This window comes from Phalangium opilio, unplaced genomic scaffold (assembly GCF_054372755.1).
Source record: "Phalangium opilio isolate 3A_F unplaced genomic scaffold, DU_Popi_V2 ptg000009l_1, whole genome shotgun sequence".
Lineage (NCBI taxonomy): Eukaryota > Metazoa > Arthropoda > Arachnida > Opiliones > Phalangiidae > Phalangium > Phalangium opilio.
In genome coordinates, this window is record NW_028324146.1 from 2,155,294 (window position 1) to 2,732,009 (window position 576,716).

Genomic DNA, 576,716 nt, shown 5'->3' on the forward strand with positions numbered 1-576,716 from the left:
CCTTGGCTGTGAAAAATGATGGCAAAAATGCACCAAATAATAATTTTACATCCGAATTTGAACTTAATAGTGCGAAATCTAAAAACGATACTGATGCGTTTCCACCATCGAACGAAGCAATTCACGCTTCACATTCCACAGCAGTTAAGCAGGGATTAGGTGAAGACTTGGAAATACCTGTAAGCTACGTGAAAAATGAATTAGTTTTAGGTGACAACCACCTTTTTAACCTTGACAATTTTTCTGAAAACCCCAACTTCTTTGATGTTAAAAAATGTTCTATTGTTTTGAAGAAATTGGAGGATTTGGGGACTTACCATGGGCGCTATTATTTCTGGATGAAAGAATTTCCATATTCGTATGAAGTTGTCAAGGTTAATTTTAATTCTCTTATATAATGCTAAATATGAGACAGTAGTCTTTTGACGGTTTTAGAATTGAGTAATCTTCAGCCATTACTTAGAATATGTGCCTCAAGTTCATTGAAATTTTTTTCTCATCATAAATTGTTATCTGTAATTGTATATCCAACTTCATTTACTAATAAACACTTGAACCAATGCTACTATAATGTTTGCATTTTTCGTTTGTTAGGGCAATAATTTACTTTCTGTTTTAATTGTAATAGTGCGACACAAACAGGAAACTTAAGAGAGTAGCCCCACAGTGCGCGGCCTTTAACAGTGCTAGAACGATAACCCGTAACGCATACCTAACACTTAAATGAAGTACAGTAAATCGGAGCAGAAGCATATAATACTTCTCTTCGAGAGGCGTGTATGACAAAGCGGGGTAATTGTAACATGATTCTTCCCAAAATCAGATCATTTAGAATAAGGTTACTGTTAAAGCCCTAGCTAGATGTCGTCCTAATGTGATGGATTGTAGAGACACTGAAAACGCAGTTTCGTAATCGTAACCAAAGAGAGTATAGGGGAGGAGTGGAAGCTCCCCCGCTCCACAAGGCTAAATTACAATGTTCCCCCTAAATTATACTAGTGGTACGAGGGAGTTTCCGGCTCAGTCGCGCCACCTACGATACCGTTTAATGCCTCAAACGGAAATGCCTCGGTACTGCCACGGAGCTTCTATTACAGGGAGAGGAAACTCCGTCTCTTCCCCCTCGCTCTTAGCGTACCTCGGTTCTGCGCACCGTTTTCATTCCTCGCGCGCACACTGAGCCGAAGTAAACAAAGTCTGACGTCATTTTCTTGTCGTAAGGAAGTTGGAGGAACGCGACCCCTGCTTGTAGACAAGGCTTACCGACCGCCGTTGAAAGTTTGAAGACGTTGAACGTGGTCGTGTAGCTCCGTTGTGCTCTGAACAAATCCAGATTATATTAAGCTCCGTGATTATGTTGAAAATAAAGGTTTTGTGACTATACAAATGGAGACAAAAGCCTCTCTCCCTGCTAAGACTAAAAAGGTACGGACTATAAACTTTAATTCCTGGCCATAAAAGGACGATTTATATCGTGAATCGCTTCTACAGCTTCCGTAAACACATTTATTCTTCTTCCCCTTTTTACAAACTAACTGATTGTAATCGCAATCCATTTTAATTTTTAAAATTGTACCAATTATTATAGCAATTAAACATTAAAAAGTCCGAGGCTTATGTCTTTCTACGAACGAGTGAAGGCGGCCATCTTTGTTGTTTACCTAGGCTCCAATTTTTTACCAGTGAAAACCGAGGGGGGGATTAAAAATGTGCCCCTTTTTATGGACAAATAGTGTCTACGTTTCCTAAGGGCCTTTACAGTACTTGAGGGGAAGGAAGTTTCCTCTCCCTGTTAATAGAAGCTCCGTGGTACTGCGCATTGAAGATGCGCGGTAGAAAAGAGGAACAAGATTTTCCCCTCTTTCCACTCCTCCCTATACTCTCTTCGTCGTAACCGGTGCTAGCGACTTCAATCTGCAAGTTTTGTTCACAGGTCTGAAACAATTTTTACGTCGCGAGTCCGGCATAATTTTCGACCGAGCTTTTTTCATTCTGTTGACATAGCATTCTGCCAGTTTGAGGGCTATTGCTCTGACAACCTACCTAGAGCTTGAATTTAATTATTAAAAGTAAGTTACGTTATTTCAATTGCCTGAGTTTTTGTAATTGTGTCTTATTCATGAAGGCTTAGTCAACTTTTCAATATCTATTTATTAACCTCCCTCTTTTTGCAAACTACTTGCATCCTACCACGCTGCTTCCCTAAACGCGTACGTGTAGCTACCTTCCACAGTGCATTAGACCAATGCATTGTCAAAGGTGGCTACACGTACGCGTATAGGGGATGCTTAAACTCTCTAATAGCGTTAAGAGGTGGTAATTATCTCTTAACATGCTGAAAAGGGTCATTTCCCGCCCCTATTATCTAAGGAACCACAAATGCTACTAGTTAACGGTTTTGATAAAGGGAAATCAAATTTAGTTCATGATATATTATTGACAATGATGGCATGAGAAATTAGTGAATATTAATTAAAAATTAATTGCCTTACATTAAGTGTTCCCTGACCTATTATCTCAAGTTGTAATAATGTTAATTATATAAACTTTATTTCTGACGAAGTTTAAAAGTCAGACGTAGTTTATGGTATGATTTGAGATTTTTAAGTTTAATTGTTTTTAAATTACGATAAGAAATGTATATTCGAACAGTTTTAAGCATAAACTTGAAGATGTTGCTACAAGCAACCTCGTATATAAGGGGCTCTGGCTGGGGTGACTGGGGTCAAACTCGAAAGCTCGTCTGAACGTTGAGCCTCCGAGATGATCTAGGCCCGTGCGTGTCGACTTTTATGTGGGGAAATATTTTCACCCAATATGTGTACTAGATGGTGCTTTTATTACAGTTGCTATAGGGGGTCTTCCATAAATTGTCGTTGATATTTTAGGGGCCAATTATAAAAATTTTATGAAAGAAAAAGGTTTCACCCTTAAATTCACTTAATTGTTTTAAGGGCTATTTATTTATTATTGAATCTTTTGGTTAGATTGTGTGGACAACAAAATTAATTATGATATTTTAACATTGAGTTTTTTTTTTTAGTAAAACAAAACTTCTTGAAGTTCCTATTTCACAGTTTTATTATACTATAAGAGGAATTTTTTTACTCCTTCCTAACCTTTCATATTTTAACCTTAACTATTTTATCCTTTACTTCTTTGGCATGATTGTTTAATAAAGGTCTTCGGATATTTTCTAAAACGATTTTTTTACTATCCGCGACCTCGGCTTCACCACTCTACGTCTATGCCCTGCCCTAATATTGTAGCAATCGGCGGGGTCACGAGGCTGAACTTATTTTTATTTTACGGTACTAAAAGCGCCCTCAAGCGAGAAAACACGGCGAACTAATTTAGTTAAAAAAATATTCTCGCTTCGCGATAGGCACGGGCCTAGATCATCTCGTAGGGTCCGGTTCTCGCTTTGTAAATTGGCCTCATCCAATATGGAAGTCCATCTTCTTTGCCTTCAGATATTAGAATTAAAATTTATGAAGAAAAAATAAAAAGCCAGAACTCCTAAACTGCCTTGCTAAAGCTGATAACTTCTACTACACCTCTTCTTTATAAATAAGTAAAAACTGTCTTTGTAGACAAAGACGCAAAAAAGTAAAATTAATTGCCTGAAGTACAGATATTGAAATTTTCACTTTTGAAGTCATAAAACATAGATTTTTTGAAAATAATTTCGTATCTTTGTTTTTTTGACCAAAGTTGAAATATTTTATCGTGTGCATCATTTTAAAAATAGTGCGCGTACGAATTTTATTTTCTCTGAAAAGTTTATAGTTAGGTTTGAGTATTCGGCCCCATAAGGAGAATAAAACTGACAGGAAATCGTTGATAGCAGACAAAATAAAATGAGTGTGAAAACTTAACAAAACGTGTTTGTTAATTTTAAAGTTTAAAAAATTAACGTTTTAAATTTAAATTTAAAGCCACACATGGAGACTCACAGTGACAATCGTCCGTTCAAATGCAATTTTTGCGAACATCGTAGCGCTACTAAGGGACTCTTAAAGTGTCACCTCGCAACTCATAGTGATGAGCGTCCGTTCAAATGCAATTTTTGCGAACATCGTAGCCGTACTAAGGCATGTTTAAGGTCTCACCTCGCAACTCATAGCGATGAGCGTCGGTTCAAATGCGATGTTTGCGAATATCGTAGCTATAGTAAGGGAAATTTAAACCTTCACCTCGCAACTCATAGCGATGAGCGTCGGTTCAAATGCGATGCTTGCGAATATCGGTGCCATAGAAAGGCAATTTTGAAGCATCACCTCGCAACTCATAGTGATGAGCGTCCATTCAAATGCATCTTTTGCGAACATCGTAGCCGTACTAAGGCATGTTTAAGGTCTCACCTCGCAACTCATAGTGATGAGCGTCCGTTCAAATGCGATATTTGCGAATATCGTTGCCGTTTCAAGGGAAATTTAAAGTATCACCTTGCGACTCATAGCGATGAGCATCAGTTCAAATGCGATGTTTGCGAATATCGTAGCCATAGTAGGGGAAATTTAAAGTGTCACCTCGCAACTCATAGTGATGAGCGTCGGTTCAAATGCAATGTTTGCGAATATCGTAGCCATAGTAAGGGAAGTTTAAATCGTCACCTCGCAACTCATAGTGATGAGCGTCCGTTCAAATGCAATGTTTGCGACTACTCCGCCCTAAGAAGGGGTGATTTAAAGAGACACATCGCGGCACACACTGACGAGCGTCCATTCAGTTGCAATATTTGTGAAAAACGTTTCCGATGCCTGGATTATTTAAAGCAACACTTGTTGACTCACAGCGCGGAACGCCCACTGAAATGCAGTATCTGCAAATTCTGTACTCGATTTCGGTCGAATTTAAAGGTGCACATGGCGACTCACGGAGACGTAGGCTCATTTAAATGCGATATTTGTGAATACGAAGCCAAGTTAAAGAGTCTATTAAAACAACACGTTGCCCGATGTCACGCTGACGAGGCTAATCCATCGAAATTGGGAACTGGAACTGAAATCAGGAACACTGTTTTTTCTCAACCAAAGGTGAAGCGCAACAAACGAGGAAGTTCGCTGCCCAAGATAAACGATTCAAATATCAACGATGATTCTCCTAATCAAATTGACAACTCGAAAGAAGTTCATTCTGAATCAGATCCAGATGATCCCGAAATTTCGAGGGTTTCTAATTGTAACCCATCAAAAGCTAAAAAGTTCAAATCCACCCATATGACTTCATCAAATACTTCGCCATCCAAGTACAATAATAACACTCAGTGCCAATCTAAAATCACTGAAAAAATGAAGACAGACGAATCCTTGGCTGTGAAAAATGATGGCAAAAATGCACCAAATAATAATTTTACATCCGAATTTGAACTTAATAGTGCGAAATCTAAAAACGATACTGATGCGTTTCCACCATCGAACGAAGCAATTCACGCTTCACATTCCACAGCAGTTAAGCAGGGATTAGGTGAAGACTTGGAAATACCTGTAAGCTACGTGAAAAATGAATTAGTTTTAGGTGACAACCACCTTTTTAACCTTGACAATTTTTCTGAAAACCCCAACTTCTTTGATGTTAAAAAATGTTCTATTGTTTTGAAGAAATTGGAGGATTTGGGGACTTACCATGGGCGCTATTATTTCTGGATGAAAGAATTTCCATATTCGTATGAAGTTGTCAAGGTTAATTTTAATTCTCTTATATAATGCTAAATATGAGACAGTAGTCTTTTGACGGTTTTAGAATTGAGTAATCTTCAGCCATTACTTAGAATATGTGCCTCAAGTTCATTGAAATTTTTTTCTCATCATAAATTGTTATCTGTAATTGTATATCCAACTTCATTTACTAATAAACACTTGAACCAATGCTACTATAATGTTTGCATTTTTCGTTTGTTAGGGCAATAATTTACTTTCTGTTTTAATTGTAATAGTGCGACACAAACAGGAAACTTAAGAGAGTAGCCCCACAGTGCGCGGCCTTTAACAGTGCTAGAACGATAACCCGTAACGCATACCTAACACTTAAATGAAGTACAGTAAATCGGAGCAGAAGCATATAATACTTCTCTTCGAGAGGCGTGTATGACAAAGCGGGGTAATTGTAACATGATTCTTCCCAAAATCAGATCATTTAGAATAAGGTTACTGTTAAAGCCCTAGCTAGATGTCGCCCTAATGTGATGGATTGTAGAGACACTGAAAACGCAGTTTCGTAATCGTAACCAAAGAGAGTATAGGGGAGGAGTGGAAGCTCCCCCGCTCCACAAGGCTAAATTACAATGTTCCCCCTAAATTATACTAGTGGTACGAGGGAGTTTCCGGCTCAGTCGCGCCACCTACGATACCGTTTAATGCCTCAAACGGAAATGCCTCGGTACTGCCACGGAGCTTCTATTACAGGGAGAGGAAACTCCGTCTCTTCCCCCTCGCTCTTAGCGTACCTCGGTTCTGCGCACCGTTTTCATTCCTCGCGCGCACACTGAGCCGAAGTAAACAAAGTCTGACGTCATTTTCTTGTCGTAAGGAAGTTGGAGGAACGCGACCCCTGCTTGTAGACAAGGCTTACCGACCGCCGTTGAAAGTTTGAAGACGTTGAACGTGGTCGTGTAGCTCCGTTGTGCTCTGAACAAATCCAGATTATATTAAGCTCCGTGATTATGTTGAAAATAAAGGTTTTGTGACTATACAAATGGAGACAAAAGCCTCTCTCCCTGCTAAGACTAAAAAGGTACGGACTATAAACTTTAATTCCTGGCCATAAAAGGACGATTTATATCGTGAATCGCTTCTACAGCTTCCGTAAACACATTTATTCTTCTTCCCCTTTTTACAAACTAACTGATTGTAATCGCAATCCATTTTAATTTTTAAAATTGTACCAATTATTATAGCAATTAAACATTAAAAAGTCCGAGGCTTATGTCTTTCTACGAACGAGTGAAGGCGGCCATCTTTGTTGTTTACCTAGGCTCCAATTTTTTACCAGTGAAAACCGAGGGGGGGATTAAAAATGTGCCCCTTTTTATGGACAAATAGTGTCTACGTTTCCTAAGGGCCTTTACAGTACTTGAGGGGAAGGAAGTTTCCTCTCCCTGTTAATAGAAGCTCCGTGGTACTGCGCATTGAAGATGCGCGGTAGAAAAGAGGAACAAGATTTTCCCCTCTTTCCACTCCTCCCTATACTCTCTTCGTCGTAACCGGTGCTAGCGACTTCAATCTGCAAGTTTTGTTCACAGGTCTGAAACAATTTTTACGTCGCGAGTCCGGCATAATTTTCGACCGAGCTTTTTTCATTCTGTTGACATAGCATTCTGCCAGTTTGAGGGCTATTGCTCTGACAACCTACCTAGAGCTTGAATTTAATTATTAAAAGTAAGTTACGTTATTTCAATTGCCTGAGTTTTTGTAATTGTGTCTTATTCATGAAGGCTTAGTCAACTTTTCAATATCTATTTATTAACCTCCCTCTTTTTGCAAACTACTTGCATCCTACCACACTGCTTCCCTAAACGCGTACGTGTAGCTACCTTCCACAGTGCATTAGACCAATGCATTGTCAAAGGTGGCTACACGTACGCGTATAGGGGATGCTTAAACTCTCTAATAGCGTTAAGAGGTGGTAATTATCTCTTAACATGCTGAAAAGGGTCATTTCCCGCCCCTATTATCTAAGGAACCACAAATGCTACTAGTTAACGGTTTTGATAAAGGGAAATCAAATTTAGTTCATGATATATTATTGACAATGATGGCATGAGAAATTAGTGAATATTAATTAAAAATTAATTGCCTTACATTAAGTGTTCCCTGACCTATTATCTCAAGTTGTAATAATGTTAATTATATAAACTTTATTTCTGACGAAGTTTAAAAGTCAGACGTAGTTTATGGTATGATTTGAGATTTTTAAGTTTAATTGTTTTTAAATTACGATAAGAAATGTATATTCGAACAGTTTTAAGCATAAACTTGAAGATGTTGCTACAAGCAACCTCGTATATAAGGGGCTCTGGCTGGGGTGACTGGGGTCAAACTCGAAAGCTCGTCTGAACGTTGAGCCTCCGAGATGATCTAGGCCCGTGCGTGTCGACTTTTATGTGGGGAAATATTTTCACCCAATATGTGTACTAGATGGTGCTTTTATTACAGTTGCTATAGGGGGTCTTCCATAAATTGTCGTTGATATTTTAGGGGCCAATTATAAAAATTTTATGAAAGAAAAAGGTTTCACCCTTAAATTCACTTAATTGTTTTAAGGGCTATTTATTTATTATTGAATCTTTTGGTTAGATTGTGTGGACAACAAAATTAATTATGATATTTTAACATTGAGTTTTTTTTTTTAGTAAAACAAAACTTCTTGAAGTTCCTATTTCACAGTTTTATTATACTATAAGAGGAATTTTTTTACTCCTTCCTAACCTTTCATATTTTAACCTTAACTATTTTATCCTTTACTTCTTTGGCATGATTGTTTAATAAAGGTCTTCGGATATTTTCTAAAACGATTTTTTTACTATCCGCGACCTCGGCTTCACCACTCTACGTCTATGCCCTGCCCTAATATTGTAGCAATCGGCGGGGTCACGAGGCTGAACTTATTTTTATTTTACGGTACTAAAAGCGCCCTCAAGCGAGAAAACACGGCGAACTAATTTAGTTAAAAAAATATTCTCGCTTCGCGATAGGCACGGGCCTAGATCATCTCGTAGGGTCCGGTTCTCGCTTTGTAAATTGGCCTCATCCAATATGGAAGTCCATCTTCTTTGCCTTCAGATATTAGAATTAAAATTTATGAAGAAAAAATAAAAAGCCAGAACTCCTAAACTGCCTTGCTAAAGCTGATAACTTCTACTACACCTCTTCTTTATAAATAAGTAAAAACTGTCTTTGTAGACAAAGACGCAAAAAAGTAAAATTAATTGCCTGAAGTACAGATATTGAAATTTTCACTTTTGAAGTCATAAAACATAGATTTTTTGAAAATAATTTCGTATCTTTGTTTTTTTGACCAAAGTTGAAATATTTTATCGTGTGCATCATTTTAAAAATAGTGCGCGTACGAATTTTATTTTCTCTGAAAAGTTTATAGTTAGGTTTGAGTATTCGGCCCCATAAGGAGAATAAAACTGACAGGAAATCGTTGATAGCAGACAAAATAAAATGAGTGTGAAAACTTAACAAAACGTGTTTGTTAATTTTAAAGTTTAAAAAATTAACGTTTTAAATTTAAATTTAAAGCCACACATGGAGACTCACAGTGACAATCGTCCGTTCAAATGCAATTTTTGCGAACATCGTAGCGCTACTAAGGGACTCTTAAAGTGTCACCTCGCAACTCATAGTGATGAGCGTCCGTTCAAATGCAATTTTTGCGAACATCGTAGCCGTACTAAGGCATGTTTAAGGTCTCACCTCGCAACTCATAGCGATGAGCGTCGGTTCAAATGCGATGTTTGCGAATATCGTAGCTATAGTAAGGGAAATTTAAACCTTCACCTCGCAACTCATAGCGATGAGCGTCGGTTCAAATGCGATGCTTGCGAATATCGGTGCCATAGAAAGGCAATTTTGAAGCATCACCTCGCAACTCATAGTGATGAGCGTCCATTCAAATGCATCTTTTGCGAACATCGTAGCCGTACTAAGGCATGTTTAAGGTCTCACCTCGCAACTCATAGTGATGAGCGTCCGTTCAAATGCGATATTTGCGAATATCGTTGCCGTTTCAAGGGAAATTTAAAGTATCACCTTGCGACTCATAGCGATGAGCATCAGTTCAAATGCGATGTTTGCGAATATCGTAGCCATAGTAGGGGAAATTTAAAGTGTCACCTCGCAACTCATAGTGATGAGCGTCGGTTCAAATGCAATGTTTGCGAATATCGTAGCCATAGTAAGGGAAGTTTAAATCGTCACCTCGCAACTCATAGTGATGAGCGTCCGTTCAAATGCAATGTTTGCGACTACTCCGCCCTAAGAAGGGGTGATTTAAAGAGACACATCGCGGCACACACTGACGAGCGTCCATTCAGTTGCAATATTTGTGAAAAACGTTTCCGATGCCTGGATTATTTAAAGCAACACTTGTTGACTCACAGCGCGGAACGCCCACTGAAATGCAGTATCTGCAAATTCTGTACTCGATTTCGGTCGAATTTAAAGGTGCACATGGCGACTCACGGAGACGTAGGCTCATTTAAATGCGATATTTGTGAATACGAAGCCAAGTTAAAGAGTCTATTAAAACAACACGTTGCCCGATGTCACGCTGACGAGGCTAATCCATCGAAATTGGGAACTGGAACTGAAATCAGGAACACTGTTTTTTCTCAACCAAAGGTGAAGCGCAACAAACGAGGAAGTTCGCTGCCCAAGATAAACGATTCAAATATCAACGATGATTCTCCTAATCAAATTGACAACTCGAAAGAAGTTCATTCTGAATCAGATCCAGATGATCCCGAAATTTCGAGGGTTTCTAATTGTAACCCATCAAAAGCTAAAAAGTTCAAATCCACCCATATGACTTCATCAAATACTTCGCCATCCAAGTACAATAATAACACTCAGTGCCAATCTAAAATCACTGAAAAAATGAAGACAGACGAATCCTTGGCTGTGAAAAATGATGGCAAAAATGCACCAAATAATAATTTTACATCCGAATTTGAACTTAATAGTGCGAAATCTAAAAACGATACTGATGCGTTTCCACCATCGAACGAAGCAATTCACGCTTCACATTCCACAGCAGTTAAGCAGGGATTAGGTGAAGACTTGGAAATACCTGTAAGCTACGTGAAAAATGAATTAGTTTTAGGTGACAACCACCTTTTTAACCTTGACAATTTTTCTGAAAACCCCAACTTCTTTGATGTTAAAAAATGTTCTATTGTTTTGAAGAAATTGGAGGATTTGGGGACTTACCATGGGCGCTATTATTTCTGGATGAAAGAATTTCCATATTCGTATGAAGTTGTCAAGGTTAATTTTAATTCTCTTATATAATGCTAAATATGAGACAGTAGTCTTTTGACGGTTTTAGAATTGAGTAATCTTCAGCCATTACTTAGAATATGTGCCTCAAGTTCATTGAAATTTTTTTCTCATCATAAATTGTTATCTGTAATTGTATATCCAACTTCATTTACTAATAAACACTTGAACCAATGCTACTATAATGTTTGCATTTTTCGTTTGTTAGGGCAATAATTTACTTTCTGTTTTAATTGTAATAGTGCGACACAAACAGGAAACTTAAGAGAGTAGCCCCACAGTGCGCGGCCTTTAACAGTGCTAGAACGATAACCCGTAACGCATACCTAACACTTAAATGAAGTACAGTAAATCGGAGCAGAAGCATATAATACTTCTCTTCGAGAGGCGTGTATGACAAAGCGGGGTAATTGTAACATGATTCTTCCCAAAATCAGATCATTTAGAATAAGGTTACTGTTAAAGCCCTAGCTAGATGTCGCCCTAATGTGATGGATTGTAGAGACACTGAAAACGCAGTTTCGTAATCGTAACCAAAGAGAGTATAGGGGAGGAGTGGAAGCTCCCCCGCTCCACAAGGCTAAATTACAATGTTCCCCCTAAATTATACTAGTGGTACGAGGGAGTTTCCGGCTCAGTCGCGCCACCTACGATACCGTTTAATGCCTCAAACGGAAATGCCTCGGTACTGCCACGGAGCTTCTATTACAGGGAGAGGAAACTCCGTCTCTTCCCCCTCGCTCTTAGCGTACCTCGGTTCTGCGCACCGTTTTCATTCCTCGCGCGCACACTGAGCCGAAGTAAACAAAGTCTGACGTCATTTTCTTGTCGTAAGGAAGTTGGAGGAACGCGACCCCTGCTTGTAGACAAGGCTTACCGACCGCCGTTGAAAGTTTGAAGACGTTGAACGTGGTCGTGTAGCTCCGTTGTGCTCTGAACAAATCCAGATTATATTAAGCTCCGTGATTATGTTGAAAATAAAGGTTTTGTGACTATACAAATGGAGACAAAAGCCTCTCTCCCTGCTAAGACTAAAAAGGTACGGACTATAAACTTTAATTCCTGGCCATAAAAGGACGATTTATATCGTGAATCGCTTCTACAGCTTCCGTAAACACATTTATTCTTCTTCCCCTTTTTACAAACTAACTGATTGTAATCGCAATCCATTTTAATTTTTAAAATTGTACCAATTATTATAGCAATTAAACATTAAAAAGTCCGAGGCTTATGTCTTTCTACGAACGAGTGAAGGCGGCCATCTTTGTTGTTTACCTAGGCTCCAATTTTTTACCAGTGAAAACCGAGGGGGGGATTAAAAATGTGCCCCTTTTTATGGACAAATAGTGTCTACGTTTCCTAAGGGCCTTTACAGTACTTGAGGGGAAGGAAGTTTCCTCTCCCTGTTAATAGAAGCTCCGTGGTACTGCGCATTGAAGATGCGCGGTAGAAAAGAGGAACAAGATTTTCCCCTCTTTCCACTCCTCCCTATACTCTCTTCGTCGTAACCGGTGCTAGCGACTTCAATCTGCAAGTTTTGTTCACAGGTCTGAAACAATTTTTACGTCGCGAGTCCGGCATAATTTTCGACCGAGCTTTTTTCATTCTGTTGACATAGCATTCTGCCAGTTTGAGGGCTATTGCTCTGACAACCTACCTAGAGCTTGAATTTAATTATTAAAAGTAAGTTACGTTATTTCAATTGCCTGAGTTTTTGTAATTGTGTCTTATTCATGAAGGCTTAGTCAACTTTTCAATATCTATTTATTAACCTCCCTCTTTTTGCAAACTACTTGCATCCTACCACACTGCTTCCCTAAACGCGTACGTGTAGCTACCTTCCACAGTGCATTAGACCAATGCATTGTCAAAGGTGGCTACACGTACGCGTATAGGGGATGCTTAAACTCTCTAATAGCGTTAAGAGGTGGTAATTATCTCTTAACATGCTGAAAAGGGTCATTTCCCGCCCCTATTATCTAAGGAACCACAAATGCTACTAGTTAACGGTTTTGATAAAGGGAAATCAAATTTAGTTCATGATATATTATTGACAATGATGGCATGAGAAATTAGTGAATATTAATTAAAAATTAATTGCCTTACATTAAGTGTTCCCTGACCTATTATCTCAAGTTGTAATAATGTTAATTATATAAACTTTATTTCTGACGAAGTTTAAAAGTCAGACGTAGTTTATGGTATGATTTGAGATTTTTAAGTTTAATTGTTTTTAAATTACGATAAGAAATGTATATTCGAACAGTTTTAAGCATAAACTTGAAGATGTTGCTACAAGCAACCTCGTATATAAGGGGCTCTGGCTGGGGTGACTGGGGTCAAACTCGAAAGCTCGTCTGAACGTTGAGCCTCCGAGATGATCTAGGCCCGTGCGTGTCGACTTTTATGTGGGGAAATATTTTCACCCAATATGTGTACTAGATGGTGCTTTTATTACAGTTGCTATAGGGGGTCTTCCATAAATTGTCGTTGATATTTTAGGGGCCAATTATAAAAATTTTATGAAAGAAAAAGGTTTCACCCTTAAATTCACTTAATTGTTTTAAGGGCTATTTATTTATTATTGAATCTTTTGGTTAGATTGTGTGGACAACAAAATTAATTATGATATTTTAACATTGAGTTTTTTTTTTTAGTAAAACAAAACTTCTTGAAGTTCCTATTTCACAGTTTTATTATACTATAAGAGGAATTTTTTTACTCCTTCCTAACCTTTCATATTTTAACCTTAACTATTTTATCCTTTACTTCTTTGGCATGATTGTTTAATAAAGGTCTTCGGATATTTTCTAAAACGATTTTTTTACTATCCGCGACCTCGGCTTCACCACTCTACGTCTATGCCCTGCCCTAATATTGTAGCAATCGGCGGGGTCACGAGGCTGAACTTATTTTTATTTTACGGTACTAAAAGCGCCCTCAAGCGAGAAAACACGGCGAACTAATTTAGTTAAAAAAATATTCTCGCTTCGCGATAGGCACGGGCCTAGATCATCTCGTAGGGTCCGGTTCTCGCTTTGTAAATTGGCCTCATCCAATATGGAAGTCCATCTTCTTTGCCTTCAGATATTAGAATTAAAATTTATGAAGAAAAAATAAAAAGCCAGAACTCCTAAACTGCCTTGCTAAAGCTGATAACTTCTACTACACCTCTTCTTTATAAATAAGTAAAAACTGTCTTTGTAGACAAAGACGCAAAAAAGTAAAATTAATTGCCTGAAGTACAGATATTGAAATTTTCACTTTTGAAGTCATAAAACATAGATTTTTTGAAAATAATTTCGTATCTTTGTTTTTTTGACCAAAGTTGAAATATTTTATCGTGTGCATCATTTTAAAAATAGTGCGCGTACGAATTTTATTTTCTCTGAAAAGTTTATAGTTAGGTTTGAGTATTCGGCCCCATAAGGAGAATAAAACTGACAGGAAATCGTTGATAGCAGACAAAATAAAATGAGTGTGAAAACTTAACAAAACGTGTTTGTTAATTTTAAAGTTTAAAAAATTAACGTTTTAAATTTAAATTTAAAGCCACACATGGAGACTCACAGTGACAATCGTCCGTTCAAATGCAATTTTTGCGAACATCGTAGCGCTACTAAGGGACTCTTAAAGTGTCACCTCGCAACTCATAGTGATGAGCGTCCGTTCAAATGCAATTTTTGCGAACATCGTAGCCGTACTAAGGCATGTTTAAGGTCTCACCTCGCAACTCATAGCGATGAGCGTCGGTTCAAATGCGATGTTTGCGAATATCGTAGCTATAGTAAGGGAAATTTAAACCTTCACCTCGCAACTCATAGCGATGAGCGTCGGTTCAAATGCGATGCTTGCGAATATCGGTGCCATAGAAAGGCAATTTTGAAGCATCACCTCGCAACTCATAGTGATGAGCGTCCATTCAAATGCATCTTTTGCGAACATCGTAGCCGTACTAAGGCATGTTTAAGGTCTCACCTCGCAACTCATAGTGATGAGCGTCCGTTCAAATGCGATATTTGCGAATATCGTTGCCGTTTCAAGGGAAATTTAAAGTATCACCTTGCGACTCATAGCGATGAGCATCAGTTCAAATGCGATGTTTGCGAATATCGTAGCCATAGTAGGGGAAATTTAAAGTGTCACCTCGCAACTCATAGTGATGAGCGTCGGTTCAAATGCAATGTTTGCGAATATCGTAGCCATAGTAAGGGAAGTTTAAATCGTCACCTCGCAACTCATAGTGATGAGCGTCCGTTCAAATGCAATGTTTGCGACTACTCCGCCCTAAGAAGGGGTGATTTAAAGAGACACATCGCGGCACACACTGACGAGCGTCCATTCAGTTGCAATATTTGTGAAAAACGTTTCCGATGCCTGGATTATTTAAAGCAACACTTGTTGACTCACAGCGCGGAACGCCCACTGAAATGCAGTATCTGCAAATTCTGTACTCGATTTCGGTCGAATTTAAAGGTGCACATGGCGACTCACGGAGACGTAGGCTCATTTAAATGCGATATTTGTGAATACGAAGCCAAGTTAAAGAGTCTATTAAAACAACACGTTGCCCGATGTCACGCTGACGAGGCTAATCCATCGAAATTGGGAACTGGAACTGAAATCAGGAACACTGTTTTTTCTCAACCAAAGGTGAAGCGCAACAAACGAGGAAGTTCGCTGCCCAAGATAAACGATTCAAATATCAACGATGATTCTCCTAATCAAATTGACAACTCGAAAGAAGTTCATTCTGAATCAGATCCAGATGATCCCGAAATTTCGAGGGTTTCTAATTGTAACCCATCAAAAGCTAAAAAGTTCAAATCCACCCATATGACTTCATCAAATACTTCGCCATCCAAGTACAATAATAACACTCAGTGCCAATCTAAAATCACTGAAAAAATGAAGACAGACGAATCCTTGGCTGTGAAAAATGATGGCAAAAATGCACCAAATAATAATTTTACATCCGAATTTGAACTTAATAGTGCGAAATCTAAAAACGATACTGATGCGTTTCCACCATCGAACGAAGCAATTCACGCTTCACATTCCACAGCAGTTAAGCAGGGATTAGGTGAAGACTTGGAAATACCTGTAAGCTACGTGAAAAATGAATTAGTTTTAGGTGACAACCACCTTTTTAACCTTGACAATTTTTCTGAAAACCCCAACTTCTTTGATGTTAAAAAATGTTCTATTGTTTTGAAGAAATTGGAGGATTTGGGGACTTACCATGGGCGCTATTATTTCTGGATGAAAGAATTTCCATATTCGTATGAAGTTGTCAAGGTTAATTTTAATTCTCTTATATAATGCTAAATATGAGACAGTAGTCTTTTGACGGTTTTAGAATTGAGTAATCTTCAGCCATTACTTAGAATATGTGCCTCAAGTTCATTGAAATTTTTTTCTCATCATAAATTGTTATCTGTAATTGTATATCCAACTTCATTTACTAATAAACACTTGAACCAATGCTACTATAATGTTTGCATTTTTCGTTTGTTAGGGCAATAATTTACTTTCTGTTTTAATTGTAATAGTGCGACACAAACAGGAAACTTAAGAGAGTAGCCCCACAGTGCGCGGCCTTTAACAGTGCTAGAACGATAACCCGTAACGCATACCTAACACTTAAATGAAGTACAGTAAATCGGAGCAGAAGCATATAATACTTCTCTTCGAGAGGCGTGTATGACAAAGCGGGGTAATTGTAACATGATTCTTCCCAAAATCAGATCATTTAGAATAAGGTTACTGTTAAAGCCCTAGCTAGATGTCGCCCTAATGTGATGGATTGTAGAGACACTGAAAACGCAGTTTCGTAATCGTAACCAAAGAGAGTATAGGGGAGGAGTGGAAGCTCCCCCGCTCCACAAGGCTAAATTACAATGTTCCCCCTAAATTATACTAGTGGTACGAGGGAGTTTCCGGCTCAGTCGCGCCACCTACGATACCGTTTAATGCCTCAAACGGAAATGCCTCGGTACTGCGCATTGAAGATGCGCGGTAGAAAAGAGGAACAAGATTTTCCCCTCTTTCCACTCCTCCCTATACTCTCTTCGTCGTAACCGGTGCTAGCGACTTCAATCTGCAAGTTTTGTTCACAGGTCTGAAACAATTTTTACGTCGCGAGTCCGGCATAATTTTCGACCGAGCTTTTTTCATTCTGTTGACATAGCATTCTGCCAGTTTGAGGGCTATTGCTCTGACAACCTACCTAGAGCTTGAATTTAATTATTAAAAGTAAGTTACGTTATTTCAATTGCCTGAGTTTTTGTAATTGTGTCTTATTCATGAAGGCTTAGTCAACTTTTCAATATCTATTTATTAACCTCCCTCTTTTTGCAAACTACTTGCATCCTACCACACTGCTTCCCTAAACGCGTACGTGTAGCTACCTTCCACAGTGCATTAGACCAATGCATTGTCAAAGGTGGCTACACGTACGCGTATAGGGGATGCTTAAACTCTCTAATAGCGTTAAGAGGTGGTAATTATCTCTTAACATGCTGAAAAGGGTCATTTCCCGCCCCTATTATCTAAGGAACCACAAATGCTACTAGTTAACGGTTTTGATAAAGGGAAATCAAATTTAGTTCATGATATATTATTGACAATGATGGCATGAGAAATTAGTGAATATTAATTAAAAATTAATTGCCTTACATTAAGTGTTCCCTGACCTATTATCTCAAGTTGTAATAATGTTAATTATATAAACTTTATTTCTGACGAAGTTTAAAAGTCAGACGTAGTTTATGGTATGATTTGAGATTTTTAAGTTTAATTGTTTTTAAATTACGATAAGAAATGTATATTCGAACAGTTTTAAGCATAAACTTGAAGATGTTGCTACAAGCAACCTCGTATATAAGGGGCTCTGGCTGGGGTGACTGGGGTCAAACTCGAAAGCTCGTCTGAACGTTGAGCCTCCGAGATGATCTAGGCCCGTGCGTGTCGACTTTTATGTGGGGAAATATTTTCACCCAATATGTGTACTAGATGGTGCTTTTATTACAGTTGCTATAGGGGGTCTTCCATAAATTGTCGTTGATATTTTAGGGGCCAATTATAAAAATTTTATGAAAGAAAAAGGTTTCACCCTTAAATTCACTTAATTGTTTTAAGGGCTATTTATTTATTATTGAATCTTTTGGTTAGATTGTGTGGACAACAAAATTAATTATGATATTTTAACATTGAGTTTTTTTTTTAGTAAAACAAAACTTCTTGAAGTTCCTATTTCACAGTTTTATTATACTATAAGAGGAATTTTTTTACTCCTTCCTAACCTTTCATATTTTAACCTTAACTATTTTATCCTTTACTTCTTTGGCATGATTGTTTAATAAAGGTCTTCGGATATTTTCTAAAACGATTTTTTTACTATCCGCGACCTCGGCTTCACCACTCTACGTCTATGCCCTGCCCTAATATTGTAGCAATCGGCGGGGTCACGAGGCTGAACTTATTTTTATTTTACGGTACTAAAAGCGCCCTCAAGCGAGAAAACACGGCGAACTAATTTAGTTAAAAAAATATTCTCGCTTCGCGATAGGCACGGGCCTAGATCATCTCGTAGGGTCCGGTTCTCGCTTTGTAAATTGGCCTCATCCAATATGGAAGTCCATCTTCTTTGCCTTCAGATATTAGAATTAAAATTTATGAAGAAAAAATAAAAAGCCAGAACTCCTAAACTGCCTTGCTAAAGCTGATAACTTCTACTACACCTCTTCTTTATAAATAAGTAAAAACTGTCTTTGTAGACAAAGACGCAAAAAAGTAAAATTAATTGCCTGAAGTACAGATATTGAAATTTTCACTTTTGAAGTCATAAAACATAGATTTTTTGAAAATAATTTCGTATCTTTGTTTTTTTGACCAAAGTTGAAATATTTTATCGTGTGCATCATTTTAAAAATAGTGCGCGTACGAATTTTATTTTCTCTGAAAAGTTTATAGTTAGGTTTGAGTATTCGGCCCCATAAGGAGAATAAAACTGACAGGAAATCGTTGATAGCAGACAAAATAAAATGAGTGTGAAAACTTAACAAAACGTGTTTGTTAATTTTAAAGTTTAAAAAATTAACGTTTTAAATTTAAATTTAAAGCCACACATGGAGACTCACAGTGACAATCGTCCGTTCAAATGCAATTTTTGCGAACATCGTAGCGCTACTAAGGGACTCTTAAAGTGTCACCTCGCAACTCATAGTGATGAGCGTCCGTTCAAATGCAATTTTTGCGAACATCGTAGCCGTACTAAGGCATGTTTAAGGTCTCACCTCGCAACTCATAGCGATGAGCGTCGGTTCAAATGCGATGTTTGCGAATATCGTAGCTATAGTAAGGGAAATTTAAACCTTCACCTCGCAACTCATAGCGATGAGCGTCGGTTCAAATGCGATGCTTGCGAATATCGGTGCCATAGAAAGGCAATTTTGAAGCATCACCTCGCAACTCATAGTGATGAGCGTCCATTCAAATGCATCTTTTGCGAACATCGTAGCCGTACTAAGGCATGTTTAAGGTCTCACCTCGCAACTCATAGTGATGAGCGTCCGTTCAAATGCGATATTTGCGAATATCGTTGCCGTTTCAAGGGAAATTTAAAGTATCACCTTGCGACTCATAGCGATGAGCATCAGTTCAAATGCGATGTTTGCGAATATCGTAGCCATAGTAGGGGAAATTTAAAGTGTCACCTCGCAACTCATAGTGATGAGCGTCGGTTCAAATGCAATGTTTGCGAATATCGTAGCCATAGTAAGGGAAGTTTAAATCGTCACCTCGCAACTCATAGTGATGAGCGTCCGTTCAAATGCAATGTTTGCGACTACTCCGCCCTAAGAAGGGGTGATTTAAAGAGACACATCGCGACACACACTGACGAGCGTCCATTCAGTTGCAATATTTGTGAAAAACGTTTCCGATGCCTGGATTATTTAAAGCAACACTTGTTGACTCACAGCGCGGAACGCCCACTGAAATGCAGTATCTGCAAATTCCGTACTCGATTTCGGTCGAATTTAAAGGTGCACATGGCGACTCACGGAGACGTAGGCTCATTTAAATGCGATATTTGTGAATACGAAGCCAAGTTAAAGAGTCTATTAAAACAACACGTTGCCCGATGTCACGCTGACGAGGCTAATCCATCGAAATTGGGAACTGGAACTGAAATCAGGAACACTGTTTTTTCTCAACCAAAGGTGAAGCGCAACAAACGAGGAAGTTCGCTGCCCAAGATAAACGATTCAAATATCAACGATGATTCTCCTAATCAAATTGACAACTCGACAGAAGTTCATTCTGAATCAGATCCAGATGATCCCGAAATTTCGAGGGTTTCTAATTGTAACCCATCAAAAGTTAAAAAGTTCAAATCCACCCATATGACTTCATCAAATACTTCGCCATCCACGTACAATAATGACACTCAGTGCCAATCTAAAATCACTGAAAAAATGAAGACAGACGAATCCTTGGCTGTGAAAAATGATGGCAAAAAAGCACCAAATAATAATTTTACATCCGAATTTGAACTTAATAGTGCGAAATCTGAAAACGATACTGATGCGTTTCCACCATCGAACGAAGCATTTCACGCTTCACATTCCACAGCAGTTAAGCAGGGATTAGGTGAAGACTTGGAAATACCTGTAAGCTACGTGAAAAATGAGTTAGTTTTAGGTGACAACCACCTTTTTAACCTTGACAATTTTTCTGAAAACCCCAATTTCTTTGATGTTAAAAAATGTTCTATTGTTTTGAAGAAATTGGAGGATTTGGGGACTTACCATGGGCGCTATTATTTCTGGATGAAAGAATTTCCATATTCGTATGAAGTTGTTAAGGTTAATTTTCATCCTTTTATATAATACAAAATATGAGTCGGTAGTCTTAACGGTTTTAGAATTGAGTAATCTTCAGCTATTAGAATATGTACCTCAAGTTCATTTATTCTCATCATAAATTGTTATATCTGTAATTTTATATCCGACTTCATTTACTAATAAACACTTGAACCAATGCTACTGTAATGATTGCAAGTAATGAATTTTTCGTTTGTTTGGGCAATAATTTACTTTCTGTTTTAATTGTAATAGTGCGACACAAACTGGAAACTTCAGAGAGTAGCCCCACTGTTCTTGGCCTTTAACAGTGTTAGAACGATTACCCGTAACGCATACCTAACCCTTAATTGAAGTACATTAAGTCAGAGCAGGAGCATGTATTACTTCTCTTCGAGAGAAGTGTTAGTTATAGCGTTGCTTAAGTTAACGTAGGCAACGCTCGACGCCTCTAGAAACCTCCTTTGATACGTACTTCCCCCTATTTACTAATGGTTCAATCCAAAGGGATTCTGTGTATTGCGTTGTTATAGGATGTCGTCGTGGTCACTGGATACATGTTCTATGAGAATTTTTTCTTATTTCCGGCCTGCCCATTGATTTTCATAAATTCCATTCTTTTAATCTTTTATAGCTCCCAAGCATTTCAACTGCTCCGCGTCCTAGCTGCAATATGATTTTCTGAAAACGCAGTTTCATAATCGTAACCGGTGGAGCCTTTTCTGCAAGCGAAGTAGCGAAGTTCAATCTGCAAGTTTTGTTCACAGGTCTGGAACTATTTTTACGTCGCGAGTCTGGCATAATTTTCGGCTGAGATTTTTCTCATTCTGTTGGTATAGCATTCTGACAGATTGAGGGCGGTTGCTCTGACAACCAAGAGCTTGAATTTAATTATTTAACAGTAAGTTATATTATTTCAATTGCCTGAGTTTTTGTAATTGTGTCTTATTCCTGAAGGCTTTGTCAACTATTCGATATTTAATTATTTAATTATTAACCAACCTCTTTTTGAAAACTACGTGCATCCTACCATGCTGCTTCCTTAATAGCGTTAAAGAGAGGGTGAAAGGAAAAATTCAGTGAATTTTTTTATCGATTCATAAGACTTATCTGCATAGTGAAAAGTTCAGGAAATACCCCCGAAGGATTTTAAAATTCTAATAAGTTTTGCGATTTCATAGGTAGTTTGAAATTAGCACCTCCGTTAAATCGTTAAACATTCTTATTAACGAAATTCCCGTCCATGTTGAACGAAATTAAGCACTAGATTTGATAAAAATTCAGCGTCATGTGACAATTGTGGCCACAACACCCACGACATATGGAACGTGCCACGGAATTTTGCTAACGAGAAGCATTTTATTATCTATGCGAGAAGGCGGGGCGTTACGCGATTGCTTGGAGGGCCAATTTCATATTATCCATTAAATCTTAAACTAATTTGAATTTTAAAGTGACTCCGACGTATTCCCTGGATGTTTCATTATGCAGATTTGTCTAAAAATAGTAGAAGAATCGGTAAAAATTCACTTGATTTTACTTTTTCACCTCCCCTAAACTTAGATCATTCTCGTTATTGTCTTGTCTGTTCGTTAAAACACCATTGTCGACTCCTATTTCAGATTGCGTTGATCAGATCAACAAATGTCTTCCCACTAGGTAACTATAAGGAAGAGGATAATTGTTTTCAAATGCAAACACTGCTTTTTCGCAACAAAACGGAAAATATCTTTTATATATCATTTGTACCAACATTCGAAAATTCGTGACTTTGCTTGCATTCTATCCAGTTTAATTCATACTGGTGAGAGACCATGTACCCGTTTGTAAAACTTGTAAGGAGGGTTTCATCGAAAAGCGGATTTGAACCAGCACTTGCTGAAACACGAAGGGAAACGCAAATATACAGTATTGCAGTCAAATACACAAAACTTGCTGTCAAATGGTTTAATATTGCGACATTTGCCAAAAGCGATTTCTTCGACGTTGCGAATTTAAGAATAACTTACTAAATCATAAAATAGAGTGGAGGTATAAATGCGAACAGTGCGATTTTCAGACGAACCAGAGAACTCACTTTAAGAATCATAAGTTACTTCATTCAGAGGAGAGTCCGTTTAAACGCGATATACGAGAAGACCGTGCCTGATGGAGGGAAATATAAAGCCACGCGTGGGGACTCACAGTGTCAAGCGTCCGTTCAAATGCAATATTTGCAAATATCGTTTCCGTTCTAAGGGAAATTTAAAGTGTCACCTCGCGACTCATAGCGATGAGCGTCCGTTCAAGTGCGATGTTTGCGAATATCGTTGCCGTTTCAAGGGAAGTTTAAAGGAACACTTCAAAACTCATACTAAAGAGCGTCCGTTCAAATGCGATGTTTGTGAATATCGTTGCCGTTTCAAGGGAAGTTTAAAGTCTCACCTCGCAACTCATAGTGATGAGCGTCCATTCAAGTGCGATGTTTGCGAATATCGTTGCCGTACTGAGGGCTGTTTAAAGTCTCACGTCGCAACTCATATGGATGAGCGTCCGTTCAAATGCGATGTTTGTGAATATCGTAGCCGTACCAAGGGAAATTTAAATAGACACATCTTGACACATAGTGATAAGAATCAGTTGAAATGCGGTTTTTGCGAATATCGTACCCATAGAAGGATAGATTTGAACTGTCACCTCGCGACTCATAGTGATGAGCCTCGGTTCAAATGCGATGTGTGCGAATATCGTAGCCATAGTAACGTAAATTTAAAGTATCACCTCATGACTCATAGTGATAAGCATCTCTTCAAATGCCATATTTGCGAATATCGTAGCTATAGTAATGGATGTTTAAAGAGTCACCTCGTAACTCATAGTGATGAGCGTCCATTCAAATGCGATATTTGCGACTTCTCCACTCGAACACGAGGTCATTTAAATAGACACATCTTGACTCATAGTGACGAACGTCCCTTCAAATGCCACCTTTGCGATTACTCTAGCCGAACACGGGATAGTTTAAAGAGACACATCATGACTCATAGTGACGAACGTCCGTTCAAATGCCACATGTGCGATTACTCTAACCGAAGACGGGATCATTTAGAGAGACACGTCGCGACACACACTGACGAGCGTCCATTCAGTTGCGATATTTGTGAAAAACGTTTTCGAAGCCTGGATTATTTAAAGCAACACTTGTTGACTCACAGCGCGGAACGCCCACTGAAATGCAGTATCTGCAAATTCCGTACTCGATTTCGGTCGAATTTAAAGGTGCATCTCGCGACTCACGGAGACGAAGGCTCATTCAAATGCGATATTTGTGAATACGAAGCCAAGTTAAAGAGTCTATTAAAACAACACGTTGCCCGATGTCACGCTGACGAGGCTAATACATCGGAATTGGGAACTGGAACAGAAATCAGGAACACCGATTTTTCTCAACCAAAGGTGAAGCGCAACAAACGAGGAAGTTCACTGCCCAAGATAATCGATTCAAATATCAACGATGATTCTTCAAATCAAATTGACAACTCGAATGAAGTTCATTCTGAATCAGATCCAGATGATCCCGAAAATTCGATCGTTTCTAATTGTAACCCATCAAAAGCTAAAAAGTTCAGATCCAACCATATGACTTCATCAAATACTTCGCCTTCCAAGTACAATAATAATACTCAGTGCCAATCTAAAATCTCTGGTAAAATGAAGACAGACGAATCCTTGGCTGTGAAAAATGATGGCAAAAATGCACCAAATAATAATTTTACATCCGAATTTGAACTTAATAGTGCGAAATCTGAAAACGATACTGATGCGTTTCCACCATCGAACGAAGCAATTCACGCTTTACATTCCACAGCAGTTAATCAGGGATTAAGTGAAGACTTGGAAATACGTGTAAGCCACTTGAAAAATGAGTTAGAGTTAGGTGACAATGTCCTTTTTAACCTTGACAATTTTTCTGAAAACCTCAATTTCTTTGATGTTAAAAAATGTTCTATTGTTTTGAAGAAATTGGAGGATTTGGGGACTTTCCATGGGAGCTATTATATCTGGATGAAAGAATTTCCATATTCGTATGAAACTGTTAAGGTTAATTAATTTTAATCCTATTATATGTTTTTCTGATTTATCGAAATATGAGTCGGTAGTCTTTTGACGGTTTTCGAATTGAGTAATTATTATAATATGTGCCTTAAGTTCATTCCAAATTTTTTCTCATATTACAAATGGTTATATGTGTAATTGTATGTCCAACTTCATTTTCTAATAAACTAGTGTTGTCAATTTTCCGAAAAAATAAAACGCTGAAAATTTCCCTGGAAAATGTCCGGGACAAAATATTTATTGTACAATGTCTAGTGTCCTGTGCTTATTTTCGGCCCTGTTATAGACCAATTACCAGAACGAACAGCAGACCACTGAAAACGTATTGGTACTAGGGCTGTGAGTACCAGTCTAGGAAGGATATTTTTTAAACTAGTCCTTGGGACCAGTGACCCCCCTTCTAGGGTCCGAAATATTAAACTGGTCTCAGGACTGGTCCCAGGCTTTGTTCTCCTATAGATTTGCGATGAACTGGTCCCAGTAAGCCCCACTTCTCGAATTTAAAAACTAGTCCAAGCAATTAATAAACTGGTTTTGGATCAGAGGATGTGTGCTATTTCCCAGACTGGTGCGGACTATTCGTTACCTTTTATACCAAATGAGCTTCGAAAAACCGTCTTTTCTATAGTGGATAAAACAATTAGAAAGTGAATGTTTTTATCAGTCTATTGACCAAATTATTTGGTATTCGCAACAAGTTTTTGAATTTTTCTGTTGATCTTGCAACTCGGCAGACATAGCCTGAAAATTCTGACGTGGTTATTGTTAAATATTACCCGCGCACCGAGTCGCGTGATCTAGGAGGCTATATAGCTGGAATCAGACAATCAGTCTTTAGAAGTTCATAGACAAAGATAATGCATTGAAGGTTTAAAGGGGTAATGGTTATCATCAACTTCTCGCTGCGAAGAATTGAACTTCCCGCAACATGTCACTACGAGTATACCGATAAAAAAGTATGGTATCATCGTGGAAGAGCTCTTACACCTCAAAGTGAGTAGGGATATATTGACAACTAATCTAATTTTGATTAAAATAAAGCATTGGTTCCTTCAAAAATAAGTTTTCAGGTGTCAAAAAGTACCTTTCCGTGTCCCATCATTTATAAATTTGAAACTTGGTAGCATAGTTTTATAGAAATTTAAATTTGGTCGAATTTTTAAACTTCAGACTATTTGGTCGAATTATTTTTTCACTTTCCTATTCTTTCCTAGTCGAGAGATGGCCATAGATATATGGAGATGGCTGCCAAAAACACTACTATTGCAAAAGTTTTTGCTATTTGGTATTCCCTAATAGCGTTTTCCTTTGTGTCCTCGCGGAGCGCTCCCATGGAGGATTAAACTAGGAGATCCTTTTCTTCAAAAACAGTCTTTAACGAAGCTGGAAACTACAACTACCATTTTTATTGCTCCTTGGGAGCGCTCCGCGAGGAACTAAAGGAAAACGCTATAAGTGGAATGGGAACGGGTGACATCGAGAAACGAACTTCACAGTCAAACTATCAAAACTTCGGTGACTCCATTCTCAACTCAATGCTGACCCCCTCTGCCCCTCAGTTTTAAAAATATTATGGGTATTTTAAAATTTTATTGGATATAATGTCCAGTGTCCTGTGCTTATTTCTGGCCCTGACAGATATGACACCGCCCACTATGAAATTTTATTTCTTTCGATAATATTCTGAAATAGGACTGGGTTTCAGAGCATTTTTATATAGTTAACGAATATTTTTCGAAATTTTTTTTAAAAGTATTGAAGAAAGTAAATTCTAATTTACATTTTCAACCCAATTTGATAATTATTTATGCATTCTTATCGCTAGTAATCATAATTTAAATTCGGAACTATGCTACAGAACCCGTCCATTAGGCCCAAAAACTGGTAAAACCAGGAGGTAAAACGCATTTTAATTAGAGCTCGGCATTTTCTATCCATTATCCACAAATTAGTGGATAACAGATTATTTATAAATAGAGTTGTGGATATAATTCGATTTAACACGCAAGTTCTGTGGATAGGGATAATGGATAGATAATGCCGAGCTCTAATCTTAATTTGAAAATTGAAAGAGTCCAGATTTAACATGCCTAATTCTGAAAATACTGCTTCAAATCTCTTGAAATTTTAATGACATACGTAAAATAATGTTTGTTATCTTTGTGTTACAACCTATCATTAAATCCTGAACTCCTTTGATTTTTGGTTTTAAATATGAGATACGCGTTTTGACTTTTGAGTTTTGAGGCCAATGGACGGGCTTCTATAACGCGTGAAGCGAAAGCGTGATCGAGTTGGCTGTGGTGTAGATTGCATTTTGCGAGGCCAACTTTTTATTATAATAATCATCTTGAAAAATATCGACTGTTATTCCGTGACCGTGTACTTCGTCACAATTATAAACAAACATTATCTTCCTAGTCCATGGTTAAGTAAGTTAACTTTTAATACTTGAAATTTTAAATAGGCGAATGATTCAATTACATCTACCAATAATTATGTTAGTTATATATATTTACTTTGAATCGTTTTCGTAATATCGTTACGAAATCGAGCCAAGGCTTAAATATTACGTCCTCCCACAGGCCTTAACTAATGAATTGATTTCACTCCCTCTAGCAAGTTTTTACAATTATAACTGTTAATTCATAACTAAATTACGCAAAATTGATAACTTGAATCATTTAACTTTAATTCCAATTAAAGTAATTGCACGTTTAGTCCAGTAGACCTATATGGCTGATCCTGTCACCATTCATGGTTACGTTGAAGGCCGTACTACTACCGATCTTAGCGAAACCCAAGTAAGTATTCTTTGGTAATTATAAAATAAGAGTAACTTACTTTGCAACAGTGATTCAATTATTCATTTATTCGTAATCTAAAATATGCCATCTCATAAAATTATTGTAAAACGCAAGTTTTTACCCACATATCGTATCTTGTCATGTGTTTTAAGTGTATTTGAGTGTTGTTTGGTATTAAGGTCTCTTAGTAGTTAGTTAGTTAGTTAATTTATTAAACCCAAATTTGGCTCACTACTATTTTAGAGGCCGTTTTCCATAGTGGGAAATGTTTTAGTAGAATAGTAGGATAGTAGTGAAAATAGCAGTATTCCCCCGACGTGGAAAAGCAAAACGTATGATGGAGAAAATAGTGTGAATTGCAGCCTTTTAAAAAATATTGCTATTTTATTGTCTATCTAACTCTTTTGTGAATGAACAGGAAAAATGAAATGGGGTGATACATTGGCCTTTTAACGAGGCGTTTTAAGAGACCTAATTGCAAGGTCAGAGCAGAATGAACATGCAAAACGTAATGTTGGAGCAATACATTGGTCTTTTAACTAGGGGTCCAAAGAGACAGTACAGATATGTCCTTACGTTCAAACAAGATTAGTCAGGTTAGGTTTGATTTGGTTAGGTTAAGTGATGCGGATGAAAAGCTTGTTTTTAAAATTTCATGTCGGGCCTCTCATGTAGGCGTCGGTAGTGGCCTACTGGAGAGGTCAGTAGGGAATAAACATGCAAAACGAAACCGTGGACAATTAGACGGGCCTCTGAACTGGAGCCTCCGAAATGAACTAGGCCCATGGGTGTCGTGAAGCGAGAATATTTTTTAACCAATTTAGTTCGCCGTGGTTTTACGCTTGGGGGCGCTTATAGTACCGTAAAATAAACAAAGTTCAACCCCGTGACCCTGTCGGCTACATAAGTATTTGGGCCAAGGTCGCTGATTGTAAGTTTACGTTTTTATAACTCTTACTGAATTATTTTAATTGAAATAATTAATTTTTTGTCATCAATACAATCTAACCGAAAGATTCAATAAAAAGTGAATAACTCCAAAAACATTTACGTTAATTTTAGGATGAAACTTTTCTGTATCATAAAAATTTTATGACTGACCCCAAAAATATTAACGATAATTTAAGGAAGACCCCTGTCACAACGGAAAAGTAAGCGCCATCTCGTACACATAAAATATGGTGAAAATATTTTCCTTAACTGAGCTAAGCGTTTGTAGTGGCCTACTTGAGAGGCCAGTGGAGAATAAATATCAGGGCTGATACTAAGTCACTTTTTTTAAATTCGGTTACTAAAAGTCACTTTTCCAAAAATTAGTGACTATTTGTCACTTATTTGGGGATTTTTGAGTCTTTCGGTGTTATTCATCTTCTCGACTACAACGTTAAACGTAATATATTTGACTGTAAGACGGTTTAAACGCAAAAATAGCGAGATCACAGTTGATAAAACCCCAAAATAGAGTTGGTTAGACACTGGACTGGCCTCACAGTAGGGCGACTATAGACACCTGCTTGAGAGGCCAAGATGTGGGGAAGTTGCTTTTGTGACGTAATTTATATTTATTGGGAGCTCATTTAGAGTCCAAATGGATCTCTTTTTGGAAATATTGTAGAGAAGATTAGGTTAAATGTGGTTATGGTGCTAGAAAACCTCTTAGTGAAAAGCGATTATTATATTTCACAAAAACGTCTGTATCCCCTTCCCCGTGATAGCGCGCTCAGGCCCGTATTAATAATGTTGGCGAAGATCAAAATGATGAGACGTCACTGTGGCATCTTTTGACTATCAACTGATATTTTGGAACGGAACCTCCGAAATGAACTAGGCCCATGCATGTCAAATTTTATGTGGGGAAATATCCAGTTTGTTAAGGAAAATATTTTCACCATATTTTATGTGTACGAGATGGCGCTTATATTACCGTTGTGACAGGGGTCTTCCTTAAATTAACGTTGATATTTTAGGGGTCAGTCATAAAATTTTTGTGATACAGAAAAGTTTCATCCTAAAATTAACGTAAATGTTTTTGGGGCTATTCACTTTTTATTGAATCTTTCGGTTAGATTGTATGGATGACAACAAAATGAATTATTTCAATTAAAATAATTCAGTAAGAGTAATGAAAAAGTATACTTACAATCCGCGACCTTGGCCCAAATACTTAAGCAGTCGACAGGGTCACGGGGTTGATCTTTTTTTTTTACGGTAATATAAGCGCCCCCAAGCGTAAAACCACGGCGAACTAAATATTCTCGCTTCGCGACACGCATGGGCCTAGTTCATTTCGGAGGCACCGTTTGGAAATACTCGAAAATCGTAGATGATATTTGTCGAATATCAAATTTTTCTGGTTTTCAAGGACATGTATCTCCTCAAATTTTGGAAATGACAAAATAGTGGTAGATTTAAAAATTTGGACCCGATACCTGTTGAGGCCAAATTATTCTACAAAATAGTACCAATCTATTGGAGAGGAAGCGCAGCGCCATCTAGCTCTAAAATCGTAATGATGTAATAGAGAATGGAATTAACGATAGTTAACGCAGTGGCAGAAATGGCCAAATACCAAATAGTTTGGTCCAAATTTTGTTACCCCCCCCCCCAAAAAAACGCCCCCAGCCATAAACCAAATGGTCGGTCTTTTTCAAAGCCATTATTTGGTATTCTAGAATAGTGAACATATCGTATGAACTTATGTTTCAACAGAAATTCGGAAATTTAACATTATCAGGTGGCATATATTTTAGAATTACGCTAACACGCGTTGGTTTTAAAGGGAAATTAATGAAATGGCCGGACAACTGCTGTTTAATCGTTTTAAATAACATCAAAGTCATTAACAAAACTTAAAAAACACGTTAATTTTATAGAAAGTATAATTGAAGTATAACTAGTTGACATGTCAATTAAGCCTAATGCAAATTTCTTTTTCAAATAACTCTACACAATCCTTCGCGAAACAAGGACTCTCTTTCAAAACCCACAAAGGGCTAGAGATTAGAATTTAATATAGGCATTGCAATAATAAATTAAGTTTTTTAGTTATAATAGGGACTTGGCAGTACTACGTCATGCAACGTCAGGCTACCTTCCACTAGTGCTAAAAAACATACCAGGAGGAGGGGCTTATGTAGCTTTCATTCTGTTAAAAAAACATACCATAATGGCGCTGGGGGCGGAGTTAAGCCTGAATTGCCAAGTCCCTATTGCGTACTTCAAACATTAGTTATGATTCGAAATCTTACGAAAAGAAAAAATAAACCGGTTATATATATGGAGATATCAAATTTTCATGCATGAAATTTCATGGTTTTTCCATGGATAAAGAATGAGCGTTAGGAAATTTGTTTTCACTCTACAGGATAGGCAACCCCCTATCTCGGACGACAGCTTATTCTGTATATACTCTGTTACAACTTCGGTTGTCAACACGCACAAAGCTATTTCTCTATGGAACGTAGCTTTGTGCGTGCTGAAAAGAGACGAAAAACTTCAGGATCTTCAGGATTTAAAATATCCACGAGTTTTTGGCTCGAGTGCACGGACCTCTAGGCCTTAGTTTCAAATACGTATGAAATTGCCTACAGCCTACTACACGTATTTAAAACTAAAGCCTAGAGGTCCGTGCACTCGAGCTAAAAAACTCGCGGATAGATCCTGAAGATCCTTAAGTTTTTCGTCTCTTTTCAGCACGTACAAAGCTACGTTACATTGAGACCTAGCTTTACGCGTGCTGACAACCGATGTTGTAACAGAGTATATACAGTATAAGCTGTCGCTCGAGATAGGGAGTTGCCTATCCTGTAGAGTGAAAACAAATTTCCCAACGCGCGTTCTTTATCCATGCAAATAGCATTGGGCTCAAATTGTCAACTCTGAAACTTCAATTATAATTCAAATAGAATCAAGGCAAAGAGTTTAAGTCGTAAATTTTGTTCATGATTTTCATCTTATCATTCTATACCAATAAAATCAATTACTGTTGTCTATCCATTTCATTCTGAGGCTTGGGTATTAATGTAACCAGAAGTAAGATGAGACTAGAAGTACTGAGCTAACCAAATTCTTCACTTGTCGAAAGTGAATATTCTTGATAACACACCAACGGTTGGCCCTCTGGTAACGGTTTCTGAATTTTCCCTCCAAAATGTGAGAGGCTCGCGGCGGTAGACGGCCGAACTAGATTCAAGCACCCGCGTCTGTGTTCCGCGGCTTTAGGTTGAGGGGGAGGGGGTAGGAAATATTTTTGGAACTCGAACCAATTTTTTTCTCTCTAGTGTAGGCGCGATGGAAGCGGCATAAAATGCTCAAATTTGTTCACTAGTGCCAGGATCTACTACCAATGCTGGAGCACTTTACTTTTAGTCTCATCCTTCTTCTGATGTTACGTAATCGTAACTGTACTTGTTTTCAGCCATCTTGCGTAATTAATTCCGTAATTTTTAATTGAATTTAACCGTTTCAGGATAATGAGCCTTGTCGCCTTTTACGAATCAAGATTGTAGCTGGTCATAAACTAGCGAAGAAAGATATATTTGGAGCCAGGTATGTTATCGTGACGTTGCGTCCCGAGTGTTTCGTTATTCGTTTTTTCAGTAGCCTAGGTGTTTTTTCGCGCTTTTTACGCAATTTGCTTATCTTTAAAAAAAGAAACCCCGTTTGATCCTAGATTTAAGCCCGGAATTATAACTAACAAGTATGGATGCCAATTAAGCTTTTTTCACTCAAATATAAAGACGCTGGCCAAATTTTTGAACCGTCCGAAGATTTGAATAAATTTTTCTTTGACAGTGATCCGTATGTAAGGATAGATTTATTGAATAAAGAAAATGATTCGGTTATTGACGCGGTTTATACCACCACCAAGAAAAAGGTGAAACCAATTTCTATTCTCTTTTTTTATTCCCTCGGCTTAGCAGCCTGCGTTTTATTTGCTCGAACAAGTGTTTTATTACGAGAACGGTTTTTTGTTAAGTCTTTCAGGGTTAATTTGCCACGGGTCAGGGAAAGCCTGGAAAAGTCAGGGAATTTTTGAAAATGGCCCGAGAAGGTCGGGGAAAAGTCAGGGAATTTTTGAAAATGGCCCGAGAAGGTCGGGGAAAAGTCAGGGAATTTTTGAAAATGGCCCGAGAAGGTCGGGGAAAAGTCAGGGAATTTAAAAATGGCCCGAGAAGGTCGGGGAAAAGTCAGGGAATTTAAAAATGGCCCGAGAAGGTCAGGGAAAAACAGGGAATTTTAAGTTTCTACAAAGTCAGGGAATTTGATTTTATTGGGTAAAATTTCTGGGGATAAGTCTTTATTGAAAGAGTAATGAAAGTTTCTCCTCATCCTATTCTCTTAACACAGAAAACTCCAGAGCAATCCTTAAAAATGTCTAGAATTGTTTTTATAAAGTAAATGCTCTCTTAGACTGTTATTTATAGGTAAAATGTTTCTTATTCATTTTGGTGCAACAAATACATTGCAAAACTTAATGTGGAGAGTTTATTTGATTATAAGCACTTAAAACGTGCTGTAAACATGTACACTTTCGGCCTAAAAGGTCAGGGAAAATCTCAGAAAAGGGTTAGGGAAAACCTGGAGAAGTCCGGGAATTTGGTTCTGAAAATTCCTTGGCAACACTGTCTTTAGCATAGGATTTTGTTTTTCATATGAAGTGTAACATTGTAAGATTCTTGCGCTGTAGAACTTGAGTAAAGAACAACAATTTCAAGCACCACGTGATCAATTATTGAATTATCGGATAATTCCAAGATTTAGCTCAAAACGAGTCTTAAAAAAATCTTTTATGAATATTCCACACTCGTAATAAAAATTCTTGTTGAAGCATTTATTTCGCAATTAATTAATATTAATTATGAAGTTAATTTACTAAATTAACTTTTTAGACATTGGACCCACAATGGAACGAAGAATTTATATTTAGGGTAAGATCGTAGTCTTTTTGTTAGTAACGCGATAAAATAGTATATTTTTAATTTGTCTAATTTTGGAAATTATTTCAGGTTAAACCAAATTCGCACAGAATTGTGATGGAAGTCTTTGATGAAAATAGATTGGTGTGTTTCAAATTACTAATTTGATTTTAGCTCAATTAATTAATTAATTAATGATTTATTTATTTTGATAGACAAGGGATGATTTCCTTGGTATGATTGAAGTTGTGTTACCACAAATTCCGGTTGAAAAACCTGGACGAACCATTCCAGATAAATATTATATTTTACGACCTAGAAGGTGCGTATTTTTAGGGTACATCAAGGCAGGTAGGGAAAACTGGGAAGTTTTAAAGTGGTCCAAAGAGTTTAGAAAAAGTCGGGGAATTTAGAAATAGACTTTTCTGAAAACGTTAGGAAAAAGGTGGGAGTTTGAAGTGGGTGAAAGAGGTTTGCGAAGGTTAGGGAATTTTTTTATGGCTCAAGGGGTTACGGAGTTCCGAAATAGGCGTGAAAGGTCAAATCAAAATGATGGAGTTTAGAATTGGGCCTTAAATGTTAGGGAAAAGTCGGGGAGTTTCGAAATGGACCTGAAAAGGTTAGGGAGTTTAGAAATGGGACTAAAAAGGTTAGGGAAAAATAAGAGTTTAGAAATGGACCTGAAAAGGTTAGGGAAAAGTCAGGGATTTTAGGAATGAACCTGGAAAAGACAGGGATTTTAGAAATGAACCTGGAAAAGTCAGGGATTTTAGAAATGAACCTGGAAAAGTCAGGGATTTTAGAAATGAACCTGGAAAAGTCAGGGATTTTAGAAATGAACCTGGAAAAGTCAGGGATTTTAGAAATGAACCTGGAAAGGTTAGGGAAAAGTCAGCGATTTTAGAAAAGGGCGTAAATGCTTAGGGAATGTTATATTGGTTTAGAAATGGACCTGAAAAGTCAGGGAGTTTATAAATGGACCGGAAAAGGTTAGGGAAAAGTCAGGGAGTTTATAAATGGACCGAAAAGGCTAGGGAAAAGTCAGGGAGTTTATAAATGGACCGGAAAAGGTTAGGGAAAAGTAAGGGGCTTTATAAATGGACCTGAAAAGATTAGGGAAAAGTCAGGGCTTTATAAATGGACCTGAAAAGATTAGGGAAAAGTCAGGGAGTTTATAAATGGACCTGAAAAGATTGGGGAAAAGTCAGGGAGTTTATAAATGGACCTGAAAAGATTGGGGAAAAGTCAGGGGCTTTATAAATGGACCTGAAAAGATTAGGGAAAAGTCAGGGGCTTTATAAATGGACCTGAAAAGATTAGGGAAAAGTCAGGGGCTTTATAAATGGACCTGAAAAGATTAGGGAAAAGTCAGGGCTTTATAAATGGACCTGAAAAGATTAGGGAAAAGTCAGGGGCTTTATAAATGGACCTGAAAAGGTTAGGGAAAGTGCAGGTAGTTTAGAAATGGGAGTAAAAAGTTAGGGAAAAGTCAGGAAGTTTGGAAATGGGCGTAAAAGCTTAGGGAATGTTATAGGGGTTTACAATAGTGGCCAGGAAGGTCAGCCAGAAGTACAATTAATAGGCCGAAAGAAGTCAGGGAAAACCATCAGCTAGGAATTAGAATTTTAAAATTAAGATGCTGGCTGACTAAGCTTGAAACGGCTCATTTATTATTTCAGCACTAGGTCAAGGGTGAAAGGACAATTACAAATATATCATGGTTATCTTCCCAACGAAGATGACAACAACTCTGACGAGAATCAGCTTCAAAATGAGTCTGAAACGGGATGGGAAATAGTCGATTCTATGAATAACGGAGCGCGGGAAGAAATCCCGGCTCCAACAGTTTTGGTTCCTTCTAATACAGTGACCCCGTCCAACGCGGCGCTTCCGCCTGGATGGGAAGAGAAACAGGATGCCAATGGCAGGACTTATTATGTAAATCATATCTCAAGGACAACGCAGTGGGAGAGACCAACCTTGTAAGTTCCAATTCATTCACGGGCCCTCAGAGTTCATACAAACATGGAAAACTTAGGGAAATAAATAGTTGAGCAAAAATTCAGGGAAATGAGGGAAATAAATAGTTGACAAAAATTATTCAGGGCAACGAGGGAAATAAATAGTTGACCAAAAATTTTCAGGGCAACGAGGGAAATAAATAGTTGACAAAAAATTTTCAGGGCAACGAGCGAAATAAATAGTTGACAAAAAATTTTCAGGGCAATCAGGGAAATTTGTCAGGTTTGAGTAAATTTACTCTCAAGGAGTTGCTTCAACTGTAAAAACCCACTCTCATCATTATTACTTCATATTTGGGGTGAAAAACCTGGAAGACTCGGGGAAGAGTATAGGGCGCTGTAGGTTAGCTGTGGCATAGGGGCTAGCCACCACCCCTCTATGCATTGTAAAGGCGTTAGATAAGTGGCAATAAGTCGCAAGATGACTTGGTCCAATTAGCTAACTGAACTTTTAAATAGGGTTTCCTAATAAATAGGTGGCAAAAAATTTCAGGGAAATTTGTGAGGTTTAATTGAGTAAAATCACTCTCAAGGAGTTGTTCAACTATTAAAATCCACTCCCATTGTTAATGCTTCATATAGGGGGGACCTGGAAAACTCTGGGAAATCGGGTTTCCAAAAGTTGTATATCCCTGTTTCTATAAAATTAATAATTTTATAAAATATCCTATAAACGTTTGGACCCAGGGCCGGAATTAAGTACAGGACACTGGACAATGTCCAATAAAATTTTAAAATGTCCCATAACTTTTCTAAAATCAAAGGGGGTCACTGGACATTTTGACCAATAAATCTTCCATAGTTTTGATGGTTTGACTATGAAGATGCGACTGTATTTTTGCACACTCCAGTGGACAATGTCCTATAATTTTTCCAGTCAAAGGGGGCGTCACTCGACTCATGTCCTAAACGAATTTTTCCCTATTTCCGGCCCTGTTTGGACCTATTTTAGTTTCACCTTAAAATTCATCTATTTTTAGACCTATATTCTATACTCGCCTATAATTTTATCCAAAAACATGGAAATCCCTTAGTTTTGGATCTATTTTCATGTAATTTTATAAAATTTCCGATAAAACCCTGTGTTTTTAGACCTATCCTATATTTACGTATAATTTTATTAAAAGGGAAAGTTCTATTTATTTAACATAACATTATTATGCCTTAAAATAATGGCCTTTTTCTAAATCGAGGGGGTAGACACCTTGGATCTCTGTGTACACCTGGGTTCAAAAGAGTTCAGCTTTGACAGTGCATTGAGTTCAAAGCCTTCGAAACTCAGAGTTCAGCTGTGATAGTAAGACATATTGTACACCTGAGTTCTCAAGTGTCTACCCCCTCGTTCTAAATATAAAAGGGAAAAATATTGAAATAAAAATAGTCTGTTATTACAAAATTAGTAGCTTTTAATTAGTCTCAGAAACGAGGACTACTGTGTCGCCAATGGTTTAGTAGTTGGTTGGTAGTTTTGATACTCGGACTCGCCTCAAAACCGAAAAAACAGGGTTCACATACCACTGTTAGATTCTTCTATAAATTCCTATGAAACAAATAGATATGATAATTTTTAATATAAGTAGTTTAAAGTTTTGGTTGAGCTTCTTATTCTTAATAAATGTTGTCTGTAGAGCGAACATACTAGATGATCACGCTCAACAACGTAGTTTGGATTCAGCCAGGGAATTCCGAAGAAGAGTTCACATCAGCATGGATCAGAGTGAAGAAAATGATGTTCAAGATAATGAAGAAACGTTAAATCACGTAAGTCACTTCGATTTAAGGGTTAGCCTACTTTTTGTATACAAAACAGGGTTGCTACATATCAGGGAAAACCTTGAATGGCCACGGAATTGAAAAGCAGCCCCTAAAAGGTCAGGGGAATTTCGAAATGGGACAAAGAGGTCGGGGAAATTTGGAAATGGGACAAAGAGGTCGGAGAAATTTGGAAATGGGACAAAGAGGTCGGGGAAATTTGGAAATGGGACAAAGAGGTCGGGGATATTAAGGAATGGGACAAAGAGGTCGGGGAAATTTGGAAATGGGACAAAGAGGTTGGGGAAATTTGGAAATGGGACAAAATGGTTGGGGAAATTTGGAAATGGGACAAAGAGGTCGGGGAAATTTGGAAATGGGACAAAGAGGTCGGGGATATTAAGGAATGGGACAAAGAGGTCGGGGATATTAAGGAATGGGACAAAGAGGTCGGGGATATTAAGGAATGGGACAAAGAGGTCGGGGATATTAAGGAATGGGACAAAGAGGTCGGGGATATTAAGGAATGGGACAAAGAGGTCGGGGATATTAAGGAATGGGACAAAGAGGTCGGGGATATTAAGGATTGGGACAAAGAGGTCGGGGAAATCAAGGATTGGGCAAAGAGGTCGGGGAAATCAAGGATTGGGACAAAGAGGTCGGGGAAATCAAGGATTGGGACAAAGAGGTCGGGGAAATCAAGGATTGGGACAAAGAGGTCGGGGAAATCAAGGATTGGGACAAAGAGGTCGGGGAAATCAAGGATTGGGACAAAGAGGTCGGGGAAATTGACAACTTTCGAGCAACTTGGGGAAAAGACAGAAGTCAGCTAGGAATTTGAATATGAAAATTTATGGCAACAGTTTATATGTCGGTATATAAAACTTGGGAAAGTCAAGAGAATTTGGGTAAAAAAAAAACGATTGTGGCAACCCTGTTATAATTTAATAACAATTTCTATTAACGGGATTTTATGAATATGTTCAGCAAGAAACCGAAATCGAGGATTCCAGTGATGTAGGCAGATTTTTTTGATTTTTTTTTTACTAATATTTTTTCCTGCTTATGCTGACGAAAAATAAGCTCTTAAAATTAATTGTCTGAACTTGACTATTTTTGTCCTGTTGTTTGAATGAATCTTAATTATTTTTTATAATATTTTATTTTCTGAATTTTTATTTAAACAATTTTTCAGATAATGAATATTCAAAGATGTGAAACTTTACATGAACGAAGAGAATCAGAGGTTTGTTAATTATTATACACACTAATTAGTCAACATTTAGGGTTATTGAGTTAAGTGGAAACATAAGTTCGTAAGATATGTTCCATAAGTTAGTTATTGGTTTTAAACTGGAGCTTGTCATGAAGTGATTGACGTAGGTCATAGATTCGAGGGAAAGCGACGTATGGGGAGGCGCTGTCAAAGGCTTAGTAACGCAGACTGAGAAGGAAGATGAACTGCAAAATTAACCGAGTGTAGTTACTCAATTCTCGCTTGTCGTTCTCGAACTAGCTCTCAATAAGTCTCTAGCTTTACGAAGTATAGCTAGTGTCATACTTATGGAACATATCTTATAAACTGCTGGAACCTTTAAGTAACTTAACAACAATAAGAATGATAAAGCACATAGGGCCAGAAAGCCGAAAATATACCAGGAGAATTCGGGACTAGTTTGTAATGCTATTGCTATCCTTAATGGTTTGGAAACAGTGTTGTATCGGTAATTAATAGTGTTTTTCAAAATGTTCCGATTTTCATAAATAATACTTATGAGATGTGAAGGAGGTTTCGAGCTTAGGGGCGCCATAGGAGCTGACATTTGCTTAAAGTCTGGAATTTGCCAATTGCGGAAAATGTTAGGGATTTTTGTACAATGGGGGGATGTTGTTAGTACTCAAAACAAGACCAATTATGGAAAAAACCGATTCTTATTCTATTTTCTTATATTTCACGTACGAATCTCGTAGATTATTTATGTAAATATTACTTGACTTCACGTGACCATAACTGGAGCCTAAGAGATGATCTAGGCCCGTGCATGAATATGTTTTTTTAACTAATTTAGTTAGTGTTTTCTCTCATGGGGGTGCTTTTACTATCGTAAAATAAATATAAGTTCAGCCTCGTGACCCCGTCGACTGCTATAATATAAGGTCAAGACATAGACGTAGAGTGGTGAAGCCGAGGTCGCGGATAGTAAGAAAGAACGTTTTAGAAAATTTGGGAAGACCTTTATTAAAAAATCATGCCAAAGAAGTAAAGGATAAAAAAGCTAAGGTTAAAGAAATGAAAGGTTACGAAGGAGTAAAAATATTCCTCATGGTATAATAAAACTGTGAATTAGTAACTTCAAGAAGTTTTGTTTTACTAAAAAACCACAATGTTAAAATATCATAATTAATTTTGTTGTCCACACAATCTAACCTAAAGATTCAATAAAAAATAAATAGCGATTAAAACAATTACGTTAATTTAAGGGTGAAACCATTCTCTTTCATAAAATTTTTATAATTGGCCCCTAAAATATCAACAACGACAATTTATGGAAGCCCCAATTCGCAACTGTAATAAAAGCGCCATCTAGTGCACATATTGAGTGAAGATATTTCCTCTATGAAACTGGATATTTCCCCACATAAAAATCGACACGCACGGGCCTAGATCATCTCGGAGGCTCCGCCATAACTTTTTGATAAGTGTCATATTATAAATCCTTGTAAACCTATGAGATATCTGACATGCATGACAAATAATCACCCGTTATTGACCTGAGACAAACAATAAAATATCTAGGCCTAGTCTACCTATTTATCATTCAATATTTTGGTGATTGTACTCAAGGATTTACAAATTTGTGGGGAATTTTACAGATAAGTCAAGGATTTAAATTATTAGCTTCACATTATTTTTTTCTTTTATCTTCAGGCTAGTCTGAACCTACCCGACCAGATCGCAAATATGCAAATAACAACAGAAGGATTACCGGCAGGCTGGACCATGCAGGTTGCGCCCAATGGGAGGGTCTTCTTTATTGATCATACCACCAAAACAACAACTTGGGTAAATAATTATAGTGTCATCAGATTATATTATATTGAAGTTTCAAAGAACCGGGAGAATGGCATGGCGAGGCAACCATTTTTAAATCCATTTGGGCATCAAAAAAAAAATACTTAATGGAACAGTTCAGATAACATTAAATTATACCTTAAAAGAACGGCCTTTTTTTAAATATACACTGAATAATATTTAAAAAAATAGGGAAATGATCTCTCTTACAAAATAATTAGCATTTAATTAGTCATAAAAACGACTAGTGGGGTGGCGTAGCGGTTAGCGCTTTCGCCTCGCAGCAAGAGGATCCCGGGTGGGATCCCGGACTGTGGCAGCGGGTGAAAATCTGGGAACAAATCCTGCGTAGAGTTTGCAAGTTCTCTCCCCGCTTGTTAAAAGGAGTTTTCCTCCGCGGTCTAACCCGGTTTCTCCTTTCCATCAAAACTTGCAGAGGTTAACGGTAATAGACTAATAGTTAGTATAGGGCGCTGTCGGTTAGCTGTGGCATAGGGGCTAGCCACCACCCCTCTATGCATTGTAGAGGGACCCACCTGTAAACAAGCCAAAGGCTTAGTGTGGAAATCCCTTCATAGGCAAAGCTTAGATTATTATTATTATTATTATTATTACTACTGCGCATGCCGCCATTGGTTTAGTGGCGTCTGCTAGCCCGAACTGCAAAATTAACCTAGTGTAGGACTTCAATTCTAGCTTGTCGTTCTCGAACTAGCTCTCTGTAAGCCTCTAGCATTAGGAAGTATCATACTCCTCCCTGATATCTCATAAACTTATGCAAGAACCGAAAAGGCTTCGTAATTTAGACTGGTTTTGATCTTCTTTCATTCATCAATTCTCCAGTCAACGTGACTTGCGAAACATTTTTTATCGAACTATTTGATCCCTAATCTGGATTCAAAACACATTTATTCATTCCAGGTTGACCCAAGAACGGGGAAACCCAGTTCTGTTCCAAATCAGGAAAATGTCGCTAATAAACCTCAAACTAATAGTGTAGATGACTTGGGTCCATTACCGGTAATTTTGAATTAACACAGGAATTGCGCAGAATTCGATCATATTAAAGCTGAATTTTAATTATTTAGGAAGGGTGGGAAGAACGGGTTCATACTGATGGACGAATATTTTTTATTGACCACAGTAAGTTTGTTTTTTATGTAACTTAATTAACTTAACACGTTGGTCCAGGGCCGAGCTCCCAGTGGTCCTTTAATTACTCTTAAATCCTACATTTTCCATCTATAATTTCATGAAATATCCTGTATTTTTGGGCCTAGCCTATATTCTCCTATAATTTCATGAAATATCCTGTATTTTTGGGCCTAGCCTATATTCTCCTATAATTTCATGAATTGTCCTTTAAAATCCTATATTCTCCTATAATTTTATGAATTGTCCTTTAAAATCCTATAATTTTGGGCCTATGCTATATTCTCCTATAATTTCATGAATTGTCCTTTAAAATCCTATAATTTTGGGCCTATGCTATATTTTCCTAAAATTTCATGAATTGTCCTTAAAATTCCTGTAATTTTGGACCTATCCTATATTCTCCTATAATTTCATGAATTGTCCTTAAAATTTCTATAATTTTGGACCTGTCCTATATTCTCCTATAATTTCATGGATTGTCCTTAAAATTCCTATAATTTTGGACCTATCGCATATTCTCCTATAATTTCATGAATTAGCCTCTAAAATCCTATGGTATTGATTGACCTATCCTTAAAATTCCTATAATTTTGGACCTATCCTATATTCTTCTATAATTTCATGAATTAGCCTCTAAAATCCTATGGTATTGATTGGTCTATCCTAAATGATTACTTTAAATATCCTAAAAAATGGGATCTATCCTGTAAAATACTGCATTTTGGGATCTGTCCCGTAAAATGCCGCGTTTCGGGACCCATCCACGATGATTTAGAAGGGTTCCTTTATTATCCTATTTAGCCTAATTTTTTCTCCTTTAGAATCCCATAAAAACTTCTTATTTTTTCTATAAGGAACATTAATTTTAATATAGATACAAGAACAACTCAGTGGGAAGACCCAAGACTCAACAATCCAAATATCGCTGGACCTGTGAGTAAAGTTTTAATTGTTTAAAAAATATTTAGTTTCCCCCCTCACTCTTAGCTTGAACCCAATTAGCGTGGTGCAGTCAGCCAAGTGTTTGTTACCCATCATCATGGATAGATTTAATTTTAGAAGTAGGAATGGAGAACGGTTAGTATAGACCACCCAGTATAGAGCCCCTCCCCCCAACACGTAACGAAAAGTTAAATTATCTTTTTGGCTCACTTAAATTACGTTTCGATGACGTTGCTGACTGAGACGGCAAAAAATACGTAATTCCTTTTTACCTCTGTCGCTATGACCCGCCTCTTCTTTCATACCCCCACTCCCGTCCCGTGGAAGGGGGTCAGGGACTTTGGCGCACGCCCACATTACTCCATTCTCCATTCCTACTTCTAAAATTAAATCTATCCCTGCCAGTATGAAAGTGAAAATAACTAAACGCTAATAGAATAATAATGAGAAAAATATTTTTTGCGTATGTGGTTCGGTTTAGTAATCTTGCACCGAATGTTTATGTTGGGCGTTACTGCAAAATATCATAGAACACTTTCGACTAAAAATCAGCCATAGAACCCACTTTACTTTGGTCTTAAGACCGTTTTTAGGACACCCTGTACTTTTAAAACCCAACCTGAAGAGTTGATTTATAACAAATTAAAATTATATTATTAATAAAAATACGCAGTTAAAGGGAGGGTGAAGTGGAAAATCAAGTAATTTTTTATCTACTAATTATAAGACCAGCAGGGTTCATACAAACCTGGAAAACAGGGAAATAAATAGTTGACAAAAACCTCAGGGAAAATTCAGGGAAATTTCGAATTTTTAGTAAAATTCAGGGAAATTTGCGTCAAACGGGGGCCTAGAGTAATTAAGCAAAATGTTCGTAAACATACCACCCTCCATAGGATTAACATTACACCATAATTTGGAGGCTTATAACTCTGGTTATATTAGAGATACGGGAATGTCCTTTGAGTATGTTATAGTCAAATTTCCCCTTATCCAACAATACTGTAAACTTGGGCTTTCGTCAAACAGGGACTGAGTTATTAAGCAAAATGTTCGTGAACATTCCCTCTATAGGATTAACATTACAAAATACTTTGGAGGCTCATAACTGTGGTTATATTAAGAGATACGGGGATGTCCTTTGATTATGTAATAGTCATATTTGCCCCCCTCCCCTCCTTCGTTAACATTACTCCATATACGGGAAAAACCTGGAAAATTCAGGGAAGTATATGGGGAAAAACCCTTGGAAATCTCAGGGAAATTTGTTTTCCAAAAGTTGTATGAACCCTGACCAGCCTGCATAGGAAGTATTTCCTGAATGTTTCACTATGCAGACTGGTCTTAAAATTGGTTGAAGAATCGATTAAAAATCACTTGATTTTCTACTTCACCCTCCCTTTAACGTTGACAACTTTTGGCTGTTCTAAAAATGTTTGGGAATTCATCTTGGAATTTGATGATTTGAAAATTATTATTTCTCTTGTTGTTTGTTTCAATTTAGGCGGTGCCATATTCTCGAGACTATCGAAGAAAATACGAGTACTTGAAATCGAAATTACCGAAACCCGCAAACGTAGCAAACAAATTTGAGATCAAAATCAATCGGGCTAATATACTGGAAGATTCTTTCCGAATCATTCTGAATGTTCCACGAATTGACGTTTTGAAAACTAAATTATGGGTTGAATTTGAAGGAGAGGAAGTCTTGGATTACGGTGGTGCTTCTAGGGAATGGTTCTTTCTCCTGTCCAGGGAAATGTTCAACCCTTATTACGGCTTGTTCGAGTATTCTGCCGTGTAAGTTCGATTATTATTCTTGACTCTTGAGGCTTATGGGCGGCTTGTTCATAAATTACGTAAGGTGTAAAAATGGGCCAGTATGTGTATCCATCTATATCTATATAAATCAAAGTCCTAACTGACTGATAATCAACGCCCAGCCCAAACCGCTTGCCCTAGAAGGCTGAAAATTTGCAGGAACGTTACTCGTAAGTAGTAGGCGCGTACTAAGAAAGATTTCCCCCCAATCCGCCGCCATCTTAAAAAATGGCGCCCAGAAATGTAAAAAAGTCTTCTCTACGCAACAAAGTCCGCGCGTTTCAACCGATTTCACAAAAATTTAGTACACTGGTTTCCTTTAACCTATAGACGGGCTGAATTGTCCTTCGGGCTCGATTTGTTGCCATCTTTTTAAATGGCGGCCAAAAACTTAAAAACCCTTATTTGTGTAATAATGTCCGCGAGAAAAGTAATAAAAAATGCATCCCGACGGGCTGACGGGCAACGCCGAGTGCCTTCGCTCCTAGGGTGCTACAAAAATATTACTCATCAGTAAGATCTACCCTTTCTTTATAACGTTTTGATGGAAGTTCTTATTACACGCGAGCGACGCCGCGGGAATAACAGCTAGTAAGGGGATAAAAGAAGGATGACACTCTATATCCTCTTAATACTTAAGTTATGTAACGTCATTCTTCCCAGGCTCACTTTGCTGGGGGTGAATTCTATAATTGTTTGGCACTAAATCCCCAACAATCAACCCACAAACCTTGATTGTCTTGACAATCAACAAGCGCATGCGTCTTGCCAAATAGTTAAACGCTAATAGGCAGGGTTCATACAAACCTGGAAAGCCTGGAAAAATCAGGGAAATAAATAGTTGACAAAAACCTCATGGAAAATTCAGGGAAATTTCTAATTTTAAGTAAAATTCAGGGAAATCAGGGAAATTTGCGTCAAACCGGGGCCGAGTAATTAAACAAAATGTTCATAAACATTCCCCCCTCCATAGGGTTAACATTACACTATAGAGTAATTTCGGTAGAGAGGGGGAGTGAACTGTGTATCCCCAACGTTGGGGGCAACTTTGTAAGAGAGAATACTATTTGCCCCCAGAAGGGGGATATCTCTAAGGTAAGAGATAGATGGTTATGACGTTGCAATGTATGGGAAAGAAATTACTCTATACTTTGGAGGCTCATAACTTTGGTTCTACTAGAGATACGGGGATGTCCTTTGATTATGTAATAGTCCCATTTGCCCCCCCCCCTCCTCCGTTAACATTTGCTCTATAGGATACTCTATATACGGGAAAACCTGGAAAATTCAGGGAAGTATATGGGGAAAAACCTAGAAATCTCAGGGAAATTTGTTTTCCAAAAGTTGTATGAACCCTGATGGGGTAATGATGAGGGAATGTGATTCGGTTTAGTAACCTTGCTCCAAATGTAAAATGATGTTGGGAAGAATGACTTTACATTTACAAGCCGCTTTGTGGTACACTTCTCTCGAAGGGACGTATTATATACTTCTAGTGTAACCAAATCTCTGCATAGTATAATTTGTGAACAGCCACTTTTGGTTTATGACGTTTTACTTTGGATTGCACCAACTGCTCCTGGTGCACTTAAAAAACTTTTCCTGAATGGAGCAGCCCAGATTAACACGATGTTAGTTTTTAATTCTTGTTATCTATTATTCTCCGAATGTTTTAGGGATAATTACACGCTTCAAATTAATCCTGCCTCTGGAATGTGCAATGAAGATCATCTGTCCTATTTTAAGTTTATCGGCCGGGTTGCTGGGATGGCAGTTTACCATGGCAAACTACTTGATGGTATGTATATGAAACGTTCATTCTTTTGCTGTTGTTGTCGGGAAACTTGTTTAGAGTCCTGAATGGTACTTACTGATTTGAGATTTGTATCACACTTACTCAAAAACAGACCTCCAATTAATGCCAAAAATGACCCCAATATAATCCAGCTATTTCAGGGTTCATACAAACCTGGAAAACAGGGAAATAAATAGTTGACAAAAACCTCAGGGAAAATTCAGGGAAATTTCGAATATTTAGTCAAAATCAGGGAAACTAGGGAAATTAGCGTCAAACAGGGGCCGAGTAATTAAGCCAAATGTTCATAAACATACCCCCCTCCATAGGATTAACATTACAGTATACCTTGGAGGCTCATAACTCTGGTTCAATTAGAGATACGGGGATGTCCTTTGAGTATGTTATAACCCTATTTGTCCTCTTTCCAACAGTACTAAAAACTTAGGGCTACGACAAACAGGGGCCGAGTAATTAAGCAAAATGTTCGTGAATATTCCGTCCATAGGATTAACATTACACTATATTTGGAGGCTCATGACTCTGGTTATATTAGAGATACGGGGATGTCCTTTGAGTATGTTATAGTCCTATTTGCCCCCCCCCTCCTTCGTTAACATTTGCTCCATTGGATACTCCATATACGGGGAAAAACCTGGAAAATTCATGGAAATATATGGGAAAAAACCTGGAAATCTCAGGGAAATTTGTTTTCCAGAAGTTGTATGAACCTTGTATTTACTTTATTTTCGTGAACGAATCACGTCGACCATTTATTTAAATATTACTTGATTTCACGTGATTATCACTTGGTGATAAGTGTCAAATTATCACTCGTTGCAAACCTGTGCGACAACTGATCACTCGTTGTAAACCTGTGCGACGCCTTTAAAGAATACGGCCTAGACAGTGATCGAAACCACAGCTAACACTCTCACAAACGTGATCGAGTTAGCTATGTCAAAACAAAATCCCTCTCTCCGTAAATGACTTCCGATGACAGTCATGATCATATTTTCCCTATGCATATCTTCGTGAGATTCTTGAAACATCCCTCCGCTCAAATGAACCAATACTATTAAAAAGTAATCTCCAATATTTACCCTATTCATTTTTTCAGCCTTTTTCATCCGGCCATTTTACAAAATGATGTTGGGAAAGCCAATTGTGCTTCGTGACATGGAATCTGTGGTAAGTGTGAAATAACTTTAAATTCTTATGACCCTTAAATCAGGCGAAATTAAAGCTTGTATTTATATACCTTAGGACTTTGAATATTATCATTCGTTGCTGTGGATTATGGAAAATGATCCAGCTGATCTCGATCTTCGGTTCTCCGTTGATGAAGACTTTTTTGGCCAAATGCAACAGAGGGATCTCAAAGAAGATGGCGCCAACTTACCAGTCACTCAGGAAAATAAAATGGAATATATAGAGTAAGTAAAACGATTATTATTTACTATTATTTTGGACCAGTAGACGACTGTAAGGGAGGATACCCTGTATATTGAGGTTGAAATGTAAATATAAGTAAATTAGTTACAAAGTAAATTAATATTAAACGAGCCTGCAACAGGTTAGGGAAAACCTAGGTCAGGAGAAAGTCTGGAAATTTAGAATTGGGCCTAAAGATCCAGGAGAAAGTCGGGAATTTTTTTAGAAATAGGCCAAAAGGTCCAGGAGAAAGTCAGGACATTTTTTAGAAATAGACCAAAAGGTCCAGGAGAAAGTCAGGAAATTTGGAAATAGGCCGAAAGGTCCAGGAGAAAGTCGGGAAATTTGGAAATAGGCCGAAAGGTCCAGGAGAAAGTCGGGAAATTTGGAAATAGGCCGAAAGGTCCAGGAGAAAGTCAGGAAATTTGGAAATAGGCCAAAAGGTCCAAGAGAAAGTCAGGAAATTTGGAAATAGGCCAAAAGGTCCAGGAGAAAGTCAGGAAATTTGGAAATAGGCCGAAAGGTCCAGGAGAAAGTCGGGAAATTTGGAAATAGGCCGAAAGGTCCAGGAGAAAGTCGGGAAATTTGGAAATAGGCCAAAAGGTCCAGGAGAAAGTCAGGAAATTTGGAAATAGGCCGAAAGGTCCAGGAGAAAGTCGGGAAATTTGGAAATAGGCCGAAAGGTCCAGGAGAAAGTCGGGAAATTTGGAAATAGGCCGAAAGGTCCAGGAGAAAGTCGGGAAATTTGGAAATAGGCCGAAAGGTCCAGGAGAAAGTCGGGAAATTTGGAAATAGGCCGAAAGGTCCAGGAGAAAGTCGGGAAATTTGGAAATAGGCCGAAAGGTTCAGGAGAAAGTCGGGAAATTTGGAAATAGGCCGAAAGGTCCAGGAGAAAGTCAGGAAATTTTAAAATTAGCTTAAAAGTCTGTGAATTCGATTTTAGTGAATGAAGGTGTTTTTAGGGCACAAACAAAAAGTTTTAGGAAAATACCGGTAAATAGCCAGGGAATTTTATGAATTTTAACTAAATCAGGGTAATGTGAAGGATTGGAATTTAGTTGGAAAGGGATTTCTTCACTTCACAAGCCTGGAAAGTTGGGGTATTTATTTATGTCTGAAAATTCAAGTTGTGGCAACCCTGAAGAATAAAATGGCAAGACAACCATTTTTTACCTCTCCGAGTGACGTATGTCACGGAGAGGTTCTAATTTCGACGTGTCTGTGTGTGTGTGTGTGGGTGTGTGTGGGTGTGTTTGTGTGTGTGTGTGTGTGTGTGTGTCTGTCTGTTGTTATTGACTTACACCCCAGGGGACCGTGTTCGCAGTTTCCGAATTGAAGCAAATGTGTTCGCTATTTCCGGACCGTATTCACAGTTCCCGGAAATTTCAAAACTTGAATCTATCCACAAATCAACTGGCCACTATTACTTCATCTGACTAGTCAATTGTCTATTCTACATGAATACCAATCTGTACTTATTGGCTTCAAACACCACCATTTTGTGGTCTTTGTCCATTCCACATAGACACCAGTCTGTACTTACTGGCTTCTATCACCATCATTTTCTGGTCTTTGTTTTTGTCCATCCCACATGAACACCAGTTTGTACACCTGGCATCTAACACCACCATCTGCTGGTCTTTGTTTTTGTCCATCCCACATGACACCAGTCTGTACACCTGGCTTCTAACACCACCATCTTCTGGTCTTTGTTTTTGTCCATCCCACATGGACACCAGTCTGTACACCTGGCTTCTAACACCACCATCTTCTGGTCTTTGTTTTTGTCCATCCCACATGGACACCAGTCTGTACACCTGGCTTCTACTCCTTAAGGTTAAGACATACGCGGCGATCGGCCAGGGTTACGAGAAACGTCCGGCCTCCCAATGGTGGGGCTTCCACCAAAGGTTCACGCAATTGCGCTGTTCTTATCCATAGCTGCGATTCGACACCCTTATATACTACCTATTTGATGAAGGCGAAGCAACCGGCGTATGCTTCATTTCAAACGCCAATATTAGTCAAGTCTCTCAAGAATGTTTAATTGTTCTTTTTCAAAACGATGTAACGCTCAATAAGGCGAACAACTATCGAAGAAAATATTTAATATTAATTATATTTATTTTAATATTTAAGATAATCATGTCTCTCAACTCAAAATTAATACGGAAAGGGTAAAACAGCAGTCTATGTGTTTGTCTATATGTGTCCGTCCGTTGTAACACTAGTGCGCTGCGTTAGAAGTTCGTTTTGTTTCGATGTGTAAAGAAATCATACAGAACCTTAATATTCCCGTTTTCCATAATATAAAATGAATATGTGGAAATATTTTTCGTAATTATGATGCATTTAGTACTTTTGTAGCTTTAAAGCTCCGTTTCATTTTGATATTCCAAAGATTTTGTTTAATATTATTATTTAAAATGGATGTTTATATATTACTTAAGCTATACTACATCTGTTTATAGCATAATCCTTTCTAAAGTCACAGTGAATACAAGCACAACGCTGCTATGTTAGTCAAATGAACTTTTATTTGTCAATAGGCCTAGTGAACCAAAAAGTAAACGTTTGGGTTTGGTTTTTCGTTTCTGTATGCAGAGACATTAACGGTTCAGAGTAAGCCGAAAGTTAAATACACTTATAAATAATTAGGCTTAGATTTTATAATCATGGTGGAAATCTGGGCCGCGTTCAGCAGAGCCCAGCGCTGTTAGCAGTGTCCTACATAACGGGATTTTGCTTTTGAATTTTGACGTCACGGTGCTTAGCGCTGAGCTAGCGCGGTCTTCAAAGAAAATAGTCGGCTTTTTGGATAACGTGACGTAAAACGCGTAGTTCTCAGCTTGGCGAAAAAACCATGGAGGAATTAATACAAATAACTTTATGGGACTATAGCTATTTAATTGGCGTGAAACCAGTTGATCACCGGAGAATTTTAAGAGATATGTTATTTTCTAATTTTAATTATAAAAGTTGTTATCTATCTCTATAAATATGTTATCCTACAATTTTTGTTAAGCCTTGGTACCTTGCACGCTTTATTGCGCTAGCGTCATTTATAAAACGCCGATGACCGGAGAAAAGCTATGACGACAGAGCTCACCGGTAAACATTTCCAAAATCCGCTGTCTTTTTTGGTGAGCTCTGCTGAACGCAGCCCAGACCAGTGAAAGGTCTGATCGTAATCGGATAATAGCTTCGTGTTTTCATGCTTTTTATGGTACGCATTTACTTTCAGTGTGTGTAGCCACAAATAAGCTTTGGTGTTATGTAACGTTAACAGTCATGTTGTTAAACTAAGAAAATCGTTGAGGTGAAACGAGAGGATAGTGTTTACATGCCAACCCTGTTGTGAATATGGCTTTGAACATAGAGGGCATACAGTTGAGGAGTAGAAAATTGGGCCTTTACAAACACGTAAAGGTAATATCCCTCCAAAGTTTTATCTCTTCATTTCCCGTTTTTCCCCCATCGGATGATTTTAATGTGTACAAGTATATCATTATTGGATGTAAAATGTCGTCTGATTTACAGTAAATTTGCTATGCTTTGTATACTGCTTTAATATTTCATAAATTTTAACTTAAGAAACATTTCCATATCTGGCTAAATAAGTTTGTAAGTAGTCGTCTTGACTCGGAGAGGTAATATTTTGGTTTTCCCAACTTGTTGTTTTAATCGATTTGCCACAGGTTATAGCAAACATGGGCAGTCCAAGAATATTAAAATGGGCCCTTAAGGGAATGTTGTGGGTTTACGGAAACTGCAACATTGCATTTTACAATAACTATGTTATAAAATGTCATTTCCTGAAGAGTTTAATTATAAATATAATATTCTTCAAATTATAATCTTAACAAAACGTTGCTGAGGTTAATGGCAACAGTTAAGCATGTAGTCCACTAAGCCTTGTGAAACCGTATCGTTTACGTAACGGCGCGTATCCAACTACGAACAGAACGCCATCTGATAACGTTTCTTGAACGATGCTTTTGGACTTAGGTAATGGGCGCCCTCATTCGGATGATATACGAACTTAAAACGGTAACGATACGGTTTCGCAAGGCTAAGTGGACTACTTGCTTTAGTGTAGGACATTGGCGGTTAGCTGTGGCTTAGGGGCTAGCCAACACGCCTCTATACATTGTAATGGCACCCACCTGTAAACAAGCCACAGGCTTAGTGTGAATATTCATTGGTGGAAAATAAAAAACAATCACATGTTTAAAGGAACTGTAAAGCAGGCATCGGTGGGTGGGTGGGTAAAAATTATTTGAAATACGTCAGAGTCACGTGACCGAGGAGAGGCGTGGTTCAAAGAAGCTTAGTTCGTTTTATTTCGAAAACAAGCACTTCGGGGAATTGGCGCTGCAATCTCGCGAAAAACAAGGACTAGGTGTCCAGTCCCACTCTATGTGGAGTCTTTGTATGTTGTCACGTGGTGCCTGTGACGTATTTCAAATAAATTTTACTTGCCCGCCGATAGCTTCTTCGTAGTCCCTTTAACTAACTCTTAGCATTCAAAAATCATTGGAAATAGTCCTTAAGACTCCCAAAATTGAAATTATTTGCAACGGTGTTTTAATGCGAATATGTTTTACCACATCTTAGATTAGTCATTCAATGGCGATTTGTGTCACGTGTTCAACCTCAGATGAACGCTTTTCTGGAAGGCTTTAATGACATGGTTCCTTTACATCTCATCAAAGTGTTTGATGAAAATGAACTAGAATTACTTATGTGCGGAATAGGCAAGATTGACGTTAGGGATTGGAAACAGAATACAGTGTACAAAGGAGGATATCATCCTAATCATATTGTCATTCAGTGGTTTTGGAGAGTAAGTAACCATCTTTCTACCCATTTCAATTACATCTTTTATAAAAGAGGACCGCTGTATCGTTTGCGTGAAATAGGGTGGAAACTGAACACCTCGTGTGTGGACCCAATGATATTTGAAGCCATTTCTAATGTCTTTGGATCCACATACCAGATGTTCCGTTTTAAAGCATAGCGCGGCTCCAATGGATCCCCTACAAGGGGACTTTCCTTCTAAACTCCGGGTTTGGCTTGTCAAAGGCTAGTGGGTGGGATTTATACGTATAAATCCCGCCCACAAAAGGCTCTAGCTTTTCCAAGCCAAAACTGGAGTTCTTAAGGAAAGTCAACTTGTAGGGGATCCACTGGAGCCGCGCTATGCTTCAAGAGAACGAGATGGTCAAGCAAGAGATACGATTTTACTCTTGACTCTTGAAAGTGGTATATTGTTTCGTGGGTGAATTATGTTTAGTTGTAAGCGTTTTATTACCTCTCCAAGTGACAATGACGTCTTGGGGAGGTATTACACTGGACGTGTCAGTGTGTGTGTGTCTGTCACCGCGTTCGCAGTTCACAGAAAGCAATATTGGCTTATCGTTAGGTTTAAGATATACGCGGCGATCGGCTAGGGTTACGAGAAACGTCTAGCCTCCCAATGGCAGGGCTTCCACCATCGGTTCACACAATTGCGGGTTTTCTTATCATTTATCATTTATTGTGAATCAATCGTCTTATTTACCTTAAATTTACAAAAATTGTTAAAGAGACATACGCTAGAATTCAAACATCAACAATAGCTATGTTTAAAATGATTTTAGGAATAAAGTTTCTTAAAACTATCCCTGCTAGAATTAAGGAAAATTACTGACGATTAAAATAATTAATAACAATTATATTTAATTTTTAAAGAACTTCTGAAGTGGGTGGGTAGATAGCCCTCGCCTCGACTCGGAAAGTTTTATTTTGGTTTCCCAACTTGTTCTCTCCCCGCTTGTTAAAGGTGTTTTCCTCCGCGGTCTAACCCGGTTTCTCCTTTCCATCAAAACTTGCAGAGGTTAACGGTAATAGTTAGTATAGGGCGCTGTAGGTTAGCTGTGGGGGCATGGGGGTTAGCCACCACCCTCCTATGCATTGTAAAGGGGCCCACCTGTAAACAAGCCAAAGGCTTAGTGTGGACATCCCTTCATAGACAAAGCCTAGATTATTATTATTATTAAGCGGGAACGTATAAAACGCTACGCAAAACCACAGTGGACAAATGCTGCTTCTCGCTTAGCGATAAAACAAAAGCGCAATCGACAACATGCAATTTCTGCTACTCAAATGGGAAGCAAGCTTAGTATCGTATATTCACTGAGTAAAAGAAGCAGGTTTTAGGCTCTAGTTTTTCACCTGAATAATTTGCGCATGCAGTAATACAGAGATTTTTTCTACTACAATTTACCTAGTAACAGTTACTGTGCGTAGAAATTGCGAAAGTAAGAGCTGCTAAGTGAAGGATTAACGCTAGAAACTATATACTCATAAATATTTGACTAGGCCTAATAAGAGGTCGCGAACCACTTTGTCATACTCGGGCAATATATTGGTATTAAATTTGTCTTTTATTACCAATATATATTTCTTGACAAATCGTTGTTATCAGTCGTTAAATTGCTGGTGTATCGTTTATTTCTTTCTTTCTTAGGTGGTATTATCTTTTAGTAACGAAATGAGATCGCGTCTGCTACAATTTGTGACGGGGACGTCTAGGGTGCCAATGAATGGGTTTAAAGAATTATACGGTAGTAACGGTCCCCAACTTTTCACCATCGAAAAATGGGGATCACCTAGCAATTTGCCACGTTCTCATACATGGTAAGTAATCTTTAAGATTCATTTTTGCCCTTGAACCGAATTTGTTTCGTCGAGGGTTTATTAACAAAAGGGGCGTTGTTCCGTATCATAATTTAAATTATACATTCTTTATGGTACGTACGACGCGGAGTGATAGTGCTAATTCAATAAAACTTTCTCAAGCGTACTTCTTACGCAATCGCAGTCAGTCAATAGAGTTTTTCACCTTTTTTTCTTTCTGTTTCTTCTTCATTACAATCGTGAATAACGGAAGTAAATTGACTCGAAATTGTTAAACGATTTACAGTTTTTTAATGGTTTTTGAAAAATTATTCGATACTTGAACGAGTAATTCAAAATTTGTATTAATTTTGGAACTTAAGAGCGTAATTATTTGGCCCAACCAGGGATAGGTTTAATTTTAGAAGTAGGAATGGAGAACGTTTAGTATTTACTTCAGTCCGACTCATAGACCAGTATAGAGCCCCTCCCTCGCTCCAACACGTAACGAAAAGTTTAAATTATCTTATTGGCGCACTTAAACTACGTTTTGATGACGTTGCTGACTGGAATGGCGAAAAATAGGTAATTCCTTTTTACCTCTGTTGCTATGGCCCGCCTCTTCTTTCATACCCCTCCGTCCCCAGGAAGGGGTCCGGGACTTTGACGCGCGCTCAGATTACTCTGTTCTCCATTCCGACTTCTAAAATTAAATCTATCCCTGGCCCAACTCTTTAGAGCATAAAGGGTAGATAGTAGATTTTATTAGTTTTAGAATGTTAAAATAGACCAAGCTATTGCTAGAGATGCCGGGACGTGGTCGTTTTCTTGACGATGTCGCCAAAGATTATTTCAATTTCAGATAGGTTTAGGGTGCTATTCATCTATAGATTGATAAAATGACGTCAAGATCAATAAGTTAATTTGCATATATATAACAGGGTTCATACAAACCTGGAAAATCAGGGAAATAAATAGTTGACAAAAACTTCAGGAAAAATTCAGAGAAATTTCGAATTTTTAGTAAAATTCTGGGAAATCAGGGAAATTTGCGAGTGATTAAGCAAAATGCTCATAAACATACACTCCATAGGATTAACATTACACTATACTTTGAAGGCTCATAACTCTGGTTATATTAGAGATACGGGGATGTCCTTTGATTATGTAATAGTCCTATTTGCCCCCTCCCCTCTTTCGTTAACATTTGCTCCATAGAAAACTCCATATACGGGAAAAACCTGGAGAACTCAGGGAAATATATGGGGAAAAACCTGGAAATCTCAGGGAAATTTGTTTTCCAAAAGTTGTATGAACCCTGTAATGTTATGTTTCCTGAACTTTTCCTTTAAAATTTTCTGGCCGTTTTCCAGGTATTTTTAAGCGTCAGGGTAGCGTAATTACGCAATACAATGCGTTAATAATTTCGAGTTAATTTACCTCTGATATGATACACTCGTAAAAATCTTAAATTCAAGGTTATATATCGTCTGGTGTAAAAATTATGAAACAGTATGATAAAGCAAATTAGCAATCAATATTTTTAAATCTTAATTTTTATTATTATATATTTATTTATTAGCTTTAACAGAATTGACCTGCCACCGTATGAAAGCTATCAAGATCTAAGAGATAAAATGATGAAGGCCATTGAAGGATCGGAATCCTTTGGTGGCGTTGATTAATCTCTAATTATTCAGGCGTTTTTCAAAGTGAGTGAGATCGAGAGAAAGAGTTCGAGCACTTGTAAAATATATATAAAGGTTAGTTTTAAAGATATTCAAATTTTGGGGAGTGGGGAGGGAAATTGTAATTAAGATATTAAATATAATTAAATTGCCCGGTTCTAAGATTAGAATTAAATTGAAATTCTTCGAGAGACGATCGAGTTTATCTTTAATCCTCGCAGGGTGACTTTGGTTATTTTAAAATATCCCTTATTGAATTAAAAAATATATATATATATATATATACTTTATTAATTAATTAGTTCTTAGTGGCTATTCGTTATTTATTAAGTCTAATTGTAAACTTGTATGGGGTGGTTCTGATTTTAAAACTATGATGTAAATGTTTTTATTTGAACTTTACAAAATTCAACCAATTGCAAACGATATTCTTAATTAATCAAAGTTGGACTTTTCAAGAAAATCCTCTAATACCCAAATTTCACCAAATTGAAAATTTCCAAAAAAAATTACAAAATGGAACGAAATTGGAAAATTTTCAAAAAAAATTACAGAATGGAACCAAATTGGAAAATTTCCAAAAACATTTAACCAAATTGGAAAATTAAAAAAAAATGAAGCAAATTTGGAAAATTAAAAAACATTTTTACAAAATTGAACCAAATTTGGAAATATAAAAAAAATTACGAAATTTCATGAAATTTGGAAATTTAAAAAAAATACAAAATTGAACCAAATTTGGAAATATAAAAAAAATTACGAAATTTCATGAAATTTGGAAATTTAAAAAAAAATACAAAATTGAACCAAATTTGGAAATTTAAAAAAAAATACAAAATTGAACCAAATTTGGAAATTTAAAAAAAAATACAAAATTGAACCAAATTTGGAAATTTAAAAAAAAATACAAAATTGAACCAAATTTGGAAATTTAAAAAAAATACAAAATTGAACCAAATTTGGAAATTTAAAAAAAATTAAATATTGAACCAAATTTGGAAATATAAAAAAATTACGAATTTTGGAAATTTAAAAAAATTACAAAATTTGGAAATTTAAAAAAATTACAAAATTTGGAAATTTAAAAAAATTACAAAATTTGGAAATTTAAAAAAATTACAAAATTTGGAAATTTAAAAAAAAATTACAAAATTTGGAAATTTAAAAAAAAATACGAAATTTGGAAATTTAAAAAAAAATACGAAATTTGGATATTTAAAAAAAATACAAAATTGAACCAAATTTGGAAATATAAAAAAAAAATACGCAATTTCATGAAATTTGGAAATTTAAAGAAAATTACGAAATTTCACGAAATTTGGAAATTTAAAAAAAATTACAATTTGGAAATTAAAAAAAAAAATACAAAATTGAACCAAATTTGGAAAATGAACGAATTTGAAAATTCTGTGGAAACTGTTCCCAAAATATTAATTCTTTAATATGTTATTATCTATAAAACTTATACGTTTTTAATTAGAACCACCCTGTATGTGATAAGCCAAATTAACGGATTAAAAAAAAAACTTAATTTCTTTCGTAATTAACCAAATTTGTCCAGTCAGAGGAGAAATTTAGAAATATTTCGTAACTGACCATTCACGTACTTTTGACGGAGGGAAGATATATAAAAAGAGTTGTGCCTTCTTATCGCGCGTTAACTGAGTCGATATTAATCCCCCCTATCATTATTATATTACAAACTTAAACGTATTAACGTTAATTTTAAAAAGTGCTTAAAGAATATTAAAACAATTGTCACCAAACAAACATTCACGCGGTTATCGATGCAATGCATTATAAAACAAATATTGCTTAGTAACATTCGAAATAAAATTGTACCCTCGGAAGATGGTTATTTTAGCAGAAGTTTATAATTAATTCTTTTGAGAGAAGCGTTAGTTCCGATGACGTAGAATTGCTGAAACGACATACGTTAAAGGAGAGGTTAATGATACGGTTTTTGTATTCACATTATTCTATTTCAAAGAACATATAAATTAAGTTATCTTTCAAATTGAAATCATGTATCCGCCTACAATATTAAAGAATATACGAGCAATTATTACTATTACGCGTTAAGCCTTGGTTTGAAGCAGACGACGTCGTTACGTTAGGTATAATTATATTCCACAACTGCTACTAGTAGCGTCTAATTTCTACTAGCATACAATCTTAAGCTTCTAATTTGGACTAGCATACAATCTTAAGCTTCTAATTTGGACTAGCATACAATAGGAGGCGTCTAATTTGGACTAGTATACAATAGGAAGCGTCTAATTTCGGACTAACATACAATAGGAAGCGTCTAATTTGGACTAGCATACGATAGGAAGCGTCTAATTTGGACTAGCATACAATAGGAAGCGTCTAATTTCGGACTAGCATACAATAGGAAGCGTCTAATTTCGGACTAGCATACAATAGGAAGCGTCTAATTTCGGACTAGCATACAATAGGAGGCGTCTAATTTCGGACTAGCATACAATAGGAGGCGTCTAATTTCGGACTAGCATACAATAGGAAGCGTCTAATGTCGACTAGCAAACAATAGGAGGCGTCTAATTTGGACTAGTATACAATAGGAGGCGTCTAATTTCGGACTAACATACAATAGGAAGCGTCTAATTTCGGACTAACATACAATAGGAAGCGTCTAATTTCGGACTAACATACAATAGGAAGCGTCTAATTTCGGACTAACATACAATAGGAAGCGTCTAATTTCGGACTAACATACAATAGGAAGCGTCTAATTTGGACTAGCATACGATAGGAAGCGTCTAATTTGGACTAGCATACGATAGGAAGCGTCTAATTTGGACTAGCATACGATAGGAAGCGTCTAATTTGGACTAGCATACGATAGGAAGCGTCTAATTTCGGACTAGCATACAATAGGAAGCGTCTAATTTCGGACTAGCATACAATAGGAAGCGTCTAATTTCGGACTAGCATACAATAGGAAGCGTCTAATTTCGGACTAGCATACAATAGGAGGCGTCTAATTTCGGACTAGCATACAATAGGAAGCGTCTAATGTCGACTAGCAAACAATAGGAGGCGTCTAATTTGGACTAGTATACAATAGGAGGCGTCTAATTTCGGACTAACATACAATAGGAAGCGTCTAATTTCGGACTAACATACAATAGGAAGCGTCTAATTTCGGACTAACATACAATAGGAAGCGTCTAATTTCGGACTAACATACAATAGGAAGCGTCTAATTTCGGACTAACATACAATAGGAAGCGTCTAATTTCGGACTAACATACAATAGGAAGCGTCTAATTTGGACTAGCATACGATAGGAAGCGTCTAATTTGGACTAGCATACGATAGGAAGCGTCTAATTTGGATTAGCATTAGGACATAATAGGAAGCATAGCTGGACGTCGTCTAAAGGTGGAATTCATAAACGTCGGACGCAATGCAATTTAGTACAGGCAAAGGCAGGGCGTCGTAATCAAACTTCCGCTTTTTGCGCACAACGCCCTGCCTTTGCCTGTACTAAATTGCGTTGCGTCCGACGTTTATGGATTCCACCTTAATTCACCTAGGACTAACGTGTAAGCTAATGTATTTTAGGATAATTCTGGTATGGATACATGGTCCCAATGGGAAATAAACATTATTTTATATGCTCTTTCTGATAAAAACGAGAAAATTAAAATTCTACAGTTTACCCTTCCTTTATTCTATGTGGTAGTCGAAAACATTTAAAGAATGTAATAAACTTCCAGCTTAGGGGAAAATGTACATAGAATCAAACTCTTATTAAAAAAAAAAAAAACATAATTTTCAAATTTTAATCTATAAATACCAAAACCCTAGGCATCTAAACCAAAATACTAATTTATTTAATTAAAATATTCTCTATAGACTTAAATCTTATTATTCCAGTTATTAATTTTAGTATTAAAATTAATTATTATATTATACCACAGTCGAAATGGCGTTGATTAAAAACAAAAAAAAATGTGAAAAAATATAAATAAAACTTTTAGATGTATTTCACGGTGCCAATTATTATATAGCTATTATTGTTAATATTATAAAATAAAACAAGCTTGTTTTCTGTTATATATATTATAACGCGCGCGGTATTATATAAGAAATTTTTTTTTTCATTTATTTAGAAACAAAAAAATTTATTTAATTATTATAGTGATATCATTAAAATTTGCTATTTTTATTTGGTTTTTGTTTTTTATATGTATAAATATATATTAAATGCAATTTAAGAACCTCTAACCAATCAGCAGCGACTTTCCACCCACGTGGTATTTAATTTATAAGCCCACACGAAAGTTCTAACATTTACCGCTACCTTCACTCTTGCTTTATCTTCGCGTTTTTTTTTTTGGCGCTAGTTAATGGTTTTTGTAGGGGTCATCCATAAAGAAGCCTTGGGTTTATATCCTGTTAAAGGCCGGCTTCCAGCAAAAAGGGTTCTAGTGTACTGTTGAAAACCAACAAATAAACAAGCAGGCTTGGTCTCGTCTCTATCTAAGGGATAGGATCACGTGACTAACGAAATTGACTGTAGTACCATCTGTCGTTGAGCGACGAAAATAAATCTCTTATTTTTTTGATTGGATTAGTCTGACTCTTGGGGTAAAAAAGGTTCTGCGCATGGCAAAATCAAGCCAATCAGGTTATCCCTTTCTCGCCTCAAAACCCGAGAACGAGGTCTGAGCCTTTATAAAAATTCAAAAGAATTGTTGGTTGGGGTCTATGGAGCGATTGTGCCGATTTTAAAGTCCTCGCTGGGGCAAATGTTGGAATGGTTCTAGCTAACTTAAAGCCTTGCAATGTGGTTCTAACGAATTGAAAACAGCAAAATGTGCGCCTGTTTTTGACATTATAAAGTTTCACCAACTTAAATTTCCGCCTTACTAAACTATTACTAAATTACACTTGTTTTTACCCCTAAATATTTCGTCCTTATCAAACTTATTGCTCAGTTTTCAGTTCTCTAAAACCCTTCTTGGTGGACGTAGGCCTTTAGCTGCGATTGTAAATGTATTCTACGAAGTCCCAACAAACTTCAATATACTAAGCCTACCGCGGCTTTAGCTACATTTTTTTTATATATAAATTGCGCCTTATTAACCTCTAGCCATTCAGAAGAGATTTTCCTCGTGTTCACGTGATTTTTAATGGGCGTGATAAAAATTGGAAGTGACCGCTGGTTGGCTAGAGGGACTTTGAAAATTGATAAAAACTATTTAGGCTTAATGAAGTTCACAAAATTAGCATAAAAACGTTCAGTTCTTAATATTTATATCAGTTTAATTTAAAACGTGACTTCAAATTATTAATTACAATTTTTTTTAATAATTCATATCAATAATAGATTTTTAGAATAATTGGCGCAAAATACGATATGAAACTTGTATTTCATTCCAACCAATGATGAGACAGTACGGTATTTTAAAAAAAGCAACATACCATATTTGCTTATTTACATGTATTATATAAGAAACACTAACAACTTTCAACCTTTTCCAGAAATACCTGCAATTAATTTTATTGTAATTAAAGATTCGGTTAATGGCAACAAAAAAAAACTAAGTAATTAATACGGTACTGTACATAAATTATATCATTCCTTGTACATACATATATGACTATAAAAAATTAAATTCCCATTTTTAGTTATTTTGTAAGAGGTGTGAAATTAGCTTACTATAGTGATACACCCCCAATGTCTTTAATTAAAGCTACAGATTTGATAACAAAACTGCCATCAGTATAAACACATATACCGAATTTTTGTGTTTCGTCTCCATGGTGTTTTTTAGTACACTAAATTTTACCGAGCAAGGAGCATAAGATATGGAGAAGAAAAGTAAAGGCACTTTATAAGCCAGCTAAATATGAACCGAAATAGTTAGCGTCATCATGTTTATGTTTGTGAAGTATGGACTTTCTTTTTCTTAACACTATTGAGAAAATGCAGAAATGTGTTTTGTTAAGCCTTTGCGAGCCATTTTAGTCGAGTAGTTCAAGCTGCTTACGATAGTCTCCCATATGCTTCTTGCATCGATGCCGAACAATGATACATTGAACCGACACAAATATCGAGAAGCGCGAGTAATTCATCTCAAAATACACTCATTTCCACTAATAGTCGCTCGAAACTCCCCAACTACCGAATGTGTACACGCCTGCTTTATTCAGTATTGTATTTTGAAGCACCCTGATACCACAACCCTTTTACTTTACTAACTTTGACCTTTACTCTTTTACTTTACTAACTTTGACCTTTACTCTTTTACTTCACTAACTTTGACCTCTACTCTTTTTACTTTACTAACTTTCACCTCTACCCTTTTACTTTTCTAACCTTTACCTCTACATTTTTACATTACTAGCCTTGGCCTCTATCCTTTTACTTTATTAACCTTGACCTCTGTCCTTTTACTTTATTAACCTTAACCTCCATCCTTTTACTTTACTACCATTGACCTCCATCCTTTTACTTTACTAGCCTTGACCTCTATACTTTTACTTTACTATCATTGACCTCTATCCTTTTACTTTACTACCATTGACCTCTATCCTTTTACTTTTCTAACCTTTACCTCTACACTTTTACTTTACTAACATTGACCTCTATCCTTTTACTTTACTAACATTGACCTCTATCCTTTTACTTTACTAACGTTGACCTCTATCCTTTCACTTTACTAACGTTGACCTCTATCCTTTTACTTTACTAACATTGACCTCTATCCTTTTACTTAAATAACATTGACCTCTATCCTTCTATTTTACTAACCTTGACCTCTATCCTTCTATTTTACTAACCTTGACCTCGACCATAATTCCCCGCTATAGCAGACGGCGCAAAATTCGGTTCTGTACTTTATCATAGAATAAAGTTGGAAGATCGAATATGTGTACAGTGCTAATGCCTACAAATCCAATGACATCGCTAATCTATTATTCAATTATTAAACAAATTTAATCGGATCATTATTGTCTAGGTAGATTTGGGAAACAGGCGAGTGCTTGAACTATTCAGTTTAATTTGCGATCGATTGTGCTACTTATTTAAATTTTGAGTGAAGAGTTTTTATTGCAAAGGTAAATACAGTGTGTTTGTGTGCGATAAAGGAAATTAAATCGCCAATAAATTGGACAATTTAATTATAAAATTCATTGCGCTTTTGATATGACCTGAAATGTTTGCTCAAAAACTAAGCAGGCTTTTTAAGAAATGATTGTGGAGTTTACGATAATATTCCTTTCTGTTTTGAGTTAAAAATTCGGATTCCGTAAGGATTTCCGTATTTGATTTGTTAATTGCTGTATAAAATTGTATTGTATTGTGAAAATAAATATTAAGTTTATTTACTTTGGCTAAGGTAGCTATTTAAAAGTAGCCAAATACGTTCGGTAAAACTACCAGGCTTGTTAAAGACCAGCGAATTCTGATTCTTCATAATTCACCGTCCATAAGCTAATTCAGTTTCTCTAGTATCCAGACCCAACCAACAAATAAACAAGTTGGCTTGGTGTCGTCTCCATCTAAGGGATAGGATCACGTGACTAACAAAGTTGACTGTAGTACCATCTATCGTTGAGCGACGAAAATGAATCTCTTATTTTTCTGATAGGATTAGAGTCTGACTCGTGGGGTAAAACAGGTTCTGCGCAAGGCAAAATCAAGCCAATCAGGTTATCCCTTTCAGTTTCTCGCCTCAAAACCCGAGAACGAGATCTGGAGCAGTTGTAAAAATTCAAAAGATTTGTTGGTTGGGTCAATACGCCTCTTTGATGTAAAAACAGGGGGTAGCCAGCCCTCATTATCGAGATATACAAGGGGTTGACCCATAACTGTGTCTGCGTACTCTCGGAACTCAAAGCGCCTAGAGCGCAGGCGCCGAAAAGCGAGATGGAAGGCAATGTTTTACCCTCGTGTCTTTCCCTGTTAGTTAGGTCGAAGAGGCTTATAGTAAGAGAAAGATGCCACTTGATCTATCCGTAATGCTTTACGACTATAACAAGTCTCTTACCAACCTCAAATTACCTTACCTTAATTGATTGGCTGACGAGAATATGCCGTGAGGGGGCGCGCAGTGAAAATTAGCCTCTTCAAACTGAATGGAGCTATTCACAGTTTCACACTAGCAGAGAACGCCAGGGAAAACGTAAAAGATGCGTATTCTAGGTACAATTTTTCGTGTAAGTTGGTTTTACCAGGAATAGATTTAATTTTAGATGTAGGAATGGAGAACAGAGTAATCTGGGCGCGCGTCAAAGTCCCGGACCCCTTCTGCGGGACGGAGGGGTATGAAAGAATAGGCGGGTCATAGCGACAGTGGTAAAAAGGAATTGCGTATTTTTTATTTAGACATGTTTCTATAAAACTACATCATGCTGATATTTCGTAAGGGGGAGGGTATTTAGTGTTAACAAGAAGTGATATCTAGTTTATTAGGGAGAAGATATAAGATGCCTTTGTATTCGCGCGCCATAGTCCAAGTCCCCATTTCAAAATACAAGGGGGGGACGTAAAATCAGGGAGGCCGGACTCTTTCGCCTCTCTTCAGTCGGAAAATACGTAATTTTCGTCATTCACGTCGCGCTGACGTGAGTTTTAAAGAACCAATGAGATGCTGGTTGTAATTTAGAGGCGGGGATTAACTCCGGACCTACGTTTGGACTGGAGATAAAGCTAGAAATGTGTCGAATCTATACCTTCTTCCTAATAAACTAGATATCACTTCTTGGTGTCAAGTGTCTACGTAGATTATATACGAAAATCTTCATTATTTGAAGTCCCTTAAAACAGCCGGGTAACACCGGGTAGCTCTAGTGTATTTATAATCGGCAAAAGTTGTGTCCAGACTTCGAAACACTGAGTTAGGCACTTCTTCATTTTATAAATTTTACATTTCCGCCATGTCATAAAATTAATTACGTTTTCGCGATGACAATATTACAGCAGACAATACCAAATATTTGTTAGTCAACTAAGCGTAAAAGAATAATGGCGTCTCATTCAAAGAAAATGAATTTTATTTTTATTTCTTCTTATTTTAATATTGTGTCCCAGACCTTGACGCCAAAAAAGCAAGGCCAACTGAAGTTTTGTTTTATCAACGGTAAATGTAAATAACAGAAAGTGAGTGAGCTAGTACAAAGAACGTAGGCGACGTTTGATTCATAGAAATAAAGAAAAAACATTTTCTACCACTCCCGAACAAAATACTAGGGGAAAACTCGCGTATTAATATTAGCCCATTTCCGCAAACAAAACAAATACCATTGATAAAGAATGCCCGCGACACGAGGGGTCGGACGTTCGTCAAAATCCCGTACAGTTCGTTTGAAATCTATTAAAATCTCTCTCGAAAATCTCGAAATCCCGAAATCTTACCCTTAAAATATCAAAATCCCGAAATCTCACGTCAAAATCTAAAAATCCCAAGTTCTCACGTCAAAATCTGAAAATCCCAAAATCTCTACCTCAAAATGTGAAAATCCCGAAATCTCTACCTTAAAATCTGAAAATCCCGAAATCTTCAGCTAAAATCTCGAAATCTCACATTAAAATCTAGAAATCCCGAAATGTTAAAGTAAAATCCCGAAATCTCACCATAAAATGTCAAAATCTAGAAATCCCGAAATCTTAAAGTAAAATCCCGAAATCTCACCCTAAAATATCAAAATCTGAAAATCCCCACGCTTACAATACACGTTTTGCATCTATTTAAGAGGGGAAGACACGGGCGTAAAACTCTGCCTTCCATCTCGCTTTTTGGCGCCTGCGCCATATAAGAGTACTGTATTACAAATTAGACTATTTTTGTCGATTTTTCTCCGGCATTCATTACGGTAAATTAAAACAAATTTATAGTCTATATTTCAAAATCTCGAAATATCCTTTGAACACCAGAAGTAAATAGTAAATCTTGATATCCCCTGCAAATACCCAAAATTTCATCAAAAATCCGAAAATCTCGAAATCTGAAAATCTCCTTCAAAATCACAAAATCTCCTTCAAAATCCCAAAATCTCCTTCAAAATCTGAAATCCTGAACAAAATCCCGAAATCTCCTTCAAAATCTGGAAATCGCGTTCAAAATCTGAAAATCTCATTGAAAATCCCGAAATCTTCAAATCTTGGACTAGATTTCAAGATTTCTAAAATCTCAGTCAGAATCTCAAAATCCCGTACACTAAAATGCCGAACGTCCGACCCCTCGCCACGACAGCTTATTCAGTATATACTCTATTACAACATCGGTTGTCAGCACGCGTAAAGCTAGGTCTCTCTGTAACGTAGCTTTGTGCGTGCTGGCAAGAGACGAAAAACTTCAGGATTTTCAGGATTTAAAATATCCTCGAGTTTTTAGCTCGAGTGCACGGACCTCTAGGCTTTAGTTTTAAATACATGTAGTAGGCTGTAGTATTTCCAAAAATGACGAACGAAAAATTATGATGTGGCTAAAAATGAAATCTATATCTATATAAATCAAAGTCCTGACTGACTGACTGACTGACTGACTGACTGACAGACTGACAGATAATCAACGCCCAGCCCAAACCGCTTGCCCTAGAAGGCTGAAAATTTGCAGGAACGTTACTCATAAGTAGTAGGCGCGTACTAAGAAAGATTTTTCCAATCCGCCGCCATCTTAAAAAATGGCGCCCAGAAATGTAAAAAATCTTCTCTATGCAATTAAGTACGCGCGTTTCAACCGATTTCACAAATATTTAGTACACTGGTTTGCTTTAACCTTAAGACGGGGTGAATGGTCTTTCGGGTTCGATTTTTCGCCATCTTTTAAAATGGCGCCCAGAAATGTAAAAAATATTCTCTATGCAATAAAGTCCGCGCGTTCCAACCGATTTCACAAATATTTAGTACAATGGTTTCCTTAAACCTATAGACGGGCTGAATGTGGTATTTTGGGTTCGATTTGTTGCCATCTTTTTAAATGGCGGCCAAAAACTTAAAAACCCTTAATGTCCGCCTGAAAAGTAATAAAAAATATCCCGACGGGCTGACGGACTGTGCCGAGTGCATTCGCTTCTAGGGTGCCACAAAAATATTAGTCATCAGTAAAATCTACACATTCTTTATATCATTTTAGATGGAAGTTCTTATTACACGCGAGCGACGCCGCGGGTAACGGCTAGTATATCATAACACCTCAATAACAAAGGATAACGTAATATTATAGTAAAACGCTGTTTGGTTGATTTTGCAAAGAAGCTAGAAAGAATTTAAGACTTGGTTGGTGTGCATTGTAAACATCATACTGGGTAAATGGACACTTCGGAAGGCTTTCATCCAGTGTATCCTCACTTTCCATTATTCATATTTGCCTTTGATTTTATGGGATACGATAATAGTAGAAATTGTTAAGCAAAGTTGTTATTGGCTTGACGAAGAAAAACAATTTAAATAATAAATACCTTAATGCTTTCTTGAGAGGTTTTTTTCTTTGTTGGGGGGGGGGGGTAGCTAGATATTGAAATTGAATAACTGAAAGGCTGATTCATTGTTCAGGTAAAGCTGCTTTAAGGCAGGCCCAACTTGTTATTTGTCAGTTCTCTGATGGGTTAGAGCTTATCAAGGAGCAAGTTCATAAGATATGTTACCGAAGTTTGTCACTGGTAACTGAGGGCTTGTCATGAAGTGGCCTAGGTCATAGATTCTCGTAAAGCGACGTCTGGGGAGGCGCTGTCAAAGGCTTAGTACAGACTAAATACAAGAAGTTATATCAGTATCTCAGAGAGAAGGTATAAGATGCCTTTGTATTCGCGCGCCATAGTCCCAGTCCCCCTTTCAAAATACAAGGGGGGACGTAAAAGGAGGCGCCGGGCTATTTCGCCTCTCCTCAGTCGGAAAATATGACTGTAATTTTCGTCACTCGCGTCGTCGCGCTGACGTGAGTTTCCAAGAACCAATGAGATGCTGGTTGTAATTTAGAGACGGGATTGACTCCGGACCTACGATAAAGCTGGAAATCTGGCGAATTTATACCTTCTCTCTGAGATACTAGATATAACTTCTTGCTAAATAGGAAGATGGACTGCAAAAACTGAGTGTAGTCAATTCTCGCTTGTAGTTTTCGAACTGGCTCTCAGTAAGTCTCTAGCATTACGAAGTATAGGTAGTGTCATACTTATGGAACATATCTTATAAACTTATTTTAATATGGTATTATAGTTGCTCGGAACTTCCTAATTTTCCCGTTTTTAGCAAATCTCCTTCAACGAATTTGGTCACACAAAATTTAAGCCACGTTTGAGCAATGAAAGCTAAGGATTCGGGTACATCAACGTCATTCCAAATTTAATCTCAACACTGTTTAAGTCCCTATGCTCACTGATTCGCGCGAAAAGTTGAAACTGACAGCTTTGTCAAGGCATTTGGGAGTTTATTTATTTGTTTAATTTTCCAGTTAATATCTTGTTCACCATATTTCATCCAAGAGATCCTCACAGCTTACGAGCTGAGAGGAAAATTCTCATAGCGAGAACTATCTAGCCTCGCTTGCTACTCCTTTTCTTTATACTCTCTTCTTGCTGTTTCTCTGGCAACATCGACAATTAAGATGTAAATCTTTTGGTTCAAGGTCCGTTTTTCATTGTCGTGGGTCTCTTAAGGAGTTCTCATAATTAATTTAATTTTTGTACTAATTTACTAGTAGGCCTAGGTGTTTGTTCTTTAAATTGTTTTGTAATTTTTTGCCGGGTTCGGTAACCGGTGGTAATTATTCAATTGTTTTAGCTGACCAAAAGCGTAATATAAATTATAATTCGGTCCGTGCGTAAGAGAGTTGTATTTTCCAGGATAAATTCTAGTGAAAGTCAAGGTCAATTCGTTCCGTCTGGAAAGGTAATTCTCAATCCTTTGGGCTTTGAATTATTTTTGTTTTTCGAAAGAAACACCCCTACTAGTTTAGACTGAGTCAGGGATAGATTTAATTTTCGAGGTAGGAATGGAGAACGGTTAGTATTTACTTCAGTTCGCCTCATAGCCCAGTATAGAGCCCCTCCCTCCAAAACGTAACGGAAAGTTTAAATTACCTTATTGGCTCACTTAAACTACGTTTTGATGACGTTGCTGGCGGGGACGGCGAAAAATACGTAATTCCTTTTTACCTCTGTCGCTATGACCTGCCTCTTTTTTCATACCTCTCCGTCCCCGTCCCGGAGAAGGGGGTCCGGGACTTTGCCGCGCACCCAGATTACTCTGTTCTCCATTCCTACTTCTAAAATTAAATCTATCCCTGACTAAGGTTATGGTCAAGGCAGTTTGTGTCCTAGGTAATAGACCATTTCGGATATTAAATACAGACAAACCAACACAAAGGGGCGAGGCCGCCCTTTGTTGTATTTTATCTACAGTCAAGTATGTGGCTTCAAACAATAAGGTGGACTGGTAAGTTTAAAGCCTTATCTATCGTCTTTGGTCCAAAAATATCGAATGTTCCTTCTTAATCCTATATCACGCTGACCATACTGAGGTCCACCGTTTTAAAAGGGCCTATTATCATGGAGGAGAGAGGTAATATGGAGTGGAAATAATGATGAGCGACATGCGGCAATGAAAGGCTCCCAGTGTACCTCGCGTACGCCCCTATCCTTCGATAAGCGATTGATATGTGCTGCCGAATGCCTGCCGTGTAGCGTCACTGTATTTCTACAAGAATTAACAAAGTGGGCGTCCTTTACGTTTCCATACCGTAAGACACTACCTAAACGCTGAGGATGCTGGGAGCACGTAGGTGTATTGTGGGGAGTATAGAGCTATCTCAGTTGTGACGTCGGTGCCTAGATAGAACGTCAAGGGCTTAGCTTTAGCAGTGGGCGGCCATGTTTGGTACCGCTTTGGTTCTATTGGCAAAAAGCATGGGTGACATCACACTAAGCCTTCTGAGATAGCTCTATTGTGGGGAGTATTTCGTTGCCGTTGGCGGGAATATATGGGAAACGTTATGGATATGGTGATTACCTCTCTATCCTTCTCACCTTCAAGCTATTTCTATCCATCTGCTACATAGTGCTAAATTTAAAGACCTAGATGTAATGTACAGTACTTTTAAGCAATTTATTATTTTCACTCCGATAAAATTACTTCATGTTAAATGACAATAGAAATCGGCAATTTTGAACTAAAATTTAATCTGCATCGAAAGATCCAACACCGCAATCGCCGCATTGTAGTGGAAATCGCAGCACTGATACGTTATTCGATCCATTTACACGTAAGTAGTAAAGTGTTTTGCGTTATACATAACTTGTAACATATCGAGTAGGTGAATGAACCTTAAAAAAAATAAGAGTTGTCATATTTGCACCGGTGATAATGATTAACCCTCGGCCTTTCTAATTTCTTGCTCCAAGGCCCAGGCGCGAGTAGGCAGCACCTTTGAGATGAATAGTTAATTCGGTTTTACCAAAGAGAATATCCGTTGGGTCTATTTTGGGGAATACCGATGGTTTCTCAAAATTACTATTGGGTTTTCCTAAAATTTAATCTGCATTTAATCAGTGAAATAATTCTAAAAAAAAATTTAAACCCATTAAACGGTTTTATCGTAGTCTCTAAGATTCATGGTTTAGGTATTCGGACGCTTATGTAAAACATTATCGGGTTTTTCTGAAATTAAATCAGTATGTGATTTGGGGAATAAATTTAGTAGATTTATAATTCCATTAAACTGTTAAATTAACGTTTCTACTCATTTAATTAGCGGAAATTTAGAACGTTCCCTTGAAGCGCTGGAAAATAATAAAACCCGAAACCGAATCTTAAAACCGTAATTAAGTATAAGAAAAGAAAAAAATTGTTTTCGAAGGAAAAACCTTTTCTATTTTAGAAAGCATTCAATTTTAAAGAAAAAGAAGACATTTATTTCCATCATTAACGTGTTATTGGATTTTAAACGAAAGCTCTCGAAACTTAAAACTGGTTTTGAAGAAGACGCTAGCTAGCATGGATCTTATAAATACTATAGAGGACTAGCTACTAGTTTCTGCATCTGGCAGCAGTACACACAGAATAGTCTTCGAGCAAACCCGTATGAATTATCTGAACGTTGTTGTCTTTCACTGAAATTAACTTTTTTACAACTTTCAATATCAATAAAGATTAAACGATGGTTAATTAGCGGTTAATATGCTACGGGTCTAGAATAAGACTTCTATATTAATGCAACTTTAAATGGAAAGGTCAGGTGACATAATGTTGTACCTTAAAATAACGGCCTTTTTCTAAATAAATATGGAAAATTATTATAAAATAATTAGCATTGAATTAGTTTGAAAAACGAGGACGAGTGCGCCATCCGCCATTGGTTTAGTGGCGTCTGCTAAATCGAACCACTTACCTCTCTTAGCCTCTGAGAATTCAACCAATCCCGTGTGGATAAGAGGTTCAATTAGCAGACGCTACTAACCCAATGGGGCGGATGGCGCAGTAGTCCTCTTTTTTCAGACTAATTAAATGTTAATTATTTTGTAATAAGAGATTATTATTTTTTTTATATTTTTCCATTTAAATTTAGAAAAAGGCCGTTCTTTTAAGGTTTAATGTTATGTTACCTGAACATTTTCTTTAAAGAAGGCATTACCAGGCGTGTAAAAATTATTTGAAAAACGTCACATGCACCACGTGACCCCAAAATACCTAGTTTTTCGTGAGATTGCAGCGACAATTACCCAAAGTGGTAGTTTTCGAAATATATCTAGCTAAGTTTCTTTGAACCACGAAGTTAGGATCTCAGTTTTCAAAGACATCACTATCTAAGATAACTGTGCAAAATATTACTTCATAGCTGGTCCTCTTTATAATTACAGTGTCCATGATTCGAAAGGGGAATTAGTTTGATCACGCGAAACCCGTTAATTACCTCCCTGTTTATAATTGAATTAATAAAATAATGCCAAAGGAAGCGATTCTAATATTATTTAAAACCCTGAATTAATAATTGTTTTCGTTTTGACTCCGATAGTATCTTCAGGGTTTTGACATTGAAAAAGCCGGTGGTAAATTACCCAAACCTCTTTTCGTGCTCGCTACGTAACGTTATTACATTATAAATTACCTAAGAATCTTTGTGAAACGTAGTAACTCCTAATGGAGAGAAAAATTAGATACGAGGTTAAGTTTGAATCGCGTAATATTTATAATTTATGGCGTAGTCAAATCAAAATATAAATAACAGAGTAAGGAGAGCGTATACATAGTTTTCAAACAAGGAGGATTGATACCATTTAGACCAGGAGACCATGCTACCTGGCGGACAAAGTGCAGTACCAAGTACTACGAATCTGTCATAAGCTACGAGAATTAAAAATATTCCCCGAATGCTCAAAAGCCAAATTTGTTATTTTCTTTGTAGAGAAATGAAAAAATCAAAAGTATATAGGCTTAAAAACAAAAAGTACACTTCGTTGAAACTTGCTCGCGAAATGTAATATGAGAAGCCCCCCTTTATCCCAGAATAGTGTCGACCCCCTCTACGTATGACTACCTTCCCGATCGTCGCACAGGGAACAAGCCGTGATAAGGCTCCTTAATTAACAGATGCTGGCTCTAGTACCAAAAATTGACGTTTGGATCGCTAGCTTCATGTACTTAATTCTATAAACCCATGACGTCAAACAGCTCATCCCTCATTGGTTAGTTCCTGTAGGCGGTTGAGCGCAGAGCAGTTTGCTTCTCAGGCAGGAAATTATTAATGAAGTAAACTTTTTGTTTTATGTCTATGTGCTTTTGGTAATATTAAAATGTAGCGATGATTGGCCCACTAAAAACGCTAAATAAAGCCAGACTTAATAATTGGCGTCGTAAACCTAATACTGACATTCATCCACTGCAATACCTCGATGACTTTCTGTTTATCCCATTTGCCTTTGTTTCACAAAACTAACTAACCAACATGTGAAATTACCTTGGCAGAGACATGCTGTTATACTTTATTGTCAAAATTTGAATTTAAGTGGTTTCTGTTTTATTCTTTAGTTTATAAATTCAAGTCGAATGAAAATTTTCCATTCCATGCCCCAGGGCACGGGAATCTTTTCATCCCATTAATACATTTGGGATATTTTTAATCTAAAGTTGCGCAATAACACGAATGTTTTATTTGGCTTTAACCCTTCTCTCCCCCCCCCCCAACTTTGTAGAATACACGAGCGCAGATTGGTTATCTTCACGCTTAGCACGTGAAAAAGTAACGATTAAACGCCGAAAGGATTTCTTAGAAAATAGCCATGTAGATGGAAAAGGTTTACCTAGCAAAGTATGATCATTAGTTTATCATGCCTCTAAGTAGAGATATGGCTGCTTCCTATGGCAATAGTGTTTGTCTGGCTCCCTTTAATGAAACCCTATACTCTCTCCGTATCATTTATCACCTCAACTTCAATACAAAATTGTACCGCCTAGCCTAGCGTTTCTTTTATCGCTTTTAGAATGTTTCAGGACTGAAACCGCCTCTATCTCACGAGAGAGATAATTTGCTCCCCCTCCCCAATGCCTGCCTATACGAAACGTAAAAATCTCCTTTATTCCATTGGATGATTTTTTTTACGTGACCCATTTAGTAATCGTCTCGACCGTTTGGTGGCTGCACCGCGACAGGAATTTCAAAATTTTCTCTCTTCGTATCTTAGCGCTATACGAGTTCTGACGTCACAGTAGCCTGCGGAAGATGCCCAGTTGTAACCCATATTTGTGTACTTAGAGGCATGATAAACTTATGGTATGATGCATGCACGAATTTTATCCATGGCGGGTATTTCTTAGAAACATTATTATTTAAATTTCGCAATAACGCTTAACGTCGAGAAAAAATCCCCTAGCCGTTTATTTATGGAACTAGATGAAACTAGTTTTCAAGACGAATAAACAAATTAAGAAACGATTTAAATTTTCGCATATTAGCAGCGCTGTCCATAAGGCATTTATAAAATTGCTACATTGAGTAAGATTTTTGTAAAATTGAAAATAAGTTACGCAACAAAATATTTTTATTCCGTACTTTTAAAGTATTAAAGTTGGGTTTTCTTGAGTAGAATCAGAAGTAGGATGAGACTAGAAGTGAAGTGGTCTAGCATTGGTAATAGATCCTGGCACTAGTGAACAAATTTGAGGATTTTATGCCGCTTCCATCGCACCTACACTAGAGATAAAAAAATTGGTCGAGTTCCAAAAACATTTCCTACCTCCTTCACCTCAACCTAAAGCTGCGGAACAAGGACGCCGATGCTTGAATTTAGTTCGGCCGTCTCACGTTTTGTAGGGAAATTTTGGCGAAAAATTTGGTTACCTCAATACTTCTAGTCCCTTATCCTACTTCTGGTAGAATTCGTTTAAAATACCCGTCTTTCAGGCACATCTTATATACAGAGTGGAAACCTTCGCCGACGACATAGACCAGAATGTTTCCCTGGTGTTATGCTGGGATAATTTGTACGAGCAATTAAATATGTCGTCTGTAATAATTTTATTTGAATAGACCATTTCGGTAATTACATGTAGAGAAACAAACACACAGTGGCGAGGCCGCAATAGACCCTTTCGATGGAAAAAAGGGGTATATAACTCTCAGTATCGGGACGTGCAAGGGGGTTAGTCCCTTGCCGTCTCTGCGCACTTTCATGGAGCCCCAAGCTTACAGCGCAGTTTCTTTCCCTCTTAGTTATATGGAAGCGGTGTATTCATTCTATTTGGGTTTCTTCTTCTCGCCAATAAGCGTTAAGCACCACTAGAGGCAGTAGGAGTTGGATAGCTTAACTTCTGGCTCCGTCTAGCGTTGCTTCTAGGTGCAAGGGAGAAAACCACAAAGGAGTCCTCGCCCCTGTGTGTTGATTTCCCTGTATGTAGTTTCCCAAATCTATATCTATATAAATCAAAGTCCTGACTGACTGACTGATAATCAACGCCCAGCCCAAACCGCTTGCCCTAGAAGGCTGAAAATTTGCAGGAACGTTACTCTTAAGTAGTAGGCGCGTACTAAGAAAGATTTTTCTAATCCGCCACCATCTTAAAAAATGGCGCCCAGAAATGTAAAAAATTTTCTCTATTCAACAAAGTCCGTGCGTTTCAACCGATTTCGCAAATTTTTAGTACACTGGTTTCCTTTAACCTATAGACGGGCTGAGTGGTCTTTCGGGTTCGATTTGTTGCCATCTTTTTAAATGGCGGCCAGAAATTTGAAAACCCTTCTTTATGGAGTAATATCCGCGTGAAAAGTAATAAAAAATGCATCCCTAGGGGCTGACGGGCAACGCCGAGTGTCTTCGCTCCTAGGGTGCTTCAAAAATATTAGTCATCAGTAAAATCTACCCATTCTTTATATTATTTTGATGGAAGTTCTTATTACACGCGAGCGACGCCGCGGGTAACAGCTAGTGGTCCATAAACTCTATAAACCATTTCTCTCCTTTCCTGTTAACTATCCACAAATAACCCGACGATCAACATGAACTTGGCACGGGTAGAAGGTCGAAATATTTTTCTGCAGTTTCGGGTATTTTGAAAAGTCCTTTTCGGGACCCGACTTGCTCCTCAAAAGCTTACCCGCACACCAATAGGCTATAGAAAAGGGTGTCGCAGTGTTGGATCATGGAACCTGCATCTTAAACACGAGATACAGGCTCCATGGTTAGACAGGGTGCCAAAGCCCTTTTGTTCGAAGCCATATCTGAAACAAAGGTGGCCAAACACCAGACTCTATTTCACCTCAACTTTTGAAAAGGGTCTTATAGTACCAAAGGTAAATAAAAATAAGAGAACGTGAGTTGCCGGGGTGGATGAAACCATTTCTTAGTGTCCAGTATGATGATATCGATGCCTTATCTCGATTTTTACCTCTCCGTGTGACGTAGTCCAGGAGAGGTTCTGTAACGGCCGTGTCTGTGTGTCTGTCTGTGTGTCTGTCTGTGTGTCTGTGTGTCTGTGTGTCTGTGTGTCTGTCTGTTGTTACACCCACGTGACCGCGTTCGCAGTTTGCGTATCGGAGCAAACGTGTTCGCCATTTCCGAACTGCTTTCACAGTCACGGAAATGGCTCCTCTATTTGAGTTCTCACACCACCATCTTCTGGTCTTTGTCCATCCCACACGGACACCAGTCTGTTCTTACTGGCTTCTAATCACCACCATCTTCTGGTCTTCGTCCATTCGACTTGGACACCAGTCTGTATATACTGGCTTCCAATCACCACCATCTTCTGTTCTTTGTCAATCCCACATTGACACCAGTCTGCACTTACACTGGCTTCTAACACCACCATCCACTGGTCTTCCGTCTATTCCACATAGACACCAATCTGTATCATTGGCTTCTACTCCATTATCATCGTTTGGTTTTAGGATATACGCGGCGATCAGCTAGGGTTACGAGAAACGTCTAGCCTCCCTAAGGTGGGATCGCCACCAAAGGTTTTCGCAATTGCGCTTTTTCCTTACTATTATAATGGAAACGAATCGTATATATACCCCAAATTTGAAAAAAGCGGGCAAGAGGGGTACCCTTCACTTTAAACGTCAATATTAGCAAAGTTTGAGATGATAATAGGTATAACTTTATTTTAAACGATTTAACTATTATTAATGTTAATTATTGAAGATTAAAATAATTAAAAATAATTATATTTATTTAAATATTAAAGATAAACCTCTCGTGCAAAGAGAGAGATTATCATTGCCTCCTATATCTACCAAGGTCCGTGCATGCGATATATTTCCTACATTGCCTCCTATATCTATCAAGGCCCGTGCATTGTGATATATTTCATTCATTGCATAAACATAAGCGAGATTGTTTTGGGAAAAAAATACTGTTTCCACTAATGGGTTTATACTCCTTGTTACTGTTGTATAGAGTAATCATGAGAAAAGCTTTAAAAATTAAGAGAGGACAGACCTTTTTTATCCTCATTCAAAAATATTTTTTGGTGCTAGAAAGCTTTAAAAAATCCAAACGGTTAGGCATTGGTAAAAAAGACAAATGATATTTTTCAAATCTAATGAGATAACGCCCACCTAGTTGAAAATTGCCGTTTTTTATCCGCGGGAGCCATTCTTAACGAGAATTTCGATGCTAGTAGGTTGTCAATTAAACTACCGGTATATTATTGTTGTTGGAAATTGGATATTAAGTCAAATTAAGTGGTTGTAAAGAGCCAGCAGGTTTTTGCCACTTCTTTTTGTGAGTATTTGATTTTTATATGTAAAATGGAGGAAGATAATGTTGAGAGTAAGTATGAAATGCGGAAGCGCAAAGCGCGGGAAAGGATGAGGGCAAAAAGGTCGACGTTTTCATTGGATACTTAAGGTTATATAATCTTCTCGACACGGAGAGGTAATATTTTGGTTTTCCCGACTTGTTCTCTATAGCTTCTTTGCTAGCCCAATCTGCGCTTTGATATTACGTTATCGTTTTCCTCACTCCGACGAAAATAGTTCTGCTTCGGAAGGAAGTGTTAATTAACTGCGGTGGAAGTTACAAAAGCAGTTAGTGAAAAGACCACTTAAACTAATTGTAATGATCTATTGTCAATATAACAACAATAAGTATGATTCTACCGCATTGCTAAATTCACTAACGAAGGTTTGTTCCCGTGTTTTGAGTAAAAACGTTTCAGGAAACTCAAACAACTGTATATTACTACGATATTTATCGTGTTAATGGAGTTTTCCTCCGTGATGTTACCCCATCAAAACATGCTGATATTAACGTTAATAGTAAGTACAGGGTGCTATTGGTTAGCCGTGACATGGGGCATTGTAACTCAAAGGCTACAGGCTTTCGTGTGGGTTTCCATTAATGGCTTATATTATTATCATATCATAAGTTTATAAGATTTGTTCCATAAATATGACACTACCTATACTTGGTAATGGTAGAGACTTACCGATAGCTATTTCGTGAACTACACTCGGTTTTTCAGTCCATCTTCCTATTTGGTCTGTACTAAGCCTTTGACAGCGCCCTACCCGGCGTCGCTTTACCACGGTCTATGACCTACGTCACTTCATGACAAGCTCTAGTTTGTAACCAGTGGCAAACTTGTGGAACAGAACTTATGTTATTATGTTATTATACAATTAGAGCATTTTATACTTATAATTAATATGTTACTTATATCTATATGCATTGAAGCTATAAGTTATGTTTTAAGGCCAAAAACCCTAAAGCAATTAGGAAAATTTCTGCTCCGGTACGCAAGAACTTGAGTTACACAATACGTATAGTGAGTGCATTGGTTGTAATATTGTTTACCCGGAATAATTAAGGCGAATCCATTCTGCGAAAGAGCTAGTCCTCCCAATTCACGTGATTCAAACGAGCTAATATTTCCTGAGAAAGCGTTTTTTTATTCTTGTCGAAAACACTAAGAATAAATTTAAATGTACATACACTTACAAGAAAATCAAAGAATACAATACTGTTCATTTGATCTGGCATATTATTTCAAATCTCAAAATCTCCCTCTAGGCTGAAATTCTGAAATCTTGTTTGAACTTTCAAAATATCTGCAAAAACCCTAAACTACCTACCTTATGCCTAAAATACCTATAAAATTCCAATTCCAAAATCATCTTCTAAACCCCAAAATATTGCCCTATTCGTCAAAAATTTTAAAACATTGGCATAAATCTCAAATAATCGTACTCCATTAAAATTTTTATGAACGCTTTGTTTAACTCTCGCAGATATCTTGAAATCTGAAAATCCATTGCACGAAATATCTTTACACCATAAGTACAAAATCAATGACATAAGTTTATGAAAGTGTGCCCCCAAGTAAAATATCATTTCCACAGACCAAAGAGGTTTCAAAGAAGAGGAGTAGAAATTAAGAGCTTTTATTTTTGGATTAGTTTTAATGCAAGGATACCATTAATAACGGCTCAGTAGGTGATTAATCAGAGAGGGAAACGAAGTTCACTAGAGAGGTTACAGAAGGGGTGTTGGCGTCATGTCACCCCCGGCGGACACGGGCAGTCGGCACCTATAGGGTAGGATCGCCGATATGTGTCATATTCGCTCAAACTTTGTCGCCCAGAAGTTTGACTTACAGGAGTGCTCCACAATCCCGACCGAGAAACTGTCAACTTTGGCAAGACATTTAAGGAGTTCTACCTCTTCTTTTTTATTTAATTTTTCTTCTCATATCCTTTTCACCATATTTGAACCAAAGATGCGCGCGCATGTTGGAAGCTGAGTGGAAAACTTTCTAAGTGAGAATATCCTTCCCAGCTTTCTACTCCTCTACCGCATTCCACCCATGCGCCAACCAACTTGTTTATTGTAAATGTTTTTTGGTGGAAGTGACCCCTAGTGACATAGAGCCAATACGTCATTCCTATAATGATATAGATAAAGCAAACAGCACAGGGCGGGGGCGGCCATATTAGGCTAGTTTCCTCGCGTCTAGAAGCACAGCAAGCGGTAGTGTGAGTCGACTAGCCTCCCGCGTGTAGTGAGCGCGAACTCCATCTAGTGTTACTTCTTGGAGCGAGGGAATTAGCCTAATGTGGCGGACACTATCCTGTGAGTTGGTTTCTCTGCAAGTATTTAATGTAACGGTCTATAAGATTAAACACCAAGGAGTAGCGTGGTTTTAGAGTTGCCCATTAAAATCGGACGAAAACCCTATTTATAACATTGGAAGAAACCTTATATTAAGAAATTTTGCAATTCGACAACGAGAAGTGTCATAATTGATCTTTTTATCTTACCCAGTAATTGTGTTACATACAGTCAGAACACTGTGGTAAAAGATGTACCCATACATTACAGTACACACTTCTATGGAAATAATTATATCACTTCTGACTTTTAATAAATATTACAACAAAGGAAGCGAACTTTGAAACCATTAATCTATGGAACATTCCAGCAGTTAAATGTCTTTAGTATGGTGGCACGCTTCGTAAACGTTTTTTTATTTCACGGGTAAAAGACAAAAACGATCCTTTTACAGTTGATTTTCAATGCGGCGTGCGGTCTAGATATTAACGCGATTCAAGTATTTATAGGTCACGGTTTGGTTGACGTAGGCGAATCCCGATTAAACTTTAAACGCCAGTAAAATTCCACTGAACTTTCGCGTACTCGATTACGTATTCAAAATAATTTGGATCAGCTCCATTGAGAAATGTTCAATGTCACCTTCATTCCAGTATATTTCAGGTATGATAAGTAATTTTTGGGTAATTCAGATTGTTCTGGAAAAGTGGAGATCATTAAGTCGTAAGAAAGGCAAATAAAAACAAGCTGCCCCAGCAGAAAGGACACTGGTGCGGAATATGTAGGATAATAAAAAGGTGAAACAATAGTGGCTAAAAAAGCGAGCATGAGGTTAAAATTTCTTTACTAGACGCCATACCTCCAGTTCTGAACTTCTGAGCGAGACTGACAAATATTAACTTAACAGTAGAACTCGCAGCAGACAGCTTAAGTCTTTAGAAGGAACGGAGGCTAGTACCATCCCTAAATCACCGCACTATCGCGCGCTTCGGAGGAGGCGGAGTCTATTAACCCTTTTTCGTGGCTTCAACTAGAGTTTGTTCTGGTGGAGTCACCAAATAAGTGTTTACTTTAAAAAAATCTAAATCGGAATGATGGGGATGAAAAGCCCCGAACACACATTATTCCTGTCGCCATACGTTGCCAAAGCTATGGAGAGAGATCTTGAAAATTCGGTGCAATACTCGTGCCAGAGGGGGATTCTCCCCCGCACTAGTAAAAACTGAGGCAGTAGGGAGAGCGTACATCATTTGCGATTCACGTTGTCTCATAGTTAGCCTAAGAAAGTTGGTCTCGGCTCTGGTTTAGTTTAAACAAATGCCCCTAGATGCTACTATAATCGAGGGGTGGAGTTGACTGGTCCTCTAAGCTTAGCAAAAGCTAGTTTTAACTCCGCCCTCATGGACGAGTTCTGATTGGCTCCTTTCTTTGGTAAGGTAGTGTGTAGATGATCGCCAGATTGTTAGTCAACATTCTGATGAGAGTTGTACAGTGGAAGTGGGGCGTTTTTCAGTTCCAGCGTTCATTGTTTCGAAAAAGGGTGGTATGGATTTTGAGTCGAAAATGTTCAATGACACTTTGCCCTAATAACCACCATTAGGATTAGTATGTTTAACGGATAACCCTTTAATTAAATAGCATTTTCAATTTCTTACTTAAATTTAGTGGGTCATCCAGTAAACACTCCAATCCCAAGTTGTGAACGTTGACCCCTTATAGTGCACAATTTTATACATAGAACATTGCCCATGTACCGACTGTTCTTTGGTCCTAGTGCCCTGTTTTCTTATCTGCTATAGTGTTTATGAGATCCATTCAAAAGCTAATTGAATACGATTGTTTTTTAAAACTCGGTGGAATTCCCGTATGTTAAAACATAAAACAAGCAGATAATCTTTAACTTATCTTTGAAGAAAAACAGAAACATCTTAACCTTAAGAGACTCTTAAGCTAAATTCACTAAATCGAGCCCGCGTTACTCGTCAGAACATTGTTGTTTAAAGATGGCGGCATGTTCAACCCTTAAAGCCATATAGGCCATCTAAGGGATATAGATATCAACCAGTAGGCCTATGCTAACTTTTAATGACACTTTTGAAACAAACATGTTATTCCGTAAATAGTTTGAAGGTTTTGTTTTGAGTCGTCATTTGTCCAAGATGCAGGGGATTATAAAAATCTTTCTAAAAGGGAGGGTGAAGTGGAAAATCAAGTGATTTTTTTATCGATTCTACTACCAATTATAAGACCATTCTGCATAGTGAAACATATCAATCAAATATTTCCGAATGATTTTAAAATTCAAATTAGGTTCATTCAGATTTAATGGATAATTTGAAAATAGCACTTCTGACCAATCGCGTAACGCCCAGCCTTCCTGTTAACAAATTTCTCGTGGCACGTTCCATGCCGAATGAAATTTAGCGCGAGATTTGATAAAAGTTGCTGGCGATGTGACAATCGTGGTGCAAAATTGTAGAGCGTGCAACGGAAATTTTGTCAACAGGAAGGCAAAGCGTTATGCGATTCGTTAGAGGTCCTTGTTTCAAATTATCCATAAAATCTGAACCTAATTGTAATTTTAAAATCATTCGGAGACTGTATTTCCTGGATATTTAACTATGCAGATTGGTCTTGTATTTAGTAGAAGAATCGATAAAAATTACTTAATTTTCCTCTTCACCCTCCCTTTAATGAGTACCCACTACTTAAGAGTAAAGTCCCATCAAAATTAGTTTCACCTTGGCCGGAGTGTTGATTATGAGTCAACCCCAACTTGATATTTGTTCAAACAAAGTGACCTCTGGTGTGGCTGAACCAAAATAGGTAATATGCTATGGTTTTAGCGTCGCCCATTACCCTTTTTCTGGCAAAACCATCATTCTATAACATGAGAAAAACCTTAATGAAAGAAAAAAAATTAACAAGGTGAATTAAACTATTATTCAGGCTTTGCCCATAATCAATCGGATCAATTCTGACTCCATTTTAGGAATTTAGGCCAAAATAGGTCATTTAATTACGACTTTAAATAAAGTTGATTCTATAGCTTCAATATAGTTATTAGAGAGATTAAGCAAAACTATCCTGGCCCATTACCCTCGGACATTGACGTTAAAGATGCTATAGTTAAACTCTCTCTAAATTTTCGTATTTGTGTGAAAAGCCTGATATCCCGGTTTAGAGACACCCTCAAGCGGACGACGAGCTTTCTCGTTATCACCTTTTTCAAAACGCTTATTGCTCATCCAGCGTGGCTAACGTCAGTTACTTGAACTTGAAAGATTAAGAGATTAAGTATTCTATTGCTTAAACGTGTTTATTGTTTACGATTGAATTGCTTAAAACCGAGGAGTGATTCACATTTGTGTAGGGTGAGTCGTAGGCCAACAGAAAGGGTTAAATTATAGATAATAATCATTTCAAAGTTCAATCAGGATTAAAACTGAAGGAGATTCAAATTATTTAAACGACATCTGAATATTATTTTTGTAATTAATCGTAATTATTATAAACCGAATCTGGAGATTCTCGATCGAATTAAGTCAAACAATCTCAACTGAATTAATCCGAACATTCTAAACCGAATTAATCCGAACATTCTAAACCGAATTAATCCGAACATTCTAAACCGAATTAATCCGAACATTCTAAACCGAATTAATCCGAACATTCTAAACCGAATTAATCCGAACATTCTAAACCGAATTAATCCGAACATTCTAAACCGAATTAATCCGAACATTCTAAACCGAATTAATCCGAACGTTCTAAACCGAATTAATCCGAACGTTCTAAACCGAATTAATCCAAACATTCCCAACTGAATTAATCCAAACATTCTAAACCGAATTAATCCGAACATTCTAAACCGAATTAATCCGAACATTCTAAACCGAATTAATCCGAACATTCTAAACCGAATTAATCCGAACATTCCCAACTGAATTAATCCGAACATTCTAAACCGAATTAATCCGAACATTCTAAACCGAATTAATCCGAACATTCTAAACCGAATTAATCCGAACATTCTAAACCGAATTAATCCGAACATTCTAAACCGAATTAATCCGAACATTCTAAACCGAATTAATCCGAACATTCTAAACCGAATTAATCCGAACATTCTAAACCGAATTAATCCGAACATTCTAAACCGAATTAATCCGAACATTCTAAACCGAATTAATCCGAACATTCTAAACCGAATTAATCCAAACATTTTGAACCGAATTAATCCAAACATTTTGAACCGAATTAATCCAAACATTTTGAACCGAATTAATCCAAACATTATACACCAAATTAATCCAAACATTCTGAAACAAATTAATCCAAGCATTCTCAACCGAATTAATCCAAACATTCTCAACCGAATTAATCCAAACATTCTCAACCGAATTAACCCAAAAATTCCTGTAGAAAGGTAAGAACTTTAAACATGCGAATCGGAATTAGTATATAAAGACATAATTAATTGTGAATGTTTATAAAGTGAGTCGACAAACAAAGAAGTGAACTGCTCCTCGCTTAAAACTAGGTTAATAAACTAACTTAAACTGTAGGCCATCTATGAGATTAGATCTAAGATTAGATCAGTTAGATTTCCTAATAATAAGGTACTGCCTTTTAGATGACCGATAATCAGATACGGTGTTAAATGCTAATTTGTTTCGAAAGGGAAAATTATAATAGCTTAATTATTAGATAGAGTTTGGATGTAAGATGCAAAGCTCTCTTACAGAAAACAAGTTGTTTCTATTGATAATAAGGGCTTAACAGAGACGAGTTCAATTCCTCCACAATTGCGTTACTTTTTTACTGATGATTTTTCTAGGCAGCCAGGGTGGAAACCTTAGCAGGCGATCAGTCTAAACACGTCCCTCAAATCATTGGTGTTTTGCAGGAATAATTTGTACAAACACCAGTAGAGAAATTGATGAGTCGGTGTAATTGAAGAAACCAATTGAACCAAACACTGGTCACCACTGTGGTCAACGTATCAATATTTAAATTAGGAAAATTTAGCCGAAGTAGACATAACCAGTATAGTATTGGTTAATGTGGTTCCCTAACTGCAATAAAAGGAGAACTGACGCTGTGATATTTGTGATGTCACAGTACGATGGCAGTTTTTCTACATATTTCCGAAAGTTGTTTGTTCGTTTATTCTTTGGTACATTCACGATACGTTTAATATACGAGTTTGATCAAACTGCTTAGATGATATTAGCAGAAGGGGATAATAGAAGAAGGATGACACTCTGTATCCTCTTAACACTTTAGTTATGTAACATGATTCTTCCCAGGCTCACCATTTCTGTTTGCTCTTTTGCTCATCAAACTTCAGATGCGCATCACACCGTACTGGGGGTGAATTCTAGAATTATATGGTAATAAATCCCCAGCAATCGTTCCACAAACCTCATCTTGACGTGGGATAAAAATCCTCGCCTTGGCAAATAGTTAAGCGCTAATAGAGTAATGATGAAGGAACTATTTATCGTGTGTGTGAATCGGTTTAGTAACCTTGCTCCAAATGTTAGGGGATGTTGGGAAGAATCATGTTACAATTACCGCGCTTTGTGGTATACTACTCTTGAAGAGAAGTTTTATATATTTCTGATATTAGTAACACTAGCGGAAGGTTTTAAAAGTGGTTAGCTAGCTCGAGTTGCTCAAGGTTAGGACGGCAGTGAACCCATAGCCATTAATCTTGTTAAGCATAATCAAGGTCTCCATACAAAATATCTAGTGTTTAGTGTCTACATAGACTTCCAGGTTAGCAGTTCCTTAAAACACGGGGAACTACGACGAGTAGCTTAGCTCGTATTTAATATAGTAGTTTCCGTATAAAATTTTATGGTCGCAACTAAAAAACGATAAGATCCGGAGAAATCCAGCAAAAACAGTCTTAGGAAAATTCGAATTTGGACCCCCTCCCCCGCATTATCTCGTTTTTGTTCCCTTTTTCATATTTTTTTCTCTCTCTCTCTCTCTGTAGTTCTGTAGGACAAATCCAACTTAACGAAAGTTATAATTCACAGCTGTTGGCGCGACAAGGTTGTGATCTTGGAAATTGGATGTTGGAGGGATTAAAACCTCCTCTCATTCGACTCTCTCTCTATTCCGCGAAACAAACACCTATAGAGAGTACGAGTACAAAATACTTGTAGGTAAAGGTAACCCAGAGAGAGAGAGCGAGAGAGAGTTTTGTTGAATGCTCTCCTGCCGTTAGTCGCTTCTCTCTCAGTTTTATTTCTGCCTCTCATCGAACGGAGTTTTAAAAGGATCTCTCGGATTCATCACTAATTTACGGAGTTCCTAATTCTGGTCCGGATTCAGAAAAAGGTCTCGCGACACGCGAACTTTAAAAAGAAGTTCGGTTTTATTTTAATATTTTTGGAAAAACATTAACTAGAAGAGTTAAAAGTTCAGTTTTTTTTAAAACGCTTCTTGGATGAGTTTTAATATTTTCGCAAAAACAAATAAGGAATTGTGGCCGGAATTTTCCCAGGATTTTTTTAACGAAGATAAAAAGGCAATTAAGGAGTTTAAACAGTAAGTGTTAGCAATGAAGTATTAATTTTATTTTTTGGTTTTTAACTGGTCTGCTGTTCAAATTATAATAATTATTATTATTCTATTTGTTATTATTTCTGATTTAACTTTAAATACTGACAATTTTTGCTTTACGCGGATAATATTACTTTTTTTTTTAAACCTCTGCTGTAATTCCTAGATATTTTTAAGGCCAAGGCAAAACTTTCAATTCTTTTTTTTTTTTGGAAAAACAGGATATTTTGCTTTGATTTATTTAATTTTATAAAATAAAAAAATACCTATTATAGGATAATATAGGGCAAAATATTACCTATTATAGGATAATATAGGGCAAAATATTACCTAATATATGATAATATAGGATAAAAAATTACCTAATATATGATAATATAGGATAAAATATTACCTAATATATGATAATATAGGATAAAATATTACCTAATATATGATAATATAGGATAAAATATTACCTAATATATGATAATATAGGGCAAAACATTACCTAATATAGAAAAAATACCCAATATAGAATAATACATGAAAAATTACCTAATATAGATAATATAGGAAAAAATTACCTAATATAGGATAATATAGGAAAAATTACCTAATATAGGATTGTATAGGAAAAATTACCTAATATAGGATAGTTTTATAAAAAATTACGTAATATAGGATAATATAGGAAAAATTACCTAATATAGGATAGGATAATATTATTATATAATTATTTATTCATGTAAAAATATTTTACCTTAAACTATATAAAATATATAATGAACTTTGGAAGTGGACATGTGAGGAGTAGACAGTAGAGGACAAGTACTCAGTTTTGCCTAGAAACACTATTCCATAAGAAGAAGGGTACGCAGACTACTCTCTACTAAACACCAGAGTCCTGCACGGGCCGAGCCGGGCTTTCCACTTTCGAAAATTGTATCGGGCCGGGCCGGGCTTTTAAAATTTTGGAAATTAACGGGCCGGGCTTTTGTTCATTTCTGAAAATTCGGGCCGGGCCGAACTTGATTCTCATTTAATCCAAAGTTCAAATTAAAGATAATTTAAATGAGTTTAAGCTTCTAAGAACAAATGTAACGAACAATTATCAAAAGAAGTGAATAATACACTACGCCAAAGCAATTATGAATTCAAATCATTGATTTTATGTAAAAAAATATAAAAATTACAACTGAACAACGTGTAACGGGCCGGGCCGGGCCGGGCCTGTTCAATTCATACAATGTGTCGGGCAGGGCCGGACCGGGCCCATAAACCAACTATGTACTCGGGCTCGGGCCGGGTTTCGGGCTTATTCAAAATGCAAAAACCGGGCCGGGCTTGGGTCGGGCCTGAAAAACTCGGCCCGTGCAGGTCTCTGCTAAACACCAATAATAATATTAAACTGGAAAGTTTGATTTACTAAAAAATATAAACTTTTATAGGATATTTTATAAAATAATTCGTGAAAAGAAGAAAGGTTCCAAATTATAGTATTTTATAGGTGTTATAAGACAACTGGGCTACGTGTATATTAAAATGATTAATTAGTGTTGCTTGAGCGATAGTATAATTCAATAGTGCAATTCAAGTTTATTTCATAATAATTTTAATTAACTTTTAAGTGAATTGTAGCGTTTTGGCACACGTTTAGTAGTACTTAGCAATTTTCTCCGTGGTAAACTTTTTACGAGCTTCCTTTTCATACACTTATGCTAGACTTTCAATCGTTAACGTTAATTTACAGGAAAAATTGAAATATATTTTTAAAAAAATTCTAATTTAGAGTAAAAGTGTAATATAGCAATGGGTACTCATGAAAAATTAAAGATAAATTTCCATTTTTCACTTAAATTTATAGTTAATTAAGAAAATGTGTAGTTAGAACTATTGCGTGGCAGTTACAATCTTGGTCATAGCACAGCTCCAAGGCCCAAGGGTCAAAAAATATGTTTATTAAGCGACACCTGGTGAGTCATAGAGGTAATAGATATAAGCACTAAAAATAAATATAGTTTTGAAGTGGTCAACAAGTTGCTAATTAACCAACCTATCTATAACATGATGGGTAACAAACCTTAATTTCTTAAGAAACTTAGCCTAAACTCAATGCGAAGTGCGTATATAATCCTTATTGTTATTATGTTGCTTATATTTTAACAAATTAAAAAGCCGGTTCTGTATAACGGGATGAGTTACTGGTTGTAATAAATCGAGTGTGGATTACCCTTTATTGGGTTAAGGTTATCCCAACTGCCGGAGTTAATTAACTAAAGAATGAATTTCAATTTTAATCAGAAAGAGATATTTAAAATCGAAATAATTACGAAGGTGATACGACAATTTGTGGAACAATCATTATAAAGCATTTTTCATATATTGAAAACCTTTTTTAAAGAGAGAATGAAAGTTGTTGAAACCTTCTTTAAAGAGAGAATGGAAGTTGTTGAAACCTTTAAAGAGAGAATGAAAGTTGTTGAAACCTTTATAGAGAGAATGAAAGTTGTTGAAACCTTTAGAGAGAGAATGAAAGTTGTTGAAACCTTTAGAGAGAATGAAAGTTGTTGAAACCTTTAGAGAGAGACTGAAAGTTGTTGAAACTTTCTTTAAAGAGAGAATGAAAGCTGTTGAAACCTTAAGAGAGAATGAAAGTTCCCGTAACATTTAAAGAGAGAATGAAAGCTATTGAAACCTTTAAAGAGAGAATGAAAGTTGTTGAAACCTTTAGAGAGAGAATGGAAGTTCTTGAAACCTTTAAAGAGAGAATGAAAGTTGTTGAAACCTTTAAAGAGAGAATGAAAGTTGTTGAAACCTTTAAAGAGAGAATGGAAGTTCTTGAAACCTTTAAAGAGAGAATGAAAGCTGTTGAAACCTTAAGAAAGAATGAAAGTTCCCGAAACGTTTAAAGAGAGAGTGAAAGTTGTTAAAACCTTTAAAGAGAGAGTGAAAGTTGTTAAAACCTTTAAAGAGAGAATCAAAGTTGTTGAAACCTTTAAAGAGAGAATGAAAGTTTCAAGATATTGTTTTGTTTTTATTTTTTTATTATATGAATTTGTTTTCTAAATGGGCATCAAGCGTTAGACCTTTACATTAGCGAAGATGATGAATAAGGTTAAGGTATGCCCCTCTTTCGTCACCTTTGAACAAAGGCCTAACGGGTAGGGTCCAGTAAGAAAACGTAATTACACGTATCTTCTTTAATATTGTAAATTCATACAAGTTTCCAATTTCAAATAATATTCATGTTTATACGCTCTTTCCAATAAATATTAAACATTTCTAATATGGAGGTCCAAAAATTTTAAAATCACTCAACTTTCTCCTTTGAACATTGATTAAATATTTTTGAAGTTCATTAATTATCTTATTAAGATAAATTGTTTTATAAAATTCCATATTTCAAAACAAGGGTATAGTACAGGCTTAAGCCTTTTAATGGACTTGGAGATAAGATTTATTGCGCCAATTAAGGATATATAGCTTCCATAATTGAGGATCATTTAAACTGAGAACACCTACTTTCATACGAAGTTAATAACATTTCCCCGAGAAGTATGATACTCTAATGAGTCAATCACGTTAACTTAATTAGTTTTTCGGTATCATTATAGGCCGAGAGGACAACCACCCAGCGCTATCGTTGTACACGCTGTACCTTTGCTAATTGTGCTAAAGGACAACGCGTAATCTTTAAAACCCCTGCCCTTGACAATGTTAAAATTATTACTAGTAATCCGTAATCGGTGCAATCAGGGTTAGAATTAAACAAGCCAGACCAAAAAAACCCCACGGGTTTTATTGTGTTTTACCCACCATAAAAACCCACTTAATAAAACCCATAACTCTAAGATCTTCAATTTTGATGAATTTGAATGCTAGAATAATTTCATTTTAAAGATGTTTAAGGTATTTGTTGTTTCATCTTCAAAAGTATTATTTAATCATATTTATTATTTTTTTTTGAAACATTCTAAGACTTTTTAATAAATCAATTACTCTTTAATGACATGCGCGCAATTTCTAAAGATAAAAACCCAATAAAACCTGGTGGACTGGGGTTTTTTCTCTTAAATAAAACCCGGGTTTTTTTATTCCTGGTGCAGAGAAAACCCTAGAGTAATTACCACATCGCTACTCATGTTTTGTAAGTCAATAATAGGTCAATGCATAACAGACGTATTTGCCGAATCCCGAGTACAAGGGATGGGTTCCTCGTGCTCGGCTTATGGCGTCCCGTGATGATATTCGTGTCGCGGAATTTAAGTGAACACAAATATTTGGCTCGCCTTCTCGTTCTTCCGACTAGTAAAACAATGCTAAGGAAACTTTGCGTTAATCAGTTTCCGTCTGCTTGCCATTTGGCTAATACCATGACTAACAAAGCGAACTTTCGGTACTCGGTGAACACGCATTTACAGTTCTAGCCTTGTGTGGGCTTTGCTTTAGTGTCACCGAATCAAATTTGCCTGTTTTTGCCGTCATATATAAAATATATGTTCGGTAAAGCAAATTCGGCACTTGGCGAATAGCGAATGCGCCCATAAAGCTTACTTCAAAAACGGTAATTATTTTGTAGTATTTTAGTATTAATGTTTTCAACACCTTACGGGTTTCTACATGTTTTAAAAGCCCTTATTGAGCCATAAATTTCATTCTAAATTACCGTAATCTGAAGTGGTATTTTAATTTGATAATTTGAGTTTAATACGAGCGTTGCGGTCATTGCCAATTGATTTAGTCTGGGCAAATCGGCCACGGGTAAAACCCAAGAAACGTATTATCTTTAATCGCTTATATAACTAGACCTAAATTGTTTTGCAAAGCTCTAACCGCTGCACGCTTAAACCCGTAAACCCTTTTGGCTAAGGAAATTTGAAATTCAATCGAGATATAAAAGTGTTTGTACTAAATTTCTTTTCGAGTCAAATTCAAAATCGATCTGAAAATGTTTCGAATACTTAATTTACCTTAACGAGATTTTGATAAGAGAAAATTTTGACAAGAGCTATTTTATTTCAAGAATTCGATTTTCAAAATTCAAAGTTTCTTTGGAAAAGTTTTATCTTATCAAGGGATAGTAGTGCATAAAACGATCATTAAATTTTTAGATTGAAACATTTTTTTTCCGAATTAATGGTAGAAAGCATTTGATTTAAACAGATTTTTTATTGCATTATGGCAAAGTGTTATATTTATTTTTTGATTAAGTTACTTATGAATGCACAAATAATTAGTCAAAAATTCAAATTATGCAACGACAAAAAATGTGATTATTAATTGAGGTTTATTATTATTTTACTTAATTAGAATAATACTTTGGTTTATTTTTCAAAGTGGTTTAGCCTGGTTAAAACATTTTTGGTTATATAGTTGGTTATATACACGGTGTTCAAAAAAGGTTGGTAGTGCTGAAGTATATTGGATTTTATTTGCAATTTGGAGTCGAAAATGTTCTACAATAATTTGACCCAAAGGTCACCGTAAACAAATTATGATTATTGTGTTTTACGGATGACCTTCATAAAACACTCTAAACATAGCATGAAAACGGTGGCCACTCAAAATCGGCCATAGAACCCATGCAATGTACATGTACATCGATCTTACCACACTTTATGAAACCAAACGTCATAATTTTAATTAAGTTCGGTATGAGAAAGGTTGGAATGCACCACTTTCCCTTTAAAAATTTAAAATTCAATATTTCAAATTAACAAAAGGTATAAACCTTAAATGAGGGTGTATCCTTCGTTTTTTTTTTGTGGAAAATTGTTTTTACCGGTAAAGCCCGTTGAAAATAAGAGTTTAGTTTAGTGAAAGTATATTGCGAAGGAGTATCTAGCTAACCCATTTAATTCGGCACACCAGTTTAAGGGTGTAATTAGCTTCTGGGCTAACACACCGCCCCTTTCGATTGAAAAATACTTCCATAATTTTAGAGCGTCTGTTAAAACGAAATTTCCAAAATAACTACCCGAATAATTCCAGTAAAGTTTAAGTCGGCTTCACACAACCGTTCTCGGTGATTGTATTCGTCTAAGGGCGAGCACACATTTTACCATCCTAGCTTGTTTTGACTAGCTTGTAATAACTTTTCATAAAATCCTTTTAAGAAAAATAATTCTTTGAAGTTTTTAATATTTATTTTGGATTTTGTTGCTCTTAAATATTTGATAGAAATTTTTATATAATTTTTTTAATTCTTGAAGGACTTTTAACCATTTTATGGATTTTTCTCTTATTAACTATAGTTTTTCATTTACATTTTTTAATTCATTCCGGGGTTTTTCTATTTAATTTTTTTTTTTCAATTCAAAAAATTTTAAATTTCATTCTGGAATCGGTCAGTTTTTGGAAATTTTTGGATTTTTTGTCATGAATTTGCATAATTTTTATTTGATTTTCTTCTTTTTAATAAAATTTAAAAATCATTCTGATACTTTACAGGGTTTTTTCACATGAATTTCCGTACATTTTTGTATTTAAAGGCCGACTTCCAGCGAAAAGTGTTCTAGCGAACTGAAAACCGAGCATCGAGAAGAGAATGAAGCGACCGTGCAGATTTTCGAAGCCCCGCTGGGGGGCAAAAGTTGGAAGGGTTCTAGCTAACTGAAGATGAACAATAGAAATCCTTTTAAATTTATTTCCTCTAGAATTTTTGCTTTCCCTGAAGGAAATTTTCTATTGCGTATCTTCAGTTCGCTAGAATTACATTGCACGGCGTTCAGTTAGCTAGAACTCTTCCATCTTTTACCACAGCGGGGATTTGAAAATGTGCACGGTCGTTCCATTGTTAGTCTCGATGCTCGGTTTTCAGTTCGCTAGAACTCTTTTCGATGGAAGTCGGCCTTTAAGTACGATTTTGGACTTGATTTAGCATTTTTACTTGAGCTTATCTGATTTATTATTATTATTATTTGGAAGAAATGGCGCACTTTCGATTGTGTGGGTCCGCCTTTAGCTATATCTCTATTCCTTAAGAGATACTCGTGAGACATAGTTCTCTGCCCTCGGGACACCGTTTACTTGAGCAACTGTCATTTAAATGTAATTATCGGGAACCAAAAGAAATAATTGTAACTTAAAGTCCGTTACTTAACCACGGCACGAGCCTCTATCGAGGATAAAAAAAATAATAATGTATATTATGATTTTAATAAACGTCGTGACTTGGGAGGGAGTTTAGTAATGCAAATAACTTGCTCTCTATTATAGACCAACTATACCTAAGCTACCCGGCGTTGCCCAGTGTTTTAAGTAAACAAACCAACACCTTTCTCAAACATAAATACCGAACGTTGAGGCGAATTTACATTGAAGAATAATAAGTAACAAACTAAGGATAAGTATGTGGATTAAGACATATCAGCCTTGAATAGTCTTCAATCTAAGAACATTATCGAACCTTTATCTAACAAAAGTATGAGTACGCTGGAAAAGTAAAGGTAATCCAAGCGTGAATTGTTTTAGGGGTCAATCAATGTTTGGAGGACCATATATCAGTAACTAAATGTTGTACACCCTAAGTTCTTTGAGTCAAATATCACACATTTTCATTTATGTTAGACAGGGATAGATGTAATTTTAGAAGCAGGAATGGAGAACGGTTAGTATTTACTTCAGTCCGACTCATAGCCTAGTAAGGAGCCCCTCCATCCAGCACGAAACTAAAATTTTAGATTATCTTATTGGCTCACTTAAACTACGAGTTGATGACGTTGCTGACGGCACGGCGAAAATATGCTATTCCTTTTTACCTCTGTCGCTATGACCCGCCTCTTCTTTCATACCCCCCCGTATGCGTGCCCACATTACTCTGTTCTCCATTCCTGCTTCTGAAATTACATCTATCCCTAAGTAGACTTATCAGAAACAGCCTGTATGTGTACGAATAGGGACAATAGTAATGGAATATAACAACGGTCAATGCCAAAGCTTTAATTTCCCACCATTTCTGGTTATGACGTCACACTAGTGCCAATAAATACTGCTATGTACTAAGAGTACGTCACTTTCACTCCACAATAGCTTTGCTTGTTTATTGCATGTCATTTCTAGAAGAGTCGAGTAAACACGACTTGATTGGCTAGAATTGCTTTGATGACGAGCTTTTCTCATTCCTAACAATGACGACGGTTATGAGTCTGTCTCCTGCTCCGAAAGATTTGGATTAGAGATTAGCCGCTTTGAGGGTTAAGTTTATAGCATAATTAAGTATTAGTTGAATACGTTTTAGGTTTAGTAACGTGTTTTGTGTCCAAATTTCTTAACCTTTGCCTTTTGATTCTTATCAATGCTTGAATTCCATTGTCTACCAAACGTCTATGTTTTCAAGTTCACGTTTTTTAACTTTCTTAGAGAGTAACTAAACAAATTAAATGATAATTTGCAAGTTAATTTTTATCGTAACGTGATAAATATCTTCAATTCTTTTACATTTCTTACCTCGTTTGCTGGTTTTGGTTATCTCACCTTTGCATTCCTGCCTAGGCCTAGCAAACGCAATTCGACCAACGATGGTCAAATTAGTTCGTGTGACGTAAAGGCAAAAAGGCACTATGTTTTTAATGCGGAAGGGTATTCTGGGTTTGTTGCCTCTACGAAAAGCGTAGGGTTTTCGCAAACGCGTTACATTGACATTTGGTGGGACTGAATTTGTGTTGCGTAGAGAAATAGCCGAGATGCGTCAAACAGTGAGCGACGTACTCTTAAGAGGCAGTCGGAAACTTTTGAAACTAAGGACAAAAATTACAGTAACATCCGTGCAATGGCAGTTAACATTCTATTTCAGTGTAATTGTTCCTCTACTTCTCAAGACGCCGTGTATCAAAATATGGACGGACTTGATCTTCTGCGTGACCTTTGAAACATTGCCATTGTGAATTTGTGATAAGGGTTGTAAGCGTAGTTGGTTTGCGTAGTCAGAAAAGTAACGTCGTCAGCACACCGATTGGCGCTTTAAAAGTTAAAATATAGCAATCAAATCTCGAGAGGGTTTAGGCTAAGTTATTACTTCAACCAAGAGTGCAATGTTTCAAAGTATTTATAAGGGGAGTGAAGGACTTTATGGAATATCAGTTGAGCATATTACCAACGGCACTGCAAGTTCACTCGCAAGTTTCTGTATATTTTCAAAAAGTTCTTTGTTTGTTCTTTATGCACAGTTATAATTAGTTACCGAAATTTGTTAAACGGGATATTTGATATCAATAACACCATAAGTTTATAAAATATGTCCCATAAGTATGACACTAGCTATACTTCTTAAGGCCCGTTCACATTACCCAACTTTAGTCAGCTGACAAATCATAGACTTGTCAGGCCGACTTGTCACCCAATTTAGTCTAGTCAGGTCACTCGTTCACACCACCCAACCAGTCGGGCCGACTAACTTTGAAACACAAGAGGACATACAAAGCGGTACATAATGATAGGAATGATTTGATGATTATAAATGAACTAATATTCTCGAATAAATTCGACTACTTTACAAGCATCAAAGCTATTCCCACTAAATTTCTGCAGTTCAATAATATCAGAAGTAATATAGGAAACTTCCCTACTTTATTACTTCTGATAATATTCAATGAGGAACAACCATCAAAACGTAAAAATTAACCCATGTTAAAAATTGGCCAAGGCCCGAAATCATTTTTCAGGCTTTCATCGACAGTTAAATAAAGGCCGATACTCTCGGTTCTCTCTCTCGAGCTGAAAGAAAACCAGCACGTGTCCCATGACGTAATAGCCAAGGCTCATTGTGATTGGTTTGCTCCCTCTCTGACTTTAGTCGGCCCGACTTCAATCGCCTACCTACCCGATTAAAATCCGAGCTTGAACCTGACAAAAGTACGGTTGGGTGAAACGTTCATATTGCCTGACAATCTGGCCTGACTGGTCAGATCGTCTTTGTCAGCTGACTAAAGTTGGGTAATGTGAACGGGCCTTTAATGCTGGAGAGGTAGTTCGAGAGTGCGGCGAGAATTGACTACACTCTGTTTTGTAGTCCATCTTCCTATTAACAGAAGTAAGATGAGAATAGAAGTACTGAGCTAACCAAATTCTTCACTTGGCGAAAGTGAATATTATTGATAAGACACCAACGGTTGGCCCTCTGGTAGCGGTTTCTCAATTTTCCCTCCAAAACGTGAAACGCTCGTGGCGGTAGACGGCCGAACTAGATTCAAGCACCCGCGTCCATGTTCCGCGGCACTAGGGCCAGGATCTACTACCAATGCTAAAGCTCTTTACTTCTAGTCTCATCTTACTTCTGCTATTAAGTCTTTGACAGCGCCTCACCAGGCGTCGCTTTACGAGAATCTATGACGTTTCACCCTTGTCACTTTAAGACAAGCTCTCAGTAATTAGTGGCAAACTTATGGAACATAACTTATGAACTTATGCTTTAGGTAAAGTTGAACTTCAACTAATTTCCTAATTCAATTTTGGCGCCTCGAACCCCTAGCCATTAAGCCCATTCTGTAGCATTTTAGTTTTGTGATTAACTCATAATTAGACATCGTTTTATATTGCTTTCAGCTTAGTTTCTACAGGAGCAACCAAAAGTAGATATTTTATTTATTGTTTTAGTGCCTCAAAACACCCGAAGGGGCAACGCCGGGTAGCTTAGCTAGTAAAGCCTAGTATACAATAATAAAGTCTCGCTTTGATCAGTTGTTTACACCTAAGGTTTTTAATATCTCTGAATCACGGGTTTTCCCCTTAATATTTGCCTGTACTGTACTGGCAGCCCAAGCAGAGTATAGAGCTATTTCAGAGGGGGTAATGGCTACGTCACCAATGCTATTTGCCCATAGAGAAACCCTCACAAAATGGCCGCCCTCTACACTCAAAGGCAGGCCCAATTTTTGTAGCAGACGAAATTTTTCCCCCACTGAAATAGCTCTATAGGAAGATTATTGAAAAATCCCGAAACACGTGCGCTTCTACATTAAATTTCAATAAGAGGATAAAATAGCATAAATATTGTTTTATTATTTTTTTGTGCCTTTATATTGACGGTGAAGGTCTTTTTGATTAATGAAATTTATGCCAAAGATTAGTGTGTATAAGGAACGAGCGGTTTTCATTTTTCCCCGGAATTTTGATACAAAATAAAATAGTGTAATATTAATTTTACGTACGCTCTCAAAATAAGACATGAGTAAACTAAAATTTATAAGTCAAGTTCGTTTTTAGCCACATCGATTCATGTGCATCTAACGATGGGGGTATTAGTTTAAATTGGTCTGTAGAAGTTGTTGATGTCGAAGTCGAAGGAGTGTCGCTCGTCTTTTTAAAGGGAGAGTGAAAAGAGGGATTTTTTATTTTCAAAGGGAGAGGATTATGATTTGTCTATAACAGTAATTTTACCCATATATTACCAGTAGTTTTTTTTTCAATGATTTTCAACTTCCCTGTATAAGACAAATTTTGAATTTTACATCTAATTGCGACACCACTTGGAGGAATTTGTAGTAGTAATGATCACTAGAATGAGTTGTCAGGTTTAAGAGAGAGAACTGACCATCTCTAGTTTGGTGTATATAAAGAGCCGAAAGTGGGTAATACTAATCCAAGAAGCGATATCTAGTTTATTAGGGAGAAGGTATAAGATGTCTATATATTCGCGCGCCATAGTCCTAGTCCCCCTTTAAAAATACAAGGGGGGGACGTAATAGGAGGCCGGGCTATTTCGCCTTTCCTCAGTCGGAAAATACGTAATTTTCGGCATTCGCGTCGCTCTGACGTGAGTTTTAAAGAACCAATGAGATGCTGGTTGTAATTTAGAGGCGGGGATTAACTCCCGACCTACGTTTGGACTGGAGATAAAACTAGAAATGTGGCGAATTTATACCTTCTCCTTAGTAAACTAGATATCGCTTCTTGGCTAATCCTAATGAAGGAAAGTTTTAGAACATTTATTTGAGCACCGACATTTCTAGCCAAAAGTAATTAGTATCATTTTAAATGCAAAAGATGGGACTATCACATACTTAAAAAATTCTCCTCGGTCTTTAATAAAACCAGAGATAGCCATGGCTAAAGAGGTGTTAAGAAACCGTGTTAATGGAGGTAAAGTTTTTGAGAATTATTTTGCTTATGACGGTTCAAACCCCAGGTATTTACTTTTGTAGAAAATGTCTATTTTGAACATGGATCTTACATGTCCATATGGGACAGGAAAACGGGGCGTTTTTAGGAACGAAAACCAACAAACGAGCCAGGGGAAATTAGGATTATACTATATCAAGGCCAATAACAAATTTCACTGTTTAATGGTAGGAGCATTGAGGGGGTAGAGAAAATGACGTATACTACAATAATCTAACAGTACTTGGTCGCCAAGGATTAGGCCTACTTCTTCCCCGGTCCTCTGTAGATTTACAATGTCCATGCTATGATTCACGTCTTATTTTTTAATCCCGTAATTATGGTCGTTGAGGGTTCTTGTGTTTTATCACTAAGCTTTAAAAATTATTTCAGTAAAAAGCGTAATTTTGATAACTTTTCATTGGTTTTGGTAGATTCTATGACCTAAATTAAGTCTATAGGGTAATACTATCACAGTGAGAATGAAATTTCATTAAAAATACATTAATTGTAGCTAGGTCTCCTTAAATATAGGTTCATGACGGCAGGTAGCAAGCAGAAAATAGAAACCTTCATAAAATATAAACTTGTTTATGTACTGTGATATTATTAGCTCTCGGTGCCATTTAGTCATGGACTTGATGTCTAAAGTGAGTGACTGGCGTTGAAGAAAATTTCGTTACCGCAAAAACAACATGTTTTTCGTTTCTCCGCATGCAGTTAGTCATAGTGTCGTATACTTGACTACAGGCAAGTGACTGCTAGATCACGTTGCAGGGATAAATCCCACGTGATAACGTATAGCACTTGTCGTTTGAATTGGAAATACCACTACTACATCGAAACCTTTTCTCTCATTTCGCAGGTAATCTAAAACATTTCAACAATGCCGAACTTAGCGCTATCACGTACAGCCCGTACCCTGAACTCTTGGAGTCCAACTCACGGTAACGAAGACATTATTTCACCCTCGGTCAACCTAAAGGATGGACCCGATATTATCCCTAACAATGACGTCACTTTCAACGAATCATTCAATAATAACCAACGTCCGGCCTTCCGTCCAACCAGTTACGAAATAAAATGCAACAGACGAAAACAGAATCGTCTTTTGACCTCGAGTCGGAGTATGTTCGAACAGGTCGATGGCAGTGGTCGCGGACCTGTTACGCTTAATAGGACCGTTACGAGTAACGGACAGGGTTTCGCGTCGCAACCCAAACCGGCACACGTTCCATTATCTCATTTGAACCATACTAACAACGTAGATGGACCTCCGATGACCAATGGAGAATTCGTACCGTCAGCCAATAACAGGGATGTTCGATTTCAAGTTAGGGGTACTCCTATGCGACGAGGAACGAGGGTTATTAATCACGCTGCTAAGACAGCCTTGAAGAATTTGGTATGGATGGATCCGTCAATCGGTTGCTCAACACCCTTGATCCTGGCCAATTCCTCAGAGTCTCTAGCGCATTTGAGAAAGTGGAACTCGCAGATGACGCTTGTTGACACTAATACTAATAAATATAAAATCGTAATGAAGAGTAACAAAGATGGCGAGGAGTTTCCTGATACGAAAATGAAGAGAGTTTTGAAGAGGAACGCTTCCCTACCCGACTTGAGACAAGCTAAGCAACTGGACACTACGAAGCTACATAAAGCGAGACCAAAAACGGAAATATCCGAAAATCTCTTGATACGTTCGCCATCGGACACAGGACGGGCATTGACCTTTTGGATGCCGGTTGATGGTGGGCAGGGAGCTATTAAGAGTTTCGTGGAGACACCTGCCGTCAAGAGAAATAACTATGAAAATAAACTCATAATCTACAGGTAAGACTCCTTATCTCATATGTTGGGTAATATTACCGTTTAAGGCCATCGATCGGATTTTGCGTATGAGGTTGTAATATATTAAGAAAAATTGACAAGATTTATCCCTGGATTTTAAATATGAGAAATCTTGAAATCATATCCAAAATATCATTTAAGAGACTAGATGCGAGTGATCGAATTTTAGTTTGCAACATGTTGATTTATGAAGATAAAACAAGTTTTTAATACGTTTCTTGAAATTTTCGGAAGTTGATTTAGTGCAGGATTTCATCCAATTAAAAACAAAATTAAGGTTTTGTATCAGAGATTTTTTGGGATATTTTGAAATAAGACTACTGGTTTTCTAATTAATTGGTCAGATTTCGGGGTTTTTTTCTGATTTTAGGATCAGATTTATTGATTTTGAGATTTTGGACAGAAAATGAGATATTGAGATTTGGAGATTTTGGATAGAAAATGAGATATTGAGATTTGGAGATTTTGGATAGAAAATGAGATATTGAGATTTGGAGATTTTGGATAGAAAATGAGATATTGAGATTTGGAGATTTTGGATAGAAAATGAGATATTGAGATTTGGAGATTTTGGATAGAAAATGAGATATTGAGATTTGGAGATTTTGGATAGAAAATGAGATATAGAGATTTGGAGATTTTGGATAGAAAATGAGATATTGAGATTTGGAGATTTTGGATAGAAAATGAGATATTGAGATTTGGAGATTTTGGATAGAAAATGAGATATAGAGATTTGGAGATTTTGGAGAGATTTTAGTGCCCGGGATTGAAAATAATAACGATATTCCAGGGATATATTTAATTTTAGAAGTAGGAATGGAGAACAGAGTAATGTGGGCGCGAGTCAAAGTCCCGAACCCCCTTCCACGGGACGGGGGGGGGTATGAAAGAAGATCCAGGTCATAGCGCCGTCCCCTTCAGCAACCTCATTACAACGTAGTTTAAGTGAGCCAAAAAGATATTTTAAACTTTTCGTTACGTGTTGCAGGGAGGGGCTCTATCGAACAGGGGAGTCGAACTGTAGTAAATACTAACCGTTCGCCATTCCTCCTTCTAAAATTACATCTATCCCTGGATATTCTTTTTAGCCTTTCCCTAAATGAGAAAAGAGTCGTCATAAAATTGGGTTTAACAAGAATAGATTTTTACAAAAAAATAGTTTAAGAACAAAAGGTCTTATACCCAAAGTTAGGTTTAAGAAGAATAGATCTTATAGCCAAAATTAGGTTTATGGTAAAAATATACGTTATGCATTTTGGTTAAAAAGTTTACAAGTTAAATCAATGAAAACCATGAAGTTTAAATAATTTTTAAAGGTATTTTAAATATGTTATGTAATATGTCAACTGTTTAATGTCTGAGGGAATGCTCTTTCATAACGCCCCAATATGATAATCGCTTCTATGTGCAATTTGATGTAATAAACGTCTTATCCTTCAACAAAATATGATATTAACAACGGTTTTAATTAATTATTCAGTATCTATTTACCTATTTTAGGATAGAATATTCGATACTTCAGGAAGTAGGTGTAGTAATGGAACTATAAATAGCCCGTTTGAAAGGGTTAACCTTAAACCTTCGTACCTGTACAGGAAGCTTCATCGCATCTGTTGTTAATTGACTTTCAGATTTAAGTTTGTTATTATTTTACGAGTGCAAATTAACGATAAGCCATTTTGTTTGCTCATGACGTAGAGGTTTTGTGATTGCAAAAAGCCATTGAAGTATAGTTAAATTATATGGTCACGCGTTTGGTTTTTCTGACTTTGCAATCTCCTGATTAGACTAGAGAGTAGGATAAGAAAGAATGGATTATCGAGGCCACAAAGGGTTTAACCCTTTTTATCTCGAGAAAAGAAAATTCGAGAAGATCTCAGGGAAGCCCTATTGCAGACTACCCGCCCCTTCCCCCACCAATTCTTTGGAATTGTCAACTTTCAAGAGTTCTTGCTAAATTATCAAATACCACTAAAAAAAAAAATTTTTTACCGGTTTAATACTGCTTTTGCAAAATATCGAAACTTCTGAGAGCTTGTCATAGATTCCAGTATAGCGATCCCTATCAAAAGCTTAGTACAGACTAAATAGGACCTAAATGGAGTGCAAAACCGCGTGTAGTTCTCGAACTGGCTCTCAATAAGTCTCTAGCATTACGAAGTATAGGAATTGCATACTTAGGGAACATATCTTATAAACTTATAGTTATATTCTCTGCACTACCTACGACCTTCCGTTATGAATAAACCTAACTTATTTACTTAGTACTGATTCGTAAGTTCGACAAAATCTTAAGTATTGGTCGAAAGTACATTTGAGCGAAGGTAGATGTAGGTGTGTTGGCTCTTGGCTGTGCGTTTCTAGCAGACTGACTGTAACCTACTGTGATTTCTTGACTGTATGACTGTATGACTGTATGTAGGAAAAAATCACAGTAGGCCATGCTCCTATTCTGGCCCGGTTTAAAAGAGGAAGTTTTGAACAAAGACGGCGCAAAAGTCTCTTAAATTTTGTTTCGCTTGAGTCATACCAATATTATAAACTCATATGGGAGACCCATACTTACGCATATTGTTTTGATAACACTAAACTAAGAATTTGTACTTTACAACACCTTCAAATAAATTACATTTTTTTTTCTCTTTTTCAGGAATTATTGGTTTAATAAGTCAACGGAACTGAACGTCAAAAATACTGGTAAGATAACATTTCTACTTAATTTTTCAATTATTGTTAACGTCATTTGTAAGTTTGTCTGTTCGTTTGTAAATAAAGAGCTTTCAGATGGCTGAGATGGGATAGTAGTACGTCACACCCTCCCAAGTCTTGCCGCTGTTCTGGAAGCCATATTGGGTGGTCTCAGCTTTAAACCCACCAATGTGGCAGCGTAAATTATGTCACGAAACTCAGCTCCTCCTCCAACTGAAAGCTCTCTATTAGTTACTGCGGTTTCTAGTAAGCTCATTGTGAGCAGCAGAATTTCCATCGTGCTTCTCAATAGTTTAGGTCAGCGTTTCCCAAATTTTGACTTAATCTACTAATTTTCGAATTAAAATTCGAATCAGACAATTGTAAATAGACAAAATTGACATAAATGAATACTTCGCGGGTGGTTATTCATTAAGTCATTATTGACCTACAAATAATTATTCTCATTGTCTTTAGGAGTCTAATCTATAAATGACCTTGCTATAAAATTATATTTTCGTCAAAAAAATGGTGTTACAGAACAAATCACCAAATATTGAAATAGTTCAAAATACAGCTCTATGAAATCCAAAAAAAAAAAAAGAAAAAATATAAAATATTGGGAAACACTGCGATAGAGGCATAAGAGTGAAACACTATTGACTTGTTTATCTTGTTAAACCGAATTGAAATGAAAACAAATCATTCGGTAGAAACAAAACGCCGTAATCGTTGATAATGTAAAGGTGGCGACAATGAAATAATGGAGAAGATTAATTGAATCCTGGCAGATGTAAATAATTATTGGATAAGCACTTGCTCATTAGCCATCACTAACTAATTGTTAAAGATAAACTTTTAACACCCTGAAAGTTTGGTCTAAGCGGACTTGATGTATTAGCAGAAGCTCAGTTGCCAGGATTTGTCAAATTTATGTTTAATCATAAGTAGAATAATAGCAATAAGTATGACATTTAACATTGTCATAATGCAAGTTTTTTTCTTAAAAAATTGGTCCTTATCATGTTATAGAAATGCGATTAAACGAGTAAATTGGCAAGCTCCGTGCAACTCTAAACCTTATTACTCTTTGTTGTTTATTATGCCAATTGTCTCTGCGTCTACACTGATAAATAACGTTTAAAATATTTGATTTGAGTCGTAAATTTTGCTAAGTTACTTGTGCACGTAGATATAGAGATATGTTCTTTGACTATTTTTCCAATAAATCAGGAAATAAGTACACTGGATTTTTATCAATCAATTACTTGGAAAATATTAATTTTTGAAATAAATGTATTTGGGTTTTTTTACAAAACAAAAACCAAAAACAGGGGTACTATTTTCACCTAGACAAACTGAGAAGCGTTCCAAAATTATGGTGGAGCAAAAACAATGTTAATTAAGTGATTAAAATTCATTGATTTGTGAATGAGAGGAATAAATCATAGTCATCGTCGCGCGTCATATGGATTTTTGTGCATTTTCGTTTATCTGATTATTTTTTATTCAACAGGAAAGAAAATTGGTCAAGATGATTGTTCCAAAGACGAAAATTCGACGGATTTGTCCGATTTTTCTGCAAAAACCTTGGCTGAAGAGTTAACTCTACTGGGAAGAGAATTATTGCTAGCAGTGGAACCCGTGGAACTTGTGACGTATGTCATGAAGCCCAGAACAGCGAACGAGGTATGACCAAGTTATTTCAGGGTTATTGTAAATCGAAACAACCTTTTTTTCTTTTTGATACGTGCCATAGTAAAACGTTTTCTAAAAATGCAATAATTAGCCCTTGACCTCGGGTATATGGATCCAAAGACGTTAAATAGGGCTTCAACGCTGCCAGTCCATTTGTTTAAAGTCCAATCTAACATCTTTGGATCGACATACTGATGTTCCGTCTTCACAAAACCAGACTCTATTTAACCCCCGACCTTTGAAAAAGGCTTTATTCGATTTTCCAGCTCACTCGCGTTGTAATCCGCGAGGGAGCCATCAAGTACCTTTTCGTTGGCTTAGAAGCGACGAGTTACTTTCTTCATTTTTGTTATTTCTATTTGCTTTTGGTTATAAAACACATAGTGGTATCCGAGCGCAGTTAACAAAATTGGAAAGTATCCTGGGATAATAATGATCATTTTCAAAGCTCATTTCAAGTGCACTTAACTGGCTTGCGCACGCATATACCAATACATTGCCTCTCGAGCTACATGTAAATAGAATGACCCTCGAAACAAATATCATGTTTTTTTAGATCAAGAGCAAGTTGACCTTTCCGCTTAATAATTTCATATAGATTAGAAAAAAAAAGAAAATTGGTATTTTTCAGTCTTATAGAAACTCATAATATAGAAATTGAATATCAAACCGATACTTGAACACTGACGCACTCGAAAATTTCAAACTATTTTTTACTTTCAATCTATAGCACCATTTTTATGGTACGTGTATATACAGGGGCAAACCTAATACAATTTTCAAAGGTGTCCCATGAATCAAAAATATCTAACACCCCAAATGCCTTTGAAGTCGAGTAATTGCTATTTTCATAGGAGATAGTAAGGGTGTTTCTGATAAGTCTGGCATAAATTAAGGGGGATGTTCTTTGGGCGATTTTGAGTCGAAAATTTTCTATGACATATTGTCGTCCTAGCCACTGTTTTTGAGTTACGATTTGAGTGTTTTAGGGATGATCCCTTAATTATATTAGCAGTGTCTTTCAGTTTCTTAATTAAATTTAGGGGGTCATCCATAAAATACCCAAATCATGACTGGAAAACAGTTGACCTAACGGCAAAATGTCATAGAACATTTTCGACTCAAAAACCCTCAAAGATCATTCCCCTTAATTTATGGTATACAATGAATGAAAATGGATTTAAGTAGAGCGCTTATTGGTTGACCAATGAAGCTAGGGAGAAAGCGACATCATACTGGACCCTACGTAAGGGCTTTTATTTATAGTAGGTACTATTTATTAGATATAATGGTAGTACTTAATCTAACAGCGTTCGAGCGTTCTAGCAAGGCATACTGTATAAGCTTGACATGTTTTAAAATTTAGGTCTAGGTCCTGACCTGCATGTTTGGTAGACAGTCGTTAATACCTTCCGTGTTTACGAATTTCCGCGATGTCATATAACATATCACATGTACGCTGTTATTTGTCAAGGGGTAGAAACCATAGCGTACATGTTCCTTGACCTACAGAGAGCTCGGAGCTGCAAATCCACCACCGAAAAGCAAACTGAATTCAGGCCTAGGTTACGAGTAATTATACGGAAAAGCGTAGTAGATCTAGGTTAGTGTACGGTTGTTTTCGAAACCCCGCTAAGCCTTCGTGAGATTAAACTGAATGTAAGGCTAGATTACTGCAATTATACGAAGGAAAACGTATAGGTAAAACAGTCTAGTAAAAACCATTATCAAATTAAAATTTTGGTAAATATATATTAGCAGTACTGGGGTTCCCAAGTGTAATTATTTACGAGTTACACCAAATCTCACATTCTCCCTAGTTTAAATGGTTGACCATTTGGCACTTTAGGCCTACTTAATAACGTTTTATTACCTCTCAGAGTGACGATGACGTCACGGAGAGGTATTACACTGGACGTGTCTGTTTGTGTGTGTCTGTCACCGCGTTCGCAGTTGGCAAATCGGACCAAACATATTTGCAATATCCGGATCACGTTCGCAGTTCACTGAAAGCCATAATGACTTCTGCTCCATTATCATAGTTAGGGTTAAGATTACGTTTCGATCGGCTAGGGTTATGAGAAATGTCTAGCCTCCCAATGACAGGGCTTCCACCAAAGGTTTACGCAATTGCGCCATTTCTTATAACTTACAGGGAGTCGACTTTGCCTTATATGCCCTAAATTTCCAAAATTTGTTAAAGAGGCATACGCTAGAGTTTCGTTCCTATGGGACTGAAAATCAGAGTTATTATTGATAAAACAAAATTCAAACAAACAGAAAACGTTTTATTTTTTGACCATTTACCAGAGACGAGTCTAATTTTAATAATATTTTTTGATTTTTGATCTACCCCTACTATTTTCAAAATTAAAATATATTTAACGTTCGCTATAGTTTATAAAAGAAATCATGGCTCATTTCGTTTGTTAGGAAATTATATATCCATTATAAACGATAGTGTACAGTAACGATTAAAATAGTATTTTCCCAAGCACGTGTAGTACGAAAATGTGTTGGATCTCAATGTCAGTAAAAGGCAGTCGTATCGAAATTCGAAAATCTTCTACATTGCATATAGCCTCGTCAACACGCTTGGAAATTTCGATATTGCGATGGCTTTACATGTATACAAAAATATATTCAGCATAAGAAACAGCCTTCTAAAAGTAAATAACTTGATGTAAAGGTGTCGTTGTGGTATAGTATCTAGTTGAAGTGCCGTTCTGCCTCAACTACCGTGCCAACGGGCTATTTTATTAAAAAACAAAAACCAAACAGAAATAATTGAAGAAAGGAAATACTTTAAGATATAGATTCCATCCACATGGAATCTTTAAGAGGGCATGTACCCGCTTCTAACATCTGATTAAAGGTATGAGGAAGGGCTTAATACTTTATCAACCGTCCACTGTCCCTTCCTAGCGCTTCATTGGCTATTCACATTTATGCGACTACCGTGTACTCGTTCTGCACCTATAGCTACGTCAATGCCAATTGGTTTCAAGTTCAAATATATTATGAATGACGTCAGATGTGTCAGTTTCTAACGGTCCGCCCCTTTAATTCAAGCAGAAAATCCCCAAGTAAATGTCCTGTTAAAGATTAAAAGTAGAAGAAATCTTTATGTTCCTGGCAATAAAAAGGAGCTTAGGCCTACATTCGAATACAATACCATTTTGGCTTAACATAAAACCTTCGTGTATTTAAAGCAAAGGGCGGCTCCGATGGTGCCCCTTGAAGATAAGTTTTCTATTACACATTGGGCAATATTGGTAAAGGCAAGTTTAGCCAAAGGCAAGAACCAATCAGATCTAATGCACTAGGTCTGATTGGTTCCTGCTTTTGGCAAGATAAAATTCGTGTCCAGAAGGTTAGCCAGAATGCTAAGGGTGATAATGGATCAACCGCCTGATGCTTTAAGTACCTTCTATTCGTTGTATGTTTGTTTGTTTTTAATTCAGACACACAATTCGTTACAGAATTTCTAAAAAAAAAGAAAAGAAGTTCATAAGATATGTTACATAAGTTTTTTCAATTGGTTACTGAGAGCTTGTCATGAAGTGACGTTGGTGAAACGTCATAGATTCTCGTAAAGCGACGCCGAGTGAGGCGCTGTCTAAATATATAGACTAAATAGGAAGAAAGACTACAAAACCGAGTGTATTCAATTCTCCCGTCATTCTCGAACTAGCTATCAGTAAGTCTCTAGCATTACGAAGCATATGAAGTGTCAACTTATGGAACATAACTTATAAACTTATAGTATATTTGATAGGTTTGATCCCTTACCAGTTTCCAGACCCATGAAAAACCGGGATACTACTAGCATTAAAATTTCATGTATAGTTAATTATTAATGTTTTTAGGTCACTAATATATTTAGCTCACGTTGCGAATAAATAATTTGGGGTGAAAAGTGTAGAACACAAAGATGCCGAGTCATATTCGAACAACGGGGAATAATGAGATGATTTTTAATTTTACTCGATTTTCTATTGTTAAGGCGCGAACAAAAAGCTGGAATAGAATTGCACGTGTTTTCATTTAGTGAAAGTATTTAGTATATTAGTATACCAGTCATTTGTTATAAATTTCCTATTGTTTCTGTAATTTATACATATTAATTCCAAAAACGAACGCGGTAGTTTGACAAATTCTATTTTGGTAATTGATATTTAAGCAAATTTCAAAAATAGGAGCCGGCCGGGTTTCAAATTTTTAAAGCAAAATTAACACTTCAAATATACAGGGTAGTGACTTTTGTCGTGGCCCAGTTTATACACAATTTAATCGGCGTTGCACGGACGTTTTAAGGGAGTAGAAACCGCTTAAAGTGTCCTGTCTTTGTAGACACTAACACTAAATAGTCTCTGTTGCCACCAATTTGAAATATCTGCAAGCTTGTTCCTTTTAGTTAGGGGTCATCCCTAAAATAATCAAATCATAACTCGAAAACAGTGACCCAGACGGAAAAACGTCATAGAACATGCATTTTCGACTCAAAATCGTCTAAAGAACATCCCCCTTAATTTTCGCAGATTTGTCAAAAATCAGGGTTCGAAAAAAACCTGCAAACCGGGTTTTATTGGGGTTTTTTATCTTTTATTTTTAGCAGTTGTGTGCATTGTTGAAATTAGCATTCAAAAGTCACTGCTTAGTAAAATAAAGTCTTAAAATGTTTCATAAAATATAATAAATATTATTAAATAATACTTTTGAAGTTGAAAAAAATAAATATTTTAAACTATGTTTAAAATAAAATTATTCTAGCATTCAAACTTATCAAAATTGAAGATCTCAGTGATGGGTTTTATTAAGTGGGTTTTTTAGTGGTTTTTATGGTGGGTAAAACCCAATAAAACCCGTGGGGTTTAATTCTATATAAGTTAAATTAGACTAGTAGAAAGTCCGTTGCAGCTATAATACAAAGATAATTTAAAATAATTGTTAATAATTGGTTTGAATTTTGTAATATCACGTTCCGTTGTTTCCATAACACACTTATTGTAACTACTCCGGTATTCCACCTAAGTTTACGAGCAAAAGGATATCTTTATCTTTAAATCAACGGTTAAAAAAAATTATTTTTAACTACCAAGGTCGGATGTTTCTCGTATTAACCAGTTAGCTGTATATATTTAAGTTGTTTTCAAATTAATCCGTTATGTGAATTCCCGATCACTTTGACTCATGGTGACACGGATCTCATTAAGTGTTTGTGTTTATACGAATGCAATATTTAATTAGGCTTATTACCTTCGTCTTTGCAGGATCTTCCCACCATAATTTACCTTATAGGGGCTTTTAAGAAACTAGTCGAAAAACGTGTTAAGCTCTTTAATTTGGTTAAAGCAAGCATGTTATTCGTGCGCGTTTTTAAAGGTTTTATAGCCCCGGTCAGGGATAGATGTAATTTTAGAAGAAGGAATTGAGAACGGAGCAATCTGGGCGCACGTCATAGTCCCGGACCCCCTTCACCGGGACGAAGGGTATGAAAAGAGAGGCGGGTCATAGCGACAGAGGTAAAAAGAAATTACGTATTTTTCGCCGTCCCTGTCAGAAACGTAGTTTAAGTGAGCCACGAGTTGTAGGGAGGGGCTCTATACTGGGCTATGAGTCGGACTGAAGTAAATACTAACCGTTCTTCGTTCCTGCTTCTAAAATTGCATCTATCCTTGCCCCGGTAAAAAGATGTTTGTGAGGATCTGAATTGATTTTCGTATATCCAGAAATGTGTTAAAATTTGAGGATTAGTTGTAAATTGGTTTTTACTTTTTAGGCACGTGTTTGGGATGATGCTCGGTTAGTGTGTGGACCTCGTCTGCACTAAAAATAAGGTTGGCGAGGAACTAGTTAAAATAAGATTAGCTACCAGATTTGAGCTAGTATTGGGAAAGAAAGACTTGGTACAGCTTAAGAGTTCTATTAGGCTTAATGGCGTCTTTAAATTCTTTTTATAACTTAATTCCGTTCCTACTCGACTACCACCTCGAATAGAGAAAGAATCAGAGGGTGGGATAATAAGAGAATAGAGCCATGACGTTCCAGTACGGTAACACGAGTGCGACCAACCTCGTAAATACCGTGAAAATTCGCGTAACCACGCAGCGTAAGACCCACTAACACTCACTAAAAATAGTCCCTAGATTAGGCCACTTTCCCCTCGGGTGTCTATTTCAGTGTGAATAGCTTGATGCCATTTCACAACGGTAACTTCCGCAATTTTCATTTAAAGAATGCTGATTATACTCTGAACTATTATTCTGATCTCTACGCGCTCCTTCACGACACTAATCAGGGTATAGGAAAGGTCACTTGAGGTTGGTAACAGTCTTGTTACAGCAGTAAAGTATTATGGATGTATTAAGTGCCATCCTTATTATTCTCGTCTTGACACATTTGTACTCTAGATCTTTTCGAAACATTAACCAAAGGTTTTTAAGTTAGGTTAGGCTGGATTGGATCCAAATTCAAGGCAACGACACTTATCCGTATAAGATGGTATTCGATTGTAAAGTTACGCTTATACGGGTGGTTATAATACATTACCAAGAAGCGATATCTAGTTTACTAGGGAGAAGCTATAAGATGCCTAAGTATTCGCGGGCCATAGTCCCGGTCCCTCTTTCGGAAAATACGTAATTTTCGTCATTCGCGTCGCGCTGACTTGAGTTTTCAAGAACCAATGAGATGCTAGTTGTAATTTAGAGGCGGGGATTAACTCCGGACCTAATTTTGGACTGGAGATAAAGCTAGAAATGTGGCGAATTTATACATTCTCCCTAGTAAACTAGATATCGCTTCTTGATATTACGTAATCGTAAAATATCTTGTTAATCTGTCTTGTAAGTGCATCACTTAATTGACCGTGAAATTTATTGCAGGAAACCTGTCCGAATCTTTTCCGCCTCTTCAGATTCTACGAGCGTATTACGGCTCTCGTGGCCACGGAAGTTCTAAGAAGTGATAATTCAACCAAGAGAGCTCAGATCATGGCTTTAATCATTGAGGTAATACGTCGCTTTAAATGTAACTTGCTGTTAATCGCGACTTCGTTTGAGTGGAGTTAAAATATTTTTTTAATTAATAATCACAAAGCAAACAACAAAACCTGAATCGCAAAAGTGAAGCAAAACGATCAAACCGCAAGTAGAGCTCGGAATTTTCTATCCATTATCCACAAATTAGTGGTTAAAGTGGTTAACCGATTATTTATAAACGTATTTGTGGATATAATACGATTTAACACGTAAGTTCTGTGGATAATTTTCGAGTATGGATGTGTGGATAAAGATAAAATGACGTGGATAATGAATTGATAATACCGAGCTCTAACCGCGAGTCAAAGAACCGCTTATTAAAATAACAAAGCGTTGAAATTTTCCCATGGAAACGTACAGAAATATGAACTAATTATTTACCTAAACGTAAGGCGATCAACAATACCTGATTCGCAAAACCAAAGCGAAACAAATAGAACCTCAGTCAAATAAACACTGATATTATCATAAGAAAATAATATATAGCTCCCTATAAGTATGAAACTCTTCATTAAAGCCATGTAAACAGCATTTTCTTCCATTGAAATTTGTAAAAAGTTTCTAATGCCACCTATTAAGAGTTTTTGGCGTTAAAAAGATGCAATATTTGTTTAGAAAATTTTCAAATTTTATATTGTAATTAAATAGTTAATGGTCTAGAAGTTATTATTATGGTAATTATAACTGATTAAGTACATGTCAAAATGATCATAATAAATTAATAGATGGCGCGAGATTTTGACGAACGAGGCTAGCTCCTACACTGGTACGACGTAAGGAGTATCTTGTGTCTCTACGGGCGCGGCGATTTCCCGGGCCCATCGTGCCTTTCGCGGACACCTTAGGTGGCGGCGGCTGTTTCGCCCCCCTTTTACTATTAGTACCGAAACTTCTCCCACGGGCGTAAAAGCGTAAGCGCGCCAAATTTGGGAGCAAATACTGTAGTATGAAAATGTACAACGTTTCATACTTATAGGGAGCTATATATTATTTTCTTATGATATTATCAGAAATAAACTTACTGCAGGAACTATCCGAATAAAAAATTATCTTATATGTTACAGTAAATAAATTAGCTAGGTTTGTTCGATATAAAAACTTTAAGAATCAAAGGTTTGAAAAAAAGTAAAAAGTCAATTAAGAATGTTATAATAACGTTGAACTTATATCACGCTAAGGTATACTAGATATTAAAAGCATACCGACGGAAACATAATACCGGGATAAAAAAGTATCCCATATGTTAATCCAGGTCGTACGCATACCAAATTTTATCCAAATCCGTTCAACCGTTTAAGCGGAATTGAGTAAAAACATCCAAATTCACAAACTTTCATAATTATAATAATAGTCGGAAGAGAAAATAATTATTTTCAACATAAATAACATAACAACAAGAAGTATGACTTAAATGGAGGTGTGTTTCGGTGTAACATGAATTTCCTACAACCAACTTGTTATTTGAATAATATGGTTATTGAGTTTTCCATTTTGACTCAAAATTCTTTACTAAAGAAACTTATCTCCATTTTGAGGCTAGATAATTTTTTTTGAAATTGCGCCAGTGGTAAAAAGCAAAGTGGGCAATAATGCGATATAACTCCCGATTTAGTGGAATTAAGTTTTAAAGTTAAGAATATATATATAATTGATGTTTCTTTAAATATTTCCTTCAAGTATCTGGTTTCTCTATGTTTGTACCAAAATAATTATTGTAGTATATTTATAAGTTATTATTATTATTTACTTTACTTATGCAGTATCTATATTTAAAACCCAAAATATAAGAGAATAGGGCCGATAGATGGAGAGCGCGAGTTTTGAAATTATAAGCCACTCCCATCAAAACATACAAAGTAGTCGAGGATGGGTAGGGAATTTGCTATGCTCAACGTTCTTCTTACATAAATCCGTTATTGGTTATGCTAAATATGCATAAAATTTAGTTATTCAAAAATGTGAAAATATTTGGTTCAAAAGTAGCATCATCCCAAGAAACTACCAAGTGTGGTTAGAGATTTTGAAACACAGGAAATATGTTATACGGTTAACTCAAAGGCTCAAAATTTAGCTTCGAATATTTTATTTACAGTGTGTTTTTGGATATTTCAAAATTAGAGGCAGTTAACAATTCAAGGTTAATTCCATAGATATCATATATAAGAACCTAGTTACATAATGGAATAAACAGTGGCGTAACTAAACGAAATGCGGCCCCCGGCACAATGTATGCGCCCAAACATTGTAAGGCCAGATGCAGCTTTTAATTATAATATATTCTTTTAATTAATTTATTAGTAAAATGTAGCATTAAAAAAAGAGGCTAGAAGACGGCAATCTGAACCCCCACAGAACCCTAACTTTACCATATATAATTTCAGCCCCAACTAAAGCTAAAGTGACCCTCAAACCAAGCCAAACCTGAAATAATCTAACACCAAATGTGATGAGAGGGAAAGTATGACAATGGCCATAGAGCCCGTGTTAAAAAACGCGGACATCAAAGTTTCGCCAATAACTATTTAGTTTACTTAGAACTGATGGACTTGCAAACTCGGGACTGAAAGTAGTTCAGACATTTATGCGCCTTGGTTTAACCATAGCCCTCTCGATCACGCGCATCACGACGCAAGCTGCTCGCACTATAGCTAAATTACCGAGATTTGTTTTAAACGTATCTAGTTTTATGTGCTCTTCTATTGCTTCGATAACCTTACTTAAATCCATATTATACCTTCAAATACCTTTTAAAACATTACCAGCTACTCTGTCCTGACTACAAACACAAATCGAGGAAGTTCTAGCATACACAATAGCAGACAACGGTAACCGCGAATTAACACAAGACCTATTTTAAGGGAGTGAACAGGCCCAGTATAGCTACGCTAATAAAACGGTCAACTACGGCGAAACTCTGACTCGCGACTTATGGCCATTTTCATACTTTTCCTCTCATCCACTTTTGCTAACACTAAGATACTGTGGGAGGGTCAGGCTGCCGTCTCATCAATGAAACATTCCTAATGAAAATAAATAATTATCCTTAAAAGTTAGAAACTTTTTGGCTTACTTTGATTTCTAATGTTTTTTTTTTCTAAAATTATTTCCTCATAAATAATTTCGTTGACTTCTAGCTGTCGTCTCTTTATATCATATATCTATGGTTAACTCACACATTAATACATTTAAAGATGTTTATAAAATTTAATGGTGAATATTCGTGCGACGAGTAATGCTTAAAGGTTAATTCCCTTCGTTGTTTATGTTTAAATTGAAGATAGATATAAAAACAAGTTTTTCAACTATTAGCCGGCAAAAAGGAATACGAAACTATCATCATATTTTATGTAATGGCCAGGTTTTTTGTTGAAGAATTACATGTACGAGCGCACATAATAGAGAGGGACGAGTCCATAAAGCTACCTTTATGTTAACCTTGAGGTTATGTTATGTTATTAATTATGTGGAATTTTCTGTAAATAGAAACCAATTAGTTAACTAGTCTTTCGTGTTATGGTATGGTCGCCTCCTCACATAAGCTGTGCCTTAACCTTGAACTCTGTTTCTATGTTTATTACTTTAGGAATTTAACTCACATAATTATCTCTCTTTCGACTTTAATAATAATCACTTAATTGACTTAAAGGGATAGTAACCTATTTATACTTCGTTTTTCAATATTTTTCTAATATAATTCGCAATTTACAAGGGTATTTCTTATAAATGTTATTTGTTTTAATATGGAGCCATCTGGTGAGCGACTTCTGAACTAAATGTTTTCAATATGCGTATTGAAAAAATTACGGCGTTTCTGGGGTAACTGACTGGAATTAAGTTGACAAATCAACAACATTATTCTTTTAACAACACTTAAAAATAAACTTCAAATCACTGGGAAATCAACATTCACTTGTATTTGCTTATTGTGAACGCTATTTGGCGCAAAAAGCAACTTTTAAAGTGACGAATATCACCAATTTCACGGTTTAAAGGCCGACTTCCAGCAGCGAAAAGAGTTCTAGCGAACTGAAAACCGAGCATCCGGACTAACAATGGAGCGACCGTGCCGATTTTCGAATCCCCGCTGGGGTAAAAGATGGAAGGGTTCTAGCTAACTGAAAGCCGTGTAATGTGGTTCTAGCGAACTGAAGATACACAATAGAGAATTTCCTTCAGGGGAAGCAAAAATTCGAGAGGAAAAATTAATTTAAAAGGATTTCTGTTGTTCATCTTCAGTTCGCTAGAACAACATTGCACGGCTTTCAGTTAGCGAGAACCCTTCCAACTTTTGACCCAGCGGGGCTTCGAAAATCGGCACGGTCGCTTCATTGTTAGTCTCGATGCTCGGTTTTCAGTTCGCTAGAACCCTTTTCGCTGGAAGTTGCCCTTTAACATTATGGCTATTAGACGGTGCAGCCTTTCTCTGTATATTAGACATGTTTAGCTGTTTTTCAAGTTTTAGATTTTATTTAGTACCAATGTTTAACATACCGTTTAACCTAATTTAAAAAACGTTAACTGTGCAGTCTTCGAGTTTGAGGAAGTCGGGTTTAACCAGACACATGAAAAACTCAAATTACATTGTAGCTATTATAAGATATCCATCCTCTCTCAGTGCAATTAATACAACTTAACAGTTTCCGGAAAAAAAAATCAGAGGGAAAAGTTCTATTCTGGGAGCAAAAGGTACACTCTTGTTCGAGAGCGCTTAACATAAGGTGGAAAGCTCACGCGTATGAATACCCAATGTTAGACAAAGCAGATCTTGGACAAGTTCGCTGCCTGAATTAACGTGCGTGTAAACTACTTCGAATTAAAGATAGTGGGTTACGTATTTAGGACGATGCGTCTAGGACCTTAAACAATTTAAATCGGTTCTGATGTACCTTTATCCTGACATTAAATTTAGTTTTAGTTGCCAAAAATGACGTAATGCACTAATTGAAACTCGGTAAAGACAGTGCGTTCCCGATTAAAATAAGATTTCTTTTAAACAAAATATAATTTTTCCCAATCAAAACTCTGTAGTGACCCCTGATGAGGCTGAACCAATAGGACAAAAACCATCGATATAACAGTTTAAAAATTTCCCTATCCCGATTTTATGCAACATAACATGGAAGTAAACATTAATTTGTTAAGATATTAAGCCTTCATGCGATGGAAATTTCAAAATGGTATTGTTCCTATTGGACAAATTTTAGAAAAAGTATTCTAATTTAATGTAAATTAATAGCTAGAAAGAAATATTTGATTCAAATAGCATAAGCGTGGACAGAAGCGACTCCTGGTGGTGAAGCAAAGGATAAAATGACTTTAGATTGACCCGACATTTGCGCATATTGTTTTAAAGGACAAAACTATCCATAATATGACAAAAACAAACCTTTTGTTTAGCATTAATGCAAGCGAAAATAGCATTCTTATTGTTATGTTACTTATGTAGTTCCTTATGACGTTCGACTACGTTTTTAGACTTGAGGTCAAACAAAACTAGAACCTTCTTTTTTAAGACTCAAACACCAGAATGCGTGTTCCAAAAATGTTACATTGATTTCTTTTCAAAGAAAAGGGCCTTGGTATACTGGTAACTCTGAAGCCCTTTGATCCGATATGTGAATCTAACCCTATATCCAGTAGACCGTACTGCGGACCCCCGTTTCAAAAGTGTCTATATTGGAGTTTGAGTTGTACCAAATTTGTCCATCCCGTTTTAGGCCGAACCCTTATCCTATTTCTAACACAATTGGGAACAAACCTTCCGAAAGAAATTTAGTATTACTGCAGTGGAATTTGAGTGTCATACATAATGTTATATGTTTGTTATGCTAATAATTAAATATATTTTTTTAACAGGCCGCTGAAAAATGTCGATCCATGCAAAACTGGCAATCATCGAAGGCCCTTTTGGCCGGAATTCAGTGTCCACCCGTTGCTCGACTTCACGATTCTTGGACTCAACTAAGACAAGAATATCCCGATCACTACGGGTAAGTCTGCTTCTCCTTACTTAGACACATTTTTAAGCCTTCGATGCGAGAGTTAAATGGAGGAGAAATGTTATTGTGCCACGTGGGGAAATGAACGTCTTCCAGAGTGAACAAGTGCTGCTACGTGAGGGTACTAGCTTCTAGTTTGAATAGAGCTCGGCATTTTCTATCCATTATCCACAAATTAGTTGTTAATCGATTATTTATAAACGAACTTGTGGATATGATACGATTTAACATGCAAATTACGTGGATAATTTAACAGGCTTAATGGCTAAAGGGAGGTGGGGTGGTTCGACTCGTTCGAGGTCGCCCCAACATTGAGAATAACTAAACGAAACTCCTTCCAAACACTTTCTTTAGTGGTACTGATTCTAACCATGCACTTTGGTCATATTTGGAAAATTTCGAATTGATACCGTATATAAATATCAAAACAAACAAGGAAATAAACAACTTCCTGAAATATAAGAATATATGGTTCAAATTTGAAACGCTCACTTTTAAAGAAAAAAAAATAAGAAGTTAATCTCGACTGGAATTTTCTAGTAATATTTCAACTACGAATGTATATTAAATTCAGCAAACGTACTTTGCATATCAAGAAATATTAGCCACGGAAAGCAATTGTGAAATATTTCTCGGCCTTGAATTTCAATATCTTGAAGATAACTCTTATTGTTTTATACATTCCGACATAAAGAGAAACAAATGTTGAGGTTTAAACAATGCATCTACCCCCTTATTATACCGGAATTTCGTCGTAAACTAACTTCTAAGGAAAGTCCGCGGATAATCGCCGGGAAGTTCTTCCAACGTGAAGCGCATATTTAATGAAGAATGAGTATGATGGTTTAGAGTTTAATTCGTTTTAACGTGCTCATTAATTCATGCAAACCGAGCCAAAAAAGTAAATAAAAGTTTTCGTTTATATAAGAATTTTTTTTGTGTCTGGTTTTCGAAAATAAAATCAGAAACTTGATTGTCAATTCTGCCATATAGTTCCTGCTAAGGGGGTGTAAGAGACGTGTCACTAGAATAACGTTTTTCTCAGATAATGTTAAGGATCATAGTAGTTTTCAAGCTGGTAGCACTGCTAGTTTTTGAAGAGTAAAACCCAACGATAATTATTTTCATAAATTACATAATAACAGAATTAAAATAAGGGACTAGAAGTATCGAGGTCACCAAATTCTTCCCTTGGCGAAAGTGAATATTCTTGATAACACACCAACGGTTGGCCCTCTGGTAGCGGTTTCTGAATTTTCCGTCCAAAACGTGAGACGCTCGTGGTGGTAGAACTAGATTCAAGCACCCGCGTCCGTTTTCCGCGGCTTTAGGTTATGGGGAAGGGGGTAGGATTTTTTTGGAACTCTACCAATTTTTTTCTCTCTAGTGTAGGCGCGATGGAAGCGGCATAAAATCCTAAAATTTGTTCACTAATGCCAGGATCTATTACTAATGCTAGAGCACTTTACTTCTGGTCCCTTATTTTACTTCTGATAATAAAAATAGCTTGTGGCTTACTATTGCGGTAAAGCTATACAGAGTGTTTATGATAAGGCTGCCATAAATTAAGGGGGATGTTCTTTGGACGATTTTGAGTCGAAAATGTTCTATGACCCTTTGTCGTCGGGGCCACTGTTTTCGAGTTATGATTTGAGTATTTTACGGATGGCCCCTTAATTAAATTATAAATCATTGTCTTTCAGTTTCTTAATTAAATACTCCAATCTTAATTTGAAAACAGTGGCTCGGATGGCAAACTGTCATAGAACATTTTCGACTCAAAATTGATTTCCCAAAGAAGATCCCCCTTAATTGATGGCAGACTTATCAGGAACACCCTATATATCTTATGAAAAATTCGTCCCCCATCATCAAAAATGGTGGGCGGGGGGGGGCGGCGGGGGCTATCTGATTATAGATAATTGTTTTGCCTAAAAACGGGAAAATTAATAAGTTCTAGCAGAAGTTGATGACTTCTTATCCTGGGAAGTATTGGACACTAAGGCATTATATAGTATCCATCCCTGCAAGTCAAAATTGCCTATGGTAATCGTAAAAGAGGGTCGAAAGTTTCCTCCCCACTAGGAAAACTATCTAATCTACTGAAAAAAATCCCACGCCGAGAGGCTGTGGCACTCAAACTGTGGGGCGTGTTCAAAACTTCTTGAGCGCCAATCATTGAAAAGCCGTCTGGCTAGAACTCTATGAAAATCCATTACAATCCGTGGGCCTAGGACCCCACACTAGTTTGACCGGAATTTCTAGCAGTCTATTAAAACAGCTGTTCTTGTCACCGTTTCTGATTCGTTACCTCAAACCACAGGACACACCTTAAAGTTTCGTTTCTTGCCCGCTGCTGGCGCGCAAATCAGCCTTCCAACTCAAAATGAGGGAAATGCCGTAGGTGGCGCGGTGATCGGACCTAATAAGAAGTAGGCTAACAGAGATGGTTCTGGATATGGTTAAAGTCCAATACTTCCTAGAACCAGAAGTCATAAACTTCTGGTTCTAGGAAACTTGAAATTCATATTATTTCTTTGCGTTTATAAATAATTGAAAAATAAGTTGGTTGGGGTTGTTATGTTACATGTGGAATATTTGAAAAAGATATTGTTTGGCTTTCTTTTAATTTTTTTTCTATGTTCCTCAAGGTTGGGTTTGCGAAACCCTTGGCTTTTTCTAGACACGTATCATTTTAGCTTTATAATTAACTCCTAATTAAGCAAAGTTTTAGAAAGGTATGGGTGAAAGACAAAGTTTTGGCAAAGTTCATTTTAAAAATGATCATAATTAGTTTTTTTTATTCAGGATATTAATCAATACCATTTTACATTTTTAGCACGTTCGATAGCTTGGTAAACGAAGAAGGTGGCAAAGGCACTGATGCCGATATGGAAAAACCTAGAAAATTGTCCGCTATGCCTTACTTCGGAGAAGTCATGTCGAGGGTTCGTGGAAGACCAACTGTATCCAGACTTCGACCAGCCAGACCACTTTGGAAAGAACCACCTAGTTTAGCCAGTGAGTGTAAACAGCGTTTTCTCAGGGTTTTATGGGTCATTCAGGTCCTTAATGGACAACCTGCGCGTTATCAATACCTCATAACAACGTACATCAAGTTCATAAAATATGTTCCATAAGTTTGTCACTGGCTACTGAGAGCTTGTCATGTACTGACGTAGGTCATAGATTCGAGGTAAAGTGACGCCTGGGGTGGCGCCGTCAAAAGCTTAGTGCAGATTAAATAGGAAGATGGACTGTAAAACTGAGTGTAGTCAATTTTCGAACTAGTATCCAGCATTACAAGAAGTAGGATGAGACTAGAAGTAAAGAGCTCTAACATTGGTAATAAATCCTGGCACTAGTGAACAAATTTGAGGATTTTATGCCGCTTCCATCGCGCCTACACTAGAGAGAAAAAAATTGGTCGAGTTCCAAAAACATTTCCTACCCCCTTCCTCTCAACCTAAAGCCGCGTAACACGGACGCGGGTGCTTGAATCTAGTTCGGCCGTCTACCGCCGCGAGCGTCTCACGTTTTGGAGGGAAAATTCAGAAACCACTACCATAGGGTCAACCGTTGGTGTGTTATCAAGAATATTCACTTTCGCCAAGTGAAGAATTTGGTTACCTCGATACTTCTAGTCCCTTATCCTACTTCTGACATTACTAAGTATAGGTGGTATCATACTTATGGAATATATCTTACAAACTTATGGTACTATCAAGGGCATATAGAAATCACGGAAAGTAAGGCTCTTTTGAGAATGAAAGCCTTTTTTTACGTCGCCTGCTTCAAATATATATTCTTTAGCCTCGAGGCACTATTTAAACCACCAGGCTTTCTGTTATTCCTATTTGCCTTTCAATATTCAGGACATTAAACTCGGTCATTACCTTTCTTTGCTCTAAACCAGGACACTCAATGCCTATTCATTTATTGCCTCATTTTAATGACGTAATGTTTGCATCCCGGTTAATTTAGTCGTATTATACTTTCAGAATGGGTGGAGGAACAAATATCCATCGCTCTAACATGCGACACTTGCAACTCAACCGTCCATAAAAATCGTGCTTGTTGCTATCTGATGGTGTTTGTCCTTGGAAAGAATTTCTTCTGTCCCGTACGAAGAATGCCAGAAGCCTTTGTCCAGAACACGTTGACCTCAAGCCAGGACGTCTATGTGGACAATTATAATTTCCGTCTGGACTTGACTAAAGTCTTCGACGATCCAGAATCTCTCCCGTTCAGTTCAACTCATATTCAATGCAGCGCTCTTCAACCCGCCAATACGGTCGAAGTTAGACACCGAGCCGAAATTTACTTGAGATCAGCTCAAGCTACAGCCCGAGCCTACGATTTAGAATGCAACCAGAGGGCGCGTAATTATTTATTAAAGAGACCGTACAATAATTTGAATGAGAATATGACGCGATCGTACCAAATCGAACCGTCAAACAATAAGAGACTGTTATAAATATTTTCAACAGTCAGCGATTTGGTTCTATAAGCTAAATGGTCCGACTGATAGAATATTTGGCCAAATTAATAGAACTTATTAATCAATTAGGACAATCATTTGTTCTTTTTCTACCAATTTTCCAATCAAAAAATTGAGTTAGTTTAGTCATAAATTGAACCTTGAATTTTAGAGAGCCTTGCATTAATCACAAGGTTGAAGTCGAAACAAATCAATCAACTGATAAAATACCTGGCCAAATTAATCGTAGTTCTTTAAAGGCCGACTTCCATCGAACAGAGTTCTAGCGAACTGAAAACCGAGCATCGAGTCTAACAATGGAGCGACCGCGCCGATTTTCGAATCCCCGCTGGGGTAGAAGATGGAAGGGTTCTAGCTTACTGAAATCCGTGCAATGTGGTTCTAGCGAACTGAAGATACACAAAAGAGAATTTCCTTCAGAAGAAAGCAAAATATTCGAGAGGAAATAAATCTAAAAGGATTTCTATTGTTCATCTTCAGTTCGCTAGAACCACCTTGCACGGCTTTCTGTAAGCGAGAACCCTTCCATCTTTTACCCCAGCGGGGATTTGAAAATTGGCACGGTCGCTCCATTGTTAGTCTCCATGCTCGATTTTCAGTTCGCTAGAAGTCGGCCTTTAAGAATTTGTCCACGATTCGATCATTGGATAATTTAGGACCATCCATGGTTGATTTTTTTTACGAAATTTCCCATCAAAATATGGAATTCGTTTAGTCAGAATTTTAACCTCGAATTTTCGAAAAATCCTATAGCTGCAATGCTTGATATTTTTAGGTTTAACGTGTTTACTTCATGCAAGTAGCAAGTAGTTTATTTAAAATTTAGAAGAAAAAATTGTAAATACTCTTATATATTTGGGAATATTTTGGTTTATAATTTGGGATAATACCACGGATAATATATAATGTAACAGCCCACAATAAGCGTAACTTTGAACATTTCCTACTATTTAATTTTATCTTCATTTTAATTTGATTTTAGCTTCTATATACTGAATTTAATTAAAACTATTTTTAAAATTGGCCTATTAGTATAAACCCTTAAATTAATTATTTCACGGTCCCATATACCTAACATTTTGTTAATTGAATATAATCGATGTCAGAAGTTCATAATTTCCACGCTCTCACTTATTACTAGTTACGGAATCAAACGAAGTATTTATTTAGACTTCAAGAAACTGGCCAAAAACATGTTGCACCATAAGTAACATAAGAACAAGAAGTATGACACTACCATTGCTAAATTTATTAGGGAAAATGTTTTCTCTCCTATAGATAGAGAGTAACTCTCGTAAAAGAAAAACTTTTAAAGAAAATACAATCACTTCAAATAGAATTTCTGAGGGAACAGATCGTGTGAAAAAATGTATTTACGACTAAATACGTATCTGTAAGCGCACGGAAAACTTCCTGCCAATTATGGACTTCTGACACAGCCACGAGAATTAATTATCCATTAACAAAGAGTGTAGATAAGCTCGACTTTATACTATTGAAGGTTAGATTTTCGTTGTTTATAATGAAGATTGAGGATAGTATCATCGAGTTTAACTGCTCTTTGTGTAAAATAAAATGGTCTAAAACATACTTGAAATCGATTAATAATTAGATTTCTTAAACTATGTTTTTAAAATGACGATCATGTTAACCATATAAGCTGATAAGCAAGTTCGTAAAGATGTATCCAATATAGTTAATGAATTATTTTCACACCAGTTTTATACGGATTTTGAGCGGGTTTTTACATATTTCTTTATTATATCGTAATCTATAACCGCACTTGGTCTCAGAGGAAAAACAGTTAATAACGTTTTCTCAAGGAATTTAATGTAATGGAGGCATTGTTTCTTAAACTGCAAGAGATGCACAGATATATTAATTAAGTAAATTTCAAAATCAAAATTATGAGACGAAAAATGGGTCCATCTGAAATATTACTCTGACGATGACGCATCCAGCGGATGCGCATTCGTCCCAAGAGAAAACGTCATTCTTCTGGAAAATTATATACTATTCTATTGTAAATAATATGAAATAAAGATTAAATACGAATACAAAGCTTTCGAGAAAACTACATTTTTTTTTAAACGTAAACAGTGTGGCAGCGTTGGAAATTAAGGCCATGGCAGTGGACAAAGGATCAGCTTAAAATTTCCCGGGTAAAGTTTTTAAAAAATAATCATCATTCGGTTCAGAATGGAATATTTTGTGACTTGTAGGTTCGAATATCAAAAATCAGTTTTTGTGAAGGTAAAATCTGTGTTCTGTGCGGCCTTTGAGATTGATAAAGAAAGCTACTTCCGGATTCAAGGTGCTGCACGTAGAATCTTACCAGAAGGGGATAATAGAAGAAGGATGCCACTCTGTATCCTCTTAATGCTTTAGTTATGTAACGTCATTCTTCCCAGGCTCACCCTTTTAGTTTGCTTTCCCGCTCATCAAATTACAAATGGGCATGGCACCGTAAGATGAATTCTATAGCTGTTTGGCACTAAATCCCCAGCAATCATCCCACAAACCTCGTCTTGGGGTGGGACAAAAATCCACAAGCGCGTCTTGCCAAATATTTAAACGCTAATATAGTAATGATGTGGGAACTATTTATCGTGTATGTGATTCGGTTTAGTAACCTTGCTCTAAATGTTCTGATGTTGGGAAGAGTGACGTTACACTTACCCCGCGTTGTGGTACACTTCTCTCGAAGAGAAGTATTATATACTTCCGATCTTACCCATTTTTAAACTTTAGCAGACGACATGCGGCGGTCATGATTCATGAACCAGGTTTTTATAGCCGGGGGGAAGGGGGTATCGCAAGTCACGAGTTCACTTTAAAAAAATTCCTTATTTCATAAGAATGTAGGTCCAACCGAAAAGGACGAATTACAGAAATTCTGTTTTGGTAAACGTGAGGGAACTTTTGCAGGACAGGTTTACAAGTCCAAAACTAGTTTATTAATTGCTCGGACCAGTTTATTTATTCCAAAACTTAGGGTACGTTCAGTAACCCTCTTTGATGACAGCGCTTACTAAGCGATGTCAGATTTTCGCTTTTTCGCGTTTCCGGTTTTTACGTCATGGTGCTCAGCGCTTACCCATCGGAAAAACCATCTAGTCGATATGGTTTTTTTGATGGCGTGACGTAGCGCTTGACTGTTGAACACTTGACAGACGAAAAGTTGGCGCGGGATTTAAAAATTAAATTCCAATAATGCTATTCCTACTGTAGTTTTATTAGTTCTCTTTACAAAACTACTTCTACCATTCAAATGGACATAAATTTCTTAAACAATTTCATTATTTGCGAGCTCGTTAATAATTTAAAAGAGCCATTTGCGCTTCGTAACTTTAGAGGGCCAGTACGACGTTTTACCAACTCCATTTTCTAAAACAGCGCTAACTTCAAAATGTCACTTTTCCGTTCAACAGCCGTTTACGTCACTGTGACGTCTCGAGCCCATCAACCACACATCAAGAAAACAGCGATTTCCTTGAGATTTTCGTTACTGAACGTACCCTTAGGCTCACTGGTCCCAAGGACCACTTAATTAATTATCGTTTTTGGAAAAAATAGTAGTAATACTTCTCAAGTAAGAAAAAGTACGTTAAAGTATTTTTAGCCACATCGTATGACGTACATCTACGGTGAGGCTCTTAGTTTGACCTGCCCTGTTGTTGTTGTCCCCGTCGTTTTAGATTAAGAATCTAGGCAAAAGAAAATATATACTGATGTTATTTTTAGAATGGTCTTAAGGCACCGGGATATTACAATTATTGGGTGTTTTAAGGAATTCTTTCTCTTTCAAACGCTTCTGGCCATAAGTTCACGTTAGAAATTGATAAGACGCGATAAGTATACGTAGGTATAAGTTGTAAACTAAGAGTTTCTGTACGAGTATTAATTGAACGTTAAGTACGTAATCATTTTAGCACTGTTAAATGTAACTCAATCATCGAGGGGATAATCACTAAAACTTTCTCTTATTCTATTAAGGGTTACTTGTGTGTAATCAGTTTAGCATTGTTAAAGCTAAAACCTCGTTTTTAGAATGGCCTTACTGGTAATCATTTTAGCAATGTTAAGGGTAGCTCATCGAGGGGCTATTCACGAAAATTTTATGTACGCCTGTTAAGTACGGTACGATGTGGCTACTATCATGAACCCAGCCCTTGGGCCATCTTGTTTAACTTTTATTTATTAAGAAATTTTGTTTAATCAAATCTTTCGTGTTCAAGCATTATTATTTGCCGGTTCAAGCTAATTAATGAAAATTTCTGTTTAGTTCTATCATGGAAGAACTAATTTATTTATTTATCTATATCTATATCTATATCTATATCTATATAAATCAAAGTCTTGACGGACTGACTGATAATCAACGTCCAGCTCAAACCGCTTGCCCTAGAAGGCTGAAAATTTTCAGGAACGTTACTCATAAGTAGTAGACGCGTAATAAGAAAGAATTTTCTTAATAAATGGCGCCCCGTAATGTAAAAAATCTTCTCTATGCAACAAAGTCCGCGCGTTTCAACCGATTTCGCAAAGATTTTGGTTTCCTTTAACCTATAGACGGGCTGAATGGTCTTTCGGGTTCGATTTGTGGCCATCGTTTTAAATGGCGGCCACAAATTTAAAAACCCTTCTTTTTGGAATAATGTCCGCGTGAAAAGTAATAAAAAATGTCCCGACGGGCTGACGGGCAACGCCAAGTGCCTTCGCTCCTAAGGTGCTACAAAAATATTAGTCATCAGTAAAATCTACCCATTCTTTATATCATTTTGATAGAAGTTCTTATTACTTTTCTTATTATGTTTATTATAATTGCAGATGTTCGGTATTGATTCAAACGTTCCTGTAATTCTGCGTTACTTCATTCCTTGCCGCCATATTGGTATTTCTTTCTAAGCTTTGGTCGCTTTAGAAATTGAAAGCTCAAGGTTTTTACTTCTGTTATTTTTGTATTCAAGGTTGGGTGCCACCAAATACCCTGGTTTTCCATCCTAACAACCTCGTTTTCCACCGTAGGATATTAGCGTGGAAAAGCGGTGGAAATTCTAAGCCGATTAAAATTTGTTAATAATAGAAATTTTCTTATTATTTTCAGTACTTGGACTCAACACTCGGAAGTTACAAGTTTATAAAACTATTCTTTTTATTTTCATTATTAATCTTTTTAGTTAAATCTAATGTATCAATGAAATATATTTCAAAATAAAACTTGCATTAATATTTATAAAAGATTATTTGATAAAATTATTTCTATTTATAAGCTTATTAATTATTGTTATGGCGTGAAATAATAAAAAGAATAAAAGACTTTAAACAAAGTATTTTAATTACAAATTTTTATTAAATCCGATTGTATCAAATGGAATATATTTCGAAATAAAATATTACTATTTATGGTTAGTGATTAAGGTATAGGAACTTGATTCATACCCTCTGAATTAGAGTATGATAAAAAGTGCTTGCTCAACATAGTAGAGCCGTCAGTCGAGTATGATGACGTGAGACCAATGACACACTCTTAATGAACAGTCAGAATAACTGGCTTTATCCAATGAATATTTTGAATACACTATCAAAGTTGTAATGAATAATTTTATTCGAAGTGCATTGGACTGAAGCGTGACGTAGCAGCCACGCAAAACGGCACAAACTAATGCTTTAACTAGTGCTGGTTACATAACAGTGTGTTTGCTTATGAGTGGTAGTGAACGGATTAATCATACCCGGTCACGTGACCTGTGACGTCATATCACGTGACCTACGATGTCATATCACGGGACTTGTGACGTCAGATCACGGGACCTGTGACGTTAGATCACGTGACCTATGAGGTCAGATCACGTGACTAATGACGTCATATAACGTGACCTATGACGTCAAATCACGTGACCGAAGACGTCAGATCACGTGACCTGTGACGTCATATCACGTGACCTACGATGTCATATCACGTGACATGTGACGTCATATCACGTTACCTATGACTTCATGAGTGACGTGATCTGACGTCACAGAGGTTATTGACTTGTGACGTCACGATAGATGTTAATAATAGGTGATGATTATCCATTCAATTATCATTCATTTAGGCCTAGCGTTAATTAATATAGGCCTAGCATTCATTAATATAAGCCAAGCGGTGTTTAGCAATTTGACTCTCGCGCCTAGGACACGGCCCATCCGAGTCCGCGCATCTGCGCTTTTAGCGCCCCCCGACGTTGGAAATTCATTTAATAGTTGCAAGTTCGAGCCGGCCGGGAGTGTGGCGCACTCCTGTAAGCCAAGCTTCTGGGCGGCAAAGTTTGAGGGAATACGACACATGTCGGCGATCCTACCCTATAGGTGCCGACTGTCCCGTGTCCGCCGGAGGTGACTTACCCCAATTCCACCTTCCGTCACCTCCCAAGTAAACCTCATTTCCTTCCCTGCTTATACACATACGACCTAACGGCCCCCGTCAGTGCTGGGCCGCGTAGGGTCTCCCGCTCCATTCTTCCTGGTGCTCAAGGCCTGACCGGCTAAGCACTAGTGTTGTAGGTGGAAAAAAAAAAAAAAAAAGTTCGAGCCGCATTCTTTCTTTGCCTGGAGGCCGTGGAGGAGGTTGCTTCGGAATAATCTCTCCCGCTTTGCTGACACGTTGGGACCTTTTTTCCTAGTCGGGCATTACAGCCGAGTTCATTCTTTGCCTGGAAGCAGTCTAGAGGTGAGTGGGCATGCCAGATATAGCGGGCTCAAGCGACCGCGGGCAGTGTCCCTAAGGGCTACGACCGTTATTCCGAGGGCTGAATTTAAGTTTCACGAGGTTTGTTGGTTGCCGATGTGTGCCCGCTGTTGCTGGCGGGCATTGTCCCGTAACTACATGATATACAATGTACAGTTCCACAATGGCGCCTGAAGATTACATTGAACAGGCTTGATAACGTTTTAGTTGTTAATCTCTAGATTTTTGACTTTGCAGGCCTCTCATTGAACAAAAACTTATGCGCAGGCCTATCGTCGAACATAAACTTATATACAGGCGTTCGTTAGACTTTGCGTGTATTGTTACACTACGTGAAAGAGACAATTAAAATCGCCAGGCTTCCCCCCACGATAAAAGGACACTATTTTTTGAAACAATACCGTGATGCGTAAGCATCTGTGCAAGGATATTGGCTTTGTCGTGATGGTTTAAGACTAGTAATGCATGAAAGAAGCTCCGTTTTATAATTATTTCCAAAGAAATTTTATAGAGATTAGGCATTTTTATTTACAAATATTAACTAGGTCTACTGAATGTAGGACATAATCCCCCGGACATGATCCCCCCCCCATTTGAGAAGAAAAGGACATAATCCCCTCAGGTAGGAGACAAAATCCCCCGGACAATTTCCCCCGAATGGATGCCAAAGACAAAAACCCCCAGCCCCAGGACAAATTCCCCACAAAACTGTGTTTACGACAAAATACCCTAGAGAACGATTTCAATTTATATGAAGATTTTTAAGGAAAAAAACTTCAATTCATGCGTTTAATAATTATATTCTTTAATATTGAAAGTAGATTTTCTTAATTCCAAGCCAAAATATTTCCGATACAGTTCAAGAACTGTTCAATGTCAACCCAACCCAACCCAACCAAACGCAACCTAACCTAACCAAACCAAACCAAACCTAACCTAACCTAACCTAACCTAACCTAACCAAACGCAACCTAACCTAACCTAACCAAACGCAACCTAACCTAACCTAACCAAACCTAACCTAACCTAACCAAACCTAACCTAACCTAACCTAACCAAACCAAACCTAACCTAACCTAACCAAACCTAACCAAACGCAACCTAACCTAACCAAACGCAACCAAACCTAACCTAACTTAACCTAACCTAACATAACCGGGGATTATGACCCGGGGAATTTTGTCTAGAGCGTAGGGGGATTTTGACTAGAAAGTAGGGGGATTTTGTCTACAGAGTAGGGGGGTTTTGTCTACAGAGTGGGGGGATTTTGTCTTGATAGTGGGGGGATTTTGTACTCTTAACTTGGATGGGGGAAAATGACCGGGGGATTTTGTCTTGAGAGAGGGGGGATTTTGTACGTTTTTAAAAATGGGGGGATTATGACCGGGGGTCTTTTGACTTGGGGGTATTTAGTCTGTATACCAGGTCGAATGGTATACGCAGATAGTAGATGATTTAAAAGTAGAATATAGCAAGATTGGATCTAATAGATTTAAAAAATATGCCATATCAAATTAGGCAAGAATCTAGGGTTATATAAAACAGAATGTACGAATGTGGACTTTAGACGATTAGATAACGTTTTCGTTTTTAAATGGCAGTCCAGTTTTACAAACGTTACACAATTAGCATTTTTATATTTCCATAGAGTAAGTAGTACATAAAGTTCGTGTAGTTGCTGTGGCTATGTAGTAAACGCATAGAAGTTCATGCGTGACAACATTTTGCAAACACGACCCAAATGCAGAGTTATTATATTTCAATAATTTCAACAACACGAAGTTTATTAGCGAAATAACTGGCTCCCTATAGATTGTTTTCACTCCCTCTGCCACGTAAATATTAACTATTAGTATCCCGCATTCATAACCAGATATCGTTACTAGTTTCTGTTAATATGTTTAGACGACGTCCTGCTAACTCTTTGTACGTGACTCACAAAGGTAAATTGATAGTCTCTAAAGGTAGATATCGACATCCCAGTTATTAAAAACCAATGAAAAAGCATTTTCTAATCGAGGTATATAACGTGTGAAAGAGATGTTTTATTTAACGCTGTTTTCTATTAGCTGCTAGAAATGGGCCACCACGTAGTAATATTTAAAAGGATACCAGGCTGCCATATAATAAAATTTCATGAAACTCCTCTTGAACTCTAATAAATATACTCAAAGCAAAATCCTAAGGCAAAATTGTTTAACGCTGCTGCACTTAACATGATACTATTGCCCATGACCGTTGGCTTTATCCTTTTTAATCCTAAGTACAACATACGCAACGAGTTCATAATTGAACCCGCCCAAATGTGCCCGCCACATTGGCAACGCACTATCCACGAACGATAGCAGGCTGTGGTATCGTTTCATATTTTGCCCGCGGGCGCGATAACGCATGCCAACATTGGTTTCACACCTTAAGCAGTTTACCTTCCCCTGCTCTGACGTATTATTTCTGATAGGGATTTAAGCCTTTTGCTCTACTAAATGACGTTGCTCAGCAAACATACGCCTGCGTCTAATCGGGTAGGCCTGCTGTTTGGCGACGGGTATTGTAGGGCCCGCTCACCTCTAAAGCAGTCGAGGAGGTCGCTTGGGAAAACTTTCCTCGCTCAGCTGATGATGATCCCGGCTTTTGCGGTCGATTCTTGATAGTTCCGCCATTTCGTTGATCGTTTTTCCCGAGGATGCAAGCTGAATTCGAAGCTCTTCAACTTACTTGGCGGCCATTGCTTCGCCTCGTGGTGCTTTAACAGTCCGTAAGCCTAAACTTTACAATAATCCAAACTCATCTAGCTCCCCTTAAATTATTTATTTTATTTCAAGTTTTTAAATTAATTAGGTAGTGTTAAATGTTAGTGAATTTTATTTATTAAAAATCAAGTACCATAAGTAAAATTTTACAACGAGATCTTGGACAAGGGAGAATCTCTTAATAATTAATTTAGGGCCTATTATTATAAAATTTTGAACGGGGCACGTAGTTAATTTAGAGATATCGCGACAGATTTTCGGAAATCAAATCCCGCCGAACACGAGGACCGTTGCCCTAAGCCTAATTAAGCCTTGTCACATTTAAACTCTAGTTATTTACGGGATCTATCTGTGGGAATAGTTTTAAAGTAAATAAATAGCAGGGGTTTAACTAAAATTAGTTTAGGGACTACTATAAATTAATTTAGAGCTAAAGCGACCGATTTACAGAAATCAAGTCCTGCTGAACACGAGCACCGGTGCCCTAAGCCTAATTAATCCTTGTCACGTTTAAACTCTAGTTATTTACGGGGTCTATCTGTGGGAATAGTTTAAAGTAAATAAATAGCGGGTTAAATTAGTTTAGGGGCTATTGTTAATTTAGAGATAAAGCGACAGATTTTCGAAAATGAAGTCCCGTAGAGATCATATTAAGACACGAGGAACGTTGCCCTAAGCCTTGTCCAATTTCAACTCTCTATGGGTTCTACCTGTAGGAATAGTTTTAAATAAATGGAAGGATTTAATAAAATTAGCTAAGATATTTTAAATTATTAAGCTATTAAAAGGGGCACGCGATTAAATTTAGGGGATATTTTAAATTAATTTCATTATTAAGCTACATAATTCAAATTTAAATAAATGGCTGGTTTTCCTAAAATTAGTTCGGGGGTTGTTTACTTTCTATACAATTTTGGGAAATAATTAGTTAGCCTGAGTATTTAATCACGGTAGTAGAGTCTTTCTCTAATTTAGGGTGGCAATTAGTTGGTGTAGTTCGTCTCGGTTTATAAATTCGGTAGCCAGTTTTTTTAATGGAGGACATGCTTCTCCTAAATTATTTAAATATACTTTGTTGGTAGGCAAAAGTTTAATATGTGTTATTAATATGTTTTAATTTATAGATGTGGATGATTTTCTTGGATTTTTCTGTCACTGGTCATTCCGAGACGTATCCTTCCAGATGACAGCCTGACATCCTTTGTTCCGATTGACGCAAGACGAAGCTGTTCTGGACTCGCTATGTATCATTCCTGATGGCACGCTTCGTTGGATTCACGTTACATGATGTCTTCTGGACTTGCTCTTTCTCTCAGCGGTGACTTAAAGATATGGAGGAAATCATCGAAGCTAGAAGACACAAAATATAGCTTTTACTTGCAAATTTTTCATGTAACCACTTAACTTAATTTTTTTGCTTGCAAATTTTATTTGTAACTACTTATTATTTTTTTTTTGCGTTCAAACTTTAACTTACCAACCTCTTTAAAATTTTTTTGTTCGAAATTTTTGTAAACACTTTGGTTTTTTATTTTTCATTGAATAAATTTTGCCTTAAACCTCGTTCTTTCTTTTCTTGAATATTTTATATACTAGACTTGGTTTCAGTTTTTTTACCTCTGGACTTGGGGTGATATTTTTGACCCCTTTTTTAAACTTTTTACTTAATAAAAAGATAATAAAAAGATAATAAAAACATAAAAGAAATATTTTTTTATATAAAAAAAATATTTTTTATACAAAAAAATTAAATTTTATTAAAAATTAATAAAAAAAATCATAAAATATGCACAAACAAGTCAAAAAAAATGGTTATAAGTAAATCGATTGTTTTTTTGGCCCTAGTCTAATAACGAAACTTTTTATTGAACACAAGTTACCAGACCTAACGTCAGGCCTGCGGGCCCAATTTAAATTTAACAAGTCCCTGTTTTACTCGGGAATCATTAAATTTAAACTAAAGCCCGCTGTGGAGCCCCCAAAACCAGGAAACTTCGTCCTTAGCATGGGATTTCCAATGAAAGTCCACTCGCAGACGTCCACTTCTTCCTGCACAAGAAAAATTCGACTTATTATTTGGAAAAAGGCACATGAATAACTTGAAATTAATTACCTTAATACGAAAATCCACTTGAATAATCTTGCATGATGTAACGTAAAATGTTCGGGCAGAAGACAAATTATTATTATTTGACATAATAGCACACGCGTAACATTAAACTAAATACCTTAGTATGGGGAAGTAAAATAATACCATGAAAAGCCAAGCCTCGCCTTAAACCCGCTTAAAATCGTGTTTACTTTTAAAGGACAAAGCGTATAAGCAACCTTCTACCTTAAACCTAAATCAGAAATTTATTTACATCCTACAAAACTCCCTCAACGAGTTGCCAAACGCTTTTCCCCTAAAAATATTTATAATTAAAATCATAAACTAGATGCCTTAATACCGCAAGGGAATCTCACCCTTAAAATCCTGATTACGCGTTCATTATTCTTAAAAGGGAGAGCTAGGACCAGTGCTCACCTATTCCATATTTTAGCATTTTATTTATGTCCAGGCGAAAAGAAAAATCCCTACATAGAAAAGGACACAAGCGCTTTCCTTCTAAGAATAAATATAATAATAAACAATAAACTAAATACCCCAATAATTGCCTACAATGTTTGACAGGCTGTAGAAATAGTCTTTTTGCTAATGAGATTCCCTTTAAACGGATAAAATCAAAGTGTAGACCTGAATTGAGAATGGAACTGTCCCGTTAATATTGCTAAAATTACTATTAATAAGATTTAATTACTTCACTGAGAGCCTAAAATGTCTTAATTGTTTTCCTAGTGAGATTCAGTTTCAACGGATAAAATCAAAGTGTAGACCCGAATTAAGAAAGGAAATGTAATGGGTTCATTGACCTGATTAATATAGGGTGCATTTGTCAAATAATAATAATTCATTCTAGAATCCAACATATATTTCTCCTTTGGAAACGGATGATAGCTAAAAAAATAAAATCTGTTCAATTCAAACAATCAATTACAAAATTAAAATTATTATCAGCTTAAATGGGCACAAGTATTTTGAATAACATTAATTTCACTTTCAAATAAATCATTTAACATAACTAGAAAAATAAATTTAATACGGTTTAGGGTCAATCTTGAAATATTTGTCAATTTAAAAATCACTTTCATGGCCGGATTAAGGGGGGGGGGCATGGGGGGCACTGGCCCCCGGGGGCAAAAGTTGTTGGGGGCGAATTGAATTCCCCATCCAACCATACTAAAAACGTGGAGATCGAGTAAACAGGGGCCTAGTAACTGAGGAAAGTGATCACTAACATTCCCCCTCCATAGGAATAGCATTACACTCAACTTTGGAGGCTCATAACTCTGGCTTTACTAGAGATACAGGGATGTCCTTTGAAATGTTATAGTCCCATTTGCAGCCCCCGCCCCCCATCCAACCATACTATAAACTTGGGGATCGAGTAAAATGCGGCCGAGTAATTAAGCAAAATGTTCATAATAGGAATAGCATTACACCCAAATTTGGAGGTTCATAACTCTGGTTCTACTAGAGATGGGGAGATGCCCTTTGAATACGTTATACAGGGTTCATACAACTTTTGGAAAAAAACTTTCCCTGAGATTTCCAGGTTTTTCCCCATATACTTCACTGAGTTTCCCAGGTTTTTCCCGTATATAGAGTATCCTATGGAGCAAATTACATAATCAATGGACATCCCCGTATCTCTAATATAACCAGAGTTACGAGCCTCCAAAGTTTAGTGTAATGTTAATCCTATGGAGGGGATGTTTATGAACATTTTGCCCTGTTTGACGCAAATTTCCCTGATTTCCCTGAATTTTACTAAAACTATAAATTTCCCTGAGGTTTTTGTCAGCTGACAGGTGCAAAATTGCTTAATTCAGCCCTGATCACTTTGAATTACTTTTAAACCGACTAAAAATATATATATATATTGACTAGTAAAACCAGGAATTAATTTAATAAGATTAATTTAGAATAAGTACGACATAAATGTGAATCACGAATACTGTGTGCCATTTTTCCACAATTCCCCAAAACAAACTTCAAAATCCTTTCCAAGATGTATCCCTTCGATACAGCTAAATAACTAGTAGCTACACAAATGGTGCTGTTACAGTGAAAACCAATGCGCCTGACACCCATATTTACACCAATAGATTTGTTAATTGAAAACATTTTAGAAAACTACACTTAAAAACTTCATTTCGGTTTTCTACTCGCTTCCGTTAAGGGCAATATACAGCCATTAACTAAGGCAACAAAAGTGCATTAATTATTTAGAACTATATGGAGTTCCAAATAACTACCATGGTTTGGTAACAAATATATAAAACCAGCTAAGGCTATGATTTCTTCAAACAGACAAAGGCAGGGCTGATACTAACTCATAAGCTCAATTTTAGTTGAATAAGTGACTAATTAATTTAAAAATAGTAAGCAAAAAGTGACTAAAGAAGGGCAAATTAAGCTATAAAAAGAGTCACTTGAAGTGAAATATTTTCAGAGATGACCGATTTTCATAATTAGTTTCTATAATAAAAGACATTTTGAAGGTCAGTGTCGTAATTAAACCCAATCTATGAGCTTAGATATTTCCAGTCGAAGGAAAGGTCACCTCATAAAAGGTCTACGGCGAAATTCAATTAAACTATTTTGGAGTACAGTTCAGAATGCAAAGCAATTGATGCCGTTTTAAATCAAAAACAAAATATTTATTTGAATTGGATTGCTTTTAAATAATATGTTAAACATTTGCTGAGCGAGCGAAGCAAGCTCCACGATTTTAGGGGGTTTGATCAATCTTGATATCGCTATTTTTGCGTTTAAACCGTCATACAGTCAAATATATTACGTTTAACATTGTAGTCGAGAAGATAAATAACACCGAAAGACTCAAAAATCCAAAAAAAGCGACAAATAGTAACTAATTCTTGGAAAAGTAACTTTTAGTAACCGAATTTGATAAAAGTGACTTAGTATCAGCCTTGAAGTAATTAACAAACCTATTTAGCATGGGTAACTATAAATTTTCCACTTGTAACGCTTAATTTCCACTCGGTTGCGATAAAACTTTAGTATTTAATCTAAATTACCCCTTTATATATATATAAAATATTTACCTGGAAAGATCTCTTTAGCCACTGAAAGAGTCAAGAGCTTCCTTGAATCCGTGGTGCCAACGTGGTCCCGTAAGCCTTGGTCGTAATTAACGAACGTATTTGACACGGTTGACCATAAATTTTCCACTTGCAACGCTTAATTTTCGATCGGTTACAATAAAACTTGGGTATTTAATCAAAATTAACCCTTAAAATATAAATAGAATCAAAATTAACCCTTAAAATATAAATAGAATCAAAATTAACCCTTAAAATATAAATAGAATCAAAATATTTACCAGCAAAGATCGCGCAGAAAATCGCAGCATCTAGTTCCCACGGAAATCGCCCCAAAAAGAACCCAGAATGAATATGCTTATTGGCTCCAAACATGGACCGCTAGATGGCGCTGCTGAAGTTAGGCAGACTTCAAAATATGGCGGGAGCGTGCGTTTCAATTTAATTTTTTCTATTTTCTGATATAATTAATAATTTAGTTAATTATAATTTAATAATGTCTTCTAAACGGCCCAAAACACTTTTCTCCACTTTTAAAACGTGGTACTGGAGTTTATGGATTCTATAGCTCGAAAAACCACCCTATAAACATGTTTGTCTAATAGGTCGAAACCTGAAATCATAATAATTAAACTAATTCCTATGAAAGTTAATTCATTTTACATGGAGCCCAGTTTTACGTGTATCTAGATCAAATAAAAGTTCTGAAATTAAAAGTGTAACATATTCCCAAATCTTTGTTTGTTTTTGGTCTAAGGGAGCTCTCGTAAGCTAGAGCTTACTGATGTAGCCACGGAAATTATGTAAAACGCAATAAGGATAGTTCAGAAAACGATGAAGAACTTCAAATATCATTAGACATGTTGATTGATATTTAGTGGCAACTAGTCGCAAAATTGTAATAAGAAATAAAAGTTAACTGTTTTTGTTTTTGATTTTGATACGCTACTTTTTCCTACAGTGAAAAATTCAAAATCAATTAGAACTTTCAGCTTCTTTACTTTTGTGTCTTTACGCGCTTCTTATTCTCACCAATTTAGAAATTTTATAATGGGACCAGTAAAAAAATAATTAATGCAAAGGTCACTGATCCCAAGGACCAGTTTAATAATTCCAAAATGAGGGGTCACTGGTCCCGAGGACCGCTAACAAAATGCGCCTTATTTCCAATGGTGATGAATGAGCGACATCTATTGAATACTACCTTAGACCGTACATGTACGGCTTTTAATATTGGTTAATAATTTCGTCTACTAAAGTGCTCCTTAAAGTCCCGCTAAGCTAACTTTACCAGCCAACAGGAGAGTACACTTTTCAGCGACTTGTTTTGTACGAGTGATGATGCGTTTCGCGGTGCAAGCCCCTCCCCAATAGTCCCCATAGGCTACTACAGCGGTCGCCACTCGCCACGTTACAGCCTGGAGGTCTTATGAGTGTACTCTCCTTTCAGAAGCTTCTGCACATCCGTCACTCATAACAGCATTTGAGGTTCCCGGGGAATGCTGTGGACTGGGCCACTTATTATTTTTAACATATTAAGTAATGGGGCCTTGCCCAATAATTAAGATGGTACGGTTCTGCGCTGAATGTTGGACATCGTAAACCAAAATGCAATTATTCCTTTAAAATGTTAAGTTCGTAATTTAGGTCCCTTAACAGCTTTATGAATAAATTCAAATTTTACTGAAATGAAAAGCAAAACTATTTTTGCATAATTAAACATTATCACATGATCCGAGAAATAGCTCTACAAACTAAGATCTCAACGTGTTAATTAGCTTCGTGGTAGGCAAGATGAAAATGAATGTCATCTAAAAAAACATTGATTCGTCAACGAAGAGTATATTATTTCTGAGTGAGGCATTCTGGATCCAGGGTTGCTGAGTGACGTATCCGACTCTCCCAGCTCTCCCTTCACCTTTTTGATCTCGCAAATCAAAGCGGACAAGAGAGAAGACTGGCCACAACCCACAGGACCCACCACGGCCACCAATGAACCACGGGACACTTTGAAATTGATGTCTCTCAGAGAGGCCGGTTCTTCTAGGCTCCAACAAAAAGTTGCGTTGGAGACCTCAATACCTGTATAGTTATATTGTATTATTGACCGCCGAAGAAGATGGCTTATTATTATGACAGTGTAAATTATGAAAGTGTATAACCGATTCTCAGTTATTATAATGCCCGCCCACTGCGCCAATTTCTGAGCAATCTAGTCCAGACCTATACATTCACAGGTTTCAAGCTAGATCTGATGTTCCAAAGTCTTTATGGATATGGTGTTGGAGGGAGAGAAACGTGAACTGGCCATACCCTATTCCCATTAAACGGATTTGAAATCGTTTCCAAGTCAACGCTGAACGTGATGATACGCACGAAATGAATGAAGTTAACCTGTGCCTGTTGCTGGAGGAAGTTCAGCAAAACAAAAGAGGATTGTATGTCGGCAACGAAACGGTTGTTTCGTGCATTTATAACCTTCATTGTATAAACACTATAATTGCAATTATTCTTTTTAGGGATACATAGCTTATATTTTAAATGAATCGCAAACTCTAGACAACGTAGTTGCAACTGGGAGAATTAAGACTCAGAGATCACTTCCATTTCTAACATGCTGTACTTGACTGTAAAAATCGTCTGCTCTAGATGGGATTTGTAAGACGAAAGATGAAACACAATTAACATTTAAGAAAGGTATAATATATCCTGTATCGAAGAAGGCCATGGCTCCTGCAAAGGAGGCAAAAATGCTGTCATTCGACTCATTCCTGCATGGTGGAAATTGAAGTGTTTATCCAATGATAGTTACACATGTATCATAGAACCGTTGCTGGCATTTTCCAAGATCGTGGGTACGTTTATTATATTTTTTTCTGCCTCAAAATCTACGCTCAAATGTTTTAGCCTACCTGTACTGTACTGTAGAACATAAATTCCATTGATTCGAAATCAAATATTCTGCATTCGGATCAATCAATTACAAAATCACATTCGAAACCCGCCATTCCGATTGCTTCGAAAATACTTTGGCGCATTTCGGTTGAATGTAATTAATGTCCAATGGGAATTCGTTTCATTGGGAGGATATCTTTGTGCGTTAGATCTCACTCACTCCGTAACGTCAAATTGAACAAACCATTTAATTGTTTAATTAATCAGGGGTCGAAACAAAAATCGAAAGTACGCGTAAAAACTAGGAAAAAATATTAGAGAGCTTTAATGAGTCAAGGTATATACATGTTTATCGAAATTTAAATTTGATATCTGGGCTTGCGGGCATAGAAAACATAGTTTGTTGATATTCGTCAAGCTGCGCTTTATCCGTACTAGGAGGTAAAATGATGAATTTTTGGAGTATTTTCGACAAGAAGATCATTATTTGCATCATGCTTTGTACTTTGCCCGGACATTCCCGTTTACCTGAAAAAATATATAAGTCAAACTGTGTTTCAAAGATGTGAGGTTTAGAGAATTCTAGGGGGTTTTTTATTTTGAGTATGGTATTATGGCCAAAATAGGGTTCTCACTAAAAGCAAATTATCATTCAACGACGTAGAAATGTGAATATGTGTTCATGTTGAACCGTTTATAATAAATTGAATTGATACGGTGGTAAAATTTGAATACGCTGAATTTTGGTTCTCGTTTTTAAATTACTAACAATACACAATATGCGTGGCTCGACAAGAAGTCCTTTACACTTTGAAATATCAGCACGAAAGAGCAACACAGCGTAAAAACTTCCCACAAACTAAGAGTCCGTGACATAAAACAGTTGAATGTAGACCACTCCATTTATGGGGGTACAAGAAAACCGTAGCCAAAGAAGAAATATATTAAAACTATCTACAATTATTTATAGTTTCTAAGTCAGGAAGTCCGGTTTGAGATACCCTTGGTTTGAATTATTTACTAGTTGAAATACGGTTAATGCACTAAATCATATTTATCAATTGTGTGTCGCTATCCATAATAGATATAAGCATGAGTTAATAATATGTTAGCTCCCTATAAGTCAATCAGGCAATTCATTTTTATACTCCAGCGTTTTCTCCCGCACTGCCGGCTTCCCAATTATATGCGACACTCTGCGGCCGCCATGTGAACGAAAATCTCATTTACCCTTCTTTCCGGTTTTTTCCCCGGAAGCGCGTATAGTGGAAGCTAGCCAATGATATCGGAGCTATTTAAGCAGCGGAATATTTCGCTCAGTAGCCTCGGTTAAGAAAACAGTTAAGAGATCAGTGGATTGGATTTAGCTCAGTTGTATAATTTTCTGGTTTCAAGTCACAATAACTCTTATCTTCAGCATTCTTTATCAATATCGGCAAATTGCATTGAGTTCTGCATTTTTTGTCTCAGTACTGCCACATACGCCATGATTTAATGTTAAATTGTTAAAACATAAACATTCACGACTAAAACACTCCCTTGGTGAAAAAGCAGCCGACGACTCGAGGTCGAGGAGTACGAGCGGGATTTTTTCTTCGACAAGAGAGAGCGCAACATACGGATTTTTTTCCCGCGCGGGCGAAATGAGAAGAAATCGCTGGATACATTACGCCTATGAAGCCTGGGTAACTTATAGGGAGCTAACATATTATTAACTCATGATATAAGGCATTAATGTATTGATTTTTTTCTCGGAAAAGGCGAGGAATGAAAAAAGTGTTCGTTAAGTTTGGGACATACCGTATGAAAATGAGCTTATGCGTTCCGTAGATTTGGCATTTATTTGACCACTGTCCTGGTCGATGAATCTTTCAGGAAGAAAAACGAATGGTTCCTTCCAGTATTTGGGATCGTGGTTTATTTGCCAGTTATTAGAGAAGACCACTGTTCCTCGTGGAATATCATATCCCATGACTGTTGTGTCCTCTGTAACCCTAATTAAATGCAATAATTAGAAAAGCCGCTTTCTCTTTTTAATTCACCCTGTTGGAAAATAATTTACTTACAATCTTGGTGTATTTATGGGAGTTATTGTAAACAATCGCATGCTTTCTAGTATGACAGCGTGCGTGTAAGGTAGGCGCAATCTATCCTTCCACTTTATGTTTTGGCCGTCTTGTACCACTGTTTGAATCTCTTGGTAAACCTTTTCTTGAACGTCTTGTTTTTCGGACAATATAGTAAATAACCATTCCAATGTCGTTTTGATCGTATGAGTTCCCCCAGCGAGTAAAGCCTCTAAATTTCCTATTAGCGTTTTATCTGCAATGAAAGTTCTTTAAAAGGGTGAGGCTATTGTGTGGCAATAGTCACCGTGCTATCGCCACACACATTTGTACCTATGATAAGTTAATTGAATTTTTCCATTTAGATAAAAAGTTTACAGGTTCTACGATCCTGTATAATTATTTCAGATGCCTGGGGTCACTATTTTCAAGGCCATTTCAGAAATGAAAAATAAAATTGTTTGTTTAATTTCGTCCCTGATCCAATTAACTTTGACAGGCGGGCCACCGTAGTGATAGGCCTATCACTATTGACACACACAAAAAGTGACCTTCTATCTTAATGTAGAACTTTAATTGTGTGGGAATAGTTGGTTGGCTACTGCCACACATTGTGTGGTAATAGGTGATTGGCTATTGCCAAACATTGTGTGGCAGCAGTGCAGAGGCTATTTCCACACACTGTGTGTGGCAATAGTCACTCCATTTTTGGGGACACATATCCTATAGTAATTTGAAAAGTTTAAGCGACACAATCTTCAGGTTTTATAGTATTTATGATATAAGTTTTCCTCATACTCATATCTCTTTTTTATGTTACCATGGCCCAAGAGTAGTGAGCTTACCAAAGGCAAATAGAAATAAAAGATAATCAGGTAAGGAGAGCATAGGCCACGAATAACTGACGTTGTCTCATAGGGCGGCAAAAAAAATATTTACCCCACCTCTCGCTGTATAATAGGGGTTAATAATGAATAGTTGCATAAGTATGACACTTCCTATAATTCGTAATACTAGAGACTTAATGAGAGGTAGTTCGAGAACGAAGCGATTTTGCAGTTTATCATCCTATTTAGTCACTCTGTACTAAGACTTTGACAGAGGCTCACCAGGCGTCGCTATACGTTTCACCTACGTCACTTCATGATAAGCTCTCAGTAAATAGTGACACACTTATGGATCATTTCTTATGATAGTAGCACTAGTGAGCAGACGAACTGAATAAAAATTATCTGATTTGCACTTCGAAATCCATGATGAGCAACAACCAGAAATATTCTATTGACTCAAACGCCTCGAAGACCAAATTTACGCTTTGATCAGAAAGAAGAAAAAGATAAGGTAATATAGTAGAGCGCCGATTGGTTGAGCAGTGAAGCTAGAGCGAAAGCTAAACCAGGCGTAGTATACATCATTTTGTGCCTTATACATCCCGGTTCCTCACTGTTATTTCTATTTGCCTTTGATCTTTAGTATAGATAAAGATTCTCAGTGTCGCTCCTATTTCTTAACGAAGATGATCTTTACCTGAGAAAGTTGCTGAATCGGGGTTTTGTTTTTGATGAATAAGGAAATTGTCTGTGTAGTTTTTGGAAGTGTTTTTCTCATGGGAATCGCTTCGGTGAAATTTCACGACCAATCTGAAAAGATATCAATTATAGTTCTGGAAAGCTGTAGGTACGCCTTATTGTTCACCCGACATTCTCTCTTTAGTCAGGTAAAACCAGAGAACAAAACGGGGCGCGATTCTTTAAAACACTACAACGGTCTCCTCGCGATCTTTACCGCACAAAATCAAAATTATATATCAGTGGCAGGGAAATTGCGAATGACGTTGTGGTACTATAAGAAATAACAGAATGGGGGTAAAAGAATTAATGAAAACTATCAGTAGTGTCCAGTATGATGTTTACGACGTTTTCTCTTTCCTCTCTCCAGCAAAAAGAAAGGTTTGTTTTTGCAGGCCATTTGGACGTCTGAATATATTTCTAGTTACATATTATCAGAGATTTCGTAATCCAAAGCGGTCAGTACGCGAGTTTACCCTTGGGCCATCAAAAAATAATTTCTTTTGGCTCAGAGGCAAAGTGAATCACGCCTCACATGCACTCTCCTTACTATTCACTCTCTGTTATTTATGTTTGCGTTTGCTTCAAATTTCTGGTTGATTAGTTACGTTTTTAAAATTCATAAGATATGTTCCATATGTCTGCCACTGGTTACTGAGAGCTTGTCATGAAGTGACGTAATTGGAACGTCATAGATTCTAGTAAAACGACGCCTGGTGAGGGGCTGTCAAAAGGCTTACTACTGACTAAATAGGATGGTGGACTGCAAAACCGAGTGTAGTCTATTCTCGCGTCGTTCTCGAACTAGCTCTCAGTAAGTCACTAGCATTACGAAGTATATGTAGTGTCATACTTGTGGAACATAGCTTATAAACCTCTAGTATAACATTATTTACTAGCCTTGCCATTGGTTTACCTTAACATGTTTTCAAGATGTCCAGTATGAAATTTGTAGTCCACGTACATTGGATCGAGCCATTTTGTTAGTAATCGAAGACTGTAAAATGTTGGTGTCATTGCCTTAACCATACCAGAGCTTAAAAGCGGTGTGTGTTGACCAAGTAAAGCATCCATGACATGCTTATCTTGCGGTCTGAGTTCATCTTTACCCATAAGATACTCAACGACAATCTTGTACATTGTTTCGTCCATAAAATGTCGGACATTAATTGGTTCGTGTTCCTTGTAATACAACCGTGCCGTGATCTTTTCAACTAAGATATCGGCTTCTCTCTGTAAATGAAATGTGTCGGAGTTGGAGCTTAGTAAAGTCATAAGTTCATAAGATATGTTTCATAAGTATGACACTTCCTATACTTCGTAATGCTTCTAGAGGAGACTTACTAAGAGCTAGTTCGAGAACGACACCATAATTGACTATACTCGGTTTTGCCTATTTAGCCTGTACTAAGCCTTTGACAGCTCCTCACCAGGCGTCGCTTTACGAGAATCTATGACGTTTCACCTACGTCACTTCAGGACAAGCTCTCAATAACCAATGACAAACTTATGGAACATATCTTATGAACCATTCAAAGTTGGTCATAAATTGAGTATCGAATATTCCGTTTGTAGAAATCGCCGCAACATCAGTTTACAAGCAAACTACACTTTCTTATATTCTGAGTATTCATAAGCCTAAGGTTTTCCTACATAATCTAAAGCACTTGAACTATATAAAGTTTAGTTTTTGATGCATAGATTTTTTATAAATAGTTGGATACTTGGTTCGAGATATAATTTTTATAACGTTAATACATTATACCATTTAAGCATAAGTATCATATATACATTAAGTATGACACTTTCAAACGAGTTATGTTAAATTTCTTTAGGAAGGCTTGTTCAAATGTTAGAGGTATAAATTTTGCGTAGAAACGACATTCTTGACTCAAACCCATATTTTTCCATAGTGCTTATACTAAATACTTAATCGGCTCTGCATCAGCAGTAACCGCTTCCATTAACGTTTTGACATGTTACAAGTTGATTGGCAAACTCATATTTTACTCCGTAATTTTAGAAGTAGGAATGGAGAACGTTTAATATTTACTTCAGTCCGACCCATAGCCCAGCATAGAGCCCCTCCCTCCAACACGCAACGAAAAGTTTAAATTACCTTATTGTCTCACTTAAACTACGTTTTGATGACGTTGCTGACGGGGAGGGCGAAAAATACGTAATTCCATTTTTCCTCAGTCGCTATGACCCGCCTCTTCTTTCATACCCCTCCGTCCCGTGGAAGGGCGTCCGGGACTATGACGCGCGCCCACATTACTCTGTTCTCCATTCCTACTTCTAAAATTAAATCTATCCTTGGTAACACACACGTTTATTAACGCATTTCTCTGAATGTCATACTTATTATGTTACTTCTGTGTTACCCCCAGCTATTCAATCAAGAAATATCAAACCAATTACCAACGGACCTTGATAACTTACAGTAATGATATCTTCCAATAGAGATATTCCATCGCTTTCAGATTTAGTAATTGCTCTCGTGAAGTTTCCAAACAGTTTTCTATGCTCTGTCCAATCTGTTCCACTTATCTCACCTATGTCTGGAAAAAAGGTTTCATATACAGTTTCAATATTGGTATTTAAACTAAGTCATACATACTAGGGCTTTTCGAAGGTAGTTCAAAGGTCCCGGGAGGTCGACCATTGAAGCAATCCTTTTTGTAAGCTTCTTTAACGGAATCATAGTCGTTAAGAACAACGCAGTAGCGAAAACCAATTTGCAAGCTGTAAATTAAATAAATAATGTCAGTATAATTAATTAGAGTTATGAAAAAGGAAGTGGATGCAGTAAGTAGAATCGCACTGCGCCTCTCAGAAAACTAAAACGCTCTATTCAACCCGTACACTTCGTTGAAACTTTCTAGCCCTCCTTTATCCCAGAACAGTGTCGCCCCCTTCTGCGCGTGATTACGTTACCAACCGTGGCACAGGGAACAAGCCGCGAGTAGGCTCATAAATTAGCAGATGCTACCTCTAGTACCAAAAAATCACGTTTGGATCTCTAGCATCATGTACTACTTTCTATAAACCTATGACGTCTGAGAGCTTTTTCCTGATTGGTTAGTTCCTGTAGGCGGTTGAGCGGAGGGTAGTTGGCTTCACAGTTTACACGTCGTCTATAGCCAATGCAAGGAATTGTTAATGAGGTGTACATTTTGTTTTTATATCTATACACTTTTGTTTATACTAGCTCGAGAGACAAGCTTGACAAACCAAATTTTTAGCAGGGTTAAACTATGATTACCCAGAATCAAAAATACTTAACGTCCGAATGCCTCAAAAAAACTAATTCGCTAGTTTAATCGGAGGGAAATTAAGAAAATATAACATGATATTAAAGTAGAGTTATGATTGGTCTAAAATAAAAGCTAAAATAATTTATTATGTAACAACAGTTGTGCACAATTAATTGTTGTCTGAAAAGTAGGACGCGGTTTTAAATATAACAAATATATATTTTGGCAGGAAATAGCGCGATTTCTAACATTTTCAAACGTAGCTTCAGGCAGAAAAACCTCACGATTTCTAAATATAATTATAAATTTCATTAACTATTTAATATTAATGTTGACACGATTTTTATGAGTATTTAATTTTAAGCAATAATGTAATTGTGACGTTGCGCAACAAAACAGTTTCTTTTTATACGAAAAATATCAAGTCAAGAAATAATTAAGCCGAAAAAAACAGATGGCGCCACCAACGAAAAATAAACTACAATATAAATGTAAAACCATAAGTTTATAAGATATGTCCCATAAGTTTGTCACTGGTTACTGAGAGCGTATCATGAAGTGACCTAGGTTAAAAGTCATAGATTCTCGTAAAGCGACGCGTAGTGAGGAGCTGTCAAAGGCTAAGTACATACTTAATAGTAAGATCATGGATAAGGAATGCGCGTGCGGAAATTTGTTTTCACGCTATAGGATCGGCAACTCCCTATCTCGAGCGACAGCTTATTCTGTATATACTCTGTTACAATATCGGTTGTCAGCACGCGCGAAGCTATTTTTCTATGTAACGTAGCTTTGTACGTGCAGTCAAGAGACAAAAAAACTTCAGGATCTTCAGGATTTATAATATCCGCGAGTTTTTTAGCTAAATAACTCGCGGATATTATAATTCCTGAAGATCCTGAAGTTTTTGTCTCTTGACAGCACGTACAAAGCTGCGTTACATAGAGAAATAGCTTTGCGCGTGCTGACAACCGAAGTTGTAACAGAGTATATACAGAATAAGCTGTCGCTCGAGATAGGGAGTTGCCTATCCTGTAGAGTGAAAACAAATTTCCTCACGCGCATTCTTTATCCATGGTAAGATGAACTGCAAAACAGCGTGTAGTCAATTCTCGCTTGTCGTTCTCGAACTAGCTCGAGCTGTAATCCTCTAGCATTACGATCTATACTTATGGAAAATATCCTATAAACTTATGGTAAAATTCTAAAAATCCGGATCTTTAATTCCTTCATCCATAGCTGCACGCGACTCCCCGAACACCTGGCACCGGCTCTACGTCACACACCGCGTAAGCCTTCATAGCGAGCTGTCAAATATTCTACCAAGCTCTTACGAAGATCACGGCGTAGTTAATATAATACAATTTAACTTAAGTGACTCACCCAAAAACAGGTCCGTATTTCTGAGCTAACTTGTTGAACGTCAAGTACGGTATTTGGTCACTGATAAACGGTAAATAACCAACGAGAGGCAAACCCCATGGTCCCGGTGGTAGTTTTCTTCTCCCAAAACAAACTTTAAATATTTTAAAAACTGTATAAGCTAGAGCAACTCCGACTAATATTTTGTAGAAGTTACAACTAACGAAACAGTTAACGCTACTAAATCGTAAACCGTACTCTTCGAACATCTTTTCCATTTTATCGCGAAAACCCGTTCTACGGAACCCGAATAGAGAGAGGCGTCTGGTTTAAGCGCACGTGCAATGAATTCTGATAAATTATAATCTGATTATAATTTTCTTCTAATCGCGCTCGCCCCTTGAGACTTCACGATATGAGCTGGAATTCCCTTGCGAATAAAATTCGACTGTAACTTGAACCCTAAGTTTAGAGTTTCATTTTGTTTTTTATGCATAGATATATTTTTTTTTAATTTTATTTTTAAAAAGGAATTTGTTTAGGAGGCTTTGATGGTTCAGCAGTCAGACTTGAGGCCTTGAGCGGATGTGATTAATTACGGTTTCGGGGAATGTGAATAGAGTAAAAAATACTGGAGTAGAACTTCATGGTTTTGTACGTTTTTTAAAAGGAATGATGATTTTTTTGGTTATATTTTGTAGTAGCTTTTTTAGCATGCGGAATGGTAACAATAGGAGGGGGAAAACATTGCCATGTGCCGTAGCATAAACGTGGATTAATTAGCCTCTGCGTTTCAAATGCTTATATTGTGGTGCTTAGCATTTATAACTGAAACAAGTTGGGAAACCAAAATAAAACCTCTCCGAGTCGAGACGCAATTAAGAGGTTTTTCTTAAATAATTAAATAAATATAATTGATATTATTTTAATCGTCATTAATTTACCTTAATTCTAGTTAAGTCGTTTTAAGGAACTTTATTCCTAAAATAATTTTAAACATAGCTATTGTTGACGTTTGAATTCAAGCGTATGCCTCTTTAACCAATTTTGGGACGTTTGGGGTATATAAGGCGATTGACGCACAATAAATGATTAGAAAACCCGTAATTGGTGGAAGCCCTGTCATTGGGAGGCTAGACATTCTAATTTCGCACGTTTTTGACGTCATCCATGTTTTAAATAAATAAACGCAAGGCGTCTGTTCCTTTCGACGAGTTACTTTTTACTCCGTGTGGTTATGTAATAACCAACGGAGTAATGCCCTGATACCGAGTTAGTTAGTAAGTTAGTTCGTTCGTTAGTATAATGCACGCGAAAATGCAGTATACGCGATTCCATGGATATTGTAATCGTAAAAGGGACTAGTAAAAGTAACAGCTTTGATAGTTCAAAAATCGTGGCGCGAGAACAGTTTGGAAGTTCAGTATAAAGCTGCTCGAGTTCAAAAAGGAGTTAAGAAACGTATCTTATAATAGTTTATAGAAGTGTAGAATTATTCTGGTAATGTAGAATTGCGCACTTATTGTTTTAGAACCAGTTTTCGTATGTATAGAATGCCGGCTCTCACTGGGGGCCGATTGGTTGTGGTGAGGTTGTTTTCGAAATTACATAGACATAGGGAACACCCTCTATATACCAGTAGCTTGATGAATTTGGTTTGTAGGCCAGCGAAATTGTGTAATTTGTTACTGCAAGGGTTTATTTATGATGGTGTTGATTTTCTACGATTAATGTATGCTAAACTAGAACTGGTACCTTATAGTGTCGTGGTCACTGTATCCCGCGTGTATTAAAGTGGGCAGCCATTTCTCAAGTTTATGTGACACTCTTCGTAACTTTATAGTGTATGCGAGATAGCCTTTGATGGTTGTTGGATTCTGTACAACCTTAGCACATTGGAAACCACACGAAGTAATGCATAATGATTTTTGCTCTTGTTCGTTTTGCGCTCTATAGAACTTGGAAAATTATTGTTCCTACCCTTACTGGATGGAAGGCTGTCTGGTCGGTTTTGGTGTGACCTGATGAATTTTGTAATAAATAAATATTTCCAATTCTCATCATTCTTACCACTCAAACTTTTATTCCACTTCACGATACACCACATAAGTGGCGCAAGGGACCCACCAGAAATTTCTCCTTCAAAGTTTACCCTCTTCTCTCGTGTCAGGGGAAACCACGGAGAGAAAAAATTATTGAACGAACTATAGGTGGACACATTTCGGAATTTTGTGGACGTCTGCCAGGTATTCTTCATTTTCTTTACTTGAAGATCTAATAGACGACCCCTCCTCTTTCTCTATTTATTCTAATTGCTTGAAAACTTTCACAAGACGTTTTGTGATAGCATTCAAAGTTGATATAGAAGATTAGAAAAATAACCCTTACCGAAAAAAAACCTCTAAAAAACGTCTTCAGCCCAACCTAAGATGTGTTTTAGAGGTGGTATTTTCGGTAAGGGAAGAGTCTCTTGGCCTTGCCATTTTTAGTCAAGTGACAATAAAAGCAATTGAAAAGCAAGGACAGGGAGGGGTCCTATCACGTTTTGACCGCTTTTTATCGTGTCGTACTTGCATTGCGGCGAAAAGAAAGCGGTTCAACTCTCCAAATAAGAACTATCAAAAATTCAGAAAATTACTTCTTATCATTAGGACTTAACTTTGCGATTAAACCTAAAACCAGAGATAAACTCGGCTTAGCTATAAACTCGTTACCATACTTCGGGTGTTACAGAACGCCAAGCAACCAGAATAAATATAATAGGCCAACCATTAATCTCACCAGAAGTGGTATGAGACTAGAAGTGAAGGGCTCTAGCATTGGTAATAGATCCTGGCACTAGTGAACAAATTTGAGGATTTTGTGCCGGTTTCCACGCGCTAAACTAGAGAAAGAAAAATTGGTCGAGTTCCAAAAACATTTCCTACCCCCTTCCCCTCAACCTAAAGCCGCAGAACACGGACCCGGCTCCTTGAATCTAGTTCGGCCGTCTACCACCGCGAGCGTCTCACGTTTTGGAGGGAAAAATTCTGAAACCGCCACTAGAGGGCCAACCGTTTGTGTTTTATCAAGGCTTTTCACTAATGCCGAGTGAAGAATTTGGTTAGCTCAATACTTCTAGTATCATACCACTTCTGATCTCACTAACATTGAAAACCGAAAGGAAATGATAATATCCTATTAACTAAATCGGACAAAGGTGGAAAAGTTGTGATTTTAGACAAATCTCTTTACCTCGAAGAAGTAATTAAACTATTAGACGATGAGTGTTAAAAAAGTAAAACTTAAAAAAGCCAGTTAAAAACTTATGAAACTAAAGTTAAACTACCAGTTAAATCGTGAACCACCTAAGGTTAAAAACTCTTCCCAACCGAATAACAACCCTCAAGATGCCCTTACATGCCGGTACATAGATGACATTCTTCTTACCTACATCCCAACGTTAAATTTACATGGGAACTAAGGACAAACAACTCACTACCATATCTTGACATCTTAGTTATAAAGGATAATTCCCATATTAAAACCTAAGAACATTAATGGATAGTTGAAAACCTAGTATATAGGAAACCTTCTTCAGTTACAATAATTCCTCATAAACAAACTATATTAAACCGTATAAAACTTAGCTGTACATTTGAGCTAAAAACGATTAGCAGTTTGCAGGCTGCCTCGCTCCGGCGTTTCATCAGTCCCCACTCCCGAGAGTCCTAGTACCGCATCACCATTCCTGTAATGCCATAGGAAAAGTAAACAGCACCAGGGATGCCAGATTTAAAACCTTCAACCCGCCAAAATTAAATTGGAAACAAGCCCAAAAAACCGCCAATCTATATTTCGAAAAGAAGGCCAAAAACTGACAAAGGTCTAAACAATCCAGCCCAAAAACAAGCCAAAAATTTATCGTGAAAATTTGGAATTTGTCTTTCTTTTAGAAATTTCAATGCATATTACATACTGACACAATTTTTAAAACCCAAAACAAAATGAAACCACTTTATTTAACCATAAATTGACGAATTATAAGCTACACAAATGGTTTGACAGTAACATTTGTCAGTTTTTTGGGCATTTTAATGATCTTCGCCTATTGGCGGTATTTTAAGTACAGAAAGCCAAAGAAAAATCCCGACAAGCCCAATTTCCAGCCAACAGCCAACCCTTTTATTTCCAGCCAATATTTTGGAGAAGAAGCCCAATTGGCGGCTTTACAGCCCAATATGGCATCCCTGAACAGCACAGGGATCGGACAGGGGTCTAGTTCCCTCGCGCCATGAACTTCCCATGAAGCACAGCAAGCGGTAGTGTAAGTCGACTAGCCTCCCGCGTATCGAACGCGAGCTCCATCTGGCGTTGCCTCTTAGCTTTAGGGAACTAGCCTAATATGGCGACCCCTCAGCCTGTACGTTGGTTTCACGGCAAATATTTAATGGAATGGCCTATTGTATTACCTGCGCGGAAGGCTGAATAACACAAAAAAAGGAAAATGCCTTAACACTATTTTCCCGTGAAGAAGTTGAAGCATAGCGCGGCTCCTGTGGATCCCCTACAAGTTGACTTTCCTTGCGAACTCCAGTTTTGGCTTGGTGAAGCTAGAGGCATGTGTGGGCGGGATTCATACGTGCATGTATAGAGTAATGTTGGTAGAGAGGGGAGTAGACTGTTTATCCCTCCCTCTAGGCGCGCTTTTGTAAGAGGGGATACTGTACGCGCCTGGTAGGGGGGATGACACTGAGCTAAGAGAGTAATGTCAGTTCCACGTATGCAAACGTCATACCCTTCTATCTCTTAGCTAAGTGTCATCCCCCCTACCAGGCGCGTACAGTATCCCCTCTTACAAAAGCGCGCCTAGAGGGAGGGATACACAGTCTACTCCCCCCTCTACCGTCACTACTCTATGGTATGACGTTTGCGTAGTAGAACTGACATTACTCTATAAATCCCGCCCACTAGCCTTTGCTAAGCCAAACCCGGAGTTCAGGAGGAAAGTCCCCTTGTAGGGGATCCACAGGAGTCCCGCTATGCTTTAAGACTTTCGTTTGCTTACGCCCGGGGATTTTGATGTCAGCGACTTTTTCAAAAAAAAAAAAAAAAAAAAACCCAACGGTTCGCCGACTAATTTACAAACGCTTTATGGTTTTGTTATAATCTCACTTCTGTTTGTAAGTAGACCAGAAAGAAATTGTATTATAGGAGTGAATATGATGATGGGCGTCCTGTGGCACCGTAACTCTCCCAGTGTACCTCGCGCACGCCCCTAATCTCCGGAATGAGATTTTTAAGTGCTGCCCCGTAGCGCCATTGTAATTGTTAAAGTACTAGCTTCTATTTTTAAGACAGAGGGGGCGTCATTGACGATTCCATACTGTCTGTACAAACCCACTTAAACGCTGGGGACGCTGTTAGGACTTCGGTGCCGTAATGGAATGTTACACAGTTTCGGCCCAATCATTACAGAAAATGTAAATCTATGATATCCATCCATTCATGTGACTTCGTATTTTCCACTTTTCTTTGCTCTTACCTTGATTGTTGTTAAATCGTTAGGTTCGATTGAAACTAGTATTCAAGTTTAAAGTACCGTGTGGGTCTGATCAGAGAGAATTTTACACATGTGTAAAATTCTCTCTGGTCTGATTTGATTACACAAAAATTCATAAGGGCTGTGAATGACGAAAGAGGAGGATAAGAACAGTTGCACGAAAATTTGTAGGAAGAACCACCATGTAGAGGCTAGACAGTTCCCGTAATCTTACGAATAATGATTGCACTGGAGTTCAAGCCAATCATTTGACAGATCAGTTGATGATGAATGGCGCAAATGCGTGAACATTTGGTGGATACCCCGCCATTTAGAGGCTATATATTACTCGTTACATCTCGTACCCCTAACGATGTTACTGAAAGATTTTTTATATACGGAATAGATGGATAACAGAAGGTGGTGGAGTTCGAAGCCAATGCGACAGATTCGGTTTATGTGTAATGGACGAGAGACTAGGCAGAATAGTGGCCACTTAAAGGGTGGATCGGTACTCGAGTAAAATAATTAACATAGTGAAATACAATTTCTCCGAAATGGGGAACACGTTTACTTCCATGTTCAACACGCGAACGCGCTCTATTGTAACAAAGGACAAAAAGACGTACAGACACAGAACGTCCCTGACAGTACCTCTCAATAGCATAACATTCCTATAGGAGCTCGGTAAAAATAGCGTTGATTCAGTATGTTTATCGGCGAAAAAACATAAATGTTATGAACATTAAATAAAAAGGTAGTAAAAACGTTTGGTCAAACGGTCGTTTAATTTTTACCTCAAAATATTTAACAGAAGTTGGTGGAATTATTTGCAAACAAAGATAGGAGAAGACAAGAAACCACAACAAGATGATGAGGCGTCTCTGTATATACTTTTAATTTCTCTTTAGCATCCTCTATGTGAATTTAATTTCATTTAATATAAAAATTCTTAAAATGGCGGTTAGTGAACCAAGAGTCCTGTGCCTGACAATGCGTACCGCCTTCAAATCCATCTATTCATTCTTGTGACTTCTATGTTTATGTACTATCAAATAACTCTTCTGCGTGCACGCATAGTCACATTGATCACATTTGAAGGGTTTTACACCACTGTGAATGCGTTGATGCGCGATTAAATTATTCTTCTGAGTGCTTCCATAGTCACACTGATCACATTTGAAGGGTTTTTCGCCACTGTGAATGCGTTGATGTCTGATCAAATTATTCTTTTGCGTGCACGCATAGTCACACTCTTCACATTTGAAGGGTTTATCGCCGCAATGAATGCGTTGATGCGCGATTAAATGATTCTTCTGAGTGCTTCCATAGTCACACTGATCACATTTGAAGGGTCTTTCGCCACTGTGAATGCGTTGATGTGCGATCAAACTAATCTTCTGCGTAAATTTATAGTCACACTCGTCACATTTGAAGGGTTTTTCGCCGCTATGAATGCGTTGATGCACGATTAAATTATTCTTCTGAGTGCTTCCATAGTCACACTGTTCACATTTGAAGGGTTTTTCACCACTGTGAATGCGTTCGTGGATGATCAAATTACTCTTCTGAGTGCATTCATAGTCACACTGATCACATTTGAGGGCTTTTTCACCACTGTGAATAAGTTGATGTCTGATCAAATTATACCTCTCCTTGCTGCCATAATCACACTGATCACATTTGAATAGTTTTTCTTCGTTACCCTTAATGTGACGTTTTGGATCCCTTTTATATTCAGCAGAATATTTGATCCGAGTTGAACGTTTCTTCTTGAATTTCCCTACAGAAAATTTTTAATGAATCATAACACGAAGCATACCATTTACAATTTAGTATCAAATATACAGCAACATTCAAGCGCAATTAATAAAAACAAGACGACCCAAGGGCTCGTTATAGTAGCCACATCGTACCGTACTTTGCAAATAGCAGGCGGACATAAAATTTATGTGAATAGCCCCTCGATGCGCTACTTTTAACTGTGCTAAGTAATCCTTACTTCAATAAATATATTTATGTTATAATTGTAATAGTGCGACACAAAGAGAAATTCTGAGTGAGTAGCCCCTCGATGCGCTACCCTTAACATTGCTAAAATTATTACCCGTAAGACCATTCTAAAAACAACAATGCTAAATTGATTACATACAAGTAACCCTTAATAGAAGAACAGAAAGTTTTAGAGATTACCCCTCGATGATAGAGTTACCTTTAACAGTGCTTAAATGATTACGTGCTTAACGCTCGTACAGAAAGTTTTAGTTTACAACATAGACTTATGCCCACGCATCATTTTAGCATCTTATAAATTTCTAACATGAACTTATGGCCAGATGCGTTTGAAAGAGAAAGAATTCGGTAAAACACCCAATAATTGTAATATCCCGGTGCCTTAAGAATTAAGACCATTCTAAAAAGAACGTCAGTAAATACTTGCTTTTGCTTTCAAAATTGCCCTCGATTTCTTTGAATTTTGAAATAGGGGAGGCTTTTGAAAGCGTGAAACTCTTATTGTCGACGGGTGAGGGGAATTTTTAAGGGAGAGCATATGGCTTAACCTAACTATCATAATTCCCTTCCTTTTAAGCAGACGAACGAAAAATATCAACTTCACCAAAATTCCCTCCCATTCACTTTCCCTTCAATGACGATCGAAAAATTTTATACTGCCAAAGGCGCTACTGTGACACCCCTACTACTACTACAACAACAGGGCAGGTCAAACTAAGAGCCTCGTCGTAGATGTACATCATACGATGTGGCTTAAAAAAACGAAATGCTAAGACGGTAGACCTCTATGAAATCTCAGTGTTAAAAAGAGACAGTCCTGATCAAGGTGTTAGCCGATGAGCAAATGACCTCATCAACATAAAGGAGATGGAACGTCAGCTGAAATGCGGGAGAACCTTGGCGCGAAACTAGAAAGGTCGTATTTTGATATTCAAAGGATGTTAGGATAATCAAATGCTAGCTGATTAGTTTTCATCTAAGTAAAGCGGAATTACGTCCAAAAGCTGACCACTCTCTCACACTCGCGTTTCTCGGAAGATGATAAAAATACATACGGATATTTTTCCCAATTTGAACGTCTTCGAAAACAAACTAAGTTTTAGAGAGAATTTTATTCGTTCATTAAAGGGAATGCGAATTTAGAATTTCATATCATATTTTAGCACGAAAGTGGTATTACGTTACACTTTCAAGTCTCTACTTTCAAAATATCAAGTTTTTAATATAATTGAACCAAAGTTTCTATTTTTAAAATTAATTGGAAAATCACGAAAACTCAGTTTCGATATATCAATAATATTGTCTTGTCGAGCTCGTTCGCCCGTTTGATGACATCACTGTGACGTGAGGATAAAAAAGCGCGGGAATCCTATAGGGGTCTCGAACTTCTCGCCAGTCTAAACTCTGGGTCTGATAGCACCATCTCACGTGAAAAATGTATCTGTGACGTCAGCCTACGGGAAACGTTATAGCCTTTCATAAAAAGTGGATTTCAAATAATTTGAAATGAAGCATTTTCAAATGCATATTGCGGCCAAATAATTTGCAGAAACCGGAGTCAATTAAAAGCTTGATATTTTTGAATTCACAGAAATTAATTCTATCTTTTGTTATATAAATCAGAGGTTTTTTTCAAACGAAGCTTCTCATTGCCTTTAATTAATCATGGACGAGGAAATAAAAACGAAAAAACGTAGCTCGAGAAATAAAACGGATTTTATGTCGCCTAGAGCAAATCGAGAGCGATCTCAGAGTGGTTAAATGGAATGCGCTATACTTTACACCGAGAAGGCGGAATTGATTGATTAGCATATTTCCCCCACCGAAGGTCGGAATATTGACTGTCTATAGACCTCTAGGTACTCAAGACCATTAAAGCATAAAATGACTTACCTGCAATTTCCGAACGAGACGATGAGGTTTCACCTTCTGTAATCTTTGGAGCGACATCTTCAAATGTCTCCGAGTTCGATACCGAAATATTATTTTCAACTTGAATCGGAACTTCGGGTACATCAATTTCCATAGGGACAGAGGTCAATTCTGATAGTTCATTTGTAAGTTGAGAAACCCACACTGGCACATTCAGTGACCTTGGATCGACATACAGTCTATCAGTTTTCTTCGCACCTGTCAAGGTGATTCTGGATTGGTTATCACGAATATCGTTTTCTGGGGCTCCTTCTAATGAATCGCTTTCGACATTTGCGCCAAGAGAAAGATCCAAATGTTTTTCGACTTCAACATTCAATTCGGGAACACGAAATTCCTTCGATCGAGTTGTAATATTCTCAGTTTCTCCCTCTGTCGAGCCACTTTGCGATTTACGAAGAGAATCGTTAATGTTTATACTGTTCTCAAGAGGTTCTCTTTTCAAATCGCTTTCCGTGTTCGTGTCAGGAGACATTTCGAACTGGTTTTCAAATTTAATTTTAGGTGAAGGCGCACTTTGAGGCAAACTGTCATTGTAGTTCAGTTTAGGGACACATAGATTCGTAATTCGCGTTGGTGATTCTTGACTAATATTTTCTTTACACAGAATGCCTTGGACATTAATATTTTCTTTACACAGAATGCCTTGGACATTAATATTTTCTTTACACAGAATGCCTTGGACATTAATATTTTCTTTACACAGAATGCCTTGGACATTGACAGCTTGGACACTGTGCATCACAATAGGAAGGGATAACTCCTGCCCATTAATTTCCAAATCATTTCCAAAGGGTTCAGTTTTCACTAAGTCATCGGTATCTAATTGATGTATTCCACTTTTCTCCTATTTTTAAACAATGAACAATACTTGAACTAACACTTTTAATCTGATTCTCTTTCACATTGACTATGAAAATGAAGAATGTTCCATACCATGAGATCATCGATTCTTCTTTCCAACTCTTTAATGACCCTATTGAGTCTTTCAATTTCGTCTATTTGCTTATTTATCGTTAGTGTTGTTTTCACTCTCTCATTTTCCAAGTTTGAAATTAAGACATTACACTAAACAAAATGAGATTCCATTACAATTGTTAACTATCTTGGGACTTTCTTTGGCTGAACGAATTTTAAATGGGGAAGCAAGAAAGAGGAGAAACTAATGGCACGCAAGAAGGTGGATCAGCATCAAAGGCCCTCGTCGGGTTTCTTTGTTAATAAAGAAACGAAGGACGTGTTATCAATTCCCTTTGCTTTGAGCCAATCCTGATAGGTGTTTTCACCAATAACCTTAATTATTCACCCACTCATAGAGCTTGGTTCTATTTTAAGAGACACCTCATTCGACAACTGATCCATTTAAAGTTTCTCGTATCTCTGTGCTTAATTTCACACAGCTAAAAAAACCCCTATGCTTGAAAATACCTCGGTTTCCAGTTTCCTCACTCGATCATTTCTAGCTTTTATTTCATTGATTAGATCATCTTTGCTTAAGTGGTCATAGTTACAATCTTCCTCGTAGTCCATTTCCTAAAAACAAAGTTTTCGTCATCTTCAATTTGTCTTAAACAGGCAATAATTCCGCAAACACCTTTTTAATGGCCTCCCTTTGAAGATTTACTAAACTCATTTCGGAATTTTGAAAAGAGAGTTGGTGGGATTGTAAATCTACCCTAAAATGAAATAATTTCTCAAACTGAGGGTAAATCAAAAACGGACAAGGAAGTTTCCCCTTACATTGTAGCTTTCGCTATAAAAAGCTAAGAAAAACATGGGAAAGCTTAAATTGTGACAATTTTGTTCAAGACTAGGGATTTTCTCTAGCACATTTTTTGAATACAACTACAACTAGCTTCGTATGAATTATTTATTCTGCTAGTATTTTTTATTTTTTAAATATCAAGAAAGATCTATTTCCTTTAAAGGTATAATAGTGTCAGTAGGTTTGGATACGTTATGCCTTGACATGATCCAAGTTGCATTATATTCATCACTTACCAGTTTAATCGTTCGACCATAACACGACATTCTTTAACAAATTCCATCATACTTTGTATAGTTTCCTGTTTTGATAACATACGTAATATTTCAATAATATTAAAAAGTATGGCCATAAACAAAGTTTTAGTTGCCAAGGGCGTTTCCCCTCAGTTTAATATACATTCTTACCAGGGAAGGCTTATATGAACGTTTTTCTTTCACAGTTAAAAAAGAGAAAAATCTTCAACTTTTATTAAGAGCTTTTCTTGTATATAGATACTCTTTTTTATAATCAATAAAAATACATTAAAGCCTTTAAAGGAGGAACCGTTACCGTAACAAAGGAATTCACTACAAAGTACAACCGCCAAAAAAAGAGAACGCCTAGCAGACAGCTTTAACTTTTTCCTAAATCTAATCCTAACCGCCGTCAATCAGTCTGGGAAATAAGGATATTTTTCAAAACTAGTCCTTGGGAGTGCAGGGTGGGAAATAAGGATTTTCTAAAACTGGACATTGGGCCAGCAGCCCCCCTGGTCTGAAATAAATAAACTGGTCAATGACCATTGACCAGGACGCGTCGTCCGCTAAAATAAAGAAGTGGATAATTAAAATAGTTGAGATAATGTCTGGACTCTGGTTGCCCTTGAATTTCATTAGTGGTCAAGTGGACCACTGACCCCCCTCAGATTTAAATTTTAAACTGGTCCAGGCAATTTTTAAACTGGTCATATGCCCTGTGCCACCACGCTGCTTGGGACCGGTGATCCCCCCCTAGTGTTCGAAATAATAAACTGGTCTCCGGACTGGCCCCCACCTTTGTTCTTGGGTACGTTCAGTAACGAAAATCTCAAGGAAATCGCTGTTTTCTTGATGTTTGGTTGATGGGCTAGAGACGTCACAGTGACGTAGAAGGCTGTTGAACGGTAAAGTGACATTTTGAAGTTAGCGTTGTTTTCGAAATTGGACTTGGGGAAACGTATTACCCGCAAAGCGCAAATGGCTCGTCTCAGTTATTAACAGGCTCGCAAATAATGAATTTTTTTAAGAAAATTATGTCTATTTGAATGGTAGAAGCAGTTTTGTCAAGAAAACTAATACAATTACTGTAGGAATAGCATCATTGGAATTTAAATTTTAAATCCCGCGCCAAATTTTCGTCTGTCAAGTGTTCAACAATCAAGCACTACGTCACGCCATCAAAAAAACCATATCGATTACATGGTTTTATTGATGGATAAGCGCTGAGCATCATGACGTCAAAACCGGAAACGCGAAAAAGCGTACAGTAGGGAAAATCTGACATCGCTTAGTAAGCGCTGTCATCAAAGAGGGTTACTGAACGTACCCCTTAATTAGTAAACTGGTCCCAAGGACCAGTATTTCTCACTTATAGAATTTTAAAACTAGTCCAAGCAATTAATAAACTGGTTTTGAACCAGAGGAAGTGTGCTGAAGACTGCTGGGAGTGGACTTTGGTTCAAGAAGTATCATGTTGAGAAAATATCGCAGATTCTGCCAGACTTGGACCGTAAAAAGTATCTATAACAATTTTCAAAAGCAAACTAAATATTTTTGTAAAAGTAGGTATTTTTCGATTAAATCAATTCATATGTCTTCAAGTAAATATATCTTAACACTCACAAATCACTCGTTCTAATAAAAATAATTACAGTACAGAGCTAATTAAAATACAGGTTTTTGCACGCGAAAAAACCTTGAATCCCCCCACGGTGAATTACCTTGACATTTGGCATATAGTTTCTAATTGAACTTCACTTTCGAATGATCCCGGTCTCGTTAATTACAACTCGGTCATTGTAATTGAAATTAATTAAAAACATGTTTTTTAAGGTACACAAAAGTTTCATTGTCTAGTTTATATACAGAGTCATCAGAATGCAAACTTAACCCAATAAAGGTATGATAAAATAAACTTGTCAATATGAACAAACAGTAATATTCAGCCAATAAACCTCTATTCGTGATTACACCTACTAAGTACTAAGAAAAAGAGAGCATGAATTCAACGGTAAAGTTAGTGACAATTTTCCGATATCTATGTAGGCATAGACAATAAACACTAAATAGACTGGGAGACCACTTCATTTCGGAGGCTCCGATCTAGTACCAGAGCTGATGACGAAGTTAAAGTAAATAAAGACGCAAATGACGATCCAGGAACTTTAGCAAGTGCTACGTCAAAACCTGAAGAAACTTCAGACAATTTAAGTGGTTACAGACAAATTAAGTGGTTATGAAAGTTCCGAGGAGACTGGTGGCAAAAATGGAACTCGTTCGAAAGAAGAAAAGCTCAAACGTTTGGAAAAACGATTGGAACAATTCGAAAAACGTATCCAAAATCGCCAGGAAAAGGTTATGAAAAAATTTGAGAAGAGATTGGCAAGAATTGAGAAAAATATTGAACGAAATTTGAAACAACTTTCCGGTATGAGGGTCAGTTTTGCCATGGAAGCAACGAAACTAAATAATACCTTGGAGAAATTTAAAAGGGAGATGAACAATAAAATGAGTCAATTATTACCGTAAACGAAGATATAATTACTGTAATTCCAGTTGTAATATTAATTGATGTTAAATAAAGCCTTTGAGACGATATTAGAGAGTTTAAGCATCCCCTAAACGCGTACGTGTAGCTACCTTCCACAGTGCATTTGACCAATGCATTGTCAAAGGTGGCTACACGTACGCGTATAGGGGATGCTTAAACTCTCTAATGTTACTAATTACTTTTAGAAAAAAGGTTCGGCGTTGCCCGTTAAGACATTTGGTTAGTTCCGGCCGCCATTTTAATATACAGCACTATATTTAAAGCACACAACCATAGAGCCGGTATGGTAATTATTCGGTAATTAAGGGTGCTTACATTATTTCTAAGAATGGAAAGGTAATTAAGGGTGCTTACATTATTTCTAAGAATGGAAAGGTAATTAAGGGTGCTTACATTATTTCTAAGAATGGAAAGGTAATTAAGGGTGCTTACATTATTTCTAAGAATGGAAAGGTAATTAAGGGTGCTTACATTATTTCTGAGAATGGAAAATTTTCTTAGAGATTGCTTAAAACAATTGTAATGAACAGTAATATTTATTCAGAAAATGAAAACATTTTGTAGTACAATACATTTAGTAAATGTTTTTTCCTAGTTTGCCGCGAGTACCCTTAACTATAATCCATTTTATTATTCCAAGTGATTACTATGTTAATGTCGGATTAAATGGCTATTCCGTGCGCTGCCATAATCACAAGGATCACATTTGAAGGGGTTTTCACCACTGTGAATGAGTTGATGTCTTTTCAAAGCATGCTTCCACGTACTTGCATAGTCGCACTGATCACATTTGAAGGGTTTTTCACCACTGTGAGTGCGTTGATGAGTTATCAAATTATTCTTCCTCTTGCACGCATAGTCACACTGATCACATTTGAAGGGTTTTTCACCACTGTGAATGCGTTGATGTCTGATTAAAGTACACTTTTGGGCAGTAGCATAGTCGCACTGATCGCATTTGAAGGGTTTTTCACCACTGTGAATACGTTGATGGACGTTCAAATCGTTCTTCTGCTTGCACGCATAGTCACACTGATCACATTTGAAGGGTTTTTCACCACTGTGAATACGTTGATGGACGTTCAAATCGTTCTTCCGCGTACTTGCAAAGCCACACTGATCACATTTGAAGGGTTTTTCACCACTGTGAATAAGTTGATGTCTGATCAATTTATACTTCTGCGTGCCCGCATAATCACACTCTTCACATTTGAAGGGTTTTTCACCACTGTGAATAAGTTGATGTCTGATCAATTTATACTTCTGCGTGCCCGCATAATCACACTCTTCACATTTGAAGGGTTTTTCACCACTGTGAATAAATTGATGTCTGATCAAATGATACTTCCGCGTACTTACATAGTCACACTGATCACATTTGAAGCGTTTTTCTTTGGTATCCTTTCGAATGTCAAGTTCAAGATCCCTTTCATATTCAGGTGAATATTTGTATCGAGTTGAACATTTTTTCTTGGATTTTCCTACAGAAAAGAAATAAATTAAAACCTCAAATGATAGCATACAACTCGCATCACAAACATTGTACTGTTCAAGGGCAATTGATAAAACAGGTTATGCTCAGGCTTAAAAAGACACAAAGACAAAGAAAGCCAGTTCGTAAACAAAAATAATCCATGTCCGAGTCTCCAAAGACTTAACCTTACCATACCTAATACATACTTCGAGAACGTGGAAAAAAATAATAAAAAAAATTGTAAGGTATTAAAAATAGACTTGTAAAACAGATTCTATATTGATTTGTTTGATTTATATTCCACGTAAACCTATTAGGAGCACAAATCTATGACTGTTGAATATATTTGCAGTGATCAAGGAGGAGGAATGGAAGTTTTCCTCCTGTTTCGTTTAATTAAACTTAAAGAACCGTCAGGGTCTCTGTTTAGAGACAACGCTAGTCTGCATTATGCCTTTTGATGTTTAGCATGTGCGAATTTTAATTTCGATCAAGCCCGAGCCATTAAACCCCCTCTGCAGAGACAATTAAACATTAATGAGCTTTGCACATTACATTATCCAAAGAATAAATATTTAAACATAAATACATCAAATTTCTTCCACTTGGGATCTTTAAGAGGACATAGACTCCATATCGACATCTGATTGAAGGTAAGAGTAAGGGCTTAAAACATTGCTAAACCGCCCGCTCCTCCTTCCTCGCGTTTCATTGGGTACTCATCTATTGTGTATGTTGGTTGAATAATAGAACATATGTATTCAAGTTATACCAATATCATAAATTACTTTATTAGCTAAAATCCATTAAAGCATTACAATAGAACTAACTAGTTCCGCGTCATTTTTCCAGAGTGATCTCTATCGGCTCTATCTAGAGATCCCTGACACGCCCCTATCGGTCAACTCGTGAACTAAGTCTTATCAATTGTAGGTGTAATCTGTAGGCGTAATTACGTTGTTACAACATCATCCTTTGTTTACTCGTTCACTTAACGTAAAGATAACTTGTTTACCATCGGGTCTATAGCTACGTATATGCCACTTAGCTTCTAACATCAAATACATTAGGTGTGACGTCAGGGGTGAGTGTTTCTACATCTCCTCCCCTTTAATTCAATCAGAAGGGCCCAGAAAATGGCGAGTTGAAGATTTTTGAATTCCCGATGTCACTGATATCAATCCTGCAGTTTGGTCGAATTCGGAAATTAACTAATTGTGACTGTGTATGTCATAAAGAACAAACAAATATATATATATAACTTTGCGTAATACAGAATGTGAACTTTCCCATAATAAACGTATAGTAAAATATACGTGACAATATGAACAGCCATATTGTGCCATTAAACCTCTGTAGGTGCATGATAACACCTACAAAGTAGTGAAAAAACACAAGCAACGGTAAAGTTAAGCTCAGCGACAATTTTGCAGTCTCTCCTTTTTCTGCTGAAACAAACTAGCACAAGAAGTGATGACAACGATGAAGTTATTAAAGAAGCAAATTAAGATTCAAAGCAAAAACATTTTAATCAAATATTATGGTATAAACATCATTCTTCAATAGCGAAGATGTAATTACTGATATTCCATTTCTAATATTAAATATTGTTAATGAATAAATTCATGGTTATATTTAGGTCTGTGCGAGTACCCGGTACCCGAAAATTACCCGGTCGGGTATCGGGTCGGGTACCCGACCCGATACCCGAAAACTTAATTTCTTAATACCCGAAATTATTCGAATATTTAAATTTTCCCGCTCATTACCCGTGACAAGGCTTAGGACAATCGGCTATTGGTTTGGCAAAGTTTCTTGAACTTAGAAGAACTTAAGTTTGAGTAAACTTTTCCACAATGCTTAGTATTATTCATTATTTCAATCCTCGCTAATAGCTTAAAGGTGGAATTCATAAACGTCGGACGCAACGCAATTTAGTACAGGCAAAGGCAGGGCGTCGTGCGCAAAAGGCGGAAGTTTGCGCACGACGCCCTGCCTTTGCCTGTACTAAATTGCGTTGCGTCCGACGTTTATGAATTCCACCTTTAGCGTCTTATTTTTGTACTTTTCGCCATAATGGTATCCAAGTCTTTCATGACACTTATTTTTTTCACAAATAAAAGTATTTCATCCCGATAAGTACCCGATATGATTTTTTGCTACCCGAAAAGCACCCGACTAATGGTAGTTTAGCTAGGCCTAATTATTCGAGTACCCGTTAGAAATCCGGGTACCCGACCCGATACCCGATTGGAAGTTTTTTCAACTACCCGTACCCGACCCGAAACCCAAAAATCACTACCCGCACAGGCCTAGACTTATATTCAATAACACAAACATAGTGTCACTAAAAGTTTCCCGTTAAGACGTTAGGCTAGTTACATACCACAATTTTCTAATACCATATTGCCCGTCCGGTGACTATTCCGTAACGATAGGTTTTTACAATTTTTCAACGAACGAAAATCTTTTTCTTAGTGAGTATCTACTACAGTGGTAAAGAACAGTAATATGTGAAACGAAAATGAAAACACGTTGCGCAATTAACACATTCTGAATTGGTTCTTTCCAAGTTCTAAATTACTGAGTATGCTTAACTACAATCCATTTTATTAGTCCATGTGATTATAACGTCGATGTCTGATCAAACTAATCTTCCGCGTGCTGCCATAATCACACTGATCACATATGAAGGGTCTTTTCAACGCTATGAATGCGTTGATGTTTGATCAAATTATACTTCATTGTGCTGGCATAATCACACTGATCACATTTGAAGGGTTTTTCACCGCTATGAACGCGTTGATGTGTGATCAAAACATACTTCCGCTTACATGCATAATCACACTGATCACATTTGAAGGGTTTTTCACTACTGTGAAGTCGTTGATGTCTGATCAAATCAGTCTTCCGCGTACTTGCATAGTCACACTGATCACATTTGAAGGGTTTTTCACTACCGTGAATTCGTTGATGTCTGATCAAATTAATCTTCCACGCACTTGCATAGTCACATTGATCACATGTGAAGGGTTTTTCACTACTGTGAATTCGTTGATGTCTGATCAAATGATACTTCCGCGTACTTGCATAGTCACACTGATCACATTTGAAGCGTTTTTCTTTGGTATCCTTTCGAATGCCAAGTTCAAGATCCCTTGCGTATTCAGGTGAACATTTGTATCGAGTTGAACATTTTTTCTTGGATTTTCCTACAGAAAGGAAATAAATTAAAACCTCATATGATATCATACAACTCGCGTCACAAACATTTCAATGTTCAAAGGCAATTGAAATAACAGGATAGGCTTAAAAAGACACAAAGGCAAACGAAACAAGTTCAGAAACAATAATCGATGTCCGAGTCGAAACAGCGGTTTCTAAAGATTTGACCTTACCAAACCAAATATACTAGTTGGGAACGTGGAAGATTTTGGAATTCCTGGTTTTACTGATATTAACCCTGCAGCTTGGTCGAATTAGGAAATTAATTAATTGTGACTATGTATGTCATAAAGAACAAATAAACAACTATCTCAGATATGATTCAAATTTCAAACTTCATCCCACGTTAGAAATTAGCGTAAAACTGAATGCAAACTTTCCCATAATAAACGTATAACAAAATATACTTGACAATATGAACAGCCATATTCCGCCATTAAACCTCCATAGGTGCATGATAACGCCTACAAAGTAGTGAAAAAACACAAGCATGAATTCAACGGTAAAGTTAAGCTTAGCGACAATTTTGCAGTCTCTCCTGTTTCTGCTGAAACCAACTAGCACCAGAAGTGATGACGAAGTTAAAGTAAAGAAGCAAATTATGATTCAAAGCAAAACATATTAATCAATTATTATGGTAAAATTTTTATTCTTTAATAGCGAAGATATAATTACTTATATACCATTTGTTACATCAAATATTGTTAATTTAAGTAATTAAAGGGTTATATTCAATATTAAATACATTGTGATTGTTACGTTGATGTCTGATCAAAATATTCTTTTGCGTGCTGACATAATCACACTGATCACATTGAATGGTCTTTCGCCATGTATGCCTTCAGATGTTTAGCTCGTGTGAATGTTTAGCCCGATATGTACCTATGAAGGACTTATCACCGCTATGAATGTGTTGATGTGCAATCAAACTACTCTTCTGAGTGCTTCCAAAGTCACACTGATCACATTTGAAGGGTTTTTCGCCACTGTGAATGCGTTGATGACAGATCAAATGATTCTTCATTGTGCTGGCATAATCACACTGATCACATTTGAAGGGTTTTTCAGCACTGTCAATACGATTGTGAATGCGTTTGTGTATGATCAAATTACTCAGACGATTACTACCATAGTCGCACTGATCACATTTGAAGGGTTTTTCACCACTGTGAACTCGTTGATGTATTATTAAACTACTCTTGTGCGTGCTGGCATAATCACACTGATCACATTTGAAGGGTTTTTCACCACGGTGAATGCGCTGATGGACTTTCAAATGACAGTTCTGCGAGGTGGCATATTCACATTGATCACACTTGAAGGGTTTTTCACCGCTGTGAATGCGTCGATGTATGATCAAACTTTTTTTCATTGTGCTGGCATAGTCGCACTGATCACATTTGAAGGGTTTTTCACCGCTATGAATGCGTTGATGCGCGGTCAAAGTACACTTTCGGGCAGTAGCATAGTCACACTGATCACATTTGAAGGGTTTTTCACCACTGTGAATGCGCTGATGGACGTTCAAATCGTTCTTCCGCGTACTTGCAAAGTCACACTGATCACATACGAAGTGTTTTTCACCACTGTGAATTAGTTCATGTCTGATCAATGAACTCTTCTGCGTACTTGCAAAGTCACACTGATGACATTTGAACGGTTTTTCACCGCTATGAATGCGTTGATGTTTGATCAAATCGCATTTATGCTTGCATGTATAATCACACTGATCACATTTGAAGCGTTTTTCTTCGTTACCCTTTCTTACGCGACGTTGTAGGCCCCTTTTATATTCAGTTGAATATTTGAGCCCCGTTGTACGTTTCTTCTTCAATTTTTCTATAGAAAACATAGAAACCACAAACATCGTTTACAATTTAGTATCAAAAATACAATAACATTCAAGCGAACTTCATAAAAAGGGGTTATGCGTACGAAAACGCGGTGTTACAGAAAAAAAAAGGTGTGTTGAAACAGTGTTGATCCAAGGCGTTTGCTGATGAATAAACGAGCATATCAACCATAAGGGGATGAAGATTAACTTAAATGGCGAGAAGAAACCTTGGCTCAAGTAACTGCAATTCGTTAACACGTAACTCCAAATTAAGCATTTGGCCTGGCGTTACCCTTATGAACTGAATATAATTGTAGAGAAAGTGGAAAATTTTCGACTAGTCGGATATCATCTAATTTTAGGATATGATGGCCACTTCTCCGAGGAAGGTAGGCACTCAGCATAAGCGGTGTATGTGACAAAATCGTGATTTACATATTGCAACAATTGAGTCAGAAGAAAAGAAAACGTCTTGGATAGTTTGCAACGACTAGAAAATTATTTTTCCGAAAGGCTCTGGCTCTACCCAAATCTCAAGGATGTTTACCTTAAAGTAAAGAGCGGGTACAGTGGTTCCCCTACAAGGTGACTTTCCTTACGAACTCCAGTTTTGGCTTGGCGAAGGCAGGAGGCATATGTGGGCGGGATTTTACATTTTCAATAATAGATCGTTTCATATTTCATTATTAAAGTTTGCAAGTTCTCTCCCCGCTTGTTAAAAGGAGGTTTCCTACACGGTCTAAATAGGTTTCTCCTTTCCATTAAGGGGGAAGTCTAGCGATTTGAAGTACGCAGATAAGCCACTAGAGGCAGCACTTTACATTTTTGTTTGGCCTCTGAAAATCATCTCTTGAGAAGGGGGTTTGGGGGGAGGTGAACGGTAGACTGTCAAGTGCGAAATATATCATGCCTAAATAAACTTCATGGGGAAAGTCTAAGCTGCTAATGCAGGCAAAACTATTTCTATGGAACCAAAATGTCGAACCCTTCCTAGAAAAAGCAGGGAAGGTTAATCCCTAACAGGACAAAGAAAATGGGGGGGGGGGGTGTCTATGGTTTGGTATCTATCAAACCATATATGAATAGCTACCCTAAAATTCACCCACCCTTCCAGAAAGTATACACAAGGGAAAAGCTCTATATACACGAGAATAGCCTATACAAAAAAATCTTCCCCCATTCAATAGAAGGACGGTGTAGAGAAAGATAATATGACGGTAAAATTTGGGGAGCATGGGGTTATACAAGGGCGTGGACGAATGATTGACAGGAAGGCCTAGAACTCGCCCAGTGTCGAGATAAGGTTTATATCAAAAGCCAACTCATACATAGTGGTGCCATCTTTAGAAAACCTGAAAAGCTGGCTTCGGATTACAAATTTCGAATTTAATTTAAATCTATTTTAGCTAGAGTCACCAAAGCAAGTCATTCGCTACAAAGCCTCGGTACGGACCGCTGACAATTGGAATTTTGCAATTCGAGTGTTTAGAACTGGAGATTTCAGTTCAGGGAGTTCTCTACTTTAAATTAAAATTAACGAATAGTAATATAGTTAAAAAATTCTCAAAACTATATGAATCGCTACAATAGACATTAAATTTTTTTTTAAAAACAAACCGCGATGTTCTATCTTACTTAGTTGTCTTGTATTTAGTACAAGAAAATTTGCCTTTATTTCTTCAAAACGCTAGACTTCCCCCTTAAAACTTGCAGAGGTTAACGGTAATAGTTAGTGTAGGGCGCTGTCGGTTAGCTGTAGCATAGGGGCTAGCCACCACCCCTCTATGCATTGTAAAGGGACCCACCTGTAAACAAGCAACAGGCTAGTGTGGAAATCCCTTCATAGACAAAGCTTAGATTATTATTATTATTATCATAAGCATTATTATCAGTAAGACCAAAAGCGTTAAGGCTTCACACACAAAGTATGCATCTTGGGCCATAGGTGAGCTACACGATATAGTCGAAACGCCTCGTATAGAACCTCCAAGCACGCGAAGGACAATTATTCGGTGACGCGAATCCTTCGACACTACCTCAAGAACCGATTAACCACTTCGAGAACTGCTATAAAGATTCGAGAACTGCTATAAAGACGGAGTAGGTTCTCTTAAATATTCTTTAGATGAAATTATTCACAGTTTCAAAGACCATTGGGAGTAAAGTACTAAGGTGTTATCAATCTGAGCAACGTTTGCTTGGGCTCCTTAAGTCATCAAGGACGGCCGGGTACTTGTATTTTTAGAAGGGAATTTTTCTCGTCCGGTGGCCAAGGAGCTCAGGCTCAACCGCTGAATTTAGGTAATCAAGTTTTGAGCTTAATATTATTCGCAGGGACAATTTTCCGTTTAAATTTAAAAAAAATCTTATAAAGTTCAAAACGTATTAATTTAGAAACTTAAAGCAAAGCGCGGGTCCAGCGGGTACCCTACAAGGCGACTTTCCTCCTGTACTCCCGTTTTGGCTTGGCAAAGGCTAGTGGGCGGGATTTATATGGGCACTTATAAATCCCGCCCACAAATGCCTTCTGCCTTCGCCAAGCCAAAACTGGAGTTCTTAAGGAAAGTCAACTTGTAGGGGATGCCAGGGGCGTGCCAACCACGGGGGCAGCGGGGGCAAAGGCCCCCGCTCTAATTTTCTAGCGGGGGCATCGCCCCCGCTCTGGTGACTGAGTCTAAATAGTAAACAATTTCATTGAAAGTGAAATTTTCATTATCCAGTGTACTCTTGTTGTGAGAGGAAGTCAGTTTTTGGAAGTGATTAAGAAAATACAGGTCTTAATCATTAACATGTTCGTAATATTTATAAATAAATTATTTGAAGTTCTTCAATTTTTACTCCGTGTAGTTATGTAATAACCAATGGAGTTTGCGCTGATGCCCAGTTATTTAGTGTGATGCATGCGAATAGACATTGCACGTGATTCCATAAATATTGCAATCCTAAAGGGGATTGGTAAAAGTGACAGCTTTGATAGTTCAAAAATCGTCGCTCGAGGACGGTTTGAAGTTCAATATAAAGCTCAGGTTGTCGTATCTTTGTAGAAATGTAGAATCATTTTTAAACTAGTCCTGGAAATGAAGAATTTCGAATTGTTTGACAGTCTCGAGAATGTGTCGTTCCTGACTTCCACCATTTTTTCTTTACACATTCATGTATACATATAGCAACCACAGTTTTCTATACAGTATAGTGTTGCAATTCTTTCGCATAAACCGTGGCTAATCATAGAGCTGATTAACTGCCAGCTCCAAGAGAGAAAGGGTGTAACCGTGTAGCCGATAGCGCTTCAAATTATTGTAGCTATCAACTTTGGGAAAGAATAGGTAGGCTAAAGCAGAAGTCCATTAAATTAGCCTAGGCTAATTTAATGGACATATTTTCTTTGCGTTTTTACTATTTTCTACGATTTACGAAAAGAGAGAAATGTATGCTCCTCAAGAAATGGCACCTTATAGAATCGTGGCCACTGTATCCCACGAGTATTGAATTGGTCAGGCATTAAATCTCACGTTAGCCTTAGATATTTGATGAGTGCTGAACTACATTGAAGTACTGCAAAATAATTTTTGCTCTTGTATGAGTTTGGAAAGAGGTTAAGGTGGCTCAAAGTTGTTTACACAAGTGCAAAATGTTTTACACAACTTTCTCTACCAGTGTAGGATTTTGCCCCCGCTCCAGTAAAAAGGTTGGCACGCCCCTGCCAGGGGATCCACTGGACCCGCGCTTTGCTTTAAGCTTTAAAATGCTCAGGATTGAGGATGAGGTTGAAAAATCGCAGGGAAGACAGAAGAAATGAGGGTTAGAAAGTACGGGGTTAAAAAACCTGTTAGGGGAACTACCACTAGAAAATTTCGAAACATCCTCTGTTTTTGTTGAGGTTTCTACTATAAGTGGGTCACGATTTTTGACTTTTATGTTCCAATCCCGAAAATCATTGCTGACCCTAAGCGTAAAATGACTTACCAATTTCCGAACTGGCAGAAGTTGTATTACTTTCGGAACTACTTGACGAGCTACTTTCGGATGTATCAGAGCTGGACACTGAAGTATTATCTTCAACTTCAATCGGTACTCTTGGTAAATCGCTCGGCAAGCACAGTTTCATAGTTTGACTTAGTCTATTATCAGATTCCTTTGAATCGGTCAAGGTGATTCTGGACTGGTTATCATCAAGATTCTTCTCTAGATCTTCTTCTAGAGAATTGCTTTCCTTATTTGCGTCAAGCGACGACAATTCCCCATGTTTTTCAAGACACAATTTCTTGGATAGAGTTGCTATACTGTCATTACCTCTCTTTGTCGAAGAAATTCGAGATTTAGGATAAGAATTGATAATTTTAAGATTGTTTTCGAGAGGCGAATCTGTCGTTGGGACATGAGACATTTCCAACTGTGTTTCGCCCTCAAGGTCAAGTAAAGGAACACAATCACTGTATTTTAGTTCAGGAATACATAGTTTCATAAGACCCGCATTTTTTGAGGTAGTTTTAGTTTGGGACGTGTTTCCTTTGCCAACCTCCGCATCACATTCAGGTGATTCTTCAGTCAGCGTGCCTTGAATATTGGCACCTTCAGCTTTTACCAAGGAATCTTAATGATCAAAACGAAAAAATAAACCAAATAGTTTTATTGAACTGGAACTACATCAGGTTGCGTGTCAGAATTACAATAATGTGACACCAAGAAGTTATATCTAGTATCTCAGAGAGAAGGTATAAATTCGCCAGATTTCCAGCTTTATCTCCAGTCCAAACGTAGGTCCGGAGTCAATCCCCGCCTCTAAATTACAACCAGCATCTCATTGGTTCTTGAAAACTCACGTCAGAGCGACGACGCGAGTGACGAAAATTACAGTCATATTTTCCGACTGAGGAGAGGCGAAATAGCCCGGTGCCTTCTTTTACGTCCCCCCTTGTATTTTGAAAGGGGGACTGGGACTATGGCGCCCGGCGAATACAAAGGCATCTTATACCTTCTCTCTGAGATACTGATATAACTTCTTGGTGACACCATACCTATGCCAGATTGCTCGAGGTTGGTGGCTTCCACTTCAAGTAGACTTTGGTAAATGTTGTTGGTAATTCCAGATGGTATACTTCGCGAACTATCCAAATATAGCAACAGTAATAATTAAAAGATTAATACATTTTATCAGAAGGGGATAATAGAAAAAGGATGACACTCTGTAACCTCTCAATACTTTAGTTATATGTAACATGATTCTTCCCAGGCTCACCCTTCTTGAACGTTTGCTTTCCTGCTCAGCAAACTTCAGATGGGCATCACAAGTTCACAACGTGGGGTGAATTCTAGAACTGTTTGGTACTAAATCCTCAGCAATCAAACTGGAATAAACCTTGATTGTCTTGACTTGGGACAACAATCCCCGAGCGCATGCCCATTGGCAAATAGTTAAGCGCAAATAGAGTAATGATGCGGGAACTATTTATCGCGAATGTGCATGATTCGGTTTAGTAACCTTGCTCCAAATGTAAAATGATGTTGGAAAGAATCGTGTTACAATTACCCCGTTTTGTGGTACACTCAGTGGCGTCGCTAGGCCTTTTTGGGGGGGGGCTATAGCCCCCCAAATTCCAAACTTAGCCCCCCCAAAATAAGCCGTAAATCCTGCCAAAAAATTGCTGTTAGCAACCTAATATTCTGTAACAATATATAAAAAAATTATAATGATAGATTCGATGAATTTCAATATCAAGCAATACAATTTTGAAGAAAAGAACAGATGGAGACAAGTAAAATATTTCATATTCTTTCGAAGTTAGTCCCAATAGTGTGGACTAAAAGCTGACCAAAACTAAAAATAAACTTAAGACGAGTGAAAATCCTTCATAATCGGTTCCGTAGTCGCTATCAATAAAAGGTTGTACATCTTTAAAATACGAATAATTTCACGTTGACACAAATTTACGGATAGTTTTAAAGGTCTACACATTTTCCAAAGAACCCATTATGCGATTTTTTTTTATTAATTTCTTATAATAACTAGTTTGCCCTGATTTAGCCCCCTCCCCCAAATTTCAAACCCTAGCGACGCTACTGCACTTCTCTCGAAGAATTACAAACTTCCGATTTTATTCACGATTATCGTGGCAAGGCTTAACGAATCAAGTTTTATGGACGCGAATTAGTCAGTCAAATAAAAAATTACACTTGAGCTTAAACTTAACCATAGCCGAGACTTGGCTATGGTTTAGTTTAAACAAATGACACAAGATGCTCCCATAGCCGAGAGATGGAGATGATGGCCTGCTAAGCCTAGCGAAGGCTAGTTTTAGTTCTCATTGGTTTTTTGCTTTAAATACCTTTGTATTTGTTCTTCTGTTTGTTGATTTATCAGAAGAGGATGAGATAATTCCTGTTCATTCAGTCCTAAATCCTTTTCTACAGGTTCTAATTTCATACATTGATGAATTCCACTTTCCTCCTATGTTATAAAAATTGAACTAACACTTTTAACCTGATTCTCTTTCACATCGACTATGAAAATGAAAAATGTTACAAACCATCAGATCTTTGATTTTACTTTCCAAATCATTAATGACCCCATTGAGCCTTTCAATTTCATCCAGTTTCTTATTTATCGTAAACAAAATTGTCATCCTCACTTCTTTCATGTTTGATATTAAACCATTACACTGAAAAAAAAATAGGCTGCATTACAAAATAGGACTTCCTTATACGCAGAATGTCTTTTAAAAGGGCGGCTCCGTTGATGCCCCTGAAAGATGTCTTTTCTGCTACACCTTGGCTAAGCTTGGCAAAGGCTAGTTAAGCCAAAGGCAGGAACCAATGGGAACTAATGCATTAGGTCTGATTGGTTCCTGCCTTTGGCAAGGTAAAATTCATGTCCAGTAGATTAGCCAGCATGCTAGGGGTGATCATGGAGCCGCCTGTTACTTTAAAGTGTCCAGAAAGAAAACAGAGAAACCAATGACGTGAACAAAGGGGGGATCAGAAGGGCGGTTTTTTTGTCAAGGGCGCCACCAGAGGCTTGCGGGCGCAATAGCTTTGCAATAACTATAAGCAAGGCTGCAGTTTGTGTGTGTAGGCATAGAGCTCCCTCAAGGCTCTTGTGGTGCCTTTTAATAACGCTATAAATGGTCGAGGGATGTGTTTTCATAAGCCTATCACCATAGGCTTATGGTGTTTCTAATCACCCACCAATAGAGTTATATTTGCTGAGGGGGGTGAGACGTCATTGGTTTTTCAGCCAATGAAATTAACAAGCCAACAGATGGAGTCACCTTCTGGTGGCTATAGAGCTCATGTTAAATTCTGCCACCAAAATGGCGAATGGGCGGAGTTTAATGTCACCCTCCCCGTAACCGATATAACTCTATACGGTTTTTCTGTCGCGATTTATACTTTAAAGCAAATGTCAGCTCCTGTGGTGCCCCTAATACACTGATTAACCTTCTACACACCAATTTTATGTAGCCCTAAAGGCAGGAACCAATCAGAAATCGCACTCAAGGGCGGAGCTAGACCTAGCCTTTGATAAGCTTATTGGGTCAGTCAACTCCACCCCTCGACTATGGGAGCATCTAGTGCCGTTTTTTTATACTAAACCACAGTCACAGCTGAGACTTGCTTTAAAGGGATACTAGATTGTATGGCTCATGCTGTATTGGCCAGCTTTGAAACTCACCTTGGCTTTTAATTGCTTTATTTGATCATCTTTGCTTAAGTGATCACAGTTACAATCATCCTCCTCCATTTCCTATAAACAAAGTCCGGTTTTTTGAAATTTAAAATTTCTGTGTAAACCACGGAATAGTCCTCCAATAATTTCTCAAGTACCTCTTTAAGCGCCACCCTTTGAAGACTTATTAAACTTATTTCGGAAATGTCTTACTCTAAAGACATAACTTTTCAAACTAGAGCTATTTTATCAAAAACAAACATCAACAAATCCTTTACGAAAATCATTCCCCAGTGTTGCCAAATAAATTGAGACAGAAGAAGATAGAAAGGCTATAAGTTACAGAATAATAATTTAATACGAAAATTCAAAACCCCTTCAGGTTGGGGCCAATTTCGGTTTAAATTGTGTAGCAGTCATGGTAGCAGACGACAGTATAAGTAAGGGCGGCATAGCAGCATTCCCTAATTTCCCTTTTGAAATTTTAAATAAAGTGCTTCAAAGGGAGAATTATTCAATTCTAAATCTGAACTTCTCAAGGCGAATGAGCGCTATCAAGGAGGAATAAAAATTGCAGGCCTTGATTCTGCAGAAACGGTCTTTAACTGATGAGTAGCAAATACTTCTCCCATCTTCATTGCTCCATGGGAGCTCAATGAGTTAACTTGGAGGAGATGGTGGGCTGGAGTAAAATGTTGGTGGGACATGTGCGCAGGGCCGGAAATAAGCACAGGACACTGGACATTGTCCAATAAAATTTTAAAATGTCCCATATTTTTATTAAAAACTAAGGGGGTCACAGGACGGTTGACCAGTAAATTTTTCCGGATTTTTTATAGCTTGACTATGAAGGCGCCACACAATTTTTTCGCACTGCAGTGGACAATGTCCTATAAATTTTCCTGTCAAAGGGGGCATCACTGGACACATGTCCTATTAGAAATTTTTCTTATTTCCGGCCCTGCATGTGCGGCAATGAAAGTCTCCCAGAGCAGGCTAGGAAATAAGACAGGTTTACAGGTCAAAAACCAGTTTATTAATAGCTTGGACCACTTTTTTTATTCAAAACGTGAGGGTCACTGGTCCCAATGACTAGTTTATTAATTCCTATTTTTATTAAAAATTGATATGGGGACCTCTTTAATTATTTTCATTTTAACATAAATTTCGACTCCATGAGTCCAGTTGTGTATACAACCCTAGGCCGAGAGAGATTTTTTTAGAAGAGAGAACGACCACAAGTCCTGGGACCAGTAGAAAAATAAATGGGGGAAGGGTCACTGGTCCCGGGACCAGTTTCATATTTAAGACATCAGGGGTCACTGGTCCGGAGGACTAGTTCAGAAATAAACCTTATTTCCAAGCCTGTCCCAGAGTACCTTGCACACGCCACTACCCTTCCATAGTTGATTATTAAGTTCTGCCGCGTAGCACCATTGTATTTGTATGAGAGTAGCTTCTATTTTTAAAACATAATGGTCATCTTTGACGTTTTCGTACTGTATTACCCTACCGAAACAGCGAGGATGCTCGCAGAACGTAGTTGCCATAGATGTGTTTATAGAGGCTACTTTATAGGTAAAGAGATGAGGTCTCCATCATACTCTCTCCTCCAAGTAGGAAAGTCATAGCCCACTCGATCATACGCCCACGGACGATTCCATTGATTCGAATGACCTGAAATTTCATTGAGACATGTGTTCCAATACATTCTATTTTGCCATAGCAGGGATAGATTTAATTTCAGAAGTAGGAATGGAGAATAGAGTAATGTGGGCGTGCGTCAAAGTCCCGGACCCCCTTCCCCAGGACGCCCGGAAATGTTTCGGCCAAAAATCGACTCTGACGAACCACGCTAGGAATCATAAGGAGGAAAGACACTTCTACTCAATTACTCTAGTTGTCCAGTCTAGTAACCTTATTAGCCCGAGCTATAAAATAATAATTTTTACATTTTGGACCTGAAAGGGAAAAACAAATAAATAGTTCAAAATATGTTTTTTTTTTGTTTTTTTTTAAATCAAAAATATCATAGGGATGCTTCTATAGTGAAACAAAAATGTGTCGCAACTTCAGTGTTTGTTTCCATATATATGTATATGGGACCGTCCATAAACTTTGTCACGCAAACTAGGCATTTTCTGACCCCCCCCGTCCCCTTAGATCACGCCTCGTCACGTTTTCTCAGGCCCCTCCTCTAAAAACCACGTCACATTTCTTTACGCCCCTAATGCATTATGATTTGTGACATTTGTCTTAATTTTTTTAATTTAATTGGATTAATTTAAAAAAGAACATTTCTTCAAACTTACAAACCTCCTCCCCCATAGAAGTGTGACGATGGACGGTCCCTGTCTCAATTCTTTCCTGAATTTGACCAAACTGCATGCAACAATGGGAATTTTTTTAAGAGGTTTGGTGAGTTCCTCGTGGTTTTGCCAGGAAGCCCCATCATTAAAGGTATTACTTAATGATGATTAAACTTAAACTACGTTTTGATGACATTGTTGACGGGGACGGCGAATAATAAGTAATTCCTTTTTACCTCTGTCGCTATGACCCGCCTCTTCATTCATACCCCTCCGTCTCGGGGAAGGGGGTCCGGGACTTTGACGTGCGCCCAGATTACTCTGTTCTCCATTCCTGCTTCCAAAATTAACTCTATACCTGGCAATATTTAAGCCAATAAATGAAGACAGCGAATTAATTAGTTAAATAAACCAATTTTTAAAAAGTTCACTCGTTTACGCAGGGAAAAATTGATCCAATTTCAACGAGGCAGGATAGGACAAAATATATTGGAATTATAACTTTATTGACATTGAAATTGATGTAATTAAAATATTTTAAACTTGGTGAAACATTTTGGCAATATTTGAAGTATTATTTTTTTAGTTTATTAGATAATCAAGTTCTTAATTTATAAACCAAGCTTCATAAAGAGCTAAAACACAAAAGGCATATAAAAACCACTATCCCTTTCCCTAGCTAACTACAGATAGATATTGAAAACATTGAAAAAGCCAGGTAGCTTAACTTTCATCAAATAAAATGACTCCTCTCTCTTACAAACAATTGGACCATGGGAAGAATTCAAAAATCCACTGTGCATGCACTCATATTTATAGACAAAGGCGGTATAAACAACCAATTTTGACTCTTTTTCAAATAGAATTATAATTAAACATCAGTTAATTTATAATATATTAAAGGCTCTAATTTGTGTTCGAAGAATTCCAGTTTGTAAAGTGAATATTATCTGTTGATGGATTCAGCGGACTTATCTATTATTGACTGTTTACAGTAACAATTCTGCAAACATGAATGTTTGACAAAGAAAGTTCCAAACGACAGATGTCTGATAACAATGCAAAACATACCGTTAAATTGACCCAGTAAAGGTCAAAGTTCAAGAGGCAAAATACAAATTGAATACGGTGAATGTTGGGTTAGCTTTGAACATAGAAAGGATTAAGGATAGCGAGGGGTTGGACACTAACTTTATTTTTTTTTAAGTTGCGACTACAATATTATAAATTTGCTTAAAAAGTAAAGATGACCAGGAAATGGAAAATATTATTTACTTGTACCAAATTATGCTTAATTAGAGATTAATCATAATGCTAAAGCATTACGGGTGTGGAATATTGCGCTCTTTACAAGCTTAAAGGCCGACTTCCAGCGAAAAGGGTTCTAGCGAACTGAAAACCGAGCATCGAGACTAACAATGAAGCGACCATGCCGATTTTTGAATCCCCGCTTGGTCAAAAGTTGGAAAGATTCTAGCTAACTGAAAGCCGTGCAATGCGGTTCTATCGAAATGAAGATGAACAAATGAAGTCCTTTTAAATTTATTTCCTCTCGAATTTTTGCTTTCCCCTGAAGAAAATTCTGTATTGTTCATCTTCAGTTCGCTTGAACCACATAACACGGCTTTCAATTAGCTAGAACCCTTGTAACTTTCACCCCAGCGGGGATTCGAAAATCGACACGGTCGCTCGATTGTTAGTCTCGATGCTCGGTTTTCAGTTCGCTAGAACCCTTTTTTATGGAAGTCGGCCTTTAATGGCTTGAGGTTTGTCGCCATCCCAACCCTGAGAATAACTCAATCAAACCACTTTTGAAACCTTTTCCAATAGTGTTACTGATACCAAACAAGCAAACAAATCACTTTATTAAACACAAGATTATTCCAAATATTAATTAGCACTTTTTTTCTAAATCTGCGATTAAGTAGTGTGTTTGGCTTGGATATTGCAAAGTTCAACTGTACCTTAAAGCTTTCATGTTATAAAAATAATTCCTAAAATTAAATAGACAATCTCATATTCGGATTGATTTTGGATTATTTTTGTTTTTGAGCTTATGATTCATTCCCTCATTAACATAGTCTGGGGTAAATCAAGCAGCTCCAAGTGAATCCAGCTTTCATGTAATTCCCGAAAATATATTTTAAAATTGAAATCTTGAAAAACCTTTTTTCCAATTTGAAAACCTGGCAAGTGTCCAACCCCTCGTGAAACGCTCATGTTGAATGTGTAAATTTGTCACGGTTGCAAATTGCACAATAGCAAATATGAATCTTGTTTGAATTGAAGAATCAAGTTTCAAAGATGCAGTTCAAAGTCAACCAAGGCTATTTGGGCACATATGGGGGAATCGAACCAATCAGAAGAGCTTCCCAGTTTGTGGTATATAAGGCGATGATATTCTTTGATATTCTTTAATTTTCATCATTTTTCTGTCACACGTTGATTGAAGAGGATAAATAGGACCCAAACGCACAATCCAAGTAAGTTGAACAAAAACTTTTCTTCTCTTTTAGTTTGTACTCTGCCATTTTTCCAAACTGATTTAGTAGACTTAATTTATGGGATATTTTGCTGAATTAGTAAACTTAATTTTAGTTTTATTTTGTCTAATTAATAGACTTGATTTATGGGTTATTTATAGACTTGATTTATGGGTTATTTATAGACTTGATTTATGGGTTATTTATAGACTTGATTTATGGGTTATTTATAGACTTGATTTATGGGTTATTTATAGACTTGATTTAAGGGTTATTTATAGACTTTATTTATGGGTTCTTTATAGACTTGATTTATGGGTTATTTATAGACTTGATTTATGGGTTCTTTATAGACTTGATTTATGGGTTATTTATAGACTTGATTTATGGGTTCTTTATAGACTTGATTTATGGGTTATTTATAGACTTGATTTATGGGTTATTTATAGACTTGATTTAAGGGTTATTTATAGACTTTATTTATGGGTTCTTTATAGACTTGATTTATGGGTTATTTATAGACTTGATTTATGGGTTCTTTATAGACTTGATTTATGGGTTACTTATAGACTTGATTTAAGGGTTATTTATAGACTTGATTTATGGGTTATTTATAGACTTGATTTATGGGTTCTTTATAGACTTGATTTATGGGTTATTTATAGACTTGATTTATGGGTTCTTTATAGACTTGATTTATGGGTTCTTTATAGACTTGATTTATGGGTTATTTATAGACTTAATTTATGAATAAATTAGCCAAATTACAAAACTGCTCTTTATCAGTCATTAAGCCAAGTTATAAAACTGGTCTTTATAAGTCATTAACCCAAAATATAGGACGAAATTCCTAGGCCATTTTTATACTAACTGAGACCCCGTGTTTAGAACAGCAGCCCTAGTTCTTTTCAATGTTTACCACTAATTTAAACCTTAAAGTTAGCAGAGTGACCAAATCTATATCTATATAATGAATGTTGAAATTTTTTAACTAACTTAAGGGAATTACCACGTGGGAGATTTTTGCAAAAGAGAAATCTTAATTTAGCAAATTGGTTTTCCAAAAATTGTCTCTCAACACAGTAAGACCTGAAAAACCCCCTTTAGTCAAAACTCTATGGTACTAAATACTATATATATTTAAAGTAAGGCGCTAGGAATTAATTTAGCTTCAATGATTGTTAATAATTGAATTAAGATAGGCAAAGCTATAAAATAGAGGCCTCGGTTTTGCACGATCCTTTTGAACTATGGCTATTCAAAAGATATCGGACAACACTGTAGGACCAAACCCCCTTTAGTCAAAACACTATATACAATGCGGTGCAAACGCACTGGCCTTTTTAATAAGCGAATGTTTTATTTGAATCTTTACAGGCTCCGAGTGAAGAAATGCAGGACGACAAGGAATTAAGCGTTATTTGCCTTTTGTCAAATGGATTAGGTAATAACTATTCCATCACTTGATAACATTTAATAATAAGCCACTCTCTTGTTGTTCCCTTAACGGAAATTAGTTCAATGCAAAACTAAAATTACTTGCGAGTTAATTGCAGGCCCATTATTTTTTTAGTTTAGGTTTAATCACTGCATTAATCTAACATGTTTTTCCTTGTGTTTATTTTTACAGCCGGTGGTTCTTACACGTGCGACTTTCAAATGAGCCCGACGGAGGTTTGTGGTCGAAATTTCAAAAGCAAGCCGACATGGAGAGCTCATATCCGGCGCCACCAGAACGTCGCCGAGAAGCGCTACCAGTGTCAGGAATGCCAGAAATGCTTCGGACAAAAATCTACTTTGACGAACCACACTAGGACTCATACGGGGGAAAGACCCTTCGAATGCGACTATAAAGGTTGCGGCAGCGCCTTCGCTGACGTATCTTCTCTCAACAAACACGTTCGCACCCACACCAACGTCCGGCCTTACATTTGCCAAGTTTGCACTCGCGCCTTTACGCAAAGTGGAAACATGCACCGTCACATGAGGCTTAAACACCGAATTGGCAAAGAGAACCGACAGCCCGCCAATCCCAAAATACCCCGTCGAGCTGCCAAAGCCAGTCAAATCCGAGAGCCCGCCAAACCCAAATTACCACCTCAAGCTGCCAAACCCAGCCAAGTCCGAGAGCCCTCCAAACCCAGTAAAGTCCAAGAGCCCTCCAAACCCAGTAAAGTCCAAGAGCTCTCCAAAACCAGTCAAGTCCGGAAGCCCTCCAAACCCCGCCAAGTCCGAGAGCCCTCCGAACCCCGCCAAGTCCGAGAGCCTTCCAAGCCCCGTCAAGTCCGAGAGCCCTCCAAACCCCGTAGAGTCCGAGAGCCCTCCAAACCCCGTCAAGTCCGAGAGACCTCCGAAGCCCATCAAGTCCGACAGACCACCAAACCCAAAATGCCACTTCAAGCTGAAAAAGTCGATGAAGTCCATCAGCCCGGCATACCCGATGAAGTCCAAGAACCCATTAAACCCGAAGAAATCCAAGAAACAACTACATCTTTTGAGGTCCACCGACCTGCCTCATCTAAAGAACGCCGCAATATCGCGAAACCCAAAAGATTGGAACAACCCACGGAAAAGTCACCAAAACGAAGGTTAATTATTTTTCTTGAATAAGCTTTCTTTTTAAAATATATTTTTAAGGTTTTAAAAATAAAGTCTTTTAACTTTCATTTACAAGTCTATTCATTTATTTCCTAAAAACATTTCTAAAATTTCCACAAACACATAATTACCTACAATTATATTTAGGCTTTATATTATAGTCACAATTAATGGAGTAGTTCAAATTTTCTGTTTTATTGGTATTTTGTAAGAAAGAATAATTAGACTGAAAGGGAGATTGCGGCTTAGATATTTTTAAGATTTAGTAGATTGCAAAGTTGATAGTCCTACCTCCTATAAAATCAAAAATCTCAGTATTATTTTAATTATTTTGTCATAATTTATCATTTTATAATTTAGTTAGGTGTAGTGATAAGTCTAATTAATTTAAATTCAGTGAAGAAATTTTCCATGCAGCCGCCTCAAAGGACTTGTTGGATTTAGCAAAGAGAGGAACCATCTACTCCATTTTCGCTAGGTGCGTGCCAAACAATTTTTCTTCTACAATAGATATAGGCCTATAAGGGTGCATGATTTGCATCGCAAAAACAATTGAATTATGTAGCATAAGCGGGAATAGAAAACTATAGCTTTCATATTTGCCATTCTGACAGTGCAAATGTATATTAATGTTTATATCTCTGAAGATGATCGCAAATAGAAAAGGATAAGCAGGCTGGAAGCCACAAGGAAAACAAACACAGAAGCAGGGTTTTCCAAAGCTTTCCAAGTTCTCAAAGACACCATTTGTCCTGTTATAAAATGCTTAGGATTTCAGAGTACTGTACTATGAAGGATATATAGTTTTTAGACAAGTGTTGCCAGTCATTTGCGAATGAAATTCCATAGCTATCTACAACACACTGAAAAGCTTTTATTTATGTTTCATTCGTGTCATTCAATTCCAAAGCAACCGTCAGTATCAGGACATGCAAGGGGGTTGATACATTGCCGTCGCTGAGCATTCTCGTGACACAAAGAGACTACAGCGCAAGCGCTAAAAAGCGAGATGGAAGGCGTCTTCCCCCCTAGTCACATTTAAGTGGTCAATTCTTAATGTATAAGTGCTCATGCAGATACGGTTTTGATGTAAAAAGGGTATAACATCACAAAACCCCAAGATTCATGAGGTAATTTTCTCGGCCATACTAGTGACTTGAGTCACAGCCCACTCGATCACGCAAGTTGCACGCGCTATAGAAGGTCGTTCAATCGGTCAAAAATCGAGAATATGGCCGGTTAGTACTCCTTGGTCGAAGGTGTCTAAAAATAAAACACCAAGAATCAAAAATGGACGCGAATATGATATTGTTTTTATACGAATAATTTTTATAACACGAAAACGTTTTAGGTACAGTTCTACTTTGCGGCATCCAAGTCAATCATTCTACTTGATCGCCGATATAAAAATAAACGTGCTAATTAATGTTTGGAATAATCTTGTATTTGTTCGGTTCAGTTTTAGAAGTGATTTGATTCAGTTCTTCTCACGGTAGGGATGACGGCAAATCCCAAGCCATTAAGCCTGTTAAGAGCGCCATATTCCAGACCGGTATTATTTTAGCATTTTGATTAAACCCTAATGAAGCATCATTTGGTAGATTTAAATAATATTTGCCAATTCCTGGTCACACTTTTTTAAGCCAATTTGTAACATTGCAATCACAACTGAAAAAAAGTTAGTGTCCAACCCCTCGCTATCCGTTCTATGTCCAAAGCAAACCCGACTTTGACTGTATTATTTTTTCCTACATAATGGATCATGAATTGAATTTGTATTTGGGAATTCCCATTTTAGCGCTGAATCCAACAACTGATAATATTCATATTGGAAACTTGAATTTTTAGCGCGAGGTGTCCTATCCCCCGTGTGTTTGCTTCACTTTAGGAATTACAGGAATATCTATTGCCATAAGTCTATTATGTAAGGTCCCCATAAGTATGAGTCCCCAATTAGTTCCTATAATACCGGCATTGTACTCGTATTAACATTTTGAAAATTTGGCGGGCACGATAAAAGCGCCATCTATAATTGCTAGGCTGTTTGCTTGTACGGAAATTAGGATAGGAGTTAGGATTTTCAACTTTTTCACCAATTGGGGAATGGCGGCGGGTACCGTTTACATTGCTGTTTATTTGGTAAAATCATGTCACATACTTTAAATATATCGGCGGAGACGAATAAAAGCGGTCATTGTCATCTTTACGTGGAGGATTAAGTTAAGTTACAAGATGAAAACAAGCTACACTTTCACTTAACTGAAGACTGAAGTAATGAATCTCAATCTGGCAGTTTTTCTTGACAAGGCTTTAAATTGCAAGGCTTAACCTCAGATTGAACATCTTTAACGGTGTTAAGAAGATAATCTAATAGTAACACTAGATACTTTTCGTGCAAATTGTTTCGTACTAACCTTGAATACATTATACCTCTTTATGTGTTAACTAAATGCACTTCTTCATTTAAATACTACTTTAGTTTAGGCTAATACCTCCCAGCTCCATTCCTGGCCGCCGCCATTTTTAATTCGATTACGTCAGCTCCACTCTGTGGTACCTCCAGAGTCCGACAGGGGCGATGAAATTTCCTTACCGGCTTCCTTTATTAGGGGCATTTGCTAATGACTTAAATTGACTTTGTTTCTGACTTATGGGGACCTTAAATAATAGACTTATGCTATTGCTGAAGATTATTGTGTTTACTGTTTCCCAATTTTTCATGTTAGTACACTTTACGGTTTCGTGAAAATGTATGATCAACTTTTAAATTTCGAGTCAAAAAATGGTACATAAGCTTCATTAGCAATTATTACTGTAGGTGCATGGTTCGAGGTTGTTTTAAGTCATAATTTGCCAAAAAAAATTATTATTCGCAATCACTCTAGTTGTCCAGTCCAGTAACCTTATTAGCCCGGGCTATGAAATAATATTTTCACAGTTTTCTCTTTCCCTTACAGGATCAAAATGTGAAAATATAATTTCAGAGCCCGGGCTAATAAGGTCACTAAACTGGACAACTAGAGTGATTGAGAATAATAATTTTTTTTTATAACTGAACCAAAAATGTGTCACAAGTTGGAAAACTCTGGAACACCCTGCTTCAGTGTTTGTTTTCTTTCTGGCTTCCACTCTGTAACTCTAATCTTTCCCTATTTGCAAACCTCTTTAGAGATATATATGATAATCGTCTAAATGTCGAACTGTTGACAAATGCCATATGCATTTGAGAAAGTTTGTTTTTTTATCAGTCACAATTCTTTCCCGCATGCTTGATATCAGCAACACTGGGAAGCTTTTTTCTCTTTGGTGCAGTTCCTCGAGGTTTTGGCACGAAACCCTATCATTAAAGGTATCAAGTGTCTTGCTATAAGTTGTCAAGCTTAAAAAAATTAAATTGAAACGGTAAAATTAATTCCATTTACGTCATGGCGCATTCTGCATTGCCTTAATCACTTTATATTATACAGGATGCAGAAACGACTGTGCAGGAACCACAGAACATAAATTATGCAGGACTAGCAAAGCATTCCTTTTAAAACCTCATCTTATCAATCATGCAATATCTCCGTACAAGGTAAAGGGTTAAATAAGCCTAAACGGAATTTTGGTCCTCTACTATTCACCGTTCAAGTAGGAACCCTATTCTTTAGTGTAAAGGCAAATAATGATTTTAATAAAAACATTAACATGTAAAAATATACTAAACCTAAGAACATTTATGAGGGAACTAGAATAATATGGCCTAGGAGGCTAGGAGGATATATCCTCCGAGAAATGGCGACCCTTCCCCTGTGCGTTGATTTCTCGGCAAGTATTTAATGGAATGGTCTATTCTCTATTGTATTACCTGCCGGATAAGAAGGCTAAATAACACAAAAAAAAGGGAAAATGCCTCAACACTAATTTCCCAGAAATTAAGGAAAGACTTTCGTTTTGCTTATCCTCGGTGGTTGTTAAAGTCAATAACAACTTTGAAATAAACCAATTTCACAAAAAGATCTTTAGTCTACGTACTAGAGCAAAGGTAAATAAGCGACTACGCAAAAATTTATATATCATGAGCCCTGGTAAACATTTCGGCAATATTTCAAATATTGTTTTTTAGTTTATTAGATAATCAAGTTCTTAATTTATAAACCAAGCTTCATAAAAAGCTAAAATACAAAAGGCATATGGAAACCAATCTCCCCTTTCCTAGCAGACGTTATATCGACCTTGAAAACCCTGAAAAATCCAAGCAGCTCATCTTTCAACAAATAAAATGGCTGCTCTCTCTTATAAATAATTGGATTCGAGGAAGAATTCAAAAATTCACTGTGCATGCACTCTGATATATCGACAAAAACAACCAATTTTTACCATTTTTCAAATACAAATATAATTAAACATCAGTTCATAAAATATTGTAGTCTCTAATTTGTTTTCGTAAAATTCAAGTTTGCAAAGTGAATATTATCAGTTGATGGATTCAGCGCTGAAACGGGAATTCCCGGACTTATCAGTTATTGTCTGTTTGTAGTAACAATTCTGCAAATATGAATGTTTGACAAAGAAATTTCCAAACTACAGCTGTCTGATAACAATGCCGAACATTGCGTTAAATCGGCCCAGTAAAGGTCAAAGTTCAAGAGGCCAAATACAAATTCAATTCATGGACGTTCATGGTCCATTATGTAGGAAAAATAATACGGTCAAAGTTGGGTTCGCTTTGGACATAGAACGGATAGCGAGGGGTTGGACACTATAGTCTGTCAAACGAAAGAAGAGCCCTGAGAAATTTGTCCAAATTGGTGTCGCCACCATCGACCCCATAGTACTTTATCAACTTGCTTTGTTTTGTCAATTGTCGTCTGTAATATAGTCTGCAATTATGTCATTAAAATATATTGCAATGCTAGTTCAACAAAGATAAAACTGGTGTCTTGTCGTTAATTTTGTTTTATATTCTTTAATACTCGATGATCGTAAAAAACCATGAAACAAAAACATATTAAATATATATTGCAAAATGTATTGGTTCTATTGCGATTAAGCCTATCTGTTTATAGCAGACTAAATTACAGACGACTATTGACAAAACAAAACAAGTTGATAAAGTACTATGGGGTCGATGGTGGCGACACCAATTTGGACAAATTTCTCAGGGCTCTTCTTTCGTTTGACAGACTTATAACTTTATTGTTTTTTCAGTTGTGATTAAAATGTTATTTATTGGATTAAAGTGTGACCAGGAATTGGCAAATATTATTTAAATCTACCAAATGATGCTTCATTAGAGATTAATCATAATGCTAAAATAATACCGGTGTGGAATATGGCGCTCTAAACAGGCTTAATGGCTAGGGATTTGCCGTCATCCCTACCTTGTGAAGAACTGAATCAAATCACTTCTAAAACCTTTTCCAATAGTGTTACTGATACCAAAAAAATACAAGATTATTCCAAACATTAATTAGTACGTTTATTTTTATATCGGCGATCAAGTAGAATGATTGACTTGGATGCCGCAAAGCAGAACTTTACCTAAAAAGCTTTCATGTTTTAAAAATAATTGGTAAAAATTAAATAGCTTGCTGATTTAGAGTTAAACACAATCTCTTATTCACTTCCATTTTGGATTCTTTTGTTTTTGAGCGGATGATTCATTCCCTAATTAACATTGAACAAACATTTTTCCGCGGTAAAGAAAACAGTTCAAATTGAATCCTGCTTTCATGCAATTCCCGAAAATAATATTTAAAAACATATTGAAAAACCTGGCAAGTGTCCAACCCCTCGTGAAACGCTCATGTTGAATATTTACATTTGTCACGGTTGCGCATCTAACAATAGCAAATATGAATCTTGTTTGAAATGAAGAATCAAGTTTCAAAGATTCAGTTCAAAGGCCACAAAGACTATTTGGGCTCTTTTGGGGAATCGAACCAATCAGACGAGCTTCCCATTTTTGGATTTCTGTACCGTAATTACTTCATTTTCATCATTTTTCTGTCACACGTTGATTGAAGAGGTAACATGGGACTCAAACGCACCATCCAAGTAAGTTCAACACAATACTTTTTTTCTCTTTTATAGTTTAAACTCTGCTTAATTTATGGGATATTTCGCCGAAATAGTAAACTTAATTTTAGGTTTTTTTTGTTCAATTATTAGACTTAATTTATGGGAAATTTCGCCGAATTAGTAAACTTAATTTTAGGTTTATTTTTTCCAATTAATAGACTTGATATATGGGTTTTTATAGACTTGATTTACGGGTTATTTATAGACTTGATTTATGGGTTGTTTAAAGACTTGATTTATGGGTTGTTTAAAGACTTGATTTATGGGTTATTTATAGACTTGATTTATGGGTTATTTATAGACTTGATTTATGGGTTATTTATAGACTTGATTTATGGGTTATTTGTAGACTTAATTTTTGAATAAATTAGCCGAAATACAACTGCTCTTTATAAGTCATTAAACCAAATTATAAAACTGGTCTTTACAAGTCAAATTATAGGACCAATTTCATAGGCCACTCTGCATATTTTATATAAAATAAGACCCCGTGTTTAAAGCAGCAGTCCTAGCTCTTTTCAATGTTTACCACTAATTTAAACCTTAAAGCTTGCAGAGTGTCTAAATCAATAATTATGAAATAAAAGTTGAAAATTTAGGGGCAGTTTTTTTACTAACTTATAGTGAAATGAGGGAAGTAACACGTGGGAGATTTTTATAAAAGAAAACTCTTAATTTACCTAATTGGCTAAGTAAATAATGTCGGTTAACACCGTAGGACCTGGAAAACCCCTATAGTTAAAAATATATAAGCTGCGGTGGCGGTGGCTTTTTAAATAAATGAATGTTTTATTTCAATCTTTACAGGTTCCGAGTGAAGAAATGCATGACGACAAGGAATTAAGCGTTATTTGCCTTTTGTCAAATGGACTAGGTAAGAACTATTCCATCACTCTATAATATATAACAATTAGCCACTCTCTTGTTGTTCCCTTAACGGAAATTAATTCAAGGCGAAACTAAAAGTTATTTCTCAGTTAATTGCAGGCCCATTATGATTATTGTTTTAATTTAGTTTTTATCACTGGGTTAATCTCACATGTTTTCCCTTGTGTTTATTTTTACAGCCGGTGGTTCTTACACGTGCGACTTTCAAATGAGCCCGACGGAAGTTTGTGGTCGAAATTTCAAAAGCAAGCCGACATGGAGAGCTCATATCCGGCGCCACCAGAACGTCGCCGAGAAGCGCTACCAGTGCCACGAATGCCAGAAATGTTTCGGCCAGAAATCGACACTGACGAACCACGCTAGGACTCATACGGGGGAAAGACCCTTCGAATGCGACTATAAAGGTTGCGGAAGCGCCTTCGCTGACGTATCCTCTCTCAACAAACACGTTCGCACCCACACCAACGTCCGGCCTTACATTTGCCAAGTCTGCACTCGCGCCTTCACGCAAAGTGGAAACATGCACCGTCACATGAGGCTTAAACACCGAGTTGGCAAAGAAAACCGACCGCCTGTCAAACCCAAGTTACCTCGTCAAGCTTCGAAACCAGGTCAAGTTCGACAGCCCGCCAAACCCAAATTACCACCTCCAGCTGCTAAACCCAGCCAAGTCCGAGTACCTTCTAAACCCCGTCATGTCCAACAGACTGCCAAACCCAAAATCCCAGCACCTCAAGCTGCTAAATCCGATGAAGTAAAACCGCCCGCTAAGCCCTTTGAAGTTGAACAGCCCAGCATACCCGTTGAAGTTGAACAGCCCATCATACCCGTTGAAGTTGAACAGCCCATCATACCCGTTGAAGTTGAACAGCCCATCATACCCGTTGAAGTTGAACAGCCCAGCATACCCGTTGAAGTTGAACAGCCCAGCATACCCGTTGAAGTCCAACAATCCAGCATACCCGATGATGTCCAACAGCCCGCCAAATCCAAAGAAATCTAACAACCCGCCAAACCCGAAGAAGTCCCACAGCCCGGCATATCCGATGAAGTCCAAGAGCCAACTACGCTAGTTGAAGTCCGCCGACCTGTCTCGTCCAAAGAACGCCGCAATATCGCGAAACCCAAAAGATTACAACAACACACGGAAAAGTCACCAAAACGGGGGTTAATTATTTTTCTTGGATAAGCTTTATTTTTAAAACCATAAAAATAAATTTTAAAATGAAAGTCTTTTAGCTTCGATACACAGCTTGATTCTTTTTTTTTCTAAAAACATTTCTAAAATTTCCACAATGACAAAATTACCTACAAGTATATTATTTAGGCTTTATATTATAGTCGCAATTAATGGAGTAGTTTAAATTTTCTGTTTTATTGGCACTTCGAATGAAAGAATAATTATGCTGAAATGGAGATTGCGGCTTCAGATAATCTTAATATCTAATTCCGTGAGTTATGATTTAGTAGACTAACAAGTTGTTAGTCATACATCCTATAAAATCCGAAATCTCAGTAGTTTTTTAAGTTAGATTTTACAATTAAGTTAGGTGTAGTGATAAGCCTAATTAATTTAAATTCAGTGAAGAAAGTTTCCAGCCGCCACAAAGGACTTGGTGGATGGAGCAAAGAGAGGAACCATCTACTCCATTTTCGCTAGGTGAGTGCCAACAAATTTTATTTTGCAATATATAAGGGTGCATCCCAAAAACAATTTAATTATGCAGCATAAGCGAGAATAGAAAACTATAGCTTGCGTATTTGCCGTTATGACAGTTATCGTTTGGAAATTTCTTTGGCAAACATTCATATTTGCAAAAATGTTACTGTGAACAGTCAATAATAAATAAGTCCGGGAATTCCCATTTTAGCGCTGAATCCAACAACAGATAATATTCACTTTGCGAACTTGAATTCTACGAAAACAAATTAAAGCCTACATTATTTTATAAATTATCTGATGTTTAATTATAGGTCTATTTGAAAAAGAGTAAAAATTGTGAATTTTTGAATTCTCCGTCAGGTCCAAGTGTTTATAAGAGAGAACCCTTACCGAAAAAAAACCTCTTAAAAACGTCTTCAGCCCAACCTAAGACGTGTTTTAGAGGTGGTTTTTTCGGTAAGGGAAGAACCATTTTATTTGATGAAAGTTAAGGTACCTCGGTTTTTTAAGGGTTTTCAATGTCTATCTATAGATTAATGGCACCTCCCTTTCTTTGGCTACGTTATGTTCTATGAGAAATTAACATGTAGTGACACTACTCTATAGTCAGTTAGGGAAGGGGAGAGTGGTTAATTTATTTGTCTTTTGTAATTTAGCTTATTTTTGAAATTTGGCTCATAAATTAAGAACTTCATTATCTAATATACAAAAACTTCTTTGTTTGGACCAAGACCGAGAAAACCAACGATATGAGTGAGGTTTATCAATTGACTGAAGTCCAGATATTGAAATTTTTCTTTAAGTATTTTTAGTAGTTTAATCCTTAATCACTATTTAATTCAATCAACTGATTTTACTCTTAATCGATCTATTCCCTCTAAATTTATTCAAAAAATTGCATATCTCCGCTTTTTCAAGAACAATTCCATTTTCCGAAAACGTCATTTTATCATGAAATTAATTATTTTGAAGGGAGTACGTTTAGAGGGATCAATAATTAATATTTGAAATATTCTACTGAATTTCTAAGAAGAGCACCCATACACTGCAATCACGGATGACTGCAAAATTTTATATCATAACTCGTTTAGAGTGAAGTGATTTATGTATTAATTCCGCTGAAAAGAATATAAAATGACATTGGACAGTACTGAGAAATTTTTTTATAAAATATTTTTCCCGTCCATGAAAGGAGAGCTACCTACTAAAAGGTACCAACCACATGGGACAACAGTTGTTCCTTTTCCTTTGATAAACGACATTATTTTATTAGTCCGAGCAAAATAAATTACTCTTAATCATATTTTATCGAATATCAGTTTTCTCAACAAATTGTAACCGTTGAAAAAACATTTTTGGTGCAAACTTGAAAATTTCTCAAGCCACTAACATTTAAACCAATGTCCGTCAAGGTGCTTACAAGTTAAGGAACATCGATACGAAATCCCTTCAAAATATTTAATTTCACGATAAAATGTTTTCGGAAAATGGAATTGTTCTTGAAAAAGCGGAGATATGCAATTTTTTGAATAAATTTAGAGGGAATAGATCGATTAAGAGTAAAATCAGTTGATTGAATTAAATAGTGATTAAGGATTAAACTACTAAAAATACTTAAAGAAAAATTTCAATATCTGGACTTCAGTCAATTGATAATCCTCACTCATATCGTTGGTTTTCTCGGTCTTGGTCCAAACAAAGACGTTTTGGTATAATATCTGTCACTTCAGTCTTAAGGCAGTAGTCAACTCTTAAAAGGCTGAAAATGTCATTTCCCGTCCCTATTATCTAAGGAACCAAAAATGCTATTAGTTAGCGGTTTTGAATAAAATATAAATCGAAATCATCTTTGGTTTGTCATACATTATTGATAATGATGGCAAGAGATATTAGTGAGTATTAATTAAAATTAATAGCCTTTTCAATATCGTAAAATTATTAACTATTTAATTTCGTAAAACTGTTTACTTCTTAAATAAGTGTGTTGAGAAAGTTACGTGTGTTAAACTAAAAAAAAAGGAATGTGCTATAATCTATTTAAGAAGCTGTCTGTAAAATCATTCTTGCAATCAGCCTATGTAAATTCCCTCTAAGAAGATCATGGGTGCATTGATTATGGCTAAAAGTGCGCCTCTTATTAGGGTAGAAAGAAGCTAAAATACCATTTTTTTAGAAAATTTCTGGCAATAAACAAGATAATTAGCAATAATCAGGGGTAAAAACAAATCCAATTTAGCAAAATTTTGGAAAAGGGGAAATATATTCAGTTGATAAAACTTGATAATTCCAAAAACAGGTGAACATTTAGCCGCTCATAACAACCTAGCCTAACATAAGCTTAACCCTGTATCTAAACCTAACAAGGATCTATTACATCATAAATCAAATGGGTCTTAGGTTGCCTATTTATACCCTTGATGATCTATACATATTCTTGATTATTATAATAATTTGCCCTAAAATGTTAAACTTACAGTTTTGGAGACTTGGGAGACCACAAAATCCGAAATTGCGTTCTAACATATGAATGCTCACTGAGAATAGCCAAAATAAAATTAATATATAATTAAAAAATAATGAAACCCTGTATACCTAATATGGAAGTGTTGAATTAACTGCGCTTACGTAAACACCACTGTCTTAACTGCCAAGCGAAAACACTTTTTGTCATCTTTCAAGTACAAGTAGTATTTAAAAGTGTAAAACCTAGGGTTAGGAACTTAGGATATGTTTCTAGCATGAAACGAAGCAGACTATATCAAATTCCAAAACAGAGCTGGAAATCAGCTTTTTTTATAATCTTAAAGGACGAAAGACGCTAAAAAAGCAGTGTGGGAAATAAGGATTTTTTAAAAACTGGACCTGTGGCCAGTAGAGCCTAGGTATTTTAATTAAAAGACTGGCCACGGTGCCACCTACCACTTTTAGCCTAAAAAATCAGGCTTTCGTAATTTAGGGCCAAATTATCTATTCTGGACAATATTTGCTAGGGCGTAGGCTTAGTAGGTTAGTTTTTATAGTTATGGGTATTTAAAAATATTGGAGTCTTAAATTAAGAGTAATTGCTAAATTAAAAAATCGGCCCGTAGGGAGGGAGTTGACACTCCATTGCTATCTTCCCATAGACTCTAATACAATCAAAAGCAGCAGGCTGCCTTTCCCTAGAGACCAGACCCAAACAAGACTACCGAGAGAGATTATCTTCCCTTTAGCCATGCTTTAGCTAACTGCAAAAATCACTTCATCTACAGATTCTACACTGTGTAGAGCGTAGACAGACATACGAAACCCACCCATATTCCCACTCCCACATACACAATTCAGGCCAATCAAAGCAAACAGCATAGAAGCAAAGACGAGACAGGGATTAACATAGTATTTATTTAATGATCCAAAATCTTGAGGGGGAAAACTTTGAATTAATTAAGTGGCCACCAGGGCCAGTAGACCCCAAAGCGTTTAATTTTTAAACTGGCCCAGGTAATTTTTAAACTGGCTATTGGCCTGTGAAAGTGCCTTATTTCCCACACTGCTTTAAAGAGTATATTACACAGACTTACCAAAATTCAACTTAAGCCTTGGCCAAAACGAACGTCGAAAAATTACTTCAAACGATATTAAAACCTCTATTAACTGTAATTATTTACCTGAATTACTTTTTTAGACGAAAATTGGACCTGATAAAAACAATTTTGGTTTTTAAGGTCGTTATAGTTCATTCGAAAATCCAAATAAAGGTGTTAAAGCTCGGATGAAATATCAAAAAATTAATTAGCGTTGCTTTACTGTCGTCTGCTATGAAATAAACTTTCTTACTGTCGTCTGCTATGAAATAGGGAATTCGAGGCATAATTAATTAGTTAAATTACAAAAGTTAGACTTCATTTATTTAAAAACTAAACCGGTAAGTTTCTCATTTAGTAAATGCTTGTTAATTTGAAAGTATTCCGAAAACTAACTTCGCTGTAGTTTTTCCGTATCGCCTATGACAATTTCCCTAAAAAACCGGGTAAAATGTAATGCTTTTTCTATGGGACGCTAACCCTAAAAAGGTGATTTTTCGTTTAACATTACAAACGGGTATAAAGTAATTTCTACAAGGGCCTACCGGCCCTGTAGAATAAACTAAAAAAAATACTTCAAGTATTGCTGAAATGTTTCACCAAGTGGAAGATATTTTCATTACATCAATTTCAATGTCTTTAAAATTAAACATCTAATATATATTGTCTTACTGTCATTAAAATTCACAATGTTATAAAAGACCGTTTTTTTTGGCAAAAATTCCACAAGGCTCATAGTCACAACATTTATACATGCTTCACTTTCACTTAGTTCTAGTATGTTGCCAAACTAAATAGTTTTCAGGTGCGCCATCTGGTGGCCAAGATAGCCTCCTAGTGGGTTTAAGTGTGTTTTGACGTTTGTAATGTGTAAAGAGCTTCATTTCTGTGTTATGATATGATAAAAGATTCAATAGTAAACACGCTCAATGTTTTGCAGAAATTAAGTGGGGGACATATATAAAATTCGTCATCTTATAAATTATTCCCAAGACTTTTCACTAATTGTGACAATAAAAATCCATCATGATGTTGAATGTTCAATATGTAGAAAAAATTTAAAACTTTATTGGACAAATATATTGATCATATTTCACACAATCTATTAAAATATATTGAAGATACGTTTGTCACAATAAAGAAATATGATGTTCCATGGTCCGCGTACAATTTTATCGAGAATTTTATTGACCAAACATAACATATAAAGCGTTAGATACACTGACTTTATATAGTTTTATTTGAATACGAAATATTATTCATTGTTTGAATAACATTTTGAGCAATAAAAATTCACTAAAAAGATATGTTCAAGATTTTACGCAAATATTGTCCAAAATTTACTGCAAATGCTTGTCCATTTCCTAAAATATTGTAACACACTTTGTAATTTACGTAACGGCCCCACGTTTTTTTGCGCAAAGAAAGAAATTCAAAGTGAATCCTGCTTTTATGTAATTCCCGAAAATTTGTTAAAAAATTAAAATCTCGAAATAGTTTATTTTTTCTAATTTGAAAAAACTGGCGTGTGTCCCATTTATTGGTATATAAGGCGATGATATAATTGATATTGTTTAATTTTCATCATTTTTCTGTCACTCGTTGATTGAAGAGGTAACATGGGACCCAAACGCGGCACCATCCAAGTAAGTTGAAAACGAAACATTTCCTCTCATTTAATTTAGACTGAAAATTTATTTAACTATATTTATGTGAAAATTTGCCAAATTGATTTGGTAGAATTAATTTATGCGTTATTTTGCCAAAATAATTTATGGGATTTTTAGGAAGATTTTTTACAAATGAAAACTCTTAATTTAGCTAATTGGCTATGCAAAAAATGTCGGTCAACACTGTAGGACCTGATAAACCCCTACAGTTAAAAATATATACTGCGGTGCAAGCGCACTGGCTTTTTTAATAACTGAATGTTTTATTTGAATCTTTACAGTCATCGAGTGAAGAAATGCATGACGGCAAGGAATTAAGCTTTATTGGCCTTTTGTCAAATGCACTAGGTAAGACCTATTCCATCACTCTGTAATATTTAATAATTAGCCACTCTCTTGTTGTTGCCTTAACGGAAATTAGTTCAAGTCAAGACTACAATTACTTGTCAGTTAATGATTTTTTTTAGTTTAGGTTTAATCACTGGGTTGATCTAACATGTTTTTCATTGCGTTTATTTTTACAGCCGATGGTTCTTACACGTGCGACTTTCAAATGAGCCCGACGAAAGTTTGTGGTCGCAATTTTAAGAGCAAGTCGACATGGCGAGCTCATATCCGGCGCCACCAGAACGTCGCCGAGAAGCGCTACCAGTGTCAGGAATGCCAGAAATGTTTCTGCCAAAAAACTAGTCTGACGACCCACGCTAGGACTCATACGGGGGAAAGACCCTTCCTGTGCAAATACGAAGGTTGCGGCAGCGCCTTCGCTGACGTATCCGCTCTCAAAAAACACGTTCTTACCCACACCAACGTTCGGCCTTACATTTGCCAAGTCTGCACTCGAGCCTTCAAGCAAAGTGGAAACATGAACCGTCACATGAGGCTTAAACACCGAATTAGCAATGAAAACCGACAGCCCGCCAATCCCGAGTTACCTCGTCAAGCTGCCGAACCCAGTCAAGTCCGACAGCCCGCCAAAGCCAAAATGCCACCTCAGGCTGCCAAAACCGATGAAATACCAGAGCCCGCTAAACGCGTTGAAGTCCGACAGCTCGGCATACCCGATGAAGTCCAACAACCCATCAAACCGGAAGAAGTTCAAGAAAGAACTACACCTTCTGAAGTCCGACAGCTCGGCATACCCGATGAAGTCCAACAACCCATCAAACCGGAAGAAGTTCAAGAAAGAACTACACCTTCTGAAGTCCGCCGAGCTGCCTCATCCAAAGAACTCCGAAAAATCGCGAAGCGCGAATGATTGCAACAACCTACGTAAAAGTCACTATAGCAAGAATTATTATTCTTGGAAAAGATTTCATTTTAAAGTTTATTTTTAAGGTTTTAAAAATAAAGTCTTTTAACTTCTATACACAACTCGGTTCATTTTTTTTCTAAAAAGATTTCTAAAATATCCACAATGACAAAGTTACCTACAAGTATAGTAGGATTTGAATTTAGCTTCAATTAATACATTAGTTTAAATTTCGTTTTATCGGCACTTTGTAAGGAAGAATAATTAGGCTGAATTGTAGATTGCGGCTTCAATTAATCTTAATATCTTATGCCGTGATTTATGATTTAGGAGACTAACAAGTTGTTAGTCCTACATCCTATAAAATCAGGAATCTCAGTAGTATTTTAAGTTACATTTTACTATTTCTTTAGGTGTAGTGATAAGCCTAATTAATTTAAATTCAGTGAACAAATTTTCCAGCCGCCACAAAGGACTTGTTGGATGGGCATGGAGCAAAGAGAGAAACCATCTACTCCATTTTCGCTACTAGGTGCTTGCCAAACCAATTTATTCATTATCACTTCTCAATAATTTGCTAGGATACACGCACAGTAGCAGACTACGCTGTTGAAAATATATCAAAATAGTTCTTCCGTTCTTGCACAGATGGCGCTTTGAGATTTTGATAAATATCTTTTTAACATTGTAAATTCACTAATGATATGGTTAAGGTCCATGGGGACGCTTCCATGTGGTGTCTCTAGAGGTATTTTATGTCCCTATCTCTTTGAAAAAAAAAAAACGCGCCAAGGTCCATTTTCCCTCGCGTCGCCTGCTAGAAGCAAAACCGTGTTTTATTTGCTACATCATATGATGGACATCGGACCACCGTCCCGAAAGGCCCAGGCTTTACTTAATAAATAAAAAAAAATATGATGGACATCTACGATGAGGCTCTTAGTTTGACCTGACTTGTTGTTGTAGTAGTAGTAATAGTGCCACAGTCCTGCCTTTGGCAGTATCAAGTTTTTCGTTCGTCATCTTTGAACGTCGAGAGAAAATGTTTTTAGAGCTAGTCGAACCACAAAGAGGTCTGACTTAAGACAAATCCAGTGAGACTCAGTAATCTCTAGCATTACGAAGTATAGGAATTGTCATACTTATGGAACGTATCTTATAAACTTATGTTATTATTTTGTTATCTGTAAAACTTCGAAAACCTTGCAGTTTCTGAAAAACCGAAACTATAAAAATTTTACTTTTAGAATTTTTTCGAATCACTTAAGCCGCGTTCACACGAGACATTTTGGAACTGTTTTCAACCGTTTTAAAAAGGCAAAGGCCTAATCTTTTTTTTTTGAAAAATAATATTTGCATTTTATCGTGAAAGATGTCTGCTTTTAACAGCATAAGATTCTTTTCTGTACTGCCAAAACGGCTTCAAAGTGTCTCGTGTAAATGCGGATTTATTATAATGAATCGAATGAACGGCTTACAAGGTCACCAAAGGAAATAAAAACCTTCTGGTGGAGGAAGAAATTTTAACTGTTGATTTTTCGAGTTTATATTTAAAAATGGCGGGGAAAAAATGTAAGGAATTTATATTTAAAACGGCTGCAAGTTTCAACTGATTTCACAAATATTTAATATAATGTTCGCAGTATCATAAAGACGGGCTCTATGGCTTTAATTTAAACCCTCGCTTCGAAGCGAATGTATGGCTTAAGAGGCCAAAGAACGACACCTGAATACTCTTCGAAAGATACGCCTTCAGGTGGAGGAAGAATTTTAAACTGTTGGATGACAGCGGTGAGGTACAGAAATAGTTCCATCATGGCTTGATTCTTGCCTGGGCAGTCACGTTTACCTAATAACACGAAAGAATAGTGTTGTAAAAGCATTGAAATAATTGACACTACCTTATCAAGAAGGGATAGATTTAATTTTAGAAGTAGGAATGGAGAACGGTTAGTATTTACTTCAGTCCGACTCATAGCCCAGTATAGAGCCCCTCCCTCCAACAAGTAACGAAAAGTTTAAATTATCTTATTGGCTCACTTAAACTACGTTTTGATGACGTTGCTGACGGGGACGGCGAAAAATACGTTATTCCTTTTTACCTCTGTCGCTATGATCCGCCTCTTCTTTCACAACCCTCTGTCCCGTGGAAGGGGGTCAGGGACTTTGAGACTCGAGCAGATTGCTCTGGTCTCCATTACTACTTCTAAAATTAAATCTAGTTTTACAACTTTGGACCCAAGAAGAAAACCCCTTCATTTTTTCCAGACCTTTCAAACACTTCTGTGTATTTTTTTACACTTAAACGTAATTAAAAGTATTTACCAAATGAAAATGAAAAAAGTCTTTCGTTGACCTTCAAGGTTCCATCTTTCATCAAATAATGCTCCGGATTGAATTCGGATGGTTTATCCCAATAGGTTTCGTCATTGTGTATCGCCCAAATATTGGAAACGAGGACAGTACCCTTGGGAATGCGGTAACCTTGGACCTTAAACTCTTCCACAGCGCTAAAAAGATAGAAATGCGTATTATTGTAATGGTTGTCCTTTCCTATAAAATAGATCCTGCCCTTTACTGGGTGGAAGGCTAGTGGACGAACGTTTAGGAAGGGAGAATTTTTTCTGCATTACCATGGCCTTGCCCACTCACTATGTTAAGGGAAAAAATTATCATGCTATGAGTACGCGGGCAAACCGAAATTAATTTACGATCAACTAGAACTAATAATACCTCTATAGTCAAATTCGCTATATCCGTTGGGGAAAAATTCAAAAAAAAATAATGTTTTAGTAGAGTACTGATTGGTTGAGCAAAAAGCTAAAGCTAGAGAACGTAGCACTAGGAATACACTAACAAGTGTAGCGCTAACAGTTTCTAGTTAAAGGGGAGATACTAAAACCAATGCGGTTCATCATATCTTTAAACCAAGAAGTATAGCTAGCTACAAAGGGGAATGAAATAAATGGTTGGTCCGGTTCGGTTACCTATTTTCATCTATAGGCTTATAGCGCTAAGTTTAAGAATGGTCAGTTATGTCTAGGGGATTTGTGGGGAAATAATAAAAAGGCTGTCTTGAGAGTTACCATGATTTAATTATTTAAAAAATACTTAAGATAAGCTAACAGTTCTAACTGGTCATGACCTTTGACTTTTTAATATAACCTAACAATAATAAACACTAATCATAAAAATAAAACTAAAATACTATACAATGCATAAATAAGATAAAATAAACAGTAATTGAAATTAACGATACGTGAGTTTAGAAGTCCATAACGGGAAGTCTTATTAAGCGTCCTTTTCGCGAGGCACGGTCCCAAGGGACGAACGAACGGTATATATAGATGGGATGGTTTCCATCGGGCGAAGGTTTTAGACGATGGTGACGGCGTCCAAGTGTATCGGTCCGGTCTTTGGCTTAGAAGTCCGGCATTAGTAATGGCCCAAAGTTTAGCTCCAGTGGCAAAGTTCTTTTTAAATTCGCGATTAAGGTGAAATCGGCATACCCGCGATTAAGATAGACTCGAGATCGAGTTCTTTTAGGATCCGCGGTTAAGTCCGGTTTGGCATCGATTCCAGGATCCGCGATTAAAGTTCGGGATCGGGTTAGAGCTCTAACGTTAATTTAGGCGCGAACTATATTAGCCGCGAGGAATGGAGTCTGGTCATCTTTGGGCAGAGCCTTAGGCTGGAACTGGCCGATAACATTGGATAACTGGTCTATTGAAGGCCTGAGTATTTATGCTTTTTCTCTGGACCTTGTTGGCGAATCATCGACTGGCTTTCTTGGGTCTTTGCGTATGACGTCAATGGATACTTGACGTCAGTCCTTCCTTCATCGTCCCATTTGGGTATTTCTGGGGATCTTCGTTTTGTCCCACTCGCGCAGGTGTTAGGGTCCTTGACCGTTTGTTTCGTACATCGGGTACCGCGGGTGAAACTCTTCTTCGCGCTTATTAATGAATTCTATGTACACTTTGTTCGGTATTTTGAGTATATACACTATTTAAACTATTTACAACAATATACTTGGTAACTCTCAATGACTTATTACAATATATTTGTAAGAAGGCATGGGTTTCTATGGAGACGCTTTATACCAGTAGATAAAAATAGGGGTGTAACTTCACGGATTGTAATTTTGAGGTAGCATCGCTATTCTCCTGGCCTAAAAAATGCTAGCTAAGGGTATATGACCTTTCTATTACGACCCACGACCAGCGTTAAGGCTTTCATAGAAAGGGGGTCAAAGGGGAATTTATTTAAATAAGCTGTGGATGATCTGAGAAAATAAGTATTTTAAAGGGATAGTGAACTAAATTTAAAGGGATAGTGAAATATATTTAAAGGGATAATGAATTTCTAGTTAGATAAATAAAATGTCGTTACACAAGGGCTTTCATAAACGCAGTACCTCAACATCTATTATTTCTATTTGCCTTTGATGATATGGGAATTTTTAATTTTGTTTTAGACAATGTATTAAAATTTCAATTTAGTGTGGCCATGGCCTTTCGTAGACCAAACTTGGATTATTATTATTATATTCGGTTCCAAATAACTTATTTTTCAAAGTTTAAACAGAAGTAAGATGAGACTAGAAGTAAAGAGCTCTAGCATTGGTAGTAGATCCTGGCACTAGTGAACAAATTCGAGAATTATGCAGCTTCCATCGCGCCTACACTAGAGAGAAAAAAATCGGTCGAGTTCCAAAAATATTTCCTACCCCCTTCCCCTCAACCTAAAGCCGCGGAACACGGACGCGGGTGCTTGAATCTGGTTCGGCCGTCTGCCACCACGAGCGTCTCACGTTTTGGAGGGAAAATTCAGAAACCGCTACCAGAGGGCCAACCGTTGGTGTGTTATCAAGAATATTCACTTTCGCCAAGTGAAGAATTTGGTTACCTCGATACTTCTAGTCTCATCTTACTTCTGGTTTAAATAAATAAAGGTTTTAGTTCGCATACCATCTAACTGAGCTAACGGGGAGAAGAGGTTTATATCTCTGTCCCTCCATAATGGTTGCAACGGTGTAAGGTAGTTTGTATCGGTCTTCCCACTTTGGTTTTTGATCTCGACCGAAAACCTCTTTTATTTCCTGGTAAATTCTATCTTGTATGTGTTGATGCTCAGCCATGAACAGAAACATCCATTCCATGGACGTACGCACAGTATCAGTGCCCCCGGTTAAAATTATCTGAATGTCACTATTCAAAAAGCCATCTGAAATGTCAGTAAAAGTACGTATTGTAAGAAAGGAACAAGTCTCAGCCTCTAGCCTTATTATTAGGCCTACAAACCATTGTATAATTCGCTGTTCTTATTAGATCTCTGACGCAGTAGACATAAATCGATATAGTCCCTCGGGTTATCAGGGTCTAGAGTTTTCTTGTGCATTTCGATTTCATTTCTGAGATTATTTTAAATTAAGAATAATTAAATCAATACAGGCAGAAGTATAATATAATACTTCTCTTCGAGAGAAGTGTACCACAAAGCGGGGTAAAGGCTCTTTCAGACGATCCACCTTTTTGACTCCGCTTGATGGGTCAACTAGTTGAATCAACTAGTTTGGATCGTGTGAATAGACGCTGGATGAGTTGAGTCACCAAAGAAGTTGGCTAGGAAAAATTGGATCAGTGATCCAATTTTTGCTGACTCAACTTTTTCATTTCATTTCTCCAGCCAATCAAAAGAATTACAAAAAAAAAGCCTTTTTCGCTGCTTATTTCGTAATTGCCAAGGTAGGTAGCGCTTAAAAAGTTCCATTTGGCGGTAAAAGTTTAGTCGCGTGAATAGGAAGGATTTATTTCACTTTTCCCTTCATAAGTTGGGCAAGTTGATACAACTTTTTGACCCATCGAGCGACGAGCCGAGTCAAAAAGTTGGATAGTCTGAAAGAGCCTTAAGTGAAACGTCATTCTTCCCAACATAGCAACATTTGGAGCAAGGTTACTAGTCTGTACCAAGCCTTTGATACCAGGCGTCGCTTTACTAGAATCTATGACGTTTCACCCACGTCACTTTATGAAAAGCTCTCAGTAACTAGTGACAAACTTATGGAACGTATCTTATGAACTTATGATATTATGCTAGTGGTCATGATTTCCATTTTCTTATACCTTATAAAGTCCTCGGCCTGCTTCGTTGAGTTCTTCAACTTTATTTGTTCGGGAAAAATTCGATTCCATATGAAACGTAGTTTGGCGAAATACAAAGTGATAGCTGTGATGTTTCCTTGGTCCAGTATTCTCCTTTGTTGTTCAAAAGTCGCCTTGACGAAGGGATGGTCGTTGGGCAAACTTCTTCCAAATAGGTATTTGTAAAGAGTGTTGTTCGTGCCCTCTCGCAGATATTCTCTGATGTTCACCACGGTGTCTTTATCTCCTTTGCGTAAAACCGAGATGAACTCCGAGATTTCTTCCTGTTAATCGAAATAAGCAATTTTTCTACCTTACGTACATGATAAAACTAGTAGAGTGTTTCCCTAACAGTGTGTCGACACATTACTGTGTCCGAATAATGCCTTGAATGATTTTAAACATCGAAATATAATTTATCCGTTTGACTTACGTATAAAATGGTCTGCAAGTGTGGATACCCTGCATCTGCTCTGAAAAGATTCCTGAAGTATCCAGTAAAACGTTTTCTATGTTCTTTCCATAGAAGGCCATTCGCGGTACCAAAATCTGTAATAGTCATGAGTTGGAGAATTTCATTATGTTAAGAACATAGCTTCCTTAAAACTGCGTATTAAAATCAAGGCTTATAAATGCACGTTTCGTTTCCTCCCAGCTAACGAAAACCAAATTACCTGATTCTTGAAGGGAAAACTCGCGTATCTGAAAACAGATTTAACTTTACCGGGTCTGCAATACGAAATGTGCGAGTACCGAAACCAAAAACTTTCTGACACACCGAATGCCTTAGAAGACGAAAGACATTTTTGCCAAGAAAAATTAAAACGATGTCTTAATATTAAGTTAGAGCCCTGATTGGTGGAGCCAGAAGTGAGATGAGACTAGAAGTAGAGCTCGGCATTTTCGATCAATTATCCACAAATTGGTGGATAACCGATTATTTATAAACAAATTTGTGGATTATAATACGATTTAACATGTAAGTTCTGTGGATAATTTTCGGGTATGGATAAAGATAAAATAAAGTAGATAATTGATCGAAAATGCCGAGCTCTAACTAGAAGTGAAGGGCTCTAGCATTGATAGTAGATCCTGACACTAGTGAACAAATTTGAGGATTTTATACCGCTTCCATCGCGCCTACACTAGAGAGAAAAAAATTGGTCGAGTTCCAAAAACATTTCCTACCCCCTTCCCCTCAACCTAAAGCCGCGCAACACGGACGCGGGTGCTTGAATCTAGTTCGGCCGTCTACCACCGCGAGCGTCTCACGTTTTGGAGGGGAAATTCTGAAACCACCACCAGAGGGCCAACCGTTGGTGTGTTATCAAGAATATTCACTTTAGCCGAGTGAAGAATTTGGTTAGCTCAGTACTTCTGGTGCATCTAAGAAGCTACACGAGACTTGGGGAAATACGCAAACCTCATACTAGACCCTAAGGAATTCTCTCACCCACCCGAGTGCCCTTACTTTCTGTTTCTCTTTAGTTACTATTAAAATGAAAGTGTATTGTCAAAACAACACTTATATTAATAGAATAGTGGTGAAGGTGAAAACATTTGTCGTGATTCATTTAATTTCTTCAAATTGAAACCTTGAATTATGATTCAAAATAACACTGCAAAATCAGCCTCATAGTTTTTATCGACGAAAAGCACTAATTAATTATCGTTTAAAACTATACACGATTTAATCAATCAGGGACAGATGTAATTTTAGAAGCAGGAATGGACAACAGAGTAATGTTGGCGCGTCAAAGTACCGGACCACCTTCGTCGGGACGGGGGGGTATGAAAGAAGAGGCGGGTCATAGCGACATAGCTAAAAAGGAATTACGTATTTTTTGCCGTCCCAGTCAGCAACGTCATCAAAACGTAGTTTAAGTGAGGCTATATGATAATTTAAAGTTTTCGTTACGTGTTGAAAGGAGGGGCTCTATATTGGGCTATGAGTCGGACTGAAGTAAAAACTAACCATTCTCCATTCCTGCTTCTAAAATTACATCTATCCCTGGCTAAACTAAATGAGTCAACTCGAGTTAGTATATTATTTAGGCTCGTGTGACTAGAAATTGGATAAGCAACTGTAAAGAGTTGGAGATAAAAATGACCCGTTAAACAGCAATGAATAACATGATTTTAAAGTTTCCAATTCCATTTTCATACATAACCTCTATCTATTACAAGGGAAGGATATTTATAGGTCTGTGCCAGCGCTAGTTGAGCGTCGAAAGCTCGATCGAGCCTAGAGCCGATAAGCAACTTTTGAAAAGCTCGATAATGGCTCGAGACCAAGTCTTAAGTTTATCGAGCTTCAATCTGTGGACGGTGAGACTCGAGATTAGGTTAAAGGTCAGGAATTACCATCTAGCACAATCTGCTGAAATCTTGAGACATTTCATTTGCGCCCGACATAGTAAATTGTTCTGTTTTTTTTTATTGGTAAGATTCGTATCCTTTTTGTAAGCCCACATTTCATATGCTCTTAAAGTTGTTTTAAGTTTTACTTTCAATTTTAGGTAAAGAAAAAAAATGAAAAATCATTCTTTAAGTTCCAGTTTTACTTTTGGGTACAGAAAAATACGCTTGGTTTGTTTTATCAATGCGATTGTCTGTACACGTCAGTACTTTCGATTAGTGATAGTAGGATTCAAGTGTCTATCTGTTAGGCCCCTATATTTACGAATTAATAAGGTTTTCCTTTTACTAAGCACAGTGATTGAAAATTAAGAGCAAAAATTGATACTCGTTAAGGCTCGCCATAGAACTTCAATTTAACATTATATCATTTGGTTATTTAGGTACTTTTGGTTAAGGAAAAATGTTAAAAGTCAATTCTTACGTTCGAACTTGGAAAGATTATGAAAAGCCTGAGATGGTCGACCAGTCGTTTCCTCTTTTCGAAAGACTTCCGTCGTCGTTTCAAAAGTGTTCAAGACGACCACATAAATTTGGCCGATTGAAATGCTAGTATAGATAAAGTTAATTATCACCACTACTTATTTATTTGTCCTGTGGTACTCGAAAAATCTAAGACAAATAGTTTCACCAACCAAGCAGTCCTCTTTTTTAATGATCTCAGGGATAGATTTAATTTTAGAAGTAGGAATGGAGAACGGTTAGTATTTACTCCAGTCCAACTCATAGCCCAATATAGAGCCCCTTCCTCCAACACGTAACGATAAGTTTAAACTATCTTATTGGCTCACTTAAACTACGTTTTGATGACGTTGCTGACGTTGACGGCGAAAAAATACGTAATTCCTTTTCACCTCTGTCGCTATGACCCGCCTCTTCTTTCATACTCCTTCGTCCCGTGGAAGGGGGTCCGGGACTTTGACGCGCGCCCAGGCTACTTTGTTCTCCATTCCTGCTTCTAAAATTAAATCTATCCCTGATGATCTTTACCTATTTCCTCTCTCCTAGCAAAATTATTTGACTTTTGAGGAATACGGGGTTTTAGAATATTTTTACATCTTTGTCATCAGAAACAGACGAATCAAACCTAAGACCATTAAACACAGATGGACTGGAATGGAGATACAGCGCGTGGTTCGTGGCCAGCGTCTCTCTAGCGCCACACCACAATTCCAACTCAAACCACAGCCTTAACATGATATATGAGTCGAAAAGTTTCGGGACTATTGGCTACGACAGGTGATGCTGTTATGAGAAACAGGGATTTTAGCTTATCATTCCAGTTCACCTGTATTTAATGGTCTTAGATCAAACTTTGTCTGCGCTCTTCTTACTTTCTGTTACATTTATTGCCTTAATTTTTTATGCGCTTTTTCGAATTACAAAGAAACGAAATCTAAGTAAGCTGTTGCTGTCTTTGATAAGATCTGATAACGACTTCAATGTTTAAAGATGAGTTTTTAAGTGGATATAACCTTATATTGAATTATGTTCAATTACCATTTTATCGGTACTTGAAAATTAAAAAAAAAATAAATGTACTCTTTTTTCAGATACGATATTTTTACGTCCCTAGTCTTTTGGGGAGGAATTGAAATGAGAGAAAGACATTTTTGTGAAACGGAAATAAATAGGCCTAATTTTATTTAATTTGGTGGAAATGAGATTGAGAGATATAAGGCATGGAGGACGGATGGCAGAGGGAGAAAGTTGAAATATGCTTGTTAATTCGCCTTCTAGCGGCAGATAGTAGTAAACCGGATAGTGGGGGGCATATGGGGGAATCAACGTTCTAGAGAGGGAAGCAGCTAACGTCTTACTTTGTCTAGATGGCGCTAGCTTTTTCCGGCATTTGACTCAGTATTTTTATAACCCCACCCGTCCATTTTGGGGCTGAAAAGCGGGAAGTAAGCTTAACGTTGGTTGTTTAGTCGCTTAGTATGGGGCTCAATGGGCAGCCATCGGTCCTTCAGTATTGCTTAGTCCATGTATAAGGGGACACCAAGTCATTGATCAATAGATTTACATGAAAGTAACCCACAAATTTAAATAACCAATGCCTTTGGTACAATTGATTTCGTCAAATTAATGTATATAGTGCTGTCAATAAGAATAATTGTACGTCATTTCACAGGGGGTTTTTATCATCTTGTTATTTAGTCATACTCTAGCGCCATCTTTCGTTCAAATATTTTAGAAACAAAATTTAAACCAAAATAAGCCGTCACAACTAAGGTTCAATATAGTAACAAACATGGCCGTCGTGGCAAATAATCTGGACAATATTCTAAGTTTTGTTGTAGAGATGGGGCTTCAAGTTTATAAGATATTTTCCACAACCATGACACTGCCTATACTTTACAGCTCGAGCTGGTTTGAGAATGACGCGAGAATAGAATACACTCGGTTTTGCAGTCCGTCTTCCTATTTAGTCTATACTAAGCCTTTGACAGCGCCTCACCAGGCGTCGCTTTAGGAAAATCTTTGACGTTCTACCTACGTCATTTCATGACAAGTTCTTAAAAGTAACCAGTGACAAACTTATGGAACATATCTTATGAACTTATGGACTACAAATTCAATTTCTCTGTATGCAAATCCCATTCAAACAATCAATGTATAACAACAACGTGATTGGAGAAATATCTAGATTTATCGCCAAAATTATTTGAAAGCTTACCCAAAAATGGGTCCGTATCTTTTACCCAGTTCTTTAAACTGCTTGTGCAGATTTTGTCCCAAGAAGGGCCGGTAGCCGATGAGGGGCAGACCCCACGGTCCAGGTGGAAGATCTTTTCGCCATCGTGAATAGTAATTTACCAATACTGAAAAAACGGCGAGTGCAACGGCGAATATAACGAATTCGGAATTCCACTTGTATGAAGTTAACCGTTCACCAAAAATATCCATGCTTATCTGTCACCACACTCTGAAACGGTTAAACGTTTATACACTTTCATTATAAGCAACATAATTACGATAAATATGACACAAGAAAAGACAGAGATATAAAACCTCTTCACTCAAACTAGTTCAGAAACCAAGAACACAAGACACGTTAAAAAATAAAAATTTAAATTTAATCGTAAGTAAGCATGGCACTTGCCGTGATGCAAATTTTATCAAGTAAGGTTTGTTCATTTTGGTGTCATACTTATTGCTATCCTGTCACTTAACTTTGCTTCAATTAAATATAAGATAAGAATCATATTAAATGATTTCAAGGCCTTCCCTTTTTTTAGAAATAACTCAGCTTATAAAAAAGTTTATCTCATAATTTCTAGGTATTACTCGTTTCTGATTACTTGTAATTTCACCACCTCGGGGCAGGAGCTCTTAAACGTAGCTTGTAATATGATCCTCTTATCCCCCACTAAATGGTTCGGTGTGTTAGGACGTGATTTTTAGCCACATCGTAGTATACGATAGGCTCTTAGTTTGACCCGAGCCGTAATACTAGTTGTAGTAGTAGTAGTAGTTGTGGCCGGAGTTTTCGCTCTCGTTTTAGCTTAAAAGAAACTTAATAGTACCTCAACCCACCAATAGGCGGAACTGAGCTCGGTTACAGATTTTATTTTGTTTGAAAATTTCAGGGACAGATGTAATTTTAGAAGCAGGAATGGAGAGCAGAGTAATGTGGACGCGCGTCAAAGTCCCGAACCCCCTTCCACGGGACGGGCGGGGGGGGGGGTTGAAAGAAGAGGCGGGTCAAAGCGACAGAGGTGAAAAGGAGTTACGTATTTTTCGCCGTCAAAAGTTTCAGCCGGGAATCGAACCGGTGTCACTTGCGCAACAGTAAGACACTGTACCATCGTACCATTAAGGCTTAACATATCTTCCTAGTTTTTTATAATTTAGTGTATCTCTAAAGTGTCGGGGATGTGGGGTCGAATATTTCTGAATTTGTATCTTTGGGGTCGTTTTTCTTCTTTTATTTTTATTTACGTGCTAATTAAATAGATAGCGATGTGGCTACTTTTATGGCCCAGCCCTTGGGTTATCTTGTTCTTAACAGACTCGCGATCGCCATTTATCAGTGCCATTTTTTGGAACATTATGTTGAATATCACGGTTTTGGTGTTTTTACATTTCCAATGGAGCGAAATTTGAGCCTTACAAAATAATTATGTTATTTCTAAAACGTAACGTATAATAAACACAGGCTGCCTGGGACTGGCTAATCATGTATGATCATAACTGGGTCTCCATCTAGTGGAAATAAACAATAGCAAACGAATGCTTTTTTGATTTAGATATAGTTTGAAGACACGATCATGTTTTAAAACTGAGTTAAATAACTTAATGTTGTTACATGAAAATCAAAAATTTAAAATGAGTAACAGAAGAGACTCAGCCCACAAGTCATAGCTGTGGTCAATTCTGGTGGGAGCCTCTGTCGTTCTCCTTAACACTATGAAGTTTTAACCTAACCTATCCTAAGCTTTCGCCAAAAAATATTTGAACTGGAAAATTGAAACTATATATTTCTTCATAAACAACTCCATTCATGTTTCTGTCCCAAATTTAATGATTTATTTAAAAGGCACTATACCTTTAAAAACTTGTGATATAATGACTTAACCTTATTCTGAATCAGACATCTTGAAAAATAGGCTCACATTCAGGGTCAACTATAACTAAAAGTCGCCTGAATACTCTTAGTTACACTAATAAGTTCGTAGTTCGATATAATCAATAATTCTTATCGTGTGTAAAAGTTTTAATGCATTAGAGATATTATCAGATTTGGTAGGGTTGGATCATTAACCTTCATAGTTTTTTATATTGAAAACTGTTTAAATAATAAAGTGGTATGATTTGCTTATGATCGCAATAATATAAGAAAAATTATCAAATACCGGTGACAAATTAAATGCATTTGGCATTATATAAGGTCCCATCTGTGATTTGCAAAATTTTACAAGGCCATATTAAAATGTTCAACAATTACAAAAATTCTTTGCAACTCTTAACTTGTAAATACTTAAAGGACAATGAAACGGTCCAATAAAACAACAACATTTTAAAAGGTTTTTAAATTGATGAAAAAATAGAATCTTTAACAAAACTTACCAAACACTTCCCATTAATTTTATAAAAATGAAAGTATTATGTTGCAGATATGTTAAGCCTAACTCCTTTTTTAATAAACGTAGAGAATTTTATACTTTTGTTTTAAATACCGCTAGCCAATTACACCTCTGATCTGACAGGAAATCGCTAACGTGGTGTTGCGGTCACTTATTGGTTATAAGTTTCCCATGCAAAAATATACACACTCCGTTTTTAAAAACATTAGCACTAGGCTTAACAAATCCTTATCGTCAAAACTTTAATTATTATTTATATTACATTTACGGAAAGCGTTTGTAAATTAAGTTCCTCAATAATTTTCATCTGGTTTTGTCAACCACTATCGATTTAAATGTAATTGGCCGTACCTTTCAATAATTTTTCTTTAAGTTCAACAACAAAATAAGTTAAAAATAAAAAACTTTACCCCTACTTTTTCGTACTGGGCACCACCTTAATCAGAACCGTAGCGCAATTGTACTCACAGAACCTGTTCACATACGAGAGATTTTGCTATTTATCTAAATTTTTCGTAGGAACAAGTCGGGTAATTGGATGATAACTATCTCTTCCATAGATATAAGAAACATTGAAATTGATTAACGTTAATTCCATATGTATTATAATATCTATACGTTGGACACTTTTAATTGCAGTAACGTTATATTTGCAGGGAAGATTTGTTCCCGCGTTCTTGATAAGGGTTCTACCTTAAAGGGTTTGCGAATTTACAATTTCATATAATATTTTAGCACGAAAGTGGTATTATATTACACTTTAAAAATACCAAGTTTTTAATATAATTGAAAGTTTCTATTTTTAAAATCCATTGAAAAATCACCAAAACTGAGTTTCGATACATCAACAATTTTGTCTTGTCGAGCTTGTTCGCCCGTTTGATGACATCACAATGACGCGAGGAAAAAAAGAGAGGGGGATCCTATAAGCGCGAGGCATACGTCTCTCGAGCTTCTCGCCAGTCTAAACTCTGGGTCTGATAGCGGAGAGAGTGGCGCCATCTCGCGTGAAAAATATATGTGACGTCAGCCTACAGGGAAACGTTGTAGCCTTTGTAGTAGTGGATTTCAAATAATTTCATATGAAGCATTTTCAAATGCATATTGCCAAATAAGCAGAAATCGGAGAATTAAAAGCTTGATATTTTTGAATTCACAGAAATTAATTCAATCCTTTGTTATATAAATCAGAGGTTTTTCAAACGAAGCTTCTCATTCCCTTTATTATAGAAATATTTAGTAAGGTGGTAATTGGCACTACCTTACCAGCCGTCGCTTCCGTGAAAATGTCGACAAATATCAGTAGAATAATATCATAAGTTTACAAGTTATGTTCCATAAGTATATGACACTGCTAATGGTAATTCTAGAGACTTACTGAGAGTTAGTTCGAGAACGACAAGCGAGAATTGACTACACTCGGTTTTGCAGTCCATCTTCCTATAAAGTCTGTACTAATTGCGGAGCCTTACCAGACGTAGCTTCAGGAGAATCTACGAGGCTTCATCTACGTCACTCTCACAAGTTCCCACTAACCAGTGACAAACTTATGGCACATATCTTATGAACTTATGATATAAGTATAACACATCTTATTGACCTAATTCTGAATTTTTTAAGAATGGTTTTGTTCCTTTGTAATGGAAAGGGCTTTCAGATGAAAACCTAAAGATTAGAAAGTCCTCATTAATATCCATTAAATTTGCCCACCAAGGTTCGCTCCAATGACAGCTTTGATTGACAAAAACAAGTTGGCTTACGAAAAACACGTGTTACTCGCAAACGCACCTTAATGAATTTCTCACCTATTTAATTACCACTAAATGAAACCATTTTACCCATACAGGGCCCCTTTGCTTTCCCAGACAAACGCACAGCCTTAAATTGATTTTTAAATGGAACAGAGCCTTGATTATTTAATAAATAAGCTTAAAAATTACAATTAGAGTTTAATTGATGAGTTAAATAATGTAACAAGATCAAGGAGTATCTTGTCCTTCAAACTAAAATAATAACATTATTATTAGAAGTAAAATTAAAGAAATATTCTCTTCGAAATGATTTATATTCTCATCGAAATGTTTTATGTTCTCTTCAGAGTGTTTATTGTCTCTCCAAAGTGTTGATTGTCTCTCCAAAATGTTTTAAGTTCTCTTCGAAATATTTTATACTCCCTTCGAAATGTTTTATATTCTCTTCGAAATTTTTTTGTTCTCTTCGAAATGTTTTATGTTCTCTTCGAAATGTTTTATGTTACCTTCAAAATGTTTCATATTCTCTTCGAAATGTTTTATACTCTCTTCAAAATGTTTTAACTTCTCTTCAAAATGTTTTAACTTCTCTTCGAATATTTTTTCAATAAAATGTCTGTGATAAGTATCGAATAAAATGCCTTGCCCAAACCTTTCATAGATTTGAAACAATTTTGCAGAAACGTTGCTGTTGCTCTTTGGTAGTAGGTTCACACAAAGAATTATTTTTCGAATCCCCGTATATCTTTAAAAATGGCGACCTGAAAAGATAAACCAAAAACAAAAATTCCTTAAGAAATAACGACCGTACGTGTGAACTGATTTAATTAATATTTCGTTTATTGATTGAAATCTACATGTTACCTATAGACGAACTTAATAGCTTCGGGGTTCAAAATACAACAATAACTAAAAAGATATCCTGATGGGCAAATCAAATTCCCAAGCCGATTTATACGCTTCGAAGTCCCTCACAATTACCTATATCTATGATTTCAACATTATCATAACAAACTCAAACTGTTCTGCGCAATACAGTGAATAAAGATAAAGACAGAACAACAAATATTTGCTTAACGACTACCTTACTATCATTCCTAACTACTTTCACGTACATTCACCCAATCTCAGTGACCGAGTAAATAAGGAAAACCCAGACCAATTAAATTGAACTCGTATTTAGCATTATGAGATACGAGTTAGTTGGGGAATTTGCGTAACGATGATAATAATATTTACTCACATCGAAGTTGGGTTTACCACTTAGAAAAAAACCTCAAGAATAATTTATATAGAGGTAAGAAACTTTAGTTGTATATTGGGATTTACAATGGCCTCGGAAGCAATTTATTAAATTTTCTAGTTACTTTTTTTAATTTGTGGAAGAACAAGGATAATTTTGTCACTAATGGGGTTGCCATTTTATAAAATAGCGGAGGGCATGTTTAACTCAAAAATATATGAAGACCGTAGCGAACGAGTACACTAAATATTAATGAAATTCGTTTTACATGTAAAATCAAGGTTATTTCTTAAGAAAGATGTAGGGAACAATTGGAAAAATCTTTCTTAAGGCTCTTTCAGACGATCCAACTTTTTGACTCAGCTTGATGGGTCAACTCGAGTTGAATCAAGTAGTTGGATCGTGTGAATAGACGCTGGATGAGTTGAGTCACCAAAAAAGTTGTCTAGGAAAAATTGGATCAATGATTCAATTTTTGCTGACTCAACTTTTTAAGTTCATTTCTCCAGCCAATCAAAATGAATTACAAAAAAAGCCTTTTTCACGGGTTATTTCGTAAGTGCCAAGGTAGGTGGCGCTTAAAAAATTCCATTTGGCGGTAAAAGTTTAGTCGTGTGAACAGGAAGGATTTACTTCACTTTTCCCTTTAAACGTTCGGCAAATTGATACAACTTTTTGACCCATCGAGCTGAGTCAAAAAGTTGGATCGTCTGAAAGAGCCTTTAATATGCACATACTAAAAATAAAATTAGCGTCCCTGCAAGCTGAAAAGCTTCTAAGGTAAAACGGTGTAACCTGTAGCTGGGCATCGATTATCTGCCGGCCAATGAGGCAATTAGTCCTTTAGATCTTTTACTTAGCTATCGGGCGTTGTACACGTGTTATAAGTGAGTGGACATCGGGAACGGTTTAGACCTACATCCATTTTATATACATACTAAACTCAAAACAGTTTTAGAACCTTGGGTATAAAATATCTGGTGAACCTTGTAAGAGTATGCGGTTCCCGAAGTAGCGCAATGCGGTTTGAAAAAAAAAAATCATCATCACAGTTCAAAACTGCTGTTTTGGAAATACCAGTGTTCTAATGGAGTTACGAACAATTTTTAACCCTATAGTTTGCCTTGCCTATAGAGTAAAACTAGAAAATCATACCCTAACCATGGACCAACAATACTAAAGGACGGATTGCAGCTCATAGAGCCTAATAATGATTAAGCTACAAAACAACCAATTTTAAGATAACGTTCCCCTTTTCAGCCCCAAAAGGGAGGTGGTTATGAAAAATACTGAGCCAAATCCCATAAAAAGCTATCGCCATCCAAACAAACAAGGCTTTGTTAGCTCAGCTGCTCATGAAAAAAATAATATAAAACGTAAAGATCATTTTTTAATAAACAATGTTTAAATTACATTTTATTAAAGGTATGTTGTTATTATACTATATATTTAAACCAGGGATAGATTTAATTTTAGAAGTTGGTATGGAGAACGATAAGTATTTACTTCAGTGCCACTCATAGCCCAGTATAGAGCCCCTCTCTCCAGTATGTAACGAAAAGTTTAAATTATCTTATTGGCTCACTTAAAATACGTTTTGATGACGCAGCTGATGGCGAAAAATACGTAATTTTTTAACCTGTTTCACTATGACCCGCCTCTTCTTTCATACCCCTTTGTCCCGTGGAAGGAGGACCGGGACTTTGACGCGCGCCCATATTACACTGTTCCCCATTCCTACTTCTAAAATTAAATCTATCCTGTTTAAACATAACAATTTAAAGGCTATTGAATGAATTTTTAAGCAATGCAACGGCTTCTCTTTTTAAAACAACGTTGATTCTATTCTAATCCTCCAATCTCGTTTTCTCCAAGGAAATGAGCAGGAAGCCAGTGTGAATCCGTTAAACCAACCATTACTGATGTTTTTGTCACGTGGCTAATGTTCCCCCCCCCACAGTTTCTCAGTCTCTCTTTAAAGCGTTGATTCGCTCTTATTCCCCCATATCCTGTTTGTAACTATCTGCCGCTAGAAAGCGAATTAACACGTATTTTTCAATATAATGCTCGTCCATGTCCTAATCTTATCTCATTAGACGTAATTTTTACCATTCTTACACTATTGATGTTCAAGTAACCAAACCTAACCTATTTTTATACTATTGGGATTCAGACAACAAAATTTAACCAAACCTTTCTTTATACTATTGGGGTTCGAATAACCAAACGTAACCACGGTAACCTGACTTATAATGCAATTGGGGTTTAAATAACAAAACCTAACCTTACTGTTAGGGTTCAATTAACAAAACTAAAACTAGCAAACAACATTCTCGAATATATTTAAGATATATTTTTGGTATTTTTATAGAATAATAGGCTGGATTTTTTAAACCAAATCATGAATCTATAAAAAATTCTATTGAGTAGGCTCATTGCTTATGGTTTATGATAATTGCTCAACTAACACAAAATAATTCTAACATTGATAAAATTTATTTTCACAAAATAAGGTATTAAACGGCATGCCGTGGCTCGAATCGAACGTATGGTTTTTTCGGTCCCGTCACCAGGGAATTATCCCCTTCTAGAGATACGCCTTCAACCGGTGGAAGTATTTTATGCTTCTGAATAACAGCCACAAGAAAAAGAAAGAGTTCCATCATTGCTTGATTCTTTCCAGGACAGTCACGTTTACCTACAAGATAAATAACACATGCATTTAATTTGCGTGTTATTTATATAATCACAATGTAATATAAAACTCCGAGGGACCATCTTGCAATGTCATGGCTGATGTTATCGTGTTTCAGTCTGACATTTTATCTCGAGTCTCTATAAAAATTGTTCAGCCCTAGGCTGGATCAATCAGAACTCGTCTACGATGGCGGAGCTAAACTAGCCTTTGCTAAGGTTACCCAATCCCTCCACTATGGGAGCGTCTAGTGACATTTGTTTAAACTAAACCACAGCCAAGACTTGCTTTGCCAAAAGAAGGAGCTGGTCCATAGAAGTAGTTTAATATCTTGGGTTATAACTAAATCACCGTAGGAATATGCGACAAATCTCTCGCTCATATTGAGCTTCCCATCCTTTGTCAGATAGTGTTGCGGATTAAACTCAGCCGGATTATCAAAATGGTTTTCGTCGTGATGAATTGCCCAAATATTGGCGGCAATAATCGATCCCTTGGGGATCCTGTACCCTCTAACCGTGATGTCACCCAACGTCCTAAAAAATTAAGAGATTATATTAAAGATAATTATGAGTTGGTGAAAATTATGTAACTCAAACCTTCTAGAAGTGCTTATGGGAACTATAGTTTTCCAACGTTGGCACTCGATGACGGTGGCCATTGTGTAGGGCAACAAATATCGCTGTTCCCATTTTGGTTTTTGATCCACTCCAAAAACTTCCTTTATTTCTTTAAAAATGTTCTCTTGAACGTCGGGAAACTTGGCCATTAACATGAACTCCCATTCCAGCGAGGTACGAGTCGTGTCAGTACCGCCCAATAGTATGATCTGAATGTTGCTGTTCAATGTGCCATCTAAAAGTACAAGAGCGTAATGTGGTCATTAAAATCATACTGATTGTCTTGTTTGGTTTTATTCGTAAGTTGTCACAATTTCGCAAACATTTTTGGCAAAGGGTTATGGGGAAACATATATAAATTATAATAAGTATTAAGAAAGATGTATCAGCCGTACGCATTGGCCAGTTTTAAAACGTAAATTCTTATAGCATTTTCTAAAACAAGGCTGTCTTGTTGCAGTAGCTAAGAATTAGAGACATAGTTGAATAAATAATTACATACCCGAAAATGTAGTATTTGTTCCAGTTTCTCGTTCTTTCAAAAGGGCATGGTCAATAAAATCTCTTGGATTGTCAGGATCAAGTGTTTTCTTGTGATCTTCAATTTCCTTGCTAATGAGGAGAAATTAAAGTGATATAAAAAACCTATTTCTCCCCAATAAAGCATTACATTTTCTGTATATTAATGGAATATTTTGATACCACAAAGGTATAGTTTTACCCCGACAAGAAATTTTTTATTAGAAATCATATAAAATAATGAATATTTCCAAATTGTTAGGTACTAGCAAATAGTTTTCTTACTGGACCGTGCGCTTTAATTATTTCCATGAAGATGTCAACTTCTGGCTATAAAAACATTATTGGACCTCAGACCACCTAACCCATGGACACGCAACTGAATTGGGAGCTAGGTTTGCTTAGAGCCACACCTGTCACTAGCGCTGTGGCGGCGGATTTTGGAAGTTTTTCACCAAACCCGAGTAAATTCGTGCCATTTTATTTTTTTTGAGGAGTAGAGGTTTCCAGTCACCGATAAGGGAGAAAATCTGACTAAATTAAAAAAAGTGAGTTGAATTTCATTATTTTTTAGCCTCTCTCTCTCATTAAAGATTCATAAACGATCTGTTAAGTTAGCTTTTGTAAATATCACTCTGCTAGTGTTTATGAAGTCTGTCTAACACTAGGCCTTGGCTAAAAAATATCCCGAACCATTACAGACGAATTTTTCTTTACGGGACATTTGGCGATAAATTGCTGTCGGTAGACGCGTGAGGGCACGTGCTACGCATTACCATTTGTTAACGCGGGTACAACCATGGGTTAGGTGGTATGAGATTGGACGAATAGTACCACCTGACGCGCTTATTCAAATTCAATAGGATTTAAGAGCCCTCTGTTGTCAACTTCGTAAGGACGTGCAATTAAACATAATTGCTTGTATTCATATACATGAATCCAATTTGAAATATTCATCATGTTGTATGCCCTGTCGAGTAATATAGTAAAAGTCTGCCTGGGAAATATAAAAGAAACGGAAGTTATTTAACGAAATTACGAACTCTATAAAATTTTCGACGATTTTGGACGTTTTGTTCAGCTTTTTCTGTTTATCTAAAAATCTCCTTGTGAACCAACGAAATTTGGGGAAGGCCATTGACCAGTCGGTTATCGATCCTGAGTCGAGCAATAAAGTCTGTTGCACGGCCATAGCCGAAATAATGGGATCATCAGGAGGCAATGTTTTGTTGAAAATGATTTTAAACAGCGAATTGTTGGTACCCTCTCTTAACAATATTCGTATATTGACTGATTCTTCCTTCCGGTTGTTCTTTAAATTTTCCAGGATGTGTTCGATTTCATCCTAGAATCAATTAATTGTCATATTATTTTAACACTAAGGATTAAAAGCAGACGAAAAAATATGGGTCTTAGCAAAAGTGTATCGATATAAAAAACGAAAAGTGCACTTCGTTTAAACTTGCTCGATCCGTGTAATATGAGAAGCCCTTCTTTATCCCAGAACAGTGTCGACCCACCTATGCGTATGATTACCTTTCCGACCGTTGCACAGGGAACAAGCCGTGAATAGGCTCATAAAGTAGCAGATGCTAGCTCTAGTACCAGAATTTAACGATTGTATCGCCAGCATCATGTACTACTTTCTATAAGCCTATGACGTCAAGAAGCACTTTCCTGATTGGTTGAGCGGAGGGGTAGTTTGCCTCTCAGTTTACATGTGGTCTACAGCCAAAGGCAGGGAATTATTAACGAAGCGTACTTTTTGTTTTTTTATCTGCGTACTTTTTGTTTTTATATCTGCGTACTTTTGGTTTTTATATCTGCGTACTTTTTGTTTTTATATCTATATACTTTTGGTCTTAGTTGCTCAAAGCGGCATCTAACGGGAAAAGGAGAAACCGTAATTTTGTATTGATTTGATATTTAAAAAAATAACTATTCATTGATGTTTCAAAATAGAATATATGTCTGAACTCAAACCTGTAAACAATGAACATTCGGATAACGTAATAGTATATACATGTGTGTGTTAACGTAACTTCATAAACATGGAACACCTCTTAATGTTTAACCGGTTTTGATGAAATTTGGGATTGAATATAAAATGAAAGTTATCACCTCGAAACAGTAAGATATATAATATTAATTTTGTCTATAAAGATGTGAGAGTTTTGGGAGAAATTGGCTTCCCCTTTTCGAGCTGCCAAGGGAGGAATAACAGGACACGAGTGAATTTTTGCATTAGTACACATATAATTATCTGTGTGTGTCAACAATTAGGGTAGAAATTATTCTTGATAAATACTAACGGAAATAATAGTTTGCAAGCTGAGAGACCCATCGCTGTCCGTTCGAAATAAGTTACGAAAAAATAATGAAAAGAAGTGTCGGTATTCCTTCCATTCCTGGCCGTCCGTTGTGGCAAAATCTGTAAGTCAAAAATTAGGTATGGAATTGAACTACTTAATATGTTAGATATTCGGGAGTCCCATCGTAATATTTGCATTCTCTATTTGTGGGTATGACTGTCTAGGATCCGTACTTCGGTAATTTTAGGGTAAAACGATTATTGCTTTTTTCCATAATGAAACCACGTTCACCTTCCTCTTTCAGAAAATGGATCGGTTTTACGCGTAAGGTCTTCTCCTATAACGCGTTGGTGCTATGCTGTGATAATTTGTACCGATTTCACAAATAAAATGAGTAATACCAGAAGTGGTATGATACTAGAAGTATTGAGCTAACCAAATTCTTCACTCGGCATTAGTGAAAAGACTTGATAAAACACAAACGGTTGGCCCTCTAGCGGCGGTTTCAGAATTTTTCCCTCCAAAACGTGAGACGCTCGCGGTGGTAGACGGCCGAACTAGATTCAAGGAGCCGGGTCCGTGTTCTGCGGCTTTAGGTTGAGGGGAAGGGGGTAGGAAATGTTTTTGGAACTCGACCAATTTTTCTCTCTCTAGTTTTAGCGCGTGGGAAGCGGCATAAAATCCTCAAATTTGTTCACTAGTGCCAGGATCTATTACCAATGCTAGAGCCCTTCACTTCTAGTCTCATACCACTTCTGGTAATACGTTTAATTGTAGAAAAAACTGTTATTCAAAGACCTTGATCACCAGCCTTATTAGGAGGCGTTTAAAACCCCTTGTTTAATGAGATACGCTAAACCAGAGTTGAGAATTTTACGGAACAGATCTGAAGTGGTATCAAGTAGAAGTATCGTGATTACTAATTAAATTGTTCTGCTAGTGATTGTAATTCCTTTTCACAGTATTACAGCAACGCGTTAGTACAAGTATCTAGATTGATCGCGGGCGAAGGTTATCAGCCTTTTTTGGATACTGACCTAATGTTAGCTCACTTGATAGACTTGCCTTGAAAGGGTGCTTCTTGATTGAATGAAGATCACTTACGTTTGTAATCATTAAAATTGTAAAATGATTCGCTTATTCTACCGAGTGCTTCATCCTTTCGATAGACTTCAGTCACGGTATCGTAATCGTTCAATATTACTTGATAATGAGCTCCAATATTAACTCTGTAAGACCAATTATCATCAAAAACCAAATATATTTATAATATATAAATATATAAAAAAAATTAGGGATGAACCGGTACCGATGCAATATCGATATCTCTATTGGCACTGATACTCGGGGTTTCCCGATATCGCATCGGTTTGTTTAATATGATACTAAACCGATACTCGTTTAATACGCGTTAGATGGCGCTACATGACATTTTTATTTCTTTCAATAATGTATTGATCTCATACATTTGTTTCTATGATTTTCAATCGTGATGAGTTCTCATTTATATTAAAAGTACCTGAATTTAGTTTATTTAACAACTAATAAGCAAAAATAGCTATACAACTGTTGATAAAAGTAGAAAGAAATATTTTATATTGCCATATTTTGAAATGACAAAAAACCCCTAAAAGTTAATTTCACAAATATTTCTTAAGTTTTGAATTAACAATTACTAGAAGTACAAGGATAAAATAGCCTCTCAGCATATACTAGTTACAAAAGACAAGCCGTAGTATTATCTTGGAAATACCTCTAAACATTGAACTTAGTTGTATAATTCATGAAATTACTCTTTAAATTATTTCTTAGTATTTTTGATACGTATGTAAATGGCACTGTCCTACTATAAATATCCGTATCGGTTGAAGTATCGGGTTTTTGGATCATAGTAAGTATTGGTATCGATTCCTACTTGCACTGGTATCTAGCAATTCTTCAAGCTAAAATGTAAATGGTCTTAACAAGTTAACAGGCTTAATGGGTTCGCCCTACTTCCAGCATTGAGATGAACTCAAATATCTTTTAGTGTAACTGTCTTCTAATTTAACTATTCTCAACCATGCAGTTCGGTCAAATTTTGTAACGAATTGTGGCATAATCAACCAAACTTTCTAAAATATAAATCAGTTTATTATCTAATTCAAATGTAGTTCGGGAACTAAGTGTCCCAGGAAAAGTAATATTTTCATATTTAATATAATTATTCAGAGGAAATATAATGTAAATCAAATATCGCGTTTTAAAATTAAAAGTGACATATTTACCCAATAACAGATCCATATTTGTTTGCTAATTCTTTAAAATGTTTATGCGGTTCATTACCAAAATGGTATCTGTAACCGACCACAGGCCAACCCCATGGACCGGGCGGTAGAGGATTTTTATATAGCTTGTAAACAACATTTAAAACGTAACAAATTACGAACGAAACCACTAAAATTATAACGTCGTTCGTGTCAATAGATTTAAGCCTCTCTAGACTTAGAATTTCCATGTTAGTCGCTGAAGGGTAATGTCAGATAAATGAAAACTACTATTACATGTAGCGGAGGATATCGAAGGCTAAATGAATTAAGTTCTGCAAGGTCTCTGATAATGAGAAATTCTCTAATTTTGTTTTATGTTTACTTTTCTGCTAGAAAATGATTCAACCTCGAATCAGAAGTTAGTAAAAATTCAGAAGAAGTACAAACAAGGAGTTCGGTTATAAATTTAAATTCTTTGTACGAGTATTTTTTGCATGTTTTTTTTTAGGATTTCACCAAATAGATACAGGCAGAGGTTAGTAAATCTTTTTAAAACCGAATTTTGGAAAATTTGATCCGATACAGTTATAGTGACGTCAATACGTTTTAAAAACTATTCCACCCTCTCTTCTCATTACGTCTCAACTTCAGAAGAGGAAACAATTTTAACCCCCATGTGTACTAAAAAAAGGGAGTTTTCGGAAAAATGTTCATGGCCAACGCCGGTCACAGTAAAAATTATTACTCTTTATTGTATGAGAAGTTCATATGATCCATGGTCCTAAGTGACGTAGGTGAAACGTCATAGATTCTTGTAAAACGACGCCTGATGAGGCGCTGTCAAAGGCTTAGTACTGTACATACTAAATAGGAAGATGAACTGCAAAACCGTGTGTAGGCAATTCTCGCGTCGGTCTTAAACTAGCTCTCATTAAGTTTCTTGCTAGGCTTGGCGAATTTTGCGCCTTTTCACAAATCCAACACCCCTATTGGCTATTACTATCACCTGATTGTTGCGAGAAAGAAAAAAGCTTGCGAGAAAATCAAACATGTTTGATCCGAGCTTAAAACGAAAATCAGCTTTATCAAGTATTTTTCAATAATATTTCAGAATGTGCACCTTACAATCCATCACTAATATAGATAAAACATTAACAGATAAAGTTTCAATAAAAGGATTAAACCAGAGATTAAAACTATACCCAAATATTTTTAGTATGATGAAATGATTTTAAACACATTAGTAAACTACTAAAGTAGAAATTATTAGTTTCTGCCGTAAAAGGAGTTAATGACTCTAGTTTTCATTTATCAAGGTTAAATAGTGTTTACGAGGAAAAAAAAATTATAAAGCTTATCCGAATTTTTTTCTGATTACAGACATTATTTAATACGTACATTTACCAACGATACGAGATTATATTATTACAAAATTCTAGGAGGTCCCATTTACCTCGGCTTCAATAAATAGAAGTTGGTTTAGAATAAAAAATTTTCTCTTGTGGTTCCCTCAATTTGGGTAGAAACTAGAAACGGTTATTTTTTGTGGTATGATATGCTTATGCTTATAGCTTATTTAAAGAACTGTTGAGATGCAAAACATGTGCCTTAGCGAAAACTTACACCTTCTACTTCTTTATTCACACTCCCTTCTTGTTTTTACCTTGTGCTGTCATGTAAATAAATCTTTCAAAACCTTAATATTTTCTTTTTTCTGAGTAAAAAATAAAACGAATGAAAACATGAGAAATATGTTTCGGCATTTCGATTCTTTTAGTAGCTTCACGTGAAGCCATAAAAAAGCTTTGTTTCATTTCGAAATTCCAAGAACATAATTTGATATAGATTACCGACCGCTGGTAATTAAGCTAGATTACCGAACGCCGGTAATTAGGCTAGATTACCGGCCGCTGGTAATTAGGCTAGATTACCGGCCACTGGTAATTAGGCTAGATTACCGGCCGCTGGTAGAGAGAGAGGAAGGGAGAGAGAACTACCTGCCTCGTTTATAAGTGAAGGACGACCGGAGAGAGAGGTTAGAAAGATAATTTAAATTTCGCGGGCTTTGGAGCGAAGAAAACAATATAACAAGTTGGGAAACCATAGTAAACCTCTCCGAGTCGAGGCGAAGGCATCTACCCACTTAAGAGGTTTTTCTTAAATAATTGAATAAATATAATCAGAAGTCCATTAAATTAACCTAGGAAGTAAACATTTACAATAGCTGGCATAGCGTACGTCTCTGCTGGGGTAAGAACTCCTTCTAACTCCATAGATAGGGGTTAGTTTTCCCACCTTTCCTAACACCGTAAGAAATCTCAAGCTCTTCTCTTGGACGTCTATCTTCACGTGAGCAGGGCGTGACTTAATTCTTCAGCCAATGAACGTTGGATCTCTAAAGGGACCGGGAAAAGGGGTAGTTCCACTATATAGCACGTTTTCTTTATAAAGAAAATAAAAAAGTAACGGCTACGGTGGTTAAATTGTTTTTTTTTTTTAAATATTTTCTATTTCAACAGGTTTATGAAGAATCATAAAAAAACCGAATGGCCTTGACTGTTCCCAAATTCACAGCCCCATCCCTTCCCCCGATGCTATGCTAGAGAGGGCACCTAAACCGGAGATCTGAGAAATGTTATGGCGAGGTGGCGTATGTGTCGGCCTTCTTCAGTATTGCTACACAAGAGAGGTGAGTTCCAAACCCCTACGCTAATTTAATGGACTTATAGTTAGGGTAGATTTAAAATTACGTAACGACATTTAGAAGCGGAATATGTAAATTGTATTTTCGAGAATTTTGATTTCGTGTCGTCACATATTAAATTTTGAGCTTTTAAGCAAATCGTTTGAAGAGTATTTCAGTTATGACGGCGGCTACTGTTCCTGATAACAATGTTAGATGCAAGTAGAAAGGAACGCTGACGCTACTCAGGTCCAAATCAGTCGTGCTTTTCAACGGTTTCTTCCACTTGACTTGTTCAATTAAGTAATGCTCTTCAAAATGCAGATACTTGAAAACTTGCGTTTCAAAAATTGGTACTAGGCTGTAATACAAGCATTGAGCAAGCGTTTTGACCGATTTACTGTAAGAAAAATATACCGACATCAGTTGGAGGTTCTCGTGCACTTGCGGTGAGCTTCTCAACCAAGAGGTGTTCAAAATGAAGTGCGAGTAGTCGAAGCCAACGTCTTGCTGCGAAAAGTAAAGGCCTCCGTTTTCTGCCAAGAACATTTTACTCTCTTGATCAGATGACAAGAATTCTCCCATTAGCCAAGTCAAGTAGGGGTCCGCTGCGATTAGAGATTTCCCCCCAGAAATAATCGGAATGTACCCATCAAGCTTCATATAATCCGTTCGAGAACCGAAGAGTTCCTCCTGATCCAGTGCGTCTAACCATTCTTTAACAACCTTATCCTGGGTTGCCTATAGATACGCGGCAATGACATCAATAGAATGAAAGACTAAAGACGACAACACCTATTTACCAAATATTTTAGATAGCCGAGAGTTCCGGTAGCTTCGAGCATTGTAGGTGCAATTCCCGATTTCACCAAGTCCGAGAGTGAGTCGATGCAATTGTAGCTTTCCGTCGTGAACTCTGTGCGCAAGAAGCAACCCAAGAAAAACAGAATGAATGTCACTCCGATTAGCCACAATGAAACGAGCAGACGACAAGTAATGTGGGGCAAAACGGAGGGAATCGCTACGGCAAAAAATCAGGCTTCACTAAAGCGTCAGCCATCTGCCGTTATAGGAAAACAATCTCTGCAAATAATAGCTTACGTTCGGCGCACAAGAGTGACGCGTTCTCCCAGACATTTTGCAGGGTTTCTTCGGCAAGCTGCTTGACAAATTTCTTGATGGGCAACGATTTGTATTTCTTTGTAACGGTGGAGTGAATGACGAGCACAAGTGACAGAAGAACCAAGGTTGACACCATTAAAATCATCACCTAATTGAACCAAGAATGTAATTAAATGAATTTGATATTGAGGGAATTGTAAATGAAAAAAGTTTACTTTAGCGTCCATATTTAAGAAAGATAAGGAGGTTGATGTGACTTTCTTCGGGGCCGCGGACACGATAAGCGCCTTGGCCGTGAGGAAAACCGGAGACGAACTGAAATATTCCTGTCGGCCATCGAAAAATGAGCGTTGCATGGCTATCATGATAAAATTTTCATTCTTAGGCAAGAACAAGAGCTATTAATATTTTTTCAACTGTAGACTTAAATTTTGTTCAATTTCTTTTTCACTTACGTTGAAAAATTCTGGCGCAGTGGATACTTTAGAAAGGTTAAAATAGGTCACTTTATGTCCTTCGTAAACTGTCCTAAAACCAAAGATCATCTTAAATTACAATATGTTATTAACATAAGTTTATAACTGTCCAAAAATTTAGTCAACATTCCAAATTATACGAAGAAGACTATTTTTGTGGAAAGGTATTGAAATATAGGCCTACTATTTCAATACGAAACCCGGTTTAATTAATCGAATATTTAAAGAAAAAACAAAAATTCTTTTTATCGTGAAAAATATCGAATAATGGCCAGTTTCATACGTTTAAATGTACTTTAGTCGAAACAGTCGAATAATAGTCAAATTCTGGATTATTCCTGAACTCATTTGACTGAACGAGTGACAACTAGTGTCCTAACTACAATTCTTTCTCGTTTGACCCAATTACTTGAATCTAATTGCAATAAGTGTGAAAAATACTTTATGTTGAGGGATCGTTTTAAATAATCCGCCATGATTTTGTACACTGACGCGAGGCTCTCCATCTCCCACGTTTCCTGACAAGAAATATTGAAGTTTATTTGCCACCAAGAAAAAGAATTTCATCCTAATAAACCATGGTGAGTGAATGTTTATGAACTAACCTCCAGTGTTGTCACGTTTACGGAAGTCTCTTGGGCGTACCTTTCAAAACAAATTATTTTTCAAATCGACGATTACCTTTAAGATTTCAAAATACAAATTCTACCTGTATTTGAAATATCGATCATTTCCCATAAATTCAAATTGATTCATCGACATTTGGAAGTCCAATTAATTCCTAGCAAGTGTAACCCAAAACCCTCAATCAAAAATCTATTGTTGATTGTTTCCAAATAACAGAGACAGCGGAAAAACTTAAGTGGCTTTCTAACAAGCGTATAAAAACTCAAACATCAACTCAAATAAAAGTCCTGTTTTTTTGTTTGGCTCATAACTTATGAGCCAAACATAAAAACACGTGAAAAAACAGAGATTTTACGGTACTAATAATTAAAACAATTTAAAAAATTGGTCTTGAATATAAAACTTTGTGGATGACAGTTTTAAGCTAGTATGATACTTGCTAAAGTTGAGCGCTATCAACGCTCTTGATTTGGCAGTTACCGATTAATTGCAGGTGAATATAGGCAGAAGAGCTCAACTGTGCTCGTCTTTGGAGGGTTGGAATCAGGTCGAGTTTGGGAATTGAGTTATTAACACCGTGTTAACCGCGCTGACTGTTAAGCGCACTCTCACGAACAATGCGTCTGGAATATAAAATCAAATGGCGAAATATTATGGAAATCTTGAAGCTTGACTCGATATAGAAGCAGAAGTTAATGACTTCTTATCCTGGGAAGTATTGGACACTAAGGCTTTATGTAGTATCCATCCCTGCAAGTCAAAATTGCCAATGGCATTCGTAAAAAAGGGTGGAAAGTTTCCTCCCCACTAGGAAAACGATCTAGTCTACTGAAAAAAATCCCACGCCGCGAGGCTGTGGCTCTCAAACTTTGGGGCGTGTTCAAAACTTCTTCACCGCCAATCGTTGAAAAGCCGTCTGTCTAGAACTCTCTGAAAATCCATTACAATCCGTGGGCCTAGGACCACACACTAGAATTTCTAGCAGTCTATTAAAACAGCTGTTCTTGTCACCGTTTCTGATTCGTTACTTCAAACCACAGGACACACCTTAAAGTTTCGTTAATTGCCCGCTGCTGGCGCGCAAATCAGCCTGCCAGCACAAAATGAGAAAAGCGCCGTAGGTGGCGCGGTGATCGGGCCTAATAAGAAGTTGGCTAACAGAGATGGTTCCAGATATGGTTAGAGTCCAATACTTCCCAGGATGAGAAGTCATAAACTTCTGATAGAAGTAAATGCGTGTCAAGAAATTACTTTACGCCTAAAACCCGTACAGTCTGATCACTCTAGCGTTTTGGATAATGACTGTAATTAATCGCGCCTTTAGGGTTTAACAACAGGCTTGCTATTTATTCCTTCCAGTTGGGAAATAACCTAACGATTGACCACTTTTCCGCAATTATGAATGTTCGAGGTAGAATACGTGGGAATTACTGACACATGTGGCAGTAACGCGTAACTACTTCTAGGCGCTATATTGATTAGGCAAAAATGATGTTGGCTGGTTTTATCATAAATAACATAATAAATAATTATTTCAAAACTTATATTTTCGGTGTGACATGTATAGACAAGACTTTAGCAACCACAGTTTTCTATTTAGCGTTGCAATTCTTTCATACATAACCGTGGCTAATCATATAGCTGTTAATTTGCCAGTTTCAAGAGAGAAAGGGTGTAGCGCTTCCATCTATTGCAGCTATCAATCGCCACAACTCTGGAAAAGAACAGGTAGGCTAAAGACTTACATTTCCTTCGCGTTTTTACTATTTTCTACGATTTACGACAAGAGAAAAAAAATGCATGCTAAACTGGAAATGGCAAAGAGTCGTGGTCACTGTATGCCGCAAGTATTAAATTCGGCAGTAATTTCTCAATTTTAAGTGCCGCTCACTCTTTTATTTTAGACACTGTGTAGCCTTAGATCAGGGAGTAAGGAACGTTAGAGGGAGTGTTGATCTAATGCTAAAACAAGATATGCCCCAAGGCATATTAACGCTTTTTGCAGTGTGATATTGTCTTTAACAAAACCCGAAATAAGGGATATTCACACCGGCAACGCCAGTTGCATTCCCGCTACCAATAAGCAAAGGCGTGGAAAAGTATAGGAAAAATATCGAAAGCTTAACAACAATCGTAGTGGCTCAAACGTAGAGTATCCGCATCCCACACCGGAGTCGTCAGTCACCCGTAAGTTCGAGCCCCGCTAGCTCCGAAAGACCGCATTTTCTCGTCGAAAATATGATCGAATTTAGTATAGATGTCGCTAATGCGGTGGAGAATCAAATTCCGGCGAGCTCTGCCGCGAAATTTAAATTTACGAAAATGTACGCGAACGCGAAACAGCCAGCCTGCCAGCCTGCTTGCCTGCCTGCCTGCCAGCCAGCCTGCTTCCAGGGGTCGCCGTAATAAGCTTATTGCTATAGGCAAAAAGCTTAAAAACCGTCATACAGTGGCAAATGGGAAAGAAAGTGGGGGTAGGAATTTTATCTCCGTTCCACAATTGTAGCTAACGCGCAGGCGCGAGTGACGTCGTTTACTACCGCCAGCAGATTCTCTCTGCCGCCAGCTTCCGCTTCCATCGACTGCTGCCCCACTCACTCTGTTCAACCAACAATCAACGTCTGTTGGGAGGAAACCGAGGCTTAACAAAAATGCCAAATTGTTTTTGTAACGGTTGTAGGAATGATTCAAGGTATTCGCTTAAAAATATATGAAAGGAATATCCTTCCACGCGTTTCCAAAGCCAAAAACCCAGATAGAAAAATGTAAAAGATGGATATTAGCTTGTGGAAGACCGATTTCCACTAGCTTCTATTCACTTTCAATAAATTTCAAGCTTTGCTTTTGGTTTGGGAAATGGTTTGAAAACGATATTTACCATGTCGGGTCTTGCTAAAAACATAGGGTTACTTGAACAATTAAAAAACAACACTTCTTATAGTTAACCATGGCAGAAATTCAAACACGAACTTCATCTTCTAGTTTAAAGCCGGTTTTCAAATTTGACGCATGCGCGCGAACGCCGCGATGAGTCCCTGAGTCGGCGCCAGAGAGAGACGACTTTAGCCACGAAACGAAGGAACGCGCCTATTCACTTTAACACTCCCTCTCAAGTCTCTCCTCCCTGCTTAGATCATTGTTTCGTGCTGTACAATGATTTTTGCCTTTATATCTTTTTTTCCTAGTAATTTTTATTTTTAATATTTCTTTAAACTAAATATATTCAATATCAGGGAGCCAATCAATCCATTTGTCACTGTATGTGCTGTACTTTGGAATATACGCAGTAATTAAGATAAAGCCATGAAAATTTGTCTACTAACAACTACCTAATAAAATTGTATTCCATAATTCAATTGAACTTCAATCTGTGTTACTTAATTGCCTTGTCTATTCAGCTAATCTTATATTTCCAATAAGATTGATTTTAGCTAACGATCTAATTTTTAGACTGTTTTACAATGAAAGGGTGGAGGGCTCTAGGGCAGGCATTGAGCGTGCATTAGAAATTTCTCGACTACATGGCAATATCAATGGAGTCCGTTTTCAACACGATTCTCTCGGAGTTTGGCTTCTGCGTTCAACTGACCTTACTCTTCGCCGTTAGCCTCCTCCTTTGGTTTATCCTACAGAAACGGTTTCAAAAGTTTCATTCCAAGAAGTACAATTTACCCCCGGGTCCATTCAGTTGGCCCATCGTGGGACACTTGCCCTATTTGTTGAATAGCCGACATCTGTACTTTCAAAAAGTGGCAAAGAAATACGGAAACATCTTTAGGTAAGTACGGCCTTACTATGGTCTCTCCTCGTTTAACCTCAACGGAACGTGTATGGAAAAGACGCCCAAGATCTATAAATGTTGTTGTTTCGTATGTGGGAGGGTTTAGTTAACGGAGAAGCAATGTGGAACACTCTTCTCGTGTCCGGAAAATTTATGTTCGATTTTCTTCTTTGTTCTTTTCACACCCAAAAACATCAATAATGTTTTGATGGAATTCGGACGTACCCTAATAATCTCTGTTTTGTTCTTTTCAACTGCGTGAAATATATGTTAAAATAATTTAAGAAAGCTCGCAAAATCAAAATTTTTGGGAGCTAGAAAGACAATAATCGTATAACACGGCAATTCATTTCGTTTCAGTTGGTACTTTGGGAACAAACTTTTTATAGTCTTGAATGACTTTCATTCGATTCACGAAGCTTTGAACAAGGAGAACTTCGCCGGAAGACCTCCAAATTTGACACTTCTTCTCGATGCTCCCAGTAAATATACATTACTTTACATAAATTTCTTACTTGATTGGCGCACTAGGACGATTTGTCCTATTAAAATTTTCTAAGCAGCTTTCTGTATCACATTGTATCGTTGTCAGTCAATGAACTACCCTTTAATGCATTTTAAAATCTTTTTAACTTAGCGATGAGTGAGATGAGCGGCACAGAATGGAAAGAACAGCGACAATCTCTCTTGCGCTCACTGGGAGAGCTGGGTATGGGCAAGACGGAGGGTGAAGCCATCTCGGCCAAGAACATATCAGAATTCGTGATAAGCTTTGTCGACAAACTGAGGAGGTCAGATGGTCAACCAGTCAGAGTGCGTGATGTCCTGATGTACGAAACCAACAACTTCATCTTCAAGATGATCACAGGCAACACTTTTGAAGAGGGAAGCCAAGTGGCGAAAGCCATCAAGAGGTATCAGTCGGAAATTTTGAGTTACGTTGTTGTCAATTTCCTTAGGAATCTTCTACCTTTCTCTACGATCTTCGCACCCTTATTCAATATGAAAGCCAAAACTGGATTGCAAAGCATACACGAACTAGTGAAAATCTTAGAGTTAGTATGCCAATCTTTATTTACTAACAAAATTATAAATAAGAACTATAATAACCTTAACCATAATCAATGCAGTCAGGAGGTTTCACGGCACGAGAACAAACCCGAATCGTATATCAAAAAAGATTACATCAACAGTTACTTCCAACAAATGAAGGATAAGCCTATCCAGTCACACTCAAGTATACTCAGCCTCTCTTAATTCTCAAACAGAAAGGAGGCCCTTATCTTAAAGAGCCCCTTCGGAGGCTTGCAAGGGAGAGAGTTGTTGGTCAGCGAGCCTCCCAAGGACCTCTTTAGTTTAAGGTAACGCTTCGTCCTCATTCACAGGAGGCAATCTATTGAGTAACTCATTGGTTTTGATAATGGCGGGCACCGATACGACACGAATATCTTTGGAATGGATGTTCATGATGATGGTCCAGTACCCGGACGTCCAGAACAAGGTCTATGAAGAGATTTCGAACACTGTCTTCAAAGAGAGGCTGCCCGAGTGGAGTGACAGTCCCCTAATGCCCTACACGCAAGCTGTCTTTTGGGAGACCATGCGATTTGTCTGTTCCTTTCCGGTCAACGAAGGACGCTGGTAACTATTCTTTTCGGTTTTAAATACAGTAGTTTAAGCATTGATTGATTTTTATTAAGTATTGAAGGATTTAGTGACCATGGAAGGAGTAATATTTTTATATATTGTTAGAAATAAGATACAGAGTGTCTTTTTATTAAAGAAGTCGTAAATTTGCTATTCGGCAGTTTTTGGCCAAAACGGGTTTGAAATATGTCACTTATCATCAAATGAGTAGCGTCAGAAGTTAATGACTTCTTATCCTGGATAAGAAGTCATTAACTTCTGGTAGCGTTGCCTTTTAGAGCCGATTTTGCGAGAGAGAAATGTTGAACGAACCTCTCAATAAAAGCCACACACTGATTGCATCTTTCACGAACTTTCTGTTTTACAGTGTCATGGAAGACGATATCTTGGCTGGGTACGACATCCCTAAAGGAACAGGTATCATCATGTCTTTTCATTCGGTACATATGGATCCTAAGATTTGGGGAGACCCTGAACGATTCCGACCAGAACGTTTTTTGAGCCAAGACGGCAAGTGCCTAAACCACCTCGTAAACAATGTCCTGGTCTTTTCAAAAGGTATGGTGTGCTTTTATACGCCTACATAAACAAAAGCCGATAAGACTTCACCTATTTGGCTTTTGCTTATACACGTAATGTAGTGCGTCATACACTTAAGCAATTGCTTCTCTGCCCTGAAAGCTCAAAATTAGAATGTAGTAGAATTATTCACGTCGAGTTGCTCTCGAAGAATAATATTTTTCATAGTTCTCTTAGTTTAGTAGCGTTGAACAAATAGCTTATCCCCTTTGATGTTATTGATCTAGATTAGAGCTAAAAGCTAAATATCTAGAATATTTGAAACGAAACACTTCTACTTTAGCGTCTAAGCATTCATCTTCTTGAAATTCATGTAATCATAAATTATGGACTTTGTTAAATTACAGGCAAGCGCAGTTGTCCCGGTGAGACTCTGGGTAGGATGAGTGTCTTCTTGTACTTTTCTGCGGTTGTTCAAGCATTCCAAATCCTGCCTCCAGAAGGAGGAATCGATACTAGCATCGATTTTCTTTTGGAAAGGCGACTAGAGAATGCCACGTTCGTCTTCAAATGCAGAAAATAATTATTTGACTTGACCTTACATTTTATTTAATGCAACAGCCGGATCCATTTCACACCTCCCTTACAAAAATCTTCTTAAGAGTTCTAAAGGAATTTCTTTGGAACCCTACGGAGCCCTTGGGATCATTTTCTAAAGAAACTATTTCCAAAGACTTCCTTGGAATTTCCTAAAGAATTCTTGAGATAAATTTCCAAAGAATGTCTTGGGACTATTTTCTAAAGAAATTCTTTAGGAATTCTAAAGATAAATTTCCTAAGAAGATGTAGGGATTATTTTCTAAAGAAATTCTTTAGGAATTCTAGAGATAAATTTCCAAAGGATGTCTTGGGACTATTTTCTAAAGAAATTCTATAGGAATTCTAAAGATAAATTTCCTAAGGTCTAGGGACTATTTTCTAAAGAAATTCTTTAGAAATTCTTGAGATAAATTTTTAAAGAATGTCTAGGGAATATTTTCCAACGACATTCTTTAGAATTCTTGAGATAAATTTCCAAAGAACTTCTAGGGAATATTTTCCAACGAAATTCTTTAGGAATTCAAGAGATAAAGTTCCAAAGAAGGTTTATTTTCCAACGAAATTAGTTAAGAATTTTAGAGATGAATTTCAAAGGGCCAGATATATTGCAATTATGCTTTACATATAATTATCTCAAAATATTTTTACCCAAATTGTTTAGCTAAAGTTTTCCTAGATAGACATTAACTTGATGGTTAAAAAAATGAAAAGCGTTTCACGAAGGCTTGTCCCGTAGCTAAGGCTCAGGAAGCGCTGAAATGGAATGTTATATTTACCTATTTTTTTATTTTTATTTTTTTTGCCTTCAATAATCCGTGAGGTGTTTATGTAAAGGATAAAATAGATTAAAAGTAAAATAAGAGTAATTAAAATCGTTATGTTTAGATTTACAGGGAATCTAAGCTGTCAGTCGGAATTTTTGCTTAATTCTCTTATGGCATGTTTTATCTTTATTTGGAGCGTAATTAGAGTCCAAAATAAATATTTTTTAAAAAACATTGTAGAGGAAATTAGGTTAAACGCGTTTCTGATACTCGAAAAACTCTCAGTGAATATACATTATTAAATTTAACAACGACGACTGTATCTACTGCTTGGCCGTTAAAGCCTCCAAAGCCCACTTAGTACCCCATACAATTGCACAAGGTTTAAAACTTTCTGCCTTTTACGGATGTTTTTAAGTCGATTAAATATCTGACTATTAAAGCAATTTCACACTGCATGCGAGAAATTCCCTCTCTGTAAGGGGTGTAGTTCAGCATATAAGAACTACACTTCCTGTATTGGGATATGGTTCTGCATGTAAGAACTATCCTCGTTTCAAGTGGCTAAATTAATTTACCCACTTCTCTATATATTTCCCAAGTATATTCCAAAGACATTTCCCAAGAAAATTCCAAAGATATTTCCCAAGAAAATGCCAAAGATATTTCCCAAGAACAATGCAAAGATATTTCCTAAGAAAATTCCAAAGATATTTCCCAAGAAAATTCCAAAGATATTTCCCAAGAAAATTCCAAAGATATTTCCCAAGAAAATTCCAAAGATATTTCCCAAGAACATTCCAAAGATATTTCCCAAGAAAATTCCAAAGATATTTCCCAAGAAAATTCCAAAGATATTTCCCAAGAAAATTCCAAAGATATTTCCCAAGAAAATTCCAAAGATATTTCCAAAGTAATTTCCAAAGAAAAAGAGGCCAATATTCCCCAATTTCCTAAAGAACGCCTTAAGGATTTCCAAAGAAATTTCCCAAGGAATTTTCTTAAGAGTTCTTAAGAAGATTTTTGTAAGGGCTAGCATCTTAGTTAATCTCCTACTCACAATTTTACCTTACCAAACCCAGGAACGATGGAGGCCTAGTGCGTTCATTAGGGCGCAGCTAAAAGTAGCCTTATTCTAGCTGAACTAGTGCATTAGGGCGGAGCTAAAAGTAGCCTTTGTAAAGCTTATAGGAAAGCAAAGAATGAAAACGGAGCCAGCTATTGCATTCGTTTCCCTTTACAACACATTAAGTGCTTTAATGACATGATTTCTTTAGCGATTTCGAAGAGTTCTTAACGTATGTACTTAACAGCTTCATAACTTAGGATTAAGCTCATATTAAATGGCCAAAGTGACACACACATCATAAAATTTTAATTATTCTTGAGGCATAAATATTGTAGCGAGTTCCACTGGACTGCACGGGGCGCTCTCGGAGTGCTCTGGAGTCTGGAAAGTTTTGGGTTCGCGAGCTTAGTCACTGAAATAGTGCTTTCCTTTTAGGCTTTATTCTCTCCACCAATAGCGTTCCGTTGTATTTTTAAATGAAATAAAGCGTCAGAAAATCTCTTGTCTCTATAACCTTGAGCTTTTACTGAACCACTAGGTAAGTGGGCAAGAACATTAAATATCTTCGTCCAGACGAATTATGGTGGCGAGTAACAGGAATTCCAAGAATAGTGTGATAATGCTGGAATTCAACATCAATACACTAACGCATATTCACCTCCGATGAATGGTGTGGCGGAACGTTTGATCCGAACACTCATGGATGCTACTCTCACAATATTAGAAGAGTAAGAACTGCCACTGCGACTCTGGGCAAGTATAGTTCATACCGCTACTGATCTCAAGAACAGGAAAAACATCCGACTCTCAATGAATAGGAACCGTTTTAACTATGAAGTAAACTATGGGTGTTGATTTTCGTGTCTGCATTGAAGAGACATTAACGGTTCAGAATGAGCCGAAAGTTAATACACGTTTGAATAATAAGGTTTCGATTTTATAATAGAAAAATCACCATGGTGGCAATTAGATGAGTGAAAGGGCTAATCATAATTTGGTTGTAGCTTCGTGGTTTTCATTCTTGTTATGGTGCGCATTGACTTTCATTGCATCTAACCACAAGTCAGCTTTGGTGATATATAACGTTAACACTCATGTTGGCAAACTAAGAATATCGTTGAGGTGAAACGAGACAATAGTGTTTATACTGCAAACCAGTTGTGAATGTAGCTATGAGAATATAGGGTTAACAGTTGAGGCGTAGACAATTGGGCTTTTTCAAACACAAAAGGTTATATCTCTCCTAAAGTTATACACTTCATTTCCTGTTTTTTTTACCCCATTGACTGATTTCCATGTGTCCAAGACATATCTTTATTGGATGTAAAATGTCGTCTACTTTACTGTATATTCGCTATGCTTGGAATACTGCTTTAATAATTCGTAAATTTTTACTTCAAGAAAAGAGAAATAATTCTATATCTAGATTGGATGTAAAATGTCGTCTACTTTACTGTATATTCGCTATGCTTGGAATACTGCTTTAATAATTCGTAAATTTTTACTTCAAGAAAAGAGAAATAATTCTATATCTAGGTTAATACGTTTGTAGTAATAGTCCTCCTCTTGACTCGGAGAGGTAATATTTTGGATTTTCCAACTTGTTGTCTAATAATCTAAGCTAAAGCAAACTAACTCGTTTATTTATTACTACATATTACAACATTATCTCTATGATAGAACCAAGAGTCATGACCGCAATTAGATCGCTGCGGTTATAGGTCTGATCGGCCAAGCTTCAATTTTTATTGCATGTCCTTTTTTGAGCGGCTTATATCGTAAGTGTGAAGAAACGTTAATAATCCAGCTGGATAATTAAGAATATTGATGAAGTGTAATGAGAGGGTAGTGTATACAGGCCAATAGTTGTCAATGGAACTCTAAATAACGCGTGAATATTTCTTTGTATAAATTTTTAACGCCTGTAGTTGCTAATCAATAAATAGTGATAGTTCCATATCCAGAAAATTAAGTGGGTAGGTAGCCCTCGTCTCGATTCGGAGAGGTTCATTTCTGTTTCCCAACTTGTTTATATAATCACAATCGAAGTTAAAACAACGTACTGCAATATCACTTGCTACTGTGTTATTTGAAGCACAAATTGTAAACTTGAACTGTGTATTCAATGATGAAAACTATAATTGCGATGATATTTCCCTTGGCGTAGAGGAGCAATACGCTTTTGGCTCCTTCGAAAGTCAGCTCTGTGCTCTCTGAAACAGGTTCAGTCCATTTCAAAAATCCCATTGTGAAATACACGGGCATGGCTATCTTGTCTCCGTAATGTTGTTCAAAAGTATTCCTCATCCTGAACAATAATCATAAAACAATATGCTTATTTATTTTATTTATTTCGGTAGAGTATATGCGTTATATTATGGGAACATTACTGGGTACTGTCATTGGCCACCTCAAAGATAAGCATTAAACTAGGGTTTTCTCAACTTTCAACTAGTGCACTTTTCGCGGCATCTACTTCCCAGAGAAGCTGAAACAAATTATACCATACTTTAAAGTTAATTTTTTTAAGTTTTGAAGCCATTTGGGTAACATTTTAACAACAATGTTAGATTTAGGTACTCCGTGGTCATTCCATTTTTGGGATTAAATAGGGACTAAAGGGAGTAGAGATTGTAGCGGATGCGCTACTGAGCCTTCACAATCACACATAGCTAAGCTTACATCCGGCCCCCTTTGCTCTCTAATCTTTTTTATATTAAGACTTTTTTAACCTTATAATAGATTAGTTGAACATGAGTGGGATAGGTGGCGTCTCATATTGCACCTTTGGTGAGCGTCCCCTATATTTAGCCAGGCCTATTGCTAGGGCTATATAAAGTCGGGTCAGCTGTGTATTAAAGTCAGTGTATAGTCTCATCTTGTTGCAGTCTGTTAGGCAGTCTGTTTCATTAGTCATCATGATAGTATCCTGATAGAGTGGCAGTTTACCATGGATTGTTGTTGGTGTTAGTTGAGAGTTAGTTAGCTAGTGCGGTAGGCCCTAGGACGTATTCACCTTCTAAGCTAAGACCTGTTTTGATGTAGGGTAGATTGACCTTCTACGAGGCAATCAAGTGATCAAGTCCGTAATGACTAGTCTTCGCGCGTTATCTCTCTCAGTTCGTGCCATCACTCCAGTAGACCTACTTTGGGACACAAATGGCTCTACTTCAACCCTAGTAAGTATTGCTTTTATTAGCTACCTCCGAAAGGCACACCCCTAGTCTGGCGCTCTCACTACCCATCCTATCACTCTCATTGTAATTAGCATTATTATTTATTCATTTCTTTCTTTAATTATATTATGTAACAATTACTAACCCCAACTAAACCTGAATAAAAGAGTTCAAACATATTTTTATTGGTTATGAGCCCATTGTTTCACTCAGTAACCTAGCTTTTACAGCAAATCGGTTACAAGATCTTTGCAACTTCAGAGGCGGCAGGAGTTGGCTATAGCAAAAGCGGATTATGCTTCACACATAAAGTACGTAAGTCCCACTTTTCCATAGCTTTGACCATGGATTTCATGATATTCCCGAAGTAAAAACCAAGCAGACGAACAAAAAAGCTTTTAACCAATCATGAGCCCCCTAACCATAGAAAACCTCTTTAATGCCAGGCCAATAGGCGACGGCTATTACTATTTTCTTGCATGGGACCTTGACTCGACGTCGCCGTCGACATAACCGGGAGGCCCGGAAGGCGAATTTGCGGTACCGTTCCGTAGTCGTTATAAAATATTCAACGTTTTAAAGCTCAAGTTTCGAAATGTTTTGAGACATTTACTTAGTCTTCAACTAAATATGATAAGATTTTCTTTAAATTTCAACAGAAAAATAGCTCTGCGAATAAATTTAGACACGAAAACTACACTAAGCCTTGGCTAGATATCAGCGGCTGAGGCCGAGCGGCGCATCTCGAGCTGCCGGCGGCCGGGCTTGCCGTAACGGCGAGAACAGAAAAATACCTCATTAAAAAACAGATGCACGGCGTCTTAAATAGGCCAAGCAAAAGCTACCCAGATTGATAGGATCTTCGTGCCTTACTCCCAAATAATCTTTTGTATTGTGAATAGTTTTAACTAAAGAATATTTCAGACACTCTTCTCAATATTTATACTAATTCCCCCATTTCACCAGAAAAATAGCTCTGCGAATAATAATAGACCCTAAAACTACACTAGTCCTTGTCTAGGTAACAGCGGTATCCCGATTCCCGAGCCGCCGGCGGCCGAGCTCGCCGTAACCGCGAGAATAGAAAACATTCCTCGTAAAAAACAGATGCACGGCGTCTTAAATAGTCCAAGCAAAAGCTACCCAGATTGATAACATTTTAACGCCTTACTCCCAAATAATCTTTGGTATTGTGAACAGTTTTATCTAAAGAATATTTTAGATACCCTACTCAGTCTTTATAGTAGTTCTCGAATTTAGGTACGTGGTAAATCGGTTCTTTAGGCGGAAGGATCCGATGGATCCGAAGGAGCCGCGTTACTGAACTATTTCCCTCCGCGTAAGGGGAGGTTCTTTCCTGGGAGCTTAGAGAGTATCGTGTAGCTTCCCCAGGCACATGTTACGTACTTTATGTGTAAAGCCTAATCGGCTTCTGGCTATAGCCTATAGCTCGGCATTTTCTATCCATTATCAACAAATTGGTGTATAACCGATTATTTATAAACAAAGTTGTGGATATAATACAATTTAACCTTGTAGGAGAAAACGGTTTTAATGTTCCCTCTTCCAAGATTTAACATTAGGATTGCAAGTTTTTGTGGATAATTTTTGAGTATGGATAAAGATAAAATGACATGGAGTTGTGGATAGTGAATAGATATTGCCGAGCTCAAGGCTAGCCTCTCACGTGTAGTGAGTGAACTCGGAAAAGACCTAAAACCCCATAAGATGTTGGTTTCCCCTGTGTGTTGGTTCCTCTGCTTGTTACTAATGGAGTGTTCCATATCTTGAAAAATACTAGGTGACCTTGCTCACCAGGTGACTCCAAACTAAAGCGTTTTAGGTGGTGTGTTTTTAAAAAATCGTAAAACTCCTTGGAAATACTCACATTTTATTGAATATTTTAGCCTGGGGTGTTAATGCAAAGCGTTTCGAGTAGAGCATAACCGCGTAGCTGTTGTCGATGGGAGGCGATGTAAAGTAGCTCTCTTTCCAATCGTAGAGGTTCTCTGTGTTGTAAAATCGGTGAGTCATTAGGCTCAAGACGACGATAGAGCCGGAGATTAAGACCAGTTTCCTTTCTCGAATATCGTCGAAAACGTTCCCCAAGGTAAGTTCTTCAACTGACACTAAACGACCACAATTTTCGTCCTGCAGAATCTCGTCCAACTTTGCAAAGGTTGAATCCGTTAAACTCTGGAAGTACAGAAAATTGGCTTTGCAAATATTCCACATTGCCTCTCTCGCTGCCTATTGGCAGAAATTAGTTGTATTTAATAATTCTAATACCATTAGAATTAAATAATGAACCTTTAAAAATCACAGCAAATTCCTTTTTATTAATGACCATTAATAGAAGGATAATTAAGCGCGCCAACACGCAACAAAATATTTATATCGATGATAAGGTAAAACCACCACCTTCATCCAAGTTTGAACTGACCTTAATTATTTTTGAGTAGGTTACTCTAACAAAGATGCTTTCGAATATACTTCCCTGGCTAGATCTAGTCATTAACTTTTGATACTAGGTAATGTTGTTCTGCGGTACAGTACCTTTTCTTGTATGAATCTCTGTTCAAAGCCTCCTTGCATAACTCCTATCTTGAATTTCCCACGTTTTTCGATCAGATCTTGCACAGTTTCGATTTTGTCGTAGTTTATCTCCGAGAATTCGGACTTGAGGTAACTCGAGATTTCGATGTTGACAAACATGACGCAGAAAAGCCAACACGCGCAAACTACCTTCCACTTGCCAATTAACGGAATACGGGAATAAGCTGCAACATAAATAAGTTGAAAACATGATTCAATGATTCATCGTGTTCTTAAGTTTGCAATGAAGCTGTTTGTTTAGTGGCGATACATACGCTCAAAAAAGAATAGAAATATATTATTCCATATGTGATGTTCAACGTGTCTGAAAAATGTTCTTCTTAAACGAGTCCATAGTTGTTTCTTTCTCTTTGCGATTTCAACGGTGGTGAGCCAAGACATGAACACAGAGACTAAAACTAAGCACAAGACCAAACATTCGCAAACCTGACCAAAAACACTTTATCAATAAAGATCTTCAACATCTTTTTTCACTTATTACCAAGAAAATTGAAGAAGTAAGAGCGTCACAAGGAGAATAATCTAATCTGTTAGGTTATTCACCTTGTGGTAATATCGACTCATTATACCTTGCACTCGTACTTCGTCACAAACTTGTTATGACTACTCTTTTATATAATGCCTTAAAATTCGTTCTCAAGGCAATCGAGAGGCTGCACGTCAAAGATTTATGTTTTTCGAACATTTTATAATTATCTACGTAGCCAGTAGAGGGAGCCACTAAATTTGCTAAAAATGGGTTCATCCCTCATAGTATGATAGGCTCTTACGGGGTACTGAAAATGCTTTGTTCTTAATATGAGTAAATCAACAACAGAACAAATCTACTGGAATAGTTTTCTCCTTTTTTCGCGCTTATGAATGCAAATATTTGAGTATTGCAATTGTTCGTTCTGCGTCCTTTTTTGAGTTTTATAAGCTCACGGTTTTTTGGATGTTCAAGAAATTTGAACTTGATTTGGTGATGGCAAGGGGAGCGGGTGACATGATGAAAGTCCAAGTGTTTCGAACAACGGTACTCAGACGAGAGATATTGAAATTCTTGGATCTACTCAAGAGGGTGTAATCGAGCGGCATGAAAAAGATGTCCATTACCTACGCGCATTTAAAATAGTTTCATGGTAGAAATCGAAACGGAAAAGTTGCATCTGACAGAAATAGCTCGGACAAAGGTAGGCTGAAAGACAGTGCTACCACTGACAACATTTTACATCAAAATACCATACTTCGGGAATATCATTAAATAAATCCATGTCTTCAACTTCGTATTTCGATATGAGAATTTCTTCGACACTGTAAAAATGAAAGGCAAAAATAATATAACATTCGACATCGATAAAATAAACTTGTTATCTTCATACCTAACATTGCCAAAGGATTGAAGAATTTGCTTCACTGTTCGAATGAAATTTCTAGTGATTTCTACAAGTAATGCTTCCTGATAACAATTGAGAAAATTACCGATTAGATTTCCCACTGTACTCGATTATTTCATTAAGGTATTCACTATCGTATACTACAAAGGTACAACCCTTCAATTCTCTTGATAAGTGTGGATATTGACCTAGATACTAGAGAGCTGCATTTCAGTTTCAAACGTTACCATTTCGATACCATTTTTGTTAATTTTTTTTACCAATTCCAAGCATAGATTTCATCAACCTACCCATCCGTTATCTATCCGTGGTTTCCAAATACCAACCTTCCCATTCCCAATTTAGAAATGTTATTGCATTTCCAGCCATGAAATGAACGAAAGCAGAAAACTATTTCTATTCCATAGTGTTTGGCCCAAAATTGCCACTACAATACCGGTTCTTCATCGGGAATTTTAGGAAAACAAGGGGGCTGAACAACTGTAGAAAAATCTGACTGGACTGGGGGACTCTTGCTCGCCTTTCGCCAAGTAGCATGAGTCACTTCCCAAAATATTTATTCCAAGAGTTTGGCGCCTATGTTATATAGCCATATATAGTCTAATACAGTCAAAGGCAGAGAGCTGCCATTACTCGGTGGCTAAACCCTTTTTAAGTCTTTTCAGAATTTTAGGATCTTCTGCATAGAAAGAAAATAGATTCTATCCAATTACCAAGCACTTCCAAACTAAAATGTATATCAATTTAACCACTTCCATTCCATATTGGCTTTTTCCGTCCATTCCCGATCCGAATATGTGATATTACTATAGAAAAAATATCCATTCCCACGGTTTTCCATGGTTACCACGGTAAATGGATATTTACCGTTTCCATGCAGCTCTCTACTTGATACATAAAGGTGGCAGTGCATGAACGTGGCGTTATTTCTTACCTCAATGACGCCAATTCGAATTTTGCGATTGACGTTATCCATTTTAGACCAGAAAGTTTATCTAGAAAAGTGTAACTATTTTAATATAAGCCTCCCTACATCTTTAGTGTGTTTTACATATTTTTATATATATTTATATAAAACAAGATGGCCGACCTCTTTTAATTAGCCTGAAACGTCGCGTCAAATTTTAAATGGGCTTATTTCAGTCTTAAAGTGCGCGATCATCCCCGTGTCTTTTTCTCTAAGTTAGATCGAAGAGGGTTATGGGAGAGGTCACCTGCTAATCCCTGTGTATGACGCTTACCCCCTTCCGCTCCATCGGGTGATCAACCTGGTGGAGCAGATCATAAGATCTTGTCGTGGCGAAGGGGACTCGTCCGTGTTCGGTATGCCGGTTCGGGTGTTCCATGGTTTCGCCCCTGGTTCCGTTCCTTGCCCCGTTCCGCGAACGTTATGGTCGGCCGCTTCGCCCTCGCCCAGGTGTTGCCTTGGCCCGCCCCCGGTTCTGGCACCCCTCTGAGGGTCGAGGATACACGTCTGGACCCTTTGGCCCGGCTGTGCTCGGAGGGAACTCCCCCGTCCCTTCGAGCCTTCTGCTGCCTTAGGGCTCCTGCCAGGGCTTGCCGCCGACGGTGTAACGCTTTTATCACCAGCTCAAGGGGCGATGGCCGTGCCTGCTGGCCGATCCCGCTTGCCTTGACGGTGGTTCCGCTGGTACCATTCGGGAACAGAGATGAGCGACAATTAGGGGAGGGGGGGGCTGATAAGACTCTCCCGCTAGGTTCGGCGCCTAATCAAATGTACTCTATCAAAACAAGCTTTATTACGTGCCCTCCTTTAATACTAGTTCCAAGACGCCTCTCATTTTACATTTCGTTCGTGTCCATTTTATTCCATAATAGTAGGAGAATTAATCCATAATCCAATCGGAACATTTATACTTCGACTTAAAGGTTTAAATAGAAAAATCAATAATTCATTCTAATTTTCTCTAGATTACTTGTTAGTCTAGTGGTTATGATCTATGGATAGAGTGATTTTGAATCTAATAATGTGCCTTTAAAGTATTCATTTCATGAAACCAAAACAAAAATGTGTTTTTTAGAAAAGTGTTCAAAATTCGAGCTGTTAAAGGAGGAAAGTTTAACTATATATTTTCTTAACTATAATTTATCTAAAACATTTTGACAAAACTCAGTACAAACATTGGGCCACTTTTTCTTAAAAGATCAATGCCCATATATACACATTCACAAAATGGAAGTATTTCTCTTAAAAGCAAATTGAGCTTACTTTTGACCAGCAGAAACTATTCAATATTACAGCGGATAGTTTTTTTACTTCGAATTTTGTTCTTTCTTCAATATTCTTTGAAAACACATATTAGTTATATTTTTCCTTTAGTTCTTGAAATTACCCGCAAGGTAATTCGAGGTTTACTATATAGTTCGCCGTTGTACTTATTATGACTCAAGAACATAAGCTAAAGTTGGCTTCAGTCTCATGATCCTAAAGCCTACAGCAAGGCGCCAAAAAGCGAGACGTGTTTTATTGGATTTTTGCCTATATACATCATTAAATTAAGTTATAAACAAATTAAACTTCCCAAAAGCAATAACTTCAATTAACTCGACGGAAGTGTAATTATAAATCGCTTAGAAACTTCTGCTGCACTTCTACGCATTAAAACACTAGGAAATTCAGAAAACCTATTTTACATTCGTGTTTGTTTACGTAGTATAGGGATAGACGTAATTTTCGAGGGGGGGGGGGGTTATGAAAGAAGAGGCGGGTCATAGTGACTGAGGTAAAAAGGAATTACATATTTTTCGCCGTGTCCCCCCCGATCAATGCCCATATATACACATTCACAAAATGGAAGTATTTCTCTTAAAAGCAAATTAAGCTTACTTTTGACCAGCAGAAACTATGCAATATTACAGCGGATAGTTTTGTACTTTTGTATTTTGTTCTTTCGGTATATCTTCAATATTCTTTCATTAAAGTTCGCTTTGAAAACACATATTAGTTATTTTTCCTTTAGTTCTTGAAATTACCCGCACGGTGTACTAGCCTTTAGTTTAACCATTTTAACAGAAGGTTTACTAGTAGGTTTTATGACTCAAGGACGTTTAGTTCCTCGTCATTCGTTCCGTTCTCACTCGAATAAAATATTAAAAGGCGTATGATTCCCGTTACACATAAACAAGCTAAAGTTGCCTTCACTCTCATGATCCTAAAGCCTACAGCGCGACGTGTTTTATTCGATTTTTGCCTATACACCATTAAATTAAGTTCTAAACAAATTCAACTTCCAAAAAGCCATTACCTTCAATTAACTCCACGAAAGTGTAATTATAAACCAGGGATAGATAGACTTTTTTAAGACGGAATAAACAATGTTTGGCCTTTACTTCAGTCCGACTCATAGACGAGTATATAGTCCCTTCCTTCAACACGTAACCAAAAAATTAAATTACCTTATTGGCTCACAAAAACTACGTATTGGTGACGTTGCTGACTGGGAGGGCCAAAAATACGTAATTCCTGTTTACCTCTGTCGCCATGACTACGACCCCTCTTGCGTTGTACCATAGCCCCCTCGATCACGCGCGTCACTACGCAAGCTGCTCGCGCTATAGCTATAGAGCGCGGATCGAGTGGGCTATGGTTGTACAGATAAGCGTCTTCACAGGGGCTCAAAATGGAGCCGTCTAAATGCGAGAGTCCGGTAATTATTCGGGAATTGTTTTTAATAGCAATTAAGAAGGTAGTTAGTGAATTTGGTGCCGGTGTTTTGGATTTGGAGTACATCTGTAAAGGTGAAAAGTGTTCGCTAATTCTTTCTTAAGCCAATCATTTTTACTATCCTCATGATTTTGTAAACGAATTTGATGAAGTTAACCAAGGCTTAGTGAATGGTCAGGAGTTTTGTGAGCTTAGTGTTTGGTTAAAACCTGTTCGTGCTGTAATATCTATGAAGACTTTTACTCAATTCTAACTCTTTTTTTAATTTTCTTGGGTCTTCCCCGTTTTTTTTCAGTTGCAAGCCCTATGTCTTGTGTAACTTCCATTTTTAAACAATGTTATTTCAAAAATTACAATCCGAGCCCAATTCCAACTTGGCAGACGAAGGGGCAGACGACGTTTATTTGACCCGGATATACATACAACGCCATAACAAAAATAAGACCCGCCTCTTCTTTCATACCCCTCCGTCACGAGTAAGGGGGTCGTGGACTAGGACGCGCACCCGAATAACCCTGTTACCCATTCCGTCTTAAAAAAGTCTATCTATCCCTGATAAACAGAAACTTCTGCTGCACTTCTACGCATTAAAACACTACGAAATTCAGAAAACCAATTTTAGTTTCGTGTTTATTTACGTAGTACCAGGGATAGATGTAATTTTAGAGGGGGGGGGGGTATGAAAGAAGAGGCGGGTCATAGTGACAGAGGTAAAAAGGAATTACGAATTTTTTGCAATCTCCGTCCGCAACGTCATCAGGGTTGGCAAAAACCCGGGAAAAACTAGTTTTTGCCGGGACACGTGGAAAAAACCGGTAAAAACCGGCAAAAACGGAAAAAACCGGCAAAAACTAAATTCATGGTTACAAAGTAGTAAACTAGCGAGTTTTAAGTGCATTTTCGTGATGTTTATTATTGTTATGTTAGAAAAATAACAATAGTATTTTTAATTTTTAAATTTCAGGTGGTTATTACTCTATTAAATTTTTAGTATTCAAATTTGCCAGGTTTTTCGCGAATATTTAACGAATAATTAGTCAAATACTTCACATAGCAACTGGAAAAAACCTTAAATAGTGGAAAAAACCGCGGAAAAAATGGTTTTTGCCACCGGTTTTAACCTTGTTTAAACCGCGCGGTAAAAACCGCGGAAAAATTAGTTTTTGCCACCCGGTTTTTACCAGGTAAAAACCGCGGTTTTTTCCACCCCTGGCAAAAACTTGCCAACCCTGAACGTCATCGAAATGTAGTTTAAGTGAGCCAATAAGATCATTTAAAATTTTCGTTTCGTCTTCAACTAAATATTATAAGAATTTTTAAAATTTCACCAGCGAATAATAGTAGACTCGAAAACTACACTAAGCCTTGGCTATGTATCAGTGGTATCCCGATTCCCGAGCCGCCGGCGGCTGAGCTCGCCGCATCCGCGAGAATAGAAAACATTCCTCGTAAAAAAACAGATACATGGCGTCTTAAATAGTCCAAGCGAAAGCTACCCAGATTGATAAGATCTTTGTTCCTTACACAAAAATAATCTTTGGTATTGTGAATAGTTTTATCTAAAGAATATCTTAAGGTGGAAGAATCCCAAGGATCCGAAAGAGCCGCGTTACCGAATTTTGTTCCTCCGCGTAAGGGGAGGTTCATTCCTAGGAGATTGGAGAATGCCGTGTAGCTCCCCCAGGCACATGTTACGTACTTCGCGGTGAGGCTCTGGATAGGATGAGCGTCTTCTTGTACTTTTCTGCGGTCGTTCAAGCATTCCAAATCTGTTTTGTTAAGGGGTTGGTAAATTTTAAATTGTTTGATTGGAATTTTTCCACAATGAGGAAGAGAAAAAAGTTATGAAAACCATACCTAGCTAGATGAAACAGACTCAACAACAGAAGAAACATCAAGTAGTAGTTCAGAAGACAATCATGGCGGACTCCCTAAGGGCTGGAAGAAAGAAGTAGAAAGAAAATCAGGGGCAACGAAAGGACAATTGGATGTATATTTCCGTAACTCTGAACGAAAACGCCTAAGGTCAAGACCGGAATAGAAATAGTATTTGGAACAAACTTAGCAAGAGATCGGCATAACGAAATTTTAATTTTTCGAAGACGAACGCGGAGGAACAATATGATGCTAATTTTACGCAAGTGACGATTCCACAATCTCATGACGAAGCGGAAAACTCACCTGATAACCTGTAATGGGCAGAGGCCATGGATAAGGAAGTCAAAATGCTAAGAGAGAGAAACGTCCTTACAACTGTTACGACTCCGGAAAAGAGGAAAGTAATAGGCTGTCGTTGGGTCTATGCGGCCAAAAACGATACAGAGCACGACTCTTAAAAAATGGTTTCAACCAAAAACCTGACACAGACTGTGACGAATCTTTTTCAACTGTGGTGAATTTCTCCTAAATCCGATAATTTATTTTGAGGTTCGTCGTGTATTGAGATGGACACATGCACATTTCGACGTATGCTTCCTTAGATCAACCAATATATGAAACGTATCTCAGGTTATCGTGCCGGAGCAGTGGGTACATTTTTCATAGTTATTAAAGCCATATACGGATTACCACAAAGCGAAGAGCGAGCTGGATAGAATGTTTCGCAAATTAAGATTTAGCAAAATTTTGAGAATGAGTTGTTCCTACTACATACCAGAGAAAGAACTCATCCTCGTCTACGTAAATGACTCGGTCATCTACATCTTAGCAAATACCGAAGCAGAAGTAGCACAGATATTTTAAGCCATATCTCAGGTATATGACATCAAGAATCTAGGACCCATTAAGACACTAATAGGAGTGGAACTTTAATGATCGAGTAGAGGAGTGAGAAAGGCTGTTATCACAGTAAGTGACTCAGTCTTCAGTATAAGTTGAGATACGAAAGATAGTGGTTGTACATTTAACTAAATATTAATCTTTTTGTCTAACGATCTAAGCTAAAGCAACAAAGCAATCCGTTTATTTATTACCACATATTACAACATAATCCTCTATTGTAAATCGTGACCGCTATTAGATCGCCGCGGTTATATTTATGATCGGACATGCTTCCAATTTTTGTTGCATATCCTTTTTTTTGAGCGTCTAATATCTTTAGTATGGAGAAACGTTAACAATCATGCCGGATAAATAAGAATATTGTTGAGGTGTAAATGAGAGGGTAGTGTATACAGTCCAGTAGAGTTGTTGGAACTATTAATAACACTTGAATAATTTATAATTTATTATTTAAAATTTCAAGGACTGTTTAGTTGCTTATATTTATAGCGATAGCTGCATATCCAGTAAATTAAGTGGGTATATAGATAGCCCTCGATTCGGAGACGTTTAATTTGGTTTCCCAACTTGTTTATATAATCACCATCGAAGCTAAACAACGTACTGCAATATCACTTGCTACTGTGTTATTTGAAGCACAAATTGTAAACTTGAACTGTGTATTCAATGATGAAAACGATAATCGCGATGATGTTTCCCGTGGCGTAGAGGAGCAATACGCTTTTAGCTCCTTCGAAAGTCAGCTCTGAGCTCTCTGAAACAGGTTCGGTCCATTTCAAGAATCCCAGTGTGAAATACACGGGCATGGCTATCTTGTCACCGTAACGTTGTTCAAAAGCATTCCTCATCCTGAACAATAAGCATAAAACATTATGCTTATTTATTTTATTTATTTCGGTAGAGTATACGCGTTTCATTATGGGAACATTACTTGGTGCTCTCATTGGTTTTTGGTAGTTTTTGCTAGCGATATCTAGCCTCCTCAAAGTAAAGCATTAAAGTAAGTAGTGCGCGTTTTGCGGCTTCTAGCTTTCCACAGAAGCGGAAACAAATTATACCATCGTATGAATTGCCTCAGTGATTTAAAGTTAATTTTTAAAGTTTAACAATAATGTTAAATTTAAGTAGACCGTGGTCATTCCATTTTTTGGGATTAAATATGCTGGTAAGGACTAAAGGGATTAGAGATCTGTCAACTTCATTATGGTAACTGACAAAGGGTTCACATAGTGCTGTGAAAACGCCACGCGTCAAAGTCCCGGACCACCTTTACTCCATGTATGGATTAATTTACCATTGGCGTATTCTAGTATGCCAATGCATGGGAAACGGCATTAGCAGAAGTTTATGACTTCTTATCCTGGGAAGTATTGGACTCTAACCATATCCGGAACAATCTCTGTTAGCCAACTTCTTATTAGGTCCGATCACCGCGCCACCTACGGCATTTCCCTCATTTTGAGTTGGCAGGCTGATTTGCGCGCAAGCAGCGGGCAAGAAACGAAACTTTAAGGTGTGTCCTGTGGTTTGAGGTAACGAATCAGAAACGGTGACAAGAACAACTGTTAATAGAGTTTGCTAGAAATTCCGGTCAAACTAGTGTGGGGTCCTAGGTCCACGGATTGTAATGGATTTTCATGGTGTTCTAGCCAGACGGCTTTTCAACGATTGGCGCTGAAGAAGTTTTGAACACGCCCCACAGTTTGAGTGCCACAGTCTCTCGGCGTGGAATTTTTTCAGTAGATTAGATAGTTTTCCTAGTGGGGAGGAAACTTTTGACCCTCTTTTACGATTGCCATAGGCAATTTTGACTTGCAGGGATGGATACTATACAGGGTGTTTCTGAAAAGTCCATCACAAATTAAGGGGCGTGTTTATGGGACCAAACTGAGCGGAAAGTACCAAAGAACATGGGGTGTACAACATTTTGTTACGGAGATATGGCCTTCCAAACATTCGCCCCTAAAACAAGGAAATATCCAAAACTGAGAAGTAACACTTAAGACCGACTAACCAGCTTGTTTAAAATTACTAGACAATTTCAATAGCCTTTAATCGAACAATTGATTTCTACCTTTACTAATCAGAAGCGTATAAATGAGTAGAAGTATGCCTACGGTGGTAATGTAAAATTAATCCCAAGTGACATGATGTTTCAAGATCTTCCCAGCACCAAGTAAAATGGTTCTGATTGAAGGGACTTTTATTAGCACAGCGTAAACAACGTTATTTTCAGGAATTAGTCCAAATGTCCACGGGCGGCATTACAAAAACGAGGCAGTCTTTCGAATGATACTTGGACATGTTGGAAGATCCCTGGCTTGTTCCTGTTATCTCAAACCGTAAAAAGCTACGCAAATCTTCATCATCACGGACAACACTCTTGTACGTTAGGTATGACCTTGAGAAAACCTAAAAGGACATCTCGAATGTATTTGAAAAACCCATCTCCAATTAAGGGGCGTGTTGTTTGTTTCCAACAGAGTAAACTCGCCCAGAGAACAATTACAATGCAGAGCCACGTTTCGGCGTTAATGGCCCACAAAGGTGGTCCCAAAAACAAGAACAAACTTTAATTTGTTTCGTTCAGTAAGTGTTTCATGTGTCATAGATAAAACGCCATGATTAATGCACGAAGAAAATGAATTTATTGACAAGTTTTAACATTTAATTGCAACTAGTTACAAAAATTGTTCAAAGTGTTCACCACCCGCGTTAAGGCACACATTAGCACGTCTTACAAATGATTCCCTTACACGTTGAAAAATGCCTGGAGTTTCGCGAATTGTTTGACAGCCGTGAATTATTCGTCGACGTAGCTCTTCAACATCGGGCACTTCAGTCTGATAAACTAAGTCTTTCAGGTGGCCCCTAAGAAAGAAATCACAAGGGTTCAGATCGGGTGATCGAGCAGGCCACTCCACAGGTCCACCTCGACCTAACCACCGCAAAGGGAAGGTCGCGTTAAGATAATTTCGGACCGCGATGCTGAAATGTGGTGGTGCACCATCGTGCATGAACCACATTCTGTTTACCAAACCTAACGGTACGTCTTCGAGTAGTTCCGGTAAATCGTCCCGTAAGAACTGCAAGTAAGCCACACCGTTTAACCTGGGCTCTAGGAAATATGGCCCAATTAAATTGTCACCCACAATACCACACCACACGTTTAAACTGAATTGTACTTGGTGACTTCTAACGCAAGTTGCGTGGGGGTTTAGCTGGGACCATTGATGTTTATTATGTAAGTTAATAATACCATCCCGTGAAAAGTTAGCTTCGTCAGTAACCAACAAATCCCGTGGGAAATCGATATCGTTTACTTTAGCCAGAAACCACTGACAAAACGCCGTGCGTCGTGGGTAGTCCGCTGGATTCAAACCTTGAACTTTTTGAACATGGAAAGGATGAAACCGGTGGCTTCTGAGGATTTTCCACACGAGCGTGTGGTTTACGCCTAATCGGCGACCAACTTGGCGGATACTTGATTCAGGCTCGTCCTCGAAAATGGTGAGAACTTCGTCTTCTACGGCCTCTGGGATGGCTCTCGCTCTAGGTTGAGGTCCAGCCGGTTGGATTCGTCCATCTTGCCTCAAACGTCTGTCCACAGCCTCGAACGTCAGTCGATTTGGTAGTCGCCTCTGCGGAAATCTTTCCTGATACAAGCGTACAGCTGCAGCGGCATTCCCCTCGGCTAGTCCATACATTAGGTGCATATCCGCATATTCGGCATTTGTGAAGAAAGGCATTGTAACAGACTTCGTTGAATTATGAGTTTAATAAAACAAACACATGTACGTGAAACCTCTTTTATTCCTTTCTTAAAAAACATAGTGCTCTGTTTTAGTGCTCTGTTTTTTAAGAATAGGCGAAGTTCTCACTATTTTCGAGGACGATCCAAAAACAAGCAGCCGCCAATTGGTTTGCTGATTAAGAAAAAACCACACGCAACTTGCGTTAGAATGCACAAAGTACAATTCAGCTTAAACGTGTGGTGTAGTATTGTGGGTGACAATTTAATTGGGCCATATTTCCTAGAGCCCAGGTTAAACGGTGTGGCTTACTTGTAGTTCTTACGGGACGATTTACCAGAACTACTCGAAGACGTACCCTTAGGTTTAATAAACAGAATGTGGTTCATGCACGATGGTGCACCACCACATTTCAGCATCGCGGTCCGAAAACTTGTCAATAACATTTTCTTTGTGCATTAATCATGGCGTTTTATCTATGACACATGAAATACTTACTGAACGAAACAAATTAAAGTTTGTTCTTTTGTTTGGGACCACCTTTGTGGGCCATTAACGCCGAAACGTGGCTCTGCATTGTAATTGTTCTCTGGGCGAGTTTACTCTGTTGGAAACAAACAACACGCCCCTTAATTGGAGATGGGTTTTTCAAATACATTCGAGATGTCCTTTTAGGTTTTCTCAAGGTCATACCTAACGTACAAGAGTGTTGTCCGTGATGATGAAGATTTGCGTAGCTTTTTACGGTTTGAGATAACAGGAACAAGCCAGGGATCTTCCAACATGTCCAAGTATCATTCGAAAGACTGCCTCGTTTTTGTAATGCCGCCCGTGGACATTTGGACTAATTCCTGAAAATAACGTTGTTTACGCTGTGCTAATAAAAGTCCCTTCAATCAGAACCATTTTACTTGGTGCTGGGAAGATCTTGAAACATCATGTCACTTGGGATTAATTTTACATTACCACCGTAGGCATACTTCTACTCATTTATACGCTTCTGATTAGTAAAGGTAGAAATCAATTGTTCGATTAAAGGCTATTGAAATTGTCTAGTAATTTTAAACAAGCTGGTTAGTCGGTCTTAAGTGTTACTCCTCATTTTTAGATATTTCCTTGTTTTAGGGGCGAATGTTTGGAAGGCCATATCTCCGTAACAAAATGTTGTACACCCCATGTTCTTTGGTACTTTCCGCTCAGTTTGGTCCCATAAACACGCCCCTTAATTTGTGATGGACTTTTCAGAAACACCCTGTATAATGCCTTAGTGTCCAATACTTCCCAGGATAAGAAGTCATCAACGTCTGGCATTAATTAACGGCTTTCGATATTACCTAATCGGTACTAATATGCGGTCTTATACTATTTTTCAACATTTATCAGACACTGCCAGATAAAAACCGGTTTTTTGGATGGGTAAACCGGTCTTTTAAATTAATCTTTTAACCGAAACCGGTTTTTTTTTCGGGAAGTCGACATCCCCAGACTACATTCGCGTAAGATGGTGACCTCCCCCTGTGTGTTGGTTTCTCTGTATGTAATTAATGGAATGATCCATTAAGAGAAATGTAAAAGGTGATCGTTCTCACCTGATGTCTCCAAACTAAAGCGTTATAGGCATAGGAGGTGTGTCGCTTAAAAATCGTAATATTCTTTGGAAACTTACAACTTATTAGCCATTTTAGCCAGGGGTGTTCCGGCAAAGTGTTTCGAGTAGAGAGCAACCGCGTAGCTGTTGTCGATGGGGGGCGATGTAAAGTAGCTCTCTTTCCAATCGTAGAGGTTCTCTGTGTTGTAAAATCGGTGAGTCATGAGGCTCAAGACGACGATAGAGCCGGAGATTAAGACCAGTTTCCTTTCTTGAATGGCTTCGAACACGTTCCCGACGGATAGTTCCTCAATCGACACTAGACGACCATATTTTTCATCCTGCAGAATTTCCTCCAACACAGCGAAGCTTGAATCCGTTGAACTCTAGAAGTACAGCAAATTGGCATGAACAAGTAATTATTCTACATTGGCTTGATCCATTGAGTATAGCAACTGTGCAAGCTAAATATTGAAGAAATGTACGAAAGCTATTTCGTAAGGAATCATTTTGATATATTGGACTGCCATTTTTCAAGACTGCCACAGAAGAGGAAATTCCCTGTAAAATTTAAGATTTCTAGGAAAGGTACTTTGGGGACTCAAAACATTTACTGATTTGTTTGTTGTGCATTTGCCTGCAAAACGCTTAATTGCGCTTGAAGATATAATTTTATATTTAGTGTATAATTTATAGACTACTGGTAATTTTTTTTTTTGTTAATTATTCCAGCAGTTAATGACTTTCTATCCTGAGAAGTACTCATCTTTGTTAGTCAAAATTGTTTAAGACTTTGGTAAAATGGGGCGAATATTTTCTTCCAGAGTATTGAAATGTTCGTACACGCCGGCTTTTTGAATTTTTTTAGTTGAAAATAAACGGTGGATTTCATGCCGAACACCAATTCTTTGATCAGAATGTCTTGCTTGCTCTATTGAAACAGCGGTTCTTGGATTGTTTCTCATTAGGTAACTCAAATCACACACCACGTCAAAGAAGAGGGCGTGGTGTGATAGGAACTGATAAAGAAGCTGGCTAACAGCGTTGCCTACGCAACAAAGAAGTAAGACCAGTTCTCCATAGGGTTTCCAGACTATATTTTTGATATTTTTGTTTGGTCTGTAAAGTAGTCGGCGGACCTTTGGATTATTTTTGAAAATGTCGTTATTGACGTCGACACACCCGGGGCAAGCGAAACGAAAGTCTTTCCTTCTAGCAAACACAGCGGGGGACTCGAACTCTGGGGATGAGGACTGGAGGAACGCGAAAGCGGGGTGGCTCAAAACCAATCTTAAGGGAGATCTGATTTTTTCAAAAAATAGAACTCAACGGCCTGCCGACAACTTTACAGTCCCTTTAATCCCCAATAATTGCGCGCTTTACTGTCCAATCGGTGATGCCGCGTTTCGATTGCAAGAGAATGTGGAATTCGATTGGAAGAGACGAATAGAATGTAGGCCTAGAAACGGTTCGGTTGGCGCTCTGTTCCTACACGTTGTTCTTGATTCAGAGTTTGGTAGTAAATAACTTATATTTAATGAAAATTGAACTAAATAATAAAATTTTAAAGTCCTCAAAGAACAAGAGCAAATTTATATTTACGAATGACCATTTTATAGAAGGATAGGTAAGCACGCGATCACGCGAGGAAATATTTATCGTTACCACATTCATTGAAGATTGAACGCTATGCTAACAGAGATGTTGATTATACTTCTCAGGGTAGAAGTCGTTAACTTTTGATACTAAGTAATGTAGTTCAGGGGTACCTTTTCTTGTATGAATCTCTGTTCTAAGCCTCCTTGAATAACTCCTATCTTGAATTTCCCACGTTGTTCGATCAGATTTTGCACGGTTTCGATTTTGGCGTAGCTTATCTCCGAGAATTCGGACTTGAGGTAACTCGAGATTTCGATGTTGACAAACATGACGCAGAAAAGCCAACACGCGCAAACTACCTTCCACTTGCCAATCAATGGAATACGAGAGTAAGCTGCAACATAAATAAGTTGATAACATGATTCATCGTGTTCTTAGTTTGCAATGAAGCGGATTGTTTAAGGCTTACGCTCAAAAAAGAATAGAAATGTATTGTTCCATATGTGATGTTCAACGTGTCTGAAAAATGCTCTTCTTAAACGAGACCATAGTTGTTTCTTTCTCTTTGCGATTTCAACGGTGGTGAGCCAAGACATGACTACTGAGACTAGAACTAAGCACAAGACAAAGCATACGCAAACCTGACCCAAAAAAATTGGTCATTAAAGATATTCAACATCTTTTCACCTATTACCAAGAAGTGAGAGCGTCTATTGGTAATATCGACTCATTATACCTTTCGCTCGTACTTCTTCACAAAATTGTTTTGACTATTCTTTAATATAATGCCCTAAAATTCGATCTCAGGACAACGTCAAAGATTAACGTTTGATATTATATTTTGATAGGCTTTTACGGGATACTGAATATGCTTTGTTCTTAATATGTGTATAAGTTTATCATGCCTCTAAGTAGAGATATGGCTGCTACTTCTATGGCAATAGTGTTTATCTGGCTACCTTTAATGAAACCCAATACAAAATTGTACTGTCTAGGCTAGCGTTCCTTTTATCCCTTTTAGAATGTTTCAGGACTGAAACCGCCTCTATCTCACCAGAGAGAGAGAGAGAGGGATTTTGGGGTTGCTTAAGTAAAATTCTTCCCCCCCCCCAATGCCTATAAGAAACTCCTTTATTTCGTTGGATGATATTTTCATGATGTGACCCATTTAGTAATCGTCTCGACCGTTTGGTGGCTGCACCGCGACAGGAACTTCAAAATTTTCCCTCTTCGGATCTTAGCGCTATACGAGTTCTGACGTCACAGTAGCCTGCGGAAGATGCCCAGTCGTAACCCATATTTGTGTACTTAGAGGCATGATAAACTTATGATATGAGTAAATCAACGACAGAACAAATCTACTGGAATAATTTTCGCGTCTCCTTCGCGCTCATGAATGCAAGTATTTGAGTGTTAATTGCAATTGTTCGTTCTATTTCCTCTTTTTTTTAAGTTTAAAGTACTCACGTTTTTTTGAATGTTCAAGAAATTTAAACTTGACTTCGTGATGGCAATTGGAGCGGGTGACATGATGAAAGTCCAAGTGTTTCGAATAACGGTACTCAGACGCGAGATATTAAAATTCTCGGATCTACTCAAGAGGGTGTAATCGAGCGGAACAAGAAAGATGTCCATATTCTACGTGCGTTTAAAATAATTAAAACAATAATAGAATTTTGCATCTAAATATCATACTTCGGGAATTTCAGTAAATAGATCCATGTCATCAACTTCGTATTTCGATATATGAATTTCTTCGACGCTGTAAAAAACGAACGGTATTTATATAATATAAATAAACTTGTAATCTTTTTACCTAACATTGCCGAAGGTTTGAAAAATTTCTTTCGCTGTTCGAATGACATTTCTAGTGATTTCCAGAAGTAATGTTTCCTGAAAAATAATTATAACAAGTTGGGAGACCAAAATAAACCTCTTCAAGTCGAGACGGGGGCTATCTACCCACGCATGTGGTTATTCTTAAATAATTAAATAAATATGGTTGATATTAATTATTTCAATCGTCAGTAATTTACCTTAGTTAAGTCGTTTTAAGAAACGTTATTACTAAAATCATTTTAAACATCGGCCTAACTATTGTTGATGTTTGAATCCTAAGAGTGTGCCTTTTTCACAATTTTTGGAAATTTCGGGTATATAAGTTGATCGATTCCCTATAAGGAATTGCGTAAACCTTTGGTAGAAGCCCTGCCATTGGGAGGCTAGACTCGTAACCTTAGCCGATCGCCGCGTTCATCTTAAACCTAACGATGATAATGGAGTAGAAGTCTATATTCCTTTCTGTGAATTGGGAACACGTTTGCTCCGATTTGCCAACAGCGAACGCAGTGTCAGAAACGTCTAGTGTAATACCTCCCCGTGACGTCGTCATCGTACAAATTCCCAATAAGAATTCCTATCGTACTCGTGCATTTCACCATGGAACTAACTAACGCTAGCATTAGTTCCATGATTTCACTAAGGTATTCACTATCGTATGCTAAAATAACCTTTCAATTCTCTTGATAAGTGTGGATATTGGCCTTGATACGTAAAAGAGGCAGTGCATAAACAGATCGATTCTTCTTACCTCAATGATGCCAATTCGAATTTTTCGATTGCCGTTTTCCATTTTAGACTTGGAAGTTCTAGAACTAAGGAGACAGTGAACGTCCAAAGCTTGTGCCAGATCTCCAAAATCTATTGCAGTGGAAGGATTGGTATCTGAAAGGGAACATATGTCGTGTGTTTTACCATAAACACAAACTGATGGTTTTTCGTCCAACCGAAACTTGCAGCTGGTGTTTCCGACATAGAAACCTGCCTTTATCAGACCAGATATTGGAAGAAATATACGAGGCTTGTTATGTAGATGAATAAGTCTACGAATCACTCTTTAAACCAAAATATTTTCTGATTTAGGAACAGTTGGATACGCTTTGTTTCTTCTCCGAAAACATATATGAATTCAGAGTACTACTTTCTTTTCCATTAGGTTAAGCATTGGCAATTCTTACCCTTTATCGTATTTTATAAAGTGCACTTTCACCAACTTATAATTCTACTTATGGAGAAAAACTGCGTTCACATTTCTATGTTTGCCGTCATAAGCTATTGGCGCACCTTTGTTATTAACCTTGTTAGTAATGTCTCCGTAATCGATGTGTATGATACGACTTTATTACTTACGTGCCCCCCTTTATTATTATCTCCAATACGTTTTTCATTTCGTTCATGTATATTTTTTTCTATAATAAATGGAGAATTAACCCATAACCCAATCGGATCGCTTTAAGGGGAAGTCTGGTGTTTTGAAGTAATGAAAACAAACCCTGAACTAGATACAGGAAAACTAAATAAGATAGTACATCACGGTATGTTTTGAAAATAAATTTAGTGTGTTAGTTGTAGCGATTGATATAGTTTTGAGAATTTTTAAAGCATAATTACTATTCTTCGATTTTAATTTAAAATTCCCTGAATTAGAATCGACAGTTCTAAGCACTCGAATTCCAAAATTCGATTGTCAGCGGTCCACACTGAGGCTTTGTAGCGAAAGATATACTTTGGTGACTCTAGCTTAAATAGATTTAAATTAAATATCAAATTTTTATTAACTTCTGTTACAATTGTGTTAGTGCGACACTAACGGAAAATGTGAGTGTGTATAGCCCCTCGATGCGAAGCCTTTAACCGAGCTAAAATGATTACCCGTATATGCCTAACGCTTAAAAGAAGTATACGCATAAAACACTAGGAATTTCGGAAACCTATAAAACAGTCACGGAAATCGAGATTTTCGTATTTGTTTGGTATGTTTTGAGAAGGGGAGGGCATTTTAGTTTCGTGTTTATTTACCAATATTTGAGAAATCACTAAAGAAATATACGAGATCTTTAATAACCACTATTATTGAAAACTTTTTAATTAGTGGTATTACACACAAAAAATACGAAAATAGTAGCGAAAACAATTATTAGTCTTAAACTATTTATATTATTATTTTTAACATACGAAATAACCCATTCTGTTTAGCGCCATTTTTATAATAATTTAAAGATACTGTGATGTTGTATGTGTATCGCGTTTTGATTCGCTAGCATAACGTCCAATGACAAGTAAGGGGCAAACAGCTAGGTTCTATCTCCGACAGGCCGCCACAGTAGCATCAGAGCCCTTGCTAACGGTTTCAGGATCTTTCGAGCTCCTCTAGCGTATACTCCGGTTCTAATTCATGTTCCTGCACTCTCCTACATCGAATTATATTAATTCGACTAAAAGCGTCACAGGTTCTAAACAAGACGACCCAAGGGCTCGTAATAGTAGCCCCATCGTACGAGTGAATAGCCCCTCTATACCCTACCCTAATGAGTGGATAACTCCTCTATACCTTACCCTAATGAGTGAATAGCGCTATCTCTTACAATTCTTAAATGATTTACCGTGCATTAAATCACAGTGAATAGCCCCTCGATGCCCTACCCTAAACAGTGATAAAATTATTACCAGTATAAATTTACTTATGCCGTAATTGTAGTATTCCGGCGAATCGAAGAACAGATAGTTTTAGTGATTATCCCCTCGATGAGTTTACAAGTACTTAACGCTCAATTAATACACGTACAGAAAGTTTTAGTTTATGACATATACTTGTGCCGACGCATAATTTTCGCATCTTATAAATTTCTAACATGAACTTATGGCCAGAAGAGTTTGAAAGAGAAAGAATTCGGTAAAATACCCAATAATTGTACTATCCCGGTGCCTTAAGACCATTCTAAAAAGAACGTCAGTAAATACTTGCTTTTCCTTTCAAAATTTCCCTCGATTTCTTTGAATGTTGAAAGAGGGGAGCTGTCAAACTCTTATTGTCGACGGGTGAGAGGAATTATTAAGGGAGAGTATATGGTTTAACCTAACTATCATAATCCCCACCCTTTTAAAATACATGAACGAAAAATATCACCTCAACACAATTCTCTCCCATTCACTCTCCCTTCAATGACGATCGAAAAATTTTATACTGTCTAAGGCAGTTCTCTTTCACGACGCCCCCACCACCAACAGGCCAGGTCAAACTAAGACCCACATCGTAGATGTTCATCATACGATGTGGCTAAAAACTGTACTAGAGCCTCATATCTTTTCATTTCAATTTTTTTAGCCTCATCGTATACGATGTGGCTATTAGTTTGTCCCGCGAGCCTGTGGGAGTGGTGGTGGTGGTGGTCGTGGCAGTAGTTTACGCGATTTGGAATGTGGTCAGAGTTACCCAAAGAAATGGTTATGTCAGAGTTACCCAAAGAAATGGTTATGTCAGAGCTAACCGAGGAAATGGTTATTTTCTGCCTTTGGCAGTATAAAATTTTTCGTTCGTCATTGAAGGGAGGGAGAGTGAACGTGAGAGAATTGTGGTGAGGTGGTATTTTTCGTTCGTGTATTTTAAAAGGATGGGGATTATAATTGTGTGTTTAAGCATTGCATTTAATTGTACAGGTAAGGTTAAGCTTTGTGAATTGTGGTTTACGTTTCCTCGATATATTTGAAGCTAGAGAGAGAGGGAGGATTTTAGTATTGCCTTAATTTAAATGGAAGCTTTAATACTCCCTTTAAAATTCCGGTCACCCGTGGACAATATGGGTTTCACGCCATCAATCATCCCGATCCCCGATTTCAAAATTCAAAGAAATGGAGGGGGATTTTTAAGAAGCAAAAGCAAGTAAATACCGACGTTATATATAGAATGGTGTTTATTATTAGAATTTACGTGTATTTCTCCTCAAATCGAGAAGAATTTTAAAAGAAAGTCCGAGCGGGCGAGAATTCTAGAAGCGTGCTTTGGAAATTTTTAGTTTCTTCTTAGCTACAAGGTATCGATGGGACTAATAGTTTACCTGAGTAGTAGTGGTAGTAATAGTAGTATTAGTAATTTAGTAACGGGCGTTGGCGATATTTGATTCTCTTTGCCAAGCAGCCATTGAAAAATTATTCCCTCTGACCGGTATATTAGGGGATATTTCACTAGAAGTATATTTATTGTAGTAGGGATAGCGAGAGTACGTAAACGATGTGGCTTAATTATGGGCTAGACCATCTTGTTTAGTTTATAATAAACTAAAATTAATTGAGAAACACGAACTACTAGCAAATTTTAGACCCTCATATCATGGCCTTTAATTTAAAATTAACATGCAAAAGTAATGATCCTTTCCTTTCAGTTCTTATAGGTATACGCGCTTAATCAAAGAACTATTTTTAAGTTGCAATAGAAATTACGTATTTCATTAGAAATTAAAAATGCCATTTACTACAATATTCAACGTGTTTTAAATCTACTTCCTCATTTTATTCCCTTTCTGTAGAACATAGACCAGCAAACCAGTCAGTCAAACGTTTCATTTAAGCAAATAAAATGCATACAAGAATAATTTTCTTCGATGCACTTAAATTACGAGTGAAATACCAATAAATTCATTTTATATAATCACAATCGAAGGTTAAACACCATACTGCTATAATATTATTTGAAGCACATATTGTAAACTTGAACGGTATATTCAATGGCAAAAACAGTAATGGCGATGATGTTTCCTATGATGTAGAGAAGAAGGACGCTTTTGGATCCTTCGAAGCTCAGGTTGGTGCTCTCTGTAACAGGTTCAGTCCATTTCAAAAACCCCAAAGTGAAGTACACGGGCCGGGCTATCTGGTCTCCGTAGCGTTGTTCGAAAGCATTTCTCAACCTGAACAAAAATAATTTTATGTTATGCTTAACAAGTTTATTTGTTTCAGTAAAGTACAATTATTATTCTAGAGAAACATTAATTAGTGCGGAATTTGCTTCTTAGTAAATTTTTATCACTATTTGATCTCAAAGAACAGAATAAGCTTGGGAATCCAAAATATTACGTCATTAAGTCGAAAGGAGTATAGTAACAAAATTATTTCCCTATTCTACAGGGCCGGTAGGCCCTTGTAGATATGACTTGATACCGTTTTGTAACGTTAAAATAATATTCACCCGCTTTTGCTAATTTTCTATGGAGATTAACATGGGTTTTTCGTGATTTTTCCCCATCGATAACTTAAAAACTACAGCGAAGATACTTTTCGGAATTATCTTAAATTAACAATTAAGTATTCAGGGTATGCTATCGGCCAGCTTGATCAAAACAATTAAGTCTAAGTATGTTAATTTTAGTTAATTACAGAAGTACGGCTTTGACCATCGTGATTGGACATAATAATTAGCTAGATCTTTTGGAAAACTCGGTGTTGCTACGTAGTTATAGTGTGGTGGTTATCACGTCCGCTTCACACGCGGAAGGTCCCAGGTTCGAGCCCTGGTAGATACATATTTTGACCATTGTGATTGGGCAAAAAATTAGCTAGATCTCTTGGAAAACTCAGTATTACCACGTATCTACGGTGTAGTGGTTATCACGTCCGCTACACACGCGGAAAGTCCCAGGTTCGAGCACAGGTAGGTACATGTTTTAACCATCGTGATTGGACATAACAATTAGTTAGATCTCTTGGAAAACTTAGACTTACCACGTGTCTGTGGTGTAGTGGTTATAATAAATATTTAACAATTATTTCACTTCACTTGGTTTAATAATGTGACATAGGTAGCGTACTTTTTCCCTACTTTTAAAACCATTAAACTAAGTAATATTAGAAGTTCAACAGATTGTCTAAAAAAGATGTTAAAAGCCACTGTAAATGGTGCATTAATGTTTAATATTTCCTTAATACTTACAAATAATATTAGTAAATGGCGTGAATTGATCATAGAAATGGGGTTAAAGTACACCCTAAATGATGTCTTTTTTGGCACTGGAAAAAACAGCATTTTTGGTGTTTGAATGCACCATTATATTTTAGAGTGCAAATGTATGACGGTAAAGCAAACATAATTGTTCAAAATTTAATTACATTAAGACTGAAGTGACAGATATTATATAAAAACGTCTTGGTTTGGACCAAGGCCGAAAAAACAAACGATATGTGTGAGGTTTATCAATTGACTGAAGTTTCAGATATTGAAATTTTTTCCTAGTTATTTTTATCCACTCAATCCTTAATCAATATTTAATTCAATCAACTGATTTTACTGTTAATCGATCTAGTCCCTCTAAATTAATTGAAAAAATTACATATCTACGCTTTTTCAAGAACAATTACATTTTTCGAAAACATTTTATCATGAAATTAATTATTTTGAAGGGATTTCGTGTCGATGATCACTAACTTGTTAGCAACTTGACCGACATATTTTTAATTGTCGCTGGCTTGACAAATTTTTAAGTTTGCACCAAAAGAATTTTAAATCGGTTTTAAGTTGTTGATAAGACTGTAGTTTACAGTGAATGTCGTCTACTTAAGACAAAGCAACAAAGTTTATCCTGTGTGGTAAAGGGTAAAGATCACATCAACAGAAATACTTCTCAGTACTTGTTATATTCATTTCCCGCGGAAATAATATGCTTAAACACATCATTCATTACTAGTTATGCCAAGAAGGTCACATTTAACTCCGACACCCCCTCCCTTCCTCTATTTTCCCAAATATATGGCATTTTATAATCACCAGTGGTTTCAGTTTATGGGTCATCTGAACCGTCGCAACACACTCAGCCAATATTACCATACACTGAGTTATGACTAAGAAATTCTTAAGTACGGAAATGGAAGTTCCAGTGCAAATTTACCATCATAGAGGCGACAATAGAAATATAGCATTTCGATATACGAAATTAAATGTAAAAATTCGCGCAACACCCTTGTTTGGCATCCACGATTAAATATTTACATTTTCCATTCGAGTTATGCCAAAGTTCGCTTGCTCTTTTTATACATCCAGTAGAACATTTCAAATATTCAATACTGTACCCTCAACACGTACTCCCTTCAAAATAATTAATTTCATGATAAAATGTTTTCGAAAAATGTAATTGTTCTTGAAAAAGCGTAGATATGTAATTTTTTCAATTAATTTAGAGGGACTAGATCGATTAACAGTAAAATCAGTTGATTGAATTAAATATTGATTAAGGATTGAGTGGATAAAAATAACTAGGAAAAAATTTCAATATCTGAAACTTCAGTCAATTGATAAACCTCACACATATCGTTTGTTTTTTCGGCCTTGGTCCAAACCAAGACGTTTTTATATAATATAATTTCAATAATTGCTCTTTACTGATGAGCATCTGCAGACGGTAAAATTAAAATGGATTATTCAAAGTTCAAATGAAGGAATTTTTGTTTGTTAATGATTGGTCTGTAAGTGGGATAGATAACATAAAGACTATTTTCAGAATTTCTGTGAACTGCAGATGCAGTCCGGAAATTGTGACCACATTTCTCCGATTTGCAAGCACGATGGACACAAGTAGTCAGACGTAACACGTCAATCAGAAACCCTCTTTTAGCGAAATATAGCGTTTCAAAAATGAAAATTAAAAATATAACCACATCATCTAAAATCTTCATTGCTTCAGTGTTTTAGTTTTTTTTAAGATTTCAGATAATATTTTAATGATGATGTGTAGGACGTTTTCGTTCTAATCTCCGAACTAAGAAGGTGAATATTAAATATTTGACAACTGCAATCCTGGCAGCTGACAAAGGAATGACTTCAAACTAAATCGTCTAACATTGATTTGAGTCAATACGAAAGAATCGTAAAATTCCTTGGGAATGCTCACATTTTATTGAATATTCTAGCCTGGGGTGTTCCGGCAAAGTGTTTCGAGTAGAGATTAACAGCGTAGCTGTTGTCGATGGGGGGTGACGTAAAGTAGATCTCTTTAAAATCGTAGAGGTTCTCCCTATCGTAAAATCGGTGAGTCATGAGGCTCAAGACGACGATAGAGCCGGAGATTAAGACTAGTTTCCTTTCTCGAATGTCTTCGAAAACGTTCCCGAGGGCAAGTTCCTCAACCGACACTAGACGACCATATTTTTCGTCCTGCAGAATCTCGTTCAACATTGCAAAGCTTGAATCTGTTAAACTCTGGAAATACAGCAAATTGCCAAATTGGCAGTAAGATTGACACAAAAAGTCAAATTGTACGATACAAGAAGAAATGTACCATAAGAAAGCATAAAATTGCGTCCGGTGTCGCCTGATAGTCGATAATCCCCTTTAATAGCTGGGGTGGGGGTGAAAACGGAGGCAGGACTTAAAACTTTATCTAACTCTATGTTTTCCACCATCTATCCCTTTTACCTTTTCGTTAAGCCTGGCTTTGGTTTTTGGAACTCTTTTATGAAATCGTAAGTATAGTACACCTGATTCGATTTAGAAATAATTATAGAACGATTTTCACGTAGAGACACATATTCAAAATCCATCAAGTTAGGTTCAAAATCTTTAACTAACCTGTTAATGGCAATTAAAAACAACTGGCGTACCGTTTCAGCACCGCGGGCAGCCACCATTTTATGTTTACTTTGCTCGAGGTTTTTTTTTCTCTAGTCGGAATACGTCATTCGCGTCTGTATGACCTATCCCCACGGGATCCAATAGGAATGTGCAGAGCAATGACGAAAATGAAAAGGAGTGAGGCTTACTTGCCCACTGACACCGGCGTAAGAGTAGAAACCTAAAATCTCGCGATTGATGCTTTTTATGGTATATTTCTTCTTGAGACAGTCAGTCAGGTCATTGAATTGAATTTGTTTTCGGGGTTTTAGCGCTCAAACGTTTTACTTACTCTTCTAGTTTTCTAAGAAACGTTTAGTTTTCACCTAGTGACGTGAGGAAAATACTTTTGTCTATTCCTCGACACATTTTATAACTACCAATTAAGTCGCAAGTTAATGACTTCTCCTGGAAAGTATAGTACCCTTTTATGTTACACAAACTGCTTAAAGTATCCGTAAGGATGGTTGAAACATTTTGTCCCATCTATCAAAGTGCTCCTGAATTCCTGAAATATCCCCAATAGCTGTTGCGCAAAGGCAAGGGTATGTTCCGAATACTCCCAAGGCTAATACCGGCTCTAGGAATGGTTTTATCTCCCACCTCCAACTCAAACAACGAAATGTCTCGCAGGGTCCATTGATACAACTGTACTTTTCTTACTGGGCTACACAAACCACTCACCATGCCTAAACGTTTCCCTTCTATGTCTATTAATCCGGCATCCAAGCACCGGAGGGAGTCATAAAAAATCTCTCGAATATACTTCGCAGGAAAGAAGTCATTAATTTTTGATACAAGTATAAGTAGTTCAAAGGTACCTTTTCTTGTATGAATCTCTGTTCCAAGCCTCCTTGCATAACTCCTATCTTAAATTTCCCACGTTGTTCGATCAGATCTTGCACAGTTTCGATTTTGGCGTAGTTTATCTCCGTGAATTCGGACTTGAGGTAACTCGAGATTTCAATGTTGACAAACATGACGCAGAAAAGCCAACACGCGCAAACTATCTTCCACGTACCAATTAACGGAATACGGGAATAAGCTGCAACGTAAATGACTCGGTAACACAAGTCCATTGATTTTTATGAGGCTCTAGGTTATAATTATGATTGCAATGGCAATACTTACGCTCGAAAAAGAAGAGAAACATATTATTCCACAAATAGTCCTTGAAGTGTTCGAAAAATATTCTTCTTAAATTAGTTCCTCGTGTTTTTTCTTCCTTCGCAATTTTATTAGTTTTAAAGAAGGACATGAACAGTGAGACCACAATCAAGCATGCGACAAAACATACGCCAACCTGACAAAAGATTTAATAATTTAACATTTTCAACATTACTTCAGGACTATCGAAGGCTATCTCTCTGTAAGTTATATTTAGTACCAGAAGTGAGATGAGACTAGAAGTGAAGGGCTCTAGCATTGGTAGTAGATCCTGGCACTAGTGAACAAATTTGAGGATTTTATGCCGCTTCAATCGCGCCTACCCTACAGAGAAAAAAATTGGTCGAGTTCCAAAAACATTTCCTACCCCCTTCCCCTCACCCTAAAGCCGCGGAACACTGACGCCTGTGCTTGAATCTAGTTCGGCCGTCTACCGCCACGAGCGTCTCACGTTTTGGAGGGAAAATTCAGAAACCGCTACTAGAGGGCCAACCGTTGGTGTGTTATCAAGAATATTCACTTTCGCCGAGTGACGAATTTGGTTACCTCGATACTTCTAGTCTCATCTCACTTCTGTTAGTACTCACCTTTTCTTGGATGCTCAAGAAATTTGAACTTGATTTGGTAATGGCAAGGGGAGCAGGTGACATGATGAAAGTCCATGTGTTTCGAAAAACGGTACTCAGACGAGAGATATTGAAATTCTCGTTTCTACTCAATAGGCTGTAATCAAGTGGCATTAAAAAGATGTCCATTTCCTACGCGCATTAAAAATAGGTTCATGGAAGAAATAGAAATGCAAAATTGTATCTGATAGAAATAGCTAAGTCAAAGTTTAGCTAAGTCAAAGTTTAGCTAAAAGAAAGTATCATATACTTCGGGAATATCAGTAAATAAATCCTTGTCTTCAAGTTCGTATTTTGATATAAGAATTTCTTCGACACTGTAATAACAAAACGTATTTTCAAAACTCGAAATTTTCGAGACACTCTATTGGATAAGATTTTCTACATAAACTGCATGTTTCAAGTAGATTTTTCTTTTTGACCCTTTTAAATCACAGATTTCATGAATAATCGGACCTTAAAAGCGTCGTAGAGCCGAACTTAATATTTTGTTTTATTTCTTCCATTGTAACCGAAACAAAACCGACTGCAACTACGACTGCTATGTTACCAAGATGGGGTTTTAATCTACACGTCGGTTTTACCTTTACTTTAAGAAAATGAACTAGCGAAGGCTAGTGATGATTGTTTTAGAAATTTTTACTTCAAGAAGAAGCTTTACTTAAATCGTAAAATTTTAAACACGCCATTAAACGTGTCTATTATTTAGTACATATATGTAAACAATAAAATATTTAAGCAATTAATTTAAAAATTTACGTTCTGATAGTATAGCTAAAACGTGTTGGGATCACAATAGACATTAAATAATAGGTTAATAATAGACATTAAATAATAGATTAATATTAGACATTAGATAAATAGTGATAAGCAAATAGATTGTGATAAGCGAACTTTCCTCCGGAGAGAAGTAAACGACGAGGGCAGTTCGGCCGGAGATGGCATGCACAGAACAACATGGAATCTGTTTCATACGTGTAGTCTTTTAATTAGTAATGAATATATGTTTTTACCTTATCGCGTTCTTTCGCTTAATAAAAGACCTTAACATAAGGTATACAAGAATTAAGGCTTAGATTAAAATCCAGTATAGATTAAAACTTGGCTGAAGAAGGACCGCGGTCCGAAAGCTCCCACTATATTTTTGTTTGTAAATAAACTTATGATTCTAATAAATTACATGAAGTATCATTTCCTTATTTAAATAACTCAAAATTGCAACTAAGGCTTAAGCCTAATCTTAATCGTAACGTTACCCCTAAGTTTAGTTTGAAGCATGAGAGCGAACCTCTCACGTAATTATGACACAGAAGAGGGGAAACAAATTAATGCACATTTCAAATATCAGAACAGATTAGAGGGTGAGAACCGGGTTTTAAAATTATTTCAGGAAAACCAATTGTATCTTGGTGAAATGTTACTTATTTTACCGAAACTAGTCTTACTTTGAAGACGAAAATTTTATTTAAAAAATACATTTTAAATGAGTCTTGTCCTTCAAGTAGCAAAGAGATCTGACCTTGACCGTCAGGCTTTTCTTTTTTGTTAGGTTAAACCTTGACGAAGGACATGTGCAACCTGAAATGGCATCAAGCCCCTCAATAAGCAGTAGTACTAGTACTACCAGAAGTGAGATGAGACAAGAAGTACTGAGCTAACCAAATTCTTCACTCGGCGAAAGTGAATATTCTTGATAACACAAGAACGGTTGGGCCTCTAGTAGCGGTATAGTCTGAATTTTCCCTCCAAAACGTGAGACGCTCGCGGTGGTAGACGGCCGAACTAGATTCAAGGAGCCGCGTCCGTGTTCGGCGGCTTTAGTTTGAGGGGAAGGGGGTAGGAAATCTTTTTGGAACTCGACCAATTTTTTTCTCAGTAGTGTAGGCGCGTGGGAAGCGGCATAAAATCTTCAAATTTGTTCACTAGTGCCAGGATCTACTATCAATGCTAGAGCCCTTCACTTCTAATCTCATCTCACTTTTGGTACTAGTATACTAAGTATTATTGCTATCAGTGAAAACCTGCGAATGTGCATTTCTGATGACTGAGATTGATTTTTTTTGTCTTGCAAGACTAGCTTCGGTTACCTAGGTAAAGCGAAGTGCCATCTTAACATTACAGGTCCTCCGTGCACTGCAATTCACTGTGCCCAACATAGTAATATATGTTTGAATCAAGGGGACCCCACAAGAGGCTCTGTGTGTGAAGCTCGTGGGCCAGTGCCCATCAGGCCCAATGGATAAGCAAAGGGTGTGATCTGGGCATTAATTATCATTAGTGAGTACTTTTACAGTTTTACTTATACCACAAGCAAATCATCTTTTTGAAGTAGCCATCAGTGGCAGTTTGGTGAAGCGTTTTGTGGGGGAGAAATTATCATAATGAACCCTCGCCGGAATCTGCCTTTAGACAGAGTAGTCATCTATAGAAGCCATTCTGACTTACCTACGTATTGGAAGATCATAAGCTTATATATAGTTATAGGTAATAATAGTGAATTCGGTTCAAGAAAAATTACTTATTCTCTAGGTTACTTAATTATTTAAAAAATTGGTTTTGAATTTTTCTAGACTACTGTGTAGAAATGCGTTCTGAATGTTAGAAAAAATTTAAAAGCGTCATACCTGACATTGGCGATCATTTTTAAAACTTCCTTCACTAAGCGAATATCATTTTTGGTCACTTCCACATGTAATGTTTCCTGAAAAATGACAATTAGAGCTTTTTTTTTTTTTTTACCACCTACTCACACTAGTGCTTAGCCGTTAGGCCTTTAGCACCAGGAAGAATTGAGCGAGAGACCCTACGCGGCCCAGCACTGACGGGGGCCGCTAGGTCGTATGTGTAGAAGCGAAAAAAATTTGAGACTTCATATTTAATTGAAACGAACCAGGAAAAAATAAAACATGGCACTAAGATTTTCAGCTGAGAGTCTCCCTTTAAGAGAAAGGTTCGCTGTAACTGACATTAATTAGTCTTTAATTGAAAGTCCTGGTTTGGAAAATCTCGAAATCGATAAAAAAATCTTTCCTAATTACGATTAATACCCAATTAGTTGACCCTAAAATTGTAGAGTAGAACCGTGCCCTTTTTTAGTCACGTTAAAAAGTGGAATTCTCAAAATGCGGGAAATGAACACTTATTGTTTTCCTTACCTCAACTACGCCAAGTCGAATTATACGATTTTCGTAAACCATTTAGACAAAAGAACTTTCAGATCTAAGTTGCAGCAGTCATAGAGAACGATAGAAGACTAACAGCTATTTGGGTTAGCTGCCATGGATCGTGACATTAATTTATATTAGCTCTCTGAGTGTCGTGTGTGTTACCAAGAGGTTCTGTCCCCGACGCTTCTGTCTGTCTGTTTTGTCTGTTGTTACACTGCAGAGGACCGCGTTTACAGTTCGCAAACGTGGTCCCAGTTTCTGTACCGCAATTACAATTCACTGAAATCTGTATTTCACTACGTTAACTAATAGATAATTAACCACCATTTTCACTTGCGATCATTGATCAATATTAGGTTGTGACACCAGTCTGTACTTATTGGCTTCTAAAAACACCATCATGTACTGATGTGCCGAAACACCAAAATGTCACATAGCAAAGAATAAGATTTACGCGACGATATGCAAGGGTCACGAGAAACGTCTAGCGTCCAAATGGCGTGGCTTCCACCAAAGGCTCACGCAATTTCGCTGTTCTTACTCTAAGGGGTGATTCGAAACCATTATATATAATAACTGGAATGTATGGAGGAGCTGGAATGGCAAAGGGGGCTCTCGTTGTACCCTTGATGGTGGAAACATAAGGCGAGTCCTTTTTGTTGTTTAGCTGTCTACCGAAGGCGAAAAATGCCATGACTCGTTAAAAAAGGCATGGCAGAATTAGTGACTTTTAGATTTTTTAAAGTTAAATGCGCTGATTCGCCGCCGTTCGCGTTCATATTCGATTCTCTCAGCCTAGGAAGAGCACCAAGGGTAGAGGGTGCAGAATTATGGCAAACAAGTTTTTTTTTGGCAGCCAATGAATGAATGAAAATAATTTAACTGGTAAATACGATTTTTACGTCAGGCTATGACGTCACTAGCGTAAATTAAGTCACGCCAGTTGTTTCCAAGATCATTTCAAGCCGATTAGGATTTGAACTTAGCCATTCCAACCCCTCCATACATTCCTGATAATAATGATTTGAGTAAGGCAGAGCAACAGGCACTTGAAACGTTAATTTTAGTCACGTTTCTCAATAATGTTCAATTGTTCTTTCTTAAAGCGATGTAACGCGCAATAAGTTAAATAAATAACAAACAAAATATATAATATTAGTTATTTTTATTTTAATATTTAAGCTAATCTTCTGTCCTAACTCAAACTTAATACTGAAAGAATAATAAATTCGTTTGTCTGTGTGTGTTCGTCCGTTGGCACCGCTCTAGAAGTTAGCAGAATAAATGCATCCCAGGTCAGGAGCCTATACCCACTCAAAGTTTCTAAAACTTTATTTCAACACTCGAACTCAGGAACATAACCTCAACTAGGCCTAAATCGTCATAGTAATAAGTCATGTCGTTCTACACCTTCCATTCCTAAGTGCATACTCGCTGGGGGGTTTTTTTGTTCAAGAGATCTTAAAGAACTAGGCTTAGAATGACAAAAAAATCATGCTGGGACAGTAGAATTTAGATAACTTAGTGCAAATAGCAACCAAGCTGTAAATAGACTTTTATATTACGCAAGAATTATGAATAATTCATAAGTATAATTTTAACGAACATAAAAGATGCGTATTCAGGGAAAAATAAATGGGAAGATAATATTCCACTTCACTGGGAGAGGTAATATTTTGGTTTTTCCAACTTTTTTTTTGTAATGAGCAAAACACAACAAAAGACGCAACAGACTGACCTGGTAGTTTAATTTTAATGAAATACATTGTGTACCTAATTAAGATGGCACGAACTGTTTTTACCCTGCAGCGTTAATATTATTGTATAAGGACGTGTGGTATCAAAAGCGGATTATGCTTCACACATAAAGTATTTAAGTCCGACTTTTCCATAGCTTTGGCCATGGATTTCATGACATTCCCGAAGTAAAAACTAAGCAGACGAACAAAAAAAGCTTTTAACCAACCATAAGCCCCCTAACCGTAGATAACCTCCTTAATGCCAGACCAATCGGCGACGGCTATTACTATTTTCTTGCATGGGATCTTGACTCGACCTCGCCGTCGACATAACCGGGAAGCTCGGAAGGCAAATTTGCGGTATCGTTCGGTAGTCGTTATATTATATTCAATATAAAGTTTCGAAAACTTTTGAGTCATTTAATAAGTCTTCAACTAAATATTATAAGAATTTTTTAAATTTCACCAGAAAAATAGCTCTGTGAATAATAGTAGACTCGAAAACTACACTAAGCCTTGGCTATGTATCAGCGGTATCCCGATTCCCGAGCCGCCGGTGGCTGAGCTCGCCCAAAGAAAATATAGAACTATCGTAGCCGCGAGAATAAAGGCGCGGGGGTAAAACTCTGCCTTCCATCTCGCTTTTTAGCGCCTGCGCTGTAGGCGTTTTGGATCTGAGAGTGCGCAAACACGGCACTGGAGCAACCTCCTTGTATCTCCTGATACTAAGGGTTGCCTACCCCCCTTTCCCCGTCGAAAGGGTGTATAGAAAACATTCCTCGTAAAAAAAAACAGATACACGGCGTCTTAAATAGTCCAAGCAAAAGCTACCCAGATTGATAAGATCTTCGTGCCTTACTCCCAAATAATCTTTCGTATTGTAAATAGTTTTAACTAAAGAATATTTTAGACACCCTACTCCGTATTTATAGTAGTTCCCTAATTTATGTACCTGTTAAATCGGTTCTTAAGGCGGAAGGATCGCAACGATCCGAAGGAGCCGCGTTACCGAATTATGTCCCTCCGCTCAAGGAAGATGGAGATAGGGAAGTTTTTTCAGTATAGGAATCTCTCTTCACGGAATGTAGCAGGTCACATGACTTATATTCGGTGTTAGTTTGAACTGCGCAGGATCGAACAAATCGGTAGTGCCGCCTATCCTCAGCACGAGTCGCGAGAAAAGTGCGCACATGCACATCCTCGCCGAAAACGGGATTTTTGGGCGACCGGAGTTATAGCGTTACACGAAACTTCCCTATCTCCATCTTCTTTGCTCCGCTTAAGGGGAGGTTCTTTCCTAGGAGCTTAGAGAATATCGTGTAGCTCCCCCAGGCACATGTTACGTACTTCATGTGTAAAGCCTAATCGGCTTCTGGTAGTATTGATTTCGGTCTTTTTTAATTCTGTATTTCACGAAGGTTATTTTCATGGGCAAATGGAATGCTATGTTTGCCTTGTTTCGAATATTATCTTGTGTTTACCTCGATGCATAATTGAAGCTATGTTCGATCGATAAACTTGCGCTTTATTGCAAAATTAACGTCATGTCGAAAGAATCGAGAAACGTACTATTAATATTAAAATAGAATAATCGTTTAGGTGCACAAATACTCAAATGTCTTAACTTTTCATTTAATTTCTTGTAAGAATTCTTTACTAAATGAAGTAAAGTTAAGTACAACCAAAAAAAATTATTTTAAAGAGAATAAATCTAATAAAAATTATCGTATCCCACGGAAAGCATATGGAAATGGGACAACTTGTTTTTGTAGGTAACTACAGCTACGTTTACAACATATAATTATTTAATGATTGTAAGGGGATTCACCATCACTTGAATATTGATCCTTTACGAAACCAAGAAGTTAGATATTTTGAAATGCGCTTTTGAAAATCATTACTATATGTTACTTATAATGATATGAAAATATTGAATTATCAAGAAATTGCTCAATATGAATGAATGGGTAACAATGGAATATGTATTTTGAAATGTTCTAATGACAGACAAAAGAAATTGTGTTTTTTTAAATACTATATCTAAGCACTTCTCGACTTATACAGGGAATATCTTGCATAATTTGTAGGCCTAGTAGTCTATAATAAACTGCTTTCGAGAAAGAAGCTAAACACAAGAAACGTCTTGCTTTCTCCGTAGTGCAGTGACACAGATTTTCTACGATTAAGAAATTGACCCCTAATTGTTACAGTGTAATCATACACGGGTGCTGTAGTGGTCTGTTCTGTAGTCTGCTCATACTTGACAAATAAAATGGAAATGAAGAATAAAATCAAGTACGAAAGACAGCCACAAAGTACAAAACTTGTAGTGAAAAGAATCAATTTTGATCGGTGTGTTGCACTTCTTGAGGGTTATAGGTGTTTAGCTTCGTACGTTTTTGTGGCGAGGGTTTTACATGAACTAGATTATAACGAATTTTTCGGTGGTTAGGTTCTGTAACATTAGATACCTAGTGCTCGCCATAGAAAAAAATATTTAGTCACAAGTTCAATCTCACTTCTGGTTTGTTCGTGGATCATATTCAATTATTGTTTTGTAATTAAATTCTCGGTTAAAAGTTGTGTGTTCACACTTGCATTACTACGAATCCGTTTCAATTTTAAGAATGAGCATACAGGAACCTTCTGGTTTGGGGTGAATTTGCAAAATGAAGGGTCACAGTATAATAATCAAAGCATTTTAATAAGTGTTGTAGATTTGATTAAAACCAACATAACAAACTAACTATTTATTAACAGTGTCGTGGCTCGAATCGAAGGAAAGGCTTTTTTGGTCCCGTCACCAGGGAATTGTTTTCTTCTAGAGATACTCCTTCTACCGGTGGAAGTATTTTATGCTTCTGGATTACAGCCACGAGAAAAAGAAACAGTTCCATCATAGCTTGATTCTTTCCGGGACAGTCACGTTTACCTACAAGAATCAACAACACATGCATTTAATTTGCGTGTTATTTTTGTCTTCACAAGATGATGTAGAATTCCAAGGGACCAACTTTCTTTGTTAGTGTTACGGCTGAGGGTATTTTTTTCATGTTCTCTAAATGTGAAAATGTCTCATCTCTGCCGTTTATAAAATTTCTACAGCCTCGAACCTTTTTCACTGCATCTTTTGTGTCTAAATCAACGAGCCCCAGCCTTTTATATCTGGGCTGTATTTTTGTATCTACACCACTCTGTTCATTATCGTTGAATTTAGTACTTCGTTTCACCTAAGTCTAGTTTTTACTGAAGCAAAGAGCTGGGGTTTCCGTAATTGAACCCCCTCCCCTTTTACTTGTCGTCTATGATTTTTTTTATTATTATTATTCTGAGTATGAGGCGAGAAGCGGTATCTAAAAAGCAGTGATTTTCTGTTCTCTCTGGTTACCTTGATTACGTCACATACTCTACACAACACAAAACTAGAGTCTATGACGAGAAAAAGAAGCTGGTCCCTTGGAATTGCATTATTAACTTTTGGCTTTTTTAAATTATTTTTTTTTTTTTTCAGATTACCGTAGGAATATGCAAAAAATTTTTCGTTTATGTTGAGCTTCCCATCCTTTGTCAGATAGTGTTGCGGATTAAACTCAGCCGGTTTGTCCCAATGGTTCTCGTCGTGATGAATAGCCCAAATATTAGCCGCAATACTCGATCCCTTGGGGATCTTGTATCCTTTAACGGTAAAGTCTTGCAACGCCCTAAAACGTGAAAAAGTAATAGTATAAAATATTATGAATACTGATTTTTCGGACCAAGTTACCCGCCCCCCTTTTTTGCAAAAACAATAGAAAGGTGATTTAAAAATATTAAATTATCAGAACACCAACCAACCAGCTTGTTTTACAATAGGTTTACTGTTTTAGTCTACGTCACTAATATGCGTCAGTACGAAAATGATATGTTATGTTATATATAAAATACATTATCGGTGATTCACGTTGAACTCAGCCAACAACGTCAACAAAGTAAGATTGAAAATTGAATGGCAAGCATAGACTCATATGTGTCAATAGTTTCTACGATCCCTATTTGGTTTGCTGTGTTTATGGTTTTTACCTCTCCGAGTGACGTATGTCACGGAGAGGTTCTAATTTCGACGTGTGTGTGTGTCTGTGTGTGTGTCTGTGTGTGTGTGTGTCTGTTGTTACACCCACGTGATCGCGTTCGCAGTTTCCAAATCGGAGCAAACGTGTTCGCCATTTCCGAACTGCTTTCACAGTCACGGAAATGGCTCCTTTACTTGAGTTCTCAAACCACCATCTTCTCGTCTTTGTCCATCCCACTTGGACACCAGTCTGTATTCATTGGCTTCTAATCACCACCATCTTCTGGTCTTCGTCCATTCCACTTGGACACCAGTCTGTAGATACTGGCTTCTAATCACCACCATCTTTTGGTCTTCGTCCATCCCACATGGACACCAGTCTGTACATACTGGCTTCTAATCACCACCATCTTTTGGTCTTCGTCCATCCCACATGGACACCAGTCTGTACATACTGGCTTCTAATCACCACCATCTTCTGGTCTTCGTCCATTCCACTTGGACACCAGTCTGTACTCCATCGTCATCGTTGGGTTTAAGACATTCGCGGCGATCAGCTAGGGTTACGAGAAACGTCTAGCCTCCCTAGGGTGGGTTGTCCACCAAAGGTTTTCGCAATTGCGGTCGTTCTTGCTTTTAGCTGTAGTTCGACACCCTTATATACTACCTATTTGAGTAAGGTAATGCAACCGGCGTATGCTTCATTTCAAACGCCAATATTAGTCAAGTCTCTCAAGAATGTCTAATTGTTCTTTATAAACGCGATGTAACGCTCAATAAAGCGAACCACTAACGAAGAAAATATTTAATATTAATTATATTTATTTTAATATTTAAGATAATCTAGTTTCTCAACTCAAAATTAAAACGTAAAGAGTTAAAAAGCAGCCTATGTTTTAGTCTATGTGTGTCCGTCCGTTAGTGCACCGCGTTAGCAGTTCGCTTTGTTTTGTGGAAATAAATCCTACAAAACCTTAAAATTTGGTTTTCTCATAATGTGTAATTAATATTTGGAAATATTTTTCGTAATTTCGATGCCTTTAGTGATTTTGTAGCTATAAAGCTCTGTTTCATTTTGATATCCCAAGAATATTTTTAATTATTATTATTTGAAATCGATGTTTATATATTACTTAAGCTATACTACATCTGTTTATAGCATAATTCTTTCTAAAGTGATTTCAAGAAGAACGCAACTATATTGGTCAAATGAGTTTTTGTTTGTCAATAGGCAGCGCTGTTAGCAGTGACCTACAGAACGGGATTTTGTTATTGAATTTTGACGTCACGGTGCTCAGCGCTGAGCCAGCGCGTACTTCAAGGAAAATAGTCGGGTTTTTGGATAACGTGACGTAAAACGCGTAGTTCTCAGCTTGGCGAAAAAAGCATGGAGGAATTAATACAAATAGCTCTTGCTGATTCTTATGGGACTATGGCTATTTAATTGGCGTGAAACAAGTTGATCACGCGAGAAGTTTAAGAGACATGTTAGTTTCTAATTTTAATTATAAAAGTTGTTGTTATCTATCTCTTAAAATATGTTATCATACAATTTTTGTTAAGCCTTGGTACCTTGCACGCTTTATTGCGCTAGCGTTATTCTTAAAACACCAATGACCGGAGAAAAGCTATGACGACAGAGCTCACAGGTAAACGTTTTCCAAAATCCGCTGTCTTTTTTGGTGAGCTCTGCTGAACGCAGCCCAGATCAGAGAAAGGTCTGATCGTAATCGGATTATAGCTTCGTGTTTTTATGCTTTTTATGGTGCGCATTTACCTTCAGTGTGTGTAGCCACAAATTAGCTTTGGTGTTATGTAACGTTAAAAGTCATGTTGACAAAGTAAGAAAATCGTTGAGGTGAAACGAGAGGATAGTGTTTACATGGCAACCCTGTTGTGAATATGGCTTTGAACATAGAGGGTATACAGTTGAGGAGTAGAAAATTTGGCCTTTACAAACACGTAAAGGTAATATCCCTCCAAAGTTTTATCTTTTCATTTCCCGTTTTTCCCCCATCGGATGATTTTAATGTGTACAAGTATATCCTTATTGGATGTAAAATGTCGTCTGATTTACAGTATATTTGCTATGCTTTGTATACTGCTTTAATATTTCATAAATTTTAACTTCAGTATTTGTTCATAAAAAAAAGAAACATTTCCATATCTGGGAAAATAAGTTTGTAAGTAGTCCTCCTCTAGACTCGGAGAGGTAATATTTTGGTTTTCCCAACTTGTTTAAAATAAAAACTCATGAACACAGCAAACCAAATAGTTCAATTAAATTAGAATTTGATACAATTTGCACTTTTTTAAGCATCCTGTAATCCAACACGTCAACAGGGAATCTAAGCCGTGAAAATTCCTATCAAGCACTGAAACTGGGAAAAGTCAGAAATATTGAAATAATAGTGGGCAATTGGTAAAAAAAAACGCTTCATAAGTACGGAAAATACCAAATTAGAAATTATGTGACAACCCTGTGTAATTAATAAGTTAGTTTCAGTCGTTTACATTTTAGTTGTAATTATGGGAACTATAGTTTTCCAACGTTGACATTCCATAACAGTGGCCATTGTGTAGGGCAACAAATATCGCTGTTCCCATTTAGGTTTTTGATCCACTCCAAAAACTTCCTTTATTTCTTTAAAAATGTTCTCTTGAACTTCGGGAAACTTGGCCATTAACATGAACTCCCATTCCAGCGAGGTACGAGTCGTGTCACTACCACCCGCTAAAATTATTTGAATATTGCTGTTCAGCGTGCCATCTGTAATACAAAACCAGTCAGCGCTCTACTTTATTATTGCATAAAGTAATTCGAATTTAGATGCATTCGTGGCGTTAAAAAATTTTTGATTCTCAGAGGTCTAGTTTCGTAGTGCCAGAAGTAAGATGAGACTAGAAGTAAAGAGCTCTAGCATTGGTAGTAGATCCTGGCACTAGTGAACAAATTTGAGGATTTTACGCCGCTTCCCACGCGCCTACACTAGAGAGAGAGAGAAATTGGTCGAGTTCCAAAACATTTCCTACCCCCTTCCCCCAACCTAAATCCGCGGAACACGGACGCGGGTGCTTGAATCTAGTTCGGCCGTCTACCACCGCGAGCGTCTCACGTTTTGGAGGGAAAATTCAGAAACCGCTACCAGAGGGCCAACCGTTGGTGTGTTATCAAGAATATTCACTTTCGCCAAGTGAAGAATTTAGTTAGCACAGTGGTAGTGCAAATATAACGCTGACGTGGGCAGTAAATAATATTTCCCTTGGCGGTGAAACGAAGTTCCTCCATGGAGGATGATGGATAAAGGAAGATCTGAAGTTTCTGCTTTACAGTCTAGGAGAGCCTCTCATGTGCAGCAAGCTACCTATGTTACGCGCATCACATGACCCGACGATTAAAATTTAAACTGATTTTAATCCTTACGAAGATAGGGGCCAAATTAATAGCGCATTAAAGAGAGGGTGAAATGAAAAATCAAGTGATTTTTATCGAACTATAGGGAAACAAGGCGACCCAAGGGCTCGTAAAAGTAGCCACATCGTACGAGTAAATAGCCCCTCTATACCCTACCCTAATGAGTGGATAACCCCTCTATGCCTTACCCTAACGAGTGAATAGCGCTATCTCTTACAATGCTTAAATAATTTACCGTGCATAAAATCAGAGTGAATAGCCCCTCGATGCCATACCCTAAACGGTGATAGAATTATTACCCGTATAAATTTACTTATGCCGTAATTGTAATATTCCGGCGAATCGAAGAACAGATAGTTTTAGTGATTATCCCCTCGATGAGTTTACAACATAGACTTATGCCGATGCACACTTATCGCTTCTTATAAATTTCTAACATGAACTTATGGTCAGAAGAGTTTGGAAGAGAAAGAATTCGGTAAAACACCCAATAATTGTAATATCCCGGTGCCTCAAGACCATTCTGAAAAGAACGTCAGAAAATACTTGCTTTTGCTTTCAAAATTTCCCTCGATTTCTTTGAATGTTGAAAGAGGGGAGCGTGAAACTCGTATTGTCGGCGGATAAGAGGAATTTTTAAGGGAGAGTATATGGCTTAACCTAATACTATCATAATTTCCTTCCTTTTAAAATACACGAACGAAAAATATCACCTCACCACAATTCTCTCCCATTCACTCTCCCTTCAATGACGATCGAAAAATTTTATACTGTCTAAGGCAGTTCTCTTTCACGACGCCACCACCACCACCTTCACCGCCAACAACAGGCCAGGTCAAACTAAGACCCACATCGTAGATGTTCATCATACGATGTGGCTAAAAAAGGAGCTAGTATTGCCATATTCTCCCTTATCATCATCCTCCTAGGTGCATCACATGTCGACTACGCTCTCCTTATAATTAAGCTCTCCAATTGTCTTTTGTGTTATTATCCGATCACAAGTTGTGTTAAATATAAACAGACCCGAAAACGTTGAGCTTGTTCCACATTCTCGTTCTTTCAAAAGAGCATGATCAATAAAATCCCTTGGATTGTCGGCATCGAGTGTTTTCTTATGATCCTCAATTTCATCACTGGTGGTTACAAATAAATTTTAGTTTTATAATAAGTGGAACGAAAATAATGGGAAAAATTACGAACTCAACAAATTTCTCGACTATTTTGCACATTTTCTTCAGCTTCTTCTGTTTAGGTAAAACTCTACGCGTGAACCATCGTAATTTAGGCAAACATACTGTCCAATCGGTGATCAAGGCTGTCTCGAGTAATAACTCCTGTTGTTCGGCCATTGCCAAAATAAACGGATGGTCAGGGGGCAAAGTTTTGTTGAAAATATATTTTAACAGAGTGTTATTGGTTCCTTCTCGAAACAACTCCCGTATGTTGACTGAATCCTCCTTTTTGATATTTTTTAAAACTTCTAGAAGATGATCGATTTCATCCTAAAATGAGGTTTATTTAAGACTTCACAAGGCCACAATTAAATGACTTCTATTTAGGGAAGTATAAGACTAGGAACATTATCGAAACCTTCTCTTTCTTTTTTAGCCACATCGTAGTATACGTATATGTGGCTTAATTATGGGCTAGACCATCTTGTTATTTAAAGTTTTTGAAATATTTCGATAGAGTTCATCTCGAACATGATCGGGTAATCTTAGAGAATTGACTTCAATGTAATCGAAGTATCGTTTTCGAAATTAAGGTTTCATAATTTTCAACATTCGAAATCTCTATGAACTTTACGAACGTCAACGAGAATTGCCTCCTTAGAGTCTTATACTTCCTAGGACGGTAATCAACTAACTTCTGATAATTCATTAATTACAATTACTTACTGAAATAATGGTATGAAGGTTGATAAATCCGTCGTCAACCGTTCGGAAAAGGTTTTTGAAAAACCCGGTAAAGAATTTTCTGTACTCTTTCCATACCGGTCCGTTTATTGTTGAGAAATCTAAGGTCATTGGAATGAATCATTATGTTAATGTTAAAATAACTTTCTTTTATTATGTTAAATACGGTGTTGTAATAATGGAATTACTATAGTATTTTATCGTGAAAATGGAATTACTACAGTATTTTATCGTGAAAATGGAATTACTACAGTATTTTATCGTGAATAACAACACTATGTTATTTGAAATTTTATTAGTAATACGATATAAACTTACGTGTGTATTCGCTGTAGTTGTACAAAGATTCGTCAACTTTACCGAGAGATTCCTCTTTACGATACGCTTCAATCATGGTCTCATAATCGTTGAACATTACAAGATATTGAGATCCAATATTAACTCTAAAAATTCTGTAGTATGAACAACATAGGCAAATATTCTGCGCTTGAGAGAAACTGATACACAATGCAAATCCACCTATGACCATTAAATACAGATGGAGTGGAATGGAGACACGGTGCGTGGTTCATTTAGGGAAGCGCATCTCTAGCGCCACACCGCGACCAATATTGAAACTTTCTCGACTCAAACCTTAACCATAACATGATCTATGAATCGACTCTCACGCTAGGGGCGACGACAGGCGATGCCATTAGACTAACGGGGGTTTTGCTTATCATTCCTGTCCATCTGTGTTTAATGCTCTCAGATTTGACATTGCCTTTAATTTTAACATAGCAAATTAGTTCCTTTCATTAAGACTTACCCAATAACTGATGATTCATATCTTTTTCCCAATTCTATAAAATGTTTATGCGGTTCATTACCAAAATGATATTTGTAACCGACTATAGGCCAACCCCAAGGTCCGGGTGGTAGAGGGTTTTTCCGTCGTTTAAAAAGGACAATAAAAAAGTAACATATTACGAATGAGGCCACTAAAATCACTATTTCGTAGGTGGTAATTGATTTCAGCCTCTCTAGAATTAGTGTTTCCATGTTTCTTCCGCGTTCAAAACTTCAAACGAAAATAAAATATATTTCAAAGCGAGTGTTCTTTATTTTATTTCAGAATATCGAAGGTCAAAATCATTTCAAGGCTCTCTAAGCACACAAGAAATGATAAGAATAGGGTACATGTATGAGTACGGCTTATCTCAATAGCTTTAACAAGAAAAAAATTCATTAGGTAATTTCTATAGCTACGTGTTTTGAGTAAATCTACTTTGCGTATTATTGTTAAATCTATCAGATTTTGATCTAGTTTCGTATGAATCGGTTCTAATATAAATATAACCAACATTAAGAACTGTTCATTTAAAACTGTGTTTCGACTATTTATGCCTTCAATACAAGTGTTTATTCATGGTACCCGAATTGGACTTTCTGGGCTACAGACTCGATCAACACGGACTTCACCTACAAGAGGAAAAATTGAAGGCCATAATGGAAGCGCCGTCCCCAAAGAACGCCGACGAACTACGCTCGTTCCTGGGATTATTCAATTATTACTCGAAGTTCACACCGAATAAGTCGACGCTGCTTTCACCATTATACAACCTTCTGAAGAAATCCGTAGCATGGACTTGGGGAGACGATCAAGAAAGAGTGATGAAAACAGCCAAGCTCGCTCTTAAAAACTCCAATGTACTAACGCATTTCGACCCAACAAAGGACGTTCTACTCGCCTGCGACGCGTCCCCTGTCGGAATCGGAGCAGTTATATTGCACATAATCGACGGTGTAGAGAGACCGATTGCTTTTTCATCAAGGACTCTCACCACGGCGGAAAAGAAATATCCCCAGATAGAAAAAGAAGCTCTCGCACTAGTCTATGGAGGGTCCAAATTCAGAGATTATCTACTCGGACGGACATTTACTCTTCTCACGGATCATCAACCATTAGTATCAATATCTTATCAGAGAAAAAACCTATATCACCGATGGCCGCCTCCAGACTACAACGATGGGCACTACTCCTATCATCACACAATTACAAGATCGTATACAAAAAAGGGATATTGAACTCGAACGCCGACGCCATCAGTCGTCTACCATTGATAACCGACGATTTCACTACATCTCAACCTCAAGAATATGTGCTACTACTTGAAGATTTGAACAACCAACCAATTACCACTACCACGATGATGAAAGCAACATCACAAGACCCAACTCTGCAGACAGTCATGGGATATTTACTCCATGGATGGCCGTCGAAATCAGAAATTGAGCCCGAATTAACGCCCTTTTTCAAGAAAAGAGACGAACTATCCATTGCGCACGATATAGTCATAACTGGATCAATAGCCGTTGTACCAAAAAGTTTGCAGCCTGCAATATTGCAAGAACTTCACACGACACATGACGGCATCGTTCGTATGAAAATAAAAGCCCGCACAACCGTGTGGTGGCCAAAAATTGACCAGAAAATTGAAAAATGGCGACGAATTGCAAAACGTGAAACGAAAACGCAGCCATACCACCACGAAACTACAATCCTTGGCCAATCACCAATGAACCTTGGGAAAGACTATGCCGGTCCTCTTGACGGAAAATACTTATTCATCATAGTCGACGCACACACCAAATGGATCGAAGTCTACAAAAGGGACAACACATCGTCTGAATCTTCAATCACAGCACTAAGAGACCACGTTGCTAGATACGGGATAATGAAGACATTGGTCAGCGACAACGCCACGTCTTTTACAAGCGAACAGTTCAAATTATTCACGTCTCAAAATGGAATAAAACATCTCACGATCAGACCATACCATCCAGCTTCAAATGGACAAGCGGAGAGGAGCGTCAGAATAATCAAAACGTCACTGAAAAGAACCCCGGACCAACTACCGAAGAAATCCAGGTCTTAAATCATGGCTTTGATACTTACGTTGATACACAACGTTTGGCACGAATCCTAATCAACTATAGACGCACTCCACTGAATTCTGGAAAATCACCGTCTGAACTACTTTTCGGAAGGAATATCACAAGACTAGACCTACTTCATCCGAAAAATTTATCTACACAAGAAGTTCAGACGTCACATGAAAAGCAACCGCACCATCGATCGTTCGATATAGGAGATGCAGTCTATGCCAACGTTCACAATCAATCAAGAAAAACCACATGGCTTCCAGACTCCAGCACTAGTTACTAAACGACTGGGCAATACGATGTACGAGGTCAACTCTGAAAACGGGACATTGCGAAAGCACTCAAACCAGCTACGAGTACGTTCATCGAACAGCGATAAACCGGAAACTGATCCTGAGCCTGAACCATACAGCTATCCTTTAGATTTTCCGGAACCTACAATCAACGAATCAGGAGACACGACCCAAAGGCAAACTGCTGAACAAGTCATCCTCGAGTCGACTGATCAAACCTTGCAGCCAGAACCTTCACCCTCCAGCGTCATTCCAATTCCTGTTGAAGCAACGTCCAAAGCCAAATCTAAATCATCGACCTCAGCACCCTCAGCACCTGCCGGACCTATCCTTACCAACAATAACGACATTCACTCCGCTCAAGTCAGACGAACTTCCGACCGACGAATTAAACCACCCGATAGATTAGGTCTTTATAAAAGGGGATATTGTTGTGCACATAAAAAAGTAGTTGACATAGTTTTTTATGTAACAACGCAAGATAAAGAATAGGCCAAAATTTGTATATATGTGATAAGAGAAGCTAGAACGAGGCAGCATTCCTACGCGCGCCGTGACGATGATTAGTTCATTTACAATGTATAAAGTTTAACCTTTAATGTGATCATTAATAAATTGATTTTAAATTACAACCATTATGTTTGTCAATGTCGGCTCTTACTTAAGTTAACACCACACACAAACACAAAATAGGACTTATAAGGGGATTCACCATCACTTGAATATTGATCCTTTGCGAAACTTTAAAGAAGTTTGATATTTTGAAATGCGCTTTTGAAAATCATTACTATTTGTTACTTATAATGATGTGAAAATATTGAATTATCAAGAATACATTATCAATGAAAATTGCTCAATATGAATGGGTAACAGTGGAATATGTATTTTGAAATGTTCAAATGACAGACAAAGAACCTATGTTTTTTTAATACTTTCTAAGCACTTATCGTCTTTCATAATTTGTAGAAGTCTATAATAAACTGCTCTCGGGAAAGAAGCTAAACACAAGAAACGTCTTGCTTTCTCCGTCCGTAGTGCAGTCGTCGAGTGCAGTGACACAGATTTTCTACGATTAAGAAATTGACCCCGAATTGTTACAGTGTAATCATACGCGGGTGCTGTAGTTCATATATGGTCTGTTCTGTAGTCTGCTCATACCAAAGGCTGTTTTTTGACAAATAAAATGGAAATGAAGAATAAAATCAAGTACAAAAGAAATGTCACAAACTACAAAACTAATAGTGAAAAGAATACGCGTATCAAATTCGATTGGCGTGTTGAACTTTTTGAGGGTTATTGGTGTTTAGTTTCGCACGTTTTTTGTGGTGAGGGTTAATTTTACATGAATTAGTCTATAACCAGTTTTTAGGAGGTTGGGTTCTGTAATATTAGATACCCAGTGATCGCTATAAAAATAATTAGTCATAAGTTCAAACCCCATTCTGGTTCGTTCGTGAATTATATACAATTATTGTTTTGTAAGTAAATTCTCGGTTAAACTTTGTGTGTTCAAACTTGCATTACTACGAATCCGTTTCAGTTTTAAGAATGAGCATGGATTTAAGAACATGGAGAAATCTCCATGATCTAAATAACCATACAGGAACATTCCGCTTTGGGGTGAATTTGCAAAATGAAGGGTCACAGTATAATAATCAAAGCATTTTAAGAAGTGTTGTAGATTTGATTAAAACCAACATAACTAACTATTTATTAACAGTGTCGTGGCTCTAATCTAAGGAAAGGCTTTTTTGGTCCCGTCACCAGGGAATAGTTTTCTTCTAGAGATACACCTTCAACCGGTGGAAGTATTTTATGCTTCTGAATTACAGCCACGAGAAAAAGAAACAGTTCCATCATAGCTTGATTCTTTCCGGGACAGTCACGTTTACCTACAAGAATCAACAACACATGCATTTAATTTGCGTGTTATTTTTGTCTTCACAAGATGATGTACCATTCCAAGGGACCAACTTTCTGTTAGTGTTATGGCTGAGGGTATTTTGTGTTATGTTCTCTAAGTGGAACGAATGTCTCATCTATGTCGTTTATAAAATTTAAACAGCCCCGAGTGTGCCCGAATGGAGAATAACCACCACTTTAAGATCTCGAACCTTTTTCACTGCATCTTTTGTGTCTAAATCAACGAGCCTCAGCCTTTTATATCTGGGCTCTATTTTTGTATCTACAACACAATGTTCATTATCGTTGTTTTTAGACCTCGGTTTCACCTAAGTCCACGTTTTTACTGATTCCCCTCCACTTTTACTTGTCGTCTATGATATGTTTTTGTTATTATTCTGAATATGAGGCGAGAAGCTGTATCTAAAATGCTGTGTAACGGTCATGGCTGAGTTTTACGAAATTTTTGTCTTTTCTCTAAATACCTCGATTACGTCGCATGACCTACATATCACAAATCTCCACAACTACAGTCTATGACGAGAAAAAGAAGCTAGTCCCTTGCAATTGTATTATTAACTTTGGGCTTTTTTTCTTTTTTCAAATTACCGTAGGAATATGCAAAAAATCTTTCGTTTATGTTGAGCTTCCCATCCTTCGTTAGATAGTGCTGAGGATTAAACTCAGCCGGTTGGTCCCAATGGTTCTCGTCGTGATGAATGGCCCAAATATTAGCGGCAATACTCGATCCTTTGGGGATCCTATATCCTTTAACGGTAAAGTCTCGCAACGCCCTAAAACGTGAAAAAGTAATAGGATAAAATATTATGAATACTGATTTTTCAGACCAAATTACCCGCCCCCCTTTTTTTGCAAAAAAAAATAGAAAGGTTATTTAAAAATATTAAATTATCAGAAAACCAAACAACCAGCTTGTTTTACAGTATGTTTTAGTCTACGTCACGAATATGCGTCAGTACGAAAATGACATGTTATATATATAATAAATTACTGGTATTTCACGCTGAACTCAGCCAACAACGTCAACATACTAAGACTAAAAATTTAATAGAAAGCATAGACTCACAATTGTGTCAATACTAGTTCCAGATTCGATCCTTTTTTGGTTTGCTTTTTTGGTTTAAAACCCCTAAAAAGAGCAAACCAAATAGGGCAGTAAAATTTTAATGCCATACAATGTGCACTTATTTTAAGGATCCTGTAACCCAAAACGTCAAAAAGGAATCTAAGCCGCGAAAATTCCTATCAAGCACAGAAACTGGGAAAAGTCAGAAATATTGAAAAAATAGTGGGTAAAAGCTTCATGAGTACGGAAAATACAAAATTAGAAATTACGTGACAACCCTGTGACATGAATAAGTAAGTTAGTTTCAGTCGTTTACATTTTAGTTGTAATTATGGGAATTATAGTTTTCCAACGTTGGCACTCGATAACGGTGGCCATTGTGTAGGGCAATAAATATCGCTGTTCCCATTTAGGTTTTTGATCCACTCCAAAAACTTCCTTTATTTCTTTAAAAATGTTCTCTTGAACTTGGGGAAACTTGGCCATTAACATGAACTCCCATTCCAGCGAGGTACGAGTCGTGTCACTACCACCCGCTAAAATTATTTGAACATTGCTGTTCAGCGTGCCATCTGTAATACAAAACCAGTCAGCGCTCTGCTTTATTATTGCATAAAGTAATTCTAATTTAGATGCACTAGTGGCGATAAAATATTTTTGATTCTCAGAGGTCTAGTTTCGTAGTGCAAATATAAGGCAGTAAATAATATTTCCCTTGGCTGTGAATGTGGATAAAGGAAGATCTGAAGTTTCTGCTTTACAGTCTAGGAGAGCCTCTCATGTGCAGTAAGCTACCTATGTTACGCACATCACATGACCCGACGATTAAAATTTAAACGGATTTTAATCCTTACGAAGATAGGGGCCAAAGTAATATCGCATTAAAGGGAGGGTGAAATGAAAAATCAAGTGATTTTTATTGAACTAGGGGGAAAAAGGAGCTAGTATTGCCAAAACGTTTCCTCAATCATATTCTCCCTTATCATCATCCTCCTATAGTGCATCACATGTCGACTACGCTCTCCTTATAATTAAGCTCTCCAATTGTCTTTTGCGTTATTATCCGATCACAAGTTGTGTTAAATATAAACAGACCCGAAAACGTTGAGCTTGTTCCACATTCTCGTTCTTTCAAAAGAGCATGATCAATAAAATCCCTTGGATTGTCGGCATCGAGTGTTTTCTTATGATCCTCAATTTCATCACTGGTGGTTACAAATAAATTTTAGTTTTATAATAAGTGGAATGAAAATAATGGGAAAAATTACGAACTCAACAAATTTCTCGACTATTTTGCACATTTTCTTCAGCTTCTTCTGTTTAGGTAAAACACTACGCGTGAACCATCGTAATTTAGGCAAACATACTGTCCAATCGGTGATCAACGCTGCCTCGAGTATTAACTTCTGTTGTTCGGCCATTGCCAAAATAAACGGATGGTCAGGGGGCAAAGTTTTGTTGAAAATATATTTTAACAGTGTGTTATTGGTTCCTTCTCGAAACAACTCCCGTATGTTGACTGAATCCTCCTTTTTGATCTTTTTTAAAACTTCTAGAAGATGATCAATTTCATCCTAAAATGAGGTAAATTTAAGACTTCACAAGGCCACAATTAAATGACTTCTATTTAAGGAAGTATAAGACTCGGAACTTTATCGAAACCTTCCCTTTCTTTTTTATTCAACAGTGTAGGGACTCAACTGGGAACGATTCCGTACGCTCAATTAGCTATGTGTTATATCAAGATCTCATTCACGTAAAGAGAGAACGTTCGAGTTTACCTTCATCTTCGCTACCATCAAGTACTACCTAGGCCCGCCCCTCCCTAAAAAAAAAATTCCCGCCATTTTATCGATACACTAACACCGCCTGGTGGACTATCCATTCATTATGGCTCTCGAAGTTGGAGACGCAAGCTGGATGGCGCTCTTAATTCCCCCCCCCTTGCTTTGGTGCTTTGCTTTTCTTTTCGCTTGCGCGACCGCCAGCTTGGGTCCTCAACAGTGCGTTGTATCACACCTCCTCGGTCAACCATTGCGTTATGTGGGCTGAGTTGATACGCGCCCTTCCCAAGCCAAGGTGTGCAGGTATCGTGCTGAGGGCTGTGTGGTACAGGGGAAGTTAATCTACGGTATCTCGAACGATCCCCTCGGGGCACCAGGCGAAACCCCGTTGTAATTAGCCTTCCACCCGGGGCACTGCCTTCTCTAATACTAGGCCTGGAAATGTACAACAGAAGTATTTTTTATTTGACATTTTGAATTTGCGCATAGTAACCGTTAGATGGCTCTTTTCTGGGGAGAATTTTCGCGATGACGAAAGTAAATTCGTACTGCGCAGTCTCGCATGACGTCACGTCCTTCGCTTTATGGCGGACCAGGGTGGGAAATAAGGATTTTTTTAAACTGGACTAAATAACCTGGTCCATTTCACAAGGGCACGCCGTCTGCTAAACTAGAGAAGTGGATAATTAAACTATTAGAGTTAATGTTTGGACTCTAGTTACCCTTGAATTATCTAAGTGGTCCCGAGGACCATTGACCCCCTCCGATTTAATTTTTAAACTGGACCAGGCAATTTTTAAACTGGTCATTTGCCCTGTGCCACCGCCTTATTTTCCACGCTGTGGCGGACTATGGGTGCAATTCGTCGCTAAAATGATACTTAGGTATGTATGATTGTATTTTTCGTCAAATTCAGTTAAATCTGAAGCCCAACTACAATGAATAGATCAATGTGTTTGGATCGTGTCTCTCAACTTAGAACCAACGCAAAAACTTTTCAGTTTAATACATTTGCTAGATAAATAGAGATATAGGTATTCCAGCAATTATTTGACGAACATTTTAATTGATGTTGCAGATTTTTTGAAGGAAGCAATGCACTTCATTGATGATACTTGTATATTTCATTCAATCATATTTTGCGAAGACTTTAAAATATGATTGTGATACATATTTGGAATTAATGAAACTACTGTTAACAAAGTTTTTAAGACCATTGTTAGACAATTACGCAAAAGATTAAACAGATCGCAAAGAATCGTACAAAAAGTTCAAGAACAAACTTCTCACATGAAAAACTCTAAAGATGTAAATACATTTTACCAAAAGTAATATAAGAAACCTCCCTTCGGGAGGAAAGTATACAAAGGCGAATTTTTCCCGATACATCCTCGTATCGCGAATGTCCCCGCGCACTTATACGGCCGTAAACAAAGTTTCAAAAATAGGGCCGCGCCGCGTAGAGCGTAGGAATACATTCTCTGATCTCGCGATTGCGTCGGCTGCTTAAGTTAAGTCAATTTCACAGACTCATTGTAATTTTAAACTTTTCCAGTGAAATAATTCATGCAGCATTTTTAGATTTTGATGATAATCAATCATTAATAAACAGGCAGTGTCTCGATTATAGGATTTTCATAGGTCTTTGCATAAAATTTGAATTAAACCCTTACCTTGCCAAGGTATATGACTAACACTATACATAGATAGATTTTAAAATGGTGTTATTATCTATCTCGAAATTTTGTCTTGTATTCATAATTTTCAACTTCTTGGCTTCACAACAAACTAGATTTTCGTTTCGAAATAACTGTATGTGAATATTTATTAGCAAAATCAGGAATCTTATATTTCTTTACGACAGACGGCTAAGCAGACTACACTAGTTTGAAGCGCTTTTTCCTCTTTCCCTTTCCAACGACCATATCAAAGGACTAAGATCTACCGTACCTTGTCCGTGAGCAATAGTGTCTGAACATGGTATTTGGCGGTTCGAGGATGTCTCGCGTGTTTTAACGTTATGCCTATGGCGTCTTGTATACTTCCCTCCCGTAGGGAGGTTTCTGATATTACTTCTGATTTTACCCACACTGTGATACATGCCTTTTTTATTGTCGTTTGAATTTTAATGTGTCTTTTTATTTAAGTCAGCTGCTATATTATCCTCAATACCTTTAATTTAACCGTTGTCTTGCAAGCTTTTAAAAATTTCCCCTAGTTTTGAATTTTCCGCCAGTTTAAAACCCCAGAAAAGCGACATCTAGCGCCATTTGTGAAATACTAACTGCCACACCCCTTTTTTTTCGTATTGCATGGCCTAGTATTTGAGATGGCAGTGACCCGGGATGAGGACTACCGGGTGGTGACCTTTTACTTGCCTCATTACTCGTGGGATCTATATGGATTCTTTCAAAACAAAAACCAAAAACAAACCTGGGCGTGGAGGCAGTTCTACCGGTACCCAGCCTTCTCTCAGGGAAGGAGGCAACTCCCAACCTGCTTCTGGGCGTGATGCTGCCTACGGCAGCACCCACCCGCAATCGGCGGAAGGCCAAAAGTCACCCCCTGCTCCTCAACCGGGTTCTACCAGGTTGAATGAGGCTAATAGGAGGCGAAAAGCCAACCGCCGAAGAAAACAAGCCCAAAAAGGTGGCCAGAACTCTGCTCTGGGTGCAAGAGATACGGGCCGAGATGGGACTCCCGTACCTTCGGGTGCTGGGAGTAACGTCCCGGGCACTGCCATCTCAAATACTAGGCCATGCAATACGAAAAAAAGGGGTGTGGCAGTTAGTATTTCACAAATGGCGCTAGATGTCGCTCTTCTGGGGTTTTAAACTGGCGGAAAATTCAAAACTAGGGGAAATTTTTAAAAGCTTGCAAGACAACGGTTAAAGTAAAGGTATTGAGGATAATATAGCAGCTGACTTAAATAATAAGACACATTAAAATTCAAACGACAATAAAAAAGGCATGTATCACAGTGTGGGTAAAATGTATTTACATCTTTAGAGTTTTTCATGTGAGAAGTTTGTTCTTGAACTTTTTGTACGATTCTTTGCGATCTGTTTAATCTTTTGCGTAATTGTCTAACAATGGTCTTAAAAACTTTGTTAACAGTAGTTTCATTAATTCCAAATATGTATCACAATCATATTTTAAAGCCTTCGCAAAATATGATTGAATGAAATATACAAGTATCATCAATGAAGTGCATTGCTTCCTTCAAAAAATCTGCAACATCAATTAAAATGTTCGTCAAATAATTGCTGGAATACCTATGTCTCTATTTATCTAGCAAATGTATTAAACTGAAAAGTTTTTGCGTTGGTTCTAAGTTGAGAGACACGATCCAAACACATTGGTCTATTCATTGTAGTTGGGCTTCAGATTTAACTGAATTTGACGAAAAATACAATCATACATACCTAAGTATCATTTTAGCGACGAATTGCACCCATAGTCCGCCACAGCGTGGAAAATAAGGCGGTGGCACAGGGCAAATGACCAGTTTAAAAATTGCCTGGTCCAGTTTAAAAATTAAATCGGAGGGGGTCAATGGTCCTCGGGAGATAATTCAAGGGTAACTAGAGTCCAAACATTAACTCTAATAGTTTAATTATCCACTTCTCTAGTTTAGCAGACGGCGTGCCCTTGTGCAATGGACCAGGTTATTTAGTTCAGTTTAAAAAAATCCTTATTTCCCACCCTGGTCCGCCATAAAGCGAAGGACGTGACGTCATGCGAGACTGCGCAGTACGAATTTACTTTCGTCATCGCGAAAATTCTCCCCAGAAAAGAGCCATCTAACGGTTACTATGCGCAAATTCAAAATTTCAAATAAAAAACACTTCTGTTGTACATTTCCAGGCCTAGTATTAGAGAAGGCAGTGTCCCGGGTACGGACTCTACGCCTGGTGTAAGAGAAGCTACCACCCTTTCTGGAAAGAGAGCTAGGACGGAGGACCCTGATCCCTCGCCTAGCTTACAAGCGGCGGCGTCAAAGAAGACCAAGTCTTACTGCGACGTCGCCAGTATTGTCAAAATGGCCATCGTTAAAAATGGCTATCCGACTAATGCGGTCACGGATGAGGACGTCGTTCCCATCCAGGCCGCTATACTTGACGCACTGGACGCTGAGCTTTCATCGGGAAGCTCGCTTTCGCGTCCTCTAAATTTCCACATCATGGCTGGGGCCATGATCTATTCATGTGGGGATGTTGCGACCAGCGAATGGCTCGTGAAGGTGCTACCCATAATGAGCGTGCCGTAGGGGGAACACGGCTTTCAGTGATGAAGACCAGTGAACTCCCGAAGCCGTTCAAGGTGTCCTTCCGGACCAACAACCGTCGCACCACTGATCCGGCGGCTCTTCTCCGGCGATTAAAGGCCTACAACGGTAGGTTTCTGACCGACTGTTGGCGGTGCCTGAAGTCGTTCGATGAGAAGAGCACCAGACGCTGGATCTTCCTAATTGATGGCTCCTCCATGGAGGGTCTTACTGGTGTAGATGTCGGGACATTTAAAGTCCTGAATGCGCCAAAGGACCCTCTCCAGAATGTCTCTGAGGCTTCTGAAGAAGGCAATACTGCTACCAGCGTGAGTGGGGAGCTGGCAGCAAATATTGCTGGAATTAATTTAGAGCCATCCTTTCCAGATAGCTCAGACATAGACCTCGGGACAGAGTCCGACTTTTTGAAGGACTCTGATACCGAGAGGACCTACGCTCCTGTTACTGGAATGGAAATGGAGGCCGAGGGTGCTGCTGGCGGAGGCGAAGGAGATACCGGTCCTGGATCGGGACTCCACGCTGCCGCCAAGCAGTAGCCGGGGCCGTCTCTCTTCCTAAGACATGAGCATCAAGGTGATCCAGATCAACCTGCATCATTGCAAAGCAGCCTCGGCAGTTCTATGTCGGAGGTTTGCCTTAGAGGGCCTAGATGTGGCCCTCATTCAGGAAACTTGGATTCATAATGGTAAAATCCTTGGTTTAAAGAATGCAGGTAATATCTCTTATGACTTTACCTCACCCAACCCCAGGGCGTGTGTTCTGACCAGTAAGGGTCTTGACATCCTTCCGCTTCCGAACTACCTCACTAGGGATACTGCTGTGATTAAGGTAATGCCCTCCTCTTTTGGAGAGGAAAATGGCCTTATCATGGCGTTTGCTTACTTTCCCCATGATGCCACGGGTTCCCCTCCACCACAGGAGGTTGTCGCTCTTGTCGACCGCTGTGAGAGGCAGGGGGACAGGCTCATTCTGGGCTGTGATGCCAATGCCCATCATGTTACGTGGGGCAGTAGTGACTGCAACAGACGTGGTGATGAAGTGCTTGAATATCTGGTCGGTACGAACCTGCATACTCTCAACAGACACAATGAACCAACCTTCGTTACTTCTAACAGAAAGGAGGTCATTGATGTCACCCTTGCCACAGACAATATCAGTCTGTCGATATCCAAATGGCATGTGTCTAATGAACCGTCTCTCTCGGACCATAGGCACATCTGCTTCTCGGTCGCGGTCAAGTCAACTTCGGTTAAGACGGAACTGCGTAACCCCCGTCGGACCGACTGGTCCGGCTACAGGGAGGAACTTTGCCTCCTACTCAGAGGTAATGCTCCAAAGCTCTCCTCGGTGCTGGAATTTGATTTGGCAGTTGATCTCATGCAACAAGCCATTATCAATTCCTCCACCACAACTGTCCGGCGAAGCTTGCCAACCAGCCAAGGCTTGTTCCTTGGTGGAATACGGAACTTGGCAAGCTTCGCAAGCTCACTCGTAAACTCTTTAATAGGGTCAAGAGGACTGGGGACTGGACTATTTATAGACAGACCCTCAACAAGTATAATAAAGCCATCCGGGAGGCCAAGAGGAACTCCTGGAGGGACTTTTGCGGTAGCATCTCTGATACCGCCGCTACTGCCAAGATCATGAAGATTCTGGCTCATGATAACACTCACCAGCTCAGCACCATCAAGGTGGCAGAAGGTGAGTTTACCAAGTCAGGGACTGATACCCTAAAGCATATGCTTAAGGTACACTTTCCGGACTCCAAGGATTTTGACCCCACAAGCACCGACGCTCCCCCTGTGCACTTTCGGAGAGCACACAGGGCGGACTGGGGCATCGCCAATAAGATAGTTACATACTCTAGAGTTAAGTGGGCTGTAAACTCGTTTCAGCCCTATAAGTCCCCTGGCCCAGATGGCGTCTTTCCTGCCCTCCTCCAGGAAGGCATAGACGCCATTGGCCCTTATTTGTGCAGGATATTTAGAGCCTGCATTGCTCTGACGCATATTCCAGATATCTCGAAGCGCTCGAAGGTTATCTTTATTCCCAAACCTGGGAAGGCGGGCTATCTTGAGGCCAAGGCATTTAGACCTATCTGTCTTACCTCTTTCTTCCTAAAGAGTTTAGAGAAATTGGTGGACAGGTATTTGCGGGATGGTGTTCTTTCCCACACACCCCTGTCCACTTTTCAGTTTGCCTATCAGAAAGGCAAATCTACGGAGACGGCCCTCCATGGCATTTTGAACTGCCTTGACAGGGCCTTCGAGTTCAAGGAAATGTCTTTGGCCATCTTCCTTGATATCGAGGGAGCCTTTGATAGGATCTCTAGTGAAGTTATCCTTCGCGCTGTGGAGCGGTTTGGTATTGACGACACTTTGTGTCGTTGGATAAACTCAATGCTCACGTATCGTAGGGTGACGGCGTCTCTTCTCGGGGAATCCTTGGAAATCTCCACCGACCGTGGCTGTCCTCAGGGAGGGGTTCTTTCCCCTCTTCTTTGGTGCCTGGTGGTGGATGAGCTGCTGGGTCGACTCGGGGAGAGGGGTGTCACTGCTTTGGCTATGCGGATGCGACGCGGCGACGCGTCACCCCCTTCAACAATACAATACAATCCATTCATTATTTCTCGAAATTGTCGAATTTGTCGTTCTCGATCTCGATGTGAGGGAGGCTGACTCCAGAATTAGTAGAAATGTTTACTAGAGCAACAGTTGATAGAGCTGGTTATGACGATATAAATATAGACCGAATAGTAAATAGTAAAATAGACAATAGTTATTCGATTATTATAACAAGGAAAGGCCACTATTACTTTCCTAAAGTGCCAGAACAACCAAGGCTTACGTTTGAAACCTCAGGCAAATAGCCATATTTTAATATAAGGTTTCATAATTTTCAACATTCGAAATCTCTATGAAGTTTACGAACGTCAACGAGAATTTCCTCCTTAGAGTCTTATACTTCCTAGGACGGTAAGCAACTAACTTCTGATAATTCATTAATTACATTACTTACTGAAATAATGGTATGTAAGTTGATAAATCCGTCGTCAACCGTTCGGAAAAGGTTTTTGAAAAACCCGGTAAAGAATTTTCTGTACTCTTTCCATTCCGGTCCGTTTATTGTTGAGAAATCTAAGGTCATTGGAATGAATCATTATGTTAATGTTAAAATAACTTTCTTTTATTATGTTAAATACGGTGTTGTGAAAATGGAAAAACTCTTAAAAGCGCTTATTTTCACTATGTAACCACTACAGTATTTTATCGTGAAAAAAAACACAATCTTATTTTAAGTTTTATTCTTAATTCGATATAAACTTACGTGTATAATCGCTGTAGTTGTAAAAGGATTCGTCAACTTTGCCGAGAGATTCCTCTTTACGATACGCTTCAATCATTGTCTCATAATCGTTAAACATTACAAGATATTGAGATCCAATATTAACTCTAAAAAATTCTGTACTATGAACAACATAGGCAAATATTCTGCGCTTGAGAGGAACTGATACACAATGCAAATCCACCTTTGACCTATGACCATTAAACTCAAATGGACTGGAATGGAGATACGGTGCGTGGTTCATTTAAGGAAGCGCATCTCTCGCGCCACGTCGAGAACATAGAAACTTTCTCGACTCAAACCTTAACCATAACATGATCTATGAATCGAAACGTTTCCACTAGGGGCGACGACAGGCGATGCTGCTTATCATTCCTGTCCATCTGTGTTTAATGCTCTCAGATTTGACAATGCCTTTAATTTTAACATAGCAAATTAGTCCCTTTCATTAAGACTTACCCAATAACTGATGATTCATATCTTTTTCCCAATTCTATAAAATGTTTATGCGGTTCATTACCAAAATGATATTTGTAACCGACTATAGGCCTACCCCAAGGTCCGGGTGGTAGAGGGTTTTTCCGTCGTTTAAAAAGGACAATAAAAAGGTAACATATTACGAATGAGGCCACTAAAATCACTTTTTCGTAGGTGGTAATAGATTTCAGCCTCTCTAGATTTAGTGTTTCCATGTTTCTTCCGCGTTCAAACGAAAATAAAATATATTTCAAAGCGAGTGTTCTTTATTTTATTTCAGAATATCGAAGGTCAAAATCATTTCAAGGCTCTCTAAGCACACAAAGAAATGATAAGAATAGGGTACATATATGAGTACTGCCAGAAGTCCATTAAATTAGCCAAGGAAGTAAACAATTACAATAGCTGGTATAGCGTACGTCTCTGATGGGGAAAGAACTCCTTTTGACTCCATGGATGGGGGGTTAAATTTTTCCCCCTTTCCTAACGCTGTTAGAATTCTCGAGCTCCTCTCTAGGAAGTCTTTCTTGACGTGAACTGGGCGTGACTTCTTCAGCCCATGAACGCTGGATCTCTAAAGGGTAGATATTGTTTGCTTCATAAAAAATAAAAAAAGGAACGGCCACGGTCGTTAAATAGTTTTTTTTTTCAATAGATTTATGAAGAGTCATATAAAACTGAAAGACCTTGACTGTTCCAAAATTCACATCCCCACCCCTTCTCCTGATTCTTTGCTAAAGAGGGCTCGGTTTTACAGTGGAAGGGGGCGTTTTTCGGTCCCTTTAGATATACAGTGTTCATTTTCAGCCAATAGTTTTTTCTCTCTCAATAGGGCAAATTTTGGCGTACGAATCGCACCTAAACCGGAGATCTGAGAATAATTAGCGCGCGGTGGCGAATGTGTCGCCCTTCTTCAGTATTGCTACACAAGAGAGGGAGTCCCAAACCCCGCTTTTGGTTACTTCCTAGGCTAATTTAATGGACTTCTGGTACTGCTTATCTCAATAGCTTTAACAAGAAAACAAGTTGGGAAAACCAAAAGTTACCTCTCCGAGTCAAGAGGAGGACTACTTACAAACTTATTTACCCAGATATGGAAATGTTTCTCTTTTATGAACAAATACTGAAGTTAAAATTTATGAAATATTAAAGCAGTATACAAAGCATAGCAAATATACTGTAAATAAGACGACATTTTACATCCAATAAGGATATACTTGTACACATTAAAATCATCCAATGGGGGAAAAACGGGAAATGCTGAGATAAAACTTTGGAGGGATATTAACTTTAGGTGTTTGAAAAGGCCCAATTTTCTACTCCTCAACTGTATACCCTCTAAGTTCAAAGCCATATTCACAACAGGGTTGCCATGTAAACACTATCCTCTCGTTTCACCTCAACGATTTTCTTAGTTTGTCAACATGACTGTTAACGTTACATAACACCAAAGCTAATTTGTGGCTACACACACTGAAGGTAAATGCGCACCATAAAAAGCATGAAAACACGGAGCTATAATCGGATTACGATCAGACCTTTCACTGGTCTGGGCTGCGTCCAGCAGAGCTCCCCAAAATGACAGCGGATTTTGGAAAACGTTTACCGGTGAGATCTGTCGTCATAGCTTTTCTCCGGTCATCGGTGTTTTAAAAACGACGCTAAAGCAATAAAGCGTGCAAGGTACCAAGGCTTAACAAAAATTGTATGATAACATATTTAAAGAGATAGATAAGAACAACTTTTATAATTAAAATTAGAAACTAACATGTCTCTTAAAATTCCCGCGTGATCAACTGGTTTCACGCCAATTAAATAGCCATAGTCCCATCAGAATCAGCAAGAGCTATTTGTATTAATTCCTCCTTGTTTTTTTCGCCAAGCTGAGAACTACGCGTTTTACGTCGCGTTATCCAAAAACCCGACTATTTTCTTTCAAGACCGCGCTGGCTCAGCGCTGAGCACCGTGACGTTAAAATTCAACCACAAAATCCCGTTCTGTAGGGTATTGCTAACAGCGCTGAGCTCTGCTGTACGCGGCCAAGATTTCCACCATGATTATAAAATCTAAGCCTAATTATTTAAAAGTGTATTTAACTTTCGGCTCACTCTGAACCGTTAAGCCTGGTTCCCACTTGGCGAAAAAAAGCACGCGAAATGTGTATTCGCCGGCTGAAACTTCTTGACGATTATTTATTCGCCAGAGCCGGCGTTCCCACTTAGCGCGAAATTTGAAGAGATCGCGCGCGAGATTTTCTTTCACGTTAAGCCTAATTATTTTCTTGCGAATTAAAAATGGAAAACCTAAACAAAATAAATAATGAAAATGGCCTTTGTTTAAATTTAACGTTTCAAAAATGTCTTTCGGGAAATGAGAGGTGACCACGAGTTTCTTCAGGTAAAGAAATATTGAATTATCAGAACTTTAATTTAGATTCTATCAATGTAGTTTTCACTTATATATTGTAACCGATGTTCCCCCATTGTGTATTTGTGTTGTGCTAAAACATAAAACAGTAGTAGGCTTAAAATAAAACTTAAGTGATCGACAGATAATTCTAAGCAAAAGAGAGGAGGCATTACAGAATTCTGAATCTGGGTTTTGATTGGTTGCTTTTAGGGCGAATTTGTTTCCCCTTTTTTCCTCGACTAAAAAAATAGAACAAGTCGCTCAGTTCCGCGAATACGATTTTTTGCCGGCGAATATCAAAAATTCGCTCAATTTTATCGCGCTGATCATTTCGCGTTGAAGTTTCGCCCTATTTTCGCCAAGTGGGAACCAGGCTTTAATGTCTCTGCAGTACAGAAACGACAAGTTGGGAAAACCAAAATATTACCTCTCCGAGTCAAGAGGTGTACTACTACAAACTTATTTACCTAGATATGGAATTATTTCTCTTTTTTGAAGTAAAAATTTACGAAATATTGAAGCAGTATTCCAAGCATAGCGAATATACAGTAAAGCAGACGACATTTTACATCCAATGGAAATCAGTCGATGGGGAAAAGAACAGGAATTGAAGTCAACGCTTCAGCTGTTTACCCTAAATTCTGATAGCTACATTCACAACTGGTTTTCAGTGTAAACACTATCGTCTCGTCTCACCAACAATATTCTTAGTTTGCCAACACGAGTGTTAACGTTAAATAACACTAAACCTCAATTGTAGCTAGACGCACTGATAGTCAATGCGTACCATACAGAGAATAAAAACTCTGTAGTTACTACCCGCTTACCACTAGCCCTTTTACTATTCTAATTGCCACCATGACCTTTCCTTCTATTTTAAAATCTTAACCTGACTCTTTAAGAGTGTATTTAACATTCGGCTCACTCTGAACCGTTGATGTCTCTTCATTCCAGACAATAAAATCAAAACCCTAAGTTTACTTCACCTCAGGCCTCAATTATTTACTCTTTGTTTCACTAAGCCAATTGCGGATAATACTTAATATACCCACCGGAGTCTAGGTCTTAGCTTTCTTTATGAAATCACTAAATAAGGGATTATTCTATATACACATGTAGTATAGCTAAGGTAATATGTAAACAGCCATTTCAAATAACAATATTAAAAAAAATCTTTGGAATATCAAAATTAAACGGAGCTTTATAGCTACAAAAGTACTAAATGCATCATAATTACGAAAAACATTTCCACATATTCATTTTATATTATGGAAAAGGGGAGTATTAAGGTTCTGTAGGATTTCTTGACACATCAAAACAAAACGAACTTCTAACGCAGCACACTAGTGTAAAAACGGACGGACAAACACAGACAAACACATAGAATGCCGTTTTACCCTTTCCGTATTAATTTTGTGTTGAGAGACATGATTATCTTAAATACTAAAATAAATATAATTATTATAATAAATTCGTTAGTTATTCACCTTATTCAGCGTTACATCCTTTTTAAAAAGAACAATTAAACATTCTTGAGAGACTTGACTAATATTGACGTTTGAATTGAAGGATACGGCTGTTGTTTCGCCTTGCTCAAATAGGTAGTATATAAGGGTTTCGAATCGCAGGTATGGATAAGAACAGCGCAATTGCGTGAACCTATGGTGGAAGCCCTGCCATTGGGAGGCCAGACGTTCCTCGTAAACCTGGCCGATCGCCGCGTATGTCTTAACCTTAAGGATGATGATGGAGTAGAACCCAGGTGTACAGACTGGTGTCCATGTGGAATGGACAAAATCAAAGACCAGAAGATGGTGATGTTAGGAGCCAGGTGTACAGACTGGTGTCCATAAGGGATGGACAAAATCAAAGACCAGAAGATGGTGCTGTTAGAAGCCAGGTTTACAGACTGGTGTCCATGTGGTCTGGACAAAACAAAGACCAGAAGATGGTGGTATTAGAAGCCAGGTGTACAGACTGGTGTCCATGTGGGATGGACAAAAACAAAGACCAGAAGATGGTGGTGTTAGAAGCCAGTGTGTACAAACTGGTGTCCAAGTGGGATGGACAATGACCAAAAGATGGTGCTGTTAGAAGCCAGTGTTTACAGACTGGTGTCTATGTGGGATGGACAATGACCAGAAGATGGTAGTGTTAGAAGCCAGGGAGTACAGACTTGTGTCTATGTGGAATGGACAATTGACTAGTCAGATGAAGGAATAGTGGCCAGTTGAATTGTGGATAGTCTCAAGTTTTGAATTTTCCGGGAACTGTGAATGCGGTCCGGAAATAGCGAACACATTTGCTTCGATTCGGAAACTGCGAACGCGGGCCCCTGGGGTGTAAGTCAATAACAACAGCCTGACACACACACAGACATGCCTGTCGATTTTAGAACCTCTCCGTGACCCTCTCCGTGACATACGTCACTCGGAGAGGTAAAAATTCATTAGGTAATTTCTATAGCTACGTGTTTTGCGTAAATCTACTTTGCGAATATTGTTAAAGCTATCAGATTTTGATCTAGTTTCGGATCTAATATAAATTTTCCTTTAGCATTGCGGAAAGGTGTCAAGTCATATCTACAAGGGCCTACCGGCCCTGTAGAATATAGCCAACATTAAGAACTCGTAATTTATAACTGTATTTCGACTATTTATGCCTTCAATGCAGCTTCAAATCAAAGCCTATCAAGGGAGCCATATGGGCACAGGATTGTAATGTGACTCCGACCAACCTTAAAATACTATAAGGCGTAAAACCAACTTACACCAAGGAGATTGTACAGCTTACACAAACATTGTCCCTTGCTTACGTTGTTTTAACTTTCCCTGGCGTTGCCTGCTACAGCGAGAATTTCACGACAATATATTCCGTAAATTTCATTAAAAGAATACAGATAACAACCTCCCAACTACTATTTGGTTCTCCATCCACCCTCTCACGACATTAAACGGTAAATGGACAACAACTCTTTAGTAAAACAAGGAAAGGAAGGCAATTTGAGGTTGGTAAAAGCATAAGTTTATAAGATATGTTCCATAAGTACGACACGGCCTATACTTCGTAATGCTAGACTTGATGAGAACCATTTCGAGAAAGACAAGCGAGAATTGACTACTCTCGGTTTAATTTTGCAGTACATCTAGTCTTACTTAGTCTGTAATAAGATAAGCCTTTGACAGTCCCTCACCAAGCGTAACCTCACGAGAATCTATGACGTTTCACCTACGATATTTCATGACAAGCTCTCAGTAACCATGCACTGACAAACTTACGGAACGTATCTTGCGAACTTATGGTAAAAGTCATGTATTATGGATATATCAAGTGCCATTCTTCTTTTTAAGTATCAGGGAACGTTGTCGAAAATTACGGATGAAACAGTATAAATGCACCCCTGTTTTGCTATTCAAGTCGGTAAAGGAATAGGCATAGTTTATGGGCGACGTTAAAACCCGAAAGGGACAATTGTACTAGTTCTTTCTTTCCTGATACGTCGTCAATAGCGTATAATTTCTGAACCAGCTCCTCGCCAAACTTGTTCTTCGTGTATCCGATATCCACAAACAAACTCACAAAACACGCGACCCAAGGCAACCAGAAACTTCGTTATTAAAAGGTTAGTGTTATTGCGCGAATTTTTACCACTCCGAGTGACGATGACGTGATGGAGAGTTATTACTGGACGTGTGTGTCTGTCTGTCTTTTCACCGCGTTCGCATTTGACAAATCGGAGCAAACGTATATGCAATTTTCAGATCGCGTTCGCAGTTCTCAGAAAACAATATTGGCATCTACTCCATAACCATTGTTAGGGTTAAGATGTACGCTGCGATCATCTAGGGTTGCGAGAAACGTCTAGCCTCCCAATGGCAGGGCTTCTACAAACGGTTCACGCGATTGCGGGTTTTCTTATCATTTAATATGCATCAATCGCTTTATATACCCTAAATTTCCAAAAATTCTTAAAGAGGCAGTGCTAGAATTAAGGTAAATTACTGAAAATTTAAATAATTAAAATCAATTTTATTTAATTATTTGGGTAAAACCTATTAATTGTGGAGAGGTTTATTTTGGTTTCCCAACTTGTTTTTATTTAATCTCCAAAGCGCTTGTTTTTGTTTAATCTCCAAAGCACTTGTTTTTATTTAATCTCCAAAACGCTTTTTTTTATTTATTCCCCAAAAATATTTTTTTTTAATCCCTAGTTTTCCTAACATTTTAAGATTGTGCTTTTTCAACTTCATGACAACTAATCTCACAGTCTAGGGCTGTGCGAATAGTTCTTTTTAAGGTATTCGTCGAATACCAAATAGCAGTGTTTTTGGGAGCCATCTCTCGGCTCGGAATAGGAAAATGACCAAATAATTTGACCAAATAGTGTGAAGTTCAAAAATTCGACCAAATTTAAATTTCTATAAATCTATTCTACCAAATTTCAAATTTATAAATAATGGGACACGGAAAGGTACTATTGAACAGCTGAAAACTTATTTTTGAACGAATCAAAGGCTTTATTTTAATTAAAATTAGGTTAGTTGTCAATATATCCCTACTCGTTTTGCCATGTATGACCTCTTCCATGATACTTTATTTTTAATAGGTATACTGTAGTTGATAATAACCATTATCCTTTAAAACTTTTAATGGTTTATGTCCTTGTCTATGAACTTCTAAAGACTGAGTGGCTGATTCCAGCTATAGCCTCCTAGATCACGCGACTCGGTGAACGCGGGTAATACTTAACAGTAGCCACGTCAGAATTTTAAGGCTGTGTCTGCCGAGTCGCGTCATCTATGAGGCCACGATCCAGCGGACACAATCACAGCGCCCATGGGGATAGGGGCATAACATTTATGTTCCTATATCTATGACAGCGCCCTCAAATTCACAAAATCAACAGAAAAATTCAAAAACTGGTTGCGAATACCAAATAATTTGGTCAATAGACTGTTAAAAACATTCATTTTTTAGTGGTTTGATTCGCTATAGAATAGTCGGTTTTTCGAAGCTCATTATTTGGTATTCTAGAATTTTGAAAACCATTATTCGATTCGTCGGTGCGAATAGTAAACATCAATTTTGACCAAATTATTTGGTCCGACCAAATAGTAACGAATAGTCTGCACGGTCCTATCTCACACACACGGTATTAAGGGAGTCCAGAGTGGCATTTTAGGGAATCTATCATTATGGTTATGGATGCAGAGAAGAAGCAAATATCTTCCGTACTCGACTTTTATCACATTGTGGCGGTTTTTTTCCCGCATAAAATGTTTGTTTATCTGTCATGTTTTTTCAGTAAAAACAAATTTATATCGTCTCCTCTCTGCAACTCGGATATGATTCAGAACACAGAGGAAAAGATAAAGATTTGATACTCGAAGAATACGTAAAAAGAACTAAAATCATTAACATAGAGATTTAGGCCTAGTGTATTCATCACAGTTCCAAAGTATTGAAAAGAATTTTATTTTATACATATTCCGAAAAATATTACAAACTGAATTTTTATTTTTTCAAAACATAATGAATTTAGTTTCAAATTTTAATGAGAAATTGTGAAAAATCTGCGATAAACTTAAAGTAAGCAAGGTTTATATATTCCCATTGTATTAAAACTATGGTTACGTAACAAAAAAATGAAAGGTATACATATTCTGAAAACTCGTACAAGGTAGAATTTTTACATAACATACTTAAAAAAAAATTTAAATTGAAAGGCAAAGTAGTAAAGAAGGTCCAAAAAATGCGAGCAAAGTTGACATATTCAAAACCTCTTAAAACTTTTAAGATTGCGTAAAAATATTACGAAAAGAATATGCAAAAGTCATTAGAGAGAGAAAAATGCAGTACGTAAACATTTCTTACAAAATTTCTTGTCGCATTATAATATGCGCACCATCTTCCAGAAAACCTTTCGGGCATGGCAAAAAAGCCAAACTGCAGAACTGGTTACCGTCACCTCTAAGCATTTTAATTTCACTGTTGAACTCTTGTTGTTGAAGAGCAATTATATATTCTTTATCGGTCGTACAAACATCAGCCGATAAATTATAATGTTCAGCAGACCCCGTCAATTGCTTTAAGTTGTAATTGTAAGTGGAGGGATTTCTGATAAACGATCCACTTTTAACTACCAACAATAGATCTTCCCCTAACACAGCCATTTTCGGGTTAAAACTTAAATGGTGGCTGTACCCCGAGTTAATGGCGCAATTTTGGGTCAGTACGTTAGTTTTGGGATTGTACATGTAAAATTGGTAGCCATTTTTAAAGTAAACGCAGCCACTTTTGATAGTCAACGAAGGAGCATCATTATTAAAAGCCTGTTTCAGCTCGCGTCTACTAAAGTCGTCCATGGTTTTATTGTAGAAACCAAGAATTACGTTGTTACTTTCGGTATTTCTGCCGTAAATGTACAAAATGTCATTTTCCGCGCATACTTTAAAGCATTGAAATTGCTCCTTTGTGAGCGGCAGTTCTCTTTTCTTGGATAATGTTTTATCTTTGACATTGAAAATGCACAGTTCATTCTTGCCAACTAGGAAAACGGTGTTCTCATCCGCCGCGCAGAAATCCACGACGAAACCCACGTGAAACGTAAAATCTTTCCATCTTTGATCATCGTAATGATAGTCGACCAGGTTTACACTGAACCCTATGACTCTGACCAACGTTAGTCTCAACTTTAAAGCCGAGATAGAATCCGTAATCTGTACAAGTTAACATGAAGAAATCGATTTGAGATTGAAATCTAAGCTTTTTAACCTTGTAGATCCCAAGGACGTGGAAGTAAGTTCTCATTTTTAAAGCAAGAAATTACTGTCACCAGTTGACTCACGATTAAAAATAAGGATTAAATTATCACTCCAACATTTCAACAGAAATGCGACGCATTCAGGAATGAGAAAGAGGCCGAACTAATAGATTTTTCTGATAATAGGGTTACGCTGCGTTGGGTTGTGTCGGAATATGTTACGTTAGTTTTATTAGATCTAGGGTTTTCTTCCGATAAATGGAATTGGGTATTGTTATCGATTTTGATATTTATATTTCGATTTAATCGTGTTTAGTCACTATCCTACATCCTTGGTTCTTAAAAGAGTCACAGCAGCCCTAATGCATTTTGCCCACCTAGAAAATTCAACTATAGACTCCCAAAGACTGTCATATTATTTGCAGACCACTAATGACTTAAATCACCCTCGTGACATACTTTGTTCAGAAATATATTATACCAATTTGATCTGTGAAACCTATTTACGATTTTTATCTCAAATTTAAGATTTCATCAAAAATCTCGCGACACAATAATGCTTGGCAGCGCAGCGTTTGGGAAACACCGAGAAACACTAGGCATTGCAGTACTAAACTCTACATACCGATACCAAAAGTGGATGAGAGGAAAAGTATGAAAATGGCCAAAAGTCGCGAGTCATCAGAGTTTCGCCGTAGTTGACCGTTTTATTGGCGTAGCTATACTGGGCAGGCTAGGAAATAAGACAGGTTTACAGGTCAAAAACCAGTTTATTAATAGATTGGACCACTTTTTTTATTCAAAACGCGAGGGTCACTGGTCCCAATGACTAATTCCTACTTTTATTAAAAGTTGATATGGGGACCTCTTTAATTATTTTAATTTTAACATAAATTTCGACTCCAGGAGTCCAGTTGTGTATACAACCCTAAGCCGAGATAGATTTTTTTAGAAGACAGAACAACCACAAGTCCTGGGACCAGTAGAAAAATAAATTGGGGAAGGGTCACTGGTCCCGGGACCAGTTTCATATTTAAGACATCAGGGGTCACTGGTCCGGAGGACTAGTTCAGAAATAAACCTTATTTCCAAGCCTGATACTGGGTCTGTTCACTCCCTTAAAATAGGTCTTGTGTTAATTCGCGGATACGCGGTTACCGTCGTCTGCTATTGTGTATGCTAGAACTTCCTCGATTTGTGTTTGTAGTCAGGACAGAGTAGCTGGTAATGTTTTAAAAGCTATTTGAAGGTATAATATGGATTTGAGTAAGGTTATCGAAGCAATAGAAGAGTGCATAAAACTAGATACGTTTAAAAACAAATCTCGGTAATTTAGCTATAGCGCGAGCAGCTTGCGTCGTGATGCGCGTGATCGAGTGGGCTATGGTTAAACCAAGGAGCATAAATGTCTGAACTACTTTCAGTCGCAAGTTTGCAAGTCCATCAGTCACTAGTAAACTAAATAGTTATTGGCGAAACTTTGATGTCCGCGTTTTTTAACACAGGCTCTCTGGCCTTTGTCATACTTTCCCTCTCACCCACATTTGCCGATACGTATAATTAACATCTTACTTTTGTTGTTTTAATATTAATGGCTGTAGCGGCTTCGTCAAAGGAAGATTCGGGGTATAAGGACAAAACCTTGACAAAAACTTGACCAACATAGCTGCTTGGTAATCCCTCCATTCCGGACATGTCAAGCAATTCCATGTACTGGTTCATATCGAAGCCTGGATGCAAAGCAATCCACGCTATTATTCCCTCTAGTTTAGTTTTGAGAACAGAAACTGAATTCAGTTGATCTTGCTGTCCAGGTTTTATATCCAGACAATCGTTATCAGAGGATTGAAACATTTTAAGAGCGTCCATAAGAAGGTCGTAAGGAATCTGGGTTAAAATGAAAGATGTATTTCAGAACTATATTAGTGTAAATACTAGTTGACATAGACCTTATAACAACCGCAATTCTCAAAATCCAGCAACTTTACAAAAATATCAGCGGTTTCAATAACAAGTCACTTGAAAATATTTACCTATTAGCTAGGTGTGGCTGGGGTGGTGAGGGCGTGTTATTTCGTATGGCTAGTAACAGTATTCATGTTTTCTCGAAGGTAATATTCGAGATGGTCAAACAGTTGGGATAAATTTAGTTATTACCACGCCTAGCTAAAAGAGTCCAGCATCCACATACAATCCGAAAACATACACACTCACACATCATAAACGAAAAGGTTTTTCAGACTCGTAGCTAAATCAGATTGCAACTGTATATATTAAAGGGTCAGGAGTACTTTTCAACGACAACTATAATAAAAAAATAGCAACCCGGCCTTTACAAATAGTGCTCTTTCTGCCTGAAACCATGAGTTAATAATATGATAGATCCCTATAAGTTACTCAGGCTCCATAGGTGTAATGTATCTAGCGATTTCTTTTCATTTCGCCCGCGCGGGAAAAAATCCAAATGATGCGCTCTCTCTTGTTGAAAAAAAAAATCAATCAATGCAATTTGCCGATATTGATAAAGAATGCTAAAGGTAAGAGTTGTTATTGTGACTTGAAACGAGAAAATTATACAACTGAGCTAAATCCAATCCACTGATCTCTTAACTGTTTTCTTAACCGAGGCTACTGAGCGAAATATTCGCCTGCTTAAATAGCTCCGATATCATTGGCTAGCTTCCACTACACGCGCTTCCGGGGAAAAACCGGAAAGAAGAGTAAATAAGATTTTCGTTCCCGTGGCGGGCGCAGAGCGTCGCATATAATTGGGAAGCCGGCGGCGCGGGAGAAAACGCTGGAGTATAAAAATGAATTGCCTGAGTAACTTATAGGGAGCTAACATATTATTAACTCATGCTGAAACTGAATCTCTCATTCTAGCTACCCTGCCAGTATTCCCCCTTCGCTAACCCCAAAACCGGAGTAGATAGTTTTGATACAGCCGTCCATCAAATTAAACCTAAACTTGAGAGTTGCCGCAATCTAACCGGGTGAATTCTTTGCCTATGTCAATTTTGTTTATTTCATACTTCTAAGGTCCAAAAACGGATTTTTTTCTTAACTACAAACTTGTTAAAATTTCTAAAAAATAACCTAGAGTAGTATATTAACATGAACCCACTTGAGTTCAACAGACTGAATGACGAGCCGCGGCCCGAAACGTCTCAAGGAAAATTTTAATGTTTTAATAAAATCACGTTGGATATCTCCGTAAACAAAAGTGTTTAATTCTTTTATATCTTAAAGACCGTGAAAACAATAGCTATGAGTAACCTTTTTAAACAAACTTGGTGTACGTCCATCCGAAGTCAGGAAAACTGCTTTAAACTCATATCATAGCGCTAACGTACTTCCTTTCGCAATTCTACCACCTTACGAGCTGCAAGGTGATAGTGGATCTTTCCTTAATAAGTTTCTATCCATGCTTGTTTTTCGAGAACAGCTGGCTACAAACAAACACACACAAATCAGACGAAACACCATCGCAAGAACTCGGTCTGGTTATACAGGTATAACCACACCTAACTAAAAACTGGAGATTGCTAAATGGAAATTACCAGGCTAGATATTTTTGGTTTTTCTTCGATTTTTAAATTTTTATTCAAAAAACATAAAATAGTGAATATTTCAAATTGCAACCATGTATCCATATAAAATCATTAAAAACGCAGGAGGAGTTAAATTATCTTACTGAGATGACGAAACGGGACTATAAATTTTTTAAACAATCCCTTTGAACTAGTTTTCCAGTACATTCTCATACCCATAGCCCTCTTGGTCCAGAAAGAAAAAGTAATTGCTCGTATCTTTTCTAACCATATATATGGATTAATGATTTCTGTTTGAAATTATACTTCATTAATATGCTTTTCAAAAAAAAAAAAGAAAACATTCTAACTCGGATCGTTTCACTAAATGACAACACCACACAAATTTCACATAGCATGCAACGGACCATTTTCAAAAGGTCGAAGGTAAAACAGAGACTGTTATTTGACCATCAAAGACGTTAGACTGGGCTTTAAACAAGAGAACTTTAGTGGACTAGTAACGTTGAAGCCCAGTTTAACGTCTTTGGATCCAGATATCGGATGTTCAGTCTGAAATATATCAAGCAAAAGATACTGCACTCCCGCTTTGAAAAGAGACTATTTTTAAAATGATATATCATTGAGGTTTAGGCATTCCATATGACACGGAACTTACCGTTTCCATATCCAGTTTTTCGAAAGTTTTCGCGACATTTATTGGAAGTAGTTGCCTAAAGACAAATGATTTCAATTCAGTTTCTACGTCCTTTAAATCCAACTTTCTCGCCAATGAAAGTGCAACTTTGTAATTTTTGTATTCTCTCCAACTGGCAACGAATTCCTTGCATTCTGCGGTAAACATATCTAGGCAGAACATATCGGCCAGATGTAAAGCGCTCAATAGTTCGTCCAGGGATTTGGATTGAAAATCCATCTCGACGCCATACATGAAGTCCAACAACAGTGAGAAATCCCTTTTTGAAATGTCGCTCAGTTCGACGTATCCATTTTCGGATTCTTCAAAAGATAAAAAATAAATAAATAATAATAATAATTCCTCATTTATTAGTTTGTAGCTAAACCAAATTAAATTTGTATGGTGTATCCTTCCGTACTAGTTTAGGGACCTCCCTAGTTTCTACTCCAGGGGTGTAAGGTTATAAAGATGATTAACACCCTGTGTTACCTTTGACCTTTCCCTAACTATATAAGGATCGACTGCTTACGATAATAAGTCAGTCACACTCCACTACTAAGATGCAGTAGTTCGCTCGAGCTAGGGCTTTGACCCTTTTATTGGACTTTATCTTCAATGGTAATTATTATTTAATTTCTTTAATTTGTAATAAATACAAGTCGGTATTTATTTAGTTAGTTTAAAAAAAGTATGAATGAACGTAAGTAACGGGAGGAGTCTAATTTTAGTATTAGCCAAGGCTCTTATGGCCACGTGGGAGTTCAGAAATCTGGCAAGCGTGGTTACAATATAATTGGAAATCCTCTTCTAGAATTATAACGGTTCATCTTATAACCGACTGAAAATATAATATGCTGAACATTTGCGGTGACGTTACTCTTCTGTAGTTCGCATATATTTTTCCAATACACGGCCATGTTGAAAAATGGGAATGTAGAAAATTTGGTCCGCGCGATTAAACTCATTTGCCCCGTATTTTTGTGCTCGATTTGTCGTCTAATGGGTTGGGGTCAACCTCGTGCGTTCTATGAGAGCACGATATCTAATTGGGCTATTATTTATAGGCGTCTTCAAACCTTGAAAGAAAAGCGGCCGATGTCTCGCGATTCCCATCGTGCTAATGCAAAACAACGTGGTCAAATTAAAATTGTACGTGGTGGTGGTGGTCGCTTAAAAGAATACAGAATTGCCCCCAGTTTAAACTGGCTTTAAATTGACGTTTTAGTAAACCAAACACTTGAATGATGAATTTTTTAATGGTCAAGGTCTTTTTTAAATTTAAATACGACGCCAACCACGTGACTTTCTAACCGGCATTTACTATTTTGCGCATGCCGCCATAGATAACCTTACTCTCACGTGACCTTTAATTCTGCCTCTAAAATGGCGTAGTTCTGCTATCGCAAACGGGGGGGGGAATAATAGTACGAATAGGGAACGGGTTTTTTCCCTTTAATTCATGTCCTGAATTGATCACTATTTCGTTCAAGCTTAAACTAAAAACAAGCTTGTAGACGTGCAGCAGGGGCACTTATTATACAATGTTTATGTAATGTACACATATTTAGGCTAGGTGTGTCTAAACTTGTAGTCCGTTATTTCGTCGGTGTGTTTATGTCTGAAATATTTTTCCGGCGAATATACAGGGTTCGTTGTTTAACAAAGGTTGGTGGGAGAGCAGGAGGCTAGTACATATTAACGTAAGTTAATAAGAAATATTCCATAAGTATGACACTACCTATACTTCGTAATGCTAGAGTCTTACTGAGAACTAGTTTGAGAACGACAAGCAAGAATTGACTACACTCGGTTCTGCAGTCCATCTTCCTATTAAGTCTGTACTACGCCTTTAACAGCGCCTCGCAAGGCGTCGCTTTTCCAAAGTATATGACGTTTCACCTACGTCACTTCATGACAAGCTCTCGGTAACCAGTGACAAACTTATGGAACATAACTTATGATAGTAATAAGGATATTTAATCTTTCTCGTTACCTTACTAGTTTTGTAAGGATTTACGTTAAAATGTATGAAAGCCATAAAACGAAAAACAATTTTTCTCCTTTTGATATTATGGTGGCATTTAATAAATATCCCAAAATTAAAACATCCGTCATTTGTTTTTGAACGTTTTTGAAATGCAAATATCGTGATTAAGATAAAGTTAACGGAACTTTGGACATTCTCGAGGGTCCTACGGGTTCATTTTTATCAAATATTCAAGACTTAAATATTTCTCGTTGAAACTTTCATTAAATATAAATATATTAGGGTCATTCCACACCGATTCGAACGACCATGTTACCATGGGTCGGCCGATCTTAATGAAATTTTAACCACGTTAACTATCAACTATTTGATGGTGAAAGCCCAAATTTTAGCCCAAAATATTAATTAGAACCAAAAGTAGAGGCTTTTGAACAAAAGTCACGTTTTTAGGTGTGCGCCATGACCATATTCGTACCCCTAAGCATAATGTTGAATAACTTTTTTGCATTTTGATCAAATTTTGTAATATTTTCAGATAAAGGGTAATATAACCAGTAGAGTTCAATAGTGCTAACGATATGTCTCTATCTTGAACGGTTCTCTCGCAAATAGGGGTCAATTTCAAAATTTCGAAGAGCGGGGGGTCAACTTTGAAGCAAAACCCTACAAAGGCGTTAACATCGATTTTTTAGTTTTTATGAAGTATCGATAGCCCTATTCCTAGGCGTTAACGTGATACCAGATTTGTTCGTGATATTTTGGTTCTAAGGCACAAAAAACGTAAAAAACCAAATTTCAAGAAAAACACATTTTTGGGCGAAAATATTTTTTTTTATTGCGCGAGGAAAACCATTATTTAGCTATAAATAATACTTGTGCATTGTCTAGTCATATTTTGGGAATTGTCAATTTCCCTAAATATGCCTAGAAAGTTCCGATTTAACTTTGTCGTTCCTCAAAAACCTGCTAAAGGAAGTCATTTTCTTCTTTGGTGGCTTCCAAAACATGAGGCCACATACACGTTTTTATCGTATTTTGCGGTTACGAACTCTACAACAGAAATATCATTAAATGTAATTGTATTCACGTTGGCATCAACAGAAATATCATCAAATGTAATTGTATTCACGTTGGTATCAACAGAAATATCATCAAATGTAATTGTATTCACGTTGGTATCAACAGAAATATCATCAAATGTAATTGTATTCACGTTGGTATCTACAGAAATATCATCAAATGTAATTGTATTCACGTTGGTATCAACATCCTCATCTATTGCGACCATAACATTTGTGCTGAACGAATCTCGTGCAAGTCTGCACATTTGTGTGATGTGGAAGGAATTTATGGTTGCTTCGAGGGCCAATGACAGTATTAGCCTTGGAAAGATGTTCTTCAAGATATAGTTGATGAAGTTTAACATCCTCTTTCGAAGTGTAAAAAAATTAGTACAAGAATTCTTCTTGCTGGCCATTCATAGAATTGTAAAGGCTTTAATATTTGATAATTTTCGATGTTTTGCAAGGAAGCACGACATAACAATACCGTCACAGGGGCTTTCACCATGCGAATAATCAAAGGAATTCCATTCTGCGGCTAGTCAAAATCACGAGATTCGTTCAGCACAAATGTTATGGTCGCAATAGATGAGGATGTTGATACCAACGTGAATACAATTACATTTTATGATATTTCTGTTGATACCAACGTGAATACAATAACATTTGATGATATTTCTGTTGATGCCAACGTGAATACAATTACATTTGATGATATTTCTGTTGATGCCAACGTGAATACAATTACATTTAATGATATTTCTGTTGTAGAGTTCGTAACAGCAAAATACGATAAAGACGTGTATGTGGCCTCATGTTTTGGAAGCCACCAAAGAAGAAAATGACTTCCTTTAGCAGGTTTTTGAGGAACGACAAAGTTAAATCGGAACTTTCTAGGCATATTTAGGGAAATTGACAATTCCCAAAATATGACTAGACAATGCACAAGTATTATTTATAGCTAAATAACGGTTTTTCTCGGGGAATAAAAAAAAATATTTTCGCCTAAAAATGTGTTTTTCTTGAAATTTGGTTTTTTACGTTATTTGTGCCTTAGAACCAAAATATCACGAACAAATCTGGTATCACGTTAACGCCTAGGAATAGGGCTATCGATACTTCATAAAAACTAAAAAATCGAAGTTAACGCCATTGTAGGGTTTTGCTTCAAAGTTGACCCCCCGCTCTTCGAAATTTTGAAATTGACCCCTATTTGCGAGAGAACCGTTCAAGATAGAGACATATCGTTAGCACTATTGAACTCTACTGGTTATATTACCCTTTATCTGAAAATATTACAAAATTTGATCAAAATGCAAAAACGTTATTCAACATTATGCTTAGGGGTACGAATATGGTCATGGCGCACACCTAAAAACGTGACTTTTGTTCAAAAGCCTCTACTTTTGGTTCTAATTAATATTTTGGTCTAAAATTTGGGCTTTCACCATCAAATAGTTGATAGTTAACGTGGTTAAAATTTCATTAAGATCGGCCGACCCATGGTAACATGGTCGTTCGAATCGGTGTGGAATGACCCATTAGTGAGTTCTAGAAATTGGCCGTAAAACATGTTACGAAGACATTTGGCGCTCTATACGTAAGATATTCTAATTTCGGCATGAGACAAGGCGCAGGTAGATGCTATTAATTTTTGATTTTAAAGTTGAAAGTACAATTTTTTCTTAAATTTAATTCCACGAAATTAAAGGGAAATAAATATCTAGGGTATAAAATTCAGCTTGTACGTTTTGTAATTTATATGAATATTAAAGTAAAATCATAAACTTTGTAATTCAAAAGAAGGCCGGTCAAAATTTAAGAAATTTTAGCGACCCTAGCACAGTGAGCTTTTATGCGTGTCCAACTTACAACACTGGCGGGAAATTTGTAATGACCTTGATATGCCATAAACATATTTAAGTCGACCTTGAACGATAAAACTTTAGCACTGTTGAGAAATTTATCATGACCCTGATATGACAGACTCCCGACATCCCCTTGTACATGGCCTGGTTTTTTTGGTTTTTCTGCCCTTACAGGATTTATAAGTTCCATGATAGATCTAAGACCATTAACAACCCCCGGGACTCGCAACGCAAGCTTTCTACTTTTCGTGGCGTTCTGTTACGCGCTATCCTAGCGACCCTTGCTGTATATTGAGGAAACTTTCAGGGTCCATCGAATTTCCGGTTTACAGGCTGCTCTTTGCTATTTAAAAATGGCGGATCACGACGAAGAAGATGAGAATGAAAATGTTAACGTGCACATATTTTTTAACTACCATATTGCAGATATCAAGCTAATTTAGCGATGTATTATTTTGCTATTTTATCATAATTGTACGTTACACTGTTGCGGCCTCGGCCTCCGAATTTAGAAGAAGAGATCTTATTTCTTTTTTAAGCGATATCCGGAACCGGAAGTTCTGTACACCCTATAAGTTTCTATCCGTTGCCGCTTGGTGGCACCCTTGTCGCGAAAACAGCCGTAACTCCTAGAGGCAGAAATTTCAATACGAGGATCTCATAGCGTTGCTGGTTCCGGGGGTTGTTAATGGTCTTTGGATAGATTAAGGATTTTGTTAATTGTATACCGTGTCAATCGATATCGATGGATTTAAAAGCTTAAATCGAACATTTAGTTCTTTCGATTAACTTCTCTACAAAACTAATAACACCACCATATGTCAAAATAGGCTAATTAAAAAAACATTAATAAGTATACAAAGATTTACCTTTAAAACGACCAGTAAACATCGCTCGGAAATACTGGCTGCATGAAATGAGAACACTTCTGTGAGCGTTGAATTTACTATTTTCGACTAACAGCTGAATATCGCAGGATTCATTGGCATCCCTGTCTTTTCTAAGCGATTCGATTATAGAGCAACACCGATCATCCTTTTGTTTAGCACTCTCGTACTTCTTTGCACTCATTTTTCCACGACTATTTGCGTAGAGAGTCAAATTCCAAATGAACAAATTAATGTATACGAGACTTTGATGCTTCTGAAAGCAAAACTAAAACAACTTCGTATCTCGATTATCGCTTCAAGGCTAAATGTAAAGGACGATGTTAAATTACAATCACAAAAGGCTAAAAACATGAATAAAACTGATGGTGAAACCTATTTCCACTCTGGACAATTCGAGGGACGATTTCTGACCTATTAAAACAGGAGCTTAATCAAGAAAAACTAAAATTGAAGTGTGTCGGTAATCTCATATGATCTGTTCACAGTCTGTTTAAAGGGAGGGTGAATAGGAAAAGGGTTCTAGCGAACTGAAAACCGAGCATCGAGACTAACAATGAAGCGACCGTGCTGATTTTCGAATCCCCGCTGCGGAAAAAGATGGAAGGGTTCTATCTAACTGAAAGCCGTGCAATGTGGTTCTAGCGAACTGAAGATGAACAATAGAAATCCTTTCAAATTTTTTCCCTCCCGAATTTTTGCATTCCTCTGAAGAAAATTGACTATTCTGCACAGAAAAAAATGTGTTAGGAAATTGAACACAATCTCTGAACACCTTCATGCAACACTCTCCTATACATGTTCAAAAATGAGAACATGTTCAAACAGAAATCTGTTCATTTTTCTAATGTATTCAAGCCACTTTATGTTCCGATTTTGAACGTGTTTTTATTTAAGTGTTCTGCCTCTGAACATGTTAATTACGCAGAAAATGTGTTCAGGAGCTGAACACAATCCCTGAACACCTTCATGCGACGCTCTCCTATACGTGTTCAAAAATGAACACATGTTCAAGTAAAAATATGTTCACTTTCTTATGTGTTCATGACGATTTTTGTTTCGGTTTTGAACGTCCTTTAAGTGTTAAGCATACACTCTAAGAAAATGGGGTGTGCTTTAACTCCTTTAAAAGTATTTTATATGGGTCCAAATTTGACACCATTACAGGTATTCATTTCAATAACACTTATTGATCAATTGGTGCAATAAAACGGTGCAACAGAGATGCAGTTTAACACCTTTTTAACTCTTATATCGAACTAAAACTTAATTTTTACTCTCACATGAGTGTTGTGCAATTCCTTAAAGGGTGCGGCATAGCACCTTTCAGAGTGTCTCATAACACCTTTCAGACTGTCGCATAACACCTTTCAGACTGTCGCATAACACCTTTCAGACTGTCGCATAACACCTTTCAGACTGTCGCATAACACCTTTCAGACTGTCGCATAACACCTTTCAGACTGTCGCATAACACCTTTCAGACTGTCGCATAACACCTTTCAGACTGTCGCATAACACCTTTCAGACTGTCGCATAACACCTTTCAGACTGTCGCATAACACCTTTCAGACTGTCGCATAAAACCTTTCAGACTGTCGCATAACACCTTTCAGACTTTCGCATAACACCTTTCAGAGTGTCTCATAACACCTTTATGAGTGTCTCATAACACCTTTATGAGTGTCTCATAACACCTTTATGAGTGTCTCATAACACCTTTATGAGTGTCTCATAACACCTTTATGAGTGTCTCATAACACCTTTATGAGTGTCTCATAACACCTTTATGAGTGTCTCATAACACCTTTATGAGTGTCTCATAACACCTTAAAGAGTGTGTGATTTATTAGCAATCAGTGCTATATTCTCAGCAAGGTTCCACTTTGAGTTAAATTAAGAGGAAATTTCTTATGCAGAACTATACCCCTTTAAGCAATGCTAGTTCTCGCATGCAGTGTGAAACTGCATAAAAGTTGGCCACTTGTTCGACTTAAGACTTAAATCGAGCATGAAACTGCATGAAAAGTTGGTAATTTTTACCGACTTAATAACCTCTGAAAAGGCAGAAAGTTTTAAATTAGTATAAATTCATCGGGTATTAAGTTGGTTGGAAGGTAGACATAGACGTACTCCTTAAATTTAATAATCTCTTTTCACTAAGAGTTTTTCGAGCACCAGAAATTTTTACTGTACTATAATTTTCCATTTTTTAGCCACATCGTATAATGTACATCTACGATGAGGCTCTTAGTTTGACCAGCCCTGTTGTTGTAGTAGTAGGGGTGTCACAGTAGCACCTTTGTCAGTATAAAATTTTTCGATCGTCATTGAAGGGAAAGTGAAAGGGAGAGAACAGAGAATTGTGGTGAAGTTGATATTTTTCGTTCGTCTGCTTAAAAGGAAGGGAATTATGATAGTTAGGTTAAGCCATATACTCTCCCTTAAAAATTCCCCTCACCCTTCGACAATAAGAGTTTCACGCTTTCAATAGCCTCCCCTATTTCAAAATTCAAAGAAATCGAGGGAAATTTTGAAAGCAAAAGCAAGTATTTACTGACGTTCTTTTTAGAATGGTCTTAAGGCGCCGGGATATTACAGTTATTGGGTGTTTTACCGAATTCTTTCTCTTTCAAACGCATCTGGCCATAAGTTCATGTTAGAAATTTATAAGATGCTAAAATTATGCTTCGGCCTAAGTCTATGTTGTAAACTAAAACTTTCTTTACGTGTATTAATCGAGCGTTAAGTACGTAACCATTTTAGCACTGTTAAAAGTAACTCGATCATCGAGGGTGTAATCACTAAAATTTTCTGTTCTTCTATTAAGGGTTACTTGTGTGTAATCATTTTAGCATTGTTGTTTTTAGAATGGTCTTACGGGTAATAACTTTAGCAATGTTAAGGGTAGCGGATCGAGGGGCTACTCACTCAGAAATTCAGAATTTCTCTGTGTCGCACTATTACTATTACAAACATAACATAAATAAATTTATTGGAGTAAGGATTACTTCGCACAGTTAAAAGTAGCGCTTCGAGGGGCTATTCACACAAATTTTATACACGCCTCCTAAGTACGGTACGATGTGGCTTCTATTACGAGCCCTTGGGTTGTCTTGTTAATATCAAAACGGTGTTTAAAAGTTTTATTTTACACCGAATTTATACCTTAAATTGGCCACAAAAATTCAAGGTAATAAAATTCTCTTTAGGGTGTTTTAACTTTTTACGGTGTAAAAAAAGTGTTTTCTTAAATTACACCCTTTTAACACGTTTTTAACACTTTCTTAGAGTGTATGAACATGTTAAGTACCTCTCTCATTCTACAGTCCAAGAGAGATATGTACGAGAGTTTCTTACTTGTAATTAATAATTAATAGGTATTACTGTACTGAGGTTTAAGTTATTTTGCTAGTAAAAGGACTAGAAAGTATTGAAATATATTTTTGTCTCGTAATAGTTACTTAAAACTTACCCACAAAAAGGATTACACCTTTAATATTCTGAAGTGCCAAGGCTTAAAAATCCTGTCCAAACTTAGGTGCTGTTACTTTCGGGATCGGTTTTCTTAGCACTTTAGCAGCAGTAAAGGTTGCAGACGAATTTTAGGGAATATTAAAATTTCCCAAACATAAGTAAATGTAATTGCAAAAATGCTTTGTCAGAGAGTTCGTCTCATCGTCTGCGCTTTGCCAAGAAACGTTTTCAAGGCGTAGTTTAATTAAATTCACATTCCAAATATTTATTATTTAAAAATATGCTTACCAGTCTGGGAAATAAGGATATTTTTTAAACTAGTCCTTTGGACCCGTGACCCCCTAGTGTTTGAAATAATAAACTGTTCTCCGGACTGGTCCTAGCCTTTGTTACCCTATAGATTTGAAATTAATAAACTGGTCCCGAGGACCAGTAACCCGCACTCTTTGAATTAAAATACTAGTCCAAGAAATTACTAAACTGGTTTTGGACCAGAGGAAGTGTGCTATTTTCCAGACTGATGCTTACCAGGTTTTTAGTCGAGTTGATACATTCATATTCATTGCATAAGCGTCGCTAGGGTATGAAATTTGGGGGAGAAGAGTATCGGGCAAACTGTTTTAAAGTTATTATAAGAAATTAATACCAAAGTTTTGCATAAGTGGTTCATTGAAACTTAACGAATCTATCAATATAATTTTTTATGTATTGCTACAGAACTTTAGGGGCCCCCGAGCAATTTTTGGTAGGGTTTACGGAGTCTAAGTTTGAAACTGGGGGGGAGAGAGGGGGCTTTACCCCCCCCCCCCGAAAAAAGGCCTAGCGACGCCACTGATTCATTGAATTGCATAATTACTTCAAGTTTAAATTCATTCCTGGGCGACAAAGAAAACCATGGATATAAAGAATGCGCGTGAGGAAATAGGTTTTCACGCTATAGGATAAGCAACTTCCTATCTCCGACGGAACCTTTTTCGATGTATACTCTGTTCCAGCTTCGGTCGTCAGCACGCACAAAGCTACGTTACATAGAGATCTATCTAGCTTAGAGTGTGCTGAGAACCAAAGCTGAAACAGAGGATATATCGAATAAGCTTCGTCGAAGTACGCCTTCAACTGCGAGGTTACAGAACAAGAAAACAAATGATTGCGTTCGCTGTTCCTTAATTTTTAATGCGTTCATTGTGAAAGTGTTAAGATTTTGTGTTCAACTGTTACAATTTTTCGAAATTGAAACAAAAATTAGAAGTTGAACGCCAAAATTAAGCGAAGTGTTCAATAAATTACACTTTTCCCTCACTTAAACATATCAAGAAACCAAAATCTGATTTTTGAACACTAAAATGTGTTCAAATCTTTAACACACTTTTTTCTGTGTGTATCTTCAGTTCGATAGAACCACATTGCACGGCTTTCAATTAGCTAGATTCTGCTAGAAGCTTTCGAACTTTTCACCCAACGGGGATTCGAAAATAGGCACGGTCGCTCCATTGTTAGTCTCGATGCTCGGTTTTCAGTTCGCTTGAACCCTTTTCGCTGGAAGTCGGCCTTCAAGGCCATAAATTTTAGACCTCAGCAATTAGCAAGGCTAATCAAGATGATAGCCCAAATTAACTCAAACCGAAAGTCTTGACTAGGAACCATTGTTTTAATGATTTTGACTCTCCAAGAGATTATCGAACTGATGTCGTCCGATGTCAATATTATTTTCTGATAAATATAACTCCATATAATTGACTTTATGGGCCAACTTTAATACATCCGCGATAAAACAGAGGAGTTTAAATTTGAACTTAAAATGGATTGGCTAGTAAAGGTTCCAAGGAGGGCATATGGTTCTGGGCTCCGTTAATTTGATGGTTCTGATAAGGGTCTCACTCGACTTAAAGTTGCAATGAAAGTCATTGCAAACGTTGCTTCGGATTGTATTATATGGTGCAATAGGCGATTTTAAAACCTTCCCTCTCTTCTTTGCCCCAAATTACATTATTATGTGTAGAGGACTTTTTAAAAAGCTTATTGTTGAATCTCAGACTGCATATAGAGAGCTTTCAGTGGTCCGAATAGTACGTCACACTCACCTATGTCTTACCGCTGTTATGGCAGCCATTTTGGTGAGTTTCAGCTTCCCCCCTGCATTCAACCCACATTGTAAATTATCTCACCAATCTTAGCTCCTCCCCCAAGCGAAAGCTCTCTGTAAGCGAACATAAGTTACTTTGAACACATTCTGGAACTTTCTATTATAGATATTTATCGAAACCCTGCGAAATCTTGTCAACCAAATATTGGAGAGAAAGTATATTTTTAGGATTAATTTCTGGTATCGATTGCAATTATTGCAATCGATACCAAAAATTAACCTAAAAAATACTTTCTATGTAAGATGTACAAACATAACACGTGTTATGTTGGTACACCTTTATTCTAATCAAACCTAACCTAACCATAAATACAGGGATCACAAATGTTTCTTCGACAATCCAATGGGGAGTGATTTTGTCGCCTTTCCCTCAAATTTTAGTAAACTAAGTTTTCAAAAATTAGGCCTTATTAAGAGCACAACATATCTGATTAATTTTTTTCTACAGAGAATCAAAGAGTGGAATCAGAATTCTAGCTAATCGGTGTAAGGGAAATACAACTTTCATCTTTGATGTTGATTACTTTAATTAGGCCTAATCTCCTCCTTTGGGATACAAGCTTAACTATCTATTCAATTTTTATCCAACTATTTTTGTCATAAAACAGAATTTAACAAATTTTGAAGTATAAAGACATACCTTTCTACTTTACTATTGCTTGATTTGACTTAACTTGAACCAGTGTCAAAGATTAGGCTTAAACAACTTAATTTGAACATAGCTCGTGTGGTTTAATAGTGTTCGCGAGACAGAAAGTAGCACGTGTGGCTTAATAGTGTGCGCGAGATAGAAAGTAGCACGTGCTATATGACTCGCAACCAAATTCCCATTGCCTAGAAACAGTTGAAACAGTAGAACCACATGCCAGAGTCCTGCACGGGCCGGGCTTACGACATTTGAGAATTTTATCGGGCCGGGCTTACGACATTTGAAAATTTTATCGAGCCGGGCCGGGTCGAGTTTTCCAAATATTGGAAATTAAGGGGCCGGGCTTTTGTTAATTTTTCAAAATTCGAGCCGGGCCGATCTTGAGTTTCCTTTATTCCAAAATTCAAATGAAAGATAGTTTAAATGAATATAAGCTTCTAAGAACAGATTATCATAAGAAATGAATAATACACGACGCTAAAGCAAATATGAATTCAATTCATTGATGTTATGTAAAAGAATATGAAAAATACAACTGCACTACGTGTAAGGGGCCGGGCATGTTCAATTCATGCAATGTGTCGGCCCGGGCCGGGCTTGGTTAATGCATGTAACGGACGGGCCGGGCCGGAAAACCAACTATATACTCGGACTCGGGCCGGGCCGGAAAACCAACTATATACTCGGACTCGGGCCGGGCTCGAATCGGGCCTGAAAAACTCGGCCCGTGCAGGTCTCTGCCATAGGCCACTCGATCACGCGGTCGAGTTATAAAAATCCATTGAAGTGCCAAGAAGTTTTGGAAAAAATTACTTTTCGGATGGAAAGTTACAGTTTAAGAAAATTACTACGTGAGGAAATAGCTTTTAAGGCAATACCTTCTGATCTGATGTTTGAATTGTATTTAAATTTTGTAAATTCCTTTTTTAAAACCAATTTATCAGTATCACACGTTGACTGAGCCTTTTTTCGACTGTTTCTTTGACAGAAGAAAAATATTTCAATATTATCGGTTTATGCATCTGTGATTTCTGATTTCCTAAAGAAAAACATTTAACCTTGAAGCGATAAAAGCTACTTCGGATACGAATTTCAGTTATAGATTTTCTTTTAAGCGTATAAGCGCCTCAATCATTTATTGTATTCTTTTATAATTTCACTGTCGGACGCTTATCGTCGTGGAAAAATTTCTTTTAAGTACCATAGTAAAAAACAAAAGGATTATCGGTTTTGCTCTATGATGCACTGCATTAGAAAAGACAGGGATAACAACGAATTTTGCGATATTCAGCTGTGCCTATTTCAATCTTGCAATTACCACGGATGACTGTGTTGTACCTCAATCCGCATTTTTAATAAATATTTGTTTCACCATGGATCTTATATAGAGAGTTTTACCGATGCCAGGGGTAAATAACGAAAGGAGTTAGAGACGCTAGCTTCCGTAGTGTAGAATACAGTGGGACTTTCAAACGTAGACACAGAAAAGAGAAAACGCCTCGGTCGCGCCGCCTATAATTGAAAATAAGTATGATATTTTCCAACCAATAGCGTGGCAGCAAAGATTCGCAAGTCATGCTGGGATATCGAGTTTCTCCTGTCTGCTAGTATTCGTCTGCTAGTGCTCGTCTGCTTACGACTGAGTGACAATTAGGCTTAGAGTAAAGTTTATTCATTAAGGTGCATTTGAATTAGAAACATGCAACTTTAAAGTTGGTAAATTCCTTATTCGATAATGAAATGGAATTAATTGTCGTTTTTGCAGCCTTCAATACAGTTTTAGTTGTTTTAATTTCTTTAGTCACAGATACAGTCGATGATCCTGATCCCACAGTTCCCACTAAGCCTTGGCTCACTGAGCCGACTCTGTAACCGCGCACTTACGGCAAAACAAGTTTGATCACATTTTGAGGATTTCCCCAGCTTCAAATTGCAAATTGTTGACTTATCTTTCTTCTTTAAATCGCTGTTTACTCGCGATTGAATATAATAATTATATTGGGTTGATTTATGAGACGACTTCACAACATCGACACCCGCCATTTTACTTTACCCAGAATACCTGCGGCGCGAGATTTTAAGGCAAAACTTTTAAGTTTCTGGTCTTATTTACAATACAGTTCCAAAGATGGCACTACGTTAGTTACAAATTCTATGACGTTTCAAGGTCCCACTGTATTCTACACTACGGAAGCTAGCGTCTCTAACTCCTTTCGTTATTTACCCCTGCCGATGCAAATACCACATCATGAACAATTAAGGGAAAATTAGAATTCTATAGTACAATAGGCTTTTGCTTTACCTAACTAGCCCAACAGGCACAAGTTGTTTCTGACTAATTAGACAATAGAGAGTTTAAAGAAACACTTCCGCGATACTAAAAGAGGAGTGAAAAGGGTCAATTATCCCCCGCGGTCAATGGCGGTTTGGTAGAACGACACCTCCAGTTTCCGTTAACGTCAGCGTTTCCGAGAGATCGGGCGTGAAAAACCCACCTGATATCTTGCATAACCATCTTCTGGTCTTTGTTCACAAAGACATCAATCCGTTGACACTGGCTTCTACTTTATTTTCATCGTTAGGGTTAAGCGGGGATTGGGGCAAATAAGTAATAAGAAAAAGCGGATTAGCGAAATTGGTAGGCTATTGAAGTTGCTTGAAACCCTGGCCAAGTAAATCTTAACCCAAACAGCAGAAGTGAGATGAGACCAGAAGTACTGAGCTAACCAAATTATTCACTCGGCGAAAGTGAATATTCTTGATAAGACACTAACGGTTGGCCCTCTAGTAGCGGTTTCTGAATTTTTCCTCCAAAACGTGAGACGCTCGCGGTGGTAGACGGCCGAACTAGATTCAAGCACCCGCGTCCGTGTTCGGCCGCTTTAGGTTGAGGGGAAGGTGGTAGGAAATGTTTTTGGAACTCGACCAATTTTTTCCTCTCTAGTGTAGGCGCGATGGAAGCGGCATAAAATCCTCAAATCTGTTCACTAGTGCCAGGATCTACTACCAATGCTAGAGCCCTTCACTTCTAGTCTCATCTCACTTCTGCAAACAGTGATAATAGAGTAGAAGCCAATTTTGCAGATTTGGTTTCTATGAGGTATAGACAACGACAAAGTCCTGAAGTTGGTGGTGTTAGAAGCCAGTAAGTAAATGTGGGATAGAAAAATTACCAGAAGACGGTTGCCAATATGTGCAGATTGGTGTTTATGGGGGATGAACAGAGTCCAGAAGATGGTCTTGTAAGAAGTCATTGTGTATATTTTTCAGAAAGTGTTTTGTTTGTTCATTTATGGTCAGTCACAATTCCTTGATATAAGTAAAACATGGGGAAAGTTTAGATGTGGTTAATGATTTAATGTTAAATCCTTAAAAAGTACGAAATCACGACTAAAGCAAGTAGTCCACTAAGCCTTGTGAAACCGTATCGTTAACGTAACGTCACGTATCCAAATACGAACAGAACGCCATCTGATAACGTTTCTTAAGCGATGCTTTCGGACTTAGGTAATGGGCGCCCTCTTTCGGATGAATAACGAACTTAAAACGGAAACGATACGGTTTCGCAAGGCTAAGTGGACTACTTGCTTAAGAAACCCTACTCCCCGATGATAATGAATAAACAGACGACTAGCGCGAATTTTTATGAAAACAGGTGTCGCTACATTTGCACTTTTTCCTACCTCGTCTTCACCGAGCGGGCTTAGAAGAAATCGCTGACACTACGCTTATGTATCCTAAGTAACTTACAGGGAGTTATTAACTCATGCCTTGGTCTTACTTTTCGGTCCAATCCAAACCAATAAAACTTCAATGGATTGAAGTATTATTTTCTCTCGAGCGTCGAGGTCTGCGTTTCGACTAAATTTAAATGTAGTACTACTAAATTTTCACTTCTCGAGTTTGAAATATTCATATTAAAAGATGTTCTTGGAATATTGAAATGAAACAGAGCTATTAAGGCATCGAAATTCCGGAAAATGTTTCCCATATTTTTATTTATTATTATTTAAAATAGAATACATTAACGTTTTGTAGGGTGTAAAATTATATTGTCAAAACATGATTTGAAATATTAATATCAAAAGATGTTCTTGGAATATGGAAAACTATAGCTACGCAGCTACTAAAGGCATCGAAATTGCGAAAACTATTTTCCATATTTGTGTTTTATTTTGTGAAAAAATGAAATATTGTGTAGTTTTTACACCGGTGTTTAAAGGGAGTGAAATCCACCCTAATTCCGGGGTTATAAGGGAGTGGAATCAGGTGTCTCCCGTGTCTTTGCACAATAAAATCGAAAGCCTTTGCTGTGCATGTTATTTTTTATCAAATTCAGTAAGCCTATACAATTTTGGCAACCATAAAGCTGAAATGTTGCGGGTCTGGAATCGGAAGATCTTTTAGGGGTTCGCGGACCCAACATAGAGTAACGGAGCAAAACCATGCACTTCATAAACCTTAGCGGACGAGGGGGCAAAATCTCATCGGATGAATGGTATAGGAACGATTACGAGACAAACATACAAACAAAATAACATTAATTTTTATGTTTAGGATCAATTAGTTTCTTGAAAGAGCCCTGCAATGAATGGCACAAATAAGATTACTCCCTAGGCGGTTTCCCGTTGGGAACTGTTAAAGCTCGATCACGTCGAGTCAGAGCTCAGACGTATGTACGCTCCGCTATTGAACGTCAAACAGGCTCTTTGACCTCCCGGCCGGCTATAAAAACTGTTCTTTTCGAAAGCAACTTTATCGCGCCACCATTACTTCCCTTCCTAACTTATACCGTTCTAATAATAACTCCCCCTCTGTAAAACTATTTTCTCCCGCTACGTCTTGCTCCGGATGGGGAGTCTACCAAGCATCTACCCTCAAGGCTGCAATCCTAAGATGCTGATTATACACTATGGGGGTCTCACAAATGAAAGAGAGAGAGTTTTAAGTGATGGTTTCACGCACATTTTCGAACGCATTTTGTTGTTCGAAATTGAAATACTCCCAGGAGTATTGGAAAACATTTTACTGTATCTTTTGCATAGTAAAAGTCTGGTACGGATGAGGGGACTGATGTTTAGGGCCCAGATGTGCTTCTCTATACACATGGAATGGGGGCTCTGTGTTCGAGAATGGTTTTATTGTGGAATTCTATATTGAAAGAATTGTTTTATTTCAGACCTCCATACAGAATAATGGTTTTATTTTGAGGCCTTATATTCAAGAAATTGTGTTATTTTAGGGGCTGTAAATTCAACAGTGGTGGTTTATTTTGAGGCTCAAATGATGAATGTTTGCCCCTGGCAAAGAAACAGGGTCCTCAAATAGAATTGCCACGCTGGTCGCGGATGATTATTAGGTAATTAATAAACCATTTTAAATAAACTCGAGGTGCTGTATCATTAAAAAACTTTGAAATTTCCAGTGATTTGAGATACCAGAAAGTAAGAAAAGCTCCCATTTACTCCCTCCCCACGAGACTACCTTTGAACAGTGCTTTTCCATTTAGAATAACCTTGATATACTAGAACCTTGTGTTGTTTTTTTTATAGACAAAGCGTTCAACTAGTTTCCCCGTTGATTTTTTAAGATCCATGATTTATCTAAAATGGTTTGCTTAAGAACTAGCCCAAAGTTGAAAATGCGAATAAATCGCCGCACTATCTCTTGAAGAATCATCATTTCTTTTGGCAGAATTCCTCGCGTCTCCCTTTCGCCGGTTTCTCGATCCCCTACTTCTTGTGTATGTACCGACCGCCTTCTTTCCCCATAGCATACCCCACCCTATCGTTTTTATACACACAAGAGTTTCCCGAATTACAGAGCCAACCAACTTCTACAAGGTTTTTCAAATTCAGAAAGAAGCGGGAGACGGGGTCGCTCGGTTCCTTAAGAAACTTTATACATATCAGACCCTGCTTCTTCAATAGCGTTGGCCCCGTTAACTAATATTCCAAAGGAACCCCTTTAAAAAAATTGGACCTCGATGATGGGGCCCAATTTAATATTAACTTGTCTGGCCATTGGGGCTTCCCTCGTCAGTGCCCAAGTTCTGGACCCACCGTATTTTAATCTCGCCGAAGGGAGGAATATTTCAGCTACCGCAACGTGCGGCGAGGGTGTGGCGGAACCCGAATTATATTGCAAATTGGTCGGTGCCACATTGGATTTACAGGATAATCCCAATATTAATTTGATACAAGGACAAGTATGCGATTATTGCGACCCAACCGATCCCAAGATGTCACATCCACCCGAGAACGCCATCGATGGTACGGAAAGATGGTGGCAAAGTCCTCCGCTTTCAAGAGGCAACAAGTTCAACGAGGTCAATCTTACCATCGATCTTGGACAGGTTAGTTATCCAACGGAAACCTTTGCAATTAAAAAAATCAGATACCTACCCAATGGGCCATAGAAGTATAAGTCAATTTAAAAGTGGGCTAATAAGGTAATTGAAAGTCAGTTATTTTTAAAGCAGGCCGGTAAGGTCAGGGAAACGGGAAGCCTTCATTTGAGCAGTTCCCCTATGAGCGGATTTCAAAATAGCGGTCCTCATAACAACAGTTCTCTAAATAGCGGTTCCCGAAATGGCAGTTTACCCATTACAGCAATTACCGATACAGCGGTTCTCGTAAACGCGGCGTACCGTTACAGCAGTTCTCTAAAGAGCGGAAAATCAGATATGCGAAAAACTATAGTTGTTTATTATGGTGTAAGCTGGCCCAGCTGGGTTATATGAACTCAAAAGAACTAGGTCAGATATGGATAATTTGGTTAGGTTAAAGTTGATTATTTCAACTAAATAATATTAGGTCAGGTTAGGTTAGGCTAGGTTAGTATTATTTTTGGAAATTGTGTAACAATGTTACGCCTTTTCCAAAAAATTACTGTTTACAATTATCAACTTGCGAAATAAAATAACCTTTCTCGAATTATAATATGCCTTTTCCAAAAAATTACTGTTTACAATTATCTTCTTCCGAAATAAAATAACCTTTCTCGAATTATAATATGCCTTTTCCAAAAAAAGACTGTTTACAATTATCTACCAAAAAACATGATGTTTTATTAGGTCAAATTCCTGATTAAATGATCACGGATAAGGTAGTATTTGAAACCAACGAATATAAGTGTATTGTTAGGAAATGCTCGAAACTCAAGACAAACACTGCTATTTCTCAAAATAGCGGCCGCTATTTCTAAAACAGCAGTTTTGAAAAACCCCGCTGTTTTTTTGGAATCGCGGTTGCTATTTCGAGAACTGCTCTACAGGGAACTGCTCATATGAAGTACACCCAGGGAAACACTGGGAATATAAAAAATTCCTCAAAAAGGTCAGTGAAAAATCAGGGAAATTTAAAGTAGGTCAAACAGGTCAGTGAAAAGCATGGGAGTTTTAAAGCGGACCACATAGGCCAAGGAAACTTAAAGGGAATTTAAAAATGGGTTCAAATGGGCATTGAAAAGTCAGGGAAATTTAAAAGGGGTCGAAAGGTCGTTGAAAAGTCAGGGATTTTATAAGTAGACCAGAAAGTTCAGGGATTTAATAAATACACCAGAAAGGTCATAGAATTTACAAACGGAACAAATCCATCATGGGATGTTTAGGGAATTTTAATATTTTCAACAAAAACAGGGTAAAATCAACGAATTTAAATTTACTGAAGAAATAATCTTGGATTTAATAGAACCAAAACGTTGAACTTAAAACCTAACGCGAAGATTTCGTTTATACTAATCTTAGCATTGACAACGTTAGGGCTGAAAATCACGGGAATTAATCAGGGAAAATCAGTGCCGCCTTTTGCTATGCTGGGTTCCTAAAGGCCCACTGGATTCGGGGCCCCAAGTTCAATAATCATGCACCAAGATTTTAGGGAACATAACGGACGAACTTTAGGAGGGTGTGAGGGTAGTAATTTTTGCATTTCGAATCGGGTTCGTGTAATTAACTAATTGCTAGTCAGTTATCGGGGCGAGTACCAGAATTGGACCTATGCCGTAATGCAGCACTGGGAAAACTACGTAGAAATAATAATCTGAAACTTTTGTGGTGACGCTGATTGATAAAAATTTGTCTTTGGGACGGTTACTAAATTCGAAATTATATCAGTATTTTTAGTCTCAATAGGCCATTTTAAAAAGTCCCCATACATAAAAGGTAGCGGGGGAGCAGAGATGGAAGGCATAATTCCCTCTCACATTTATGCGCGCGCATCGGGTGAAATGTCATTTGTAAAGTCGTGTATTATATTTAGAAACACTTTCCAGAGATTGACGTAAAGCTGTGCTTAATGGTACCATAAGAAAATAGTATATAGCTCCCTATATATTATTTTCTTATGATGGTACTGATATCGTAGTTAAACTAATCGAATCCCAATTGTTTGATTATCCTATCAATTGTATTTAAGATAATAGCCTTGTAGCTTCTTTCAAGAAGAAATATTGGTTAATTCAAAGCAAATTGAAATAGCCTGTGACATCTGAACCGAACAATAGCTAGTAACGTTCGTGCAAAACTTCAACTTCCGAAGCTAAGAGATTTCGTCTTTAGGCTCATTAGTCGTCAGTGTATGCGGGACTTTGCTTATGTAGTTACACAGTGTGGAACAGATCGGACAAACACATATTTTGTTTAAAAATGTATAATTTATAACACTTTATTTTTACTTAAAATAAGTGTCCTTGTGAGTTGTGGCCTGTTCCACACTGTAAATTATACCTTCAAAAGCAAAGCAAAACAGCTCCTCCCCAAGAGAAATACTATAGAGACAGTTGTTGCATCCCAGACAACAAGACAGCCTCAACTGTACACCCTCCAGGAACCCCAAATATACCCATGGGCCTAAAAAGACGAGACCATGCATAGTAACAATTATCTATAGATCAGTTTTCTTCACAATGCCGTCTATTCCTTTGGGTTAGGGTCTTTCATTGACATCTTTATCGCTCTCCATCTAAACTGCTTCTTTTTCAACAAAAACGTTTTAGTTTTTGAAAACTACGTATTCCCAAAGATATCTCAAATATAGTCTAAATATTTATACCTTTGTAAAGAGATTGTAAGCTTTATTAATCAGCAATTATAATCATGAGTAAACGTAACAACAATAAGTATGCAATTCTCTCAAAGAAATTCATTACGAAGGTTTGTTTACGAAAAAAATCATGTTTTTCCGCCTGTACAGTTTAGGGAGACAGAGTCATTCGGTAAAAGATGGTCGTTAAAGATTTGCTTGAAACTTGCTGCTTTCACGCAAAACCCCTGTCAAATAACATAGGAGCAAACTTTATGGAATTTAGCATCACAACCATCGGATGAGCCTCATACTTATTATTATGTGACTTAGAAGCATTATAGTTTAGTGCAAGCTGATTTGATAATATCATACGTTCATAAGATATGTTCCATAAGTTTGTTAATGGTTACTGAGAGCTTGTCATGGAGTGACGCTGGTGAAACGTCATAGATTCTCGTAAAGCGACGCGTGGTGAGGCGCGGTCAGAGGCTTAGCACAGACTAAATAGGGAGATGGACTGCAAAACCGAGTTCTCGAACTAGCTTGAACTGTAAGTCTCTAGCATTTCGAAGTGCGAGTAATGTCATACTTATAGAACATATCTTATGAACTTGTGATAATATAGATGCAATAATTACTTTGTTAACGTAATTTTAAATTTAGTGTCTTAATGCCAATTTTTTTCATAGTCAGAAAATTTAATATAATGAAAACTAATTTATTCCTAATTATTAGCTGCCCCGGAACACGGCTATGGTGAACGACTGGCTCTCAAAAACCCTCAACAATTCTTCTCCCCACCCTATCCTCCTTCGTACGTTTAATTGTTGGAACTTCTTATCCCTCTACACTTGTAAGATCCCTGTAGAGACCTAGAAATGCTATCTTGAATTGCAAATTTCCTGTTGAGGGTGTAATAGTCAGGATCGAGATAGTGGTCGTAAGATTTGTACGGGTTTATAATTAAAAGCCGCAGCGTGGGTGGTAAGTGTTTTCCGTCCCATAGTTTCTCGACGTTCCGACTACCGTTCCTCATTTCAAACTGAAATAATTATGATCTCATGAATGTCGTACTGCGTGAAAAGAAAACCTTTACATTTTCTGCTCGAATATAATTATAATTTTCAAAGGCACAAATGACATTCTTTAGAAGTTAATTAATTAAACTATAACCCATCATAAAATAGATATAGTGTAGATTTTTTTCACTCAATGTTCTAATTTGCTCCCACAATATTCTTAATCATCCTTTTTATTATATCTATATTATTGTAAGTAACATAACAACAGTATGTATGACCATTGGTTGACACAATATAAAATACGTGTTTCGTCTACTTTTAATTTTTTTAAATAAAAACCTTATCATTAAACGTTTCTTTAATTTTGAAACAAAAACTCTCGTATTTATGATAGTATTATGCTTTGCATATAAGACCAGGAGTTCATAATAACCCCCTTGGGGGGGGGGAGTATGAAACTGGCCATAGAGCTAATGGTAAAAATTGCGAACAACAAGATTCTGTCGTTGCGCATAGAATGGAATAGCCTGTTTATGGACATACAACCTTACAGTATATCGTAGTGGTATCTATGCTCCTTAGTTTTCGTTCCAAAACTTCCGTTGGCTGGGATCTCCGTCGAAAAGAAAAATGGCGATATGGTGGACGCAGAAACACGATGCAATTCTTATATTAAAGATACTGCGAATAAATTTGTCCAACTTCTGGTATGACCAGGGAGATGTAATTTTAGAAGCAAGAATGGAGAACGGTTAGTATTTACTTCAGTCCGACTCATAGCCCAGTATAGAGCCCCTCCCTCCAACACGTAACGAAAAGTTTAAATTATCTTATTGGCTCACTTAAACTACGTTTTGATGACGTTGCTTACTTGGGACGACGAAAAATAAATAACTCCTTTTTACCTCTGTCGCTATGACCCGCCTCTTCTTTCATCCCCTCCGTCCCGGGAAAAGGGGTCCGGGACTTTGACGCGCGCCCAGATTACTCTGTTCTCCATTCCTACTTCTAAAATTACATCCATCCCTGGTATGACACTGATTGAAATACCCTCTGGTGTTTCAGAGTAAAACACCAGAGTTCCGTGGCACCAACTTCTTTTCTTCCACTCAAATTGTAGGTATAACCTACCCTGGTGAGGAAAATTCAATTGGTATTGACACTAATGAGTATTAATATGGTTTAAACCATGGTTTAAAAGCTAGGCAGAGTTTTCCGGTTTTCAAGAAAAATCTCTATCTTAACTTAGAAACAAACCTTAATTAAGCATTTTTCTTAAATTTTAATGTAATTAAAATTAGCAAGACAAATGAATTAATAAGATAGCACGCGCGACTAAAATACTAAACAAAGTGTACGCACGATCTCGTGAAATAGCGTAGGTATATTGTAAATAGGTGGATATTGGGAAATTCGTGAACTGAAGAGCATGCGTAAAAGACTACTACCGTCACTTATTTTTGCCATATCTTATATATACAATGGGGGATTAGTCCGATTTGGTCTGTTGTAGTATAGTGGTTGTAGAAGTACATCGGTCGTGATTTTTAAGAAGAATATTTTGGTATTTAAGTTCAAACATTGCAAATTATGTGGGTTTGATTACTGTGATAGAGTTTTGGATTATGCCCCGTGAAATAATCGTTGTGAATAGTAAGGTTATATTCTAAATTTTCAAAGTTCCGAGTATAAATCTATAAGATTTTCGTGTCCTTGAACAAGTCTATAAGGTGTCCCTGAACAAGTCTATAAGGTGTCCTCGAACAAGACTTTAAGGTGTCCTTGAACAAGTCTTTAAGGTGTCCTTGAACAAGTCTTTAAGGTGTCCTTGAACAAGTCTTTAAGGTGTCCTTGAACAAGTCTTTAAGGTGTCCTTGAACAAATCTTTAAGGTGTCCTTGTACAAGTCTATGAGATATCCGGGTATAAGTCCATAAGATGTTCGGGCATAAGTCTATAAGATGACAGGGCACAATTCTATAAGATGTTCGGATCCAACTTCATAAGATGTTCGGGCAACATAAGCCAATGACTTGTCCGGGAAAAATTCTATGGGATCTCTGAGCATAATTGTATAAGAGGTCCGGGAAAAATTCTATGAGATTTCTGTACATAATTATGATGTCCAAGCAAAGGTCTATGATTATATAAGATGTCCAGGGAAACGTTTATGTTGATTTCTGGACATAATTGTATAAGATGTCCAAGCATAAGTATATAAGATGTCCAGGTATAAGTCTATAAGATGTTTAGGCATAAGTCTATAAGATGTTGAGGCATAAGTCTATAAGATGTTGAGGCATAAGTCTATAAGATGTTGAGGCATAAGTCTATAAGATGTTCAGGCATAAGTCTATAAGATGTTCAGGCATAAGTCTATAAGATATCCAGGGATAAGTCTATGAGATGTTGATGTAAATATCTGAGATGTTCAGGCATAAGTCTATGAGATGTTCTAGCATAAGTCTATGAGATGTTCTGGCATAAGTCTATGAGATGTTCTGGCATAATTCTATGAGATGTTCTGGCATAAGTCTATGAGATGTTCTGGCATAAGTCTATGAGATGTTCTGGTATAAGTCTATAAGATGTTCTGGCATAAGTCTATGAGATGTTCTGGCATAAGTCTATGAGATGTTCTGGCATAAGTCTATGAGATGTTCTGGCATAAGTCTATAAGAGGTCCAGGCTTAAGTCTATAAGATGTCCTGGCATTAGTCTATAAGGTGTTTAATTTATTGTTTTGGACTAAGTCCGATTTGAGTCTGTACAACGGTAACTCCGTAGCGCTGCGCACTAATTATTATTTGTGTACAGTTGAATTTTAAACAGATATAAAACTGTTTTACAGGAATTTCACGTGGCTTACGTTTTCATCAAAATGGCAAACTCTCCTCGACCAGGACTCTGGGTTTTGGAAAGATCAGTTGACGGTGGAAAAACATACCTGCCGTGGCAATACTTCGCCGACAGTCCAGCTGATTGCGTCGATAATTTTGGAAAAGAAACATTACAACCTATCTTGAGGGATGCCTCCGTCGTTTGCGAGACCAAGTTTTCTAAAGTAGTCCCTCTGGAGGGAGGAGAGGTAATTATAACTTAAAACGAAATGTGTACAAAGAGAATTCCATCATTTTCGAAGTAGCTTTATCTTATTTATAAGCTCATTTATAAAATTAAATGTATTGAAACGCTTAACAACAAAACTGCATTGTTTTGGCTTTAAGCCAATCATACGTGGCAAAAGTAAGGGTCAACGTTTCGAAAGGTTTTTTTTGGGGGGGGGGATATTTGATAAGCTAAATATTGTGCGATTTTGCACACGAAAAATGTGTGCTGTTGCCGCCATAAGCTCATCATACTCTCCGTAAGTGTAGTTCAACGAATACTGGTTTCGAGCAGTGTGTCGCTCGTAGCGGCGTATTTCTTGTAGAGGGCTTCTCGTGGTGGCGGGTTTGATGCTAGCGTCTAATGTGGTCGCTGTCCCTACTCGTAAGCAACTTGACCAAAATCACAGTAGACTATGATTCTCTTCTGGCTTGGGACGGGTGAAAAGGAATATGGCGCAGCAGTCGTTAATTTTTTCTCGCTTTTAGAATATTGCCCTTATGACAGATCCATACTTACGCATTATAGGGTTATGTTTTCACTGATAAATAAAATTGAAGTAAAAATATTAAACTCATCATTCATTATAGATCGTTGTGTCTTTGTTAAATGGACGGCCAAGCGCTGATAATTTTTCAAACTCAATGGAGCTTCAAGAATGGACCAAAGCAACGAACATTCGTTTGAGACTTTTAAGAACGAAGAACTTGCTGGGACACCTTATGTCAGTTGCCCGACAAGATCCTACAGTTACAAGAAGGGTATGTTTGTTTTGAAAATATAACTAACCGAGGCTTACCTTAAAAACCTTTCAACTGTAATGACTTATTTCATGAAACAAAAAATACGGTTGATGAGAAATATTTGCATAAGTAACATGATCATTATAAATATGAAATGCATTTAATGAAAATATGAAATATTATTAATGGAATTGTGTTTACCAATTAAATATAATTCCCGACAACCAAATGGTTTAATGTCCAAACCTTCAAAAACATTACCCCTTGAGTGGTATTAACACCAAGGAATAATGTGGTTTTCAAATAAGCCCATCTGGTTTTAACGCAAACATGGGAACAAGCCTTGCTTCCGAAATTTAGCATTACGATATCAAATAAAAATGTTCAATGTTTGGTTTCTTTAACGAAAGGTTTAACAAATAACAGGCTTGTTTGGCGAAAGTCGAGTTTTATTCGGTAACAGAACTCCAAAAAACCATTTTATTGACTGTCATATTTATTGTGGTTTTACTAATTATCCTTGTATGCAATTGGTTTCTAATTTGATTCGATTGTTTTGCAGTATTTTTACAGCATAAAAGATATAAACATCGGAGGAAGATGCGTTTGTAATGGACATGCTGAAACCTGCGATATCACTGACACGACCAACCCGCTTAAGTTACACTGTAGATGTCAACACAACACTTGCGGCTCCCAGTGCGAGCGCTGCTGCCCTGGTTTCGTACAAAAGAAATGGAAGGGTGCCAGTGTCGACAGTCCTAATCTTTGTGAACGTAAGTAAACAACGGGAAATTTTACTCATATGAAGTTAAAACCAAAAGCAGCATAAGCGCAAGGTTAAGTATGTGGTTCAGAATAAGGTCAGAGATTCAAATCCATATCTAATCAGACGTGTCCCGTGTTATAGTCTTTATTAAGAGGTATTCCGGCATATATTATAAGACCCTCTACTATTGTTGGTTTTTGGGGTTAAAGCTGGTAAATTCATTTAATAAATGCTTCAGTAAACTTATTTATACCATGAGATCGTTTGATATGTTCCATAACTTTGTCACTGGTTACTGAGAGCTTGTCATGAAGCGACGTAAGTGAAACGTCATAGATTCTCGTAAAGCGACGCCTGGTGAGGCAGACTAAATAGGAAGATGGACTGCAAAACCGAGTGTAGTCAATTGTCGCATCGTTCTTGAACTATAGCTCTTAGTAAGTACGAAGTATACGTAGTGTCATACTTATGGAACATATCTCACGAAAACCGAAGTGAGCTCTATAATTGTACCAGGTATTTCTTATGCAATACGAGCTCGAAGATGATAGCGGATCTTTTCTTAACCACGTAACTGCAAAACTTGTTCAGATGTATATTAGCTCCACTAACAAACTTTTTCCCACAACTAGGTTTATAAAATCTACTATATATAACAAGTTGAGAAAACCATTATATTACCTCTCCGAGTCGAGAGGACTATTACTATCCACCAATAGTTTAGCAATATTAAATAGAATTATCTCCAAAATGAGATTTACTATTTTCTGACTATAAGAAATTTATAATACATTATCTTGTGTCTTTTCTTGTTTAGCGTGTAATTGTTTTGGTCACACAAATGAATGCATCTACGACGAACAAGTTGATCTTAATCGACAAAGTCTGGACATGCACGGAATCTATAGCGGTGGTGGAGTTTGCCAAAACTGCCGCGACAATACTGAAGGCATTAATTGCGATCGCTGCAAACCTGGATATTTCAGACCATTTGGAAAAGCTCAAACTGACCGAGATGTTTGCCAACGTAAGTAAAGTATAATTAACGTAATAAATATAAGTATGTTAATCAATTATATAGGTGTAGTACCGCAAACCAAATTGTTAATTGGTTAAAAAAACCTTTCTTTGAAGCGACCACTGATGAGGCAGAGACACTAGTTAACAACCCCAAGTAGTAAAATTAGTGGTTTGGAGTTGCCCCTAACTTCCCCATAGACTTCATTTAGAAGTTTAGCATTATAGAATTAGAAAGTGTCATACTTATTGTAATTATAATACTTAAGACTAAATTAATAAAATTAAACAAATAGTAATAAATTAAAATTCGTGCCACCAGAGATAATTTTTTAAAGAAATCACTTTTTTTTTCTTACAGCTTGCAATTGTGACCCGTATTTCTCTACCGGCAATTGCGCCGCTGGAACTGGTCAGTGTGAGTGCAAACCGCAGTACTTGTCTCCCAATTGTGACGATTGCAATTTCGGATACTACGACTATCCCGAGTGCAAGCCGTGCGATTGCCACTTGAACGGCACAGTTGGCCCTATTTGTCAAGTTGGTGGAGGACAATGCCCTTGCAAACCAAATTACATGGGCAAGAACTGTGATAAATGTGCCGAAGGATATTACGGATTTCCAAATTGTTTGGGTAAGAGTGAAGAACAAAATGGTAGTCCTGTTTTCCTTCAATTTAGAAACATGCAGAATGTATGATTATCAGTACAACTTCTATTATGACGCTCATGTAATGTAAGGGTGTGGTTTTGAGAATGAAGGGACTTAAGGTTTGAGGGAGATGGAGTGTAAGGTTTTTGTCTTAAAAACTTATTCTTAGCCGATAATAAAGCGAGAGAATTATAATCCCACTATGGAATTCTATCAAGAACTTAGGAGCCTTTCGCTAGTGAGATTGAAAATTTCACCCCTATTACGAATAACACAGACAATACTGACTATTATGGACACTATAGATACTATTAGAGTCTTATACTTCTTAGATAAAACTACTTAACTTCTGATGTAGTCCAGAATCAAACCGTGAATTAATATCTCCATTTAAATCTAATATCGGCTGTGGTTTAGTTAAAACAAATGCCACTAGACTCTCCCAAGTTATTGTCCCGTTGAGCTTGGGAAAGCAAGTTTTAGTGCCGCCTTTCTTATTGAATCCTGCCTTTGACAAGGTAAATTAGGTGTTAAGGAGATAAGCCAGAATGTTAGATGCGCCAAAGGTGCCAATAGTTGCTATTAAAATTCATGTTGATGAGAAATCATAGAATCACAATTTCCTCGTAATGAGTAATAGCATTTTTAATTGTATAGGCTATATTAGTAAGCTTGTTAGGATTCAGGTTTTAATCAAAGGTGACCTTACATGGCGAAAATTATTATGACTATTTTTGCTAAAGATTTGCCTCTAACGGTATATTAGTCGGAATTAAGACACCACGTTTATTTTGCAGCTTGCGCTTGCAACCAAGTTGGTTCATTAAGTGAGGAGTGTGACATTGAAACAGGACAATGTTCCTGTATGAGTAGTTTTGGTGGACGACAGTGCGACCGTTGTGATGTTGGTTTCTTTAATTATCCAAATTGCAAATGTAAGTAATTAATTGAAATTCACTATTTGTAAGATCTACTAAAACATTTTCATCTATATTTACGAAGACTGCTCTTGTGACACTACTGGATGCACTGACGACATTTGTAATAATGTCACGGGAAATTGTCTATGTAAGAGAGAATATGGTGGACCACGTTGTGACCAATGTGCTCCAGGATTTTTTGGATACCCTTATTGCTCAGGTCTGATATTATTTAACAATTAATATTTAATAAGATTACTAAGATTTCTTGGACCACAGATTGTGGCTGCAATGCTCAGGGTTCTGTCAGCTCAGTGTGCGACAACAACGGAAGATGTCGTTGTTTAATCAATTACTCTGGACAGAAATGCGACCAATGTTCACCTGGATATTACGATTACCCGGAATGTCTCAGTAAGTTTCGTACTATTAACCTCTTTATTAAACCAGGAATGTATGGAGGGGCTGGAATGGCTAAGGGGGCTTTCCTTGTACCCTTGATGGTGGAAACATGAGGAGAGTCTTTTTTTTGTGAGAAGTGTAGCTCCTCCCCCTACGTCTGTTTAGCTGTCTACCGATGGCGAAAAATGTCATGACTCGTTAAAAAAGGCATGGCAGAAGTGACCTTTTAGACTTTTTAAAGTTAAATGCGCTGATTCGCCGCCGTTCGCGTTCATATTCGATTCTCTCAGCCTAGGCAGAGGACCTAGGGTAGAGGGTGGAGAATTATAGCAAATAAGTTTTTTTGGCAGCCAATGAATGAATGAAAATAATTTAACTGGTAAATACGATTTTTACGTCAGGCTATGACGTCACTAGCGTAAATTAAGCCACACCAGTTGTTTCCAAGATCATTTCACGCCGATTAGGATTTGACCTTAGCCATTCCAACCCCTCCATACATTCCTGATTAAACTGAAATAATCCAACAATTCGCACAACTTTAAAATATACGCTATCCAAAGTTTTTTTCAATGCCAAATGCCCTTCGGACCCACTCGTATAAAGTATCTTCATGTTGTTAATTTTTTAGACTCCCCTTTTTTGCTACTTTCAAATTCAGTAAAACAAGACTTATTTAGGGGTTACGGAACTAGAAAAAGTTATTTTTAACATTCATGTTTACTAGGAATTCGCGTCAAAACCTAAGCCAAATCACTTTTAAAAACTTCCGCAATAATGTAGTGATATCAACCATGGGGTTTGACCAAGTATTGAATTGTTGCTGTGCATTAAGAACATATATCCAAACAAACAAACAAACGTTCTGAAATATATTTGAGATACTTCAAAAGCGCAATTTCAAGTGTATTTTTCAATTGAATTTTACAGATTGTAATTGCGATTTGTCTGGAGCGATTGGAATATCTTGCGAAAGAGACGGACGTTGCTCGTGCAAACCTAACTTTGACGGTGAAAAATGTGACCGATGTAAAGAAGGCTTTTACAACTATCCATTGTGTGAAGGTATGGAACTGAAATTTGAACAGTCGCGTTTAAAATAATTAATGTATTTAAATGTTTCTTAGATTGTAACTGCAATCCTGCTGGAGTTCTACCCACATTTGCAGGATGTGGAAGTTTAACAAGCGGAGAACTTTGCGAATGCAAAGAAAGAGTATTTGGGAGGATTTGTAATCAATGCAGGCCTCTTTTCTGGAATTTGAAAGCCAACAATGCTCTGGGTTGCGAAGGTAACTTGAATAGGAAATTAATGAAATGGACGGACAAGAATTTTGTAATCGTTTAGATCCATAAATTCTTTAACCAAATCTAATTATATATTTAAACTGTCAAGTCTACTTGTTAAAGCCAACGTTCATTTTTGATAAACGAAGCGTAGGCTAAATTTTTGTTTCAATATCACGAACCAATTACAGTGAGATAATCTTTCGTTGATAGAAAGCGTTAACCTGCTGTAAACTGAGGCGTTGTAAACGTCGCTAATTGGCTATGGGTTTCCGATAAAAAAATACGCGCTCCAATCATAAATAAATAAGGGTTAGTTTTAGCGCGTCAACTTTGAAATTTCAACTATAAATCTTTTGGTGAATGAAGTTTTGTTAATGATTCTAAAAATCTTAATCCATTACACAATGTTTGTCCGGCCATTTTATTCTCCGTTTAAATAGTTTTCTATTCCTAACTAGACTTAGTTTGATACTACATTTAATGTTGAACGACATTAACTGATTTCTACAACTTTTAGAATGTGACTGCTTCAAACCTGGAACCATGGGTAGCGTTGGAGTTTGTGAAGGCAATTCTGGACAATGTATTTGTAAGCCCAATGTCGCTTCACGCCGATGTGAAGAATGCAAAGACGGTTTCTTCGAGTTAGACGAAGATAATTTGTTTGGATGCGAGGGTAAGTTTCTACATTTGGCGCTACAATTGTTTTTTTTTATCAAAAAGAGCATATGGAATAAAAACCACAGTTTAAAATTTTTAAATATTAAAGACCAATTCTAGTCTAGAAATTTCCTTTAAAACAAGTGTTGAAAATCACCTTCAAATATCTTTATTTAGATTGCAGCTGTGATATTGGCGGATCAGTAAATAGAAATTGCGATAAAGTATCCGGACAATGTACATGTCGACCAAGAGTTACTGGGTTGCGATGCAACAAACCGTTACAAACCCATTATTTCCCAACTCTCCACCAATTGCAATATGAACTCGAAGATGGTAGAACGCCGAGCGGTACTCTAGTCCGTTTTGGATTTGACGAAAATATATTCCCCAATTTCTCTTGGAGAGGTTACGCAATTTTTTCGGATATTCAAGTAAGATTTAAGTTGTATGGTCTTTGTACAAGACTTAAGAGTTTTTATTTCATACGCTGCAGAGCTTAAACTTTTACATAGGGACAATACAGGCGTTTAAATCTTTGGGACTATTCTAAATACTTCTCCTAACGAGTTCCTGTTATGCAGCATATACGGGATTTACATTCGTTCATATAGAGATTTAAGTTGGTAGTCGCATTACTTTAGCTGAAGAAAAGACGATCTAAACTCATTGGTTGCCCGCTGTTGGCAATGTATCAAAGTGCACGAACAGCATTTCAAGCATATAACATACTGTGTTACGAAAAAAAGACCTTGGTTTCTTCAATTAGTGATATGGCGACTACTCGATAAAATATATCTATAAGCACCTGTAAATCCTAAATCCATACCAATTATCCTTCAATTGAACGAAGACGTTAGGAGAAGTATTTCTGTATTTCTGCTGGTCTCTGCCCAAGGTTTCTACCCTGTAAACCCTACATTCTTATTCTACAATGTCCATTCTTCCAAGATAAATAAATTAATGAACAGATTTGTAGATTAAATTACGTAAACACCATCTTAGAATAGAAACAGTATATGTTTCAGTATTTGAAATACTGTTTTTAACATTACCTGATCCAAAAACTTACTGGTCATCTTTTAAATCAAAATTGATTTTATGTTTTCTAAACAATTTTTACAGAAAGAAGTGTTAATCGACATTTACATCGATAAACCGAGTTTATACCACGTTTTGTTGAAGTACTTGAATTTCGGCGGTGAGAATGTTTATGGAACCATTACCTTCATACCGGATACGCACTCTGATACTCAGCAAAGTAGCGATATCGTATTCGAACCAACGAGAGAACCCAAGTTTGTCCGTGTTTCTGGTAAATCAGGAGTCATTGCTTCACCATTCGTAATCAATCCTGGAAGATGGAGTGTCTCTGTTAGAATTGAAAGACCTATTTTCGTGGTAAGTACATTAAAATCCATGTTCAGTTCTATGTTTTTTATATTAAATCCTTAATAATAAGAAGAAGATAAAGCAAACGGCGGGTTCAGTTGATCCCCTACAAGGTGACTATCCTTATGAACTCCAGTTTTGGCTGACAAAAGCAGAAGGGCGCGATTTATACGAGCACGCTTAAATTCCGTACACTAGCCTTCGCCAAGCTAAACCCGGAGTTCAAGAGAAAGGTCACCTTGTAGAGGATACACTGGACCTGCCTAATTGTTATTTCTGTTTTTTTTTTTGTGCTATGAATTGACCATGTGGTTTTTGCTTTTGCTATCAAATACAACTTTGATCCATTTTAATAAAAGCAAATAAAAATAATAGAAAAGTAAGGATAATGTTCGTTGCCTCTGAGGTACTGAAAAATGTTTCATAGTGGTGTACTAGGGTAAAACTCGCGTTTTAAAACCAGTGAGTGTATGCGGGCAAACCGAATAACCCACAGCGGATTAAGACTAAAGATCTGTGAAATGCAAGAACTATAAATACTCTAATGGCCTGCATATCTCAAAAGTCGAGTTGGTAGAGGAAAATTAAAAACAGATGATGGTAATTGATCGATGCAAAAAATTTTAAATTGTGAAGACCCCACTTCAATACCACACTTTCTATCATTTCTATTTGCTTTTCATATTAAATTCGCAACTTGTTTTACAAATTGAATATTTTGAATTTGAAATCAATCAAATTAAAATGTTTTGCATACATTTTAGGACTATATGGTTTTACTGCCTCAAACCTATTACGAAGCGACTCTTCTGCAAGAAGATGTATCCAATCCTTGTGGCGCTACAAAAACTGGTCTTTGTCAGCATTTCTCTTACCCTTCACTTCCGGAAGATAGTTCCATTTCAAGGGGAGAGGCGGGATACGCTCCAAACGGAGATAAGAGAATCAACACTCAACTTTACACCGATGATGAAAGACTTAATGTAAGATATTTAATAACACGTTTTAAATAGAGTTGCTTGGGAATCCAGGAAATCTTTGGGATTTTCATATTAGTTGAGCAATTTTCGTACAGTAGTATTAGCATAAAGGATAAACTTTGAAAAATTCATAGTACGACTCATTTCTAAACACAAAATTTAACGGATGGTGGTCAGGGGACGCTTGGGAAATTTAAGAGTAAATTTTAAAATGAAACGCCTATGTCAACCCTGTTGGAAGTTGACCGCATCCCAGTGATGCTGAATTTTATGTTGTTCGAGGAACCTTCTTGAACAGTTCTTGAGTTAGAGAAAGGCTAATGCCAATTGCAAAGCAATACTGATATTTTACACTATGTTTCGATTTAAAGGGGAGAATGAAATGACCGAACAAGCATTCTTTAATCAAGTCAGATTGACAAAATAACATTAAAATTAGTGACAAAACTTCCGCAAAACAATACTTTAATTTTTTAAATAGTTTTGAAAGTTCACGTGTTAAGTCTTTTTGTTGATGAACTACACATGGGAACTGAAACCAATCATAGACTGCGACAACCCGTAACGCTTTCAAATGATAGGGCCGCTTTTATTCTCGTGATCGCTAGTTGGTTAAAGTTCGCTATAGTTGTTTATAAATCAAAAATTAGCGTCTGGCTTAGCATGCCAAACTTTTTACATTTCATTGAAATTGATATTATTCTATCCATTTCAAACTTTTTCTTTAGTCGTTTTCAGGTCATATCATTCCCCTAGACGATAATATACGTTATAAATCAAAATAATGTAATCTTTTCTAGGAATTGGATGTTGGACCAATGGCCTGGTTGAATTTGGAGCAACAATCCTTGCATTTGGATATGAGGGTACCAAAACCAGGGAAATACGTTTTAGTCTTATTCTACCACACACCAGAAGGTGGAAGGGCTTCGAATGTCGTCGTAGATTTCTCAACCGCTGACAAAATGGACAAGGGCAAAGCTGTTATTTACGATTGCAACTACTCTTTCATCTGTAGACAAGTGGTCACTGACCGAGATGGACAAGTGGGCGTATTCGATATTGAATCAAATTTTGCTAGCGTTACTTTAACATTTGAAGAAGATTTCAATTTGGCAATCGAAAGCGTCGCCGCTATACCCTACGAAACCTGGAGAACGGATTACATATTGCCACAATCGCAATGCGTTCGAGAAAATGGCGTTTGCAAAGACAGATCTTTCCCACGAAATTTGCCTGAAGCGGTCAAAGTAAATATTAAACTATATTTTTATTACACAACAATTAACTTATTTCCTACAGTCCTTGCGCAAGTTTGTGATTTTTAGCTGATAAGACTCTAAAGCCCTGTTTTGAGTTTTCAATCAAGTTTTTGGCCTATCGCTAGTGAAAATCAAATTAAAAAAGCAGCGAGGTCGTTTTAAAAGCAGTAAAGCAGTTTCGTATTTCAAGTAACTACATTTGAGAATTTAGCATATGACTTGCACCATTTATGGGTGGAATTAAAATTATGTCTACTTAAAATCTCGCTAGTGACAAAAGCTATATCAAAAGCAAATATGAAGATAGTTTTGATAGCTGCTTCTGGTGCGCTTGAAGCCGGTGAAGCATATTTGTCGTTCGCTTACTAAAATCACTGAACATCGTGTTGTATACGGAGAACGTCTGAGGCTTTTGGATGGCCTGAGTGAATTAGGGGTAGAACCTGTCGGGTAACATTTTTGGGGATTTATAATTTTTTCACATCATTGACGAAGTTCGATATTAGTCTCTACTGCAAATCGGTTCTAAACTCAAATTTGATTGGTGTTGCTGTGATCAGAAATAACAAATATGCTTTCGAACATATCCTAACAGTTATACTTCCCAGGAAATATGTTATTAACTTCTGTTTCTACAACGTCTTTTTAAGGTTGAATTTGAAAGTGGATTCAATGAAGACCGTATTGCGAAAGATAACCCTCCAAATTTGCAAGATGTCGAAGCTAAAATGATTTATTTAGACCACACTGATCCCATGGTTGATGTGTCTGGAAATGTACCTCAAACTGGATATTACACTTTTGTCATTCACTATTATCAAGTAATTACTTAAACTTACTTATCGTTGATCAATTTGTTAATCCATTTACATTTAAAACATTAAACTTACCAAAATTATCCGTTAATTTCACATATATTTTAAGAATTTCAAAAGGTGAGGTGTTCAGGATATTCAGTCTAACACCTAGCTAACACTCATTTTTTAAAACACATCATCTGTATAATTTTTAACCTATTTCAACACAATGATGGATCAGAAATAGAAAGAACGTGGTGTCACGGTCGCTTATTGGTTAAGGGTCTATATGAGGCTTTATTTAAAAACAATTGACGTTAGGCTTATCATGTTAATTTTGAATCAGAGAAATTAACAGAATATTCTTGGTGTAAGATTTTTTTAATCATTTCGATGCTCGCCCCACCAAACTTAATCGATTGAATAATGATTGTCTGGCCATTTTCAATTTTAACTCTAAATACAAATTATTTTTATTTTAGCCATTCCATCCTGCTTTCGATATGACCGTTTTAATCCAAAACGGTCAATTTTACGAAGCTGTTTTACCTCTGGCTCACTGTCCCAGTAGATCTGGTTGTAGAAGTGTCATTTTGGGAAAGACTACTAACACAACGTCGTTTCAAATATTGAAGAACTTTGTATTGTCATTGAAAGAACCAAACCACAAGAGTGTCTGGGTTGTAAGTATTTTTCTTCTTAGTGTAAAGTAAAAATAATTTGGCCAATGTTACATAAGAGCTGGAAGGAAAATCATATGATTGTTCTATCGAGTTTTTTGTTATAGTGAAAGGGCGATAGCGTCTAATACAACCGGCACAAGTATATTAATTAGAAAATTTCATACGCTTTATGTTATACTATTTTCTTTCGTGGGCTTAAACTAGTGATAGAGGTGATTAGTGAAAACGGTTAGTCGGTTGTGAAAAAGAACACGCTATTTTTTAGGTGAAATATTCAAGATAAATCAAAATAAATTCAGATTTCATCTATAAAATAAATCTGCTCCTCCGACCAAATTCGTGACGCCCTGACTTCTAGTAATCAAAATTGCCATGGCATTCGTTGTTGATCCGATGTGATAAATATTAGAGATGAGCCGATACCAGTTTAAACCGATACCGATATGATCCGATACTTGGGAAACCGATACGTACCGATACCGATATTTTACCCGATCCTTCGATTAAACCGATATCAAACCGATACCGATATGGTATCGGTATCGGCCCATCTCTATAGATGATTCTCGATCCAATTTCGGTACTTGAGACTATAAAACTTCAGGCTTATCATACGAAAAACCCATTTTAGACACTAGTTACGTTATCCAAAAATAGATGAAAAACTGTGCTGTCTCAGAGTTTAGGTCTTAAGTATTTATTTTCTTCAAAAAATATCGGGTAGAAATATCGGTTCATTTTTAACCGATACCGATATATCGGTTAAAGCCAAATATCGGTACCGATACCGATATGGTATCGGTATCGGCCCATCTCTAATAAATATAGGACACGTTGCTCGAAGGCAGAGCGTTACGGGATTGGTCGTAGGTGTAAGTTCTAATTTATTTCCTAGATCTTAATCTATTTTTAGTCACTCGCAAAGGAAATGTCGTTACCTGGAATTCGGAATTTACGTGATTTAGGAGTGGGCGATGAATTTTTCTATCGTTTCTACCGTAGCGCTTATGCTGAATTTTCGATTCTTGTCTTGTCTAAAAGGGGCGTCGTAATTTTTGTGAGAGCCAGTAAGGGAGCAAGGTGATGGGAAAAACACGATTCTGGTAAAAATAGATACAGGCAGAGGCTAGTAAATGTTTTTTAAATTCGAATTTTGATAGGATGTAGTTAAGGTGACGTCAATACCCTTTAAAAATTCCCCCCCTCTTTAATCTCATCACCTTTCGACTTTAGAAGGGAAACAATTTCGGTAAATTTTTGTCGTCAACGCCGGGGACAGTAAAAAAACAATTCACTGAGTAACTTCTATATAATAAACTCCAATTAGTAATTGACCGTCCATTTTATGAAATTGAAGATAATGCAAATAAATTCTTGCGTCTGCAATTTTTATTCGTAGGATTACGTGTTGGCTATTCCTTCCGACCAATTTGATGAATCAATTCTTCAACCAGAAAGAGAAGACAAAGCCGGTCAATTTTTGACTCAGTGTGGTCAAAATAGCTTCTCAATTAGCACGGACGTCGAGGGCTTTTGCCGTGACGCGTTGTTCTCTCTGACATCAGATTACAACAATGGAGCTCTGCCCTGTCAATGCGATATTGAGGGGTCCACGAGCTTTGAATGCGAAGAGTTTGGAGGTCAATGTCCTTGCAAAAACAACACTATTGGTCGAATCTGCTCCCAGTGTAAGACCGGATACTTTGGCTTCCCCGACTGTAAGCCTTGTTCGTGCCCATCGACTTCTATTTGCCATCCTATCACTGGACAGTGCATCTGTCCACCACGCGTCATGGGCGAGAAATGCGACACTTGCGTAGCTTATACGTATGGATTGGATCCAATCATTGGTTGTGAGGTAATTAACGATGTAACGTTGCACAATACTTAATACTGGAACGTATAGACATAGAATTTATTTATCACTTTTGGCCGCCATGTTCCGAGATCTTTATGATCAGTCAGTCAGAACTTCCACTTTATAATTTCAAACACTCTCCACATCATAATTCTTTACTCTAATTGAATTATATAATAAAACTAAGGAATATATTATGTAAATTTAATTTTTATTATGGAAGTATTTTATATTTAAGTTTGAAACCCAATAATTTCCCTTTGGTTGCCGAACCCAATAGATTCAAATGTTCCGTCAAATTAATCGAAAGTGTCTGTTGCCATTTTCTATTGCCATTTTTCATGTTGTAATTTAATTGGAGTTAAAAGAGAGATTTCTGTTAAAAAGCATTACATATTTCAGCTAGAGCATATTACAGAAATATTTACTGTATTATAGGAATGTAATTGCCATCCTCGCGGTGTTCACAGAGGAAACAAACAATGCAATCTTACAGATGGACAATGCCAGTAAGGTTTTAACATCCTACATTTAAATATGATAAGCGTATTAATTTTTATTTCAAACCTCCCAAGGTGTAAGCCAAACATCGTTGGTCGAATGTGCGATCAATGTCAAGCTGGTTATTGGTCGTTTCCATTCTGCCAACTATGCAACTGCGATTTAAGAGGAACTCAAGATGGAATTTGTGATCAATTAACATCTGAATGCTTCTGCAAGGTAGGGTATGCTTAGGAGCTCAGTGGTCCTATAATTTTTATAAAATCGTATATTATTAGACTTATCCTATGTTCATCTATTATTTCGTAGAATATTATATAAAATTCTATATGGTTCACCAAGTATCTTTCAATATAGTTTTGTTGTTTAGTTGCAAAATAATCTCCGTACCCCTCTATGCATGATGTTATGACTTATTCTAGGTAAAAAAGGCAACTAGCAACTTCTCACAAGCTTTTTAATCCTCACAACTCCTCTAACAAATAAAATATTTCCTTTTTCCAAGTTCTTTTACTAATTTTTATAAACCCAAGTGTTAGCAGAGTTTAAGACAAATAGTCCTATAGTATCCAATCAATATGTATCGGAAATTAATTTTAAACCAATTTTACCCTTAATAAGCTAATTTTTATCAGTTAATAAGAAATACTATGTTATTTCCTGTGAAGACTAGAATGAAATCTAGAGCTCGGCATTTTCGATCAATTATCTACTTTATTTTATCTTTATCCATACCCGAAAATTATCCACAGAACTTACATGTTAAATCGTATTATAATCCACAAATTTGTTTATAAATAATCGGTTATCCACCAATTTGTGGATAATTGATCGAAAATGCCGAGCTCGGCATTTTCGATCAATTATCTACTTTATTTTATCTTTATCCATACCCGAAAATTATCCACAGAACTTACATGTTAAATCGTATTATAATCCACAAATTTGTTTATAAATAATCGGTTATCCACCAATTTGTGGATAATTGATCGAAAATGCCGAGCTCTAATGAAATCTTACGTTAACGTTGGTCTCATCGTTAATTTCGTTTCGGTCGCGTCGGTAGTTGGACTTGTGAAGTTCATTTCCTTGTTCAGACGTGAGAAAAAACGATTTAAAACGAGTCGCATATGACGATTTTTCAACTATTTTACGTACTAAAATAGTCGAATCCAAAATTCCAATTTCAAATACGGCCAAGAATCCTAAAATGTTTCGTGTATCGTTTGCTAAAGCGTAGCCCACTTGATGCATTAGTAAGAAATGAATGACCCAATGAGCTATGGCTAAAGAAAAGGTACTAACAAGGTGGTGCCATATTGACACTGCCCAGTGAAACTGAAAATTTTCAACCGAAATCCGCGAATATATTAAGTAGTAGTTGACACGCGTGAAAAGTGTAGTTGAGCGAGCAAAGCGACTTCCCGACGTGATCGTATGATTTTTGAAGGGGCTTCAAAGATGTTACATTTTTGGCTGTGAAAAATATTGCGTTAATTTACGTAAGCCAATATTTTTTCATTCCCAGGAAAACGTTCATGGAATTTATTGCGACCAATGTAAACCGGGAACATTTTTCTTGGAAGAAAATAATCCACAGGGTTGTACCAAATGTTTCTGTTTTGGTGTTACTGACCGTTGCTCCAGTGCGTACCGATACATATCACAGGTAATTAAATTTCTTTCTTAACCAAAGGCAAATAGAATCTAGGAGGGTAGAATTAACAGAAATTGACCAACTGGGGAGGATGAAAGGTTGTGCCCTTCTTTCTAGTTAGCTTGGTTTTAAAATTCAAATAACAAAAATGTTAATAAAAATATTCACAATTTTTCGTGTCTTGTCTGGAGATAAGGATGCCGTTTTAACAATGAAGTTAAGTTAATTTTTCTGTTTTATAATGCATATTTAATTCTAAAATAGATTTTCACACTCGACAACTGGAATTTATACGCATTAGACATTGAAAATGGGTTATCGAAAGAGGAGTTCGATGAAAGTTCGGTTTACAACACTGGTTCCGAGATTAAGGTATCAACTCCTATTGAGGACGATGGAACACCGAATTGCGCTGAAAATCTCTACGTCGCAGCACCGTCCGAATTTTTAGGAAATAAAGTGAGTTCAATTACTCTAAAGAACGGGTTCGTTATGTTAAATACACATAAAAGGGCAAAGCAAAGTGTTTAGCCTATATTTTAATAGTTTGTGGAACAGAGATTGTTAAAGATAATTTATGTATTATCATTTCAAAGATAACAAGCTACGGTGGAAACTTGACATACACTCTCATCATCTCTGTTGACGCTGACGAGGATTCGGGTGGATTAGTTGGACACAGCGATATCATTCTTCGTGTAAGTCGAGAATATTCAATGTTTAGCTTTTAATGACACTTCAGTGGGACGAGTTCCACATAATCACGTTGTTACCATTACCCTGTAATCTTCATAAGTATTAGATTACCGTAAGGATCTATTGAATCGACATGGTCCAAACGAAACAAAATAAAATATACTGCCGTATCATGAGCAGTATGAAGTTTGGGGGGGGGGGCTTGATCTGGGCAAACTATTTGAAAGTTGTTTAGGAAATTAAATAACAAAATTTTGCAAAATTGTTTCTTTGGAACATGTGTAGACCTTTATTACACCAGTTTTGAAATGCTATCTTTAATTATCGTTTTTAGGGAAGTAACATAACTTTGGCGCATGAACTCTACGAGCAACCTGCCGAAGGTCAAGCTCTAATTGTCAACGTGAGAATAGTGGAGGTACGATAAAATTTTAAGTGATAACATTTAATTTACTGTAGATTTTAACTTTAAATAAATTTATTAATTTCGCAGAGAGAATTTCGTCACATGTCAGGAAGTGAAGTTACACGAGAACAACTTATGATGGTTTTGGTGAATTTGGAAGCGATTTATCTCAGAGTTTGCTACTTTAAAGCCTCGACAGAAGTTAGGTATGTATCAATAGCCATGGTTAAACTTTTTATGCAGTATATTATGGTAATTGTGCAATAACCAACAAGTAAATACTTCTCCTAACGCGTTAATGTTATGCAGAGGGTTTGAAAGCGAAAGTATGGTAATTGAATGAGTAGTCGCATGCATCGGAGTTTGATGACACTTTAGAATAAGTACCGAGAGTGGTTGCAACTATACTCCATGACATTTTGCCGTCAGGGTCAGCTTAAACTAGTTATGATTGCAGTGTTTTAGTGATGATCTCTAAATTAAATTAGCCTTGGCTTTCACTTAGAATCTTACTTAAATTTAAAGAGTCATACGTAAAACTTTCCTATAATAACTTGCAAACGGTAACCCTTACGGAAAAATTCCATAGAACATTTTCGACTAATAATGGCCCTTCTTCATACCACACGTACTTTTTGAAACACACTTTATGCCACGTAATTACACGAAAACTGTAATCTTAAGCCGCGTTTACACGAGACACTTTGGAACCGTTTTCAACCGTTTTGGAAAGGCCTAACACTTTTTAAAAATAATATTTGCATTTTCTCGTGAAAGATCTCTGGTTTTATCAACTTAATATTCTTTTTTGTACATTCCAAAACGGTTTAAAACGGTTTCAAAGTGTCTCGTGTAAACGCGGCTTTAATGTATTTAAACAAATTTTTAGCATAAGCAACGTCCTTATGGACCAAGCAGGCGAAGATTACGTGGCCGATGCTCCACAAGCTGTCAGAGTAGAACAATGCCAATGTCCACCTGGTTACACTGGAACATCTTGCGAAGTGAGTACCGTTTACCCTATATTTATTGGAGCTTACATTAAAATTTCTTTTATGTTTTCCATTTTAGGAATGTGCTGAAGGATATTATAGATCTAAAACCGGTCCGTATCTTGGATTCTGCGTCCCGTGTCAATGCAACGAGCATTCTGATAGATGTGACGTAGAGACTGGAAAGTGTCATGTGAGTACATTTTTTAACATGTGGTAGCAGTCGTGCACAATGTTTTTTAAACAACTCCTCAAGATCATTGAGTCTCAGTGTCTTCAATGTTGAATTGGTCCATAACACCCTATCCTTAGAACTGTTTCCACTAGTCCCATTGTAAAATCTGTTTCGCTTGCCTACCTTCAAAACGCTATGTATAAATTTTAGAGACCTGGATATGCTAGATCCTTACCTCTCCTGTGAATGGTTTATGAGTTCCACTGTTGTACTAGAATGCTATGCACTTCATATCGAGAAATTCGAAACTGAGAAATGAGATAAACTCAATTTGATACTAGGAGTGTAGCATTAGAATAAAAAATCGAAAGAAGCCTGAACTCGGCCCCCGTGAACTTAACTGACAACTCCAAAATTAAAAAATGTGCTACAACCACTTGGCCAATTTTAAAACGGGTCCAGTGAAATTAGTAAACTGCTTTTTCATCCGTGCATCTATGTTATTTCAAAGACTGGTGGGAAGGGGTAATATTTTATAAATCGGTTTTAAATATTTCATTATATATTGAAGAACTGTATGCATAATACCGTTGGTGACCATTGTGACATGTGCGAGGCTGGATATCATGGCGACGCAACGCAAGGAACTCCTTATGACTGTCTTATCTGCGCCTGTCCTCTTCCCATCGAATCTAACAAGTAAGTTTCCCCCGGTCGTTATATTTTATTAGTTTTCACTGCTGTAAGGCTTGATAGTTTCAAATACACGACATTTTGCCACGCGTGTTAGTGTTTTTATTTAAAGTTCGAAAGTATTTCGAACACGGGAAATAATATTAACACACAGGTCGATTTTTGGCTGGATTAGGTCATAGCGGTGGCAAGCTCTTCAGCTTGCGACTGGTGTTTGGTCTTTACGCCATAATTATTGGAACAGTTCGAAGTCGTTTTCTTCAGAATATCGATAGAGATTATTTAAATTGTAGAACTAAAATTGATATGCCATGCAAAATTTCATTTACGGAATTATACCACCACATAATGTCAAAATTACATAGAACTCCAATGGTACTTTTGACTATGTTGAAAAATATTTTCATTAAATGAATTTTTTGTCAAAGAAAGATTAGTAACTTTTTCAATAATTGATGTTTATAATAATGCCTTCGAAACTGAAAATTTTAATATCCATACTTCAGCCAAATAATTATTTTAAGACTTTGTTATCAAAGACACTTTTTATTAATACCTTATGATGCGAAGATGAAAAAACTTGAATTCATGTTATGAATATGCAAGATCTTAAATTTAGTTGCTTTCACAATGCTATCAGGCTTTTAAGTTTGATGTTGCCTAAAGTTATCTTTTCCGTTCAGTTTTGCTGAAAGCTGTGAAATGTCTCCAAGTGGAAAAGAAATCAGTTGTCAATGTAAGCCAGGATATTACGGCCCAAGATGCGAAGTTTGCGCCGCTGGATATTACGGTGATCCTGAATCACCCGGCAGTAGTTGCCAGAGATGCGACTGCAGTGGCAATATCGACCCTTCACGTCCTGGAAGTTGCGATTCTCTAACTGGACAGTGCGTTCTTTGCTTGAATAATACCTTCGGCTCCGCCTGTGAACTTTGCGCTCCCGGATTCTACGGCGACGCCATTGATAGGAAAGATTGTAGACGTAAGTTGCATTTTTTATCATGAGTAATATAACAACAAGTATGACTCTCAATGGAATATCTTAATGGAGGGGCGTTTCCGTGCAAGAAAGTATGTACCAACGAAAGTGATTTTTGTCAAAAGTATATTTTGGTAGAAGCGACTTCTGGTGAAGCAAAACCAATAGATATCAACACCAAGTACTAAATTGTTTCAGAGTTTCTCAGAATTTCCAAGTGTTCCCGTTTTCGAGCAAAGCCTCTATCTATAAGATGGTTACAAACCTTCCTACTTCATTTATAATTACGGAAAATGGAAGAATCATACATATTGCTGTTATGTTACATAGTACGTTAAGTACTGCCGATTTTTAACTCCATTTTCTGATGTAGAATGTGACTGTGAAGAATGTGGAACAAATCGATGCGATAATAGGGCTGGAGTGTGCGAGTGCAAACCTAATGTTGTCGGATCTAGATGCGAGCAGTGCGCTGTAAGTTTATGTATTCATAGTTGATTAGGATAAACATAAATTGAGAAATTTTGAGGTTTATGAAAGCCTTCGTCAGTGCAGTGTTTCCCAAAGTTTTCGAAGTTGTTTCACATCTTTTGATAAATTTTAAATATATGACATATCATGAGATATTTGAATTGGATTTCAAAGAACTTTATTTTGAAATATTTATATATTTGCCTTATTCAATGAATGTGTTTTGTAAAAATATGATGCTATAGCCTGTGTTAGCCAATACCACTAGACTAGACTCTTAAAGGCTGTGATAATAATTATTTGTAGGCCAATATTTAATGACTTAAAACGACCACGTGGCATACACGTTTTTCAGTAGTATATGTCAAATTGGTTTGTTTACCATATTTTGACGAAACGGTTTTCAAATCTCATGGTATACAGTAATATGTAGCGACACAGCCTTAGCGAATTCACATAATGATGTTTTCGACGCCAGTCTTGATCACTTTCCCTCTTGCTTAGTTGGGCGACCAATCAACGATCTACTTTATGATTGTTCTCCAACTCTGCACTTTATTGTGCCATTATAGGGTATTTATATTTTGTATGTTTTTAGTCCGGACACTACGGATATAGCAGTTGCTATGGTTGTCGAAGTTGTAACTGTGCCGCAGCATCAATAAGTGAGCAATGCGATTTAGAAACTGGTCAGTGTCCTTGTCAACCTGGTGCCACTGGACCTACTTGCGATGTTTGCGATTCGGGTTTCTGGAGATATTCACACCAAGGTTGCATTTGTAAGTATACGTTTATGAAAGACATGTTTCTGTTTGTATTAGTAAATTAAACATTTCATTGTACTTTTTTATAATGTGTTAAGCATGTAATTGCGATCTGAAGTACTCGGCCGGAGCTGGTTGCGATCCAACAACTGGGCAGTGTCAATGTTTGCCGGGAGTCATCGGCGAGAAATGCGACAGTTGTCCTCATAGATGGGCCTTTATTCAGAAACAAGGATGCTTAGGTGGGTTTTCAAAATGTTACATCTCTTGGATTTAATTTAATTGGAGATTTTTAGTCACTATTTGATATTTTTCTGATTATTTCCATATTAATTTAATCGGTTTAATCATAAATTTGTTTACAAATAATATAATCATTAGACAATTTCGAAAAATGAAAAACTTTTTCTCGAAGTCAAAATGGTGGATTGATATTTTTCTACAAATTTATATTATTAAATCATGATTAAGTCGCATATTTGAAATTTAGCCCTTTCTTATAGAACAGTTTAATCGATTAAAAACCTAATATCATAGCCACTTAAATATTAATTTAAAAAGCACTTTGTTTTATTATAACAATATTATAATTTTAACCGTAATTTTCATGACGAAATGTGTACTTCTAAGCAATTGAGGGACAAGACATTTAATTTAATTTTGTACAGAATGTGGTCCTTGCGTTCATTCTCTTTTGGATGGAACTGACGAACTTCGAAGGTTAATCGATCCCGTCAGAGATGAACTTGGAGATATTTCCGGTTCATACTTTACGTACAAGAGATTGGAATATGTCAACAATACTGTCAATGAACTACGGGTAACTGCGTTTTAGTGTCACTTTCGGAATTGATCCGCTATCAGTTTTATAATTTTGAAATTTATAATCCTTTTCCATAAATAAAGCCAATCGTCGACGAGTTCATTAATGATCCTTCACTTCTCAATTTGAGTCCTCTTGTTGCTGACTTAGAGGATCTCGAGATCAACGTAAACCGCGTTATGAGACACGTAATTATCGGTTCTTTGTTTTATACCAGGGATATATTTAATTTTAGAAGTAGGAATGGAGAACGGTTAGTATTTAATTCAGCTCGACTCATAGGCCAGTAAAGAGCCCCTCCCCACAACACGTAATGAAAAAATTAATTTATCTTATTGGCTCACGTAAAGTTCGTTTTGATAACGTTGCTGACGGGGACGGTGAAAAATACGTAATTCCTTTCTACCTCTGTCGCTATGACCCGCCTCTTCTTTCATACCCCTCCGTCCCGTGGAAGGGGGTACGGGACTTTGACGCGCGCCCACATTACTCTGTTCTCCATTCCTACTTCTAAAGTTAAATCTATCTAATATTGAATTAAGCTTACAATGTAAAGAAAACTATTTCCTACTCAAAAACTTCTTAATCGCATATATTATTGCTCCTTAATATCACACTGCATTTTTATTCAATTCGATCTTTAATCGCTTACAGGGAAATGCCTTAAAAGACAGCGCCGACAAAGAAGCGCAAAATGCAGACGCCACTCGTATCGAAGCTTTGGAAGTTGAAAAACTCGTTAGTGAAGCTGGTCGCAAAGCCCAACAAAGCGTGTACGATGTCCAGAAACTGGCGGAAGGCTTGATATCAGGCATGGGACCAAACATTGATCGCATCATCGAAGAAGCTCAAAGACTCTTAGATCAAATTGTCGCTCGTGATTTTGAACAAAATAGAAATGAGTCCATGGAAGAGGCGCAACTCGCGCAAGATCGTACGTGGCAAAACTTTTATTTTAATTATGCATGAAATATAAGGACTTGAGCATTTTTTGGCATCAAATTGGGTGTATCGTAATACTTGGGATAAGTATCGTTAAGCTTTAGAGATGTCGCCTGCCATTTAACATGAAAATCCTTTTTTTCCTAAAATCCAATAATTTTCGAAATCAATTATGTGGTATCATAAAAACTGCTCAAAACCTTATTACCAGAAGTATTGTAATATTAAGTTGTGGAAATAATGCAAATAATACAGTAGTCTCTATTAGTGTTGACAGAATTTATGAAAAACTTGTAAAAATAAGGAATTTTAAAATTTCACTGAAACTCCAACATACAACGTTTAGGCTTTTTGGTCTAAGAGAATAACGGGAAAAGTCAGGCAAAATCAGGAAATTTTAATGAGAAACGTTTTTTGGCAACCCTGCAAATTGTACTCGGTTAAAAAATGTTTCTATCCAAAGTTAAAGGATGGATTAACACGCGACAATTCATTTAATTCGTGTATTCTCTACTTCTGGTATAATATGCATCAAAATGTATTAGGATTATAGAAACATATTTTGCCATTGTTAACTTTAAAGTATGGTTTTTGGCTACAGTTTTGGAACAAGTGAAATTATTCGGTGAACCTACTTCATTCAATCGTGATAGTTACGAGAGATTGAGAGGAGATCTTGACAGATTGAACGAACTTCTGAGAGAACTACGAGATTACAGCTTCCAGTCGAAGAACAAAGCTAACGAAGCCTTGGATATCATCGATAATAGCAGAGCCACTCCTTTAAGGGTACGAAAAAAATTACGAATTAAGAAATGTAAATAGGACAGATAAACATTTCAATTGCATTAAGAGTGAATGTAAAATAAGCTCCGATGATCTGTGCTTCAATTAGTACATAATATTATTGGATATGTTGCATAAGTATGACACAGTTACCTATACTTCGTAATGCTAGAGACTTGCTGAGAGCTAGTTCGAGAACAAGTTGAACAACAAGCGAGAATTGTCTACACTCGGTTTTGCAGTCCTGCTTCTTATTTACTAAGCCTTTGACAGCGACTCACCAGGCGTCGCTTTACAATAATCTATGACGTTTCACCTAAGTAGCTTCATGACAAGCTCTCAGTAACCAGTGACAAACTTATGGAACATATCTTATGAACTTATTAATGAGTTTTTGAAATTGGAAACATGTGTTTTGCAATATTTAAGAAGATTAAAGCAATTAAATTTTTCTACTGAACTCTAGGTGTTAGACCTCTTAGTCTAATAGTTAAACCCTATTGGCGGAAGTGGTACTAGTAATAGTGGTTTATGCCCCTCTGATGTAATATTCGCGAAGTGCCCAGTAAGAAAACTGGATTCTTTAATATTGCAGAAGGATGTATAGTTCCAATTTTAATTATTCATTGATTTATATACTCTTACAATAAAAATGACTTTCCTTTAAACACGGCTTTTTCGGTTGATAATCAGCGTTTGCAAAATAATCTGATATTCTATTGAATTTCTTAGGGTGACATTCAAAATATTGAAACATCATCCACAATGATTGATGAAACGCTTAAGACAGCTGAAGATCTCTTAGAGCAAGCAAAACAGTTTATTAAAGATGCGGGATTTGCATATGAGGTATTTAAAGTTTCTTTCATGCTAATAACATTATTGGGCAACAGTTTGGTGCAAAAATTCCAAAATTTTATTTTTTCTAAAAACATTTGTAGACGAGATTAAAAGCGGATTTGGAAAAACTGGAAGAGGAAGTAGAGAAACTAAGAGCGTACGTCAGGGAGCGAGATGACGAGTTATATGATGTACGACCTCTGGTTGACGAAGCCATTGCGCATGCTGACAAATTGAAAGCGGAAGCCGACAAGCTACGAAGTCTGATCGTTGACACCAAAGAAACCTCAGCTGCAACAGCCTATCAAAAAATTGTGGATGAAATAGAAAAAGCGGAAGAATCTGCCAGAGATTCTTTAAATGCTTCGAGTGATCTATTTCCAAAAGTATGTAGCGTAATTTTAAAAATTGGATATCGAAAATTTTGGTCATTCGAAGTATTGTATAATAAAATATTTTAATTTCAAGACTGACGGACTTCTGGAAGAAGTCTCTGATTCAGGAATAAATAGTACCGAACTTTTGAGGGAAGCTGAAGAACTCAGAAATAAAGTTTATAATGGTGGGTTCAAACAATTCGTTTTAGCCTTAACAAATAACAGAAAGTGAAGAGGGAAGGAGATCGTTGAAATATTTACGGTGTTCGGGTTTTCTAGGGGAAAATTTACCTATCATTACTAGCGAGAGTACACGGACAAACTAATTACATTTTCCCAGTCTACACTTAAAGACCTCCCAAAACAATCTAATTTAACCCGATTACCTCAAGAGCCGAATTTTTTCCGACTGAGTGGGGGAAAAGATAAGGCCATATAGCAGATCGCTGATTGGTCGACCAAAAAAGTTAGAAAACAAGATTTGGTTTAGTTAAAGCAAATTCCACTAGATGCTCCTATTAATGGTATTAACTAGTCCGCTAAGTTTTGCAAAGGTTAGTTTTAGCTCTACCCTCTTGGAGTAGTTCCTATTGGTTTCTGTATTTGGCGAGGTAAAATTGGTATGTAGGAAATTAGGCTCCACAGCAGGCAACATTTGCTATAAACATCGTTCTAGGGAAGCTTTCATATCCAGTGCCTCACTGTCTGATGTTTAATTTGATTTAAATTTAAAATCAAATCCTATTCATTTCAATCAATTTAATTTGTATATTGGCAGAACTGAAACCGAATTTCAACCAGAAGGAGACGGAAGTGGCCAACCTAATGGATGCGAATAATGAAGCTGACCGTGGTCTGAAGTTGGTTGAAAGGGATCTAGATAGGTTTCCTAAAGGTAATTTTTGCTTTTCCGATTTGAGAGTGGGAAGTTTTTATTCAATCTTTGACAACTGTTACTGGTTTGCCTTGAAAATCTAAAGCTTCATTTCAACTCGTCAATAATAAAATGACTAAAATTCGGCAAATAGGGATAGATGCAAAATATTTTGGGTAAAGACCATGATGGGAACGTAAAGTTGAGTCGGACAGAATTTCTGTTATTTCAGCATCATCTATGAAAACCTGTTTTCAATACGTCAGTTAATGACGTATGTAACACCTTGAAAATACACAATGCGATCGATTATACGTAGTATAAGTACGAACCTAATATTCGTTAGTCCAGAATAACGATGCAGGGGTAGTCTGTTCATACGCGAAGTCTTAAAACAGATTTAATGCGTCTCTTAGTTTGGAAATACTGTAATACTTCACTTTAACTTAAAAAGTTTGGCAAACGGCGGGATTCTGTTTTAATTCTCCTCTAGTGTGGGACTTACCAGAGCGAAACTAGCTTTAGTACAAGGAAACGTTAAATATTTTCCAGGTTCAATTGAGAAATACGCTATTGAAGCTAAAGTAGCTTCAGGAAGAGCACTTGATAACGATAAAAGGACTACAGAATTTTTGGACAGTTTGGAACTTTCCGACAAAGAAAATAAGGGTTCAGACATGGAGCGTTACCATGAAGATATCAGTCAAGCCATAAAACAATCCAACAACTACAGTAAGTTCTGTCAGGGTTGCCACAGTTACTGGAAAACTTGGATATGTTAGGAAATTTGAAAACAGACCAAAAGATTACTTAAAATTCGGTAGTTTTAAAGGTTTTAGCAAATTTTGCGGAATTTGAAAATGGGTCTAAAAGGTCAAGGAACAGTCTGGAAAGTTAAAGGGGCCCAAAAATATCGAACAAAAGTGATGGATGTATTTCATTTTGAAAAGTTCTTCAGCTTAACTTAACTTTAATGTTCAACGTTAGATGTATGAGTTTTAAAACATAATTTTCTTAATAGTTTATTATGAAAATTGAATTCCCAAAATTATACTGTTAACATTGAAAATGTTTGTGAAAATCAAAGGTTTAGTTAATGAAAACCCGGAAAAGTCAGCTAGGAATTTGATGATCCGGAAATAGAAATTTTGTGGCAACCCTTTATGAAGCTATTTAAATTTAACACTAACATCACTTCATATTTAGTCAACAGAGTTCGAGAAACAATACCCGTTATTTATGATAAAATTGAAAGTTTGAGACCAGTTGCCGAGAGAAACGAAAGACTTATCCCCGATATTGGAGCCAGAATCGCCGGTTTGAAGCATAAAGTAGCATTAGCCAGACAACAAGCCAATTCTGTAAGTTTTTCCGTCAAGCTTTTTATATAAAGTTGCGGGATTTCATACTTAAAAATCATTTCAGATAAAATTGGGAATAAAATTCAATGAATCCACGACTTTGGAAATTCGAAATCCTGACGGAATGAAGAAAGAAAAAGCTGCCGCTCATACTCAAGTCTCAATGTATTTCAAAACTGAAAAGAGCAATGGTTTATTAGCCTACATTGGAAACTTGAAGAGCGACGACAGAAAAGTACGCACATTCTTAGATTTTTGTTATTTTTCAATTGCGAATTGGGAGCAACTCTAGTTTACTAAACACTTCTTAAATTGAAAATAAAGCCTTTATACGTCATCAGCACCCAAAAAGCGACAAACAGAACAAAGAATTTATTCAAGGAACCAAACCAGTGCTTAACGGCACAACCCCATAACCTCGACTGTCCTAGCCTACCTAATCTAAAAAAAATTCGATAAAGTATTATTGTTGAATTTAGCTACTTTAAAGTAGCTGAACACGAATATTGACTTTATCATCAATTTATAAAAGTGCCCAGTATACTAGAATTATCTGGCGAATCTTCGCCTCTTACACATTGTCGAGCATTGACACATCGAGGCGAATATTCGTTCCCTTTTATTTGGCGACGCTAATAATTCGGGATGGGTTTGTGCCTTTAGACATATTTAACCCATCCCAACTACTAGCTCGGGACTCCCCGAATACCGAATGTGTGGAAACACCTTCTTTCGCATTAGTCTAAAAAGAAAATTTATCTACTTTAGGAGGAGTTTTTGTCCATTGAAGTCAGAGCACGTTTCGTTTTGGTTCACGTGAACCTCGGTGGTGACACTACTCAAATTCTAGTCAGCAGAGACGTGGCGGATAATGAATGGCATCAAGTGATTGTTGAAAGGTAATGACTATTTTTAAATCTTCTATAATAAAAGTCTATTGTTATCAGCATATTCACTAGCCATTGTACTGTACATAGAAGTATATTTTGGAACTAAGGCATAATGAATGTTTTATGTATTCTGAAAGCACGTAAAGTTGTGAAAGCGCCGAAAATTTCAAAATTTAAAACGGAACCAAAAATATTTTAATTCAACGAATATTAAGGTTAATACCTTAATATTCGTGAAATCAAGTGTAATCTTTCTAGACATGATTTGTAAAGTGCGTGAATTTCAAAATAGAAACAACTTTTAGGTTTTTTTTCTTTTGCCAGTTGTATTTCGCGAGATGGACCTTTCTACTATTAAACTAGAAAATTAAAAAACTTTTGCATTTTTAAAATGTCTAGAATGGCCAAGATTGTCAAAGTGACGGTGAAAACGGAAGATGAAGCGGACGTGGTTGAGCGAGTGTCTTTGCAAGGAGTTCACACAGTTTTTAACATTGATCAGCAAGGTTCCAAGTTCTATTTGGGAGGTGTACCGGACGATATTGAGGTAATTGTGCAGTTTTGATTGCTAAGATAGTAATCTAGGAGCCAGTCATCCAATGTAATCTGTGTACACGACTGTACCTTTGACTGCACTAAGTTGATTACGCGTAATCTTTAAAAGCCCTGCCATTGACAGTGGCAAAATAATTACACGCAATCCGTAATCGGTGTACAGGAACATTGACAGCGATAAGCCCGCACACTATCTTAAGGAATAGACTAGAGAAATTGATTTAAAGTTTAAAAAATTATAATCCATTAATGGGACACATTTCTCATTTCTTTAGCTTCCATCGGCAGTTGAAGCTCGTCGTTTCGAAGGTTGTATCGAAAGCTTGGAATTTGGTAACGTTCCGGTTGGCCCATGGAACTTCCAAAATGCCGAGAATCTTGACGGATGTCAAGACAGAGATAAACTGATCATTGTCGAAACATCAACTGGTCTCAAGTTCGATGGAACGGGATACGCTATTCTGCCCAAGAAGGAATTGAATTTTGCTAGAGACACTTACGTGTCAATGAAGTTCAAAACGTATGCCGCCAAGGGAGTTCTTTTCCTTATTGGAAATGAGGTACGTATATAAAACCTGATAACAGAAGTGAGAAGAGACTAGAAGTGAAGGGCTCTAGCATTGGTAATAGATCCTGGCATTAGTGATCAAATTTGAGGATTTTACGCCGCTTCAATCGCGCCTACGCTAGAGAGAAAAAAATTGGTCGAGTTCCAAAAAATTTCTTACCCCCTTCCCCTCAACCTAAAGCGGCGAAACACGGATGCCGGTGCTTGAATCTAGTTCGGCCGTCTACCACCGCGAGCGTCTCTCGTTTTGGAGGGGAAATTTTGAAACCGCCACTAGAGGGCCAAACGTTGGTGTGCTATCAAGAATATTCACTTTCGCCGAGTGAAGAATTTGGTTAGCTCAGTACTTCTAGTCTCATCTCACTTCTGCTGATAATAAAGACCTTAATCGAAAGTTACGGGAATAAAATTTTCATCTGTTTTATTGGAAAGAGCGTATAAAATATGTATTATATGTATTGATATTTTATGTTCGAACAATGTATTTAATTATATTATTTAAGAAGATTCGAGCAATTAAGTTTTCCAACTGGTTCCTATGAGTTAGAGTACTGCAAATTATAAAATTCTTAAAACGGGAAGTGTATACCGTATACGATAGACTTTTTTTATATTTCGTTCCTAAAAATGTTTTGATGCAAAACTTAACGATCGAATGAGGGCCCACTTTTTGGAAATGAAAATTTAAAGGCCCTCGTTATAAACCCGTCTATAGTATATATAGAGAGAACCAGTATGCTCAATACGCAGGAATCGGTTGAAAAGCGCGGACGTTATTACATAAAGGTTTATTACATTTCTGCCCGCGGATTGGAAAAATCTTTCATAATGTGTATGTACCAATTAAGAGCAAGGACCCCGCAAAATTTAAGTTTAAGTACAGTGGTTTGGGCTGGGCGTTAATTATGACTCGGTCAATCAGAACTTTGACTTATTTGAAGATAACTAACATTTTCAAAATATTTTAATTTCAGAATGACTATTTCTTGCTAGAAATAGACGAAGGCTTATTTAAAATGAAAATGAACTTGGGAGAAGGTGAGGAAGAAATAGTTTCGCCAAATAAAGTAAATGATGGGGAATGGCACATCCTCGAGGCCAGCAGAGAAAAGAGAGAGGCCTATTTGAAAGTAATTTCAAACTTAGACTTGTTATATTAGTTAACGATCCTAATAACCAAACGCGTTACACAGATTGATGGGCAGGAAATTGCCGATATAAAAGTTCCAGGCAGGGATGAAATACTTGAGACATCTGATATAATCTATATTGGAGGATATAAGAAACGAAAGAGAACAAAGTAAGTAATTATTTGATCACTCTTGTTATTAGGAGTGAAAGTAGCGTAAGTGTCGTATTAACATTATTATGAAATAAAATACGTTAATGGGAGTGTTTCTGAGCAAAACAATTTCCGGTAAAGTAACTTGTTATTTGCTATTTGGTAGCATCTACCTAGAGCTCGGTATTATCTATCCATTATCCACGTTATTTTATCTTTATCCATAATCGAAAATTATCCACAGAACCTGTATGCTAAATCGTATTATATCCACAACTTTGTGTATAAATAATTGGTTATCCACCAATTTATGTGTAATGGATAGAAAAAGCCGAGCTCTACATCCACCTCTTGTGAGGCAGGGTTAAAAGGTATAAACACCAATGGATAAATCGGTTTTTAAAGTTGCCAAGAAGTTGCTTATGTTCCCGTTTAAAGACAAACACCATAAGCATATGCTTATGCAAACAACCTTAACCATAACATTGGAACAAACCTACCTTGAGAACTTTAGCATAACCTTCCCTGAGAACTTTAGCAGTAAAACAATTGGAAGTGTGAAATACATTGTCATAATTTTATTTATGCCAGTGTAGAAAATCCAATGACTACCAGCGTTTTAGGTTAAGTGGATAGTTGTGTCTCATTTCGCCCACCAAAGTTTAAATTATACGAAAATATAAAAATTGAGAGTTAATTTAAAAATTGATAATATTTCGAAACTAGTGGTATAACATAGTTTGAGAGGCTGATGATATCATAGCTGTGTTGCCTTGAGGTAGAATAGATCCCTAGCTTGGGACTTGTGTTTTTTCACCTGTTCGTGCTGCATTTGATATCATAACTATAGCAAGACAATTTCATAATTGTGTCGTTCTTTTCTAAAATGTCCCCAAAGTGATTTAAACCGCATAACATTACTAATCAAAAGATTTGTTTATTCGAAAGGAAATGTTTGATTGATTCTAACTTCATCATATTTTTCATTGCAGATTAACCAAAAACCTTAAGCTAACGTCTTTCGAAGGATGCATAGATGATGTACAGATCTCAAACAAACTCTTTAACTTAAATGAAAATACCAAAGAATTGTTGGGCGCAGTTAGTGGATGCCCAGAAACGGTAAGGATTAATATAACTATTTTCCCAAAAGCGTTTTTCTCAGCAGCTAATAGAGCAATTGTAATTGCATTTTGTGTGTTTTAAATGGGGTCAATGTCTGTAAAACCATTTTAATCGCTTTAAATTTATAAAATAACATCGAAGCTAATATCAAATCTTACCAAATTAAATTTATGTAAAGTTTCAAAACATTTGGTACAGTTGAGGTGCTAGGACTAGTACTAATTTTTGATAAAGGAAGCGTGTAATTTTTATAAAAACAGGCATAGAGAACTAACCAATTAGAAACCGCGAATATAGATCTGAGAGTGTAACGTGGTTTCACAGTCGCTGATTGGTTACGGTTTCTCATGGAGTTTTAAAATTAAAATGAGTTTTAGGCTTATCGCCCCAACTTTTGGTTTAAATGTACCGGAATATTTTTCGTACGTTTTGCAAACGATATCTGCATAGTAAATACCTTCGAATGATTTCAAATTACAATTAGTTTGGGATTTCGTACATAATTTGAAATTGGCTCTTATTTATTACCAAACACGTAACGCCCTGCCACCTTTTTAACAGAATTTTCGTAGCGCACTCTATATCTCGCGCCATGATCGTGACAACGCTCACAATTTCTATGAAAATTTGTTTTAAATTGCATTCGACAATGAGCATGCCACGGGAATTTTGTTAACCAAAAGGCAGGCCGTTACGCGATTGGCAAATGTCATTTTTTTCTCTAAAACCTCAATCTAATTTGAATTTTAAAAACACACTGAGATATTTCCTGATATATATTGGTTTCGGTCCCAGAAATGGTAATTGGTATGATAGGGGTTTAGTAGTTCATGAATTCCTTGAATGTGCGGACAAGCTTATTTCTTTTTAGTGAGTATCATGTTGGGTAATTATTTATTTTCTTTTTCAAACAGGTGGTTAGAACTGTTTACTTCAATAACAAGTCATCAGACGCCTATATCGCTATGCCAAGGAAGAGCGATTTTAACCAACGTTACGTAGAAATAACATTTAAGTTTAAAACCGATGATCCGAACGGTATCTTGTTTTACGCCGCTAGTCAAGACCAAAGTAGTTACTTCACGCTTCTTTTAATTGATGGAAATCTTGTATTGAAAAGCGAACCTGGAGGCGAAATTAGATCAAATGTAAGTACATTAGTTTTTTAAACGTAACTACACAATTTATCTCAAGGCATAAACGCGCCATTGAAAACTTATACTTGGCTGATGTGCTCTTTATCGGCCTTTTAAATTGAAGTATACAACGTGATTCTTACGCAAATTTTTAGAACATAATGTTTTATTTAAAAACTACATTTATTTGCGAGGTAGATAAATATTTATGTGCCCACCCAATCAATTTAAAACAAAACTATATATAAAATTCAAGTAGCTTTATTGATGTTTCCATCTGCGTCTAAACGCACTGGGATCGACAATGGCCCTGAGCCTGTATCTTTGAAACCCCTACTTTGATAAAAAGTTGAAGTTTTCTTAATTATTATGATGATCTTTTATATCGCGTAACGTTCACAGTGACCCCATGGGTACTTTTTGAACAAGTTGATGAAGCTATATTTATACATTTACTTGTTATTTGAAATCCGCCAAATCAATTTGTTACTCTTTAACAGGTTCGACTAGACGACAAAGAATGGCATTACGTTTTAGCCACCAGGCTAGATTCAACTCTAAGGTTGCATATAGATGATCAGCATAATTTGGAAGGAACGGGCGACGGTTCACCTCTCTCTATTAGCGCCCCGTTTTATTTTGGAGGTGTCCCTAACTCTTACGATGTCAACGAAGAGGCCGTTGACGCCTTACCTAGTTTCAAAGGGTGCATGGGAGATGTTACGCTCAACGATGAGTTCCAGAATTTCGCTAGCAGTCGAAATAAAAAGGGTATCAACTTAGAACAGTGTCCTTTCTCAGAAAGTCATACGCCCGCTGTTACATTGAAGCCAGTCACTGATACTCAAGAATCCAAAAGTACAGATGATGCAGATGTGACTCAAGTTTATACAACAGATGGTACGTATTCGATAATAATAAACATTAGTATTTTGTAAAGGCTGGCATTTTTATATTTTCGGTATTTGTCCCGAACGACTATTTGAAAATATCCAAGTAGTGGGATTTTCGGATTTCTCACACTTCTGAAATAAGGTCTACATTGTTGGTGGTTGTAATTTCCCTTCCTGTGTCGGTCTTTAGGGGCGCGAACGACCCCTGCGACCCGTCTAAATACTTCTAATAAGTCGTTGATGCTATGTAGGGATGTGTAAGGCGCTAGTAAATAAGTTCAATTTGTAGCCATTACCACTATTTGACTTGAGTTTATTTCTATTCAAAACCTGGCAGTGAAAAAGGTTCAATGTAGTTATTTAAACAAAATGTTACGAAGACAAGCTTTTAAGACCGGTTACCAATGACTTGGGTTTATTTTGTTTCTGCAATTAATGGTATTGCGACTACTAATTTCATTTCTTTACAAATTATATCTCTGTATGACACCTACACCTTTCCACCCTTTATGCCGTTTTTCCAACAAATTAATGAAATCACAAAGCAAAGTTCGCGTATTAATTTTCGCCTACTCTCCATACTACGATTAACACCTTAAAAATAGCTATTACATGTCGGGGAGGCTGTGTGTTACGCATTCGGTCGGAGACGGAAATTTTAATTTATCGATAAAATCTGAATACAATTTGGTTTTTAAAATTATTCGTAGAAGAATTTTTTATTTTATCAATCAAAATTTGTTAATATGGTAATTTGTCTCTCAAATTTAAAATTATTTTAAATTTAATCAGATTATGAGTCCATCACTTCACCACCTGAAGTATATAGGCCGGACGAGGATAAAGACACAACGCCTCCGGAAGAAGTGGAGACAACGACGGAATATGTTGAAAAAACATGCGCTTTGCCATTAGAACCGGCAGAAGAAAATATTCCCGAAGAATACGGTCTTCGTTTTGGAAGGACGAGTACTAGCAATCATCAGTATTTTATGAAGAGCGATATTATTGGGAGGTTATTAGAAAGTTCCGACTTCGAGCTCGAGTTTAAAACATCTCGTCAAAATGGAACCTTATTTTATGTTGGTGGTTCATCTCACGATGACTTCGTTGGTCTCTTCATCAGAGATTCCCAGGTAATTTCATTACAGTTAAGGCTCTTTCAGACGATCCAACTCGAGTTGACCCAACTAGTTGGATCGTGTGAATAGAAGCTGGATGAGTTGAGTCACCAAAAAAGTTGGCTAGGAAAAATTGGATCAGTGATCCAATTTTTGCTGACTCAACTTTTTAAGTTCATTTCTCCAGCCAATCAAAATGAATTACAAAAAAAAACCTTTTTCAAGGGTTATTTCATAAGTGCCAAGGTAGGTGGAGCTTAAAAAGTTCCATTTGGCGGTAAAAGTTTAGTCGTGTGAATAGGAAGGATTTATTTCACTTTTCCCTACAAAAGTTGGGCAAGTTGATACAACTTTTTGACCCATCGAGCTGGGTCAAAAAGTTGGATCGTCTGAAAGAGCCTTTAATCGATCAATCCACAATCTTTTCGAATGTTTTGAAGTATTGTTCATAGCAATCGTGCAGTACGTCGAATAAAGTTAGCTGAACGAACGTACAAAATAATGTAATATTCAAATAATATTAAAGAAGGTATTAGGTATTCTTAAACTAAAGGGTGGCTCCGATGGTGCCCCTTAAAGGTGGCTTATCTACCGCGCAGTGGTTAAGCTTGTTAAAGCTAGTTTAGCCAAAGGCAGGAACCAATGGGACCTAATTACAAGGTAAAATTCGTGTCCAGAAGATTAGCTAGAATGCTAGGGTTGATAATGGAGCCGCCTGTTGCTTTTAGAGACCCCTTTACGAAGATGGTACTGCATGGTGGTACCGTACCATCTGACGGATTAGTCCAATATGATTTTATAATCCTCTGTCGTCTTAGAAAAATTAATTTCTCGTAATTCTTATTCAACCCGGTGTTGCGTTTGTGTTTAATGGAAATGGAAATGGACACTTATTGATACGAAGCTTAATTATGGGTTAATCTTAAGCTAACATGTTACGGATCTAGAAAAAGATGTTTTAAACAGGTTAGAGGTTCTCAGTTCCCCTCCTTGAGCAACTCAACCAAACCAACTCTAAAAAATCTGTTATTGGTATCAACCATACAGTTTGGTCAAACTAATTTTGACTGAACAATAATTCAAAAAAGCAATAAGCTAACCACATTCTCGATTATGAATAACATTTTTACATAGCTCCAATTTGGAAAAATTCGTTATGATTTTTTGTATAAATACGAAAAAAGCTACAATTACACTTCACTTAGAAAAAATTTAAAATATTAATTGTTTTGCCATTTTTTTTAAGATCGTGTACGTCTTTAGTTGTGGAACGGGACCCGCTGAAATAGTCAGTAAGGAAACTTACGATGACGGACAATGGCACAAAGTGTCGTTTAGTAGAGTAGGAAAAAGAGGATTCTTAAAGATCGATGACGAAGAAGAAGATCTCGAGGGAGAATCTCAAATGGCCACCACTTCGCTTAACATTCAATCGCCATTTTATGTTGGAGGTCTTACGGACAACGTCATCAGAGATGTTAAAAACAAGATTAAGATGGTTGAGGTAAGACACCTTCTTATAACAGGGTTGCTAGAAAAGTCAGCCCTTAGAAAAAAACTGGTCTCGTATCCTGATATAGTTATCGCTAAGAAGCAAAGCCGGTAACCTCTTGTGCAAAAATTACATGAAGACGTTAAGAAGGGTGCTTGAAGAGCAATACTAGATGTCTTGACCAGTCTTGTCCTTTTTTGCATAAGAGTTTTGCTTTTTTTGCGTCTTAGCCATTATTAGGAACTATTAACTAATGGTCCTAATATGATTTAAACATGCTGACTGTTCTACAAATAAAAGTTCACTGGGGAAAGAATGTATTAGTTGAAAGCCAGGAAAAACTTTTTTGAAATGAAAATCTGTGGCAACACCCAGTTGCGAAGTTAAGGAATATAATGGATGTAAAACCGTTTTATCATCTAAAGGGATCCCTAACATCATTCCCGGGTTGTATCCGTGGTGTCAAAGTTCAAGGAAATCCTCTAGAGAATCCTCGGGTATCAAACAACGTCGAAAGGTGCTCGGATAACGTAGAAGACGGAGCGTTCTTCTATTCGGGTGGAGGATACATTAGTATGCGTAAGTGTCGAATTTAAATTAAGTTTTTAACAGGATTGGCAAGAACCAGCCAGACCAGTTTTAACCATGGAGAGAAACCAGGCTTTGAACCTTCATGTTGTTAACTTATGTATCGTACAGACTCAAGTTTAGTCTTAAGAGTGTCGACTTGGGGTTGGGGAATCATTCATAAACCAGAACTAAAACCATAAAACATGTTCTTTTCAACCCAAAAACCAAGCTTATACTTTTACGACTCAATTCACTATATGTCATCTGCTGAAAAACAAGTAAAAGTGTCTAATGAGGGCGAGATTAACCCTTTAGTAAATGTTTTTACCGGTGGTTTTTACGGTTTAAATCGGTTAAAATTGCCTGATTTTTTTTAAATTTTTTATTAATTTTTCGAAAAAACGAGAGTTTTGCCAAAGATTAAGGAACCCAGATTAGAGCTAGGAATTATCTAAACATTATCCAAGTCATTTTATCCTTTTCCGTACTCGATAATTATCCACAGAACTTGCATGTTAAATCGTGTTATATCTACAACTTCGTTTATAAATAATCGGTTATCCATCAATTTGTGGATAATGGATAGTAAATGCCGAGCTCTAAGCCAGATTGATTTAATGAAAAAATTGAATTACGTATCCTGCTGTAGTTTGTACTCATTAATTTGTTTTGTAATTGTTAGACGACTCGTTCTACGTTGGACAAGTAATGGAAGCTGAAATCCTAATAAAACCGCGAAGCAATTCGGGTGTCTTGATATCAGTGCACGGAAAAGTGGATTACTTAGTGCTACAAATGGTTGAAGGCAACATCACATTCACAGTTGAAAATGGAGCTGGACCTTTCACAAGCCAGTTCAACTTTGATGACGAACATTCTTTGTGCGATGGCAACTGGCACTATATTAAAAGTAATTGTATTTAATTAATTAGTTTAAGTTCTTCATCGTTTATAAATATATTAAACAGTAGTAAATTGGCTTGTCTTTAGTGTATGATAATGAACATAATGACAATAATTACGATACTCACTATCCCTAGATAGTTATACCATAGTATAGTGCTTCTTGGTGTTTATATTCACTATATCTACTTCACAATGGGATGGCATGGGTCGCCTTTATGACAGTTTAGACAAATCACAAGTTCGAGATTGAAAAATGTTTACACCGAAACCCGCCGTCGAATTGCATTCGTACTGTTATTATATAACTCAATTTTGGTGTTTCCGAGTTAAAAATTACTTGCATCCATACAGTTTTTTAAAATTGACATCAACATGCTATTTTAATTTTCCAGTTTTTAGGCAAAACACCTAACACGCAAACAAACCTTAATACAACATGAAAGTTAGTATTACAACAAGGGAAAGTGCCAAACTTATTGTCACTATGCTACTTAAGAAGTTATTTATAATGTTTCACAAGCTTTTATTCTTTCTTCTATAAAATGCCTTGGTGAAAAATGCCAATTGATAAAGGCTTAATAGACAAACAAATGTGATCACATTGCATTTATAATTTATTTCCATTTTTTCTAGTTGCAAAACAAAAAAATGTCATCGTGTTGAAGGTGGACGACAAATCCACAACTGCATACGGTAAAACGGGATCCAATTCGGCCGAGACAAGGCAACCCCTTTACTTCGGTGGAGTTCCGGAGACTGATGAGGAAGTTAAGGGAATTCTAACTTCCGAGCCGTTCATCGGTTGCATGAAAATCATGTCGTTGAAGGGCGCCAGTGACCGACTTAGACCATGGAGTCAAGTCAAGGCTGAAGGAAACGTCAATTTGAATTCCTGCCCAACAGTTTAATCGACACAAAGTCGAAATAAATTTGCTTTCAGGATTGTTTAATGTTTGCATAGATTAATCTTTTCAAGACTGCCAGCTTAATGGAAGAAGAGTTGCCATTAATACAACATTAAATATGGTGGAAACCATAATTACGGCGACCAGTTTAGCTATTTCTCTTACGCAGTGTTTCCCGAAGTTTTCGAGCTTGCGACACATTTTTAAACCGATTAGAAAAATATATATATTTGGAGAGATTTAATTGGAACATTTTCTATATTTCGCTTTGCCCCATAGGACTAAAATAATTGGTGAAAATATGATTTTAAAGCCCTTGTTAAACATTTTCATTAGACCAGAGACTATGAGATAACTAGTAGGCACGTTTTCCGTATTATATCACCTCCATTTTGTGCATGAACTCGATAATCTGAATGTCTCACAACCTGCAACGTTCGGAAAACACAGTCCTAGCGCATAAATTATCAAAACTTGAGGATGTTTCATACTACAGAGGTAATTTTAAGGGATTTGCAGTCGCCAGTAGAAAAAATTAATGATATTCCCAATATCTCTAATTGATATACCAACACAAAACTAAGGCTTAATGAAGCCCGTTAAGCAATGGGTTACAAACACATGCTTTGTGAGTGCGGTCACTATGTCTTGAGGTCATTAGGTTTGTACAATTGAAGATATTGCGATTATAATGATAACTGCATTAAATCCGATACAAATTACTCCGGCAAGACACCAACGCATTAAGAAAAGTAGCTAAACTGGTCGGTGAAGATACAAATAGTATCAGGAGTATGAGTTAGTATGTCTTAAAGCTTGCCCACCTTAGTGGCTTGTTTCGTAGTGTTAGCGATTTTTCCGGGCGCAATGACACCATCGCATGCAAAAGCTCTGCTAGAAAGTAGGAATCATAAAGGGGTGGAGTGCGAAGGTGATTGTTGTTATTCCCCCAGTGTTGCCAGATCGTTTCTTAGACCAATTATTGTAAAGAGAAAGACTATCAGTTCAGTTTCAACCAGTAGATTTTGTTGTCTCAAGCGCTGTATTACGGCAACTTTTGTTCAATAAGAGCTGGCAGTCTAGATTTATTAGTCTATTATATTTCATTTTTGGTTTGAATATCGTTTAGGCGCGCACTCATTTGTTACCTGTTATATGAAGGGATACCATCCCAGAGTGTTAATTTTGGTTACAAATTGTGCACTTAACATCATTTGCCAAACGATATACATTTGATTTCGATAAATAAACCTTTTATTGCAAAGCAAAGAAGTGTCTGTTTTTTTAATTGCTATTCGGATAATACCAGCAACTAGTTCAACACAACTCAGTTTCCACAGTTCAACACTGTTGAGTTTCCACAGATGAACTAAAAACCAATATTTTTCCATGAAGATCCAATGCATCTGGCCTGGAGTAGGACGTTCTTTATGGGTTTAATGGCTAGGAGCTAACGAAACCAACCTTCGGAAAAGCCAAACCACTTCTAAAACCTAGGGGAAATACATTTAAAAATCTCTATAATAGCTCGAAAAATCACTTTTTTTTTACTAAGATTTGAACTATAAATGTTTTTAGTAACACTAATGTTCTGAAAAACGAAGCATTTTAAATTTCGTGCCACAGAGTAGTTTTTACCGCCATCTATGTTTTGCTGTTGAAAGTAAAGCATAAAGTGGTTTCTGAGCTTTATGTTTCCCCAGTCGGTCTATATTCCACTCTGATCGACTTATGTCGAAACCCAAATATCTCTTGTTTTAAAGATTAGACAGCTTTATCGAATTTGCTTTCATACTATAGGCCTATTGCCTAACAAAAGCTGATTGGATGATTGCGTGTAGAGTAAAATTTTGGGTTGTACCTTAAACAAATCACGTATGGACTCAATTCTATTAGCGTTTGAAGCTTCGTTTGAGGTACGAATTTTAATGTTGAGAACTATGTCGTACTTGTATATCATAATAATGTCCATAAATTAATGATTTCTATACTGGTAAGTAGAAGATGGCTTGGTAGGTAGTCCCGATATAATGGCTCCCTCCCACGCTTTTCGAGTTTTGAGCTTAATTAAGGACGTTTTTGCGCACATGTTGTAGGTAACCACTAACTAGCTAACAAAACTTTTTTCGTTGACTAAGACTTGACTTTAGCAATAAGAAGTATTAGATATGTTGATTTAGTACAAAGTTCGATCAAAATATCGGTAAAATGCTTCTTCACTCCCATGGATTTAGAGCCAATACGTTAAGACATAGTGATAAAAAGAGTGTGTTGTCCATAAATTATTCTTACAAGAAATTTTCATACATACGCCGATGCCGCCCACAGCAAAGAGCTCTCAAAAGGTTTTATTTTAACGAACTATGCTAAAGGGAAAGTTAATTACGAAAAATATAGTAAAAAAATTTAGAATTATGAAAAACAATTATAAAGCGTATTATTATAGCAAAAAAAATCGGATGACATTTAAGTTTAGCGTCTCTTTTACGGGTTGGAAACAAGTGCTTTGACTTTTGTAATTATAAATAACTCCATTAGCAACGATTGCCTATCCAATTTTTTTTCTAAGCTTATGATGACTTCATTCTCCCTTTAAGTGTATACAAAAATTACTAAAAGGAAATTGCTTTAATGAAGTAAGTGCTTGAATAATGTCGTGAATAGTAAAATTGTTTACGTACGAAATACTTTCATATCGCACTTAGCTTTTTAAAACTTACAAATGCATTTGGGAAATTTTCATCATGATCGATATTGAAAGCCAAGCTCTGTGCTGATTGTAGTACGAGATTCAGTCATGGTTAAACCTTAGTTTGTTTAGAGCATTAAATTTACCAAAACAAAAAAATAATAAAACACCAGAATGGATAATAACGAGAAATTCAACTTTAAATTCACAGTGAGTACGTTAAAGACACAATATTATACAGGATGTTCCAAAAACGGTGGCTAGACCGATGAACAGTAAGCTCTACGGGCCTTTTTGAGTCTAAAATGCTCTCTGACATATTGCCCTAAGGGACACCGTAAACAAGTTATGATCGGATTGTTTTACTGATGACCCCTTAAATTTAAGTATGAAATTGAACGGCAATGCTAATTTAATTAAGGGGTCATCCCTGGAACACTTTGATCATAACTGGTTTAGGGTATCCCATAAGGCAAAATGTCATGTACTCGTTTTGAAACCACATTTTTAATGAGTTTGACAAGTGACACGGCTTAATAAGTGTGTCGAAAAGTAAAATGTGGCTATATTCTCACAAAATGATGCTCCGTATGGCCCCGTAAATGATAATGCAATCAAACCAACGTGAATTTTATCTAATTTAAATATCTGTAATTCTGTATCTTCGAACGCCTACTACGCTTCATTGAGGGTTTTAACAATAACTTTAAAAATAAAAAGTTATCGGAAATGGGCTTCTAAACTTCTAGTTATAAATTTGCATGCCATAAACTCGCTGTGTTATAAAACTACACATGTCACACTAATTGATGATGTATCACAGTATTAACAGAAGGGAATAAGAGAGAAGGGACACACTTTATATCTCCATAATGCTTTACACTCGTAACAACAGTCTCACTAACCTCAAATCTACTACCCTTCACTGATTGGCTATGTAACTTCTGCCTTAGCTGACGTCTCGGTTGATGAATAAAAAGTAGTTTTGTTTACAACTTTACATTGAAGGAGATAAAAATGGCCGGATTTCATGTTGATAAACGAAATCAAGCTGTGCAATTAATTTAGATACACGGGTATTGAAAACATACCAAAATCTAGAGATGGGCCGATACCAGTTTAAACCGATACCGATATGATCCGATACTTGGGAAACCGATACGTACCGATACCGATATTTTACCCGATCCTTCGATTAAACCGATATCAAACCGATACCGATATGATCCGATACTTGGGAAACCGATACGTACCGATACCGATATTTTACCCGATCCTTCGATTAAACCGATATCAAACCGATATGGTATCGGTATCGGCCCATCTCTATAGATGATTCTCGATCCAATTTCGGTACTTGAAACTATAAAATTGGCTTATCATACGAAAAACCCATTATAGACACTAGTTACGTTATCCAAAAATAGATGAAAAACTGTGCTGTCTCAGAGTTTAGGTCTTATGGCACCATCTACTCTCAACATAAGTATTTATTTTCTTCAAAAAATATCGGGTAGAAATATCGGTTCATTTTTAACCGATACCAATATATCGGTTAAAGCCAAATATCGGTACCGATACCGATATGGTATCGGTATCGGCCCATCTCTACCTAAATCAGATAATTTGAAGGTAATAAATAGATGAAAACTAATTATTCTGAATTAATATTAAAAAATACAAATTAGTTTCAATAAAATACATACTTGAGGTTATAATTACACAAGAACGAAACATCGACAGCCCTAAGCCTTTGGAGAATGATAATCTAGCAGACAAATGGGCCGATACCGCGGAGAACTGAAAGAACTATTTTTGCAGTAAATTGGTTAAAAGATGTGTACTTGCGCAAAGTTTTCGCGGTTTTCTCGAGGTTGGTTGGACTCTCATTACCAAAGCTGGCTCTAATGTCTCCCTTCTCTCTTATTCCCTTTTGGTATTAAATATTGTGTTTTAATTTAACATGCGTTTCCTTATTTATTTATTAGACGGGCTTGCCACGTGATGAAATGGCCGATCTAATGGCTGGAAAATTCAGCTCTAGAATTATTTTGTCCGCTGCTAGTTACATATTACCTAATATATTAAATATAACGTAAATCTGAAAATATATTTTACTTTTGGTTTTTGAAGTTGACTTCACTCTTCTTTGTATTAGTCTTACTTTCGTACCCTTCGCATCTGTCGGTAGAAAGCTCGATAAATATGCCGAAGTTACAAAATTTAGAAATATTTCATGGGGGACCAGTCTGGAAATTGGAGTGAGTACACGCTTATATTCTCCAGTGAGTATTGCATTTTAATACAGTACATAATGCGTTTATTTCCACGAGCAGTTGGTTCATACGTTACTAATGAACGATAGACCACATTCAAATACGCTGCCGTTATATCATTATTGCCCTGGATTTTTGATCGACGAGACAGTTTTAATAACTGGAATTAACCCTCAAATGAACGTTGGCGTCAGAAAGTTTTCTTTCGGAACAATTAACGAGTTGTTGTGGGGAATGGCAATAATTTCTCTTTTTCTATCAGTTCTATCCCCAATTTTCAAAAAGTTCATTCACTTTCCACCACGCAGTTCCAAATATTTGGAATATATCTGGTTTCACACATCAGTTATTTTTATGAATGGTGAAGTATTTTTAAGTAGTCTTTATTTTCACTCGGGTTCAGTCCCATTTGCCCAACACTATTTTTTCCTTCTTATAAGATTTAAAATCGCCAAAGGCAAATAGAAATAACTTAGTAGGGCTCCTTAGCCTTTGCAGCAACGAAAAATATGTGTACTGCATTATCCCCTAGATTTACAGGGGAATACTATGTGTATAAATATGTTCCATAAGTTTGTCACTGGTTACTGAGAGCTTGTCACGATGTCACGTAGGTGAAATGTCAGGTATGCTATCGATTGGGCGTGTTATCAAAGCAGCATTGTCCAAAACGGCTTTTTCATAAACGCGTTTGCCATTATAGCAATTTCTCGTTTTAGCGCATTTTGATTACAGCGTTTATATCTTGAGCGTTGTTTCGTACGCCTTTTCCAAAATATTGTTGTTTATCTTCATTGACTTCCCAAAATAATATGCCTTTTCCAAAAAATTATATTTTATATTTACTTCCGATATAACATTACTCCTTTTTGCATAATATTGTTCTTTGTTCTATAGACTTCCCTATCAATCACAGTTTGGGCGGAAACAGCAACCACTGTTTTGGGAAATGGTGCTGTATTGAGAAACGCGGAAACAGCTACCGCGGTTTTGCTTCCACGCGGTTTTGCAAACCGCTGTTTTGGGAACCGCTTTATTCCAAAACGCTCTCTTGAAAACCGCTCAACTACCCGTGAACCAAATGTCATGTGTTCTCTTAAAGCGACGCCTGGTGAGGCGGTGTCAAAGGCTTAGTGCAGACTAAATAGGAAGATGGACTGCAAAACCGTGTGTAGTCAATCCTCGCGTCGTTCTCATCATGAACGAAACAGTGAACAATCTGGATTGTTCACTATTTCGTTCATGTTCTCATTTAGTCTCTAGCATTAAGAAGTATAGGATAGTGTCATACTTATGGAACATATCTCATAAACTTATAGTACAGTAGAATCTATCTCTGAAAGAATGAAATGAAAATAAAGAACCTCTACTGGATAAATTATATTCTTTTTGAGGTTGGATTCTACTTTGATTGTAGTAGTAAAACGTTTACTAATTCTATTTCTAGCTCCCAAAATAAATCCCAGGCCTTTGTCAACGAAATTATTGTTAGGTAGTTGGTTTCTTGCAACATCGGTTTTAATGAGGTCGCTTTCTGGTAATTTAAAAAGTATCCTAACCGTATCTACATCATTTCGAATCAACAACTTTAAGGATTTAGAGAACAGTGCTGGCACTATTCTATTAGTAGAAAATACATCTTTCGTCCAATTTCTTAGAACAGTAAATATTTCCAGGAATAGATAAAAAACCCTCCCACGGAGAGGAATTTTACAGATTTGTAAATATGATCTGCATGTGTTATTGGAGATCGGTCACACAAAATTGAATTATGAATTTGTCAGGCTTTGATTTGACGAAAGAAGGCTGGGCTGGGATGAAGTAAATTTACCCGAAATGACTCTTAAAGCACATCTAACATTTTGGCTGATCTTCTACACACCAACTAACTAAAACTAGCCTTTGCTAAGGTTAGAGGGCCGGTCAGTTCCACCCCTCGATTTTGGGAGCATCTAGCGGAATTTGTTTATACTAAACCACAGCCATGACTTGATTTAATACCTCTTCTAACAACTGATTCTTAGCGTTGACGAGGTGGCGATTCTCTAATTATATTCAATCCAAAATTTCATCAGAATCTCTGATATATAATGTTATCAGGGGGCATTTTTCAGAGCAGCGCATTAAGCCTCGAAGCAATTTCTATTACTTCATCATAATATCTCTTTCGACCTTTGATGAACAAAGATTAGTTCTAGCATAGAATGGATTATGTAAAGCGCAAGAAATATTTTTTCCCGGAATAATGACATCTGGCGGATTTTTCCGACCTGTATAATTTCCCTCCGTAGGATGATTTTATCATTCCCTCGTGATACTCCTTAAATTCGGATGAAATTTTTAACTTTTTTCTTTCAGCAAAGGCACCAGGATCCCAACATCGCTGCGCTGTTTAAAAATTTCAAATATATAAACGACTATTCACCTAAAATGTTCCGCGTTTACAAAAATGGTACTAGCAAATACGCCGTATTACAAGGTATCAACATCGTTCAAGCGATGATAAACAATGACAAGAGTTTTGCAGTCAAACTGAAGGAAATGGGTGTGAAAATCTACTTGGGTGAAAAAGTTTATAACTGGGAATATTCAGTGTTTCCTTTTTCCAAACAATTACCCAAACGAATCCTAGAAAACATTGATTATTTGTAAGTTCTAATTGACATTCTTCGTCAAATATATGAAATCTATAATTGAAAAAATGGCTATATTACTCAGAACTCACAGATACGTGGAAACGGCTCAGTCAACGCGTGCAATAAGGGTTAGAGAACTTAGTTTTGCACCGTTCAAGGTTAACGAATGGGATAATGCTATTCAACCAATCAAGTCAGTATGCCTGCGAGAGTTGTCAACGCCATTTTACTTTTGGTCATTCGGATTGCTTTTATCGTGTCTTTCTGTATTCGTCGAGATCTGGACCGGGATAAAATCAGCATCTAGAAAAAAACAAAGGCGCCGAAAACCATTCAAATATCACCATTACTTTTAGTTAAGAAATGTAATCAAATAAATGTATAACCAAAGTATATATTTGTTGCAAAAAATTTGCTTGTAATTCAAAATGCATGTAATAGAGATGTGGGTCGGTAAAATAGTGTCCATAAATTACCGGCAATTTACGAACTACCGGCGTAATTTACCGATTTATGTCATAGCGTAATTTAACAATGGTAATTTAAAGATAAATTACCGTGGTAATGCACCGTAAGCTAAGCTAAGTATAAAGAGCTCAGAATTGTACCTGATTCATTGGACTACAGAACATTACATTAAAGCCATAAGAGATGCAAATACCACAGGTGCGGGGTCACCAACATGGGCTATTTACCTCATGCCAAGCAGCAGTGCGAGTTGGCCAGCCTTCCACGTGTAGTGAACCCGGGCTCTGACTGGTGTCGCATGGAGGTAATAAATTACCCTCGAAACGGTAATATTATTTTTCCTAACAATGAAATCGAATGATTTATCGGTAAATTTCGCATTTCTAGCATGTGTAATACACCGTGCTTTGAGAAGAAAGTACACGAAAACACTTTACAAAGCATTCCATTGTGACTTTGTTAGGTATAACATATTCATATCACATTTTGCTTTTAAAACTTACAACTGCATTCGGAAATCACGCATATTAATGTTGGATCGATGTGAAACGCCGTTGTTCAGTAGTTATGTTTTAGTGTTCATTCTTATACAAGAAGAAGTTGGAGTAAACCTTTTTCAAGTTTTGACCATGAAATCAAATACCGCTTAAATATACCAATATGGAAAATAACGAGAAATTCCATTTCAAATTCACTGTAAGTATATCAATGTCGTTAATTTATAATACATACTTAATTTATGTTCAACACTGCTTCCTGAGAGTAACGTTAAGTAAATATTCTCGGAAAGCTCTGATATGAGCGGTTCCCGGATGAACAGATGCCATAATAGTGGTTCTCATAACTGCGGTTTCCCGAAAACGCAGAGGTGTCCCCTCATATCACCATATCTCATTTGTCCCAATCAGAAGAATTTAACCCAAATCATATATTCCTGCTTCACCCAAGTGTATTTCTCCCAATTTCCTGTTGCCGCAAATCTTTCTTGAGTTTCGGTTAGGTTAGGTTGGGTGTGGTTAAGTTAGATTACTATTGTTTTAAAAATCATTTAACAATGTTACGCCTTTTCCAAAAGATTTATGTTTATATTCATTGACTCCTCCAATAATATGTCTTTTCCAAGAAATTACTGTTAGGTTAGGTTTGGTTTGGTTAGGTTAGGAGAACGTCTCTTCCTCTTTGGAGCGGTTATACACTTCAAGTAAGTGTCTCCCTTATGGAATAAGAAATAAATAGAACCAACAAATTCTACTCTATTTGAGTCTTCTTGGGAATGCTATATTGGGTTAATGGGAAGAGGAAAACTGGGAATTGGGTTGAATGAGGTTTGGGTAAATGAGAATTGGGGGTATTAAATTGGGTAAAATGGGGGGTAACCAACGCAGATTACCCATTACGGCAATTCCAGTAAGCGCGGTACCCCGATAAGCAGTACAACCGGGATGTGAAAAACGGTGGGGGTTTATGAAGGTCTAGGTTGTTTGTTTGGAAGTCAAATAGTGCTAGGTCAGGTGAGTGTAGAACGGGTTATTAGGTAAGGTCAAATTTGGTTATTTGAACCTTAAAGTGTTAGGCCAAGTCAGGTTCACAGGTAAGGTTTCATTTGGTAATTTGAACCTGCTATTATTAGGTCATTTTTGTCTAGGTTTGGTTAATTGAGCCCAAGAGTATGAAGTCAGTTCAGGTTTGGTTATTTGATCCCAATTAGTATTGGGTTAGGTTTTTTTATTTGAATATTAATTTTATTAATTCAGGTTAGGGTTTGTTAGTTGAATCTTAATTGTATTATGCCGGGTAAGGTTTTGTTATTTGAACCAAAAAGTACTACTGCAGTTAAGGTTAGGTGGAGTTTGGTTTTTTATTTGAACATCAATAGTATTAATTAGGATAGTACAAATTAGTTGAGGTAAGATTGTATTTATTTAAATATTTATTTAGCCTACTGCTGTTTGTGAAGCCAACAGAGTGAATTTTTTACGAACATCGGTTGATAGAAGGATATGCAAAATTAAATGAACTCGGAATATAGGATATATGAAATAGGAAAAAACAGGTAAACGGACACACGGTTAAGTTGAAGTTTAGATCAGCTCAGGCTAAAGACCGAAAATGTTCAGAAAGTTTACGACGGAAAGTTTGCATTGTTTGTTAGGGTGGTCACATCGATTGGCAAGGAATTCCAATCGTTGATGACTGTACACGTAAGGTGGCTCTGCTTAAAGGATATGCGGGCCCTGCAGTGGTTTAACTAATTTATTAAAATGTCCTCTGGTGCGCGAATTTGAGTGGCAGGTGAAAAAAAAAGAAGAGAAGTCATTTTCTAGTTTGTTTTGAAAGAAGTCGTGAACAAAGTGAAGATCATTAATTCGGTGCCGGGCGGAGATTGGGTTAATTTTCAGAAGGGACAAGCGGAGAGGGTCTCGTTTATTACTTGTTTAAGTTGTTTTACAGGAACGGTGCTTAGTAAGAAGTTTTTCATAAAGTTCAAATGCATCGGGCCTGGAGTTAAGATGTTTTAACGAGTTTAAGGGATAGGAGCTCGCAAAACCAAACATCTGGAACTCAACCACACCCCTAAAACCTTCCCTTTATTGTACCTTATGTCAGCCGTGCAGTTTGGGCAAATTCAATAAAAAATTGTGACTGTCCATAAAGAACAAATATACAATCAAACAAACCAACAACTATCACTAATTTCATAAGTTCAAAAGATATGCTCCATAAGTTTGACAATGGTTACTGAGAGCTTGTCATGAAGTGACGTCGGTGAAACGTCATATATTCTCGTAAAGCGACGCCTGGTGAGGCGCTGTCAAAGGCTTAGTAAAGACTAATTGCGAAGATCGGCTGCAAAATTAACCAAGCGTATCAGTCAATTCTCGCTTGTCGTTCTCGAACAAGTTCTCAGCAAGTCTCTAGCATTACGAAGTATTGGTAGTGTCATATTTATATATATTGTTGTTGAGGAGGGTACGCGCCCTAGCACCGATGCCAAAGGCATATTGTGCATCCTCATATTCAGGCCTTGAATAGGCCCGTAGATGCAGCGTAGCGAAGAATTCCCTCCACCGTAATAGAGGAGACCCTCGAGGGTTCCAAAGTATGTGAATCAAAATATTCTAGTCTAAGCGAGGCGAAGCAGTCGCACTCGCAAAGTACGTGAGCGGATGTTTCTTCCTTCTCCTGACACGACCTACAGAGAGGGTCGTCGGCAAAACCCATCAGATGGAGGTGCCTATTAAGCCGACAGTGCCCGGTCAAAAGACCGGTGGCCAGCCTAATATCCCATCTGCTGAGCGAAATTAGGTCTCTGGCACGAGACCTGCAGGGACCATTGACAAAAAGTTTAGTCTGTCTCTGGCCCTCCATGTTATGCCAGAGTTGGTTTTGTATGACAGTCAACCTGTCATGCAGACACTGTTTGACGTGCCTGTAGGGGATGGGGACGGCCGGCTCCGGCCCCAAGAGCTTGGCCTCCGCACCCCTTTTCGCAAATCTATCGGCTTGCTCATTGCCATGATATCCGCTATGCCCTGGCACCCAGTACAACAGAACCCTGTTGCAGGATGCCAGTCGCGCTAGCAGATCAAGGCAGCTGCGCACCAGTTGAGAGGTAATCTGACACTGGTTCAGCGCGTTCAGGGCGGCCTGACTGTCAGAATAAATTCTCACAGTCCGTCCGGTATACCCTTTGTTAATGCAGTAATCTGCGCAATAACAGATCGCGGCAATTTCCGCCTGGAACACACTAGCGAAGGTACCCAGGCAAGCAGAAAAGCCGACCCTTGTGGCTTTTCATACTTATGGAACATATCTTATAAACTTATGCTAATATTCAATGTTGTGTTTTAGACAGGCTTGCCATCTGAAGAAATGCCTGATCTAATGGCGGGCAAGTTTAGCCCTCGAATCATATCGTCTGCTGCTAGTTACATACTACCTAATATATCAAACATAACGTAAAAACCAAATTAATCCTTACTATTGGTTTCGGAGGTTGACAATTTTCTCCCTTTTATTTAGTCTTATTTTTGTTCCTATTCAATCTGTACAAAGGAAGCTGATGAATTATGCGCAAGTCACGCAATCTAAGAATGTTTCATTTTTCACCAGTTTGGATATTGGAGTAAGTTGATTATTCGGTTCTATTCTTCAGTGATTGTTACGTTTTCAATAGAGTTCATAACACTTGTATGTTCTTGAACAGTTGGCCGATACACTTCTCATTAACGGTCGACCACGTTCAAGTACACTTGAGTCGATTCATTATTGCCCCGGATTTTTGATCGAGGAAACAGTTTTAATAACTGGAAATAAACCTGATGCCAATATTGGCATTAGAAAATTTTCTTTCGGTGCAATAGAAGAGTTGCTGTGGGGAATTACACTAATCGCCCTCTTTCTGTCGGTTATCTCACCGCTGTTCGAAAATTTCATTCTCACTTCGCGACCACGTGTTTGCAAAATTTTGGATTATATCTGGTTTTACACATCGGTTATCTTTCTGAATGGTTAAGTAGCTTGTACAACCTTTAACTTTTTAATTTAAAAATTTATTATTTTCTTATATTACTAGGTTCAAAAACATTTCCGAGGCGTTTGTCGACGAAATTCCTTTTGTGGGGTTTTTATCTCGCAACGTCGATTTTAATGAGGTCGCTTTCTGGTAATTTGAAAAGTACCCTAACCGTATCTTCATCATTTCGAATCAATGACTTTAAGGATTTAGTGAACAGCGCCGGCACTATTCCCTTACTACAAAATTCATCTTTCGTGGACTTCCTTAGAAAAGTAAATATTACCAAGAATTAATTTACTATGAGAATGCCTAAGTCAGTAGATTTTACGCTTCTACTCTTACGCCGGTGTTATAGTGGACAAGTAAGCCCCACCCCTTTCATGTCCGTCAATGCTCTCCGCTTTCCTATTGGACCCCGTGGGGATAGGTCATACAGACGAGATTGACGTATTCCGAATAGAGAAAAAAAATCTCGAGCAAAGTAAACAGAAAATGGAAGCTGCCAGCGGTGCTGAAACGGTTAGGGAATGGTTTTTAATTGCCATTAACAAGTTAGTTAAAGGTTTTAAACCTAACTTAATGGATTTTGAATACGTGTCTCTACGTGACAATCCTTCGTTCTATAATTGTTTCTAAATCGAATCAAGTGTACTATACTTATAATTTCGTCAGTTCCAAAAACCAAAGCAAGGCTTAACGAAAAGTTAAAAGAGATAGCTGGTGGAAAATATAGAGTTAGATAAAATATTAAGTCCCGCCTTGGTTTCCAGCCTCCCCCCACCCATGAGGGGGGATTGTCGACTATCACGCGTACACCGGACGCCTTTTTAGGCCTTCTTATAGTAAATTCCTTCTTGATATTACTAAATATAGAGGAAAAAACAATACTACGGAGGGGAAGTTTGCAGCTTTTGGAAATATGATCTGCAACTGATTGGGTTTTTAGAAGATCGGAGACAGAAAATCGAATTATTGAATTGTTAGGCTTGATTAGAAGATATCAGGCGGTATTTTTTAGAGTTACGAAAAGCCTGGAAGCTATTTGTATTATTTCATCGTAATTTATCTTTCAACATTTGATGAACGAAGATTAGCAAACAATGAATTATGTAAAACGCAGAAATATTTTTAGCGTAAAGTGTCTGCCTGTTTTTCCGGTAATAAAGACACTTGGCGGATTTTTCAGACTTGAATAATTTCCCTCCGTAGGATAATTTTATCGTTTCCTTGTAATGGGGCCAATTCTCTAACTTTTTAATCGATATATCGCAAGTGATATCTATCGTCTAAAGTGTTGTTGTCAACCTCGTGCGTTCTATGAGTGCACGATATTAAAATAGGTGATTAATCATGGGTGTCATCAAACCTTGAACGAAAATCGGCGTTTGTCTCGCGAATTCCCTCGTGCTAATAAAAAACAAGTTGGTTAAGTTAAAATTTTACCGTCTTTAGTTATGAAGCAAGCGGTAACTTATCGATAATCATTCCCGTGATAATAAAAAACTATAAAATTTTAAATTGACCGCCTTGTTTTCTTATTAGCACGAGGGGAATTCGCGAGACATTGGCCGTTCGTTCAAGGTTTGATGACACCTATTTAGATATCGCGCTCTCATAGACGGCACGAGGTTGAAAACAACCCTTTAGAAGATAGTTATCATTTGGGATAACTCGTTTAAAAAGTTAAAGAATTGCCCCAATACACCTTAATTTTGAACCTTTCACTTTCAGCAAAGGCACCAAGATCCCATCATCGCTGCGCTGTTTAAAAACTTCAAATACTTAAACGAGTATTCACCAAAAATGTTCGGCGTTTACAAAAATGGTACCAGCAAATACGCTGTATTGCATGGTATCAACATGGTTCAAGCGATGATAAATAATGATCCTGGTTTTGCATTCGAACTTCGTCAAATGGGTGTGAAAGTCTACTTGGGGAAAAAGGTCTATCACTGGGAATATTCCGTTTTTCCTTTTTCGAAAAAATTACCCAAAAGGATCCTGGAAAATGTGGATTACTTGTAAGGTCATCTTGATTCACACAGTTAAGTTAAAATTGACTCTATGCTTCTTTTCAGAACTCAAAGATATGTGGAAACAGCTCAATCACAGCGTGCAATAAGGGTTAGGGACCTAAGTTTTGCACGGTTCAAAGTTAACGAAGGAGATCACGCTATTCAACTAATCAATTCAGTATGCCTGCAAGAGTTGTCAACGCCGTTTTACCTTTGGTTATTTGGCTTGGTATTGTCATTTCTCGCGTTGATCGTTGAAATTTTGACTGGGATAAAAGCTACAACTAAGGGAAAACGAAGGCGTCGAAAAGTTTTGAAATAACGCAATAAATCTTTGTTTAAAAACCTAATTAACAAGTAAAATACATGTATGTACACATTGCATTACTTGAAACTTTTTCATGATTTTTATTTTAAATGCCAGAATATTTTCCTTCGTTACAAAAAATCACCGCACCATTTTTAAAGTCTACTCGTTAGCGTTTATAATTAAATATATCCTTTATGAGAATAAGAACATATCAATAACTTACCTTTCACTTTGTTGCAATGATATTTCTGGAGGCAAAATAAACGGTGATACCAGGAATGTATGGAGGGGCAGCCAATGAATTAATGAATGAAAATAATTTAAGTGGTAAATACGATTTTTACGTCAGGCAATGACGTCACTAGCGTAAATTAAGCCACGCCAGTTGTTTCCAAGATCTCACGCCGATTAGGATTTGACCTTAGCCATTCCAACCCCTCCATACATTCCTGGTAATACTTAAAGGAAATAATAAAAAATAATGTTACCCTTCCGACATCAAAAGTCACTAAAAGGTTTTCCATTAAGGATATTGATAGCTTAAACCAAAGAGGGTATAAAGAGGGGAAAAAGTAAGCATGGGCGAATACCAGTTTTTGACTGTCGAGACGAATATCGAATAGTGAAAAATTTTCTTATCGAATACCGAGACGAATAGTTGTTTGGGAACCGAATATCGAATAATTAGGCTTAACTTAAAATTGCCCTTATCGAATAGTCAGAAATAGAAGGATTCAAAAAATGTCTAAGTGGCCAATGTAAAGCGTGGGAAAAAAGAAGAAAAAAAAACGGTCCACAGACAAACTTTCACACGCTATAGAGTAGTAGCACTTCAGGCCTATTTTCCCATAGAAACTTATACATTAAAAAGTGTAACTGCCATTACTTTTTTAAAACATTTTTAGGGTTAATATTTTTGTTTTCTCGAATAGTTAATCGAATAGTTAATCGAATATTTAACGAATAGTTAGTCGAATATTTAACGAATAGTTAGTCGAATATTTAACGAATAGTTGGTCGAATATTTAACGAATAGTTGGTCGAATATTTAACGAATAGTAGGCCCGAATAGTAAAATTCACTATTCGATATTCGTTCGAATACCCGAAATGGGGATTATCGAATATCGAGACGGTTATTCGTCTCGATATTCGATCGAGTTATTCGTGTTACTCGAGTATTCGCCCATGCTTAGGAAAAAGGCTTAGCTGCAGTGTTCGCGCTTTGAAAGGTTTCCTCCAAGCTTCCGGTATGCGCGCGCATCTTTCTCTACCCTCTTTTTGGTTGAAATACGGTGAACCGGATATTATTAGGAAAATATAACAAATAAATAAAAAGAAAAGAGAGAACTCAAAAAATGCATTGCCTGAAAGCTGCTAGCTTTAACTCCCTCTCTTTATACCTTCTTTGCTTAAACCATAAGTTTGCTGCTAGTTTTTGAATTTAATGGACTTCTGCTTAAACTTAGAATCAATTCATATACTTTGATCATATAAAAAATAAAATAATAATATGTATTATTCTGTAATAAAGCTTAAAAATCCGTTCAAGAGCTTTAAAAAGTATTAATGTTAACAACTTAACAGAAAAAAATTAAATCGATATAAATTCCAGTCTCACTTCAAAGTAGAGAATAATCCTTCACCATTAGAAACATAACAACAGTTAGTGTGTTTCCGTATAAAACACGATTTCCGCCAACCAACTGGATTCCTCTCTAAACATTCGGGAAGTCCTCACTTAAGAGTGGATTTCATAATAGCGGTCCTCATAACCCGCAGTTTACGCTTTACGGCAGTTTCCTACAGCGGTTCTCGTAAACGCGGCGCACCGTTACAGCAGTTAATAATAGAGTAGTGCAACTGAGAAGAGATTATGGTTATTTGAACTTAATTAAGCCTGGTTAAACTTGGTTAGTTGTATCAAAAATGTCTTAGATGAGGTTAGGTTTGGTTATTTGAACCCCAGTAGTATCAGAGTCTGTTTAGGTATTGTTATTCCAACCCGATAAGTAACAGGTAAGGTAAACTGTAGGGTTAAGAGTTGTTTAAAACTCTAGCTAATAACTGCTATTTCTCAAAAAAAGCAGCCACTATTTGGAACAACGCCGCTGTTTTTATTGAATCGTGGTTGCTATTTCGGAACCTGCTCATATAAGATACACCCAAACATTCGTTAGCGATGCAGAACCAATAGGTATAAATACCGACGGATAATATGTTTTTAGAGTTGTAAGAAACTCCAACTACCGGTTTCACACTTAGCCCCTTTCTATAACAAAGTGAAAACACCTTCATCGAGTAATAAGCATTACGGTAATTAAGTGGCATACGTATATTTATTATATTACTTATGATAAAACGCATTACGTGTTAAGTTCTTTACCCACGGAATAGTCCCATTTCATTCTTTATTTTACTTTAGTTGACGATCGATATTTATAGCCGTTGTAAGTGCTACTTGAAACCGTGAACATTTAACCTTTTTAGGTTTTGGACCAATAACGTCCTACGGAGCAAAAGCCTCAGATATTCAATTTAAGGTACATTGTAAGTACATTTTAGTAGTTAATTTATAACAAGACTTAGCAACTTCAGTACTAATACCTTTTGCTATTTTTTCCTCTCTGAAAATAATCCAATATATCCACAATTATCCGATATGGTATAAATACACCCAATAGCAAAAGCGGATTATGCTTCACACATAAAGTACGTAAGTCCCACTTTTCCATAGCTTTGGCCATGGATTTCATGATATTCCCGAAGTAAAAACTAAGCAGACGAACAAAAAATCTTTTAACCAATCATGAGCCCCCTAACCATAGAAAACCTCTTTAATGCCAGACCAATAGGCGACGGCTATTACTATTTTCTTGCATGGGACCTCGACTCGACCTCGCAGTCGACATAACCGGGAGGCCTGGAAGGCGAATTTGCGGTACCGTTCCGTAGTCGTTATAAAATATTCAACGTTTTAAAGCTCAAGTTTCGAAATGTTTTGAGACATTTACTTAGTCTTGAACTAAATATGATAAGATTTTCTTTAATTTTCAACCGAAAAATAGCTCTGCGAATAAAATTAGACACGAAAACTACACTAAGCCTTGGCTAGATATCAGCGGCTGAGGCCGAGCGGCGCATCTCGAGCTGCCGGCGGCCGGACTTGCCGTAACGGCGAGAACAGAAAAATACCTCATTAAAAACAGATGCACGGCGTCTTAAATAGACCAAGCAAAAGCTACCCAGATTGATACGATCTTCGTGCCTTACTCCCAAATAATCTTTCGTATTGTGAATAGTTTTAACTAAAGAATTTTTCAGACACTCTACTCAATATTTATACTAGTTCCCTAATTTCAACAGAAAAATAGCTCTGCGAATGATAATAGACTCTAAAACTACGCTAGGCCTTGTCTAGGTAACAGCGGTATCCCGATTCCCGAGCCGCCGGCGGCCGAGCTCGCCGTAACCGCGAGAACAGAAAACATTCCTCGTAAAAAACAGATGCACGGCGTCTTAAATAGTCCAAGCAAAAGCTACCCAGATTGATAACATTTTAACGCCTTACTCCCAAATAATCTTTGGTATTGTGAACAGTTTTATCTAAAGAATATTTTAGATACCCTACTCAGTCTTTATAGTAGTTCTCGAATTTAGGTACGTGGTAAATCGGTTCTTAGGCGGAAGGATCCGATGGATCCGAAGGAGCCGCGTTACTGAACTATTTCCCTCCGCGTAAGGGGAGGATTTTTCCTAGGAGCTTAGAGAATATCGTGTAGCTCCCCAAGGCACATGTTACGTACTTCATGTGTGAAGCCTAATCGGCTTCTGCCAATAGTAGAAGCTAAAAGAACCAAGGCTATTGTGGTGATTTGTGGGGGATAATGTGGCGGATTATCCTTTAGATATTTAAAAACACTCAACCTCTTAAGACATGAAACCTTTATTAAGAATTAAGATGAGCAGAACAAAAATACATTGAACATATTGCACGCGCTTGTACCCGGTTAAAGGCCGACTTCCATCGAAAAGGGTTCTAGCGAACTAAAAACCGAGCATCGAGACTAACAATGGAGCGACCATGCTGATTTTCGAATCCCCGCTGGGGGGGCATAAGTTGCAAGGGTTCTCGCTAACTGAAAGCCGTGCTATGTGGTTCTAGTGAACTGAAGACGAACAATAGAAATCCTTTTAAATTTATTTCCTCTCGAATTTTTGCTTTCCCCTGAAGAAAATTCTCTATTGTGTAACTTCAGTTCGCTAGAACCACATTGCACGGCTTTCAGTTAGCTAGAACCCTTCCAACTTTTACCCCAGCGGGGATTCGAAAATCGGCACGGTCGCTCCATTGTTCGTCTCGATGCTCGGTTTTCTGTTTGCTAGAACTTTTCGATGGAAGCCGGCCTTCAAAATTCTCGCACTTAGTCCAATAATGCTCGCCTGAGGGCCCGAAATAAAACGTTGTTACTCGCCCGAGAGCCCAAAATCGAATAACAATAAACAAATACTTCGAGAAAGTCCGTAACTCGTAGCGTCCCGTGACGACTAGGGTTTTTCCAAAACGCAGTTTTCCTAATCAGAGTTGCTCCGTTGAATTTATTCGCGTGCGATAATTGCTCGAACAAACACGGAAAACGTGAAATGGTACTTCATATTTTTTTATTGAACCTAAACTAAGATAATAACGGTAAATATGACACTTTCTCTAGCCACAATGCTAAATTTCTTCAAGTTTCTTGCCACATTATGACTATGAGTTTGGCCTATGAACAGGAAGGGTAAGTACCATTCAACTTTGATAGTGTAGTAGTTCTTTCATTTTATGCATATGGTCTCTGCCTCAAAGAGATCTCGTTCACGAAAGGTTTGACAATAATAATTTCGGTCCCGTAACTTTTGTATTCTTTAGATACACACCATATTGAGTGTCATACGTATTGGTGTTATGTTGCTTGAGGTGGAACCAGTTTGTTGAAATAAAGTATGCTCTCATATTTTGGCCTTCATTCCGCCAACTATAATTTTCAGGCGCTTAAATCCATGAAATTTAGGTGTCGAAACTATAAAAACTATGAGGGTCCTGACAACTACTCATATAATGCGAGTCTTTGTGAGAACAATCGACTCACTTAAAGGTTTTCATTTTGGAGCATAACAATTTTAATCAAATAAGGCCACCAGCATGGATGAGAACGAGAAATTCATCTTCAAATTCACTGTAAGTATTAGTTTTTTAGTATTTATTTAATTTGACACGGTTTACTAAGAGTTAATAACGTTGGACAATGAGAAATTGAACATATTATTATTTTTTTATGCAATTGAAGCCAACCAAGGCGTAATACAGTATAACAGTGTATACAGCTGATATAGAACCCTTACAGGGTTGCCACAGTATCTGGAAAAGACAGACATTTTGCAAAAATGTTGTTAATGTTAGGGAAAAGAAAGAATGTTTGTTTTCGAAGCCTCAAAGTTTTACTAAAATCACTAGCACGAACTAATATATTTTGAGGTTCATGGTACTAGTCATTTTTCAACACTCAGATTTTTCTACAAATATAAGGGGATGAATTACGTAAGAAAGTTAGAGCAAACAAGGAATATTCAGCAAATTTTTAATTAAAAAATCTGTAGCAGACCTGTTGTAGTCAGATCTTATTCTTTTATAAAAAATATCACTAAATATTTAGACGTGCATCATAACGTATGCAATATTTTATAATATTATTATTAAAAAATGTCAGACACACTTGCCAGCTGCAGAAATGGATGATCTAATGACCGGGAAGTTTAGCCCTCGAATTATTTCTTCTGCTGCTAGTTACATACTACCTAATATACTAAACATAACGTAATAAAAAAATTTGCTTAGCTCGTAATTTTGGTAAATTGACCTCATTCTCCCTTTTATGTAGTCTGATTTTTGTACCTTATGCATCTATTCAAAAGAATCTGCAAAACTACGCCAACGTTACGCAGTTTAAAAATAATACGCCCCTAGCTAGTGTGGAAAGTGGAGTAAGTGCAACAGTTGTTGTACTTCAAGCAATTTTCATAACATTTCTCTTTCCATAACAGCTGGCTGATACAGTTTTGTTTAACGCTAAACCCGACTCAAGTACATTTCAAGTATTTCATTATTCCCCTGGATTTTTGATCGACGAAACAATTTTAATGTCCGGAATTCATCCTGATTACGACATTGGCATTAGAAACTTTTCATTTGGTGCAATAGACGAGTTGTTGTGGGGAATTGCGCTGATTGCTCTTCTTCTATCGTTTATATCCCCAATCTTTGTGAATTTTATTTACATTAAACGACCACATGGGTGCAAAGTTTCGGAGTATATCTGGTTTTACACATCGGTTATCTTTTTGAATGGTTAAATAGCTTCATATTAAATTAGTTTATTTAAGTGTCTCTAAAGTCTTCGGCGGACCGTTGAATTTTGTTTTGAAAAGGCGTTATTGATGTCACATCCCTCCGGGGGGGGGGGTATGAAAAACTAAACTTTTTCCTTCTTTCCTAAAACATAGTGTTAAGGCATTTTCCTAATTTTGTGTTATTCAGCCTTATCAGGCCGGTGATACAATTGGACCAATAAATAATCTAGGCTTTGTCTATGAAGGTATTTCCACACTAAGCCTGTGGTTTATTTACAGGTAGGTCCCATTACAATGCATAGAGGGGTGGTGGCTAGCCCCTATGCCACAGCTAACCGACAGCGCCCTATACTAACTATTACCGTTAACCCCTGCAAGTTTTGATGGAAAGGAGAAACCGGGTTAGACCGCGGAGGAAAACTCCTTTTAACAAGCGGGGAGAGAACTTGCAAACTCTACGCAGAAGGATTTGTTCCCGGATTTTCACCCGGTGCCACAGTCCGAGATTGAACCCGGGATCCTCTTGCTGCGAGGCGAAAGCGCTAACCGCTACGCCACCCCACAACGCCTTTACTATTTCTTCCATGTTCCTACGTCGATGATTCTAGCAAACGCAGTGGGAGTCTCGGACTCTAGGGAATTGGGTCAGGGGAAACGCCGGAGAGTGGAGGCTCACCAATCACAAGAGATTAACGGGATGTGAAGAACCGCTTTACTACGACGAAATAATTCCTCTTTGACGCGTTTTACATCAGCTGCTGACGTCAATGATTGTTGGGAGGGGGTTCTGGCGCCTTTTCAACAGTCCGCCGACCGCTTTACCGTCCCTTTAAGTTATTGAATATTTTTATTTATTAAATTAGCTTCTAAAACATTTCCGAGGCGTTTGTCAACTAAATTCTTCTTGGGTGGTTGGTATCTTGCCACGTCGGTTTTAATGAGATCGCTATCTGGCAATTTAAAGAGTACTCTAACTTTATCGACATCATTTCGAATCAACACCATTGAGGATTTATTGAATAGTGCGGGAACTATTCCATTACTTAAAAATACGGATTACGTCCAATTTCTACGAAATGTAAATAACACACGGATTTCAGATGAAACGTGTCATTTTAATCTCTTTCTTTAGCACACCCACCAAGATCCTATCATCGCAAAGCTTTTTTCAAAAAGCGCTTTATTAGGGGACTATTTTCCCGAAATGTTCGGCGTCTACAAAAATGGTACTAGCAAATACGCCGTGTTTCACGGAATCAACATGGTTCAAGCCCAGATAAATAATGCGCCGGCCTTTTCACGAGAACTTTGTGAAATGGGTGTGAAAGTCTACTTGGGGAAAAAGGTTTATCACTGGGAATATTCAGTATTTCCTTTTTCTAAAAAATTACCCAAAAGAATCACAGAAAACATCGATTACCTGTAAGTTAATAGTGATAGTATTTGTAGTAATAATATTGAAGTGTAATTTTATTACTCAGAACTCAACGGTACGTAGAAACGGCTCAGTCGCAGAGAGCAAAAAGGGTTAGAGAACGAAGCTTCGCTCGGTTTAAACTTAACGAACGGGACATTGCCTTGCAACCAATCAAATCAGTATGTCTGGAAGAGCTGTCAACACCATTTCACTTTTGGTTATTCGGTTTAGTTTGTTCGTTTCTATTCTTGGTGATTGAAATTTTTGCCACAAGCAAATCAATACTTAGAGGAAAACCAAGGCGTCAATGTGTTTTCAACTATGAATATTAATTTCAAATGACACCCAGTTTCATAATTTAAGCTGAAGTACATGTATATTTGTAAGAAATGTACGCCACCAGCAAATGTAATATATTTTATAATTTGCGTGAAACGTTGACACTTTAATTTAATTGTGCTGTAGGAAACATTTAATTGTGCTATACGAGACCTTTAATTGTGCTATACGAGACCTTTAATTGTGCTATACGAGACCTTTAATTGTGCTATACGAGACCTTTAATTGTGCTATACGAGACCTTTAATTGTGCTATACGAGACCTTTAATTGTTCTACAAAAACATTTAATTGTTCTACAAAAAACATTTAATTGTGCTACAGAAAACATTTAATTGTGCTAGAGAAAATATTTAATAGTGCTAGAGAAAACATTTAATTGTACTATAGAAAACATTTAATTGTGCTATAGAAAACATTTAATTGTACTATAGAAAACATTTAATTGTGCTATAGAAAACATTTAATTGTACTATAGAAAACATCTAATTGTGCCATATAGAAAACATTTAATTGTGCTCTAGGACACTTTGACTGTCAAAATGAAAGTCTACCGACGCTTTTTTGTCGGTGTCATTTGAACCGTTACCTCGGCCCCACTATGTCGTGCCAACGTCGTTTTGGGGGTCGAAAATTTACCGACTTTTTAGCTTAAGACTCGCGCTTCTAGGGTACCCTTTTGTTGGTATTTCAAAATTTGGGAAAAATGTGACTGTAAATAAAGCAAATTTTTCAGATACGATATGTTCACATCCCAACATGAACCGCAACTATCGTATACTCCCCTTTGAGGGTGTAATGATCTGGTGGAGTCAACACGTTCCGTTTTCCCTTCTCTACGAAATAAATCGATGACACTCAAAGCATTTAAAGCATACAATTGCCATCGGCAATCACGCAGTTTGAATTTTGACCGATATAAGCCACCTTTGTTTTGTTTTAATGCTCATTTTAATTTTAATACGAGAACCAATTGGATTTAAACCTTATCCAAAGTTTGACCATAAAATTTAGTTCCGATAAAAAACACCAAAAACTTTCAAATATATTGTAAGTACATAACAGTTTTAAATTTATGTAATTAAGCTTGACACTGCTAACTGAGATTAGTTCAAGAGAGAATGTGAACCTTTTGTCTATATCAAGCTTGGAACTTTAGTCTTTATGTTTGTAATCTGTTCTTCGAAAGACCTCTGGTTCCTACGTCAACGTTATCGCAATGTGCTAAAAACATGTAGCTAAAAACAGGGAAAATCATCGTGGTTGTGGATTCAGTTAACAGAATCTTTTACGTTAATTTGCTTTACACCGGAAGTCAACACAGATTATTTCTCTTCTTCTAAGTCAAAACTGTGATCGTTGAAACCTCTACTTCCTGCGCATTAATAATGTTTTAGGAATTACAAACCTATAATCCTTAATACGTGGTACGATGAATAACTCATTATTGAAAGAAGTGTAAACTTAAAAAACTGTTACGCTACGCTTTCGTGGGAATTATTATTTCTCAGTTGAATTTCGTTTCATTTTACATCAAAATTTAATCGCGTGCATCTTCCTTCGTTCTGTAGAATATTACTAGTTTTGAAAGTTATGCGGTTGTTAAAGATTCCAGTTATCCTAGACCGAAAAGTCGGAAATGCTTTGTAACTCTGCGGTCTTAACTTTTTCATATTTAATTCCATTTGGTTGTACAAGATAGAGTTTCTTTCAGAAAACCCTTTGATTTTAAAATTCGAAAAAAATTAACAATCATTAAATATTACCAGAAGTGGTATGATACTAGAAGTATTGAGCTAACCAAATTCTTCACTCGGCATTAGTGAAAAGACTTGATAAAACACAAACGGTTGGCCCTCTAGTGGCGGTTTCAGAATTTTTCCCTCCAAAACGTGAGACGCTCGCGGTGGTAGACGGCCGAACTAGATTCAAGGAGCCGGGTCCGTGTTCGGCGGCTTTAGGTTGAGGGGAAGGGGGTAAGAAATGTTTTTGGAACTCGACCAATTTTTCTCTCTCTAGTTTTAGCGCGTGGGAAGCGGCATAAAATCCTCAAATTTGTTCACTAGTGCCAGGATCTATTACCAATGCTAGAGCCCTTCACTTCTAGTCTCATACCACTTCTGATATTACTTAGAATACCAAAGTTAATGAGGGGGAATGTATATGAAAATGGCCATGGAGCCTGTGTTAAAAAACGCACATCAAAGTTTAGCCAATAACTATTTAGTTTATGGACTTGCAAACTCGCCACTGAAAGTAGTCCAGGCATTTATGCTCTTTGGTTGAACCTTTGGGGTTGACGCACTTACAAAGCAAAATGGAGGCGATAGTAACGTCGGTTGATATCTCCTCACAACAGCGTCAAACATTGCTGAAAAACAATTGTGAAGCACAATGCATTACTGAATAGAGGTCATTTTCCAGGAAATAGTGACGACAATAGCTACGCCGATTCAACTGCCAACTACGGCGAAACTCTGATGTCTTACCACTTTTGGCCATTTTCATACATTTCCCCTCATCCACTTTTGGTTATACATGGGTTTCAAGCAATTGTTCCCATGCCTATAGTAATTTCACTATCATTTTGTTTATCATGAGCTGATAAAACCAAATACTAACAATGTAATACTCTTAAAAGAAGGAATTTAAACAACAACAAACGCACAGTGAAGTAAAATTTCAGACAATATACGTAAAACTGTTCAATCTAGTCCTCCCATAGAAGCACCTTCTTGCGCTGGAGGCTAACACTAACCCGCTTATAAATAATTATTGCTTTCGAAAAGAATCGTTTAAACTAATTGAGCTATAGTACAACGGTAAATTACCGACACATATGTGTCGGTAATTTACCGTTGGATATAACCAGTAATTTAGCACAATACCGCGATAAATTACCAATTTTGAAATACCATTTTTTTACATTATAAATGAGCAATTGTCGATATTTTGAAATTTTGGAAAAAAATGTAGAAGTAATTTACCGGTAATTCCGTTTATTTTTCAGATTCTTTATTTTTACGTCCTTAGTCTTATAGTAAACTAGCTGTTACCGGCGGCGTCGATCGCGTGTAATAAGAACTTCCATCAAAATGATACAAGGAATGGGTAGATTTTACTGACGACTAATAATTTTGTAGCACCCTAGGAGCGAAGGCATTCGGCGTTGCCCGTCAGCCCGTCGGGACATTGTTTTATTACTTTTCACGCGGACATTACTCCATAAAGTAGGGTTTTTAAGTTTTTGGCCGCCATTTAAAAAGATGGAAACAATTCGAACCCAAAAGACCATTCATCCGTCTATAGGTTAAAGGAAACCAGTCTACTAAATATTTGTGAAATCGTTTGAAACCCGCGGACTTTGTTGCAATGGAGAAGATTTTTTACATTTCTGGGCGCCATTTTTTAAGATGGCGGCGGATTGGAAAGATCTTTCTTAGTACGCGCCTACTACTTATGAGTAACGTTCCTGCAAATTTTCACCCTTCTAGGGCAAGCGGTTTGGGCTGGGCGTTGATTATCAGTCAGTCTGTCAGTCAGTCAGGACTTTGATTTTTATAGATATAGATTAAAGTCTCACAGCGTAAAAATAGACTATAATTAATATGAAGCACATTAAAAAAAATAAATACAGGACATCAGATTTTATCAAATAAAATTAGGCCTTATAAAATTGAATTGCAAAATTTCATAAAAATCAATATTAATTAGAACAAAACTTTTTTCTATAAATAGAAATATTTGGTGTTTAAAAAAAACTTGATTTTCATCTTTAAATCATGAACGTTATCAAATACTTACGTGGATTTAAAAATGGTTGTCCGGTCACTTCACTCTCCCTTAAACATTCGGTAATCTTCTATTACAAGTTACGTGAAAATGAAGTTAGGGGTTAAAGCCCTAGTATATATCCGGAAGCTTTAATTGAAGACCTTATTCCATTGTATTTCAATGGATTTCTAATTTGAAATAGCAATGATATAACATATTATATAAATTGTGGTACTTATATCATGCTTTATCCTGAGTCACAATTCGTTACCAAATTTGACCCCTAGAGAGTTTTTGGAAGTGGTTTGGTTCAGTTCTTTATGGTTGGGTGTGCGTGCTCCTAACCATTAAGCCTAAGTCCGTTAACATTTCAGCTGTTTAATTAATTCATAATTAAGCATATTTTTGATGAATTTTAAAAAATAAACAAATTGGGAAAACCAAAATATTACCTCTCCGAGTCAAGAAGACTACTTACAAACTTATTTACCCAGATATGGAAATGTTTCTTTTTTTATGAAAAAATACTGAAGTTAAAATTTATGAAATATTAAAGCAGTATACAAAGCATAGCAAATATACTGTAAATCAGACGACATTTTACCTCCAATAAGGATATACTTGTACACATTAAAATCATCCGATGGGGAAACAACGGGAAATGAAGATAAAACTTTGGAGGGATATTACCTTTACGTGTTTGTAAAGGCCCAATTTTCCGATTACAATCAGACCTTTCACTGATCTGGGCTGCGTTCAGCAGTGCTCACCAAAAAAGACAGAGGATTTTTGAAAACGTTTACCGGTGAGCTCTGTCGTCATAGCTTTTCTCCGGTCATCGGTGTTTTAAAAATGACGCTAGCGCAATAAAGTGTGCAAGGTACCAAGGCTTAACAAAAATTGTATGATAACATATTTATAGAGATAGATAAGAACAACTTTTATAATTACAAGTTGGGAAAACCAAAATATTACCTCTCCGAGTCTAGAAGAGGACTACTTACAAACTTATTTACCCAGATATGGAAATGTTTCTTTTTTTTTTATGAGCAAATAGTGAAGTTAAAACTTATGAAATATTAAAGCAGTATACAAAGCATAGCAAATATACTGTAAATCAGACGATATTTTACATCCAATAAGGATATACTTGTACACATTAAAATCATCCGATGGGGGAAAAACGGGAAATGAAGAGATAAAACTTTGGGGGGATATTACCTTTACGTGTTTGTAAAGGCCCAATTTTCTACTCCTCAACTGTATACCCTCTATGTTCAAAGCCATATTCACAACAGGGTTGCCATGTAAACACTATCCTCTCGTTTCACCTCTCTCTCTCGTTTGTCAACATGACTGTTAACGTTACATAACACCAAAGCTAATTTGTGGCCACACACACTGAAGGTAAATGGGCACCATAAAAAGCATGAAAACACGAAGCTATAATCCGATTGCGATCAGACCTTTCTCTGATCTGGGCTGCGTTCAGCAGAGCTCACCAAAAAAGACAGCGGATTTGGAAAACGTTTACCTGTGAGCTCTGTCGTCATAGCTTTTCTCCGGTCATCGGTGTTTTAAAAATGACGCTAGCGCAATAAAGCGTGCAAGGTACCAAGGCTTAACAAAAATTGTATGATAACATATTTTAAGAGATAGATAACAACAACTTTTATAATTAAAATTAGAAACTAACATGTCTCTTAAACTTCTCGCGTGATCAACTTGTTTCACGCTAATTAAATAGCTCTAGTCCCATCATAATCAGCAAGAGCTATTTGTATTAATTCCTCCATGCTTTTTTCGCCAAGCTGAGAACTACGCGTTTTACGTCACGTTATCCAAAAACCCGACTATTTTCCTTGAAGACCGTGCTGGCTCAGCGCTGAGCACCGTGACGTCAAAATTCAATAACAAAATCCCGTTCTGTAGGACACTGCTAACAGCGCTGAGCTCTTCTGAACGCGGCCCAGATTTCCACCATGATTATAAAGTCTAAGCCTAATTATTTAAAAGTGTATTTAACTTTCGGCTCACTCTGAACCGTTAATGTCTCTGTATTACAGAAACGAAAACCAAACCCAAGCGTTTACTTTTTGGTTCGATAGGCCTATTGACAAATAAAAGTTCATTTGACCAATATAGATGCGTTCGTCTTGAAATCACTTTAGAAAAAATTATGCTATAAACAGATGTAGTATAGCTTAAGTAATATATAAACATCGATTTCAAATAATAATAATAAAAAATATTCTTGGCATATCAAAATGAAACAGAGCTTTATAGCTACAAAACCACTAAAGGCATCGAAATTACGAAAAATATTTCCATATATTAATTATACATTATGAGAAAACCAAATATTAAGGTTTTGTAGGATTTTTTCCACAAAACAAAGCGAACTGCTAACGCGGTGCACTAACGGACGGACACACACAGACTAAAACATAGGCTAATTTTTAACTCTTTCCGTTTTAATTTTGAGTTGAGAAACTAGATTATCTTAAATATTAAAATAAATATAATTAATATTAAATATTTTCTTCGTTAGTTGTTCGCCTTATTGAGCGTTACATCGCGTTGATAAAGAACAATTAGACATTCTTGAGAGACTTGACTAATATTGGCGTTTGAAATGAAGCATACTCCGGTTGCTTTGCCTTACTCAAATAGGTAGTATATAAGGGTGTCGATCTACAGCTAAAAGCAAGAACAACCGCAATTGCGAAAACCTTTGGTGGTGATCCCACCCTAGGGAGGCTAGACGTTTCTCGTAACCCTAGCTGATCGCCGCGAATGTCTTAAACCCAACGATGACGATGGAGTAGAAGCCAGGTGTACAGACTGGTGTCCAAGTGGGATGGACGAAGACCAGAAGATGGTGGTGATTAGAAGCCAGGTGTACAGACTGGTGTCCAAGTGGAATGGACGAAGAGAAGAAGATGGTGGTGATTAGAAGCCAGGTGTACAGACTGGTGTCCAAGTGGAATGGACGAAGACCAGAAGATGGTGGTGATTAGAAGCCAGTATGTACAGACTGGTGTCCAAGTGGAATGGACGAAGACCAGAAGATGGTGGTGATTAGAAGCCAGTATGTACAGACTGGTGTCCAAGTGGAATGGACGAAGACCAGAAGATGGTGGTGATTAGAAGCCAGTATGTACAGACTGGTGTCCAAGTGGAATGGACGAAGACCAGAAGATGGTGGTGATTAGAAGCCAGTATGTACAGACTGGTGTCCAAGTGGAATGGACGAAGACCAGAAGATGGTGGTGATTAGAAGCCAGTATGTACAGACTGGTGTCCGTGTGGGATGGACAAAGATCAGAAGATGGTGGTGTGAGAACTCAAGTAGAGGAGCCATTTCCGTGACTTTTGAAAGCAGTTCGGAAATGGCGAACACGTTTGCTCCGATTTGGAAACTGCGAACGCGGTCACGTGGGGTGTAAGTCAATAACAACAGCCACACACACACACACGTCGAAATTAGAACCTCTCCGTGACATACGTCACTCGGAGAGGTAATAACAACAGCCACACACACACACACGTCGAAATTAGAACCTCTCCGTGACATACGTCACTCGGAGAGGTAAAAATTAGAAACTAACATGTCTCTTACAATTCTCGCGTGATCAACTGGTTTCACGCCAATTACATAGCTATGGTCCCATCAGAATCAGCTAGAGCTATTTCTATTAATTTCTCCATGTTTTTTTTGTCACCAAGCTCAGAACTATGCGTTTTACGTCACGTTATCCAAAAACCCGACTATTTTCCTTGGTGACCTTGCAGGCTTAGCGCTGAGCACCATTCAGAAAATAATCCCGTTCTGTAGGATACTGCTAACAGCGCTGAGCTCTGCTGAACGCAGCCCAGATTTCCACCATGATTATAAAATCTAAGCCTGATTATTTAAAAGTGTATTTAACTTTCGGCTCACTCTGAACCGTTAATGTCTCTGCTTTACAGAAACAAAAACCAAACCCAAGCCTTTACTTTTTGGTTCACTAGGCCTATTGACAAATAAAAGGTCATTTGACCAACATAGTAGCGTTCTTCTTGCAATCACTAAAGAAAAGATTATGCTATAAACAGATGTAGTATAGCATAATTATTATATAAACATCCATTTCAAATAATAATATAAAAATATTCTTGGGATAACAAAATGAAACAGAGCTTTATAGCTACAAAACTACTAAAGGCATCGAAATTACGAAAACTATTTCCAGATATTTATTTTGCATTATGAGAAAACCAAATATTAAGGTTTTGTAGGATTTCTTTCCACAAAACACAAGGCGAACTGCTAACGTGGTGCACTAGTTTAACAACGGACAGACACACACAGACAAACCCATAGACTCCTTTTTAACTCTTTCCGTTTTAATTTTGAGTTGAGAATCAAGATTATCTTAAATATTAAAATAAATATCATTTATATTAAATATTTTCTTCGTTATTTGTTCGCCTTATTGAGCGTTACATCGTGTTGATAAAGAACAATTTAACATTCTTGAGAGACTTGACTAATATGGGCGTTTGAAATGAAGCATACGCCGGTTGCTTCGCCTTACTCAAATAGGTAGTATATAAGGGTTTCGAATCGCAGCTATGGATAAGAACAGCGCAATTGCGTGTACCTTTGGTGGAAGCCCTGCCATTGGGAGGCCGGACGTTTCTCGTAACCCTGGCCGATCGCCGCGTATGTCTTAACCTTAAGAATGATGATAGGGTAGGAGCAAGGTGTGCAGACTGGTGTCCATGTGGGATGGACAAAACAAAGACCAGAAGATGGTGGTGTAGAAGCCTGGTGTTACAGACTGGTGTCCATGTGGGATGGACAAAAAGAAAGACCAGAAGATGGTGATGTAGAAGCCAGGTGTACAGACTGGTGTCCATGTGGGATGGACAAAAACAAAGACCAGTAGATGGTGGTGTTAAAAGCCAGTGTGTACAGACTGGTGTCCATGTGGAATGGACAATGACCAGAAGATGGTGGTGTTAGAAGCCAATGAGTATAGACTGGTGTTCATGTGGAATGGACAATTGACAAGTCAGATGAAGTAATAGTGGTCAGTTGAATTGTGGATAGCCTCAAGTTTTGAATTTTCTGGGAACTCTGAATGCGGTCCGGAAACAGCGAATACATTTGCTTCGATTCGGAAACTGCGAACGCGGTCCCCTGGGGTGTAAGTCAATAACAACAGACTGACACACACACACACACAGGCATGCCTGTCGATTTTAGAACCTCTCCGTGACATACGTCACTCGGAGAGGTAAAAAATAATAACTTAATCTAAATAAATCATTTGGTTGGGCCTTTAAACTATATATATTGTCACCTCTCCGAGTGACGATGACGTGTCACTTAGAGGTATTACACTGGACGTGTGGGTGGGTGTGTGTGTGTCTGTTACCGAGTTTGCAGTTCGCAAACTGGAGCAAATGTGTTCGCAGAAAGCAATTTTTACCTCTCCGAGTGACGTATGTCACGGAGAGAATCTAATTTTGACGTGTCTGTGTTTGTCTGTCTGTCTCTCTGTTGTTATTGACTTATACTCCAGGGTACCGCGTTCGCAGTTTGCAAATCGGAGCAAGCGTGTTTTCAATTTCCGGAAATTTCGAAAATTGTATTACACTTACTGGCTATTACTTCATTGCCTGTCTAACACCACCACCCTCTGGTCTTTGTCCAACCCACATGGACACCAGTCTGTACACACCCGCTTCAAATCACCACCCTCTTGTGGTCTTTGTCCATCCCACATGGACACCAGTCTGTACACACTGGCTTCTAATCACCACCGACATCTGGTCTTTGCTTTTGTCCACCCCACATTGACACCAGTCTGTACACCTGGCTTCTAACACCACCATCTTCTGGTCTTTGTTTTTGTCCACCCCACATGGACACCAGTCTGTACACCTGGCTTCTAACACCACCATCTTCTGGTCTTTGTTTTTGTCCACCCCACATGGACAGCAGTCTGTACACCTGGCTTCTAACACCACCATCTTCTGGTCTTTGTTTTTGTCCACCTCAAATGGACACCAGTCTGTACACCTGGCTTCTAACACCACCTTCTTCTGGTCTTTGTTTTTGTCCATCCCACATGGACACCAGTGTGTACACCTGGCTTCTAACACCACCATCTTCTGGTCTTTGTTTTTGTCCATCCCACATGGACACCAGTGTGCACACCTGGCTTCTAACACCACCATCTTCTGGTCTTTGTTTTTGTCCATCCCACATGGTCACCAGTCTGTACACTTGCCTTCTAACACCAGCATCTTCCGGTCTTTGTTTTTGTCCATCCCGCATGGACACCAGTCTGTACACCTGGCTTCGAACACCAGCATCTTCTGGTCTTTGTTTTTGTCCATCCCACATGGACACCAGTCTGTACACCTGGCTTCGAACACCACCATCTTCTGGTCTTTGTTTTTGTTCATCCCACATGGACACCAGTCTGTACACCTGGCTTCGAACACCACCATCTTCTGGTCTTTGTTTTTGTTCATCCCACATGGACACCAGTCTGTACACCTGGTTCCTACTACATCATCATCCTTAAGGTTAAGACATACGCGGCGATCGGCCAGGGTTACGAAAAACGTCCGGCCTCCCAAAGGCGGGGCTTCCACCAAAGGTTCACGCAATTGCGCTGTTCTTATCCATAGCTGCGATTCGAAACCTTTATATACTACCTATTTGAGTAAGGCGAAACAACAGTCGTATCCTTCAATTCAAACGTCAATATTAGTCAAGTCTCTCAAGAATGTTTAATTGTTCTTTTTAAAAAGGATGTAACGCTGAATAAGGTGAATAACTAACGAAGAAAATTTATTATAATAATTATATTTATTTTTGTATTTAAGATAATCTTGTCTCTCAACTCAAAATTTATACGGAAAGGGTAAAACAGCAGTCTATGAGTTTGTCTGTGTGTGTCTGTCTGTTGTTAAACTAGTGCACCGCGTTAGCAGTTAGCCTTGTGTTGATGTGGAAAGAAATCCTACAAAACCTTAATATTTGGTTTTCTCATAATGTAAAATTAATATATGGAAATATTTTTCGTAATTTCGATGCTTTTAGTAGTTTTGTAGCTATAAAGCTCTGTTTCATTTTGATATCCCAAGAATATTTTTTATATTATTATCTGGAATGGATGTTTATATATTACTTAAGCTATACTACATATGTTTATAGCATAATCCTTTCTTTAGTGAATACAAGAACAACGCTACTCTGTCGGTCAAGTGAACTTTTATTTGTCAATAAGCCTAGTGAACCATAAAGTAAACGCTTGGGTTTGTTTTTCGTTTCTGTAATGCAGAGACATTAACGGTTCAGAGTGAACCGAAAGTTAAATACACTATTAAATAATCAGGCTATGATTTTATAATTGAATAAAGCATCATGGTGGAAATCTGGGCCGCGTTCATCAGCAGTGTCCTACAGAATGGGATTTGGGTTTTGAATTTTGACGTCACGCTGCTCAGCGCTGAGCCAGCGCAGTCACCGAAGAAAATAGTCGGGTCTTTGGATAACGTGACGTAAAACGCATAGTTCTCAGCTTGGCGAAAAAAACATGGTGGTATTATTACATAGAGCTCTTGCTGATTCTGAATGGAATATACCTATCATACAAATTTTGTCAAGCCTTGGTACCTTGCACGCTTTATTTCGCTAGCGTCATTTTTAAAACACCGATGACCGGAGAAAAGCGTTCAGCAAAGCCATGACGACAGAGTTCTTCGGTAAACGTTTTCCAAAACCCGCTGTCTTTTTTGGTGAGCTCTGCTGAACACAGCCCAAATCAGTGAAAGGTCTGATGTTAATCGGATTGTAGCTTCGTGTTTTCATGCTTTTTATGGTGCGCATTTACTTTCAGTGCGTGTAGCCACGAATAAGCTTTGGTGTTATGTAACGTTAACAGTCACGTTGACACACTAAGAAAATCGTTGAGGTGAAACGAGAGGATAGTGTTTACACGGCAACCGTGTTGTGAATATGGCTTTGAACATAGAGGGTATACAGTTGAGGAGTAGAAAATTGGGCCTTTTCAAACACGTAAAGGTAATATCCCTCCAAAGTTTTATCTCTTCATTTCCCGTTGTTCCCCCATCGGATGATTTTAATGTGTGCAAGTATATCCTTATTGTATGTAAAATGTCGTCTGATTTACAGTATATTCGCTATGCTTTGTATACCTCTTTAATATTTCATAAATTTTAACTTCAGTATTTTTTCATAAAAAAAAGAAACATTTCCATATCTGGGTAAATAAGTTTGTAAGTAGTCCTCCTCTTGACTCGGAGAGGTAATATTTTGGTTTTCCCAACTTGCTGGCTTCTATTCCCATCGTTAGGATCAAGAATCACGCGGCGGTCGGCTTTGGTTACGAAAAACGTCTAGGCTCCCAATGTCATCAATTATTGTGAATCAGTCGCCTTATATACCCCAAACGTCCCAAAATTGGTTAAAGAGGCATACGCTTGAATCAAACGTCAACAATAGCTATGTTTAAGATGATTTTAGGAATAAAGTTTCCTAAAACGATTTACCTAGAATTAAGGTAAATTAATGACGATTAAAATGATTAACATCTATTTTATTTGTTTAATTATTTAAGAAAAACCTCTTAATTGCGTCTCGACTTGGAGAAGTTTATTTTTCGTTTTTGTTTAGTGTCTACATAATTATGAAACCCTTCCCGGTTTCCAGACTTTTAAAACACCAGGGAAACGGTACTTATACAGTATATCTTATCAAATTAAGACTATTTTTAAAGAGTGCCAAAAATGTTTGTGACCGTCGCCACTCCAGCAACATTTAAAACCTCTATGGTTTTACTGTCCGAAACTAGAACTTTCATTCATTATGTATGTATGAAGCGTACGTGTAAAATATCACGATTTCTTTCTCTTTCTTAGGCGTGCGTGAGTTTTTTGGCGTTACGAGGTTACCACAAATAAGACTGTTTTGACCTCTAAAATGTTTTTTTACTACAAAGTAATCATTCTTCCGATCCCCACCAGGGCCACCACTGGGAAGAAGATTTATTTAAAGTTCAACGGTGGTGGGAGGCTGAAAGAAGAGACGTTTCATTAACTATAAGGTTTCCTGCATTAAATCGTTCTGTGGAAATAAAATGTAGGATATTGGTTGATGTTAAAGATATTAATTAGCTCTTGGAAATGGCCCCAAAGCTTTACTTAATTGTTTAATAAGATACAAGAAACATTGAAATGTTGGTATATTACTTTAGAATATAAAGTAGATGATTGAAAATAAGATATATTTGATTGGGAAGTTGAAAAATTGAAAAATTAAAAATAACAGACACGTTTAAACAATGGTAAACTGAAATAATGTAAATTGTTTGCAAGAATTTTTGAAATATTTTATTCTCAAAGCTCTTTTCATTTCTTTGTTTTAAATTAAGCTAACTTAACATAAAGGACGAAACACATTTTGTGAAATCGAACTGTCTAAAATCCCACCTGTATCATTACTTTACACATTAAACTTATTTATATTTTGATACAGTTACATTCTGACGCACTAATAGATTCAAATTTCAATTGGTTCTATACCGTAAGAAAATTGGTTCTTTACATCCGCATAAATATTGTAATACGTTGCTATGGTTGTATTATAAATGAAAAAACCCGTATTAATAAGCTAATTCACTAATGCTTGAAAGTTTTTGGCATGTATTTTGTTGCAGTGATTAAATTTATAGTCAATACTTGAAATGGTATACTTTCCGCCAATGGCTAAGTTTAATTTTCGAAATAACATTGGAATATAAGAATTTTAAGGGTTTTATGTAATAAAATAATTTTACTGAATTTTTAAATAAGAATTTCTCGGAAGCAATTGGTTTTTTTTTTTGAATTCATTTCATTTTTGGAATAAATGTTGTGCAAAATACAAAATGACGACTTAGTAATTAATTTAAGAACGTAAAAAGAATTTAAAATACTAAACATTTGAAGATACTCACTTAAATTCAAATGAAAAAACTCTTCTGAAATTCAAAAATGTGAACCAAAGCTTGGCGATTTCATTGCTGCTTTTCTGGCGGGATTTAGACAAATTTAACAGAAGTGGTTCGACAAGTTATTAAAATGATTATTCATCAATTATTATAAATCAACGCACCATATATTGATAACCATTGCACTTTTATTCGCATGGCCCCACACTTTGATCATTGAAAAATATGTACAATTTGTTTATCTAAAATCAGTTATTTATCACCAAATGAGATTAAAGTCATTAATGACGAATTTGGAGTTGTCGAGTCTTTACATTTATATATGGCCTTCGATTTAAAAGGCTACTTTAAAATACAAAATTAAATCTATTTAAATGTGACCATATACTCTCGTATCACGTGATTAAAGAGTGTCCAGCTTAGCTACGCTATTATAAATTCCCTTTTGCTAATTACCACTATACCAGAAGCGCATAAAAACCTTCCAGGAGGGAAGTGACCAACTCTGGTTTTTGGTGAAACGCGAGAGTCACATATTGAGAAATTTGAAACAATGGAATCAGTTTTTAAATAGGTCGAATTTGCATCGAGAATAGTCCATGACATTTTACTTTAAGGGGCCACCGTATACGAGTTATGATTGGAGTATTTTTTAGATGACCCCCTATTAAATTAGAACTGTCTTTCAGATTATCATGTTAATTTTAAGGGTTAATCTGTCAAACAAACATTTTTCGACTCAAATTTGTCCCTAGAACTAAAAGTGTATAGATATAAAAACAAAAAGATCACTTCGTTAACAATTCGCTGCCTTTAGCTCTAGACGACATGTAAACTGAGCCTCCGCTCAACCGCCTACAGGAACTAACCAATCAGGGAAGAGCTTCTTGACGTCATAGGTTTATAGAAAGTAGTACATGATGCTGGCGATCTAAAGGTTAGTTTTTGGTACTAGAGCTAGAGTCTGTTACTAAATGAGCCTATTCACGGCTTTTTCCCTGTGCCACATTCGGGAAGGTAAACATACGCAGAGGGGGTTGACACAATAATGGTATGAAGTAGGGCTTCTCATATTAAGTGGTACGAGCAAGTTTCAACGAAGTGTACTTTTTGTTTTTATATCTATATACTTTTGCTAGAACCCACTGTTCTACCACCTTTTTTGGACCACCCTGTTAACCTTTTTAGTAAAGGATACACGAAATAGTCTTTGAAACCTTGAAATACCAGGGAATTTTGTGTTTGCAAATTTCGAAAGAACAAGTATATTAAATATTTCAAATGCATAACATGTCCAGCTTAGAGAGTTGATAACTTCCCCTCCTTAGAATGGTTCTCGTTGGCCTCTGCCACTACCTAAATTTGGAAAAACGTTCATATAGGAAATGGGGTGAGAGCAAGGGCTCGATTTTAATTTCCTGGCATCACATAACTTACAATTAGAGGTGTATCCCGGGTGTTTGAATGTTAGCGAAACCATGGAAGCGCTCGAGAGGGGTTCTCAATATAGTAACGGGAGAGCTATTTTGCTAAGAGTTCCCCTCTTAAAGGGCGAGTGAAAACAAAACGAACTATTCCTCCACCATAATTTCTGATCTAAAAGCTCGAAGGTTACAAACGTCTTTGACATGTTTTGATATTATGACTTTAAAACACAAATTTTCCTTAATTTCGAGTCGAATCTATACGTTACTGAAGAAAGTACTCAATATATAGCTAAGGATGACTATTAACAAGTGCAAATGTTTAAATAAGAAAAACGTTGGATAGAATGAAAGCCTTCTTCAATGTCCAGTATTGTGCTTAAGACGCAACATGTATTACAAAGGGGCAGTTGACTCGAAGCCCAGGCAATTACATTCAATATCAAACCTATGATAGCCAGGAAGCTAAAATATTCTTCCCCGAATACTTCAAAATTGGAAAGCAGCTCGACCATAGAAACGAAGGAGAAAAGAGACTTTACGTCGAAAGCATCACACAGGGCACTTCAGAAGCCTAGCTTTCTCTTATTTCTATTTGTATTTGGTATTATTGAAGGCAAATCTTCCAATATTTCATTATAAATTCTCAAAAACCTAGGTTTCCAGTGGCTCAGTTCAACTACAATTACGGAAGTTGAAAGTATAACCTTTGATTCCTTCCTACATAAATAGAGAAACCCTACAGAGTACTAAAGTCGGTCAACAACACAATTATTTGAGTTCCCTTACACTAAGTGACTACCTGATTCGAAAGATCAGTGCGTCTACCTTTTCTTTCAAAACCACCCTCCTGATAAATGCGAAGAAATTAAACAATGTTCAATAAGAACTGCGCAATTGTAAACCACGTTTGTGGAAACATACCCTCATTAATAACCGCTTCTCTTTCGTTAGTCTTAATGTATTTGTAAATCATATTTCGTCATGGAAATGAACTTCTAATAAGCAAACTCTCTCTCTCTCCTTCCCTAATTCCTGGCACGTGACACCTGACGGGTTCATTTATTGAACTCAGGTTCAGGTGCACTACTTAAATTTTCTAAAATATTTGTCATTGTTTATCCATACGCCTCAACTTCCTATATTTAATCAAATGGGCTTGGTTAGGTTAAATTAAATATATGTCATGCAATTTAAAGGGACTGTAAAGAGGGCATTGGCGGGTGGGTAAAAATTATTTTAAATACGTCAGAGGCACGTGACCGAGGAGAGGCGTGGTTCAAAGAAGTTTAGTTCGTTTTATTTCGAAAACTACCACTTCATGGAATTGGCGCTGCAATCTTGCGAAAAACAAGGACTAAATGTCCAGTTCCACTCCATGAGCAGTCTTTGTATCTTGGCATCACGTGATGTCTGTGACGTATTTCAAATACTTTATACCCATCCGCCGATGCCTTCTTTGCAGTTCCTTTAATACCTTGAGCCCAATTCTCACTCGACCGAAAACAGACCTGGCAGAAATGGGTTCGACCGAAATGTCCAAATTTTTTCCGTCGTTAGGCTAACGCTGGTGTCTCAGCCAATGAAATTAAGTGGACGAACGCATGCGTACGCGGGATCGATTGGTGGCCACCATTTATTTATAGTGTTTTTAGCTGTTAAAAGAGTTAACCAGGGCTTATTGTAAACAATGTCACCAAGAATGAAAGATGTCGTTTCAGTTTCCGCCCTCGGGAAACCACTCCCATCTGTCACATGACCCAAAAATATCTACCGCAAAACTCAAAATTCGGTCGTTGTGTCAATTGTCTACCGCAAGTTCAAATTTTGCGTGATTTTCGTCGGCATTTTTGGTCGAGTGGGAATCAAGCTTAAAGCTTAATTCTCATCGGGAGCAAAAGTTCAACCGAAAAATTACTTGCTCAGTTCGACAAAAATTTAGGTCATTGTGTATTCTATTTTATCGGTTGGACTTGCCGTATTCCACCAATGAGCGGACGTTTTTAAAATCGTCATTGATGATGTACATTTTGAAGGAAATGATGGAGTTTTTTTTTATTAAAAGATGGATGTCTTCATATTCAAGATCCAGTACCAACACAAGGGAGCACTGTTTTCATAAAATGTCACTTTTGTATTAGGGCCTATATCTGGGTGCACGGCAGTGCACCCGCCAAGTTGTCGTGCACTACCAGCAATCCTTTACCTGAAACATTTCAGCCTCATTTTGACCCCCTCTTAACTCGGTACTGGGGAATAGTACACCACTCATATTTGCACCTCAAGGGCAGTGTTAATCCTAGGAAGTCCTCCAACTTCCAGCTTTCTAACTCATTTGGTTTCTGTGATAATCCTATGTGAAAATGACACATTATGAGACTGACTGACTGACTGACACATCATCAAAACCTCTAGGGCATTTCCGGTGGTGCTAGAATGATGAAATTTGGCATACTTGTACCACTAAGCATACAAGCAAAGGGAAAAGTCCCAAAAGCGGGAGTTTCCCCCTTTTAGCCCCTGAAATGGGGGTTTAAAATTAGAGTCATCATCTAAACCTCTAGGGCATTTCCGGTGGTGCTAGAATGATGAAATTTGGCATACTTGTACCACTAAGCATACAAGCAAAGGGAAAAGTCCCAAAAGCGGGAGTTTCCCCCTTTTAGCCCCTGAAATGGGGGTTTAAAATTAGAGTCATCATCTAAACCTCTAGGGCATTTCCGGTGTTGCGGGGATGATAAAATTTGGCATACAAGTAGGACTTGGCATACAAAGAAAGGGAAAAGTCCCAAAAGCGGGAGTTTTCCCCTTTTAGCCCCTGAAATGGGGGTTTAGAATTAGAGTCATCATCTAAACCTCTAGGGCACTTCCGGTGTTGCGGGAATGATAAAATTTGGCATACAAGTAGGACTTAGCATACAAAGAAAGGAAAAAGTCCCAAAAGCGGGAATTTTCCCCTGTTAGCCCCTGAAATGGGGGTTTTATAATTTATATCCACTCGTAATAGGACATTATAATTTAATTTTTTCGTCTCTTAATATTAATATTTTTTACTAATATGATTCTTTCGTATTATTGCAAAATTTATGTTTTTTACATAATGTTTTAGTAATTAATTTTTTTACTCATTTCCTTTTCATTTCGTCTGAAATGGTTCTAAGCGTGTTTTGATTCATTTAGTTTTTCTTAAATCTATTCTGTTGATTAAAAGTGTTACTTGCCACAATATTGTGTTCTTCGAATAGAAATACGGTTAACAATTATCACAGCCTGAGAAAAAAAAAAGAAAGTTGAATTCAAAAAAGTTGAAAAAGGCAAAGCCAAGTAAAACTCTTGGAAAGAACAAATAAAAATCTAAAAGTACAAATGCTTATTTCACTTCATAATCCTAATTCTATAGATCTACAAGAACATGAACGTACAAAAAGGAGTGAAATCTCACCAAAAACATCTCTGTAAAAATATGCCAAGTTGTTTGGCCGTAAAAAAAAATGAGATCTAAAATACTGCCAAGTTATTATCTCCAGGTGAACCAACATTTTATTCGACTTAAAACTTCTCAAGAATGTTTTTCTGACTTGGCCATTATCATACCAAACTTGCATCCTTCTTCTTTGCACCCGTGAAGGTTAATAACGGAAATTACAAGTTTAACCACAAAGGCTTATCAAGAATATTTAACCAATTTGATTTAATATTTTAATTTCGATCCATATCTGGAATTAAACGAATCCTTGATATGCAAATGGCCAAGTCAGAAAAACATTCTTGAGAAGTTTTAAGTCGAATAAAATGTTGGTTCACCTGGAGATAATAACTTGGCCGTATTTTAGATCTCACTTCTTTTTACGGCCAAACAACTTGGCATATTTTTACAGAGATGTTTTTGGTGAGTATATTATACCACAAATTTTCTTTTTTTCCGTGCATTTTGATGTCTCTTGTATTGTATAGTTATAAACAGTGGCCAAGACTTAAGCGTTAAAATTAATTTCGAAACATTTCTCCATTTTGTAATTATAGGGTCTGAGTGACGTGATTTTTATTAAATTTCCGTCAAGTAAGAATTGGTTAACGTTGGCTCTTGGCGTTTTAAGAATTTTCCAGGTCAAGCGCCTAAGATTTAAAGATTTAAAAAGGTATGCCCCATAAACATTGTTTGCTTAGACCAAAAAGTGATATTTAGTTTATAAGGAAGAGGGTATAAATTCGCCACATTTCCAGCTTTATCTCCTGTCCAAACGTAGGTCCGGAGTTAATCCCCGCCTCTAAATTACAACCAGCATCTTATTGGCTCTTGAAAACTCAAGCCAGCACGACGCCAATGACGAAAATGACGGATTTTCTGACTGAGGAGACGCGAAATAGCCCGGCCTCATTTTACGTCCCCCCTTGTATTTTGAAAGGGGGACTGGGACTATGGCGCACGAATACTGAGGCATCTTATACTTTCCCCCTAATAAACTAGATATCACTTCTTGCTTAGAGGTATTCTTAAAGTCTAAAATTTGGAAAAATTAGTAAAGCTTAAAATTTTCTAGGTTTCTCTCTCTTATCCACCTAGAATAAGTATTCAATATATCATTAAGTGTGACACTCATTGAAGTATACTAACAGGATTTGGGCCTATACACCTATGAAATTTCTAGAGAAGCGACCCTAGTGATGCAAAGGTACAAATTAGAAAAACCCAGGATTAACACGGTCCGTAATTTTCCCTTGTTAAACTATTATTTTTAACATGTGAATAAAGGTTTCTTAAGAAATTTAGTATTAATGTAATGGAAAATACCATATATTATTGTTATATGTTGTTTTTGAGTCTAGTATTAAAGGAAAAGCTCAGGTAACATAACATTATAACTTAAAAGAACGGTCTTGTACTAATATAAATGAAAAATATTAAAAAAAATGAAAGATCTCTTATTTTTTACTAAATAATTATCATTTAGTTAGTCTTACCCTACCTCACCCTTACCTTACCTCTCTCAGCCTGTGAGAATTCAACCAATGCCGTAGGGATAAGTGGTTCGATTTAGCAGACGCCACTAGAGCAATGGCGGGTGGCGAAGTAGTCCTCGTTTTAAGACTAGTTAAATGTTAACAGAAGTATGTAATACTTCTTCGAGAGAAGTGTACCACAAAGCGGGGTAAGTGTTACGTCACTCTTCCCAACATTGGAACATTTAGAGCAAGGTTACTAAACCGAATCACATACGCGATAAATAGTTCCCTCATCATTACTCTATTAGCGCTTAAATATTTGGCAAGACGCGCTTGTGCATTTCGTCCCACGTCAATACGAGGTTTGTGGAATGATTGCTGGGGATTTAGTGCCAAACAACTATAGAATTCACCTTACGGTGCGATGCCCATTTGTAGTTTGATGAGCGGGAAAGCAAACTAAAAGGGGGAGCCTGGGAAGAATGACGTTACATAACTAAAGCATTAGGAGGATACAGAGTGTCATCCTTCTTCTATTATCCCCTTCTGATGTTAATTATTTTGTAATAAGAGAACATTCACTTTTTTAATATTTATTTTTATATTTAGAAAAAGGCTGTATCTTTTGAGGTACCTTTCCCTTAAGATATAGTATAATATTATAATATTATATTATATATCATATTATCCCCTCGTTTGACTGAAGGTTTTCAAAAAGCACTTAAAAATTGCTGTCATTATGCGCTTTACGACACAGCTATATCGATCAACAATGCTATATTTTGGATCAAATAGTATATCAAATTTCATTTCTACCTTAATTATATAAAATCAAATTTGTTTTATTTGAACTTGATACATTTTAGAATTCTCATTTCGGAGGCCACACACACGATATTTAACTAAAAATTCCATATAATTTAACGTGACTTCTTAGAAAGTTTATTTTTAGAATAGAATATCGAAATCAGATTGTGTGTCATGTAAGATGAAAAAAAACGAAAAATTTAAAAAAAAAACTACGTCTACTATTGTGTGTATTAATATTAATAGAGGTTGAATCTCGAAAGACTTTATTTTCCCGTGTTTAATAATTGATGGCCAAATATCACCGCTTTCGTAAAAGCCATTAATTTCTCGTTCGGAGGTTTAGCTAAAGCGACCGCCCCCATCCTGTGGGAAATGGCAATCGGTGGCTATATAAACGAGCGCACGTGCCTCAATTCTCCGTCTTTCCTCGTGGATTTAGAAGCTAAGAAAGGCGTTTCTCGCGCAACAAAAAATCTACTTCCCACAGAGATTCAAATATACATTCGGAAAACAGTCGCTTCTCATCTTTGATTTTGGTAAGTAGAGTATCTGTATTCTGCTTTGCAATGCACAGGGTTTTCAGATGAGACGAAAACCTGATGGTGTTAGTGTGACAGTTTAAGTAAGAATAGATTTGGAAAGCTTTAGGTTAGGTTAGGTTAGGTTAAGGGTACGTAAAGGTGAGGTTTAGGTTAGGTAAAAGATAGGAAAAGGTTACGTTTAGGATAGGTTAGGTTAAAAATAGGTAAATGTTCGGTTATGTTTAATATAGTTTAGGTTAGGTTTAATATAGGTTAAGTTTGAGATAAGATTAGGTTCAATATAGGTTAAGTTTGAGATAAGATTAGGTTTAATATAGGTTAAGTTTGAAATAAGATTAGGTTTAATATACGTAAAGGTGAGGTTTATGTTAGCTTAGGTTTAATGTAGTTTACGTTAAGCTAAGTATAGGTTAGGTTGGGATTAGGATAGCTTTGGTTAGGGATAGGATTAGGATAGCTTAGATTAGGTTAGGTTAGGGGTAACATTAGGATAGGTAGGGTTTGGTTAGAATTAGGATAGCTTAGGTTCGGTTACGGTAAGGTTAGGTTTTAATATAGGTTAAGTTTGAGGTAAGTTTAGATTTGATATAGGTCAAGTTTGATATAAAATTAGGTTCAATGAATGATCAAGTGCCCATTTTCTAGGCCAGTGTTTAACCAGTAAGACGAACACTTATATTGAATACAATATTGCTGTATTACTAGCCTTTCATTTTTATTTTAATTTGTTAACGCATTGTCATATGTGGTGTTATAAATTTGACATTCATTGTAGCGTCGGCGGTGCTGCAACACCTGTAGGCTTAATGTACTTAATTTTAAGGTTAGAACTTAAAACCGTTTTTATCGATGCAATACAGTATTAGACACTTAGTGTAAATCTGTATAAACTCTGTAGGTTTCACTCTACCATGCAGAGAGACTACGAGTAATTATAAAGGCATGCCCTTGACAGAGCTAACTTGATTACGCGTAACTCATAATTGGTGTTCCGAAATTCTGAGATTGATTAGTCCCTCGACACATCTCTTGTTAACACATCTCGGGAAAAATATCAACGCGATATTTACCGAGGCTAGGAAGCACGGTTGCTGGACTAAAGTCTTTCTGTAATCAGTTATTGCAACGTTGCATGGACAATCGAGTCGTTTGACTATGTGTCAAATACGAGGGGTCGGTCATTCATGAAATCCCGTACGCTACCCGTGAAATCCAATTTAAGAAATCCGAAATCAATGCTGATTTCGAAATCAAACAAAAGTCGATGAAATCCGACGAAATCAAACTAAATCCGACGAAATCAAATTGGATTTCGAAATCCCGTACACTTTTTCCTAAACGTCCGACCCCTGGGTCAAATCCCGCACTCTTAGAAAAGTTTTTTAAGGACTTTTTCCCAATACGTTACCCGTTATTACATAATTAAAAACAGACTAGTTTCATTTCCTTTGAATTGAAAATTTTATACAAAGTACTATTTTCCGTAAAATTTTACCGAAATTAGTTTCTAAAATCAGATTGATTGATAGGCACTTGGCAATTCGGGCTTAACTCCGCCCCCAGCGCCATTATGGTATGTTTTTAGTTTTGCGCTCTTTAGAGCTGGAAAACTATTGTTCTGTCCCCTTGCGGCTGGGCGCCTATTCCCCTTTCTTCCACAGTTTTTGGTGTTACCAATTTGTCCGCGCAAAACTGTAATGTGGCCGAGACAATCTTGTTCTACATAATGAAAGCTATATAAGCCCCTCTTGGTATGTTTTTTAGCGCTAGTGGTAGGTAGCGTGACGTTGCATGACGATGAGCCTCTTAGTTTGACCCGAGCCGTGCCCCTAATAGTAGTAGTTGTGGCCGGAGTTTTCGCTTTCGTTATCGTTCGTTTTTAGCTTAAAAGGAACCATATAGTACCTTGACCCAGCCATAGGCGGAACGGATCTCGGCTAGAAATTTTATTTTACTTATTAAACCCGGATTCGATAGTCAATTTGAGTTTTCTTCCTTTAGTTTATCTCTAAGGTGCTGGGGACGAGGTGGGGGAAACCTCTATATTTGTGGGGTCGGATACTTCTGAATTTGTATCTTTGGAGTCTTTATATTTCTTTTCTTTTTATTTATGTGCTAATTAAATAGATAACGATGTAACTACTATTATGACCCAGCCCTTGGGTCATTTTGTTTTATTAGGATGGGAATGCGATAAAAACAAATTTCTCCAAAGTTTCCCTCGCTATTTTTATGTGTTTTCTTGGAAGTCTTATTATCAATACACCCATTTACACAACAACGTCTATGCCTCCATTTCAGTTTTGCGAAAATTTCCATTAAAAACCAAATAGTTCAAACCCTCCAAAATTTTCCCCCTATGACGTTACCGGACCCTCCGCCAAAATTACTCTATTTCCTATACGCTTGTCAGTCTCCCTGCACTCTTAAAGGCCGACTTCCATCGAAAAGAGCTCTAGCGAACTGAAAACCGAGCATCGAGACTAACAATGGAGCGACCACTCAGATTTTCGAATCCCCGCTGGGGTAAAAGATGGAAGTGTTCAAGATAACTGAAAGCCGCACAATGTGGTTCTAGCGAACTGAAAAGTAACAATAGAGAATTTCCTTCAGGGGAAAGAAAAAATTCGAGAGGAAATAAATTTAAAAGGATTTCTATTGTTCATCTTCAGTTCGCTAGAACCACATTGCACGGCTTTCAGTTAGCCCTTCCAACTTCTGACCCAGCGGGGCTTCGAAAATCGGCACGGTTGCTTCATTGTTAGTCTCAATGCTCGGTTTTCAGTTCGCTAGAACCCTTTTCGATGGAAGTCGGCCTTTAAAGACGTTCACTTGTTTTTTCCCAACGACATCAAAAGCGGTTAATAACTATGTTGAAAGTTCGCAACTTTTGTTTTGCAACTGAATCATCAATTCTAAACCCCAGACAGCCCAAAGCTTTATCAAATATTTTGGGATGTTACTGGAGCCTTGGATAACTTCAAAACGACGACGTAAAGATGTTTCAAGGACAATACTTGGCCCCAATATTGAAATTACGAGATCTTTATCAAAATATGACGTTTATTTCCTTTATCAAAACGTCAGTTTTGCTAGCTGATAAACGAAACTGCATGTAAGAACTATTTTTAGTAACCGGAAAAAGTTATTTTAGGCTCTTTTTGAGACGCGAGATGACGATCGTGTCTCCTACTAGATACGAGTGTATATATGTTACAAACAACCTTATTTCATAAAATAAAATGAGAGATTGTCCAGGGATAGATGTAATTTTAGAAGCAGAATGGAGCACGGTTAGTATTTACTTCAGTCCGACTCATAGCCCAGTATAGAGCCCCTACCTCCAACACGTAACGAAAAGTTTAAATTATCTTATTGGCTCAGTTAAACTACGTTTTGATGAGGTTGCTGATGGGGACGGCGTAAAATACGTAATTTCTTTTTACCTCTGTCGCTATGACCCGCCTCTTCTTTCATACCCTATCCGTCCCGTGGAAAGGGGTCCGGGACTTTGACGCACGCCCAGATTACTCTGTTCTCCATTCCTACTTCTAAAATTAAATCAGTCCCTGTTTGTCAGAATCTTTAGTTGGTTTTTAAATTCTACGGAAATACTAGCAAGGACTATACAAGTTTTCGACTCATTTAGATGAGTCAACTTGAGTTGAATAAACTAGTGTGAGCAGAAGTTGGACAAGTTGAATCACCATATTTAAAATTTATCACTCACCAATTTTGTTGACTCAACTTTTTCACCCAACTAGCTGAATTTGTATCGTAAAGTAACAGGCGGCGCACCCCTAGCATACTGGCTAATCTTCTGGACACGAATTTTATCTTGCCAAAGGCAGGAACCAATCAGACCTAGTGCAATAGGTCCCATTGGTTCCTGCCTTTGGCTTAACTGGCCTTTACCAAGCTTATCCACTGTGTAGTAGAAAAGACATCTTTAAGGGGCATCAACGGAGAAGCCCTTTGCTTTAAGTCTTCCTTGTTGCTATTTTATAGGATGAACTCAGAATTCAACTGAAATGAAATGTTCTAACTGGGTGAAAATGTTTTAAGTTCGACACATAGGGGACTGTAGGTTAGCTGTGACATAGGGACTAGCCACAAACCCTCTGCAAATAAGCCACAAGTTTATTGTGAACATTCCTTCGTAGATAAAGGTTATTAGAATAATTTATAACGTTGTAATATCGCTTATGTTTAAAGCATTATGTATTGTTATCGTTCTACTCATGATTAATTCTACTAAACTTCCAGAAAACTATTTTACGAAATTGGATCAAATTCCACGTGAGATAAAAACATCGTTAAAAATGTAGATACGTAGACCAAGACCTCTTTAATTCCAAATCATTTTTATTTATACAATTCTGGAGATAACGTTTTAGTTTGCACAGAGCTGATGAAGAAGAAAGTGCGAAAATCAAGGATATCTACTTAGATTTGTAGTTAACAGTTTTCCGACTTCTCCTTATCGCGATGCTCCATAGTAGTTCAAAATGCACGCTTTTGTTATCAGTCTCACGTGCTAGGTAATAATACCCCAGTTTAAGTAAAATAAGGTTACTTTTAACCAGATCTAAATCAATTCAATATAAATTCAAATACTTTATTTTCAAAAGTGAATCAATTTGAAATCAAACTAGTTTTGATTATTATCATTGTCTTCAAAACGGTAGGAAATATACAGGGTGTTTGTGAAAAGTCCATCAATAATGAAAGAGCGTATTTATTGGGCCATTTTGAGTCGAAAATGTTCTATGACATTTTGCCGTCCGAGCCACGGTTTTCGAGTTATGATTTGAATATTTTAGGGATGACCCCTTCATTAAATTAGCCCTGTCTTTCAATTTCTTAATTAAATTTAAGGGGTCATCCGTAAATTACTCCAATCATAACTTGTAAACAGTGGCTCGGACGGCAAAATGTCATAGAACATTTTCGACTCAAAATGGCCCAATAAATACGCCCTTTCATTATTGATAGACCTTTCACAAACACCCTGTATAGCTTTATATTTTATAAAAGATTACCTAGGGCCTACGTCAGACGTCTTTCTAAATCACACGAAGCTTATGAGATTGCAGTTTTCAGTGATCTTGAGGTTTCTTTGTAATTTGTGGATTGTTTGTGACTATCGGGTTCATGAAAAACAAGATTAACAAGGAAATGGTTAAGAAAACTCGCTACCATCTTCGTGCTCGTATTGCGATAGAAAGGGTTGATGCAATCGTAGCATTGTTGCTTCAGACACAAAATACAAGTGGGATGTAGAACCGCTTAAAATAAGGGCAATAAGTCGCTTGAAGACTTGGTCCCTCCTCATGAGCTTTTGTACAAAACTATGCCAAATAAACTTTGAAACTTTGATATCGGATACCAGCTCTGAGTTCGTATTGGGAATGAAAGACATGGTACATTTAAAGTGTTCACTCCATTTTTCGGGACCGGCATGGCCTGCTTTGGGTTCATTTTCAAATCAAAGACTATTAATTATTGTTGAAATACCTTTTCTAACTACAATTTCAAATTACTTTCATCCCAAAATTTACTACAAATCAATGCAAGGTTTATTATTATCAGATAGTATTTTTAGCCATATCGTAGTATACGATAGGCTCTTAGTTTGACCCGAGCCGTAGTAACAGTAGTAATAGTAGTAACAGTAGTAACAGTAGTGGCCGGAGTTTTCGCTATCGTTATCGTCAGGGGTAACTGGGCTCGGTTAGAAATTTAATTTTAATTAAAATTTTTTTGAGATTGCAGACGGGATTCGAACCCGGGTCGCTCACGTAGTAGACGGAAATTCTACCACTGAGCTATAGAGACTTGATAGAAAGCCCGAGTTTTTTATTATTTATTTTTATCTCTAAAATGTCAGGGTGATGTGGGGTACCTCTTAATCTGTGGGGTCGGATACTTTTGAATTTTTATCTGTGGGGTCGGATACTTATGAATTTGTATGTTTGGGGTTTTTATATTTATTTCCTTTTTATTTATGTGCTAATTAAATAGATAACGATTTTCCCCGTTTCATGTGTTTCGTTCTCGTTCGGTAGCTATCGTCATCTATGTTATGTTTGACTGGAACGTTTTGGCGGTTAATTCAAATGTGGATTTAGATAGAGCTAACATAGTGTTAAATGAGCGTTATGCGTTTGATCATTTTAGCATTGCTAAAGGTAATTCGAGGGGATAATCACTAAAATGCGTAATCACTATAACTAAACTTTCTCTTTCAAAAGTTTCTGGGCATAAGTCCTTGTTTGAAATTTATAAGATGCGATAAGTGTGCATCGGCATAAGTCTATGTTGTAAACTCATCGAGGGGATTATCACTAAAAACTATCTGATCTTCGATTCGCCGGAATATTAGAATTACAGCATAAGTAAATTTATACGGTTATAATTTAATCACTGTTTAGACTTTAGAGTAGGGAATCGAGGGGCTATTCACTCTGATTTTATGCACGGTAAATCATTTAAGCATTACTCATTAGGGTAAGGTATAGAGGGGTTATCCACTCATTAGGATAGGGTATAGAGGGCTATTCACTCGTACGATATGGCTACTATTACGAGCCCTTGGGCCGTCTTGTTTAGAGTTAAAATAACACATATAGCCATTAATATTAACGTTATTTTTCTTGTCTATTATGTTAAGAAAATTCCAAAGTTAATAGTATTTTATATATTTCTATATAGCCCTGATCGCATTGCAATTTAATCAGTGCAATTATGAAGATATTCTACACTATAAGCACTTTTGGTTTTTACATTTTTTCCCTGGCTTTGATTGGCTTGACTTCAAACACTAACGCTATGAAAATCGTCGAAGATGGAAGCAAAATTGTAAGAATTTGTTTGTTTTCAAAAATAAGGTTTTGATAAATCATAAAGCACTGTTCCGCTATTCGCTATACTAATAACGAGACAAGTGGTCGGGAAGAACCAATGATATCACTAAATTTCTTCAAATAAAACTACCTTGTTCCTTATCATTGGCTTATCCAGGACACGTGCTCTATTTTTAGATACATAATAATACTCATAATGGTGATTAATGAAGCTCTTAACATGTTTTTAAGGTAAAGCCATTCCTTTACCAATCGCACAAGAAGAGGGGAAGCAAAGGTAATTCAATCTTTATCATACAGTGTTTGCGGAATTTGCGCTTGCGGACTTGCTTATAGCAAGAAGTGATATCTAGTTTATTAGGGAGAATGTAAAATATGCCTAAGTATTCGCGCGCCATATAGTCCCAACCCCCCTTTCAAAATACAAGGGGGGACGTAAAAGGAGGCCGGGCTATTTCACCTCTCCTCAGTCGGAAAGTACTTGATTTTTGTCATTCGCGTCGCGCTGACGTGAGTTCTCAAGGACCAATGATATGTTGGTTGTAATTTAGAGGCGGAGATTAACTCCGGACCTACGTTTGGACTGGAGATAAACCTGCAAATGTGGCGAATTTATACCTTCTCCCTAATAAACTAGATATCACTTCTTGCTATTAGGGTCAATCTACGACTGATAGACAACTCGTCCCACCATGGGTCGGCCGATCATCATGAAATTTTAGGCACACTAAATTGTGGCCAAATAATGAACAATTGTAGATTTTGAGCGATAAATATCAATTGGTTCAGAAATAATTGCAATTTGAAAATACCCCCCGTTTTCCGAGTCTTCGAAAAGTCATTTTCGTACCATTAAACATAAAGTCGAATCTTACCTTCATTTTTTGAGATAATTTCATAAAAATTATCATTTATAGAGTATTTGAAGCGTAGAATCCGAATATGGTTTCAGATTTATTCTATCTTTAACACTTGTCTTTTAATTCCGGGTCATTTGGGATTTTTATTATTTTTGGGGGCCACATTCGGGGGTCCATAACCCCCCGAGGAACAACTTCGATTTTTTAATTGATAACATATTTGAATAGATGCTTAAATAAGCTTTGTTTTGATATATAAATTGACCCTGCTATTTAGTTCCTAAGACACTAAATTCACGTTTTTGCATTTTCACGAAAAATGATGCTTTGAAAAAAACTGAAATCAATCAATTTTATTCCAAGAGCTCAAAATTTATACTTATGATATAGTAGCGTTTTTTTAAATAGTGTTTGAGCGTTATCTAAACAAATTTTAGGAATAGTATATTTTTCTGAGCCTCAAGTACGAGATTTTTGCGAACATTTAACAGGAGCTGGCAAAATGCATAAAATGCAATTTATTGGTACGAAACATGGGCCCACAAAGAAGGACAAACAAAGCTTTTAGATATTCGTGAAAATGTGTCTGATTTTATTAGCAATCTGTCAAATATGATGGATAAACTAGTTCAGCACCACTTCGTAGCCAAGGCTCAAGCCAAGTATTTGAGAGATTATAGGTGGAATTCATAAACGTCGGACGCAACGCAATTTAGTACAGGGAAAGGCAGGACGTCGTGCGCAAAGTCCTGTCTTTTGCGCACGACGCCCTGCCTTTGCCTGTACTAAATTGCGTTGCGTCCGACGTTTATGAATTCCACCTTTAAAAGACTCGCTAAGGGAAAATGAGGCGGTAATATTGCTGGACTTCGCGGAAAACTTTTCGTTTATCGTACAGGATACCGTTCAGGGTTTTCATTGGGAAACATCACAATGCACCATACACCCCTTTGTGGTCTATTGCAAAATCCAAGGTACCATCAAGCCATTTAGTTTCTGCATTGTGTCTGATGAAATGGATCATGGAGCCGCCACTGTCCACTGCTTCATAAAATTCCTTATATCAGAATTGAAAACCACCTTTCCCGAGTTGCAACATGTAAATTATTTTAGCGACGGAGCCGCATCACAGTATAAAAACTGTAAGAACCTGATAAATCTATGTTTCCACCAACTGGATTTTGGCCTAACTGCGGAGTGGAACTTTTTTGCAACATCGCATGGAAAAAGTCCATGTGATGGTATTGGCGGTACAGTAAAGCGCTTGGTTGCTAGAGCTGCTCTTCAAAGAACAGTAGAAAATCAAATCATAACTCCAGTACATAACTGAACACATTAATGGAATAAAATTTATTTACGTGACAAAAGATGACGTTAAAACACATCGAATTTCATTGGAAGAAAGATTCTCTAAAGCTTCAACTGTGGTTGGAACATAAGTTTATTCCTGTGTCAGACTCCGAACTCAATATGTACCGTATCTCTGCTGATCTATTTAGTGTCAAAGTTAGAGTTTACCAACAAGAGGATCAAATACGTGAAAATTCCCATAACCTCGCTTTTGAAGATATTGCTATTGGTGACTATGTAGCGGCAGTATATAATAAAGAGTGGTATGTGGCCCTGGTTCAACAAGCCATCAAAGAAGAACTTGACTTTCTAAGATTTATGAAATGTGACAAAATGAGGTGCGAAGTATCATGGCCGTCGAAAGAAGACGAATGTTTCGTACCAATAAATAGGCCTTTACATAAAATCCGTATGTTGCCGGGGGAAAAAGCAGAGACGAAGGCTATTCTTCCCTCCCGCGAAAAGAAAATGTTGCCGGTGGAAAAAGCAGAGATGAAGAGCGTTCGTACCCTCCCGCGAAATAATTTATAGAAAGGCCTATTGCATTTTATGCATTTTGCCAGCTCCTGTTAAATGTTCGCAAAAATCTCGTACTTGAGGCTCAGAAAAATATACTATTCCTAAAATTTGTTTAGATAACGCTCAAACACTATTTAAAAAAACGCTACTATATCATAAGTATAAATTTTGAGCTCTTGGAATAAAATTGATTGATTTCAGTTTTTTTCAAAGCATCATTTTTCGTGAAAATGCAAAAACGTGAATTTAGTGTCTTAGGAACTAAATAGCAGGGTCAATTTATATATCAAAACAAAGCTTATTTAAGCATCTATTCAAATATGTTATCAATTAAAAAATCGAAGTTGTTCCTCGGGGGGTTATGGACCCCCGAATGTGGCCCCCAAAAATAATAAAAATCCCAAATGACCCGGAATTAAAAGACAAGTGTTAAAGATAGAATAAATCTGAAACCATATTCGGATTCTACGCTTCAAATACTCTATAAATGATAATTTTTATGAAATTATCTCAAAAAATGAAGGTAAGATTCGACTTTATGTTTAATGGTACGAAAATGACTTTTCGAAGACTCGGAAAACGGGGGGTATTTTCAAATTGCAATTATTTCTGAACCAATTGATATTTATCGCTCAAAATCTACAATTGTTCATTATTTGGCCACAATTTATTGTGCCTAAAATTTCATGATGATCGGCCGACCCATGGTGGGACGAGTTGTCTATCAGTCGTAGATTGACCCATTAGTTAAACCTTAGGAGTGCCTCTTTCTCCAAATCTTTACTGAACTAAGTTATAGGATCTCTTTTAAATATTCGGTTTAAAAAAAAAAAATCACAATTACTTCGGGAAAGAAGTGAAAATTATTGTCTGTTGGACATAGACGAAATAGTCTAATTCAGGAATCATAACCGAATTTATAGAACAGGAAATTAGATGCTCGTTGTTCTTAAAAATTATACATTTCTTCAGTGCTTGGTTTCCATCATAAGTTTATAAGATATGTTCCATAAGTATGACACTACCTATATTTTGTAATGCTAGAGACTTACTGAGAGCTAGTTCGAGAATATCGCGAGAATTGACTACTCGGTTTTGCAATCCATCTTCCTATTGACAGCGCCTAACCAGTCGAGGTTTTACGATGATCTATGACGTTTCACCTACGACACTTCGTGACAAGCTCTCAGTAACCAGTGACAAACTTATGGAACATATCTTATGATTCCACTTAGGGTCCTGCAGTTTTAGATTATAAATACAACTTCAGTGTAAAATGTTTAGAGATGTGAAATGAACTTAAATTTTAAAAACGGTGAATTACCGATACGGAGAAAAAAAAATACGAACCTGTAATTTTTTTTTCATGTGCTTATTTAAACTCTATTAAACTTTGTTGAATTGTGAGCACTTATGATAGCTAGCTTAGGTGCTTTACACACAGCAGGCGAACGAGGCATCCTTCCTTGACAGGCTTTGACTTACTCCCAATTTTTGTTAATTTACGGGTAAATTACCATTGTACAAATACTATATGATGTAAATCCTTAATTTAAGGTAGCATTTGGTAAAAAATTATACAATTGAAATTATATACAAAAATACTCTTTAAGAAAGACCATTAAGGGAAAGCGGTTTGAAAATTTAGAATAAACTCTGCAAATATTTATGAAAAATGTAAAAATCCTTCAAAACAATTATAATAATAATAATATACGTTTCAATTCCAGGAGTTCACATACCCGTTCCTTACATTATATTCAAAGAAGCTCTTAATGAAACTAAAGTTGCTAACCTTTTCGACAAAGTCGAACTCGTATGCGATGTAATGGGTTTCCCTCCACCATCTATTCGTTGGCTTAAAAACGGAGAGGACTTCGCAGGAATGGAATCTCAGTCACCATATAACGAAGCCGTAAGTCTATTTGTATATAAGCCGCGTCTCCCCATAAACGAAAACCTTACAAATAACTGTGGGATCTACTTGTGTTAAGTCGAACTTTCTACTGCTCTCAAACGCAAATATAATTTAGAAATAACGTAAAGCTAGTACCTAAATAGATCACAATCGTCACGTGATTCATGATATCTCTGAGCCAAGAAAAATTATTTACTGCCCCCGCTAAGCCATAACACCGCATATGAATACTAGGGCAATTACGCTGGCAAATCAAATTACGTTGAAAAGGTTTGCACAGAGATAGATTTAATTTTAGAAGTAGGAATGGAGAACAGAGCAATCTGGGTGAGCTTCAAAGTCCCTGACCCCCTTCCACGGGACGGAGGGGTATGAAAGAAGAGTCCGGTTTAAGCGACAGAGGTAAAAATAAATTAAGTTCCGTCAGCAATGTCATCAAAACGTAGTTTAAGTGAGCCAATAAGATAATTTAAACTTTTCTTTACGTGTTTGAGGGAAAGGCTCTATACTGGGCTAGGAGTCGGACTGAAGTAAATACTAACCGTTCTTCATTGCTTTACTTCTAAAATTAAATCTATCCCTGTTTGCACTAGGAAATATTTCATCACCAAGATTCAAAATAACCTCAAAAAAAACAAAATTCGCTATTCCTTTGAAATAAATAAAAATATATAGCGTAACATATAAGTAGAGATTGATTAAGCAAAGACACTAGAGTGAAAGCCATGGGCACACAGAAGGCATTCAGTGAAAAAATGTGTACATCCCCGTCATTTCTATTTGCTTTTGATAACGTTGAGTTAGCGTTGAAAGTTGTATTTGATTCGAGAAAATTTTTTTCAAGAAACGACGACTAATTTGTAGCCCATTTTCGTTAATGAGACAAAATAGAATTTTAGTATAAATTAAATAAAAATTTTCTAGTTGGCCGAGAGGGAAGAAGCAAGATACATGGCTATGATCAAGACTTGGGGTCAAAATGTTTATTCCTTAAACATTGGTAGATCTACGTCAAAGTTAACCATAGAATGCTTAAGACCAGAGGATTTGGGAGAGTACACTTGCATAGTCGAAACCAAATATCAGATGGAAAAAAGCAAGACTATTCTTATGACACCTCCAAGTGGAATAACTGAAATTGGAAAATACTCCGCACGTTTATACTGTAATAAAGGTAATCCTTTTCATTCGTTTCGCAAGGCAATAAACCATTTCAAGTGAACAATTTGCTGAGGGTATAAGAACAATCATAAGACATGTTCCATAATTTTGTCACTGGTAACTGAGAGCTTGTCACGAAGTGACTTAGGTGAAAGGTCATAGATTCTCGTAATGCACTGGTGAGACGCTGTCAAAGGCTTAGAACAGACTAAATAGGAAGATGGACTACAAAACTGCGTGTAGTCAATTCTCGCTTGTCGTTCTCGAACTAGCTCTCTTAAGTCTCTGGCATTGCGAAGTATAGGTAGTGTTATAATTTCGAATGAATATAAAATTGTACAGCTATAAGTCGGGGCCAAACGTATTGTCTGTAAAGTTGAACTTTAAAGGCCGACTTCCAGCGAAAAGGGTTCTAGCGAACTGAAATCCGAGCATTGAGACTAACAATGAAGCGACCGTGCCGATTTTCGAATTCTCACTGGGTCAAAGTAACGAGAACCCTTCCAGCTTTTGACCCAGCGGGGCTTCGAAAATCGGCACGGTCGCTTCATTGTTAGTCTCAATGCTCGGTTTTCAGTTCGCTAGAACCCTTTTCGCTGGAAGTCGGCCTTTAACACCACAAGCATTTCTCGTTGTACCTCTTTTCACGGCGCCAACTAGCCTCTGCTTTAGAAAGCAGGGATTTTTTTGTAACTTTCCCCATTTCGTTTCTTTTTTACGTGTTATAATTGTGAACATTTGCCGCCTTGTGGTGTATCAAGGTCTCCCTCGTGAGTTTTCACATTCGCTCCCCCCTCTCCCGATCGAGTTCATAAGGTTCAAACTCAACCGTTGAGGAGCGTTATCCCAGTATTGGCTGAGATTATAAATTTACGAGCTTGATTGAGAATTTACCCTACTTACAAAAATTACAGTGACGAAATGAAGGACCAGTTGATTTCAACTGAAAAAATGTTTCATTTCTATCTTCTAAATCTGTTAAAACCGTTGTTAAAGCGGCTACGTAGTAGAGGAGATTTATGTTTGTCTCAGACCATTAATGCGGATACTGTATTTGTTTTTATTTTCAGAATCTTTTTTGACAGTACCCACTGTCTTTTCACGAACAAAGGCCGTTTTCGAACTACAGGGCCAGGATCTCGTAATTGAATGCCGTTACAGTAACGGCGAGACAAAAGAAACGAAATGGCTTGGACCTAACGATGAAGTGTTACCGAGGAATTCCGAAAAGTACAAGGTAAATCAAATTAAATTGGTAGAAGGAGATGAAATATTACCATAAGTTCATGTTCTATAAGTTTGTCACTGGTTTCTGAGAGCTTGTAGGTGAAACGTCATAGATTCTCATGTGAGGCGCTGTCAAAGGCTTAGTGCGGACTAAATAGCGTAGTCCATTCTCGCGTCGTTCTTGAACTAGCTCTCAGGAAGTCTCTAGCTTTACGAAGAATAGGAAGCGTCATACTTATGGAACATATTTTATAGACTTATGATATTACTACTTAACACGAATATTAAGGCTATTTATTGCTTATGGGGTCAGCCTTGAAAAGCACATTTTAATTCATTTTATCTTTAATAGGTTCTTGACAATGGAGACTTAATCATTCGCAATTTAGTTTGGAATGACATGGGTTCATACACATGCGTAATAGAAACACCATCACGAACAGCGGAAGGTGATACTTTCGTCTATCCGGTGAAGGTAAGTTTCTATTGCTTAGAATACAGGCTGAAAAACTTCGTCAGCTACCAGTCTCAATACTTCCGGGATAATTTTTAGTGCGTTAACAAGAGCTTGTAGAGTAAATAAATGATTGTAGGTAGACTGGTCGCTGGCGAAATTTTCACCCTTCATATTTCTTTAGTCAAACATAAAATTAGGATCTAAAAACAACAACCCTTTCTTTGCAGCCTAGTAAGAAAGTGTACTAATGAAAGAGCCAAATTAATTTTTTAATTATTTAAGAAAAATCTTTAATATTTTGTGTAGCAATGAAATAAAAATATCATGAAAAATTCTATATTTATTTTTTCTGTGTAAAAATGTAGATACAAACTTTATCTTATGACTTACTTGTCATTTGTACTACGACGGCTTTTATAAACCCTATAGAATATGGACGCTTTGTCGGTACAAAAACCTCGTAATGAACGAGTATAGAGAGATCAGGATTCTAGGCGAGGGGCTAGTCACTGTCAAAGTTTTAGTACACGGATTACGTGTAATCATTTTAGAACTGTCAAGGGCAGGGCTTTTAAAGATTGCTCGTAATCAATTTTGAAGAGTCAAAGTTACAGAGCCTACTCTTATCCTGTGCTTTGATATTTCCAATGACTTTATTGTAGCACAAAATATAGTTATTCCTAAATTCACAATAAATGATAACAAATAGCGCAATTGCGTGATTCTTTGGTGGAAGCCTTTTCATTGGGAAGTTAGACGTTTCTCCTAACCCTAGCCGATCGCCACGTACATCTTAACCCTAAAGCAAGTAGTCCACTTAGCCTTGTGAAACCGTATCGTTACCGTTTTAAGTTCGTAAATCATCCGAAAGAGGGCGCCCATTACCTAAGTCCGAAAGCATCGTTTAAGAAACGTTATCAGATGGCGTTCTGTTCGTATTTGGATACGTGACGTTACGTTAACGATACGGTTTCACAAGGCTTAGTGGACTACTTGCTTTACGATGATAATGGAGTGGAGTCAATATTGGTTTCTGTGGACTGCGAACGCGTTCCGGATATTGCTAATACGTTTGCTCCGATTTGCCAACTGGGATTCTGGGAAAACCATGACAAAACACACACAGACAGACACGTCCACTGTAATACCTCTCCTTGACGTCATCCTCAGTGGGAGAGGAAAAATTCGCCTGCGAAGAAATTTATAATTGTTAAAAAAACAATTCTTGTACACTTTTAAAGCTGAGATTTATTTTATAAATAGGTACATGTTCTTCATTATATTATAAAGCAGAAATGGGCACAATTTGTAACGAAATAACTATTACGATCTGAACAAAAAGATCATCTTGAACATACACATTTCTACTAAGTTTAAAAAACGTTTCTTGTTAAAATATGTGACGTTTTTCTTGAGGACGAAATGGAGTTATAGGTGAGATTATATTTAAAGGTACATAGATAAAATATAATTTTAAATTCTATATTCCATTCTGTTTATTTGTCGATAATAAAAAAGTAGTGTATTCTTCAACTTAAGCGACTAATAAAAAATAAAACCAAACGCAATGGTTTAGTGTCTTTGCTAATTTAGATATGATTTAACCGATAAAGAAAATTTAACTAAAATTCGCGACAATGAGTGAGTATTAAGCCAATGTTGGTGAACACATCTAGATATGCAATAATAACATAAGTACCATAATTACCCCTGGTAATTCGCGACAATGAGTGAGCATTATGCCAATGTTGGTGAACACATCTAGATATGCAATAATAACATAAGTACCATAATTACCCCTGGTAATTATGGTACTTATGATAATAATTAATGGTACCTCTTCTAATTTTCATTCACGTTACTATAAGAGTAAAGGAATTTGGATTTAGACCGTCATTATGACCTATATCATAATTTGTAAGGAAAAATCCGCTGCAAAATTTATTCTATCGTGACATTTTAACGTTAAATCTTTACTCGTAGAAATGTTTAGATTATTCGAAAAATATCTTACATACATGTATTACATATACATCATAAAAAATAGCTGCTAGAGTGTATTTGTAAGCGCGATGATGAAATACAGTGTGGAAGAGATCAGAGCAACACCTACCTTTGTGGAAAACCCCCAAAACCCCTGACGGACTACTTCACTGCAGTACATTTTCGAGCTCGTATACAGGGTGTGACATGTGTCATTGTATGCAAATGAGAATGTGCAACAAGTATCATAGTGAATATCGTTTAATGATACGCACTTTGAAACGTTAAAGACCTACGATTAAGCTTAGGAACTAAGGCATCACACTACAAATTAAAGGGATGTTTGGTAAACCCATCAGCGTAAATGTTCGATGTGCCTACCGTCGTGGTGTAGGCACTCTTCAAGACGATTGTCCATGCCTTGTATTACGTTTTCTAGCATTTGAGGAGTGATTCGTTCAATTGCGCTTCGAATTCTGGCCTTCAAGTCGTCTACATTTAAAGGCTCTGTTGCAAACACCTTCCCCTTAAAGCTAGATTCCCACTCGACCGAAAAAACCTTCGGAAATCACACAGCCAACAGTAGAAATTTGAACTTACGCCGGCGTCCGGCGGTAGACCGTTCACACTACGACTGAATTTTGAGTTTGGCGGTAGATATTTTTTGGTCATGTGACACATGTGAGTTTTTTTCCACAACATGTATTTCAAACTCTGAATTGGTATCTTTGTCCCCTTGTCGCTTAGATTGTACAAGAAGGGATATTTTCTAACCTCCTCAGTAAAGTCTTCCTTATTAACACCTTATCTCTTTTTACTTCCGTTAGTTTAATTTTTCTTTCTTGGTGGCGTGTTTCCCATAAGCCTTGGTCAACCACAAAAAAATGGTGGCTATCAATCGATCTCGCGTGTGGGTGCGCTCTAGAAATTTATGACGTAGTCAGCGGGATAATTTCATTGGCTGAGACACCGGCGTAACGCCGAAGACGACCGAAAAAATAGAACACAACTTACGCCCGACCGAACGGAAATTCCGTCGGGCTCGGCGTAAAGATTTTTCAGTCGAACCCCTTTCTGCCGGGTTTCCGTCGTGTTTTCCGTCGAGTGGGAGTCTAGCTTAACATATCCCCATAAGAAGAAATCAAGTGGGGTTAGGTCAGGGGATCTTGCTGGTCACGGAATTGGTCCACCTCTACCGATCCAACGGTTTGGAAAGTGCTCAGTTAGCCATTGGCGAACATTGACCGCCCAATGTGGTGGCGCACCATCCTGCTGGAACCACAGGTCCCGCATCACTGCTAATGGTAATGCGTCTCTCGCATCACTAAACTCGTGGCTTTGGCCTACTTAGATAAGGAATCCATACGAGGTTACGAAGGTCAGAATTTTCCGCGGCACTGAGAATTCGGCACATTATTCAATCAAACGTACGCGTCGTTACTAGCAGCTTAGTTCGTATAAACGTTGTAAGTCCCGTGTCGTAGACGAATGGCAGCCTACTCCAACCGAGAAAAATTGGACATGACGTTTATTTTGGGTGAATGTCGCGGTAACGTTCAACAAGCGGCATTGCTTTATGCCGAACGCTTCCCAAACCGACGAAGGCCGGTTCGAAGAACCTTCACGAACATTAGAGACAACCTACGAGATTTCGGAAGTTTCGTCGTGCAAGACCGTCAACGTAGAAGAGACCGTATAATTGGTAATCATGATAGGAAAGTCGACATTGTAGCACGTTTTGAAGCCAATCCTCATACTAGTAGTAGAGCGGTCGGAGAAGAGGTTGGTCTAAGCCATTCAACCGTTCTTGCCATTTTACATCGGCATCACTACCGGCCCTATCATATCCACCTCCATCAAGCCTTAACGGACGATGACTACCTAAGACGTCAAGACTTCTGTCTTACCATGCGCGAGCTAATTGAAGCCGATCCATTGTTCTTAAGAAAGGTTCTTTTTTCTGATGAGGCGACATTTCAAAGGGATGGTACGGTAAACCGACATAACTTACATTACTGGACCCAACGAAATCCATACTGGTTACGGCAACATTACCATCAAATTCGATGGAAGATAAATGTTTGGTGTGGCATTCTGGGGAACAGAATCATCGGACCTTTCTTCTTCGAGGACAACATTACTGGTGACAGGTATTTGCACTTCCTGCGTCACGAGTTTAGTGATGCGATAGACGCATTACCATTAGCAGTGATGCGGGACCTGTGGTTCCAGCAGGATGGTGCGCCACCACATTGGGCGGTCAATGTTCGCCAATGGCTAACTGTGCACTTTCCAAACCGTTGGATCGGTAGAGGTGGACCAATTCCGTGGCCAGCAAGATCCCCTGACCTAACCCCACTTGAGTTCTTCTTATGGGGATATGTTAAGGGGAAATGTAGACGACTTGAAGGCCTGAATTCGAAGCGCAATTGAATGAATCACTCCTCAAATGCTAGAAAACGTAATACAAGGCATGGACAATCGTCTTGAAGAGTGCCTACACCACGACGGTAGGCACATCGAACATTTACGCTGATGGGTTTACCAAACAGCCCTTTAATTTGTAGTGTGATGCCTTAGTTCCTAAGCTTAATCGTAGGTCTTTAACGTTTCAAAGTGCGTATCATTAAACCACTACCAACGGGATATACAAGGCCCATGCACGCTCACTTCGAAGGGGGGTCCCTCACTCATATATATTTGACTTGCGTGGTTGATAGATGGCGCTTCTTGGTCTATTTAAAACGGGGGTCGTTCCTAAAGAATAATTTTCAGGGGATTTTTGTTTTTTCATAAAGGTATTTAGTCAAAGTGAAATAAAGGTTTTTGCCAATGAATTTTTTCTATTCTTTTACAGAAAGTGTAATAGTAATTATAAAATAGAGGACTGCTTGAATGGTTGTCTCATTTTTTTATTATATTTATTCATAACAGTTTTAAGTGAATACATCGCATTGAGTTTTGGAAGAATATATCACAGTTTAAAATTTTATTTAATAAATCACATTGAGTTTAAATGAATAGGAACTAAATTCTTATCACATTTTTCATGAATAAAATGGGTTGAATGGTGGAGGAATTGAGCTATCAATCTTGTCCCTGTATGATTTTTATTCTTCTTAATCCCCTATATCTAAACTTTAACGACTTTTCTGTTTAATGGTTTTGAATTTAATTTTTTAAATTTTGCTTTCAAATCTGTTTCATCTCTGGCGTAATTATTTAAGAGAGGTCTGATAAATTTTTCTAGCAAAAGCTTGGGAAGTTCGGTATTCTTGCATTCTTCATCACAAGTTAGTGGTTTTTTAAAAAAAGGAAGGATAACCTGGACATACGTTTGCAAGGTGTTTCTTTTCGGAAATTGTTTTATACTTGACTGAACAAAGTCTAAAACTGATTTCAGCATACATGTTAAGAGTCTACTGGGATATTTCAGCCCGCCATGATCTTGTGCTTTTATTAGGAAATAAAGAGGCCCCTCTGAATTGGGTTGAATCAATTTCTCTAGGCAGTTCCAGCAGTCAGTGTGCTCTTCAGCAACTCTCACTATATAGCCACCGATGAGAGCAACAGTACAGTTTCGGATAGTGATTTGGCACGATTCTTTAAAAATAAAAAATAAATTAGCCCACAATTTAACATTCATGAGACTACTTTCAGTACTAACCATTATGATGAGCTCTTTCGATTAAGGATAAAATATATGCTTGAGAGTTGGTTATTTGAATATTCAGATCACTTTGTATGTCAATAATTTCATTAGCTACAATTTTCACAGTTGGGGTTTGTTGTAAAGCTTCTTTGCAGGTCAAAGTTTCCTTTACATTTCCATCCTTGGACGCTTTTAAAATTCCCAATTTAAGATGTTGTTCAATGGCTAGTGTACATTGCCGAGCATCCATTTGATCATTGTAGCCACCGGAGCCTCGTATATGGCAAAAAGTAAGCTCTACTATGTCACTAGAAAGTTTTCTTGTTAGAACATTGTGAAACCCTGCATGAAGTAGATACTTTATTAAAGCCACCGTGGAATTAGTTGTTATGGTCAAAGCTTCAAATGTTTCTTTCGTTAGCTTTTCCATTTGACCACACGCATTATCCTGGATTTGTTTAATGAACGGTAAAAACTCATATTCTAGCCATTCTAAGCGCTCATCGTCAATTTTATAAAATGGCAATTTGTTTTCATTGCGCGAATGGACTCCATGCGTCAAGTTTGATATATCATGGATTTGGTACCATTTGTAGATCATCTCCATGAAATATATAGTTACTTCTAAATCTTCCTCCACTTCTTTATCACATAAGTGTAGTTTTAAAATTGTTTTCAATGCAGAAGTGAGCGGTTCCGAAAATATCTGAACAGCCCTCAACACGTTCATTTTTTCAAAATTGGTCGGATATACCACTTTTCTGGTAAGAAACCTTACAGGTTTGACCAGACTACCCTTTTGTAGATTATAAAGCCACCGTATAAATTCAGATTTAATCAGCAAGCCAATGTAAACAAATGTCCTAGCAAGGAACTGATTTCGAAGGTTTTTTATGACGTGGCTCTGATCGAAAGCGATGAAAAGTTTTCTGTTCGAATCATTTGGATGCTGAACTTCATGCGTTAAGGTGCCATTTCCAAATTTTGCGAAGGCAGCGGTGTTTATTTTAGCGTTGTCAGCAACTAAACGTAGAACTACAAATCCTGTGCCTTCGATGGCTTTAATAACATCTCTTGTTAACATATAAAGCTGCTCTCCAGTTATATTGGCCGTGTAAAAGTAAGCAACTGGCATACGAAACTTAGTTGATATCCCTTGAAATACGAAACACAGAAGGTGTGTCGCTAATTTTACTTCCTCTTCATTTACGTTTAAAGATTTACTTGTTGCCCCAAAAAATAAATCTAAGTTACGGTCGTATATTAGTTTTGACTGAATACTCATTTCATCCATAACAAGCGAACCAAGCTTTTCATGTTCATTGGTAATCTTCGAAAATTCAGTCTTCAATCTCTTTATTACTAGATTCGTTATACCATCTTCCCCAGATGCGTGACCAATAAAGCGCTTCAAGGTTATCCTATGAGGTAAATGTAAGACCCCCATTTCTCGCAAGAAAGTATAAGCGGAAGGCGACTTCTTGTAAAGCAAACAGCAAATCTTCAATGTTGATTCCACGTAAGGTGGAGATTTCTTCCCGAACGCAAGAACTTGTTCCAGTAAGAAACTTGCAGTTATATCATGGGTTTCCTTGGCAGCTTCTTTTAATTTCTCAAACTGAATGTTTCTCATGTCTTTTTTCTCCTGTTGCAGTTCTTTATTCTTGTTTAATAAATTTCCTACTTTTTGGATTAATTTTTCTATTTTTTTCTTCATTTTACAAATAGTCCTTCTTTGTTTACGGGTATTAGTTTTAGGTTTACGCTCACGAATAATAGGCGTTGCTTGAGTACATTTGTCTTCATATTTTGGAGCATCCTTTTCCTGATTGGTTTGTACAGCCACGGATAACTTTGCTAGTGGAATTACATTGTATTGCTCAGGAGGCAAACTGTCCGAACTCGAACTAAACAGTTTTTTGCAAACATTGAGGTTTGAATAGTCTTCCTTGCTAATGTTTTCACAATGAGTTATATTGACAATTGGAGATAAAGGAACATTCCTTATATTTAGTGGAGATGCGTTGACTCTTTGTTTCTTTGGTAAAGGGCTTTTAGTAGAGTCTTCAGTTAGATGTAAAACATCCATGTTTTCGGTAAAATGACTAGATTTTCCAGGTAATAATAGACTAGACTGGGCAAAGCCTGTTTTAGGGGTGCTTGCGACTAAAGAATCTAAACTATTTTCATCTTCTAGCATTAATTTGTTATTTTCATCAAATATCACAGATGGTACTGCGTAAGGTAAAAGCCGTCTCCTCTGTCCTTGGCAACTAATGCTATAATCAGCTTGCCTAAAATGCCTACTGCAAACTCGAGCTCCTTGAACGTTGATATTAACAACGTCAGATGAATTAATGTTTTCGTTTATTATTGCCGCTACCCATTTCCTTTTTAGGTCTTCCTTCTTGGGAAAACAGTGAAAACTGACTCCCTCTGCGGCCATTTTCTTGTCATTAAGATGACATTGCGGAACAACGCAGAATGGCATACTTGATTAAGCCCCTATAAAGTCATTGAGTTAAAAAAGAGACCACTAATTACTAACCTCTGTTAATTACAAAACAAAAAACGAGTGGCTAAAAGTGCGCCTCTTTTTAGGGTAGAAATAATTAAATAAAATAGGAATATTGTGGAAAAAGATTACAATAAACAAACTAATTGGCAATAACTTGGAAAAATAGCAATATTTTGGGGTAAAAACATACCCAATTTAGTAATATTTTGGAAAAGGGTGAAATTTACCCAGTTGATAAACCTTGATAAATAATGATAATATGCAAAACAGGCGCACATTTAGCCGCTCATAACAAAAATACTAGTCAAACCAGAAATAATTGAAATTGATAAGTGAATAAAAATATCATGCCTAGGTTAACCCAGCAGTGGGTGCCTCAAAATATGTGAAATTAATTTCTAGGTTGGTTATTATCTTTGGTTTCGAAAAAATATTAAAAAAATGAACTTACTAATTAGGCTTAATTCCCACGAAATCCCGTTGCGCGCTCCCTCGCAAGAGGTTCGAAACTTAAGAGCAGACAGCTGGTCACGTGAGGTTTACGTAATTTTTTTAGACGTAAGCGCGCCTCTAGCGGAGAATCGTGGCGATTTAAAAGGTCCGGAAAAAAATAAAAAAATTGGCGCCCGCATGGGCCTTGTATATCCCGTTGGTAGTGATTAAACGATATTCACTATGATACTTGTTGCACGTTCTCATTTGCATACAATGACACATGTCACACCCTGTATACGAGCTCGAAAATGTACTGCAGTGAAGTAGTCCGTCAGGGGTTTTGGGGGTTTTCCACAAAGGTAGGTGTTGCTCTGATCTCTTCCACACTGTATATAGTTTTTTCAAGAAGAGATTTATATAAGAAGACCTAAGTCGCGAAATTTTACGCTTCTACTCTTACGCCGGTGTTGTCGGACAGGTAAGCCCCACCCCTTTCATGCCCGTCATTGCTCTGCGCTTTCCTATTGGATCCCGTGGGGATAGGTCATGCAGACGCAAATGACGTATTCCGACTATAGAAAAAACAAACTTCTAGCAAAGAAATTAGAAAATGGAGGCTGCCCTCCGGCCCGCGGTTCTGAAACGGTACGAAGGTTGTTTTCAATTGCCAGGAACAAGTTAGTTAAAGGTTTTGAACCTATTTTGATAGATTTTGAAAATGTGTCTCTACGTGAAAATCGTTCTTGCTATAATTATTTCTAAATCGAACCTATGATTTCGTGAGTTCCAAAAACCAAACCAAGGCTTAACGAAAAGGTAAAAGAGATAGACGGTGGAAAACATAGAGTGAGGTAAAATATTAAGTCCCTCCTCCGTTTCCACCCTCCCCCCACCCTTGAAGGGGGGATTGTCGACTATTACGCGCGCACCGGACGTTATTTTAGGCCTTCTAATATAAATTCCTTCTTGGTCTTTTCATATAGTAAGCAAGCCAATTTTTAAATGGTTAAATAAAAAAAAAATATTTCTGAAAAGACATTGTAAATTGGTATTACTCAATAGAGAATTAATTTACCTTCTTACTGGAAATGACCTCGTGTGTTATTCACGGTAATTAAAACACTGTATCAGACTCAAGTATTCGTTCGTCATTAACGAGTATAAAATTCCTTTCGCGGTGGCACTAAAAAAGTGCTATCACGAAGATTGTAAGAGCGATGCAATATTACATAATGGGTCAAATTATATCTTATAGTGGTTTAAAATGAATATGTTTCGCGGTTTATTTAATTGTAAAAATATTCCATTCCCTTTGTTGCGCTAGTTGCGCTGCCTTATCAAGGATGATGGGGGGTGGATACGAAATCTGAGAGAAATGCGCGCCGTAACTGCGGAAACTATTGAGTCTGGTGGGACGCTTTAAACGACAGAGGAACACTCGGGACGAAAGGCAGGTGGGCTACCTCAGAACTAGACCCTATTTAGCGCTGTCGTGTTGGCCAAATTTTGCATACATATGCCATAAATATTTTAATCTGTTTTGCTCTTAAATAAAATTTGCAATTAAAACCCTAAATTTCATAATAGAGTTAATATTTATTACTTCGAAATTTTTGCTAAAATAATAGTGTACGTAGATGACGCTGCAATAGGGAAACGCCGATAGGGATTTATTTGAACGCGATAGACGTTCTTACTTCCGCTTTCAAGGAGGATTGAAAAGATTATAAGATTAAACATATAAAATTTAGTGTTTCAATTGCAAATTTTATTTATGAGCAAAACAGTTTAAAATAACTTTTGGCATATGTATGCAAAATTAGGCCGACACGATGGCGCTAAAAATTGTTTAGTTCTGAAGTAGCCCACCTGCCTTTCGTCCCGAGTATTCCACCCTCATTTTTAGCACCCAACAGACCCAATCGTTTCCGCAGTTACGGCAAGTATTTCTCTCAGATAATCAGATTTCGTATCCACCCCCCACCATCCATGGCCTTATATTGTCGAAAATTAATAGGCTAACGTTACCATTAATGCAGGAACCTAATTTTCGATAATTGAACAGAATTAAGAAAAAATTTGAGTCCAAGTTTCAAATGGACGATATTTACGTAAAATTTCTTTCGCAATCGAGCCTGTAGTAGAAAAAGAAATGGCTGTATTTAGTCAGTTTACAACAATAAATTTAAATAAAACTTAAATAGCTATGTACCTATTTTAGATCGGTCGTGCAAAGTTTCACTACATACAGTACCACTTCAAAGATGAAAACCAACGCAGCCAAAGTGTTTCCAACAACAAAGACTCGAAACACGGAACAGAGAAAGATCAAGTCCATGGGTTCGTCCAATATCAAACTGTCAGTCTCGAGCAGGTAATTTCGAGCTTTAAAATTTTCATTAAAGAAATGTGTGGAAAGTAGACTAGTTTCAAAGATTCTTTCGACACTGTGGGCAAAACAAAGATTAATATAATGAAAATATCGACTCTTGATTAGAGAATTGGCTACGCCAAATTACTATACGAGGAATACTAGCTGCAATGCGTAACGTGTAACTGTAGAATACTCCAAAAATTAAAAGTATTCACCTCAAACTATTGACTTCTAATAATTGAAATCTAAAATTATCGTGCTACTTATGCTCGCTTAGGTTCACAATTTTGAGTTGTAAAAGTAACATCATAGAGATCCATGATTAAGTAACTCTTGAATGGAATGCGCAAGCCAATAACGAGCAATTGTACGGTGAATTGAACTACTTTAACCTAGGATGATACCCTTTTGTATTTTAACGCGATAATATTACTGTTGCGAATACATTAAACACTGAACCTTAGTAAGTTAAAACATTGAGACGTTGGCATAGACATGATATCATGGGAGGTGAAGTAATTTTGGGAAATAGGTTCCGTAATGTAGAGTGCTAAATGGAACTATAAACTTAAATGCACTACTATGAAGTAAAGTGTCATCGAAATCTCATTATTTCAATAAGGATAGAGATACTAGGGCTGTGCGAGCCTTCATTTTTGGTTTCGAGCCTAGCCCCGAGCCTCGCATTTTTCGGTTATCGAGCTTCCAGCCTTAAGCTGCATGTTAAAAATTGGGTTTCGAGCTTTTATCGAGCCTCGAATTTCTTTAGCAAGCTTTAAAGATTATCAATTTTAGCTCTTAATTTGCAATGCTATTCTTTTATACTTTCAATGACTCCTTAATAAAGAAAAAAACTTGAATAATTCGTAATTATAAGAGATAGGCATTTATTTGACTATAACAACACTTAAATCCTATTATCACTAATCGAAAGTTCTTACGTCCACTGACAATCGCATTGATAAAACATACCAAGCGTATTTTTCTTTACCCAAAAGTGGAAGTAAAACTTCAAACAACTTTAAGAGCCAATCAAATGTGGGCTTACCAAAAGAATGCGAATCTTAAAAACCAGAATTATTTGCTATTTCGCGTGCAACTGAAGCGTCTCAACATTGAGCATATTGTGTTGATGTTAATTCCTGACCTTTAACCTAATCTGGAATCTCACCGCCAGCAGATTTAAGCTCTATAATCTTATCGAACTGTTATCAAGCTCTTTCCCGAGGCTCGAACACTTTTCGACCTTTTGAAAATTTGCTTATCGAGTATTCGCACAGGTTTAAGAGATACACTTACGTGTAGTCGATATTTTCCAAGATTTTACTTGGAATATTTTTGTTGAAAAACATATGGGCAAATATAGGCTCATAGGTTTTCTTTCCCACATAAATCCGTCTTTGTCGATCATCCAGTTCTTTCTTTAGTTGAAGCAAATGTCCTCGACCTGAGTCCCAAAACAATTGTGTTTGTCCAATAATAGCAGCTCTGCCATACGCCAATCGTTTTATGACATTCGGATCATTGAGGGATTTAAATGATTCCCCTCCTTTTTTCGACAAAACTGAATACGCAGAATCGTTTTTCTAAAATTTAAAATTACGACCCTTAATTACTTCGGCAGAAGTTATGATGTCTGTAATCGATTTCTTTTCAGTTTTCATGCCATCGATTTCTAGTTATACCAGAGTTAATCACTTTACTGGATAAAAATAAAGCGCGACTTGGAGCATTTTCCTTTTTTAAGAATTCTAACTTTGGGCGTGCTTTGAAAGAAATTGTTGGAAATAACCAAGGCTTAAAGAAGAAACTTTGGATTATCCCTGATTAAGTATACTGAATGTTTTCAATTTCAATATTTTAAAAATATCTTGGGATTCTGGTTTCTTTAGAACCTCGTTACCCACCGCCTTACAAATTTTCAGTTGCACTATTTTGAACTGCTCCGCCTCGCATCAAATAAACATTTCATAATCTGTCGCTTTAGAAAAATTATTAGCCGAGCTCAAATCTTTTCTTATTTTGAAGTGTTTGATTGAGATCAGACTATTACTCTAACTTTCAAACGGATTTGAAACTTATTTAATCTCTAATGTTAATTAGAGACTAAAAATTAAAAAATTATCAGCTTCATCCCTTGGTCATGCCTTGATTTATGAAAGACACAGCTATTGAACCAATAGATTTAACTTACGCTCATTAACAGAAAAATTTTGCTTCCCGAACCCATCGTAGGGAAAACGTTAGAGACTGAAATTAAATCTTCAATGGTATCAATTTTTGACGAATGACCAGTCAAAAGTGTTCCAGTCAAATTGCCCGACCACGCCCAGGTCAGAACCAACGTCCCAAAAATCCAAACAGAAGGCAGAAATCTCTTCACTCCACGTTTTTCCAAAGATGTTACCGCTAAATAGCATTTAATTTATAAGAAAGGTGGGCTTCCGATAAAAAAAATGATATCTCGAAGAAAATGTGTTGGCCTAATGTATCCAAAGAAATTGTGATTTCATATGAAACCTTTGATAACTGACACTTGTTTAACATTTGGTTTCGCGTATTTTCGTTTCGCTATACTTTTATCGGGAGATTTGGCCCACCATCGTGGGAATATTGTCACATCATAGGGCGGTCTTGTCTCAGCATCAAGTGGATTATGTCTGAGGGTGGTAAGATTGTCAAACATGTTAATTATACGTATCCATGGTGACATCTTTTTCAACTATTTCCCTCAAATTATGATCGCCAGCAAAACGGTTGGCTAAGAAGAATATCCGCTAGTAAGGTTAGAAATTGAACAAAGTTTCTATCTTTGAATTTGGATTTCATTATTTCATTTTATTCTATGAGAGCGGTAGCTCTCATAGATAAGACTTCAAACTGACTTTAATGTATAAGGGTGGTTTTTTAATGGATGTAACATTTTTCGTATTATGTTTAGTGTTTTGAAAAAATTCCACGAATCTACAATCCAGGCATTGAATATGTGGTTAAAATTTCAAATAGATCCATTAATTAGTTTATTTTATAAAAAATAAAGTTGCTAAGGGTGGTTTTCATTTCCATAAAATTATTCACAGATTTTGACGAAAAACTGGAAATTTTTCCATAGGAATAACATGGGAAAAATTTGCAGTGACAGCCAAAGTTTCTCGACCATTTTTTGAAGAATATTTGTTCGATTGGTCTGAAGACGGTTTTAAATGAAAAGTTGAACATTAAACTGGTGCCTTTTGTAGTTTTTAGTAGTATTGTTTTTTATAGTTTTAATTACTTGCTCTGAATTGCGTTGAATACCCTGAAACTGTGGAACATACGACTTTTTAGTTGTATGGGTTAGGTAGTCGTTTTACCGCGACTATAGCGAATTTATGGACAATTACACTAGGTAAGCGATCAAAGGTAATTAAACTAGGCTAGCGATCAAGGGTAATTGAACTAGGTTAGCGATCAAGGGTAATTGAACTAGATTAGCGATCAAAGGTAATTGAACTAGATTAGCGATCAAGGGTAATTGAACTAAATTAGCGATCAAGGGTAATTAAACTAGGTTAGCGATCATGGGTAATTGAACTAGGTTAGCGATCAAGGGTAATTGAACTAGGTTAGCGATCATGGGTAATTGAACTAGGTTAGCGATCAAGGGTAATTGAACTAGGTTAGCGATCAAGGGTAATTGACGTAGGTTAGCGATCAAGGGTAGTTGAAATAGGTTAGCGATCAAGGGTAATTAAACTTGGTTAGCGATCAAGGGTAATTGAACTAGGTTAGCAATCAATGGTAATTATACTTGGTTAGAGATCATGGGTAATTAAACTTGGTTAGCGATGAAGGGTAATTGAACTAGGTTAGCGATCAGGGGTAATTGAAATAGGTTAGCGATCAGGGGTAATTGAAATAGTTTAGCGATCGAGGGTAAGTTTCCACTGTGAAAACGAAGGGAAAGGTATTTGAGTTGGACTGGGCGTTGATTGTCATGTCAACCAGTCAGGATTGAGAATTTAAATAATGGGCTTGCAAAGCCCTTAGACTTAAAGGAGCGCCTGCTTTCCCCTCCCCTGAGGTTCAAAACGCTAGTTTCTAAACAACTTTAATTAATATTAAGACTGAAGTGCAAGATATTAATAAAAACTGTCTTTGCAGGAAAAGGTGAGAAAAAGTAAGAGATAAGTTTATAAATTAATTGCCTGAAGTACACATACTCAAATTTTGACTTTTGAAGACATGATTATAAAACATTAAATATTTTTAAAAAAATTCTTACCTTAGTTTTTTTTTACCAAAATTTAATTTGCAGAAAATATTTTTCAACATTATTTAAACAAGTATTTTGCTCTTAATAATAGTTCTAGAAAAAAATGGCATTTCTAGAATATTTTAAGGGATACTAGCTTGAACCAGTGTTTTTTAACTAAAAAGTGCATTTAAGAAGTTCAAATATTGCGATATCTGAAAAGTTGAACTTGATGAATTTAAATTTTGATATTTTAATATTGAAAATAATGCGAAGCGGAAAATTACATAGGCCGCTTGACTGTGATATAGTTATTAGAGTCGAAAAGATCTGTACTTTGATCGTGATCTTTTGAGAGCTATACAACACGTTCATGTTTGAAACTTCGAAAACTTAAAATTATCTAACACGTTTTGTAAGGTCTCAATACTGAAACTTCGAAAACTTAAAATTATCTAACATGTTTTGTTAGGTCTCAATACTAATTTCATTTATCAGCTATCAACGATTTTCAGTATATTTTCTTCTCCTTATAGAGTCGAATACTCAAACCTGTATATTTTTAATAGAAATTAAAATGCACATGCGTATTGTTTTTAAATCGTAGCAGATATTTCATAATAAAATATTTTTACTAAAGGTATTTTGATGAAAAAAACTAAGATAAGAATTGTTTTCAAATATTTAATGTTTTACTATCATATCTTCAAAAGTCAAAATTTGAATATCTGTACTTCAGGCAATTAATTTATAAACTTATCTCCTACTTTTTCAAGTCTTTGTCTGCAAGGACAGTTTTTATTAATAAGAAAAAAGCTCTAATATCCGTCATTTACCAGCAATAAATCGAAACCTTGATTGAGAACCTCGCATCGATTAGTCAATACATTTTACTTCCCTTTTTACTTGGACTCGTGCCTTAATGAAATCGGTATTTGATACGTACGATTCCGCAGAAAATCCGAAATATAAATCCAGATGAATTTCGTGAAGATTCCCGAATTGGACTCCAACAACCTCATTCTTTTATTGGCAGCCACAAGAGATACAAGCGAAACTATTATCAGTGACAAAAGGTTGAATATCCATACTGTGTTCTCGAGTCCCTTGATGTAGAGCATCTTTTGTGAACGCTCGTTTCTAATGGGCTCACTTGAAAATATTGAGTAGGAATCGAAGTAAGTAATTGGAGCTACATGAATAATCAACGGATCCATCTCAAATGCCATATATTGTTGTATAACGGTGTCTAGAATCTTAAAGAAAATTTAATTGATTTTATTAAAAAAATAGGCGGCCATTGTTTTTGAAAGCGGCTATTACAAACAAGTGAATTTTTCGTAAAAACATACAAGACGATGCTTTGTATCAGGTACTACTTCTCTCGTGTTCATGAAATTTAAAGCATATTTTTAAAAATGTTATAAAAGAAAGAAAATTTGTAGGACTATTAACATTAAATTCCCACATTTGTAGTAAGACGCTTTCTCTATTAAAACACGACAATATCCATTCTTGTACTTACACCCTTCTCAATAGCTGCACTATGTTTCTCGTGACTTGTTGTCCATTTAGTAACATTGATCTCCTTCAAGCGTCCTTCGATCCATTTATTACTCACAAATATAAGTCTGAAATATTATTTCCAAATTTTGTCATATGATGTTTTTTGCTTAGCTAAAATATCATAAATGCAGGCATACTTCACATTTTTGAGGCTCAAAAGCACGTAACGACCAAATGCATATACCATATTGTAGTACGGAGAATAAGGCGCCGTCAAGAAGTGCTTCTCCCATTTATCCAGCATCTATTTAATGTATTTATTCACTTTAAATTTGCGGTCCTAATAAGTTTTAAGATGACCCAAAAATAGTTAATTGCAGCGTCATATTTTTTACTGCGTCAACATTCACGCGTAAGATTTTATCATTGCTGTAAATCTATCTGTGCGCCTAAATATACTTTATTTGGTTAAAATTGTCTATAGTTGGCTTTAAAAACGTTTTCAAAAACTAACACTTAAGTCTTCTATCTGTGGCTATTGTACTTATAATTTTATAGCTTTGACACGTATAGCTTTTAAAAAAAAATTAACGATATTTTCAACTTTCTTGTTCTTTCTTCTCCCTTTAATAACTCTAGTCAGAATGATTTTCCAAATTGAAGTAACATACTCGAAACAGTGAAAATATAAAGGGGATTTAGTTTACTGTTTTCAAAAATTAAAGAGTTGACGAATATGCTTTTTATATTGAATCATCTTTAAACTGAATCAGTTGTGAATTTCATTTGCCGACTTAAAATTCCGCAAAGGACGTAGTAGATTAGTGCGACGAATAAAAGTTTAATCTTGGTTACTTAATTATAAGAAACAGTGATATTAAATAAATTTGTAATTAAAGGTAGAAAACAAAAATCTCGAAAATATTCTGGGTAAATTAAACGTAATGAAAAAATTTAAATGTGTAATTTCGTAATAAATGCTACGCTTAATTTTTAGGCAATGTGCTTAATTGTTACCTCTTCTGAAAATGCCAAAGTCAAATTGTAGCGATTGGTTAAGTTAAATATTTCTTCCATTCGGTTTTTTAGGGAAATTTTTTTCCTTTAGAAGTTTTTCCTGAAGGGACCAAAAAGCAACGAAAATCGGAAAATTTAAAATTCTCGAGTCCACTCTATGATAAACTCAAGGCGGGTTTCAAGAATTTCTCCGATTTAGAACTAAAATCGACTGGTAGCTTCTAATCATGCTATTCTTCGCAACTATTACTAAAAGGCATATTTCTATTTTAAATGTGGAAAGTCATTTCATGGTTTATAATCTATGTCCATGAAACGAGAAACAAAAGAAGATGACATATTAAACTCCTCTGCATAGACAAAAGTAGTTACTAGAACAAGAGGCGCCTGATTGGAGTCTTCAGCATTCCGGCCAATCACCCACACACACATTTGACCCTGCCAACAGAAGGAACCAATTAAATTGTCCGAGGAGGGTGGAGCTAAAACGGATGCCTTACAGGGATTGGCGGAAGAAAAGCAATCATCAAGGGGCGCCACTGATATCGCCGTTGCCTTTAAATATTGTTATATCTGTCCTTTCGTGACCATTACGATAGAAAGAAACGGGGTAGTAAACTATCTATTGGGTGCATTCAAGGCCGGTCGACATGATATGCATCTTGCAAGATGCAAGTAACCACATACTGGAAGAACTCAGAATTCACAAACGTTTCATTCGCTAAATACATAGTAGACTAATTTATCAAGTTACTTTTAGTCGCGAAGAACTGCTAGAATTAAATAATTGGGTTACGAGAACGTTTGTCGTTTATTCCTTCAGATTAATCAAATTGAAAAAATTCATAATAGTTATGGAGCGAGATGGATTATGTCCATGTTCTGGTGAACATGAATATCAGATTCAAGCATGTTTAACTATATTCATGCGTGTAGATATCACTTTATCCAATCCTAAAATATATTTTGATACAAATATAGCTTAGCTAAGCATAAGGAAATATTAAAACAAACATCAAACAAAAGATAATGGACTTTTAGAAACTATTGCCAAGCTTCATTACTTGGTTTGTTTTATTTTGACATCCTACTTGTGTTTTCATATTTTAAATGAGTGTTTCAATATTTATTCGCATCATTAAAAGAAACAATTTCAAGTCGTACAAGCTGTATAAATATTTTCAGAAACTATTAAACATTTTTAACCATAAGTTTACGAATACTGTTTGGTATAAGTGAGACACATAGACAATGTGACCAGTTCTTAGCCACATCGTATCATGCAACTGCTACGATGATGCTAATACCTTTTAACTACCTTCGCCGGATGGGTTCGAAACTTTACACATGTAATTTTTACACCTAAACGCATTTGGCACAATACATTTTAAGATGAAAAAACCTCCATGTAAAATTTAGGGTGGCTTCTTGCGGATCATGACGTCGGCTAAATTGAAGAATAGCCCCTGCTCTTCCAAACTTAATAAATCATATACCAAAAGAAAGCTTAGGTCTTCCTCTATCCATTGCATATCATTAAAAGTTGCGCAAACAATAATTAATGCGAATAATTAATAATATTTATTTAGCCTTGTCGAAGGCACGGCTTTATTGAATGGAGGGTTAAATTAAAAAAACCTTGATATAGGGGCGAGTTTTGAATGGCCGAAATTTTTAGGGCTGTGCGAGCCTTGAATTTTTGGTTTCGAGTCGAGTCTCGAGTATTGAAATTTTCCCTTAACGAGTATCGAGCCGAGTCTCGAGTACTCGAATCGAGTATCGAGTAGTTGGAAAATTTGTTTCGAGTATTTATCGAGTAATTGGGAATTAATTTTCTAGTGTTTTCACACTTTCTATCAATTTATCGCTCTCATAATAGACATTTGGTGTAATTTTGATCATCGACAACTACTTCCATCAATTTCCAGACGGTATTAGTCTTCTTCCCTTTAAATTTAACTAACTTATTTCCTCATTAATATCTTCTTCGGAATCTCATTCCTCACCGAAGTCACTTGTAGCCATTGTTATATTTCGCGCAAAGTTCCAAACGAAAATTACTAAGTTACTAACCTAAACTTAAAGTGTTAGTGACATAATTTTCGTCATCCTCAAACTTAAAATGCGAAAAAAATCCCTGAAAAATCTAATTTATTATGATATGTTTACTTTTTTATTTGGTTTCGTAGCAATTGCAATCAAAGTTTTGTGTTTGGAAAAGGCCTAGTTGAAATTTTGTTTCGTTTGATGACGTAGTGAGGAGAAATTTTCACTCTGGATGTCGCTCACGTGACGCGCCTGTTAGTGTCGCCGCGCCGCGTTAAGCCTAATTTATTCAGATTCGCGCGCGCGCCGCATTAGTAGACTCGGGAGTCTCGCGCTTGGCTTTTCCGCGAGATGCCGTGAGTGACGTATCAAGGAGAAAAACCCGCCAAAAATCTTCTCCGCAAATTTGCCTTTGTCCCCAAAATTTCAAGTTTTCAAAGTGTTTTTTCTGTGTTTTCCCTCATAATTAAATATTTATTAAGCATATTTTAGGAATCAGAAGAGTTTAAACTCTCAAAAAAGTAAGGTTTTCTTTAGATTTGAGATCATTTTTAAATCACGTCGCTATTCCTTTAAAAAAAAAATAAGTAAATTAATAAAATAATAATAGTAAACGCGTCTTTAACTGTATTTCATTCCTTTTACTTCCACTATTTTACCAGCTAGGAGCTACTACCCTACTACATTGCACTGGAATTATGATCTAAACTACCCAATGAGCACTAATGTGCGTCTGTTAACCAATAAGCGTTACCTTCTAGTAGATTTTTATAGCTACTACATCCTATTTTCAGAGTTGAAGGCTTTCCAAAAGCAGGTTCGAGTATTTATCGAGCCTTGGTTTGATACTCGAAACTTTTTCGAGTCTCAGAAAATCCCTTATCGAGTATCGAGCCGAGTACTCGGCTCGATACTCGATCGAGTACTCGAGTCTTATCGAGTACTCGCACAGCACTAGAAATTTTGGTTTAATTGCATATGGTTTCTTTGGAAAAGGAAATAACAAAAACATGTGAAAATGGTTTTCAACCAAGAAAACCATAAACTACCTCCTTTTCCAGAAATTTTCCTTATTTATTTCGTTGTCTAGGTTAGATTAGGTTAGGTTAGGTTAGGTTTGGTTTGGTTTGGTTAGGTTCGTATATTTGAACCTCCGACTCTAAAAATCAATTTTTTTTAAACTTCCCTTTATTTGCGCCGAAAAATTTTGGCACCATATTTTTTCTCACATCAAACTACATCGGAAAAAAACAAAAACAAAAAAAAAAAAAATCACGAGCAGGGGCTATTCTTCAATTTTGCCCATGACGTCCTTCACTTTAGGGTTTGCCTTCAATATTTTTAATTTCCTCCTTAAATTGGAATGCATAATCATCCCCACTTGTGAAATTGTTGATGTGACTACAGGATATGGTAGGTTTTTTAACGTACAAATGACATTGATACAACCAAATGGACCAAAAAAGCCAATTATATCCTGCAGTCTATGTCTGTTTAAAATCCAGGTTGGCAAATATACTTCAGTGCTGCCAAAAATTTACTCGCAATCTTGTAGCATTTGGAATTGTTAATCGGTACAGATATGTATTTTGCCTTGCCACGAATTTGTTGTCCGATGCCCATTGTAATCGATAAGTTTCATTTATATTTAATCTCAGAACAGCAAGGCAAATAAAATGGGTCAAGAAGAGTTCATCAATGTTGCTTTTATGTGATTCCCAACCAATGATGTTCGCATAAAACTGTCCCATACAGTAGGTACTTCAAATAATCTGATTCATTGTAGAGTTATACATCAGAAATTAAGAATGCAAGAATTCGGAATCCTCTGGAGAAAAGTTCAAAAGCGTTTGGGTGCAAGAGCTTGTGATTGTTCAGAGCTTCGTCTTGTCGAAAGTGAAATTGTCTTCTATCCTGATGATATTTTGTAACTCCCTCTCGGGCTAAACTTTCATTATCTCTGCAAGCCTATCGGTTCCCACTGCAAATCAAGCTTAATTTGCAAACGTTGAATGATGTTGAACATTTTTTCAGCATTGAATTATGATTCTCCCCCATTTTCCCCAAAACAGTTTCCCCAATTCCCCTTTCTCAAAACAATCAATATTTTGGAACAGGTAAATATTTATTGTTCAAGAACCTTAATAAATGTAGCGTTTATTTTTCCCGAATCTTAAAAAAAGGCCCGCTTTTATTATGCAAGAACCTCAAAGAAAATAAAAATATTTTTGAAAATCAGTGATCCTACCACTTCCAAACCCAACCTAACCTTTCCAAACCCTACCAAACCTAACCTTAACCAACCCAACCTAACCTAACCAACCTTTTAACCTAACCCAACCAAAGCTAAAATAACCTTACCCAACCAAACCAAACCTAACTTAGTTATGTCCTGCGTGCTCACTTTACCAACAGAGTCCAAAGGCCTCCTCGCTCCTTCATGACCTCTATTACTCGTTTTTTTACAATCGCCGAATAGACATCGCCAGTACATCCCCGGGCTAGGGCGAAAAGGGAATAAAAGGTTTTGGGCGAAATATTCTTTTTGGGAATCATGGGATTGGGGAGAATGGAAACATACCTGAATGATTACTCATTTGTTTTTCTTCAGCATCAGCAGTTGAGAGTAATAGCTATACAGAGTTTGGTTCAAGTTACCATTGATTTGAATTTGGATTAAACTTTGCAGCACAAAACAGACTTTTTGGCTATTTTGGGATATTATACTCCAGCATTTGATCTTCATCAGTTTCTTCAGACATCATTCGTGTTGAAGCATAATGAGTAGCCTGTCCTCCTCCGTTTACTCGATTTCCTTGTTGTGTAACGGGCGTTTCAATCTTGATAAATGAATCTCTATCCTTCCCTCCTAAATACATGTATTTCTAACCCCTTCACTCACCAAGCCCAGTCTTACTGAAAACACGTGCACGGGACCTATCGAAAAATTCCTAAGAATTGGTGTCCTGTTTTTCTATAATTTCCCTTCGAGGTACTTTTCCACGAAGGGGCACCCCCAAGGATTGTATTTTGGATGTCACGTTTTTGCTTGCTATTGAAGTGGACGGGTTGCTCATTATCTTCTCTTAAGTACGGATATCTTTACCCTAAACTAACCCAGGATTACAAATATTCTAGAGGTATTTAATTCTCGAAGTTTTAACTGTTAAACTCATCGCTGCAGTTAATTTAATATTTAGTTGTAATCAATGCTATCTGCAGGGTTGGCAAAAATCCGGATTTTTCTTGAAAAAGCCACTGGTATGGTTTTTTGCTGGTTTAAACCGGATTTTATTGGATTTATCTGGCTTTTTTATAAACTACTCTCTAGTGCTTAATTTTAGCACTTCTTTTTTACATTTAGTGCGCTAGTTCACTTCTGCTAGGCCGTCTAATTGAGAATCATTTTTATTGTACATAAAAGTTGATAAAACTATAGACATTTCCCTTAGAGATGAGAAGGGCCCCTGATTTAATCGGGATTTTTCAATCCAACCCGACCCATATCGGGTTGGGTGAGAGAATTACTTGAAATGTTTTGCTGGTCGGGTCGGGGAGGGTTATCATATCGTCTACCCGGGTAGACATTTTTAATATCTTCAATAGGGCAGGGTTGGGCCCGGGTTGGCTTTTTTGTGATCTTCAATAGGGCAGGGTCGAGCCCGGATAGGCTTTTTGTGATCTTCAATAGGGCAGGGTCGGGCCCTGGTAGGCTTTTTTGTGAACTTCAATAGGGCAGGGTCTGATAAAGATTTTTCTAAATGCGCGGTCCGACCCAACAATATAGCGTTGCGAAAAATTCAACTCAGTGTCACGAGTTTCGGGTGGGCAGTGGGAGGAGGGCGCGTCAAACTAACCCACAACATATGGGAATCGACCATTTCGATGAAATAAAGAGGTAAAGACATGTGGGTCAAACGTTTCCATCCATCTCACTTTATGGTGCCTGCGCTGTACTTTATTATTATATTTTTTTGAAAAATCCACTGGATTTTTCATCGTGGTTTAAACCGGTTTAATCCAGGTGGATAAAACCGGACTGGATACCAGCGTGCCAACCCTGGCTATCTGGGCCTACGCTATAGTTGTAAAATCATCTTTCTCAACATGTCAAACAACTCAATTGCATCTACACCAACTTTTTCAGTTGTTTTCCCCTCAGTTGTCAAGGACAAAAGCATTTGCGTCAGATGGAAGAATATCCCTAATTGTTTTGGCAGCAGAAATATAATGGTCAAGTAAAGCAACATCAAAGAGTTTTGAACCAGTCGGCAAGTAATCATCAGAGGTTTTAACAAGCTTACGTACGTCAGGATAACCATTCATGAATGCCCTCGCAGCGTACATCCTAACCCGATCGATGAGGAGGAGTTAATATTGCTTTCTGTGAACCGCGAACGCGGTCCGGATATTGCTAATAAAATTGCTCCGATTTGCCAATTGATAACATAGTGACAGACACACAGACAGATACGTCTACTGTAATACCTCTCCTTGACGTCATCGTCACTCCGAGAGGAAAAATTCGACCGAGAAAAAAATTAAAAATGTTCAAAAAATATTCTTGTACACTTTTAAAACTAAAATTTATTTTATAAATAGCTACATCATACATGTTCTTTATTATATTATAAAGCAGAAATGGGCATAACTTGTAACCAAATAACTATTACGATTAAAGAACTATCTGCCCCAAAAATCATCTTGAATTGACACTTTTCGATTAGGTTTAAAAAACTTTTCTTTTTAAAATATGGACGTTTTCTTGGGTGCAAAATGAAGTTATAGGTGAGATAATATAAAAAGATGCACACATAAGAAGTTATTTTAAATTCGATTTTCCATTCCGTCTATAAGAAATAATTCCAATTGCAACGGTTTAATATCTTAGCTAATTTAGATGTGATTTAACTGATGAAGAAAATTTAATTAAAATTCGTGAAAATGAGTGAGCATTATGCCAATGTAGGTGAACATATCTAGATATGCAATAATAATTAATGGTACCTTTTCTATATTTATCATAAATTCATTCACGTTACTGTAAGAGTATAGGAATTTGGATTTAGACCGTCATTATGACCTATTTCATACTTTGTAAGGAAAATTCCGTTGCAAAATTTATTCTAACGTGACATTTTAATGTTAAAATTTTACTAGTAGAAATGTTTAAAATTTTTTTCGAAAAATATCTTACATTCATCTATTACAAATACATCACAAAATTTAGAAACTAGAGTGTGTAGTAAGCGTGATGGCCGAAAACTTAGTATCTTCATACGCTAATTTAGGTAAGACAATTTTTCAATCGTTAATAGAAAAGACATTTCTGAAAAGACATTGTAATTTGGTTTTACTCAATAGAAAATTTACATTCTTATTGGAAACGACTTCGTGTGTTATTCACGGGAATTTAAAAAACAGTAAATCAGGCTCACGTATTCGTTCGCCATTAACGAGTATAAAACTCCTTTTCGCGGTGGTAGTAAAAAAGTGGTCACGGAGTTATACAATATTACATAATAGTGGTTTATAATGAATGAATAAGTAAATTAGCATTTTACGGTTTATTTAATTGGAAAAAATCCTTGGTTGCGCTAGTTGCAGCCCGAAATTTAGGAGCGGAATTATGTTGTCGAAAATTAATGGGCTTACGTTACCATTAATACAAGAGCATAATTTTCGATAGCTGAACTCAATTTGTTTAATTCTATCAAAGCTGAATATCATTTAAATAAATGTGAGTCGATCTTGAAGATCATAAAAATCTTTCAAAGATTGATAAGAACGATTTTAGGTAAAATTTCTTCTGCAATTTATGACCCTGTAGTAGAAAAAGAAATTGCTGTATTTATTCCAATTATAAATTTAAATAAGACTTAAATAGCTATGTACCTATTTGAGAACGGTCGTGCAAAATTTCACTACATACAGTACCACTTCAAAGATGAAAACCAACGCAGCCAAAGTGTTTCCAACAACAAAGACTCGAAACACGGTACAGAGAAAGATCAAGTCCATGGGTTCGTCCAATATCAAACTGTCAGACTCGAGCAGGTAATTTCGAGCTTTAAATTTATCGTTAAAGAAATGTGTGGAAAGTAGACTAGTTTCAAATATTCTTTCGACACTGTGGGCAAAACAAAGATTAAATAATGAATATATCGACGCTTGATTAAGGGAATGGGATACACCATATACGAGGAATACTAGCTAAGCTAACCGTCGCTGCAATGCATAACGTGTAATAGTATATAGGATACTCCAAAATTTAGAAGTATTTCCCTCAAATTAAAAACTTAAAATCTAAAATTCTCGTTGCATTATAGTTCTGTGCTACTTAAGCTCACTATTGCGTCGTAAAAGTAACATCATGGAGATCCATGATTAAGTAACTCTTGAATGGAATCCGCAAGCCAATAACGGGCAAATACACGGTGAATTAGAACCATTTTAACCTCAGCTGATACCCGTTTGTTTTTTATCGCAATGATATTGCTGTTGCGGCTAAATTAAATACTGAGCCTCAGTAAGTTAAAACATTGAGACGTTGATTAAGACATGATGGGAGTTAAGTAATTTTTGGAACAAGGAGTTTATCCATGTTAAATAACTATGAAAATCTCATCGAAATCTCATTATTTCTATAAGTATAGACAGAAGTCGATTAGGCTTTTCACATGAAGTACTTAACATGTGCATGGGAAGCTACACGGTATTCTCTAAGCTCCTAGGAAAAATCCTCCCCTTACGCGGAGGGAAATAGATCAGTAACGCGGCTCCTTCGGATCCATGCGATCCTTCCGCCTTAAGAACCGATCTACCAGGTACAATAATTCTGAAACTACTATAAAGTCTGAGCAGGGGGTCTAAAATATTCCTTAGGCAAAACTATTCACAATAGCAAAGATTATTTGGGAGTAAGGAACGAAGATCTTATCAATCTGGGTAGCTTTTGCTTGGACTATTTAAGACGCCGTGTATCTGTTTTTTATGAGGAATATGTTTTCTGTTCTCGTGGCTACGGCGAACCCAGCCGTCGGCGGCTCGGGAATCGGGATACCGCCGATACCTAGCCAAGGTTCGAGTCTACTATTATTCGCAGAGCTATTTTTCTCTTGCAATTAAAAAAAATCTTATAACATTTAGTTGACTTATTAAGTGACTCGGAAATGTTCGAAACTTGAGCTTTAAAACGTTGAATATATTATAAAGACAACCGAAAGATACCGCAAATTTGCCCTCCGAGCTTCCCCTTTAGGTCGACGGCGAAGTCGAGTCAAGATCACATGCAAGAAAATAGTAATAGCCGTCGCCGATTGGTCTGGCATTAAAGAGGTTATCTACGGTTAGGGGGCTATGATTGGTTAAAAGCTTTTTTTGTTCATCTGCTTAGTTTTTACGTCGGGAATGTCATGAAATCCATGGCCAAAGCTATGGAAAAGTGGGACTTACGTACTTTATGTGTGAAGCATAATCCGCTTTTGGTATAGACAAGAAGGAATATACTATAAGAAGGCCTTAAAAGGCGTCCCGTGCGCGCGTGATAGTCGACAATCTCCCTCATGGGTGGGGGAGGGTGGAAACCAAGGCGGGACTTAATATTTTATCTTACTCTATGTTTTCCACCAACTGTTCTACCTTTTCGTTAAGCCTTGGTTTGGTTTTTGGAACTCACGAAATCATAAGTATAGTACACTTGATTCGATTTAGAAACAATTATAGAACGAACGATTTTCACGAAGAGACACGTCGTATTCAAAATCCATTACGTTAGGTTCAAAACCTTTAACTAACTTGTTAATGGCAATTAAAAACCATTCGCGTACCGTTTCAGCACCGCTGGCAGCCTCCATTTTCTGTTTACTTTGCTCGAGGTTTTTTTTCTCTATTCGGAATACGTCAATCGCGTCTGTATGACCTATCCCTACGGGATCCAATAGGAAAGCGCAGAGCAATGACGGACATGAAAGGGGTGGGGCTTACTTGTCCACTAACACCGGCGTAAGAGTAGAAGCGTAAAATCTAGTAACTTAGGCATTCTTATAGTAAATAAACTCTTGTATGGAGATATACTTACGTGTAGTCGATATTTTCCAAGATTTGTCGAGGAATATTTTTGTTGAAATACATATGGGCGAATGTAGGCTCGTAGGTTTTCTTTCCCACATAAATCCGTCTTTGTTGATCATCCAGTTCTTTCTTTAGTTGAAACAAATGTCCTTGACCCGAGTCCCAAAACATTTGTGTTTGCTCAATAATAGCAGCTCTGCCATACGCCAATCGTTTTATGACATTCGGATCATTAAGGAATTGAAATGTTTCCCCTCCATTTTTCGACAAAGCTGAATACGCAGAATCGTTTTTCTGAAATTTAAATTGCCGACTATTAATTACTTCTGCAGAGAGATTGATGTCTGTAATCGATTTCTTTTTATGCCATCGATTGCTAGTTATATCAGAGTCAATCACTTTACTCTATAAAAATAAATCTCGACTTGAAGCATTTTCCTTTTTTAAGAATTCTATGGGCGTGCTCGGAATATACATTTCATAATCTGTCGCTTTAGAAAAACTATTAGCCTTGCTCAAATCTTTTCTTATTGTTAAGTGTTTGATTGAGATCAGACTATTACTCTAACTTTCAAACGGATTTGAAACTTATTTAAACTCTAATGTAAATTGGAGACCAAAAATTAAAACATTTTCAGCTTCATGCCTGCGTCATGTCTTTGTTTTATGAAAGACAAAGATATTCAACCAATAGACTTACGCCCATTAACTGGAAAATTTTACTTCTCAATTGCATCATAGCGACAACGTTAGACGTTGAAATCAAATCTTCAATGGTATCAATTTTTGATGAATGACCAGTCAAAAGTGTGCCAGTCAAATTGCCAGACCACGCCCAGGTCAGAACCAACGTCCCAAAAATCCAAACTGAACGCAAAAATCTCTTCACTCCACGTTTTTCCAAAGATGTCACAGCTAAATTACATTGAATATATATCAAGGGAGGGCTTCCAAATAAAGAATAAATTGATATCTCGAAAGAAAATTCCTTGGCTAAATGTATCGAAAGAAATTGTGATCTCTATAAAAAACCTTTTGAAAACTGACACTTGTTTAATCATTTGGTTCTGCAGATTTTTGTTTCGCTAAACTGATTTGGCCCACCGCGTGGCGATATTGACCCATTATAGGGCGGTTTTGCTCCAATATCCGTGAATTACCAAAAATTAATCGAAACCTTGATTGAAATTAAATTTACTTCGACTTTACTCGATTAGTCAATACATTTAGCAGGTTTTCTAGTTAGTGTTTTTTTTTACGATGAGGAAGTTAGCATTTGCCTCTTCCCACTTCCTTTAAAAGCATATTTTAAGTGACATGTGTAAAATATTAGCTATTTAGACCCCGTTTTCGTTGAAGCATCGAATTGATTTGTACATCAAACTTTTCACTTCCCATTTAAATTGGACTCGTGCTTTAATTAAATCGGTATTTGGCACTTACGATTCCGCAGAAAATCCGAAATGTAAATCCAAATGTATTTCGTGAAGATTCCCGAATTGGACTCCCTGAATCTCATACTTTTTCTGGCAGCTACAAGAGATACTAGCGAAACTAGAATCAGTGACAAAAGGTTACAAATCCATACTGAGTTTTCGAGTCCCTTGATGTAGAGCATCTTTTGTGAACGCCCGTTTCTAATGGGCTCGCTTGAAAAGATTGAGTAGGAATCGAAGTAACTAATTGGAGCTACATGAATTGCCAACGCATCACTCTCAAATGCGATATATTGTTGTATAGCTGTGTCTAGAATCTTAAGGAAAATGTATTTGATTTGATTCAGAAATTAGACGGCCATTGTTTTTCAAAGCGGCTATTACAAACAAGTAAATTTTTCGTAAAAAAAATACAAAACGATGTTTGTTCTCTCATGTTCATGATATCTAATGCTTATTTTTAAAAATATTTAAAAAAGAATAAAATTTGTTGGACTATGAACATTAAATTCCCACATTTGTAGTAAGACGCTTTTTCTTTTAAAACCCGATCCATTCTTGTACTTACACCAATTTCAATAGCTAAACTATGTTTCACAGAATTTGATGTCCATTTAGTAACATTGATCTTCCTCAAACGTCCTTCGACCCATTTGTTAGTCATAAATATAAGTCTGAAATATTTGTTTTTCAATTTGGTCATATGATGTTTTTGGTTTGGGAAAATATCATAAATGCAGGCATACTTCACATTTTCGAGGCTCAAAAGCACATAACGACCAAATGCATACGCCATATCGTAGAACGGAGAATAAGGCGCCATCAAGAACATCTTCTCCCATTTCTCCAGCCACTTCACTTTAAATTATCGGCCCTGATATGTTTTCCGATGACTCAAAAAAAAAAATTGTTTAGTGCAGCGTCATATTTTGGTCGGCGTCAACGTACACGCGTAAAATGTTTTCATTGTTGTAAACATATCTTTGCGCGTAAATATTCTTAATTTGGTTAGAATTGTATATAATTGGCTTTAAAAACTTTTAAAAAAATCAACACTATTATCTGTGGCTATTGTACGTATAATTTTATAGCTTTGAAATTTTTCCTGACACGTAGCTTTTATAAAACATTTATCGATATATAAAAACTGTCTTCCTATTTGCTCTATGTTTATTAACTCTGATATGAATTATCTTTCAAATCGATGTAAGTAGTTTAATTATAAAGGGGATTTAGTTTACTGTATTTCAACAAATGTCTTTTGACATCAAAGGGTTGCTGAATATGCTCTTTAAATTAAGTGATCTTTAAACTGAATCACTGTGAATTTTATAAGCCGACTCAAAATTCTGCAAACGACGTAGAAGAGCATAGTGCGATGTATTAAAATTGAATCTTTATAACTTAAATAGTAGTAGTGATATGAAATAAATTGGTAAAGTTACAAAACAAAAAATCTAAAATATAATGGTGATAATATTCTAGGTAAAATGAACGTAATAAAAAATATAATTGTGTAATTTCGTAATAAATGCTACACTTAATTCTTAGGAAAGTGCTTAATTTTTACCTCCTCTGAAAATGCAAAAGTCAAGTTGTAGCGATTGCTCGAGTTAAATAGTTCTTCCATTTGTTTTTTTAGTTAAAATTTAATTTTAGGCTCAAGAGTTTTTTCCTGGTATGATCAAAAGCCACGAAAATCGGAAAAATTGCAATTTTTAGCGTCCTCTCCTAGGGGATAAACTCAAATGGCGTTTGAAGCATTCCTTCACTAAATCGACTCGTAGCTTCTAATCAGACTACTCTTCGCAACTAATACAAGGCAGAACATTTCTGTTTTAAATGTGGAAAGTCATTTCGTAGTTCATATTTGATGCAACGAAAACGAGAAACGAAAGAAGATGATATATTAAACTGCTATATGTCAAAAGCAGTTTTTAAAACAAGAGGCGGCTGATTGGAGTCCTCAGTATTTCAGCCAATCTCCCACACACATATTTGACGCAGCCAACAGCAGGAACCAATTAAATTGTCCGAGGAGAGTGGAGCTAAAACAGACGCCTTACAGAGATTGGCTGAAGAAAAGTAATCATCAAAGGACGCCACTGATATCGACCTCTCCTTTAAATATTGTTATATCTGTCCTTTCGTGACCATTACGATAGAAAGAAACGGGGTAGTAAACTATCTGTGGGGTGCGTTCAAGGCAGGTTGACATGTTATACATGTCGCAAGATGCAAATAACCGCTTACTGGAAGTAAGCAGAATTCACAATCGTTTTCTTCGGTAAAGACAAACTAATTTAGCAAGTTCCTTTTAGCCGTTAAGAACTTCTAGAAATAAATAATTGGGCTACGAGAATGTTTGTCGTTAATTGCATTTTAATTATCAAATTGAAAAACTCATTATAATTATTTTTCTTAACTAGAGCGATAGATATTATATCCATGTTCTGGTTATCAAAGTCAAGCATGTTTAACCATATTCATGCGTGTAGATATCACTTTATCCAATCCTAAAATATATTTCGAAACAAATATAGCTTACCTTAGCTTAGCAGAAGGAAATATTAAAACCAAACTTCAGGGAAAAGATAATGGACTTTTAGGAACTATTTCCAAGCTTCATTACTTGGTTTGTTTTGACATCCTACTTGTATTTTCACATTTTAAATGAGTGTTTCAATATTTATTTCCATCATTAAAAGAAACAATTTCAAGTCGTACAAGCTGTATAAATATTTTCAGAAACTGTTAAACACTTTTAACCATAAGTTTACCAATACTGTTTGGTATAAGTGAGACACATAGACAATATGTCATCAAGCAACTGCTACGATGATGCTAATAGTTTTTAACTGACCTTCGTCACAGTAGTAATGCCACAGTACCGACTTTGATTACAATACAAGTTACAATATCAATAATTTTGAAAAAAAGACATCAGTAATTTAAGAATGGACATGAATAATTTGAAAATTAATTTAATACTTAGTGAGATAAACTAAATGTGCATAAAAGGATTCATGGTTAAACGTACGGGATCGATTACTAGCTGAAGACCACCAGAGTATAAACCGTTGAGTATAGACGTGAAACTGGCTTTTACGTCAAATAGGAAACACTAAAAATTATAGAAAAGGGCGACATTTCATTCTTATATAACACTAGCTGCTACCCACGGCGTAATAAGAACTTCCATCAAAATGATACAAACAATGGGTAGATTTTACTGATGACTAACATTTTTGTAGCACCCTAGGAGCGAAGGCACTCGGCGTTACCCGTCAGCCCGTCGGGACATGTTTTTATTACTTTTCATGCGGACATTAATCCACAAAGAAGGTTTTTAAATTTCTGCCCGCCATTTAAAAAGATGGCAACAAATCTAACCTGAAAGACCATTCAGCCCGTCTATAGGTTAAAGGAAACCAGTGTACTAAATATTTGTGAAATCGGTTGAAACACGCGAACTTTGTTGCATAGAGAAGATCTTTTTCATTTCTGAGCGCCATTTTTTTAAGATGGCGGCGTATTGGAAATCTTTCTTAGTACCCGCCTACTATACTTATGAGTATCGTTCTTGCAAATTTTCAGCCTTCTAGGGCAAGCGGTTTGGGCTGGACGTTGATTATCAGTCATCCTGTCAGTCAGGACTCAAATTTATATAGACAGAAGTAAAATAAGGGACTAGAAGCAAAGAGCTCTACCATTGGTAATAGATCCTGGCACTAGTGAACAAATTGGTCGAGTTCCAAAAGCATTTCCTACCCCCTTCCCCTCAACCTAAAGCCGCGGAACACGGACGCGGATGCTTGAATCTAGTTTGACCGTCTACCGCCGTGAGCGTCTCACGTTTTGAAGGGAGAATTCAGAAACCACTACCGAAGGGCCAACCGTTGGTGTGTTATCAAGAATATTCACTTTCGCCAAGTGAAGAATTTGGTTAGCTAGATACTTGTAGTCCCTTATCTTGCTTCTAATATAGATATAGATTATTTGAACAAAGCATTCAAGGGCTTTTCATTTCCATAAATTGCTTATTGTGAAGCTATCCTAACGGATAAAAAAAATTGGATGTAAAATTCGTGAAATTGAGTGCTATGCCATCGTAAGTAAAAACATCTAGATGTTCAATAATAATTAACAGTACATCTTCTAATATAGAATTTTATCATGAATTCATTCGCGTTACCATAAGTGGATCATATTACAGCTCCCCATAAGTACTGGACGTAGGTTGTGCTTTTGTAAACAGCGTTTTCTTCCAAGACATCCAAGCCCGCCATCTATAGCTCAGTTTTACAAGTTTAGTTTGCCCGTTAACCCGGATCTGGAGTTACGTTAGCCTACGGAAGTTCCGGTTGATGGTAATGGCTGTCAGACCGCCGCCAGTGTCGTGATTAGTGTGAAGCTTGTTATCGCGTTATAATTTTGTTTAGAATGGCTTGCTAATTAGGAAAACGCCTAGGATCAATGTAACTAATTACAATCGTCGCATGCCCAAATGAAAGACACATCTGAACACGATTTGTATGATATTAAAAACAACTAAAACGTTTTGTAAAACTGAATAATATTGACCAGCGTCTTTCACAAACGGAAAACATTAAAGCATTGAAAATAGTTGTCAGACTTAAAAAAGGAAATCAAATTTCTATGTCGACGCACATAACCTATTATTAGTAATAAGACGGTCCAACTATCCCCGCTAAAACCTTTAAATCGGTGGAAACTCAGTGCTGTATAGGATGCTTTAAAAATGTTCTAGCATGATGAAGGCTATTTTGAACATTTGAATTCATATTAATTTCCTTTTTAACACAAGCGTTTAAAAATTGCGCCAGTTATTTTTTAAAATCGGAAAAATAAAGTGGACTTCTACTACTACATTCACTATATATGGAACAACTTGTTTCCTTCCGCGCTCTTTTCTCTCAAACCTTTCCTCATTGGCTACCACTTGGCACTTACTTCCGTTTGCTAGCCCCGCTTTTTAAAAATTTCTTTCGCGCCAAAATCATTCCTCTGGTTTAGTTCACAAATTCGCCGCTGCGTTTCGCATATACCCTTTAAACTTCAGTACTGGAAGACAATGCTGATGCACAGCGATGTTATATCGTCCTGTACTTCTAGGGAGCTGTAATATGATCCACTTCTGGCGTTACTAAGGGTATAAGAATTTAGTTTTAGACGGTGATAATGACCTAAAATACTTTGTAAGGAAATCTCAGCTGCAAAGTTTATTTTAAGGTGACATTTTAATATTAATTTTTTACTGTTAGAAATATTTTGATTATTCGAAAAACTACCTTACATTCATGTATTACGTATGCATCATAAAAATGAGCAGCTAAAGTGTACGTAATAAGCGTGATGGTTGAAAATTATGTATCTTATGTCAAGTAAGACAATTTTTTGACGGTTGAACAAAAAAAATATTGCTGAAAGGATATAGTCCATTCCTGTAATGCCATAGAAAAGTAAACAGCACTAAAAACTATTCATCAGGCTCACTTATTCGTTTGCAAATAACGATTATAAAATTCCTTTTTCGCGATGGTACTAAAACAATATTACATAATAGGTCAAATTATACGTTATAGTGGTTTAAAATGAATAGATAAATTAACATTTTACGGTATATTTAATTGTAAAATATCCTTGGTTGCGCTTGTTCCAGCCCGAAATTTAGGAGCGGCATTATGTTGTCGAAAATTAATGGGCTTACGTTACCATTAATACAAGAGCATAATTTTCGATAATTGAACTCAATTTGTTTAATTCTATCAAAGCTGAATATAGTTGAAATAAATGTGAGTCTATCTTAAGGAACATGAAGTCTTTTAAAGATTGATAAGAACGATTTTCCGTAAAATTTCTTCTGCAAATTATATGCCTGTAGTAGAAAAATAAATTGCTGTATTTATTCCCATTACAAATTTAAATAAGACTTAAATAGTTATGTACCTATTTTAGAACGGTGGTGCAAAATTTCACTACATACAGTACCACTTCAATGATGAACACCAATGCAGCCAAAGTGTTTCCAACATTAAAGACTCGAAACACGGAACAGAGAAAGATCAAGTCCATGGGTTCGTCCAATATCAAACTGTCAGACTCGAGCAGGTAATTCTGAGCTTTAAATTTAGCATTAAATAAATGTGTGGAAAGTAGACTTGTCTCAAATATTCTTTCGACACTGTGGGCAAAACAAAGATTAAATAATGAAAATATCGATGCTTCATTAAGGGAATGGGATACGCCAAATTACTATACGAGAAATACTAGGTAATACAACCGTTGCTCCTTTAATGTGTAATTTTAGGTTACTGCAAATTTTAAAAGTATTAATCTTTTAATTATTAACTTGTAACAACTGAAATCTAAAATTCTCTTTCCACTATAGTTCTGTGCTACTTAGGCCCACTATTGAGTCGTAAGAGTTACTTAATCATGTGTTAAATCTCATAATTAATTTTGTTGTCCACACAATTTAACCAAAAGATTCATTAAAAGTAAATATGCCTTAAAACAATTACGTTAAAAATTTTGTAATTGGGCCCTAAAATATCAACGACAGCTGATACCCGTTTGTTTTTTTATCGCACGATATTACTGTTTGCGGCTAAATTAAATACTGAGCCTCAGTAAGTTAAAACATTGAGACGTTGATTAAGACATGATGGGAGGTTAAGTAATTTTCGGAAAAAGGTTCCGTAATGTAAAGCGCTAAAAGGAGCTTATCCATGTTAATTAACTATGAACTTTAATGAACTACTATGAACTTTAATGAACTACTATGAACTTTAATGAACTACTATGAACTTTAATGAACTACTATGAACTTATATGAACTACTATGAACTTATATGAACTACTATGAACTTTAATGAACTACTATGAACTTATATGAACTACTATGAACTTATATGAACTACTATGAACTTATATGAACTACTATGAACTTATATGAACTACTATGAACTTATATGAACTACTATGAACTTATATGAACTACTATGAACTTATATGAACTACTATGAACTTATATGAACTACTATGAACTTATATGAACTACTATGAACTTATATGAACTACTATGAACTTATATGAACTACTATGAACTTATATGAACTACTATGAACTTATATGAACTACTATGAACTTATATGAACTACTATGAACTTATATGAACTACTATGAACTTATATGAACTACTATGAAGTAAAGTCTCATTATTTCAATAAGAATAGAGATGTATTTACGTGTAGTCGATATTTTCCAAGATTTCTCGAGGAATATTTTTGTTGAAAAACATATGGGTGAATATAGGCTCGTAGGTTTTCTTTCCCACATAAATCCGTCTTTGTTGATCATCCAGTTGTTTTTTTAGTTGAATCAAATGTCCTGGTCCTGTGTCCCAAAACATTTTTGTTTGTTCAATAATAGCAGCTCTGCCATACGCCAATCGTCTTATGACATTCGGATCATTAAGGAATTTAAATGTTTCCCCTCCTTTTTTCGACAAAACTGAATACGCAGAATCGTTTTTCTAAAATTTAAACAACATTATTTCTGCCGAAGTAATTAATGGTCGGCAGACCATTAATTACTTCGGCAGAAATAATGTTGTCTGAAAACACCTGTCATGCAATCGACTCCTTTTTATGACATTGATTATACCAGGGTCAATAACTTTACTGGAAAAAAATAAGGTGCGACTTGGACCATTTTTCCTTTTTGAAAATTCTAACTTTGCGCGTAGTTTAAAAGAAATAATTGCGGGAAATAACCAAGGCTTAACGAAGAACCTTTCTTTTAACCCTGATTAAGTATAATGAATGTTTTCAATTTCAATATTTTTAAAATATCTTGGGATTCCGGTTTCTTTTGAACCTCGTTACCCATCGCCTCACAAATATTCATTTGAACTATTTTGAACTGGTCCGCCTCGCATCAATTCAACATTTCATAAACTGTCGCTTTTGAAAAATGATTATCCTCACTCTAATAGTTTCTCTTTAAAGTGTTTGATTGAGATCAGCCTATTTTTGTCACTTTAAACGGTTTTGAAACTTATTTTACTTGATCTCTGTTGTAAATTAGAGATAAGGAGTCGATGAAAATTATTAGCTTCATGCCTGGGTCATGTCTTTGTTTTATGAAAGACAAAGCTATTCAACTTATAGACTTAACTTACGCTCTTTAACAGGTAGATTTTACAATCCGATTTCATCATAGCGAGAACGTTAGACGTTGAAATCAAATCTTCAACGGTATCAATTTTTGATGAATGACCAGTCAAAAGTGTGCCAGTCAAATTGCCCGACCAGGCCCAGGTCAGTACCAACGTCCCAACAATCCAAACTGACGGCAGAAATCTCTTCACTCCACGTTCTTTCAAGGATGTTACCGCTAAATTTCATTGAATATTTTTCAAGGTTGTGTTTCCGATAAAGGAATAAAATGATATCGTGGGGATATTGTCTCATCATATGACGGTTTTATCTGGGAGGGGTTGGGGAGGGGGTTGTCACAAAAAACTAATAATACATATCCATGGTGACGTGTTTTTAGCCACGATGGAGGTATTAGTTTGTCTTGGTCTGGAGAAGAAGATGATGATGATGATGTTTCATTCGTCTTTTTAAAGGGAGAGTGAAAAAAGGGATTTTTGATTTTCAAAGGGTGGGGATTATGATTTGTCTATCACAGTGCAATGCGAATGTACAACGCACATGTTAATGAACGCACTTAAGAGTGAAAAGGGATAAATTGTGTTAAGGTGATATTTTTCATTAATTGACGATTTTAAAGGGGAAAGGCTTATGATCTATCTCTATCAGTACAAAAAAACATTATGTTGTGAAAATATTAATGAACAAACAGTAATATCTATAGTCTTTTATGAACACACAAATTTATCATATTGCCTTACCTAAAACTAGAAACTTCATTCTCTCTTTAAAATTTCTCATACTTAAAGCCACGACTTTTCTAAGAATCTGAACTTTCTATACAATAAAAAGTTCGGGGTTTACACAAAGTAGGAATTCAAGTTGGGTGTTTTACCGAATTCTTTCTCTTTCCAACGCTTCTGGGCATAAGTTCATGTTATAAATTTATAAGATGCGATATGTATGCTTCGGCATAAGTCTATGTTGTAAACTAATCGAGGGAGTAATCACTAAAACTATCAAATTTTTAAGATGCGATAAGTATCCGCTGCCATAAGATTATGTTGTAAAGTTAAATGAGCGTAAATGCGTTTGATCATTTTAGTATTGATAAAGGTAACTTATCGAGGGGATAATCACTAAAATGGATAATCACTAAAATGGGTAATTACTATAACTAAACTTCCTCTTTCAAAAGGTAATGGGCATGTTAGAAATTTATAAGAAGCGATAAGTGTGCATCGGCATAAGTCTATGTTGTAAATTCATCGAGGGGATAATCACTAAAACTATCTGTTCTTCGATTCGCCGGAATATTACAATTACAGCATAAGTAAATTTTTATACGGGTAATAATTTTATCACTGTTTAGGGTAGGGCATCGAGGGGCTATTCGCTCTGATTTTATGCACGGTAAATTATTTAAGCATTGTAAAGATAGCGCTACCATTCATTAGGGTAGGGTATAGAGGGGCTATTCACTCGTACGATGTGGCTACTATTACGAGCCCTTGGGCCGTCTTGTTATTTTCAATACTTTCTCTCAAATTGTGATCGCCGGTTATACTGTTTGCTAAGAAGAATGTCCGCCAGTAATGTCAGTAACAAAAGCAGTCATTATAAGTAAGATTGTATCTTCGAATGTGAAATTCATAATTTCATTTTATAATAAATAGCTCCAATATCCGTGATTTACCAAAAATAAAACAATAATAATTATCTAAGCTTTGTCTATGAAGGAATTTCCACACTAAGCCTGTGGCTTGTTTACAGGTGGGTCTCTTTACAATGCATAGAGTGGTGGTGGTTAGCCCCTGTGCCACGTACAGCTAACCTACAGCGCCCTTTTCAAATTATTACCGTTAACCTCAGCAAGTTTTGATGGAAAGGAGAAACCGGGTTAGACCGCGGAGGAAAACTACTTTTAACAAGCGGGGAGAGAACTTGCAAACTCTACGCAGAAGGATTTGTTCCCTGATTTACACCCGGTGCCACAGTCCGGGCTCTTGCTGCTAGGCGAATGCGTTAACCGCTTCGCCACCCCACTTTCGAAACCTATTCTTCGACTTTCTCGATTAGTCAATACATTTAGCAGGTTTTCTATTTGGAGTATTTTTACTATGAGGAAGTTAGCGATTGTCTCTTCCGACTTCATTTAAAAGTATATTTGAAGTGACTAGTCTAAAAGACTAGCCATTTTGACCACGTTTTCGTTGAAACACCGAAATCATTTCTTTATCAAACGTTTTACTTCCCTTTATGCTTGGTCTCGTGTTTTAATTAAATCGGTATTTGGCACTTACGATTCCGCAGAAAATCCGAAATGTAAATCCAGATGAATTTCGTAAAGATTCCCAAATTGGACTCCAACAATCTCATTCTTTTTCTGGCCGCCATAAGAGATACAAGCGAAACTAGAATCAGTGACAAAAGGTTGCAGACCCAAACTGTGTTCTCGAGTCCCTTGATGTAGAGCATCTTTTGTGAACGCCCATTTCTAATTGGCTCGCTTGAAAATATTGAGTAGGAATCGAAGTAAGTAATTGGAGCTACATGAACTGTCAACGCATCCGTCTCAAATGCCATATATTGTTGTATAACGGTGTCTAGAATCTTATGGAAAATATAATTGATTTGATTCAAAAAATAGGCGGCCATTTGATTTTGAAAGCGGCTATTACAAACAAGTGAATTTTTCGTAAAAACATGCAAGATGTTTTTAATCAGCTACTACTTCTCTCATGATCATGTTATTTAATGCATATTTTTAAAAATGTTGAAAAATGAAAGAAAATTTGTAGGACCATTAACATTAAATTCCCGCATTAGTAGTAAGACGCTTTTCTATTAAAACCAGATCCATTCTTGTACTTACACTATTTTCAATAGCGAAACCATGCTTCTCGGGACTTGTTGTCCAATTAGTAACATTGATCTCATTCAAACGTTCTTCGACCCATTTATTACTCACAAATATAAGTCTGAAATATTATTTAATTAATTTTGCCATATGATGTTTTACGTTTGGGAAAAATATCATAAATGCAGGCATACTTCACATTTTTGAGGCTCAAAAGCACATAACGACCAAATGCATATGCCATATCGTAGTACGGAGAATAGGGCGCCGTCAAGAAGTCCTTTTCAAATTTTTCCAGCCACTATTTAATGTATTTATTCAGTTTAAATTATCGGTCCTGATAAGTTTTACGATGACCAAAAAAAAAAAAAAAAAAAGAATAGTGAAGTGCAGTGTCATATTTTGGACGGTGTCAACATTCACGCTTAAATATATCTTTGCGCGTAAATATTCTTAATTTGGTTAAAATTGTTAATAATTGGCTTTAAAAATATTTTCAAAAATCAACACTGCGAAAGCTTTTATAAAAAAAGGTTTATCGATACTTAAAACTACATCATCTTCTTTATTAACTCTGGTCAGAATGTTTTATCAAACTGATGTAACATACTCGAAGCAGTCAAATTATATAGGGGATTTAGTTTACTGTTTTCAAACTAGTGTTTTTCAACATGAAAATGTTGATGAATATGCTCTTTAAATTTAGTTATCTTTAAACTGAATCAGGTGTAAAATGTATTTGCCGACTCAAAATTCTGCAAACGGCGTATGGTAGACTAGAGCCACGAATAAAGGTTTAATCGTGATTACTTAAATTTAAGAAATAATGACATGAAATAAATTGGTTATTGACGTTACAAAGCAAAATATCTAAAACAATATTAAAGTGAACGTAGTAAAAAACATAAATGTGTAATTTCGTAATAAAGGTTACGGGTAATTTTCAGTCGAAGTGTTTAATATTTACCTCATCTGCAAATGCAAAAGTCAAGTTGTAGCGATTGCTCGAGTTAAAAAATTCTTCCATTCGGTTTTTTTTAGGAAAAATTGAATTTTTTGCTCTAGAGTTTTTCCTGGAATAATCAAAAGGCAACGAATATCGGAAAATTTAAAATTTTTAGCGTCCTCTCCTATGGTATAAACTCAAATGGCGTTTGAAGCATCCGGCGCTAAATCGACTCGTAGCTATAATTAATACAAAGCAGAACATTTCTATTTTTAATGTGGAAAAACATTTCAGTGTTTATATTTGATGTTATGAAAACGAAAAAAAAAGATGATATATTAAACCCTTCTGCTTTGTCAAAAGAAGTTATTAAAACAAGAGGCAGCTCAATCGAGTCCTCAGCATTCCGGCCAATCCCCAACACACATATTTGACCTTGCCAACAGCAGGAACCAATTAAATTGTTCGAGGAGGGTGGAGCTAAAAAGGATGCCTTAGAGAAATAATGAGAAGAAAAGCAATCATCAAGGGATGTCATTGACATCGCCCTTGCCTTTAATCTGTCCTTTCGTGGCCTATAGGACTATTATGATAGAATGAAACGTGGTAGCAGAAGTAGGATGAGACTAGAAGTAAAGAGCTCTAGCATTGGAAGTAGATCCTGGCAATAGTGAACAAATTTGAGGATTTTATGCCGCTTCCATCGCGCCTACACAAGAGAGAAAAAATTGGTCGAGTTCCAAGAATTTCCTATCCCTTCCCCTCATCCTAAAGTCGCGGAAAACAGACGCGGGCGCTTGAATCTAGTTCGGCCGTCTACCGCCGTGAGTGTCTCACGTTTTGGAGGGACTACTCAGAAACCGCTACCAGAGGACCAACCGTTGGTGTCTTGTCAACAATACTCACTTTCGCCAAGTGAAGAATTTGGTTACATCGATACTTCTAGTCCCTTATCCTACTTCTGGTGGTAGTAAACTATCTGTAGGGTACATCAAGGAAAAGATAATGGACTTTTAGAAATTATTACCAGGCTTAATTACTTGTTTTGTTTTGTTTTGACATCCTTCTTGTATTTTCGTATTTTAGATGAGTATTTTCAATATTTATTCGCATCATTAAAAGAAAAAATTTCAAGTCGTACAAGCTGTATAAATATTTTCAGATATTGTTAAACACTTTTAACCATAAGTTTACCAATGCTGTTTGGTATAAGTGAGACACATAGACAATATGAACAGTTCTTAGCCACATCGTGTCATGCAAATGCTACTAGGAGTTTTTAACTGACATTGGTCATAATAGTAGTGCCACAGTAATACCGACTTTGATTACAATACAAGTTACAATACAAAACCATAAATTTATTCTATAAATATTTAAAGGCCGACTTGCAGCAAAAAGGGATCTAGCGAACTGAAAACCGAGCATTGAGACTAACAATGAAGCGACCATGCCGATTTTCGAAGCCCCGCTGCATCAAAAGATGGAAGGATTCTCGCTAACTGAAAGCCGTGCAATGTGGTTCTAGCGAACTGAAGATGAACAATAGAAATCCTTTTAATTTATTTCCTCTCGAATTTTTGCTTTCCCCTGAAGGAAATTTTCTATTGTGTATCTTCAGTTCGCTAGAACCACATTGCACGGCTTTCAGTTAGCTAGAACCCTTCCATCTTTTACCCCAGCGGGGATTCGAAAATCGGCACGGTCGCTCCATTGTTAGTCTCGATGCTCGGTTTTCAGTTCGCTAGAACTCTTTTCGATGGAAGTCGGCCTTTAACATCTTGTGAATTTTTTCGTCGGTTTTTGTATGATATCGCCCAAGTTTCCGGTGCTTGTAAAAAGAAATTTACTAGGAAAATTGAATTACTTGGAATTTCTGAAATGTTTAAAACAAAACAGATGGGTTCGAAACTTTAGTCTCGGAATTTTTACACCTAAACGCATTTGGCACAATACATTTTAAGATGAAACCTCTATGCAAAATTTAGGGTGGCTTCTTGCGGACCATAACGCCCTTCACTTTAGGCTTATTTTTTTTTAATTTCCTCCTTCAATTGGACTGTATAATTATCTCCACTTCTGAGATTGTTCTACCCATGATATTGACACAATCACATGAACCAAAAACGCCAATTATATCCTGCAGTCTATCCCCTTTTGAAATCCAGGTTGGCAAATATACTTCAGTGCTGCCAAAAATTGACTTGCCAGTCTTGTAGCATTTGGATCAAAATTGTTAATCAGTACAGATATGAATCTGTTTGTGCATAAGTCTATGATGGTGATCTTCTAAGAGCTATACATACAAAACTTAAATTTTCAAACTTCAAAAACTTTATTTTTGAGGAACAAAACTTGCTCGTTAGTATTGATTTTATTTTCTGTCCATATTAGTCTCCCTTTTAGGACCGAATATTTAAATTTTTAAGATAATATAAAATGCACACTTTATCAGCCTTGATCTTTGCGAGTACCATATTTAACATAATGCACAAATTTCATAATAAAATATTTTTGACAAAGTAATTTTGGTGAAAAAACGTAAGATATGAGCAATGTAGAAAAGGGAAATCAGGTCTTATCTACAAGGGCCTACCGGCCATGGGCCCTGAAGAATTTTCCCCTCCAGTCCTCTTTAATGCATAAGTAGTCGTTTTTTCCCTTTGTATTTAATGTATCTCACACCGCAGTCCGCTTGTTTAGCGCTACATTCCCTTTTGCACTATCAAAGGCAATAGGCGTGGAGTGATATTTTTAACCACGTGGCAACCAAGAAACACAGTGCCGGAAGTACTTTCTAAAATTTAAAGAGAACTGAATTCAACAACTGTCTAATGTTCTATTGTGTATGTTTTAGGATAGAACAAATACTCATGCCGCGGTTATAGGTCTGATCGGTCAAACTTCCATTCTTTGTTGCATGTTCTCTTTTTGAGCCGCTAGAGATAATTGATCATCAGTATGAAGAAACGTTAACGATCATGCTGGATAACTAAGAATATTGTTGACGTGTGACGAGACTGTAGTGTTTACAGACCAATCGAGTTTTCAAGGAACTCTTAATAACGTTGAATAACTCATTATTTAAAAAATCAATAAATACAATAGCGACAGAAGCATATTCAGGTAATTAAGTTTGTAGATAGCCCTCGTTTCGACTCGGAGAGGTCAGGAATGTATGGAGGGGCTGGAATGGCTAAGGGGGCTCTCGTTGTACCCTTGATGGTGGAAACATAAGGCGAGTCCTTTTTTTAGAAGTGTAGCTCCTCCCCCTACGTCTGTTTAGTTGTCTACCGAAGGCGAAAAATGTCATGACTCGTTAAAAAAGGCATGGCAGAAGTGACCTTTTAGATTTTTTAAAGTTAAATGCGCTGATTCGCCGCCGTTCTCGTTCTTATTCGATTCTCTCAGCCTAGGCAGAGGACCTAGGGTAGAGTGTGGAGAATTATAGCAAACAAGTTTTTTTGGCAGTCAGTGAATGAATGAAAATAATTTAAGCGGTAAATCAAAACTTGCAGAGGTTAACGGTAATAGTTAGTATAGGGCGCTGTCGGTTAGCTGTGGCATAGGGGCTAGCCACCACCCCTCTATGCATTGTAAAGGCGTTAGATAAGTGGCAATAAGTCGCAAGATGACTTGGTCCAATTAGCTAGCTGAACTTATACGATTTTTACGTCAGGCTATGACGTCACTAGCGTAAATTAAGCCACACCAGTTGTTTCCAAGATCATTTCACGCCGATTAGGATTTGACCTTAGCCATTCCAACCCCTTCATACATTCCTGGAGAGGTTTATTAATTTTGGTTTCCCAACTTGTTAGTTTTATTTGAAAAAGACAGTCACACGTATACTGTTCGACAAGAAATTTTTGACAACTTCTTGACGAAGCTCTAAGTTATTGTTTCAATTTATATTTAATCTGAAATTTCATTTACATCTTTGGAAGGTATTGTACGTTAACACTGGTAGATATTAATATTATTTAATTGTATTTTCTTCTTATTGAAACTTACACATAACCTGTATTTATAATTGAAAACCTTTATCACCTTGGGAACGTTATGGTAAAATATAATTTTAAAGTAATTTGTGACAATCCCCCTTAAACCGGTTCCACGACTAACATAGATTTAATTTGGCCTTGAAATTGCGGCTCTTCGGCATATACTTCTGTACTTTTTTACGTAATAGAGAATTTATAGCCCGGAGAAGAAAAAAAATGTATGAAAGAATTTCGGAAACGCGCCACAACATTCAACTGGTATTCACTTGTTACTTGCTGAATACTAAATATCCGCTTTTCGGCGCAACGTTCGTAACTGTATTGAACGAATTGCGTACTTCAATTTTCTTGAGCATAGATATAGTAAACAAGATGGCCCCGGCCAGATTACACTTTTGCGCGCCCTCTAGTGACTAGAATTAGTATTACTATATGCATTGACCCCGACAAATTTATAATTTTCAGGTTTTTTTCCATTGTTTATAAAATAGCATTCCGATTATGAATAAAACCAATCTAGTAAGAATTTGGTTTACAGTTTAATTAAATAAGTAATTAACTGTAGTGTTCAAGTCTTGGTGGATTAATTAGGCTAGATATACTAATCAATATCCAAGATTTATTCTACCATATGATTATGGTCATTCGTTACATTGGGTGGCAAGGATGCCGCTTGAGTGCGGATAAAGAAGCGAGGAGTGTTCTCTCCTATACGCGATGTACGAGGTTACCTCCCATTTTTAAAATGTGAGTAGTTTTTGGTAATCGCCATCTAATGAGCGAATTCTGTACTTTGATTTTATTCCGTATTTTAAAAATGGCCGCGGACAACAACAATCTTTATGACACAGAGTTAACCCTTTGTCAGGTCCCGAATGAAGTTTGCAAACCCATGATCTCCACTCCCTTAAATCCCTATCACTACTTTTACAGCCAAGAACGGAACATGTTCTACCCCAGCTTGCCATTTTTACTTTTCAAAACTTACTAATTACCAATGAGAATTAAAAAATATGTTCAAATCATCGGATTCACCGAGCCAAAGGATTTCAGACGAAGGTTTTGAACTTCCTGCTTTTGAACGCTAGATGGCTTTAAACACCGACGTTTAAAGAGACAAAAATACCGAATTTTACGCTTTACTTCGACGCTAGATGGCGGTATCAAAAACTACTAAGACGCAATGGCAGCCCCCCTTGAATTTGCCTGGTAAACAGACAATTTGCCATATGTCTAATCAGCGCCACTAGCGGATGGTCTGAAAACTACTCCCATAGAGTCTAGGTATATTTAAGCGGGTTTGCAGAATTTCCGCCAGGTGGCTCGAACGCCGCGCCATCTGTCGGAAATTCTGCAAACCCGCTTAAATATACCTAGTCTCTATGGGAGTAGTTTTCAGACCATCCGCTAGTGGCGCTGATTAGACATATGGCCAATTAGAAAATGGGGGTTACAATCAATCGATATCTGAGGATGGGGCGCCATCTAGGTTGTGTTTGGAATAGGCGGGAATTACGAATATAGCAATACTCTCCCGTGAGATTAAAACCCAGTGACTGTATGAGTCTTAAGATAATGTGAGGGTTTAACAATAAAATTCGAAGATCATTGGCAACTTGTAATATTGCGCTATGCATTTGTAACAGTTTGGTTGAGCTTAATGAGGTAGATTGTAATTCAGATTTAACTTTGTTTAAGTCACTATTTTATACTGTCCTTTATGAGGTTATTGTTATTGTGGTGAAAAGTTTGTTTAAAGTCATTATTTATACTGTCCTTTATGAGGTTATTGTTATTATGGTGAAAAGTTTGTTTAAACTCATTATTTATACGGTCCTTCATGAGGTTATTGTTATTATGGTGAAAACTTGGTTTAGCTGCTGTCTCATAGGTTGAGCCTTTCAGGCGCTCGTCTGTTTCGGAGTGGGTTGCGGCGAATTGGTGTTGCGGATGTGGTGGTGGTCCTTGGGACCAGTGACCCTCGCATTAATTATTATTTTACCGGTCCCACTATAAATTAAATTTCTAAAATGGTGAGAATAAAAAGCACGTAAAGACACAAAAGTAAAGAAGCTGGAAATTCTAATTGAATTTGAATTTTTTACTGTAGGAAAAAGTAGCATATAACAATCCATAACAGTTAACTTTTATTTCTTATCACAATTTTTCAACTAGTTGCCACTAAATATCAATCAACATGTCTAATGATATTTGAAGTTCTTAATCCTTTTCTGAACTAGCCTTATTCCTTATTGCATTTTCCATAAATTCAGCGGCAATATCTTCTCTCGCTATCAGTAAGCCAGATCAAAATCTTGTAATGTGACCATGCACTACTGAGAAATACGATTACTGACAACTAGTACTGGCTATGGTCTAGACTGTCGACTACAAGAGACTCATTCTAGAGTATAGACGCTAGACAAGATCAATAGTCAATAGAATACAAAACTTTTGTAGGGAAGTTGTAGCCAAGGAGTACTAACTACCTAGGAGTAGAATTGGTAGAAAATGAGTTGAGATAGAAAAATTCTAAAAAGGAACCCCGAATTTATAAACTGGTCCCACCGTCTATTTTTTCCAAAAACCCTAATTAATAAAGTGCTCCCTGATACCACTGACCCCAACTTTTGGAATAAATAAACTGGTCCGAGCAATTAATAAACTGGTTTGGGACTTGTAAACCTGTCTTATTTCCTACCCTGTAGTGACGAGCCCATGATGTAAACAATAAAGATGGCCGCGAGCTACGAGGTTTAAGCCTCGGTCTTTAGTGTATCGGGACGGGGAGTCGGGGACTCGGGGTCCGAGTAAAATTGTCCATGCCCATGCCTTTTAATAATTATCTTAATGTTCTTTTTATTGATGATTGTTTATGCCTATTAATATTTATCTTAATGTTCTTTTTATTGATGATTGTTTATGCCTATTAATAATTATCTTAATGTTCTTTTTATTGATGAGCTTAAGTTGTAAATTTTTAATTCGATACTTTCAAAGTAACGTTAATTAAACCTTCAATACCTTGATTTAAATTTTCATTTATAATCCTTATTTAATTTAAGGATGATGTCAGTTTGTAAGTCTCGTTAATTTAATTCCCCCTTTCCCACAGAGAGGGTCTGAAAATTTAAATCACTTGGCAGAGACTGGAGATCTTCAACATTCAGTGACAGACTCTGAATCTCAATGGGCATTTAAAAAACTGTATAAATTTAAATTGAAATTCCAAATTATAATTAAATACTTTTTGTTTGATATGTTGATATTAACGTAATCAATCCTTGAATACTCTATTGGTACTATCAACACCATCGTTAAATTTATTACTTAAATAATATAATTTTTTTTAAATATAATAATCAAATTAGCGACTTATAATTAGTTAACTTTAAATGAGTATGTTTCACTGATTAAAATTACATTTCTAAAAATTGTTAGGTTGATAGCACTTTCATGTTTCATGTAGAAATTTCATATTTCCGTGGATGGAGAGATGAACACGTTGATTCCGTTTGTCGTTGATTGAAATTAGATTCATTTTGATCATAAATTTCATTTTATATTTTGAGTTGTTGATTTTATGAGATTGTTGATTTTATTTTTATAATTATCACTTACGTAACTGTTATTAGTAGATGAACCCAGCGAGAGCGGAAACTGCCAAAATGATTAGTTAATTTTGCAAAGAATCTGCAATTTAATTCTGCAAAAATCTACCTATTATTTTATGTCAGTTCCGTTAAGTGATCATTTAATTTTAAACTTGCCAAACAAATAGTGAGCAATGGTACCTCCGTCCCAAACTAGTTATAGTTTTAAAACGCTGACTCGAGTTTCATTTTGTTAATACATTTAATTTTATTAGTAAATCAACCTGCCTAACTTTTAAGCAGACGAGTCTTAAAAAACGATATCATTGGTGAAATTAGAAAACTCTCTCTGCTTAGCGCGCCTTCTGTCGGGGAGAACCTTAATTTCTTTTTTGATTAATATGATAATATTAATTGTAATGTTTAAGTTCCCAAGTAGAAATCTAATCTTGCCTAGGATTAAAAAGATATATAATAATTATAAATTGCAAAAAAAAATTGCAAGCAACTGTCTCTCCTCCTCTAGCGCGATACAATATATATTCGACAGCATCCAGTGGCGGGCGTCGGGGAGGTGGGGGGTCCATACAGTTGCACAGTTCTCTCTCTCTCGTCTCCCGCTAAACCCACGCAGTAAGTGCGGGCGTCGGGGAGATGGGGGGGGGGTCCATATCCTAACTCTCTCTTTCTTCTCTTCAGTATAATTTATCTCGCTTTATATTACAAGCAAGCGTGGCTTCGTGGTAGAGCGCGCGGCCGGGCGTCTTCACTGACGTCTCGTATGGATTGGGATATCGCGGGTTCGAGGCCCGGCGCCGACGGGAAAATAATTTCAATTGAAATTAAATACGTTACGCCACCTATGAGGTGTAACGTGAACTACGGATGAATTTCGAGTCGAAAATTCGCGGGAAATTTGAAATTCAAAAAGTTTATTTATGAAGAATCTTATTATGCGGTTACACCAAATCCAGCCAGCCGACCAGCCAACAGAGGTCGGAACAATACTTTCGAGCTCTAAAGAGCGCAAAAGTAAAAACGGATTAATGTAAGAAGAACGTTGAACAAACGGAAATTCCCTACTACATTGATTGTTTTTATGGGAGTGGCTTATAATTTGAGAACTCGCGCTCGCCAACTATAGGCCTTATTCTCTTATATTTTTCGCTTTAAATATGGATACTGTATAAGGCAAGTAACCATAATAATAAGTTGTAATTGTACTAAAATAAAAATATAATCAAATACTTAAAGAAACATGAATTAATTATATTCTTAATTTAAAACTTAATTCTACTAAATCGGAAGTTACATTGCAATGTTTCCCACTTGGATTTTTTACCACTGGCGCAATTTCCGAACGAATTATTTAACCAGGAAAATATACATGAGAATGATATTTTTGACCACTAGAAGTCGCTATATACAAAGTTTGTGGGTGGGGTCAAAATATAAGCAGACGAAGTTTCTTCATGAAGTATGCGAGGATGGTATCAGAGGCTGAAGCTATGAGCCGACGTTCTTATTACATTAATCCGTTTTTGATATAGTATACAAGTAACAAAATCGGGGGAAGCAATTAAAAATATTACGGAGGAGGACCTTGACATACTGATTCGCGTCTAATCTTCACTATAGATAATTCAAGAAATAACATGTTCAGAAACCAAGACTAGGCTAGCTTGCTCACATTGCCTCTGGCGGTGCTTCTTGGCGCGAGGGAAATAACCTAAAATGGCGACTTCACTCCTGTGTGGTTGCTTGTCTGCGGGAATTTATGGAATGGTCTATTATGTAAAATATTAGCTTAGAAAATGTAAATTAAAACACAAACACACGTAGCTTAAAACCAACGCTAAGGACAGGGGTGTGAAATTACACAAAAAAAGGCTCCTCGATCTGCACAGGCTAATTGGCGCCTATGAAGTTCAAGTTTCATAAATTCTTTTTATCGACTGAGAGAATCCGATACTCAATACCCACAGCCGAAGAAGTAGGTCACTTGGAGTTGCATTACAATGTTTGCTATTAGTATAAACCTTTTTTTCTTTGAAAAATTGGATATCGCATAAACATGCGCAAAAAGCAGGTGTACTAATCATGCGTCCTTTTTTCTCATCAATATTGTACATTGGAAATTTTTTATTAGTTCTTCTTCGACTCACGTGTATTTAGTTTCATCTCCTTTACTATATACTTTTTGGCGTCCTAATCTCACTTTGATAATGCTAAAAAAAAAGCTCTAGGAAAACTTTTTCAAGTAGAATAATCAAAAGAGTCTAAACAGATTTCATTCGTAAACGCATTTTAAGTGGTATTGTGCGCTATTTTAAAAGTCCGCTAACATATAAGTTTTCTTTTCGACTCCTAGCAAATGATAACCTAATATCTGTTTATTAAAACAATAACAAAATAAACAATGTCTTTGTTTGATAATATCTGGTCACCGGAAATCGTAACTAACTCTTTCATCGTACTAGGAGTTTCGTTTCTAATTTTAGTATTTTTAAAACAATTGAGCGGTAAAAAATTAAATTTACCACCTGGACCAAAGGGATTACCTTTAGTAGGATATGTTCCCTTTATGGGCAAACGCCCTTACAAGCGGCTTATGGAACTGAAAAAGGAATACGGTAATGTGATTGGGTATGTAGGCTCTTTCTTACCTTCGGGGCTAAGCAACCTTACAAAAAATAACTCAATAAAACTTTAAAACAAGTATAAAGCAAAATGCCCGGGCTTTGCTGCTAATGGTTGTAAGTTTATGCAAGAAGTTATATCAGTATCTCAGAGAGAAGATATAAATTCGCCAGATTTCCAGCTTTATTTCCAGTCCTAACGTAGGTCCGCAGTCAATCCCCGTCTCTAAATTACAACCAGCATCTCATTGGTTCTTGAAAACTCACGTCAGCGCGACGACGCGAGTGAGGAAAATTTCCGACTGACTAGAGCGAAATAGCCCGGCGCCTCCTTTTACGTCCCCCCTTGTATTTTGAAAGGGGGACTGGGACTATGGCGCGCGAATACAAAGGCATCTTATATCTTCTCTCTGAGATACTGATATAACTTCTTGGTTTATGATATAAGAGCTATGGGTGTTAAAAAAGAATGACTTTCTCAACAGCCGTAGCGCTAAATGTCACTATTAAGCTTTATTTCCATGTTATAGATAGAGATTTTGCAAAACAAGAAAATTTGGAAGTTACGGTCAACACTAAACTAATAAAACCTGCGTTTTTGTACCTTTCAGCTTTTACTCGCCATGCAGGACTGCTTCAAAAAACGTTTTGACTAGTTAGCTGTTATGTTATTCACTACGCACAAGTTTCAGAGTCTTTCTTTATTTTATAGCGCACTAGCTGAGAAAACCGGACTTGCACCGGTTCTCCCATTGACACTAAACAAATGTAACTTTTTAGACTAAACAATGTTTCAACTTTTACATTCAGTATATTGATGCTTAATTAGGGGTTATTCTTATTCCTAAAGCCAGAAGTAAGATAAGGGACTGGAAGTATCGAGGTAACCAAATTCATCACTTGGCGAAAGTGAATATTCTTGATAACACACCAACGGTTGGCCCTCTAGTAGCGGTTTCTGAATTTTCCCTCCAAAACGTGAGACGCTCGGGGCGATAAACGGCCGAACTAGATTCAAGCACCCGCGTCCGTGTTCAGCCGCTTTAGGTTGAGGGGAAGGGGGTAGGAAATTTTTTTGGAACTCGACCAAATTTTTCCTCTCTAGTGTAGGCGCGATGGAAGCGGCATAAAATCCTCAAATTTGTTCACTAGTGCCAGGATCTATTACCAATGCCAGAGCACGTTACTTCCAGTCCCTTATCTTACTTCTGATAAAGCTTAATGTTGTGGATTTAGATGACAAAGGGCTCGCGGTCCCAACCTCTAAGAAGTCAACTAAATCCCTTGTAAAACCTTCTAGTGTTTCTGATATGAGCCATAGCGTATGAACTTCTGATATTGCCTTATCAGTGGTCGGTTTAGAAGTATTTATGTCGTTTTAGGTTCTTGACTACATTAAAATCTATCAGTTATCAATTTATACCATCAGGAATGTATGGAGGGGCTGGAATGGCTAAGGGGGCTTTCCTTGTACCCTTGATGGTGGAAACATGAGGAGAGTCTTTTTTCTTGTGAGAAGTGTAGCTCCTCCCCCTACGTCTGTTTAGCTGTCTACCGATGGCGAAAAATGTCATGACTCGTTAAAAAAGGCATGGCAGAAGTGACCTTTTAGACTTTTTAAAGTTAAATGCGCTGATTCGCCGCCGTTCGCGTTCATATTCGATTCTCTCAGCCTAGGCAGAGGACCTAGGGTAGAGGGTGGAGAATTATAGCAAATAAGTTTTTTTGGCAGCCAATGAATGAATGAAAATAATTTAACTGGTAAATACGATTTTTACGTCAGGCTATGACGTCACTAGCGTAAATTAAGCCACTCCAGTTGTTTCCAAGATCATTTCACGCCGATTAGGATTTGACCTTAGCCATTCCAACCCCTCCATACATTCCTGATACCATAAAGACTATCTTATCAATATCATATCGTTTTTCACTGCTCAGAAAAAACAAGCAAGAGTAAATATCAAATTTCATTGAGTTAGGCTACATATGTTTTTGTATCAGGGAATATATCGTCAAAAAATTCTATTATAGTCAAGGTCAACGCAATTTGACATCTTTATTTTTTCGTGCAAACGTAACTGACTTCAAAAATATTTAAAGGCCGACTTCCACCGAAAAGGGTTCTTACGAACTGAAGACCGTGCATCGATTCTTAACAATAGAGCGACCGTGCCAATTTTCGAGTCCCCACTGGGGCAAAATTTGGAGGGGTTCTTACGAACTGAAAACCTTGCTTTGCGGGTTCTTACGAACTGAAGATAAACAATAGAAAGTCTCTTAAATATTTTATTCCCGATTTTTACGACCCTCTGAAGGAAAATATCTATTGTTTATCTTCAGTTCGTAAGAACCCCCGTATCAAGGTTTTCAGTTCGTAAGAACCCCTCAAAATTTTGTCCAGCGGGGATTCGAAAATCGGCACGGTCGCTCCATTGTTACTCTCGATGCACGGTTTTCAGTTCGTAAGAACCCTTTTCGATGGAAGTCGGCCTTTAAGGGATTTGATGATTACTTGGTTTCGATTCTAGCTGATTACCACTGACAATTGTCAATTTTCGACGCTAAAATAAAAATAATTGTTTCAGGTTATATCTGGGAAGTCGCTACACTGTCATTTTGGAAGACATGGCTGCTGTTAAAGAAGCCTATTCCAAAAATGAGTTATCAGCTAGACCACCAGGACTTTTCTTGTTGAATGAAAAATATGATAGTAAGTTCAATCGTTTTAAAGTAAATTGCTGCAAGTGCAATTGCCAAATGAATGTTTTCCGCGGCCCTATTATGACAGTTAACCTAAGCGCGTTACCGCAAGGCTTCGGTTACACCAACAGTTGAAGCTCTTCACAATCATGCTCTGTACCATACCAAAAACGAGTAGAAATAACAAATTGTGAGATTGATCAGGCTGTCTCGGAAACAACGAGAAAGAATACTTCCGTAAACTATAGTGCGAGTATAAGAGAAAAACCGGGCAGAGAAAAAGGAAGTTTGGCCAAATAAACAACCTAGATACCGAAAATTCATCATACACCACAGTACCACACTTTGTTATTGCTATTTGATTCTCCTCGTGTGTGACTATTTCCTTGACATTAGCGGCTAATGTTTAGGAGTCCATATCTACGTGACAAAATGTTGTAGTCCTCATGCACTTTGTACTTTCCCATCAATATGACCCAAAGAACGCATCCTTTAATGTATAGCAGACAAACATCTTTCATAAACAATTCAATTTTTCAATTAGATGTAGCGAATATGGATGGCAAACTCTGGGTGGAACATTCACGGTTCAACAAAACTATTTTAAGAAATGTTGGAATGGGAAAGGACACTATTGAAGAAGCCATTCAGGTATAATCAAATTAAGTATTTACAGTAAGATTGAGGATGAAATTTCAGAAGTAACTAATAGTCTGTCACATAAATCCCTTTGACAAGTTAGAAAACAATTAATGGTTTAATTTGGATTACCATAAGTTTTTGAGAGAAACCACATTATTGGTGGTTGGTTAATTTCATCCTTATTTCTAACGCTTGTACCTTGAAATATGAACTAAACTTGTTGATAATATTTTTGCAGGAACAACTGAGTTTAGCAATTCATAAAATAGATGCAAAGATCGCCTATGATAACGATGTGAATGTCAGAGAAGTCCTATGCTTATCATCTGATAATGTTATATTCTCTATGATATGCGGAAAAACTATACCAGATGGCGATCCAAAATCAAAGATTCTACATGATTATCAACGACAAGCTTTGCGGAACGTAGCTTCGGATTCGACTTTATTTGCTTTCCCTTTTCTGAAACCGATACTCAAGATTTTTCCGAGCTTCAAAACCCTCAACGAGGCTATCACCAAAATGGAAAACTTATTGAGGTAAGTCATCTTCCATTTTTCAAGTGTAAATTAGATTTAAAAACATTTTCAGAAGGTAATTACTTTTATTCTGGAAATTATAAGTACCCATCACTTTTAGTTAAAATTTTCTATAACATTCGTAATACCGGACGGAAATTCTCCTCGTGAAGGAAATGTTAAAAAATTCCTGAAACAAGGCTCCCAAGAGGACCATTACAATTTTTGCGCCACATCTCGTATATTATAGCGAAATCGATACCTGGCATTTTCCAAAATATATTTAAAATTATTTTTCAAATTACTAATGGTGATATGAAAATTAACACATTTTTACTTGAATCGTCTTATCATACATAACTAAATATCCACGCCAAAAACGGACCTTTTCGCCGCAAAGTGGAAACACTGGCGACATCTCGTATATTTTAGCGAAATCAACACCTGGCATTTTCCAAAATATATTTAAAATTATATTTCAAATTACTATTTAAAATATTATTTTTTCATATTATTTAAAATAAATAATTTATATAATTTAAAATAATATTTTGTAAATGAATTAAATAGCTTAAAATAAATATAAATTTTTAACCAAAATTTCAAGTTGGGCTCGAACGCGCGAGTCTGGGTTTTAAAACAATCCAAGAGGAAAAATTTGTCGAGCGTTTTACCAACTGGGCTACGACTACCTCTGCGATTTCCCTTCTGTTTGCGTACTCTATACATATTCTAAAGCTAGAGTTGACTGACAACTGAGGGTGAAAATTAAGGTGGGGTTTTCGACGCCGTCCAATAAGCGGTGTGACGAAGACGAAACGAAGGAGGAGTTAAGACGAAACGAAGGAGGAGTTAAACTCTCGTATATGCTCCCCATAAATTTTTTCGCCATCTACCGATGGGCGCAAAAATTTAAAACGACCCCAGCATGAGGATAGTTTTCGAACCACGTGGAGTAATACTCCTATGTTTTGTGTGTTAGGGTTGTGAGTGTGTGCCCTGCTACACGCATACAAGTATGGCAAGTAACTGTTTATGAAAATCAGCTTTCAACTCGTGTATAGACAAAGAAAGAAACGGGTAAAATCTCGGTGTTCACTTTGCTTTGCGACACGACTAAAGGAAAGCCTCCCCTTACTGTGGGGGGGGGGGGGTGATTAGTCGCGTTCGGGTTGCTTTCGAAATGCCATAGAAATATGAAACCCATTCAATAGACCCGTAAAATTAATGGATTTAGTTTTATCGCAACTGATATTGTGAAATTTGTTACTGTTTACTGGAGTTAATTTACACTAGGGAAAAAGAAAATTTTATGCTATGCATCATATAGTGTCGTGGCCATTATATCGCACGAGTATTGAATTGGGTAGGCATTTCTCAAGTTTGCATGATACTCTACTCAAACTTAGGTCTAATAAAGCGTTGTAGTTTGTTGTACAACATTTGCACGTTGGAAACCACACTGAGTAATGCAAAATGTTTTTCCCTTGTTTTGCCCTGTATCAGGTGATATCAGAGTACATTTTGTTTTTGTAATGTTTCGCTAACACAAGTAGATGTTAACATCAGTAATCCAAAATTTTCTTGTTTCAAGTTCCGAAATAGACTCACACAAGGAGCACATGGAGCTCGAAGAACCATCAGATTTCATGGATCACTTTTTACTTCAGATCCAAAAGGCGAATGGTGAAAATGGATTTACAAGTATGTTACGTGACATACGGTTCTAACTATTTAGAAGCCACACTTATACTATTGTTTATGGTAAATCGAAATAATTAAATTTTTCAATGTTACAGCTAATGTGCTTAACGGCCACTCGCAAATGTTCTTGCTAGGTGGTAGTGAAACGAGTAGAACTAACGTAGAGTGGGGTTTAATGTTATTGGCAAAGCACCAAGATATTCAGGAGAAAGCCTACAAAGAAATCATAAGCAACGTGGGACCTGAAAAGCAAATATCATTGAAGGATAGGGATTCACTGCCCTACAACTACGCTGTTATGTTAGAAACGTTAAGAAGGAAAACTACCCCATTGTCAGCTGCAAGAAGGTGTGTAGTTTCCTAGTCTAAATAAAACAAGGGGGTGGGTTGTCGTCAAAAGACAGTATTAAAACTTTTGATTATCTAACCATATCATAAGTTTATAAGCTATTTACCATAAGTATGACACTTCCTAAACTTCGTAATACTAGAGACTTACTGAGAGCTAGTTCAAGAACCACGCGAGAATTGACTACAGTCGGTTTTGCATTCCATCTTCCCATTTAGTCTGTACTAAGCCTTTGACAGCGCCTCACCAGGCGTCGCTCTACAAGAATCTATGACCTACCTCACTTCATGACAATCTCTCAGTAACCAGTGACAAACTTATGGAACATATCTTATGAACTTATGCCATATCAAAGGCAATTAGAAATATTAGAAGTGGTGAATGAGAGCTTTCTTTTGTGAATATTATGGTGTCAACTTTTGCTTTCTCTTTCGTTTCTATGGTTGGCAAACTGTACTCTTCTTATAAAGTTATATTTGTTGTCTTTCTGGCAAAGCTAGTTCAACTTTTGAGGCATTGGGGGCTCATCAATATTTCTGCCTCTATGTGATCATAGCTTTTGTAGTGAAAACCTGGCAAATGTACATCGGTTTGCCTGCATAGTATTCATTCATTCACAAATATTCACAGTATACCGCAGGGGCTGGAAACGCAGTACTCTCTTTACTCCCTAACCTTCTTTCATTTCACTTTGCCCTTGATATTTATCAATCTAATTTGTTTTCCAATAGCACCATGTTTAATTTGCTAAGACGTTAAACATAATCATAAGCTTTACATTTTCTACCTTTGAAATACCTTACAATAGTTGACAATTTGACACTAATTAAACAGAACTGGAGAAACTTTATACGTTTCATTTGTTCTAGAGCTCAAAAGGCAACAAAGATTTTCGATTATGATATACCAGTAGACACCGTGGTAATGGCGAACCTGTGGAACATTCATATGAATCCCGAAGTGTGGCCTGAACCTAAAAAATTCAATCCTGAAAGATTTCTCAGCCCCGATGGAAAGATTATAAATCATGACAATTATATCCCGTTTTCTTATGGTATGAAAATCTTTCTTTATAAATCTTGAAATTAGTTAAGGTTCATGGGTCAAAATATAATTTATTTAGCCACTGCATCAGTTTTTAATTATTACCAGGGATAGATTTTATTTTAGAAGTAGGAATGGAGAACGGTTAGTATTTACTTCAGTCCGACTTATAGCCCAGTATAGAGCCCCTCCCTCCAACACGTAACAAAAAGTTTAAATTATCTTATTGGCTCACTTAAAGTACGTTTTGATGACGTTGCTGACGGGGACGGCGAAAAGTACGTAATTCCTTTTTATCTCTGTCGCTATGACCCGCCTCTACTTTCATATCCCTCCGTACCGTGGAAGGGGGTCCGGGACTTTGACGCCCGACCACATTTCTCTGTTCTCCATTCCTACTTCTAAAGTTAAATTTATCCCTGTTATAACAAACTTGGGATCGGGTTATTCATTTGAAATATTTCATGAAAATTGATGGGGGGGGAGACAGCTTAAAAATGAAGCTTTTTAACTTATTCCATTCTTAAACAGAGCTGTCGTTTTGTTTTGCATTAACGGATATCTCAATATATATGTGTTTTAGTGTAAGGGTTATAGCATAGCAGCAAGGAGAGTTTAGGATGTAGCAAATCGATATTAAAATTTCACAGCAGTGTTAAACCCTGACTAAAGAAATGAAGCTTATTTTGGGATTATTAAATGTTAATTCAGGGTAGGGTCACCAGTTAAAATATTTAGTTTGAAGACTGGTAGGGACAACAATATTATTGTCAAAAGTGAGATGAGACCAGAAATACTGAGCTAACCAAATTCTTCACTCGGCGAAAGTGAATATTCTTGATAACACAAGAACGGTTGGCCCTCTAGTAGCGGTTTCTGAATTTTCCCTCCAAAACGTGAGACGCTCGCGGTGGTAGACGGCCGAACTAGATTCAAGCACCCGCGTCCGTGTTCCGCTGCTTTAGGTTGAGGGGAAGGGGGTAGGAAATGTTTTTGGAACTCGACCAATTTTTTCTCAGTAGTGTAGGCGCGTGGGAAGCGGCATTAAATTCTCAAATTTGTACACTAGTGCCAGGATCTACTATAAATGCTAGAGCCCTTCACTTCTAGTCTCATTTCACTTCTGTTATTGTCTATTAAATCTGATTAAATATTCTATTCTTTTTACTGTTTACAGGCCAACGAAAATGTCCTGGAGAAAAACTAGCTTTGATGCAAGTTTTCATTACATTAACAACGCTGATTCAAAAATTTAAGTTCTTGCCACCTACTAATGGACTGGATTTTTCCAAAGAAATATCATTGACTATCGTGCCAACGAATCCCACTTTGAAAATTGAGCGACGATAACAAGAGCTAGATCATTACGCTGATTGTAATAATTACCGCGTAGTTTTTCTTCAAAATAAGTTTCACTAAGCAATCCTAAAAACCGCATTATACCTATTTTCTGTGAAACCTCAAAAGCCTGGAAGTGTTAGAAATCTTTTCATTTAATCATACTGCAAATATCAAATTTCTTCGAATTTAAAAATAGTTACACTAAATCAATCTACACCGAATAAACTTACATCTTTGAAATCTCTAAAATCCGTGATTATGTTCTCAAGAGTCAAGATACGGTATAAAATACATGTACATTAAACCAAATAAAACTTAAAAATAATTAAACAGTTTTTTTTCTCCAATGCGTTGACTTTGGCAACACATCGTCATAAGTTGTTGAACGCATTTTTCGTCCTCCAGCAAACATCCAGTACCAATTCTTAACCAATTTCGTTAAATTGTAGTTCATTTCCGAAAGTATTGGGTTAAAATTATTTTGCAATCAAATAATGATTCTTGGTAATAACAGGGATAAATTTAATTTTAGAAGTAGGAATGGAGAACAGAGTAATGTGGGCTCGCGTCAAAGTCCCGGTTCCCTTCCCCGGGACGGGGGGGGGGGTATGAAAGAAGAGACGGGTCATAGCGACAGAGGTAAAAAGGAATTACGTATTTGTCGCCGTCCCCGTCAGCAACGTCATCAAAACGTAGTATAAGTGAGGCAATAAGATAATTTAAACTTTTCGTTACGTGTTGGAGGGAGGGGCTCTATACTGGGCTATGAGTCGGACTGAAGTAAATACTAACCTTCACCATTCCTACTTCTAAAATTAAATCTATCCCTGGTAATATTAATTGTCTCCTTATTTTGGCAATTTAAATACTTCCGCCTACGTACAATTTATCAGTCGCCATTGATATTGACGTCAAAAAAACGAATGCATGAAAAACCGTACAGTAAAAAAATCTGTCTCCTATACGCATAGCGCTTTATACTATATCAGTTACATTATTCAAAATTTGGCATAACTCTATAACAATAATGCTACTGTCTGTGACGAAACGCAAAATAGGCTTAAAATGTTAAACATATTTCAATAAAAATCTTGGGCGTATTTTTCAAACCGCTTTAAAAACATGAAAAGGCCAAATTCTGATAAAAAATAGAACCCTTAATTTTATTATGTATTAGTATTTTCGATGGAGTTATTTTATAGGAGTAATAATGAAGAATCGCCTAATAATTCATAATATTGAAAATAACTCTTTGTCAATGCGACTCCATGGCGAAAAAATGATAGTAGTCCATAAAAAAATCTCTGTCAATGCGACTCCATGGCGAAAAAATGATAGTAGTCCATAAAAAAATCTCTTTCGTAAGAATATTTTTATTATTTCAGTTTTAATATCTTCGCGAGACCGAACGGCTTGCTTCAAAGTGGGTTAAAATTTTGGACCTCTTAATTTTAAATATAATTATAAATTCATTATCAATCACGTTTTAACATGGAGGACCAATTGCGAATGGAGACTGCGCGTAGACGTTCTGATGATATAGCTGAATGTTCACTGGTGACGCGATCAACAGCCATGAGATTGGTAAGTTCAACTTGCAGTGTTTTTCACATACAAATTTTAATGCCGTTTGGAATTAATTAATTTTAAATCGCATTTTATCAGTTTCTTTTAGTTTTAGTCTTCGTTTTCGGGGGGATATCATTGCACAAATTTCGTGATATAACGGGTGATGTTTCATCGACCACCTCTTTAGTTGTCATGAGCCTTATTTGTGCCATTTTAATTTCAATTTATTCTATCGCTGGCTTATGTATGGAGTACAAAGACCTTAACAAACATGAAAGACACTACGCCACGGTAACTTATCATTCGCAGGCTCGAATTTCTTAAATGTTAAATTTCATTTTTAAAAACAGCACCTGATTTGGATTTTGATGTTCGGTATTTTCGCCATTATTTTGGGAATGCTAGATTTGATTTTATCAATTAAGGTCGGTATATAGATTTTATTGTAACATAATAACAATAACTATGGCGTTTCCCTTCACATTAATGTTAAGGTTCTTAATTACCGTTTGTTCATATGATATTGTGTGTTTTTGCTGAAAACAGAATGGGCATGTTCCAAGAAACTCCAAAAGAATATGATTTCTTTGTGCTTACACTAAAGGCTCTTTCAGACGATCCAACTTTTTGACTCAGCTCGATGGGTCAAAAAGTTGTATCAACTTGCCCAACTTTTGAAGGGAAAAGTGAAATAAATCCTTCCTATTCACACGACTAAACTTTTACCGCCAAATGGATCTTTTTAAGCGCTACCTTCCTTAACACTTACGAAATAACCCGCGAAAAAGGCTTTTTTTGTGATTCATTTTGATTTGCTGGAGAAATGAAATTAAAAAGTTGAGTCAGGAAAAAATTGGATCACTGATCCAATTTTTCCTAGCCAACTTTTTTGGTGACCCAACTCATCCAGCTTCTATTCACATGATCCAACTAGTTGATTCAACTCGAGTTGACCCATCAAGCTGAGTCAAAAAGTTGGATCGTCTGAAAGAGCCTTTACTCACCATGAGTTGATTCTAAGAAATTTCCGTGAAGTAATAAGATAGTTTGGTGGAAATTATGTTTTTTTAAGAAACACATTCAATAACGTTTCTCATCGAATGTCATAGTTATTGTTTTATGGTGCTTTAATTGATACCAAGTAGAGTTTCCAGTTTAGTTTTTCTTTACCTCGGGCAAACAATTCGCCTTTTGAAACTTTAATTACATGTTATGTCATCGAACGTTTCGTGCCTTAATTTGTACGGTCTCAAGTGTTGTGTGACATGCCCATAATAATTTAAGATAAATTTTGCGAGAAAACATTTGAGCTCTCCTATTGGATAAATAACTTGGTCAGAAATTCGGCTGGGCAGAACGTGATTCTTGGGTTCAAATATGAAATAAGTAGGCAAATTCAACATCTGGCATAAAACTAACCTGGAATCTCTGATATTTATAAAAGTTAATAAGTATTGTAATATCGCAAAAATTAAATTCTTATTTTAGGATCACTATCTATTGAGAAAACAATACGTAAGCCTTTGCTCGGTAAGTATAATCAGGAGTTCATAATAACCCGAAGTACGAAACTGGTTAAAAAACCCGTAACAACAAAGTTTCGCCGTAAAGCTCAGCGGATTCATACACCGCTTAACTCCCAAAGATATAGTTACCCCATTTTTTAGCGCCCACGCGCATTAACTTACACACACTTCCGGTTTAGCACTATTTTTATCTATTTTGGGAGCGAAAATGTCTCACGTCTGCTTCTGTCGGAACGGTGTAAATTAAGCCTTGGCTAAGAAGTTGGCTTTTAGTCGGGGTTTCTAGTTTTCTACAAAACATTTGAACGATCGTCAATGATGTTTTGTTGTAATATGTGAGAGTGAGAATTCCGTGGTTAAATTAAAACGGTTTGGACAAATTTATTCGCAGTATCTTTAATAAAAGAATTGCAACGTGTTTCTACGTCCACCATATCGCCATTTTTCTTTTCGACGGAGATCCCAGCCAACGGAAGTTTTGGAACGAAAACCAAGGAGCATAGATACCACTACGATATACTGTAATGTTGTATGTCCATAATCAGGCTAATCCTTTCTACGCGCAACGACAGAATTTTGTTGTTCGCGATTTTTACCATTAGCTCTATGGCCATTTTCATACTTCCCCCCCCCCGAAGGGGGTTATTATGAACTCCTGGTATTATTCATTGTAAACTGTTTAATGTTACAGTCACTTACAGCTGTCAATTTTATAATGGTTTCTTGAAGCAAAAGCAGAAAGAAATAACATGAAGTGAGATTCTGGCCCAGTATCATGAAGAAGAGAGTATGATACTTGGGTCAAAATTTAACTTTAGCCCTGCTTTTGGCCTCGTTTGAGGGTAGACCAGTTTTTTTATCCCCCTAAAACTTCAAGTAGCGAATCAGAAGGCTAGAAGTTAGATCTTGCGTTTTTTGGAAAGAAGCGCTGCTCAAGGAATTCTGGGAGAGGTAAACTCTCTTCGTCCACCGCCTCTAAGCCCGTAGTGTGCTTTGAGGGAACTATTTTTTTTCTCTAAAAGCTGTGAGGAGGCTATCCTGGGAGGGAGGGGGGTTCGTAGAAATCTAACACCTCAAACGAGGCGCAGCACACCCAGGCAGAAGTACTATACTCTGTTCTATTTTCTCTTGGTATCATGTTATGACCAAATCGGGCCTTCTGTCCAGCATTTTTGTTAGAGCGATAAACACTGTAGCATTACATTATGGTTTCATAAGCGAATTATCCCCTAGCATTCCGCGGGAGGCGACGTGAATTAAGCGTCCACTACACTCATTAGTTCTTATCTTTGTTATATAAACATTTCGATTTACCAGTTCATTTCTACCTAAGACCATTGAGCACAGATGGACTGGAATGGAGATACAGCGCGTGCTTCTTTTAGGGCAGCAACACGCCGCGACCAATATTGAAACTTTTTTCGACTCAAACCATATCCATAACATGATTTATGAGTCGAGAAGTTTCGGAACTCTCCCGCTAGGGGCGCCGTTAGAAGAACAGGGATTTTAGCTTATCATTACAGACCATCTGTGTTTAATGGTCTTATCTTCTACTTATTACTTTGTAGGCGCAGTACTGTACACGATATCCAGGGGAGTGCCACCTCATATATGTCGAAGGAGAAGATGGTGAACTGACAGTCAATCCATATAGAAAATCAACACCTGATGTTGAAGGATACTGCCTGGAAAAATTTATAAACTTTATCCCAATCTGTGGTGGTTGCCTAATTCTATGCGCCGTCTCTTTGGTATAGTTAATATTTTTTTAAATAATTAGAATTAGTTTAAAGGAAAAGGGTGGGTTTTTAACAAATATCATAGTAACAGGGACCAGCACCTGTTGCCAGTAAATAAGCCGGGTGGGGAATCTCATTACTTAATGTCGTAATTAGTCTCCGATGTGACTGAACCAATATCAGCCACTGTTTAGTTCTGTCGTACCGAGTATTATTGTATCTAAATGTTTACGGCTGCAATAAAAGTTGAGATATTGGTCCAGTATATAAAGATCTTTGGGAAAAAATTCTTTCCCAACTGATATAAATTCAATTTCGGACCACATAACCATGGACAGCCAAAGCCATGTTGTACCCGCGTCAACAAATGGCAATGCGTAGCTCTCGCCCTTACGCGTCTTCCGACCGCAATTTATCGCCAATTGTACTATTTTACTATGGTTTGGTGATAAACTTGCGACACCCGCCGCCGCAGCGCTAGTGTCAGGCGTTGCTCTAAGCAAACCTATCCCCCTATTCAGTTGCCTGTCCAGGATTAGGTGATCTGAGATTCAAAATTGATCTTCTTGTATTACACGGTTATGGTTGGCTGTTTTTCTGTCAGGGTCAAAACTTGTAAGCCGTATTTGAACCATTTATACCAAAGAGATTTTTCCCAAATTTAGTTGCATTTTCAAATGTGATAACAATATATAAACCAACAATAAAAACCGTAAATATTAGCAAGAACGAATTCAGGATACCATAAGAACGTTGAAACAAGGCAATGCTGGCGCCATGAAGTCATACTTTTCATAACATGAGGGAGGGGCCTATTTTTGGGAATATGGAAAATGGAGTCTCCTAGGTCTGGGAGTGTTGGTGTCGGTGTCAAGAAAAAATTTGTTAAAATCGTTAATGATGAACTGATGTATTTAAAAAGAGTGCTTATAAAGAATCTAGAATTTTCTATTAGAGAGCCTGATTTATCTGGGACAAAGTCAGTACAACGGATTTCCCAAACTTCGCCGTGTACCGCCAAGGCTTAAGGCCAGAGAAGCTGAATGTGATACTAGCCACTTTAACTGATTTATAACCCACCGATGGCGCTAAAAACGGATTTTAAGGTGTTACCAAGAACGAAGGCGGTAACGGTTTTCGAAAGAAGTATGACTTCATGGTACCAGGGGACAATTTTACCATTCCACGTTCTTATGGTATCCTGAATTCGTTCTTGATATTAGTAACATTTGACAATATGTATCAAATCACGAGTTCTCTGTCAAACCACGGCTTTTTTGCATCGCGTGTATTTATTAAGGCAAAATTACCAGGGGAAACGCAACTAGCAAAATAAATGAAGTAATAAAGTTTTAATATACGCTTGCCTTCCAAATCATAATTGTTACATGGAAAATAATATAAATTAATAATTATAAGCATGGCAAATTCCGATGCTTTTCCATTCATGTTTCAAATAATTGCTTGTTACTAGATATATAATTAATAGACTATATTATCTATCCCTTCAGTGCGTGGATGGATGCTGTTTCTTCAAAAAGTGGCGATCAACGATTCTAGGCGCTTCCAACGGGAACAATGGTCACCTGGTACATCAAACACCACCCTTAGCCGTGCGGTACCATAGTGCGGGAGGTGGACATGTTCACATAGCGTGAAAAATCTCTAATATCACTCACTACCTTGATTTTAAACGTATCTTTTAACAACCATAAATTATTTTAAAAGTATTCATAGCCATTAGAGTGAAAATCAAGTGGTAGTGTCATGTAACTGGCTTCTTCATCTCACCGCCTTTTTCTCTATTGATATGAGCAAATTAATGTATTATATATATTAACGACGTTTAAATAAAATGAGAAGTGAATCAATAACCCTATTATATTTTTCAAAATTTTACAACATCCGAATTCTTAAATGAATGAAGGGTTAACGACTTCTTATGATTGGCGTATAAGTGATATCAGGAGTTCATAATACTTCGGGGGGGAAGTATGAAACTGGCCATAGAGCTAATGGTGAAAATCGCGAACAACAAGATTCTGCCGTTGCGCATGGAAAGGATTAGCCTGTTTATGGACATACAACCTTACAGTATATTGTAGTGGTATCTATGCTCCTTGGTTTTCGTTCCAAAACTTCCGTTGGCAGGAATCTCCGTCGAAAAGAAAAATGGCAATATGGTGGACGTAGAAACACGTTGCAATTCTTATATTAAAAATACTGGGAATAAATTTGTCCAAACCGTTTTAATTTAACCACGGAATTCTCACTCACACATATCACAACAAAACATCATTGACGATCGTTCAAATGTTTTGTAGAAAACTAGAAACCCCGACTAAAATCCAACTTCTTAGCCAAGGCTTAATGTACACCGTTCCGACAGAAGCAGACGTGAGCCATTTTCGCTCTCAAAATCACGAGATAAAAATAGTGCTAAAGCGGAAGTGTGTAAGTTAATGCGCGTGGGCGCTAAAAAAATGGGGTAACTATATCTTTGGGAGTTAAGCGGTGTATGAATCCGCTGAGCTTTACGGCGAAACTTTGTTGTTACGGGCTTTTTAACCAGTTTCGTACTTCGAGTTATTATGAACTCCTGGTGATATGAACTGTGAACGCGGTCCGGAAGTTGCGAACACGTTTGCTCCGATTTGCCAACTGTGATCGCGGAGAAGAACATTAATGCGTGATAATATGTATGGCGCTTCCCTAATCCATAATAATAAATTTCTTAAGCACGGTTTGTTCCCGTGTTAAATACGAGCAAGTTTGGAGCAGCTCTAAAACAATATTTAGAGTATGTCGTTCTTTTAATGTCATCAGAAGTAAGATAAGGGACTAAGAAGTAACGTGCTCTAGCATTGGTAATAGATCCTGGCACTAGTGAACAAATTTGAGGATTTTATGCCGCTTCCATAGCGCCTACACTAGAGAGAAAAAAATTGGTCGAGTTCCAAAAACATTTCCTACTCCCTTAACCTCAACCTAAAGCCGCGGAACACGGACGCCTGTGCTTGAATCTAGTTCGGTGGTCAACAGCCACGAGCGTCTCACGTTTTGGAAGGAAAATTGAGAAACGGCTACCATAGGGCCAACCGTTGGTGTGTTATCAAGAATATTCACTTTCGCCAAGTGAAGAATTTGGTTACCTCGGTACTTCTAGTCCCTTATCCTACTTCTGATGTCATGTATATTGTTATTTCGTTACTTATGGTATAACTGAATCTCAATATAATCGGATTTTTTAAAATGATGGATTCTGAAAATTTGCATAACTTTTATTTTTGCCATTTTTTTTTACTTCAAAATTTGATGGGATGTTTACTTAACGCAAAATATCAGCAAAACATTTTAGTGTTGAAAAAAACCCGGTACCTCAAACGTAGACGGTGGATTTCATGAATAAGATTGGAATAACATTAGTCAACATACCATATTTTTCCAGGAAAGTTTAAATGTTAATATAAAACGGAAAATAATATTCAATTTATTTATTTAAATTAAGTAAAACATAGACATCAAGTGAATAAATTGTGTTTGTTGTTTTCCTCATATGCCCGATCAAATAATATTATTGCATACATACAGTGTTTTTCTAAACGTGTATACGTAGTCATTAAAAACTTATTAATACCAAAATCAATTCAAAGCTGTCGTTCAGTAGATAAGTAACGATACCGACTTTATAGTTAGAGCCTCAACTTAGAGGATGTTTTATTGAAATATTATATATTACACTATATTTTATATATAAAAAAGTAGCAAGTAAATGATCCGGCGTTGTTGGTCATTACACTTTGATTACTTTCTGACCGCAATTTTTAAAAATGACGGATTATTAAATCCTCACCGCCAAAGCCATAGAACAAGGAACTAAGTATTAACACAAGTTTGAAGGATATGTTCTGTAAGTTTGACACTTCCTATACTTCGTGATGCCAGAGATTTATGGAGAACTAGTTCGAGAACGACGCGAGAAATGACTACACTCGGTTTTGTTTTGCATTCCATCCTCCCATTTAGTCTGTACTAAGCCTTTGACAGCGCCTCACCTGGCGTCGCTTTACCAGAATATATGACGTTTCACTTACGTCACTTCATGACAAGCTCTCAGTAACCAGTGACAAACTCGTGGAACATATCTTATGAACTTATGGTATTAATGAAAGCGGATGAAACGTAAAAACGATATTTCGTAAGGAACGTCTTTTCACTTGTTTGGTTGTCATTCTTCAAAGACGCTCGTGGATTTGAAAATTTTTTCTTTGTTTGTACCAGAAGTAGGATAAGGGACTAGAAGTATTGAGGTAACCAAATTCTTCACTTGGCGAAAGTGAATATTCTTGATAACACACCAACGGTTGGCCCTCTGGTAGCGGTTTCTGAGTTTCCCTCCAAAACGTGAGACGCTCGTGGCGGTAGACGGCCGAACTAGACTCAAGCACCCGCGTCCGTGTTTCGAGGCTTTAGGTTGAGGGGAAGGGGGTAGGAAATGTTTTTGGAACTCGACCAATGTTTTTCTCTGTAGTGTAGGCGCGATGGAACAAAGAAGATACACGCCCCAGGAATGGAAAGTGTATCTTCCTCTAGTGTAAATTTTTGTCTCTCCCCTCCTAGTACGCTCCAAAGGCAGGCTCGGTTGACCGAGGTATTTCCGGCTACATTGAAATTGCATAGACCGGAAGTTCCTTGGTCAACCCAACCCCGAGACACACCTTCCATTCCTGGAGCGTATATTTTCTTTGGATGGAAGCGGCATAAAATCCTCAAATTTGTTCACTAGTGCCAGGATCTATTACCAATGCTAGAGCTCTTCACTTCTAGCCTCATCTTACTTCTGTTTGAACCTATACTAAGCAAACCTTCAAAATTTCCGGATTCTACTTTTTGTTTGGGCTGTGCGTCGATGATAAGTCAGTCAGAAAGAACTTTAATGGCGCGTTCACACTATCCATCTTTAGTTATCTGACTAGTCTTCCAGACTTCTAGAACCGATTTGTAATATGAGTCTTATGAGCCTCGAGTCAGGAAAACCAACCGATCACACTACTTGACTTGTCAATCCGATTTTAAATCCATTTTGGTCTGCTTTAGTCTATAAAACCTGAGCTAAATTAATGTCTCTTTACGGTTTAAGATTCAATGGATCAAAATGTCGATCATCAAAAGAAGAAAGCTGTAGCATTGATGGAAATTCGGACGCAAGGAAAAATTAAATTCATAAGCAAATTATGGGGAAAATCGTGGATATCCAGACGAGAAAGAAGCTTATCACAATTTAGATAAAGAGCTACGACTGGCATATTTCCTTTATTATAATTGCTACCTTCGAAAGTCACATCAAAATCGGGTTTCGTTTTGGAAATTATAATATCTCAAGCATGGTTCTAGAAAATGGTAAATCTTCGGCATAATTCTTCACTAGTTAAACCGAGTAGAGCAGACGAGAACCAAGAGTCATTGTAAAAAAATCATGGATCACATGGATGTTCCCGCGTTATATGCTGGCTATAGGACCACCCAACATTTGTTGACTACAACATGGTAAAAGTCCGATCCTTCCATAATCCAGCTTGGTATTGTCAGCTGACTAAAACTGGATAGTGTGAACACGCCATTACTTGCTAGGCGTAGATAAGGTAGCTAAGACTTGTTCACGGTTTCTAAGAATTAGTAAAACTAGAAATTTTTCTATAGAAATAAAATTATTAAATGTAGTGGATGCTAATCACTCTTATGAGCAAGCACAAAGAAATCTAACAAAAACTTACTTTTTAAGCCTTATATTAACATCATTTTAGTGCCAAGACACTTGGAATTTTATTTTTCACCTATTGCGTTGGAGCATTTCTAAAAATTCATAGGGCTCCTAAAAATACTAGTTTAAGGTAAGTAGAGAAGTAATACACATTTTTAGTAATATTCCAACTTGAAATTATCTTTCCTATTGCAAAGATCATTGTGTATAAATGCACCTACTAAGGCTTCGTTAATTCAACAAGTGTGCCTTCACAAGCGAACGTTTTAATATACAAGGTAGAAATTTTGCCGTCGTCCACAGGGATCACTTTAGTTTCAACGCGTAGGTATAATGGTTTATTTGAAGGAATTAATATACAGTGTGGATGAGATCAGACCAACACTTTCCTTTGTGGACAACCCCCTATACTGCCAATGAATGACGTCACTATACTGAATTACAGACCTCAAATAGAGGGTTAAATAAATACGTTTCGAACTTCATGTTTTATTTATTGTATACAAATGAGAAGGTACAAAAGCAATATTGAGGAATATGCCTGAATATAAAAAAATATTTTAAATCACAGTCCTACGATTAGCCTTAAAACTTAGGCCTCAAATTACAACCTCTGATCTATTTAGTAAACACCTCAACGTAAATGTTCAATGTGTCTACCAGCGTGGTTGAGGCACTCTTAAAGACGACTGTCCAGGTCTTGCAATACATTTGCAAGCATTTGTGGAGTGATTCTCTTTATTGCGGCTCGAATTCCTTCAAGTCTTCTGTAGTTATTGGCATTGTTTCGTAAATTTGGCCCTTAACATAACCACATAGAAAGAAATCAAGATGGGTAACATTGGACGAGCGTTGACTGTTCAATGTGGTGGCGCTCATCCTGCTGGAACCACAGTTCACTAATCACTGCTAACAGCAACTCGTCTACCGCTTCACTAAACTCTTGACACAGGAAGTTCAAGTAAGAGTCTCCAGTGATGTTCTCATCAAAGAAGAAGGGTTTCCAAGAATACCCACCCGAACATTTTCCTTACATCGCATTTGATGGTAATGTTATCGAAAGCAGTTATGATTTTGTTGCGTCCAGTAATGATACGTTATGAAGGTTTAACGTACCATCCCTGTGAAATGAAGCCTCGTAAGACAACAGTACCTTTCACAAAAATAATGGATCGGCTTCAATTAGCTCAGGCATTGTAGACAAAGGACATGCCGTCTTAGGTAATCCTCATCTGTTGAGGCTTGATGTTGGGGGATATGATAATGTCGGTAGTGATGCATTTTTAAAATGGTAAGAACTGTAGAATGGCTTAGTCCAACGTCTCGTCAAAACACTTTACTACTAGCAGAAGTAAGATGAGACTAGAAGTGAAGGGCTCTAGCATTGGTAGTAGATCCTGGCACTAGTGAACAAATTTGAGGATTTTATGCCGCTTCCATCGCGCCTACACTACAGAGAAAAAAATTGGTCGAGTTCCAAAAACATTTCCTACCCCTTTCCCCTCAACCTAAAGCCGCGGAACACGGACGCCTGTAGTTCGGCCGTCTACCGCCACGAGCATCTCACGTTTTGGAGGGAAAATTCAGAAACAGCTACTAGAGGGCCAACCGTTGGTGTGTTATCAAGAATATTCACTTTCGCCGAGTGAAGAATTTGGTTAGCTCAGTACTTCTAGTCTCATCTCACTTCTGCTACTAGTATAGGGATTGGCTTCAAAACGTCCACTTCTCTATAATCATTACCGACTTAAGAAGAGATTTCATAAACAAAATTAATTTCGTGTGTTTCAATAATTTTCCCTCCTTCTCCATAAGCAAACCTAGCTCCCTATTCAGTTGCCTTTCCATGGGTTAGGTGGTCTGAGTTTCAACACTGGCTACGTTTCCATCACCCCTAGTTTTCCATGTTTCAGTTAGCTTCAGTTTGCAAAGTTAATGGTGTAGGCAAAGTTCATCGTAAGGTATGTAAATGTTTACTCCTGCCTCTAAAACTGCCATAATGTTAATCGATTCAGGTAGAATTTTGTTTACAAATTCATTAAGGAATCTGAATTTTGCTTTTTAATAATTGGACTCCGACTGCCAGAAAGTAAAATTTACTTACGTAGGTAGAAACCTAGCTAATAAACTGACATAAGTAGTACGATTGGAATAAGTATAACACTTCACATTGCCATACTGCTAAAACATGGATAAGGAATGCGCTACTCCACAGGATAGGCAACTCCCTATATCGAACCACAGCTTATTCTGTATATACTCTGTTTCAACATCGGTTGCCACCACGCGCAAACCTAGGTCTCTATGTAACGTAGCTTTGTACGTGCTGTCAAGAGACGAAAAACTTCAGGATCTTCAGGATTTAAAATATCCGCGAGTTTTTTAGCTCGAGGCCTTAGTTTCAAATACGTGTGAAATGGACTACAGCGGCACAGCCTATTACACGTTGCCTATCCTATGGCAAGTTCCGAGCAAGTCTAAATATTTACAAACATTTTTACAAACACTTTCATACTTGTTATAGTTATGTTTCTTAAGGTGGTGGATGCCCAAGTTTCGGACAACGCTAAAACATATTACTCCTATTGGCTTTGCTTCTACGGCGGTTTTGACAAATGTCAAGTTGGTTGGTGGAAATCATGATCATTGAGTACATTTCACATTTATTGTTGTTCTATTACTATCAACTCCCGCTTTAAAAATTGCAAAAGTAAAAATTAAAATCCACAGGGTATCAATAAAATGTAAAAGAAGTCTTGAAACGTTAATTCTCTCTTTCCTAAAATTACCCAAGCCGGATTACGTAGTATGACGTTGATCCCGACCAATACGGAAAGTCCCTAGATTTCGTTTACATACAAATTAAAGCGGGGGAATTCACTAGACTGGTTCTACACGAGATAAACGCGACTGACACAGATATAAGAGAAACCAAAATTCGCAACTTTCATATCAGTTAAGATTTGAAACCGAGATTGAAAGTTGTAACAAAATTGGTGTCAAAACTTTTAAACCAACTTGCTTCATTGAATTAAATTGAAATCAAGACAGACCTATTTAAAGGTAGGACTTGCTAATATTTCTCTGTATATCTAATCTTATGACTATTAATACTATAAGGAGATTAAATAAAATATTTATATTAATAAGCGTAAATAGTATAAAGATAAGGAAAATTAGTAATATAAATATTTTAGTAATTATAATTAGTAGTATAAATATTTTAGTAATTATTATTAGTAATATAAATATTTTAGTAATTATAATTAGTAATATAAATATTTTAGTAATTATAATTAGTAATATAAATATTTTAGTAATTATAATTAGTAATATAAATATTTTAGTAATTATAATTAGTAATATAAATATTTTAGTAATTATAATTAGTAATATAAATATTTTAGTAATTATAATTAGTAATATAAATATTTTAGTAATTATAATTAGTAATATAAATATTTTAGTAATTATAATAAGTAATATAAATATTTTAGTAATTATAATTAGTAATACAAATATTTTAGTAATTATAATTAGTAATATAAATATTTAGTAATTATAATTAGTAATATAAATATTTAGTAATTATAATTAGTAATATAAATATTTAGTAATTTAAATATTTTAGTATTTATAATTAGTAATTTAAATATTTTAGTAAGTATATTAGTAATATAAATATATTAATCATTATAAAATAATGCATATTAGTCAATGAGTCTAATCAGAAATAAATGCTGCATATTTGTTTAATTACTAATAAGTAATAAAAATAAATATTATACATTATCACGAAAAACGATATGTTTGTTAACCAGACTAACCAATAATATATACTGTAGATTATCTGACAAACAATATATATTACGTCATCAGTCTAGTCAGCAATCGGCAATAAATACTACGTAATCAGCAACCGACAATCATAATACGTATTAGTTAGTCAGTTTAAACAGTAACAAATAAAAGTTAATACTTTATCAGTCCATAACTACATTTCAGTTTATATAATCAGTTTAGTAACATGGTAGCTTGATGATTAACATATAATTAGTCATAGTTTTATTAGAATTTGAAAATTGTAAATAATATTGGTTTTTAAAAAACAATTATATTACGCAGATATTCCATGGGATTTAAACTATTCAGTGCATAACATCTTTAGACTTTATAATGCTGGGTTTCCACAGCATTAAAAAATTCGGACAATTCTAGTCTATTATTACATATTTTAATTACCTAAAAAATTGAAAAATATCTTAATTGATTTTAAAAACAACGATTTTTTCAAGTGCACAAGAAAATTTTATTTAAAACCTCGACTAGTTTCTCTCACGTTATTGGACTAGAATCCTGATTATGGCCCAATAACGTATAGTCGAGTTTTTATATAAAATATATTCTTGTGCACTTGAAAAAAATCCTTGTTTTTAAAACCAATTAAGTGATAACTTAATTGGTTTTAAAAACAAGGTGCTACGAATATTCATTTAAATTAAAAAATATTATTTTATTAAAAACAGCTTAAAATTGAGGGTTTATCTTTTCGGAATTTTGCATAGTTTTCGCAATATTTAACTAAATGAATGTTTAATAAATCATTAAACTTTTGCAAAATGTCGTTAATCGTGTGGTACTTATTATTGTTACGTTACCTACGCTAATAGGGTAGCGATAAAATTGCTGTGGCGTGAAATAATTTTATTAATGTATGACAAGAAAAGTTGCTTAAAAGGCACAAATTTGACGTATTGTATCAACGTTGTACAAAATGTACGTGTAGTACGCATTCAAGCTTATAAAACCGTGTCTCTAATCCCATATATGATTTCGAGACGTTATCATGAAAATTTAGTAGTATTTTGTAAACGTGATTATACGCTAAGTTAACTTCCACATTACAGTATTTTTATGTTTAATAACCGTTACTTATGTATTAATTTAGTTTACCTTATTGACTTTAATGGTGTCAAAGTGCACGAATATTTTCTGTTACGCTATGTTGCATATGATAACAGCACGTTAAACCATAAAATAATGTTTTGAGATACAGCTCAAGCAATAAACGATACACAGAAATTATAATAACTTAAAAAAACCCTATTTCTCTTAAATAATAATTAAAATATTCTAAAATATTCTTGGAAAAAACCCAAAATGGAAATTTAGGCTATAAATAAACGAAGAGACATCTTTATTTCATATAAATTAACCTACGAGTGATGAGAGAGAAATACAAGGCACTCTGAAAGCGTTCGTTGTGCCTTCAAGATAAACTGTCTTATACTAATACAAAATTAAAATTTAGTGAAACGGCACTTGATAAAATAGGAAAAGCTAATGCGTATGAGTAAGTAATGTTAAATCCGTAAAGTAAAAAGTAGTGTCGTTATAAATTACGCTTGAACAGGATTAGGTTTTTAAAAAAAAAAAAAGATCAAGGTTTCTTCTCGCCCTGGGTAATGTATTAAAACGTCATTAAATTCCACAAAATTCTGATTCAGATCACGTACCATCTTCGGAATAACCCTAAATACATTAAAAAGTACCTAAATTGAAAACATGCACTCTTAAATTACGCAAAACAATGTTTGTGAAAAATAATTATATAATTTGGGTGGATTTCGTTTTTTACTTGGAAGAGATATTGCAAAATAATTCAATGCAATTTTTTCAGAGTTCGGATTAGTAAAACCCAGCCCAAAAAAACCCGCGGGTTTTATTGGGTTTTACTCACTATAAAAACCCCACTTAATAAAACCCATCACTAAGATATTCAATTTTGATGAATTGAATGCTACAATATAATTTCATTTTAAATATACTTTCGTTGTTTAAACTTTAAAAGACTATTTAATAATATCTATTATTTTTTATGAAACATTTTAAGATTTTTTTAGTAAGCACTCACTTTTGAATGACAATTTCTACCATAAACGTAACTGCTAAAGATATAAAACCCAAAAAACTCTAATACCCAATAAAACCCTGTGGGCTGGGTTTCTTGAACCCTGAATTTTTTAGGGTAATATAAGAGTGCATAATGGTATTTATAGCACCTTTTGTAAAGAGTATATTTAGTGCAGTATTCTAGGAAGTTACCTTAAAGGCCGACTTCCATCGAAAACAGTTTTAGCGAACTGAAAACCGAGCATGGAGACTAGCAATGAAGCGACCGTGCCGATTTTCGAATCCCCGCTGGGTCAAAAGTTGGAAGGGTTGCCTTGCAATGTGGTTCAAGGGAACTGAAGATACACAATAGAGAATTTCCTTCAGGGGAAAGCAAAAATTCGAGAGAAAATAATTTCAAAAGGATTTCTATTGCGTATCTTCAGTTCGCTAGAACCACATTGCACGGCTTTCAGTTAGCTAGAACCCTTCCAACTTTTGCCCCAGCAGGGATTCGAAAATCGGCACGGTCGCTTCATTGATATTCTCGATGCTCGGTTTTCAGTTCGCTAGAACCCTTTTCGCTGGAAGTCGGCCTTTAAGTATTGATGTTATCTTATGAGCATAAAACGATTGTTAAATGCTCTTCTACAATGTCAGGCCATTTCTATATAATCTCCCTTTAAAGGGATAAAAGCGTTTTAGTTCGACCACTTTGGTTGGACATGAAAAAAAATTGAAAGTCTTAAATATCTGATATTTGGAAAATTTAGCCAAAAAATTAATATAAAACTTTTTTGTTTAGGATTTCCCTGAAACATACTCGAAGGTCTTTAAACAAGTATACTTTGAAACTCCTGATTTACAATGGTAAATAAACTTTCGACTATCAATTTCTACAATTTCGAAATACTCGAAGTCGTAAATTTAAAACTCAAAATATTTGATTTCAACTTTAAAATTTAAACACATTAATATTTTTAGGCGAAAGAGGCATTAACTTGTGATGGAAAATCTTTCTATTGGTACGACAGAGTGTTCTTCGTCGAGGTAAACTGGTATTTTTAACAAGAACCGTAAAAAATAAGTATGACACTCAAACAAATACGTTAATATCTGTCATCCCAATTTCTTGTTTATAACATTCGTGGAAATAACCTCTGCCAAAAGGTACGAACACCAAGTTGAAATACGGTCTTAACACTTTCCCGAAGGTGTTCATTTTCCTGTTTACAAGCAAAAGACCTATCTATAACCAAGAAGTGATATCAAGTTTATTAGGGAGAAGGTATAAATTCGTCACATTTCCAGCTTTATCTCCAGTCCAAACGTAGGTCCGGAGTTAATTTCCGCCTCTAAATTACCACCAGCATCTTATTGGTTCTTAAAAACGAACGTCAGCGCGACGGGAATGACGAAAATTACGTATTTTCCGACTGAGGAGAGGCAAAATAGCCCGGCCTCCCTTTACGTCCCCCCCTTGTATTTTGAAAGGGGGACTGGGACTATGGCGCGCGAATACTTAGGCATCTTATACCTTCTCCCTAATAAACTAGATATGACTTCTTGCTATAACATATTAAGTTCATAAGGTATGTTCCTTAAGTTTGTCACTGGTTACTGAGAGCTTGTCATGAAGTGACGTAAGTGAAACGTCATAGATTCTCGTAAAGCTACGCCTGATGAGGCGCTGTCAAATGCTTAGTACAGCCTATACAGGAAGATGGACTGAAAAACCGAGTGTAGTCAATTCTGGCGTCGGTCTCGAACTAGCTCTCAGCAAGTCTCTAGAATTAGGAAGTATAGGAACTGTCATACTTATGGAACATATCTTTTAAACGTATTATATCATGATAGAGAAAAAACCTTGTTAAATAGCATTACGGCAAATGGAAGTGTCACACTTATGGTTATTACGTTGCTGATGATTTCCTTTAAATAATATTACTTTAATATTTTCCAGCTTTTGATTCCATATGATACTAATGTACAAAACGAAAAGGATTTGGAAATAGAATTCAAGGACAAGGTATAATTTTTGTATTCTATTCAGTGAAAGTACTACCTACAATTTCAAAGCTATCAAACTGTCAATTGCTTCTGACTTAAAGGACCAAACAATAAATTATATTTCAGTATAAAGGTTTTTATACATTCGACGCGTTGTATAAAGGCTTCTCTGTAAATTTACCTCACCTAAGGAAGGGCCAGACACTAGAGAAAAAATGCGTTTTGCGTATTGGTACCAGAAGTGAGATGAGACTAGAAGTATTGAGCTAACTAAATTCTTCACTTGGCGAAAGTGAATATTCTTGAAAACACACCAACGGTTGGCCCTCTGGTAGCGGTTTCTGAAATTCCCCTCCAAAACGTGAGACGCTCGCGGTGGTAGACGGCCGAACTAGATTCAAGGAGCCGCGTCCGTGTTCAGCGGCTTTAGGTTGAGGGGAAGGGGGTAGGAAATGTTTTTGGAACTCGACCAATTTTTTTCTCTGTAGTGTAGGCGCGATGGAAGCGGCATAAAATCCTCAAATTTGTTCACTAGTGCCAGGATCTACTACCAATGCTAAAGCCCTTCACTTCTAGTCTCATCTTACTTCTGGTAGCAGCGAGTCCGGGTGTTTAAAGCAAACTTTTTACTAACGACAATTTCCCTGAACAAACCTTTCACTAAGTCGAAAGTACAAGGGGAAAATAAGTGTCCGACCCCTCACCATCTAAAAAAATTATGTTTCGAAGACTATAATCTCTGATTCACGAAATTATTTCTTGGAGTTATTTTTATTTTGGTTTAGCGATTTAAGAAATACCTGCAATATTAATGGTTAGATTAGTTTAACAATATTCTTTTTCTTAAATTGGGGTATAATTTTTATCAATCAGCAAAGCTTGGTAATATTACATTTTAAATATTGATAGACATGGAACTAAGGAACTTGACACTCTTTATCTATAACTTGGGAATACATCTTCTTTACGCAGTTTGAATTTATCATTATAGCAATTGCTAGTGCCATAATAACTTTACACGCTAGATATGGTGTTAGATAAGAAAATTCGAAACTAAAAAACTAATATTTAAGAAAAAAAAAATTATGACTAAAATCATATGTTTATAAGATATGTTCCATAAGTATGACTATACTTCGTAATACTAGAAGCTTACTAGTTCGAGAACGACGCCTCACTTCTCTCTGTTTTGCTCTCTTTAGTCTGTACTAAGCCTTTGACAGCGCCTCACCAAGCGTCGCTTATATATGACGTTTCATGACTAGCTCTCAGTAACCAGTGACAAACTTATGCTAAAACCGAAAGCTTAAACTTATAATGGGCTCATTTTTATTCTGTTTGATAATATCAACCCGAATCTTTGTCTTATAATATTTATTATTATTTGAAACTTACTTTTTAAATTTATGCTATTTAGCATCTACGAGTAAATGTCAAAGGTCAAGCTCCGATAGTCGACGGCGAGCTCTATGAAGACGTTGAAGATAAAGGATTCACGTGGAGTTTAAAAAATGGAAACGTTCACGTTGTTATTAAAAAGGTAATTGCAAACATAGTTATAAATAATTTTAATAATTTTATTGAAGTATTTATTTATTTTAATAACGAGGTTAAAAAGCAACTTTCACCTCAAAAGACAGAGATAATTTAAAATTCGAAAAGGAAAGTTCTTTAATTTGACCCCATTTTTTATAAAGGGATCCTTAAACGCTTCAAGGTAAATTCAATAGAGCAGAAATAATTGAATGTAGTAAATTTTGCGACTCCCTTTAAAATAGTGTACCAAAAATCTTGGAAAATGTTACTTATTTTCTGGAAAATTAATTGAAGAACTTTCTATTTTTCGTAACTATATGTTTGGTAGAACAACCATTTGGGCTATTTTAATACACCCTTTTCAAAGGTCGGAGGTAGACTAGAGTCTGGTCTTTGAACATCCGTTATGAGTATCCAAAGAGTTTAATGGAAAAGTTCAGATAACATAACATTATGCCTTAAAAGAACGGGCTTTTTCTAAATATAAAAGTAAAAGTATTAAAGAAAAATAACTGATCTCTTATTACAAAATAATGAGCATTTAATTAGTCTTAAGAACGAGGGCTACTGCGTCGTCATTGGTTTAAAGGCGTCTGCTAAATCGAACCTCTCTTAGCCAGTTAGAATTCAACCAATCCCGTAGGGGTAAAGGGTTCGATTTAGCAGACGCCACTAAATCAGTGACAGATGGCGCAGTAGTCCTCGTTTTTAAGACTAATTTAAAGCTAATTATTTTGTAACTAGAGATCATTTATTGTTTTTAATATTTTTCCCATTATATTTTGAAAAAGGCTGTTTTTTTAAGGTATAATGTTATGTTACTTGAACTTTTCCTTTAAGTTTGTATTGAAACGAAAGGACTTTGAGGGACTGCTAAAGTTGAAGCCCTATCTTACGTCTTTGGATTTACGTACCGGGTGTTCGGTCTTAACCCATTTAAAGCAGACTACACTGCGGAACCCTTAGAAAATGGTCACAGAAACTAATTAGCGTTAGATAACTAGTCTAATTTTATGAAACACTATCGGATAACCAAATGATGAAAACTTTATCACTTTTTTACGTATCTTTATGAAAACGTTCGACCAACCTTTTCCGTAATCAGATGAATTTAAATTTATTAGTAATTTAATATCAAAACCTAAGGATATGAATCGCTCCGTAAACCTTTGCTTTTAACTAAGATACACAAAACCAGCGAGAATATATAGTTTCCAATATTGACCTAATTTGAAAGTATCACCTCTGAGGAGAGCGTGGTTAGGCAATAATCCAAAGTATAGACAAAAACAACATTTTTGATATCCAACGTTGATTCATAGACTTATCATTCAAGAATCCCTTTAAGAATAATTTTGCGAAAATGAAAATAACATTCCACTCGAAATCATAATCGATAGTTTCAATGGTATAATAGCGTGTTTTACAAGCACCAGGCGCCTGAATGAGTGCTTACAGTTTAACCGAGAAAGTGATGACACACTTTTTACTAGGTCCACTCAGCTAGGTAGAGTCAGCTATGGAAATATAGAAATTGGTATTGATAGTTCCCACTTTCAACCTTTCGGTATTTCCTTGCTTTTGTATGCGAGGACGAACTTTCCGATTTTAAAGGCTGAGACCCAGGGAATATCGATCACTTGTGATGGTGTCGTAGTTTATGGTTGTCAAATTTTCATGGGTTCTAGGCAATTTGAAGCTAACTAATAGAGCATCCGTTATATTTTCGATCCTTATCTCACGTTAATCCCACCTTTCGCGCTTTTCACTTATGGTAAAAAGCCTGTGTTTAGCGTCAAGAAGGTCCAATTTAAAACTCGAAACATAAATAATATTTGGACGATCTGTATTGTAGTTACCAGTCAAGCAATTCAACGTTGCTCATTAGTCTGATACTTTTCGCATCTACCACAATCAAATTGTCACAAAGCCATGTCTAACTGGTAAACAAAATACATAAGTTTATAAGTGACGTTCCATAAGTACGGCACTAACTATACTACGTAATGCTAGAGACTTACTGAGAATTGACTTCTTAATATTTAGTCTGTACTAAGATTTTGACAGCGCCTCACCAGGCGTAACTCTACGAGAAACTATGACCTACGTCACTTCATGACAAGCTCCAGTTTGTAACCAGTGACAAACCTATGGAACATATCTTATGAACTTATGCAAATATTAATGATATCGGTTGTATCGAACGGATGTGATTCTGTAAGAACGACATTTAGTTTCTGAAATTCATTTTTCAAGATGACCACAGATTAGAATAAAATAATTATGCTATGGATTTACAGTTCATCTAAATAGCCGAATTTCAAGGCTTTCGCTTAATATAGAAGCCCATATCCATGCGCGTTTGATGACATGGTCCCCCTTTGTTAGATGATTGCTTTTTAGGTGGGCTAGCATTCTTTTTGTTGGATCTCAGCCTTTAAAGTTCAATTAGGTACCTCTGTTTATTTATTAATATAATGAAAAGGGAATTTTAACCTAGTTGTCTAGCGATGTTTTTATGGAAAGTTTAACAAAACCAGTTTTTATATAAACACCATATGATTTATTATAAAGTTTTAAGCACCTTTTAGAAGATAAACAGTATTCCTTCAATCATTTCATAAAACTTGCAGTTTGAATGAAAGGTTTTAGAAATAATAACTTAACATATTTTCTTACAAACCAATCTGGTTTATTGACGTATTTCATAATAACAATAGCAGCACTTCAAAATTAAAATCTGGCAAAATATACTGAAACCAAATGTATTTTACAAAAATAAGTTAACTAAATGTTTTTCAAACAAGGTATTACAATATCTTTTGTAAAAAAATTAACCCATAACCGTTATTTACAATTGAGAAGTCCCGAAAATATAAAATAGATATGAAAAATTGAAAATACTGTAATTTCAATGTAGGAGATACAAATATCCATAAGTAAGCTTGATTTCAAACAGAATCTGTGAAAATTTTGATAAATGACAAGTAAGGTCGCGTAAATTATGTTTTACTCTCAAAGACTTCGGCATAAGCCTAATTTAATCGAGTGCTGAATTTTTTGTGGTATATCAAGGTCAATTAAGCCTTGTTAAAATGTTGTCAAGCCGTGGGAGTTAAACGTGACGTATTCTTCTAGGCTCACTGTCCTCGATTCGCAAAAATATTACTTCTTTTCTGGTCCTCTTTAGATTACAAAGTCTCCCAAGAGCCAACTCCTACCAGAAGTAGGATGAGACTAAAAGTAAAGAGCTCTAGCACTGGTAATAGATCCTGGCACTAGTGAACAAATTTGAGGATTTTATGCCGCTTCAATCGCGCCTACACTAGAGAGAAAAAATTGGTCGAGTTCCCAAAAAATTTCATATCCCCTTCCCCTCAACCTAAAGCCGCGAAACACGGACGCGAGTGCTTGAATCTAGTTCGGTCGTCTACCACCACGAGCGTCTCACGTTTTGGAGGGAAAAATCAGAAACCGCTACCAGAGGTCCAACCGTTGGTGTCTTATCAAGAATATTCACTTTCGCCAAGTGAAGAATTTGGTTACCTCGATACTTCTAGTCCCTTATCCTACTTCTGCTCCTACTTATTTAATTCACAAAAAAATATATATCTCTCTATTTCAAAGCTAGCTACATTTTGCAATATAAATAAATCATTGGGTAGCAGAAAAATATTTGACAACAAAACCGGGTCAGTCATTTTAATTATTAATTATTAGCTAACGTATGCATTTTTAATTTCAGAGTGAAGCATTTTCCTTCTGGCAACACCTCTTCAAGAAAACGGACCAAAAAGCGGAAGGTCACTGACGACATTGAAAACGTTTCAAGTTGTTCTCTGATCCGATCTAGGCTAATTAAATTCGAGTTGAGCAAAAGTTTGCGACCGTAAAATTCAAGCAACGGGTGAATTGAGCAATAGAGACTTAACGCAAAACAAATTGTTATTTTACCTTGAAATAAATATTGGTATTCGCTTTATATTCTATTGACGTAACTGTTTCTTCAAAAACAATATTAACAATGTATTTATTTGTTTACTATAATTAAAATATCTATTTTATGAATATGTTTTTAATCCTCTACTTAAAAGAATTATTGTATTAAACTTATATTAAATTATAGCGAGAACCATTTACCTCTCTCAACGTAAGTATGCTCAATCTGCAAGCATGGAGCAGTATTAAAGGAGACGTAGCTGCAATATAATGCACAATTCACTCATTCTCACTGCAATAAAATATTCTTTGTAAAATTACAATTTAAAACGACACTTATTGAAATCCATAAAAAATAATTACAAAAAAAAATAATTAAAAAATTAAAAAAGTAATATTTCTAATCGTATAAAAGGGAATACAATTAACACATGGTTTTCAGTTCAAAGAGCACTTTTTATTAGATTGACATTAAACACCCATTTGATTTTAATCCGTATCAGAATGCCAGTTAAGGTTAAAATTTATACTCCCCGAACCCGCCTCTCATTTGGAGAGCAATCCGTGGTGAATGTACCGAAAAAGAAAAAATCAAGAGCACAGTCCAAGAAGTCAGTGCCGTTCTCGTATGGTCGATACTTGTTGAAGATGCTGATTGAATTTCACCCGGATTTAAGTCTTTCAAACAAGACCGTGCGAATTATGGACGAGTAAGTATCTTTATTCTTGAATATTGTCTTAAATTGATCATTAGTGGTAGTAACATAATTGCTTTAAGCATGACACTTGACGTAATTTCCTTACAAATGGAGGCATAAGTTCATAAGATAAGTTCCATAAGTGTGTCACTGGTTAATGAGAGCTTGTCATGAAGTTAAGTTGCAGAAACGTCATAGATTTTTGTAAAGCGACGCGTGGTGAGGCGCTACCAAAGGCTCAGTACAGACTAAATAGGAAGATTGACTGCAAAATTAACCGAATGTAAATTCTCGCCTAGTTCTCGAACTAGCTCTCAGTAAGTCTTTAGCATTATCTTATGGAACATATCTTATAAACGTATGATGGTGTATTTCAATGTCGTAGGAGTCGGATAAAAATTAATTGGACTTATCGTGAAATTACCTTGTCCTAGGAAGCACATACGTAATATCATGACGTGTGATGCATATTTTTCTGTATTTTGTACCATTCCTCATCTAAATGCTGATTGAAATTTGCAGGTTCTTGTTTGATATTATGCAAAGATTGGTTGTCGAGGCGGCCAACTTGACCAAAGTACGAAATGGCAGGACCCTGTCGAGTGCTGATATCCAATCGGCTTGCAAATTAGTTTTTACTGGAGAAATTTCTAGCTTCGCAGTGGCTGCTGGTACCAAGGCCGTTCTCAAATATGACGGAAAATGGTCCAAAAATGATGAATGAAATTTTACTGTAATGAAATGCATGTGTTTTTTAACTGCGACGCAATGTACGATTTTAGAGATTGAATTTATATAATTAAGGCTATATCAATAAAAATATATTTAACCAATAATTGTACTAGTAATCGAGTATTTAGTTTAGCCTTCTCTTAAAGGCCGACTTCCAGCGAAAAGGGTTCTAACGAACTGAAAACCGAGCATCGAGACTAAGAATAAAGCGACCGTGCCGATTTTCGAACCCCCGCTGGGTCAAAAGTTGGAAGGGTTCTCGCTAACTGAAAGCCGTGCAATGTGTTTCTAGCGAACTGAAGATACACAATAGAAATACTTTTAAATTTATTTCCTTCTCGAATTTTTGCTTTCCCCTAAAGGAAATTCTCCATTGTGTATCTTCAGTTCGCTAGAAACACATTGCACGGTTTTCAGTTAGAACCCTTCCCCATCTTTTGCCCCAGCGGGGATTCGAAAATCGGCACGGTCGCTCCATTCTCAGTCTCCATGCTCGGTTTTCAGTTCGTTAGAACTCTTTTCGATGGAAGTAGGCCTTCAAGGCAAGGAAATTAGTTGTTTACTTACTGGTGAAATAACAAACTTTCCAAAATATTCTTTAAAAATATGAATCTTATGGGTACTGGATATTTTAGCTAGTTTTATGATCATAATTATGAATTTAATATCAAGCAACCTACTTGTAGAGATGAGTCACTTGTTTAAGTTTGTGATCGATATTGTTTTTAAGTTCGCTACTTCATATCTTTAAACGTTATGTCCTCCTTGTTTTGCACATATCCAGTGTGAGACTTCTATGAAATTCATAACCTGTAAAATTATCCCAAGGACTTTTCACTAATTGTGCAAATCAAAATCCATCATGATGTTGAATGCCCAATATTTCGAAAACAGTAAAATTATATAGAGTAAACATATTGATTATATTCCACATGATATGTACAATAATGTTGAATATATTTAGAACCGGTAAGAGTTGGTGTTTAGTCCAACGACCGGGTACAATTTTATTGCAAAAACATTGCATATAAAGCGCCAAATATCCAGACTTTTAAATATTGTTCAATTGCTTGAATAACATTTTGAGCAATAAAAACTCACTTAATATTATATGTGTTCAGTATTATACGCAGATATTCTTCAAAATTTACTGCGTATGACTTTGCATTTCCCTAAAAAATATTGCGGAATTATATTTGAACTTTGCACAAATGTTAGTCTGGTTAGCGTTTAGTTATACTTTGTTCCACGTTTTTTGCACAAATTATTGAGTGTGAATAATTGGTTTAAAAATTAGGTTATAAATAATCGACCATAAATAGCGCCCCACACGGTAGTTAAGGGATAAAGAGAAAAACGAATTCTAACAGATTTTAAGTTCGAATAATCTTCCTATTCATTGTTAAAAACAATCCTTTTGTTGTTGGGCTAAGTTAAAATATGAAAAAGGCGTAGGTTAGATGTTAGATATTTGCTTCCATGCTATTGATGGGTAATTTGCGTGAAAATTGAGTGGGCAAGTTCTTCTAAACTATAAAATCATTCTATTTCATTGGATCTTTCCTATCTGGTACAGTCAGGGTCAAAGAATTAATGACAAATTAGACGTTGCTTGGCGGAAATCACATCGGAAATGCAAATAAGTTAACTTATATTTTTGATGCCATACTAATTCTTGTTATGTTACTAATAGTAATAGCTTAAACACACTTCAGAATTAAAAACTTACTTTTAGCATTGACATTTCATCACTTCTTCTAGCGACGAATATCACTGAGAGGTTCTGTCCTTTACATGTTCGTCGGTGCGTCTGTTCAAACATCCCAGGGGACCGCGTGTGCAGTTTTCAATTCGGAGCACACGTGTTCGTAATTTTCAAACCGCATTCACAGCACACAGAAATTTGGAGCATTGTATTTCATTATGTTGTCTTTTATTTTAAGTATACCAACCTTTAGAGTTCCATTATTTCCCTTTCGTCTAGTAATCCACTAATTGATCCACCCACTTACGTTTCGTCTCTACCACACAGACACCGATGTATACTTATTTGCTTCTAAAAACAGCATTTTGTACTAGCCTTTCGTCTATACCACATAGACACAAATCTTTGTCTCCGTGGTGGCACAATTGATAGCATCCATGGAAAACTGCATTAGAATAATGTTTACGTATAACGAGATGATAGTGTTTGCACGCCAACCGTGTTATGAATAGAATTTTGTATAAGATTGAATAATTAAGAATTTTAATATAAACGCCTGCAGTTGCTTTTTAATCAAGAGAAAAATTCCATATTGGAGAGGTAAAAATTTGCTTTCCCAACTTGTTTTTAAGCAAAATTGTCTTCACCAAAGTTTAAACCCTGGTACGATCTATATATGGCAACAAGATAATAAAAGGCCAACATTCTCTGCTTTTCTCTTTCCTAATTCCTAAAGAATAGGAAGCTCGTTAAAAGTGGTTCTACCTCTAATCCTTATTTAGCTTATTGTTTAGATGGTAGATTGAACCGGTGTGGTACGGAGTAGAAACAACCGCCAAAATTAAATAAACGAGATTCTTAGAAGTGTATAAAAGTACCGTGCCGGAACATGAAGGACGTCAAAACTACAGTAGACATGGAAACGGTAAGTACTAACACACTCGCTATCCTGCCTTTGCCTCAATTAATAGCGTTTTCCTTTGGGTCCTCGCGGAGCGCTCCCATGGAGGAATAAAACTAGGAGATCCTATTCTTCAAAAACAGTCTTTAACGAAGCTGGAAACTACTACTACCATTTTTATTGCTCCTTGGGAGCGCTCCGCGAGGACACCAAGGAAAACGCTATAAGTGTAACAGCTATGTTCAGCCGCACTTTAAAATGTGAATTATCGAGCAGTATCGCGATAGTAATCGATAAATTGTTACCCGTATAGCGACATCTGTCATAACATATCGTAATTCAAATGAGGACCAAAGCAAAAAGTAATTGTGTAGCCAGCACACTGTAACCTTAGTGGAATCGATCTCATTTCCTACCACCGCTCGTCAACTTATATACAGTGCTTGGGATCTTTTGGGGACTTTGATATACCAGAAAAATTAAGGCTCTCATTTATGTCCCACCCTTCTTGTATACCGCGGTTTTCGTATCAACAAATTACCCAATTTTCGTTTTTCCTGTACGATTTATAAAATCCATGCCTAGTCTCTTTCCTTCTTGAACTAGCGAAGGATGCAACTGACTATTGACAGATTTAATTAAAATAATCAGCCTTTTTATGGAATAATTAGTTAAGCAAAAATGCGCGAAAATTAGATTATTTACGATATTTAATTTAATTGTAAATTAAGTTCGAGTTAGGTTTGAAAATTGTATTTTATTTTCAAACTATTGTTATCAAGGGGCTAACTACTTTTAGATTTCCTGTAAACCGGTTTCGGATTACGCGTAATCATTTTAGCACTGTCAAAGGTAGAACTTTTAAGGATTACGATTAATTTCTTTGGTACAGTCAAAGGTGCAGCCATATGCATTGATAACGTTAAGTCATTCGGTCCTCGATTGATATTTTATTTTTTAAAACTGATTATATGTTAAATGCTCCTGAGCTCGACAATACCAATTACAATCACATATTTTTTTTTGGATTGAAACAAACAGTGATTTATTTCTTTCAGTGGCTTTTATTAAGTGTTGTTGCACTCGTAGTGCAGTCGTCCCTATCAACAGGACCTTGGGCTTCAGGTGGTCAGCAAGGTGGTGGTTGGTCTAAAGGTGGAGCAGGAGGTGGTCAGCAAGGCGGTGGATGGTCTAAAGGTGGAGCAGGAGGTGGTCAGCAAGGCGGTGGATGGTCTAAAGGTGGAGGTGGTCAACAAGGTGGTGGCTGGTCTAAAGGTGGTGGTGGTCAACAAGGCGGTGGTTGGTCTAACGGTGGAGGTGGCCAACAAAGCGGTCAGGGAAACGGTCAATTCAAGATCGTCTACTTGCCCATTCCCATAAGAGTTAAAGGTAAGCAATCAACCAAATTTTTTATACTTCAGTTCGGGTATGCCGCATTCAAGAGAAAACTAATTAAGTGTCACCTTTTGAGAAATTGTCTGTAAAAGGGTGGTAAAATTTTATCGTATGTTGCAGGAGGTGGAGGAGGAGTCGGTAACAGTGGAGGCTGGCAAAATAGTGGTACTGGTGGTAACCTTGGAAGCGGTCACCGAGGTCAAAATGTACAGAGTAATGCCAAGGCAGTCATCCCAGCTTTTATTGCAATATCGGGAGACGGTGGCAATAATGGAGGACATAAAGGATGTGGAAGAAGACGTGGCTGGCCCTCTGGCGGCGGAGGCGGTGGATGGCGGTCATTTAGCCAAAGTGGTGGATGGAATTTGGGGGGAGGTGGTGGATTATGGGATTAAATAAATAAAAAGTGGAAACAAAAATTGGCTGATTTTAACTCGCTTTGAACAAACTATTAGGTTATAAGATATGTTCCATAAGTCTTACACTGGTTGCTAAGAGCTTGTCGTAGAAAGACTATAGTTGAAGTGTCATGGCTTGGTACCGACTAAATAGAAAGGGCTGTCACAGAATTTTAATTTCACGTTGGTGACACTTCAAACAATTCCCAAAAACCAATATCAATAGACGAGATAAGGAGATTGATAAAGTCAGAAGTGAGATGAGACTAGAAGTACTGAGCTAACCAAATTCTTCACTTGGCTAAAGTGAATATTCTTGATGAGATACCAACTGTTGGCCCTCTGGTAGCGGTTTCTGAGTTTTCCCTCCAAAACGTGAGACGCTCGAGGCGGTAGACGGCCGAACTAGATTCAAGCACCCGCGCCCGTGTTCCACGGCTTTAGGTTGAGGGGAAGGGGTAGGAAATTATTTTGGAACTCGACCAATTTTTTCTTTTTGGTGTAGGCGCGACGGAAGCGGCATAAAATCCTCAAATTTGTTCACTAGTGCCAGGATCTACTACCAATGCTAGAGCTCTTTACTTCTAGTCTCATCTTACTTCTGATAAAGTGGATACCCGCTTGTAATTAATTTAGAAAATATAAAAATATATAAATAAAGAACTCATGAACGTATACTTAAACGAGAATCATTCATCCACTGAGATGGTTTTTGCAAGAACAAAATGTAATTACGTGGTTTTGATTGTATTTTCTTGCAGTAATTCAAAACATAACATCCCCAACTAAAATAATTTTTAAATTTTTTTCTTAATATTAGAGCGGATTTTATCAACAACATTAAAAATGACGAAAATCTAAGATATTCGCTATATTTGTATATCAAACAGTCACTCAGTTTAAATAACACGGGAAGAGAAGCAAGTGTTGATAGTATTTCCTGTCTATTTCTAAGTAAGATATCGCAACAGAGAAAAGCAAAAAGCCCATAGCATCCGTGTAATGCTTGTAAAAAGGCAGGTTCTTCTAATACTACTTATTTCTCTGATTACTTTGGGCGCTCTAATCACGGAGGTGTATTGAAGAAGGAGTAGAGACTCATAGCTTCCCCTCTACTAAAATAAGCTAGACCTTATTTATCCATAAAAAGGGGTATGCATATTGACCCTCCCTCTAAAGCTAGACGAGCCCCTGTAAACAAGAAAGATGGCCGCGTACTAAAGACGTTGAGGAGGAGTATGGAGTTTGAATAACCGGAGTTTCTCAAGCGTTGGCAAATCTTATTTAATTTTACATCTTTCTTTACTATTATTTCTATTTATATTAAGTATGATATGGAAAATATAAATAAATAAAGCCAGAAAAGATGAAAACCACGCCTTCTTTTAAAGTTAAAACACGTGTTGTCTAAGAGAATAGAGAAATGACGTCAGAGATTGTTTCCATAGGCTCTGTATGCGCGAAAATGATGTGTGGTCACACTAGTACGCTAATGTCTAGGCCCGTCTCTCTACTTCTTCTACAATACATCTCCGCGCTCTAATTTTGGAATGGAAAGCTACGAATAGAATCCGTGGTAAAATATGTCGCCAGGGGATGTATGTAATACATTAGGATAATTGAATAGGGTTTCACTAGTTTCGCTCATTAACAAAAATGTTTACCCTGATATAGTTTAAATTCCCAATGAGGATAGTCATTACGTAAATAAACCCTATAACTAATTTTTTTTTCGGGTGTCCTAGATCATGGATCTTATACACTCCAAAGGGGCAGAAAAACTGGGACTTTGTCGCACATCAACATGGCATGAACGAACCAGGGGAGATTAAAGGTAAGGGCGCGAGGGGGGGACGAAATTAAGGATATGTATTTTTTCTGATTTAAATTTCACTCTAGTGCTGGGGTGACGTAAATGAATATCTGTGAGGGAAAAAATGAAATATATTCCACTAATATCACTATACGCGGGCTGCAAAATGGTATTTCTTTGCTCGTCCTTTTACAATTTTCAAAGTCCTTGCATAGATTTTCATTAACTTGCGGTTTTCTTCCATAACGTGATAATTTTATACATTTTTATGATCGAAAACATTATCATTCGAAAACCGACCTCATCGAAGGTGGATTCGAATTGAAATAGTTCCTACGTTTTAATATATTTTTGTAAGTGCAGGACTAGTGCAATTCTGCAATTTCTTAAACATTTTCGGCTTGGAAAGTTCATCATAGTATGGAAGTGTTTTAAATATTAATTTTTAGGAAGTCGGATTTTTAAACTGAGAAAAGCTTTGAGAGTTCCATCGACATCACAATCTATCTACTCTCTTGGCGCTGGTTGTTCCTGCATGGTACATTTAATCAAAAGAAATGAGTGTATATTCGATTGAAAAACCGGAAATACGTGATGGCGCTCTACCAACCATCGTTGAAGCTCCTGAAGACGAACCCACGGATATTCGGAGCTTTCTTAAACAACTATTACAAAAGTCTTCTGTTAATGGCGTTTCCCGCATAGGGTAAGGAAATGTTCCCATTAGGGGCTGTAAATAACGTAATAACCATTAGTATGACATTTCAACATTGTCGTAATACTAAATTTCTCAAGTAATATGTTGTAATTAGGTGTTTTGAGTGAAAACAGAAACATACGCTAGTTTCAGGAAATTGTAATTACAAATTATTGACTCTGCCATACCAGAGTTGCTTTTACGCACCTATTATGAAATAAGCAAGTCGGTTGGGAAAAATCTAGTTAAATGGGAACCGCACCAACACTTACATCTATAATTGATAATTCATACTTCTTGTGGGTATGTTACTTCGCTAAAAGCTTTAATTAAGTTAAAATGTAATCCTTTCTGTTTGGTTATAAATAAGATTAGTTATTTCTTCTATATAGAAATGCATGCTGAAAATGCTGGAATTTACTAGCTAATTATTTTCGGTATAGACAGTTTACTTAAAATTTAATATATCTATATCTGTATAAATCAAAGTCCTGACTGACTGACAGACTAACTGATAATCAGAGCCCAGCACAGACCGCTTGCCCTAGAGCACTGAAAACTTGCAGGAACGTTACTCATAAGTAGTAGAAAGATCCGTTGCCATCTCAAAAAATGGCGCCCAGAAATCTTCTCTATGCAACAAATCCGCGCATTTCAACCGATATCATAAATATTTATTACACTTTCCTTTAACCTATAGACGGGCTGAATGGTCTTTTGGGTTCGATTTCTTGCTATCTGTTTAAACGGCGGCCAGAAATTTAAAAACCCTTCTTTATGGAATAATGTTCGCGTGAAAAGTAGTAAAAAATGTCCCGACGGGCTGACGGACAACGCGGAGTGCCTTCGCTCCTAGTGTGCTACGGTGCTAAAAAAATATTAGTCATCAGTAAAATCTACCCATTCTTTACAACATTTTGATGGAAGTTCTTATTACACGCTAGTGACGCCGCGGGTATCAGCTAGTGTACTAACTAAATACTATTTGCTCCTTTAAAGAATTTTCTTGTATAGTTTAATCAAAGTTTAATTATTACTTTCCTAGCGATGTGAACGAGACAGCGTTAATAAACCGAAAATAAATAATTAAGGTGGACTTTTTGTGTTTAGGACGGAATCCAACTGGATCCATCGCGGTGTTTGGTCTGCAGTATTGATTCTAGGAGTTGTGGGATGCGTCATACAGTGCAATAGTTTTCTCACAAGTTACTTCTCCTATCCGGTGGTCGTTAATCTAAACGTTGAAAATAAGTGGATAGCAGAATTTCCAGCTGTCACCATTTGTACCTTAAACAGGCCAGTAAATATTTTTTCAATTATTAGTAGCAGAAATGTATATATAGATAGTAGCATTAGAAATGATTATCATCTTTCTAAACCAGCTAGAATTGATCCTTTCGTATTTGCCCCTCTTTTTCGTCTTAATGTGTCAACCAATCAAGAGCTAGACTTCAGATTATTATGTAAGCCCAATCCTAGTTCACCCTCAATGAGTTATTTGGAGCTACGTCCTATTCAAGGGGATATATAGTGCTGTGCCAAGACTCGAGTGCTCGACTCGATACTCGATAAGAGATTTTCTGAGACTTAAAAAAGTTTCGAGTATAAAACCAAGGCTCGATAAATAGTCGAACCTGCTATTCGGAGGCCTTTAACTCTGAAAATTGGATAGTAGTTATAAAAACTCTACTAGAAAGTCATTCTTATTGGTTAACAGACGGGCAGCCTCCATTTTCTGTTTACTTTGCTCGAGGTTTTTTAACTTTTTTTCCTTAGTCGGAATACGTCATTCGCGTCTGCATGACTTATCCTCACAGGATCCAATGGGAAAGCGCATAGCAATGGCGGACATGAAAGGGGTGGGGCTTACTTGTCCACTAACACCGGCGTAAAAGTAGAAGCGTAAAATCTCGCTTGTTATGCTTTCTTATAGTATATTCCTACTTTACTTATTTGTTTCGGAACAATACGGTTCTTGAATTTAAAACTACTTCTCAAACTGATTTTGTATTGAAAATATCCTATCATAACAAAGGTCTTAAATTCTTAATAGAAAGTAATATTTAATTTTTCTGTTCAGAGCTCATCAGGAAAGACTAATCGCGCTGTGCTCTACGTTCAAAATGCCGAAACCCAGTCTTTGCTACGAGATTTCGGAAGTGCAAACGAGAACAATTTTACCCTTTGCGGATAAAACCGGAGTAACGCAAACGGTAATTAAAAGTATCAAATTTAGCGCGATCAGAAAGGAACTTTTTTCTTCTTTTTGGTCGACCAATCAACGATTAGCATTACGTTACCTTATTTTCCATCTCTCTGATATGAATAGTTAGATAGATTTTTTTCTAGTACACATGTAAATAGTAAATGCAAAACGTATTAGTATTCAGAAGTTGATTTGGCATGAATTTTCGTTGTTACTTTTGTAGATCTTCCAGAAATTAAATGCATCGCGGTGTCGATCGGTGGTCACTTTCACCAGCTGTACTTTAGCTTTAATCGCTTCTTTCAGAGAATCTATTTTGTTAAGACTAATACGGATCACGATGCCGTCATGCATTAAATATCGCAGCTTCCCTGTTCTCTGATAAACCAACGTAATACCAGAAGTTTATGACTTCTTATCCTGGGAAGTATTGGAACCATATCCGGAACCATCTCTGTTAGCCAACTTATTATTAGGTCCGATCACCGCGCCACCTACGGCGCTTCTCTCATTTTGAGCTGGCAGGCTGATTTGCGCGCCAGCAGCGGGCAAGAAACGAAACTTTAGGGTGTGTCCTGTGGTTTGAGGTAACGAATCAGAAACGGTGACAAGAACAGCTGGTTTAACAGAGTTTGCTAGAAATTTCGGTCAAACTAGTGTGGGGTCCTAGGCCCACGGATTGTAATGAATTTTGATAGAGTTCTAGACAGACGGCTTTTCAACGATTGGCGCTGAAGAAGTTTTGAACACGCCAAACAGTTTGAGTGCCACAGCCTCTCGGCGTTTCAGTAGATTAGATCGTTTTCCTAGAGGGGAGGAAACTTTCGACCCTCTTTTACGATTGCCATAGGCAATTTTGACTAGCAGGGATGGATACTATATAAAGCCTTCGTGTCCAATACTTCCCAGGATAAGAAGTCATTAACTTCTGGTAATACCGAAAAAAGGTTTAGTTGTTAAAAAGCGCAGCGAAGGAAACCGGTGTTGCCGGTTTATTGAGCGTATGCAACAAAATTTACAATGCACCTTCCTTTATTTCTATACATATAGATTACATTGCACACGTAAAAACGGTCTTGGTTTTTGAATGTTGACTTTTGATTTGTACATTGCAGGGTATGAAGAGCTTTGTTCGATGTGCCGACTTTAAGATTAAAAATTTCTTACAAAAGAAGAAAGCAAGTACATTGAGACTGTTATCAGGGTATGCGGAACTTTCGGACAAGTTACGAAGAGAAGTTGGTCACCAGTTCACGGATTTCATCACAAAATGCTCGTTTAACGGTGATCCATGCTCCGAAAAGTAAATTTAAAATAAACACATCTATTGTGGAAATATTTCTTATAGAATGTAAATTTCAGAAATTTTACTTCATTTCCAAGTCTAACTCTTGGCAATTGTTTTACGTTCAACGGTAAACAAAGCGGTGTGAAAGCCTTAACCACACAATCAGTAGGAATAGAGTCTGGTATAATAACTAGTATATTTAAGATTATAACAAATAATTACGACACTTGAAATCTTAAGGAAAGTTTGTTCTCAACTGTACAAAAATATATTAATGCTTCGTGTTTATACCGATAGACCATACCTTTAATGCCATAGGAAAAGCAAACAACACAGGAGCCGGGCCGCCATATTAGGCTAGTTCACTCGCGCCAAGAAGCACCGACTAGCTTCTCGTGTGTAGCGAACGCGAGCTCCATCTGCTGTTGCCTCTTGGCGCGAGGGAACTCTATTAATGTGTCGGCCCCTCCCTGGGCGTTGGTTTCTCGGCAAGTATTTAATAGAATGGTCTATGTTTCTCCGTCACCAAGGACAAAAAAAGTGGTGTGTGGAAGGCGAAATAAATAGATTTTTTCAACTTAGAATCTTTATCAGGCCATTATCTGAGCCTTTCTGCTTGAATGAAAGAGGATGTGTTCAAACCGTCTACATGACGCCAGGAATTATTTATTTAAACTTAGAACTCACGTGATATCGAATAACTAATGAGAAGTCAGGAAGGATGAGCTGCCGGTTTTATGAAGTTTTAAGCCCTTCCCCTTACCTTCAACCAGATGTTAGTATGTGGTCTATGAGCGCTTAAAGATTCAAAGTAGAAGAAATCTATGTATTCCTGGAGGAAGTCATGTTTTACTCGAAAACACAATTTCGTTGAAATATCTGTTTGAATGTCCTAGTTATTGTTATAGTCATAAGTTTATAAGATATGTTCCATAAGTTTGTCACTGGTTACTGAGATCTTGTCACGAAGTGACGTCGGTGAAACGTTATATAGTTTCTCGTAAAGCGACGCCTAGTGAGGCGCTGTAAAAGACTTATTTCATTCTAAATAGGAAGATGTACTGCAAAACTGAGTGTAGTCGTACTTATGGAACAGATCTTATAAACTTATGTTATTGTACTTATAATGATAGAAGAACATTTTATGCAATCAACTTAATTTCAGGCTTGCATTTGGAGTTAAATTTCCAAAGAAAGAACTATATTCGAATTACAGAGAATGTTGGTGCGAGAATTAGCATACACGACCACCAAGAAACTCCGATCCCAGCTGAGGATGGTCTCAATATATCACCTGGCTACGAGACTCTAATAGCGACTAAAAAGGTATGTATAATCACGTGACTCAAGAGTGTATAAATTAGGATACCCACTTTCACGTTACCGCACATTCGTCACTGTTCTTAAAAGTCGGGACTAGAGAGAAATCGCGGCGCCAGATGTGACAATCTAAATTCTTAACGTCAATAGACCAGGGCGTAATGGCTGCGTCAGTGACTCTCCCAAACGGGTTCTTTCGACGCGTAACATATATGTAACATATAGGCCTAATCTCTTCTTGGTGCGATAACTGACATTTTAAATACGTTGTTTCGCCCAGCATACCCCTGACAACACTTGAGAAATTGGCCCAAATAAAGACAACCTTGGGCCAAAACTTAGCGTTCCATCTCGCTTTTTGGCACCTGCGCTCAAGGCTTGGGGGATCATGAGAGTACGCCCTCCCCCCCTTGTATGCCCCGATACTGTGGGTTGCTTACATCGAATGGGTCTGTTGGAACTTCGATATCGCATGTAAATCTGGGTGCCCTTGCAGCAATCCTAATTTAAAATCGCCATAAGTTTGGTTTTTAAACATTTAATAATTATACTGCTTCATTGTTTCAAAGACGGTTATACGCAGACTTCCCGCACCTTACAAAGACAAGTGCTTCGATTACGTTTCGAGCAATAGAGATTCTCTTAGTCAAGAAGTAATGTTGGACAAATAATTTCAATGGCAAATAAATATAACAGAAAGTGGGGCACTGAGTAGGATAAAATGCTTCGGTAGTGTTCAGAATCATGTTTACAACGAACAAGCAGCGCTCTACCATGATATTACGTGACACGAAAATATTTCGGCTTTTCGGGCAATGAAGCAGTTAGAATATTTTAACTTCGTTATGTTCGTAGATTTCGTAGTGCAACATTGTTAACAAAGAGGAAAAGTGAATCACACCTTACTGCATCACTTTCTGTTATATCTATTTCACTTTGTTAACAAGTTGTTTAAAATATTTAAAATAATTTCGACTAGAGTTGCTTTCGCTCGTGTTTTCAAAACCAGACAACTCAAATGTGCAATTGCACCAACCCTTTTTTGAGAAGCTTGTCCAAATGGAATATGAGAGTATGCAATTTGACAAGTGAGAAAGATGGTATGCCTTTTAATTTATTACCTAGTTTTAATTTCTAACAATCAATATTTTCAATGTCTCCGTATTTCAGTTTGCTGTTTGGAAAATGTTGAGGAAACTCTACAAAATAGTGAAAGTGGAACGCTGTGCGACTGCCCATTGCCATGCGTGTAAGTGCTCCAATTTTGATCTGCAGATCTGTAAATTTCTGAAATTGATGAGAAATAGTTGCGTCTACTATGAAACAACTAAGCTGGGCTAGAGAGATTAACAATTAACAGGGTTTAATTTCGAGTTAAGTTTTCCTGGGATATTTTCTTTTTGCATTACTATAGCAAGAAGAGGAAATTTTTGTTACTTTTAGGATCGTGATTTTAATCTCTCCGAATGACGTATGTCACGGAGAGATATTACATTGGATGTGTTTCTGTGTGTCTGTCAACGCGTTTGCGGATAGTAAATCAGAGCAAACGTGTTCGCAATTTCCGGAGTCCGGACCACGTTCGAAGTTCACATAAATTGTACTTCATTATGTTATCTATCTCACTTAAGCGCCAATCATTCATTACCCATTCATTGCTACGATAAGTTTATGAAAATAGAGTAGAGCAGTTTATTTAGGATAGTTCGAAAAAGATGGTTTTAGTGTGATCCTCTCAATAACGGAAGACGGTTGATTTTTAATAATGGTAATCAACAATGACAACTTAAGTGCGACCAGAAGTAACCAACTTCTTCACTTGGCGAAAGTGAATATTCTCGATAAGACACCAACGGTTGGCCCTATGGTAGCGGTTTCTGAATTTTCCCTACAAAACGTGAGACGCTCGCGGTGGTAGACGGCCGAACTAGATTCAAGCACTCGCGTCCGTGTTAAACGGCTTTAGGATGAGGGGAAGGGGATTGGAAATATTTTTGGAACTCGACCAATTTTTTTCTCTCTAGCGTAGGCGCGATGGAAGCGGCATAAAATCCTCAAATTTGTTCACTAGTGCCAGGATCAATTACCAATGCTAGAGCTTCATACTTTACTTCTAGTCTCATACTACTTCTGGCGCGACGCACTTAAACGTATTTAACGATGTAAAGATAGCTTACAAAACCTTAAAAGTTTTTCAAAATATTAAGTAAAATATGGGAATATGGGAAATATTATTCATAATTTCGATGTTCTTTGTAGTTATGGAGCCATAAAGTTCCGTTTCATTTCAATTATCCAAGAACATCTTTTGATATTAACATTTCAAATCGGAGAGCATACTGATAGGCTTATACTTAATATTTAGAAAATTGGTTAAAAACTACGAATGCTATTCCTAAGGAAGGTTTGAGTTACATTTCTGGCTGTCATTTATCAAGTTAACCGCGGATTGGAAAAATCTTTCTTACTTTTCTAAAAATCAATCATTTATTTACTAAGAAACTATATTAATTACAGAAAAAACTACTATGAAACAGAGACGTCTTTCTCAGTATGGCCATCAGATAAGGTTATTAAAAAGAAACTACAGGAAATAAAGCAGACCGAGGATGAACCATACCCAAATATTGACTTCAGCTATGACTTCAAATATACTACAACTAGTACAGTAAGTTTGTATATATATATAGGAAAATGTCCGAATCTCCATGGAGCGAGAATGGTGCATTGCAATGTTTGCGGATGTTCTAAAAGATGGTGCATGTAAAATCCTAAGAGCCATTATAGGGACTCTTAAGTTGTCGGCGGCAAACCGTTGAATGTTTTATTTTTATTTTGAAATAGCCACCCAACCCCGCCCCTTCCTCCCAATCATTGACGTCAGCAGCTGAAGAGGAATTATTTCCTTGTTGTATTGCAGTTCCTCACATTCGGTATTTCGGTTAAATTCGCTCGTGATTGGTTATGAGCCGCCCCACTCGGACGTTTCCCCAGTCCCTATTTCTGAGAGTCCGAGACCCCCACTGCGTTTGCTAGAACCGTCGACCGTAGCAATAGCAAAGGCATTGTTATAGGCCCTGTTGTATCACGTGCCGGATGGGGCTGAACAACACAAAAATAGGAAAGTGCCTTAACACTATTTTCCCGGACAACTTTTTCATAAACAAAAAAAAAATTCAACGATGAGCTGATATTTTTACAGATCCTTTAACTCCGTTTATAGGATATTGTTAACCAATATACAAAATATTAGAGGAATAAGTAAACTCGCACGAATAATATTCCGTAAGGTTTTCTACATTTCTGACCGTCATTTTTTAAAATAGTTGCAGGTTTTGAAATTTTTCCCACTGCTTAAAAGTAACGTCTCTGTGAATATTGGTCAGCTTCCTATATGAATCGTTTTGAGCTAGGTGTGGATTAGAAAGTCACGATCTTTTAGATATACAGGGTGTTTGTGAAAAGTCCATCAATAATGAAAGGGCGTATTTATTGGGCCATTTTGAGTCGAAAATGTTCTATGACATTTAGCCGTCCGAGCCACGGTTTTCGAGTTATGATTTGAATATTATAGGGATGACCCCTTCATTAAATTAGCGCTGTCTTTCAATTTCTAAATTAAATTTAAGGGGTCATCCGTAAATTACTCCAATCATAACTTGAAAACAGTGGCCCGGACGGAAAAATGTCATAGAACATTTTCGACTCAAAATGGCCCAATAAATACGCCCTTTCATTATTGATGGACCTTTCACAAACACCCTGTATTTAAGTGAAAACCGATTCCCAATAGACTATTTCATTAAATGCATTTAGACAAATACAATACAAAATATCAAATATTATTTCCTTACCACCAATCGCCAGTTGTTAGCCTGCTCACATTGCCTCTAGCGGTGCTTCTTTGAACGAGGAAAATAACCTGCCCCCCCCTTTCATGTTTGTGGCGTATCTGTACGAATTAATGGAATGGTCTATTTCATATTGAAGGTTGATGCCACTAGTGAACAAGAACCGACTACAACAGACGATTCTATTTTGGAGCCATATCCAAGCAGAGGACGCTCGAGATTTCCCTGGGAAGATGAAAGCCAGTATCAAGACGAGGAAGACGCAGGGGTTCCCATAGGAGATACTAACGACGACGCAGGGGTTCCCATAGGAGATACTAACGAAGACGCTGGTGACATTGATGACCTTCAAAGTCCAAATGTGGAAAATTCATCCTTTATTCAACAATTCGAAGAAAATTTACAAGTCATTCAACAGGAGTTTCTAAGGAAAAGAAGATCGAATCGTATTCGAGTTCAAAGAGAGGCGTCAAAGGAAAATGAGGAGTTTAGGTATATTGAGGCAATTTTTGCATTAACGTTAAAGGTTCCGGCATATATTTTTGGTTAATTGCGAACTTAGTTTTACTCTTTTTTCACAATGTACAGTAGATATAATGACTACGTTCAGTAACCCTAAACGAGAACAGCCCGGCTCATTGAGTTTGTTTTGGCAAGGCTACACGTTAAGTTATTAAACGTTTTTTAGTATACGTTGTTCAGTCTTTGTCAATTGGCGTTGTTGCCACTTTACAAAACTTGTTTAATAAGTTTATATATGCTGGTTCGTATTTTTTAGCATTTATTCGAAAAAATGGATCCCAGCTCACTAGCTAACCAATAGGCCAGGCGCTGGGAGTCCAGTCCAAACCCGCTAGTAACTACTTATCTGAACTAAAACCCGCCCAAAAATGGCGACCCTGAACCTCGACTTTATTGAGCTTTCTAAAGCATGAAGAGATAGTTTTTAAGTTCCGCGTTTCTATGCAGCCCATGCAACGAATCCCAATTTAAAGGCCATAAATACGTATTTTTTTCGGAATTTTCCAAACTCCCCATCCTTAATAGTCTACGTGGTAACGCTTCGAATTTGATTATCACTTTTCTCATTGGTTCGAACATAGCGCTTTTAGATCCTTCATTCTCTCCAATGTGATTTAACTATATATTTTCACAAACACGATTGAACTTGGGCTTTAAAACAAATGAGGATTCACAATAGCTTTAAAAGTAAAAACAGATGTCCAAAACAATAAAAGTGTCTTCGTGTTTTGAATACATATTAAATACATAAAAAAGTAGTAATGTCCTTTTAGCATCAAAACAGTAAAATATAAATAAATAAGTTCCTCTATGAAACGTAAAAATACTGACGGTTTCGAACCATGAAAAAATGCCGAACTAAAGGTTTAAGAGTTAAATACTATATCGAAAAAATTTTAAATTTCAAGAACCGTCAATCGCGCAGATTCAACATCTCATGGCTTATGAACTTTCAGTAAAATTTCATTGAAATCTAAACATGAAGTACGAAATTGAGGTCAGGGCTGAGACCGTTGACGGTTACTGAACGTAGCCCATGTCAGAATGCTTTTCTTTTCTTTTTAATTTTCCAAAACCTTTTCAAAAATTAGAAGTGATCGGGCCAAGGTTCGTATATTTTACAAGACCCTTGAAAGTGTTACCTACGAACAACTACCGATGTATCAGGTAAAATTGAAATCTCAGAAGTATTTCCCGCTAAACTCTCAAAAATATCTGAATTTTATTGCAGGATTCTGAATTATTTAGTCAAATGGGAGGTCAACTTGGATTATGGCTAGGAGTGTCACTCATTGCAATTTTCGAATGTTTCGAAAGCGCACTTATGCTACTTCATTTTATTTTAAGAAGAAAAAAGGTCAAATAATTTGAATAATCGTTATACGTCCACAATGGGCGTGAAGTAGAAAATAAGTTGGTCGAAATAACTCACTTGCATAGCTAAGGTCATTGCACTATTTTTAGGCATACCAGATCATTATTTCACATATATTGCAATAAGAAACTCTTCTTTAAAACGTACCTACGTTCAATCATAAGTTTCATAAGTATGGCACTAGCTACACTTCGTAATGCTAGAGACTTACTGAGAACTAGTTGGGGAACGACGCGAGAATTGACAACACTCGGTTTTGCATGCAGTCGATCTTCCTATTTATTCTGCATTACTAAGCCTTTGACAGCGCCTTTGTATACCAGATCATTTGTTTTCACAAACGTTGCAATAAGAAACCCTGCTTTAAAAACTTACCTACGTTCAATCATGAAATATGTTTCGTTAGTATGGCACTAGCTATACTTCATAATGCTAGAGACTTACTAAGAACTAGTTGGGAACGACGCAAGAATTGACAACACTCGGTTTCGCAGTCCATCTTCGTACTTAGTCTGCATTACCAAGCCTTTGACAGCGCCTAACCAGGCGTCGCTTTACGACAATCTTTGACGTTTCATCTATGTCACTTAATGACAAGCTCTGTAACCACCGACAAACTTATGGAACATACCTTATAAGCTTATGGTTCAAACCGCAGTAGTAGTTGGGTACTTTCATATCAGTCTAGTTTAAAGTTTTATTAAAATCTATTATATATGTTATGTAAATCAATCATGAAAATGTCAATACTGGCATCAATGCTTGTAACGGTTCATGTTACTAATTAAATTTTTTTTTTTACCAATGACATCAGCGGTAATTTGAATTAAGGTTGGCGTTTTATTACTTCCTAGCTACATTTATGTCTTATTTTAACTTTTGATCGATATAAAATTTCTTATCGAAAGCTTTACATAATCTCATTATTATGGTCAATCATTGAAAGTAAGATTGAAGTGGACTAATCTGGAATTTTCTTACTTATCAATAGGTACATCTGATTTAAAACCGTGCTTTAAAGCCATTACTACGTCACCAGAAAGCGAGTAAAACCTTGCTGCGATGGCCATCGGCCCTCCTTTTGATATTTGACTATAGAGTATCAAACGTTATTTATTATTAAAGAAAAATGTTCGTTTATTTGCGAAACTAATTAATCATTTCAAAAAGGCATTACATTGTATCACCTTAAATATTCATAAAAGACACATCATGTTAAATTATTCCGCAGGCTAGTTAATGGCCCAGGGTTGTTCGATTTAAACCAAGGGATTTTTTTTTAAATCTTCTGATTAAAATCAAGTATTTATTTTTATTTTTAAAAAATGTTTTCTAAGATTCCAAGAAATATTTTAAGAAATCTATTTTTTTGATTTTTTTTTCAAAAATTCAGAAAAAAATCAACAACCCTGGAACTTAATGCAAGAAAAATGTGGACTTATATGTAGGTCAGAATGTTTTTGCTTTCAACTGGAAAATTTTCAGTCAAAAATTATTCATAAACTCTAACTGCTTTATAGTTTACGTTACGGATTTGAACTTCATTTGCTTTATGCCAAAACATGAACCAACATTGACTAAAATCTTGTTCTATCACACTTGGAAAACTTTCCTTCCAATGTCGTTAATTTTAATGGATTTTTTTTCATTACCTATGGGTTTTGAGTTAATAATGGATTAAAATGAAAAAGTAATGGTAAAAACCATATCGTATTGGATCAACTAATAAAGTAGAGTACGTAAGAAATGAAGATGAAGATTTAAAGGAAAAGTTCAGGTAACGTAACATTACACATTAAAAGAATGGCCCATTTCTAAATATAGAAGGAAAAATATTTAAAAAAAAAGATTATCTCTTATTACAAAACCATTAGCATTTAATCAGTCTTAAAAACGAGGACTACTACGCCATCTGCCATTGATTTAGTGGCGTCTGCTAAACCGAACCTCTTAGCCCTGCGGGATAGGTTGAATTCTCACAGGTAAGGGTATGAGAGGTTTGGTTTAGTGGTGTCTGTCGGCACAGTAGCCCTCGCTTTTAAGACTAAATATTGCTAGTTAATTTGTGATAACCGATTTTAATTTTTTGGGTTTTTTTTTCTTTTATATTTAGTAAATGCCGTTCTTTTAAGGTATAACCAGGGATAGATTTAATTTTAGAAGTAGGAATTGAGAACGGCTAGTATTTACTTCAGTCCGACTCTTAGCCCAGTATACTAGAGCCCTACCTCCAACACGTAGCGAAAAGTTTAAATTATCTTATTGATAACGTTGCTGACGGGAACGGCGAAAAATACGTAATTTCTTTCTACCTCTGTCGCTATGACCCGCCTCTTCTTTCATACCCCCCCCCCCTCCGTCCCGTGGAAGAGGGTCCGGGACTTTGACGCGCTCCCACATAACTCTGTTCTCCATTCCTTTCTTCTCAAATTAAATCTATCCCTGGTATAGCAAATTTCATGATTATTTTTAAAATTAAGCAACAGGAAAATCTCGTAAGAGAAAGGTTGTGCTAGGATTTTTGGTTTTAAGAATAGCTCATAGACTTATTCTTCTATATAATAAGCCTTCGTTATTTCGTCCAATGTTGGGTCTTATAACGTCATGTAACTTAGTCGGAAACATGAACTTTAAGCTTTGATTGTAAAACACATCATATGTTTCTGTTCATGGCATACACATAAAATATATTCCTTTATTTCCGCTTTTGTGTCGTACACGAGATTTTTTTTTATAAAAATCAATAATAAAACGGCAGGAGCTATATTATAATGTGTGACGAAAGAATGAGTTCAATTGAACTGGTTTCGTTGCGATGCGAAAAATTTATTACTCATGTCAAGGCGCATCATACAAACACTAGTGTTTTAACGAAGCGGATTCAAACTAATCATCTCATTCATTTTTCAACTTAATTATACCATCGTTTTATCATAAATCGCTGCGACGCATTGGTCTAAGCTAAAAATGGAAGTCCTGGAAGAGCTACCGCGATATTTCAAATACAGGTATATTATGATTGGTGTACGTTGTATCAGCAGTTCCCGAAATAGCAATCGCGATTCCAGAAAAAACCGGCGTTGTTCAGAACCGCTGTTTCCGATAAAGCGGCTGCTTTTTTAGAAATAGAGGCTGTTACATAGGGAAATGGCAATGTCAATCTAAAGTTTTGAACAATTCTTAACCCTACAGCAGAGATAATTTATAATAGGGAGTGGAAGCTCTTGCCCTTGACAGTGCTAAATACAATGTAGCTCAAACAAGTAGGCTGCGACGCTAAAACTGGCCAGGTAAATTTCCGATCACATGACTCTGCTTTAATTTTAAAGTTTGCCCTCAATCACTATTGGTTGTACAATTACCCAATAAGGGTTCGAGATTTCGAGTGCGATTGGCGCCATTTGGAGTTATTTTAAGTCAGCCGTTTCAATTTCCCTAAAATGGTAGTGCCCATCTCCCCTAGACCCTCCCGCAACATTCTAGACCTACCCTAGAGGGAGGGGCCACAAAACATTTTACCGGAAATAGACCTGGCCAGTTTTGCTGAACACGTGATTTTTGAGCTACATAATATTCCTCAGTTTCCGCTACCCTATTATAAATTCTCTCTGCCTACAGTTTGCCTTACCTATTAAGTACAAATAGATCATAATACCCAATGTCAAGTTGGCCTTTGTCTAAACACCTTGTTTTTTTATAAAACCAATTTCTTTAAACGGTCGTTTAAGCCATTTTTACCTCTCCGAGTGACGTATGTCACGGAGAGGTATTACACCGGCCGTGTCTGTCTGTCTGTGTGTCTGTCTGTCAGACCCCACGTGACCGCGTTCGCAGTTTACAAATCGGAGCAAACAAATACCCGATTTCCGGAACGCGTTCGCGGTTCACGGAAATTTGGCCATTCATCTTCCAACACCAGTCTTTACTAACTGGCTTCTAAGGACCACAATCTGCTAGTCTTTGTCCATCCCACATGGACACCAGCCTGTAGTTATGGGCTCGTAAGCACCACCATCTTCTGTTCTTCGTCAATCCCACATTGACACCAGCTTCTAAGCACCACCATCTTCTGTTCTTCGTCAATCCCACATTGACACCAGCTTCTAAGCACCACCATCTTCTGTTCTTCGTCAATCCCACATTGACACCAGCTTCTATGCACCACCATCTTCAGGCCTTTGTCCACTCCGGCTTCTTCCACATCGTTATCGTTTGGTTTTAAGATATACGCGGCGATCGGCTAGGGTTACGAGAAACGTCTAGCTTCCCAATGGCAGGGCTTCCACCATCGGTTCACGCGAATGCGTTTTTATCTATTATTATAATGGAAACGAATCGTATATATACCCCAAAATTTGAAGAAAGCGGCAAGAGGGGTACCCTTCACTTTAAACGTCAATATTAGCAAAGTTTCGAAAGATAATAGGAACAACTTTATTTTAAACGATTTAACTATTTTTAAAGTTATTTACTGGCGATTAAAATAATTAATATCATTTATATTTAATTAATTATTTAAGATAAACTTATTTTTATGTAATGACACAAGTGAGAGTTTATATAGAACGAGTAATGAAGATTGCATCCGAATCGAAACACTACACGCACATCAAAGTTAATATAAAACGAGTAGGATGATAAGATCTCTTACAAAACGATAACATTTCCTTTTTGCAGAATATTAAATGGAAATATTTTAAATATTTTTCGGCATTACGATTCTTTAAGTAGTTGTGTAGCTATAAAGCTCTGTTTCATCTTAATATTCCAAAAACATCTTTTGATATTAACATTTGAAATTTGGTGTTTACTTTTTAATTCAGCTTTACTACATTTATATATATTGTGTAATCGCATTTTTTACATTCATTTGATAATATGGGTGTTAATTCTTCATCTATTCACAAGTATTGAAACGATTGGGTCTGTGAAATAAGATACCCTAGATTTAAACTAGAAATGACCTTGTTTCGCCTCCTCTTATAGGAGGTGTTAACGGTTCAGAGTGAGCCGAAAGTTAAATACACCCTTCAGTGATACATTTTAGGTCCTCATTAGAATTATTGAGGATACAAAGGAAATTGTTAAACGCTTAAGCCTTTGCTAAAGACCTTGGCAATATTTCGCCAATTTGAACTATGTATTTCCGGTTTTTCTCATTGGCTGGTGGACTTGTGTTTAGAAAGTAAATTTGTCTCGGCTCGGAGAGGTTTATTTTGGTTTCCCAACTTGTTTCTCTAGAAACTAATTTTAGCATCTTCCCATTTTATTTCTTGTATGTTTTCTTCCCATCCATATTTTTTTATTCCGTTACGCGTGACTCTTTGATTCATACAAGAAACCATACACGGACCCAAATATCTTTTTGTTTGTGTCCAATGGTATTCGCCTATTATAAACCTCTGATTGAAATTATCCTCATTAATACATTTACTAATACATTTTACAGATTCATTAACAAAACTGAAGCGGTTATAGGAGTAATTGCAGTAAGTCGAAGTTTACAAGTTTGTATACAGAAGACTTTCCAAATTCATGAACTAATTTATTTATCACACATAAGGCGCGTCGCTGGTCACAGGTCCACTTTAAAATAACTCCTTGTTTCCCACCCAAAGAAGATTCAAGTGTCAGGCAAACTTTGTCCAGTCAATGGTTTCAGCAGAAGTAAGATGAGACTAGAAGTAAAGAGCTCTAGCATTGGTAAGGGAATTTTATAAAATGTGAGATGAGAATGAAAGTGGTATAGTTTGCATACTACCCACGGTATGAGTGGTTCCCTACAAAGGTCGTTAAACAAGGTCCGGGTAACCGCCAAGTCTTCACTATTGGGACTTGCGGAATAGAGATTTAATAGGTCGTTGTCTAGGGGAATTGTCTTCGATATTTAATAAAATCAAAAGCGCATAGATCAGAAAGTGAAGTTTAATGTTCTTCACTTTCTGTTCTATGCGCTTTTGGTATAGCAAAGTTAAAATTTGCTGGCAATGTTAAAATCTTACGTAACAAAATATCTGATGATATGACACTTAATGAAAAACTTCCTTTTAAAACATGATTCCACCAAACAATTTGTCAGTCAAAACTCTGGTAGAAGCAAAAGCGCATAGATCAGAAAGTGAAGAACATTAAACCTTTCCAGCCTTTAGCAACGGTATTCGTGTAAAATGAGAAGCAAGGGGGGACAAAAATGGGTGGTTTGTGAGCCTCGTTTTAAACTACCAATCGAATCAGAGATATATAAGGTCATCGTTAATGTCACGTGACAAGCGGAAAGTAGTTCGCGATGGTAGCGGCTCCTGGGGATAGTGGGGAATACTATTGAGAAATCGGCTGCTTAACTAGGCTTAACGGTTGTTCTTTAGCGCTCTTTCGGATCAATCGTCGTGGAGTTTCGTTAAGTTGAATTTTGATATTGTTTTTCATGCATTCTATTGCACCTTTAAGTTTTCCGTCTTTATCAATCAGGAAAAAGTCATCCTTTTCGTAGCTTTCTAAAATGTTTGCTAAATTCAAATCTGACATTTTGACAAATGTGCCGATTCCCGACTACCTAAATGACTAGATTATATTAAGCCTTGGAATTAAACTATAGCAGACGACATGGAAATAAAGAAATAAGTGAACTATATTTTCGAGCCAACTTACGCATGTACCTTGTGTAAAACTACGCGAAAGTAACTCTCCGCTGCGGAATAAGACCAACTCTTCCCGTCGCTCTGTAAGGGGGACGGAAATCTTGAATCGACTAAGGGAACTCATTTTTCACGTTGCGGTTTAGGCTTCTCGTTCTTCACTTTCTGGTTATCTATGCGCTTTTGATAAAATGTGGAAAGAGAAATAGCTAGGATTTTAGGGTTGCCAAAGAACATAATGATTTATTTATAAAATAATTAACACACCTTAATGGTATCTAAATATAGACGTGCGTACGCTTCCTTATGGTTATACATGATTACCAACGAATCTTAAGGATTCTACTAAACAGAGATATTTAATAATGAAATGATAAAAATAACCCATTTAAATGGGAGGGATACTTAAGTTCAACTTCGGTCCTCGTGTTAGAGTCCGATTCCAAAAAGGTGAGGTATCCAGCTATGGCGATTCGTTTTAATTAACGCGCAAAAAACAGATAATTTCTTTTCGCATAATCGTTTTCGCGCACAACAGCGATACGCGATTCGGCTCGTGGTGGCTTACACGGGTCTATTCTACTTTTCTCGGCGGCGTTACTTCGGTGCTGGCGGGCCCAACTTTTAAACATTAGTCGCGAGACTTAAACAGCTCGATCTTTCGCCGTGGACGTCCAAAGATAGTTAACATGTTTCTCACTTCTTTTTGACCTGGTCCTCCGAGTTCTTATTGTTCGGACCTTCTCTTCTGACCTCGTGTGGTATTCCTTTTTACCTTCTACGTCACCTCGTCATGGGTTTTCTCTGTACGTCAGAGGTGTTTTTCTTCTTTACCAAAAATATTATGCAGGTGTATTTACTTAACTTATACAATGGGATAGGTTTGGCAACCCTGTTTTCCTAGTTATTTTTGAAAGGGAAATAACCTTTTCGTGTGGGGAGAGTTTAGTTTAAAGGGGTCATCCCTGCAAGTTCAACAGCTGACCTTAGCGGAACGAATGGACTGAATGGGGCGAACAACCTCTGCAGTAGGTGGAACTCCCATTTTGGGTAGCTACTAAAGGGTTTGATTTGTCAAGGTGTCTTGAATTCCCGCACTCAAGAGTCCCCTGACCGAACAATACCCCTAGTTTCTTTGAATAGTTATTTTCTTTTATTTGGTTCTTTTAAAATTAGGAACGAAAGGTAAAAATAGGTTTTTAAATTTTGAAATAATTTGGAAATAAATTTAATGTTTATATTTGACCGTTACAAGTAGATCCTGGTACTAGTGAACAAATTTGAGGATTTTATGCCGCTTCCATCGCTCCTACACTAGAGAGAAAATAATTGGTCGAGTTCCAAAACATTTCCTACCCCCTTCCCCTCAACCTAAAGCCGCGGAACACGGACGCGGGTGCTTGAATCTAGTTCGGCCGTCTACCGCCACGAGCCTCTCACGTTTTGGAGGGAAAATTCAGAAACCGCTACTAGAGGGCCAACCGTTGGTGTCTTATCAAGAATATTCACTTTCGCCAAGTGAAGAATTTGGTTACCTCGATACTTCTAGTCTGATCTTACTTCTGGTTTCAGAAATAGCAGAGCACGACATTCTCTGTCAGCCACTCTCGTGTAATAAAGCACACCAGATATGTTTCCAACATCATTTCAGCCTTTAATCATTCTAAGCCCAATATTCATTCCTGTAATTATTTAATCATTTGCGAGTTTCTTAAATACTGAAAAGATGCGCAGTATTAGATAAGAACATTTTGCAAGCTTGGTACCAGTAAAAATAGGATATTTAGTGCTTAAAACGCAGTCCCTCCAATACATCTAGTTTTGAGCGCAGATCTCTTACTTTAATTAAGTCTGACTGTAAATACTCCCTTTCCTGTCCAAATGATTTTTCTTAACATTTCGTTGCGCGTGTACTACGTTTATTGCGATTCCACGGTTTCGAAATACAATAAGCCAGACAGACGACTTGCACAAGTTTTACCAAGAAGGAATTTACTAGTAAATTAATTCTTGGTTTCACACATGTTCAAAACTAGGCTCTCAAATATTTTTCATTTAGTTACAGGAATTATAGACTTGAAATTTTTATTACAGGAGACTGAATTTTTGCAACCAGTAATAAACCTATATAACGCCATGAAGGAGTACATTGATCGAGGGTTCAATGTCAAGTACGATAATACAAAAGTGGTGGTATAACCTAAGACCATTAACCACCCCCGGGACTAGCAACGCAAGCTTTCTACTTTTCGTGGTTTTCAGTTACGTGCGATCCTAGCGACCCTTGCGGTATATTGGGGAAACTTTTAGGGTGTACCAAATTTCCGGTTTACAGGTTCCTCTTTGCTATTTAAAAATGGCGGATCACGACGAAGAAGATGAGAATGAAAATGTTAATGTGTAAGTTTTTGAAATTTAGCGATGTATTATTTTGCTATTTTATCATAACTGTACATTGGGCATTATTGTAGTTAAACCGTTGCGGCTTCGGCCTCCGAATTTAGAAGAAGACGATCTTATTTCTTCTCCCGAACCGGAAGTTCTGTACACCCTATAAGTTTCTATCCGTTGCCGCTTGGTGGCACCCTTATCGCAAAAACAGCCGTAACTTCTAGAGGCGGAAATTTCAATACGAGGATCTTATTGCGTTGCGAGTCCCGGGGGTTGTTAATGGTCTTAGGTATAACCGAACTGCTATGGGCCATTTTGAGTCGAAAATGTTCTATGACGTTTTCAAGTTTTGATCATATAGTTTTTGAATGAATCACATTTAATATATAATGTGCCAAAATTGTTTTTGCTTGAAAATTTTACCTTTATTAAAAGTGCGAAAATTCTGCAGCAGATTTTCATTTTAAACATTGCGATTTCATTTAGATAGCATTGTCTTTCAGATTCTTACTGGAAGTTAAGAATCCTTCAGTAAAACACTCCAATCATATATCGAAAACGGGGGACCAGAGACACATGTCAAAGAACATTTTCAACTCAAAATCGCCCATAGTTGCTCAGCTCTACCACCATTTTTTCGGGACACCGTGTTTAACTTGTTTAAAATGAAGCAATATCTATAGAGTTTTTTGGTCCATTTTAATTTTACATATAGTATTACGGTAAATACAGAAAAATTACAATAACTAATCTTATTTATGATAATACTATCCTTTGCCTTATTATTCTTGCTCGTTATTTTTTATTTCGTTCATTAATAGATGTAATTTTAGAAGCAGGAATGGAGAACGGTTCAGTCCACCTCAGAGTCCAGTATAGAGCCCCCCCATCCAAGACAAAACGAAAATTTTAAATTATTTTATTGGCTCACTTAAAGTACGTTTTGATGACGTGCCTGACGGGGACGGCGAGAAATACGTGGTTTCTTTTTACCTCTGTCACTATGACTCGCCTCTTCTTCCATACTCCCCACCTCCCATCCCGGAGAAAGGGGTCTCTTTTCTCCATTTCTGCTTCTAATATTACATCTATCCCTGTTTCGTTCAAAAATTTTAATATTGGCTTGGTACCAAAGGGCATTTAAGTGTAAATAACATAACTTTTTTGCAGTGTAACATTTGATTGGGTTCCATTCGAAAATATTGTTCACTTCAAATGCTCCACTAACATGAGCCAAGAGGTATGTACCAAATAATACCAATATATTGTTCATTACGTACTTATAATGTTTAGAACAATAATACTAATAACACATTTGAAAATAAAGGGAAACGTTAATGATTTTCTTTTCGTTCCTGTGGATGGACTGACATTGTATGGTTGTGACGACGCTTTCCCATCCCAGATACTTTCATTCAGCGAAACTGTTATAGTTACAGCGGAGCCATCGTTAAAAGTTGTACCTTCGCTCAGCCTTCTCAAGATGGAAAACACGGTGATTATTCACTTTCGATACAAATGGAGACAAAAGCTTCAATATTTTTACTTTAATATATGTCCCATTAAAGGGAGGGTGAAATGAAATATCAAGTGATTTTTTATCGATTTTCTACTAATTATAAGAAAAATCTCTTAGTGAAGAATCCATGCAGGAAATGTCTCCAAAAGATTTTAAAATTCAGATAAGGTTGAGATTTTATGGATAATTTGAAAATCGCGTAATGCCCAGCCTTCTCGTTAACAAACATTACATGGCACGCTCCATGCCTATTGAAATTTAGTGCGAGATTTGATAAAAGAAATCAAAAATTGCGCCCGACGTGACAATCGTGGCTCGAGATGTAGATCGTGCAACAGAAATTTTGTTAACAAAGGCAGGGTGTTACGCGGTTGGTCGGACGTGCATATTTCAAATTACTCATAAAATCACATCCTAATTTGAATTTCAAAATCATTCCGAGGTATTTCCTGAATGTTTCACTATGCAGACTGGGCTATGAGTCGGACTGAAGTAAATACTAACCGTTCTCCATTCCTATTTCTAAAATTACATCCATCCCTGCTACCAGATATAGACATAATTTTTTACTTTATAAATTTATGTATGTATTTCAGGTGTCTTTCCTTTTAGTTTTTTCAAGTTTCTTAGTTTCCCTCTTTCTAACGGTTTCTCGACAAGTATCGGCAACTCGTCCAAGGAATAGGTCGTTCCTAATGGACATTTTCCACAACTTTTGGGACACTGTGTTCACATTCTTTTATGAGCGTAAGTATTTCTCTTCGAAAGCAAACTAAATATTACTTCTCACTCTTAAGCATTTGAAATAAGGATAAGCCTCGAATTAGTAGGCTAAGGAAAAACTTGAATCTAGTAAGCCTTGTCCTAGAAGGTTTTTTTTATTTAGCTTATCCGAATCCGTCAAGAATTCTGTCAGCGAGGATAGTATGCGTGTCTTGGCTTGTAAGTGTCCTCATCATTTTCATTGAACTGTCCAGCAACCTCAAATCAGAGTTCTCGATCAAGACGTACAATACTATATCATCGATTAAAGACCTCGTGAATCACGATGATACCAATCCACACGTAATGAAAAATGCAATGTTGTATCGATATATCACCTTCATGGCAAGTATAATTCAATTATTTTGTTTCCCTTTGATATTATGTAGTAAATGCATTTGTATAATTCGTCATTGTGATCGCTAAAACGTTATGACACCGTTTTCATGCCTGCACGTTAAATGAAAGTGAAACTAAGCTACTCGGGTGTTTTTAAGCAGTTGCAGCTCTGAAGTTTGCAGTCGAAGTGACCCTTAACACTAAATAGTCTTTTGGTTCAATGGTACGAAATATTCGAATTCCGTAAAACGGTGCTTGAATATTTTCGTCGGAAGGTTGAGAAAAACTTAACCCAGCCACTTCTAAAACATCAACAGTTTCGTAAAATTTAATAGCAAATTGTGACTGTGCCTAAAGATCAAACATATAAACAAAGAAACGCTGTTTCGAATATTATATTTGAGAAAGTGTCTATTTGTTTTTATATTTGACGCGTTGTATCAGGTATAATTATATTTTTGATTACCACTTAAGCTGTATGTGCGAGTAAAATATAGTCACTCACAGTCGTACTTACCATCATTTAGAATTTTTTTGAAATAGGAGCCTTTCAAGGACCTCTATAAAGAATCCATTGTAGAATTTTCTAAATTTCTCTAGACTGGTTGTACATATTTACATTCACTTTGAATTTCGTTCTAGAGAAATCAAAGTGATCATATGAATAAACTTTACCAAAAAATTCAAGGCAATGATTGGTTTTTCAATTTTGATGACATGATTGATGAAGATTTCGTTGAAAAACTAGCAAGAAGGCAACAGAAGCAGGCCTTAGTAATTCACCGGGAATATCTCAATCGGATTTTAGGTTACAATTTGCAGATGATCAAAACGAAAGATTGTAAAACTGAGGGCCATCCTTGTAATTTGGCGAATGTTTCTCGGATTCAAATTGGAGTTGACAGCGAAAAAAGGGACACTATGACAATAATGGTAGCGAAACACGTATACATGAACAAAAAGGCTATGGAGCTGATAAACTTGGGGTAAGTATATCACCTTTCAAAAATCACACGTCATCATGACAAGCTAAGGCTTAATATAAAGTTGGGTCGGATTGAAGAAGAAAATGATTCAGTGACCTTGTCAGTCCCTTTGAAAAGCTTGTAAATCACGCATTTCTATGGCTTTATACACTGACTAGCTGTTACCCGCGGCGTCGCTCGCGTGTAATAAGAACTTCCATCAAAATGATATAAAGAAAGGGTAGATTTTACTGATGACTAATATTTTTGTAGCACCCTAGGAGCGAAGGCACTCGGCGTTGCCCGTCAGCCCGTCGGGACATTTTTTATTACTTTTCGCGCGGACATTATTCCATAAAGAAGGGTTTTTAAGTTTTTGGCCGCCATTTAAAAAGATGGAAACAAATCGAACCCAAAAGACCATTCAGCCCGTCTATAGGTTAAAGGAAACCAGTGTACTAAATATTTGTGTAATCGGTTGAAACGCGGACTTTGTTGAATAGAGAATATTTTTCACATTTCTGGGCGCCATTTTTAAAGATGGCGGCGGACTGGAAAAATCTTTCTTAGTACGCGCCTACTACGAATGAGTAACGTTCCTGCAAATTTTCAGCCCTCTAGGGCAAGCGGTTTGGGCTGGGCGTCAGGAGAAAGAACCTTTGATTGCGGATTCTAAAAAATCTTTCTTATAATGATACCTACTACATAAGTATTACGTCCCTCAGGGCCGTCGAGATACAAGGTCAATTCGGTCAGTTTTATCGTGGCCCGGGCCATCTGTAGGGGTGTCTCAATGGATGGCCCGCGATTTCTTCATTTTTCCCTTGGGCCCGCAAACAATCTCGACGGCCATAAAGGCCCTGCAAAATTGCCGTTTCCTAGCTAAAGCGATTTGTGCTGGGCGTTCAATATCAGTCTGACATAATTGTAAAGCCCTATTATTTCAGTTCGCCCCTTTAATGCTAGATTTCGTTTTCAGGATCCTTGTTCTCTTCGAAACGAAATGCGCCGATTTTTACGAGTTCGAAAATGCCTTCAATTTGGAATTCATCACTTGGAAACCACCCCTGGAATCATTCGAGGCCCAGACACTGTCTGACACTTATGGCATATTTTTGCTTCTCATATACATGTCTTTATTCTCTGGATTAGTGTTTCTTTTGGAAGTTGCAGTCTACTGCGTAAATCTTTACTGTAAAGCGCACTACAGATCAACCCGTTTCGAAGCGTCCCGAGGAGTTTTCCCGCGTCAGCATCGTCGTCGGCCACTTAGGGCACGACGAAACGCGGTATTTTATTTTTGAAGATACTCGTCAATTCGCGGGACCATTCAATGATTATCCTTGATATAATAACTCAATTTATAAAACTGGTGCTTACAGTTAAAAGATGCGGACTTCGAATAGGACTTTCTCAAAATGTATCTGTTTTTGAGGGGACTTGCTCTTAAGTTTACAACGCGTGCGCATATAAACCAGATGAACGTTACGTCACTCACTTGAGGCTTTTGGCGTTGTTAATAGTGAATTTTCAAGTTTAAACAAAACAAAATAAATCGTGCACAGACGTAATAAATTAGCAAACTTAAGCTCTGCTACGGATCTAGTGATGATCGTCGGTGGTATGATTGGTACCAGTCTATTTCTTAAACCTTTACTCTAAAGCTAGATTCCCACTCGACTGAAAACAGGACGTAAACCCGGCAGAAAGGGGTTCAACCGATTTTTTATTTTTTGACGCCGATCTGGCGTATTTTGTAGGTCGTGTTCGTCGTTACGCTGGGTTCCCAGCCAATGAAATTAATTAACGATGTCATGCCTTTCAAGAGCGCATGCGTACGCGGGATCGATTGATAGCCGACGTTCATATATTGTGCTTCATATTAGCTGTTATAAGTAGTTGATCTCGGTTTTTGGGAAAAAAAATGGTACCTGATGGAAAATAGATGTATCAGTTTTCGCCCTCCAAAAAGCACTCCCATCCGTCACGCGTCAAAAATATTCTACCAGAGAGAATTTATAATAGGGAGTGGAAGCTCTTGCCCTTGACAGTGCTAAATACAATGTAGCTCAAACAAGTGGGCTGCGACGCTAAAACTGGCCAGGTAAATTTCCGGTCACATGACACTCCTTTAATTGCAAAGTTTGCCCTCACTCACTATTGGTTGTACAATTACCCAATAAGGGTTCGCGATTTCGAGTGCGACTGGCGCCATTTGGAGTTATTTTAAGTCGGACGTTCCCCTTTCCCTAAAAAGGTAGTGTCCATCTCCTCTAGAGACCCTCCCGCAACATTCTAGAACCACCTTAGAGGGAGGGGCCACAAAACATTTTACCGGAAATAGACCTGGCCAGTTTTGTTGATCAAGTGATTTTTGAGCTACATAATATTCCTCAGTTTCCACTCCCTATTATAAATTCTCTCTGATTCTACCGCCAAACTGGAAATTCGTTCGTAATGTGAACTTTCTACCGCCGGAGACCGGCGTACGTATCTTAAAATTTTTACCGTCGACTGCGTGATTTCCTTCGGTATTTTTCGGTAAAGTGGGAATCCAGCTTAAAGCTCACTACAGATCCACTCATTTCGAGGCATCATGAAACGTCAGCTCTTTCCGCGTATAAACGTCGTCCTCGTCAGACAAAATGGGCAAGACGAAACGGGGTGATTTATTTTTGAAGTTTTTCGTTAGTTTGCCGAACTTTACTACAACAGCTCTTATTAATATACTAACATCAAATGTTATAAAAAAGGATCAATCAACATTTTAATGCTTTGGATTTCAAACAGTCTTTTTTGCAAATTTAGTAGGTGTTAAGGTGACTTGTTTTTAAGGTTCAGGGCACTCGCATATCATAAAGATGAACGCGACGTGACTCACGTCAGGTCAGTTGGTGTGACTAGTGATTTTGCACTTTTAATCATAACATAAACTATAAGGCACATACGTAATAAATAAGCAAGTTGTCACGGATAATTTTAAATTTTAATGATGAACATCGGTGTTAAAAATAAATCTCTGTGGATTTTTAGTGCAAAAAAATTAAATGAAAGTAGTTAGTGATGAATTCTGTAACCTATTTAAATAGCAGCATTCATGAAACAACAAATCCGCCATTTTCTAATATAGCCCGAGAAGACAGAAACACCTTTAGAAATTTAGAAACTCAGAAACGAACGAACTGCAGATCTTTAAACTAGGCTCTCCAGCAGTGGGCAATGAATCTAATGAAGTCGCAACAGCGTGGAGGGAATGCAGATTCTTCCAAGGAAGACCATTTCATGAGCCATTTCATCTTGCTCAGCGTCCAAAGTTCATTATAATAATTGTCTTACTTCAAACAAAAATGTACCAAATAGGTAACCAAAATGTCACCTCAAGATGCAATTTGGTATTAATTGATTAGCAACTACATGTGTAAAATTTAAATACTAAATTATTCAAGCAACATAAAAGTTTTATTCGTAGCTTGCTAGGCTGATTTTTAACCTTTGCCCATACTAAAGTTGAATTATCACTAATAAAATATGCACAAAAGATTGTTGTAGAAAAATTCGACCAAACAAACATAATTTAAATATATATTGGGCTTTACCAACCTCTTAAAAACCTTTAGAAATAAAATTTGAAAAGAAAACGGGTCAAAGGTTGAGCAAGAAAAAACTGCGTTTTCGGGAAACCGTTATTTAGGGAACAGCGGTATTGAGGATCATTCATACGGGAACCGCTTATCTGAAGGTTTCCCATAAATAACGATACATAATTTGAATGAGATGGCATAGATTCTCTCGTAAATCACGTCTACTCTTATAAGGAAGTTTTTTGCAATAAAATATAGCCCTAAAATTTGGTGGTTGGGATAGGTTGTGTTCCAAATTCAATTATAGTTTAGTGAGAGTAAATGTTACAGACAAGGAAAAGACGTATAAATAAACAATATTAAATTTTAAAAGTAAGCAAATTGTGCTCGGTTTTCGGAAAAAAAGAAAACTCAATCTAGCTGCTCTTAAATTTGAAAGAATAATTGGTTTTAACAGTGGCTCACAGACCTATTTTTCTATATAATGAGCTTTACTTTCGATCAATGTCGGGGCTGGTAGCGGCATGTTATTTGATACGAAACATAACCTTAGTTTCGATAGAACAATTAACCACCTGTTTCTGCTGTTGATATCCCAAATTATGTATAATTTTTCCCGTCTACCTGCCGTGTTAGACTTTTTTCTATAACTCAATGCTAGTACAGCAGAAGTTGTATTATTTAATTATATCTAACAGAGGTGTGGCCAAAGGAGCTTAATGGAACTGTTTCTATTACGAAACTGAAAATAGACTAGACCTGTGTCAAGGAGAAATTTATCAATATTAGTGTTTTAACATTGTTATGTGAACAGCTAATTGCTTTTATCTCTCGGCAGCTTTATTTCGGGCTTCATCTGTCGCCGTTGTGGAATTTGGTCCATTTGGGTATTCACTATTACTACGAATAACAACTTAAATTAAGTTTTACCACGATAATGTAACTAACCGCGTTTCAATAATGTAACGAGCAAGATTTTCCAAAACCTTTTCCTATTTTACACCGGTTTTAATTTGGTTAATCTCGGAATTAAATTCATATATTTGATAAACAAAATCAAATTATCTTTAGAGCTACTTGGGCTATAAATGATCATATTTTTCGTGAAGCTGATCTTCACATGCTGGTCACTGACAAAGCGTTATATTAATTTGAGTTCAAACTATATGACAACAGTATTTTGACTGATACGATAGTTAAAATATGAATAGTTTATAAATGCTTATGTTGTTGCGTGTTAATTTTAACTTTTGATAAGAAATCCAATGCATATTTGGTCTTTGATACCAATTGCTCATGTTCATCGAGCATTTTGTTTATTTAACTAAAGAAATCGGAAAGGCTCAGTAATGGATGTGACACATTGGTATGGCATGAAAATGTTTGAAGCGGTACCAACTTACTTCAAATACAGGTAAATTTTTACCAATTTGTCTCTTACACGCGATGGTCAGTATTAACGTTAAGTAAAACGGACGAGGAAAAATTAGTTTAAGAAATCTGTGCCACTATAACATCTAGTCTGGTATTCGTTTGAAAATTTAAGCCCCATCGTATTCTAAGGGAGCTAAGACTTGATACTGGATCTCATGTATAAGGAAGGCTTTTTAATTGACTGTAACGTTTTTCGTTTTATGTTTACTGTTTTGAAACAATTCCACTGAAGTAAAATCCGGGCCCTTAATATGTGGTTAAAATTTCAAGATCCTTCCAATAGCAACTTTATTTTTCAAAAAATAAAGTTGCTAAGGCTGGTTTTAATTTCCATAAAATTAATCACAGATTTTGACGAAAAACTGTGAAATACCAAATAAAACCCCATTTTGAAAACATACTAATTAATTCAACAGGTTCATCAACAAAACGAGGGTCGTAATAGGTGTAATTATGGTAGGTGGAATACTCGTAAAATATTAAATGCCAAACATCAATAAAGGTGTTGGAATGGCTGAGGCGGATTTCCCTCTCTCTTAATAGTTGGGTATTTCATTACAGGAGACAGAATTGTTACAGCCAGCAGTAAACCTCTATAACGCCATGAAGGAGTACATTGATCGATCGTTCAACACCAAGTACGTTTCTTAATATTGTTGCAAAAGAAGCAGTTAACTTGTCTTTTTGGTAAAATTTAATATTAAACTGGTGTACTACGAAAAAATATAGCGATATTACAATTACTTATCATAACTATAACCATGAGTTAGTAATATGCTAGCTCCCTAACATATTATTAACTCATGCTATAACATTGATATGATTTTCAATACCAATACCATCAGAAGTAGGAGGGACTAGAAATATTGAGGTAACCAAACTCTTCACTTGGCAAAAGTGAATATTCTTTATAATACACCAACGGTTAGCCCTCTGGTAGCGGTTTCTGAATTTTCCCTCCAAAACGTGAGACGCTCACGGCGGTAGACGGCCGAACTAGATTCACGCACCCGCGTCTGTGTTCCGCCGCTGTAGGTTGAGGGGAAGGGGGTATTTTTTGGAACTCAACCAATTTTTTTTCTCTCTAGGGTAGGCGCGATGGAAGCGGCATAAAATCCTCAAATTTGTTCACTAGTGCCAGGATCCATTACCAATGCTAGAGCACTTCACTTCTAGTCCCTTATATATTAACGACAATGTCAATTATCTCCTACGGGACTTATCCCGATTCTCTCAATTGGAAGCCTTATTTACCTCTACCTCGGTAGTGTGGTAATTCGAAACCAAACGTTAAAATTAAAAAGCTAATTCTTCAATTAATAATTCCCATTCAACCGAAACCCTTCATTGGGCCGTAAAAATTAAATATATATTTCGGTTGTGAAGTCAATTATTTTTTTCGAACTTACGATCTTTGCCATTATCCCGCTATGATATGGACCTAAATGTCCAGTTGTACATTGTTGCTTACAATTATTTTAATCTCTTAATACTGATTTTATTTACCAGAGGACAAATGGTTTTAATCACGTCTTTTTCTGCAGAGTTGATTTTGACTGGGTCCCATTCAAGGACATTGTAAGCTTCAAATGCTCCACTAACATGAGCCAAGAGGTATGTAACAAATAATTCCAGCATTATTTCATCACGTGCCTCTACTTATAAAACATTAATACATAAATACATTTGAAAATAAAGGGTAACCTTATTGATTTGCTTTTCATTCCTGTGGATGGACTGACATTATACGGTTGTGACGAAGCTTTCCCAACTCAGATATTTTCATTCAGCGAAACTGTTATAGTCACTGCGGAACCATCGTTGAAAGTTGTACCTTCACTTAGTCTTCTCAAAATGGAAAACACGGTGGGTTATCAATAGATACAATACTGAAAGTATCGCGATCACATTGGCAATGAAGTGTTCAAAAATCTTAGTGTACGTTTCATTTAAACTATATTATTCTGAAGATATTAATGATGAATTACTTTGTGAAACTAAAACGAAAAAGAGCAAGCCAATTCTTAAACAGTAGGCAATGCGTTACAAATTCTTACGAAAAGCAAATCCCTGAAGCGAAGAGTTTTATCATCCGTCCTTGTGAGATTGAAGGTTGAAATTCAGCAATCTTGAAAACAGAAAATCTGTTCATCCAAACGATTTACTCCTAAATACGTGAAAAACCAAGATATAACAAGGCGACCCAAGGGCTCGTAATAGTAGCCACATCGTAGGAGTGAATAGCTACTCTATACCCTACCCTAATGAGTGGATAACCCCTCTATATCTTACCCTAATGAGCGAATAGCGGTATCTTTTACAATGCTTAAATGATTTACCGTGCATAAAATCAGAGTGAATAGCCCGGAATAGCCCCTCGATGCCCTACCCTAAACAGTGATAAAATTATTATCCGTCTAAATTTACTTATGCTGTAATCGTAATATTGCGGCGAATAGAAGAACAGATAGTTGTTTTAGTGATTATCCCCTCGATGAGTTTACAACATAGACTTATGCCGATGCACACTTATCGAATCTTATAAATTTCTAACATGGACTCATGCCCTGAACCTTTTGAAGGAGAAAGTTTAATTATAGTGATTACCAATTTTAGTGATCAAACGCATAACGCTCATTTAACTTTACAACATAAACTTATGCCAACGCACACTTATCGCATCTTATAAATTTGATAGTTTTAGTTTAGCCTCTCGATGAGTTGACAACATAGACTTATGCGGACGCATACATATCGCATCTTAAAAATTTAAAACATGGACTTACGAACAGAAGCGTTTGAAAGAGAAAGAATTCGGTAAAACACCCAACTTGAGTTCTTTCTTAGTGTAAACCCCGAACTTTTTATTGTATAGAAAGTTCGGATTCTTAGAAAAGTCAAGGCTTGATGTATGAAAAATTTTAAAGAGAGAATGAAATTTCTCGTTTTAGGTGAGGCAATATGATAAATTTGTGTGTTCATAAAAGACTACAAATATTACTGTTTTTTCATTAATATTTTCACACTGCATCCGCATTGTACTGATAGAGATGGATCATAAGCCTTTCCCCTTTAAAATCACCAATTAATGAAAAATATCACCTTGACACAATTTATCCCTTTTCACTCTAAGTGCGTTCTTTAACATGTGCGTTGTACATTCGCATTGCACTATTATAGACAAATCATAATCCCACCTTTGAAAATCAAAAATCACTTTTTCACTCTCCCTTTAAAAAAGACGAACGATACATCTTCTTCATCTTCTTCTTCTACCTCTTCTTCTTCTTCTTCTTCTTCTTCAGACCAAGTCAAACTAATACCCCCATCGTTAGATGTACATCAAACGATGTGGCTAAAAAGGAAATGTGTGAAAATATAAATAACTCTAAAAGACTGAAACGTATTATCCACGTCTTGACTTTGATCTCCCCCCGTGGCGTCGCTAGGCCACTATAGCCCCCATCCAAATTTCAAACTTAGCCTCATCCAAATTCCAAACTTAGCCCCGTCCAAATATTCCTTAAACCCGACCAAAAATTGCTCGTAGCCCCTTAAAATCCTGTAGCAATATATAAACAAGTTGGTAAAACCAAATTATTACCTCTCCGAGTCAAGAGGTCTACTACTACAAACTTATTTACCTAGAAATGGAATTATTTCTTTTTTTTTTTTTGAAGTAAAAATTTACGAAATATTACCATTAGCCCTTTTACTAATCTAATTGCCACCATGATCTTTTCTTCTATCATAAAATCTTTCACCTCAGGCCTCAATAATTTACTCTTTGTTTCACTAAGCCTATTGCAGATTATACTAGATATACTCGCCGGAATCTAGGTCTTAATTTTCTTCATGAAATCTCTAAACCAAGGATTATTCTACATACAGATGTAGTATACTTAAGTAATATATAAACAGCCATTTCAAATAACAATAGGATTTTATAGAAAGTTTTTACGGCTTGCGCACCTTGTTGATTAGTCCCGCCGCGCCTGCGCATTATAACAGCCATACGTCACCAAATTCTCTCGGAAGTGACGTCACTAAACTCAACAACCAAGGCTTAGATCAAAATTCTCAAATAAATATACTTTACGTTAGATCTAATCATTATAAATTCATACGAGTATCAAATATCAACATTAGAATAGTTCGGCATAATATGAATTAGATTTGCTGGCACAAAGTAGAGAAACACAAACGAAGAACAAACGCTTTAAAAAAAAGCCCACCATTTTATGTCTGCTTTATCTGTCCAAATCTTGCCTCCAGTTCGTGTTTTTTATAACACAAAACTGGCTGAACTGAACTAACTCAGTTGGAACTACAAGAGGGGACAAGTACCCATAATTCCTTTAGAACTTTCTGTAAAGGCCTATTTGGAATATCAAAATGAAACAGAGCTTTAAAGCTACAAAAGTACTAAATGCATCGTAATTACGAAAAGTACTTCCACATATTCACTTTATATTATGGGAAAAGGGAATATAAGGGTTCTGTAGGATTTCTTTACACCTCAACACAAGGCAAACTGCTAACGCAACGCAATAGTGTAACAATGGACGGACACACAGACAAAACCATAGACTGCTTTTTAACTCTTTCCGTATTAATTTTGAATTGAGAAACAAGATTATTTTAAATATTAAAATAAATATAATTAATATTTAATATTTAATATTTTCTTTGTTAGTTGTTCGCCTTATTGAACGTTACATCGTTTTGATAAAGAACAATTAAACATTCTTGAGAGACTTGACTAATATTGAAATGAAGCATACGCCTGTTGCGTCGCCTTACTCAAATAGGTAGTATATAAAGGATTCGAATCGTAGGTATGGATAAGACAATCCGCAATTGCGTGAACCTTTGGTGGAAGCCCCACCATTGGGAGGCTAGACGTTTCTCGTAACCCTAGCCGATCGCCGCGTATGTCCTAACCTTAACGATGATGGTGGAGTAGAAGCCAGTGTGAACAGACTGGTGTCCATGTGGGATGGACAAAAGACAAGATGATGATGGTGGTGTTTAGAAGCTATGAAGTACAGAGTGGTGTCCATGTGGGATGGACAAAACACCGGATGATATGGGTGTTAGACAGACAATGGAGTAATACGCATTGTAAGTGGAATACAATTTTCCAAATTTCCGGTCTGGAATTTGGGAAAACGTTTGCTCCGACTTGAAAACTGCGAACGCGGTCCCCTGGGGTGTAAGTCAATAACAACAGACTGACACACACAGACAGACACGTCGAAATTAAAACCTCTCCGTGACATACGTCACTCGGAGAGGTAAAAAATATTGATAGATTCGTTAGTTTCATCTTTGTAGAGATGAATGATAAAATAGTACAATTTTTAGTTTACTCCGATTAAGCGTCCCCCCCCTCCAATTTCAAACCCTAGCGACGCTGTTGGACTATCCCTTTATAGCTTAGCTGAACCTCTCTTGCCTACCGAAGACAAGCTTAAACAATTATTTATAAAATACTTTCAGGTGTCTCTTCTTTTCGTTCTCTCAACTTTCATTGTTTCCGTCTTTCTAACGGTTTCTCGACAAGTATCGGCAAGTCGTCCCAGGAATAGGTCGTTCCTAATGGATATTTTGTACAACATTTGGGACACAGTGTTCACATTCTTTTATGAGCGTAAGTATCCGAGAGCAGCAGAAATATGGTTTCTTATGTTTAACTATGAGCAGAGTTGGGCAATACCAAGAATGTATTTACTATAAGAATGCCTAAGTCACTAGATTTTACGCTTCTCCTCTTACGCCAGTGTTAGTGGACAAGTAAGCCCCATCCCTTTCGTGTCCGTCATTGCTCTGCGCTTTCCTATTGGATCCCGTGGGGATAGGTCATACACACGCGATTGACGTATTCCGAATAGAGGAAAAACAAACCTCGAGCAAAGTAAACAGAAAATGGAGGCTGCCAGCGGTGCTGAAACGGTTAGGGAATGGTTTTAAATTGCCATTAACAAGTTAGTTAAAGGTTTTAAACCTAACTTAATGGATTTTGTATACGTGTCTCCACGTGAAAATCGTTCGTTCTATAATTGTTTCAAAATCGAATCAACTGTACTATACTTATGATTTCGTGAGTTTCAAAAACCAAAGAAAGGCTTAACGAGAAGGTAAAAGAGATGGTGGAAAACATAGAGTAAGATAAAATATTAAGCCCCGCCTTGGTTTCCAGCCTTCCCCCACACATGAGGGGAGATTGTCGACTATCACGCGCACACCGGACGCCTTTTTAGGCCTTCTTATAGTAAATTCCTTCTTGGCAATACTAAATGCTGTTCTAATAGATAACTTTTGAAACCATTAAATAAATCAGGTTATCTCTCGAAATAGACTAGGCAAAAATTTATATCTAGTAAGCCTTGTCTAAGTATAAATATTTTTATTAAGCTTATCCCAATCCGCCAAGGATTCTGTCGGCAAGGATAGTATGCATGTCGTGGCTTTTAAGTGTCCTCGTCATTTTCATTGAACTGTCCAGCAACCTCAAATCAGAGTTCTCAATCAAGACGTACGATACAATATCGTCTATAAAAGACCTCGTGAATCACGATGATATCAAACCATACGTAATGACAAATGCCATGGTGTATCGATATATCACTTTCATGGCAAGTATCAATCATTTAATATTTTAAAATCTCTCCCCTCAACGACGATATGGTAAGAGAAAGCTGGAACGTAGGAAAATATTTTCACATTTACCAGGTTTGCTCTATATAACCACTGAGAAACAAAAGTTTTTATCGCTGCAAACGTCTCAAAAGCCCAAAACGGAGATAGACAAAGTTCGGTATACTCTCTGTCAGCCACCCATATTAGTTCTTCTGTTTATGTTTTATGTGTCAGCTACCAATTAGGAGATTTTAGATTATCACTAAACCAAAATGGCCCGAGCAATCTGCTCGAGTCTAAGATCTCCGTAGTAACATTTGCACCTTCTATCTATCAACACTATATTGTAGAATTTCCACCATTTCCTTGGTTTTAGATATTTACATTTGCTTTTTCTGTGTAGAGAAATCAAAGTAATCATATGAAAAAACTTTACAACAAAATCCATGATAACCAATTGTTTGTCGACTTGGTGGAGGACATGATAAAAGAAGACTTTATTGATAAATTGGCGAGCAAGCGTGACAAAAAGGCCCTCGTAATTCATCGGGAATATTTCAACCGAGTTTTAGGTTACGATTTGCAGTCGATCAAAACGAAAAATTGTGACCAGGATGGTCATCCTTGTAATTTGGCGGATGTTTCTCGCATTCAAATCGGAGTTGACGACGAAAAAAGTGACACTATGACAGTAATGGTAGCGAAACACCTATTCAAAAACAAAGAACTTATGGAGGTGTTTAACTTGGGGTAAGTTGATGTTGGCGAAGGCGTGTTCATTTCATTTGTGCTTTAAGCAATTTTGCACCCGGGGGTCGAGATAATGTGCGCCCTCTTAAGTCGGAAAAAATGTATCTAAGGGGAAATAGTTTAACTCAACGCGCCCCCAACAAGCCTTGCACCCGTAGGCCTGTACCCCCTTTAATCCAGCCCTGACTATTACATACTCTTAGGACATCTCTCTACCTCTATAGAACCAGAGTTTTGAACCTCCGAAGTTGAGTGTAATGCCATTCCTATGGAGGGGCTATGTTAGTGAACACTTTCCTCAATAACTAGGCCCCTGTTTACTCGATCCCCAAGTTTTTAGTATAGTTAGATGAGGGCAAATAGCAGTATAACATACTCAAAGGACATCCTCTATCTCTAGTAGAACCAGAGTTATGAGCCTCTAAAAGTTGAGTGTAATGCCATTCCTATGGAGGGCTATGTTAGTGAACACTTTCCTCAATAAATAGGCCCCTGTTTACTCGATCCTCAAGTTTTTAGTATGGTTGGATGGGGAACTCAATGCGCCCTCAACAAGCCTTGCGTCCGGGGGCCAGTGCCCCCTCGGCCCCCTTTAATCCGGCCCTGTGTGCTAACGTAGAATATCATCTTTTCTAACCCGCTAAGGTAAGGTACGAGATGGTCCAATGATTGGGGTACATTAAATTGTTACGCGTACGCGCTTACTCGAAGAATTTTATTTGATACTCGCTATTTTCAACCATAATTTAAACAAACTGCAAACACACTATCACAGCTAGGTTAGTTTTTCACAGTCAAAGCTAAAAAGCTATTACCACGGAAAGTTTTCAACAACAACTCTAATTAAATAACACCAGAAGTATATAATACTTCTCTTCGAGAGAAGTGTACCACAAAGCGGTGTAAGTGTAACGTCATTCTTCCCAACATCGGAACATTTGGAGCAAGGTTACTAAACCGAATCATACGCGATAAATAGTTCCCTCATCATTTCTCTGTTAGCGCTTAACTATTTGGCAAAACCCGTTTGGGGATTTTTGTCTCAGCCCAAGACGAGGCTAGTGAGTTGATTGCTGAGGATTTAGTGCCAAACAATTATAAAATTAACCTTACGGTGCGATGCCCATCAGAAGTTTGATGAGCGGGAAAGCAAAAAAAAAAGGGTGAACCTGGGAAGAATGACGTTACATAACTAAAGTAAAGAGGATACAGAGTGTCATCCTTCTCCTATTATCCCCTTCTGATAACACCAACCCAGTCGTCATAAACAGGGTCCTTTCCACCAGAAAATGATTCTTATTCTAGCCACAGCAGCCTAATTTAACCAATCCCCCACGACAACCCCAATAACCAGAACAGAAATAAAATGTTTTGACTAGATATACACTTCCAATAAATCGGCTTTGATACAGCTGTCCACCAAAACTTGAGGGTTGTCACAATATACACCAATGTTTTGTTATTCTCAAAACCTGCAATAGCTACCTAGGGTAGAGGGTGGAGAATTATAGCAAACAAGTTTTTTTTGGCAGCCAATGAATGAATGAAAATAGTTTAAGTGGTAAATACGATTTTTACGTCAGGCTATGACGTCACTAGCGTAAATTAAGCCACGCCAGTTGTTTCCAAGATCATTTCACGACGATTAGGATTTGACCTTAGCCATTCCAACCCCTCCATAACATTCCTGTTTAAAATCATTCGGTGTTATTTCTTGGATGTTTCATTATGCAGATTGGTCTTATAATTAGTACAAAAATCGATAAAAAATCACTTGATTTTCCATTTCACTCTCCCTTCAAAAAGTAGCCCTATGGAAAGTTATTTGTCCTGCGTGTTGACCATTAGTCGGTCATAAGCCTTGTTATTTCGGTTCTACGCCTTTTAAGCATGGTTTTCGCTTGATCGAATAAATTTACTTCGCAGCTGGACGTCAAACGTGAGATTCGTTTTTTACGTTGTCGACCAGCGTTATAGCGTTTTCACTTAGCGTAGGTCCCGCAAATAATAGAACCAAGGCTTACCAATAAACTGAAAACTCCATCAATTGCGGTTCACCTATTGTCTTTCTTTTTTGGTCTCTTTAATCTTTGAGTCCCATCTCATAAAGATATGGATGGTTCCGAAACTCGGTATTCTCAGGAATTTGTACTAGTAACTGCCTTGATTAGGAACTAAATAAATAAAAACAAGGCGGACAGCGGACGTCCTCTTCCGAACACGCGTGGTCGAAAATGACGTCACGACTCAAGCTTGGCTCGTGCAGAGCGCTAACGTTGAACGTGGCCGAAAAAATAGAAAGCTAATTCGCCACACGTATCCTCAACGAAATTTCTGTCCAGCGTTACTGGTTTTTTTTTCGGTTGTTGTTTGACGTCGGGCGAAAAGTCGTGATTTACGCCAACTGAAAACCATGCTTATAATGCAATCTTTCATTTTCAGGATTCTTGTTCTCTTCGAAACGAAATGTGCCGAATTTTACGATTTCGAAAATGCCTTCAATTTGGAATTCATCGCTTGGAAACCTCCTGTGGAATCATTCAAGTCCCAGACACTGGCTGACACCTATGGAATATTTTTACTTCTCATATACATGTCTTTATTCTCTGGATTAGTGTTTCTTCTGGAAGTAGCAGTCTACTTCGTAAATCTTTACTGTAAAGCTCACTACAGATCGACTCGACAAGCGACTCGAGGAGTTTTCCCGCGTCAGCATCGACGTCGGCCACTAAGGGCACGACGAAACGCGGTATTTTATTTTTGAAGAATTTTTTCAACGGTTATTCTTGATATGTTAATGCAATATGTAAATCCGAGGGTCAAACAATATTAGTGCTTACAGTATAAAGATGCGGACTTTGAATAGTACTTTCTCAAAATGTATCTCTTGTTGAGGCGATTTGCTTTGAAGTTCCAGCGTATGCGCATATCAACCAGATGAACGTTCAAGACTTACTTGGGGCTTTTGGCGTTGTAAATAGTGAATTTTCAAGTTTAAACAAAACATAAACTAACGCTTAGACGTAATAAATTAGCAAATAATCACTCTTTGCAACGAATTTAGTTATATTGATGATCTTCGGTTTCCCGTATCACCGTCGTTGTCAGAGAAGAAGAGAACGACGAATGTACGAAACGACGTGTTTCACTATTGAAGATTATCGTCAATTCGTGGTGCGTTGCTACAACGGCCCTACTTGATATACCAACACCAAATCTAAAACCAAGGATCAGTCGAAATTAGCGTACACATTTTAATGCTTTGGATTTCGAATAGTCTACAATGCAAATTTATCAAGGGTTAAGGGCACTTGCATATCAAAAAGATGAACGTGATGTGACTCTTGTCGGGCGGTGTGACTGGTGAATTTCCTCTTTCAATTAAAAGATAAACTTACGAACGTACACATAATAAGCAAATTGTCATGATTCGATACGGATAGTTAGTTTAATGATGAAAATCGGTGGTATAAATTGACCTCTGTGAATTTTTAGTACAAAAATTAAATGAATGTAGTTGAATTCTGTAACCAATTTGAAGAGCAGCATGAACACTTACAGAAGCAACAAAGCCGCTATTTTCTAATACAGCCCGAGTTGAGAGAAACATCTCTAGAAATTCTGACAAAAACGAAACCCAGATCTTTAAACCAGATGGTAAATGAAACTAATGAAGGCGCAATAGGGTGGAGGGCAAGAAGTTATAAAATAAAATGTCTTAATATTTAAAGTTTTAAAGAAATATATACCAAGTAGGGAACCAAAATTTCACCACTCGGAGTCGAGAAGATTATATCGCTATCCACTTATTTACTTCAAGATGCAACTTTTGCTATTTATTGATAAGCAACTGCGGTGTAAAATTGAACAATTGAAGAACTGAATTGTTCAAGCATCATAAAAGTTTTATTCATAGCTCAACAATATTCCAGTTTCTTTTTCGGACGTTTCGTCTTATTTCTATTTTATTTCATGTTTCGTATTCCGTCTTAAAAGAAGACCATTAAATTAGCCTAGGAAGTAAACAATTACAATAGCTGGTATAGCGTACGTCTCTGCTGGGGTAAGAACTCCTTCTGGATAGGGGGTTAAATTTTTCCCCCTTTCCTAACACTGTTAGAAATCTCGAGCTCCTCTCTAGGAAGCCCATTTCTAAAGGGTAGATTGTTTGCTTTATAAAAAAATAGAAAGGCCACATTCGTTAAATAGTTCTTTTCAATAGGTTTATAAAGACTCATAAAAAAACTGAATGACCTTGACTGTTCCAAAACTCACACCCCCCATCCCTTCTCCTGATTCTATGCAAAAGAGGGCTTGGTTTTACAGTTGAAGGGAGCGTTTTCCGGTACAGGGTTTATTTTCAGTCAATAGTTTTTTCTCTCTCAATAGGGCAAATTTTGGCGTACGAGTCGCGCCAAAACCGGAGATCTGAGAAAACTTTTCGTGAGGTGGCGAATGTGTCGCCCTTCTTCACTACGCAAGAGAGGGGAGTCTCAAACCCCGCTTTTGGTTACTTCCTAGGCTAATTTAATGGACTTCTGGTCTTGAATATATATTTCGGTGTCAGATAAGATGATTTCGTTGGAGTATATGGACCTAGAAAATACCCAGAGCCAATACGATAGAAAACTATTTCTTATTTTGACATTCAAAATAAATTTCGACCAAGAAAAACGCCAGTAAATTTTGCGTCTTGAAGCATTGATTAAGGACTTAATAAGTTATTCTGGCGTAAGTACACAAGCTTCTCTCGCATGTAAAACTCATTCGTCCCTCGCTTGATTAAATAAAGTTCTTTCGAAACTGCTTTTTAGGGCGTTGTAAATGAATAATAAACTTTTGAGAAAAGTTCCCAGGAAATATTTAAAGTGAGCATAGTGTTTAACTTCCTTCTAAATTGATAAACTTATTTAATTACCTCCAACCACAACAGCTTATTTCTGGATTTTTGTTCTTAATTTCAAGGCATAAAAGTGATTAAGGAAATGTTTTGCGTCACGCGAAATTATTGTTTTGGCTTTTCAAGTATAAATCATTAACTCAATACTGCTATTTTTCTGGCCCACGGCTTTCGCGATAGCGCGCTGAAACATATCACGGTTAGATGAAGTTCATTCGCGGCCGGTCAACATTGTGTTTCATTCTCGAAAGCATCATCGTTTAGCATACAAACGTGACGAAAAACCGAAACCTTTAAGTCGTTTATTTTTTGCATTTTTGTAAAACATACTATGCGACTGTATTCAATTCTAGAGCGTTCCTCGAGTGGAATAATTGACGGTCTAATTTTAAGTGATTTAATACAGCGCAATTATCCTTTCGCCACAGCTTCACTTTTTTAATCAAGGTGACCAAATATTGAAAGGTAATTCAAGAATAATTTACGCCCAGACACGGATGAAAGATGCAGTGGCGTCGCTAGGCATTTTTTGGGGAGGCTATGGCCCCCCCCCATTCAAAATTAGCCCCGTCAAAATAATCCTTAAACCCTACCAAAAAAGTTTCGTAGCCCCCCTAAAATTCTGTAGCAATATATAGAAATTATAATGATAGGTTCCTTAAATTTGACATTTGTAGAGATGAATTTCAATATCAATTATCAATTAAAAATTGTATAACTTCAAAATACGAATAAGTAGTAGGCGCGTAGTAAGAAAGATTTTTCCTATCCACCGCCATCTTAGTAAATGGCGCCCAGAAAGGTAAAAAACTCTTCTCCATGCAACAAAGTCCGCGAGTTTCAACCGATTTCGCAAATATTTAGTACACTGGTTTGATTTAACTTATAGACGGGCTGAAAGGTCTTTTGGGTTCTATTTGTTTCCATCTTTTAAAATGGCGGCCAAAAACTTAAAAACCCATGGATTATTGTCCGCATGAAAAGTAATATAAAATGTCCCGACGGGCTGACGGGCAACACCGAGTGACTTCGCTCCTAGGGTGCTACAAAAATGTCATCAGTAAAATCTACCCATATTTTATAACATTACACGCAAGTCAATAATATAATCGTTTATGCTTTGCATTTCAACAGTTCGTTAAATAAGCGTTCATTGTTGATTTCCTATATTGTGAGAAACCAACATTTTTCTCTCGAATCCCTGATATTTTTCGTCTTGTCTTGGCTAGCTGAAACGTCCACAGGGTTGATAGTAGAAACACGATGTAATTTACAGGGACAAGACTTTTTAAAAAACCGCAATATAGTGAAATGTTGCTATTTGTTTCCGAAACAAATATTTAGTCTTTGTCAACTGTTTCAGTTTTCCTATCCCTATTAATGGAGCTGTGTATTGCTCGTTAAATGTTTAAGTTCTTGCTCGTCAATATTTACTTGATATAAGAAACCGAGGGGTCGGTCATTCACGAAATCCCGTACCCTACGCGCGATATCTAACTTAATAAATCCGAAATCAAAAACATAATCAGAAATCCGGAAAGAAATCAAACGTATTTTTGCTGATTTCGAAATCCCATAAAAATCCGAAATCAGTAACGAAATCACAAAATGAGTAACGAAATCACAAAATCGGTAACAAAAATCATTAAATCAGTAAAGAAATCACAAAATCGGAAGCCGAATCACAAAATCAAAAACAAAATCAGTAGAAAAATCGCGAAACACCATTAAAAAATTCACGAAATCCAAATTAAAAGAAAAAGCACAAAATCCGAAGAAATCACAAGAAATACGTCAAAACGGTCGAAATGACGGAAAAAATCGAAAAAATCCGACGATATCTATTGGATTTTTATTGAATTTTGAAATCAAACAAAATCCGTCGAAATCAAATGGATTTCGAAATCCCGTACACTTTTTTAAAAACGTCCGACCCCTCGTAAGAAACCCAATGCATTTCCTTATGTAACTAAAATATTCCTTAAAGAAATTGCAAAGGCGCAGTGATGGCTGTCACACTTTCGTCTAACCTTATCATGAAAGTGTTTGAAGAGGTACCAACTTACTTCAAATACAGGTAAATTTTCATCAATTTGTCTCTTGCGCACGGTGATCAGTATTATTGTCACTTAAAAAAAACGGCCTAGATAAAAATGGTTTAAGAAATCTGAAACTAAATGCCGATAAAACCTAGACTACTATTTGATTATGTATATATTTTATATTGATCTAAGTGTTCGTCACGATTTTCATTGAAGGGAAACTTATGCTGCAGGTTTGTATGCAGTGAAAATATGTTTGATAAGGAACAAATATTTTGCGCTCATAACATATCCCCATTTCTATCATCGGTTCCACCAATCTGCTATTTATTACTGCTCTAAGCTCGTAGTGTTTCCAGGAATTCACATCCCTACTTGAAATGCACTTTTGCCCATTACGCTATGCAGCGAGTGTGAGGTAAAAGGCGGGTAATTCACGCCCATTTTCTGTATGTGTCGCCCTATTACGATTATAGGACAAGTAAATTAATGATATTTTCAATAGAGAATCAGTTTAATTACGATTTTAATTGAAGAGAATAATATTCCTAAGAAGACCAGGACTATGGGACCTATGTGGCTTTAATATGGTCTCGATAATCTTGTTCGAAAATGATTTTTAGCCACATCGTTTGTTTGGTATTCTAGAATTATAAATACTATTATTCGATTCGTCGGTGCGAATAGTAATACTGAATTTGGAGCAAATAGTTTGCACCGACCGGGGAGGTTTTATTTAAAAACGGATGCCTATAACGAGTGTCACAGTTCATGAATCATATTTTTTTATTTTTAAAGGCTTCAATTAACATATAAGTCGCTCAAATTTATGATCTAGACACTGATTCTAATTGCCTAATTTTCCAAATAAGGGTTTGAATTCCGTTTTTGTAGCTAGTGAGTCCGGCATTTTGTGGCCATTTTTGAAATTGATTTCCCTTTCTCCGCATTTGCGTATCCCTTCACCAGAAGTTGATGACTTCTTATCCTGGGAAGTATTGGACACTAAGGCATTATATAGTATCCATCCCTGCAAGTCAAAATTGCCTATGGCAATCGTAAAAGAGGGTCGAAAATTTCCTCCCCACTAGGAAAACTATCTAATATACTGAAAAAATCCCACGCCGAGAGGCTGTGGCACTCAAACTGTGGGGCGTGTTCAAAACTTCTTTAGCGCCAATCGTTGAAAAGCCGTCTGGCTAGAACTCTCTGAAAATCCATTACAATCCGTGGGCCTAGGACCCCACACTAGTTTGAACGGAATTTCTAGCAGTCTATTAAAACAGCTGTTCTTGTCACCGTTTCTGATTCGTTACCTCAAACCACAGGACACACCTTAAAGTTTCATTACTTGCCCGCTGCTGGCGCTCAAATCAGCCTGCCAACTGAAAATGAGGGAAATGCCGTAGGTTGCGCGGTGATCGGGCCTAATAAGAAGTTGGCTAACAGAGATGGTTCTGGATATGGTTAGAGTCCAATACTTCCCAGGATAAGAAGTCATAAACTTCTGCCTTCACTTAATCGACTGCAAAACGTTGTAGTAGTTGTAATCCACTGTACGCAATCAAAAAGCAAGAATGGTACGGTCTTCTTAAGAAAATAAGGTTATCGCTTCGCGTTTGTGTACACTGGAATTCGCCAAATAAAACCCCATTTTGAAAGCATACTAATTTATTCAACAGGTTCATCAACAAAACGAAGGTGGTAATAGGTGTAATTGAAGTAAGTAGAATACTCGAAAATATTAAATACCAAACATCAATAAAGGTGTTGGAATGGCTGAGGTGGCTTTCCCGCGTTCTCTTAATAGTTGGGTATTTCATTACAGGAGACAGAAGCATTGCAACCTGCAGTAAACCTCTATAACAACATGAAGGAGTACATTGATCGATCGTTCAACACCGAGTAAGTTTCCTAATTTTGTTGAAAAAGGAGCAATTATATCTTGACTTTTTGGTGTATTTTAATATTAAATTGGGGTACTATGGTAATACTTTCTGCAGTGTAAATTTTGACTGGGTTCCATTCGAGAATATTGTAAATTTCAAATGCTCCACTAACATGAGCAATTCGGTATGTACCAAATTATTCCAGCCTTATTTTCATCACGTACCTCTACTTATAAACATTAATACATATACATTTGAAAATAAAGGGAAACATTATTGATATGCTATTCGTTCCTGTGGATGGCCTGACATTATATGGTTGTGACGAAGCTTTCCCAACTCAGATATTTTCATTCAGCGAAACTGTTATAGTCACTGCTGAGCCATCATTAATAGTTGTACCTTCGCTTAGCCTTCTCAAAATGGAAAACACGGTGGGTTATCAATAGATGCTCCAATACTCCCCCTCCCGCACCATCGGGTGGTTCCCCTGGTGGAGCAGAGCACAAGGCCTTGCCGTGGCGGAGAGGGCCCTAGTTCGGTGTGCCGGTTCGGGAGTTCCCTGCCCCGTTCCTCGAACGCTTTGCTAGGCCGCAACGCCCTCGCCCAGGTGTTGCTTTGGCCATTGTGAGCAATTACTTTAGACAAAAATAAATAGGGGAAAGTGTCGGACTGCCATATTTTCCTGCCTTTGCCTTATGCTTGACATGCATTTCGAGACGCTCCAGCGCGCGAGAGGTGTTTAAAATGGTATCAGCCAATCAGATTTGTAGTTGATGATGTCATTCTTCCCGAAAATAACGCTCGTACGCCCCAAACGGGAGAATTTGGCATAGGCGTATCTCAAGGAAGAGTCACAACCTCCACTTTCTGTTCTATTTTCTTTAGTGTTATTTTCGCGTTTGAACGAGGTTAAAGTTTGTTTGAAACGTTGGCACGCCGAAATTAAATTAAAAATGCCGCGGATGTTCTTGAAATCTTAATTTCATTCAGAAAACCCATCGTTAAAATCCTTTAGAATTTCGTTTAAACTTAGGCCCTGGGTTGTAATTATAAGCTAAAACGTTTTAATATTACTAAATATCATCAGTGTTAGCAAAATAAATTAATACAATCATGTATGTACATCATCATATTAAATTGTGGCGATAAACTGCAGTGGCCATAGCTAGCCTCAGTCAAAAGCAGCTAATGTAAAATAAAACCGCACTATTTCTTCAGGCGCAATATCGCAAATTATCTTAGGTACGTGGTGAATAAGCGAGGGGGATGAAACAGATTTCGCGAGTATGCTTTCACCCCTCCAAATGCATGTCACAGACAGGGCTCTACATAAGGATATTTTTTTTAGTAGTCAGCCTATACTATAAATATTTGGGACATTTTTTACTAGTCAAGTTGACTAGTGAACCCCCAGATTTCGATTTATTTTAGTAGTCAAGGCATTTTTTTTAGTAGTCAAATGCCTTGACTAGTGCCTTATTTAGAGCCCTGGTCACAGACGAAGGAGAGAGCCCGACACTTTCCCCTTTTTATTTTGCTTTAGACAGTACAAAAAAGAGTTCTTTTACAATGAGCAACCAATTCTTAAACCTTAGGCAAAGCGTTAAAAATTTGTCGATTACAGCAATCTATTGCATTACCATAAGTACCAAAATTACCCCTGATAAGTAAAACACGCCCGTTGGACTAATGTAACCAGCATGTTCATCTGCGTCCTATACAAGTTAGGTATATGCGACGCCGTGCGGCTATTTTTGTCCCAACTTTTTTTAGCCAATGAGAGACGTTTCTAGGGGTGCCACTAGCTTCCCCGAAGTCTGACTTAGAATCTCGGTAAATGGATAGAATTCTTAGATACTCAGTCAGAATTCTGAGTAAGTAAACATTAAGGTTTCGTCTGCTACACTAATGGGCAGAGGCCACAGAAGCCTAAGCTACAAATATCGTAAGTGTTAATGATTATTGTTAATTAATCTACATAAATTGATGAAGTATTACCGGTATCCATCATTGCTTAATATATGTCGCAACAAAAATATTGTTTTAAGTTACAACCCTAAACCTATACTCGCGCGCTTGAAGGCCGCCATTACACCAACACTGGTCCGTGGCCTACAAGATATCTGTAGGGGAGGTCTGAATATGAGCCTCCTTGGACGATTTGCAGTTTCAAATGACTACAAGAGGCGGCCTCCCTCGGTTTTTTGGGTGAAAATGCCGGTTACATTAGTCCAACGGGCGTGTTTTACTTATCAGGGGTTATTATGGTACTTATGGCATTACATACATATTTTTGACGTTATCAATCTTGCAATACCAAATAGTAGGAAAAACATATTTTCAGAAGCTATTGCCCACAAAGACCAAAGCCACTTTGGGTTATATCCCCCCCCTCCCCCGAGAGATAGAACATTGAAATTTCAGTCAGGGGTTTACTGAAATCTTAAAAACAGCAAATCTGTTCATCCAAACGTTTTACCGCTAAGTACGTGAAAAAAACCAATTCTGGCCTGTACAGAGGAAACTGTGAAAGTAAAAAACATTCTAATAGCCAGAAACGTTTTCTCCACGTCTTCACCTTGGTCTCCCCTTTATAGTTTAGCTGAACCTCTCTTGTCTACCGAATACAAGCTTAAACACTAATCTATCATATATAAAATACTTTCAGGTGTCTCTTCTTTTCGTTTTCTCAACTTTCATTGTTTCCGTCTTTCTAACGGTTTCTCGACAAGTATCGGCAACTCGTCCCAGGAATAGGTCGTTCCTAATGGATATTTTGTACAACATTTGGGACACTGCGTTCACATTCTTTTACGAGCGTAAGCACAAGGAGAGTGATCTAACACCAAGGTTATATATCTCATTGGTGTTAGATCACTCCCTTGTGGCGTAAGTATTCGAGTATTCTTTAAGAGCAGCAGAAAAATGGTTTCTTACGTTTAACTATGCGCAGAGTTGGGCAATATTAAATGTAGTTCTAATAGATGAATTATTTACTAGCTTTTGGATATTTTTTTCGCGACTTTGATAAAAATTCTCCCTTCAAGTCAATTTATTTTTGGATTCAATTCTCGCGTTGAAGTTATACTTTCGCGCCATCAGAAATATTGGCGAAACATTTGAAACTGGTAAGCTTTGACTTTATAACCCCGGGCTTCAATCATTTTCAGACAAGGTATACAATAGACCACTTCGATGTAACTGAGACGGAAAGACACTATACATATATGCCTGGCATTATATCACAATTGTATTACCTTTAAATGATGTAACGTATACATAACTATCGAATAAATTAATTATATGTATTTAAATATTTAAGAAAAACCACTAGTTAGGAAATTTGAGATTGAAATTTATCTTAGTTTGATGTTTGACCTCACCGGTAAAACATATTGGTGTGAAATTTAAATCTCGGGTAGAAAACCACTACCCTATTGTTGTGATTGACTAAGGAGACTTATTAAAGTTTAAAAAGCATTTTATTAGGCATTAAGTTGATCAGCTCACGATCCGATAACTAGTGCCGCGTCGGTCTAAGTTTGGTGTTTTTAATCTTAATTTTAGTTGTTATCAATTTGCCCTTTGACCCTCTTATAACACCTATTAAGTGGAAAACCCAAACCAAACCTAACCGAACCTATTCTTTATGTTTATATATAATATTCCAATAGATATTTCTTCCAGAGTCCTGCACGGGCCGGGCTCAAGCCCGGTCCGGCCCGAGGCCCGGCCCGATCGGGTCGGGCCGAGCCGGGCCGAGCCGGGCTTTCCACTTTTGAAAATTGTATCGGGCCGGGCCGGGTCGGGCTTTTAAAATTTTGGAAATTAACGGGCCGGGCCGGGTCGGGCTTTTAAAATTTTGGAAATTAGCGGGCCGGGCCGGGCCGGGCTTTTGTTGATTATCATTTAATCCAAAGTTCAAATGAAAGATAATTTAAATGAGCATGAGCTTCTAAGGACAAATGTAGCGAACAATTATCAAAAGAAATGAAAAATACACGACGCTAAAGCAAATATGAATTCAAATCATTGATTTTATGTAAAAAAATATAAAAATTACAACTGAAATACGTGTAACGGGCCGGGCCGGGCCGGGCCTGTTCAATTCGTGAAATGTGTCGGGCCGGGCCGGGCCGGGCTTTGTTAATGCATGTAACGGGCCGGGCCGGACCGGGCCGAAAAACCAACTATGTACTCGGGCTCGGGCCGGGTTTCGGGCTTATTCAAAATTCTAAAACCGGGCCGGGCTTGGGTCGGGCCTGAAAAACTCGGCCCGTGCAGGTCTCTGATTTCTTCTACGCTGTCATCACTAGTGCTAATGGTGAAGTAAACAATAAATAACGACTTTATTTTTAAATACCATGGTGAAATAATATAAAAATTTTAACGGAGGAAACACATG

The 576,716-nt window shown here is 37.0% G+C and overlaps 35 protein-coding genes, 9 long non-coding RNA genes and 1 other non-coding gene across 72 annotated transcripts; 27 read left to right on the top strand and 18 right to left on the bottom strand.

The window, feature by feature from the left end:
* The first annotated feature begins 1,870 nt into the window (after positions 1-1,870).
* Positions 1,871-5,881, top strand: LOC149713108 (uncharacterized). The gene is made up of 2 exons (XM_089845727.1): positions 1,871-2,069; positions 3,939-5,881. The coding sequence occupies exon 2, from the start codon at positions 3,945-3,947 to the stop codon at positions 5,706-5,708; it is 1,764 nt and encodes a 587-aa protein (XP_089701853.1). The 5' UTR covers positions 1,871-2,069; positions 3,939-3,944; the 3' UTR covers positions 5,709-5,881.
* Positions 5,882-7,185: 1,304 nt separating this feature from the next.
* Positions 7,186-11,191, top strand: LOC149713109 (uncharacterized). The gene is made up of 2 exons (XM_089845739.1): positions 7,186-7,379; positions 9,249-11,191. The coding sequence occupies exon 2, from the start codon at positions 9,255-9,257 to the stop codon at positions 11,016-11,018; it is 1,764 nt and encodes a 587-aa protein (XP_089701865.1). The 5' UTR covers positions 7,186-7,379; positions 9,249-9,254; the 3' UTR covers positions 11,019-11,191.
* Positions 11,192-12,495: 1,304 nt separating this feature from the next.
* On the top strand, positions 12,496-16,501 carry LOC149713110 (uncharacterized). Its single transcript, XM_089845715.1, has 2 exons — positions 12,496-12,689; positions 14,559-16,501. Exon 2 carries the CDS (start codon positions 14,565-14,567, stop codon positions 16,326-16,328), a length of 1,764 nt encoding a protein of 587 aa, XP_089701841.1. The 5' UTR covers positions 12,496-12,689; positions 14,559-14,564; the 3' UTR covers positions 16,329-16,501.
* A 1,852-nt stretch (positions 16,502-18,353) lies between these two features.
* On the top strand, positions 18,354-21,055 carry LOC149713111 (uncharacterized). The gene has a single exon (XM_089845747.1). The coding sequence runs from the start codon at positions 19,136-19,138 to the stop codon at positions 20,897-20,899; it is 1,764 nt and encodes a 587-aa protein (XP_089701873.1). The 5' UTR covers positions 18,354-19,135; the 3' UTR covers positions 20,900-21,055.
* A 460-nt stretch (positions 21,056-21,515) lies between these two features.
* On the top strand, positions 21,516-25,203 carry LOC149713112 (uncharacterized). Of its 2 annotated transcripts, XM_089845666.1 has the most exons (3): positions 21,516-21,639; positions 21,712-21,773; positions 22,495-25,203. In XM_089845666.1, exon 3 carries the CDS (start codon positions 23,021-23,023, stop codon positions 24,959-24,961), a length of 1,941 nt encoding a protein of 646 aa, XP_089701792.1. In that variant the 5' UTR covers positions 21,516-21,639; positions 21,712-21,773; positions 22,495-23,020; the 3' UTR covers positions 24,962-25,203. The 2 variants fall into 2 exon arrangements, with proteins under 2 accessions (XP_089701792.1, XP_089701783.1); XM_089845657.1 differs by having other exon boundaries at positions 21,530-21,773.
* A 1,833-nt stretch (positions 25,204-27,036) lies between these two features.
* Nedd4 (E3 ubiquitin-protein ligase Nedd4) lies at positions 27,037-63,407 on the top strand. 2 transcript variants are annotated; one of them, XM_089845583.1, is made up of 22 exons: positions 27,037-27,399; positions 27,689-27,771; positions 32,243-32,322; positions 32,447-32,473; positions 32,569-32,650; positions 33,666-33,704; positions 33,783-33,836; positions 33,908-34,014; positions 35,372-35,674; positions 37,342-37,474; positions 38,661-38,711; positions 40,395-40,529; positions 41,460-41,558; positions 41,627-41,681; positions 42,568-42,626; positions 44,140-44,435; positions 46,133-46,254; positions 47,372-47,442; positions 47,518-47,687; positions 52,303-52,531; positions 54,197-54,366; positions 55,928-63,407. In XM_089845583.1, the coding sequence occupies exons 2-22, from the start codon at positions 27,703-27,705 to the stop codon at positions 56,028-56,030; spliced, it is 2,454 nt and encodes an 817-aa protein (XP_089701709.1). In that variant the 5' UTR covers positions 27,037-27,399; positions 27,689-27,702; the 3' UTR covers positions 56,031-63,407. The 2 variants fall into 2 exon arrangements, with proteins under 2 accessions (XP_089701709.1, XP_089701718.1); XM_089845592.1 differs by lacking the exon at positions 32,447-32,473.
* On the top strand, positions 50,392-51,245 carry LOC149713114 (uncharacterized). The gene is made up of 2 exons (XR_016369011.1): positions 50,392-50,864; positions 50,930-51,245. It is a non-coding gene; the product is annotated as an uncharacterized LOC149713114 (long non-coding RNA).
* Positions 63,408-79,742: 16,335 nt separating the features above from the next.
* LOC149713115 (uncharacterized) lies at positions 79,743-81,070 on the bottom strand. Its single transcript, XR_016369013.1, has 2 exons — positions 80,419-81,070; positions 79,743-80,257 (listed from the first exon to the last, which is right to left on the bottom strand). It is a non-coding gene; the product is annotated as an uncharacterized LOC149713115 (long non-coding RNA).
* Positions 81,071-85,541: 4,471 nt separating this feature from the next.
* On the top strand, positions 85,542-124,063 carry LOC149713116 (uncharacterized). Of its 2 annotated transcripts, none has more exons than XM_089845391.1 (8): positions 85,542-86,123; positions 99,082-100,052; positions 102,724-102,770; positions 104,278-104,450; positions 111,347-111,472; positions 117,359-117,492; positions 120,341-120,522; positions 121,503-124,063. In XM_089845391.1, the coding sequence occupies exons 2-8, from the start codon at positions 99,103-99,105 to the stop codon at positions 121,976-121,978; spliced, it is 2,088 nt and encodes a 695-aa protein (XP_089701517.1). In that variant the 5' UTR covers positions 85,542-86,123; positions 99,082-99,102; the 3' UTR covers positions 121,979-124,063. The 2 variants fall into 2 exon arrangements, with proteins under 2 accessions (XP_089701517.1, XP_089701526.1); XM_089845400.1 differs by lacking the exon at positions 85,542-86,123 and adding an exon at positions 95,103-95,224.
* Positions 94,042-94,972, bottom strand: LOC149713117 (uncharacterized). The gene is made up of 2 exons (XR_016370476.1): positions 94,569-94,972; positions 94,042-94,488 (listed from the first exon to the last, which is right to left on the bottom strand). It is a non-coding gene; the product is annotated as an uncharacterized LOC149713117 (long non-coding RNA).
* Positions 124,064-133,278: 9,215 nt separating the features above from the next.
* On the bottom strand, positions 133,279-136,782 carry LOC149713118 (uncharacterized). The gene is made up of 3 exons (XR_016369014.1): positions 136,658-136,782; positions 133,599-134,483; positions 133,279-133,534 (listed from the first exon to the last, which is right to left on the bottom strand). It is a non-coding gene; the product is annotated as an uncharacterized LOC149713118 (long non-coding RNA).
* A 1,318-nt stretch (positions 136,783-138,100) lies between these two features.
* Positions 138,101-139,712, top strand: LOC149713119 (uncharacterized). Of its 2 annotated transcripts, XR_016370481.1 has the most exons (5): positions 138,101-138,809; positions 138,892-139,092; positions 139,174-139,312; positions 139,378-139,509; positions 139,583-139,712. It is a non-coding gene; the product is annotated as an uncharacterized LOC149713119 (long non-coding RNA). The 2 variants fall into 2 exon arrangements; XR_016370478.1 differs by having other exon boundaries at positions 138,101-139,092.
* A 139-nt stretch (positions 139,713-139,851) lies between these two features.
* LOC149713120 (cytochrome P450 1A2-like) lies at positions 139,852-148,177 on the bottom strand. The gene is made up of 8 exons (XM_089845417.1): positions 147,824-148,177; positions 145,804-145,928; positions 145,626-145,744; positions 144,100-144,416; positions 143,143-143,255; positions 141,616-141,871; positions 141,350-141,543; positions 139,852-140,077 (listed from the first exon to the last, which is right to left on the bottom strand). The coding sequence occupies exons 1-8, from the start codon at positions 148,078-148,080 to the stop codon at positions 139,899-139,901; spliced, it is 1,560 nt and encodes a 519-aa protein (XP_089701543.1). The 5' UTR covers positions 148,081-148,177; the 3' UTR covers positions 139,852-139,898.
* Positions 148,178-154,058: 5,881 nt separating this feature from the next.
* On the bottom strand, positions 154,059-159,615 carry LOC149713121 (uncharacterized). The gene is made up of 6 exons (XM_089845602.1): positions 159,270-159,615; positions 158,863-158,944; positions 158,697-158,801; positions 158,205-158,336; positions 157,230-158,115; positions 154,059-155,106 (listed from the first exon to the last, which is right to left on the bottom strand). The coding sequence occupies exons 1-6, from the start codon at positions 159,383-159,385 to the stop codon at positions 154,340-154,342; spliced, it is 2,088 nt and encodes a 695-aa protein (XP_089701728.1). The 5' UTR covers positions 159,386-159,615; the 3' UTR covers positions 154,059-154,339.
* Positions 159,616-162,032: 2,417 nt separating this feature from the next.
* On the bottom strand, positions 162,033-177,416 carry LOC149713122 (uncharacterized). Of its 2 annotated transcripts, none has more exons than XM_089845622.1 (7): positions 176,181-177,416; positions 176,029-176,100; positions 174,884-175,015; positions 174,683-174,804; positions 173,375-173,463; positions 172,323-172,949; positions 162,033-163,304 (listed from the first exon to the last, which is right to left on the bottom strand). In XM_089845622.1, exons 2-7 carry the CDS (start codon positions 176,095-176,097, stop codon positions 162,475-162,477), a joined length of 1,869 nt encoding a protein of 622 aa, XP_089701748.1. In that variant the 5' UTR covers positions 176,098-176,100; positions 176,181-177,416; the 3' UTR covers positions 162,033-162,474. The 2 variants fall into 2 exon arrangements, with proteins under 2 accessions (XP_089701748.1, XP_089701739.1); XM_089845613.1 differs by lacking the exon at positions 162,033-163,304 and adding an exon at positions 167,152-168,361.
* On the top strand, positions 170,947-172,060 carry LOC149713123 (uncharacterized). 2 transcript variants are annotated; one of them, XR_016369020.1, is made up of 4 exons: positions 170,947-171,147; positions 171,524-171,682; positions 171,777-171,951; positions 172,019-172,060. It is a non-coding gene; the product is annotated as an uncharacterized LOC149713123 (long non-coding RNA). The 2 variants fall into 2 exon arrangements; XR_016369019.1 differs by having other exon boundaries at positions 171,777-172,054.
* Positions 177,417-180,635: 3,219 nt separating the features above from the next.
* Positions 180,636-191,472, top strand: LOC149713124 (uncharacterized). The gene is made up of 8 exons (XM_089849413.1): positions 180,636-180,706; positions 180,976-181,540; positions 182,192-182,258; positions 182,445-183,402; positions 183,810-183,890; positions 189,753-189,813; positions 190,283-190,349; positions 190,543-191,472. Exons 1-8 carry the CDS (start codon positions 180,636-180,638, stop codon positions 191,364-191,366), a joined length of 2,694 nt encoding a protein of 897 aa, XP_089705539.1. The 3' UTR covers positions 191,367-191,472.
* Positions 186,676-189,580, top strand: LOC149713125 (uncharacterized). Its single transcript, XR_016369022.1, has 3 exons — positions 186,676-186,814; positions 186,880-187,436; positions 187,518-189,580. It is a non-coding gene; the product is annotated as an uncharacterized LOC149713125 (long non-coding RNA).
* Positions 191,473-200,088: 8,616 nt separating the features above from the next.
* On the bottom strand, positions 200,089-216,874 carry LOC149713126 (cytochrome P450 2A3-like). The gene is made up of 9 exons (XM_089849419.1): positions 216,796-216,874; positions 209,753-209,897; positions 207,497-207,621; positions 205,088-205,203; positions 204,637-204,938; positions 203,815-203,924; positions 203,482-203,737; positions 200,837-201,021; positions 200,089-200,360 (listed from the first exon to the last, which is right to left on the bottom strand). Exons 1-9 carry the CDS (start codon positions 216,872-216,874, stop codon positions 200,185-200,187), a joined length of 1,494 nt encoding a protein of 497 aa, XP_089705545.1. The 3' UTR covers positions 200,089-200,184.
* A 1,521-nt stretch (positions 216,875-218,395) lies between these two features.
* LOC149713127 (cytochrome P450 2J6-like) lies at positions 218,396-223,799 on the bottom strand. Its single transcript, XM_089849425.1, has 6 exons — positions 223,570-223,799; positions 222,407-222,531; positions 221,303-221,421; positions 220,034-220,335; positions 218,974-219,083; positions 218,396-218,706 (listed from the first exon to the last, which is right to left on the bottom strand). The coding sequence occupies exons 1-6, from the start codon at positions 223,797-223,799 to the stop codon at positions 218,396-218,398; spliced, it is 1,197 nt and encodes a 398-aa protein (XP_089705551.1).
* Positions 223,800-226,315: 2,516 nt separating this feature from the next.
* LOC149713128 (uncharacterized) lies at positions 226,316-228,624 on the bottom strand. 5 transcript variants are annotated; one of them, XM_089843558.1, is made up of 10 exons: positions 228,542-228,624; positions 228,438-228,477; positions 228,274-228,350; positions 227,812-227,884; positions 227,572-227,754; positions 227,336-227,504; positions 227,038-227,255; positions 226,884-226,975; positions 226,656-226,770; positions 226,442-226,595 (listed from the first exon to the last, which is right to left on the bottom strand). In XM_089843558.1, exons 1-10 carry the CDS (start codon positions 228,592-228,594, stop codon positions 226,578-226,580), a joined length of 1,038 nt encoding a protein of 345 aa, XP_089699684.1. In that variant the 5' UTR covers positions 228,595-228,624; the 3' UTR covers positions 226,442-226,577. The 5 variants fall into 5 exon arrangements, with proteins under 5 accessions (XP_089699652.1, XP_089699661.1, XP_089699669.1 ...); XM_089843526.1 differs by having other exon boundaries at positions 226,316-226,595; positions 226,656-226,975; positions 228,542-228,622; XM_089843535.1 differs by having other exon boundaries at positions 226,317-226,595; positions 226,656-226,975; positions 227,572-227,736; positions 228,542-228,622.
* Positions 228,625-231,980: 3,356 nt separating this feature from the next.
* Positions 231,981-233,497, top strand: LOC149713129 (cytochrome P450 18a1-like). The gene is made up of 3 exons (XM_089849433.1): positions 231,981-232,237; positions 232,601-232,722; positions 232,878-233,497. The coding sequence occupies exons 1-3, from the start codon at positions 231,981-231,983 to the stop codon at positions 233,495-233,497; spliced, it is 999 nt and encodes a 332-aa protein (XP_089705559.1).
* A 75-nt stretch (positions 233,498-233,572) lies between these two features.
* LOC149713130 (vitamin D 25-hydroxylase-like) lies at positions 233,573-234,474 on the top strand. The gene is made up of 2 exons (XM_089843571.1): positions 233,573-233,881; positions 234,255-234,474. Exons 1-2 carry the CDS (start codon positions 233,661-233,663, stop codon positions 234,472-234,474), a joined length of 441 nt encoding a protein of 146 aa, XP_089699697.1. The 5' UTR covers positions 233,573-233,660.
* Positions 234,475-263,621: 29,147 nt separating this feature from the next.
* On the bottom strand, positions 263,622-269,141 carry LOC149713131 (uncharacterized). The gene is made up of 4 exons (XM_089843585.1): positions 268,976-269,141; positions 268,666-268,889; positions 267,126-267,433; positions 263,622-264,155 (listed from the first exon to the last, which is right to left on the bottom strand). Exons 1-4 carry the CDS (start codon positions 269,100-269,102, stop codon positions 263,933-263,935), a joined length of 882 nt encoding a protein of 293 aa, XP_089699711.1. The 5' UTR covers positions 269,103-269,141; the 3' UTR covers positions 263,622-263,932.
* Positions 264,695-264,767, top strand: TRNAV-CAC (transfer RNA valine (anticodon CAC)). Its single transcript has one exon. It is a non-coding gene; the product is annotated as a tRNA-Val (tRNA).
* Positions 269,142-277,228: 8,087 nt separating the features above from the next.
* Positions 277,229-285,012, bottom strand: LOC149713133 (cytochrome P450 2J6-like). The gene is made up of 8 exons (XM_089846256.1): positions 284,734-285,012; positions 284,244-284,368; positions 283,908-284,026; positions 283,210-283,511; positions 283,033-283,142; positions 281,106-281,361; positions 278,060-278,244; positions 277,229-277,475 (listed from the first exon to the last, which is right to left on the bottom strand). Exons 1-8 carry the CDS (start codon positions 284,964-284,966, stop codon positions 277,297-277,299), a joined length of 1,509 nt encoding a protein of 502 aa, XP_089702382.1. The 5' UTR covers positions 284,967-285,012; the 3' UTR covers positions 277,229-277,296.
* Positions 285,013-287,725: 2,713 nt separating this feature from the next.
* Positions 287,726-300,281, bottom strand: LOC149713134 (cytochrome P450 18a1-like). 4 transcript variants are annotated; one of them, XM_089846240.1, is made up of 10 exons: positions 300,103-300,280; positions 300,009-300,042; positions 299,532-299,656; positions 299,223-299,341; positions 291,405-291,706; positions 291,228-291,337; positions 290,449-290,704; positions 290,133-290,195; positions 289,655-289,839; positions 287,726-289,035 (listed from the first exon to the last, which is right to left on the bottom strand). In XM_089846240.1, the coding sequence occupies exons 1-10, from the start codon at positions 300,239-300,241 to the stop codon at positions 288,857-288,859; spliced, it is 1,512 nt and encodes a 503-aa protein (XP_089702366.1). In that variant the 5' UTR covers positions 300,242-300,280; the 3' UTR covers positions 287,726-288,856. The 4 variants fall into 4 exon arrangements, 3 of the variants coding, with proteins under 3 accessions (XP_089702366.1, XP_089702358.1, XP_089702374.1); XM_089846232.1 differs by having other exon boundaries at positions 300,009-300,279; XR_016370702.1 differs by lacking the exon at positions 287,726-289,035 and adding an exon at positions 289,430-289,476 and having other exon boundaries at positions 289,531-289,839; positions 300,009-300,281.
* On the bottom strand, positions 296,711-299,161 carry LOC149713135 (uncharacterized). Of its 2 annotated transcripts, XR_016370709.1 has the most exons (3): positions 297,087-299,161; positions 296,939-297,018; positions 296,711-296,874 (listed from the first exon to the last, which is right to left on the bottom strand). XR_016370709.1 is itself a non-coding variant. In XM_089846270.1 (2 exons), exons 1-2 carry the CDS (start codon positions 297,411-297,413, stop codon positions 297,010-297,012), a joined length of 336 nt encoding a protein of 111 aa, XP_089702396.1. In that variant the 5' UTR covers positions 297,414-299,161; the 3' UTR covers positions 296,711-297,009. The 2 variants fall into 2 exon arrangements, 1 of the variants encoding a protein (XP_089702396.1); XM_089846270.1 differs by having other exon boundaries at positions 296,711-297,018.
* Positions 300,282-307,754: 7,473 nt separating the features above from the next.
* On the bottom strand, positions 307,755-329,080 carry LOC149713136 (uncharacterized). 10 transcript variants are annotated; one of them, XM_089846313.1, is made up of 7 exons: positions 322,708-323,428; positions 321,694-321,732; positions 321,366-321,624; positions 319,215-321,289; positions 313,409-313,749; positions 310,772-311,086; positions 307,760-309,155 (listed from the first exon to the last, which is right to left on the bottom strand). In XM_089846313.1, exons 4-7 carry the CDS (start codon positions 319,414-319,416, stop codon positions 308,307-308,309), a joined length of 1,707 nt encoding a protein of 568 aa, XP_089702439.1. In that variant the 5' UTR covers positions 319,417-321,289; positions 321,366-321,624; positions 321,694-321,732; positions 322,708-323,428; the 3' UTR covers positions 307,760-308,306. The 10 variants fall into 10 exon arrangements, with proteins under 10 accessions (XP_089702489.1, XP_089702498.1, XP_089702481.1 ...); XM_089846363.1 differs by lacking the exons at positions 321,366-321,624; positions 321,694-321,732; positions 322,708-323,428 and adding exons at positions 326,820-326,880; positions 328,675-329,080 and having other exon boundaries at positions 307,755-309,155; positions 319,215-319,252; XM_089846372.1 differs by lacking the exons at positions 321,366-321,624; positions 321,694-321,732; positions 322,708-323,428 and adding exons at positions 327,997-328,065; positions 328,675-329,080 and having other exon boundaries at positions 307,755-309,155; positions 319,215-319,252.
* Positions 329,081-331,341: 2,261 nt separating this feature from the next.
* Positions 331,342-378,132, top strand: LanA (laminin subunit alpha). Its single transcript, XM_089846288.1, has 57 exons — positions 331,342-331,856; positions 338,400-338,636; positions 339,247-339,417; positions 339,962-340,175; positions 340,986-341,195; positions 341,547-341,819; positions 342,634-342,771; positions 342,839-342,976; positions 343,036-343,170; positions 344,089-344,223; positions 344,286-344,450; positions 344,966-345,124; positions 345,286-345,542; positions 346,234-346,509; positions 347,265-347,483; positions 348,281-348,730; positions 349,393-349,563; positions 350,022-350,222; positions 351,622-352,080; positions 352,519-352,589; positions 352,656-352,800; positions 354,110-354,250; positions 354,503-354,697; positions 354,835-354,936; positions 355,269-355,352; positions 355,428-355,546; positions 356,230-356,344; positions 356,412-356,525; positions 357,079-357,206; positions 357,884-358,182; positions 358,553-358,653; positions 359,249-359,429; positions 359,513-359,656; positions 360,083-360,234; positions 360,321-360,425; positions 360,892-361,171; positions 361,781-361,968; positions 362,698-362,814; positions 362,907-363,191; positions 363,274-363,367; positions 363,961-364,077; positions 364,609-364,788; positions 365,263-365,417; positions 365,482-365,652; positions 366,186-366,316; positions 366,707-366,854; positions 367,138-367,422; positions 368,405-368,560; positions 368,624-368,730; positions 369,705-369,834; positions 370,752-370,985; positions 371,474-371,873; positions 372,659-373,002; positions 374,234-374,491; positions 374,905-375,058; positions 375,732-375,959; positions 376,589-378,132. The coding sequence occupies exons 1-57, from the start codon at positions 331,488-331,490 to the stop codon at positions 376,861-376,863; spliced, it is 11,010 nt and encodes a 3,669-aa protein (XP_089702414.1). The 5' UTR covers positions 331,342-331,487; the 3' UTR covers positions 376,864-378,132.
* Positions 378,133-379,354: 1,222 nt separating this feature from the next.
* On the top strand, positions 379,355-385,740 carry LOC149713138 (uncharacterized). The gene is made up of 9 exons (XM_089846384.1): positions 379,355-379,375; positions 379,458-379,496; positions 379,566-379,759; positions 381,538-381,644; positions 381,708-381,810; positions 381,886-382,186; positions 383,273-383,487; positions 384,184-384,473; positions 384,544-385,740. Exons 3-9 carry the CDS (start codon positions 379,724-379,726, stop codon positions 384,815-384,817), a joined length of 1,326 nt encoding a protein of 441 aa, XP_089702510.1. The 5' UTR covers positions 379,355-379,375; positions 379,458-379,496; positions 379,566-379,723; the 3' UTR covers positions 384,818-385,740.
* A 1,200-nt stretch (positions 385,741-386,940) lies between these two features.
* On the top strand, positions 386,941-391,907 carry LOC149713139 (uncharacterized). Its single transcript, XM_089846392.1, has 5 exons — positions 386,941-388,888; positions 388,953-389,055; positions 389,137-389,720; positions 391,180-391,469; positions 391,527-391,907. The coding sequence occupies exons 3-5, from the start codon at positions 389,580-389,582 to the stop codon at positions 391,783-391,785; spliced, it is 690 nt and encodes a 229-aa protein (XP_089702518.1). The 5' UTR covers positions 386,941-388,888; positions 388,953-389,055; positions 389,137-389,579; the 3' UTR covers positions 391,786-391,907.
* A 5,050-nt stretch (positions 391,908-396,957) lies between these two features.
* Positions 396,958-399,494, top strand: LOC149713140 (uncharacterized). Its single transcript, XM_089849448.1, has 5 exons — positions 396,958-396,993; positions 397,523-397,629; positions 397,694-397,796; positions 397,857-398,160; positions 399,026-399,494. Exons 1-5 carry the CDS (start codon positions 396,958-396,960, stop codon positions 399,292-399,294), a joined length of 819 nt encoding a protein of 272 aa, XP_089705574.1. The 3' UTR covers positions 399,295-399,494.
* A 3,935-nt stretch (positions 399,495-403,429) lies between these two features.
* On the bottom strand, positions 403,430-404,036 carry LOC149713141 (uncharacterized). The gene is made up of 3 exons (XR_016369033.1): positions 403,963-404,036; positions 403,722-403,879; positions 403,430-403,466 (listed from the first exon to the last, which is right to left on the bottom strand). It is a non-coding gene; the product is annotated as an uncharacterized LOC149713141 (long non-coding RNA).
* Positions 404,037-421,287: 17,251 nt separating this feature from the next.
* Positions 421,288-436,117, top strand: ImpL2 (Ecdysone-inducible gene L2). The gene is made up of 8 exons (XM_089846403.1): positions 421,288-421,421; positions 428,142-428,288; positions 428,525-428,570; positions 432,753-432,937; positions 433,865-434,114; positions 435,172-435,338; positions 435,681-435,803; positions 436,013-436,117. Exons 2-8 carry the CDS (start codon positions 428,175-428,177, stop codon positions 436,031-436,033), a joined length of 906 nt encoding a protein of 301 aa, XP_089702529.1. The 5' UTR covers positions 421,288-421,421; positions 428,142-428,174; the 3' UTR covers positions 436,034-436,117.
* Positions 436,118-440,703: 4,586 nt separating this feature from the next.
* Positions 440,704-444,443, bottom strand: LOC149713143 (uncharacterized). 2 transcript variants are annotated; one of them, XM_089843614.1, is made up of 4 exons: positions 444,390-444,443; positions 442,726-443,925; positions 441,436-442,665; positions 440,704-441,371 (listed from the first exon to the last, which is right to left on the bottom strand). In XM_089843614.1, exons 2-4 carry the CDS (start codon positions 443,909-443,911, stop codon positions 440,902-440,904), a joined length of 2,886 nt encoding a protein of 961 aa, XP_089699740.1. In that variant the 5' UTR covers positions 443,912-443,925; positions 444,390-444,443; the 3' UTR covers positions 440,704-440,901. The 2 variants fall into 2 exon arrangements, with proteins under 2 accessions (XP_089699740.1, XP_089699732.1); XM_089843606.1 differs by having other exon boundaries at positions 441,436-443,925.
* A 15,639-nt stretch (positions 444,444-460,082) lies between these two features.
* LOC149713144 (uncharacterized) lies at positions 460,083-463,911 on the bottom strand. The gene is made up of 3 exons (XM_089843625.1): positions 463,631-463,911; positions 461,446-461,680; positions 460,083-461,374 (listed from the first exon to the last, which is right to left on the bottom strand). The coding sequence occupies exons 1-2, from the start codon at positions 463,792-463,794 to the stop codon at positions 461,446-461,448; spliced, it is 399 nt and encodes a 132-aa protein (XP_089699751.1). The 5' UTR covers positions 463,795-463,911; the 3' UTR covers positions 460,083-461,374.
* A 17,740-nt stretch (positions 463,912-481,651) lies between these two features.
* On the bottom strand, positions 481,652-485,681 carry LOC149713145 (uncharacterized). Its single transcript, XR_016370731.1, has 2 exons — positions 484,823-485,681; positions 481,652-484,758 (listed from the first exon to the last, which is right to left on the bottom strand). It is a non-coding gene; the product is annotated as an uncharacterized LOC149713145 (long non-coding RNA).
* A 1,271-nt stretch (positions 485,682-486,952) lies between these two features.
* On the top strand, positions 486,953-495,913 carry LOC149713146 (cytochrome P450 2J3-like). Of its 4 annotated transcripts, none has more exons than XM_089846424.1 (8): positions 486,953-487,291; positions 489,870-489,994; positions 490,529-490,635; positions 490,865-491,166; positions 492,740-492,849; positions 492,945-493,197; positions 494,068-494,252; positions 495,420-495,913. In XM_089846424.1, the coding sequence occupies exons 1-8, from the start codon at positions 487,065-487,067 to the stop codon at positions 495,590-495,592; spliced, it is 1,482 nt and encodes a 493-aa protein (XP_089702550.1). In that variant the 5' UTR covers positions 486,953-487,064; the 3' UTR covers positions 495,593-495,913. The 4 variants fall into 4 exon arrangements, with proteins under 4 accessions (XP_089702550.1, XP_089702558.1, XP_089702565.1 ...); XM_089846432.1 differs by having other exon boundaries at positions 495,450-495,913; XM_089846439.1 differs by lacking the exon at positions 486,953-487,291 and adding an exon at positions 488,806-489,237.
* Positions 495,914-497,018: 1,105 nt separating this feature from the next.
* LOC149713147 (uncharacterized) lies at positions 497,019-502,256 on the top strand. The gene is made up of 6 exons (XM_089843632.1): positions 497,019-497,167; positions 497,249-497,443; positions 497,503-497,577; positions 498,641-498,682; positions 500,250-500,432; positions 501,932-502,256. The coding sequence occupies exons 1-6, from the start codon at positions 497,075-497,077 to the stop codon at positions 502,076-502,078; spliced, it is 735 nt and encodes a 244-aa protein (XP_089699758.1). The 5' UTR covers positions 497,019-497,074; the 3' UTR covers positions 502,079-502,256.
* Positions 502,257-509,142: 6,886 nt separating this feature from the next.
* LOC149713148 (nuclear migration protein nudC-like) lies at positions 509,143-519,689 on the top strand. The gene is made up of 6 exons (XM_089843645.1): positions 509,143-509,244; positions 512,879-512,943; positions 513,058-513,123; positions 514,037-514,102; positions 515,501-515,623; positions 519,365-519,689. Exons 2-6 carry the CDS (start codon positions 512,941-512,943, stop codon positions 519,428-519,430), a joined length of 324 nt encoding a protein of 107 aa, XP_089699771.1. The 5' UTR covers positions 509,143-509,244; positions 512,879-512,940; the 3' UTR covers positions 519,431-519,689.
* A 273-nt stretch (positions 519,690-519,962) lies between these two features.
* Positions 519,963-521,145, top strand: LOC149713149 (putative histone H2B 4). Its single transcript, XM_089843639.1, has 2 exons — positions 519,963-520,268; positions 520,779-521,145. Exons 1-2 carry the CDS (start codon positions 520,063-520,065, stop codon positions 520,978-520,980), a joined length of 408 nt encoding a protein of 135 aa, XP_089699765.1. The 5' UTR covers positions 519,963-520,062; the 3' UTR covers positions 520,981-521,145.
* A 2,349-nt stretch (positions 521,146-523,494) lies between these two features.
* On the top strand, positions 523,495-525,384 carry LOC149713150 (uncharacterized). Its single transcript, XM_089849455.1, has 3 exons — positions 523,495-523,618; positions 524,653-524,983; positions 525,110-525,384. The coding sequence occupies exons 1-3, from the start codon at positions 523,583-523,585 to the stop codon at positions 525,382-525,384; spliced, it is 642 nt and encodes a 213-aa protein (XP_089705581.1). The 5' UTR covers positions 523,495-523,582.
* A 1,689-nt stretch (positions 525,385-527,073) lies between these two features.
* Positions 527,074-539,109, top strand: LOC149713151 (FMRFamide-activated amiloride-sensitive sodium channel-like). Its single transcript, XM_089849459.1, has 13 exons — positions 527,074-527,090; positions 527,133-527,221; positions 527,756-527,906; positions 529,008-529,193; positions 529,978-530,110; positions 531,219-531,406; positions 531,466-531,572; positions 532,557-532,717; positions 533,281-533,369; positions 535,229-535,379; positions 536,702-537,054; positions 538,176-538,251; positions 538,316-539,109. The coding sequence occupies exons 1-13, from the start codon at positions 527,074-527,076 to the stop codon at positions 538,448-538,450; spliced, it is 1,836 nt and encodes a 611-aa protein (XP_089705585.1). The 3' UTR covers positions 538,451-539,109.
* Positions 539,110-550,212: 11,103 nt separating this feature from the next.
* Positions 550,213-555,203, top strand: LOC149713152 (uncharacterized). The gene is made up of 2 exons (XM_089846457.1): positions 550,213-551,091; positions 552,050-555,203. Exons 1-2 carry the CDS (start codon positions 550,766-550,768, stop codon positions 552,372-552,374), a joined length of 651 nt encoding a protein of 216 aa, XP_089702583.1. The 5' UTR covers positions 550,213-550,765; the 3' UTR covers positions 552,375-555,203.
* Positions 555,204-576,716: the final 21,513 nt, after the last annotated feature.

Bases quoted from the DNA above. Each gene is read 5' to 3' on its own strand.
- LOC149713108 (XM_089845727.1), top strand. From the start codon at position 3,945: ATGGAGACTCACAGTGACAATCGTCCGTTCAAATGCAATTTTTGCGAA.
- LOC149713109 (XM_089845739.1), top strand. From the start codon at position 9,255: ATGGAGACTCACAGTGACAATCGTCCGTTCAAATGCAATTTTTGCGAA.
- LOC149713110 (XM_089845715.1), top strand. From the start codon at position 14,565: ATGGAGACTCACAGTGACAATCGTCCGTTCAAATGCAATTTTTGCGAA.
- LOC149713111 (XM_089845747.1), top strand. From the start codon at position 19,136: ATGGAGACTCACAGTGACAATCGTCCGTTCAAATGCAATTTTTGCGAA.
- LOC149713112 (XM_089845666.1), top strand. From the start codon at position 23,021: ATGGAGGGAAATATAAAGCCACGCGTGGGGACTCACAGTGTCAAGCGT.
- Nedd4 (XM_089845583.1), top strand. From the start codon at position 27,703: ATGGCTGATCCTGTCACCATTCATGGTTACGTTGAAGGCCGTACTACT. The intron at 33,837-33,907 runs GTGTGTTTCAAA...TTATTTTGATAG, and splicing joins TCTTTGATGAAAATAGATTG to ACAAGGGATGATTTCCTTGG. The intron at 35,675-37,341 runs GTAAGTTCCAAT...TGTTGTCTGTAG, and splicing joins CAGTGGGAGAGACCAACCTT to AGCGAACATACTAGATGATC.
- LOC149713116 (XM_089845391.1), top strand. From the start codon at position 99,103: ATGCCGAACTTAGCGCTATCACGTACAGCCCGTACCCTGAACTCTTGG. The intron at 102,771-104,277 runs GTAAGATAACAT...TTTATTCAACAG, and splicing joins ACTGAACGTCAAAAATACTG to GAAAGAAAATTGGTCAAGAT. The intron at 104,451-111,346 runs GTATGACCAAGT...AATTTATTGCAG, and splicing joins AGCCCAGAACAGCGAACGAG to GAAACCTGTCCGAATCTTTT.
- LOC149713120 (XM_089845417.1), bottom strand. From the start codon at position 148,080: ATGGAAAAGATGTTCGAAGAGTACGGTTTACGATTTAGTAGCGTTAAC. The intron at 145,745-145,803 runs GTATGTATGACT...CCTTTTTTCCAG, and splicing joins ACTACCTTCGAAAAGCCCTA to ACATAGGTGAGATAAGTGGA. The intron at 141,544-141,615 runs GTAAGTAAATTA...GCATTTAATTAG, and splicing joins CCCATAAATACACCAAGATT to GGTTACAGAGGACACAACAG.
- LOC149713121 (XM_089845602.1), bottom strand. From the start codon at position 159,385: ATGGCCATACTTTTTAATATTATTGAAATATTACGTATGTTATCAAAA. The intron at 158,337-158,696 runs GTATTTTCAAGC...CATTTTGTTTAG, and splicing joins TGAGGAAACTGGAAACCGAG to TGTAATGTCTTAATTTCAAA. The intron at 158,116-158,204 runs GTATGGAACATT...GTTTAAAAATAG, and splicing joins GAAGAATCGATGATCTCATG to GAGAAAAGTGGAATACATCA.
- LOC149713122 (XM_089845613.1), bottom strand. From the start codon at position 176,097: ATGGAGGAGGATGATTGTAACTGTGATCACTTAAGCAAAGATGATCAA. The intron at 173,464-174,682 runs GTATTTAAAGCA...ATATTTGGATAG, and splicing joins ACAGAAGAACAAATACAAAG to TTCGCGAAGTATACCATCTG. The intron at 168,362-172,322 runs GTAAGTCATTTT...TGTTTTCTATAG, and splicing joins TTCTGCCAGTTCGGAAATTG to AAAAATTGAAGAAGAAACGT.
- LOC149713124 (XM_089849413.1), top strand. From the start codon at position 180,636: ATGCAGTTCAAAGTCAACCAAGGCTATTTGGGCACATATGGGGGAATC. The intron at 180,707-180,975 runs GTTTGTGGTATA...GGTTATTTATAG, and splicing joins CCAATCAGAAGAGCTTCCCA to ACTTGATTTATGGGTTATTT. The intron at 190,350-190,542 runs GTAAGAACTATT...TTATTTTTACAG, and splicing joins CCTTTTGTCAAATGGACTAG to CCGGTGGTTCTTACACGTGC.
- LOC149713126 (XM_089849419.1), bottom strand. From the start codon at position 216,874: ATGGGCGCGCGTCAAAGTCCCGGTCCTCCTTCCACGGGACAAAGGGGT. The intron at 205,204-207,496 runs GTAAGAATTGAC...TGACTATTACAG, and splicing joins TAATCTTTCCAAGTTCGAAC to ATTTTGGTACCGCGAATGGC. The intron at 200,361-200,836 runs GTAAATACTTTT...TCGTGTTATTAG, and splicing joins ACTTTTTTCATTTTCATTTG to GTAAACGTGACTGCCCAGGC.
- LOC149713127 (XM_089849425.1), bottom strand. From the start codon at position 223,799: ATGGAAATTCTAAGTCTAGAGAGGCTTAAATCTATTGACACGAACGAC. The intron at 222,532-223,569 runs GTAAATATGTCA...TTGGTCTTACAG, and splicing joins AAATATGGATCTGTTATTGG to AGTTAATATTGGAGCTCATT. The intron at 221,422-222,406 runs GTAAGTGATCTT...TTTGACTTACAG, and splicing joins CAATTTTAATGATTACAAAC to ATTTTGCCACAACGGACGGC.
- LOC149713128 (XM_089843526.1), bottom strand. From the start codon at position 228,594: ATGTCGATGAATCAATTTGAATTTATGGGAAATGATCGATATTTCAAA. The intron at 227,256-227,335 runs GTAAGCTATTAT...TTTTTGCCGTAG, and splicing joins GTCACTCTTGTGCGCCGAAC to CGATTCCCTCCGTTTTGCCC. The intron at 226,596-226,655 runs GTCGGTATATTT...CTTGTATTACAG, and splicing joins CACGAGAACCTCCAACTGAT to CCTAGTACCAATTTTTGAAA.
- LOC149713129 (XM_089849433.1), top strand. From the start codon at position 231,981: ATGGCAATATCAATGGAGTCCGTTTTCAACACGATTCTCTCGGAGTTT. The intron at 232,238-232,600 runs GTAAGTACGGCC...ATTTCGTTTCAG, and splicing joins AAATACGGAAACATCTTTAG to TTGGTACTTTGGGAACAAAC. The intron at 232,723-232,877 runs GTAAATATACAT...TTTTTAACTTAG, and splicing joins ACTTCTTCTCGATGCTCCCA to CGATGAGTGAGATGAGCGGC.
- LOC149713130 (XM_089843571.1), top strand. From the start codon at position 233,661: ATGGCGGGCACCGATACGACACGAATATCTTTGGAATGGATGTTCATG. The intron at 233,882-234,254 runs GTAACTATTCTT...TCTGTTTTACAG, and splicing joins CCGGTCAACGAAGGACGCTG to TGTCATGGAAGACGATATCT.
- LOC149713131 (XM_089843585.1), bottom strand. From the start codon at position 269,102: ATGTCCTTCTTTAAAACTAATAAAATTGCGAAGGAAGAAAAAACACGA. The intron at 267,434-268,665 runs GTACCTTTGAAC...CTGTATTTCCAG, and splicing joins AGAGATTCATACAAGAAAAG to AGTTTAACAGATTCAAGCTT. The intron at 264,156-267,125 runs GTGAGCATTCCC...ATTTTTGTTCAG, and splicing joins GCTAGAATATTCAATAAAAT to GTTGAGAAATGCTTTCGAAC.
- LOC149713133 (XM_089846256.1), bottom strand. From the start codon at position 284,966: ATGGAAACACTAATTCTAGAGAGGCTGAAATCAATTACCACCTACGAA. The intron at 283,143-283,209 runs GTTCGTAATTTT...TGTAACCACCAG, and splicing joins ATAGTCGAGAAATTTGTTGA to TGATGAAATTGAGGATCATA. The intron at 278,245-281,105 runs GTAAACGACTGA...TTCACGTTTTAG, and splicing joins CCCATAATTACAACTAAAAT to GGCGTTGCAAGACTTTACCG.
- LOC149713135 (XM_089846270.1), bottom strand. From the start codon at position 297,413: ATGGTCCGAGAGAGACGGTTCATTAGACACATGCCATTTGGATATCGA.
- LOC149713134 (XM_089846232.1), bottom strand. From the start codon at position 300,241: ATGGAAACACTAAATCTAGAGAGGCTGAAATCTATTACCACCTACGAA. The intron at 289,840-290,132 runs GTGAGTCTATGC...TTCACGTTTTAG, and splicing joins GAACTAGTATTGACACAATT to GGCGTTGCGAGACTTTACCG. The intron at 289,036-289,654 runs GTAATTTGAAAA...TGATTCTTGTAG, and splicing joins ATTTTTTGCATATTCCTACG to GTAAACGTGACTGTCCCGGA.
- LOC149713136 (XM_089846347.1), bottom strand. From the start codon at position 319,416: ATGAGTGCAAAGAAGTACGAGAGTGCTAAACAAAAGGATGATCGGTGT. The intron at 313,750-319,214 runs GTAAATCTTTGT...TATCTTTTGAAG, and splicing joins GTTTACTGGTCGTTTTAAAG to AATCCGAAAATGGATACGTC. The intron at 311,087-313,408 runs GTAAGTTCCGTG...ATTTTAACCCAG, and splicing joins AAAAACTGGATATGGAAACG to ATTCCTTACGACCTTCTTAT.
- LanA (XM_089846288.1), top strand. From the start codon at position 331,488: ATGATGGGGCCCAATTTAATATTAACTTGTCTGGCCATTGGGGCTTCC. The intron at 354,698-354,834 runs GTGAGTTCAATT...ATCATTTCAAAG, and splicing joins CCGAATTTTTAGGAAATAAA to ATAACAAGCTACGGTGGAAA. The intron at 375,059-375,731 runs GTAAGTGTCGAA...TGTAATTGTTAG, and splicing joins TGGAGGATACATTAGTATGC to ACGACTCGTTCTACGTTGGA.
- LOC149713138 (XM_089846384.1), top strand. From the start codon at position 379,724: ATGGATAATAACGAGAAATTCAACTTTAAATTCACA. The intron at 381,811-381,885 runs GTGAGTACACGC...TTCCACGAGCAG, and splicing joins GGACCAGTCTGGAAATTGGA to TTGGTTCATACGTTACTAAT. The intron at 384,474-384,543 runs GTAAGTTCTAAT...TATATTACTCAG, and splicing joins CTAGAAAACATTGATTATTT to AACTCACAGATACGTGGAAA.
- LOC149713139 (XM_089846392.1), top strand. From the start codon at position 389,580: ATGAGGTCGCTTTCTGGTAATTTGAAAAGTACCCTAACCGTATCTTCA. The intron at 389,721-391,179 runs GTAAATATTACC...TTTCACTTTCAG, and splicing joins TCGTGGACTTCCTTAGAAAA to CAAAGGCACCAAGATCCCAT. The intron at 391,470-391,526 runs GTAAGGTCATCT...GCTTCTTTTCAG, and splicing joins CTGGAAAATGTGGATTACTT to AACTCAAAGATATGTGGAAA.
- LOC149713140 (XM_089849448.1), top strand. From the start codon at position 396,958: ATGGATGAGAACGAGAAATTCATCTTCAAATTCACT. The intron at 397,630-397,693 runs GTAATAAAAAAA...CCTTTTATGTAG, and splicing joins CCTAATATACTAAACATAAC to TCTGATTTTTGTACCTTATG. The intron at 398,161-399,025 runs GTTAAATAGCTT...TTATTAAATTAG, and splicing joins ATCGGTTATCTTTTTGAATG to CTTCTAAAACATTTCCGAGG.
- ImpL2 (XM_089846403.1), top strand. From the start codon at position 428,175: ATGAAGATATTCTACACTATAAGCACTTTTGGTTTTTACATTTTTTCC. The intron at 432,938-433,864 runs GTAAGTCTATTT...AAAATTTTCTAG, and splicing joins AGTCACCATATAACGAAGCC to TTGGCCGAGAGGGAAGAAGC. The intron at 435,804-436,012 runs GTAAGTTTCTAT...CTTTCTTTGCAG, and splicing joins CTTTCGTCTATCCGGTGAAG to CCTAGTAAGAAAGTGTACTA.
- LOC149713143 (XM_089843606.1), bottom strand. From the start codon at position 443,911: ATGCCATTCTGCGTTGTTCCGCAATGTCATCTTAATGACAAGAAAATG. The intron at 441,372-441,435 runs GTTAGTACTGAA...TTATTTTTAAAG, and splicing joins CGAAAGAGCTCATCATAATG to AATCGTGCCAAATCACTATC.
- LOC149713144 (XM_089843625.1), bottom strand. From the start codon at position 463,794: ATGTTTTGGGACTCGGGTCAAGGACATTTGTTTCAACTAAAGAAAGAA. The intron at 461,681-463,630 runs GTAAGTATATCT...TTTTGCCCACAG, and splicing joins TTGGAAAATATCGACTACAC to TGTCGAAAGAATATTTGAAA.
- LOC149713146 (XM_089846424.1), top strand. From the start codon at position 487,065: ATGTCTTTGTTTGATAATATCTGGTCACCGGAAATCGTAACTAACTCT. The intron at 487,292-489,869 runs GTATGTAGGCTC...TAATTGTTTCAG, and splicing joins GAATACGGTAATGTGATTGG to GTTATATCTGGGAAGTCGCT. The intron at 494,253-495,419 runs GTATGAAAATCT...TACTGTTTACAG, and splicing joins TTATATCCCGTTTTCTTATG to GCCAACGAAAATGTCCTGGA.
- LOC149713147 (XM_089843632.1), top strand. From the start codon at position 497,075: ATGGAGGACCAATTGCGAATGGAGACTGCGCGTAGACGTTCTGATGAT. The intron at 497,444-497,502 runs GTAACTTATCAT...TTTTAAAAACAG, and splicing joins ATGAAAGACACTACGCCACG to CACCTGATTTGGATTTTGAT. The intron at 497,578-498,640 runs GTCGGTATATAG...TTCTTATTTTAG, and splicing joins ATTTGATTTTATCAATTAAG to GATCACTATCTATTGAGAAA.
- LOC149713148 (XM_089843645.1), top strand. The intron at 513,124-514,036 runs GTAAACTGGTAT...AATATTTTCCAG, and splicing joins ACAGAGTGTTCTTCGTCGAG to CTTTTGATTCCATATGATAC. The intron at 514,103-515,500 runs GTATAATTTTTG...TATGCTATTTAG, and splicing joins AAATAGAATTCAAGGACAAG to CATCTACGAGTAAATGTCAA.
- LOC149713149 (XM_089843639.1), top strand. From the start codon at position 520,063: ATGCCAGTTAAGGTTAAAATTTATACTCCCCGAACCCGCCTCTCATTT. The intron at 520,269-520,778 runs GTAAGTATCTTT...TGAAATTTGCAG, and splicing joins ACCGTGCGAATTATGGACGA to GTTCTTGTTTGATATTATGC.
- LOC149713150 (XM_089849455.1), top strand. From the start codon at position 523,583: ATGAAGGACGTCAAAACTACAGTAGACATGGAAACG. The intron at 523,619-524,652 runs GTAAGTACTAAC...TATTTCTTTCAG, and splicing joins CTACAGTAGACATGGAAACG to TGGCTTTTATTAAGTGTTGT. The intron at 524,984-525,109 runs GTAAGCAATCAA...CGTATGTTGCAG, and splicing joins CATTCCCATAAGAGTTAAAG to GAGGTGGAGGAGGAGTCGGT.
- LOC149713151 (XM_089849459.1), top strand. The intron at 537,055-538,175 runs GTATATTGAGGC...TTCAAAAATTAG, and splicing joins AAGGAAAATGAGGAGTTTAG to AAGTGATCGGGCCAAGGTTC. The intron at 538,252-538,315 runs GTAAAATTGAAA...ATTTTATTGCAG, and splicing joins AACAACTACCGATGTATCAG to GATTCTGAATTATTTAGTCA.
- LOC149713152 (XM_089846457.1), top strand. From the start codon at position 550,766: ATGAATAAACTTTACCAAAAAATTCAAGGCAATGATTGGTTTTTCAAT. The intron at 551,092-552,049 runs GTAAGTATATCA...TTTCGTTTTCAG, and splicing joins ATGGAGCTGATAAACTTGGG to GATCCTTGTTCTCTTCGAAA.